Raw genomic sequence first — 465213 nt, 5'->3', positions numbered from 1 at the left:
CTGTTTGTTTTCTTAACTTTCAATGAAATATGTGTTGAGGAATTTTAAATATTCGAGTTTTGTATTCCGGTTTCAAATATATATATATATATATATATATATATATATATATATATATATATATATATATGTGTGTGTGTGTGTGTGTGTGTGTATTTCATCTCGGTCCTGTAACCGAGTGGACCTAGATTCGACATTCGAACTCTCATCCGGATCATTTTTTTTTTAAGTAAGCCAAGCATTTGATCTTTAGAGTAGAATGAAGGAGACAAATAGACTTGTCAATATCCGTCATAATTTTATGTTTTCTTCCCCACTGTCAGGACTTCGTGAAATTACTTTCAGCGAATTTTAGATATTCAAGTTTATCACAATTTGGGTGGGATGTGGGTTTGGATAAGAATCAAGATCTGAGATCCGGATTTCGGATCCAGATCCGAATTTCGCACCCAGATCCGAGATCCGGATCCAGATCCGAAATCCGGATCCGGCCATCCCTGCTGTATACCACATATGTTTGATGGATTAATGCCAGGCTAGGCGAGGGGGTGCAGGCCAGTAAAACCGTCATTACTTGAAGAATGCTTGTTGTATACTTCAGGATACCATGTTCGGAGTTGTGAGAAGAGAATGACATTGGCCACTCTCTGATATCTAGCGTTATTGTGGGACTTAATACATAGCAGCCGAAATCACGAACTGTACCCAATGGAGCCCTATTCGGCCGCTATGATGCTTGACATTACACGTTGGCAGATTGAGCTCAGAATGATAACGTTTTACATGTATGTACACTCATGTCCAAAATGATTGTCGCATATATATATATATATATATATATATATATATATATATATATATATATATATATATAACTGTCTTCTTGTAGGAATATAAATTGATGATGATTTTGCAGGATACTTTTAATACTGGTAGCCTACTATGTGTATAATCGGGAAATGTATATTTGTGGTAAACTTCATAGGAAAAGAATTATAAATACGAAAATTAGAATGAGTAAAACAAAATGTTGCTAAATGAACACGAAAGATTTATTTTCGTTTTATTTTTCTTATTTACTGCTCTTTTGTCATGAAATTTCCCGCATACATGTATTTCCCGATTGTACACATACTAACATTATAAGAAATACCGGGCGAATTCGTTATCAAATTATATTCCTACAACATATTTATAGACATGCGACAATAATTTTGGACGTGAGTGTACATGTCATCACTGTAGAACAGGTTAAAACGGGACTTGTCCGAAAACGTGACCCACTAACATTTAGCACGCCAGTGTAGACTGAGTTGGTACAGTCGCTCACATTAATATTCGGTTTTGATTAGGAGTTGCCAAAAACAAATTAGATTTGGATAATAAACGGTCAAGTAAACATAATTTGTAAGGTAAAATATACGTGCATACATATTGAACGCTGACCCCCCCCCCAAAAAAAAAACACCTGCTAATCAATGCTTGGTAACAAGATGTGAAACAAATAATGGACCAAAAATACCTCCCGTTAATATTTGGTTTCGGTAATACGAATAGTGTTTACTCATTTCTGTACTGCGTAGAGGGCGTGGCATGGTGACAAGACATGTACTGTAGAGGGCAGCAAAAGAGGGGTTATGGCAGATGTGCATAAGCAGCACTGAACGTTGTGAATCAAACAGGTTACATGGACTGTGAGGTGAATATGGGTAAAGAAGGTAAAAATACAAGTTTCGAGCAGTGGCAATTGGTGATCTATCATCATGCAAAAGGGCGTAAATACACTGAAATATTACGCATTCCCAAGAATACTGTTGGAGACATTGTCAGGAGGTATAAAAATGAAGATAGAATAGAATCCATACCACAAATTGGAAAACCCAGGACTTTATCAAATGGTGACGAACGTGTTATTCTTCGCAAACTTAAGAGCAACCCCAGGCTAAGTGCAGTAAATATTGCGGCATCCCTAAACTGAGAGTTAGGGAAGAACGTTATAGCGCAGAAACAGTCCACACAGTGTTGAGAAATTCCGGATTTCATGATAGAGTACCAAGAAAGAAATCGTATGTAAGTAAAGCCTATAGAAGAAAACAATTTAATTTCACACGAGAACATATGGCAAAGTCGGTAGAATGGTGGGAGAACGTCTTATTCGTGGACGAAAGTAAATTTGAGGTGTTTGGTTCAGCAGGACAGCAATATGTGTGGAGGAAGAAAAATTAACAATTAGAAAGTAGAAATCTGATGCCTACAGTGAAACACGGTGGGGGGCATGTGATGGTGTGGGAGTGTATGTCGGTCAATGGTGATGGGGAGCTTGTATTTATAGATGGTCGAATGGATCACCATGCATATTTACACTTTTTTCGCGAAAATGTGCTGAAAAGTGCAGAGCAGCTTCAGATTAAAGACACGTTTAAGTTTTACCAAGATAATGATCCGAAGCTCACGGGAGCGACAGTACATTTGTGGCTTCTGTATAACTGTCCGAAGGTACTACCAACTCCCCCTCAGTCACCGAACTTAAAAACCCAATCGAACATCTGTAGGAAATTTTGCATAAGAACGTTTGACGCACACCAATCACCTCCAAGGTAGAGTTACAACGACGACTGGCAGAAGCGTGGGGGAAACTTATTGACAAAGATACCAGGCACCTTGTGCAAAGCATGCGAAGGCGTCTGCGGGCCGTGCTCAGGCGAAAAGGACATCCTACCAAATATTAATTGAGAGAAACACTACTTCTGTCCATTGCTGCCAAACATACATCACTATCGTAACGGATTACCAATTTCACGGTACAGGAATTAGTCTACCCGTAGGTTGACCATATGTGTACAGTAGCGGTCTTGTTGAAACGCAGTCACATATTTCTTTTTCGTCCCTTGACATCGACAAAGTATAGTGATATTTCCCTACATGTTTTCTATTAGCTTGTCAACTCTCTACTAATTAAGTTGAGCCATAAAGGAGTTTCTGGTACAGCACAAACCCACTTTTCTCGGTACTACTTTGTACACTGAACCATGAGAGCTGCTCAGCCCATGCATGTACTACCCCGCTGAAATTGTAATCATTCACGCCTTATACCCTACTGTACAAATTGTGTGAGTTCGGACGCATTTTTTCTATTTCTTCTAGATGTTAAAATTTAAAACTTTCATGAATAGTAGTGCATTAACCGTCCCTATGTATCCTATTATTTATAGTTTCCATTAAATTAGTTTTCTAAGATGAAATCACAATTATAATAAAAATCCCCAAAATAGAAATGTTTTTAATAACCAGGATATGTTTAATGTGGTCATATATTCTGCTGAACATACTACCCAGACAGCACAATGCACGTACAGTATCCGTATAGTACATGTACAATTGCACGGATGCAACATGTGCATCATCTGTATAAATGCACGCCTGTACATGTGATGCACATATACATGCCAGGTTCTATTCAACATCTTCACGTGCACAGAACATGTGCAATGCACACGTACACGTCCTGCACAAGTGATTTACACCTACCGCGCAGGTGATTTACAAGTAGCACATATTCGATTTACATGTAGTTCACAGGTGATTTACATGTAGGACAGCGGTGATTTACACGTAGCACACAGGTGATTTACACGCAGTAACCAGGTGATTTACATGTAGGACAGAGATGATTTACACGTTAACACACAGGTGATTTACACGCAGTACCCAGGTGATTTACATGTAGGACAGATATGATTTATACGTAACACACAGGTGATTTACATGTAGGACAGAGGTGATTTACACGTAGCACATAGGTGATTTACACGCAGTACCCAGATGATTTACATGTAGGACAGAGATGATTTACACGTAACACACAGGTGATTTACACGCAGTACCCAGATGATTTACATGTACGATAGAGGTGATTTGAAGCAGTACCCAGATGATTTACATGTAGTGCACAGGTAATTTCCTCGTAGTACAGAGGTGATGCAACGAAAAAAGGACTTTATATATTTGGTGTCTCACGCAGTAACACCATCTATAACTGCAAAGACATCACCTTCAAAGTATATAACAAGTAACTAATAATTGTCAGTGAGAATTTAGGTTTGGAGTTTATTATTTGCAACGAGCAAAGCTTTAGGTAGTATCTTTGACATGTTTGCCAAGTAACAAATAACGCAACATATTCTGCTGTAATTGGTCACGAAAATAATTTTGTAAACCTATGAACTGCCTGACTGTAGTTACATCAGTACAATGCTGCCACCTGTTTATCTTGTATCCTAGCTCAGTGGACGTTATGGAGTTTTTACAATCATTCAACTGTTATTCGTCGAAAAGTCTCTATAACACCACCTGGAGGAAAAACGACACCTACTAAAAATGGAGGTTACTTTCTGTTGATGAGAACGAGAGTAAAAGAATGAAAGTAAAAGTATACACTTATACGGTATTATGGACGTCTCATACACACGTGCAGTAGCCGTGCAAATACCCATGAGCACACAACGGTTTAAGCACCGGTAATTTAAATGTGCTTCATCCACGCAAATGCACATGTGCACATGCACGGCTCACGCATGGGTTATGTACATGCGCTGCATCCACGCAAAAGCACATGTATACATAACGGCTACAGCACGGGTTATATAAATGTGTGCTTCATCCATGCAAATGCACATGTGCACATAACGGCTTAAGCACGGGTTACGTACGTGCGCTGCATCCATGCAAATGCACATGCGTATATAACGGCTTAAGCACGGGTTATATAAATGTGTGTTTCATCTATGCAAATGCACATGTGCACATAACGGATTAAGCACGGGTTACGTACGTGCGATGCATCCATGCAAATGCACATGCGTATATAACGGCTTAAGCACGGGTTATATAAATATGTGCTTCATCCATGCAAATGCATATGTGCACATAACGGCTTAAGCACGTGTTACGTACGTGCGCTGTATCCATGCAAATGCACATGTGTACATAACGGCTACAGCACGGGTTATATAAATGTGTGCTTCATCCATGCAAATGCACATGTGCACATAACGGCTTAAGTACGGGTTCTGTACGTGCGCTGCATCCACGCAAATGCACATGTGTACATAACGGCTTAAGCACGGGTTCTGTACGTGCGCTGCATCCACACAAATGCACATGTGTATATAACGGCTACAGCACGGGTTATATAAATGTGTACTTCATCCATGCAAATGCACATGTGCACATAGCGGCTTTAAGCACGGGTTCTGTACTTGTGCTTCATCCAGGCAAATGCACGTGTGCACATACACGGGTTATGTATGTGTGCTTCATCCACGCAAATTCACGTGTACGGCTTATGCACGGGTTATGTATGTGTTCATCATCCACACAAATGCACATGTGCAAATGTACGGCTTATGCATGGATAGTGCACATGTGTCGTACACGTACGTGTTGTCTGGGTATATACATTCCACCTCAAACATTTTCGAAAATTTATTCGAGTAAAAGGTTCAGTTGACTACGTTATTGGATGATTGAGAACACTAACATGGTGACTTCCTCTTGATCTAGGAACTTGGGGGAAAGGATTATGGAATAAATGCAAGTGAAATGGTCCGTAACTTTTCCATAACTATTTTTAATTTTTTTCTTTTGAATTTTCGCGTATAACGCACGCAAGTTTTGACAAAAACGTGAACAATTATCAAGGCGTCATTTTCGGACAGCGAGAAATTGCCACCTGAGATTGACGAGTTAAATATTTTATTCAAAAATATTTTAATATGCTAAGAGAAAAAAGTGAAACTCATATCATGCACTATCTTCATAGAGATAGTTTAGTAATCATAGACAGAATGCAACTGAAATAGAGCTGTTATACTATTATTCAGTAATGCCCATCTTTCATCTCTATGTCAGAATATATTGAAAATCTGCAATGTAAACTTTTACGTGGTTGGCCGGATGATGTAGACGATCGTTCTTTTGATTTGCATCTTAAACTGTATGTACTACACAATAGTGACATGCACTTAGTTGTAATTTAATTTGTCTTATCTCTGGAGAGTGACAATTACCAAACACTGGGAGAAAGTCACCCCAAATATATGACTAGATGAAGCACTAGTCTCATCTTGATAAGTGTACCTGTTTCTATTGGAAAACACTGTGACTAGTCTTGCCTCGTCGGGGGCTCTGAGCACCCCTATAATGTTTTATTCTCATCGGCGCTTATACCGGTACATGTAAATGTGCAAACAGTATCACTGATTGAATCCCCTTCCTACTTACAGTACAACCAAGAAATCACCACCGATAATTGTTAAGGTTAGTTTAAAGGGACAAGTTACGCCGATAGATGCCACTACAGTCTTCGTATCTCCCTATTGTATTTTTTTATCTTTCACGATAGTTCACGATTTCTCTTACAAGTTTCAACCTACAGACTTCAACCGCCTTATGCAGAGTCGTTTCGACGTATGATTAACGTCATACTAAAACACTGACTACTGCAGGAGACTTATGTTAGTCGAACTCTTTAGTATGGCACTAATTGCACTTCAAAACGATTCTGCATAAGGACCCAAATTTTTAGAGAAGGAACTTCATAACATATCGAAGGCAGCAATCCGTGCCGATTTTTTTTTTATTTAGAATTTTCTTCATTGTTGAAATGGCTTGGTTGTTGGAATGAATATTCAAACCTTTAACAATAGAACTATTTCAACAATGAAAAAAATTCTAAATAATAAAAAAAAAAAGCGGCACGGGTTGTTACCTTCGGTAGGTTATGAAGTGTCTTCTCTAAAAATTTGAAGTCTGTAGGCTGAAATTTGTAAGAGAAATTGTAAATTTTCGTGAAAGGTAAAAAATACATTGTGGAAATACCATAGGCGGTGCCAGGATTTTAGTAATGTGGGTGCAGGCTAGGATGGAACAACACACCCTAAAATTGTTGCCAGAACGCTCTGCATTATTGAGCCTTAAGATCTCAGCTAGAAAAACATGGCTATAATAGCAAATAGCCTAATTTAACTTATGAGAGACTTAAGAAGTTACTCAAATATATCAAAACATAGGAAACAAGAAATATACAAAATAGAATGTGGGTGCAGATGCACCCACTGCACACACTGTGGCGCCACCTATGGGAGATACGAAGACTGTAGTGACATCTATCGCCAAATCTTGTCCCTTTAAATCACCCTCAAATGTCGAATTAAGAGTTTAGTATTCCTTGTACGTTAACCAAAGGGTGTTCAAAACCCATGCTCACTGGACCTCACCCTCACGAAGTGAGCTTAATATTGAGTGAACGCGAGTTCTAAATCATGACGTGACCATGAAATCGAATGAGCGTGACTTCTTAACAATGATGTGAGTGAGATTAAGTGAGGTGCAGTAGCGTCATTTCAGATTTGGCTTGGGGGGGGGGCAAGACCCCTAGACATAAGTAAAATTTCGTGTTTTTCACTGACTTACTACTATTCTATTGATAAAATCTATATAAATCTCAAACTCAGGGGTGGGTGGGGCAAATGCCCCTTCCTGCCCCCTAAATGACGCCCCTGGCGAGGTGATGTCGAAATGATGTTGCGAGCGGGAAGTCGAGTGAGGCTGTTGTCAAAATGATGTTGCGAGTGTAAGATTAAGTGAGCGTGATGTTGAAAGAATATTGTGAGTGTGAGTTGTTCGAGTGAGCGTTTAGAAAGGGTGTTGTGAAAGTGAAGTTGAGTGAGTTTAGTCCAAAGTGGGGACCTTTGATGCTAACCATACAATCACGAGTTACCTCGCTGCTGATAGTAACTTTTCATGGGTAATACGCAGCAGTGACGACGCCAACTTCAATTTATGCAAGGGGATAGGCTGAGGAACAGAGAAAATTATTTGGGAGTGCAGCTATTTTTTGTAGCCTATATCGAAGAAAAAGGATAATGTTTATAGTACTTAACCTAGATTACAAAGCGGTCCCGGGTTCGATAACCGGTGGCGACACACTGTCGAAAAAGTGTGAAACCTTCTTACGCCAGCCAGCCATCCTGAGTGAGGTTTCCCTCATTCACACCAGGCAAATGCCGGAATGGTAACAAGCATATTGGTCTCAGGTCGTTTCCTTCCTTCCCTTTCCTCGATAGTGTGATCGTCGAGGGACGTCATCCCTCATACGTGACTGGTTAACATGGCCATAGATACCGAAAGTACAGAAATCTAATTCCTAATCCTAATCCTATATTATAATACCGGTACAACATATCTTGGGGTTCGGGAGTCGACCCAGCCATTACTGGCGCGTCCGCCCTGGTCCGCTCTGGCGTTGTCACTGGTACATGGTAAAGAGTTAGTTTACACTATCCTTATTTTCGGTAGGCCTCTTTTGGTTGCGCACATTATAGTAACTACCGTTGTATGAAAAAAACAGACGCCATCTTTACTCCGAATACGATACGTAACATTTTCCTCCTGTAGTTCTGTAACATCAAGTACTGCGTACTTGTGAAACGCAATACGCAATTCAGTTGTTTTGAAGGTTACTTTTACATTTCTCCGCGTGAGTGCGCTATAGTACATGTGTTGCAAACTCCAGATCTTTACATAATGGCTACTAGCTTGTTGCGAGTAGGAAGTAGTTTGAAATTGTTGAGCGCAAGAGATATAAGTGATAGTGTTTGTGGTTTTGTTTGTGACTAGTGTTCAATGCAGTGCACTCCGTGTATGTACCGTCAGGTGTCATTTATGACACAGGGCACCATGGCCACAATCATGCCGAAAAAGTCTGGAAAGGAAACTATACATTCGGGTCATTTTATGGTATCTCATGTTGATAAAGATGATCAGGACGAAGAGGATCTTCTTGGAGTGCCTCTACCCGATGAGGATAGAGCAAACTCCGTGACAAGTGATTTAATGATCTCGCAACCATCTGTCAGAGATGGAAGAATTGAGAGAAAAATTCAGCAACTGACAATTGACTCCTCACTGACAAAATTGTTTCAGTGTATGTCTTTAGCGTACAGGTGAGATTTTTCTTTCTTTATTTACTTATTAATTTGTTATTGTTTGTTTTCAGTTATTCTAAGAATTACTCTGATTTCTAAGAAGTTTCCTTTACTAAATGAAATCACAATATGGTAAAAGAAATAATTACTAATAAGGGATTAATTCGAGAAAGCGCTTGCTTGCGTTTATAGTGCAGAGATGCACAAACCCAGCACTGCGTTGTTATTTTTTTTTTCCACTTAGTAGGAAAACAGCAAGAAATCCTGTAAAAGCTCAGTTTAAGAATACCCCCACGTAAAAAATGAAAAATTTACTGGTAAACTTTAGTACTGTGTAAAGAAGAAATACTAACTAAGAAACTAATTTCTACAAGCGTCAAGTTGTAACTTTCATTTTTAGAGTTTGAGAATAATATCAGATAAAAATGGACATCAACACTAGTACATTTGTCTAGCGACTCCGAATAGCACATGCCTCAACCCTATTCGCGTCCTTTCGCATCGATTTTTTAGATCTACAAGTCCCTGTGGGTTACGAATCAGAACTTTTCTGACAAACTTACGTAGTAAAACGGTTTGTTCATAGATTAAGTCAAATTAAGGCTTAAGTTTAGAGGTACCCCTCCAATTTCAAACCTACAAAAAGGCAGCAAACACATTAAAAATTTTTAAGTTAGTTTAGGCTATCCGCTAAGACTTTAGACTAGAACAGTGACTGACTGGAATTGGTTCTCATAGAATTTTAAATTACGGTAGCACTTTAATTCAGTAATCCATGGTTCTAATAAAAATTTAATACCTTCTCTTAATTATTCTTATATAATACTGCAGAACTCAGTGCGGAAATATCACGACGCACCGATTCGCCATCTATACGACTACCATGCTACTGAATCATCGAAACCTTCCACGTCTTGCAAATAGTGCCCAGTTCTACATATCTTTCCTCGTATTAAACATAACTTTACGGGCATACTTACACACCTACACATCACATAAGAATTCCAACTCATCGTTTCTTACATCACTTCTATAAATTTTCCTAATTTTTATAAAAAACGGAAAGGCAGCTCTAAACTTATCCCCAAATTAAAATGCATCGAAATATTAGTTCGGTACAAATGTATTTGTTTGAACAAAAATGTTATGGTTATACCTAGCCTAGAATACTGAACTACTTTCAGTCAGTATTGTATGCACATCAGCAAGCAAACTACTAACAATGTTTGGAAGTAGTAGGCAATAGTTAGAACCCAAGATATTACCAATTGTGTTGTCAGTCACTTGGGTCTCATTGAGATGTCTATGAGGAAAGCGCCTGCAAGAAGTCGAAATGACATGTAAAAATACGGTAATTCGCGGTAAACATTTGTTTTCATTTTATCTCTGCTGATATTGTGAGGTAAGATGTTCTTTGTAACTAACTCAACTCAGTATACTCAGGTAAAGTAGAAAATAACAGCTAATCGCTGCATGCTTATTTTAAACTCTCCGACCCTTTAAGAGAAACAATTCTAGTGTAATATTTTCCATAAGTAGAAGCTTTGCTTTGTATATACTTATACACAAACAAACTATTTGCTGAGCAAAACAATATATTCACATAAAAAACTACATATGTGGTACAGTTTCGCCAACTGACACTTTGGCTTCATCAGACACTAACTAGTGGTTTCTTTGTGGCAGCTTCGCTAGTGGCTGTTTCGTGGATGTAGGGTAGCTGACACTAGAATCAGTGGAATCTTAGATCTCCATATCATGAGTTTTGATTTACATCACCTCGCAATTGGAGGTTGCGCTAGGATAGAATGAAAGTAGTACGCCTTAAATTTGATAAGATTAGTGTGCTTCATGGTCACTTCAGTCCGTTACTACAATTAAATAAATTCTATAGAATAAAATAAAGTAGCGTCCTCGTGAAAATGAAAAAAAAAAGTCACGCCCATATTATAATTAGAGAAATATAGCCTGCGATATTTTACATAAGAACGACTCCTAATACTACAATAATTCTTATTGAGTGTACGTGTTTCCCTTCTGTTAGATATAATTCCACAGAGGTTTGTTTAGTGACTGCGAGATTTAAGAGTCTAAGGGAACAAAGGCAGGTAGTAAGCACAGTGTTAGGGCATTTGAGGAAAATATTGTTTGAAGTCATTGTGGCTTACTGTTTTTCTCTAAGGTGATCGGAACATGTAATTCTGACTTAAATGATACTAGTTTTTGCTTGTTTCCGTGTGCTTGATAATATAAATTATAGGCATTGTTTATTTTTTCCCCCAAATCACCTGGTAATGACTCTGGCTCACTTGGTAGTTATTATTATTATTATTATTTTTTTATTTTTTTTTTTTTTATTGTATGTAACTGTGATGTAGTCATGAGTATAAATACAGTGTGGACGTATGGCATAAAATCTACAGTACACAGAATACGAACCAACTCTACTAGATGATCACTAAAAGGCACGAATGTTCTCTAACCGAGTCAGAGCAGGAGCGCAACAATGGATCCGAGCGGTAGCGAAAGGGTGCATCCACAAGGAACAGGCGCGTCATTAACGGTGGGTATTCACATAAACGAGGTCATTTACAGCGCCCCACTGTAGGTGACAGTACCGGCTTCGGAGTCGTCGATGGATTTGATGGAATTGAGAAAGATACTAAATTGTTCCCAATGTGGAGGTGTAAAGTAGTAAGGGCATGGATACGGACATTTGCATTCAGTTTCCTGCTGCAGTCTGAAGGATTGTAGCAGTATTATATGACCTATAAATTGGTGAACCCGTGCAGTTTTGTTGACAGTTAAGTGGATGATTAAGTAATTTCGTCGCTTCTGGTGACAACGAAAGTGGAGGGTTATAAATCCCACAGCTTCGGTTCCGTACAGTATAGCTGTTAGCATGGACGTCTGCAGAGCTTTTCACAGGTGGGGCAAAGTTGTAATCCTTTAAATGTGAACTATATGCCGCCCTATGCTTTCTGTACTTAATAGTCATGAAGGTGCGCAATCGGATCAGGAGGAGGAGACGTGGCCTTTCCCTAGAATTCATGTGAATAAATAATTTGGATAGTGTTTTCGAGACCGACTAATATTTTCTAAATTTAATTCTCCTTTTTTTTTTCCGTCTGCCCAAGGGTAGGTCGTGCAAATAATTCCCACTCCCACCGGGGAATCACGTGTGAGCTACAGGAAACGTCCTTTGAGAGCAAGAACAGTTCTAAAACATTGACAACATTAGTGAGTAGAAAATTACGCAGAAGAGATATCTTTTCATTTCTGTATATATATATATATATATATATATAAACTAAAAGTCTGATGACTGCGCCTGTAAGACACAACTTCGTAAGATTGTGAATATTTTTCCGTAAAGTTGTTAGGTAGTTTATCTGTATGCTTGTTCTTACGAAGGTAGTGCGTTACATTTACGGTGATGGAGTAAATTAGAAACAAGTAAAGTAAGGAGGGAAGATAGTCCTCCCTGAAGGCTGTTCTGGGCCTTTAGTATTACTAAGAAGTGACTCTTCAAAATTCGATGTCAAAATAAAAAATATCCGTTTGCTCTTATTCACGCAAAATTGTGACACCATGTTTCTGACGTTTAAAATCCAGGTTCTTAAGTTCTGGATATTTGAACATTATATGAGTATTAAAATCTACAACCTCACCTTAACTTGCCGATAATTTTGTCAGTTCCTTCCGCAAAAATTGAGCATTGTTCTGCCAAGGTTAAGTATAATATTGGGTGACGATAGGGGATTTAAAAGAGTTGTTGATACTAAAAGTAGTACTTCTTGACAGGAGAGAAAGATTGTTTTAAATTTAAAAAATGATCTTAATGAGACAAGCCTCATTATACAAATAAATAGCAAAGCTTTCGGCAGCTAGAATAATCTTATAGTTTAAAGATAAATAAATAAATAAAAAAGAGTTCAGTACTGCGGAAAAAAAAAAACTGAAATTATAATTTTACGTCCTTCGTTTGTTCTCTAGAGGCTAAAGGAGACGAATTATGAATGAAAGTAGAAGCTAATGAAACAATTGGTGGAATGTTGTTGTGAGAGAAAACAACCCTAAGGAGACCCTCAGACACGATGTTGTCCACCACAAACTTACGCGACCGGGGATCGAACCAGAGGACCGTTCTACCACTGAACCACCGTGTCCTCAGTGCTGTCAACAGTTGGAAAGGAAATTTAAAACTTCAGATTCAGAATTTCTCATCATCGTTGTATATTACATGGAACGAAATTTTGGAAGTTCTATAGTCTGCAGTCGTATACAATACACCAAAATATTACAATTAACAGTAATAATGCTTCTTCCATATTTGTTAAATCTTATTTCAAAGCTTTAGAACAAAATAATTGCTAACGATGTTGTTAATAGTATACGATACTTCTTGGCATTCTATAATGTACTTTCATTTATCTAAATAAATGAAATACTGCAGGAAATAAAGGATCGTATCAAAATTTATAGCATAACACTTTTTTATTAATTTGTAACTAGAATTTGTAAAAATTGTTCGTCAGCGGGAGGGTGCTTCTTTGGAACTACAAATTTTTAAAGCTTGTTTTCGGGTAGCTGGGGACTTCACCCGCAGGCCCCGGTTTTGCTCAGCCCGCATTTCGCACTTTTCATAGCTCTAATGTCAAGTGGTTTCCGGAACCCCACTCCTTTTTTCTTGCCTTTTCATGGACACTTCGGAAAATACTGAAATCCATCTTTAATTATCATGTCTATACTCTTAATGAAGCTTGCGGGAGCGCGGTGGCTCAGTGGAAGAGCGTTCACCTCCGGTGCTTGGAGTCCCTGGTTCGATCCCAGCTCGCGCCGTGTGGACTTTGTGTTGGACAAACACCATGCTCGTTGGTTTTCTCGGGGTTCTCCCTTTTCCTCCCACTTTCTTCATTCCACCATTTCACTCATCTCTCATCATCACCGTCTCCTTTAGCCTAACCGGCATAACCGTGGGACGTAAAACTTAAAGATTTCATTTCATTTCTTGTTGAAGTTTGAGGTATGGCATCTTATTTTAAGAGTTATAACTTTTTTCTTCCTTTCTAAGGAAACATCTAAAAAACGCTGAAGCACGTCTTTAGGTATTTTAAATGGAAAATCTAGATAGAAAGTTTCATATCTGTAACCTTAACTAGTTTCGAGATATGACCATCTAATTATAACCCCACCCTTTTTTCGTATTGTTTTTTTCCCTTCTGTTCTAGGGCGAATATCAGAAAAGTGTAAAACACAAGTGTAATTATTTTAAATGAGAAATCTAAATACCGCATTTCATGTTCTTAACCTTAAGAGATTCCTAAATATGGACATCTTACAATAATTGTAATTTCCATCCCTTTTTCCTTCTTAACTCTTTTTTTTTCTTTTTCTTTCTTTTGCCTTCTAGATGAAATACAAAAAAAAAAAAAAAAAAAAAAAAGCTGAAACATGCCTAATTATTTTTAAAAAGTTCATACACCAAATTCCGTGTCCCTGCTTTGAGAGATTTCGAAATATGAGCATTAATTGTAATCCTTTTGTCCCTGCTTCCTCATCAAATTTCCGAACACCCTTCTTCCTTAGTGGGACCTTGTCACAAATCCTATGCCCTATCCAAATTTCAAGTTTCTAGCTTAAGTGGTTTGTGCTCGGCGTTGATGAATTGGTCAGTGTCTCAGGACGTCTTTTATATAGAGAAGTTGTAGCATTTTGTAATAAAAAGGATGCAATGTATTTGTTTTTACCAAGCTTTATTACTATTTTTTTCAGTCTTCAGAAACGTGTAAACAATTTTCTAGCATTCAACTGACGTCCTAAATATACATATTGCTTTACAACAAAAGCATGTTCCCATTTCACTACTGCTAATTGCTTTATTATTATTATGTTCCCGCGTAGTGTTATCGCTAATGTTCTAGGCGGGTTCGATTCCTATTGGGGACACTTTCTCTTTTACATGACTTAGCCAGATGGGATTACTAAGGCAGTTGGTTCCAATTTATCTGGAACAAGGAAGAATTGCCACAAGAGTGGAATCAATCAATCATTGTTCCAATTCACAAGAAAGGCGACAAAACTGACTGTAATAATTATCGAGGCATTTCTCTTTTGTCAACATCCTATAAGATCCTTTCAAATATTCTATTAGCAAGATTGATCCCTTACGCAGATGAAATTATTGGAGATTATCAGTGCGGATTTAAACGAAATCGATCAACTATCGACCAAATATTTACCATTCGCCAAATACTCGAAAAAAGTTTGAATACAATACCCCGGTACATCAACTATTTATTGATATTAGAAAGGCGTACGACTCGGTTAGGAGAGAAACATTATACATCGTTCTTACAGAACTTGGAATACCGAGAAAGCTAATTAGATTAATTAAGATGTGTCTAAATGAATCCCAAAGTAAAGTCCGGGTAGGAAAATTTTTGTCCACGAGCTTTCACGTCGAAAATGGCCTAAAACAAGGAGATGCGTTGTCGCAATTATTATTTAACTTTGTGCTGGAATACATTATAAGGAAAATCAAAGATAGCAACCAGGGCCTAGAGTAGGACGGTATTCACCAGGTTATGGCATATGCTGATGATGTAAATTTAATAGGGGATGATAGGAGAACAATAAAAAGAAATGCAGAGATCTTATCAAACGCTTGCAGGGACATGGGTTTAGAAGTAAATGCAGAGAAAACTAAATACATGGAAGTGCGTCGAGACCGTAATACGGCAAATTATGGATGCGTTAAAATATTAAATAATACTTTTGATAAAGTAGATACTTTCAAATACCTAGGATCAATATTAACAGACGAAAATCATATTCACGAAGAAGTTAAATGCCGACTAAAAGCAGCGAATTCGTGTTACTACTCGGTTCAAAATCTCTTGTCGTCGCGAATTCTGTCGAGAAATTTGAAGCTTAAAATGTACAAAACGATAATCATGCCTGTTGTTCTGTATGGCTGCGAAACATGGTCGCTTACTCTGAGGAAAGAACACAGACTAAAGATATACCACATTGATTTGCTCCTAGTCTTCCGTTGCAAGCGCTGCTATCGGCTAACTGAATTCCACTCGCTTTCTTTCGCTTAGCAACAGCTGAACACTTATTGGCTCAGCGCGTGGGTGTGTGAGCTGTAGTTCGCATTTTTGCCACGGTTCAAGACATTTTGGCAGCACAATAAAAGTATTCGAGAACAAGATCCTTAGAGGAATATTCGGACCCAAGAGGAACGGGAATTGGGGATGGCGGAAACTTCATAACGAGGAACTACATAATTTATACGGTTTACCCAACATTGTTAGGGTCGTCAAGTCTAGGTGGCTTAGATGGGCAGGTCATGTAGCTAGAATGAAAGAAAGTAGAAACGCTTTCAGTCTTGACTGGAAGACCAATCGGAAAACGACCATTAGGAAGACCTAGGCGCAGATGGGAGGACAATATTAAGATGGATCTTGCAGAGATAGGAATACAGAGTAGAAACTGAAACCAATTGGCTAAGGATAGAAGTCAGTGGAGAGCTTTTGTGAACGCGGCATTGAACCGCCGGGTTCCATAGGCCATAGAGTTTTTGTTTGTTTGTTTGTTTAGTTAGTTGGTTTACCAAAATTCCTTTATATGTGTAGCTTGTGGAACTGTGTATTTATCCAGCAGGCAGAAATTTCGAAAACTCCGTTGATTTTAGTCATATTGTAGTGGGTCAAAAATTAAAAACTAGGTTGGTGGGAGTGATATTCAAACCGGAAGGGATAGAAGTTAATTTCCTGTGTTAACGATTATCACAGCAGAACAAAAGCTAATAGATAACCAGAAGCAGTTTCCTAATTGATTAAGCGTCGCAAGAATACATTTAATCTCTATCCTTATCTCTAATACCGAAGATGACAGGAATCCAGTATAACTTCGGGTTTCAATATTGATCTACATAGAGAAGCGGCTTTTTGGAATCTATTAAGCCTTCTAAGAGCAGATACCATATTCTCTCTCAACCCTCTTCGAGCCTGAAGTGGGAGACATCAACCATTAACTGTTGTTCAAGTTGATAGCCATCGAGTAAAACTGTAATTGATGGTCATTTAGGGTTTTTCTCCGTTGCTGTCAATTAATTAAGCATACTAGTAATATATTCAATCTCCAGTCTAGTTTCTGTACTAAACCAGAAGTGGTTTCAATATTAATTGAGAAAATATAACTTCTTACAAAGTAAACTTCTAGACGTGATGTACTGTTGACACTTGTTATTTTCTCTGTTTGTTAATATAAAAGGTGAATTAGAGGGCTTATCTGGCGAGAGAGATTCAGAATTACACATATACGTGGTTGCACACATTAAAGTAATATTCCTCCGACTGCAACTTCTTAAAATTCAGTCCGTGACAAACGTTGAAAATTATACAATGTACTGAATAAAGGAACGAGGAAATGATATATCTACGCAAAACTAATTGGAAGACGATAACTGAATGATGATAACATTGTACATTGCTTGACAAAAGAATAGATAAGTATGAGAGGAGTACAAGAAGATTGAGTGGTAAAGTGGAGAATCCAATGTGCTTCTAGAAATGCCATGTAGTCCTTCGTCATCATAAGATTTTCACATTGGTTTTATCACCTGCCAGATTCTCGTTTAATGGCATCCAGTGCGTCCTGCTCATTTTCTGGTAGAACTTCACTAGGTGTATAAAGCACTCAGTAAATTTTGCAAAGGTTTTTACATACATATACTGTCGCTGTTAATATAAAATCTAAGCGCCTCGTGGTAACTTGACAATCTTTGGGACTAGACGGGCCGGCTCGTAAGTCAAAAGGCTATCTTACAGTTTCCTCACAGACGCTTGAGGTTCAAAGTGCAAAGGCCGAGTTTGAATAATTAGTTTGATCATCCATATCTTGGGACTATAGAATAGTAGCTGTAGCTTCGTCTCTTAATTGAGAAATCCTTCAGTGCATTTTCAGATGTTTCCAGGATCTTTTAATGAGGATGCGTTTAAAATAAACGTACTAGGTTTTTCATAGGATTTGAGGAGACTTCCATGGATTGACTCCCTCCCATTTTCTACAATTATCTTCTAATTACTTTACTTCGCAACATATAGGTAAACGAGTTCATTTGTAGCTCTTGAGAACAGTTTCATCGGTAGACATTTCAATGGTATTGCTACAAACTAAAAGAAAGCTATATACAGCTTCACAAAGCTATAGGCCTGTGGCTGTAAGATTTAAATTTTTACCGATGTGGCTTCCCAAAAGTTGCGCCAGTGAACAAGTTAAATTCAATAGTATATGCATAATCCATTATGATCGTGCCCAGAGAAAAAAAAAAGTCAAGGAGGTTTATCTAAGAGTAAGAGAATAAACTTATTAAAGAAACTTAAATTACAAGCCTTATTAAAGAGACTTGAATTGCTTAAAATATCGCTTTTGTAGCATAATGAAAAATTTCTAGAGATTGACCCGTATGTTCCTTGGTATGGATTTGCTATAAATCTCCCAAGCTTCTCGGTGAGTAAAAAACATTTTTTTTTTAAATGTACTGAAATATTAATCTATTTCCATTACGTTTCAAATCACTCTCTCATCCACAGCCTTTAGCTTCTGTATATGGGAAGTATCTGACACTTGGAAAAGAAGAAATTTGCATCTTTAAAAATAATAACAATAATGGTTATTTTTGTGTGTATTTGTTTATAGGATAAAATGATTTAAAAAGAACCTCGGAAGTATTAGTATGCGCAGCTGTGCTAATCAATTCATCTGCTGTTAGGAGCAAGAGTTTCGATTGCTACTTTTATCTGCAAGTTTTGATCACCTCATAGCGACGACCTTGCTTAGTATTCTTAAGATGAAGATAAGTGCCAAATGGTGACTAGCGAGAAAAACGTGACTTTCCACGTGACTACGTTTTTCTTCATGCAGACTTTTTTATTTTTTATTTTTTTTTTGTTTCGTTTAATAAAGCAGTGGTGTAGGCAGGGTTAGAAAAGTAAAGGATTGTTTGCTTTGAGTGTCACAGTTTAATATGGTATTCAAAGGACTGCTTGTTATTTGCAGAACTGTGTGAGAGCTATCCGTGTAGTGTTTCATAGTGATTATATTTCAAGTATTCGAAAATGATCATTCATTCATCGTGGATAGTTCTAATATCTTTTATGAAGACTACTCTTAGGACAGAAGTTCAAAATCTTAATTAATTGCATTTTATGTCCTAAGAAATTAAGGTTGTGTTTATGGATGGGAATTTATAGTTGGTTGCTAGCGTATCAGCCAGGGTTAAAATTTTTCCTAGGCCCCCTCTCAGAAAAGCCTCAGAAGATATATTTCAAAACTGTCATTTAGTTGAGTTGATTTTGAGTTAACCGTCACTTTCATCAGCGAGGCTATATGAGACGGAACCTACAGATTAACGTGAAATCCGAACCACATTAGCTCCCGACGGTAATCGAACCCGTGTCTCTCACGCCAAAGTCTCGTACACTAACCGTTTAACCACGAAGGAGCTCGAAAATACTTATTGAAGTGATAACCTTAATGTGGTCATAATTAATTGCCACAATCGTCTTTCTCAGTATAGGCGTAATTTCGGAATTTGCTTTATATAAGTATTTATTAAAGGAGATGTCCAAAACAGAATTCCATTTAAAAATAGTTTTGCGAATCATGCGTAACGAATTTAGTTTACGCTCGATCAAATTCACTGTAACGGTGTTCAACTGCAATCTGGAACAAAAAGCCGTGCGATTACGTTCCCTTTGTTTTTGTAGTACATATTCGCGTCTTACAAGGAGACTTACGGAAATGTCACTCACCGATTTCAATGAAACTTTGTATACTTGTAAATCGACTTTGTATTACTCGAAAAATAATAGACACGTATATATATATATATATATATATATATATATATATATATATATATATATATATATTATTTCGGCAATGGTGCGGGTTTAAGGGTAGAAACCACCCTTTAAACTGTAGGAGTGGTCTCCAAGCATAGGCAGAAAACAGTCGTTTAATGTAGAATAAAACATACTGCCAGGGGGGGGGGGGGTAGAACAACTGATGTAGAATCTGACATCAAAATTCAAAATGGCGGATCCACTATGGTGATTACAATTAGAAAAAGTCTTCTGGTTTGAAATGCTCTGTAATTAGGCAAGAACAATCATAGTTGGCAGGGATTACTGCGAGAAGGTTGCTGACCAATTTGAAACCTCTTTCTGTATGTATTTTAATGGGATGCTTGATTAAAGTGCGTCTCTACATCTCTCACTATTAAGGGTGCTCATTTAAAGTGAGTCCTCTCGCCTCTCACTATCGGGGTGCTTATTGAAACTGAGTCCCCTCGCCTCCCTCTATAGTCCAAAACAACCTCTTTAAATATGAAATTGTCCTTGTGAAAGCATCAGATTAGCGAAAATTAACAAGTCTTGTGAGATCATGGTTTCAAGAGGTTTTTCTCCCAGCCTCTAACGCAAAGTCCATTTTGTTATTTGATTCGTGAAGTGAACATAATTCATCAACTTTTGAACCTATTTTAAGTACAAAAGAGTACCTCAAATTAGGAACCCTGGAACGACTGGTAGAATTCAGCCTCTTGATTGGTTCTTTTTTAGGCCGTGGATAAACTTCTTGATATATTTTTCTGACATTGTCCTTCTCTACAACTGTAACATAAATTTACATCTCATAATAATATAATAAAGATTCAATCACTGATTCATAATCAGTTTCTTCCCCCAGATTTGCAAATCTTATTAGGTATGCGTGGTACTAAGGCGGTTATTTGGAAGAAAACCCACCTGCGTTTGAAAATCTCGTAAGATTTTCTTTCATAGATTCTGTAGCATTTTGCGATTTGTGCAAAGTTATTTCCGTAATAAGTGTGCGTGGTGTAAACGATATTTATACATCAAACACTTTTTTTTTTTTTTTTTTTTTTTTTTTTTTTTTGCGGAATGTCATTCCTGTAAAACGTTTTCTCGATAAATTCATAATTATAAAAATTGATGTTATATGAAATTATGACATAGTAAGAGGCGAGGGGACTCACTTTAAATAAACATACCGACTAGTGAGAGGCGAAAGGATTCACTCTCAATAAGCACCCCGAAAAGTGGGAGACGAGGGGCTCACTGTAAATAAGCACCCCTAGTAGTAAGAGGTGCAGAGACGCACTTTAATCAAGGATCCCGTTAAAGTACATGCAGAAAGTGGTTTCAAATCGGTCAGCAACCTTCTCGCAGTAACTCCTATCTACTATGATTGTTCTTACCTAATTACAGAGCATTTCAAACCAGAAGACATTTTGTAATTGTAATCACCATATTGGATCCGCCATTTTGAAATTTTGACGTCAGTTTCTGCACCAGCTGTGGTAACCCCCCCCTGGCAGTATGTTTTCTTCTACATTAAATGGTTGTTTTCTGGTTATGATTGGAGGCCACCTCTACAGTTCAAAGGGCGGTTTCTACCCTTAAACCCTCACCATTGCCGAAATAATAATAATAATAATAATAATAATAATAATAATAATAATACATGTCTATTATTTTTCGATGTTCTACAAGCATGCAAAGTTTCATTCAAATCGGTGAGTGACACTTCCGTAAGCCTCCTTGTTAGTGCAAAAAATAATAAAAGTGCCGTAAGTGCCTTTCCCCATGTGTCAGTAAATTGAAAATGCTTCACTTAAAAAGAAGGATTTCTCAACACTACGGTTAGATAATTACACACACACAAACGAAAAAGAGATGAATTAAAAAGGTAACAAAATCTTCTCTTATGGTAATTACGAATGCACGAATCAGTTGTTCGTTTTTTCTAATACGATAATTTGAATCACACTACAAACACTTCACTTGGAAATTGCTGAAGATCTACCTGTTTTCTCAATACTACTACAAAATAATTACACACAAAAACAAACAAACAAACAAGAAAAAAAAGGATTAAAAATAGAATCGGTGAACTCCCCAATTCCTCTTGCGTATCTGGTGGAATATGTGACGTATAGTAGATCGCATATTATGCAGTTTCTCTAATCGTAAAATATATTATAAAAAAAGCAAATTGGCAGCTGAAAATGAGATTTAGAGAAAGATAGCCATTTTTTTAAAAAAAATCAATTAATCCATTTAGATTTTTTAAAGAAAGGAAACTGTTTCCTTTTAATTAAGTAGTTACTGCTTCAGTACTGTTTATCCGAATATCGTGGTTGATACATTTTTTCGCTTCAGAATAAAACAAGCTTTGAAATGATATTATGCAGATTATGTACGAGAGAAGGGAAATTTGGGTTAAAGTAGCGAAATGCTTCTCCAAAAATATCCCTTTTTTGAAATATGGCGCCGCTTTGGAGCGGATTCGACTACAGGTACACTAACGTAATCTCCATTGAAAAGTACTGCTATCTACTTAACGCGTGTACCATGTTCCATTGCTATATCTAGAATAGTTACAAAGAAAAATATATTTGTTAGTCCGATGTACAAAAATTACTAAGATCCGATTTTGCCTAATAAAACCCACTAGACTGTTTTCCTTTAATAATAATAATAATAATAATAATAATAATAATAATAATAATAATAATAATAATAAAACCTGAGCTTTTCGTAACCCTAGTTTCACACCCATACTATATGAGACGTGGACCTACAGTTTAAGGTAGCATATGAACTACAGTAATGTGTTAAAATTTTAATGCTGTCCACCGGGAACACACCCGGGACCTCGTGCACCGAAGTCGCTCGTGCCAGCCACAAAACCAGCGAAGATGGCTTTGTAAAACTCTCTCTACTATAAATATAATATACTTTGCGCATACAAGGTTCTATCGCCGTATATCACTCATTCATACATTATAGTGTAGTATTCAGTGCTAGAATAGACACCTCATCCCTTTTATTATTATTATTACTTTAAACTTAAGTTCTTAAGTTCTTATTATTAAGATCTTAACATATTGACGTGTGGAAGTGCTCTCAATTCGAGGTAGTCGGATCTCCTGGGAAACTCCCTCCATAAATGAAATTTTTCCTTCATATATACTGATATTTCTTGTCCCATCAGAGTGATATTTTCATCAATAGGTAGTATTCAGTTTACAAGATACGAGCCGTTCATCCCACAACCTCTTATGCTAGGAGACAGAATATGACTCGGAAGCCGTTAGACCCCGTGTTCCAGAGACGACGAAACATTATCATACACATGGAGACTATGTGAGACAGCTAGTATAATACTATTGTAACAAACAGTCTTCCTCTTTCTCTCTCCCCACTACATCTATAATTCTCTTGTTGCGTCGATCAAAGCATTGTACTGAAATATAACTAAAAGGTCCATCAGTATAAACGCGTGAGAATGAGAAAAGAAAGGCTACATGTTTTTCTTATGAGATCGTCAGATTGTATTGAGTGAACCTGTATAGCTTGTGTAGAATATGAGAGATACCACTGAGTGCAACAATTCTACAGTTGTGCTGTAGAGCTGATGTTTTGGCTCGTCAAGTGTGTTTGGCTCTAAGAAGTAAGCCCCAAACCCGGGTGACCTCTTCCATCATTGCTAGGGGAATGAGACTTCCTTGATTGTGTAATACTCGAAACACCCTCCACGTTAACAAGTGGGGTGGATTTCTCAAGACATGGTCTTTACAACTTTTTTTTTTTTTTTTTTTAAATCTTGGGTAGAGAAAGTCCTCCGTTCAACTTTTATCATCTGTTGCACCGTAATGGGAATACCGTGAAGCAACAATAAATGCCAGTAGGAAGTCCTAGAAACTTTGTCAACCTCAGTTTTGGGTTGACAAAGTCTTGTACTATTCGGGATGACAAGGGCTGTTTTCTAATCAAAGGGGAAGAAGTAGAAGGGAAGTAAAGTCTAGTCATTTTTCTTTATATCTTTCGATAACTCATAGGCGCATTAAGGTGAGATTCTGATCATTGCGTAGTACTTAAAGTACACATATCTTTGTGAGAATAGATGTTCCAGGTCTCTACTGTCTCGTTTTACCCGAACTTAAAAAAATCGAGTTTCTGTAGAGTTGAGATAATGTTCAGATGATAGGGTTCAGGGTGCTCGTTCTGTTGTCCATTGAATGTTAAGTGACTTCGAAACTTCTGCCTCATTCATTACATAAGGGTGTCATATGAGGTAGAAAACCGGTGTTATAATTTTCCCCCCTCTCCAACATCCCTCGAATGCTTTGTCGTATCGAAATGGAACTTCTACGGTGTTACTCAGTGGTACTCCAAGCATCTTAAGTTCGATAATGGAAACGGGTGCGTCAGACAGTTGTATGCCCCGTTTTGTCATGCATCAAATACTTTCATTTTTGAACTTACGTAGTATCTCTCGGAATCTAGAAACTCTACATTTTGATCTTCTCATCATATAGTGACTTCACACTATAATTACTTTCAGTTGGATGTAACCCTATTACCCTAGAGGGCTTCTGCTACCCCAAAATACATTTTTACTCTTGCCCTCGTGTGTCCCCAATCGTATAACCCAGGGATGCAAATAAGCAACAAAATGTACTCACCCAAGAAAAAAGCTACTAGAACATCCCACAATAGAAATCATTTACTTACCTTCGGTATGATATTAAATACTCGCCCGTACCGAGGAACCACTCGCCCCGGGAGAGTGGTTATTTGCATCCCTGGTATAATCTGTTGTTGTTTGACTTTTCATCAATGCCTAGTACTCGGATTCTCAATGGTGTACTCAAAATTAGGGCATGTTTGTTTTGCCACATTAAAAGAGGACTAATATGGTGTATCGACTAGGGTATTTGATTTTCAGTTTTCCCAGATTTTTTCGTGGACCTCCAGGCCTATCTAAATGGGATTGCTATATACATATAATGGTGTTCTGAGAACCACTTTATTGTTATTACACATCCACGATCTTTTTCTTTCTTTTTTTTTTTTCATTTTTGTATTTCCTTCATTCGAAAACTTCTGTCTTCGTCATGGAACACTGAAATATCAGTACTTTTAAATTGAAGTTGTTGAGTATCCCAGATGGCGTCTCCCGAAATATTAAGTTTTTTAGTTTTTCCTTCTCTTCTTCCGAACTGCTTCATTATTGGTCAGTACTTAGTGTTCAGTCCATTATCACTTTTAACTTGCGCGATCCGCATTTTAAAATTTCTGCGTTATTTCGTTAGTTGTGGCCAGAGAGAGAAATTTCCTTATCTTTCGAACTGTTGAGCCAAGCGAGTTGGGAACAGTTAGTAACTGATGTTCCACAAGATTCGTTTCATCAACGTTAATAAAAAGGAAATTTAAATTTTAAACGATTATTTTCTGCAGTTCCAAAAAGTAGATAGACTTTTTTTTTTTTTTTTTTTTTTTAAGTTCTTCAAATGTATGTACTTCGACTATACGAATTATCTGTGTAAAGTTGTATAGTTCAAAGTTCGTTCTCTTATATATCTGGTAACTTACAACAACATAGCTTATTTCGAATAAGGGATCTAATTGGCTAATATATATCAAAATTGTATTTATATGTTGTTACAGCTTGTCTCCAAGATAACTAAACATGTCTCCGTCTTCTAAGCGAGATTTCACTAGTTACAATTTCAGCAAGTGCAGTTTCGTAAACGCAAAATCTTTGTTGCGAATGTGTACAGTACTCCGAAACACATTGAGCTTTTATCTGGAGATCCTTGGCCTGTGATAATTGAGACAGCGCGTTATCTTCCTTTTTCAATAGAAGAGCAAGGACTTTCATCGAGAGAGATCACTTTAAGATTATTGAATTTGGTGGAGAGTTCGCGGAAGTACATAACTGCGTCTTCACTAGAGAATGGAAACATTTTATGTGTGTGTTTCGTTACATTAAGTAGTAGAACCGTTAGGGGCGTACGAAATACGAACTAGCATCCAGTGTATCCAGCGTAAGCGTATGCCGATAAATAAAGGCTCATCGGAAAGACGAAAAGGGGTTATTTAATGAAGTTGTGCAGCCGAAGTGAGCGGACAAGGAAACGACAGCAAAGATAAATTGTTCATTAGTGGGCAATCACTATTGGGTGCTTCGTATATGATTCTTTGAATCTTTTCGACTCTTTTTCTGTTTGATTCTGTTTGGGTTTACTTAGACTTCTCGCTTTGGTACATGTTGAATTTTTCATTAATAGTTGGTGTTCACATGTACTTACTTAGTTGTATTATGTCTAACTTAGTAACTACTTCATACTGGCTTGCGTTATTTTCACATACTTATTTGTAGAATTCTTATCTTTCTTTTGAGTCATAACTTTCTAATAGGGCTACAATTGCGTAATATTTTGAGTGACCCTTTGTAGTCAGGCTGCTAATGCCTGTTCTTTCTGATCACGTGGCCCCTTTTCAATCCCTGTGCGGTGCTTTCCTTTGATATAAATTCGAGTAGTGTTTCAAATCACTGTGGAAGCAGCAGGTCCTATTCCATATTAGACATGGTCTGATCAGTTAAACAGTCAACGAATCATTTTGAGTAGAAATGAAACCGAGAAATTTTAGAAATTGTAGTGTGTTTGGTTTGGTGTTAACGTCCCTTTAACCCTTTGACTACCTTTTTTTTTTTTTAATGTGAACATTCTTTATACTCCTTTAATGTGGGATATTCCTGACATCTGTATACAGTTTTGGAAACTAAACACAGTCTCCTGGTCACATCTGACCCGATGGGAAAACAAGGTGCATTTTTTTTTTTTTTTTTTTTTTTTTAGAATTTTCTAAAAACAAATTCCCAACGATATTTGAATTATTTGCATGGGACACATGTATCCCGTTGGTAGTCAAAGGGCTAAGCACCACAGTTATGTGAGACGTAGACCTACTCACCTGGCGTGGATACGATTCATTCATGTATTCACCGGCTATTCAACGTGAGTTTTTCGCGCCACGAGTTGAGTTTGCTACACGAGGGACTTTTAATTTGTTCGATATACCACTATTACTAGGGATAGGATTTTTAGGTGCACACTTTTTTTTTTATTTATTTTAGAGCAAAAGTGAGTTGTATCAAATGTTGCTTCCAGTTAGGAATAAAAGTAATTTTCCAGCGTCTTCTTTCCACCTTTCGCCCATTATCTCTTTTTAGGCTTCCAAATTATGCTATGCATAAGTATCAGAAGTCTTATAAAACGCCTGTCTCCGTCTGTGGACAGGCACGTATCAGGGCAAGAACTCTTAAGAGATATCGAAATGAAGTTTCATGCAATGGATTCAACATCCCAAGAATAATTCTCTCTCTTTCGTTAACCCCTATTCATACAGAAAATGGTTCAGTTTCAACATTTATCACCATAGAACAGAAGTGGTAATATTTAGCGGCAAACTGCTTTCTACATTCGATTCAGCATCTTCCAAGATAACATATCACAATTCGCAATACTCGACCGAAACCGGAAGTGGTTCCTATTTAGTAGAACTTTCGGTTTCAGCAGTGATTTGCGTAGAGCAAAAGCGGTAGGAAGTATAGAGAAGTGGTTTTATGATACCAATTCACCTTTCAAGAATAGTTCCTACATTAACCCTCTATTCAAACCTTAAGTGGTAGAAATCAACCGTTTCCGGTTTCAGTATTTATTGCCATGGGACAAAAACAGTAAGGAATAGAGATCAATGGCTTTTTAATATGGGTCTGACATCCAAGAAATAAGTTTTATCTTTGCTCTTATTACTCTATTCCAGCCAGTAACTACATATATGTTACTTCAAGTTTGAGTAGTTAGGAAGTCTACCGTAGTTGCATTGCTCCATATCCAAACGTGATCTAAGGAGAGTTCAAATGATACACAAACGGTGAAATGATAATTTTAAAAATGGTGAAGTCAGATAACATGGGTTCCTTATTAATGTTCAACTCTGAATATTTTAGTTCTGCTTAAGTATTGACCGGTTTGGTTGAGATAACCGTGGCGATTGCAACACCATCAGAAGTGAGTTTTAAAACCACTGTTATCGCCACCACGTAAACAGGCAACCTGTTTTTAATACTATGTATCTACTAGAAGTTTAAGGTTGGTGCAACTCTGTAAAAGCATTAAAAAAAAAAAAGACATTGCCGTCAGTAATGTATCAAGCGAAGTATCTTATTTTATTTATTTATTTATATGTTAATGGACACATATCAACTATTCTACCTCCAATGCCACACAGTTTTGCGTCTCACTTCCGCTTTGTAATATTGACAAAACCACGTCTAATTTTTAAGCAGTAGTTCAATAGGTACCGTAATGTTTGCGTAAGAAATCAAGTTTACGTTAAAACAGTGGATACTTTTATAAATTATTCACAGCAATCGTTGTCTAACTCTGAATGCATCTTTAAGAAAGGCGTGATGGGTTTAAAGGAAACGTGTTACGTGACACTGCACGTCGTTGACCGCCCACCAAGCTCTGTAGTGGCAGTGATAATGGTGCATTGAAGGAGGTGGAGACAAATTTAAGAGAGATTTGAATATGTACTATTCTAATAACAGTCACACTGATGTGGTGTCGCTACCTGCGCTATTGGGTGTTAAATTGTGCAGACAAATTGCTAAAATTATTGTGGCGATTTAATGAACTTAGAGACTTCATAATTTCAATTTATTCATTTCAAAATAGGACAAGGACCGTGCCATATTTAGATTTGAGCAGTAATATGTGTATCAGCATGTTTAGACACCTACAGGTCCGTATCCAGGGGCGTCCAGGGGGACCGCCCCCCCTAAATTTTCGCTGTCCCCCCTAAAATTTTCATGGTAGGCTTGCAAATGAACTATAATATAGTTAAATCGACCCCCCTAACTTCGGCCGCCCCCCCTACATTTTTGGGCTGGCTGCCGGCCTGGACACCTAATTATTGTAGGGAGCTGGCTTTAATGCGAGGCTAAGGAATTCAGAGTTGATTGACAGGTGCCCCACCCCGTCACCAAGAAACGGTCATTCGACGGTCGTGGACAGGGTTGCCAGCGCGTTGTCCAAAAATTCAGCTAATACTCACTTAATTCAAAGAGTTTACGCAATTATGCAATCCCTATCGAAGATCCCTGTATACGTGGACACATGCAAATTATGCTGTAATAACAAATGCTTCAGTTTTTTTCTCCCTCGCTTCTTCATCGCACTGCACTATGGCCTTCCTTATTACTTCTCTAGCTTCGCTGTGTACAGTTTGCCCTCTCTTACACTGTGAAGCCATTGTCAAATGAATAATAAGCAACAAAACCACAACCAGCACAGCACACAACAAATAACCAACTCACACTAAATATTCAGAATGACATTCATGTGGAGCTCCTCCGTGGCTAAGCGGTTAGCGTACGCGCCTTTGGCGTGGGAGACCCGGGTTCGATTTCCGGCGGGAGCTCATGTGGTTCGGATTCCACGTTAATCAGTAGGTCCACGTCTCATATAGCCTCGCTGCTGAAAGGGACGCTAAACTAAAATCAACTCAACTCAACGACATTCATGTGACAATTTTTTAACACTGGCAACGCTGACATATAGAGGAGGGTAAGGGAGTATTGCAAGAGTCAGGCAAAAAAATTGTTGAATTTTTTTCCCCTTTACCTCAGCCCCCGCTGGTAAACAAGCTAGCTCCCTATAATACATATATTTCGTTTAGTTAGTATAACCACTTTAATTTTGTTCATGGATGCAAGACAATAACTGTGTGGAATCGCACCTATTTTTATATAGCAGTCTGATATGGAGCGTGGGGATAGCTCGGGCGGAACAACTAGATAGTACAAAGTAATTATGATAAATTCTATGAATATGTATCGTACATGAAAGGGAAAGAGTATGGGATTTTACGTATGTAAAAGGTGTAAGTTGCTTAATGTTTTTATTCATTGTTTTGAAAAGAGGACTCTGGAAGCTAATGTTCATAATGAATTAAGTATAATTTAAAAAGATTGAACTGTTGCCTTTCGTGTAATTTTATTCTGTTTTTCTACTTTGTTATTATTGGGTGATCCGAAAGCCCCTTTTCGATTTCAGAACAGTGTTGAAATTGAGAGGAAACGCATGTTCTTGATCTTCTGTGGCCTTGGGTGTATTAGAAGATTGTATCTAATAATGTTAGCTAATTATTTCCACGTGATGTCTTAGAAACTAACTCTTTATGGCTTACTTAACTAATCCATTGCCAACGTTAATGGTTTCGCTTATAACTCAATAAGGATAATTATTAATGGGTTGCAAGACCGAGCAGTATTTATTGTGTTTCGCAAACAATTGCTCTGGTTGAATTATAATAGCTAATTGATGCAATGATTTCGGTTCTACGGTATAACCCACATAGTTTACATCGAAAAGCAAAGTACTAAAATACCTTAAAGTAGAAGTAATTCATATTACTTTTACGTAGGAGGAAGATAGCTCACAATACCTTCATGCCTCAGATTACAATAACAGCGAGTCTTCATTAACAGCCGTGTAATTATAAAAACACACATGTGACATCTGTTTCGTTCAAGCGGGCGTTCCCATGTACTAGTAGTTACTAAACTTCTTTGTTATTAATGTGAAAATTGTCTAGACAAATACTTGGTGTTATCCATACTGATAATTCTTTTTGTCATACAGGATATAACCAAGGCGGTGGACTTATGTGCGGTTTAACTACCTTTATATCAGAAAAACTGACCAATGTATACAAGTAACTATCGTATGGAATCATTACGTAGTTTCCATATTCATCGTTTCATAAATATGAATGGGGGCTGACACAGTGGTTACGGAATATATGCTGTCCGTTGCTTTTAGTGTTAACGCTCTCAAACCTTGATTGCGTAGACTTGCAATAAAGTTTCGCTAAGACAACAATACAATAGACAATGAAATGATGTTTAATGACGCACGATGATGCACTTTAGATGAAAGAGGATGGGTGACACGTGGATAGTGATGGAAAATGTAATGAGGTAATGTGAGGAAACAAAAATATCTTGAGACGTGGTGCATTTAACTTTTCTGTTCAGAAGTTCACACTGTTCTACTTCTTGAATTGGCTACCTGGATGTTAGCCCATTTTCAGCACTGAAAGTATCAAACATGGACCTACAATTTAAAGTGAACAAAGGCTCTCCACCGAAAAGCAAATTAGGGAATCCTTAGTAGCGAGTGGGAAGAGCTTTGAACTGCTGTCACTTTTCAAAGCAATAGAGCGTACAGAACCATAGTAAACAGCCATGACATTGTATGTCAGTTCTCTTCTCTGCAAAATCGGGATCTGGCAGTTTTTGATATCCCACCTAGAGATGGGCACTAGTCGAGCTAAAACTCGATTCGACTCGAATTCGAGTCGAGTTCCGAGCCGAATCATTGTTTTTGAGGTCGGGTTTCGAGTCGAGTCGAGTTTGATAAATGGCTCGTTTTAACTCGTTTTGAAATAATGGCCCGATTAGACTTAGAAGCAAGAGCCATGAGAAATGTTAGCAGCAGTGTGAAATACTTTTAGTGTTGCTCATAAGAGAGCAGACTGCACGCATCTCATCTCGATAACGAGATGACGGTAGATTTTTTTAACGACAGTCTCAAATGTCGTGAGTACTATTATAAGTATATACTGTAGTTCTTACCATCAAGGCTGAGGACTGCACGGTCGAATTTTTAAGCCCAAGTAGAAGCCCAACTCGGGTAGTGATGTTAACCGCCTCGGTTCGGTTCAACTGAGCGAATAGTTCGAGTGATCTGGCTCAATTGGGGTGCGCCATCGGCTGGAGCCGGCTCGGTTGGGATGAGCCATCGGCTTTCGGCTCACTTAGGGCGACCAGTTTTGAACATGTTCGGCCGGCGCCCTATAACTTTTAATTTTTGACTCGAACCCGAATATTTGCTCCTCCGGAAATGAAACTCAGAACCTCTTGAACATGGCCTTGCCTCATAGACTTCACGACTACCGACATTGGCAGTCAATTAGTTTTTAGTGTTCAGATACAAACCGCCTATCTTTCATGTTTATACATGGTATTGTTATAATAATAATTGGTTGTAGTAGTAGTATCATTGATAATAGTTATATTGTCTCAGTACATAAAACTGCATATTTGAAGAGAGTACATAAAACTGCACACAGGGTTTGACTCGACTCGACTTGAATTCGAGTCGAGTTGAAGGAAATGTTTCGAGCCGGGTTCTCGAGTCGAGCTCAAAGATATCTGTTTCGAGTCGAGTCTCAAAGAAAACTCGCTCGAACACGCACATGCTCATCTCTAATCCCACCATTTCGCTTAGTATCACTCATTGTAATCATTTAGTGTTGCATTTAAATTTCCGATTTATCATACTGCTCTGTTTATCTTGTAGGAACAGTATTCACTTCAGACATTTAAATTTATCGGGAAATTTGTGGTTCTACCATTTGAGAAAACTAATCTTTATTTATCTAAGGTAACTTTGTCCATGTGGCTTACTTTCCTAGCGCCCTTCTAAATCAAGTTTACTGTCATCCACATTTCAATACCAACTTTTTTTCTTAGTTCCTTTAAACAGATAGTTAAGCAATAATGTTTCGGTGTAGTAAAGCAAAAATAATCTCGAAACGTAAATTATTCTTGAATCAAAGCCTAGGCTACAGATTTCTGTGTATTTAATGCAAATGGAAATTTTTCTATCGTGTAAATATGGAAATACAGTTTTTTCATAATAATGGTAAGTCATCAGAAATTAGAGCGATGAGTCCGTTATTTTATAATTGTGATTACCGGTACTCTTAGGATGTGTGGTAGGAAAATATCCTGAAATTGATGGATGAAAAAGTGGGAGAACCACCGTTTTTGGTGGAAAAATTGATGAAATGAAAACTATTATAACTAATAATTATACTACATCGCAAACAGCATTTTGTACGTCTAACTAAGAGAGGTTAGGGAACTTTCTCCCTCTCATATCTTCCTGAGCTTGCGTTTCGACATCTTGTCTACTATGTCTTGGCATTTAAAACAAAATTAGGTGCATTGTCATAGATAATGTAAGAACACAATCAGCGAATCAACGTTAATACTGGCGGGGAACGAAAAATAACTAGACATTCATCGATATCGTATGTACGGGTAATGAGTCAAAGCAAAATTAGTTGGTAACTACTTGATTGGATGGAGACGGTTCGTTTTGGTGAACTTTGATGGATACAAATTTCGAATTTGGGACCCCAGAAGTCATGTGTTAACTTGTGAACTATTTCAGCATCTCCCGCCAAATTATATGATTTGGTGCAGGAGCAAAAATTTGAACCTTAATAATAATTATTATACTGTTACTACTATTATTGATATCAGTTTTGTGGTCATGGTGGTGAAATCGTCAGAAGTCGTCCATAGACACACAAGTAAATGGAAGTTATATGGACACTGACAGAGCATCCATTTTAGGGGTACCTGGAAATTGTTTCAGATAGCTTGATTGGCTGATCGTCTGTTTCGGTGTTTTTAATTGGCCATTTCATTTTGGATTGGAGAATAGATTGACATTACTTGTACAAATTCTGTGTACTCTACATGGGTATTACTCAGGTGTGCCAATCATGGGAAAGCGTCGCACACCATTGATTAATAGATCTATAACTTACTCCTATATCCATTAAGGGAGTACTCGAATCACGAATTTTCCTTCTACTGCTTAATTCGTCTCCACTAAATTGAGTGTGAAGAAATAGAAAATAAAACTCATCTTTTAAAGATATTAGAAACACGTGTGTGATACATGTAAAACTGTTGCTTTTAGTATCTGAAAATTTACATACTATTGTTCATCTTTCCTTAGAGTGCGTATTAGGAAATTTCTGGAAAAGGAACGTAGTGTGTGTGGGGAAACCAGACCGCCATATTGATATCATTCAATAAGAAACATATAAAAGGAAGTTTTTTGTGCGGAGAGGAGCAGGATATCATTGAAAATGAACATAAGAATAGCCACTACGATGTTGGAAAATTAAAATTCTTAATAGGTAATTAGGGTGACCAGATTCTTACAAGCAAAAAGTAGTACACAAATATATGATAGTTGACTGCGTCGGCGATACGTATGTTCTTATGTCATTTAACGTTAACCTTAAGTTATTTTTTTCCTTTTTGTTAAGAAGAAAAGTACTGAACAAAAGGATTGAAGGTATTGAAGGTTGAACAAAATATTCAGCACAACTCCAAATGCTTTGATGAATGACAAAGTGGTTTATTTTTATGAACGTACAGTGAAACTTATGTAGGGCTGTAATTGATTTTCTGAGCGGGGGATTATTTTAAGGAATGCGGGAAAATTTAGACCGGCACGAGGGAACTTCTTCTTAAACTTGGTAAGCATCACTGTCGTAAGTTGAAAAATAAACCTTTCCTATCTTACCGATATCTCAACAAGCTCTTCTCAGTAAAAACAATGTATTGCAGAACAATGGTTTGTTGATTGTTCTCTTTGAGGAGTGTTAAAAAAAAAAAAAAAAAAAAAAAAAAAAAAAAGCGGTTCATCGTTCAGGAAAAGAGTGCCTGTGATTCAAAATGTGAATAAAGAATGAAACATTAAAATATTTCAAATAAGTTAACTCAGGACATTTAAAAAAAGGACATTTCTCGATTTTCTAAGCGTCTTCGCAACAGGACAACTCTGAAAAACAGTGCTGTACTGCGAAAATCAGGACGTATGCTCACTCTATATGTAATCCAATGTGTATGAAAACTAGACCTGCAACATATGAGATTATCTTAATTGGAAAGAATTTTCTTCACGGTCCACCGCGTGGATTCATCAGTGCCTAGTAGGGAAACTTGTGGAAGAATGCGAGATCAGCTTAAAATTACGTTTTTACGCTATGTAGGGTAAAAGACAGAATGATAAATATAGTTAAATGTTTGTATAGTAATTATAATGTTCTTTTGAAATAATGTGGGAGCAAGTGGCGAAATTTAGGAATAACTTTGCTGACGGTATTTGTCACTTGTTGATTATCAGTTTCACCCAGCATGGAGTTGAACTTACAACCCTAAGAACGAGAAATATAACCAAGGTTGGCTAGTTTACATCATGGTTAACACCCCCCCCAAAAAAAAAAAAAAAAAAAAAAACAAGAACGAAAAATGCAATTAATCGTGTGAACTTCATACTGACGTTTCCACATATCAAACCATCTACATTAGTTTTATCTACTTTTCACCTTTTAATCAAGGCGTCCCGTGTTCAATTCTCTATCGAACCACAATCCTTCTTTCAAGTGTAAACCAATTGCGGTTCGGATGGCCCTTTAAGCAAAAGTCTTCCCCTTGATAACCTTGGTATTTCATAAGGATGTTAAGCCTAAGCATAAACATACGAAACGAAACCAAATTATACATATATTTTTGCTTGCTTGAATGCCTTTGTTTTATAAAGAAGCCAAGGTTGCTTAAATATATTGATAGAAAATGGCAGAATTGATCAACTGCCTACGTAGCTTCCAACATTAGCTTGGATTGGACTTTGTTTTAATTTTATTGAATGATATCTACATACTAAATTTGTAATTTAATACCTCAGTTTGAGACGGTATGCAGTGATATGCCATACCGCCTCTGGTTTTTCTGTGATGAACGCCTCTGGTTTTTTAGTTGTCAAGACTATCGTCACGGAAGATTAGATGTTAAATACTTTTAATAAATCCATTTTATACACAGTAATTGACGAATAGCTTTGCACGTAAAAATATTTTATTTCTTATGTAGAAATAATTTCTAAGTTGACAACACTAAAATTATTGTTATCTTTTTCCTACCTTTTGTATTTAAAGTGAGGTGTCTTCGAAGAAGTTAATCTAGTTTATATTTTGATGTGCCATATTGAATTGTTTCTTTCATATGTACGTGTGTGTATTTTCTTGTCTTAATTCATATACTGTAAATGTCGTGCTTTGAGCATGAGCGGATTTAGGGATTGTCTGGTGTGGAGACGATTCTTCCGGGGTTTGGAATACCCCTTAGTCGAGTGGGGGTCCGGAAGCTTTCTCGTAGGAAATTGTTAATATAAAACCTCGTTTTTTGATCATTTATTTATTTATTTATTTATTTAATATACAACACAACAGGCTTAATACCCAATTACAGTGTTGTGTACCAAATTTCACAGAAGTAAATCCCCACGCTGAGCGGGTTTGCATATCCAGGCTCCTAACTATGAAAATATTTACGATCACTCCAACCCCAATCATTTCACAGATTCAACCTGTTGTATAAAAGTTATTAGGACATAAAATTGAATGTAATTTATACGAAAAACCCTTTTATGCATTGCAAGATCTGTAACGTCCAAATATTCACCACAAACTTATAGTTGTATCGACATAAACAAAACAAAAAAGTGTGGAGCAGGAAACCACTTTACAACACAAAAGTCAAAAGAGGTCACTGAAGACATACGAACTGGTCGAGCGGTTTGGGTGACTAGTCTGTCAATCAGAAGTTTATGTGTTCAAACCCTGTAGAAAATATTCGTTTTGTTTTTTTCTTAAAAGTGTGTTCCTATTTTCATCAGAGGACTGAGAACATTTCTTTGAATAAATCTTTGGAAATTACTTTTCTCTCAAATTCGATTAGAAGCGAACATTATATGAATTGCTAATCTAAAATCCACAGCTGAGAACAAAATATTAAGTATGTTCAATATGTCATTATTATCATTTGATTTGTAATTAAAAAGTAATTATAAGCATTGACGATTTCAGAAGATTCTCCCCCGGTAATGGTCAAGATATGAATGAGAAAAAACTGATAAAACATTATTAGTCTACTTTGAGCATGATCGAAAATAACTTATGGCCACGAAGGGGAAATTTATGTCGACAGGGTCTCAAATTCTCCGACGGGTCAGGACCTGAAATTATCATTGTTTGAAAGGTTTCCTTAACAAATAGAATATTATATTTATTTCTCCTTCTACGTTTTGAAATGGAAAAATCATAATTTTAAATAGAATTATAATACGATAAGCATAAAGATTTATACAACTAATGAAGTAAATATCCTTGTGTAAGTTATCGATTTCTATTCGGATTAAAACTCGAATATTCGTTTGCATCACACTTTAAAGTAAATCCTCTCTCTATATAGTTCCTACTGGAAAGCATGTTTAACTCCAATTACTTAATCAATATTTTTAATAATATATTTTTATTGTAATACTCTTACTATTCAATGTTGTATGCACTTAATTTCCCAAAGCAAAACCTCACAAATGTATAATTGACTAGTAAATATTATCAAAAAAATTATCATTTAGTTTACGTAAACATTGCATCGCCTGATTTGGAACTTCGTATTTTAAATAATAATAATAATAATAATAATAATAATAATAATAATAATAATAATAATAGTAGTAGTAGTAGTAGTAGTAGTAGTAGTAGTAGTAGTAGTAGTAGTAATAAAATCATAGCCATATCTTTATCAGAATTTCAGGCTTAGTCAATAAATGAATTCAACATAGTCTCTATTCGAAGCTCTATTTAATCGAATCAGATAGAAATACGAAGAGGAACTTCGAGAACAGATAAAAGAAAAATGTTACTTTGGTGGGTTTGGATGTAACTTTTAAGAGTTAGTTTTTTTTTTTTTTTTTTTTTTTTGCAAATTACAGACAAATGCCTTGGACACTTTTTTCTTTTCTTTAAGTTAACTGATTCACCGAACGTATCTGACATATGAGTAACTTGTCTCTATATTCTACTCGGTTATACACGTTTTACAATCTTTTCCATTAACCTTGAACGACAAGAACACGAACACAAAAACATCCACATAGGTATGACAGTTAAAATTCCTATCCTCCCCCACGGGGAATCGAACCCGGGACCACATACACCTGAGGCACACGTGCTAGCCACTAGACCAGCGGGAAGAGCAAATAAAATGTATTTTGTAGTGTCTGAAGTTTATAGCTATTTCACCCTGTTGTAGTATGTTTATTGATTTTTTAATGTTTACCGTATTCGTTACTTTGAGGAATGATATATATTATTGATATAGGTTTTATTACATATTCGGCCATAAATATTATATAAATTATCAGAATTATTCATGATCTTCCATGGAAATTCACTGGTGCATGCGCAGTAGACAGACAGACAGTGTAATTGGAAGATGAGTTCAACAGAGATTATAGGGCTATATTCCGCCGATTATATTTTATTTAATAACTATTTAGAAGAGATAACGAAAACGAGTCTACATAATGAAGATGGAATTTCCGTAGAAGATAGAATGGTGAGGTGTATACGGTTTGGGGTTGATATGGTTGTTGTTGTAGAATCTAAAAAGAAAATTAATAAGATGTAGAAAACTTGAGAAAGGCTTGTGAAGAATATGGGATGAAAATAAATGTTAGAAAGACAAAATCCATGGTGATTGAAACGAAGCGATCGGTGTGAAATATAGAAGTAGGAGCGGGAAAAAACAACAAGTGATTAGTTTTCGATATCTGAGTACTATTACTAGTGATGATTTGACATGCGAACGTGAAATAAAAGCAAGGATAGAAATGGCGAAAAGAGCCTTTAGGATGGAGGAAATAGTATTTTGAGGGGTATGGTGGCAGGGAAGAGAGGGAGAGGACGAATTAGACTATATAGAAACAGAATTAGGCTATTGGCGATATCAAAACAGAAAAATCGTATGTGAAGATGGAGAGGTTAACAGAAGATCGTGGAGCATGGCAGCTTCTCAGCTGCGGTAAGTGACCCGCTGGTAATGGCGGAATACTTCTGATATAATGATACTGATGATGCACAGTAGGAACAGAAATATCCACTTTACTGTCATTGCTAATACGAATCACAATGCAAATTTCTACAGGTTGTCAAAATACCTCGCTCTAAAAGCTGTAGAAAACTATCTGTTACTATGCGAGGGAAAATCATAGGTCGAGCAACAATTAGACAAATTGCCATTCAGATAGCTAGGGGTATGAGCTGTGACGAGAAAACAGTGAAGAAATTGATTTAGCGGTATGAAGAAGGTAGTGAATATTTCACATCTTGGCCAAGAAGTAGGAGAGCAACAACAACAATAATAATAATAATAATAATAATAATAATAATAATAATAATAATAATAATAATAATAATAATAATAATAATAATAATAATCATCCCAGGAATTTATATTTATTTCCAGCAAAACTTTTGCATACCCTCCTAGTGCAATATGATGTTTTTGTAAAACGGCAATTATAAAATTGTCAAGCTGAATTTGAAAGTCATAATAAGTAGTGCTTTATTTACTTATTGCACAATTCTTTTATGCCAGTAGCTTTCGCCACCTTACTCGCTCTTCATGCTTACTCAGGAGGAAGCTGCAGGTCCCTAGGTTGGGAACTACTGCTTTCCACCAAGGAATTCAGACAGCCTGTTAGAAATTTGCGTTCTGACCAACATCAGAAAATTGTGTTCTTCTGTTTCTACTGCGCATGCACCAGTGAATTTCCATGGAAGATCATGAATAATTCTGATAATTTATATAATATTTATGGCCGAATATGTAATAAAACCTATGTCAATAATATATATCATTCCTCAAAGTAACGAATACGGTAAACATTAAAAAATCAATAGACATACTACAACAGGGTGAAATAGCTATAAACTTCAGACACTACAAAATACATTTTATTTGTTCTTCCCGCTGGTCTAGTGGCTAGCACGTGTGCCTCAGGTGTATGTGGTTCCGGGTTCGATTCCCCGTGGGGGAAGTTAGGAATTTTAACTGTCATACCTACGTGGATGTTTTTGTGTTCGTGTTCTTGTCGTTCAAGGTTAATGGAAAAGATTGTAAAACGTGTATAACCGAGTAGAAAATAGAGACAAGTTACTCATATGTCAGATACGTTCGGTGAATCAGTTAACTTAAAGAAAAGAAAATAGTGTCCAAGGCATTTGTCTGTAATTTGCAAAAAAAAAAAAAAAAAAAAAAAGTTACTTTCAAACCCACCAAAGTAACATTTTTCTTTTACCTGTTCTCGAAGTTCCTCTTCGTATTTCTATCTGATTCGATTAAATAGAGCTTCGAATAGAGACTATGTTGAATTCATTTATTGACTAAGCCTGAAATTCTGATAAAGATATGGCTATGATTTTACTACTACTATTATTATTATTATTATTATTATTATTATTATTATTATTATTATTATTATTATTATTATTTAAAATACGAAGTTTCAAATCAGGCGATGCAATGTTTACGTAAACTAAATGATAATTTTTTTGATAATATTTACTAGTCAATTATACATTTGTGAGGTTTTGCTTTGGGAAATTAAGTGCATACAACATTGAATAGTAAGAGTATTACAATAAAAATATATTATTAAAAATATTGATTAAGTAATTGGAGTTAAACATGCTTTCCAGTAGGAACTATATATAGAGAGGATTTACTTTAAAATGTGATGCAAACGAATATTCGAGTTTTAATCCGAATAGAAATCGATAACTTACACAAGGATATTTACTTCATTAGTTGTATAAATCTTTATGCTTATCGTATTATAATTCTATTTAAAATTATGATTTTTCCATTTCAAAACGTAGAAGGAGAAATAAATATAATATTCTATTTGTTAAGGATACCTTTCAAACAGTGAAGATTTCAGGGCATGACCTGTCGGAGAATTTGAGATCCTGTCGACATAAATTTCCCCTTCGTGGCCATAAGTTATCTTCGATCATGCTCAAATGGACTAATAATGTTTTATCAGTTTTTTCTCATTCATATCTTGACCATTACCGGGGGAGAATCTTCTGAAATTGTCAATGCTTATAATTAGTTTTTCACTACAAATCAAAGGATAATAATGACATATTGAACATACTTAATATTTTGTTCTCAGCTGTGGATGTTAGATTTGCAATTCATATAATGTTCGCTTCTAATCGAATTTGAGAGAAAAGTAGTTTCCAAAGATTTATTCAAAGAAATGTTCTCAGTCCTCTGATGAAAATAGGAACACACTTTTAAGAAAAAAAAAAAAACAAAACGAATATTTTCTACAGGGTTTGAACACGTAAACTTCTGATTGACAGACTAGTCACCCAAACCGCTCGACCAGTTCGTATGTCTTCAATAACCTCTTTTGACTTTTGTGTAAAGTGGTTTCCTGCTCCACACTTTTTTTATTTTGTTTGTTTGTTTATGTCGATACAACTATAAGTTTGTGGTGAATATTTGGACGTTACAGGTCTTGCAATGCATAAAAGGGTTTTTCGTATAAATTACATTCAATTTTATGTCCTAATAACTTATATACAACAGGTTGAATCTGTGAAATGATTGGGGTTGGAGTGATCGTAAATATTTTCATAGTTAGGAGCCTGGATATGCAAACCCGCTTAGCGTGGGGATTTACTTATGTGAAATTTGGTACATACAGCAAACGTTACATATATAAATTTCTTAACTATTACTACAGAAAATTTCTTGTTTCACATATGATCTGAACCTGTTTTGTGAAAGACTAAATACATCCACTAAATTTTCGTGTATAATTCTCTATAACACAACATAAGGGAATATTTTCCACAAAGTTGTTGGTAAGGGATCAAAGTCTCTCCATGCTCCCACCCCCACGTAATTAAAGATAAACTCTCCCACGGTTTTGTAGAATTGCAATCTTTCAAGCAACATACCCTCACTGTATTTCAACATTTAGGTAGCTGGTATGTGGAGTGAAAATTGTAATAAAACATACCGGCTGTGCTTTTTTTTTTTCCACTTCGAACACTGCTGATTATGATACGTTGATTTTAAAATTTTACATACAAGTACATTGAAAGTAATAACGGGATTTTCCCAATGGCTAAGGCGAGAGTTTCCCAATTTATATATAATTCTGTATAATGTTTTTACTTTTGTAACTGTTTATCTTTTTGTCCTTCTGAAATGACTCTTGACAATTATATTAACAAGTAGGCCTATGTAAAGATGAGTACAACGTATTTTTATCAGGAGTCATTCATGAGTGAGTCAGCAGACCCATCACATTTGTGACCAATCAGTCCCGGTTTCGTGTCCAAATGGGCAATTTCTCTTGGATGTAAGCCGAGAAGAGGTTTGGATTCCGCTTTAAGCTTATGTGACCTCCTTCCAGCATAACCTTGTTGTTGCATAGTAACACCAAGGCGAAACAAACGTATTTCTGTCCATATGTAATATAAATACATAGAGCAAATTATTTAAACAAAAAACTTTTAAAAAAATAACCATGGTTTTTGCCAACCCTGTGTATAACAGAACTTCAGTGCCCCTAAAACAAATGAGCGGCTGGCATAGAGAGAGAGAGAGGTAGAGTATTAAAACTAGTGTGTATCATAACCGTCATCTTCATACTCCTAATTATGTAAGTGGATTATGTAATAGGATATTATGTATATTATCGAGATAAGCATAGTGGAAGTAAGTTTTCACAGTTGATATGGGACAGTTACTTAGTAAGTGCGCATTTAATTTCATTTAAATGAATATACAACGATAAATACATTGACGAATATTAAATTGAATGCATTCAGCGTCATTCGCCATCGTTGTAGGCGTGGTAAACATCTGAGAGCTTCCTGGCGAATGTTTGTGCTAACATAGAGACACCTATCATGACTTAGGAACAACATGCAAACAAGAGTTCGCATAAACGGAACCGGTTTCGTTCCTTGGCCTTGATAGCTAGTGCATTTGTCAGGGTCATTACGTTTATTTTCTTTGCCCCTGTTTTTCGAAAGTAGGTTAGACTCATTGTTATAAAAGCGTTGATATGGAAGAATTGATATAATTCTCTTCGCATCGTTGAATGTAATGCTAGGGTATACGAATGATTTCCGCATAATTTCGACACTCTTGCTGTATATTACGAGGGTGCGCTGAATAGTTTTATGTTAATTAATAACTCGTGTTATAATGAACATAATTTAATGAAATAAAAGAAAACGATGTACAAATAGTAACACTGGCGTAGAGTTGTACTAAGAATTCCCTTCTAGAAGTCTTATGTGATTGTTTTTATTGGTAACATCGTGTTGAATATCAAAAATAGAGCCAGACCTCGGCATCTTCAGTTTGGATTCAACCTTGGAAACGGCAAGAAGTCTGCCAATGCTAGGTCGGGATAATAAAGGGGAAGCGTCTATCAGCAGGTTGGGTCAGTAAAAGTTCTCCGCAGCCGAACAAAACGCATATTCAGAAGTCACACACATGTAGGCGAAGTTGGTGGTGTTCTTGAACTGGAGAGGTGTGATTCTCAAAGAATTTATTCCCGACGGTCAGGATCGCAGCTGTTTACGAAGATATTATGGAACGTTTGTTGAAGAGACTGACGTGCGAAGCCGGGAGTTCTTGATTCTCACGAGTGGCTCCTCCATGACAACACGCCTTGTTACAAGACAATTTTTGTTGTGCAGTTTTTGGCCAAGAATCAAGTTACTTGTCAGCTACCCATTTATTTTACCGACCTAGCACTAGCAGACTTCTTTTAGTTCCCCAAGGTTAAACCCAAACTGAACGGGCAAAGGTTTGACTCCATTTCTGATATCCAGCATGCTGTTACCAGTGAACTGAACAGAGTTACACAACAGGACTTCCAGCATGGTGTCTTAACCCTTTGGGAATCCTATGGTACAATTTGTACCATACGCGTTTTTCATGGTACATTGCGTTATTTCTCTTCTATTTGAGCTTTTTCGTCCGGTTTTTTTTTCCAAGTCCAGAGGCCTTGTAGAAGACATTACGTATGGTTTCAGACCGTCCTGCGTCCAGACATAGGAGGTGATGACGTCATAAGTCAAAAATTTATTCTCATTTTCTAAGCCTATGTTCAATATTTTTTGGCGGGCTTATTTTTCTACGTAGAAGATTGAAATTTTGCACAAACATTCAGTCCACCGAGTAGTATTTACCAGATTTTTTATTCCGATGTCAGTGCTAAAACAGGGGGGAACCAGAGGGGCAAAGGGGTAAAAAAAAGGGATTTTTTTACCCCCAAAATCCCGTTTTTCATAATTTTCCCGCCTTACATACATGATAGGACCACGTGAGTCATACCGCCTGAAAGGCAGTTTCATTCTGAAGAGAACGACGGTCGAATTATTATCCTAGGGTAATTAGGGATGTCTCAGGGAATTTTAAAAAAATATACTTCTATATAGGGAAAAATGGGGCATTGTCGGTATATATATTTTTTTGGCGGGCTTATTTTTGAACGTAGAAGATTGAAATTTTGCACAAACATTCAGTCTACCGAGTAGTATTTACCAGATTTTTTGTTCCGATGTCAGTGTTAAAACAGGGGGCAAAAGGTTAAAAAAAGGAATTTTTTTACCCCAAAAATCCCGTTTGTCGTCATTTTCCCGCCTCATATACATGATAGGACCACGTGAGTCATACCGTCTGAAAGGCAGTTCCATTCTGAAGAGAACGACGGTCGAATTATTATTCTATGGTAATTAGGGCCGTCTCAGTGATTTTTTATCCAAATATACTTCTGTATAGGGTAAAAGTGGGTCATGGTAAAGAAATTTTTTCTGGCGGGCCTATTTTTTCACGTAGAAGATTGAAATTTTGCACAAACATTCAGTCTACCGAGTAGTAATTACCAGAAGTTTTTTTCCAATTTCTGCGTAAAAACAGGGGGGGAGGGTCCAGAGGGGCAAAAATTGAAAAAAGGGAAATTTTGTCCCAAAAAATCCCTCTTTTCAGGAATTTCCCGCCTTAGATACTTGATGGAGACATGTGAATGGTACCGCCTGAAAGACAGTTCTATTCTGAAGAGAATGATTGGCGAATTATAGTCCTAGGGTAATTAGGGATGTCTCAGGAATTTTTTCCCCTGAGATCATAGTGTTTTAAGGTAATTTGGGGCATTGTGGGAATTTTTGGTACAAATTCTCTCGCCCTTACTATTCAAGATAGAAACTTGAAATTTGGCACACACATTCAGTATACCAAGTAGAAAATACTATTTATCAGATTTTTTTTAGATGGCTACGATCACACAGGGGGGTCCAGGGGGGGCCAAAGTTTGAGAAAAAAAATTTCCCTCCGAAATTTTTACTTTGACATTTTTCCCCGCTTCTGGTATATGGTATGAGCATGCAAGTGGTACCATTTGAAAGCCAGCTCTATTCTGAAGAGAATGAGGTATGAACCATGATCCTAGGATAAATAGTGACGATACAGTAGTTGCTTGAATGAAAGTCTAAAAAATAGGCCAAAAAGCCAGGATCACTAACGGGTTAAACGTCTCTACGCCCGTGCCACCATTTGGATCGAAAGAGGAGGGATATAGTGAAATAGGCTATTCTTTCAGGCCTGTTTCTTTTTTATGCTCGAAATTTAGTACACGGACTATATATATAACAATACTGGTATACCAGTATATAACTGATTAGACTACTTTTAATGGTAGATCGTTCAGCTAATTGGTGACTTTATTATAAATGTTACTTGTAAAGGTCTATAGCTAGAGTAGCACTCAATAAGACAATTGTTTATGTTGACTAACAAGTAACTTTATACTTTAATGGTCCCCGGACTCCTTGGTAATGAGGATCGCATTTTGGCGAGTTGCCGTGTTCCTCTGTTATGAAAAGTATGTTCAAACCGGATACCAAAAGGCGAATGTGAATGAGTAGTAAGGGAGCAGGATGAAATCGGTAAATAAAAAGTAGGAAGAAGCGACAATATCCTCGAAAGAAAGAAAGAAAAAAAGAGAGAAAATCTCACTACTAATCTCACATGGAGTGATTTGATTTTACAGTCGCAAAATTGTGCTCTACTACTGAACTGTCTTTACTCACTCCTGAATCAGGCTTCCATATTATTGGAAGTCTAGTGTTTAGCGCGATTCCTTTCCTATGTGAGACTAGGCAAACGAAATCCTAGTCTTTCGAAATAGAGAATTTATGTGTTGATCAATCGTTTATAATACAGCAAATGCAGAATGTTCATAATGAAATATGAAAAATAAATAAACAAAAATTGAACGTCAACACATTATTCTAAATTTCAAATTTTTCAAATGCAATATTTATTGCAATAATGGTTAGTTATCCACTTCGTTATTATCGTTTGCCTCACTAGATGTACACTTCTTATAACCTGTCCTAACTTCACATACTGTCAAAATCAGTTAGCGTACTGTAAATAATAGCAGTAATAGTACAAATGTGATGCGCTGCTAATAATTTCCATGTTCTGAAATAAAACTTACGATTTGCTTTCAGTATGTGAAAATCCGTCCCGTGTAGAAAAACTGGACTATATCGTTGTGGGGTCTCATCGTTCTATATTCTGTAATATTTTAAACGGCCAATTTCATTCTGCACTTAGCACGAGTGGCATTAAACTATCCAAATGTAAACATAAAATGAAATTTTAGTATAATGTCCCACGATTATGCCCTTTGAAACAGATGATTAATAAAAGCAAATGATTGTGAAATTTAATTTTTGTGCTCTGGGCGGAAATCGAACCCAATACCGTGTGCATTGATTGCAGATGTTACATAGGCCCTAAATATCAATAATTTATTATATCTATACAGTAAACTTTCGATTACCCGTACTCCTGCCTGTGCTTATTTGTAGGATAATTGGGTTAATAATAAAGGTAAGTCAAATCTGAAACTCCTAATTTTTCGTATATAATATCATTCAGACCTGTTATGGAGAGGATTTGTATATTTTTCTCAGAGATATCAGGTACCTGTGAAGTACGCACGTTTTTTACTTTTCTGAATTTTTAATAATTTCCATAAAAAGGATTCCGCTCGCTCCAGCTAATTCTCTCTACTCTTCTCCACATCCGCATTTTGGAAGGTTCCGGTCGTTTTTAACCACTTTTGTGTAATGTAAATGTTTCTGCGCCATACAGTACAATACTCCACATGAAGCATTTTGAGTCTTTTTCTCAATTCGTATTCGTCCTTAAGATTTCTTTCGCCAATTCCTGTCTTTGCTTTTGTTTTACGTTTGCATTTCATATCGTCACTAATAATACTACCCAGGTATCGAAAATAAGTCTTTTGTTCTATTTTCTGCCCTCCTACTTCTATATTTGACACCGATCCCTTCGTTCCAGTCACGATGGCTTTTGACTTTCTAACATTTATTTTTCATCTCAAATTCTTCAGAACCTTTCCTCAAGTTTTTAACATTTTATTTATTTCCTCTTCTGATTCTGCGTCAAGCACCATATCTGCAAATCGTATACATCTAATCATTCTACCTCCTACCGAAATGCTGTCTTCATTATGTAGGTTCTTCTTCACTATCTCTTCTAGATAAATATTAAATAGTGTTGGCAAGAGAGAGCATCCCTGTCGCACTTCCTTTCCAATTGTATTCTCCTCTGACATTTCCTCCCCTATTCTAACACTTAGTTGATGGTTCATATGTAAGTTTCATATGAGTCTCCGAATTTTTCCATTCCAACCCAACCTTCTTTATAATTTCCAACATTCCCAATTCACGCGGTCGAAAGTTTTTTTTTTTTTTTTTTAGATCAATAAGTACAACATACAGCTCTTTCCCCTTTTCCATAACTTGATCTGTTCCTTTTCTCAACTTTCTTTCATTTGTTCTTTCATATAACATTCTGTTCAGAATTCAAAGCAAAATTTCTACTGTATGCAATTTGAGACTAATAATTCTATAATCCTCGATTTCTTAACATCGGTATCATGATTGTCTTCAGGAAATATTTTGGCCACTCTCCTGTTTCATACATTCCATTGCAGAGTCGGAACAATTCTTTCTTGCCTTTGCCTCCTATATTCTTAGAATAGAGAAATATAGGAAGCGTGCTTCAAAGTTATGTTTACTTGAAAGAGTTTAGTGGTCACCGTTTGAGAAAGTAAACAGTAGACAAAATCTGTTAGTTAAAATGTAATTTACTACATGTATAGTACTTAAATTAACAATTTCGTTCAGTAAAATAAAAACTGTCAGTCAGGTACGTATTAGTAGCATCGTTCTCCAAAACTGTGCAAGAGAAATAATGTACAAGCCTGTTATATTCTCCAGTTCGATTCATCTGTCAACTGTATTATCGTCATTTTAATGTCATATAATGGAAGGGTATTTATATATCAGTTTCGCCTCAGTAAGTAAATGGTTCTCCTACAGTATGAACTGAACTGAACTGAACTGAACTGAACTAAAAATAAATTCTCCTCCCAAGACGAGGGAAAGGACGTCTAGCCGAAATTATAGGCTACTTTGCCCAGAGTGATTTTAGTAGTTCTGGTGGAGAAATGTAAGAGAAGGCGGAACTGAGAATTTACTTTTAGAACATATTCTTAGGGGGCACGGTGGTTCAGTTGGTAGAGCGCTTAGCTCTGGTGCATGGATTCCTGGTTCGATCGTGGACAACATCATGTCCATGGGTTTTCTTGGGGTACTCTCCTGTCCTCCCGCTTTCTCATTTCACCAGTTCTTACATCATCATTCACTTGCTGGGGCCGCGGTGGCTCAGTGGTAGAGTGTTCACCTCTGAAGCTAGGGGTCCCGGGTTCGATCCCAGCCCCCGCCAAGTGAACTTTGTGGTGGACATACACCGTGTGCGTGGGTTTTCTCGGGCTTCTCCCGTTTCATACCACTTTCTTCATTCCACCATTTCATTCATTACTCATCATCACCGTCTCCTTTAGCCTAACCGGCATAACCGTAGGACGTAAAACTCAAAGATTTCATTTCATTTTTTCATTCACTTGCTTTAATCATCGTCTCCCTTAGCCTTAAGAGCATAAACGTGGGACGTTAAACTGAAAGATTTCGCTTTATTTTAGAATATACTCCTCAATTTTAGGTTAACAAACATTTGTTTCCCTTCATTTTCTCAGAAACAACGCATGAGCTTTTACATTCACGTATATCATTTTGTCCAGCTTAGGATGTCCTATCGATTAGTATTATGTGCTTCATTGGATTTTTTCGTTAAACGGTACTTGATTATACGTGAGACATTGGTTTCATGTATAATATATGTATACGGTATGATTATACATTGGTTTCGTACTTGATTGATCGGTTTTGGGTCTATATTTTAAAAATGTATAAGACACAATAACGAATGATACATAAACATATACAGAAAATGTCAGGTACACTGTTACAGATGTTCGATATGGCTTTCTTTCATCTCACGATACAAATCTATGCGGTAGTTTAGTTCGCCCCCATACTCACTGTAGCATATCCGTACTAATGGACATAAATATAGTTGTAGTGAGATCCTCGAGCTCAACCAAGTTCGTGGTAGTGGAGGTACATAGAGTGTCTTTAAAATCCACCTAAAGCAAAAAATCATAATGTTTTATTCGGGAGATCAAAGAGGCCTTAGGAAAAGCGTTTAGTCATCTTCAGCATATCTCCGAATCAAATGGTGTAAGAGTTCTTCGTTGAGGTGGCGACAGTCTTCAGTGTGCCAATGTGGTGGTCCCCATCAAAATGAAATCTTTAAGTTTTACGTCCCACGGTTATGCCGGTTAGGCTAAAGGAGACGGTGATGATGAGTGATGAATGAAATGGTGGAATGAAGAAAGTGGGAGGTAACGGGAAAACCTCGAGAAAACCCACGCACACGGTGTTTGTCCACCACAAAGTTCACTTGGCGGGGGCTGGGATCGAACCCGGGACCCCAAGCACCAGAGGTGAACGCTCTACCACTGAGCCACCGCGGCCCCATTGGTGGTCCCCATCAAGTCGGAGTATGAAGTTATTAGAATCCTTCTTCACTCTTTAGAACAACTATAACTGTAGCATATCGAGGAATAATTGCCACTCACAGTGTCCTCAGCGAAGGAAAATGGACCGTACACGTTTGATTTAGACACTATACCAAACACATTCACTTTGGGGAAACTTGTTCATATTACAGTAACGTGTAGTTGTTCAGTACCCCAGATACGAACGTTATGGCAATAATCCTGACTGCTGAAGTGAAGTGTTGCCTCGTCACTAAACAGTGGACGATCAAGAAAACAATTATCCTCCATAGCATTCTGCACACAGCTTAAAAATCATATTCCACAAGGTAGGGTTTTAAGTCATAAAGGAATTCGCAAAATCATCCGACGATTGGTTGCGGAATGAATATCAAGTTCAAAATGGATGCGCTATGTTAACTACGTACGAAACTCTTCCTAACTCGTTCCACTGTTTCATCAGAAACGTTTGGACGTACTGTACCTTTACACAGACACCCAGTGCTATTGATTCACAGAATACTTTGGTGACGTGGTGGTGCTGTTGCAAACCGTACGGAATTCATGGTGTATAATAATAATAATAATAATAATAATAATAATAATAATAATAATCCAAAACAGAATGCTTTCTACTGCATAAACGCAATTTTGCAAGCAAGGCTTATGCTGCTATCTGTCGCCACGAGCTAATATTATGAATATGAGAAATTAAACTTCCAAATGTGTTCTTTTGTTTCATCTCAATATATTGTATTAATAGTTTTCGACACATTTCACTTCAAAAACCCGATGAATCATATATAATCAGGCCTTATTGTAAAATATTTGTTTGCTACATAGTAGGCTTACAATTACAGTACAAATAAAAAGAATAAGTACGGAAAGCGCGATTTCGTGTTTCTTTGATTTTTGACAGCTAGTAGCTTTCGTTTGCTCAAGACCTGTATGTCTGGAAAACATATATATATTGATAATTATTAGCAGTATATAAATAGCATATATGTCTTTGGATTAGATTCAGTGTAATATATATAATATTGATTACCTATTGATCCTAAGGAAAAGAAAAAAAAAAGAACTCTTACAATATGGGATTGTAAACATATTAACCTTGAAACAATACAAGAAGAGGAAACTACTGCGAATATTGTTTCGATGAAAGCCCATAGTCAGCCATATAATTGAAATTGATAAATGAGCAATACCTAGATAAAAATTTTACTGAATCAGAGTTGTGTACATTTATTGGAATATAAATTAGGGTTTTTCTTGTATTCTTTATTGTTTGTGAACGCTTGAATTTGCGAACTGTTTTAAGCAATTTTTTCGAAACTTCAACAGCAGAACTTTTATATCGGTAAACAATTCCTTATATATTAATGATCATATTGATAGTTTCTGCTCTTGGTAACGCTTTAGTTACGCATGGTAAACTTATTGAAAGCAGGAGTAAATAGCTGATTATGTATGTAGCTTGTAATAAAAGGATCCTGAATTAGGTGTTTTATATTGTTAAGAACAAATTGGAATCCAGTTTGGAGTCCCTTCCCCTTGACGCTCAGGCTTACACTGGATAAAATGGGCTTCAATCCTGCTTTACATTGGATAAAACGGCAAACTATGGTTTAGCCCCTCCCTTGATCATATTCATGTTTCTCATGTTTCACGTTCGTAACTTAATTTCTATCCTAGTTCTGTTCTTGAGAGGTTCGTCAATCTTTCCCAACATCCACCACCCGTGGAACGCTGCATGTGCATAGTAGTATGTATTTCAGCGTGTGGTTAATTCCTGCATTTTAAGCGGTTATCAGTTAAAAATATATTTTTGTACAACAATAACATAAGCTAATTTTTTTGATCTGTGGTGATATTTTGGATATAAATATCTTTGGGCCTATGTATATGTATTTAATTTAAGAGATTAAAAAATACCACACAATAGAAATTTGTCACACATTTTTATCTGTATTGCACTTGTTTAATTAAGTGGGATTTTCCAACAATTTTAATGTTATAAAATATTTACACGTGAAGATAAGCACTTCTATAAACGTTATCAATTATTAAGAAAAGAAGGTATTATTATTGATGATGTCAACGTAGGGTTATCCATCAAGAAAACGCAGGTCATCTTAGCCTTATCTAGAGAGCAAAGTTGAAGAAGGAATTTCCGTTATTTACTTTGGTATTGAACTATAAGGAACTAAACGGCGTGACAAACATCTTGGCATTTGAAGGCGGCGCTCCAAGTTCCCTTTAAATGCTGCTAGCAAATGAGAGGCCAGCAGTATTGTCACATTTATTTTGTACACATCCACGTCTATTCCCTCTCACCTGGTCGCGCTTTATTTTGTCTGCTTAGCCATAATTTACACCCCTTTACCACTTGGCAACATTGCATCAGAGCTTGCGTTTTATTCGTTTAGCTGAAATGCCAAGATGTTTGTCACAGGCTTTATTTCACTTTGTACTTTCGTACGAGGCACGTTCAGAAAATAAGTGTATTAGATTTTTGTAGGTTTAAAAAAATGCTTGAAACTTTTACATGGTTACATCAGTACATACGTGAACTATTTTCCCACGTAATCGCCATCCCTCTCGACTACCGCCACCTCTTTTGCCCAATTCTTCATTTCCACCTTCATTTCCTCGTCAGTAGAAATTTTTTTTCACATCCATGTGCATTTTCAGGGAGGTGAACAGACGATAATCTGAAGGCGTCAGGTCAGGGGTGGTTCAAAACGTCCCATCCGAATGACTCCAAAAGTTGCTTTGTTGCATTGGCCGTATTCGGTCTGGCATTGTCGTGCAGAAAGCAGACTCCCTTCGTCAGCAATCCCCTCTTCTTGTTCTGAATAGCCCTTCTCAAATTATTTTGATCTCGTTAAAAACAAGATTTTCCATTAACAAAGAGACAACAGATAATGCTGCGAATCTTGCACTTGTCAGCAGATTTTATCGACATCTTTCACGGTAGACGTTATTGTGGCCACATTTTTGGTTGTACTGACAAATGATTGGGCTCGCTGGAAAGGGTAGGAACTAAGATACACGGCAGTGTGACCAACATATCAATAACAAATTCCCTCTGCCCACGCGGGTCCTAGTACGCTTATTTTGTGCACTTGCCTCGTATTTAAACAAAGTATAAAACAGCTCTCTCAAGTTAGAGAAAAGTTTTAAAATTTCCAATTTGCCCACCAACCTATGGTTGAGGTGAACAAGAAGAAATTGTACTGAATGGATACACAGACAAGTAAATAGACACATTTATTTATCAGCTGTTCCCACTTCATATAGAAACCATTGGCGACCAAAGGATATAAATTGACATTTGTTGATCGATTGAAGCAGTCTTAACCTGTTGGGCATGAAATCAATAAGTTCCGTGATTTTGACCTGGAGGATTTCCACCCATTCTTTACGCAAACATTGGAAATTTTTTCCACGGGAAATGAGTTTTACGGACACCGAATAACCCAGACATGTGTAGTTGAGTTCATATCCGGAGACTGATTGACCCATGATTATTTTTAAGTGGTTTTGGCGTGGCAAGGGGCGTCATCTTCCATAAACGTATTATTGTTTCTTAAAGCAACACAGTGGAAAGTATCGTTAGCACACTCTTCTGCAGAATGTCACTATATCCAGCACTGTAGAGCATGCCAACACATTCCAGCAACTCGGTACAGCCCAGAGCTCCAAATAGTTTCCCCATACCATCAGTGAAAACCCTCTATGTTTGAATGCTGGTTGTAAGCGACCCAAGTACATGTGCATCCGCTAGGTGAAACTTGAGAAAATATGGATTCATCAGAGAAAAGTACCTGATGCCAAAAGTTAATATACTGCTACACTGTGTCTGTTGCCCACATTTTCTGCTCTCAGCAATATTGGCTGTGGTAAGCAAGGTTTTATATCTTATGATACTTTACGTCTCACATGATAGTTTAGGTGATGCAGCAGATATCTGACAGCTGTAGTCTGGTTCACTTTCAGTGTTTGCCACGTCTGAACTGCAACCTTCATGTGGGATTTTGTCCTACTGACCTTTTCGTTAAGCCTGAGCTGACGGTGCGTTGGGCCTTGTCGTCTAGAACGTGTACTCACACTTTCCTGTTGGTATCTGTTGAGCTGGCTAATAACTCGATTTAAGGTAGCCAATGGAATCAAAAGGTTTCGGGAAATCTGTCTTTGGCTTGTTCTGAGATCGTATTGTTGCACTATCCGACCACGTTCGAAATCATTCAAGTCTTTGGTTGCGGCATCATTGTTTCTTTTCTGAAATTTCCACTATCCACATCTAGAATACCAAACAAATTAGACCATTAATGACCTTGAAATCATTGCATTTCATTATATTGCAAGATGTCGATTTACTTATGGGTATGTACTGTATCTACTAGTTTCAGGAGAGAATCATAGAACGGTGAACATTTGTTAAAATTTGTTTGGACCATGAAATAAAATATTAGTACTTAATACAGAATAAAATATAAACTTCAGCGTGTCTTGAAAATAAGTGCATAGTATTCTCCGTCTGCATGGATGCAGTGTTCGAGACCGTGAGGTAATCATCATATCCCCTGAAATCACACGTATTTCACGACTGTTATGCCAACGGTGGGCGGAGAATTTCTCCTTAAAAAATCTCCAAGGAAAAGAGCTCGGTAACCAAGTCAATCAAAAAAAGCAAATCAGGTGATAGGAAAACAATTCTCGAAGTAAAGTCAAATTTTATATATTCCGTGTCGCTATTCTGTTTATAATTTGTTGAGAGCCAAGTGATGTTCACCAGTTTCGTGCCGGGCATGAAGAAATTGCGTACTTATGGAATAGTTGAAAAGTTTTTGTTCTTCGTTTACATATAATTGAGGAGTTGAGGACATCAATTCTTCGTGAAATGGGCACAATTCGACGGACATGATTCTACGCTCTATGGATGTCTTCCTTGACCGTTTGGAGACCGCTTGCCCCAGCCTATTTCACGTCTCTATATATACACATTCCCAATTGACCTCAAGAAACTTAAATTAATTTTCATTATAGTCCCTAGGACTGCCGATATTAGAGCATTTGGAGGGAGCGAAGAATGAGTAATGACACATCTCTTGCAGGGTACAATAATTAAAACGGCCTGGACCTATATGCATATGCTACACTACAAACCATAAAATGCATTTTTCCCCTCTTTCACCTCTCTACATATTTAATTCGCTTTCTTCGTCTTCTCTTCTCGTCTTTGGCGCTCGCTGCCACATTTGTCCGGCGAGGGTTCGTGCCCCCAACGCGTACTGTCTTTGGATGCAATTTCGTTATATTCCTGCATGTACTTTACGTACTCCCGAAATACCTTCATTTTCAGGTTTGATATGTCCTGGTCATAAATTTGGAGGGCCTCTGCTCCACCAACTGCTTTATCAAGAAAAATACTATACACATATTTCCCTTTTTATGTCCATTATATCTGTGCGCAATTTCATTTGCTTCTGTCTATTTCTTCCTGCGCTCTTAGCGTTAACTTTCAATTTCTTGGGCGGGGTTTTTGTCCGTCAAGAATAGTTTTCCTGCAGAAAATGAAAAACACATATTCGCTTATTGTATGTATACTATCACTGTACGTAGTTTCGTTACAATTCTGCGTGTACTTGACGTACTTCTGAATTAGCTTCATAACCAATTTCGTGATCCTCTGCCCTACCCAACTATTTTGTCAAGGAAAATACGAAACACGTATTCTCTTATTTTATCTATCGTATCTGTTGCAATTTCATTCGCTTCTTTGTACTTCTTGCGCTTTTGGCGTCGACTTTCAGATCAAGAACGGTTTATTATTATTATTATTATTATTATTATTATTATTATTATTATTATTACTATTATTATTATTATTATTACTATTATTATTATTATTATTATTATTATTATTATTATTTATAAAGAATAACGTTCGTGAGAACGCGAGGACGGACTCGGTTTATTCTGTCGCCGATCTCAATTAGAGATTAAGCAAATCATGATTTTTGCTCCTGCTGAAACTGCGCAGAAAAATGCACAAAACCCGAACGCAGTTGCGTAGGGTGGGAACACTGATTGTCCTCGACAACGCTCGCTCGCACACCGCTAATGCTGTACGTCAAAAGCTACGCAAATAGGGTTAGGAAATGTTACCTCTTGCATCCTACAGTCCGGACTGATCCCACCAGACTGCGAACTGTTCCCAAAGTTGAAACAATTTTGTGTGGACGATCGTTTTCATGTGTGCAAGAGCTTTCTGCAGCCGTTACCGAACCATGCAACAGCTCCAGAAAGCTGACATCCTTGATGGAATACAGAAGCTACCTGGACGTTGGGATTCCGTCATTGGCATGCAGGGAGATTATATTGAAGGCCTGTAAAGAGATCCTCTCCAAACAAACAAACAAACAAACAAACAAAAAGTCACAAAAAATTACTGTGCATTATTTATGAAATGACCAAACTTACTTCCAAACACTTCATAATATTCGTTATTTCTGTAAATGCCAGAATATAACTAAAACACTAAAGGTTTAGGATTCAATAAAACTGGAGGAACGTTGTAACGGAACTCATATTGTTTTCTTTATGTATCTGTTTGTAGAACTCATGGAAATTTGTAGGAAAGAGGAGCACACGTTGTAACGTCTACTTCGAGTTAAAACTGGAGGAACGTTGTAACGGAATTCATATTTTCTTTATGTATCTGTTTGTAGAACTCATGGAAATTTGTAGGAAAGAGGAGCACACGTTGTAACGTCTACTTCGAGTACCGTAGAGATAATATTAATAGTGATCATAAATTAATAAACAAGTTATTCATCGGTTAAGTTTCTCTTCTATTTATTTATTTAGTTATTTAGTAGTTAGTACTTGTATCAGAACGATTATTGTAAACCAGTAAAAAAAAAAAAAAAAAAGAAAAAAAGAAAAAAGTTCACGCGATAAATAATAATCCTGTTTCGTGTAATATTGTGTAATTGTTTGCGATAATTGGTGCATGCTCAAGAAAATTCTGCGTAATGCCCAAGATCTGATATGGACCTATATATTGAATAGAAGTTGGTCAACGCGTTCCTGATAAAGAGGCCAATGCAAGGACAACAAGCAGACCGTTAAACAGCTGTGACGTATTATTGAAATACAGGTTCTCAAGACATAATGACAAGTTGTGGCTCTTGTACGTTAGAATACACAGAAATTTTGTTTTGATTTATTATTATTATTATTATTATTATTATTATTATTATTATTATTATTATTATTATTATTATTATTATTATTATTATGTACTACCGTGTAGTAGTTGAATAGGTAGTACTCAAAACTTGGATGCGTGAAAACTCACGTCTTTGCTTTTTGCTAGAAACAAAAACGTGTTACTGTTGACTCAGTACAGTGGCATACGGTGAAATTTTATTCGGGAGGTGTTTGAGAAAAGTTAGGCAGTACTATTCAGGCAGTTTGTGGTTAATAATATATTTTAGGTTGGGTACTACCGTGACTGTAAATTTTCAGTAAAATATACACTCCTACTTCCAACTTTCCTAAATAATGTATTTCCCGATATGTACAGGATGTGACATAACACTAAATAACATATATAATAAATTAAATATTTTCTAGATTCTTACGTTCTGCTAGCTTTTGACGCATAACTTATTCTTAATTACAAAATGTTAACATTTAATTCATACTAGAAATAATTCTTTTTTATTTAAGGGAAACACCCCAGTCATGGACACTATTAATGGCTGCCATGTGCATAATTCTGGTGCACAAATAGTGGGGTGCAAAATACCCCCAAAATATGGCTTGGCGGCTAACGTATTAAGAGCACTTTTGACAAAATATGTTGTAGATGGAAGAGAATTGTAGTAATCTTGTTTCGTAGTGGTAGGCATAGTTTACACTTATGTATATTAAATCGTAGTCGTTACTTCTATAGAAAACTAATAGAATATACTATTTGAGTTATTCTTGTAACCTTATTTTTGTAACCAGTGATGAACATTAAAAAAAAAAAGTGGATGCCCCATCTATGGAGACCCAGTGATCGGCAGATTTTGAGGTGTAATTTAATACGTAACCAGTATTTGTGCGTAGAATTTTTATTTATTTCGCACTTGAAAACGTTAAGCAAAACCAGTACTTGTGTGAAAACGAAATGAAAAGAACTCAATAAGAAATTGCATGTGATTGGGAACAATTGGTGAAAATAAATATAATTTATGATTGAAAAAAAATAAGCAATAAAGGAAAAGGCTATTCTGAGAAGTATCGGTACCATTTTTGAATACAAACGCAAAAAATAAATTCTTTAAGGATTGTTTCTTTTTTCTGTCTCTGTTTGGAGTTCTGTTTTTTTACGTTCCATTTTTATGTTCTGCGCATCGCTTTTCTTCTCTTCAACTCCATTACATGTTTTGTCTTACCACTTCTGCTAAATTCTGACTTTACTTTAAGGTTTGATTTACTACAGGAATCAGTTCCTTTTTTCTTTTGACAACGCCAGTTTGTCCTCGGGCCAAAAGAGAGTGCTTTTGAAAAGAGCTGGAACATCAGGATCACACTATACTGAATTGGGGGATGTAGCTGATGAGGGAACAAATGCTCTTGATTCTGAATTGTTGGATGTAGATGAGGAAGCAACTGCTGTTGGTTCTGAATTTTTGGCTTCTGTGGTTTCAGAAGAGGTGTCCCCTGTGTAAAATTCCATCATCAAGGAAGCTGCCGTACAGACGTCTGGATTTCTGGTTGTTTCTGGAAATGCAGAAGAATGTTGAGCAGGCAAGGGCATTGTCTCAGAGAATAGAAACAAACTATTCGACGCGTCGTCTGCAGCGGGATTTACGATCTGACTAGGGCCCAACTCTTTGGAAAATTTATCCAAATCTGCTTGTGTTGGATTTGACAAAATATTGTGGGTAGGTGCAGGAATTTCTTGGAGAAGTTGAGCAACATCGTTCATATGAGATACATCTTCGGTTTTCACTGACTCGTTGTAGCTTTGTGACTTCAATTTCTTTCAAAGATAAAAGAGAGATGTATCCTCGTTGGGTCCATTCCATGGTTGCAAGTTGCAATTCCTCCAAACAACGTTTAAATAGTGATAGTTTTTCTCGTAAAATTTTTGACTCAATAACTGTTACAGCTGTTCTAAAGTTTCTCGTTGAAATACCATTTATTCGACATGAAACAAACATTTATTTGACATGAGTTTCTTTGGGGCCTCGTGCCGTTGGTAGAGCTCCTTCATGTGTTCACATTTTAATTGTATTTTCGGCTTTTCTGCAACTGTGGCTAAACATGAGGAACGAAAATTGTATGGGATATTGGCAAGAAGTTGTATAGGACCTATTTGTAAAATGATATCCCGGCATTTGTCCGTTGGAACTCAGACATGGAAACACATGGCTTAATTCGAAACTGTAGTATCTAATCGGTCCATTTGTTTCTCTGTCTGTTTCTCAGTTTCAGCGGTCAAATGCCGGGGTGTTATCATACGAATAGATCCTATATAACTTCTTGCCAATATTTCACATCCTTTCATTACCTTATGTTCAGCCAAAGTTGCCGAAAAACGGAACATATTTATATTTGGACTCTTTAAGGGGCCCTACCAACGGAACGAGGCCACATAAGAAACAACGCCACATACGTTTTTGTCCTCTTTTGACCTCTAGAATCACTTCCAAGAGTTATACAGGTAGTAGTTATTTTGAATCACCCCGTATATATGAACTGAAATATGTGGAAAGTGTCCATAATTGGACCAAAGTTGCTGAGCTACACCAGTAATACACACCCACTGTCCATTACTGGTAAACGTCACAATCTGTCAGTTTCTTTGAGCCGTTTTGTTCATATAGCTTTCACGGTATTTTTGCAGTGGACATTTGTGTTACTGAGACATTTTCCAATTCCTCCAGTAATGGAAGGAGGTTGTCCAACATTGGCAAATAGCGCCTCCTACCATTCATGAACACCCCCAATATTGACGGTTTAAGCTTATTAATATACATTTTTGCCACACATGCCTTTTCTATACCAATAGTAGTGCGTAGAAAAACACACGCGTTTCAATTTATTCATACCTCTACTATAGCAGAGTTGCCAAGTGATTTCTTACCTTATTCAACTTCTTAACACAACGTGAAAACAAGTGCGTGCAATCGGCACCACAACTGCAGCGTCCGTAGATCTTGCAGATGATAGCCGAACGATCTTGAGTAGAACCAGTACATCCCATAGATAATTTCCAACACAATGTAAACTTCCGTGCGTTAGTGAATGTCTTATTTTTCACACATTTCCGCCGAAGTGTCCATTACTGGTGGCAAATTTATCTGTGTCCATGACTGGAGTATTACCTTAATTCATGCTAGAAGAAATTCTTATTTATTTACAGTTTTCAAACAAAACTTTTACAAAAGTTATATGATTTGTGCAGTATTGCCCTTGCCTTAATGCAGAAACGAAAGTCACGCCATGTACGAGGGGTATACTGAAAGTCGTGAGCAATGTTTTTCCACAACTTTAATCTTTATTTGTAAGTGAAACCAAATATATCATCTCAATCGACATATCTTTCTTTCACTTCTTCACATAGGTTTTTTTTTTTTTTTTTACACTGACGTACTGCTTGCCAAATAGCCTCTAGTGTCTCGTAGCGATGGCCTCACATCTGTTCCTTCAAAAAATCGAAATTATGGTAGTCGAAGGGTGCCATGTCGGGGTTGTAGGGAGGATGTGGAAATGCTTCCCATCCAAATCTAATCTGCTCCATAGTGGCACGTGCAGTATGCGAACGCACTTTATCCTGTTGAAGGATGATCTTTCCAGGACGTTTATCACGCAAGGCACGACGGAACTTTAGAAGTGTCTGGATGTAGCGGACAGAATTCATGGTTTGTCCAGGCTCACGAAAGCCAACCAGAATGCAACCGTGTGTATTCCAGAAGACGCTCTCCATAACTTTCCCTACTGATTGTACTGTCTTTACATTCTTCTTCGGTGGCGAACCCAAGTGGTGCCATTCCATACTCTGCCGTTTGTTTCAGGTTCATAATGATGGAACCAGCTTTCATCTCCAGTTACAGTACTCGTAAAAAAGTCATCACCTTCATGTCGAAATCTCTGAAAAAGGGTTTGGGCAATGGTTATTCTCTGACGTTTGTGGTCCTCGGTTAATAAACGTGGGACCCAACGGGCACAAACCTTCCGATAACCTAAGCTGTGAATCATTTCTTCCACCGCACTATGCCCAACACCAAGTTTTGCAGCGATTTCATTCACAGTGATACGCCTATCTCCCCTAGTCAGCTCATCAACCTTTACCTTGTTGCGTTCCGTGGAGGCAGCTCGAGAGCGCCCGCTGCGAGGCTCATCTTTGATACTCGTGTTTCCATCCTTAAAATGTTTCACCCACCTCCCAATACTTCTGGCACCCATGCACACATCTCCATAGGCACGCTGCAGTCTGCGGTGAATTTCAGAAGCAGATGGGTCCTCTTTAACAAGGAGTTCAATCACAGCACTCTGTCGAAACGAAACATCGCTGCCCGCCATTTTGGAAATCCTGTCTGTTGTCAAGTGCTAGCAACAAACAGCGTCAACGTCTGGAAAGAAAGAATGAAAGAAAGGTCTGTAGATTGATATGATATGCTTGGTTTCACTTACAGCTAAAGATTACGCTTGTGAAAACATGTTGCTCACGATTTTCAGTGTGCTTCTCGTATTTTCGCAGACTCTGAAACAAATTCTTCAGAATTTACAGAAATTTATCGATGAAAAGTCGGAACACCTAGGTCATTTGATAATTGACTGTTACGGAAAAAGTTTCTTTAATTTAAGTGAACTAACTTTTCTTAAAGTAACAACCGTTCCGTAATTTTAATCAGAAGATATGTAGTCATAAGATTATATATATATATATATATATATATATATATATATATATATATATATATATATATATATATATATATATCAGAAGATAAGTATTTCTATTAAGCAGAATCTTATGTAATAATATAATAAATCGGAAGGGATTATTTGATGTATTAAAAAAAATCAATTTTCCAGGATTGGAAACGAGGAAGTACTATATAACTGTGTTAGATTAAAAAAAATGTTCGTAATAATTATTTAATTTATTGAATTTATAATTAAAAAAAAAAAACTACTATAGCCAGTGTTTTATCAAGTCCCTTTACAAATTTCTGAAGGTACAGCTGTAGCATATAGGTGAGAAATATGGTCACCCCTCCTAAAGCTTTAGATTCTCTCTGAAATCGAGGAGAGTGGATAAAGACATATGACCATCGATGAGGTACATACCTCTTTACAAAATAACTGAGAACATGGACGATGCTCTTTTATATGTTCTTCCTGCTGTTCACGGTCTAACTGATTGTAATACCACAAGTAAAGTTTGGACAAAACTTACGGCACTTAAAACAGCAATGACATTAGAAACACTGTTGGGCAATTTTGGGGTTGCTCCCTTGGATGAAGGATGATACAAAATGTCGAGCTTTTTGTATCGCAAAAGTACTTGGCTCATCAAAAACAAACTGTGATATGGTACGATTTCAACAACACCACAAAGCTAAAGCTACCCTGTATCGACTTTTCTCAACTGTGTTCACCATCATCAATGATAGTCTTTCATATACAGTTTGCATATCTTCATTGCTACATATGGATGGCTGTGCTGGATGAAACCCAACCACTGAAACTATTAGAGTATGGTTACACAGAAGAAATATGGTATTTTAAGCCTATAATAACGACTGAATATGTGAGACCTCCTGACTTTGTCTCCCCTGTGAAACAAATACCATGTTGTCCATTCTCTAAATGTAAAGTGAAGAATATGTGTGTAAACGTGAGATGAAAGTTTCAGTTTTCCAGACATTTATGCACTGTTATGTAAGGAGAATAACAAATTGTTGTTTGAGAATATCACTTGATATAAAATTTGGAACACATTTTTTAGTTATAAAATACGAAATGTTAAGGATTTGTTATTTATGTCTTCACTTGTGAATTAAATATTGGGTATTAATGTTTAGTGAATTTCTAAGATCAAATTGGCATGTAGTTCCACTTCTATCTTTTAGTGTTTCTACATCATTAAAGGAAAATATTCAGGAAATATTTAGTGTAAATTTTATATTTATTTCTCTTATATTACCTTGTCATAAGTTATAATGACACATATGTTACATTAGTTCCCACTATATATTACATCTAATCAGTGATCAAAGTGGGAAAAAAAGCAGAGGCGGTATGTTTTATTACGATTTTGACTCGACATACCATCTATATAAATGTTGAAATACAGTGAGGGTATGTTACCTAAAAGTTTACATTTCTCTTCACATAATGACTGAAAACCAGTAGAGAGCTTGCCTTTAGTTACAGGGAAGGGCATGGAGAGACTTTGATCCCTCTATATCCCCTAAGTTATATTAGAGAATTATACACGAAAATGCTCAAAAAAGAGATTTATATTAACAATTTCCTGCGGGAAAGAACCTGGACCTTCCCACTCGAATGAGGGTATTCCAAACCCCTGGAAGAATCGCCCCTCACATCAGGAAACCCTTAAATCCGCTCATGCTCAAAACACGGCATTTATATGAAATAAGACAATAAGATACACACACATACGAAACAAATAATTCAATATGGCACATCAAAATATAAACTAGATGAACTTCTTTGAAGACACCTCATTTTAAAAGCAAAAGGTGGGAAAAAAATAACAAAAATGTTGGTGTTGTCAACTTAAAAATTATTTCTACATAAGAAATAAAATGTTTTTTACGTGCAAAGCTATTCGTCAATTACTGTGTATAAAATGGATTTATTAAAGGTATTTAGCATCTACTCTCCCGTGACGGTGTCTTGGTCACTGAAAAATCAGAGGGGGTATGCCTTCATCACTGAAAAAAAAAAGGAAGTATGGCATATCACCGCATACAGCCTCACTTCGACCACTGCATCTAATCAAACAAATCATAAAACGAGATATTATTTATCCTCTGAGGCAGTTGCAGTTTGAGCTGGAGGTCTTTCTATGTGACAAAAGTACTTCCATGAAATCAAAAATTGGTAGAGCGACCAAAATCGTATCGGTAAAAGGGAAAGTTTTGAAGGAAATTTCCAAAACTTCTCTCATTTACTTTCCTCTTGTGTATACTACTGACAAGTGAATAACGTCAGCTAAAAGCCTGTACTATTGCAAATCGAGCAAGGTATAATTGATAACTGTGACACAGCCTGAGCTAGATACGTGTATTTAAAACGATCACAGAAAAAAATTAGGGAATACGAAAGGACTGTTCAAAATGGCAGCCATTGTGCAATAATGACAATGATTCAGAACATGTGACTTTATTATTATTATTATTATTATTATTATTATTATTATTATTATTATTATTATTATTATTTATTATTACACTGAAGATAGTAGAACTTGATGAAACAAACCCTTCCTTCTGGCTCTCAAACTTCCAACGGGACTCTCCTAGCTGCTAGACTAAATTGCTACTGTTTTCGCGACCTTGAAATGACATTGCAAACTACGCGCAAAGTACCATAGATGGCCATTTTTCATTGGGCTCGCTCGCGCTCGCGCTCACTTCTCTCAACTGAGCTCGCACTCACTCGCGCTCGCGCTCACCCGTCTCAGCTGGGCTCGCGCTCACTCGCGCTCGCGCTCACTTCTCCTAACTGGGCTCGCACTCACTCGGGCTCGCGCTCATCTCTCTGGACTGGGCTCGCGCTCACTCGCGCTCGCGCTCACTTCTCCTAACTGGACTCGCACTCACTCGGGCTCGCGCTCATCTCTCTGGACTGGGCTCGCGCTCACTTGCGCTCGCGATCACTTCTCCCAACTGGGCTCGCGCTCATTCGCACTCGCGCTCATTTCTCTTAATTAGGCTCGCGCTCACTCGCGCTCGCGATCACTTCCCTCAACTGGGCTCGCACTTACTTCTCTCGATTGGGTTCGCGCTCACTGGGGCTCGCGCTCACTAATCTCAAGTGGGCTCGCGCTCAATTATTGAGCCCGAGCCCGGTTGAGCGTGAGTGCCGAGCTCACGAGCGTCGGGCTCGCGAGTTTGGACACCTATGATACAGACACGGACAATGACACGGAGAACCAGTCGTATTAACAAATGCTGAAACAAATCTTCAATTATGCGCTTATTCACCTAAAAATCACCTTCACTAACATGCCTGCTCACTAGGAGCGAATCCCCAGCGTGTACGTTAACATATACTTACGAGAGAATACCTATAACGACGAATGATGTACTCAGATTTTGAGTACAGTTTCAAAAGTTCATTTCCGTAAGCTGTAAAGGCAGTAATTGCTATGCTATCACAAATTGCTATCACAAATTAATTGCAACTTTTGAGTTGCATACACACAAACTACTAGGGAATGAAGAGCATGTACTAACAAAGAATACACTGGAAAATGAAATAACATGTTATAACAAAAATTAAAATAAGATGATAATCGATACAAATGTAGAGGATGAATATGGCATGTCCGAACTTCGCCAAGTATGGTGGAAGAAGCTATTTGTTTACTTCTTCTTGACCAACCGCTAAGAACATTTATAAATCCATATGTGGCTTTGTTATACGCAATTAGTACATTCAAATTCACCAACGATGACGAACTGAAGGGTACGAAGGTACAGTTGCAAGTAACAACCATAGTCATAATAATATAGTTCAACTAAACAACGTTGAAAATAGTGGACAATCAGGTTTAAGTAGAAATGACCAAAACTGAATAGTTTTGCATCGATCATTCCGAAGAAATTTGGAGTTATACTGAGCATAGTTAGGGGGAGAAGCGAGCATCCCCGGTGGATATACTTCAGCTGACTTCTTTGGGGGGGAAGAAAATGTGATTGAGGGGGAAATTCCCCTCATCTCTCCCGGTAATTTGCACCCTACATACATATATATATATATATATATATATATATATATATATAGATAGATAGATAGATAGATAGATAGATAGATAGATAGATAGATAATTGGCTTGGGGCAATATAGTGCTAAGCCGCATTTGTAAAAACAAATTCTACCCGTTGCTGTTGACAAATTTGCAAAAATTGAGATTAGATGGCAGTAAATATCGTAAATGGTGTTCTTGCCTTCATTAATTTGTATTGTAGTGCAGCGATAAATTTCGTTGCACAATACGTATAAATGTGGCTTAAAGTTATATTACTCCAAGCCCTTCATATATATATATATATATATATATATATATATGCAAGTTAGTTGGAAACCTGGGGCCCGTAAAATAGTGTTTCTAATCGAGTCCCACGTCTTGTAATTCCATTAGGTTATCTTTTCTCTCTCACTTGAAGAAAGAAAACTAATTTTTTAACGGTGACTTCCCTCCGGAGCAGCCTCTACTTTTAATTATGTGTTTGCTGTTTGAAGGCATATTGTCCTGTTACAATACAGTAAATATGAACATTTCTTAATTTAAGTCAAATTTAAGAGTATTAAAACTGAATTTTTGAAATTGTGCGTTGATTATAGCCTGTAATTTGTTAAAACAAAACACCTATCAAAGAAAATTACAAGTTAATGAAAGGTCAAGCAAGATATTTGTGAATATGAAACTTACATCATAATATCACTTTGAGTCAAGAAGTTATATATGATAAGCATAATGATAATGATAATGATAAGCATAATGTGGTTCTAGTTTTCGATTCATCTTTACATTTCTTTAAGTATATAAATGCCAGTTTTTAAATCGCATAACATAACGGAAAAAATAGTAGCTACATTATATAAAATGAGGTAATTTTACGAACTGCGTTAAAACAGGAAATACAATTATGTTAAAATATTGAGGTAGTTTGGAATCTCTTGCCTGTCAGATGTCAATTAACAGATTAATAATTTCCTTCTATAACAAGCAAGACTTTATTTTACATGAATTAAAGACCAAAATATAAATTCAGATTACGCTCTTTCGCAGGAGACCAATTCGACAAGCTTGGAGCCTTATATAAATGACAGCGTTTTGGTACTAATGAAAAATACAACTTACGGTATAAATGTTAATTTTCGACCCATGTTGTGTAGATGCTGGTCGATAACTCGACGAGATGCTGGTTGGTTGCTCAGATGATCCTTGGTCCTCTCCCTTACCTTTTTATATTGTATAAATTTCCTCAGTCAGACCCTGAGGTTCTCCATAACAGCCTTGTTTGTTCACTTAATTACTTTTTACGCTACGTGACTGCCGGAGAACCTCATTAGTCCACGATAAGTGTGACTGTTTATCCAAAATTCTTTTGTAACCTAATTTAAGTACACATACAATTTTTACATATAATTACTAGAAAACAGTGCTAGTTATTTCACTAAACTTTTTTGATATATTCCTTTTTGCAATATGTTGAGCTAACTTTTTTTTTCTCAACTCATGTCATAGTTCCATTACAGTCCCCCACTGATGAGGAACTGTTCCTGAACATCACCGTAGTGTGTGTCACTCCTTTTTTTCCTCAACTCATGTCATAGTTTCATTACACAACTGTGAGTTGAAAAAAAAAAAAAAAAAAAAACAGGAGTGACACACACTACGGTGATGTTCAGGAACAGTTCCTCATCAGTGGGGGACTGTATTGAAACTATGACATGAGTTGAAAAAAAAAAGTTAGCTCAACATATTGCAAAAAGGAATATATCAAAAAAGTTTAGTGAAATAACTAGCATTGTTTTCTAGTAATTATATGTAAAAAATGTATGTGTACTTAAATTAGGTTACAAAAGAATTTTGGATAAACAGTCACACTTATCGTGGACTAATGAGGTTCTCCGGCAGTCACGTAGCGTAAAAAGTAATTAAGTGAACAAACAAGGCTGTTATGGAGAACCTCAGGGTCTGACTGAGGAAATTTATACAATATAAAAAGGTAAGGGAGAGGACCAAGGATCATCTGAGCAACCAACCAGCATCTCGTCGAGTAATCGACCAGCATCTACACAACATGGGTCGAAAATTAACATTTATACCGTAAGTTGTATTTTTCATTAGTACCAAAACGCTGTCATTTATATAAGGCTCCAAGCTTGTCGAATTGGTCTCCTGCGAAAGAGCATAAATTGAATTTGTATTTGGTCTTTAATTCATGTAAAATAAAGTCTTGCTTGTTGTAGAAAAAAATTATTAACCTGTTAATTGACATCTGACAGGCAAGAGATCCCTAACTACCTTACTATTTAAACAATTATGTCAATTGACGAAGCTATCGTAAAATTTAAAATGTTTTGCGTTTTTTTTTTTTTTTTTTTTTTTTTTTTAGCAATTAGTATATGATACCTCATTTGTCCGGAAGACGAGAATACATACCACTTAATCACATTAAATCAATATGAATATAAATGCCTGGTAACCCTTAGCTGTTTCGTTAGGTATGTGCTAAACTTCACTGTAATATGATCTGATAAATCCGTATGAAAATATTGTGACAAACAACACCAAAATCGAGTAGTGGCAAACTGAATGCTATCGTTTCAGAGTAGATTTCGAAAAAAAAAATAAATAAATAAATAAAAAATAAAATAAAAAGACTTTAAAGGAAGGAAGTGTGTATGTATGTATGTATGTATGTATGTATATACAGGGTATCCAATATACAATGCAACGCGGAGTTTGGGATAGTAGAACTTTTGAACCTGAAGTGATACACGAATAATGGTTATACCAAAATGAAGCCTTGTTCATGTATATACTTTTAAACTAGGAAGCATAGATTGAAGTACACTAGGAACCACACAGTGTTGCTACATGTAACCGAAGGTGTAAATCAATTTTTTTGCAAAATATGTTAATTGAATCATAACTTATACGTATGGATGTTCTGTCATTAATTTTCAGTTTGTTTAGTTGGAGTAGCTTGGAAAGTATGGAGCAGAAAAAAGAATTTTCCATTTCCACCGATAACTAATCGGATGAGGCCCCTGTAAGGGGTTACTAGGGAAATCGTATTTTTCATAAATTAACACACTGAATTGGCAACTGCTGATGTTTCAATGCATCAAAAGGTGTGTTAAGGATCTGTCTACGTTATTCAATTCCTGAAAACAATGAAAAACAAACTTTGAAATTATCATGATAAAACGTTTACTTACATGCACCCGGTAACACTGCTACTATCAGAAATGAGTTACCAGCTCTACAGCGGATGCTGGGAGTGTCCTCTGTTTTGATTCAAACACTGGTTCACACGTTTCACCAGGTTGGCAACAACTTTACGAAGATTAGAAGTGTTAATGTTCTCAATGGCACCGCGAATGTTCGTTTCCAGGTCTTGAATAGTTCGAGATTTGTTCTTGTATGCCTCTTGCTTTAAATAGCCCCATAGAAATGAATAGCAGTGTTGCCGGATGCATATAAGTAAAAACAAATTTCATTATAATTTCAAAGTTTGTTTTTCATTGTTTTCAGGAATTGCATAATGTAATTAGATCCTTAACACACCTTTTGATGCACTGAAACATCAGTAAAGTTGCCAATTCAGAGTGTTAATTTATGAAAACTACGATTTCCCTAGTTACCCCTTACAGAGGCCTCATCCGATTAGTTATCGGTGGAAATGAAAAATTCTTTTTTCTGCTCCATACTTTCCAAGCTACTCCAACTAAACAAACTGAAAATTAACGAAGAACATCCAAACATATGAGTTATGTGTCAATTTACATGTTTTGCAAAAAAAAAAAAAAAAAAAAAAAAAAAAACTTTTGGTTACATCTGGCAACACTGTGTGGTTTCTAGTGTACTTCAATCGTTGCTTCCTAGTTTAAAAATATATGCATGAACAAAGCTTCATTTTGGTATAACCATTATTCGTGTATTACTTCAGGTTCAAAAGTTCTATCCCAAACTCCGGGTTGCATTGTATATTGGACACCCTGTATATTTCTCCTTCTGGTCTATTTAAGTGTCCCTTGTTTTCAAATTTTCTAAAATATAAATATAATATTGCTTCAGTTTTTTAAAAAATAAATATTAAAATTACATAGTGCAGTAATTAAATTTCGCGTAAAATACATTTAAAGATCTCAAGAAGAATTCAGTAAAATTAACTTGCTAAAACTGTCGTTTTTTTTTTGTTTTTTTTTTAAAGAATAAATAAAATGTTTGGTAATATAAATTAATAAGCTAAGAAAAAATGATGTTACATGTATTTAACACTATTAAGAGCTACTCTTGTTTGTTGAGATTTAAAGAACCTACAATTAAAATAATACATATTTCGCTCGACTTTTCTATGAACGTAAGCTTCACATTAGTTGCTATATATAAATTTCTTACCTTGTAGGGTCAAGAAGTTTCCTTACTCTATGATCTATTAGAAAAAGAAAATGGCCATGGAATTTGCAAAACAAAAACAAATGCCAGCCTCAAACACCATTGATAATAAGTATGAAAAAATGGGATTTCCATTCCCAAAGATGTTTCGACAATGAGATCACAGGTCAGATGTCAAACATTCGTCGAGTGGATAAATATAATACACTTCAGATAGTACAGAATGCACTTTTCCTTCATTTTCGTTTGCATAGCTGTTAAAATCTTGCAGGTCGTTATAATCTGGACTTGGAATACATTTCTTATATTTTATTCCTGAAGCAAACACCTGTTTAATGTCGGTCTGCAACATAAGCTCAGCTATACACTACCGTATGTTTACGCGCGTAAACTAACGATGTGAGTTTATGCGCGTCATGCAGTTCATGCATTGTGCATGAATTTACGCATATAAGCTGAGGAAAGCAGTTGCAGAATGGATCGATCGAAAGCAAAGTTTTAAGGGTGGGTACTACCAATGTTATATTGTTGAGAAAAAGAATAAAGAAAAGACGCTAAAGAAATAGGTATGTTTGGACAAGGAATAGGATTTTAATATTAGACAAGGAAGGATAATCCAACTTTCACAGATTATATCCAATTTTTATTTAGATTGTGATGGCTCAGTAGTAGAAGGTTCATCTCTGGTGCGTGAGGTATCTGGTTCGATCGCAGCTCGTATCAAATGGGCAGGGGTGTAGCCAGCAGGTTTGTGTAGGGGGGTCCGTCGTTTTTGAGGGGGGGGCAGCTACAATGTACAAAGCCAAAAAAATGTGTTGCTGCTAGTGTTTTTGAGGCCTGAAAGAAAGGAAAATTTTGGTTTCCTTCTGGAAAACTAAAAACACTATTTTAGCTTCTTCTTCTTCTTCTTCTTCTTCTTCTTCTTCTTCTTCTTATTATTATTATTATTATTATTATTATTATTATTATTATTATTATTATTATTATTATTATTATTATCCATAAATTATATTCAAGATAGTTTTTATTATGCTTAATCAAGAACTACTGTCCGGGACCAAACGCTATACTTTTGTGCATAACTATAAAGGTAACCAAGAAAGTTCTGTCCCTTTTCGTGGATGTCTGTGTTCAATTGGACCTCACACCGTGTGTTGAATGCGAGTGGAGATAAGGCGAAGGTCAATTGTTGGTGTGTATATCCAACCATACTACCTGGTTGTGGCAATTCAAATACACCGTAAAGACAGAGGGAACGGCTTGGGTACAAAACCTCGCGGCCAGAACCTCGCGGCCCAAAACCTCGCGGGCCAAAACCCCGCCTGGACAAAACCTCGCCGCCCAAAACCTCGCCTGGCCAAAACCTCGCCACTCAAAACCTCGCGGGCCAAAATCTCGCCGGGCCAAAACCTCGCCTTGCCATAACCTCGCGTCCCAAAATATCGCCATACCCAAAATCTCGCCTAACCAAAACCTGGTTGTAATGATCGCGCGACACAGAATCTCGCCTGGTCTAAATTAAGCGAGACGTAGTGTCGCCTGGGAAGAAATGTTGTCAGGATAAAACCTCTTCACGACGATTTCTTCAATGTAGAATGTTCTATCGCCAGATTTACAAAACTTATTAAGTTTTGAAACTTGACATTTTGTATAAATCTTCTTGCTCCACAAGGGCACTAGCTCCGGATAAGACAATATTTTGCGAAATGCATGCCCTGAGGAGGAATGGAATGGAATGCCTTGAATGAATTTTGCCGTTCTCCAGATCTAAAAAAACTACTAAGCATAGAACCTTTACGTTTTGATACAAATCTTCTCCTTGTACCATAAGAAGGTATGTTGCAAAATGCTCCTCGTAAGGGAGTGTTGAAGTTTGGATAATTCTTGAACGTTGGCTTGATCTCAGGACCCACGAGGTTTTGGCGGCGAGGTTTTGTCCACGCGATGTTTTGGGTGGCCCCGTGTCATTTTCCTGTTTCACTTTTTATTATGTTTATTTATCTCCAACCGTTTTCTGTTGGACTTCGCTTATCAAAATATTTCTAAAACTGGTTTACTGGTCCCAAAATCTAAAATTCAGAGTGGGGGTGGGGCGACTGCCCTCCTGCCCCACTGGCACCTCTGTCTAGCGGCTGCAATATGAAGCTATTCCACGCCCTTTCATATGGTTTTAGTTACATTTACTTCGGACTCTTGACTGCGAAGACATTAGGTTTTTAAATAAAATTAATTTGCTGAGCAAAATTGAACTTTATTGAAAATGAACTTGGATTCATTGTCCTCTGAACGTCCTAAATATTACTTTACTTCAATAAATTATTGACTTAAAAAACAACCAATTACATAGGCTTGCAGAAAATATTCTAAAGCTAGCACAACATGAAGTGTCCTTCAAACATTACTTTTGAAGCAATGGTTTTAAATGCAGGTACTATCAATGTTGTGTTGTTGAGAAAAAGAATAAAGAAATAGACATATTTGGACAAAGAAGTGGCTAATATTTAACAAGGCAAGAAAGAATAATCCATCTCTCACTGATTATATCAAAACTTTATTTAGATCGCGGTGAGTCAGTAGTAGAGGGATCATCTCTTGCGAGTGGAGTCTCTGGTTCGATCCCAGCTTGTGCAAAATGGGTTTTGTGGTTGACAAACACCGCGTGCGTGAGTTTTCTCGGATTGTCCCGTTTCCTCCTATTATTTTTACATTCCTCCTCTTTAGTGATGAGCGCAAGAGTCTTTGTCTTGCAGTTTTTACAAGAGTCTTCACCAAGACCAAAACCAGGAATCCCGATGCAAGACCAAGACCAAGACCAAGATCAAGTGTGCCAGTGCAAGACCAAGACCAAGACTCGGTGTGCAAGACCAAGACCACCTGGGTCTTGGTCTTAGTCTTGAATTTGCTCATCACTACACCTCTTCGTTCATGTCATCGTCGCCCTCTTCTGTACCCTACACAGTAGCCTATAAGCGTGGAACGTAAAATTCGAAGATTTAATTTTCTTTTATTTAGAACATACAATGTAACAAGACTAATTAACATATGTAATTTTTATACTTGCAAAAGTCTTCTATTCTGTACTTTCCTCCTGGAGATGTATTTTGGCGAATAATCTTCGCAAGAAATACTCAAAGTTTACATAGAAAAAATAAAACTGGGAGTAGGCGGCTTCAGCCTTGAATCAGGGGTTACTTTCCACCGGTCCAAAATATAGCTTAGAGAGGAAATTATTACTACTGGCACCTCCTACTTTCTAATTTTAGGTAAATATCCTATAAAGGTAGATGCTGGAATTAATTTCTTGTCGGAAAATAAATTGCGAACAATGGCGGATCCGCTTCATTCGCTTCACTCAGTAAGGCTTAGCTTTTTCTTTTTCTTTTCTTTTTTTCTTTCTTTTTTTTCTTTTTTTTAATCTTTGGACGTTTTGGGGGGCTTGAAGCTTACACACATAGGACTTACTAACATTATTTTTTTAAAAAAAGAAATCCTGAAATTTGCTAGGCTTCAGCCTGAAATCCCCAAACCCCGTAAACCTTCCAATGATTACAGTTGGATGATATTCTTGGGCACAAAGAGCTACCAAGGGAAATCAGTTCACGAGGATTTTTTTTTTTTTTCGTTCCTGAGTTGACATTTTTGTTGGATATATGCTAAAAAATCAGAATGTGGTTCCTGTGCCGGTCCAGAAAATACACAATTTTCTTTACAAATATCGATAAATCATACTAAGTACTGATACCAGTACCATGATTCTAATATCAATATTTGTAGATTTCATACAGTTTTGTGTAGGAAGTGAAATGTATAAATACTGAAGGGAAAACATTGCACAGAAACATTATGTTCCTATGTTCAACATATTTTTTGTATGTGGTGCAAAGTATCCTGACCTATGATGTTACTTTGCACCAAAGTTTATATTATAGTAATCACGGTCATCGTGAATGTTTACAAATGCACTTGCACGAATGTTTTCCTTATATATCTAGCTATTATATGTTTAAAATATAATGTTCTAAATCATTACGTTTATAAGTTACATGCGATTTTCTTTAAAATTCATTACATCTGCTGCAAAGTAACCCCGTCTTACAGTACTGGATGATCTTTGTCTTAAACAATATCACCTACTCACGAAGCTGTATACATTTCTTGGAAAAGCAATCAGAACGAACATAATGTTTCTGTGCATTCACTTTACGGTACCCAAAGAAAACCTTTTATCTGCAGCTATAACGCCTACAGGTAATCTATTATTGAAATCTAGGCTCTGATCTAGGACGGGCTCCTGGGAGGGAGGGGCAGTGAAAGATTTCTGCGATGGTCTGCCAGTGGGGAGCGGCGAATGACCCTTCGTCCCGTGCTGCAGAGATTTCTTTGAATTTAGTGCAGGTGTCTTCTGTGGTGCGTATTGTATTCAAATTTTAAAAAGTGGATCAAAGAATTTTCCACATAAGAAATATATACCATATAGGCCTATTACAAAGAGTATTATTGCTGGAATTTTAAACGAAATTTACTAAACTAATTTCGTGCAAATTACTAACTCAATCCTTTATATAAATTTTATATCTCTCTTTATTGTTAATAATTATAAGAAACAATATGTTGAAAGTTACTGTTGAAAATAACACTTTTTGAACCTCGTCACCGTTATCACTCTTACAATTTTCTCTACGAGACGAGAATTTTTTCGAGTCTGGTGAGCAACACTAGTTCATCCAAGTCTTAGATTTCAAACATCATTTCAGTGCTAAATGATCCGTATATAAAACCTATAAATTATAAAAGTAATTATACGATCACAATGAATAGCATATAGGAACGCCTAAGATATTCAAATCATTACACAATATACTCCAATAAGAAATATGGTTTAAATATTGTTAAATTACATCCTTCTTAGACTTCTCTCCTGAAGCAGAAGGATTCTGAGAACTATTAGATAAGGGAATACATTTTGTACTTAAATTTACAAAATGAGACGAGAAGTGAATCCTCGAGAATCCAGACAAGAAAGAAGTTTTCGAGAATTTATACAAGACGAGACAAGACTTAGGGTTCAGGAGAAGTGGTGTAATCACCAGTGAGAACTGGCAAGTCATCTAATTTAGATTCCAAATTAATATAGAGGTTTCCCTTTCATAAACCTCGTTAAACTTAATCAGTCAACTAAGCTTTATTAAGCTGAACGAATGTAACTTATGCGTCCACATGTAAACGTTTATTTACAGATATTTCTCTCGAAGATGGTTTGAATTATGTTGTCCAAATTTAGCGCTATCATAATGATCGTGTATCTGGTTTCAAAATTAACTAGATAAAAGGCCCATGTCAACTTGACATCGAACAACCTGCACCAAATTTACTTAAAGCTGGCCATTTTTCACTTCCATTCTTGGCAATTTGCCGAACAGGTAATTTTGTCACCGAAAATTTTGTCACAGTAATTTCGTCAGTGGTAATTTTTTCACCAAAATATTAGCATATAGGTAATTTCGTCACCGGAAAATTTTACACAGTAATTTTGTCATCGGTAAATTTATCACCACAGCATTAGCATATAGGAAACTTTGTCACGAAATTTTTTCCCCTTTGTTGAACTAGGTATAAACAAAGTAAACGACCAAAACAGCTTATTTATCTTAATCAAACTTGGAAAATAATTTAGTTGGTGTTATATTGTCATTTTGAATTTATTCCTACATGCATATTAATATATGTATCTGTATACGAAAAACAACGTATCAGTCTCGGTCTTGTTTCGATCAATATTTGCAGCTCCTTCCTGACAAAGCGGTTAGCGTACGTACCTTTGGCGTGGTAGACCCGGGTTCGTTTCCTTGCAGGTTATGTGCTTCGGATCCCACGTTAAGCTATAGTTCGCATCTGATGTGGCCCCGCTGATATAGTCGCAAGAGCCTGAGCAACAGGAAATTTGTTTGAGATATCCTCGGTACCGAAAACCAACATTAAACCCCAATAAATAAAGTCCAACACTTTGCATTACATTATACTTGAATAGCCAGAGCACATGTCTTTGAAGCATGGGGTTCCAGGTTTGAATCTTGGTGGGAGACCATTAAAAAGTTTCAACTCATAACGGTAGCTTACATTCCATCTTAAACCGTAGGTCGACATCTCGTACAGCTTTGATGTTGAAAGGGACGCTAGATTCCAAGCCAACCAACTATGCAATTAAAATACTCTGGTTTAATCTGATAGTTTTCCTTTTCCCATGATCTTGCCTTATACTGAAATTCTAATCTCTACCAATCGCTGCTCTGTTGAGTGAGCTGTCGGCTCGACTCGATAGTGAATGAGCTGTAAGCCGACCCGCTCGAGCCGTTCAGAACCCTAAACCCGAGCCGAGCAGTTTTGAACTTGTTTGGCCGGCGCTCTCTAACTTGTAACGATTTTTGGTTCGAGCCCAAATACTTGCTCCTCCAGAAATCAGACCCAGAACCACGTGAATAATGCCTTCCCTCCTAGACTTCACGACTACCGAAGTCAACAGTCAACTCGCTTTTAGTATTTAGATACAAATCGCCTATCTTTCATGTATATACACGGTGTTGTAATAATAATAATAATAATAATAATTTGTAGTAGCAGTAAGTATCATTAATAATAATTATATTGTCAATGTAGGATATCTGAAGAAAGTGTTTGAAACTACACACAACATTGGGCTCGATTTGGCTCGACTCGACTCAAATTCGAGTCGAGTTTAGAGCCGAGTTGGAGGAAATTTTTCGATCCGAGTTTTCGAGTCGAGCTCAAATATGTCTGTTTCGAGCCGAGTTGAGTTTCAATGAAAACTCGCTCGAACTCGCTCGTGCCCATTCTTAACTGTCTCTCGTTCACGGTTTTGTTTAGGACTCTCAAGTAAGGCTGGATCGGTATGTTGTATCTCGGTCTAGTTTCGATTTACTAAAGTCTGTCTCGTCTCGAAATTTAAAGAGGAGAAACATGATACTTAGAGTAATCTCGGTCTCGGCATCACCATTAGAATATGTTACGTATGTTCAAGTTTAATTCTAGAACGCTTGGAGCAATTTCAACGAAGTTTGATACACATATGACATACAATCACAATAATATTGTAGGGCAAGATATCTCCGGTCTCCCTAGCGGTGGATAGAAGGGTGACGTATAAATAATCGAGAACGACCTACATTCATGTCGAATACACATTTTTAAAGAGTCGCTATACTTTGTTGAGAGTCCAGATGACATTTAAGCTCAAGTTTAGTCTAATAGAACAATAGATCTCCGTAGAACCTTATGCTAACTGTTAGAAATGAATAGAACTATTGAACCTACTAGAAATTTTGAAAACAAATAAATTGCACGTCAAATATACATTTCAAATATTTTGAATAAACTTTTATTCTTCCGTGTATACAGTTCAAAGACTAAACCATATTAGATTACCGATTAAAGAAAGAAAAAAAAAACGAAAAAAAATCATAATTTAACGTCAAACCATTAAGGTCTTTCGGCTGAAGGAGGTGAATGATTAATGAAAGTGAATGATGATGAAAAATTAAACTTTGTGCTCTCCTACTCTGAATCAAACCTGGAACCACGTACAACAAAGGAAATACGCGCTAGTCACTACACTAGCAGAGAAAATTGCTTATTGCACTCTTTCGAGTACAAAGGCTATATGACACGGTGACCTTCAATTTAAGGTAGAACCATAAGCACCGCAATACGATCAAATTTCAAGGCTCTCCTCATCAGGACTCCAACCCAGGACACGGTGTAAGGAAGGCGCAAGTGCATGATTGTAAATATCTTGCCGTAATTTAAATGTGTTATACGAAGTATTCATATAGTTTTTGGCCAAGAAGAAGAAAAGAAAAGTTGTAAGCTGTTGTAGTTTTATTCATTGCTTATAGCATTGTTTCAAATTCTTTAGAAATAAATAAATAATAATAAAAATAAAAAACTTCCACTGAAATCTAGTTTCATACTATCCTTCGATATGGACAACAAACCCATGTGCAAAAATCCTGCTGCTCTGTAACAATAGATAGCAATTTCCAAGAATTGCCTCACTTCCCTCTATGCTCTGTACCTTCAACCATAAAATACAAGCATCATATGATCTCTGCATCTTTCGGAATGATGGGAGAATTTTGAAAACGCTACGTCTCATTCAGAGCTTACGAAGCAGAGATGGGTATTTTTGCAACTCTCACTCACACTCACCTACCAAAATCTTCCTTTTCAATGCTGCACATGGAATGCGTTTCTTATGTTCTTGTCTCTGAAGCAAATGAGTCCACGTAAGCGCGAAGCGAGTGCGGGCTCGCGATCACACTCACTTCTCTCAACTGTGATCGCGCTCACTTCGGCTCGCGATCACACTCACTTCTCTCAACTCTGATCGCGCTCACTTGGGCTCGCGATCACACTCACTTCTCTCAACTGTGATCGCGCTCACTTGGGCTCGCGCTCAGTAATCTTAACTGCACTCGCGCTCGGTCGCACTCGCGCTCACTAATCGTAACTGGGCTCGCGCTCACTCGCGCTCGCGCTCAGTTTTCCCAACAGAGCTCGCGCTCACTTGGGCTCGCGCTCACTTTTTTTAACTGGGCTCGCGCTCACTAATCTCAAGTGGGCTCGCGCTCACTCGGGCTCGCGCTCACTTCTTTCAACTGGGCTCGCGCTCACTTGGGCTTGCGCTCACTTTTTTCAACTGGGCTCGCGCTCACTCGGGCTCACGCTCACTAATCTCAAGTGGGCTCGCGCTCACTCGGGCTCGCACTCACTTTTTTCAACTGGGCTCGCGCTCGCTTGGGCTCGCGCTCAATTATTGAGCGCGAGCCCGGTTGAGTGCGAGTGCCGGGCTCGCGAGTTTGGACACCTATGCAAAGTACTCGATCCGGTAATTGACTGTGAAGCTAAAGGTTTTGTCATGTTGCTGTTGTATCTTTTGCAATATGTAATTACTACTCGGTCATCAGAAGTGACCAAATATACGGAAATAATAAGAATATTATTAAACTTAAATCATAGCCCTAAATCTTTTGCTAACTGGAGTTGAAAAAAAAAAAAACTGCAGTGTCTGAAAAAAGTGTTGGTCGAAGAAGAGGCATGACACACAAGTAAAAATAGCAGAACAACATGTTACGTGTAATCGTAAAACCTATGAGAGAAATTTAAGAAATTTATGCACCCAAAGACATGACGGACATGTACGCGGCCAGACAACCGGAATATGTTTTTTTTCTTTCTTTTCTTTTTCTTAACAGAACAGTAACATTAAAGATCCTGCGGTATTTAACGCTAAATAAATACGAGGATTTCACTCTCGGAGCTCAGTGTGTCAATGTGCATAAGGTACTCTATGGAGAAGTAGGCAGCAGCGAAGTCGTGTCCGTCGTGAAGCTGCAATTGGAAGGAAAGTGAAGGAAACAACGAAGAATGAAGGATTCTGCTACGACTTTTTCGGGGCGGAAAATCGTTCGTAGAAATAAGGGAAACTATTGGAAGACCTGGAACAAATATGTGGAATGTAGTTTACCAGTACAAAACAACACCAACAATAAAAAATGCACTTGGAAGCGGTTGCTCCACAGTTTTCAACAACGTAAACCGAAGCAATGTGCATAAACTGGCCAGAAATCCGAAATTAAGTAGGCTGAAGTTAGAAACCGAAGTTGAGTGTGATGTGGGAGGGAACTAGAGATGCAAAAAAGCCGGCTTTTTTGAATCGATGGTTTTTTTCACATAAAAAGCCGGCTTTTTTGGAAAAACACCGAGAATTTTGGAAATTTTGGCTTTTTTCATTTTCATGATTTTTCTATCCAAATAGCTTTCTTATAGTATATTCTATAGTTAGATAAGATTTCCACGACCTGAATGCCATATTTAGCTCTGTAATTCACCATCAAGATGGATGGAGCACATATTTTACGAATTAAAGCTAACATGAAGAATGTAGTATTTGAGGGCAATTTTACAGGTTATTTAACTTTATTTTAACTTTTGAGTTATCGACATTTTTTTCCTTCTCTAGCTCATTTTAGTTTGTCATCCGTGTTTCATTTCTAAGAGCTTAGTACTCCAGCTTCTAGCACGAAAGTTAAACTTACGTTTTTCTATATATCCGTCAAAGCATACGTTTTTCAATATGTCCGTCAAACCGTATTTGCACATTTCTGTTATACTGTAGTTGTGCAATGATTTAGCAATAATTTTCCAGATACAACCTTGAATACCAATTTATACAAATAATCAATAGCGGATTTAGAAAAGTACTTTGGGAGGGGTTTCTCTGATTGTTTCATTTTCTAAAAAGTCCTAATTTTATTTGGGAGGTGCTTAAAGTTTATGAGTACAGGCATAACTAATATTTCGTTTCGTTTATATGTTTAGCAATAATCTTCCGGATACAACCTTGAAGATCATTTTATACTGAGAATCAGTGGCGAATTTAAAAAAGTGTTTTGGGAGGGGTTTTCTTACTACTAATGTTTAGTTTTTCTAAACATTCGTAATTTTTATTTGACGGGAGCTTAAAGTTTATGAGTAAAGACATAACTAATAGATATTTCGTTCGTTTTAGACATTCCACAACTTTGGAGAACAGGCTTCAGTCCGAAAGACCGATCCTCTAACCTTTGCAAAACCGTTCACTGCTGGTAATTAGTAATAATAACGATTTAAAAACAATAAGAAAGGAAGTCGGCCAACTCCTACACTCCTAGTCGGCCAGTACACGCACTATTTCTACATTCTCAGATGGAATGAAGGAAGGCTTTGTCAGAATGGTCGAATGCTGGGTTGAATCCCGGACTTCCCGATAGAAGCGCAAAAGCCAACCACTCAGTCACGTTTGTTGTGCAGTTGTATTTAGCTTAACTTAAATATATTCCGTAGTCTTTTTTTTTTTTTTTTGTTCCGTAATATGTTGAATCCCTCTTGTTAAAAATTCAGAAAACTTGAGGACTGGGTAAACCGTGATGGTGGTCAAGGGCGCCCATGTTGTGGTTTCCAAGGAGGGGAAGTATAAGCGACGTTTCAAAAATAGTTTCAAATTTTGCTGTAACTAATGTAAAAATCCTATTGGATTTTCAATATTCTGAAGTACATTTTCCTCTAGGGGGGCAAGCGCCCCCCTTAACCCCCCTGATGGGCGCCCTTGATGGTGGTTATAAAAAACTTGACTGTAGAATTTCAAGAATATACAGAACCATGTGCAGCCCTTAATTGTATCATACAAATCTAAGTATTTCTCTTATGTTTTATTTTAATTTTATTTTGTTTCAAAAAGAGGGTATGGAATATTTTGAAGTAAAAATACTACATACAATTTTGCTAGTTATTTGCGTATTTTTTGAAAGAAGTTTTTATTCTTAGGGTTGGCTCGTTTACACCAGCTGTTTTTTTTTTTAAATAATTGGTTTAACCCTTTCCGGATCCTGGCTTTTTGGGCCATTTTTTAGACTTTCAGTCAAGCAGCTACTGTATCATCACTATTTATCCTAGGATCATGGTTCATACCTCATTCTCTTCAGAATAGAGATGGCTTTCAAATGGTACAACTTGCGTGCTCATACCATATACCAGAAGCGGGAAAAAAATGTCAAAGTGAAAATTTCGGAGGGAAAATTTTTTTTCTCGAACTTTGGCCCCCCCTGCACCCCCCCTATGTGATAGTAGCCATCTAAAAAAAATCTGATAAATAGCACATAGTATACTGAATGCGTGTGCCAGATTTCAAGTTTCTATCTTGAATAGTAAGGGCGGGAGAATTTTTATCAAAAATTCCCATAAAACACTATGATCTCAGGCAAAAAAATTCCTGAGACATCCCTAATTACCCTAGGGTCATGTTTCGCCCATCATTCTCTTCAGAATAGAACTGCCTTTCAGGCGGTACCATTCATATGTCTCCATCGTGTATCTAAGGCGGGAAATTCCTGAAAAAAGGGATTTTTTGGGGCAAAATTTCCCGTTTTTCAACTTTTGCCCCTCTGGACCCCCCCTGTTTTTACGCAGAAATCGGAAAAAAACTTCTGGTAAATACTACTCGGTGGACTGAATGTTTGTGCAAAATTTCAATCTTCTACGTGAAAAAATAGGCCCGCCAGAAAAAATTTCCCTACCATGCCCCACTTTTACCCTATACAGAAGTATATTTGGATAAAAATTCACTGAGACGGCCCTAATTACCCTAGAATAATAATTCGACCGTCGTTCTTTTCAGAATGGAACGGCCTTTCAGACGGTATGACTCGCGTGGTCCTATCATGTTTTTTTGGCGGGAAAATTAGGAAATACGGGATTTTTGGAGTAAAAAATCCCTATTTTTACCCTTTTGCCCCTCTGGTTCCCCCCTGTTTTAGCACTGACATCGGAACAAAAAATCTGGTAAATAGTACTCAGTGGACTGAATGTTTGTGCAAAATTTCAATCTTCTACGTTCAAAAATAAGCCCGCCAAAAAATATATATACCGACAATGCCCCATATTTCCCTATATAGAAGTATATTTTTCAAAAAATCCCTGAGACGTCCCTAATTACCCTAGAATAATAATTCGACCGTCATTCTCTTTACAATGGAACGGCCTTTCAGACGGTATGACTCACGTGATCCTATCATGTATGTGAGACGGGAAAATGACGAGAAACGGGATTTTGGGGGTAAAAAAATCCCTGTTTTTACCCCTTTTCCCCTCTATTTCCCCCCCTGTTTTAGCACTAACATCGGAACAAAAAATCTGGTAAATACTACTCGGTGGACTGAATGTTTGTGCAAAATTTCAATCTTCTACGTAGAAAAATAAGCCCGCCAAAAAATATTGAACATAGGCTTAAAAAATGAGAAGAGAAATTTTTGACTTATGACGTCATCACCACCTATGTCTGGACGCAGGACGGTCTGAAACCATATGTAATGTCTTCTACAAGGACTCTAGACTTGAAAAAAAAAAAACCCGGACGAAAAAGCTCAAATAGAAGAGAAATAACGCAATGTACCATGAAAAGTGCATATGGTACAAATTGTACCATAGGATCCCGAAAGGGTTAAACTAAAAAAATTAAAAGAACAAAAATGCGAATCGTGTGAACTTCATAGTGACGTTTCACATGTCAAACCATCTGTATTAGTCTTATTTCCTTTTTCACCTTTTAACCAAGGTGTCCCATGTTCAATTGTCGGTCGAACCACAACCCTTCTTTCATGTGTAAACCAAGTACTCTTTCGGATGTCACTTTAAGCGAAAGTCTTCTCCTTGATAACCTCGGTATTACGTAAGGATGTTAAACCTAAACATACAAAACGAAACCAAATTATATATTTCTGCATGCCTGTTTTATAAAGAAGCGAAGGTTGCTTAAATATATTGATTAAAATTGGTAAAATTTATCGATTGCCTACTTAGCTTCCAACATTAGCTTGGATTGGACTTTCAATGATACCTACATACTAAATTTGTAATTTAATACCTCAGTTTTAGAAAAATAAACACTGCTGAACAAGACTGCACTTATTTAATATAAAAACACATTTACACGTGACGTTTCGATCTTCTATCCAAGATCCTCATCAGACGTACACTCACGTCTGATGAGGATCTTGGATAGAAGATCGAAACGTCACGTGTAAATGTGTTTTTATATTAAATAAGTGCAGTCTTGTTCAGCAGTGTTTATTTTTCTAAAACTGAGGTATTAAATAAGTGCAGTCTTGTTCAGCAGTGTGTTTATTTTTCTGATTTTATTCGCAAGACGTTGACTATGATTGTGTGTCACTCAGTTTTAGCGTACTGATTATAATACGTTGACCTTTAAATTTTACATGCAAATTAAATTTTACAGGATTTTCCCGTTATTGTTTTACATTTAAAAGAATGACGGGATTTTCCCGATGGCTAGGGCGGGAGTTTCTCAATTTAAGAAATTTACTGACCGGACTTCTTTAAGCTTATGGGACCTCTTCCAGCATAACCCCGTTGTTGAATAATAACACCAAGGCGAAACAAACTTATTTCTGTGAATATGTAATACAAATACATAAAGCAAAATATCTAAATCAAAAAAACCTGGTTTAAACCCCAAAAAAGCCTAGTTTAAACTGCCCCCCCAAAACGGGTTTTTGGCATTTTCAGAAACAACGATGGTTATTGCCAACTCTGCTTACTTTTGTATATAGGAGGTTAAAATGTGTTTATTATATACATTGATTAATCCTTTGGAATTCATAATGTAAAAATGTTGAAGTAAAATTGTTTAAAATATCTTTTCGAAATTCATGGTTTACTTTCGAGGTTTTATATTCTTATCGGCATCAACCACTAATTAAATGACTTTCTGTGTTATAGAGAAGCGAAACAAAGTCTGCTTTATCGATTTAAAGCAGAATTTTGAAAAAAGCCCAAAATTTCCCAAGCAAAAAAGCAAAGCAGAAAAAACCGAGTTTTTTTTTTCAAAAAAGCCGGTTTTTTTCCGAGCCCTTGCATCTCTAGAGGGAACACAGCCCGTTGGAAACCGTGCATAAGCATAGCGAACAAGAAGAGAATGGCGTAAGCGAAAGAGCACAAAAATAACAGGTATAAGTTTTGGAAGAAAGTCATTTTTACTTATGCAATGAAAGTAGTACCTTCAAAACAAATGGACGGGTAATAAGGTGCAGGTGCAGGAAGAAAAATTCAGAACGGCAGAATAATCTAACAGCCACCTAGAAACATAACACCAGTAGTGTAGGTAATCTATACCTTGTTGAACATACAATATACCACAATGTGTACAACTCCTAAAAAACATCTTCCACCAAGTGTGGAAAAGATTTAGTTCCTGCCACATTACGTCTTCACACAGGATAACAACCCCAAGCGCACAGGCCTAAATACTCGTCTCTGTTTGTTACACAACACACTTCGTTGGATGGAAACATCACTATTCGAGAACTCATTCGAGAATTTATAACACTGATTGGAACATAACATTTTCCAACAAAAATGACCTGAAAAGGGCATTACAAGCAAAATGGGGTAAAATCTCTCAGGAGACCACTGACAGCTTCGTTTGTTCGGTGGCAAGCAAGTTGTGTGCAAGTATAAAAAGGAAAGGAAGACGAACTAAGTACTAAGGATGGCGACAATGTGCAGAAACTTGTAACTCTTTGTGGCTGCCCAATACTTTTTTTTTTTTTTTTTTTTGTGACAACTGTGACAAGTATGTATTTCATTTATCGGTTTCGTTCTCTTTACATAGACACTGCTTTGTTTCATCCATCTTATATTTTAATACATAAACTAAAATACAGCGCTTTTTCGTTTATTATTGCCATTCCTTTTCATTTTACACCCTAACATATCACACATCTTGATAGACAATTACTTTTTTGGGTCACTGTATGCATTGGAACTTAGACATAGAGGGCCTTATACAGAGTCGTTCTGGCGCGTGATTAGAGTCATACTAAAGAGTTCGACTAACATATGTTTCCTGCAGTAGTCAGGCCTTTAGTATGACGCTAATCATACTTCAAAATGACTGAATAATGTCCTGTGAGTTCACATAGTTTTGCATCCATTAAATTACTTGAAATGAAAGACACCGCTAACATATTTTTTAGAAGATGATGCGTAGTAGAGACATATGTGAAATACATGTTAATTATAAACGAATTACTGTAATTAATGTGCAGATTTCTGATATAGCTTTATACATTCCCAAGTAACCAGGGCTGTAGTCGAGGGTACACAGCGGTACACGCCGTATACCCTCTGCGTAATCTTAGTCATTGGAGTATACCTTCTGCTTCAAAGCGTATAGTACAGTAAAACTTGCGTTCAACGGACCCTTTATTAAACGGAAATATTTCACGGTCCCATGAATTTTGGAGTGCAAAACGTGTAAAAGCCCCCTCATGAAGCGGAAAATGTGTTACACGGATAACGGAAAGCAAAATAAACCTTTAACAGAAAATTCTGAGTTCCGGACTACAGCGTTTAGAAAATGTTTAGACATTCTGTAAGAGGACATCGTTGGCATCTTGATACATTACACACTGTCTGCGAAAACGTCTTCGTTCTTTTATTATTTTTTTCTGGACAGTGTTGACCTTCCTCAGCCACTATTGATTTTCACCCCCACAATTGTCCTTAATCCCCCTACCTTGACCAAGAATCATACGGAAAGTCGGAAAGGAGAAGACGAGGTGGAAGGAGAAGAGGGACGTATCAAGATCCTCTCAGAAGTTTGAAGGAACTGCAACAATTTGCCTTACGGAAAAATGACTCTTGATTTACTTAGTGTAATTTCTCAGGCTAAAGGGTGTGCGGAAAATCGAGCAACCAAGCAGCAATGTATACAGAAAACCATGCTTGACTACTGGAAAAAATAAAGAAAACGTATGCAAAGCATATTTTGTATTCATTTTACATTTTTTTTAGTGTGTGTGTGTATTAACTGGTAGAAGAGAGAAGTACTGTAATTGAACAAGATACGTACACCAATATGTTTTCTCAGTATGTCCGTTATAAACATGTGTTTTTTAAAGGCAAGGTCTACCTCCATTAAGCGGAAACCTGACTTTAACGGAAATTATTGCAAGTCCCCCTCGATTCCGGTAAAGACAGGTTTCACTGTACTTCCTACTTTTGTTTTGTTTATATTTATTTAATCAGAGCCATGATTCCAATGATAGAGTTACTATATCACCAGACCAAACCAAAATTGTTAGTTTTACGATGAGAGTGGTGAAAGTGATCGATGCAAAGTGACGTATTTTTGTCCTGTGAGGATACCGTAGCGGGTTTGAAGATCGATGGTTGTGATATTTCAATTGCTTAAAACCTTGTTCTCTGCTGAAGAGAACCAAACGTGTTCGATATTTTAAAACTAAAGTATGAATACTTTCAATGGCATGCTAATGTTAATACGTAACTGAGCAATACAGAAACTGTTAATTGAAGAAAGAAAAAAAAAACATGTCTTAATGATTTTATAGAGTTAAATTTGATTTTTTTTTTTTTTTTTGATAGATCGGCCGAGATTTTCTCTGTTCCTTCTCGGAGTAAGTTAGCTCATTCTCCACACCTACACCCATTTATGTTAATAATGGAGTGATTTAAGTAAGGAATGTCAAGAAAATAGCATGAAATGCTTTTAGACTGTAAAACAGTAATACATTCTTCATATTTTATTTCAGTTAATTAATACATGTACAATGAACAATGCTTTGTACAATCCGCGGCAAAAAACCTGCAACATGAGGATGTAAGTTTATTGTGAAACTACGCCTAACAGCCTCCTCCTGTGCACACTTATTTTGGAGCAAGAGATTTCGTCATTTCACAATAAACTTATATGCTCATGTTGCAGGTTTTTTTGCCGCGGATTGTACATTGTTCATTAAAATGCCTTATATATCTTTTATGACAATCATGGATGATCACAGAACAGCGTGTACCCTCTGAAAATTTTAGAACTACAGCACTGCAAGTAACTGATTAGCGGAGCTTTTATTTAGCAAGTAAGTGAGGGAAATTATCCTTCATACTGCCGTGATTTCGCATCCTGGCTTGAATAGCTACTGCACTTTTCAAATCACGTTACCATAATGTTCCCTTTGAGTTACTCTCTCTTAGGATAGTTAATTTTTGTCAAAAAACATTTTAAATGCTTTTTGATATTTTAAATGCTTTTTGAATCATTTGCGAGAAATTAAATAATGTTTATTTTTGGAAATCCTTGTCGCCTTGATTCATTTAAATGAAGTTTGTGAGCTACACAATAGTTCAGTATTCGACGCAGGTCGTAATCAAAGTTCCGCATGCGTGCCTAAATTCTGTGCAGCTTTGTTCTATTTTAAATTAGCAACGAGTAAATGGAACAAAATAAGAGCTTCATCTAATGATTCCAGAAATAAACATTTCTTTTTTATATATTGCTTATCTCTTGTCCACGTAAATTTTAACGTTCTATGGACGTGTTAGTGTTCAATTAAAATAACTATGTGACTTTACATCCCAGAAATGAACTCAGGTAATCAGTTATTTATTAAGCCAGTTATTTATTTTGGAAAGTATTGAAAAGTAGTTTCCAATAAATACATTGATATTTATACTATGATAACGGTAAGTGGGCGATTGCGTTGGCGTAACTAGGATCATTTTATTGGGGGATGGAGGATGGCATTTTACTTCTGAGAATTGACAGAACCAATCCTGTGGTCTAACGGTATTCTAGGGGGAGGCTTGCCCTCTCTAATTACGCCTATGGGTAAGTGTATTCTGTCCAATAAAGGGGTGTAAATATTGTGTCATACAGAATACGATAGATCCAGTAGTTTTCGTAGCGTTGGGCTGTTTGTAAGCCGGAAACTTTCTTTTGATTTTTTATTTGCTCGAATTCTATTTTACTATTTTAAGATGTAAACAGAATAGCCCATCAATTCATGCTTGTTTATAATTGCCTTTATTCGATATGGGTGATATTTCGTATGAATATTAAAAAAAAAAAAGTATAACTCCGTCTCTTTATTTCAGTATCCACATGTATTGAATGCATTCCAGTAAATGTCAGTTACTTTGTAGTCTAATAAATCGAGTGACTTCTGTCAGCTCATTTATATAACAAGTGATATGTTGTAAGAAAGACATTATACTTTCCAAGTCCTCAAGTTAGTTGCATCCAAACCATTTTTACATTGTGTTCACAGCTGTGTGGTTCTTACGCACCTGGGCGCTAAGCCAAGAGTTACTGAAAGAATCTAGTCAAGGTTGCAGAAACAAGTAACTATGATGTACGAGATTTGTAGATGGCTACTGTACTTGTACAGCTTCCTCACCACGTGTAGAGAACACATGTATACAGTAATTACAGTGGGGACTCTTTCCCCTTTTTTATGTAGGAGAAAAATATTGCTACTTGGACCAAAATTTGGAGACACGAGAACTTGATCGTTTAATCAGATAAATTAAAATGCTCAGTCTGCATCAGTCGTGTTTCATTCGTTTCTGCATTATCATCATCTCCTTAATATGAACTGATGTAATGTGTTGCTGTATGATTATACACAAGGTCTAACTAAAAATATGTGAACTGGTAGCACTGACAATTTATTTCTATTCCATACTACAGACTACATAGTACTTCAAAGTAATCCCCTCACTCAAACACACTTCTCTGCTTGTACCCGGGTTCGATTCCCGGCGGGAGCTCATGTGGTTCGGATTCCACGTTAATCAGTAGGTCCACGTCTCATATAGCCTCGCTGCTGAACGGGACGTTAAACTCAAAATCAACTTAACTTCTCTGCTTGTGTGTGTCGAGCCCCTATCCACTGTTAAAGGATTCTGCTGGAATGTTCAGAAGCTCCGTCGTTACGACTTTCTTAATTGTCCTACACGCCTTCAAAATGGGTTCCCTTTAATTTCCGAACGAAACAGATCAAAAGGGGCACTATCTGTTTTTATAAGGAGATTGGTCCAGGACGACAATGTTCTCCGCCAGGAGCTGCTGAATGCTGAGAGCGCTGTGACTTGGTGCGTTATAGTGATGGAGTAGCCATAATTTGTAGTGCTCTAACTCTCGTCTCTTATCGTTCAAACGTCACAGGATCCCTTTGTAGAAGTCCTGATGCTCGTCTGGCCATATACAGGGTGTCTATCGGTCACGAAAGAGTCACGAAATCAGAAAATGCTTATGAGTCACGAAATTTATCTTTTGGGTCAGGATTTTTTTAACTGTTCAAATGTAAGTACAGATTGGAAAATTTTGTTCTATAAAACGTCAAAGTTCACCATCAAAAATGTCTATGGTCGGCTTTAGACGCTACCAAATCGCAAGCAAAGTATGTTTCTATCGCATGGATGAAAATTCGGCCTAATTCGCACTCAAATTCTCAATGATCTTGAAAATAATAGGAAATTTTATGATTTGGTAAAGAAAAGGTCACGAAAAAGTCACGAAATTTCATTTCGGAATTCTAGTAGACACCCTGATTTGGCAAGAACTCACTATGAACAATGCCTCTCATCGATGAACGTGATCAAAGTGACTTTATTTATACTTAGATTGCCTGGCTTTCTTCGGCGTCGGAGACGAGACTTCAACATACAGCTCTGGAACTTGGATTCTGGATCATACTCAGCTGCTCATGTCTTACGGCGAAGCAAGTCTATTTCCGTTGGAGACGCGCAATAATGTCCTCACACATTTGCATGTAGCACTTCTGATCTTCATTCAGCATTGGTGGCACCATTTTTCCGCTGAGTTTTCGCATGTCCGTATCTTCGTTGATGATCTCCCAAACACTCCTTTTCCATTCCCAGCTGACTTCCAATGATGCGATCATTCGAATAGTCAGCCGATGACCACAACACAACCCTTAAAAGTCCGTTTGCGCACGATACCGGTAATGCTGGGAATGACCTCGGTTTTAGTGTAATCAAATCTTAGCTTACACACTACTGTCATTGCCGGCTGTATTGTCAGCGTTACTGCCAGTAGCGGCTTTGTCTGGGGCGATGTTTTCTTTTGGGGGGATGCACACGGCCGGCCACCGAACACGTTTCTGCACTTTAGCTAAAGTGAACGAGTGACAAATTTAGTGTATTCTTGTATCGTTTCTAGTGTTTGGAGTTTTGTTGTTACCATTTTTTTTGTTGTTATTGCAATTCTTTTTGATTATTATTATTGTCGTGTCCGACAAACAGTTTCAAGGTGCGGGCGATCCCGGGTTTGATTCCCGGTGGGGCCACTCGGTCGAAGAAATGTAAAAAGCTTTTTCAGGACAGCCATCCTGAATGAGGTTTTCCTGGATTTCCCTCATTCATACCAGGCAAATGCCAGGGTGGTACCTCACTTATAGATCCCAGACCGTTTCCTTCCTTCCCTTTCCCCGGATAGTGTGCTCGCCGAGGGACGTCATTCCTCATACCTGGCGGGCTAAATGGTCGTAGGTGCCGAAAGCCCAGAAATCTACTAAATCCTAAATCCCTAAACAATTTCAAACAGTTTTTTTTTTTTTTTTTTTTTTTTACAGCCCCTGTTTTGGAGTAGCTAATCCCCGTTATTAAATAAAATATAACACGTGAGATATTTGGAGAGGACCGATTCTCTTTAAAGAATTTTCGTCAAATAAAATGTAGAAAATCTGAAGTGTACCAATTTCCCTCTAGATAGCTATCATCAAGTACTATATAGGAAATTTTGATATCAAATTTCCGTTTGGTATTTTCCTTTTTATTTATTTTTTTTTTTTTTTGTTGTTCTCTCTCTCTCTCTCTGCAATGTACTAATGCATTTAAATTCTTTATAGCATAGTGTATTTCCACAGTTCGTTAAATTAATGTTATTGAAATTGAAAGTTTAGTGTGTTAATATAGGTCGGTGTATGGTTTTCTTTCTTTAATAGTTTTTTTTAAAAGAAAAAGCTTACACAGAATATACTGTTTTATTAATAATTTTAAACTATTAACCCTGGATTACAAAGCCTTTGTAAATTTTACGACACATCATTAGCAAAAACGGTAGAACTTGAAAAACTACGTTCCGAGCGCTGCCATTTTCCCAGTACTTTCTTATTATAAGCGATAGATGTTATTACTAGTTAGGCAGCCGCGTAGATCGGATGTGTGTATCTCATTTAAGCAGTGGGCCATAAAATTTACGAAGGCTTTATGATTACGTTACATTTTTATTTTACGTTAGAATTTTATTCGAGAAGTTGTTCTTCTAATTTTAGTGATTCTTGAGTTTTTTTTTATATAGTGGTGTCTGTTTGTATATTGCCAACGTAATGGCTGATGCAGAAGAAGAGCGGGAAATCAACCGCATAAGACAGTTGTTGAATGAAGAATTTTCAGAATATAATGACAACGAACATGAAGAGCGACATCGTACATTATTTAATGAAATGATGAAGGGGAGGAAGATGAAGTAGAGCAAAATTAAATAGATGATGATGAACTGCATAGAACTGACAACTCCACACATGCAAACTCGCTTGCAAACACCCTCACTAGGGAAATTTACGATTCTCCGAGAATCTGAGAATATCTGTAAATGGCAGTGGTCGCTGCTCCGTAGATGCAAGGAAAATTTGTTCCTTTTGCCCTTATGGCAAAATAAGAATGACCACCAATTTACTGTAATCACTCTCACAATACAATATGTGGGGAACAGAGCAATGTGCTGTGAAAAACTGAGATGCAAACTGAATATATGTAAATGCCAATGGTCGCTATCCCGCAGGTGCATGGAAATCTGTTCTTTTGTTCTTCTGGCAAAAGGATTGGGCCCAATTACTGCAACCATTGTCACAGTGCAGTATGTGGGGAACATAGAACAGTGTGATGTGAACAATGTGATCTGTGATGCAAACCGAAGAAAAAACTTTTTTAACTTTTACAGTCAAATATTTACAATTTTCTATTTTTCAGTATTACAATTTTACAATATTTACGATTCCACCTAAACATGATTTCTTGCTCCATACTAAAGTGTAACAATTTTTTTATTTTAAATTACATATTCCAGTTTACAAAATATAGTTACATAGTAAAAGATAGTTCATATTCAATTTTTCTTCCCCGTTCCCAAGCATCATATATATATATAATAATATTTATTTTTCAATTACACGTGATGCGAAAATATTTTTGTTTTTAAATTTTCCTCGCATTGGACTGCTTACGTTGCTACTGTGTTCATTTTCGTTTTTTTTTTTTTTTTAATGCAAGAATGTAGAGCCGGTGCAAGCGGTCCCGAAATCGATTATCGGTAGGAACATTCGGTCGTAAAGGTGTACAACTTTTTTTTTTTTCCGGACAGTCATCCTGAGTGAAGCTTTTCCTGTGTTTTCCTCATTTACACCAGGTAAACGCTGGGATGCTAACGTACAAGTCCAGGTCTGCTTCCTTCCTTCCTTCAATCGTTTCTTCCTTTCCTCTTTCCCGAATAGTGTACTCGCGAAGGGACGCCATCGCATATGCATGATGGGCTTAAGGGTATAAATGCCAATAATGTCCAGAAATGTGTATAAATAAATAAATAAAAGAACTGAAACTAAAATCGAGCTGTCTATGGGAATTCTGTGAAATGCAGAGCCAATATCTGCAAATTGTTATCCAAGCTTTCTTTTGCAACAAAAAAGGAATCGTCATGAACTATGAACACCAGAGACTGCTGATGAGCAAAACAAACAACCAACGGCAATGAACCAACCTTGAGGTTGAATCTTTTAGTTTGTTAAATCTTTACCTTGTGAGGACGAGAGAAAAAGCATCATGATTATGACGGAACGTAGCCAACAAACACCTTTCTCTCAGCTGTGCATGCACAGGTTGATTGCCACTGGCGATCACATGGAACTGCTACGTCATAAGTGACGTCGTCGGGCGCAAAGCCATTCAATACAGGAGCTCCGTAATGATGCAGTTCAATGCATCTGCTCACCAGACCATCACGTAGGATTTCCGCTCTCTCTGTTAACAAAATGCATTAAATGAAACTAGATAGCAGTCACCAGTCTTCAGGGTTCCTTATCTTCACTGGCCCTGGCTCCTCTTTTAAAGTATTGGCAAAAAAATAAATACAATTTTTCTATATGTACAAAAGTACTAAGGTCGATGTTCTCGTCACTACAAAAGTTTTTCTTTTCTTTTTTTATGTGTGTATAAGTCCGTGATGTAATAGATTTGAAGATTTATTGCGTGTCAGTAGGATATATCCTCATAACACTGTTTTATGTTTTGTCTTAGCACTGTCTAACTTAAATGCGTATTAACTGTAATATAATCCCTTTAATTTTATGAAGTGTCTTGGAAAAAGGAATAGGGAGTAAAAAAAGAGTACAAAGTATTGTTAATTGAATTAGCGGTCTCAATTCTATTTGAAATCATATATAGCGGCACATATGGTTACTAAAGTATTTAATGGAAACACCTGATGAAAATACATAGAACTTATATTCAGCATACAGCGTGGGATCACCGTTAGTCTGTAAAACAGCTGTAATGGATGCATTTTTCAGAAGAATATTGTACTATTCTTTATGCAGTACAGTGCATACACACTTTATTCACAGTTTATCTAGAAGAATTAAAAATAAAGTGTGGAAATCTAGTGCAAACAACATTACTGCCATAAGATGTCCTGTGAATTTAAACCGAATTCTTTTTTCGAACATTCTCCTGAATTGCCATTTGTTTGTTTTGTCTAAGCCTTAATTGCACATTTTTCCTCAGTTGAAAGCTGGGCAAATTATTATTATTATTATTATTATTATTATTATTATTATTATTATTATTATTATTATTATTATTATTATTATTATTATTATTATTTTAATTTTTGAGTTATTTACAGAAGTCATGGTCTAGAATTCATTCAGACTTGTAGGCTATTTACAGAATTAGAGCACACACAATACAATTAAATCTAATAATTAAAAACCAAAACAGCTGATTAAAGAAAGAACAGCTGATACAAAAGAGGTACCGGTATATGAATTGCGAATGTCACATACACATACTCAACACTCACACACACGTACGTAAAAGAAAAATTACATTTTAAATCATCCGTGTTGGTTGTTAAACAATGTACGATGAACACAATATGCTTCCACATGAGGTGAAACATCACTTATAAATGGCATACGTTCAAAACATACGCATTGCCAGTTTTACACCCAGAAATGTTTGCTTTGAGGGGGTCCAAGAAGTCAGTGTAATATCGAACCTGTCTTATTCTGCACTCGAAAAAACGATAAGTAAGTAATTCTTAATTAGTGTCACCTATATTTTAAAAAAAAGATAGAACGATTGTTTTTATAAGAAAAGAAAGAGTAGATAAGACGTAAAATAAAATATTTAGCCTTCATCAATAATTTATCTGTTAAACAAGTATAGTTCGTTAGGAAAGTCTACAAATGTTAGGCGAATTTCGAAATTTTGGGGAGGTCCGGACGCTGTGGACCCCTTCGTGGCTGCGACCGTGAGCATTACTAACTAGTGCCAAATTCCATGTGGCGTTTCCCATGTAACAGTTTTATATGGAAAGTTATCAAGAATATAAAATACACTTATTTTATATATAAAAAAATAAGTATATACTAAAATATTATACACAGAGAGAGAGGATTCTATATATTGACTTAATAATATTTGTATCACAAATTACTGTACAAGAAGCCTTTATTATCTATATAAGTTAAGAATTAACTTGTAAATGCGTATTTACTTTGATTTGTTTTCTGCTCTGTTACATATTTTCATTCTTATTTTGTAGTTCTGCAATCACTTTTTTAAAGTATTCGTTATATTTGTTTCCTTCAGTATAGTACCGTAATTTAAAAATATGAGTGCATAAAAGCAAATTCCATTTGTTAATTTGTAGTGAAATAAAATTCAGAAATCTTACTTAGCGCAAAAACCTTCTCGTTCAGTGGAAACCGTGTTGCGTTGCAGAAGCACTGCAACGACCAGTCCCTTTAACTTCTGAGATAGGGGAAAGGAGACAACATTCGCTCCAATTCCCGCGCTGAAGGAATCCGATCGTTGTATGCTCGCTGCAACGCAATATAAATTAGATACTCTGTGACGGATTGTTTTACGCTTTTTAAAATAGATTAACGGAACGGACAGTTGCAGAAGTAAAAAGTATGTTATTTAAAGTATATATGGGAATATTAGAAAATATTTTTCTCTGTTCTTTTTTACTACTACTTATATATATTTTTTTCTTGAAATACTTTGGTCGTTACGCAACGCTGCAACATTAACATTAGCCGCCACTGGTGGATGGTATATCTGCTTCAGATTCTGAGTTCCAGAACTGACGACGGGTGTTCAATTATTCAGGTCTGGGGAATGGGTGAACCAAGGGAGAAGATGTGATTCATTCCCATGTTCCACAGCTTAATAGCTCTATCAGTTAAAATTGGCACATTGTCATCTTGGAAAAATGCGTCGTTGTTGGAAACATCTGGAACATAAGAGGCACAGGGTTACCTATGTCCGCATAATCACTGGCAGCCAGATTCTGTGAGTGTAACGACAGAACAAAGGAAATAAAACAAATCTACGGCCCACAGTTACAGAGCCGCCGCCATTCGGAGCTATGTAGGGGCACGCCACACAGACACAGCCTGTTGCATATTGGAAGTACAGTAGAACAACTCTCGTCCGCCGTCGGCTGGTCCGCCACTCCGGTTGATCCGACCGTACTCGAGCCGAACTTGTCCCGACTCGTCGGTGACTCACGAGGACCATTGTCGTTTACTTTCTGTTACCGCTTGTCTGCTTTAGTGCCCCGTCATCTCTTGTATCATTTCTTTCGTTGTGCGTGTTTTCTGTACTGTACTGTGCAGTTTTTAGTGCTTACTGTTCGTTTGTTTTTACTGTAGAGAGCAATACAGTCATTTTTGAGTTCGGAGACTGTTTATTTTACTGTAAATCCGTATTTTTCTATATTTTCTGATAATCCAACCGTTTTTGCGTTCCGACCATACCCGCTGTCCCATATGTGACGGATTAGAGGAGTTCTGTAATGTAAAAGAAAACTCACCGGGCCATACATATTAGCGTAAAAGCGAACTTCTTTCTTAGTTTTCATAACTTGTTGTGTGGCAAATGATCTGTTCAGTATTCTCAACATAGTTTTCTTCTTATGTGATAGTAAATTAATTGCTCTAGATTTTTCACATCTTTGTGCATGCTGTCTTTCCGTGTGAAAGTGTGACCACCCGCAGAAAAAGAAAATCCTTTTGACCATTCTCTCGTTTGAGATAGATTTCATAATTTGTACGAAACAGTTCTTTCTAAATTTTTCCTCAAACTTCTAATTGACTCAGTAAATATATTCGTCAGTTTCTTTCCTATTAAATGTGTCTAATTTATAACGTGTTTCATTTGCATATACTTCCCATCGATACATAATCTTCCAATAAATATACTTTTCATTGTAAGTAATCGAGTCATACACACGAATGGGTATATGTCACTTTTCGTATTATATCGTCACAATTTACGAAGGAACGTTCACTATAGTGATCTTAAATAAACATAAGATGACCTTGTCGTAAAGCTATAAAAAGTAATATAGCAACTAGCAACAGATCATTTATAATCTTATCATTTACGAAGCGAAATGCATTATCCTACAGTCACGTTTAAAAATATTATCTGTTACTATTATTATCGCTTAACTTTTCATTGTTCTGTGGTTATATCATTGAAAAAAAAATCGTAATTCAATTGAGTTACTACTTCAGTTCTCTTCCTCTCGAAAACCACATTATAAGTTTTCAAATGAAATTTATTCGATCTACACATGATACGTTTCTTGTATAATAATGAAATCACTATGTGCATCCAGTTCGATAAATAAGAGCAACGAAATTAGTATCAGTGGCGTAGACAGCGAGCTGATTCGGCTCTCGTCCTTCCCCTCCTTTAGTACAGTAATACCGAAATGCATATTACTTACATTTAGTATATTCCATTTGTGATATCTGATGTTACAATTTATATATAAAATTTATCACGAGAACTTATTTGCCATAAGCTCTATCTTTAACCATACATAGATTTCAGCAGATAAGTTGTATAATATACTCTTCACCTTTTTTCAGCTGTTTCTCGTTACCGTATGAATCAAATTCTACCATCTGCGTGCGCGAATAGAAAGCATTAGAAAAAGAAAATGAATGTTCATATATTGTGATTATTATTATTATTATTATTTAGCTCCTATTTAGCCGAATTATTAGCATGCACGATTTTGAGCTAAGTGGTGCATGGTTTGGTTCTCGGTGGAAACACTTTTTTTTTTTTTTTGTATTAATCCAGCATCATGAGGCGATTAAATAGGTAGCCTTCTGAATTAAGAGGTATCGAACTACGATCCAGAATGCCAAAAGTAATGGCTCTTGGGAATCTATGCACTGGCCACATATTACAAAGTTGAAAGTGAGCCATCCTGCTCTCCATAGCCTTTCATGGGCTGTAGCGCAAGAATTTGAATGTAGTACTAGTTAGCAAATTTCATCACTATTTCAATACTGTGTAACTAAAGGAAACTGAAGAGAATGTAACTTCTTTCTCATCTGTCTCTCTTGCAATTCGCTCAGCTCTAAAAACTGAAAGAAAATACTAAACTTCGTGTCGCAAGAACTCATGAAATACTCTGATCGACCATATGGCCCTTATTTCTGCAGGTACTTCACATAATGCTCGGTGTTGTGTATGTGCATGTGCAATCGCGCTTCTGCGTTATGGAGATTATTGGCACCTTACATACTGCATATCTGACTATCCACTGATTAGTATTACACACTAGTTATTGCATTTAGAAAATTCGAAATTATTATAGTGTGACGTTTATATTTTTCCTTTCATATCTATAGGCCTACTATTATATAAAACAGAGACCTGATTTTGAATACATTCTTTTCTCTCTCTATATAGGCACGGATCCAAGAGATAGCCTATAAGGGCTATAGCCCCCCTTGATTCTCAGGTATACACTATAAAATGGGCTTCAATCCTGCTTTACACGGGATAAAGCGCCAAACTATGGTCTAGCCCCTCCCTTCATCGTATCCTGGATCCGCCACTATATATATATTAACCATTTTCTGAGCTCCAAACTATATTCTGTTTAAGTATGAAAAAAACTTAGACAGCTATGTTCGTCTGTCTGCCTGTGGACATGGAGTAGATAGCGAGAAACCTTTTTTCTTAAATCAGTGTAGCTCCCCAATATTCTCTGTTCAAACTAGAAGTGATAGGAACCAACTTTTTCGGGTTTCAAAGGCGATCACCAAGCAATATCGGCAATAGATAGGGATAAACTTTTTTTAAAAAATCAATTATACGTCTCAACAATACATCCCATCTCCCACCCTTATCTTCCTACTAAGACCGAAGTGACAAATTTACATTATTTACGGTTTCAGTATTGATCTTCATAGAGCAAAAACAGCAGCAGAGAGCAAGAAAGGACTTTTTGATATGGATTCAACGTTTGAAAAATAAGTTTCATCTTCACCCTTATCCCTCTATTTTAATTCTGAACTGGTAATATATATATATATATATATATATATATATATATATATATATATATATATATATATATATATATATATATATATATATATATATATATATAAATGGACATAGCGAACATGATTTTTGTCTTTATTTCGTGTATGTAGATTCAATAGCACAAGTACAGGATCCATCTCTAATCTTATTGCGGCCGGAAGTTATACACCTAATACTTCAGTTCGCATATTCAGAAGGTTACCACAGTTTTATAATGTGAAATGAAACTAACTTTTTCAATAGTAGTAATGAAGCTGTTAAGACAAGCACGTATGCTATTAGAAACGTTCCATTTATTCATTTCATGAAAGTTGAAGAAGACAAACTTCATGCATCTTCCATTAAATGGTAGCCAAACGAAACAAAAAATGGAATAAATCTTAGTAATAGTGTCCAGTCTTATTCCAATTCGTACTTCAAATTTGACGATCTTGTAATGTGATATTTGGCCGACATTTGCCATTTAGGTTAACGTGTAAAAGACGATTGAATTCGATGAAAGGACGAATTTTCGTTAGCTTCATCTAGTAAGAAATGTGCTGCTAACTTGGAAAAAAAAAAAAATCTTACCAACGTTTAGCATGACGTCAGTGTTGCGTAATTGCTGCTCTGTGTAAACATCTATTGGAGTCTTCGGGCAGAAGCTTACTTTTGGTAAACATTGAGCGAATTTCATACCATTGTAAGTTTCGTTTGTCTTCTGCAAATATAGATTTTTAAAAATGGATTACTCTCTTTCTTTTTTATCTTGTAATCTATAATAATAATGTGTTTTGCGTAATATAATTGAATCAGTATTAGAAAACATTCTTAAACTAAAATTGTTTCGAAATTTGGTTAAGCACAGTGTTATGTTGCATTAATACAATGTATTAAATAGTCAGGTTTGATGAACGATTTATGACTAAAATTAAAGGACATACATTTTACACTAAGATGTAAGCGTTAACTTGAAGAATGCCACTCAGTAACCAAATGGCTGATCCATTTGCTTTTTGTGGATGTGAATCCTTGTTCTCGGTGGGCATCTGTCTCTGATACAAGCCTAAACGAGGGTTCGGATCTCACTTTGAGCAAAAATTCACATCTTATAAAATGCCCATCTCGTAAATTACTACCCTACAAGAACATAATGAGACACTCCAAATCCCATAGATGTTTAGTTGGATTTAAATCAAGTAACTTAGCAGCCTCGAAGCATTCCTGAATGTTTCTGAAACCATATACAAACAGTTTGACCAATATGAGCATAACATTCGATATCTTGGAAAATGGGAGTGTTAACTGTATAATGATCATATGTAAGTGTTGGAGAAATAGCTATACTTGGTCACTCCTGCATTGAAATTGAGTTTTCTGTGCATTCGGGGCCTTGTGTTATTGGAGTACAGACAAAAACGCGACTTGTCGAACCATATTTCCACTCCAGTCCGCTAAGTCCAATGTCATTGTTTCTGAACCATTGAATACATGCAGTTTTATGCAAGGTAGTGAATAGTAGTCTCCCCTTGTGGCACTCGTCTCTAAATATCCATCGGATGAAGTTTTCTTTGCATTGTCACTTTCTAAATTTGATTGTGATGGACCTGCATTCCCGGACTGGGGCAATTCGTACCGGGTTTGAAAAATGTTTTCCTCCATCAGGCGGGGAAGTTGTTGGCGCTCTCTTTAGGTTAAGATTTATTACGACTAAAGATTTATTACAAATATTATATATTAAAATATTCGCTTTCGTTGAAGAGTTATCGTGCAGAATAAAGGATGGACGTACGGACGGCATAGCCAATTCTCAAAGCTGAGTACTGAAATTATTGTATTTGCGTGAAATTTACCCACACTAAGCGTCACTTTCTCCTGTTAATAATATACAGTATTAGCTGAACGTATCCGTTTCATTGTGTCATAGTCGCGCCTTCCCATGCTGATAGGGACTAAACTTGAATAAATTCGGGAGTCACTATCCACCTGAGCGACCCCGAAAACTGGATTCGAGATTAATTTCGGTCAATTTGAATATTTTACTTTTCACCTCCGTACTTTCCCCTTCCATGACGATTGGGGCTAAACTTGAACGGCTTCAAAATTGTCATTGTTCATCTCAGCGACTCCAAAAGCTATGAATTCGACATTAATGTCGGTCTATTTGGACATTAAATTTTTCTTCCCCCTTCCCCTCATGGTGATGGGGATTCAACCTGCACTTGAACTACTTCGGGCATGTTACTATGCATCTCAGCGAACCCTAAAACTATGGGCTTGACACATATATCGATCGTATTTATTTTTACATATCAGCCTACTACCAGTGTCCTATATTTAGAAAGTGCCTTCCCCCATAAAAAAGAATTTAAAAAAATGCTACGACATGTTCTGTTTATTTTAACTAAAGATTTAATATACTGAATTTCAGATTCTTAAGTTGAACGGCTCGTAAGATTGAGTAATTTTTCGCAAAAATTCAGAGCCCCACTCCCCTTCGGATATACGTATATTATAATGAAAGCAGTATAATAACAATCCACTTGGGATTGGGATCGGGATCTAACTATATATCAAGTCATTTCATTTAGCTTTGCCATTTGACTGTGATGATCACGCATACATAACCACATTCAATTTTTTAAAAATAATTCATACTCAAAAATATTTTTCCCAGTAGTCAGCTTCTCTAAAAGCGCAAAGGTTGTCTCAAAATCCAAGTAGTACGTCCTACTGCTATTATTACAATTGCAAATATCAATATCCGAAAGTGCCTGAAGTTCTTTTTTCACTTGGGTATACTCATCTCAGGTAATTAAATAGAAACAAATGAAAAAGGAATGGAAATGGAAGCCTTAAAAGTAAAACGTAGACAAATTCACCAGTGTTCAGAAGATGCTGTCTACAATGCACTGAGCAGAGTGTGTCGGTGGAACAGAGTGGGTCACGGTGGGTGGGTCACGGTCGCAGTGAGTCAAATCTTGTTGACCCATAACCCCTGACTTACAAGTCTTGACCTACAACTCACTGACTCATTCCATCTCTGGCCATGACTCCCCTCTGGAACAAAATATCCTAATTTGACCAATAGCGCAGACCCGTACAACGCATTTCGAACTGGAGTGCGCAAAGATCTGGCATCTCTATTCATGGTCATGACATGACTAACACGTTACGAGTTGTTATAACTAACTCACTTTATGGCCTATACAACCCGGAGTTTCAATGCCCCGTTCATAAAAACTCTCCACTGACTTCTAATCTTAGCCAATTGGATCTAGTTTCTACTTCGTATTCCTATTTCTGCTAGATCCATCTTAATATTGTCCTCCCATCTGCGCCTAAGTGTACCTAGTGGTCGTTTTCCGATTGAACTTCCAGTGAAACCTTTAAAAAAGTTTTTTCTTCCATTGTGGCTACATTATCTGTCCACCTGAGCCTCCTAGATTTGATGATCCGTTACGAGTTGTTAAGTAGTACCTGTCCAATTAAAATTACCCTGACATCTACAAAATACTTCGGACAGCAGAACAATGATTTAAAATTTGGATGGTGTTTGACTTGCTAAAAGCATGTGCTTATTTATAATGTAGCAATTACGATTTTATTTTAATCATCTATGTTCTGCTGGCATACATTTCAAAAATATGTTCTGTCTGCAATGAACTATTTTAATAAATCAGAGGGAACTTTCAATGTGTATTTTGTGATTATGAAAAAATTGGAATTAAGAGCTGTTGGAGATATTAATATTAATTGAGGTTATTGAACCTTTGTTTGTATAAGCAGGCACAAACCACTAATATTGTGATGAACAAAAATAAAAAGTAATAAATTAACCCTACTGCATTTGGTTGAGCTGTCAAGATAACAGATTTAGGAGTGAGCCGTTGTGGAATAATACATAAATTGCTTAGAAATGATCTAAGTTCAATGTAGTTCATATTGTGTACATTTATCGCTAAACTTTATTAAATAAAAAAGAAAAATGACCAGTATCATTATTGCATTAAGAGAAGCTAACGTATTATTTTTAAGACTCTTCTAATTCTATTCCACTTCCCAATAGTAAATCAGGATTTTGAAGGGGTTTATTGGAATTAACAGTTGGTTATTAATACTTAAGTATATTTTTTATATGCAAAATAATTTTTTACAAAAATCAAGATTTACAATGTGCTTTTGTAGTGCTTATGAAAAAACATGTAACATATTTTACTACTTTACTATTTTATAATTATATAAAGCCTAGTTGTAACAATACATATCAACAGAGCAAAATTATAGCCGCATATTTGCACCTTTCGAAAATCGCAAAATATGGTTTTAACGTTACAGAAGTCGTCCAGAATCATCTCATGGAATTATGTGTACATTCCTCTATATCATAGAGTAGGTCTAGTGTTTACAAAGCACAGTGATACTTGCTACGTTCCCTGCTAAGATGTCTTGTTTAAAGAAACTGTTACCAGCGTCATATACGTTCAGATGTTGAAAGAAGTGGTTATTCCAGAACTTGAAATCATCCTTCGTTTTGGCCACATCCAGTTTATATGGCAAAAGAAGCAGCACTTTTGTCTTTTTCACTTTGGTGTATAGGTAAGAAACTTCCTGGACCATCACTTTCTTCATGATCATTATCCATCATGTATTGTACAGTCAGCGACTTTAGAAAATGGAGGTTGGATACATAAGAAATGATAGCTTTTTCCAGTAGCAGAATAGTTTCACTGTATGTCTGATAGTTGGACAACCAACATGACAGCAAATACATGCCCGAAAACATAACATGCCAGGATATTCCTCCATTTGGAGGAAAAAGTATTACTATCTGAGAGCATCACTTAGAGAAACAACCACGAGATAAATCTACAGAAATTCCATTTACTTTAAGATCAAAGAGATAGGAATTAATGCAAAGGAAACGAAAACAATAATACGCATCATGCAGAGACCGAAAAAGTATGGAAAGCTAAACAAAATGAGAAAAGAAGGAAAGAGGGAAAGGAAAGAGCAAAAGACATGGGAATAAATTAAATTTTAACACTTAAGGATAAACAGTGTCCGTCTTTCCCCCTGACCCCATCGTGGGTTTTCTCCCTTCATAGGATAAATCTCTTTCAGTATCAAACGCGAACATCATTTATAGTGTTGAAAAAAAATAACTCAGTCTAGGCCGAGACTCGAACCCCACACCCTTAGAATGACAGTCTTACGCGGTATCTACTTACCTACACAGGCTCTTTCCATAAACCATTACCCGCGCTGATATCAAACCTGTTAAATCAGCCATTGTCGGTGAGCCACCCCAGTTTCATTTGAAGTTTAAATTTTATTTACCTCACTTAGCCATCTATGGGTAGCAGTCCCCTTGCTTTCATAAAAAACATTTGTTCTGTAGATTAAAATCAAGAATGAATTAATCTGTACTCTTGGGTGCTCACTGGTGCACCAACATATCTATCTATCTATCTATCTATCTATCTATCTATCTATATATATATATATATATATATATATATATATATATATATATATATATATATGGCTAATTCCATTTGTGACTTACACGACAACAGACACCAGCCGGCAGTAAATATTATGTATTAGAAGAGTTATAAAATATTTCCATGGGCAAGTTTTAAACTATAAGTAAGGTGCAACAAGTCATCCATTGATTTTTATTCGCAGCATTTAAATATGTAAACAAAGTGGCTGAAACAAGTCTCTAAACATATTCGTGACTTACACGACAGTAGGTGACAACGTGTTTTGAATAACGGTTAACTATATGAAAATTCTGTTCTTCTGCTGCTACAAGAAAGCTAAAACTTTTTACATATGTTAAGTAGATACCAAGCTACAAGACCAAAAGAAAGTTATTATGATTTCTATGTTTCTTTTAAAATATATGCCACAAATATAATGTGACGTACACGACATAAAATTGTGACTTACACGACAAGTCTAACATCATGTCTTCGTTTAATTACACTTTCAAAATCTGTTGGAGGTTAGAGTAGCACTAATGATTTAAAGATATAAAAGGAAGTTGAGAGGCAAAACAGGAAGGTAACAATTCTTTCATTCGAGCAAAATTTGTTAGATTCTAATTTGTGTCTGTGATCGATACTTAGTTTACTTAATTTCTGTTGCGGCCAATAAAATTCTTTACTTTGATGGTAATGGCGAAGAAATGTTACATACAGTTCTTCTGATTCTTTCCTCCACATCCAACAACATATTTAATAGTTCTCTTTCCGGCGAAGGGTAGTAGATGCCCAGTAGAGTAGTATAGTCTACCCAGTAGAGTAGACCCAGTCTCCAGTAGAGTATTTTCATTCACTTCGTCGCAGCGTTTATTCCCTTCACATGTGCCAATGAACTGTCCAGGAATTAAATCAAACTTCCTTCGTGGTGAAGAAGTGTCTTAGAAGAGGGAACATTCAATCGTATACGCTGAAACACAATGAAAGTAGTGTTACTTTCGTGTTTCTGGAATATTACATATTTCTTTCTTATAGGGTTTCCATTGGCGCATCAGTTCAAAAATTGTTGAAATAATATTCTTCACTACAGTATATTATATTAATGTTCGGACATAGCTTGCGTGCGCTCTAAGTAAATTCTGCAGCGGATTGATCAATTTGTCTGACTCGCGTTACCATCAATAGGGCCCTTGCCACAGACCGTAGCCGAAAAATGCCAAGACTTTTCAACTTTCTGCAATGTTATTGAACAAAGTGAGGAATGTAGTGCACCATGATCCGACTGATAATGCACATTGTTGATCGGAAACCCTGGATGACGCCCTTCAAAATCTTCCATAAGTGTAGAATTGAAACAAGCAACTGCAAACACATCTTGAAGCATACAATCAGGTATAATTACGTATGAATCACGTTCTATAGTTTCATTTTCTCCAGGAAAATATATTAGTGCAGTTTGCATAGTAAAACTGTGTGATATCCAGTGAGTGGTTTGTATCTCGTCTTAGTACATGAAACAGTAATTTTCACTAAAATGCATTTGACGTAATATCATTCTTTTCAACTTCTCTATCTATTTCCGCTTCCATTCAGCAGCTACATATCTGAAAATGCAATAGAAAAGACAAGTGTTATGTATCTGACGTTTCCTAATTTCTCTATATTTCATAACAACCTTAAAGTAAACTTTGTTGTGACTTACATATTTTCGTTTGAATAAGCATGTTTCTTACCAACGAAGCGTGACAGAGTAGTAGCGTGCTAGCTTTTGGCTCAGAAGGCTGCGAGTTTAAAATCTATAGCTTGCAATCCTGACTGAAGTTTTCCTCATTCACACCAGGCAAATGCCGAGAGGATACCCTTTCAATAGCTCTGAACGAATCCTTTCCCACATGGCCACCTCCGTCCTATACCGGCCTGAGCCTTAGATGCCTAAAGGCAATAAATACCAATTTTCAAGCATGTTTCCTAAACAACGAAAGAGTACGAGAAAACCAATAATAGTATTAAGAGTAGCTGAAGCTAGAAACTTCGGAACCACATATGTCGGCATTGCTCCAAAGACAGTAAATACTTTCTGTCACGCTTTTTTAAAACTCCTTTCTAGATCACATTAATTTATATTGTTTAACTCTTCATTCATTTGCTGCATTTTTATTACAGTCAAGTACGCTTTACACCTGTACTTCTTAATATTGCTTTTATCCTCCTTATCTTTCATTCTCTTACAGTAAACATGGCGCCTAATACATTAATTGAGTTATCAACCCTTTTTCTATTTGTTTTACTGCAGTTAGCTACTATTGGCAATGCGGCAACATTGCAACAAAATGTGACTTACACGACACCTATAATGTGAATTACACGACAGGGAAAGAAACGTGACTTACACGACATAATATATTTTGTATTTAAAAGAGTTATACATATTATTTCGGGACTTTCTGCACGGCCTTTGATTACCTTCCGTTCAAATGAAGAAAATGTAGAATTACAGCTTTTTTGTTTAATTATGTATATAGATACATAAACTTGTTTATGTTTTCTTGTGACTTACACGACAGCCTACTTGAATAAATCAATTATTATAATGTTCCTGCTATTATTAAATTATGTGCAAAACAATAGCACTGATGTAAACCCAAACATTATCTTAATAAATACCATACGTAATCTTCACTTACCTACATGAATTAGCAGGGGAAAAAATGTGTTAAATTCCCACTGTAGGTACGATCTTCTGCGGCATGAAAGTGGCCATATTGTAACTCCTGCAGAGCCATCTACAGGGCAACGTTGGTATAATCTTGTCCATGTATGAAAAATTCGGAATTCTTAAAAATGAATTTTAATAATTATTTGAGCCAAGCTGAAACTTCAAATTTTCCCTTGGTAGGGTCATTTACCGCGGAATTGACCATATATATATATATATATATATATATATATATATATAATATATATATATATGTGTGTGTGTGTGTGTATGTGTGTGTGTGTCGAATTGATTTTGGATTAAAAGAGCGACTTCGTAAATTTACGGAACGCGTGTTAACACGACAGTAAGGACATCTCGTAACGTTGTTAGGTAACACACGCAGTGTAAATAAAGTTTCAAAACCAGAAATCGGAAGATATGCCGTGGGTAAGTCGGTAAGACGTCTGCTTGCTGAGTGCAGAAATTCGGGTTCAAATCTTGGCAGTTACTTTTTTTTTTTTTTTTGTTCCGTTGAAAATACATTTTTATATTTTTGCGTTTGAAATTGCTTTCTTTCATTTTTTGTAGATTATCTTAAATTAGTGAAGGCCAAGTAAGGTCAGATTACATATATGTCTGCTTTATCTGTGTGTACAGTCCAGAGATGGAGTGAGTCAATTGGGTCAAGATTTGTGAGTAGGTCAGTGGATTGTGGGTCAACAGGACGTGACTCACTGTGACACACCACCCCCCGTGACCTCTCTGACTCACACTGACCCTACGTTTTATATTTTAAGGTCTCCCTCTTTATTCGGCCTCCCCCCTTATTATTAAATTCAATGTATAGATAATTATTGAGTTGAGTTGATTTTGAGTTTAGCGCCCTTTTCAGCAGCGAGGCTATATGAGACGGGACCTACTGATTAACATAGAAACCGAAAAACGTGAGCTCCCGTTGGGAATCAAACCAGGGTCTTCCACGCCACAGGTATATAATAGTGTCTTATATAGCAGTTAATATTCTTGCTATAAAGTATCAAATAACTAAACATTTGATGTAAATAAATGAGAAACCTAAAATATTGCAGATTACTGCAATTGCGATTTAATTCAATTTAAGCATTATACATCCATATGATTGTTAAAGTTGCTTTATAAAGATGCAGATTATGAATTATAGTAATTTTTTCAATGAAATGAAATTAAATTAAGTTTGACGTCCCATGCTTATGTCGGCTAGGTAAAGGAGACGGTGATGATAAGTGAACGAAAATTGTGGAACGATGTAGGTAGGAGGAAACAGGAGAATCCTGAAGAAACGAACGCACACGGTGTTTCTTCACCACAAATCTGACTTTGTGCAAGCTGGGATCGAACCAAGGACCCCATGCACCAGAGGTGAACGCTCTACCACTAAGTCACTTTGGCCCTATGAAAAATACAACCATATTTATTCTCTCTCTCTCCCTGTCCATTTTTATATAGTTATCAGAAGCATGAATAATTTTCATTTTGGGGGTGCGGTGGCTTAGTGGTAGAGCGTTCACCTCCGGTGCTTCGGGTCCCTAATTCGATCCCAGCTCGCGCCGTTTGGACTTTGTGGTGGACAAACGCCGTGCTGGTGGGTTTTCTCGGGGTTCTCCCGTTTCCTCCCACTTTCTTCATTCCACCATTTCACTCCTTTCTCATTATCACCGTCTCCTTTAGCCTAACCGGCATAACCATGGGACGTTAAACATAAAGATTTCATTTTATTTCAATTTTTGCTTTGAACGTATGGTTTCAAGTTGGTATTAAACTCAGAACTCTGATCTTAATGAGTTGAGTTGATTTGGAGTTTAACGTCTCTTTCAACAGCAAGACCATATATGATGTGGACATATTGATTAACGTAAAACCCGAACCATGTAAACTCCCGCCGTGTGGTGGTGATTGTGATTTTGAGTTTAACTGCCCGGTCAGCAGCGTGGCTGTAGGAGACGTGGACCTACTGATTAACATGGAATACGAAACACATGAGCTCCCACCGGGAATCGAACCCGGGTCTCCCAGGATAAAGTCGTGCGTACGCTAACTCCCACCGGGAATTGAAATCTGTTCTCATTGTAAGAATGTTAACGTTCCTTATTTTACCGGTTTTTGTATAACTTCATGCACCAAATTTCACAGAAGTAAATCCCCACGGTAAGCAGGTTTGCATATCCAGACTCCTAAGTATGAAAACATTTACGCTCACTTCAACCTCAAACAATTCATGAATTGAAGAATAAAGGATAGTATTCCCGATAAAGTATATGGTTTGAAAAATACCATATAGGAGAGGGACATATCAGTCCTTTCTGCTCATGGAGTTATTAAAACAGGATCATCGGGCAGTGGTCTTTACCATTGAAAGATATTGCTTCTAAAATATTTCCAAGTAACTTCCAATTGTCTTGTTCTTGTTGTGGGGCTCAATGGTAAACCGCTTACGCTGGTGCGTGTGGTCTTTATTGTTTCGATCCCCGGGCAAGTAAGTTTGCGTTGGACAAGATCGTATCCGTAGGTTTTCTCAGGGTACTCCCGCTTTTTGCCACTTTTCATTCAACCAATTCTTCTATCATCATTGACTTGCTTTAAACATTGGAGAGGTCTTGGTCCCTTGAGCATTGCGGTGATGTAAGAAATCAGATTCGATCCCAAGCATTTGGGTTGTGATGTAAACCTTTGCTGTGGTTCAGTCTCAGTATTTTATTACGCGAGGTAAAACCATCCATACAGCTATAAATGTTGTTTTATCTTACGCAACCAGGTATTGATATTGAGCCAATGCGGAACCACATTTTTGGCGCTTTGAGGCCAGGAACTGACTTCGGACATTACGCTGTTTTCAAACGACTAGGATCTTTCCAATGTTACCATCCGCGTCCAACAACCCCATGTTTAAAAGGGGAATAGAAAGAGCCCGTGTCTAAAACTTCCGGACCGAGTTTCTTGACGTTCAAGTTTAGGGATCGACTTCTGACATCACAATTGTGCTCAACGGATCAAAACCTTTTAAATGCCGCCAACGCCGTCCAACAACTTCATCTTTAATAGGTGAATAGAAGGGACCCGAATCCATAACGTCAGGACCCCATTCCTTGAGTTGCGTGGCCTGGGCCAGACTTCTGACATTACTACTGCACTCAGGGGACCCGGGCCTTTCCAACGCTACCACTCGCGTCCAGCAACTCCATGTCTAAGATGGTCGTCCTGACGTAGGAGAATCGACTCCATGCTTTTTTCATAATTATTCTCCAAATGGATTTGTATACAAGGTAGTTTGGCAAGTTTAGCAGCAGGTCTAAAATAAGCCTCTTGAGAGTGGCTCTTATTTGTTAAAGAATACATAACGATCGCTTTTGGCTGTTGCAATGGTCTGTCTAAGCGGCTTGATAAAAAAGAAAAAACAGCGTAGCATAACAACAAAAAGGTGTTTCTCTTATATGTTAAAAATAAAAGCACAGAAAGAAAAAGTCAAAGTTTGGTAAGGTGAGTGTCGGGGGACGCCGAATTCTACTTCGCCCCGGGCAACGAAATTCCTAGCTACGGCTCTGAACTCCAACACTTATCGGTCATTCAGAGTCTCATCCCTTACCTACAACAGCGTAGTTTGATTAACCTGTTATACCAAAACGTTTGGAAAGAACCTTTGAGTGTGACTTATTGACAGCTATGCAATATGTTGACAGAGTGCTAGTCTTCAGTTTAGCAACGAAGGTGCCCTTAGGCGAAATTTCACGTTGCTCTCTACTTTTGTCTGTGCCTTGTAAACCGTAACATTATGTTTAAAGGCAAGCAGAAACAACGTCAGTTGTTTAGTACTTCTTTGCAGAGCCACTGATAAGGCGTTTGTGTCTTTTACACAAATAAATTTTGCCTGATTGCTGTTTGAAGCCTTTTTGTATTATACACTATAAAACAACATATCCAGATTCAGAGAAATACACAGAAAGTTTAAAGAAGGGGGGTTAAAAATATCGTTATTATTCAGATGCTTTATTATTATTATTATTATTATTATTATTATTATTATTATTATTATTATTATTATTATTATTATTATTATTATTATTATTATTATTTTCTTGAGTACAGAGATACAAAGAACAAGAACTCCGTCACCATTAACATGGAAGCGAAAATGACTTCGAATTGGAAATAATAGATCAATGCATTTAATTTCGAGGAGAGGCTATAGGGCAGACACGGATCCAGGGAGCGATCGGGGCAATCGCCCCCCTCCCACGGAAGAGGAAGCTTTCTTATTTTATATATAAATAATACCCATCCCAAAATTTGGAGCTCTTAAAACTAGCTAAGTAGCAGTATTACAATCGACGCCCCCCCCCAGAAGTCCGTTCTGGATCCGCCCCTGCTACAGGGGTACTTTAGAGTTCACTGCTTTTCCTTGCAATCCACGCTCATTGCTGGATAAGTATTATATTTTATTATATTATTTGTCAAATTGAGCGAAATAGTTTTACCACAGCGGCAAATTCAACAATTAGGTTTAGGAAAAACAACTCATTGGTTCAAGCACACACAGAAAGAGAGAGTCCATTTGTTCGGGATGTTTTTTGAGGTTCGCGGCGTCTCCCAAGAAGAAATCTTGCTAAAACATATGTTGTTTTTAACAAGGAACGTAAATGGGTATCAGGTATATCAGTACTTCAAATGGAAAGCAAAAAGAAAAGAGAGATAAAGATGAGTAATTTCCTATACTGTATTTTTGGCATTGAAGAATACCGTTACTGTTTTATTGATCTACTGTACGCACTTCTGCGTTTTACTAACCAACCCACAATCATGCTATATATACCATATATCGGCTAGGTCCAATCTGCTGCCAATGCGCCTTTTCTTCAAGGAACATTTTTTTATTATTACACGCTCAGAAACAAGGATAATCACCCGAAACCTGAGAAGATCTGGAGAATGACCCAGTAACAATAAACTGACAAAGGGAAGGAAATACAAAAGTGGAAAACTATTGTAATTTAAAGTCGAGGCATTTTTTCTTGCAATAAAAGACCCTTCAAGTCGGGGGAAGTTTCTTGAAATAATAGTAATATATTTTTAACTTGCTCCTTATTTTAGCTTATGTAGTAATTTAAGACACAAAGATGTATCGCAATTTGCAATACATTTTTCAATTTTCAGTGCAAACATGTAAATGCAATGTTGCATTTCCATGTTTGCGCTGCATTGCATTCCCATTTGCACTGCAAACTGCGATGCGATACTCCATTTAAAAAATGCAAGGAGATTCCTGACCAGTTGTTCTTTCAGAAAAAATGTTCAGGGTGAGGGGAGCACTGCTGGTACTATTCTATTTATTATTGTATTATAGACGTAATATTTTGGTCTCCTCCGGGGGGCACTCTCAGAGCTCCGGGAGGGGGGCAGTGCCCCAAAAACATATCTGGAAGAAATACTGTTCCTGACACCAAGATAAGACAAAAGGTAATAACAAACCTGGTCGCACAAATGCTTAATTTCGGAGTTATAGGCTGCCAAAAACATGAAGAAATGAACTTTAAAGGTCCATAGCTCCAAAACTAGGCGACCTACCGTAGTACGGTCAAGACCTTATTTAGGAACTAGTACGTGCGCTGTCCAAATATCCATATTTTAGAATTCTAACATACTTCTGCAACAATTTTTATACAGGTATTTGGTGAGTACTTCAAATTATATGCACATAGCCAAAGTTCCTCTCTAAAAATTGTCGCATGTGTACTCTAGATTCTGAAACATTGTATTTTTGGATAGCGCACATATTAGTTTCTAAGTGAAGTCTTAACCCGACTACGATAGGTAGGGATGCGCACGAGACAAGATTTGAGGCTTTCTCGTCTCGAAAATGTGCTGTAAAAGTGATGTCTCGACTCGAAAAATGTATTCTTTTTTATTGCAAGAGCTGTGTCTCGACTCGAAATTTGTCAGGAAAATTCTGTCTCGACTCGTCTCGTGCACATCCCTAACGATAGGTCCCATAGTTTTACAGCTATGAACCCTTAAAGCCCCGGATCCAGGATATGATCAAGGGAGCGACTAAATCACTGTTTGCCGCTTTATCCAGTGTAAAGCAGGATTGAAGCCTATTTTATCCAGTGTATACCTGAGTGTCAAGAGGGCTGTAGCTCCCCTTGGATCCGCACCTGTATAATATATATACATACATATATATATATATATATATATATATATATATATATATATATATATATATATATATATATATATATATATAACTGTTTCTGAGTGATTAGTTTCTTCAAAACTATTGTTAAAAATATGTGAAGAGTTTTGAGACATTCGAGTCGAATCAAGATTTTTACGAGCAGTCTCGATTCGACTCGAATTTTACAAATTGTGTCTCGACTCGTGCACATCCGGTTCGGTTCTCGGTTCGGTTCGATATTGAATAAGCTGTGAGCCAAGCCGCACAAGTCGTTGACAACCGTAGACCCAGGCAGAACAGTTTTAAACATGTTTTCCTGGCACGCTATAACTTTTAACAAATTTTGGCCCAAGCACGAATACTTGATCCTCCGGAACTCAAACCCAGAACCTCGTGAACGATGTCCTTGTGTCCTAGATTTCACGACTACCGAAATCGGCAGTTAACTAGTTTTTAGTATTCAGATGGAAACCGCCTATCTTTCAAGCTTAATTACAGAATTTAATAATAATAATAATAATAATAATAATAATAATAATAATAATAATAATAATAATAATAATAATCTGTAGTGGAAGTAGCAACATTGATAATAATTATATTGTTTATGCAGAATAAGTGAAAAAGGAACTTGAAACTACACACAAGATTTGGCTCGATTTGGCTCGACTCGACTCGAAACTCGATCCAAATTCGAGTCCAGTTTCGAGTGGAGTCAGAAGAAATTTTTCGAGTCGAGTTCCCGAGTCGAGCTAAAAGATGTCTGTTTCGAGTCGAATCAAGTTTAAAAATAAAAAACACTCGAACTCGCTCGTGCCCATCCCTAACCACTGCTCCTGAGTGCAGTAGTAATGTCAGAAATCAGGCTCAGACCACGAAGCTCAAGGAATGGGGTCCTGACGTTATAGGCTCAGGTCCCTTCTATTCACCTGTTAAAGATGAAGTTATTGGACGGCGTTGGCGACATTTCAAAGGTTTTGATCCGTTGAGCACAATGGTGATATCAGAAATCGATCCCTACTCTTGAACCTCAAGAAACTGGGTCCGGAAGTTTTAGACACGAGTCCTTTCTATTTCCCTTTTAAACATGGGGTTGTTGGACGCGGATGGTAACATTGAAAAGATCCTAGTAGTTTGAGGAGAGCGTAATGTCCGAAATCGGTTTCTGGCCTCAAAGCGCCAAAAATGTGGTTCCGAATTGGCTCAAAATCAATACCTGCTTGCACAAGATAGAACAACATTTATAGCTGTATGGATGGCTTTATCTCGCGTAATAAAATACTGAGACTGAACCACAGCAAAGGTTTACATCACAACCCAAATGCTTGGGATCGAATCTGATTTCTTACATCACCGCAATGCTCAAGGGACCAAGGCATCTCCAATGATTAAAGCAAGTCAATGATGATAGAAGAATTGGTTGAATGAAATGTGGGAGGAAGCGAGAGTACCTGGGAAGACCCACGAATACGACCTTGTCCACCACTAACTTACTAGGCCGGGAATCGAAACAATAAGGACCCCATGCACCAGAGATAGAGCTCTACCACTGCGCTATCGCGCCCAACGATTAAAGCGTCAATGCTAATAGAGAAGTTGGTGGAATGGAAAGTGTGAAGAAGCGGGAGTACCCTGAGAAAAACCACGAAGACGATCTTGTCAACAACAAACTTACTTGACTGGAGATCGAAACAATAAGGACCCCACGCACCAGAGGAAGCGCTCTACCACTGAGCCACCGCTCCCAATGATTAAAACAAGTTAATGATAATACAGGAATTTGTGGAATGAAAAGTGGGAAGAAGTGTGAGTACCCTGAGAAAAACCACGGGTATGATATTGTCCACTACAAATTTCCTTGGGTGGTGATCGTAACAATAAGGACCCCACGCAAAAGAGGAAGCGCTCTACCACTGGGCTGCCGTGCCGAATGATTAAAGCAAGTCAATGATAATAGAAGAATTGATGGAGTGAAAAGTGGCAAGAAGCGGGAGTACCCTGAGAGAAGCTACGGATACGATCTTGTCCACCGCAAACTTATTTGGCTGGGGATCGAAACAATAAGGACCCCACGCGCCAAAGTAAGCGGTCTACCATTAGCCACCGCACTCAACAAGAACAAGAAAATTGGAAGTTACTAGGAAACATTTTAAGAAGCAATATCTTTCAATGGTAAAGACCACTGCCCGATGATCGTCTTTTAATAACTCCATGAGGAGAAAGCATTGATAAGTCTCTCTCCTATATTGTCTTTTTCAAACCACATACTTTATCCGGATACTATCCTTTATTCGTCATCCGGATGTAATCAGTTATCCGAATGTTCTATTATCCAGATATTATCCGTTATCTTAATTTTATAAATTATCCGGATAAATCCATTATCCGGATATTATCCGACATCCGGATAACATCCGTTATCCGGATCTTATCCGTCATCCGTTATCCATCATGCGGATAGTATCCGTTACCTCTATATTATCCGTCATTCGCTATCCGGATATTATCAGTCATCCATTATCCTGATATTATCCGTTATCCGTCATCCGTTTTGTTGTCCGTCAACCGGATATTGCAAATTCGGATAAGTTTCTATCCGATATCAGTATAAAAATTAACCAGATGTTACAATCCTTAATCACCATCGCAGGAGCTAAATATCTTCAAAGTCTGCTACACAAGAGCGGGGGCGGATCCAGTGGGCGATCATGGCGATAGCCTCCCAGAAAGGGAATATTTGTGTTTTTATATAGAAATAAAACCCATTCCAGAGTTTGGAGCTCTTAAAAGTAGCTCTAAATAGGAGTATTACCAACCACCGAGCCCCAGAAGTCCATCGTAGATCCACCTCTGGACAAGAGAATGGGAAACACTTATTATTCACATTCAGTTTGCGCATCTCAACAAATAAACAATATTTTCTTTCACTTCTGCATTCTACTACTGCATTCTAGTGAACTGTAATGCCTTTTATGTTTAAAAATAATTATTCATTTTCCAATAATTGTCAATGTTTATAAGTTCAGTAATTCACCATGAATAGAGTCAACTAGAAGTGTTTTTGTAACGAAGAAATAACAACATGAACTGTGAAATATCTTCTTACAAACTGTCGAGAGTTGAGAGTCGACAAACTTTGCTCTTTCGTTTACCGATTACCTCGAAACCGCGGTAGCCAGAATTAGCCCAGGATAGGGGACTTATATTAAGAAAATGAAAATCTTAGGAAAATGCAGAAGTCTTTTAGTCTGAGAGAAAAAAGGAATGAAATCTTTAATTTCTAGTTCTGTTAGTCTTGTAGCTCTTAGTCCGTACCAAAGTACTGATAGAAATATGGCCAATGAATTATGACTATTTTGTAGAATATTCCACTTTAATATTACAGGAAATTCATCTTCCGGCTTGCTTGGTTGTGAAAAGTTATAGAGTGTATTGGTATTGGTATACTATGTAAAGTATGTGTACTGTCGCTGATTTGTGATAACAATCAGAAACAGAAGTAAAAGGTAAATTGCAGTAATAGTTTTCTGTTAATTTTTATATTCAAGGGGAGACGGAAAACCTACTTTTATCTTAACATTTGTTTTTCTTAAAATTTCTATTCGGGTTCACACTCTTCCCCCTCAACATTGAATAGGGAAATGGAGAACTTATTTAGAATTTGATTGTTGATTCCAGTATATTTCAAGCATCACTTCTCGGACCTGGGCCTGTGATATGTCGATAAATCGCTATCGTCGATATATATATATATATATATATATATATATATATATATATATATATATATATATATATATATCAACATTCGATATCGCGAATATATGGACATGAATATATCATTCGAAATTTTCGATATCGATATTCGGGGGGCGGCGAGGTATAAGGGGCCCCTAAGACTGGCGATGGATGAAGAAATTAAACTTACTTATTACAATATTGTTTTCTAATCATAATATCTTTATTACCACAAATTGCAATGTAAATACATCCACTTGCAAATTTGCAATATTATATGGTATAATTTCTTAGGCGCCAGAACTTTTCTGTTCCCTGAAAAAAGAAACAAAAAATCACGTGCAAAAGCAAGTGCTTCGAACTTTGAACTAGAATTTACCAAAAAAAACTTTTTTTATTTCTCTCTCTTGGAGATTGATTGATTGATTTTGAGTTTTACGTCCCGTTCAGCAGCGAGGCTATATGAGACGTGGACCTACTGATTAAGGTGGAATCCGAACCACATGAACTCCCTCCGGGAATCGAACCCGGGTCTCGTTACAAATCGGAGGATAATAATGGGAAAACATACTTTATATTTTGTTTTCAGCTATGGATTTTAGATTTGCAATTGATATATTGTTCCGTCTTAGCCGAATTTGAAACAAAAGAAGTTTCCAATGAGTTATTCAAAGAAATGTTTTCCGCCTCCAAATGAAAATAGGAAGACACTTAGAGAAACTTATTATCGGGTTTTAAAACACAAACATATGATTGATAGAGTATCGACCTAAACCACTCGACCATTTTGCATGCTTTTGCAGGCTTTCTTTTAACCTTTGTGAAAGCAGTTTACTGTTCCATACTCGCTTTTGTTTATTGCGATACGACTATGAGTTCTCAGTGAATATTTAGACGTCACAGCTCTTACAATGTATAAAAGTGTTTGTAGAATAAATCACATTCAATTTTACGTCCTAATAACATATGTAAATCAGGTTGAATTCATGAAATGATTGAGGTTGGAGTGAACGTAAATGTTTTCACACTTACAAGGAAGGGTCACGCAGTGGCTCCGCTGAGATCGGAACGAGACCATTGTGTTTGCATTTTATATGTTATAATTAGATGGATCCCAAAGTTATACGTGCCACCGGGCGGAATATCGTGAGTTACAACATATTTTGTAATGTAAGAACTACAAAAAAATACCATGCAGAATAGTTTGAACCGTCATTTGTTCGGAAATGGTTGAGTAAGTGAAAAACTCTGCCAACACTTATCCCACCATTTTCAACGAGAAACTTTTTGTGGTAAGAAAAAAATGCCCCAGGGTCCCCCGCGGGGTCCCAGATGGGGTCCAACTCAAAATTTTCAAATGGCAAGGGGGGTTAAGTGGCATATCATTTGAAATCTGTTGTAAAATGAAAGAAAATGCAGCAAGTCTCGACTCTCTACAACAACCGTGTGCAAAAGGGCGACGGGTCAAAGTGTAAACAAAATCTTAATTGGAAAGCCCATGACTACCCCTATAAATCGGAAACGGTAAAACAAATGTGGAAACAGGAAAGAAAGCGTGGCATTATTTTCAAAGCACAACGTGAAAATGTCTTGTTCCAGGGTCCCCACATGGTCCCAGGTGGAGTCCAACTAAAAAGTTTCAAATGGCAAGAGAGGTAGGACATCGTTTGAAAGCTCTTGTTAAGTGAAAGAAGATGGAGCACGTCTCGACTTTCTCCGACAATCCTGTCCAAAATTGCGGCGGGTAAAAATATAAGCAAAAGCTTAATTGAAAATCTATGGCCACCTTGAATCCAAGAGACAGCTTAAAACCTATATCGAAAGGATAGGCATACCAAACTGCTGAAGCTAGGAAAACCAAATTTGGCATGAATGTTGATCAGTGGATGACGAAAAGATGCGAAATGTTCAAAAAACGAAACGTCTTGAGTTCAAAATGCCATAGTATGTATCGAACGCATGTCCAGCTCAAACCACTGGTGTTGGAGGTAATCCAATATGGCTGCCAGCGTGAAAAATGAGTTTGTATATAAATATGTTATTTCTTGGAATACCGTAATTAAACCAACAAAGTTTGGCGCAACTCGAAATACTGAAATGACTTACACATGGTTTGGTACTACTCGCCAATCTTGCAAATGATTTTTTTTTTTTTTTTTTTGTATATTTGGTATTGCTTGGAGTATTGTGATCAAACCAACGAATGACATACAAATGTAACCGCCACGAATGCGCAGTTACGAATTACAATAGAGCCACCCACCTACTGGTGCAGCAAGTCCTTTATGCATGAACTACGTATGACAAAATTAGAGGAAGTCAGAGTTGTGTGTTCATCGCATATTCGTTATATTAAAGTAAATGATGGCGAGGGAACCAAACAAAACATATATGTGTTGTTACCGAATGAAATTATAGTTGAGGTGAATCGAAATTAAATTGTTCTTTAATCTTCCTATTGTTTCTAAATATATAATAGAGAAAAATAGAGATTTAAATTTGTACTGTTATGAACGACATAAGTTTTAACTGGCCATCTTGGATTCGAGGTGGCCATAGTTTATCAAATAAGCTTTTGATTACTTTTTGACCCGCCGCAATTTTGGACAGAGTTGTCGTAGAGAGTAGAGACTTGCTTCATCTACTTTCATTTAAGAAGATCTTGCAAACGATGAGCTACTTAACCCCTCTTGCCATTTGAAACTTTTTAGTTGGACCCCACCTGGGACCATGTGGGGACCCTGGGACAAGACTTTTACCTTAAATTGTTGTACTTTGAAAATAATGCCACACTTCCTTTCCTATTTTCACATTTTTCACCGTTTCCGATTTATAGGGGTGACCATTGACTTTTCAATTAAGTTTCTGTTTACATTTTGACCCTCCGCCATTTTGCACAGGGTTGTCGTAGAGAGTCGAGACTTGCTGCATCTTCTTTCATTTTGCAACAGCTTTCAAACGATGTGCTACTTAATCCCTCTTGTCATTTGAAAATTTTGAGTTGGACCCCATGTGGGACCCTGCGAGGATCCTGGGCAAACTTTTTTATCCGAAAAAGTGTGTTCTTGAAAATGACGGGATACATATTATCCGAGTTTTCCATTTACCCAACCGTTTCCGAACAAATGATTCGGTCAAAATATTCTGCCAGCTTTGTAGTTCTTACATTACAAAATATATTGTAACTCACGATATTCCGCTCGGTGGTACGTATAACTTTGGGATCTATCTAGTTATAATATATCAAATGAAAACACATTTGTCTCGTTCGGATCTCAGCGGAACCACTGCGTGACCCTTCCTTGTTAGGAGTCTGGATATGTAAACCCGCTTAACGTAGAGATTTATTTCTGTGAAATTTGGGACATGGCGAATAAATACGAGTGAGCTTGGAAATGTGAAAGTTCATCTGAATTTGTTTTACAATCACTTCAAAATACAACTTTATATATACTTTTAAAAAGCCATCCCTATTTTGAAAAAAAAAATTACTGTACTTAGGCTCGAACCGCCGCCCTCCGGTTCTAGAACTTTAACAGTGCTATTAAGCACGCTTGACCACAGAGGCAACTCACGAAAATGCGTTGTGATATAGCTAATAGAATCGCTCCAAGCGCAGGTTTACACTTGGAATTTTAAATAGCCAGTTTCTGTCTTTTTCAGTAATTCCAACTGAAGATATTGACTGATTTCCCATATTGGAACTTTGCGTGAAGTGTGAATTGTATGCTCATTTCAAAAATGCACTATTTTCTGTTCTTTCAATTTTACGTATTTGCGAGTGTTCCTAAGACCTGTTGTGTGCAGCGATTTTCACACAGTTAAGCGTTTTACTAACCCCCGGAGGCATAATATGTTAAACGTAGGCAGCATTCTGTTGTTATCATAGTAGTCACTTGTAAAGGCACACCTAGTATTAGTTTTTCATTTTTGTTCTTGTGTTGACCTTGAAGGACCAACAAATGCCTTTCGTGAAGCTACAAGTTTTCTTTAACTTTATACTTTATAGCAAGAATATTAACTGCTATATAAAACACAATTATATACTGTGGCGTGGGAGACCCTGGTTTGATTCCAACGGGAGCTCATGTGTTTCGGATTACATATTAATCAGTAGGTCCCGTCTCATATAGCCTCGCTGCTGAAAAGGGCGCTAAACTCAAAATCAACTCAACTTAATAATTATCTATACATTGAATTTATTAATAAGGAGGGAGGCCGAATAAAGAGGGAGACCTTAAAATATAAAACGTAGGGTCAGTGTGAGTCAGAGAGGTCACGGGGGGTGGTGTGTCACAGTGAGTCACGTCCTGTTGACCCACGATCCACTGACCTACTCACAAATCTTGACCCAATTGACTCACTCCATCTCTGGACTGTACACACAGATAAAGCAGACATATATGTAATCTGACCTTACTTGGCCTTCACTAATTTAAGATAATCTACAAAAAATGAAAGAAAGCAATTTCAAACGCAAAAATGTAAAAATGTATTTTCAACGGAACAAAAAAAAAAGTAACTGCCAAGATTTGAACCCGAATTTCTGCACTCAGCAAGCAGACGTCTTACCGACTTACCCACGGCATATCTTCCGATTTCTGGTTTTGAAACTTTATTTACACTGCGTGTGTTACCTAACAACGTTACGAGATGTCCTTACTGTCGTGTTAACACGCGTTCCGTAAATTTACGAAGTCGCTCTTTTAATCCAAAATCAATTCGACACACACACACATACACACACACACACACACACATATATATATATATATATATATATATATAGATAGATAGATAGATAGATAGATAGATAGATAGATAGATAGATAGACATATAGATATAGATAGATAGATAGATATGTTGGTGCACCAGTGAGCACCCAAGAGTACAGATTAATTCATTCTTGATTTTAATCTACAGAACAAATGTTTTTTTATGAAAGCAAGGGGACTGCTACCCATAGATGGAAAATTGGAAGTTACTTGGAAATATTTTAGAAGCAATATCTTTCAATGGTAAAGACCACTGCCCGATGATCCTGTTTTAATAACTCCATGAGCAGAAAGGACTGGTATGTCCCTCTCCTATATGGTATTTTTCAAACCATATACTTTATCTGGAATACTATCCTTTATTCTTCAATTCATGAATTGTTTGAGGTTGAAGTGAGCGTAAATGTTTTCATACTTAGGAGTCTGGATATGCAAACCTGCTTACCGTGGGGATTTACTTCTGTGAAATTTGGTCCATGAAGTTATACAAAAACCGGTAAAATAAGGAACGTTAACATTCTTACAATGAGAACAGATTTCAATTCCCGGTGGGAGTTAGCGTACGCACGACTTTATCGTGGGAGACCCGGGTTCGATTCCTGGTGGGAGCTCATGTGTTTCGTATTCCATGTTAATCAGTAGGTCCACGTCTCCTATAGCCACGCTGCTGACCGGGCAGTTAAACTCAAAATCACAATCACCACCACACGGCGGGAGTTTACAAGGTTCGGGTTTTTCGTTAATCAATATGTCCACGTCATATATGGTCTTGCTGTTGAAAGAGACGTTAAACTCCAAATCAACTCAACTCATTAAGATAAGAGTTCTGAGTTTAATACCAACTTGAAACCATACGTTCAAAACAAAAATTGAAATAAAATGAAATCTTTATGTTTAACGTCCCATGGTTATGCCGGTTAGGCTAAAGGAGACGGTGATAATGAGAAAGGAGTGAAATGGTGGAATGAAGAAAGTGGGAGGAAACGGGAGAACCCCGAGAAAACCCACCAGCACGGCGTTTGTCCACCACAAAGTCCAAACGGCGCGAGCTGGGATCGAATTAGGGACCCGAAGCACCGGAAGTGAACGCTCTACCACTGAGCCACCGCACCCCCCAAAATAAAAATTATTCATGCTTCTGATACCTATATAAAAATGGAGAGGGAGAGAGAGAGAATAAATATGGTTGTATTTTTCATAGGGCCAAAGTGGCTTAGTGGTAGAGCGTTCACCTCTGGTGCATGGGGTCCTTGGTTCGATCCCAGCTTGCACAAAGTCAGATTTGTGGTGAAGAAACACCGTGTGCGTTCGTTTCTTCAGGATTCTCCTGTTTCCTCCTACCTACATCGTTCCACAATTTTCGTTCACTTATCATCATCACCGTCTCCTTTACCTAGCCGACATAAGCATGGGACGTCAAACTTAATTTAACTTCATTTCATTGAAAAAATTACTATAATTCATAATCTGCATCTTTATAAAGCAACTTTAACAATCATATGGATGTATAATGCTTAAATTGAATTAAATCGCAATTGCAGTAATCTGCAATATTTTAGGTTTCTCATTTATTTACATCAAATGTTTAGTTATTTGATACTTTATAGCAAGAATATTAACTGCTATATAAGACACTATTATATACCTGTGGCGTGGAAGACCCTGGTTTGATTCCCAACGGGAGCTCACGTTTTTCGGTTTCTATGTTAATCAGTAGGTCCCGTCTCATATAGCCTCGCTGCTGAAAAGGGCGCTAAACTCAAAATCAACTCAACTTAATAATTATCTATACATTGAATTTAATAATAAGGGGGGAGGCCGAATAAAGAGGGAGACCTTAAAATATAAAACGTAGGGTCAGTGTGAGTCAGAGAGGTCACGGGGGGTGGTGTGTCACAGTGAGTCACGTCCTGTTGACCCACAATCCACTGACCTACTCACAAATCTTGACCCAATTGACTCACTCCATCTCTGGACTGTACACACAGATAAAGCAGACATATATGTAATCTGACCTTACTTGGCCTTCACTAATTTAAGATAATCTACAAAAAATGAAAGAAAGCAATTTCAAACGCAAAAATATAAAAATGTATTTTCAACGGAACAAAAAAAAAAAAAAAAAAAAGTAACTGCCAAGATTTGAACCCGAATTTCTGCACTCAGCAAGCAAACGTCTTACCGACTTACCCACGGCATATCTTTCGACTTCTGGTTTTGAAACTTTATTTACACTGCGTGTGTTACCTAACAACGTTACGAGATGTCCTTACTGTCGTGTTAACACGCGTTCCGTAAATTTACGAAGTCGCTCTTTTAATCCAAAATCAATTCGACACATACACACACACACACACACACACATATATATATATATATATAGATAGATAGATAGATAGATAGATAGATAGATAGTAATCTGCAAGTGGTCTAGTTGCGGAAATTTGTCAGCAAAAAGACCACTTTCCATTATCTACTTTTATGAAAGTGGCCTATTTGCTGATTGAGGTGGTCTATTGGCGGAATCTTGGTGGTCTATTTGCTGACTTGTGAAATTTGTGGTCTAAATGCGTAATAAGGCTTGCCAACCTCTGCATTTTCTACAATATAACTATCCTCAGTAGATAGCCTCATTGCTTGGCAATCATGCGATTTAAGGTTTACCGCTAGTCGGCAATACTTGTTTAGGTTTATCTGGGTAAATCCCATTTCAGGGGTAGACGTAATATATCATTTCCATCAGAATATATACTTCTTCACTAAAAATTTCCACCTTACTACTTCATCTCATTTTATTTCTCACGCTAGTGACTACGCCTTCTTCCACTCATTTGACATAGTTCTTATCAGCTTAAGCCGCTAGGCGGTAAGAGTTAAATTCTTTTCAGGGATACACATTTTATAAATGAAACCAAAAAAGTTATATCGCTTTTTCACCCACCACCTTCTAACATCAATATGTCACCTAAGACGTACCTCGAAGATCAAAAATGACCCCCCAAAACATCGACGAGCTTGCCAACGTTTCGGATGACCATGGATTCCTTTGCGGTGGGCCGAGAAGCAAAGAAGGTATCAAGTGCATTTTGCACCTCTACTAGGAATTTGAACTGGCGTCCTCTAAGGTGATTGTCCAAGGAATGTAACAGATAATAATCTGAGGTGCAATGTCCGGGGAGTGTGGCGGATGCAATAGGGTTTCCAATCCAAGGCGTAGAATGGTGTCCCGGATCATCCTAGCCGCGTGGGGTTGAGCGTTGTCCTCTGGTTCTTTTGCGATTCAGAAGTGCTGGCTCCAGAGTTTTTAGTTTTTCTTGAACACGATTCAACTGCTTGTAACAGATCTCGATGCATGATGCCGCGAGCAGTCCATCAAACACACAGGAGGACGTTCTTCGATCCAGTGCTGGTTTCGGCTGTTTTGGAACCGGTTCATGGGATGCTAACCAATGATGAAGGTACCGTGGAGCATCGTACAGGACCCTCTTCTCATTACATGTCAACACCCTGTCCAGAAATGGCTCCTTCCTCAGACGCGAAAACAAACAAACACATGTGTCTGCTCGAGTTGCCATCTTTCCCGGAGTCAATTCATGTGGAACGCATCTCCCCAACTCGTAGTGCTTCCCAAGTTGATGGAGATGCTGCCGAATGGTTTATCCACTTAGGGCCTACACTGAATTGTAGTTCCAGTACCTCGTATGTCTGGAAACCATTCGCCTGAATTGTTGGCTGACGATCTTCATTTTGTACATGTTTTCTGGCACGTGGCGCGTCCTTGAGTGTTTCGTCACCGTCCTTAAACTTGTTAAACCATCGTTGCACTGTCCGCGTAGTCACGACAATCTCACCAAAGGCCTGGTATATCTTCCGCTCCTCTGCAGCGGCGTTTGACTCGAGTTTGAACTCGTACACCATACACGCACTTATGACGTTCTGTGGAGGTCCCATGTTCACTCTGTCCTTAAGCAAGTTCATGGTGTAAGTGAACTGCCACAACCAGGTAGTATGTTGGATATACCCACAACAACAACTGACCTTGGCATTATCTCCATCCGCTTTCAACTCACGGTGTGGGAGCCAATTGAACACAGATCTCCACAAAAAGCGATAGAATTTTCTTGGTTACCTTTATAATGTTGTCGTGGAAGCCCGTCAATACAGTTTTGTTAATATAGTCATCTTTTAATACTCGCAAAGTTATAAAACTGATATTCTTGAATTAGAATTTCTAAATGACGACAGTTGATGTTTGTGAAACTTGTTTGCTTATTAATAATATGAATTAAAGATGCACTGATTTTTTTTTAATTGAGATAAGAAATTAACAGTGATGCTCATATAATTAGAAAATTCAAGTGCATTGCAACGTGCTACAATCACTCTAAAAAAAAAAATGCATAATTCGCAAATTTTTGTGGCGAACTGGGATATCATTGGAATCCCCTGAAAAAAAAATACATTGTGTTTTCTCAAAATCGAATAATTATTAACAATATTAATATAATATATATGCAATTATTAATATATATACATTTATAACTAATGTAATGTACTGAACAAAAAGGAGAATGTCATAAAATAAGCTACTAAATGTTTTATAAAATTAAGTGCGTTACATTGTGTTTTTGCAGGGAAGAATTTGCTATTAATATTATTCCTAACATGAATATTTTGTTCTATGAACTAGCTTTCGTTCCTGTATACACTGAAACTGATGGAAGGATGTAACTACAGGAAATTTTACAGTAATTTATTCATGTAATAATCTACTTCTACACTTAAGGTTTATAAGATGTTCGTATTAATATACTTCTAAAACAACTACGTATATTATCTCTTTAAATTCTACAATAGATTATTGTACAATAATTGTCCAAAGATGAGATATGCATATCAATCGATAAAGCTAGTTGAACCTAAGAAACTGACATGCGGGAGGATAAAACCTTATATGTACTTTTCGACAAACTCTGCAAAAATAAATATTTATGGTGCTAAAAAAATGTTATTAGTGACCAAAAATAGCATACGCTGTAACATTACATCTATTAAAGCGAAATTCATATAAAATAACTTCATAAATCATTTTATTATGACACCAGCAAGAAGTCAGTACACTCTTTGGTTAAAAATACAATAACTTAAAATTATCATTAACTTTAATTTTAATAGAATATATCAGAAATCCAGAATTGTAATTGTAATAATTTATCCCATTTAACTAGATTATTTTAAAGAAGTCATTTTCTCGCACCCTCACCCCAAGGGGTGAGGATGAAGTTGAACATATTGAAAACTGATACCATTAAACTCAGAGACCTCGATAACTATGAATTCAACACTAATATTTGTCGCTTTATATTACCTTTAAAATCTCGCTCCCTCCCTGGGGAGTGAAGTAAGACCTTAAAGTTGAATTGGACTAAAACTGTCACTATTCATCTCATTGATCTCAAAAACTATGAATCAACTCTAATAGCTTTTTCGATTATTTTTAAAATGCTCCATGTTATTCTTATGGGTACTTTGCACCCCCATATCTCAGCTCAAGTGTGACCTAAGAACCTGGAACAGTTTGGATCATTTTTAAATTTAGATCATTTCTCTTAGAGCTTTAAAACATGTTAAAATTTCATTTTTCTATCTATTATGGTTCTCGAGTTGAAAAGCGCTACAGACAGACAGGCAGACAAACAGCTTATTGTATCATTAATATGGATGCTATTAAACCATTACTGATGGTGAATAATACAAACAGTTATTTTTCTTATAAGTTATCACCAATAATTATTGGTGTCTCAGTGATGGATGTCAGCCAATCCCAGCTTTGAAATCACGCCCCCATTAGATCCCTAGTAGGCTACTCTCTCTCTCTCTCTAGAAATTAATAAAATGTATTTTCTCCGGACAGTAAATTAAAACATAAATGAATAAATTACATGCCAGTATTGAGAGAATGTGTCCCCAATGAATGAGCGGTTAAGCTCATTGCCTTGTAATCAAAGGGTTCTGGGTTAGATTCCCGGTGAGGACACAAGAAGTTCGGATCCCAAGTTAAGCTGTAGGTCTCGTCCTTGATACGTCATCATGTCATGGAAGGCAATGGCACTATCCATGGGTTCAGCTTGCCCAGGAACCTCCGGGTCAAACACCTACCTTTGGACAGAATACCATATCGTAGTCTTCATTGAGAGGATTAGGCTATTTAAAATTACGTAGTAACGTTTGTAACTTGTAATACCTAAACTACTACTTAACAAGAGCTGATATGTTTGCAAAATCAAAGCTTGTTTCCTTGTTTGAGACATAAGTTTGTTTGGAGCTCCTTCGTGGCTAAGCGGTTAGCGTACGCGCCTATGGCGTGGGACACCCGGGTTTGTTTCCCGGCGGGAGCTCGTGTGGTTCGGATTTCACGTTACTCAGTAGGTCCACGTCTCATATAGCCTCGCTGCTGAACGGGACTCAATTTCATAATCATCAATCATAAGGTTGTGTGGGAGGGGGCGGCAAATTATGTAGAACACAGGGGTGCACAATTAATAGATACGGGGCTGCAAACCTTTGCTTTTCGTTTGTTACTGATTATTTTGAATAATAAATCGTTTGTTTCGAAAACATAGAGATATTAAGTTAGTGTGAGCAGTGTGAAGTGGCCTTCTATCAAATTTCGATTCAAAACCAAAATCAATAGCATGTTTTTTGTTGGTTATCGATTCTTTTGAAGACAAATATTTTGTTTCAAAACCGTTCAAGAGATGTTTATAAAATAAAGTTGGAGCAACTTCACACTGTCCCCCACTTTCAAATTTTCTTTTAAAACCGATCTGAATCGTTTGTTTCTCGTTTGTTATTGATTGTTTTGAAGAAAAAATCGTTTGTTTCGATAAACGTACTGAGATATTTACAAACTAGACTGTAGTTAACTTTCGGATTGGGGTGTAGCTAACTTTACTTTCGATTTTCACATTTCAATTTTGATTCAAAATCCAAGCCAATCGCTTGTGTTTTCGTTTGTTATTGATTCTTTTGAAGAAAAAATAGTTACCTTCAAAAATTATGAAGATATATTTATTCTTTCACTGTAATTCCCCTACTTTTAAATTTTGATCCAAACCCAGAGCCAATCGTTTGTATTTGATTGTTTAGAAGAAAAAATATTTATTTCGAAAATCATAAAGATATATTTACAAAACAAATTTTGAATATGGACAGATTTGCCCTGGTCCCTCTAGTTACAAATTTCGATTGAAAACTAAAATCAGTCGTTTGATATGGGTTTGTTGTTGATTATTTTGAAGAAAGGTAGTTTGTTTCGTTAAACATAAGAATATATTTACGATGTGGTTTGGATGAAAGTAGTTTGTTTCTCGATCGTTGTTGATTGTTTTGAAGAAAAAAATCAAAAAACAACTAGAGATATTTACAGAATACATTTGATGTGCCACTTCACACCACTTATTCTACTTTTAAATTTCGATTCAAAGCTGAAGTCAAGTTTGTTTTTCGTTTCTTATTGATTAGTTTAAGAGAAAATAGTTTGTTTCGAAAAACATTAAGAGCCATTTACGAAATAAAGTTGGGTGGGTCAACTTCATACTAGTTTAAATTTCAAATTTCAGTTTAAAAAAACTCAATCATTTTTTTTTTTTTTTGCGTGTTATTGTTTTGAAGAAAAATCAAAAAGCATTAAAATATTTTGATAATAAAGTTGGTGGTCATCTTCACGGTTGCCCTGCACTTCCAAATTGCATTCAAAGCAGAAAGTAGTAAAAAATGTGAAGAGGAACACAATCAGTACCGTACGCAGAAATTCATCAAGGGGAGTCCAGACTTCGAAGTTCATATAATTTCAAGTGTTTATATATGACAGAATAATTAATATCAATTGAAAGTAGAACATATTTTATGATAAACTTTAAAAAGGAAAAGGCCAAATAATAATACCCGATACGATACAGATTCCATAAGAAACCAGTACGATATTTCATTACTTTCTTTTATACTTTGATAGTAAGAAGTGAAATACAACGAATACAGATTACATAATAACGCTTTAAAATTGCTTTATTTATTACAAATTGAAAAGAAAGTAATACTATTTGATGGAACAAAGGCTGAATAAAAATAGTGCTTCATTCTCCCTTTATACATTAAACAAGTGTCACATATACACCACGTGATGGTGTTTAGTTTTAATGGAATGCTATTTTTTCAATTATTATTGAAATCATAAGTGGTAATAATTTATATCACTTCTAGTAGTAGTAGAGATATTAGAGTGGAGACAAATATATTCTCGGTATACTTAATTGATTACAGATGACCGCGTCTTACTATATAATACCGTTTTCACTTTATGACGATCAACGTTGGAAGCGGACTCATGTTGTTTTTGTTATATGTAGAGCAATACTTAATAATTTTCGAAGGAAACTATTTATTTCAATAGAATCAGTAACAACTGAAAAACAAACGATTGACTTCGGTTTCGAATCAAAATTTGAAAGTGGAGTGAGTGTGAAGTTAGTCCCAGCTTTATTTTTAAATATCTCCTAAAGTTTTTCGAAATAAATTATTTTTTCTTTATTCAAAACAATCAATAAAAAATGAAAAGAAAACGATTGATTTTGGTTTCGAGTCGGGTTTTGAAACTGAAGGAAATGTAAAGAAGCCCCAAACTTTATTTTGCAAATATCTCCTGAAGTTTTTCGAAACAAACTATTTTTTTCTTCAAAACAATCAAAAACAAAAGATTGATTTTGGTTCTGAATCGAAATTTGAAAGTGATGGAGTTAGTGTGAATTTGCCCCAACTTTGTTTTGTATATATCTCTCAATGTTTATCGAAACAAACGATTGTTTCTTCCAAAGAGTCAACATCACACAAAAAACTAACGGTTGATTTTAGTTTCAAGTCGAAATTTGAAAGTCCAAGGGGAGGAGGGGGCAAGGCAACTTTATAGATGTATGTGAAAGTAGTCTCACAAATATCAAGTATGACTAACTTATTAGATAAGAAAACTCTGTCTCTGTCTGTGTAATTTTCTGCATCTCCTCCCTAATGTTCGTAAATAATTTTTGCTTTTTTGACAATATAATTGTATTTTTCCATATTTAAACGATTGAAATCTAGTTTTAATTTCGTGAACAAAACATTGTATGGCAAGTAAAATTCATTTTCGACATCAGAAAATTTTATCTATTGTGTATCGTTATATTGTAGTTTATCTACTGTGCAAGGTTGGCAGCCTTACTTCGCATTTAGACCACAAAAACACAATGTTGCAAACTAAGTAGCACGTAATAAAACATTAATTGGGCAAGAAAATTAATCATGTGACGAATGAAAGAAACCGCATGGTGCATTTTCTAATGTCAATTAGGAATTCATGTTCATAAATTGAATGTCACCATTAACTTACACTCGGTTTTATGTATTTGATTTAAAACACCGGTCAAATGACATTGAAGTTTTCAGATTGGAGATGGTGACACTGAATTCTGCAAATAGACCACAAGCAGCTTTAATTCTTGTATGTGCATTATTAAGCATTTTAATGAAAATATTGAAGTAAAAATTGTCATGTACAATCTCATTCTAAAGGGAATTATGTTTCAAACCTTATTTTCCTTAAAAGTTTACAGAAAATTAGATTATTCCAGTTTTTGGCGAAATCTGGTCCTTTTTTCCGCAAATAGACCACTTTTTTCGGTTTATAATAAATATTTGCATATTAAATGCTCAATCAAGATGGAAAACCTATTTTAATGGCTAATAATACTACATTAAACAATTACAGATACTCACAATAGTTAATATCAGAAATTTTAAAAAGTCATTTTTTTTCACTTTTCTCTCTGATGACCGAACATCATTCTTGACTAACACATTGACTTTTTTGTCACAAAAATGCAAACTTTTTTATTTGAAGGTTGATAATACAGTTGATAAAGATTAAATTGTTCCTTTCAGCTCTCTAATGCCTATCAAACATAAATATTCTAAAAATAAAACACTTTTCTTTGTGATTTTCATAGTCGGCAAATAGACCACTTTGGGACATGTTTTTCTCAGTTGATAGCACAATTTTGCAATGAAACACTAGTCGGCTTTTACATTTTTAGTTAATTCTACGCAATTCACTGCACCTACTATAATTTATTATGCCGTCGTACTATTTTTAGACCTATAAATTACGAGTCCGCAAATAAGCCACTTTCAAGCAGCTATAGATAGATAGATAGATAGATAGATAGATAGATATGTTGGTGCACCAGTAAGCTCCCAAGAGTACAGATTAATTCATTCTTGATTTTAATCTACAGAACAAATGTTTTTTATGAAAGCAAGGGGACTGCTACCCATAGATGGCTAAGTGAGGTAAATAAAATTTAAACTTCAAATGGATCTGGGGTGATTCACCGACAATGGCTGATTTAACACGTTTGATAACAGCGCGGGTAATAGATATAGCCTGTTTTATAGATAGAGCCTGTGTAGGTAAGTGGATACCGCGTGAGACTGTCATTCTAAGGGTGTGGGGTTCGAGTCTCGGCCTAGACTGAGTTAATTTTTTTTCAACACTATAAATGATGTTCGCGTTTGATACTGAAAGAGATTTATCCTATGAAGGGAGAAAACCCACGATGGGGTCAGGGGGAAAGACGGACACTGTTTATCCTTAAGTGTTAAAATTTAATTTATTCCCATGTCTTTTGCTCTTTCCTTTCCTTCTTTTCTCATTTTGTTAACTTTCCATACTTTTTCGGTCTCTGCATGATGCGTATTATTGTTTTCGTTTCCTTTGCATTAATTCCTATCTCTTTGATCTTAAAGTGAATGGATTTTCTGCAGATTTATCTCGTGGTTGTTTCTCTAAGTGATGCTCTCAGATAGTAATACTTTTTCCTCCAAATGGAGGAATATCCTGGCATGTTATGTTTTCGGGCACGTATTTGCTGTCATGTTGGTTGTCCAACTATCAGACATCGAGTGAAACTATTCTCCTACTGGAAAAAGCTATCATTTCTTATGTATCCAACCTCCAGTTTCTACTGTCGCTGACTGTACAACACTACCAGTGTCCTTGGATGGTTGTTTCAACTACGGGTATTTACTTAAACGTTTGCAATCTTCTCCATACTTAACACATTGTGATTTTCGCTTTGGATTATCGTGAAAGATGAGGTTTTTGTCCTTGATCTGAATTGCGTATAAAAGCTAAGAAACTGTCGTTTCCAATTTTTAGGGAACATGTATTTTATTTTGTCATAGGAGAGGGACAGAGAGATGTCTCAAAGGTTCAGCAGGAATTTGAACACCTGTGTGAAGGTATATTACAACGAAATCAAGTTTGTTACACACAGAAAAAAAATGCTCATACTGCAAAGTAAGAGATCTTGGTTTGATCTTGTGATGTCATTAATTCAAGAGAAACCATAGTGCATGTTACGGGTTTTCGAGTTAAAAACCTTGTGTTTTTGGTGCAGAGAAGGTTCCAAACAACGTTTAAAAACTCCCTTCAACGAAAACAACTATCCAGGGATGGTACGACAGGTTCAAAGCAACGGGGACTATAGCAGTTTTGCAGTGTTGAATTCAGGCATGTTCAAGGGGGGGGGGGGGCTCAGTCCCCCCTAGAATACTGTATGCATGCATTGAAATAGTTGCTTTTTTCTGTTTAATTTTGACGGAGATAAAAGTCTTAAAAGCAAAGATATTTTTAAAAAAAATAAAATAAAATTAGTTTCTTCTTTTGCCCACCCTAAATTGTGCTAATTAACAAATGCCAAGTCGAAGTTAAATAAAAACTTGGAAATTAGATACAGATGTGCAAACAAACGCTTTACAACGTTATTTAGGGAAAAACGGCAATATGCTGATTACTGCAACCGACCAGACAATATCAAGTCGCGAGTTTTGTTGCGACAGATTCGTACTGCTCTATTGCAATCTGGAACAGAGCTGCCCTTAAATTTTTATTGCACCTCCTTGTACAAAAGTCGCAATTCAACACTGCAGCTTTGGAATAGTGTGAGACCCGGAACACTAGACGAGGTGTTAAATGCAACCCAGGAGAAAAGGAATTCGAGGGGCGAAGTACATATTGCAGTGTGTCATACACAGAAAAATAAAAGCCAAGCACTGCAGTTTGAGAGTTGTATACAATTTGAAATAATAATAAAAAAAAAAAACTGCAATATCAGGTAGAACAATCGTGAATTAATGCGTATCACATTAAATTGTAATAACATGCTTATATATCATCATTATTTCCCCTGACGGAACCATGTTCTGTATCGAAAAATTGAATTAGTATAGACTGACTGAGGAGTTCCACGGGGTTGACAACCTCCACAGGTTCGAGATCCACGATCAGAATAGTCCCAAGATCAACGTGTGATTTAGTTTTCGATAGACTCCACCATTGAAAGCAGAGCATTCTTCGCGGAGGACACCATGAATGGTGCCACCTACCTTTTCATGCTGCCAACAGTCTTTTTTCCAAGAATTTCATAGGTTAATAATGCCCCATTTAACAAATATGATGTCCCTCTCGATTTTCGCTTCAAGGTAGACAATTCCTTAGTAACCATTATGGGAAAGGATGGATTGGCCGCAGACGTCCACATCCAGTTTCACAAGTCCCTAAACCTGACGCCGTATGGTTGGTTGATTGGAGTTTAGTACTCCTTTCCAGTACCGATGCTATGTAAGATGTGGACCTACAGTTAACGCTGAAATTCGAAACACCGCAGTGTGTTCAAATCTCAAGACTTCTAATCTTGAATCGAACCTGAAACCCTGTGCATCAAAGATGAGACCCTTACGCCATTATTTATTATTTTGGCATGTCCTGCATAGAAAGCAACAGATCTGGACAGTGTCAAGCGCAAGAGAAGTAATGTATTCCGAATGAGAAAATCAGAACATAATTCTCGGATTGAGACAAAAATTGAATGGTACCAGGCTCTAGGTCTGGTGGTGAGCCCAGTCAACGAAATGTAAAATTTTTAATTTACTCTTTGTAATAGTATATAATTAAGTCAGTAACAATGAGACAAATACTGAAAGTGTCATCCGTAGTCTATTTTATTTAAGCGTTTATTTTGCCATTTGCATGATGGAATTGGGGGAGGGATGGCTTAAAAAATAAAAGACCGATCACGAGGCTTGAACTCGAAAACTCGTGATGGTAAAGCAAGATTGCTAATCATTAGTATAGATCTACGCAGTCAATTTAAATATCTACTAAGAAAATTCGAATTTTTGAGTGTTCACAACTCTTTTGATGGTTTGTAAACTTGTAATATTTTCCCATGAAACCAGCCCGTTCGAGTGAATAAACGCACATAGAAATGTACGAAGAAACTCCTCAATGTGCACTCCTCCATTGTTATAACCTTGACCTGCTTATATCCTATTGAAGATTACGCATGTGTTTCGATTTGTGGTCCAATCAGAGATATGTAAGATCATACGATTTAATATATTCGGCATACATAAAGTGAAACAGATCTATTTCTGTTATTAAACACATGTTCTTCAATATGAGCCATATGGCGAGTAGTGTTCAGAAGATCCTCTATATTAAATACTCTGATATTGGAATAGCGTGAAATACTTTGCACAGCATATCATCTATATACTTCATGTTCATTACATATTTGAATTTTGTAGTGGTAATTCCCCGTGGGATTGTTTCTGAATTTTTGTGTTAGGGATTTATAAAATCAATCCTATGTGCAGAAGGATTTTCTTGCACGCAACGGCGAAAAATGAAAGAGTACAGTGATAAATTTCTAGTACGAGTTAAACAAAGATAATTATATTAAGTTGCATACAGTAATAATTGCAGAAAGTTATTTAGAAAAGAAAGATTATGATGTTCCAATAAGGATTATGATGGAATAACAGGAAGTTAGAATACAAGACATATTGAAAAGAAATGTTAATGTTCACAGTGAATTTGGTAATTTATTAGGATATTTCATTATACTGTATTAATAAATTATTCGGGCATTTTCTCGTACTTGTGATATTCTGTTCTGTAAAGACTTAATGTTGTTCAGTCTGGTGCAAGCGTCCCTAGTTCGATCCTTGGCGACCTAACTAATGGACAGCATCGTATCCACGGGTATTCTCAAGGATCTCACATTTCCTCCCACATTTTGATTCCACCAGTACTTTCATAATTAGTCACTTCATTAATCATCCGCTCCTTATCCTACAGTGCATAATTGTGGGGCGTAAACCACACATTTAATTTTTTAAATTTTCTTCAAATATTCGAAAAATGTATTTCTGTCATATAAAGAGCTATTATATTTAACAGCTCTGTCTAATATAATGTAGAATAAACTCATTAACATTTCCTACAGTTGTTTTCCGGGATAGCTATTTGCGTTGTGGATTTGTTCAGTACTTCATAGTGTTCTGAAAACTTAAGTATGGAACTGAAATATAATCCATATTTGTATTTAAGTGAGAGTCCCGGGTTCGATTCCCGATAAGGACATTCGGTTGAAAAGATGTTAACAGCTTTTTCAAGCCAGCCACCCTGAGTGAGGTTTTTCGTGGGTTTTTGTCATTTCTACAAGGCAGAAGGCGGGATGATACTTAACCCTTTTAAATTTTTTGGCCTGTATACAGGCCATGGCGTCGACCTTCGGAATTTGCTTTATAAATTTCTAGTAAAGCTTTTCACACCGGATTTTTTGGATTTATTCAAGTATGGAAGTATCAAAGAACATGTTTTATGGACATTTTGCAGTCACGTGTGCGATGCCTGGGGGCAGTGACGTCACAAACAATGAAGACTGCTTTTAAAAAAGGGTAAATTTTAGAGCTTTATTCGTGACGCATCCCTATTAATCTTAGAAACATAGTTTGTACCTCGTTGGTTTCGTTATAAAGCAGAGTTTCCAAATGTAGCACTCAAATTTCCTGAAGTGGATTGGATAGAAGTTGACTGAAAATGTATTATCGAGGGAAAATTGGTAAATCGGCTATAGCGTCAAGACTATTTCCCCCCTACATTCTTCGTTCCTCATTATTTTCACAATGAAGCAAAGTTTTTTTGGTACCATTTGCATGTGCGTGTCGTATACCTGGACGGAGATATTCGCGATAAAAGAGGATTTTTGAAGCCCTTTTTCCCACTTTGAGCGGGAATTTCTCGCATTTGGTACATAATAGGGAAATTTGACTGATGCAGTTGAAAACTGCTTCATTACAAAAAAAAAAAAAAAAAAAAAAAAGATACGAACCATGATCCTAGCGTCAATAGTGTTGGTACTGTAGCTGCTTGACTGAAAACCTAAAAGTTACCTAAAAAGAATTAAAAGGGTTAACACAGATCCGAGGCCGCTTCCTCCCATTCTCCTTTCCCCAGATAGAGACGTCATCCCTCACAGGTAACGGGCTTAACACCATAGAAGCCGGTAATGCACAGAAATATGTATAAATAAATAAATAAACAAATAAATATTTCCCTGTAAAATGAATCACCTGTAATTCAGCTGATTTCAGAATTTATTTTTTAGTATGATTTTTGTACTTAATTGTATTTTTGAGTGTTTGAGATATATGCCGATCTTCTCTTTAAAATGATGATTGAAAAAGATCGAGTTAGTTGACATCAAGTATCTCTACTTTTAAAGTTGTTCGTTTTAGAAGAAACAACTGAAAATTAAATGTTATAAAAAGGGAAGTAGGCCCTACGTGCTTGTTTAGTTTTTCACGCATTCGGGTTACAGTGTCATAATGTAGATCTGAAAACTTAAGTTTCGGTTGCTTCTGTCACTAGTGCTAGTTGCAAAATTATTTGAAAAGAACTCGATGTAGAAAAAAATCGTTGTCAAGCATTCAGTTGAAATAGCTCCAGTACACGAGCTATATATATGTAATGTAATATTTGAATTTCTACGTGATGGGCGTGCCTCCTACGTTTGTTGTTGTTTCAAGGTAAAACGAGCCCTCCCTGTTGGTTTAATGACTAGCGCGTGCGCCTTTCGTGCACGGTACTGCGTTCGATTCCAAGTGGGAGTACCATAAAATTGAATGCACTACTTTGGTTTGGATTCCACATTAAACTGTACGGCCACGTCCCATATAAGTCCTCGGTACTTACAAAGCATGCTAAACTCCTACCGACCTACCAATCGTGGCAAAGCAAACAAATGAGTGTCGTTTCACACTGTGAAACAACAATAGACTCCTGTAACTATAGGGATCCAATATTGTAACAGGGAGTGAAAAAAATCTATCACTACGAGTTTCAAGATAAGAATCAGAACTGAGGTGGAACCTATCAGAAACATTTCTCATTATTCCTTACAGTTTTTTCTTTATCAAAATCGAAGATATCTACTATTTGGAGTTTCAGTGTGGAAAGGTATGGGAAGATGAATCTATTCGTTGAATTCTGAATCCATATCATAAAACAATTTCTCGTTCTTAACGTTTTTGCCCTATATTAAAACCGGAAATGGTAGAGGATGATGATGGAGTTTATTTTTAAAACTTTGAGTCTGCGTTAAGAAGCAATTTGTTGCTCTCTTACTGTTTTTTGCTCTGTGGAGATCCAGAGGTTGCTAAATTTACCTTTTCTGGTTTCGATAAAGTCGGAGATGGATTCTACTTTTGGAGCGTTTAATCCACTTCAAAAGAAATTTGTCGCTATCTCTTTTCTTGCTTTATGGCAACCCAATATTGAAATTGAAAGTTGTAAACTTTAACTACTATCTGTTACAATAGAGGGATAAGAGAGTGGCTTATTCGTTGGCCTATTTGCTTAAAATATCGTATTTGTGGAAAATGTTTACATTGATAGAAACTATTGTTTTCCTTCGCTTTTATGACACTACATTAATAGCTTTCGGTGGCTGTAATTACAAGTTCTCGCAATTTTGTAATTTGAGCAGTGTTGCAAATTTCACCAACGTTTATCATATCCCCCGGAACGCTTTGAGATATCAAATTGCTGTAATCGCCAAAATGGTTTGTTCATCTTTTGGAAACCATATAAATATTAAGATATGATACTTATTTTAAGCTCTTTTTTTTTCTTTTAATAAAGCCTTCGAAACAGTCACATTTTGAACCTCTTGTAAATTTCTTCTCCTTTATTAGAAAGATGACATATGATAATCATGATATCCATCACTAAAATACTTCGGATATAAATTGATCTGGCCAACTGTTAGTGTGGTAGAGGCTTTTAAAATTTGAATGATTGTAATACTGTAGCGTCGTTAGCCCCAACCGTGAATATAAATGTGGTATTCTGAGTTTTCATGTAATGTGTAGATTTTAAGTATGTAATAGTCTGATGTGGTGCTGTTTGAAAAAAACTACAACTTTTGTTGAGTTGGGAATACTGTTTGTCATTGCTGGCATTGCAGTGTCAAACGATTTCCCCTTTCTGATATGTGGTTTATACAAAAAATTATTATTATTATTATTATTATTATTATTATTATTATTATTATTATTATTATTATTATTTTGCCTAATACAGATGGTGATCAGAAAAATGGAAACACCTGAACGAAATTGCAACTTACCAGATTAATATGGTGTCGGGCCACCTTTCGCCTTCAGAACAGCCTTGATGCGACGTGGGATGGAGACATAGAGGTCGTGAATGGTAGCAAGTGGAATTTTACACCATTCCTCGTGTAGGGCATCGGCCAGTTCTGTGAGAGAAGATGGAGGTGGAAATCATCGCCGGAGTCGTGTTTCCAAGACGGACCACAGGTGTTCAATTATGTTGAGATCTGGGGATTGGGCGGGCCATGGGAGGTGTTGAACTTCATCCCCATGTTCCTCAAATCACGCTTCAACAACGCCAGCTGTGTGAATGGGTGCATTATCATCCTAGAAGATGGCGTCATTATCCGGGAACAACATCCGGACCATAGGATGCAAGTGGTCTCCTAACATTGCGACACAATCGTTGGCAGTGATTCGTCCGCTAAGTGTGACCACAGAACCCAATGAAAACCATGATATGGCGGCCCACAGCATCACCGAGCTGCCGCCATGTTTCACAGTTGGGCGGAGACACTGCAGATCATAAGCTTCTTTGGGCGTTCTCCACACATAAACACGGCCCGTGATTGGGAATGAGTGAAGAATGACTCATCCGACCATATCACACGTTTCCAGTCCTCAACGGTCCAAGTTGCATGGTCGCGGCACCATTTGCGGCGTGCGAAAGCGTTATGGTCCCTGATGAGCGGTTTGGCCCGTGCAATACGACCCCGTAAGTTCATGTCATGTAATTCGCGGCGGACTGTGATTATCGAAACAGGGTGGGGGAGATGCTGATTGAGTTCCTCCGTCACTTGCTCCGCAGTGGTACGACGGTTCTGCGTGACAATGCGCTTTAATACCCGGCGTGACCTGTCACTCATGATTCTCTTCCGCCCACTGTTCCGCTTCCCCGATGTGGTTTTCCCGTGGGTTGTGTAGTAGTGATGAGCGCAAGAGTCTTGGTCTTGCAGTTTTTGCAAGAGTCTTGCATGCAAGACCAAGACCAAGACCAAGACCAAGACCAGGAATCCCGATGCAAGACCAAGACCAAGACCAAGGGGTGCAAGACCAAGACCAAGACCAAGACCATACCTGCAAGACCAAGACCAAGACCAAGACCAAGACTCTTGCGCAAGAGTCTTGCACAAGTACGGTACTACTTGATTTTTTATAGAATGTAAAAAGGAAGGGGAAAATCATTACATCTTTCACGTGAACTTCTTGGCTCCAGTAAAAATACCGCCGGAGTAAATGTGTTCCCAGTAGTTTATGCAATTCATGTGAATCGATCTGCTCCTGTAACATATAGCTACAGTATGTCGTTTTTTGAATCGGTTGTCCACGAGACGACCGAGAGCATAATTCTATGGATTGTTACAAGTTATAATAACTTCAGTGTCTGATTGACTTTGGTCATCATTTGATCATTCATGACGGCTCATGATTGGATTTTGGGAAACCATACGAAGAATAGTTGTGTCCATAAGAAGTGGATAAGCAAAAATAAACTAGAGCATGTTATGGACACGGTAGCTCAGTGGCAGAGCGATCACCTCTGGTACATGGGGCCCTGGTTCGATCGCAGCTTGCGGTATGTGAGCTTCTTTGGTGAACAAACACCCTGTGCGTGGGTTTTCCCGTTTCCTCGTACTTTCTTCATTCCACCATTTCTCATCATCACTGTTTTCCTTAGCCTCAGTGTAATAATCGTTGGACGTTAAAGAGGATATTTCATTTCATTTCAAAACATATTAGTGGTTTTCTTCTTCCAAAACTAAAGAAACGTAGTATTGAACATCGGCAATTCCGTACACCATAGGTGCCGACTACATGGGTATGGCCTTGGCTCTGACGTTCAAGCATTATTAATATTGAAATAACATTTTCATGACATTGACAAAAACTTAGCGCATGTGACCGCAAGTTTGATTTCATAGGTGGATGCTTATACGTTGAATAATTGTTTATCAATATAACTTATAGCTCCCTTAGGTATACGGCATATCTAGGATTCAACGATATAACATTATACAACAATAAATAATCTATATTCACTACTGAGAGTGATTTCGTACTTATTTCAAATAACTTGAAATTTGATGCCGTTATTATGTATTTCAAATGTAGGTCAAAAGAATTTATATAAATTGAGTTTACACAAAAGACATAGACAGTTGAGTCCTTTTCAGTTTTCACTCAAATTATTCTAAAATATTGGGGCCGCGGTGGCTCAGTGGTAGAGCGTTCAGCTCTGGTGTTTGGGGTCCCGCGTTCGATCCCAGCCTCCGCCAAGTGAACTTTGTGCTGGACAAACACCGTGTGCGTGGGTTTCCTCGGGGTTCTCCCGTTTCCTCCCACTTTCTTCAATCCACCATTTTATTCATTTTTCATCATCACCGTCTCCTTTAGCCTAGCCGGCATAAGCGTGGGACGTAAAACTCACAAATTTAATTTAATTTCATATTCTAAAATATTAAGAGGTTTAATTATTATTATTTTAATTTTTTCTCTCTTTTTGGTCAATATTGCAAAACATATCATCCCTCTAGTACATCCCTCATAATACAGTTCCTCCTCAGCCAATGTCCTCCTCTTAATTACATCTAAAATTCTTCTTTTCTCCCTTACTGCTACTATTTCTAAAACCTTCGCATTCGTTTTCCGTTTAACCCAGCTGATTCTCTCCGTTTTTCTCCATGCCCACATTTCGAAAGTCTAATTGTTTCATCGTTTTTGCGTAATGTCCTTGTTTCTGCCCCATACAGTACATATTAGAATCAGTAAAACAAAATTTCAATATTTAATTGGGAGTTTGTTTAATACAAAGATGAGCTAATCGTGGTTGGAAAGAAAAAAAATCTGACGCCTTTAGAGTGTAAAAATAATTTTGCAATTTATGGTATTTCAGTAATCTGATGCGTCTCACTGTCAGGGGTAGCCTCCCCAGTTTGGGAACCAGTGGAGTATTGGATCTGTTAAAACATATAAAAATATTACGAAATGTTGTGATTTATCTTATAAGTAGTGAAGCGTGATCACCCATTGAAAAAAAAAAAAAAATAAGTAAAGGTAATCGCCTATGTTGTACAGTATCATCACACTTACACGAAGGTAAAATATATTACATTTAGAAACATACATTGTATTTCCCTCACTATTGACGCAATGTAGGATTTATTATCCCTTATATCCAGAGTAAAATTTACTTATGAAAATCATAGATTTCTTAAAAGCAAAACTTGCAAGACTCTTGCAAGCAAGACCAAGACTGGGTGTGCAAGACCAAGACCAAGACCAAGACTAAGTGTGCAAGACCAAGACCAAGACCAAGACCGAGGGTTCCAGTGCAAGACCAAGACCAAGACCGCATGTGCAAGACCAAGACCAAGACCAAGACCACCCGGGTCTTGGTCTTGGTCTTGCATTTGCTCATCACTATTGTGTAGGCCGTCATCACCTTCGGCACTGTCCCACGCGACACACCTAACACAGTAGCCACTGCCGTCACACTCACTCCACATAACCGCGCACCAACAATTTGCCCTCTTTGAAAATGAGAGGTCTCCCATTTTACACTACCTCCATCTGCTGCAGCCACTGGACACTGCTGTTCCACTGCGCCTGACGTAGTATGGAGACCGACCTAACACACCACCACCAGCGGTCAGGCGCTGCGGGCGCCACGACACCACTGCCAACCCATACATCTGACGTGTTGCCAACTACAGGTGTTTCCATTTTTCTGATCACCATCTGTAGAAGTTACACGGTTCTCAGAAGAAAAAAGTATTCGTAAGTTAGTAATCGTTTTGTAGGTATTACATATGGAATAGGTCATTTTTATTTGAATCAAGTAGATGTCCGGCTGGAATCATGGACTAGTAATTGTATTAACTGTTTTCCCAGTGTTCTGATTATTCGAGAATTGTGTTCTATGTAAGAAAAAAAAAATGTTGCAAGTGTGAAAGGATCATAAAAGATACGAGAATAATGAAGTTGGACATTTTCAGGCCTAAAATTCTGAAATTAGGGAAGTGTCTATTAGGTTGAGAGAAATTATATAATGAAATAATAATATGGCATAATGAAATATGGTTTTATAACGTACTCAACGAAACAACGTATTTGTGACCATCTTAGAAGAAACGGAAATACTGCTAGTGCAGTTGCAGTTATATTGTATTTCTCTACCATAGTGTTTACATGGGACTTCGGGGATCCAAACTCAAAATCTGCGATCCAGCGTTGAGGAAAGTGGGTGCCCTTCCTAAGAGTTGTTGATTGATGTTTGAGTTTAACGTCCCGTTCAGCAGCGAGGCTATGTGAGACGTGGATCTACTGATTAACGTGGAATCCGAACCACATGAGCTCCCGCCGGGAATCGAACCCGTGTCTTCCACGCCAAAGGAGCGTCCGCTAGAGTTGTTGATACGTATGTACCAATGTTAACGTATAGGACTAACAAAGAGTGGCTAGAACTGATGTACTTTTAAAATAATTTCGTAAGTCTCGATATATGTGTAAAGTAATGAAAGCAAGTTAGAAGTATACTTGAAAAAAATTACGTAATCGAAATGATTCTATATTACGTAGAGGAACTATCATAATACTCGTAAATAAGCAAATACCGCCTTGTTGACGTAGAACCAGGCTTTCTATCCCATTTCATGCTCGGTATCAGTTCCTCCTCATTTGTCATCTGGCCGTATTGACATTTGGTTGGTGTTTATCTTGGGCCGGAGAGATCCAGTTGGTCGGAGGCTAGTGTGTCACATAATTACAACGACAATCAATAACATTCGATTAAAGGTCGAATTCTGTGAGTGTGTCGTGTTATCTGTCACGGCGGATAGATGGAAAGCCTCAACGAAGAACAAAGATATTCTCTTCATTCAACTAAAAGATACTGCTTTATGCAAAAGCATAAATTCATCGTTCACTCTTAATTGATTTAAAAACTTTATATTAATTAAAAAAAAAAAACTAACTCGAAATATATATCCCAGAACTGCAATATGAAGTTTAAAACTTCGTAGGTCGCATGTTCGGAAGTTGGATTTCCCAGTAAAAATATCAACTTAAATTTATTCAATGACTTGATTGGCCACCTCTCTAACTTGACCAACTGTTTAGTTTGGTCCACATCTGTCGATCGTTTGCTGGTATTGTAGGTTAGCCATTTAAGTTGGCCAGCCTCAGACAGATGAAATTGTTTATTTATGAATAAAGTGTTTACAATAAAATAAAATAAACACTGTGAATTAGGCATTTAAGAAAAGCATAAATATTAATTTTAACATTAACTGTCAGAACACAAGAAAAATCATTACATTGGCTAAACACTCTGATCGTGATCTATTGTGTATGTATATAAATGTGGATACATTTATTTTAATATTTTTTGTTCTTGGCTTTTAAAAAAATGTAAAAATATTCCTAGTCTACATACAAGCACATTTTAGTTGTTACGTAGTTTAAAATTTAAAAAAAAAAATCAGTTCCGCGCTGGACAAATGGTTTAGACTACTTACTTAAAGTGTAGTTTAGTTTGTTTTCTAAATGTTAATTCTGCCATGTGAACTTTGTCCAGTATTATACAAATAACGTGTTTTCGAATATTTTCGCTTCCTGAACTTTATTTCAATTATTATTATTATTATTATTATTATTATTATTATTATTATTATTATTATTATTATTATTATTATTATTTGTAAAGAAAAATAATAATGAAATACTGATATTGCACTTTACTTCGTATCTCAGATTTCCCGTCGAACTCTCCCCCCCGGAATAAAAAGATTTAATGTTATAGCTTTAAATGAATATATATCGGCTCCTGGGGATTCGCCATCAGAACCTCGCATTTGCCGGCATATGGCGTCGTACTTCCCATAACCGTAATGTATCTCTAATTTTAAGGAATCCCGAGATATGGCTTGCAAACCCCACTCTTTTTAACGGAAACATAACAATATTGAAACACATTTTTAAATTAGCATGTCTCTACTCTTAGTCTCCGGCTATTTGTAGCGTTTGCAAAGCCTTTTTATTGCTCATGCGTACGCTTGGAATACATTGACCATGTATTTAAATGTGGATGGCTAATCACAAACGCGAAAGCAATAAAAACGCGGAGAAAACGTCAACTTGAGCGTATTTGGTGCGTTTCGGAACAGTAGATCGCCTGCTGTTTAAAAGATGTCAAAAGGAAGGGAATAAAAGGAAAGATGTGTTGCCAATCAAGGGGATTTTAGCAAGAAACAGCTGCTTTGAAAATACTTTGTGCAGAGTACTGGAACTCTGCTATTATAGAGTGTGGAAGGATTTCAGAACGATAGAATGTGTATTTATACAAATTACTTGTAAGAACTAAGCTAGAATCTGGTTCTGCAATATGAAACAGTATATCTAAAACTTTGACTAACAGATTGAAAGTATTCTTGGCACGGACGCGATGGTAGCACCACAAGAAATTTTTAGGTCCAGTGCTGTTTAGGACTTGTGCCATTTAGGACGTGCTGCGAAATGATTTTTAGATCTTGTGTCGTTTAGCCGTTTAGGACTTGTGCCGTGAAATGATTTTTAGGACTAGTGCCGTGTCTCCCAACAAAGGAAGGGCTAAACTATAGTTTACAGCTTTTTCCAGTGTAAAGAAAGTAGGATTGAAGTCCATTTTATCCATTGTATACGTGAGCGTCAAGAGAGGCAATAACACCTATAGTCTTCCCCTTGGATCCGCAAGATTATATAAATTGAGTATTCAATCGAGTCCTCTTTTGTTTTGGTCATTCCTTGCTACAGAATTGTATGTCTGCTGCGGAATAGCTATATACCCTACCACTGGGAAGTAGAATCCTGAGGCTCTCAACTATTTACGAGATATTTTAACCCCAAGGATGCATTACAGTTATTTGAATAAAATAGAGTTTGCACTGGAAATGTCTTTTAAAAAACATTGAATACATAGCGATACGCAAAATTTTTATGAATGTGACAAACTCTGCTCTGTGTGGTTGTCCTATTTTACATTATGCAGTTAGGCACTTTCTTTGATTGGTGAATTTACACAATCAGTTAAGCACATAGGCGTCTCTGGCGGGGGGGGGGGACGAGGGGGTCGCGTCCCCCCAATATTTTGAAGTACAAAATATTCAATATTTCATTCTAATTTAATTTATTTACTAACGACAGAATAACAAATAAATAATAATAATAATAATAATAATAATAATAATATTTATTTGAAATATATTATTCAGGCTGTGGAACGATTATAGAAATATCAGAGTTCTTGATATACCTTAGGGGATCCGTGAAGGTAAGCAGAAAGGTAACAAATGGAATCGAAGATAATAAATAGGTTGGGCTAGGTAGCACCATTTTAATCACTTTCTTCGATGTCCCCCCCCCCCCCAAATTTTACATGCCAGAGACTCCAGTGGTTAAGCATATTTTCGCGATCCCGGCCAGAGCTCATGTGGTTAGGATTCCACGTTAAGCTGTAGATCCACGTCTCATATTGCCTCCCTGCTAAAAGGGTTGCTAAACTAAAAATCAAATAAGAAACAGCATATTTTTGTCTTTTTCTGGATTTTATACAAATCATCAAGTCACTGAAATTCTTTTCGTGCACAGCAAAGTGTATCAAATATGGCGTACTCGTGCGTCAGATCTTCGATGCATTTTTCTGTGTGAGGTAGATGACTGAAGTAAAACGAAATTTACACTGCTTGGATACATGATAATATTTAGTAACAGTGATTCATGTATTTTGATGTCAAACTAATTTTAATTTCTATTTGGAGGATGAATAAGATGTCTGGGAGAATGACCAGTGATCAGAGGTTGTTCGTCACTTTTGTCACGATGAATCTTCACTTGTCGATTTCACCACGAGTATTAAATATATTTGTTATGGTAAATTTCAAGTTGTCGATATGTTTGCATGGGCGTCGTTCAACTCTGTAATAAAACAAAGTAATTCCAGGTGTAGGTTGTTACTAAAACTAGGATTTTTGGTTAAAAAAAAATGGTGGATGGAAAAATTAAAAAAAAAAAAATGTTATGGTGGAAACTTGGTGGAATGTAAACTACCTTAATTAATAATTATACTACATCGCAAAGATTATTATTTTTATACCAAGTTCTATACATGTAGATATTTGGTATAAATAATGAAAAATATGTGTAATTGAACGTCAAAAAATGTAAATTGATATCACAATTTGACGTCCCAGAATTGTTCCGTTTAGGCTAAATTAGAGAATAATAAATGAGTGATCATGAAATGAACGGTGAAAGAACAGTTCATTACATGCTTTCGTTCAGTGAGATTTGAACCCACGACAGACAGATTTTATGATCACCAAACTAATGCGTTGGATCTCTTGACAAGGGGAGCCTGTTAGTGGATGAATAGGACTAAGAGAAGCAATTGAAAATTAGTTACTTATTGCGATGGAAATCGGTTACCTGAATATTGAAGAGACAAGAGAAGTTTTAAATATAGCATGACGTCCACTCAGCAATATTAGTATTTTGTCAGCTTGTTGAGTGCTATTGCGGAATATCTAAAATGAAAGTAGAATTAGTTTTTCTTACCCAGTGTTTTTTTCCTTTCTTTTAAATTTATATATTTGTGAACTGGTTTCATCACACTCAGTCTTTACATGTATTCGTAACCTACATTTACACGTGTTAACAGTTCGTGAAGAAAGAGAAAACACAGGAAGAATCGATATGTATCTTCAAATGGCGTTCGTTTGACGATTTGTATTGTAAGGGTTGCTGTTGGAACGTTGAAAGGAATTATCAGCAGCTGCTTCTTTGTTTGAACATCAGTTTTATATGAGAGCTTTTCTATGTCTGTTTAAAGTAAAATAATTAACTGAACCATGTGAGTTCGATAAAAAAAAGAATATACAGTCAATATTGGCTCTGGCAACTTTTAACCGCTTCAGAAAATTTACCTCGGCTTAATATAAGCTTGAAATGATTCAAGAAATTGGGAATTTTAGACATTTTTTTTTTTTTGGATTTTTTTCGACAGTGTAGGGGTTCAAAGTTTACAACTAATTGGTGAAATGTTAAATTAGAACAAAATTTAATGTACTCCGGAAAAAGTCATTCAAACGATGTTCGAACATTAAAAAGATCAAATGTTCTGGATTCGAATTTGCGATTTTGCTCATTTCCTTTCAGAGCTTCATTGTAACTAGATACGTAACTTTTTGGTGTATAATTTAATTTCGATCCTATGTTAAACTATACGATACTTCTAGATCTTGATCTTGTAAGCCTTAAAACCTAACCAATCTATCAATGACCGTGCCCTTATTTTCCATAACTTAGCAACCCATCGTACCAATTTTAGTTATCTTCAATCAGCATTATTTTAATTATAAAACATTAATTTTCCTAAGAGACACCGTTTTCTTCTTTTCCTTTTTTTAGTTAGACATACACTAGTTATCTGTTAAATGATCTTGAGTTTCAGAATTTACAATTTAAGCTGTGATTCAGAATAATTCTCAGGAACGTCATAATTTCTTGCAAATGATTTGCATGATCATTATCGTTCTCATAAAACAGTCTTGAAATCTGTTTGCATTGATCTACTTCGGTAATTCCAGTGTTTTTTTTTTCATTGAAGTCTGAACATTGTGTGATTTAGAGCAATGCAAATAAAATTTCCATTCAATGGTATGTAAGTTATATACTTCGATTTGCAAAAGTTTCGAAAAATCTTTATTGCTATGCAATGAAACGCTGTAAAGTGTCCTGCAGAGTCTGCTTTTAGCCAAAAGAATTACGGAAACCTAATGGAGTACCCCAGCATTATTATTTTCCTTATCCGAATAATAGCAGAGAAGAAAACACACTTAAATGAATGTATCTGTAGATTGGCCGGTTTTTTTTTTTTTTTTTTTAATAGTGTTCAAAATATTGGAAAAGCAAAGGACGTTTATCGTCATGCAATTTGACCAGCTGTCAGTTCTTACGTAGTAAAATGGATAGTCAAATTATGCATTAATGAGAAATACTTGATAAGCATTGATGCTGACCATTTTGTTTCATAGCAATTTTAAAGTGCTAGACCATTGGAAACCCAGACTTCTAATGCCAGTTGTATTCTTTCCGATGTTTTGAAAATTTTAAAGAAATAAATCTGCGAATTCGTATATACGAGGGTGGGCTGATAAGTTCTCAACCCGACCCAGAAGGAATTGAGCTGCAGGCATGAAAGTGTGAGGCTATTCACCATAGTCCCCTCGAAGGTCAACATACTTGGCACTTCGATGCTGCAACTTCTCCAACCCCTTAAAAAAAAAAAAAAACCTCAAGGTCTGCAAGAAACTGTTCCGCAGTTGTTATCACCCCTTCATCAGTGAAATTTCTGTCCTTTCAGTGCTGTTTTGAGTTTTGGAAACAGATAATAATCAGGAGGGCAAGATCTGGCGAGTAAGGTGGGTGGTCAATGCACTGAAACCCTAGGTCCCTCAGAAAATCCATTGTTCTGCCAGTCTTGTGGACGGGAGCATTGTCCTGCAAGAACAAGACACCTCGTGTCAATTATCCCCGGCGCTTTTCTTCTAATAGCGTCCTTTACCTTAGCCAGCAGACTGCAGTAATACTCTGCAGTTATGATTTGGCCCTTTGGAAGGTAGTCTGAGAGCAAAACACCATCCTTATCCCAGAATATTGAGGCAAGCACCTTCCCTGCGGACTTTTGTGCTTTGAATTTTTTGGCCCTTGGAGATCCTGAGTGGCGCCACTCGCATGAATGCTGTTTGGTTTCCAAATCAAAGTAATGCAACCACGTTTCATCCTGAGTAAAAAGCCGATTCAAAAAATCGTCCTTGGAGTTCGCAAAATGCCGTAAAATCACCTGCGATGATCTCACGTTGGCGTTTCTGATCCGCGTTCAAACATTTCGGAATCCATTTCGCAGAAAGCATGTACATGTCCAACTGATCATGGATTATTGACCCAACACGTTCTTTGGAAGTACACTTTGTCAGCTATCTCCTGAAGCGAAATCCGTCTGTTGCTCAAAATCAGGTCATGGATGTGGTCCACTTTTTCCGGAGTTGACACTGACACTGGCCTGCAACACCTGTCACCATCTTCTGTTGAAAATTCACCACGCTTAAAATTCGCATTTCTTCACAGTGGAGTATGAAGGGCACTGTCCACCCAATGTGTCTAGCATGCAACCATGGATTTCCTTGAGCGACTTCTGTTGCACCTCGCAACTCCTCTTTGGTGAATTTGACATCTGGCTCCGCCATGGTTCATTCAATTACTTGTAAAATAAAAACCGTTTATGGTAAAATCGTGAAATTTGATACTTAAACATATAAAAGATAAACATTTCACATGATATCAATTACATCAGGGTAGTGCATTCGGAAGGGGGTCGGGCTGAGAGCTTATCAGCCGACCCTCGTACTTGTAAGAAACATATTGACTAGGGGAGGACAGTGGCTCAGTGGTAGAGCACTCACCTCAGGTGTTAGGAAACTTGGTTTGATCCCAGTCCGTGAGAGTTTGTGATGAGGAACATGTCTGTTTTTTTGTGTGTGTTTTTTCCCGTTTCCTTCCACATTCTGATTCCTAGATTCTTTCGTAATCATTCAGTTTGATTAATCATCCGTTCTCTTAACCATTCCGTTCTCTTGAACGTAAAATTAGAAATTCAGTTTTATTGTTATTGTTAGGATAGAATAGATACAGCGTTTTGCCCTGCTTCGCCCTTGGTTTTCTCACAGTTTCAGGATAAACAAAGATTCGCCCTATGTGTCTTAATGTACTTGCAAGACTTTCAGCTTCATTTCCCAACACTCCGATTTCAGAATTCATCCTTTCTTCTCCGAGGTCCTGAATTGTTTTCTTGAGTTTTAGTATATATATATATAATATTCATCCATAGTCATACATGAAGCTCGAAGGAAGACGAGCGTATGAATCGGACACGTCAATAGATAGATACACTAAATAGACAAAATTACAATATACAATCTACAAGCTGCATTTAAGCAGGCAGGAATTCCTCTACGGAATAAAAACAATTTTCCAATAGATACTTCTTTGTAACTGATTTAAATACATCCATTGACTCTATCTTACGAATATCTTTAGGGAGGTTATTATATAATATTGGACCTAAGTATATGGAACCGTTTTGAAACAGTGATGTATGGTGATTTTGAATGTGGAGATTTTCCCTATATCTAATATTATGACAGTGAAAGTTTCCTTTGTTGGCAAAGAATGTATTAAGATTCAGGCGGGTGAAAATTAATAACTGTAACACATAAAGGCATGGCTTGGTAATATTTGTAGTCTTATAAAAAAGTTTTTTACATGGTTCGTTTACTCTCGCATTTTCTAATACTCTAACAACTTTTTTTTGAATACGGAAAATTAATTTACTTCTTGAATCATTTCCCCAGAAGATAATGCCGTACATTAACAAAGATTGAAAAATACCAAAATAAATGCTTCTACAGCTATTTATATCCAAAATAGTTTTAATAACTTTCAACTCATAGAAAACCTTAAGTTTTTTGTGCTAACGACATCATGTGGGTATCCCAAGTAAGAGTATTACTTATATGAAAACCTAAGAAATTTGTTGAAGCTACATCAGCGTTTCTCTGGGTCGCGGGTCGTATTTTCGGTGGGTCGCTTGAAGTTTTTCCTTCTAATTATAGAAATTTTATTTTAATGTTGTGAAATACTATTCAGAAAATGAAAATTGGAAGCGTTTGTTAATGACGTGAACAATACAGTAAGTGGTTACTTCCTTAAAGACATAGAAAAATGTAAGCAACAACGATGGCGGGGATCAAGACTAAATACAGAAATCGACTGAAGTGTCCAGTTCCTTGCACCTGATAGTAGCCTAATTCGTCAGCGTGGATATCAATACAGTTATTAATAAATATCGCAAACAATACATGCATCGCATGCGACTCATTATGAATAGTTGTACAGAAATTTTGCTTTCCAATTATTTTTTGTATATCATGTGATTTTTTTTTTTTTTAAGTCTAGGAAATAAATTAGAGACATGATTTACAAAATTTAATTAGTTTGAAATACACCCCCATTACGTAGAATGTCCATGTGTATTTGAACAAAAGTAGGTGGGCCACAAAATACTTTTTTATTATTTAATGTGGGAACCACTGAGTTACATACTTTAAGTGAGAATTCATGATTTATACATTTATGTTGTATGTTTGTTTCGTAAATGGTGAAAGTTCAAGGCCACCAATTTTTCTGTATTTACTTTTAAACCGTGTAAAGTAAACCATTGTTGTAATTGATTGATTGTTTTTTTTTTTTATTTCCTGTTGTAGTGTGTCGTAATTTTCACCTGTAATGAGAATACTTGTATCATCTGCATATAAGGTTGACGCCACTGAGTGAATGTAGTTAGGAAGATCATTAACGTATAGCAGAAAAAGGACAGGTCCCAAAACCGAGCCCTGTGGAACACCGCTTAAAACTGGGTTGGAATGCGACAAGAAATTAGTACGGGATGACGTTTCTTTATCCGTGTGTATATATATAATATCACTATTTTACATCGGCGTAAAATCTCGTCCCAGCCCTTCAAGCAAAACTTGAAATAACATTTTTATAATTTCACCTACTACTAAAAGGGGTTACTAACTACCTCTCGGGTTTGTATCCAAGGAAAGTACCCCCCCCCCCTCACCGTTCATTAAACGAAGAACCACGGGAGTTCGCCATTTGTCCAATAAGAGTGAGAATATCATGTGAATTCCTTAACAAAGAAAATCAAGGATCTTTAGAGTACAATATCATTTTCTTTTATATCTCGATATCGTTAAACAATTGTCTATTGAACCTTTTCCCCTTGATCGTGTTATAGAGTACACAAATTCCTTGAAAAAAGCAGGTTATTTGTTGTTCGTATTCGCGTGTAAGTGTTAAGTAGATTTGATGAATAGAGCCAAAGACACGACATTTTATTGACAGAAAAAAAATAATTGTTTTGCGTGAATAGAGAAAACAAATTATTTATGTTATCCGACGTTAAGAAAACGTTGTCAGTACAGTGTTTATAGACTTAATACAATATAGCGGTACAAAAAGCGAATGTAATTGATTCTGAAGTTTGACAGTCGCCTTATATCACCAAACCAAGTAACGACAGCTGAGAGAATAGTTTAAGTTTTATACCGTAGCTTGTTATTCTTATTGACAGCTTTATTCAGAGCAACCAGGGTGCTTCTAAATACTGTAAATTAAAAGATCAAAATGACGGAATAAATTAAAAGATCGAAATGACGGAATAAATTAAAAGATCGAAATGACGGAATAAACTTTTAGAAAACAGAAAATCGTATTTTGTAGTTACTATTCATGCAAGTTTCTTGAAGTATTGTATTGTAAAGGAAGAAGCAAATGTATTACGAAGAATGCAGTACATTGTAATAACAAGGCGAGATAGTGTCTGTGGAACATTATTACAGTATTATTAATAATAAGTTGTTTTATTTCCCACCATTATGCCTTGTAGGATAAAAGACGAATGATTAGTAGAAGTGAGTGATTATAAAAGAATTGATCGAAGTCAGAATATGGGAGCATACGGGAGAAATCTGAGAGAACCTACGTACGTGTTGTTGTCCACGACAAACCTTCATGCCGGGGATCGAAAAGGGACTCCTATCACCAGAGATAAGCATCTTATCACTGAACCACAGTGCCCTGAACAACAACAACAGTAATAATAATAATAATAATAATAATAATAATAAAATGTAGTCAGTTTGAATACTCAAATGTAGTACTAAGAAATACAGGTAAAAAACTTATGAAAGTAATGTTGTAAAACCGCGGGTGCTCAGTGGTAGAGAATTCACCTCCGGTGCTTGGGGTCCCTGGTTCGATCCCAGCTTGCGCCGTATGGACTTTGTGGTGGACAAACACCGTGCTCGTGGGTTTTCTCGGGGTTCTCCCGTTTCCTCTCACTTTCTTCATTCCACCGTTTAACTCATCTCGCATCATCACTGTCTCCTTTAGTCTAACCAGCATAACCGTGAGATGTAAAACTTAAAAGATTTCATTTCATTTGTAAACCCGCTTGGGAATGTATGTTACTACTCCCGTCAAGAAACTTTGTATCTTCTCGAATAATGTTGAAGGAATAAAAAAAAAAAAAAAAAAAAAATGAAAGTTTAATTCTGCTTGTCAATTGTATAAATGTGAATGTTGATCGTTGGTAGTAGGGTTACTTGCAAGACAACATAAGACATCACTTTCATTATATCATTTCAAGACGTGACAGCCTCAGCTATTGAGTCAGAAAGAATGTCTGTAACTATTCACAAAACTATGTTTTACGTTATCATATTTTGTGTAATAGTTACGGAGATTGTCTCTCGAGAAATTATATTGCCTTCTTTCGTTTTTACTCTCAGCCCTTTTCCATTTATATCTCTAGGTTTGTGTTATGTATAAATAAATAAATAAATAAATAACTGCTACTGTTTCTAACATCATTGTTTATGGTTTCTTTGAGTTAGGAAGCATGCATGGACAAATAAGTTGCAACATATCCCATGACTCGCATTTAAGTAAATTTAAAAAAAAAAAAAAAATACCCATTGTGAACTACTTCATAAGAAACGACTTACACCATATTGTAGGGTTATTAATAAAACATTTATTTATGAAATGTGAACAAAATCGCATGAGTTCTTCTTAAAAAATTGGCCAAAAGACAACTCACCCCAGGAGTGTACTACCCCTTGTGTATTTTTAAGGTCAAATGAGTTATGCGATATTCTCAGGCTGGTAACAAAACATTTATTTATATGAACAAAATCGAATGGCTCATGTTTTAAGAAAATCATTCAGAAAGAATTGACTCCTGTAAGTAAACTACCCCTTGTGCATCTTTCCAAGAGAAACTACTTAGGGTTGTCAATGAAATGTTGAAAATTGTATGTATGAAATCGTTAGCCTTTTTTGGTTTAAAAAAACGCATTTTTTAAATGTTCACTATTCAATAAATTGATCTTATTTTTGGAGATAATAAGAAAATTCGAAAATCTCCCGGTGGGAAATTTTATAAAAACCTTTAAAATTTTTATAATTTATCGTTGCTTGAAAATAAAAGAAAATGACCCGATGTTAAGTTTGCTCTTACTACCCGAAACGCCTCATACACAGCGTCGTAACTTAGAACTTTTCGTAAGGGCCGGGACAGGCATTAATATTTGGGCACCTGGAGAATAAAATGAATTAGCCTTCAAAAAAAAAAAAAAAAAAAAAAAAAAAAAAAAAAAAAAAAGCAATTTGAGTCCCGTAGAATTTGAAACCTTCATGAGTAATATTTTTCCCTTGTAGGAGCCCCAGTTAGTGGGCCAAGATTACATTTATGCGTTATCTTAGAAAATTTATTGTGTTAAGGTAATAGGGCAGTAGCAGTACCATGTATTATTTTCAGTTCTTTTGGAAATGGTGTGATGGGCCTATTCCATACGTTACAAATTAAATTGAAAGTGAAATGAAATCTTTCAGTTTAATATCCCACAATTATGCCCTTTAGGATAAGGGAGACGATAATTAAGGCAAGTAAATAATGATCGAAGAATAGCTGAAATGAGAATATGAAAGAAAACGGGAATACCCAGAGAAAACCCACGGGCACAGTGTTGTCCACCTCAAACTTTACTTGGTTGGGGATCGAACCAGGAACCCCACGCACCGGAGGTAAGCGCTGTATCACTGAGATTCCACTTAACCATTTTCGATTAATTAAAAAAAGTATTTTGTTCCTTACAATGGTAGAAAAAATTTATGCATTGCTAAAATTCCACATAAGCACCACGACTAGCCACCAGTTTTCGTAGACGATTGAGGATGTGTGTGACAGACTTTTAAAGATACTCCACAGTACATTTGCAAGAACTTGTCGAATTCGCTCCTCAAGTCATCAAATTCTTGGTTTTGTGCGAATAAACTTCCTCTTTCGCCAGCCCCTAGAGGACGAAGTCACAAGGCGTTAGCTCAGTACTCCTGGATGGTCATTCAAGTGCTCCACGACGCCCCAACCAGCGTCCTGGATGAATGTGCGAAATAAGGCGGGGCTCTATCGTGCATAAAGATTTGGTCGTTAATTGTTCCACTTGGGTACAATACCGTAATCATAATCTCCGAAGATAACAAGATACCGTTCTGCATTCATTGTGTTTCGAATGACGTATGTACCCACAACTTTCGTGGATGTCATGCCACACTACACCAGACCTTCGGGTGATGTTTGCTTTTTTCAACACCACCCTTAGATCCTCCGTCCTATGAACGGAGGACGTTTTATTTCCTATGAACCTTCATATTTCTTAAGGTCCTTGGAGATCTGCCCTTGTCCTCTCACATTGAACTTTAGTTTAAAAAAAAAGTCAAGTGAATTGCGTATCTCACATTATAGTTGAGAATCTCAAAGTACTAATAACAAATTATGCAATTTAATAAGGTTAAGATTACGTAAATTGTATTAGATTATATATATTATACAATATTCGTGATACCCTTCAATAAAAAAATACATATTGATAAAAATTAGCATATTAGTATATGCTGAATGTATTCCTACTAGAAGAAAAAGTTTGAGAAACGCTGCAGTAAGACGTTGAGTAATTACTAAATTAGATAGGAAGGGTTAAAGACACTTATTTGAACACTGAGAAAAATTGCCATATTAGAAATGTGAAAGAAGGTACGATAGAAAGAGAACGAATTCTATAGACTACAATGGGTGTATTTAGCCAAATAAGTAGCACATAAAGTGGTTATAGTGCATGGAGTCTTGTAATTTGCAGCAAGTAATGTGTGTATGATAATATTTTATGAACAGAGTAATGATGATTAGAAATTAGATAGGCATATGTTTCGCCATACATATCTATGCATTATACTAAAGTGTTAGTAAATTCATCACATATTCAGTATTTTGGTTCAGAGTTTAAAAATATATTATACGTATGTTTAGTGTCTAATGTAAACCATATAGAAACTTCGGTTAGGATCAAACTCTGTTAAACTTGTTTCCGAACAGATAATAGAAAAGGAAGGGGGGGGGGCTCCCAAGAATCCCATAACTGTCGCTATCGTGACTGTAATTACGGGATCCAATGTTAAGGTTAGAGACTCGAAATTTGGTATTTAGACTTTACGTTTGAAATAATTAAACACATATTTCTGAGTTTGATTATTATTATTATTATTATTATTATTATTATTATTATTATTATTTTAGTATTTGACCTAGAATGGAAGAAAAATTGTTGTTGTTCAGTAGATGACCATACGGGTGTTCGGATTTCGTACAGGACTTCGAGTTCAGACGAGTTGAAGGAAGAACGCAAAATATTGTCCACAATAACACATGGGGGTATTTGCTAGTATAATCATGTAACACTAGAATCATGAGTGTGCTGATTAATTGCAGTTGGAAAGTACTAAGTAATACACTCTTCAGTAGCGTACACAGGGGGGGGGGGAGATGTTCGAGGTTTAACCCTGTCGTTGAACAAGATACAGTGGAAAAATAAACATTCCCTACAATAAGATATAATGGGCCTTGTGTAGAGTCGTTCTGAAGAGTGATTAGTACCGTACTAAAGAGTTCGACTAACATATGTTTCCTGTAGTAGTCAGGTCTTTAGTATGACGCAAATCATACGTCAAAACGACTCTGAATAAGGCGGAATGTGTTCAAAAATCACATTTGCCGTAAAAGGATATCTTTGAAATTCTGCGTATACAACTGATGTAATATCATGCCGACCGTAAACTGTTAAGATCTGGTGATTCCTTCGTAGCCGCGCTAATTATTCGATGAATATTTTATTTTGGTTTTATTTGTAAATTTAGAAAGGATCTTTCGATGCGTAGAACAAGAAGAAAGGGTCAAGGTTGTAACACAGATAAGCACAAACAAATATGTACCTTGACAATGTACTAAACAGCGATGGCCCATTCAGAACTGCAAAAGTTTGAAAGTACTTGTCTATATATACCATCAAATATTAAAAATAGTAATACCAAAACAGTAAAAAAGTAGTTAACAAAAGGGTTGAAGCAAAACAAATTATTTTTTGTTTTGCATCTCATATGTGCTGTTATTTAAAGGAAACGAATGGTTCAAGAGGAACTTGTTGAAAGAAAAAAGGGGAAAGATAACGAAAGAACTCCGAGAGAAACAACGAACATAATACAGTCAATCACAAATTTACATTGCGGTGAAACTAACCAGGGTCCTCGTGCACCAAATGAAAGCGCTGTAGCGTTGAACCACCGAGCACCTAATGTTCTTTAGTGTGATTTGTGCTGTATACTTGTAATTTTAGCAAAGTTTATAATAACCATAAAAGATTCGTGTTTGTTAGTAAGCAGGCGACAGGTTTGACGTTTTTTATACGATGGTCCAAAAGTAGATTTTAACCAAGGCTGTTTATATATATATATATAGCTATTAATATGTTGATCGCTAATCGTAAAATACTTAGCTCTGTTCTTCGCAACCAGTGTCACAATGGTAATTGTACTGTGTTTATTAACGTGTCGTGGCTACATGATAACCTTGAGATTGATTTGGTATAAGCAAGTTATCGTCTGAGATAGGTAATGAGTGCGTTACATCAGATAAGAGTATGAAATATGAAATTTGTTTTATTGTATTGTGTGGAATATAAGTAAAGTTTCTTGGTTCAGACATTATTTTCTACAGATTAAATCCATTTATTTAAATGACTGAAAATTAGCGTCTTTGGTTCTAGAAATAATATACTTAATGTTAGTCGTAAGTATCGATTTTCGAGGAGTGGCAGTGTTACCTATTAAGATTTTTGTGTGTTAATAAGTAATATACATTGAAATACCGGTATAGATTTCTTACGACGCTAATGGCCGTTATCTCCTAGGTGTTTTAACATTGTTTCTAGGTTATGAGTTTATACGGATGAAAGAAATTTTACTTGAAAATGAAACTGTTTCGTATTGAAATATACTTTAAAACAAATCTTCAAGTAAAACGAAATATTTGAATTTATTATTGTAGATTTTTACATTGTTTTAAAAAGGCTCCTTTTCTGATTGTGTGTTAGTGAAATCTTCAGCAAACTGTCGCACTAACTAGAGCTCTGAAATTGTTTGCAGATACGTAGACCCGATCACAATACAATATTCTCACACAATTTTCGCTTTAGTGTATTTATTCTTTTATTGTAAAATTAATTATTAAAAGTAAAGTATTCATCCCCTAATGTTTATGCAACCAAATCGTACGAAAGTGTGTTGGTTGCAGACGACTGGGCATTCGATCGACTTCGTATCGACAAGTTTTGAGCATTTTTTTTTTTTTTTTTTAAAGATCAAAAGACCCAATATATTTCAATCAAATATTTTCTTGTTGGTCGTATATCTGGAGAACTACATATAGTGTAGCCGAACCCATACTATCAGTTAACTCAGTATGGTGTGCTTATTCCGTTGAAAATACAAAACCTCGATATAGGAGCCGTTCAAAAATGTTATGGCTTCTGATCCAATTGGCCCAACAGATCCAATATATTTCAATCAAAAAATTTTCTTGTAGGTCGTATATCTGGAGAACTACATATATTGTAGCCAAACCCATACTATCAGTTAACTCAGTATGATGTGCTTATTCCGTAGAAAATACGAAAACTCAATTTAGGGGCCGTTCAAAAATTTTGGGGCACTTGATCCAAAAACTAATTGTTGGACACGATCGCAATCTTTTGATTCATTTTTTTTTCTAAAATTCTTGTATATTCTTTTGCAGAAATGTTGAATGAGCCGTTGTAAGGCATGTTGAATATCCTTAGAAAGTAAAAGCAGCTCACAAATTAAAATCATGTAATATTTTCAAGTTGAGCGCTATTCTTATGATTGAAGACTTACGCCCACTGCTTTTAGCTTGTTTCTTCATTTTACCTTACTGAAAAATATTTTCACCTTTCATTGCATTTTTAGTATTTTTTCCTTTTTAATACATTTTATAAAAGCATTTTTTTTTAAATACTGTTATTTGTAAAATATTTTTTTTTTAAGATTCTGGTTTTATTATTAACAGGAGATACTAGTAAGTTCTAATATCTTTTCTCAAAATACCCGAAGAGCAGTGTGATTAATGTGCATCTTCTGAAACAGTTTGAATTGGCTGACTGGGTTATTAAGGCAAGAACTTCCTCCTTAGTCGTTCGTCTGTTACCACTCGAAAGGTAAAGAGGCTTTGATATTTTGTCGAAATGTTACAGAGAGAGTGATAATGTATTTGCGATATCAAGAGCTTCAGCTAGAGAAATTATCATGAAGTAAACTGATCACTGTTAGTGGTAAATTCGTGTTGAGCAAATCTATCCATCTTAGAGGTATTAAACAAACTATAAATTTCCTCCACTAAGGGCTATATCCGACAAAATCGCGCACGTTCGATTGACTGATGTACGGTGAGTGCATCAGCTTCTAATATCATTATATCTAGCTTGGTAAATCTCTTGATTCAAGTAATTCGTCGATTGCCTCTTGACGCTGGTAAACCCCAAAAATTCTATGCTTCCACGTACAATGGTGGACATTTCATGGTGTGCGAGAGTTGGCCCTCAAGTAGGGTGCATGAGTTCGTATTCGCAGAGCTACAATGAGCAGATAAAAGTACAGTATAGAGAAAAATACTGAAAAGATTTTAGATACTTGTCATAGGAAAGAATGAAACAGAACGAGTCTCATAGAATTAAATGAAATTATCCCTTACAAGAAATAGTGCAAATGAAAGAAGTTAAAGTTGCTTCCGTACATAAAAAAATACATTTATTATATATTTATTTATCGACTTGTCTTAAAAGTTTTATTGCAGAAATGTTATAGATGCTTGTAGTCAGTGCAAAAGTTATTATTCTTTATTATATTACAATCTTTCTCATATTTATGCCATGACAAGGACGTATTTATGAAATACACCTCTGTTGATTATAATAAAAGTTTATTTAATCGTTTAGAAATTTCCTTAAATTTCGATTTTAAATAGTTTCGAAACTCGCCCAGTTTTACTTTATCTGTGTATTTTACTGCCTATAATATAAAGTGGTAGTCCTAACTGGTCAACCCTCAGTCCAAACTGTTAAAGCTAGAAACTTGGAATTTGGGCAATATATAGGATTTGTGACGTAGGATACCACACAAGAAGGACTTTCGAAAAGGAAGGGGGGAAATAGAGGTTGCAATAATTATAATAAGATGTCCATATTTCGAAATTCCTTGCTTAAGACATGAAATTTGTCATCTTTTATTTAAAGTAATTAAACATGTATTCAGCGATTTTTGAATATTTGATCTAGAATGAAGAAAAATATATGGGGATGGTTCACTAAGATGCCTATACAATGCGTTCCAATTTCTTGCAAGGTTTCGAGTTCAAATGAATTCTACAGAAAGGTACAGAAGGAAGGAAGAACGTAAAATATTGCCCGCAATAAGACGTGGGGACATTTGTTACTTAAGTAATAAATGCATGAAAACGATCTGAGAAAATACAACGTAGTAATTAATTTATCATCCTACGTAAAAGTAAAATAATTATGATTCTCTCTCTGATTTCCTCAAAGGGCTTTTCTCGTTAGAAATGCAAACGAATGATTGATAACGAAATAATTAGTGGAAATAAATGAAATCTTTGTTTTACGTCCCACGATTATGTCGGCTAGGCTAAAGGAGACGGTGATCATGACAAATGAATGAAATGGTGGAATGAAGAAAGTGTGAGGAAACAGGAAAACCCCGAGAAAACCCATGCACATGGTGTTTGCCCATGACAAAATTCACTTGGCGCGAGCTGGGATCGAACCAGGGACTTCAAGCACCAGAAATATTTAGTGCAATGTTGAAGTTGAAAGAAACTATATAATCTCAGTAAGGCCCACGTATATTGATGGTGCAACATTCGTCTATTACAACCCAGATTTGCGATCAACTTTAAGATTAGAATTAGTTAATGAGGGCAGCTAATTATATATGAATAAGAAATAATTGCGAAGATTTTACCGGTTTACTATGTGCACATGATGTACATTTTTGCACAAGTCGAATTAGCCACGTAGTATAACGCTTCCTTCTTTCTTCTATTAATGTTAAATCCACTTCCTAGTTCTCTGATGGGCTGCCTCAACAACATTTGTCGTCGCAGCTACTATGTGTATACGCGTGCGGAAGAATTCGATTAGTACCGTTGCCAGCGATCCTAGAGGTTATCCACACCCGAAGATTCTATTAATAACAGTCGAAAGTCAACAGTGGGCATTGGGCAAAAGCATCTTGTAAACCGGAAACTATACGGTTCACATCAGGGTGCCAACAATATGGGAACTGTAAAACCTTCAGAAGGAAGCCAAGAAGAAGAAACCCATTAGTAACAAAATTAGTTGGATTTATGCATGTGTGGTTTGTAGATAAGATTGCTTTGTTCTCCATTTCTACCTCTTCTCATGCCTATTAAATGAGGAAAGGGCAGAGAGGAGAGAGGTTGAATCTTCTGATAAGAGATCGTTCTATGTGGATAAAGGTCAAGGAATAGGTTGTGAACTGTACTGCTCGTTTTATCTACCAGCAGCGTCTTAACGAGCAAACATGTTTCTTCTACACAATTAAAATGTTTTCCCTTGTGTTCCATGTAGTCATACTATAGGTATAAACAGTCTGAAATATATTTGGGAATAGTAAGTATATGCATTTTCGAAAATAATACAGTTCATCGGTTTACGTATTCGAACACAAATGAAAAAGAATAATCTCAGATACGTCTTTGAGAATTATATATAATTTCGTGAACTGTAACTAAAAGATTGCATCAGTTTGGTTTCAATTTCGTTCCTCGGTATGATTTTATGCGCTGAAAAAAAAAAAAAAGAGCCCATTGATAGTAACGTTATTATGCACTGTTTTTCATATGTGTAATTTTGTTATATATAATTTTATTGTAGGCCTATATTGAAATTAGTGCATGTTAATTTGTCAAGACATGATGTTACTGTCAATTGCTCGTAGAGTTAAAAAAGAAAAATATTACAACCAATCCTGAAGCGAAAGGATACAGTCATTTTATCACAGTTCATAAGGTTTCAGTTTACAAAGAGTATATATAAAAGTGAAACTATTTGATATATTTTACAAGGAGTGAAGAATTAATTATACGCCGTCGTAGCTTTCAAAAAATACAGAAAATTACAGAATAATACAGAACTGATAATAAGTTAAATACCTAAATGTAGAAACAGTAGATCGGGACCTTAAGAATACTTCAACATTTCCTTGTCACGTCTGCTTATCTGCTTCAAGAAAAACAGTTCCAAATATTAAAACCCAAAAATCATTTATATACATAAAAAGAAATAGCTTTCTCGCTGACTTTTTTCGTAGCTATATGCATTTATTTCATGATAAACAAAACTTTACTGAAAGAAAGAATAAAAATGGAAATTCAGGAGGGCTGTAGGTGCTATGTCCCTTGGTTAAGCAAATTCCCATACGATTGTATGGATTTTCTTTACATTATATTCTACTGTGATCTTTTCTTAATTTAATCTTGCCAATTTTTTCTTATTAATATATTTTTCTTAATATATTATAATTTTATCAGTTCTTGGTCTTTACATCATTCCTCCTGTTCTTTGTTATATATATATAAGGAAGTATATGCATTTCAAATCGATTTTGTTTCTTGTTCACTCATAATTTCTGCTCGATAAATAAAATGACGGGACAAATATCATATTGCGGTTTCTTGGAGGCTTACAACCTGTAGTACCCTGGAGTTGACATACTTTCATGTACCACTCAAAAGCTAAGGTAAATTAAGCTGACATTTTATGCCACTTTTGTGCAGGATATCTCCTTTAGCAAATAATATGCTAGGGCAGTTCCCTCACTTGGCTTTAAATTGCCCCTGAAATTTAAAAAAAAAAAAAAAAAAAAAAAAAGCAGGGAGTATTTTAGCTACGTGTTCTTGCTGAATTAGGAGAGGCGCCAGAAATTTTGAAAGGAGCTAACTGGAGAAAACTGCGTGTTTTTTTTTTTTTTTTCATATACTGTATTACAGATTTCGTTCTACGTGTTTAAAACCTTTGTATAATTCAGTTTGAAGTAGTTGGCTTGTAACTTTTAAACCAGTATGGAAAAGATATATTCTTTTTGTGCCAAAATGGCAGAATGAATTATCACAAAAGCCGTTTCGAATAATTCTTGTATGTATTTTCTGAAAAGTTAAAACTTCAAAGGATTTCTCTCTCTCTTCATCCTTGCACAGAAGGTATGGTAGGTTCGGGAGGGGAGTCAAAATATTACCTGCTGTAACACTTGGGGATGTTAGCCAGTTTGTACTAACAATAAACTGAGAGCAGACTATGATCTGTTTTATTGACAGAGTAAAGTACTTTTGTCGTCTCGTCTCATAGCTAGTGTGGTGGGCTAAAGTGAACGTGTTGGGCATAGCCAGGTTTCAAAATTAAAATACTTAAATATTCGCACCACAAAGGTGGAGTGCCCTGAATGGACAGTCCCAAGAAGTATTTAAGTTAAGTAATTAACAGAAGTTATGTAAATGAATTATATGAATTACTTGTGATTAGTTAAAATATTAAAGATATAAAAGAAATAGTCGGTAGAGCTTTTTTTTAAAAAAAAAACATTAAGTGATTTGAAATATACAAAATACTCTTTAACTCAGGTAATCAGTGGCTTTACTTCAACTCAGATGCTTCATTGAAATGGTCAGATTACAACCATACACCCTTCTCTGTACATGTTCTTGCCATGCTGTAAAAGAAAAACATATGCGAAATTATGCACATACCTTAATTGATGTCTGGAATCCGAACAAGAAAGACTTCCGTGTTATTATGTTGAAATTTTAATGGTGATAAAGTAAACACTCCACTCCTCCACAGAAATCATACAGATTTTAAACACTGATATTCACACACACATATAAAAAAAATATTTTATATTCACACGCATATTAAATCGAAGTGACCGGTCGATAAAAAAAAATATTTTTTTATGAAAATTTTGGCCATTATATATTTCTGTTCATAGTTCGTGCACGTATTGTTTTGACGCGTTCTTCATTGTCTTCTTCCTTCAGTCCTTTCTCTTCTCACTGAAGTTCGCTCGGCATCCTGGAACCTCCTAGAAGGTATAAATTGCTGCTACTGGGCGCTGCTCTGGTTGTTTCTCTGCTACACTGGTGTCTCTCTCTTAGTATCTCTGGATCCATTTGAAGACATCTGGTTTATGCAGTGTTACTGGATAATTATAATCTGAATTGCCTCAAAAGTCTGGAAATGTACTTATTCTACGGTCCAGTTTCAAAGTTCTCACTACACTGGCCACATATGACGCACTTTAAATTTTATCTTTCGAATTTTATATATATATCACACGGCAAACTACATACGAGAGTTATACGCTAGTAGTCATTGTCCTAGCTGCAGATTCAAAACTCAGTCTCTGCATCTATATAAAAAAAATATTCTAACTCTCCTTTTTTAAAACATCTCGTCTCGCAACATGTGTTTCCCGTAAAGCACAGTTAAGTTCTGAGATGACGTAAAGTTCTGAGAAAGACTTACTAGAGTTGATATTTCAGATCGAGACGAAAGAAAGAAAAAAAAAAACTCAATCTCGAGTAACGTCGCAATTCAGCTATTTAAAATGTGCCTATCTCACAAAACAGACCATTGTCACGATGAGTCTTGCACTAACTGTCCCAGAGGATGACCTCTGTATATCGCGTCCTAACACCAACTAACTTGCTCCTTCCCTGTCAAACAGTTTTCTTTCAGAGGAAACAACACGATTTTCAAAGGCTCGCTCCTGACCTACCCAAAATTCAATGTATAGACCCTTTTCGCGGACCCTAATGGTTTTGTCGCCAAAATGTCTGGGTAGTACACTTTCATGTAATCTTTCATTTATTCTTAGATTATTATTGCTTGTCATCTGTATTGAGTTTGACCACTGGATAGAGGAAATACTAAGCTTTAAAACGGTGTATCATACACTTTGTTACTCAAATGTTAAATACTTGTTTTCGTATTGTTTTCCCCGGCGTCACTATCCATTTTCTTTGTAAACAACATTCCTTGCCGAACCAGTCCATGTGCTTTTGTTTACCTCGCCAGAGTACTCTAGCGGTGATCTCTCGCAACCTCCACATACACATTTGTTCTTGGTTTTTCACTTTTTTTTTACAATAATTATCATGAATCAACAATATATTGTATATTACATTGTACCTAATATTCCTCTGATTATATTTACATAGGATTCCAGCAGTGACATTCAATTTAGAATTAATAATCAATAAATATACACATATCGACTGCTATGACATTTACGGTACTGCGTATCGCTGTCGTCTCAATTACAGCAATGTCAACACCAAGCACAGTAAAGTAATAAGCTTTTGTTTTAAAGTTGAGGTAACAACGAAAAATCTTTTCTGACCAAAATTACATCTTATCTTACATTTCTACAATTCTAAATATGTAATAATGCTAAGATATGACTGCATTCATAATTTTCAATGGGGGGAAAGCCCACTCGCAGGAAGAGCAGAAGCTCTTCCTTGTCGAAACCGCGCTTTGAAGAAAAAAAAAATATAGGCAAGTTTTCTGGCGGGATCCAACCCAAGCTATCGAAGTTTCTAGTGTGAAAAATGGTCACTTGAAGAAAATCTAACGCCTTATTGTTCCCAAGAATTCTAACCCACTTGCTAAAATATCTGAGCAGAAATATACAAAGGTAGTGGGATAGGATCTATGTCGCCAGGCCACTATCTGCAGCAACGTTAGCAACTCTGCTCACTTCTACCTAACTAAGTTAGAAGTATGATTTAAATATATGACCTAGATAAAATTTCTCTCATATCACAATTATTCTTTAACTTTAGATAGCAATCCTGGGTGCACGTACACAGCTTTTAACTGCTACGGAACATTTCTTTCTTTCTTTTTTTTTTTACTTTTTTTTTACTCAGTGGAGCTTTTCCAAGTTAAGTTTTCTTTCCTACATATATTTTATATTCCAAATAAAAATGTTTAATTCACCAATTTTATATACTAATTAACCTAACATTACATATATATATATTCTTAATTAACCTATAGATATGTAAATTATTCTAATATTATGCAAAAATTTCGGGTGAAATTAACATAAAAATTTTAAATAGAAAATAGCTATATGTGTGCCTCTTATAACATCCCCCTTTGAAATTTTTAATGTATTCCTAAGTACATTTAAAATTTCAACACCTCTACATATTAAATAACCTGATATATCTACATACATATACAAGTAATTATTGCTACAAACAAATCTAACCTCTAAATAGTAAAATGTATACTAACAGAGCTATCTGAGTCTGAACGTGAATACATTTTTCTTCTTTTGTTTTCTTTTCTTTTTCTCGAGAGTACCTCAAGTTCGTATTGTTAACCGCACTACCTGTCTCAGACTTCCTGCGGTGTCCTTGCCTTGTATCGTTTGATCAGGTAGGCGTTTCTCCTACATTTCTCTTCTTTTGTCACAGGATCACCCAAAACATAAACATTGTGTTCTGTCTTCTTCAGGATAGAAAATGGCCCTGAATATAAGAGCAACATTTTTTTTGTAATTCCTGAAAATGCATCAGATTTTGGGAATACCCTAGTTAAAACAAGTTCTCCTACCTCGTATTGCACTGTTGCATGCCGTTTATTAAATTCCCTCTTTCTCTTTTCTGCACTTTTCTTTAGATTTCGGGATGCTATCTCCACATAATACTCTATGTCCTTTCTATCTTCTATCTCTGGAATTTCAAATAATCGTGCGATGTCTTTTGACATTGTTTGTCCAAAATGTACCTCATATGGACTAAGGTTTGTTGACAAGTGTTTGGCCGAATTCAAACACTTCTCCACCTTCGTTAAAAATTTTGGCCATTGAGTCTGTCTGTCGTGACAGTACTTTCTCAGCATTCGCACTGTGGATTTGACACTCACTTCTGCCATATTTCCCTGGGGATAATAAGGCGTACTAGTAATGTGTTTTAGCCCTAATTCTCTCATCTCGTTTTTCCATCTCTGAGATTTAAATTGAGTCCCATTATCAGTTAACACATAATCCACATTTGGACATAGTTTTAGAAACTCTCTAAGCTTTCTAATGGCCGAACATGACGTAGCTGTCTTGCATGCATATAGGCCGATCAATTTCGAAAAAGCATCCATGCAGACTAATACATATTTTACATTACCAACCCCTCTTGGAAGTGGCCCTAACCAATCTAAACATATCAATTGATTTGGTCTGTCTACTAGCACTGGATTCAGTGGTCCAGGTTGGTAACACTGAGGCGGTGATGCCTTTTGACATATGTCACATGATGTTGTATATTTTCTGATGATGTTCCTCATCTTAGGCCAAACGAAATATTCAGAAAGAAGCGGAAAAAGCTTGCTTGCAGATAAGTGACCTCTCTCGTCATGGTAGTACTGCAGCAAAGGTTCTACCAGCACTTCGGGAATACAAATGCGCAGACCGTTACAATCGCGTTTACACAATCTTCCGTTACTTATTTCGTAAGGGTGCTTATCACTTCTTATCTTCTTAGTAACGTCTCCGCTCTCTATACACTTCTTTATCTGTCCACAGAATGCATCAGATGATTGCATTTCAGGAAGGATTGTGATCAACTTGCGCAATTCCCCGGGAATCCCTGTCAAAATTGTCATCAATGACTCTTTTATCTCTAGTTTTCTATTAACGTCGAACTCTTTTCCTGTGTTAGGGGGGTATCTCGAAAAATGATCACTTAAATTCTGTTTTGAAGGCACATACTCGAATTCGAAGTCTAGCATGCTTAATGCTAACACGAACCTTGCTATTCGTTGATTAGTTATTCTACACAACAAAATAAATTTTATCGATAAGTGGTCAGATCTAATCTTGAACCTGTTCCCTATCAAATAGTGCTTGAATTTGTTTACACCATCTATTATCGCAAGAAATTCCTTCTCCGTTATCACATAGTTGCGTTGAGCAGCGTTAAAAATTCGCGATGTCATTTCGATAATTCTAATGTTGCCATCATCATCTATTTGATATAAGTGCGCAGAACAGCTGACGTCTGAAGCATCGCATTCAAGAATAAATTGTTTGTCCGGAAGGGGCTTCTTTAACACCACATCTTCCTGAAAGATTTCCCTTATTTTTCGAAATGCCTCCTCATGAATTTCAGTCCATTGAAATTTTGCTCCTTTTTTCAAAAGTTGAAATAAAGGAAAAAGGACTTCTGCATACTTTGTACTAAATATGCGATAAAACTGACAATACCCAATGAAACTACGCAATTCTTTCACATTTCTGGGCCTCCTAAATGTCATTATCTTCTCAAGTTTCTCTGGGCACTTTCCTATCCCATCTGGGGACAAGTTATATCCCAAGACGCTAATTTCTCGTCTCGCAAATTCACATTTCTTCAGACGTAAAGTCATGCCTGCTGCTTTAATTTTGCCTAACGCAATGTCTATATGACGTATATGTTCGTCAAAAGACGAACTTCCAAGGATGACGTCATCAACATAATTACCGCAAAACTCTCTGCACTCTGAGAGGATTGAATCAATCGCTCTCACACATGATGAAAGAGATTGCTTTGTGCCGAAAGGTAACTTTTGGAATACGTAAGAAATTCCATTATGTAAAAATCCTAAGTATTTTTGTCAGATTTTACTCGGATTTGCAGAAATGACTCTACACAGTCAATTGAAGTTTTCCAACGTTTATCACATAGGTCTCTAAGTGTACTAAGTGCTGGGACTGGCTGATCCCTTTGACTAACAGTGACCTCTGCCAAACGTCTCGCATCCAAACAAATACGAACAGTTCCGTCCTTTTTTGGAACTACAACAAGCGGGCTGGTGTAGCAAGTCTCAGATTTTCTAACTATTTTCCATGCTTCCCACCGATTAATGATGTTGGTCACCTGATTCCTAAACTTCAATGCATATGGATACATTTTAGCTTTGAATTTCCCTTCTTCACGCAATTCTATACTGTGTTCATATCCCTTTATACACCCTGGTTTTAAATCGAACACTTCTCTATGCTTCATTAACACTTCTTTTAATTTTTTCTTTTCGACCACACTGAGGTCAGTGTACCCTTCTACAAGGCTAGAAATCTCAGCTGGTGTGACTTTAGTTTGTACTTTATTCCATTCATTCGGGCTGTACACTACATTGGCAAGTTCAGTAGCTGTCGGATATTTTCCATCATCCAGATGGGTTCTGAGAGAAGTCATCTCCTTACTATGCCCTTCTCTATTTCTTACATCTTCCATCTGAAACGCATAGATGGATTCTATACCCGTTTCGCCCATTTCGCCTATTTCGCCCATTTCGCCTATTTCGTCTATGGGAAAAGAATATAAAAATCTCTCTTCATCTTCAAACTCTAAAGTCAAACTCCTGACCACTAACTCACTTTCTTCGATTTCTACATCTCGAAAACTAACCTGAACCTCAGTTGGTGAATTTAGTCTCAAAACTCCCACATTATAATCTAATACAGCCTTGCTCTCAGCAAAGAACTGCGACCCAATAATCAAGGGACGATTTAATCCTTGTACTATTAATCCCACAGTATAGAATTCTTGATTACTAAATGTCATTACTAGCATCACTTGTCCAAGGATTTTGGCTATAGATTTTCCAAAAGCCGAACTAACCTTTATATTGTTTGCTTTTAGGAATGCAGGGGGTGGAGTGGTATTCTTTACCTGTGCCCATAGATCACTACTAATTGCACTAATAGATGATCCGCTGTCAAGAAGACCACATACTTTTTTACCAAATAAACAAGTTTCTACTTCTGGTAACGTTATAACATTGTTGGTAGGTACATCCTCCCTTTCATCTGTTTCCAATAAATCTCGAAAAATGGCATTTGATTCATCAAAAAGACCTTTATTTAATTTAATCTCTTTTCCACTTCTCAAAAGCAAGCATAATTCTTTATCTTTACCTTTGGCACTTTTATCATCCGAAAAATAGTGTTTATTAATAATTTTGTCACATTGTATGCAATCTCGGCTATTATTTTCTAATCCCATGATTTCTAACTGTTTGACAAGAGTTTCGCATTCTCCCTTATTATGTTCAGCATGATATGAACTATCCTCATTACGCACACTACTAGGTAAAAATTTAGCACTATCAGATAGAGAACAGTCATCTGTAGCTCCTAGACAGCGTGCGTACGTTTCTCACTGTCTAGAAACTGTTTGTCTCATATTCCGGGGGCTCTGTGACCTAGATCTTTGGTTTTCACTTTCATTAGAAGAACCGTTACCCCTACTGAATTCCAGATTATTAACCTGCTCTTCACCAGAGTATGATCTCCTCCGACCTCTGGGATTATTCCTGCCCCTGAAGGAACCTCGGTTGTTTGAACGACCCTGAGACCTTTCATTGTTATTATTCTCACCATTTCTATCCCTTGGTGGCCATGTCGTTCCATGGTTGCCAAATTGCCTACTCGTGTTCCCTCTACCTCTCTGTGTATTTCCACCACGATTCTGATTATTGCGATTCTTTCGTGGGGAATATGGGCGATGTCTATACGATGTACCGCTAGACCTTTCATTATTGCTTTCTTCTATTGACATCATATTAATCCCCCTTCTAATGTTATTATTTCCGCTATTATTTTGATACGTCACTTGCAATTCTGCCACCAGACCAACCAATTCTTCAATTGTTTTTGGTTTGGATGATATCAGAGACCTGTAAATCCAAGATGGCAGTTGTCTTGGCAGAATCTTTAAAAGTACTTGCGGTTCTAATGGCGGCGATAAAATACTATTCTTATGCAGCAAGTCTAAAAGGTACTCCGTGGGAAGCCTATTTGAGCGGCTATCAAACCGAGCCGTTAGAATGGTCGCACGTAAGTTCGCCAACTTCTCTTCGCTCAGATAGGTCCGTTTGAAATGCATGATAAAATCGTGATACGTCTTGCACTTAATTAAGGTTACTTGAGCCCATTGCAGTGATGTATTTCTAAAGCATTTCGAGACAAACTGTAGCTTTCGATCTTCCGGTACTCCCGTGAGATCAAAATAATTATCGAGCTCGACAAGAAAATTATGAGACTGCAGTTCACTTTCTAAACCAGAGAATATAGGAAGAGACAGATCACGATGCATCAGTCCCACAGCTGATGCTAGCTGGCACGTAGAGACAGGCGGCTGAGCGTTTGACGAGACGCGGGATTCTGTCTCGTCTCGAAAGACAAAACAAGGAGCGTCTCGAGAGGTACCGGGTTGGTTATTGTTTATTCTTTCACCTCTGTCATCAATTTCTCGAACCGATTTCTTTAAAGAAGCAAGTTCTTTCTCTAATTTGTTGCAAACAGAAGTAATATTCTGTTGTATCTCTTGCATACCATCCCGATATTCGCTCCGGACTTCTTCAAGCTGGTTTTCGTGACCAATTTCTTCGCGTAATCGACCCATTTCTTCTCTCCACTGTATTTCTACACGCTGCATATTATTCTCCGCTTGAGCAATTGAACCCTCAACGCTTTCCAACCTACTTGTCACCTGTTCTACACAAGTCCTGACGCTTTCTACCTGGTTGTCTACTCTCACAATGTCTTGTCCTAAAGTTAATTGTATCTCATCTAATTTTCTATTGTTACTCGCCTCGAGCTGCTGTACCCTCTCATCGTTCGCTCTTATTGAACCTCGTAACTCGTTGCATGCTCCAGCTAATCGCTCATTGAACGATTCTGCTGTTCCATCCAGCCGAGTACTCAGTTCAGCTATACTGTTCATTAATCTACTGCTATTTACTTCCTGTCTTTTCACTAATTCTTGTACTGACTTTTCCTGCTGTTGTGCGATTTTTTCCTGCTTATCAACTAATTCCTTTACTGACCTTTCCTGTTTGTCAACGAGTTCTTTCACAGTGCTCTTTACCAGCTGTTGTAACATTACAAACAGTGGATTCATAGATGGATCCATTGTCTCCATGTTCACAACACTGGATGGTCCAGGGATCGATTCCTTTTCGTTTTCCTGACTTCCCTGGTTTCCGTTTCCGTTACTAACTTCTCCCTGACTTTCTATATTCGCCATTCTCTCTTCTAACTCTAACTCGCCGAGCTGATTCTGCGGAAAGTTAACCAGGTCTTCGTCCATTTTCTTTCTCTGTAGTCTAGTGACCACCATCAACTTAATAGAAATACTCTAACTTTCTAAGATATGCTAATTTCTGTATCTTATAAAAATAACACGCAAAATAAATCTTATCCCCCTCTTAAATTTTCCGACAGGCACACATGGAAAAACTCTAATCAAAATAACTCTAAATTCTTACAAATAAAACATGTAATTTTGGCTGTTTTTTTTTTCGAAATAAACAAGAAAACAAAGAAACAAAATTCGTAAATAAAATGTTGCCGGACACAAAACTTATTACTTCATTGTTGGTGTATGGCCCTGAACATTTCATTGACAGCATCCACTTTTTTTTTTTTTTTTTTTTTTTTTATAAATATTACAACCCGTGACACTGAAGTGATCTCGCCTTACGCTGGGTAAGCCAGATTTTGTGGTGGGCTAAAGTGAACGTGTTGGGCATAGCCAGGTTTCAAAATTAAAATACTTAAATATTCGCACCACAAAGGTGGAGTGCCCTGAATGGACAGTCCCAAGAAGTATTTAAGTTAAGTAATTAACAGAAGTTATGTAAATGAATTATATGAATTACTTGTGATTAGTTAAAATATTAAAGATATAAAAGAAATAGTCGGTAGAGCTTTTTTTTAAAAAAAAAAAACATTAAGTGATTTGAAATATACAAAATACTCTTTAACTCAGGTAATCAGTGGCTTTACTTCAACTCAGATGCTTCATTGAAATGGTCAGATTACAACCATACACCCTTCTCTGTACATGTTCTTGCCATGCTGTAAAAGAAAAACATATGCGAAATTATGCACATACCTTAATTGATGTCTGGAATCCGAACAAGAAAGACTTCCGTGTTATTATGTTGAAATTTTAATGGTGATAAAGTAAACACTCCACTCCTCCACAGAAATCATACAGATTTTAAACACTGATATTCACACACACATATAAAAAAAAATATTTTATATTCACACGCATATTAAATCGAAGTGACCGGTCGATAAAAAAAAATATTTTTTTATGAAAATTTTGGCCATTATATATTTCTGTTCATAGTTCGTGCACGTATTGTTTTGACGCGTTCTTCATTGTCTTCTTCCTTCAGTCCTTTCTCTTCTCACTGAAGTTCGCTCGGCATCCTGGAACCTCCTAGAAGGTATAAATTGCTGCTACTGGGCGCTGCTCTGGTTGTTTCTCTGCTACACTGGTGTCTCTCTCTTAGTATCTCTGGATCCATTTGAAGACATCTGGTTTATGCAGTGTTACTGGATAATTATAATCTGAATTGCCTCAAAAGTCTGGAAATGTACTTATTCTACGGTCCAGTTTCAAAGTTCTCACTACACTGGCCACATATGACGCACTTTAAATTTTATCTTTCGAATTTTATATATATATCACACGGCAAACTACATACGAGAGTTATACGCTAGTAGTCATTGTCCTAGCTGCAGATTCAAAACTCAGTCTCTGCATCTATATAAAAAAAAATATTCTAACTCTCCTTTTTTAAAACATCTCGTCTCGCAACATGTGTTTCCCGTAAAGCACAGTTAAGTTCTGAGATGACGTAAAGTTCTGAGAAAGACTTACTAGAGTTGATATTTCAGATCGAGACGAAAGAAAGAAAAAAAAAAAAACTCAATCTCGAGTAACGTCGCAATTCAGCTATTTAAAATGTGCCTATCTCACAAAACAGACCATTGTCACGATGAGTCTTGCACTAACTGTCCCAGAGGATGACCTCTGTATATCGCGTCCTAACACCAACTAACTTGCTCCTTCCCTGTCAAACAGTTTTCTTTCAGAGGAAACAACACGATTTTCAAAGGCTCGCTCCTGACCTACCCAAAATTCAATGTATAGACCCTTTTCGCGGACCCTAATGGTTTTGTCGCCAAAATGTCTGGGTAGTACACTTTCATGTAATCTTTCATTTATTCTTAGATTATTATTGCTTGTCATCTGTATTGAGTTTGACCACTGGATAGAGGAAATACTAAGCTTTAAAACGGTGTATCATACACTTTGTTACTCAAATGTTAAATACTTGTTTTCGTATTGTTTTCCCCGGCGTCACTATCCATTTTCTTTGTAAACAACATTCCTTGCCGAACCAGTCCATGTGCTTTTGTTTACCTCGCCAGAGTACTCTAGCGGTGATCTCTCGCAACCTCCACATACACATTTGTTCTTGGTTTTTCACTTTTTTTTTACAATAATTATCATGAATCAACAATATATTGTATATTACATTGTACCTAATATTCCTCTGATTATATTTACATAGGATTCCAGCAGTGACATTCAATTTAGAATTAATAATCAATAAATATACACATATCGACTGCTATGACATTCACGGTACTGCGTATCGCTGTCGTCTCAATTACAGCAATGTCAACACCAAGCACAGTAAAGTAATAAGCTTTTGTTTTAAAGTTGAGGTAACAACGAAAAATCTTTTCTGACCAAAATTACATCTTATCTTACATTTCTACAATTCTAAATATGTAATAATGCTAAGATATGACTGCATTCATAATTTTCAATGGGGGGAAAGCCCACTCGCAGGAAGAGCAGAAGCTCTTCCTTGTCGAAACCGCGCTTTGAAGAAAAAAAAAATATAGGCAAGTTTTCTGGCGGGATCCAACCCAAGCTATCGAAGTTTCTAGTGTGAAAAATGGTCACTTGAAGAAAATCTAACGCCTTATTGTTCCCAAGAATTCTAACCCACTTGCTAAAATATCTGAGCAGAAATATACAAAGGTAGTGGGATAGGATCTATGTCGCCAGGCCACTATCTGCAGCAACGTTAGCAACTCTGCTCACTTCTACCTAACTAAGTTAGAAGTATGATTTAAATATATGACCTAGATAAAATTTCTCTCATATCACAATTATTCTTTAACTTTAGATAGCAATCCTGGGTGCACGTACACAGCTTTTAACTGCTACGGAACATTTCTTTCTTTCTTTTTTTTTTTTTACTTTTTTTTTACTCAGTGGAGCTTTTCCAAGTTAAGTTTTCTTTCCTACATATATTTTATATTCCAAATAAAAATGTTTAATTCACCAATTTTATATACTAATTAACCTAACATTACATATATATATATTCTTAATTAACCTATAGATATGTAAATTATTCTAATATTATGCAAAAATTTCGGGTGAAATTAACATAAAAATTTTAAATAGAAAATAGCTATATGTGTGCCTCTTATACTAGTTAGTAGTAACAGTAGATTGACAACAGATTATTGGTCTAATATATTGGGAGAAAAAAAATCTGTTTTTAGTCTTTTCTCTTGAAATAAAAGAGAGCTATTTTTACCTTGAGGAGGGGACCCGCGACCCCTTTTGAATCCGCCACTAGTATCGGAAGAAAAAAAGAAACAGAGAAATTGGATCCGTGTCATTTTCTCGAAGGAGAAATCTACAGCCCAATACTTTTCAGGAACTCTGAGCTAGAGAAGATTACGTGCTGTCCAGTTTTGTCATTATTCATGAAGTGGTTATTACCGGCTATTACAGTAGGACTGTTTTCCTTTCTTTCTTTCATTCTTCCTCACAGTCTCGTGACCGAAAGACGTCATGAAAAAACATGTGCAGACTGCTAAAACTGAGAGACACGTGAGGCCACGGACAAGGTTTTCTTATATCATTTTCAATGATACATCTGATTAAAATAGTATTTTTCTAGTACGACATATTAAGAAGAAAAATGCGCATCACTTCAAAAGAGCTGCATTGTTTTAGGAAAACATTAAAAAAAGATTAATATTTGACGTGGATTACTTCATATTTAAATTAAGTGAAACTTCGTAAAAATAAAAATAAATAAATACATAAAATAAAATGTGGAAGTCTGTTCCTTTTTTCTTTCACTGTTTCAAAGCTTTCAATCCGATGATATTATTTATCAGTATAATATTGGTCGTAAATGAACTTTTATCTAATCGGCTGATCTAATGAGTCGGGTTTTATGTTTATAAAGTTCAAATCGTGACAAATTCGATTAAAATTGCACACAGCCTGTTTTACCTAAATGAAAACATCCGCACTTTATTAATGTTTTGTTCAAAGGGAGATTGATTAGGGATTAGAGTACGTATAGGTACAAGAGATAGAAACATCTGTCTCAAAAGAGGGATGGAATTTAGATTGGTATGTTGCATACGGACCAAAAGATTAAGGAGAGTTAAAAAAAAAAAAAACAGATCTCTCTGTCTCTCCCTTTTTTAAATTTACATTGTTTCTGTGATTGAATGAGCAAGCATTTTCACCTTTTTGGTGAGACTTACAAGTTTTGTTTTGGTTGGAGTACAGTCTGGTCCTAAAATACCTGACCATCTGATTCCCTTAAAAATTTTATTCTCATAATCTTATGTAGGACAATTTAGTGCTTTATCTTGGAACATCTTAAATACAGAAAAAAAGATGCACGCTTCTTTGATTCGCTACTGCTTGTGGATATGAAAATACGGCGTAATGTTAGAGGTGCGTAAGGATGACCTTTGGAACAAGATTGTACATGTGGTTTGGTCTTAGCATATACATAGTTCTACATTTCATGTAGCTACAATACTGAAGAAGGATGTAGAATACAGAAACAAGTAACTCTAATTTACTTTTTGCCAATCGTCGAGGTATTCATCTAAAATATTGTAGTGTAAAGAATTACTCCTATTGGACAACTCTCATGTTAGTGATTTGTGGTTACCAAATAACTATCAGTTCAATACTTATTAGAAGGTATATTTGTTCAATGGTTTTTCAAACAAATATACCCAGTCAGCAAGTAAAATTCAAGATTGCGACTTTGGTTATGGATTTGTATTTAGTTGAAACCAAGCAATCCATAGGTCTATATTGGACATTTTTTAACTGGCATGTGACGTTATTAAAGTCCAGCTCTATTCATTGTTTTGTTTATAGTGTATGATTGAATATACACTGATGAAAACGCATTTAAGATTACCCTATAGGTATAATAAGCTTCGAACGTAACTCCCAGCATAGGGTATGTCTGTAGAAGCCACTTTTATTTTCAAGATCTCAGTACGAGGTCACCGCAGAGGGCGCTCTGATCATAGTTCGAAGGTCATCAGACAGCACGACGGTTGTAGTCATCATCATCATAAGTATTCTGCCCTTATTGGCAGGTCATTGGTAGGCCGCAGCTGAGAAGCTTCCATGCACCACTGTCTTCTATAGTTATATGTTCGAATTCCTTATATATGAATCTACAATGCCAGAACGACGCCAGCAAAAACTTATAGTGCAATTATGTGACTTCGAGTGTGGCTATATACTAGTGAGACTACGAGGGGCAGAATTGTCATTCCTTAAATTGCGGCTGGAGTAGGCCGTGACATGACGTTGGTCGCCAGGCAGTGTATTCCTATAGCAAATCTACCCCTGGTACGAGGCATTGCCTGGATAGAAGCTCCATTTGGGCAGCTGTAACTGATAAAACGAGGCTCATAATTGCAGTAAGAGCTGCTTGGCCTCCATGTGAAAATTAAAGATTCTTGTTTTACTGTGAATTCCCGCATTCACTTGTACGCTTACCGTTTGCCTGGACACCTTATTTCCCTCGAGATATTTCCACGTGCTATGAAGGTGATTTCTGCATGTTTTTGAACACCCTGTTTAAAATACTCGGGAGGTCCTATTGACTCAAGACTTGCTACCATTTATTACTTTTTTGTGTACCGACTTCAGGTCAAGTTCGTGAATTTCTAGTGGTGGTCTTAAATGTGTTTCCACCAGTATATTTACATTATGTTCATAATATATTTACATTTTAAGTTACATTAATATTTTTTAAATCTATTTACAGACAAAAGCTCACATCGCCAAAATGGAATCGATTCAAAGGAATTCGACTGAAAATGAAGGACAAAATTCGGCTAAACAACGTCATTTGGCGTTGTTGGCATATGCAATGTAAGTAGCATTTTTATGTATGACCCAATATTACTAACTAAAATTATATTAACCTGAAATAATGCTTTTTAATATAAAGTTTTGGGACCAGTAATGAGCGATTTACTATTTTTCCATCATTATAAATTGCAATTACTGCTAATGTGTTTTTCAGAGAAATCATTAAACACAATTTGAAGGTTGTTCACTCGCGTTTTCAACCTATGTTACTTTGTTACTTGACACATTACTTACAACTTTAAGATTAATTCTCTTTGAGATATAAAGCCAGTAGTTTTCCGCATTGTGGCGCTTATTATCGTTACAGAATTGTCAGATAACATGAAATAAAAATTAGCATAGCGCAGAGAATTACGAAAATAGCGAAATTTTCCAAGAAATGTGACGTGTTAATCACTGCATTAATATAACCAGTTTATATATATATATATATATATATATATATATATATATATATATATATATATATATATATATATATAATATATGATGTATGGCGTAGGTTGTTATTTGCGTAAGAAATAGTGTTGAGTGGTGTCCCCCGTTTTGTAATGTAGTCAACTATAAATCTTATGTTCTTTTCAAAATGAGAGATTTCTTTGAATTAACGTATCTAGATGATACCACACTCCAAACTTTTTCGGCACAAAGCCACCAACTTTTTCCCCCATGGCAGGTATAGATAGTGCAGTCTAGCTATGCAAAGCGCATGGCATATTTTAAGAAGTGCTAAATCCCAATCGCACGATTTAAACTGGCAAAGTTGAATTGATGTTACATTTGTTTCCGTTTCTAAGGAGCAAGAAAGAATAAATACGTTGTTTGACAGAAATTCATGACACTGACACATAACACGGAATTTTTATTAAACTGACATTTTCATACAAGTTTTTCTCAAGAATACTTCTAAATTTGAATTACATGAAAGAAGGACGCTCTCCTCTCTGGTGCAAGTGATTCCAGGCCACGTGATTTTTGGTGACACAATATTCGTGGGGTTTTCCCTTATATACTTGTGCCACCAATTTTTCCATAGTCATTTAATCGCACCAATCATCTCTCTAGCCTAAAAGTCGCTTGGGGTAAACTAAAAGATGTAATTTTTAACTTCAGATTTCGCGAGCTTAAAGTACAAAATAAAACTAAATAGGATTGAATGATGTTTCAATTATTAGTGTTTTTAAATTGACTGAAACAAAAAGGTAATTTATGGGTGACCAGAAGAGGTTCATGACGCAAAATGCTAGTTGAAATTTAGGAATAATAATAATAATAATAATATAAAATAGGTAGCAACTAATTTGTGTGTGGAAAGTATGATTTGTAAGTGAGAACGTTCTAAGCAAAACCTTACTTGGTTGGAGGCATTGAAAATAAGATATTACTTTTGGGAGTATGTCAGTAGAATTTTAGGAGATGCGTTATGAAACATGAAGAATGAATAGCCCTTATTAGACCTGGGTTGTTTCTGGAGTAATCTAGAGAAGGATTTAGGCTTGCTCAAAACATTCCAATCCTGCATAACAGTAGTTCTAACATAGCACAAAAGGCGACCAGAGGAAGGCATGGAATGAAGAAGTGTTGTGTTCTAAAAGCTAGAGAAGATGTGAATTATTCAATCAATCCCCATCCGAAAATAAACATGGTATCAGACACACGTTCAGATCAAAGAGGATGACAGGAAGTTTACGGCAGGAAGCGCTGGGGGAGAAAGGAAGAGATTCTGTACTCGTATAAATACCGTATATTTCTTAATTAAAGACATACCTATATTTAACAAAGGATTATATATATATATATATATATATATATATATATATATATATATATATATATATATGAAGGGTGCAGGGGAAAAACCAACTGAGTCAAAAAAATCAAAAAATGAGGTTATGTTGGCAACAGGTAGTGCATAGCTTATATTTTAACATGCCGAAACATGCAGGCAAACAGACAACTCTGTCAAGAGATATAGCAGTCGAAAGGAATGTCATACAGGGGAAGAAACAACTGCGTCAGGATGGTACACGCTAAGAAACAACTCAGTCAGCTAAATGCAGACGACTAACGCATGCGCAAACATCTGAGGTCTCCCATTTTGAGGTTATGTTCTGCACTGTGCTGTGTTGTGAGCTTACTGTGTGTTTCGTTACTTGTGATTTAAATGCGTACAGTGTGTCAAAATGATTGATAATGAATTTCAAAGTGATGTTAGTGATTGTGAACATTTAACTCCACTGAGTGAATGTAAATCTACAAAGAAACGTAGGAAGACTGGTAGAATAACTGATGTCATGAAGAAGTTAAGAGCATCATCTTATGAAACTGGAATTGACTGCCGTTGTAAAAGGTACGAGTGCTTTAAAAATGTCAGTATTGAGGAAAGAGAATCTTTGATAAAACAATTCAACGAAATAGGAGCTCAAGTAGGAGCTGATGATCAAAGTAGCTACCTTGCTGGTCTGATTTCAGTACTGCCTGTTGCTCAAAGGAGGCCTAGGAAGTGTGAAGATGAAGCTGGGCAAAATGGTAGTTCTTTTGCCTACAAAGTTAGGGTCGTACGGGAAGGTTCCGCTGTCGAAGTCCCAGTTTGTTTCAAGGGATTTCAATCCATTTTTGGAGTCAAACCTTTTAAGTTGCACACTATAAAAGGTCTTTAATGCTAACAGGCCAGGCCCCTACAGACCATAGAGGGAAACACGCAAACAGACCACATAAAATTTCCCAGGACACACGTAAATTGGCAATTGATATTTTAGGATCATTGAAAGGTCGCCAGGCTCACTACAGTTTAAATGACACCAAGAAAGTATATTTGTCTGAAGATTTAAATGTTAAGGTCTTACTAGGAATGTTTTTGAATAAATATCCGGATCTTGAGATGTCTTATGAAAGTTTTCGTCAGATATTTGTTTCTGAATTTAATATTTTATTCGGGTATCCTCGCACTGATACCTGTTCTTGGTGTGATGAGCAAAAAGCCAAATTAACTGAAATTGATAGGAAAATAACAGCCAGTGGAAATAATGATGAAAAACTAGCACTACTAAAAAACAGGGAAAAACTGTTAACGGAGAAAGCTCTTCACTTGAAACAAACCGAATGGTTTTACAAGCTAAAAAATAAAGCTAAGCAAGAATCTAGAAAATCTAATGAAGTGGAAGCTATATGTATTGATATTGGAAGAAACCTTCCAACCCCAAACATATCAACTGGTGAAGTGTACTTCAGACGCCAACTCACATTTTACATTTTTAACGTGCACAGAATGATGTTTCTGTGATGTACACATATGACGAAACTACTGCGAAAAAAGGTGCGGATGATGTTGCGTCGATGCTTAGCCACTTCTTTGACTTTTATTTAAGCAAATCTGTCAAGACACTATACATATTTGCAGACTCATGTGGTGGACAGAATAAAAACCACACCATTATTAAGTTCTTGCACTACGTTACTGTTATGCAAAATAAGTTTGACACTGTTGTTGTAACACTTCCTGTTCGAGGCCACTCATACATGGAGACTGACAAAAGTATTGGTCTTATACCAAAAACTGCAAGAGCCGAAACACCAAATGGATGGAGGACAGTTCTTGAGGGATTACGAATGAAGCCAAGCCCTTTTGAAGTCATAAAATGTGAGCAAACCTTATTCAAGGATTGAGGCAACTTTTTGTCTTCTAAATTCTACAAAAAGAAATTTTGTTTTCCTGTCAAACCTGTGAAGCAACTGCGATTTACTAAGTCAAAGTCTCTATCAGTTGAGCATAGAAACGCCTACAACGGAGCATTTTACACGTCTAACGTAAAACAAAACCAATGTTGAAATAGAAAAAGAGAAGAAGAGAAAAAGAAAAAAATGTACTCCCCGTCGAAGTTTTGACTGTATCAGTCCCAAAGTACGTAGCTCCAATAGCCTTGACAAAAGAGAAGTGCAATGATCTTAAAGTGCTAATGAAATTCTGTGAGAAGGAAGGTTCAAAGGAATTTTATGAGAGTCTCCTTGCTGCCAATGAAACTGCATGCTACAAACAAGGCGCTAATTTCAAGAATTTTTCTAAATTCAAGAATTTTAGTAACTATGGGATCAGTTTTATTTTTAGTTTTATCAAGTAGAAACTTTTACGTGTAATGCTGTATCTTATTCGTTTTTGTATGTTCAATACTTAAAAAGGCTTTAAAAACATAATCTCATTTACAATTTATAAATATACAGGGGAAAAAACAACTCAGTCCCTGTTCACTAATATAAAAGCCATCATAATTATGTTGTTAATATATTTTACGCAGTAATTATTTAAAAACATAATAACAATGAACCAACATGCAAAAATGAACCGTAACCATTTTCGTAAAAATTCTGTGTTTTATGTGAAAACGTTTTAAACTTTGTTTTTGCTCTCCTGTAAAATTTCAGTTTTGTGACTCAGTTGGTTTTTCCCCTGTGCCCTTCATATATATATATATATATATATATATATATATATATATATATATATATATATATATATATAATATAAAAAACTACAGCACATACTGGGTATATATTTTCAGGATTTATTATATATGGGTATATTTATTATAAAACTACAGGGAAACTTAAATCAGATGCAGACCTCTCTTAATCTTCTTCACTGGAAGGATCGACTGAATCTGCGAAATGTTGGGGACTAAAACGATTGGCAGGGATAAGGGCAAAGTTAGAGCTTAATGGGAGCTCGTGATTGTTCAGTAATGAAAAACTCGACATCATATTCGCGAAAGCAGGACGACCCATATTTTTTAGTACGAAGTTGTGACAAAAACCTCGTCTTAAACACAGAAAAATACGATATACGCCTTGAAGATATGTAACTTGTTATATAGTACTCTTCGTTGGGTTGCATAAGATATAGGAGTGGATGCTTAAAGTTTTTTCCCACTTTTTTCCCCTTAAGCCTATTGATGGCGGGCCAGTACAGACAGCATCTGCTTTTGGAGATTTCGAACATTCAAAGCACATCAGCAAATGCAGTTACGTCACATTATTGAGTTACATTAGGACTAGCGAATAACTACTGAAAATATGTCAACAATAAGCCAGTTATGCAGTATCAAAGGTCATTATCTGTTTCCGGCGTGCATATAAGCTTCAGGATTTTTAACACTAATAGCTTGTTCTGTAAGTTAGAGACAATAGATCAATTTCCCTAATTCCACACTGTAAAATATATTTCTTCCATGGCTCTAGCGAAATACTATATTGTGATGCATATTAAGTGTAGGGATATATTTCCTGTTCGACTCGATCATATCTCCTTGTTCTTATCAAAATTGATTTAGAACCTCGACCTTAGTCCTCAGAGATCTAGATAAAGTTCCACGAATTTGTACTGTGACGTCACATCAAAGTTATCTCGTTAAGAAGCAAAGAGTTGATACCGGAATTATATGAGTGGTGATTGTGGATATATGTAAATACGAATGTGATTTTCTTTGATAAAGGGGGCATATAACCAGAGTATAACTAAACCAAATAACGGTTGAAATAATAATGAATATGAACCTTTAATAACTTACTGAAATGCACAATGTATGCTTCCTCTTAATTCCGTCTTGGTCAAGTATACCGGGTGACTGGTAATTCTACAACTAACTTGGAACAAATTTATCCTTAAGAACCGGGGATCGGAAATCAGTAGTTTCAAAGTAGTTTGCTGTTTTTAGTTATGTCGGCAAATCTAAAATCATAAACCTGCAAATTCTGAACAAAAGTAACTGCTACACTTTGACCACTAAATTTATATGTTTCCAACAGCTGACGAAATAAGTACTACTGTGGAAAAAAAAAAAAAAATAGACATGAATCGATCGTAAATCCTAAACCATGAAACTACTTTATATCAAAACGAGTAACTCAAAGGGGTATAAATTGCTAAAATGACTAGCACGTTTCATAAGCTTTCCACAAACTTACAAATGTTGTCAAGTTTCGTAAGAGACAGAAAAACAGCACACAACGCGCTGTAGCATGAATTTAAATTTAATCCGTAAATTCACTTGAATGTGAGAAAGTTGTCAGTAATTAGAAAGAAATCGGGGAGTACAGAGTATTCAAGTTTAATGAAACAAATAAAAAATAAAATTACAAATCTGGGTCGAATTGCCCCGTTGGTTGCGTGTGCAAGCACGCAGCTTACGACGTACTTCAGCCAGTGTTAACTTGCGATGTGAACTTGTCTTTGTGCTGGGCAGCTGCCAAGATTCTCTCTTCTACAGATGCTACCAGTGTATATTACCAGGTCCTTCATATAATCACAGATGTAGAAGTTACGTGGCGTTAAATCTAGATTTTGCTCCGGTTATTGTTTCGGGCCACCTCCACCATCGTTCGAATCCATGAAACCGGTTCGCGCGAAACATTGTAGTTTTTATAGTAATACTTCATTTATGACCTATTAGAAGAATGTCACAGCCCATAAGAACTAGTGTTGCCACGAGACGAGACGAGACGAGACTTCAGGCTGTCTCGTCTCGTCTCGTGCAAAGCATGTCCCGTCTCGTCTCGTGCAAAGCATGTCCCGTCTCGTCTCGTGCAAAGCATGTCCCGTCTCGTGTCTCGTCTCGAAAAAATGTGCTCGTCCCGTCTCGTGTCTCGTCTCGAGAGGTTCCATCTCGTCTCGTCTCGTTTGTCTCGTAAAAAATATAGCAGCATACCATGGGAACGAAAGTAAAATCTAGCAGGCTGCACCATGCTAATCAAGATACAACTAAGTTATTACCCTGAACACACAAGAACAGAGATGGAGTGGGTCAGCGGGTCGGTGGGTCATTGGGTCAAGTGGGTCGAGTTTTCTGAGTGGATCAGTGGGCGTGGGTCAACAGAATGTGACCCACTACAACCCCCCACCCACCGTGACCCACTGCGACCCACCGCCTCAGTATAATCTACCGACCCACTCTGCTCACTGCATTGTAGACAGAATATTCTGAAGAATGTAAATGTTTCTTCGTTTTACTTTCAAGACCTTCATTTCCCTTCCTTTTCCATTTATTTCTGTCTACTTAACTGAGATGTGTAAATCTAACCAAGTGAAAAAAGAACTTCAAGCACTTTTGGATATTGATATTTTTAATTGTAATAATAGCAATAGGGCTTATACTGCTACTTGGCTTTCGAGACCTGTGGTTTTTAGAGGAGCTAACTACTGGAAAAAATACATTTTTGAATCACTGTAATATATAAATTATTACATGAAAAAATGAATTTAACTGTGTGTGCCTGATCATCACGCTCAAATTGCAAAGTCAAATGAAATTCCTTTTGGTGTATAGTTAGGCCTTAATCCAAACTGGGATGTTATATTGTTTTCATTATAATGCATAATATCCTAAGGAGGTAGTGAGGATCCGAATTTTTGCGAAACAAAATGAGTATTTCGCAAGCCGTTAAACGTACGGAGCAGAAATTCAGTGTATTAACTGTTTATTGAAAATAAACATCCTAGCAGTTTTTAAAATTCTCCTTTATGGGGGAGGGGGGCACATTCTATATAGGGAAAATTGGTAGTGAGTTGGTTTGTAAAAATGATCGAAAACGATCGATGTTATTTAAGAAAAAAAAATCAGAAACAAAAAATACAGTGTTTGGCTTCATATATCCATTGCTTTCTACTACAATAATTGCTGAAGCTTATGTTTATTATATGGAGCGCTTACAGCACAGGACAATCAACCCATAAAGTTGTGACTAAAATAGGCATAAAATTTGTACTGTAAGATTAATTACACGGAAATTTTAAGTTTGGATTGTACACATAATTATATGGAAAATTTTACAGTATTTTTCCCTTTACGTTCGTATACTTACATTAATTTGGAAGTTTCAAATTTCATCCTTTGAACCACTCAAAAGTATCGATGATAATTTAATTGAAATTCATCGTAATTTGGCACAGGGCAAACAGTAATGTGGTAATTGAACAGGAAGAAGGAGGGAAATTCCTATTCACCTATGAACACTTTCCAGGAATCTCGTTCCCTTTCGCTTTCTAGAGGGAACTTGGGAATGCCATCAAACCTTCATGTGTAATTACAAAAATTAAATTTATAAACAAATAAGAAATCATCAATTTATCAGGCTTTAATTGATAATTTATTCACAAGATTCCCAATCGAAGGCGTGAAGTTTCTGTTCTCCATGAGTCGAAATTGCCAACTAACATGGTCGATATGGAAAAGATGTTGCATGGTGATAGAGAGATGATACTTCTTGCTGAGTATTTCAAAACTGACCAAGAAATATCGTTATCAGACTTAAGTCTAACAAGCAGATTGTCGATGGCTCAGTGGTAAAGCGTTCACCTCTGGTGCTTGAGGTCTCGGGTTCGATCCCAGCCCCCGCCAAGTGAACTTTGTGGTGGACAAACACTGTGTGCGTTGGTTTTCTCGGGGCTCTCCCGTTTCCTTCCACTTTCTTCATTCCACCATTTCATTCATTACTCATCATCACCGTCTCCTTTAGCCTAACCGGTATAATCGTGGGACGTAAAATTCAAAGATTTCATTTCATTTCATTTTTCGAATGTGTGTGTTTTCTAGAAGTTGTCTAATATCCTACCACTTTCTTCATTCCACTAATTTTCCCATCATCATCTATTCGGAGTGGGCCAAAGTTGCCTAAAGGTCTTAAAAATAAAATCAAATAAGCTCACAAGGCAAGGACAAATAGTTTACAAGATAATATATCTCTGCTGTTAGTTGTCTGAGGCTTCTCGACCCGGTTTTTTTTTTCATTCTGAAACATTGAAATTTGTTTCACCAGTTTCAATATACGAATATACAGTAAATTGCTCATAGGTACATCGAAGATGAAGACACTAATGTCAAATAATGTTTACACGACAAGCAAAGTTCGATCTAAAGGTGTCACCATCCCCGACACTATCGTATACTATCAGCCCACTTGCTTTATAGTGTCTGTATATATATATATATATATATATATATATATATATATATATATATATATATATATATATTCTATATATATAAAAGAGAACGTACAAATCCTTTGTCCGCTCATCACGCTAATACGGCTGAACCAATTTCTTTTATTTTTGGGGGGTTATTAGGATTTGGACCCTAGATGGTTTTTATCATATCACTTTAATTTTCAATTACCAGTGTCTTGAGATAATTGACCATTCAGGTGTCCATTACGTACAAATCCTTTGTTAGTTCATCATAGGTATAAAAATAAACGTATTTATATGCAACCCGCATGACCGTGTCACTCGGCGGGTTAACATAAATGACAGGCGTTATAATGGTTTTTATCATATCACTTGAAAGCGAAAAAGTAAAAATTATCTAAGTAACAAAGTTTATTGCGTTCGGGGGTGACCGCAGCGAAGCGGGGCGGGTTAACATAAATGACAGGCGATATAATGTTAACATTTACTGCAATCTTCTATGGTTTTTATCATATCACTTGAAAGCGAAAAAGTAAAAATTATCTAAGTAACAAAGTTTATTGCGTTCCGGGGTGACCGCAGCGAAGCGGGGTGAACGCTGCTAGTATATATATATGTAGAGAGAGAGAGAGAGAGAGAGAGATGGAAAGATATATAGATAAATAGAGAGATAGATATGTATGTACACTTTGATTTCATATATTCCAGCCTTTAGGTTTCACAGTATTAACCACACCAATCCAAAAACTACCTTTCATTTTAGCATGTTTAGATTTGTTGTAATTATTTTTTTTAAAGGCTCGGAACCAAATAATTTTATTGAGTAATGGAAATTATTTGATTGAAACTTTATGTTACTGCACAGTAAGCTCTACTTAAAGTGCCATAGTAATGGGAGCTGAACGACACATCGGACCAAAGAATGCTTGGGGCCAGTCTTTACCTCCATGGTACAAATCTGTTCCCATAACAGCGGGGTTGTGTGCCACTATATGGTGGTTGCCCCGTTTGTGTAACAAACTCATGACAGTACACCCAGATTAGCTAGTGGTCTAAAAAAAGTTGATTTTTGGGTGGCCATTTTGGATTAAAGTTTCTTATATTGTCGTGATCTATTCGCAATCATACAACGTACATCTTCATACCAAGCCGAGCGGTCTGCGGCGATAGACCATCGGCTTGAAGGACCCGGGTTGAGTCCCGGAAGGGTCATGTGTATGGATTTTAACAGCATTTGTTTTTTCGTATTATGTCAGGGGGCGAAATCGTACGGGATAAAAGGATTTCAGTCTGAAAAAATTGGAGAGAATATCCTCCCCAGGATACTTTCATGGGAGTAAGGAATTAGTAAAAATATAGGATATACTTTTTATGGTAAGTTTAAAAATATGGTTTGGGTATCCTATTTCTTTTCTGTTAATTATGTTCTTCAATGTTCGAATTTTGATCATTCTCATGATATTTTCTGCTTTCAACGGAGTTCCATGAATATTATACCAAATGTTCTTTACACTCTGTAAGAAACCATTTCTCAAGATAATCCAGGTCCTTATGAATATTATTCACTAGGAAAGGGAAGTATTCCCCTCTTCACAACATGGAAGCAGAGGGCAATTTCGCACTCTGGTCAGATCAAATATTTCCGCGACAAAACGAAGGTCCCCCTGTAAAACCTCTTCACTTCCAGTATTATTGTTAGTATCATAAATTTTGCTGAAAGCAAACCATTTGAAGGGTTCGTCAATAATATCTTTGCTTTCTTTGTCCTTCGCCCGCCTTCCAAACGAAGAGGTGAATTTAACAACATGACTGCTGTATAATAAACGAGCGATTGGTAAAATGGTAAAAGTGTTTTTTATGTGTGTGTGTGTGTGTGATAGAGAGAGAGAGAGAGAGAAGACAAAATTTTAGTTGCAAGATGACGTACTTCAATTGCCGTTTTCACTTCATTTCGGTTCATATAGCAAAAAGAATACCGCCACCAGACAATAAAGACAAGTGTTGTCTGTTCTGTTCTCTTCCGCCATCTCAGCCAGAACTTTCAACTACAACCTGTAATGAGTATAGACCTTACCCAGTTTTCAAATTGAATAGATGGTGGTGGTAGTTCGGTTTCTTGACCTTGTAAAAAATCTTCCCTGTCTGATTTTGTTTGTCATCATTCCAGCCAGAAATGAAAAAAATGAGAATTCCTCAGTTTACAGCAAGGGGAATTGGGGACAAGACATTAAGGATGATATTCCTGGAAGCTCATGTATCATGATTGTTTCATTCAATAGACAGGACACTTTTCTATGAAGGCTTTTCAACATGTTTTCTCACAAAGGGGATTTTCCTTTTGCAATCTATATGACCACTGGCAATTTCAATTTTGGCCATTCCCGCCAGCATTTTTATTTTCGAGAAACGAGACGAGACGAGACATTTCACGAGACGTCTCGTCTCGTGTCTCGTCTCGTTTTCGAGACGGGATAAGCAGTCTGTCTCGTCTCGTGTCTCGTCTAAAAGGGTTCTGTCCCGTCTCGTGGCAACACTAATAAGAGCATAGAAGACATGCATTTCAAAACCTACATTGCATCATGCATGGCATGTTTTTAAGCGAAAATGACGCTGCTGCTGTAGAATTTGACACCACAAGAAGAAGCATGGTTTACCAGCATGATGACTGCTTCCTGGCTTCTACATTGGGGGTCATATGAAAGATGTTGCGTACCATACATCGGCAGTATCCGGAGAAGAGTTGAGAGAAGAAATCTTAGCAACTACTCAGCACGTAAAAGACACACTTTAAATGCGAGTGACAGTGACTAAAATGCATCGTAGATTACATGTTTGAATACCCATCCACGAGAGGCAATTCGAACAAGTTATGTAATTTGTAAACTTACTTTCGATTTGTTTCATTATACTTCATAACTTCGCAACTTTTTCCCATTTGTTTCCCTACATTAACAGCTTTCTCACGCTCAAGTGAATTTACGAACAAGTTCAAATTAGAGCTACAGTGCGTTGAGTATTGTTTCCTGGTCTAACCATATAGAAACTATTCAACAACTTTTGTAGAAAGCTTATAAAATGAGGTAGTCATTTTAGCAATTTGTACGCCAAGCAAGGGCGCCCATCAGAGGAGGCAAGGTGGGGCGCTCGCTCCCCCCTTTAGAGGAAATTGTGCTTCGGAAGATCGAAAACCCAATAGGTATTTTAGAATAGTTACCGCAAAATTTGAGACAACATTTGAAATGTCGCTTATACTGCCCCCCCTTGGAAACCAGAATATGGGCGCCCTTGACGCCAAGTGACTTAATATTTCTTCTAAGTTATTCGTTTTGATATAAAGGTTTTTTTTTAAATAACAGCGATTTGCGATTTATGACCCATTAATGTCTTGTAATGCGTCAAGCGATCGAGCGGTTCGAGAGATCGCGGATTTTGGCAATTTTTGAGGCTTTCCTCAACTCCGATTGTTAATAGTTGTGACGGTTTTTGTTTTTAAATGAAAAATAGCTATTTTCGTAGAAATAGATAAATACAAGTTTATTGGTTAAATTGAAAACAAATATAAGGCCACTTTTGTTTTTAGTTTAAGAAGGCTGAATGACTTAATTGTATAAGTAATAATTTTCACGAGACAATACAGTTTTATTTAAAGTGTTATAGTGAAAAGTTTGGTATCCGGTCAGTGGTAGAGCGTTCACCTCCGGTGCTTGGAGTCCCCGATTCGATCTCACCTCACGCCGTGTGGACTTTGTGGTGGACAGATATCGTGCTCGTGGGTTTTCTCGGGGTTTCCCGTTTGCTCCTACTTTCAAAGCAGAGCCTTTGAAGAAAGAACATACTACAGTTGGATTTTCAGTAATTAATTACATAGGAATATACTTTTCATGGAAATATCCATGTTGTCTCATTAAGTTATTTGATATGTTTTATATTAAATCTAACTCAAAATAAGATAAGTTTTAGTTGCACTCACAGTAGAGAGAAAATATATTGACGACCAGTATCACTGGCACGTACGTTTTTCATAGCAAGGTTGTTTGGACGCTAGTAACGCCAGAGGCAAACATATTTTACGAGAGGGAATCATATCATCTTCCATCATCTCAATGTAAATGAATCGGTCGCTCATAGGACTGATAACAGTTTTTGTTGCTAATAGGACTGTTGCTTCTAGGACTAATTCGTTTTGAATATTGTAGTCCATAGCAACATGGTTTTACTGAACAGGGGAGCCACTGGAGACAGTCGTTCTTTCAGAAAAAATGTTCCGGGGAGCGCGCACAGTATTCCGAGGGGGCACTGCTGGTATACTCTATTTATTATATTATAGACGTATTATTTTGGGACACTCAAAGCTCTGGGGGGACAGCGATCCCCCCAAAAAAACATCTATGGAAGAAACACTAACTGGAGAAGCCATGTTTTTTTCAACTTTTTCTCATGTCTTTCGACAATAGCAGATTGACTCTCCTGATTTTAGGCTGCTCCTTTTCTCTTTACTTACCACGAAAAAGAACGGATATTCTAGACGCAAAACAGCACTAATAGTAAAGAGATTACACAACCTCATCATTTTTACTTGTAGTTGCACTATTCTCTACTGGTTTCGTTTAGTTTATGATTGTTATGGTTTGAAAGCTATAATTCATGCAAGATCTACTAAAACCGATCCCAGGACCACACGAATCAAAGGCGGGCTTGTTAACCACATACCTGCTGTGGATTCTGTGTCTGCTGCTTTTGTAAAAGGCTGCATCGCTTTTCTCCGCTGCTCTTCGGCATGCAAGACCATCTGACGACCTTGACGATAAACTACTCACGTGACTTCTTTTTAAACTTCATATTAATTCAAGGTCAAAATAGTTTCTGCAGAGCACAACACGCAGTAGAAATACATTTTTTTCTCGTCACGAGTCAACTGTCGTCTGCATGCATCAGTTCGTCTCCTGTACATGATGGAACAAATCACTTTTCAACACCAATTAAATGCATGCGGTTCAAATACCTTTTGAACATTTTTTTTAAAAAATCTTTCTTTCAAATGCAATTTTCTCTCTGCTTTAAAAGGTAAATGACCATATAACAATACACGTCGCTTTAGTAGTGGCGGAGGATAGTATAACCTTGGAGAAGTAAACTATCTTATTCCACAATTACATTCACACAAGCAGAGTGAACTCTGCAAATGAGCCATTAAGTATCAATGAGATATGAAAACTAATGGGAAAGGGAAATGTTTGAAAGTGGAGGGCCAGTATGTTGTCCCCGTTGGTAAACCTCTTTATGGTTTACGAAACAAACGTTTTTTTCTTCAAAACAATCAATAGCAAACGAAAAAGAAACGATAAATTTTGGTTTCGAGTAGAATTTTAAAAGTGTAAGTGGGGGGTGGGGGGTGGCAACTTCACACGTGTGATTTATTAAAATAAAAATAACGTGGTCAAGATCATGAAATAACACTGCCTAATCAAGATATGTCTAACATTAAAAATTAATTCCTTTCCATAAAAGCTCCTTGAAGATAATTGTGGCAGATGTGCCTTAAAAATAATGTCAGGAGTTTACATTAGTAGTGATCCGTATTATAAGATACAATGCAGTGACATGTTGAGCTGTGTTTTTGTGATATATAATATACTGTAAAACCTGTTAACTTGGCCACCTGCTCATCTTGGCCTAGTTCGTCTTGAACTTGCAGATTAAATACTCAATACAATTTAAAAATTAATTCGAGTCATAACAATGTTCAAAGAATATAAAAGTATACTTGTTTGTTCATGTAGAAAAACGAAGCTTGAAATGTATTTCATGTATATTTGGTAAATACATTCTATACAGCACTTTATCACTGCACGTAACAGTCCAAATTTTATATACTTTATCAGTACACATAGCAGTCAAAAGTTTTACGCCATCTTATTAGTATTACAAACAACACTTTTTTCTCCGAAGAGGCAGAATCCTTTATTGAAATACTAAATTACATATTGTTCCCAATAAAGTCTTATTTTGAAGAAAATGCATAGAATAGACAACATTAGGCACTAAAGCAATTATTTAGGCAGGAACGGGAGAAATAGGCAAAATAAAATTGGCTTAAATTGAAACTATAACCCCCATATAAACTTTAAAACTTTATTTTTGATCATATCTTTAAATAATAGGCATTTTGCCTAACATCCAGTCTCTATTAATAACTGATTCGCTAATTTTCGAAAGGTATCTACAGAAAATATTTGTTACTGTTTAATCAGTTCAATTTAAAAGTAGCTGTCATGCCATTGCTTATAAAAATTTTACAATCAAGTAATACTAGAAATCCTATTCTAAAAATAAACTAGTTATACTTATTTTCTGTAAGTTGTCTACCTGTCTAAGTTGGCCACTTTTCGATGGAGCCGACGGTGGCCAACATAGACAGGTTTCACTATATATATATATATATATATATATATATATATATATATAATATTCAACGAACTTAAAAAGTTGGGTACTAAATTCTCTCTGTCTGTGTGTGTGTGAGACTGTTATTTGCGATTTTTTTTTCAATTTTGAGCCCTCCATTTGATAGAGCATCAAAAACTATCTAAAAGAAGTGATGGAATTTTTCACGTCACTCTTACCGTTCCCTAGATATTGGTCAAAATTGTTCCGAATTCGGGAGATCTAAGGAGCAATATCTCGGGAACCGTAAGTCATAGAGAGATGATATTAGTGTTGATCAATATCTAAGAGAATGGTGAACATTTTGGTACCAAATAGTAACCGATGGCCAATGGCCAACTTGCCACTGTTCTCCAGATATAGGCCCAAAAAGTTCGAATTTCGGAAGATTTAGGGAGCTATATCTCGGGAACTTGTCATAGAGATATGATATTTTCCGAATTTTTCAATTTTGAGCTCGCCATTTTGAGAATGTGTCTTCGTAAAACAACATATCGTAGAACTTTTAAAGAGAACTCTTAAACAATACATGTGGGTAAAAAAAAAAGTAGTACTCAAAATAATTATAAATGGATAGATATATTACAAGAATTGTTTAATGAGTATAATAATAAAGTACATAAAAGAATTTGTATAAAGCCTCTAGAAGTTAATAAAAAAATTAATTAAATTTTGTTTAAATTTCAATTGTCGCACTGACAGAAAAGGAAATAATACAGAAATTGCATTCCAATACGAGAGTTCTGGTTCTGTTCATTCCAATTTTAAAGTACCTTCTTCGTGGCTAAGCGGTTAGCGTACGCGACTTTGGCGTGGGAAGCCCGAGTTCGATTCCCAGCTGGAGCTCATGTGGTTCGGGTTCCACAGTAATCTCAAATGGTTTTCTTTGAAGTTTTCTGAGTGTTGTTGTGATTGTTGGAAAACTTTAGCAGAGGTAAGACCTTAAGTGTTGAGACATGCACTAGAGTCATTACGCTTCACATTAAACGATTTTAACAAACAGGAAGGAACGCGGACACAAATTAAACTTGGAGGCCTCATATTACATCACGTGCGGAAGATCGTACTATTGTAGTGTAGAAGGTTAGTGCACCGGAACTCTAATCGGGATTTAATCGTGGCCATCATACAAAAGTTTCAGTTGGTACTGTGGTCGATTGAAAGTAGCTGGACTCTGGGGAAGAGCTACTGTGCGGAAACCATTGTTGTGACGTGCAAATAAAAAAGGTTTGAATGGTTCAATGGGTTTTGAAGCACAAAAACAGGGCAGTTAAGCAGTAGAAACGTGTTTTATGGACGGATGAGTCAAAATTCAACTTTGTGGTCAACGACGTCGAGTTTATATTAGATTTATTACAAAGAAGGTGCATTCTGAGTGTGTAATCCCAACTATTAAATATGAATGAGGTTCTGTGATCGTTTGGAGATGTTTCGCAATTTATGGAGTTAATTCATTTCATAGGACACATCTGGACGAAATGGTTATTATCCCATTTGAAGCAGGTATGCTATTCCTTCAGAATTGAGATGATTAGTCGCGGATTCACTCGTCAGCTGGATAATGATCCGAAGTGCAAGTCCAAATTTGTTCTAACTCCCTTCAGAAGAAACGAACCGAAAGATATATTTGTATCATAGGATGACCTTCCCAGTCTCCAGATCTCAACCCATCGAATTTGTCTGGGAAGAGCTGGAGAAAAATATAGAAAAGACTATCCAACATCTGCTAATAATATGTTTGACATTCTGCAGATCACCTGGAATATATTTAAGATGGAATCTACAAAAACTTGTAAACCGCATTCCCCGCGGTGATAGCGGTGAAGAGCAATTTTTTCCAGGAAAAGAACGGATACAGTTTGACAATTTCTCTTGTTGTGACGTCAGTATGTTATTCTGTTGTCAAAGCTATCATTACATTTTTAAACTACTATGTATTCTGTTTAACATTGGATTTTATTACAAGCCTAACTCAATATTTTATTGTTTTCTTTATCTGTCCGGAAGTTGTCAAAACAACAGTACACCTGACACCAAGATAAGACGGAAAGTATAGACCAATCTGGGTGTAGAAATGCTTCCTTTCGGCGCTATGACCAGCCAAAAATTGTCGGAAAAATTGACAAACAGCCATAACTCGAGAACAAAATGTCGGATCGAAGTCGAGTAAAAGGAATTGTTTATTACTTCTAATCGTAAATTCCATTAATGCACAATTGACCGTCTTGCATGCAGGGGTGAGGCAAAAGTGACCTAAAAATGAACTGGAGAATTTCTAGCTTTTTAAATTCAAAATTTGAATAAATAGAACAGCATTCAAGTTCAATATTTCAATATACAAAAATTATAATACATCGTGCAAATTAGAAGAACACTGTTAGAAATCGAAAGAAGCAGAGATGCTCATGTTTCATTCATGCACAAGGGGTGGATAGAAGGTAATAACATTGTTATAATTCATACCTGGCGTTATGCACAGAACACCTGTTAACATTCCTTCAGTGTAATCACTTCCTATCTGTATCACTTTCTGTCCGGATTCAAATGCACGTGTGGAAGGCGTGATACATCGTCAGCAGGTCAGTGTTTGTCGATGTTGTGCAGGGACCACCATATCGCACCGATAGTGGCCGTAGTGTTAGACGTTCACTCACATGTTGTAGTGCCGTAGTGTTTGGCGGAAACGTCGCCACGGAATCCCAGAAAACATTGTTGTGCACTGCACCCACGTAACACATCAATCTTGATCTACGAACGTTGTTCGTATTTCCGAACCATGTTACAGCTCTTCCACGTTCTTATTCTACTTTATGGCAGTGCTGCTTTCGAATAAATAACACACAGTCGTTACTATTAGCCGCACTTTATCCTCTCATGAGCTCCATCCTGGCTAAGCGATTAGCGTACGCGTCTTTGACATGGGAAACCTGGGCTCGATTCCCAGCAGGACCTCGTGGTTCAGATCTCATGTTAAGCTGTAGGTCTATGTCTCATACAGCCTCGCTGCTAAAAGGGACTCTAAACTGAAATCATAATCGCACACAATCCATTCCCTCATATTCCCTTATCAGCTACGGAACTCTTGCAGTGCTGAGACACAGTGCTCTGACGTTAGAGCAGTGTTGCCACTACTATTTATCCAACCTGTGTACAAGTCGGGTGAATGCGGAGGCCAGAGCCTTCGAGAGATGATACGGTCACCGAAGATGTCCTGTAAAAAGCGCATCGCCTTGTAGGCGGTATGTGCAGTCGCCCCATCATGTTGGAACCAGGCATTATCAATTTCGACCTCATTCAGTTCACCTAGGAACGGCTCCAGAATGCAGGTGCAGTACCGTTCTGCATTTATAGTGCCCTGAAAGAAGATGGGCTCAATGATGTGTTTACGAATCACGGCGCACCACACACCAACCTTTTGATCATGCATTGGGGACTCATGAAATTCATGCTGATTCTCCGTACTCCACACACGACTATTATGGCTATTCAAGTAACCGGAGAGGCGAAACCATCCCTCATCGGTGAGAAACATTTTGTCAAGAATCCCCTCACCATTGTCCTCCAGGAACGACAGAAACCAGTTGCAAAAATTCACACGCGCCGGGCGATCGGTGTTTCTCAGTTCATGAACGACCGAAATTTTGTACGTATACATGGACAGTTACTTCCGGAGAATCTTGTTCGTGGAACCCACGGAGACATGGGCCTGCTGAGCTAGTCGTCTAACCGATTTCTTTGGACTGTGCAGCATCACGTCTTGCACCTCCGCCACCTTCTCTACGGATGTGGCTGTGGATGGCCTACCTGATTTTGGAGCATTATGAACGCTTCCGGTCTTTCGAAACTTGGTGATGAGGCTCCGTACAGCACTGCGGTTAGGCATCTTCACTCCTGGGAACTTTGCTCTAGGTAAACTTGTCTCCATTGCGGAACATATGCTCCACAAGAAACACTCTTTGTTCAATCGTCAGCATGATGACCTGAATCACAATGATGTCACACAAGACGTTGATCTTCAATCAAACCGGACCTGTGAACAAATATAAATACCCGGTCAAATATGGTTCAAATATTTTAAACAATGGGAAATGTTGTATTACTAATTGACAATCATATCAGTCACCACTTAGCACACCACAACATGGCACTGCATAGTTACTTTCTGAACACCCGGTATTATGATGTAGGTTAAGTAATATAAAACTGAAGAAAATTTGCTGCTCCCAAACATTTTTCTGACTGTCCGCTTGGCCCCTTTAATAAATTAAAGGGGGCAAGCCACATTGTCACTGTTACTGTCATTTGCACTGGCATCGTCACTGAATCCTTCAGAGAGTTCATGTATCATTTTTTGTTTCTTCAGAATTTGAAATAATTTTCATTGAATTGTTACAGGTTAAAGAAATAGATATTGTAATTCAATGAAGTAGTCTATACAAGTTAGTTCGCTATTGTTGACTACGTAGATCTTGTAAAATGATCTTAAAATGCCTGCCAAATACTGTATATTGTATTGTAAAATACGCTGATACGAAAGACAGCCAGTAAATATTCTCTCATAGACTAGACCATATCGATATGAATTGAAGTTTCTTGTACAACTTCTCGACACAATCCATAGTTTTTGCCATTTGGATATGAAATTCTTTATCTCGACATCGTGCAGTCCTATTTCCCCATCCCTTTACTATTAGAAAACTACCTGAATGACTTCGTCATCCATGATATCACTAATAATGCTTAAGACTCGTAATTCGAATCTAGTTCATATTCTGTTTCTTGCAATTAACCTAGAATAGTAGTTCTTAATCATTTGAACATTAAGACACCCTTTTTGTTAGCCCCCTAGACTCTTAGTTCCTTACAAACAATAAAAATAATAAACTGAATTAAAAACCGCTTTAACGGCAACCCAACAACAATCTGTCCGCGACATCTGGAGGGACGCAGCCCATCAGTTGAAAATAAATGATCTAAAAATGTACTTACCATTACCGGACGGAGAAAACCCTATGAATTTCACACTTTGAGCATCAAAACTTTCTTGTACACTGATTTATCACATATAGTAGTTACTTGACCGACACACCTATCAGAATCATAGTTCTTCCTGCAAAGTGTAAGCATGATGGCTCAATGATAAAGCACTCATATCTGGTGAGAGTATCCCTCGTTCGGTCTCAAACCATGATAATTTGTGATGGACAACATCATGTCCGTGAATTTTCTGAGGGCTTTCTCTTTTTCTCGTACACTCTGATTCCCTGAATTATTTCGCAATAATTCTTCTCGTTAATCATTCGTCTCCATTAGCTTAAAATGACAATCGTGGGATGTTGAAGACTTCGCTCCATTTCATTTCCTTCTCCGAGAGTTTATTCTGTATTGATACAAAATAGAGCCGTCAAGTATATGTATCTCTGCTTCTTCCAAATGTCAATATTGTTCTTCTGACTTGAACGAAGTAGTATAATTTTTGTTCGTTGAAATATTGTACTTGATTGTTGTTTATTTTTTCATTCAAATTTTGATATAATACCCAGGAATTCACCAATTTTGGGGGTTCAACTTTGTGACACCCTCTACATCAGTTGTGCATTAATGGAATCTACGATTAGAAGTAATGGACATTCCCTTTTACTCGACTTCGTACAGACATCATGTTCTCGGACGTGTTTTTACATATAATATATGTTTGTGTCTTGGTTTCAAGTTGTTTTTCACTATTGTGTTAAACACGAATGGCCTCCTCAAGATTTTAGTGCCTCACCCCCCCCCCCCCCTTAAAAGTAATCCTAGCTACACTACTGAAATAGAATAACATGAACTTGGCGATTGAAGCTGAATTATACCCTTCATCTTCAACGAATGTCGCCCTCCTTGATATGCGCAGTCATCGTGATCGTCCCTCGTTCTGTTGGAGAGCTGCTACTTAAAACAGACTAGATTTCACATTGCTCTTGTCGATTGTTTCGTCTTGACTCAATTTCCAGTCTCCTGTGGATTTCAGCGAGGTCACACACCACCTTCATGAGAAACTTTTGGATGTTATGTATGTTTCACATCAATTTAAAGCTTCTTTTACACAATGTAGAAGTATGTTGTGAATACTAAGCATTGTAATAATAGCACATGATTATATTTATTGTTAAGCCTATATTCTTTTCCTTTTAGTTGAAATAATGTTCGCAATAATAACCATCATTATCCGTACATTTAAATAAAACAGCAATGTACTTGGTATAATAATAATAATAATAATAATAATAATAATAATAATAATAATAATAATAATAATAATAATAATAATAAAAGATCTTATATAGAAAATTAACTTTTTGACTTCCTAAGTATCTGTTTCTGTTTATTTATTCATTTATGTATTTAATATTTTTTTAACGAAATATCATAGAATAAGCAATTTTATATTTAAATACGGAAAATATTATTTATTGCAGTTATTATGAAAAGGAGGGCATTGGTGTGTCAGTTTGCCTCGCCGTTGGATGTCGATACGCACAACAAACCAGAGGTAAGATGTAATTCATCTTGTGCAGAATATAGTTAGTTTTATTTATTTTTAAGTATATACTAGAGAAGTTTATATGAACATAGTTTCTAATGTGAATAATGGTAATCAATTTTACTTGTATGGTATTTAGATCAACTACACTACATATAATACTTCGAAGAGAGAACTATTCAGTCTTGACTGATTTAGTGAAAAATAGTACCGGTAATTATTTTCTTTTTCTTTCCTTGTTCTGGCACAAGATTCGATTGATTTGTTGCCAGCGTTAAAGCTGATCCTGGACGAAACTAAGTCCCCTTTGTTTAGGTGTACCAATAGATGACGTAAGACTGTTATATAATTAGGCAAAAGAAATGTCTTTATGTGGATTATTTTCTACCGTAGCTGTATACTTAAACTAAATGCTTCAAAGAATATCCTCATCTCCAACAGTCTAAATGTATAAGTACGTTCTGATAACCAGTCTTTCTAGGATCGGAGAATTTGATTCAGATGGGATCTAGGATCTAGCTGTCGCTTAATCATATTTTGTATGTATTTCATTGCCATACAGCTAAGGAAATAGAACCCATTTTTAATTTTATAATTTAATGGAGTATTTCTGAATTCCGGGTCATCATTGCTCTTCTGGACGACTCCTTTAGACAGGAATATTACGATTTTTCATTGAATAGACAAATTTGTAGTCTGTCAAAATAAATAAATAAATAAAGTAAAATAAAATAAATAGCGAATTTAATACATAAGTGCTTATAAAACATACTACTGCACAAATCTGTTCATTTTTTTCTTTTTCTTTTTTGAAGAGAATTCCCTCTTCCTTTAATAACTTCCATTTCATGTTTATATCCAATAGTCTTTTTTTTCTGAAAATTACAACACAAAGAAAGACGTCTGATTGGGACTATACAGAAATGATCACGATTTCAGAACTGCTTGATACGTCAGCATAGTGTTAAACTGCAAATCCTATGTTTTGCATTCAGAGCCTTTTACTTCGTGGCATTGAATCAAATAGACGGTGAGGAGCTCCTGAAGAATCATCTGACACGTTGTGTGTACTGTAGCGCTAATAAGACTACCCATATAAAAACATAATTTTCGGCTGTTAAAGTGACATTTATTGTTTTATTGAAAAATAATTATACATTTTGAAAGAGCAAGTCATTTTACATAAGGAAACTGTTTTGAATTGGTATTGGTGGTTTCCCGAACTTTAGGCAGGATTTTTTTATTCTTAGATAATTTGCTGTAAATATACAAACTCTTGCCTTCTTAGATGTAAACACACGTTTATTTGAGACAAAAATATACGATATACAGAAATATGTATTTAAAAGGTATGATGATGATAAAACTCAGCTTGGTGTCAATGAAAATTTTCTTATGTTTAAGTAATGTCGTGGAAACAGGGACGTTATACCTCTGCAAAATCTGTAAAAATACACTTCCCACATTTTTCTTGTTTATATATATATAAATTTTTGTTTACATACCTTATTAATATTTTGTTGACTCACCTTTTGCGTTGTGTGTACACAGAACCAATCTTCCTTTTCGCTAATTCTCGGTTCATCAAATTCCCATGATCCGGTCCCTCTTCAATTCGCTTTATGTTTGGCGATCGTGCTGGTCACTCCAGCAGAGTAATTTTCATCTCGTTGGACCACTTCTTAGTGTTTCTGAAGATATGGCAAAATACATTATCTTGTTGGAACACCCAAATATTCCTTCTTCCCAACAATTTCCGCTTTGACGGAATCATGTACTCCTCCATCAAATTTAAATATCTAGCCATATACCGTATAAATAAACATTATTGTTCAGATATTTCATCGAACAATTTGGAAGTTGGACGTTTCTCGTTTTATTTTCTTACGTTAATTCTGTTCTTTCTTCCACTTTTCTTTCTCTCTCTCTCTTTTTTAATACCAAAGTACAATTACGTTCCTTGGTACTTTTTTTTAGATTCACAAGTCTCAGTATAAATCATTTTAACACTAGCATGCATTTGCAAGTAACAAAATTAAACAATTAGCATTAATTTCAAGTTTATTGAAGGCTCCTTTGTCTTCTACTTGTTCATAGATAATTTTGTTGGCGTCAATGGAATAGATATATGAAGAATCCCATAAATCCTGTCAGTTTTTACAAAAAATACTTTTATCCCTATTCGACAAATCATTGTCAAAAAATCCCACAATAGGGGATTTTTCCCACGGATTGGCATCACTTCTGTAATTTGAAAGCCATCTTGCCTATTGTTTCTGATCGCGTCACGGGGAACGGTTAGCAGTTCGAAATGAATTTACGAACATAGAGTAGTTAGTACCTATCTTTAGCTGGAGTTTTATCATATATTTTTAGTGGTATCCCATGTGCAATTTAATGGTAGAGTATTGTGGATGGTATTTTGTTCCTTATAAGGTAGGGAATGAGAAAAATTATGGTGGACATGTAAGACCCGCGACTTGGACAGGGTGGGAGAAATGAGTCATCGTTCGCTTAACCCCTTATAACTTCGCTCCTAATCATTCGATATATTTTTTTTTTAAAAAAAAGGTCTAAGTATGTTCTACACATTATGTTAGTAGCGTCTTTTACGTAAATGTAGCCGTTTTGATAAAAATTAAAAAGAAAGATTTTTCCTAAGAAAAAATATTTCATTTGACAAAATAATCATTTTTGTGTTATTTACTTATGCCAAATAACTAAAATTTATAAAAAGAGCCTGAAATACGAATAAATTTTTACTTTCAAAATCGTTGTTATATAAAACGTAAGGAAAAGAACAGTATACAAAATTAATATTTCACTCAAGAGAAGCAATTAATATATTTTAATCATCATTACACCTATTCCTACAATTTACTATATTATGTGATCTATATTAATATTGATTCTGTAGATGCTCAGAAGTATTTTAGAAATATGTTTTAATTATCATGGAATAAGTACTCCAGTCATGTTTTTTTAATTATATTCATTCATTGAAAAATAAAGGATACTCTTCTTCTGGTGTGAATCCACACGTTAGTCATCGAGACACTTCCAGAATCCGAAGTTGTACTTCAATCTTCATAACATTAATTATTCTTAATAGTTTAATATACACTATACCACACTATGACACCACATTCAGACAGGGTTGAAAAAAACACATTTAAAAAAACAAAAAGAACGTTTTTTATGTTTAAAACATGTTGTTTTGTTTAAAACTTTTTTAACGTTTAAAACAAAGTACTTTGTTTAAAACAATAATCTAAATAGGCATATATATTCCATTTTTACACGCTCACAGGTATTGCTTACCATCTATATTCAACCGTTAGATCAAATTTCTGGAACTTCCCTAATCTCGATCCGTCCAAATGTTCAATTCCGGAGAAAGAAATCGGGATTTTCCCAATTTCTGTTCACTGAATATGTAGTTTCTTTGTGTTACGTTCTACTGGTCGTCTGCATTCTTAATCTTTAAACGCCCATTGACGTAACTGCTGTATCAGGGCTTTAAACCTCAATAGCTCAGTCCCTAATTAAGGTTGGAAGATGGTTTTGGAACCAATTTATTCCTGAAGGATGCAGCTTTCCGCTGGTGTGCATCTTACCTATGTGGGGGTACCATGTGGCGGTGGGAGGAGGGTAAATATCGTGTTTTTTTTGTTTCTTTTTAAACGGTTTTTTGGGAGTCATTTCCCCTCTTGGGGGATAGATTCATAAAAATTGGCACATGAAGCAATGAAGTAGGCCACTACATAGTAATATCATGTATTTGTAGTTCTTGCTTATATGGGGAAGCAGGGAGGGGGCAAAGTTAGACAATTTTTGGAGTTTCAGTTTTTGACGTAAATTACATTTATTTTTACAACAAACATCAATAGCTCAGCCCCTAATTAAGCTAGAAAGATGATTTGGTACCAAAGTATTCCTGAGGAATGAAGCCTTCCGCTAGTATGCATTTTATTAGGGATGGGCAAGCTCGACTCGACTCGAAACTCGAAGCAAATTCGAGTCGAGTTTCTAGTCGAGTCAAAGGTAATTTTCTCGAGTCGAGTTTCGAGCCAAGTCACTGTTTCGAGGTCGAGTTTCGAGTCGAGTCGAGTTTGATAAACGGCTCGCTCGTTTTAACTCGTTTTGAAATCATGGCCTGATTAAACTGGAAAGCGAGTCATAAGAAATGTAAGCAGTAATATGAAACATTTTTAGTGTTGCTCAGAAGATGGGATACTGCTCGCGGCTCGTCTCGATTAACAGGACGTCTATGGATTTTTATAGAGACAGCCTCAAATGTGAGCACCAATGTAAACACCGGTATATACTGTAGTCCTTACCACCAAGGCTGACACCTGCACGATCTAACTTTTAAGCAGAAGCCCAACCCCGGTAGTGATGTTAACTGGCTCAGTTCGGTTCAACTGAGGAGCAGCTCGAGCCGGCTCGTTTGAGATGAGGCACCGACTCGGCTCAGGTGAGCCATCGGCTCGAGCTGGCTCGGTTGGGTGAGCTGTTGGCTCGGTTCGATAGTGAATGAGCTGAGCCGTTGAGAACCCGAGCTGAGCAGGTTTGAATATGTTTGGCCGATGCAGTCTAACTTTTAACGATTTTTGGTTCGAGCCTGGATACTTGCTACTCCGGAACTGAAACCCAGAATCTCGTGAACAATGTCCTTGCCTCCTTGACTTCACCTTTTCCGAGGTCAGCTGTTAACTAGTTTTTAGTACTCAGATACAAACCGCCAATCATCCATGTTTATACACGCTGGTGTTGTTATAATAATAATAATAATAATAATAATAATAAGTTGTAGTAATAGGAAGTATCATTGATGATAATTATATTGTCTATGTAGAATACTTGAAGAAAGTACTTGAAACTACACACAGCATTTGGCTCGATTTGGCTCGACTCGACTCGAAACTCGAGTCGAGTTGGAGGAAATTTTTCGATCTGAGTTCTCGAGTCGACCTCAGTGATGTCGGTTTCGAGTCGAGTCGAGTTTCAATGAAAACTCACCCGTACACATCCCTACATTTTATGTATGTAGTGGGTATTTATGTACGGCCGAGAGAGGGAAGATGAAGTTCGTTTTTAAATTATTCATCAATTTTTCATGAGATTTTGGAGGCCATTCCTCCCCCTTTGTGGTACATCCACAAAAATTAGTATGTGAAACAATGAAGTAGTCCCCTACATGATAGTAACCTGTATATGTACTTCTGTTTATAGAGGAAGAGGGGGTCAAATTTGACTAATTTACATTTAGTTTCAGAACGGTTCCATATAAGGCAAGATATATTTTACTGAAGTGGTCTAGAAGTATAATTTTTGTTTGTACACATGATGTGTGCAGCAAAAATGATTTGCATATGAACGTGGTACTGTCGTGGGGGAGGGGAGAGAATGTCTAATTCAATGAATGTTTTTCTGCGCATTTTTTAAATACTTCCTACATAAAACGAATTCGTTTCGCAATGGCAGCACTGGCTACCATTTCTTATATTTTTGTCAAGTATGTGGGTCTACACATTAGCATCATTTTGTCAGCGAAAAGCAAACATTTTGCACATTTTTAGCAGCATTTTGTCACAGCATTTTGCAGTGACTGCAAGAGTTGCCAGGACCCCGCAAAGTCAATATTTTCATATTATTTAATGATTTTTGTGTCTGTTCGTTTCTACAAATACGGCGGGAATTTCACGAATGTTACCTCGTTGGAATCTGTGGTCTATAAGCTTTCCAATTGTGTATAAATCATAACTCTGTGATAATTAGGAGGGTCACCAGAGCCTTGAACATGAGAGTCTTTAAAAAAAAAAAAAATCCTGGCGGGCGTCTAAAGGTTAATTGTGTTGTTATGCCGTAGACACTAATCATTGTTAGCTATCCATGTTGCAGATAGAGATGTATCTTGAAAACTGTTTAGTTAAAAGATGTCATTTGCTCCTTGTAGGCTAGTCACTGCTCTTTTCTATGAGTTGTATTGTATTTGTCAGAATATTTCTTCTAGCTTATGATGTGAGAACTGTTCGTTATTATGGAAATGATAGTGACCAAAAAATACTCTTTTGAATTTGTGAATTTGGATCTTAGAATAATGTATAGTGTGTTTAACCTCAATTATTCTTGGAAATTAAGAAATATTCAAATACTTCACTTTAATTTCTGTTGGTTTAGTTATACGCACATTGATGTACAGAATTTCATTCATTAATTGCTGTTATAATAAGAATATAACTTTGCTTGTAATTTACTTCATGCACAAATCCTGCGGAGGATGGGTTGTTTGTTAGAAAATTAAATTAGTTTCTTCAATTTGATATTTTAGTTGTGTTAAACATGTCCAACCTCCATCGAAGAAAAAAAAAAAACTCGTCTAAAACAGTTTGTTTAAAACGTTTAAAACAAACTGAATAAAACAACAGCCCTCGTTTAAAACATGTTTCAAACACGTGTTTTAAACATTTTGTTTTAAACATATCAACCCTGCATTCAGAACGCACTAAGAAAAAAACAGAAATGTTAAAAGGGGGACAAAGGAAGCACACAAACACTTCCTGATTTCTGTACCTTCCCGTCACAACCGATCGGCAGCAGGTCAAAGGACGAAAGGAGTGGTTCATGAAAGAATATAATAAGAAGTCACATAACAAACGGATTCGAGTTGTGACAGTGCTCAGTTCCTTCATGTTTCATGAGAGATTATTTCCTTCGCATTATCCTAGTAACAGATTCCCTATCTGCGTAGTCCGCTTCGAGGTACCCATCTCATAACCATGTTATGATATTTTAGCAAAAGTAAAAGTGCATATATGACTGTACTGTAAATTTTCATTTAGTGTCCCGGATTTTAGGATAAATTTTCATAGTGTTTTCCGATGTTTAGTCTGAAGTATGGGAGATCTAATAATTGTGCAAATTTTTACATTTCTAGAACATCTCCATCGTGACGAGGGTCAGTGTTGTAATGTTAGAATTTTTAGTAAATATACACTCGTCCATTTTTTTTAAAAAAAAAAAGCATATACCCGTTCGTTCTTTCATAAATATAAGGTGAGCATGCGCTGGACTATATAAGTATTAGGAGGGTATACCCCTTTTACTCCCGAATTACGCTCCATCACATCCCTAGTGAAGGTAGGAACTTCCTGGTCTCTCCTCGTAAATCATCGTATGCAAATGGCTAACTAAAATTGATATTTTATGCAACATTTATGTTGCAGAATTTTTATCATATAACTCTCAAGCTAATACATCGAAAATAATTAGTTACTGCATTAGGAAATCGTATCTTACAATTTAAAACAGTCTTTGCTTCAAATTAAACTTACTGGGTCTCATGCAGAGTCGTTCTGATGCGTGATTAGAGCCATACTAAAGAGTTAGACTAACATACCTATGTTTTCTGCAGTAGTCAGGCCTTTAGTATAACGCTAATCATGCGTCAAAACGACTCTGCATAAGGCAAACTGTGTCTATAAGGTGCTAACTTTTCAATGGAACCGATGTGGCCAAGCTAGAGAGGTTTCACTGTATTTGTGAAACAACATAATTATTTCCTGTTTCTGGAGATACTGTTGTTTTACATTATCTTTTAGAATTCTAAAAGAACATTGGGGGGAAGGGGATGCATCGTTCAATTTCTAAACGAGAAAAACAACTGATTGCTGAAGCCAGTCATTTGATACCGTCGAAATTAATTGTGCAGATGTATGGCTGCCTCGATAGCCACTATTCTCCCACTTCTGTCCTTTCGGTTACGAAGATCAGATGAAAGTGCTTGGATACAGTCTTTGAGGTTTATTGGGAAAGATCTCCGTCTCATATGTGTGAATTGTTCGTAACTCTGAAATGAGCTGTTTAGCTAGAAGGAAGAAATTTCGGGTAAGATGTGATTATTTACACTGTCAACGTGAGATTGGTTATTCCAGCTGCAAGTCTATTTCTGTTATACAAGTGCTGGGACGAAGGTACGAGAAATATTAAAGGTGACCTTTGGTACCTTGAAACTTTTTTTTTTTTTTTTTTAAACATATAGTAGCAAAACGTGATGCAGTTGTTCAAAACAGTAAGAAAACTACAATCAGCACCTTTTAAAACTAAAATTTTAAATATTTGTTCTCTTTAATTATCGTTGTTTGATTTAACTATCGTTTCACATAGGCCTAGTTCGTAATGTGGAAGACGATTGTAAGAATATAGCATAGTAAATAGGCTGTAATTAAGGGCGAGGTTATTTGAAATGCTTCTATATCAAGAATAAATACACAGTTTATTCGTAAAATTTCGAGTGGCGATAGGTTCTCATTTCACAATCGAGAGGTCCTAAGTTGTATACGTCAGTCGGATGTCGTGGTTGAGAATTCCTTCTAACATCTAATAGTTGATATTTCCAACATGAAAAGCCTTGATCTTCCTTAAGATTGAACTTACACCCAAAATCAGTTATTGACGCAAGGGACACGAGACATTTGCGGTCAGCGATGATTTCAGATTTTTCCCGGGAGACTTTCAATATACAGAGAATGAAAAGTACAGGTAGTATTGCGAATTGGTTATTCATCCTAGGTGAGGCTTTTGTAGCACTCCGCGGAAATTTAGCCCCCAAAACCATGAGTGTTTGCGGCCCCTCCCTGTGCACATACAAATTTCACCCACTCATCAATTTCAACTCCAGTGGAAGACTTGCTAAGATGTACTGTTGATGTGTATAATTTTGTGTTCAATAACTTGAACAACGAAGAGTTTACCCAAATTCTGAATAAGTAATAATAAACCACTTCCTTATTTTCTAAACTTCTTATAATACCGTGTAGCTCTATATTATTTGATTTTTAATATGTACTGGGAATAAGTTTTAGCCGTAAATGAAGCAGAGCTGTAGTATTCAAATTGTGATTTTTGTCTCTGCCATGTTTACAGGCGGTTGTACTTGAAGGAAAGTACTGGAAGAGAAAATTGGCCACAGTCACTGCAGAGTACAAAAAATGGCGGATGTTCTACAAAAATAAGATAATGGGATGGACGGCAAAGGATTTTCAGGATGGGGTAAGTTAATTTATATTGTTACTTACGTACGTCGTATTATGGATATAATTATAATACAATGTACTGGAAGATAAATTCAGTGTAAACATAGTTCGTAGTTGTAGCTCTGATTTACCCAGGAAAACATGGTTTATTTTTTTAAAAACTTTATCCTTTAGTTGATTAAAACAAAAGCAAACTGATATATGTTATTAATATTCAACGCTAAAATAAAATATGTTAACAAAGCTGACAATAGAAGTGATAGCAAGAAATAAAAAGCAAAATATCTTATCAAGCAACGTTTCTCAGACAATTTTCAAATGAAGATTACTTTAATAGTCAGAATATTTTAGGACTACCATAATCTGGTCTCCTGTGCTCCATGCTGGGCAATGCACGTGTGCAGACGCCTCTCCCAATTGCTGTGAGCATTATAGCTAGGAAAATTTGCGCACAGGCAGTCATGATACGTTGCTCAAGATGACAAAGATCACGAATTTTCACACCATACACCATAGCCTTAATGTGTCCCCAAAGGTAGAAGTTCATTGGAATGAGATCTGGTGATCGGGCAGGCCATTCAACTGGCCCACCACGACCAGTCCATGCCCCAGGAAATTGTTTATCCTGGTACTGACACACCTGGATGCCAAAGTGGGGAGGCGCACTATCTTGTTGAGTAAAACTGGGAAATGTACAACCTTCCAACAGCAGACCTGGCAGTATCTAATCCTCCAACATCTCCAGGTAATTCGTGTTCCTCGTATACCCACCCACACCATAACCTTCTTTGCACCAGTCATTTTGGAGGGATTTGTCCATGCGGGATTCTCAGGCGACTAATATCGCATGTTCTGCCTATTCACTTCCCCATTTACGAAGAAGTAGTCTTCATCGGAATGGAGTATCTCCATCGAGAAGTTTGGATTTAGCTGTAATTGTTCGATTGCCCACTCGAAAACCTGCACGGGGCGATCTGGATCGTCCTCGGATAGGTGTTGCTGCATTTGCATCTTATACGGACGCCACTTGTGCCTCTGTAGCACTCTGTGCACTGAACTGGGACTCACATCACACTGCATGAAAAGATGACATGTGCTCCTCTGTGGTGACATCGAGAAGGAGGCCAGTACTACCGTAACTGTTGCGTCGTCCGTTGTTGTCTGCGGTCGTCCTCTACGTAGTCTGTCTGCAGCCGTGCCTGTCTCCTGAAATTTGGTTAATAACTGCCACTGCAACACGTGACAGAGGGTGACATTGTAGATGACACTGATTGAAATTGGCTGCAACTGCACGGGTACTTCTCCCACCCCACAGTTTAATGATCTGGGTGCGTTTTTCAGTTGTTAACAGCATGATTTACCACCAACTGCAAAAAGAGGAATAGTCACATTGGGTTCTCTATAACTTCTCACCAAATAAAGTTACATGAGATCTGATTTCAGATTTGACATCCTGAGCAAATTTTAGCCTAAGGCCATGTATCACATGACCCACCTATCGTTGGAAATAAAATAAACTGAAATTCAAGATGGCAGTCGAACGTGAACCATCATCCAAAAGGTTTGCCCCTAGCCCTATTGTATATTCTACATCAAGTTCAATATAAATACATCCAAACGGATTTTAAAAGGGATGGTAAAGGACTTTTGAAACACCATATATATATACGGTATATATATATATATATATATATATACGGTATATATATATATATATATATATATATATATATATATATATATATATATCAAAAATTGAAGACTAGGAGGAAAATTTAAAAAAAAAAAAAAGATCTTTGCACATATAGAATTTTCAGACTTTGAGATTCTTAGCTGCAGTGTGTGTCTGTGTGCAGTCTAAGAGGATTTGAGGACAACTTGTGGTTCGCGGACAACAGTTTGAGAAATGTGGATCTAAAGTGTTGACAGGAAAAATGGTCCAAAATCTATACCAAAATCGAAGTAATACTGTGGTGTTGTGGTTTAACGCATGTATCAGTTTCAAAATATTAACATCTCCAAGAAAAAAAAATCCTGTTAACAAAATATATACTTTTCCAGTACAAAACTTAGTAAATGTCTTTGGTCTTCGTTTTCACAAAATGGAGATGAACTGATTAATAATATTCTGGCTCTGAGTACTTCATTTGTTCTGTGCAACAATTTTTATTTATGCCTTCTTGTTTAATGCATTGAGTCAGAAACTTAAAAAAAAAAAAAAAAAAAAAATGAAGGTTAAAGTGCATTCACCAAATCTTGATCAAGTTTTATTTATTTTTAATAGCGTGCTCGCGCTCCTCGTGTTTCAGGCTAAGTGGTTATCGGATGAAGTTTGATTATTACAAAAGAATTAATTCTCAATATACTACAGTGATAACTGTGGAACCAAAAAATGTTTTAACGTGTTGTTATTATAATAGTTTCTAATAATATTGTTAATCGTAATCACTGTATACAAAACTGATATGATTTTTGTGTGTGTGGATTAGTTTAACTGTGTTCACTACAGCGAAATTAAACTACCGCTAATTTTAAAGTTTTTCTGTAATATCTTCAAAACAAATAACAATATTCGAAAAGCAGAAACATAGTGAAGTAGACAATACGATTTTGCATGTGATACCCTTACCACAATTCACCTATCTGCTTTTGGTGTGTCGGTGTTTACAGAACCCGCGAAAAATTCTAATCTATCGACAGTTGCAAATCGAAAGCAGATAGATTAGTTGTGATAACGGTATCACATGCAAAATATTATTGTCTAGTTCACTACGTTTTTGCTTTTCGAATATTTTTATTTGCTTTGAAGGTATTTCAGAGAAACTCTAAAATTAGCGATAGTTTAATTTCGCTGTAGTGAAGACCCTTAATATTGGTCCGAATTACATAAGCCTACACTAAGAAATAGTGAATATTAGAGAATTCGTATGTCATTCTTTTTATGTAGAATGTGGTCTTGATTAAAGCATTTAAGTAACACGAAGTGAATATTTCGTATACGGAACTAAATACTCTCATGTTTATTGATTAAATAAAGAAGTTGATTGATGTATGTAAGACCTTCATTATATTGACAATAGCAACATGTTCGATACACTTTTTGATTGATGTGAATGCGTGTATCTTATGATTGAACTGTATGTACGGTTACTGGAATATTAAACAAGGAGTCTTGTGTGTCGTATATTTTTCTTTCTTGCCTCTTACGAAATGTAAAATGATTATGAAAAGAACCCGAGTGGATGAAGTAAAGTTCGGTAAACAAAATCTTGAAATATAGTTTTCTTGTATTTAAAGCCATGCATATTATAATAATAGCCAAATTCTATATTAGCGTTTCTCTATTTTTTTTTTCCAAGTGGAGATTGTTTTTATTAGTCAGAATGTTTTCGATATTCTCTACTTGTCTCTTTTGAAAACAAATTTACCTTTCTATTAAAAACGTTTTCAGAATATACCAATATACTTACATTTTTAACACATTATTAATTCAAATTTCCTTAATTTTATATTGATATGAGAGAAAACATTTACTGTCGTCAAATAATTGAAGACTATCGAAAATTATTTTATAATACATACATCTGTATTTGATGTTAGCATTTATATAATCTTTACCTTATTAAATTGTATAATCTATTACTTACATAATATACAGTGTGTTTCAAAACAACGACGTTTGGAAGGCGATTCCTTACACCATTATAAGACGAAAAGTATAGACCAACGTGAGTGCACAAATGCTTCCTTTTGGAGTTACAGGTTGGCGAAAACATGAAAAACTGCACTTTAAAGGTCGATAGCTCCAATACTATGCGACCTACCGTAACCGGATTAAGACTTTACTTAGGAACTAGTATGTGCCCTATCCAAGTATCCAAGTGTCAGAATCATGCGGTACTTCTGCAATAATTTTTATAGAAGTAGTTGGTGAGTATTTCAAATTATATGCCAGTAGGCAAACTACCTCTATTTGTTGCGGAAGTACCGTAGGATTCTGAAACTTGCATATTTGGATAGGGTACATACTAGTTCCTAAGTGAAGTCTTGACCCGACTACGTTAGGTCTTATAGTATTGGAGCTATGGACCTTTATAGTGTCTATAACTCCGAAAGGAAACAATTGTGCACCCAGATTGATCTGTACTTTTCGTCTTACGTTGATGTCAGGAAAACCTCCCAAACGTTGTCGGTGTTGTTTTGAAACATACTGTATATGTGTTTGAGATTCTCAGCTGTAATATGAGATATGAAGTTGAGTTTAATTTAGTTTATTTACTTCTTGACAAATATTTAATCCAAGAGGACTACAAGAGATCTCAAAAACCACGTGTAGTCCGCGGACTAATTTGAGAAATGTTCTATGTCATGAAGGCTCACTAATGATAAAGTGCCTGTGATGAACAGTTGAGTACTAGAAAATAGAAAAAGCGTATAAAGCGAAAAGGAATTTAATTACTCTTAATTAATAAAATATGACCTCAAGATGAATTAATTTTCGTGAAGACTTGACATTGTTAGATTATCTGCTCTGAAACCAAGCTTGTCAAATAAACGACCTTTTCTGCTTGCTTTTAAGATTATATTGGATTTTCAGATCCATTAAAAGACAAAAAACAAAGAGAAAGTCGTGTGCAATGTCTAACGAGTGAACGGTTTCTTCATTAGCAGTTACCCCATACATTTTGTAAATGTTGACTCTGTTCCAGTAATAAGCATCATCCATCTATGAAGTTGTCAAAAGGTTAGAGAGATACATTGTGCGTCGTTGTCTTTTGAAATTGCAGTTATGGCAAGTTGAATTAGATGAGCAAGTAAAAGAAATGCGAATAATTTTACCAAAATACAGATTTTTTATTCAGTGCTATTTTAGTCATTTCCGGTTGCAGGGTGGGTTGAAAGCAGGACAAGATGCAGTAAACAGATTTTCGTTTCATTTGAATTAACGCAAGATTCCATATTCGTAGGCTTTCACAATTGAATTTAATGTATTATACTATTACATAATATGTCCTGTCCTATTATTTATTGAATAATTCAAATTAGCGCTTCTAATAAGAGATTTATGAAGTGTGAAAATGCTGAATAAGTAGCACTAGCTCTTGATGTGTGTTCAGTTTTTAAAAAAATCACTGCCGTATAGCCGCATTCGTATATTATTTAATTTAACTATACTTTAAAGTCGTAAATATTCTCGTACATTTTATTGATTGGGTGGTAGAAAATAGTCTGCTCTGAATAAAATCCAATCCCCCAATGACTCTCCAAGTCATAAATTTCTCTAAATCGCACTGTGGCGACATTGTTCCTATTCATGCACCAGTATATTAATTTATATCTATATGCCGAGCTTCAACAATACAAGACTAGTTATTCTTGTGGTGTTCTGGATTTCGTTTCTTACCACCAAACGTCTGTAATGGCTCATAACGTTGCACATTACTTTCCCATACTCGTACTCCAGCATGTATGAACCCCTTTTACACAATTTCCGGGATCCCTTTTGCAAGTTTTTGCTTGTTTCCGTAAATGTTTTTAACAGTCTCGATTATATTGAAATAATAAATAAAAGAACATGTTCCTTGTATCGTTAAAGATAGGTATCATTTATAAGGAAATGAAATCGTTAGAGTTCTACTGGTATATTGTCTCTCTCCATATATGCAGGGAGTTTCAAAACAACATCGACAACGTTTGGGGGATGATTCCTGACACCAAGATAAGACAAAAAGTTTAGACCAACCTGGATGCACAAATGCATCCTTTCGGACTTATAGGCGGCCGAAAACATTAATATATATATATATATATATATATATATATATATATATATATATATATATATTAAAGGTCCATAGCTCCAGGACTATGGGATCTACCGTAGTCGGGTCAAGACTTCACTTAGGAACTAATATGTGCACTATTCAAAAATACATGTTTCAAAATCCTAAGGTACTCACGCAATAATTTTTATGGAGGCAGTTTGGCTACGGGCATATAATGTGAAGTACTCATCAACTACCTCTATAAAAATTGTTGCGGAAGTACCACAGGATTCTGAAACTTAAATATTTGGATAGGGCACATACTAGTTCCTTAGTGAAGCCTTGACCTGACTACGGCAGATCCCATAGTTTTGGAGCTATGGGCTTCTAAATTTCATTTTTTCATGTTTTCGGCAGCCTATAACTCCAAAAGGAAGCATTTGTGCAGACAGGTTTGTCTATACTTTTTGTCTTATCTTGGTGTCATGAAACACCTCCCAAACGTTGTCGGTGTTGTTTTGAAACACCCTGTATAATATTAAAGCAGATAGGTGCAATGTGCATTAATAGAGTAATTTTCAATGAATTCGGTAGGCATGTTCAAGGATAGTTTATTCTAAGGTGGGGCAACATAGATGAGTTCACAGAATAAGCCTTCTGTATCCGCACAAGTATGGTTGGTTTATTTGTTAGACTTGTAATCGTCATTGTTCGCTACTGGTGATAATCTTCAGGTGTTTTTGTATACATAGTAGAGATCTACAGTTGTTGATTGGTTAGTCAGCTCGATGCTATTTTTGATTCTAAGCAGGAGCAGAAATGGAAAACAAAAGATCATAATCTGTTGATGAACAAGACATTGGTTATTATAGTGATTATGTTGATGGTGGTGAAGTCAAGTCTTTAATAAAGGAACTAACGTAGGCGAGAAGGCGACACTACTGCTGTATATGTAGGCGAGTTATTATTTGAGAATACTTAAATTAACATGCAAGTGCTTAGCCTGGAGATGGTGTGCTGTGATTTTATAAGATGCATTTGTAATGCCCAATAGAGAGGTAGATTATTAGGCTAGTTAATTTTAGGGTTATTGTTAATTACATGTACAGGGTGTTTAAAACTTTGCCGTGTTTTTGAAACTGTTTCTTAAAATCCTTGCATTTGAGAAAATGAACAGTAAATGTTAAAAAAAATAAATAAAAAGAATCTGTTTAACTAAAAATGAATTACAATTAAGCTTAAAATGGTTTTAAATTATTTGAAGCTAACTTCATAAGGACTTCTCCAGGTAGATGTGACCACAAGTAATGATCAGGATAGCACATGTTCCTCGGATTTTGAAAACTGCTGTAAAGAAATGAGATATTCCCTTCTGTTCATAAATTTTAGAAGCAATAAAACTACTTGTAGTATTTCTACATGTATTCCGTTATCTGTATCGAGTATTTCAAATTCGAAATTAGTGAATGTTGGGCTAGTTTAGTTCAATTCCCTCTGCCAGTTCTCCTTTCACAGTTTTCCTTTTGTTGGTCTTTCATTTCAGACGAGGATTCTTCTCTTAGCTCGTCTAAAGAAATTTCGTGTATTTCATGGAGTATAGCAGTGTAATGATCCGCAAAATGATAGAGAAATACACCCTGTCTCAAAAAGAATATACGTATTTCGAATGCATATATTTATTAAACTTATTATTAAGACATACGAATATGAAATTTTAGACACACATTTACGAACCTTTCAAGTTCAAATTACAGATGTTCAATATATCCTCCATCAGCGACACGAACAATATCACATTGATACTCAAATTCCTCCCATACTCAGGCAAGCATGTCCTGCGTCACTGATGTTATGGCAGTACGGATCCGGTTCTTCAACTCTTCCAGGTTCTGTGGGAGTGGTGGTACATAAACGTTGTCTTTAACGAAACCCCACAGGAAGAAGTCACAGGGTGCCAAATCCGGTGACCGTGGAGGCAAGCTGAGAGATGCTAAGTCGCCAGCTCCTTGACGACCAAGCCAACGGTTCGGTAGAGTTTCATTCAGATATTCACGCACTTGGCGACTCCAGTGAGGGGGTGCCCCGTCTTGTTGAAAAATGAAGTTGTCTTCGTGCAGCCTCGGAAACAACCAGTTTTGTAACATAGCGAGATACTGCTGACTGTTAACCGTGTTTCCATTAAAGAAGAATGGGCCATAAACAGATGATCGGAATGTCGCACAAAACACATTGACTTTGGGCGAATCTCGTACATCTTCAGTGACTGCATGTGGGTTCTGTAGGCCCCAAATTCGAACATTTTGTTTGTTTACCTGACCACTAACACGGAAAATCGCTTCATCACTGAACGATGCGTTGTGCAAAAGTGTTATCATTGTCAATAGCATCCAGAATCTTTTTACAAAATGCCACACGTTTGCGTTTGTCATCAGGACGCAGAGCTTGTAACAGCTGTAATTTGTACGGTTGCATAGCCAACCAACATCTCAAAACACGCCAAATTGTTGTTGTCGGCATTTGTAACTCCCGACTGGCACGACGAGTTGATTTTGAAGGACTACGTTGGAAAGAAGTTTAAATTCGTGCAACATTTTCTTCAGGAACACGAGGGCGGCCAGGACTCTTTCCTTAACTACACATCCTGTATCTACAAACTGTCGATACCATTTGCGAATGTTACACCCATTCGGAGGATCAATTTGGTACCTCAACCTGAAACGTCTTTGCACTGTAATCACGGAATTGCACTTCGCAAACTCGAGAACACAAAATGATTTCTGCTGCGGAGTAGCAGTTTTAAACATATGACGGTTACCAAGCAAAACAGGAGACAACTAACATCTAGCGGCTATTAATATAAACTAGACTATGCATTCGTTTCTCCAATAGCCGAGCCGAGGCGCAGCGATCGATAGTTTGGACAAAATAATTCTTCGTAATACGTATATTCTTTTTGAAACAGGATGTACATGATGGATCACTCCTACCATAAACCACCTTATCAGCAACAATAACCTCCCGCGGGTTTTGAAAATCATTCTGAACGACAATTACATTCCAAACACTGCCCTTGTCGTCTACAATTATCTACTAGATCCGACCTTCTATTTTCTGACAATCTAACGCAGAAAATATTTCCGATTTTCCCGTACACTGAGAACAGTACATATTCGGATGGCACACTTATGCAATGGTTTTTCATTCATCGTCCTCCATATTTAATTTTACGTAACGTCATATACCCTTCATCCATCATCACAGGTATTCTGCCATTATTGGCAGGTCACTTGCTGCAGCTGACTAGCTTTCATGCTCCAAGGTTTTCTGCTAACGTCTTCGTCTTCGCGTACGATTTTTCTGTTTTGATATCGTCCATTAATTGTAGTCTCCTTCGCCTCCCTCTTTCCCCTGCCACCATGCCCTCTAATACGTCCTTCATGATACAGTTTCTTCTTAGCCTAACCAGTTTCTCTTCCTCTTCTTAATAATATATAAAATTGTTCTTTTCTCCCCACCATTTTTAACATCCTCTCGTTCGTTTTCCGCTCGACCCAGTTAATTATCTCCATTCTTCTCCACAGCCACATTTCGAAAGCTTCTAGTCGCTTTTTAATCATTTCTGCATAATGTCCATGTTTCTGACCCATACAGTACGATACTCCAGACGAAGCATTTTATGAATCTTAAGTGTTCATTCAAGGCCCCACAAAATTTTCTTCCTCCTAAAGGCTTCTTTCGCCATTCCTATCCTTGCTTTTATTTCACCTTTACATTTCATAACATTACTAATAACACTATCCAGGTATCGAAAAGTAGTCACCTGTTCTATTTTCTCCCCTCCTACTTCTGTATTTGATATCGACCCCTTCGTTCCAATCACCATGGTTTTTGTCTTTCTAACAGATCATTACAATCTATCGAGACCTTATATATATATATATATATATATATATATATATATATATATATATATTTATTATATATTACAGTCTGCCAAGGAATTTATGCTCAACCTTGTAATGAAAAATAAAATTACAAACAAACATGGAAAACAGTACCACCTTTTATTTCGGGTAAAAAGAAAAATACCAAGCGTTAAGGTTCAAAAGAAACTAATTTATGACAATTATAACTAAAACATCACTTATACTAAGCTGTTTTGGTGTAGCTATTACAAGTGGTAACTATACTATTCAATTATATTTTCGCAAAGTCACATAGAGACTAAAGTACTTGCTACAAGTTCAATATCTGTTGACAGTAGCACCCATACTAGCAGCTACCTGTAGAGAGAGTAAAATCTGAATCGTGTAACCAAAACTGAAAATGTACGTCCTGTCTAAACTTATAATGCTTACATTTATAAGAACACGAAATCGAAGGTCAGACAAAAAGACTTAATAAAAGAAGAAGAAGAAACAATGTTTACATGTCGTGAGTCATGTAAAAGAGAGTATTTAAAATGCGTGACCTTGCTTTGTAATAAGATTTTTGTGGGAACATAAGAATGTTTTAATTTGTCTTGCAGAAAAACAAAGTAGATGGTACTGATGAGTTTGTTGTATTAAAATTGCACTCAATTATCTGAAAGCAAGATATGCGTTCTGGATAACTTGTGAAACACGAAAAATTGCAATAGACATTATGATGTTCCTGATATCGAAAAAAAAACAGGCTACATAATTTTGAAATAGTGGAATCTTAGGACAGAGATTAAATAAATGTTGCCCTCTAGTGCATCGTATATTAAGAAATTTGCCTTCTATTTGCTTTTGATGTCCATGCACATTATTATTATCATGCAAAGACGCAGTCAGTTACCATTTTTTGTGTGCAGTAGGAAGGAAAGCATAGAAAAATATTGACTTCCATAATTTGCTTAATTTATGTTATTAAGGGCCTACGCCAGTCTCCTTTTTCAGTCAGTTTATTTATATGAAGAAGATATTTTTCTCTTCGAAAGGAACAAAGATTTTAATGGTCTACTACCTGAACGTGCGCTCTCTACGCAGCGCATTATTCACATATGAGCATGAATCTTGTCATTCCTCACAGTATCGGTTCATGTCCCTTTACAGACACAAGTGAAAGACTTCTTGATAAAAATTACAAGAGATACCATAAATGGGATTTTTTTTCGATTATTTTTTCAATACCTCGTACCGTTTGACAGATAGAGCTTACTTCCAATTGGAGTTTCTATTTCATGTATGGTCAGTACTTTCTTTCTTCATGCATGCAGTATGTAATAAGCCAATGCATTACATACCTAATTAATTATAATGACAGTGATATATGGTGTTCATTGCGCAAAACACTCAACAATAAAGGTTCATCTTAAACTGGAGAAATGATTATTCTTCGTTTTTTATTATCATTTGGCCATAAAATAAACGCCTGGGAGATATACATTCCCTGTATATAACAGGGTGCTTATCAGTCACGAAAGTCATGAAAAAGCCTTAAAAACAGAAAACGGTCATGAAAGTAAAGCAAAAGTCATGAAATTTAGGTTGTGGGTCACGATTTTTTTTTAAATCTGTACAAATATAAGTATAGACCGGAAAATTTTGTTCTATAAAACGTCAAAATTCACCACCAAAGCTCACTTCTATCGCATACATGAAAATTCGGTCCAATTCGTACCTAAATTCCCTCTTCAGAATGTTCCTGAATTTTATGGTTTGGGAAAGAAAAGGTCACGTAAAAGTTACGAAATTTCGTTTTGAAATGTAAGTAGACACCCTGTACAATTATGTTGTGTTGGAATGTATAACCCCTAGGATATGACGCTTTTTAATTTTTTTTTTAAATTGCAACACTTCGAGTGAAACCCTAAAAAAGTGTAATAAAGAAATAACGACCATGTTTTTTTTTTTTTTTAATATTCAATTAGAACTGTACAATCTACACAAAATTTGGAATCCAGCAGCGAAAACGACACGTTCCTAGCGCTTGTGGTTTTTGAAATCTCATTGTCGAAAGGATTTGAGGAAAAACACATAAACCTTGCATTTTAATATATAGAACTAGCTGAACCTGCACAGCGCATCATTCGCATATGAGCATAAATCTTCTCATTCCTCACAACATATGTATATGTCCCTTTACAGACACAAGTGAAAGACGTCTTAATTTTTTTAAAAAATCGGCAAAGGGTATAATAAAGGGGAGATTTTTTTCGATATTTTCTTAATATCTCGCACCGTTTGCAAGATTTGAGTCTACTTCCGGTTGGAGTTTCTAATTCATGTATGACCAGTGTTTGCTTTCTTCTTGCATGCAGTATGTAATAAGCAAATACATTACATATACAATTAATTATATTGTCAGTTATATATGGTGTTCATTGGGCAAATCAATCAAAAAATAAAGATTTATCTTACAAAGACTCGAGAAATAATTATCCTTCCTTTTTCACTATTATTTGGCCATGGAACAAACGCCTGAGACATATACAACCCCAATATACAACATTGTGGTGTTGGAATGTATAACGCATAGGATATGATTTTTTTTTTTTAATTTCAACGTTTCCAGTTTACCCTAAAAAAATGTAATAAAGAAATAATGGCCATGTTTTTTTAATATTCAATTAGAACTGGACAATCTACGCAAAATTTCTAATCGATCAGTGAAAACGTCATCTTTCTAGAGCCTGTAGTTTCCGAGATCTCATTGTCGAAAGGATTGACCACAAACATATAAACATAGTTTAAAAGAACTCGGAAGATGGAAGCACAATTCACATGCATTGATTTTACAGAAGGATTATTAAAATACAAAGGCTTTGAACAATAATTTTATATCATAAACTTTATGAAAAAGATATAGTTAACTAATTTATACTATTTAAAGTACAAATACTCAAAATGTTTGTCTCTGTTAAACGTGAAGTCACACATAACCGTAAATGAAAGATTTGAAAGCCAAAGTTATAGGTTGGAGCTCAGGCGCTTTTAATTGCTATTGTAGCATTTTAATAGATAGATATTGTTTTCTTCGTCAGGTCCTTTTCAGGTAAACTTTACTTTCTAAACATGAATTTGGATACAGACGGTTGCAAAATACCGTTTACAATGCTTGAGGGGTGAATCTATGCATGAAAACAAGCAGTGGCGTATTCTGATAAACTAAATGTATTTATCGCAGCTTATATAGGATAAAATGTTTACAATGTAATAGCATTCAGCAAAATGACCACTACTCGTAGATATTTGTGGATAACACCAACAAAACCTAACTTCTGGACACACATCGTTGTCATAACCTAAACCAGTGTGAACGCCCAAACGGATTCAAAATACAACCCTGTACGCGCCTTTGGCGTGAGAGACCCGGATTCGATTCCCGGTGGGAGCTTACGTGGCTCGGATTCTACGTTAATCAGTAGGTCCCGTCTCATATAGCTTCGCTGCTGAAAGGGACGTTAAACTCAAGATCGACTCGACTCAAAATACAACCCTGGCGGCAAACCATGCAGCGAAGGCTGTCTATAGAGAAATCACATGGAAACTGAACATAGGTGCGCTAAACCCATCTGTCAATGCACTATAGGGCGCACACTGTACTTCTTGGAGAAGACGTAGGCCCAGTTGGTGCCAAGGTTAATTCCTGGTCGACCAATACTATGCTTCACCTGGATCAGAGAATATCAAAATTGAACAGTGGGCCCACGGGTGTTTTCTGATATGACAAGTCAGATTATTATTATTTTTATTATTATTATTATTATTATTATTATTATTATTATTATTATTATTATTATTATTATTATTATTATTATCCGGGTTTGCGGTGTAACGACGACCTAATGAAACCATGGATCCAGTGGTGTAACTAAAGGTTTGGGGGCCACCCCGCAGATAGTGTGGCCCCTTCTCTACGTCCCACTTCACGAGTTGGAAGCCTCCTGATAGCTTGGGCCTCCCTGCAATGCGAGGTCTGCGGGGCCCTTATTTACGCCCCTGCATGGATCCAAAGTCTCTGTAATTGTAATAGGGTGTGTGCAGGGACCCTTATTGAATGTACAGTAGCGATTAACAAGTGTGACGCATATAGATCTCTTGGCGGACTTTTTGTACTCTTTACGCTCGCTGTAATCTTCGGTGATATTGGACCTTTTCACTGACTTTTTTTTTATTTATTTACGAGGATCATTCAATAAGTAAAAAGACAAAGTGTATATTTTTAACACTAATCAATTTTTTTTCAGGGGTGTTAGCTGGCAACCTTGGGATATGCTCTAATCTGCTGTTTCGTAATTTTATGTCAACATAACTTCAAAAATATCAATTCATCATGGCAAGTCCTCTAGAAGATTGCACCTTAGAAGAACAGCGCTCAGTCATTAGGTTTTTAGTCGCAGAAGGTGTAAAACCAAGTGAAATTTTTTCTCGAATGTTGAGACAGTACGGTAACAGTTGTATGAACCGTGCGAATGTGTACAAGTGGGTTGATCGGTTTAAAAGTGACCGAACAAGTGTAGGTGATGAACCCCGATGTGGACGTCAAGTGGAAGTTTCTGGTTCTTCGTTGGAATCGAGAATTGACGGACTTATTCGTGATAACAGAAGAATTACTGTTGAAATGATAGCTGAGGAAGTTCAAGTAAGTGTTGGAACTGTTCACAATGCCATTAGGAACATTTTAAAGTACAGAAAAACGTGTGCCAGATGGGTTCCCAGACAGCTTACTGACGTTCATAAAGAATCAAGGCTTTCCATTTGTCAAGCCTTAACGTAACGAAGTTTGATTGAAGGAGACGCTTTTTCTGAAAGAATAGTGACTTGCGACGAGGCCTGGAACCATCACTACGACCCTGAGACCAAAAGGAAGAGTATGGAGTGGAAACACACTAGCTCTCCAGTTCGCAAAAAATTCAAGGTTCAACCTTCCGCTGGTAAAGTGCTGCTGACCATCTTTTGGGACTCACAGGGTCCAATCTATTGCGATTTCCTTGAAGATCAGCGAACTATCAATAGCCTATACTATTCTGAGATGCTAGAACACAAAGTTAAACCAGCTATCAGGAGCAAACGCCGTGGACTCTTGTCAAAAGGAGTCATTCTTCAGCACGATAACGCCCGCCCTCATACAGCCTAGCTGACCCGAGATAAGCTTCAAGAATTGGGTTGAGAGGTCTTACCTCATCCTGCCTACAGCCCAGACCTCGACCCATCTGATTTTTACCTGTTTGGACCACTCAAAGACGCCCTACGTGGAAAAAGATTTGCTAACAATGAGGAAGTTAAGGCAGCGGTGCAAAGGTGGCTTCGGGGTAAATCGAAAGATTTCTTCGCCAAGGGAATTGGGAAGCTGCAAGAAAGTTGGGACTAATGCATAACTGTAAAGGGTGATTATATTGAAAAATAGCCTTAGTTTTGAAAGATTGAAATAAATCTTTATTGAGCTATAGCAATTTGTCTCTTTACTTATTGAATGCCCCTCGTATTTATTGCGCTATGAAACACCAGAGCTGGCTGATTACGGGAAACACTTCCTTTCGGTCATGTGCTGATTCAAACTGCTCGAAATTTGCGATTGAACTTTGATCTGTTACTCGTGCGCCTCAAACAATAACGGCTATGTTTATACGCTATCTGTTGGTTCAGGAAAAATGTCTGCATCGCTCAATAAGAAAACGACTTAGAAAAAGACACTATTTGTTGTTTTTCTACTGTGTACAACAGTGGTCGAAGTGAGACTGTATGCGGTGGTATGCCATACCGCCTCTGGTTTTACACTGATGAAGGTATACCGCCTCTAGTTTTTCAGTGATCAAGACATACCGTCACTGGAGAGTAGATGCTAAATATCTTTAATAAATCCATGCACGTACAATATTTAATTTCTTATTTAGAAATAATTTCTAAGTTGCAAACACCGACATTTTTGTTATCTTTTCCCCTACCTTTTATTTTTAAAATGAGGTATCTTCAAAGAAGTTCATTTAGTTTCTATTTTGATGTGCCATATTCATTTTTTTCTTTTTTATGTATGTGTATGTGTTTGTCTTCTTGCCTTAATGCACATAAATGTTGTGTTTTGAGCATGGCAAATTTAGGGTTGTCTGCTGTGGGGACGGATCTTCCGGGAGTTTGTAATATCCCTCAGTCGAGTAGAGAGTTTTCCCGCAGGAAATTAATATAAAAACTAGGTTTTTGAGTATTTTCATGTATAATTCTCTATAATACAACCTAAGGGGATATTTAAAGGAAAAAAATCAGAAAGTTGTTGGCAGAGAACAGTCTCCACGTGCTCCCCCCATAACTACAGAGAAGCTCTTCAATGGTTTTCACTCATTATGTAAATAGAAAGGAAATCTTTTCGGTAACATACCCACACTATTTCAATATTTAGATAGGCGGTATGTAGAGTCAAAATCGTAATGAAACATACTGCCTCTGCTTTTTTTCCGCTTCGAATACTGGTGTACGACGTTGCAAACAAAACGAAGAATATAAAGGTAATCAAACACAAGGTTCCTTTGAAAAATAAACTATTTTTCCTAATTAATTATTTGAATATAGTCGGATAGCTAAGAAAAATGTAACAGTGTAATTGCAAGATTATGGAACAAAGTATCTAACCCATATTTCTGAAGTATTATTCAGTAATAAAGTGAATGCATTAAATTTGCTCAACTACTTAAATATTTAACCCAATGGCAGAACTTTCTTTGTCTTTCTGCGATGAGCTTTTGTAAGTCAAAAGTTTTCTGCAGGAATTCTGCAAAAATTTTCTGCAGAAGAAACACTTGTGATTCTTAAAATTACGCTTTACGCGACGTAAAAAGCAGTTTTAACTATATTTATGCGAGTAGTCCGTCTATTTAAGACATCTACACATATCAGGCATGTTTTCAAATTTTTCTGTTAGCTACTTTTTTTCCTCTGGCAATTTTTCTGCACAAGCGCGGGTAACTTTCTGCGATCACATCGCAGATCGCGGCATGTTCTGCTATGGGGATATTTTACTAGTTTTTCCTTCCTTAAGAGTCTGACTTACTAAAAATAATACAAAATTTAACATTTTTCTTTGGCTTGTTTATTCATAAGTAAAAGGAAATAATAAAATACAGCTTATCACAATCATAAATGATGTTATTCTACAGGGTGTCCAATATACAATGCAACCCGGAGTTTGGGATAGTAGAACTTTTGAACCGGAAGCGGTACACAAATAATGGTTATACCAAAATGAAGCCTTGTTCATGCATATACTTTTAAACTAAGAAACAACGATTGAAATACACTAGGAACCACACAGTGTTGACAGATGTAACCGAAGGTGTAATCAATTTTTTTTTTACAAAGCAAATAAATTGACTCATCATACGTATAGATGTTCTGTCGTTAATTTTCAGTTTGTTTAGTTGGAGTAGCTTGGAAACTATGGAATGGAAAAAAGAATTTTTCATTTCCACCGATAACTAATCGGATGAGGCCTCTGTAACGGACAAGTAGAGAAATCGTAGTTTTCATAAATAACACTCTGAATTGGCAACTCTGCTGATGTTTCAGTGCATCAAAAGATGTGTTAAGGATTTGTCTACATTATGCAATTCCTGAAAACAATGAAAAAGGAACTTTGAAATTATCATGATAAATCTTTTACTTACATGCACCCGGCAATAGTGCTATTCATTGAATAAAAACGGTGGCCCTTCCGATACCTGCCGTAGAACTGACAATTCAGTTCGTGATGAATAGCAATGTTGCCGAGTGCATGTAAGTTTAATCTGCAGGAAACTGAAGAAAACTGCAGGAAACATATGTTAGTCGAACTCTTTAGTATGGCACTAATAACGCGTCAAAACTCGGCATAAGGCCTATGGTTTAAAAAAATAAAATAAAGCTTTATATAATACGATTCTTATAGCATTAAGATTAGTTAGAGCAATGGCATGGACCGAACAATTGCCTAATGCGTACAAGGAATAGTAGAAAATATAAGGATGTAGTAGGATACAATTTTTTTGAAAGGCTTTAAGAGCTTTTTGGTGTAGAAAGTGCTTATTTCTAGCCGTAATATAATAGCATGGAGATCCACGACAAATCTTCAAAATAAAGAAGAGCTGGCTGCGCCTGATTAATTTGAACTAATATAGTACTTACTCCTAACTAAAGAGTTCGACTAACATGTTTCCTGCAGTAGTCAGGCCATTAGTACGACGCTAATCATACGTCAAAACGACTGTGCATAAGGCCCCTATTGTTTTTGGTGTAATCCAATAATAAAGTTATTATTATTATTATTATTATTATTATTATTATTATTATTATTATTATTATTATTATTATTATTATTATTATTATTATTATTATTATTAAGTATTCTGCCATTTGGCAGGTCCTGGGGCTAATGAGGTTTTCTTCTTCTTAATTTTCAGTTTGGGCCTGGAAAAGTTTCTTCCATATTTTTCGATTTTCAGCTTCCACTTTTCCCCAATATTTTTCAAATCATCAATCAATTGTATTTTTCTTCCTATTCCTTGCTCCCCTTCTATCTTTTCCTTCTATAGCTGTATGAAGAAGACAGTTTTTTCGCAAGAAAAGTCCAATTCAATTGACCTTTCTAAGAAGGATGGTGGCTAGAAGCGTTCTCTTCTTCCCTGGCCGTTTTAAAACGTCTTCGTTTGATACTCTTTCTGTCCATTTTATTTTCTCCATCTTCCTCCGACACCTTATTTCGAAGCTTTCTAAATATTTCTCCACTGACTTCCGTAAGTCCAATACTCCATATAGTCGTGCTTCTGTAGCTATGGCAATTCTCGACTTGATCTCTTTGGTGCAGTACGCGTCTTTCTTCATAGTACTTCCCAGATATTTGAAATGGTCTACCTCTTATATGTATCTAAAATATTGTAATGATAGAACATTAAAAATTAATTTTAATATTTAAACTAGGAGAATATGTCTTATTAACACGTTACTTTTATATATAGTAAGTAGTTTACTTATTTTATCACTTTCCCTTTCACTATGCCACTAAATTTATGGGAGTTCGATGGTTCAGTGGTACAGTGCTTACCTCTGATGCGTGGGGTCCCTGGTTTGATCTCCGACCAAGTAAGTTTGTGGTGAACAACATCGTGTCCGTGGGTTTCCTCAGGGTACTCCCGTTTCCTCCCACTTTCTCATTCCACCAGTTCTTCCATCATCATTCACTTGTCTTAAACCTCATCGACCTTGACCTAAAGGGCATTATTGTGGGATATTAAACTGAAAGATTTAATTTCCACTAAATTTATTTGTAGTTTCCAGTAAACAACTGCTATATGAAAGGATTCCCTGAAGTTTTCAATATGGCTTAGAGGGGTACCGAGATATGACGTCACGCCAAAACACTTATTTGTGTTGCCGTGACGTAAGCAACTCATTTTTGCATTGTTTGAAGCGTTGTATCTTCGTAACTAGGAATTATTTTTCTGAGATTTTTTATGTGGTACATTGAAGACAAGTTCTGCACGATGGTGTCTTTACATTACAACTTTTGGTGAGAAAGGAAATGTCCATTGTTTCTACTAGCAAAATAACACCACTCTTTAAATCACGGATTGCACTACATTGGTTCGAGAACACTTGTCAAAATTTTAGGTATTCATTTGATCACTTCCGACGCCAGATCGAAAATCCATAGAGCGTTGTGGGACTTTATGTAGACATCACTGAATTCCATACAGAAGTATTACTGAAATGCAATCGATTTATAAGCAACAATTGAATGTGCACGGCTATAAAATATAATCACTCTTTGCCATGTCGAGTAGCCGCCCTTATTCGAGTCCAGGAAGGAGCTACACGTTACTAGACACGTACTTGTAATTTTTTGGTAATCTAGTTTCATTCCTAGTGATCTGTGATCCAACTTCAACCATATACCACTCTTAGCCATTTTCTTTCTTCTTTTAAGTAATAGGATTGAAGGTCACGGACGCTGCTATACGTATTTCTACTTGTGATTCTGCTATTAGTTAGAAAAATCAATTTCTAAGAAGCAGTTTATATAATCGCTCCAGCACAGTGTCGAACATAGATAGGAAAAGTATATGTCAGGAATAATCTTATAACAGCTGTTTAAATCTCCTCTCTTCTTTCTAATATACACATAGATGTTGCACATTTTCTTACAGTAGTTTTTCTGATCTCAGTAGTTTTGAGATTAAACTGTTTCAGTTTTAGCTAGTATTTGAATTTTTGAAGCTGTATTTTGCTTTCGTGAGAAATAACAAAATCTTTTCTCAAAAAGATAACATAGAAAAAAATAGTATTTATTAGAAGGGTTAAAAGTATTGTGTTAGAAAAATATTCAGTAGAAACGGAGTTTATTTTTGTGGTAGTAACTAATACGGGATGATTTTACAGAAACGCCCCGTTGTGCGGCAAGATTCCACGGAGAGTGAAACGGGCGTGGTGAGAGAGAAGGTAACCAAGCAAGACCCTTCAAGGTGTGTTTGTGTGACGAATCTGACCAACCACTATGTTTTTATAGCATGCTTTTGATGTGACTGTGAAGGGTTTTCCCGCACGGTTTGGAGAGATTCTATCTCATAGAACCATTCGTTTGTATACTCTTTCCCCAGTAACTTCACAGTGTTCTCCATTTTGTCAGAACTTAATCCAGCGATGATGATCCATTTACTTACAGCAAATTAATCTGAGTGATTGATGAATTAGTGTTTTAGGTGACTTACAGTAATCAAAAAATATCTAATTTTAGTTTGAATGCAATCATTGCTTGGGAAGTAATATAGCCTGCGAAAGAAATAACATTACTAAACTTCAAGAGAATGATTTATTTTACTTAGTGAGAAAAAGTACTTATTCGTGGCCAAATGGCTAACGTGCATGCTTGCTATGCTCATGATTCCTGAAGGGCGACAGTACGGCCGAATATAGGTTCACATCCCGATTTATAAGCAGTGGACTCAGTTTTATGTAACCAGAAGCTTAAAAGCCACACAAACTCCAATCGATCAGTAAAGTGAAAGAAAAAGGTTCTACCTAGGTAGATCAGTCGACAAACGCCCACTTTGAAAGTTACAGCTTGCTGAAAGTGCGAAAAAAATGGAAATGTTCTAGTTCTAAAAGATGGGATATTACTAAAGGCTTAGAAAAGCTATGAATATACTACACTGAGTGCTCACTGAATTGCGACCACCCCTTTACATAAAGCGTGGCCAGCAGCCGAGCTGATTACATGACCACTCCGACTGGTAGTATTGCACAGAAAGAACACACCCGAAGTTACATGTCTGCAGACAGCACTCTGTTATAATGGGAGGTGGACGTAATTTATCCTCATTTGAATAGGGCATGATTGTGGGTACTCGAGCAATAGGTGCGTCAATAAGCCAGACAGCAATACTTGTTGGATACGTCCGTTCCTGTGTAGTAAAGGTACACAAGGAGTGGAAAGAAATGGGGTAACGGTCTCCAAGAGCTGGGGAGGCGCACGGAAGTTCAAAACGTGGGGCGAGTGTCGCGTCGAACAGCTCGTGATAGCCAAACGAACCATCGGTGTCCGGGAATTACGTGGCCAATACAGTGGTGGATGCACAACACCCATATCACACGAAATACACGGCGTACACGCACGCATTTAGTTCCACATCACGACTCACTCCTTACGACTCGTCACCGCCGACTTCGTCGCGGTCGGGAAAGGAACACGCTAATTGGACCATGGATGATTGGAAAAGGGTGTGTTGGTCCGATAAATCACTGTTTGTGCAACTCCTCTCGAACGGACGTGTGCATGTGTGGCGCTAACAGCACGAAAATATGAATCCCCCATGCATGGTGCGTACTGTACAGGCAGGGAGGGTGGCTGTATGGTTTCGGGGAGGTGCTTCTGTTGGCATGGACTGGCACTGTTGATGTGTATGGACTACAGCGAGACATCCATTGTGTACATGCAGGTGTTAGAGAATCACATACATCCTACAATGTAACACTTCTTCTTACACGAAGACGGCATTTTCCAGGGCGACAATGCACTGTGGCACCAAGCCAGACTCTACTAGCTTGGTTTAAAAAATTCCATGGAGTTGCAGCGTATGAATTGCCCCCTAAGTCACCGAATCTTAATGCTATGGAACATTTATGAGACGTTGCAGAACGAGCTCTTCCAGGGTGTCTATTGGTCACGAAAGTCACGAAATCAGAAAACGGTCATGAAAGTCAAGAAAAAGTCACGAAATTTAACTTTTGGGTTACGATTATTTTTATCTGAGAAATATAAGTACAGACTGGAATATTTTTCCTATAAAACTTCAAAATTCGCCACCAGAAATGTCTATAATCAGCTTTAGACGCTTCCAAGTAGGAAGCAAAGCCAGCTTCTATCACATACATGAAAATTCGGCCTAATTCGCACCCAAATTTGCTCTTGAGAATGTTACGAAATTTTATGATTTGGTAAAGAAAAAGTCACAATAAAGTCACGAAATTTCATTTTGGAATTTTAGTAGACACCCTGTCTTCGCACCGTAACTCCTGCACCAACATCTGTGTGGGCTTATTGTGGGATGCCATCAGGAATATATGGTGTCATATCTCCGTGGAAACATATCAGCAACTACCAGAATCTATGCTACGCCGTGTCCAGGCCGTCCTGTGAGCAAAAGGTGGACTAACCAAGTATTAGGTAGTTGATCGCAATTCTGTGAGCACTCAATGTAGTATAGGCTCTGATTACTCGTATTTAAGATTCATAGTTCGTGCAAAGCAATAGAAAAGGTAAGGCTGAATATAGAAAGGATCTCCAGCAGATATTCTACTTATTCGTATGTTATTCGTTCTCGAACACTGTAGTGGTACTAAACATTTATATTTAGCTAGGATTTGTATTACTTTGTTTATTTAGGTATACTACACTGTTTCTTTAGTTGGTGAAACCACATCCCATAGATTCCATAGTTTCAATCTGAAAGGCTTCAAAAATGTATTTTCTGTATTTTCGGCAGCTTGTTGCACTTGAAAGAGAAGTTTATCGACCGACTAAAGTTTGTTTGAACTTCCGTTTTCTTCTGTTTGTTATAACGGGTAATATTATTTTCTGCAAAATGTAAATAAGACGGGGAAGGAAGCACGGTGGCTCGGTGATAGAGCGTTTACCTCTTTTGGTATGGGTCGGTGGGTGAGTCGATTCCAAGCCATGTGTACCTGTGGTAGACAGCATCGTGCCTGTAGGTTTTATCGGGCTTCTGCGTTTTCTCTCACTTCCTGTTCTACCATATTTTATACTCATTGACTTTCATTAATCATCTGTTCCCTTTAGCCTACAGGGGATAAACGTGTGACATTAAACATTATCCATTTGTGAGTATAAATCTCACACATATTGTACACAAAATCAGACAAAAGAGTTAACTTACTGTTAAACAGTCATGATAAGCGAATGTGAACACCCACCTCTCTTTCACACGCTTATCCGAAAACCAGATTCTAGCAAACATATTATATTCGATATGAAGACCATATATTATCTATTGCTTTGAATATTGCTTGGTAAGCATATGTTAAAACATACTACTATGTGTGTGAGATGAAAGTTCTTTATAGAGACTAAAAAATGATTATAAAGTGAAAAAGAATAATAAATCATTACGGTATTCATGTTTATTAACCTCAGCAGAGTTCTGTCAGCTTCCCTGTTATCCTAGTAGCTAGCGCGCGTGCCTTTGGTGCACGTAGTCTCGGGTCGATTCCCAGTGTGAAATCACTGAACGCACTACAAAGTTAATGTCTACTGATGTAGAAAAGAAATGAAATTAAATTTCTAGTTTAACGTTCCATGATTATGCTTTCTAGGCTAAATGGAACGAATAATTAATAAGAGTGAATAGTTGTGAAAGAATGTGGGAATGCAATCTAGAAGGTAACAGGAGAACCGCTAAAAACTCACGGACATTGTTTTATACTGCAGACTCACATACGCTGGGATCGAATCAAGGATCCTCGCACCAGAGGTGAGTGCTCTATCACTGAGCCACCGTTCCCCCCCCCCCCCCCCTATTGTGTTAGGTAAACATATGCATTTCTTCCTGTAAATGTGTGTGTTCGAAGTTCCCGTCAGAAACAACTCCGCATGTAGCGTCCTTCTTTACAGAAAAAGAAATGAAATTTCTTGTTTAATTTAATTTACAAGCCAGCCGACATTTGTAAAGTGAAAACTGCCATTATTATTATTAAAATAATAGTTGAATAATATATATAATTAAAAATTCTGTCATTTAGCTTAGAGTTGCTCATAGTATTCATAGAAAAGTCGTACGAAACGAGCTTCCTAACGATGCATTTGGTTATAGTTAATAACAGTATTATTATTAATATTGCTGTAATTTAACTTATTACTTGAAAATATTTGTTTGAATATTTTTGGATGCTAAAGTTCTATGTACCGGCATATAAAGAACGCTATACGCATTAGCTAGCAGAAGGGAAAATATTGCAGAATAAAAATTAATAGCGAGAAATTATAAATTGTAACTTACAGTTTCAGCTGATTGTGAATAATAATTTAGCATACTGCAAGTTGTTCGTTCTTCCATTAATTTACATATAATTTCTTCCTTTCTCACTTGCACTTTCCCTTCGAGAAAACAAACACAAACATCCGTTTCTCAACTGTGAAGTTAGTGACATGTTTTTTCTGGAAACATTGGAAATGTGGAAGGTTATTTGGGAACACGCTAATCAGTAGCATCAGTTTACATTAATAGTTTTTATTCTTATCTGTTTCTTATATACACACAAGCTAGTCACAACAAGGAAAATTAATGTATGTGCTGCATGCATCATATAATGTATGCATCTTAAAGCATTGAGTTGTAGGTCATATTTTTAGTTACACTAGTAAATTAAGTTCTTTGATCTGTATTCTCATTTTTCCTTCCTTAGGTTCTGAAATAGCATATAAAGATTATTTGAACAGACATTTGTTGGCTTCCGTATTTTTTGTATTATTGCTGCGGTCAAATCAAAGTGCTTTTAAACATGTCCAAATTTTTTGCTTGGGATCCTTTTATTAACGTGTATCATGCGTTACTTTGCTTTAATCTTTGATAAAATTCCACTGAATCAAAGGTCTAAACATGAATTGTTTCTTGACTGTAACATTATCTTGCCTCAGACTAGTTTTCTTCTGTCTTTTAAGAAAAGAAAGGTCAGTTTGAAGAGAATATTGCAACGATACCGAAAATAATAAAATATTCATGTTAGAAAGAAAGAAAGAAAGAAACTGTACCCATCTTAATAGATCTCCATGTTCGCTCCATTGGTTGCTCGACACACTCAAGACGGCATTGAAATCCAGTCTGTGTTGCGAAACGTTTGAGGTGTCGTGGATTCAAAGACAGCAGTACTTCTTTGCTGTAAGTCATCTAACTCTTGCATTGGTGTTCAGTGCACAACAGTCGTGGAAGTATTTCCGTAGAAAATTCAGTGTCAAGTTAGGTGACCTCCTGGAGAATTTAATAGAACCTTTCGTTTCCATCCAATTATTTTGAAAATGGTAATCCAGGAAAGATTTCTGACATTACGGGCGTAATGTGGCGAAGCTCCATCTAGTTGAAACACATACTCATATGCTAATGTACAGGGTGAAACAATGTTTCATTTTCAAGTTGCTGACCTGCGTGGGATTCGCTGAAGAATTTCCTGATCTGAATTCCCACTTTTTCCTCACTCCTTCGTTTTCTTACTCAGCATAGAACCAGCTTTCAGCAATTAGTTATGCCAACGAGCAATCTAATGATGATCTGATAGGTTTTGTTCGTGCTGTTGCGTAACTTACGTCTATAAGATTGCGAGGAACTTTCTGACGCACAGTATACAACTCCATTTGTCTTACTTGTAAACAAACGCAATGCTCATTCGTTCTAGTAAAGTTGCTATCTTTCGTCTGCTGTTGATAAAATTAAATATTTTATTTTTCAGAGTACCGAAACTAGACAATTCTTTCATTTTAATGATGTAAAAGGTTTTCTCTTTTATTATTGTATTATTGTTATAACAGTGATCAACCTAAATAGCATGTCTTCCCTTGATTTATAGGTAAACTTCACAAAAATCTGCCGCGTCACTGTTACGGAGTAATTTCGAATCACTATAATTAAAATATATGCGGAACACTATTTTTTTTTCCTTTTAAAATTCGTCACTTCTTTGCTGATATCATGGTCGTTTCCAGATACATCATTGTAAGCATGACTGCAGTGACAGTAACGGCTTATAATGCCTTCCAAAGCTGGAGTATGTGTACCAAGCTGTACTGAGAGAGAATATTAGGAACAAAAATATCTCTAAAATTTTGAACTTTATACTTCATATTTTTGCATAATTTCAGTTTCCTTGGGTATTAAGCTTATTGTGGTTATCTTTAAAGATACATCCTGAAAAGAGAAAACAAGTTACGGCCTTGACATAACCAAAGGCTTGACATAAACAATGTTATTTTAAGTATAAACATAACTTAAACAATAATGAAATCTGACGAAAGCAAATACTTGTTACTATTACGTACCTATATTCCAGTTTCGACAGTATCATTGCCTGCATCAGATACATTCTGATGTGTTAGATGAAAGCAATGACAGGAGACATAGTCAGACAGACGTGTCTATTGAATGCTGGAACTACACAGATTAGTATAACACAGATGTATAACACAGATTAGTAATAACGGTTTTCTTTGATCAGATCTTTATTTTATTCTAAACAGAAACACATCATAACATAATTGCAACAAAACTTCAGTGTTTACAAATAATCAATAGGAGACCGTAAATTGTGCTTTTGCGTTTTCTATTGTTGTTTTTATCATTTGCTTACATTCAGAAACAACTTACTACATTTGTTGTCGGAAGAGAGCTTTGACGCTGTAAATACAAAAATAAACATTCCAATAATTGTTTGAAACGTTAGTGTCAATGCAGGCAGAGAACCAATTACCGATTAATTATAAAGTACTTCTATAATTATTTAAATTTCTTCTCCGTTTGTGTTGAGCAAAATCGTCAGCAGAACTAATAATGCGCTCTCTTTTAAATTTCACCTGAGCAAAGATAAAGATAAAAACGTTGTGATACAGAGTTTCTATTACGTTACTAGTATCAATTACAGTCACAGTATGCTACTAAAAACTTAACAGTTCTAGCACTAGCATTATTTATTAGCTGTACATGGTAAGTGTAATTCAGTACGTAAATTGTAGCAATAAGAAGTAGAAGTAAAGTTGTACTATGATATAAAAAGCGGGAAAGAGGTGTATGGAGAATTTTCAGTATTTTGTACAAATCGCTGTTCTTTTTGTTTACGAAGTCTGTGTGTGTTGATATAAGTTTTCATACCCAGTTTTAACATTACACAAAGAATACAGTAGGTGATCTTTAATCTGATATTCTACTTTCGGCACATTCAGTAATCCGGCACCGATGGAGCCACTTGGATTTTTTGCAACTGGATTCGCATGTTGTGCGACTGCGGTGCCTGTGTTTTAAGTTTTCTTGGTGTTTATCGTGACTGTCAGTTTTCATTTCAGTACAGTGCTTCCTGTTTTCTGACGGGTTACATATCACGTTTGCGTAATGTTACAACTGTGTACATACAGTGTACAGTGTTATGTACTATAAACATGTTCCGGAAGCCCAGCACGAGTCCTTCAAGTACTGATATAACTAATAGGCGTAAGCTGGTGATTCTCACTATACAACAGGAACTAAACACACCTAATAGTCTCGAGAAAAGTGAAAACAGGAACTTCATAATGCGTGATTTCAGTATTGGTTCTCCGACAATTTATAATATAAAAATACTGTACGAAATACTTTATACAGTAGGATATTTACATTGCTAGCATTTTTATCTAGAGCGCTTCATCGTTGGTATTTCCGTTAAAACTATATTAAAACTATATTCGGTAATACAGCAAAATCGGTAACCCGCCAAACAGTGGTCCCGAACGTGCCGGATTAAAGAGTGCTTACTGTATTATGTTCGGCATTACAGACAACATGACGACATGTAGTAAGGGAACTCACCATTCATCTCGAATATAATACCATTCATCTCGAATATAATCTCAGAGAAGAAACATGTGAATTTGATTTTCATCGAAGAACTGAATAGTACCTTCCAAAATCTTAGCAGATCGATTCATTCCTTTTCCATTTTTTCTTTGATGTATAGCATAAAATGAACTTCATGTTCATTATTACCACTGACAGTTAGTTCGTTATAAAAAGTTTATATGCACTACTGTCCCATGCTAATGTTTTCGTTTTAATACTATTTTAATAATAATAAAATAAGAAATGCTTATTTTCTGTCATAATTTTATAAAATACGGAAGTGTCAACCCCTATTCAATATGGTTCAGAATCTATTACTGATAAATTAGCGTTTACTTACAATATCCTTTAACTTACGTATCCTTCAACATTTAAAATAACTAATAATTATACTCTTCCATTTCTTGCAGTTCGCAGAATTCGACATGTTGGATTGGGACCAACCAAAAAGCAACGAAAGTGTACATTCAGCCGACTCCATGCTTGTGGATGATGACTTCATTAGCGATACCCTGTTCTCCCTTACGTATAATCAGCCCTTTCCCAATCCTAAAGAAATGAGAGAAATAGGTGAGACACTAAATATAAATTAACAATAAGAAAGTGAGTAATGAATATTATGTAGGGATGAGTTAAACGGAAAATATTTGATTAAAATTTCCTCCTTTTTCTTTTTTATTTATTTATTTTTAAATCACAACTTTGAAATAACTAGCTATGTAGCTACACAACATTAGGACGTAAATTATATTTCACAATATAATAGAAGAAAAATCTAGACTGGCGGGGATTCAAATTGCAGCTATATATGCTTCTAGTTTTTTGTCATATTGCCTTCATCTAATTTAATGCATTTCAAAAATATAAAAATAATTATTTTAATATTTTACTAGTTTTCAGCAGGAACACTTAATATAATATTATTTTATAATTAGTAAGAAACATTCTTATAAAAATTTTCGGTATTTCCAATTCTTGATAAAAGTTCGATGAAAAAAAAAAAAAAAAAACTAAATATTTTTCATGAACTGGTGGCGTAATAAACTTCACCGTACTTTCATTGCACAATGATAATTAAAATAAATTCTGTCTTCATGTGTATAGTGTTACTCCACATAAATCTAGTGTTTTGTAACTTGTGTCGTTAGTGGGTTAATATACGTCCTTTGAAGCACGTCCAGTGACTTGATAATTCTGAGCAAGTTATATATCCTAAAGGGTATTAAATTAAATACTTTCTGACCATGAATGTTTACTTAATAAAGATATACAATGAAATTTGCCTGTATTAGTCACTCTAATTTCTATAGAAAACTGTTAAATTGACATAGTAGGTATATCGTAGTCGGAATGTCTGTCAGTTATGTTCCAGAAGTTTGCTTCTAGCTCAAAACAAATTGAATGAACATACACTAGGTACAGGTGAATATAATTAATTTATAAATAGTAATCATTAAGCTAACAAAAGGCATTATTAAGTAATTAAACAGAGAAATATACGGTAGTGCAAATGTAAAATGACGCTGATTGCTATACCTGTAAATATTTCTCTTTAACCTCCTTACTATATCACATCAATATTCAACGATAAATATATAAATATTGCAAGGTATATTCTAATACTTTAAAGGCACTTTTGCTGATTGCCACCCAGGCATGAGTTTTTAGAGAATTTCAGATATTAGTATTCTATGTTAAATATTTTAATATAAATTAAAATTTTATTGATGAAGTTTACATTAACGTACTTATTTTACTTTATTTCCAGCTAGAGGAGCAGGTTTTGCAGACTTCATTCAGCCTGGCTTAGTTCAGTTGCAACCTAATTACGATTATGATCTAATGGAGCCTCTGCAAGGTAATAAACAAAATTGCTTGTTATGGATTTTTGTTCAATAAATCATTGGTTTATATTATATTAAAGATATTTCATTATTACAATATTTTAACATTATTCAGATTAGACACACTTTTTTTTAATATGTTTCTTTATTTTTTACTATGTATAACAGTTTTGTACACAAAATTACGGAATTTTCCTTCACCTTCATACACTTTATCGTAATTAAAATTCTGAATTTGTTAATTTTAGAAAAGTTTGAATATTAAAAAGAAAGCAGTGCGTTTTATTTTCCTTATAATTGTAAATTCCAGTGAGGGAGTCCAAATACGGACAGCCATTTTGCCGAAAATCGTTAAGCCTGCGTATATGCTAGTGATTCCAGCAATTACATATACGTAGAATTTTTATTTATTTATTTATTTATTTTTTAAGCCATGCAGAATATGAAATATAACTTTTAGAATATAAAATTCCATATTATAGAAATTGTTTGTAACATATTGTATGTGTATTCTTATCTACAGGTATCTATTGTATATTGTATAATAATATATGTATATATTTTTTTTCAGCAAACTTTCTCATTTTTTTTACTAGTGTACACATATTTCTCGTTTCTCGTATATATATATACGATATTATATATAACCGATAGTGTATAGGTTTGTAACATTGTTTCTCGTAAGTTGATTTCCTCCTCTGTTCTCGGTTGTGGTACTTTAGCTCCAATGTCAGAATGTTTTACTTGTTTAATGTTACGCTTGTCTCATTTCAGAATTGTTTTCATCTAAACTTCCACCAGTGCCTGAAGAAGACGTGTTGAGACCTGTGTCAAGTAACGAAAACAACAATTTCCTGGACGAATTCTTGGGGAATTCTACGTCAACTGTACAGCAGCAACCACCGGACTCTCAGACACAGTATACTGCCAAATTGTATGTTCAGACACAACAAAACTCAGGATACAGACAGCAGCAACAGCAGTCTACAGACTTTAACAGTGTTAATCGGAACTTTCAAAACTTCCAAAACACAGCACAAGAGCCGTCACCAATGAATCAGGCTGCAATGCGAGAAAGTCAGAAATCTCGACAAGCAGCTACATCGATGTCTGTGGGACCATCTCTTGCACAACAAGCATCAACATCAAACAGTAGTACAAGATCTGCGCATCAGCAAGGGACTGTGTATGCTTCTAATCAAAACCGTTTGGTGTTTCAGGACTATTCATTGGCAACAACAATGCAGAAATCCGATGGTGAATATATTCTTCCAACAACATTACCTTCAATGTTGTCCCCTGCACCATGCACACAAACAAATAGTTCTTCAACTGTACCTGCTGCCCCTGTGACATCTCTCCAAACCAGTCAGCACCAACAGCGAGTCATAAGTAATCAATTGTCATCATCCGGAGCAGCACAGCCTCATGTTCTTAGATTAAGTAATCCTCCAACAGTACAACAAGTGCCTGTCAGTCAATCACAAATTCAGCAGCATACGCAGAGCACTGTTGCATCACAACAACAGACTGCTTCTATGCTTACGATGAAAACGAGTCGTTCTTCGTCCGTGCAAGAAGAGAAGATTTTTGCAGTACCAGAAGTAAGTTTTTTAGTGTTAGCAAACTCACCGTAGTGTAGGGCAAAAGCCAGTTACGATAACGTTTCATTATCTTCATATGTAACAAACGATGAAATGTGGTGTCATAAAAGGAACAACCAGCTGAATGAAATATGATCCTAAGTTCGATATCCAATAATTTAATTGGGAAAAGAACATTAAATACTATATATTTTTCTATAAGAATAAGAAAATAGTTCATTACAATATTCATGTCATTGAGAGCTTAGTGGAAGGAATTAAAAGTAACAAAGTTCGAAATTTTAATTTTTCTTTTAAATCATCCTAACTATATATAAAACTACATGAACTGACATAAATTAAAGGGGTATTTCCGGTTGATATGGAAAGTTGAAATTTGGTATAATTGTAACTTTCCGAGACTAACCGACAGGAAAATTGCCAAAAGTAAATATTTTTAATTTTTAGGGAGTCCAAATGGTGGATGAAGAATTTCCCCATGTTATGTAAATGAATCTTTTTTTGGACGAATAATCTCGTTTTAGGTACTTGGAATTAGGATAAAAACTTGAAATTCGGTGTGCTTGTACGTTTTCGTTAGCATTACCTAAGTAAATCAGTAATAATAAAAATTTCCAACTTTAGAATGGTTTTATGGGCAACTGAAAAATCTTTCCCATGTTATTTATATGGGACGTCTTCAACACCCCAAAATCTTTAAGCACTTCCAGCAGGATTAAAATTATGAAATTTGACATGATTGTAGCCTTCCGGGACTAACCCACAGGAAAATTGCCAAAAGGAAATATTTTTAATTTTTAAGGGGTCTAAAGAGGAATGAAAAAATTCCCATGTTATTTAAGTGGGCGCTTTTTTGGGATACAAAATCTTATCTTTTAGATAGTTGAAATAGGAAAAGAAACTTGAAATTTGGTAGAACTGTGGGGTTAAGAGATGCGAGGCCATAAGCCGTGCAAACTTGGGGGTTTGGGGGCGGAGCCCCCGCTTGCCAAAGGCTAGTCTAAAAAAGAATATCCGAGTATAAATGCTAAAGGTATAAAAGTAATAAACAGAGAGAGCGCGCACTAAATTGAAGCCTTGTTAGTTTATATCTATGATTTGTGATCTGTGGCTACGCTATTTGTCAATATTCCAACATATTTTCCGGTGATGCGTTTCAAAGATGAATTGAAAGCATTGTTGTAAAGGGTCGAGGGGAAAAAAAACGGAAAGTTGTAGTTCAAAAATAAAAGTTTTCTCTCTCTCTCTCTCTGAAGTACATGACAAAACGAAAATTTTGAAAATTTACACATTTGTAATTTTTAAACATTCTTAGCTTTCTAGAACAAATTTCCAACTTTTCTTCTAACAGGTTTATATCCTGTATTAATATATATTCATACCACATGAGCACTCATCAATACGTGTTTTCAAATATATACATATAATATTTATGTATCTGCGAAATATAATTGACTAACTGCCTGATTACTCACTTTCTTCGAAAAGCTTTCTGTCTATTAAGATTAAATTTGGCAAATTTATACCTTAACTTTTAAGTGGTCACTAAACAATGATAATGGCCAAGTCAATAGAATCAATTAGTTCCCTTCCATCATTTTATCCTGCTATCATCTCATTCTGGTAGGTGACCAAATTCATAGGATGAAAATCCGGAACATTCCTCCCTATTCTCAATATAGTTTCACATCTTCACAAAATAAATTTTAATAGATAAATATACATAAGAAAATTATAAGAATAATCAACCACTTCATATTCCAGTGCTAGAATTTCAATGTAAAGAAATTCAATATGCATAGGTACGGAAGTATAACAGGTGAGCGGTTAGGTTATAAGTAATAAGTTACTCACGTATGAAATGCCTGGTCGAACTGAGACACAGAAGAAATGCGATGTCTCGTACATCCGTTATATATATATATATATATAAATTAATGTACCCATCTAATATTTTTATAGTTCAGAGTATAATCAGTTTAAATTAGAGATGTAATGGAGAATGTAAGAGTAGGTATACGCTATTGTTCTGAAAACGGTCGAGCATATACCTATCAAAAGTTCTACGAATATATATCACTATTACAAACAAACACTAAACTAAGTAGCCAGAACAAAAAAACAATTTCGCCAAGACCAGCGAAAAATGAAACGCACGTGTCAGAATATCTTATGTAATGAAATATTTTTAATAGTACAACAAATAGTTTTAAAATATTTCATTACATAAGATAGATAAAAAACAGGGACCAGGAAGCATGCCGAAAACCTTTTCCCAGGATTCTTGAATATACAGTGAAAAACTGTGACAATCCCGAATTTCTGGGATATTCTGGGGCTTGGCTAAAAATAATGGGACTGGCAATTCTGTCAGTAATATGCGTAGAGCAGTTGGAAGCGCATGCGTGCAGATGAACCTGAAACCTTCGGGAAGAGAGTGATATACATGATTGCTGCTCTCAGTCGGGTTTAGTCTGTAAACAGCGATTGAAGAGAGAGGTGTGCAATCGTGCTGCCGGAAGAATGGCAAATATGAAGATTGAACAGCGCATTAACTTCAAATTCCTTGTATAATTAAAGTGTTTGAATGGCACAAACGCTTCAGCGAGGGGCGCGAGAACGTTGATGATGATGAAAGATCGCATCCTTCTGCCACAACATCAACAGAGGTAAATGTGGCAAAATAACAGGCATTGTCCGGAAAGATCGCAGGCTCAACATTCGAATGTTAACAGACATTGTGAGTATCTATGAGGAGTCTGTCCGTGAAGTTCTGCACGATCATAGGAACATGCGCAATGTTTGTGCTGAAATATTACAAAAAGCTGACACAGGAGCAGAAGGACTTCCGGAAGCACGTGGAACACCTGGAAGCAGAATCGGAGTTATTAACGAGAATCGTCACTGGTGACGGACGATACGTAGAGCATTCAGTATAAACCTGAAAGGAAAAGGCAATCAATCCATTGGAAAACCGCGAATGAAAAAGACACACAAGAGTAAATCGAAAGTAAAGTCATCTTATTGTGTTTTTGATATCAATGGCCTGCTTCTGATTAAATGGGTACCACCAGTTCAAACAGTGAATAAGCAGGTTTTGGTGAAGCTGCGAGAACGCGTGAGAAGGAAAAAGGCCCCTCTTGTGGAAGAACAATTAACGGATTATGCATCACGACAATGCTCCTTCGCGTATTGCCTTAACCGTTAAGCAGTTTCTGGCAGCGGAGAAGACTCCAGTGTTGGAACACCCACCTTATTTGCCGGACTTGACACCATGCGATTTATTTTATTTTATTTTATTTTATTTCCGAAAGTGAAATCTGCCCTCAAGGGAACTCATTTTCAGACTGTGGAAGAGATGAAGCAGAAAACGACAGCGATACTCAAGACGGTGATACCTGAAGATTTCCACGACTGCTTCCAACAATGGAAACTTCGTATGATAACGTGCACAGAGAGGGGTGGAAGTATGCTGAAGATGATCATCTTTAATTTGTAAGTTTCTGACAATACCGTGCTTTTTGGCATCAGTCCCGTTATTTTTTAGTCATGCCTCATATTCCAATTTCAAGCTGAAAACATTATTGTATTTTTTTAAAACAAATAAGCATTGGAAGATAGAAAAAATATGTTTGCTTGCTGGTTTGAGACTTTCGGTTCGGAAATTTTACACCCTTATTTGTAACGGCCCTGCTACTGTAATGGATTTGAAAAGGTAAAGTACAAGGTGAAAAAAGGATAACATGTTGTAATTCTTGAAAAATTTTATATATAATATGGTATTTGATGAACAAGAGTTCCAGCTTCTTATTTCAGATTTGAGAATTTCTTATGTCCAATTTTTTAATGTATTTTGATGAAAACTTTCGTTATTCGTTTATTAACTTCTCTCTTAATCAGGCCAAACCTCATAGGCGACGATCTCGGAGTGGGTCATCTTTGCAGATAGGTGGAAACCAACGACAGCAATCACCGTCCCTTGCTTCCACTGGCAGACAGGCTTCTGCTCCTTCTGTTAGTAGTAGTGCTCTACTGGCCCAACTGCTGACAAACAACAGTACGTACTTAATGTTACATTTTTATCCTGTCTTCAGAGTGTACACGAAAGTAAAATTCAATGACTGTTTTATTGTTTCAGCATGTAAGAAATGTAAGGGATGTAGTTTTTTCTTCTTTTTCTTTCTTAAATGAAAACAGTTGTTTGTATGACAATGTGTGTGTGGACCGTCTCAGAAACATCGTATTTTCCCTTAAATTGTAAAGCTCCTTGATATATAAATAATCTATTTATACAAGAATAAACAGTACGATATATACCTCGTTTCGAAGGTTTTTCATTTGGTGTGCATTGTGATATTCTGACTCCATTTTTAGAGAAATCCTGCGAAATCCCGAAGTTATGGAAACACATTCATGAACGTGTACATATATCTATATAAAACAATCCAAATTTCACATTTCTGGTCCAAATATTGCGGAAATTTTATGATGCGTTTGGTACAATTATGACTTAAACAGTAGTGAAAAATATGCGATTTAAGTGTAATATTTATTATACCCATAATGAGGAGTAGTTTTCGTACAAACTTGAACGCATTTTATGGTTATATACTGGACATATTTTGTTCAATGACGATTACGTTGACGCAGTTTGGACTTAATAAATCATATATATAACATACAATCCTCGAAAATATTGAGAAAAAATATCTGTATCACAGTAAGTCAAGCTTTTCAAAGCTTTCAGCAGTACAAGTCAGAATTAAATAATATGTAGATAAGCAACTTAAATAAGAATTGGCTTCCACTCATTGAAACCACTTCTTTAGAATTTTTGAGAATTTCCGCACATTTTATAATGTTGTTGGTTTGGTTTTGTGTATAGTTTTCTTTCGTGTGTTTTCCACATATTTCTTGCTGGAGTTTTAGTTACTTCGAATATGTCCCTTAATACTGCTGTCGAAGACAGCCTGAACAGTATCGAAAAATTTCTGCTGCTGATAAAGTCAGTGAAAATAATTTCGGGGTAAGACACCGTACTGTGCAGTGATTCAATGCGTCTGATTAGGCTTATAATGTAACATGTTCTCATATAAAGACTAAGATGATGTAAGTGTGTAATAACAAGTGTAACAGATTCTTGACGAGCAATCTCCATTCGTGCACACACACAAAGGCTTTTACAAAAATTGTAAGTCTAACCTTCATATGATGTCATACCTGTGTTTGTGCAGAGGAAGAGTATAAAGCCACAGAATATCACGCTTACATGGTTATATTAGATGATATTGCCCCTTCTTATGTAACAATGAAGAAATGGGAGCTGAATTTAGAAAAGTATCATTTAAGACGATCTTCAGTCAGGAAGACCCGTTGAAGCACTGATCCAAGGAAACATTGACAAGTTCATGAAAGTGTCATAAATGATTGTCGATTGACATCAGGCAGAGTGCTAGAAAGTAGCTTGGCAACTGCAAAGTGAGGGCAAAATTATCAACCAGCATCTGGGAATGAGGAAGTTTAGGCGAAATTGATACCCAAACTTTTAACACTTGAGCAAAAGATGAGTAGGCCAATATTTCAAAGGATATCCTGATTTCCCCGACAAATCCAGATGCCTTTCTCATTCGATTCGTAACAGTACATAAGATGTGGGTCCAGCATTACCATCCCGAGTCAAAATGGAGTTCCAAGCAGTGGAAACACTCCTCATCCAAATCTCCATAGAAGACCAAGTCATTGCATTCAGCTGGAAAGGTGATGGCTACTGTTTTTTTGGAAATTCAGAGGGGAACGGTAATATATTATAGATTAAATGATATTTTATCTTCCAAAGAGCAAACATTAATTGGGAATTATTATGTAGGCCTCCTACGAAAGCAGCGTAATAATCGTCAATGAACGTGTCGTGGGAGACTTGACAAATGACGTTGTTTTCCATCAGGACCATGGCCCCAGCCACATATTGTTTGTTGCCACGGCAGTAATTCAAGTTGCGGCTTCGAATTGGTTCCCCTTCCACTTTCTTCGGCCGATTTGACATCTGATTTTAGTTTGTTCCAGGCTTCAAAGAGAACTTCGAAGGTGTTAATGTTGACACAGATAATGACAATTTACATGCTGTAGATGACATTTTTATGTTTTACATAACAAAACTTTTTTTCAGGCATATACGCACTTGAACATTGATAGGCAAAGTACTGTGAGTTGTCAGGGGATTATGTTGACAAATAATACTACACTTGAACTCTCAACTGTATTTTTCATAGTTAGGGTTAACACTTTTACCTATATTAATGTAGAAAATTGCAGACGGTGGTTATGTAATGATAGAAGAATTTAATTAAATATTTACTTTAACGTTCCATTCGTATGCTATGTAAGCTAAAGACGACGGATGAATAATGGAGATGAATGATTGCGAAAGAATTGGTAGAATGAGGATTTGGGAGGAAACAGGAGAACTCCGAGAAAATTCACGGATACGATATTATCCACCACAGACTCAAATATCGTGGAATCTGGAATTGAAACAGATACCTTTCGTACTAGAAGTGAGCTCTCTGCATTGAGCCACCGTATCCACACACACACACACACACACACGCATGTATATATATATATATATATATACTTCTTATAGTGTGTAAAAAAATATCTCTACGTGTGTGTGTGTGTTTGACTTAACTTTCAAAATACTGAGACTATTTCAACTGAGCTTCTTCATTATCTTCATTGAAATCTCTGAATGATCGTAAGCTACGAGGCAGCACACTTAATGTTAATAGAACTAACTGTAAGCCAGAAGTGGAGCAAGTTGCCCGAAATTGTTAAGAATATCTACAGTATGCGGCAAAACAAACAGTACTGAAATTCGCGAAAAGATGGCGCGTAGGTGCAATACAGTATAAACTGTGAGAGGAAAATGTGTACTTAGTTGTGTGTGGACTAGCGTAGAATGCAGTTGGTGCGAAGATAATGTTACTCATAACAAAGAAGAAGATGTTTATTCTTGATCGCTCATTTCCTCTCATATGGTGTGGGGCAGCGTCTTACTATACAGATGAGCCCGCACGAATACTGTATCGTTCTGGAATGTTAGTTAAGTAATATGAAGATGAAGATTTCATCAGCAACATATGTCTCAGTGATGGAAGTCATTGCTGCATCAATCGACAGTTGATTATTAACCCATTCTTGCATGATTTGCATGGTTTTTTGTCGCACCAAAAATCTGTCGTTACAACAACAATGAATGCAGCAAAATTGATCTACTGCCCACACTGCAAGTGAGTCACTTGCTCTTCTGCCCATGAAAGTTTGCAGTTCGCTTGATTTCTCGTGGAATGGATTTTTATATTCTTCCCACTTTCTTGACCTCACGATTCCAGATGCCTATATATGGAATGTGCTGAAGGAAGCGATTTTCCGAATAGATAACCCCTACTACTATACCGGAGTTAAAAGAGAATGTTCGGTCATTTGTTTTGTTATTCAGCAACCCGATTTCACTAACATGTTCATTAATCTACAGGACCGATATGAAAAATGTGTACGACGTAATGTTCAGTAGTTTGAATATCGGTGCATGATGTACAGGCTCGATTCCTCTTAAATTTACAATATATATCTTGAGTAATATTTAGTTGTCATCCATTTAACTCTTTTTTTATGTTTCATTATGTTGTACAACAAATAAATAAATAAATAAATAAATGTCAGTAATGTGATTTCAGTACTGTTTGTTTTGCCGCTTACTGTAGTTTCTTTTCGTTTAATTCTTTCAAGTACCTATCGATTTATATAAAGTGGAGTGACACTACCATTTCAGATGCAAGAGAATAGTTTAAGTTATTCCAGCTTTAAAAATAAACAATAAAAAAAGAAGAACAACAAGGAGAAAGTTGAGCTCCAGTGAATTCAAACTCAAGTAAACAAATACTAACTCCGGAGCTGGATGGTTGTATATGTTTAAGTTATTTTCCTGAAATCTTTTATTATACTGGCCGAAGAACAGTCATTCCAGTTAAATTCTAAAGATACTTCTAAATTCTTGTCAAATTATCTAATAGTTATGAATTTTGTGAAAATCGGAAATTTGTATGCAGTCTAAGAAATGCTGGGAAAGTCCTGAATTTTCGAAAACTGGAATTTTATTGTTATAAATAATAATAATAATAATAATAATAATAATAATAATAATAATAATAATAATAATAATAATAATAATTATTATTATTATTATTATTATTATTATTATTATTATTATTATTATTATTATTATTATTATTATTATTATTATTATTATTATTATTATTATTATTTGCGTATTTAGAATTTCCAGTACGAGGTACATCGCTATTAATAGAATCATCATCATCATCTTTGGCCACAAACCTTGTGTTCTCTTGTCTTAAAATCACGAAATCAAAACACAAATTCTAACTAACTTTCTTAATTACAAACGCACCATGGCAACAAGTAAATACATTTTATCCTCTTCTACTAACTAAAGTACCTGGATGAAACATAGGCAATACGGTATTTGCCAACATTACCACCCCTGCAATTCTAATCCCTATCACCAAATCCTACTTACCCGTGCTAGAGCTGTCGGTTAGCCTCTTCCACAGTCAAAGTTCTTACTTTTTATTTATTTATTTATTTATTTATTTTCCATCGTTTTATTTAGATGTTTATCTGCATTCTCAATCCATCTTTTGTTTGGCCCTTATGTCTCTTGTATACAATCTTCTGTATAATATATCTATATCTATATATAATCTATATAATCTTCTATTACTTGATAGCTTCCTCCTGCCTTTTATACGTTCCTTTCTTCTTATTTATGTTTGCTTTCCACTCTATCTTCCATCTGACTTTCCTCTATAACAGGGCTATATATTCTTCGTATTGTTTTCCTCCCAAGTGTTTACCGTTGTACTTTTTTCTTTAAGGTCCTTATAGTAATAGTACAAGTAACGAGAAGCTTCAAGGATCGACTACTACGCTGCAGTTGACGTCGAATCTTGCAACTGGCGGTACAACATTGTCCCATAATGTTCCAATTCTTCCGTCGCCTACACAAATGGAGTCATCGGCCACTGCTGCTCCTACAACAGCCGTACTTCTTACGCCAGTTACCATGACAACTATGACAGGCACCGGTGAATTTCAGGCTCCTCTGTTGACTGGGAATGCAACTCAGGTAATTTTCTGATCTTTTTTATTATTATTATTATTATTATTATTATTATTATTATTATTATTATTATTATTATTATTATTATTGTGACGTTTATTATGTCCTCCTCCAGTAGAATGGTTAGTCTTTCGGAGGCGTGCTTGCGGGATCATTGAGTGGTGGGGCACATTCTTCCATTATTGGCTCATTATCGTGAGATAATAGGGAAGCTGCGTCGGTCTAGAAGGCCGAAATAATAGCGCTAGAAGTTGACATTATGTCCACTCATTACCCAGTTAAGCCATATGCCACAGATCTTAGTGAACAGTAAACGTGGAAGTTACTATTATGTGTAGATAAATGGTAAGTCAGTCAGTTTTGTGAGTAACAATAAAACTGAAGAAAACCTAGAGGAATTAAGCAATTAAACAACTATATGAACAGAAAGTTCTTTTAACAAAGCACATTTAATCAATTTGTTGATATATCATTGTTGAAGTTAAGTAGTATTGTACACCTGCCTCGATTCGTAGGTAAAGTTTGCCACTCGTTTGAGTATTGAAATAACTTATATCATTGATGGCTCTATAATTACAATTAATTTGTAAAGTTTAACACATAACTGTACCCTTACAAGATTAATGAGTAATTTTAGTTTACCAGGACATGGTTCAGGAATTTGAACTTTCTTTCTAAAATTTTCTTTCTCTAATACTTCAGTGTAAACAAAAAAAAAAGTTCCCTCTCTCTTTAACATGAAAAAATAATTGAATTATGTATTCTATAACGTCATTTAAATATTAAGATCGGAGAAAGATTGATTTTCCATAGGGGAAGAGGTTAAATTGTACATACTATGGGTTTTTGAAATCCAGAGAATGGTTTTAATTTTCGTAGTGTCTAGAATTATTCAAGGACAAAGACTAATAGTAGCAATGTTAATTGTATTGAAAGTGTAAGTCATATTTTGTTTCACATTATAATTTCAATATGAGAAAAAATGATATCTTCCGACAGTTTATTGTTTGTGGATTAGTTGATCATCAAACGATGTTTTTCAACTGCCTCAGCTCTCTTTTGAAATTATTTTATCAGTCCGTCACTTTAAATCTGATGTCAGTAATGAATGAACAATATAATATTCTAATGTGTAATATTTTACGAGAAAGACAGTTTAAGTAAAAAAAGAAAAATAAACCGTCTAGTTACGTTTTCGTTGTCTGCTTCCAGACTTTCTTTGGCACGACTATTAACAAAAGTTCGGAATCGCCGGTTGGAAATGCTGTTGTTGGCGTTGGATCTCCAGGCAGTGTGAGTGTTGCCTCCGTATCACCACCCTTGGGCTTGTCTAACACCCCTTCACCTCCAGGCATCAATCTCTCTTCTATTTCACCTCCCATCGGGATGACCACGACACCACCGAAGCCGTTCAGAGCCAAAAGTGACACAGAAAGGGTACAGTATCAGGTGTGTAGTATCTTTGGGCGTGTTTGTCTTTTTATCCATGCATAGAACCATAAATAGGTAATTTTCATTACGTGTATATTGTAGAAAAATTTGAACCTGGAATAATACGTTAAATGGGGAATAAGTTTGGTCGGCTGTTTAATCCCTGTGCGCCAATTAACTATATCGATTTCATTTCGAACACTACCCATAAATACTGTTGGTCAGCTACGACTCGCTCTGAAGAACAGGCACATAAATATAGTGCTATATAATTTTTCAAAAGTAGAGATGGTTCTTTTTATATATCTGTCAAAAGTATAGTTGTTTATGTAAGAAAATGAGAGAGCATGATATTAAATCTTTAACGTCCGTGTCTTATGCTGTGTAGACTAAAGTAGATAAATGAAAGCAAATAGTGATGAGAGAATTGGTGGAAGGAAACGGGAAGAACCCTTGTAAACTTTTGGCACACTGTGTCTTCCACAAAGAGTACAGGCCTAAAATCGAAACAATCTCTCTTCTATTTCACTCCCCATCGGCATTAGCTCTTTTCTATTTTACCCATAGGATCTTTCGCATTAGAAGGCGTTGGTGTGCCATTGTCTCACCACAGAGCCACTATCACACCAGGACTATGGTAGAAATTTTAAAGAAATCAGTGCGGTTTGTGTCCTTGAATGTGAAGTGTAATTGGTTACTGATTCTGGGTATCTGAATTTACTTTAATAATTACGAGTCATTTTTACCCTGATTTATTTGTTATTGAACCTAATATGGCTGTCGAAAGCTATATTAAAGTGCCGGAATATATTTATTACTAACAAATTAACTTTTATCCTTTACAGCATATTCTGTCACCTGTGCTACACCGCTGCGTATGTAAATGACAGAAGAATACCTAATGTTTTTATTGATGTTAATCATGTTTGCAGGCATTCTAAAGCTAAGACGTTGATCTCTCGGAACATTTCCGTTGATTTTGCGTAATGTTCTCTTCAGTTTTTACGTTAAGATCTGTCTAGATGTTCGTTGTTTCACAGTTTTTCCAAATCTTCGCTATTCCGGTGGGAGCCCATATGGCTCCAATTCCACTTTAAGCTATAGGTCTACATCTCATTAAGTCTCAGTATTGAAAAAAAAAAAAAAAAAAAAAAAAAACCGAAAATTCCAATCCAGCCAACAACTAATCAATCTTGAGTAAACAGTTATTATTATTATTATTATTATTATTATTATTATTATTATTATTATTATTATTATTATTATTATTATTATTATTATTATTACTGCTACTACTACTACTACTATTACTATTACTACTACTACTACTACTACTTCTTCTTCTTTTCTCTACTAGTTGCAAAGTTCTTAAACTTTAGCTTTAAGTGTTAGGACACATAAGAATAGTGCTGAGCTATATTTGACAGAACTATGCGAGCTATCCACTTCTGTTGATGCCACAAAGAAAATTACAGAGAAGCCAGTATAGCTATAGTTGTTGAGGCAAAGAACGCAACAACCTAAAATTCTAGAACTTTCTTGTAGTTTTAGGTGCTTTGACATAATAATATTAATTACATTCTTTTTCTTTTTTCATTTACGGAGTTAACAATTCGCTTGTTAAATAAAAGGACGTCTTAAAAGTTAGAACCAAAATAATTTTTTTTGTTATAATTTTTATAACTCATAACCAAAATGTAAAATGCAACAAAAAAGAAAAAAACACCAAATGAACTTATGTAACTGCAAGGCCATCCAAGTCCCTTCTAGCGAGCCATAACATACAATACCTAACATACAATAACATACAATGCTAAACTAAGAATACTAAAAAAGTTTATATAACTAAAAATTACTTCCGTCGATTTCGTTGTGAGTCACCTCACAACAAGTGCATAGTAAAACCTTCCTGACGAATCGTGACTCACCTCTATCTTCGAAGCGCATCGATAAAAAAAATGAGGCAAATATATGCTACGTAAAGCAAATGGAGATTCAAGCATATTACTATTACTAAAAATCTCTTCCATAAACTTTTGCGAGTCAACTCACATAAAGTCCATCACAAACCCTTTCCAATGAGACATGACTCATCTCTATCTTCGAAGCGCATCAATTCCAAAATCAGGCAATTCTGTGATACGTAAAGCAAATGGAGTGCCCAGCATATTAGTATTACTAGAAATCTCTTCGATAAATTTTGTTACGAGTCAGCTTACATAAATACCACCACGAAGCTTTTTCAATGAGACATGACTCACCTTTATCTTCGAAGCGCATCGATTCCAAAATGAGGCAATTGTGTGCTACATAAAGCAATGAAGAGTCCAAGGTATTACTATTACTAATTCTTTCAATAAATTTTGTTGTGAATCAGTTCACATAAAGACCATCAAAAACACTTTACAATGAGACATGACTGACCTCTATTTTCGAAGCGCATCGATACCAAAATGAGGCAATTATGCGCCACTTAAAGTAAATGGAGAGTCCAACATATTACTATTACTAGAAATCTTTTTTTTTTTTTTTTTCAGCTTACATAACCATCAGAAACCCTGTTCAATGAGATACGACTCATCTCTATCTTCGAAGCGCATCGATTCCAAAATGAGGCAATTATGTGATATGTAAAACAAATGGAGAGTCAAACATATCACTAAAATTAGAAATCTCTTTAATAAATGTTGTGGTGAGTCAGCTCTCATCAAGACCATCTCAAACCATTTTCAATGAGACATAACCCACATACATCTTCATACCACATCGATTCCAAAATGAGGCAATTGTGTGCAACGTAAAGCAAATGGAGAGTCCAACATATTACTATTACTAGAAACCTTTTCGATAAATTTTGTTGTGAGTTAGCTCTCATAAAGACCATCACAAATTCTTTTCAATGAGGCACGACTCATCTCTATCTTCGAAACACTTCGATTTCAAAATAAGGCAATTGTGTGCTACGTAAAACAAATGGAGAATCCAACATATTACTATTACAAGAAGTCTCTTCGATAAATTTTGTTGTGAGTCTGCTCACATATAGACCAGATCAAACCCTTTTCAATGAGACATGACTGATCTCTATATTCGAAGCGCATCGATTCCAAAATGAGGCAATTATGAGTTACGAAAAGCAAATGGAGAGTCCAACATATTACTATTAACAGAAATCTCTTCGATAAATTTTGTTGTGAGTCTGCTCACATAAAGATCATCAAGAACCCTTTTCAATGAGACATGATTGACCTCTATCTTCGAATCGCTTTGATTCCTAAAAGAGACAATTATGTGCTAAGTAAAGCAAATGGAGAACCATCAAATTTTTATTACTAGGAATCTCTTCGATAAATTTTGTTGTGAGTCAGCTCATATAAAGACCTTGACAAATCCTTTTCAATGATACATGCTTCACCTCTATTTTCGAAGCGAATTGATTCTTAAATGAGGAAAACAGGTCTACGTAAAGCAAATGGAGAGTCCAACATATTACTATTACTAGAAATCTCTTCGATAAATTTTGTAGTTAGTAAGCTCACGTAAAGAACATCTGAAACCCTTTTCAATGATACATGACTCACCTCTATCTTCGAAGCCCATCGATTCCAAAATGAGGCAATTATGTGCTACGTAAAGCAAATTCAGAGTCCAACATATTACTATTACTAGAAATCTCTTCGATAAATTTTTCTGTGAGTAGCTCACATAAATTTAATGAGACATGGCTTACCTTTATCTTCGAAGCTCATCGATTCCAAAATGAGGCAAACGTGTGCTACGTAAAGCAAATGGAGAGTGCAACATGTTGCTATTACTAGAAATCTCTTCGATAAATTTCGTTAAAAAGACATGAGTCATCTCTATTTTGGAAGCGCATCGATTCCAAAATGAAGCAATTATGTGCTACGTAAAACAAAAAGATTTTATAGTAATAGTAATAAATTGGACTCTACATTTGCTTTACTTAGCACATGTTTGCTTCATTTTGAAATCGATGCGCTTCGAGGATAGAGGTGAGTCATGTCTCATTGAAAATGTTTTGTGATGGTTTTTATGTGAGCATACTCTCAACAAAATTCATCGAAGAGATTTCAACGAGGGCGAGTCAAAAATTATCTACACTTTTGTCATAACTTTTCTTACATTGCACATTTTGTCTTCTGCCCTCGCATATTATATTGTTATACTGGGGGTGGCAATGCTGTGAAAGTGTGATCTTAATTTCTCCATTTTTCTTCCTTGTGTTGCAGATATATCATGGCTGCTCCATTAGAAGTTTGCACCAAAGAGGAACAACGAGCAGTGACCCGATTCGTCTGGTTGGAGAGTGTCAAAGGGTCAGACATTCATCGCAGACTATCATCGCAATATGGGAGAAGTGCACCATCACGTAAAACTGTGTTTTTGTGGCTCGAGAAGTTTAAAAGTGGTCGAACAAGTGTAATGGATGAAGAGGGAGCAGGACGGCCATCAGCTTCCACTACAGATGATAACATTCAGCATCCTTGAGAGATGGTTCTGGCCAATGGACGAATCACTATCCATCAATGGACGAAGGTAGCATCTGCTTTGAACATCAGTCATGGCTCTACCCACCAAATCATCCACGACGAGCTCGGTTTTCATAAACTCTGTGCACGGTTTGTACCAAGAAAGCTTACTGCAAAACATAAGCTCACTCGTGTTAGGGTCTGTCAACGCTCACTCACTCGCTTCAATAACGATGGTGATGCATTTTTAAGCAGAATAATCACCGGCGATGAAACATGGGTTCATTACTATGAGCCAGAATCAAAGCGCCAGAGTATGCAGTGGAAATACCCTGGATCTCCGACGAAGAAAAAATTCAACACTGAGCCATCCGGAGGAAAGGTCATGTTAACTGTGTTTTGGGACTCACAGGGGCTCATAATGGCAGAGGTCATGGAAAAGGGAAAGACGATCAACAGTGCGAGTTATAGTGAAACGTTGGAAAAGAACCTGAAGCCGGAAATTCGCAACAAACGCCGAGGTTTGTTGTCGAAGAAAGTTTTGTTTTGACAATGCACGGCCACACACGACTCATCACACTATTGAAACCATCAACAAGCTGAAATTTGAGTTATTCGAACACCCTCCCTACAACAGACCTAGCTCCATCTGACTTTCACTTGTTTGGGCCACTCAAGGATGCTTTGCGTGGTCGCCGATTTGCCTCAGATTTAGACGTGCAAAATGCGGTGCAAAAGTGGCTTCACGACAAACCGAACACCTTTTATCTGGAAGGAATACGTAAGATCGTTGACCGCTGATCCAAGTGCATTGATAGTTAGGAAGATTACGTAGAAAAATGATGTGCATAGTATAACCCTAGCTTCATGCAAGTGAACTGTAGAATGAAAAGTGTAGATAATTTTTTGACTTGCTCTCGTAGTAATAGTAATATGTTGGACTCTTCATTTGCTTCACGTAACACATGGTTGCCTCATTTTGGAATCGATGCTCTTCGAAGATAGAGGTGAGTCATGTCTCATTGAAAAGAGTTTGTGATGATCTTTATGTGAGCTGACTCTCAACAAAATTTATCGAAGAGATTTCTAGTAATATTTTGGACTCTCCATTTGCTTTACGTAGCACATAATTGCCTCAATATGTTATCGATGCGCTTCAAAGATAGAGGTGAGTCACGATTCACCAGAAAGGTTTTGCTGTGCACTTGTTGTGACCTGACTCAGAACAAAATCGACCGAAGTTATTTTTAGTAATATAAACTTTTTAGTATCCTTAATTTAGCATTGAGAACAGCATAATATTTAATTTCGGTATTTGTTTGCTTCGATATTGTGAGTCATGGCTCACTACAAGGGGCTTGGGATGGCCTTGCAATTACCTAAGCTCATTTGATGTTTATTTTCTTTTTTGTTGCATTTTACATTTTTAGTTATGAGTTATAAAAAGTTATAACAAAAAAAATTTAAAAAATGGTTTTGGTTCTAACTTTTAAGACGTAATAAAAAGCAATAATTGTGGTCTATGCATGAATAACTTGAACCGTGTGCGTGAGTTTTCTCGGGGTTCTCCCGTTTCCTCCCACTTTCTTCATTCCACCATTTTCATTCATTACTCATAATCACCGTCTCCTTTAGCCTAACCGGCATAACCGTGGGACGTAAAACTAAAAGATTTCATTTCGTTTTGAATAACTTGAGTGCAGTTCTCTGTAAGTTGTTAAGATCTGTATTTAATCTTTTTTGAAGTCTCAAATACTTAAACAAGCTGCATGTATGGAAAGCCAAAAGTATTTTTTATATGGTAATAAGGAGTGGTGTTCGACTCAGTATTATTAAATTAATATAGTAAAAGTTACTATATTGTTCCTTTTTCTTTTGTTCACGGTGAGGTACTTTCACCAACTCATCCTGCTTTACTCCTCGATTACGATGTACATTAAAAATCAGGCGTCAAAAATCCACAACTACTACTCCATATAAACGTACGGTAAATTGCTGTGGGCAAAGCAACGTAAATGTTTTCAACATTAGTTTTTCAGAGTGCATTTCTAGTTTGCAAACTAACGAAAACTGATCACTTACGAAATCAAAAACCGCCACAGGTATTTGTTGCACAAAGGCATTAATGTCAAAGTTCAGGACTCTGAAATGACCCTTTGCCTTTTATAATGTGATTTGATGTAATTGCACAACGTAGTTAAAGTAAAAGCAGTGTTTTGTGAATTTGTAGACGTTGATGTAAATGTTGATCTTGTTTTTCCTTTCCACTCGTTTTGTTTTTTATTAATCTTTTCTAAAATAATTCATAGTATATTGTTAAACTTGTATTGTTAATGGCATATATTAGTTTTACAATAGTTTTCTCATCTAAATGGTGGGCTGTCAGTTTTTATGACCCTGAAATGAATTAGTTACAAATGTGCTACAAAAGCACGGGATCGGGAAGTGCACTTAGATCAGGATTTAACTTTGAAATCTGAACTATTCCTGTCAGAACCCTCATGAAAACTTTAGAGAAAACATGCAATGTACAGTGCCTGTTTTCGCATGTTTTGCTCATGTGCTACAGGTGTTACGTGTAAAGTAAATGGTTTGGAACAGAAACAGGCACTTATCCGGGAAATAACACCTGTTTTTGAATGTAATAATTCTTGTCTTGACATGAAATCACATGTGTGCACTATACATTGACTGATCAGTACCTGTGCGACGCGCATGTACATGCAATGTTCAGAAGAAAATGTTGCGGGCTGCAGACATGTGCAGATCAGCGAATGTAAGTTCATGTGTAGCACGTAGTATTTAGTGAAAACGTGTCTGCGTATGTAACGGTACCAACACATACACTGTACTTTACCGATATTGGAAACATGTACATTTGCGTTCCAGGCCAGCCGGTATTTTAAATGTTGAACGAAAATTTTCTGCACATTACATATAATGTGTTCCGTTTTTTAACGTGATTTTCAGCTATGCTGAATTTCAAAAGAAATCTGCTGTGAACATGCTGTTTTTTCCCTGTATTGCCGAATGTTCATGCAGGTTCCAGAGAATTGTTCATCTAGCAGGAGTTTGTCGTTTACATGTCTGGTACATGGTATGTTTTTAATACGGAAAATAGGATTTCCAGGTGATTTGTTTTAGCAGAAAAGGGTTGTATAAACATGAACTGTACATGGTATGTAGTGACAGCACGTATTTGCAGGTTACAGAGAAACAGTACACTGTCTGAAATATAAAAGAAACATGCCCGGTAGACAGAATGTTTTAAATCCGAGAAAAGGCCATTTTAGATGGGTTTCTCATATAAAAAGGAAGCTGTTTTGTTATTAGGTGTATGTTGCTTGTATCAACATCATGTACATGCAGTGTCCAGCTACATGTTGCTTTCGATTGAATTCTTGAATTTTCAGCAAAACAGACTAATCTCGACAATATTGGAAGGCTCACTGTGTGGATAGAAATTTGCAGGTGCGAATTTATATTTTCCTGGACCAGCAGCAGATACTGGTATGTTTAGAAACACTATGTTGCTGGAAATTCAGTCTTGATTCTTATTCCTTCAGCAAAATTTTGAACTCAAGTTTCATTCAACAGTGTACACATTTTATAATTATCACAAAATGGAAAATAGCTAGTAGGTCTAAAGACCAGAGACATTAAAAAATCGAAAATTGTGCCCTATAGTGCAGATGCCCGCTAGTTTGAAATAATGGCTGCCATCTTGAAATTTTAAGTCGGATAGCTACCAAAAACTATACAGCAAATTTCGGGTGTGTCGTGTTTTTACCCTCAAAGATAAAAGACCAAAAACTGCGCCCTGTAGCGTAGATGCTTGCCATTTTGAAATAATAGCCGCCATCTTGAAATTGGGACCTGTGCATTCAGTGTTAACTTATCGAAAAATGTAGTGTTCGTATCGTCTGAACCGCCTATTTCCAGTTCCCCTTTCACTGCATGTTTGCGATCCCTGTACATTGCATGTTCAGTGCTCTGGAACAATACTAGAATAGCACTGGTCTTCTTCCTTTTACATGCAATGTTCAGCGGATGATCAACTGCTGTTGAACAGAAAACATGTTAAGATCAGTTGCAAAACATGCAGTCCACAGATGTTCCGTTCGGTTATAGGTACAAAACATGTGTTTTCCAGGTACAAACCAGGTGTTCACTTCTTCCTTGTTTACCTGTGTTTTTCCGTTTCCAGGGACTGAACACGCAATGTTTTTTAAAAACATGAGCACATGATCAGGCGTAAAACAGTGTTCCAATTTCAAGGGTTTTCCAGGCGCATGTTGTACATGCGCATGTATGGTACGTGTTTTTTTCTGCTGGGAAACCATAAAATATAGAATATATTGGAGATTTAAATCAGTAAGATTTCGCAAAAATATAGATGGTTTAATAAGCGTTGTGCTTTTTTTTCATCCAGCGTTTAAACCGTAAACTGTTATATGATTCATTATCTAAGTCGCGAACTCTAATAAAATAAAATAAGCAATTTTTCTAAAGAGTTTACTTATTAACTCAAATAAGTAACTTGATGCATGTGCAAAAATATAGACTTTTTTTAGGTGTCCTACTCTTAAGTATTGAAATGGTGACCCTACTCCTAAAAGGTCTTAACTCTTTCCTATAATAACGCGGAATTTGGAGCAGTCGCCTCAGTTACTCCACGCAAGAGACAGAGCAGCGTATGAGAATCTCGTTTCCGCAGTTAATAAAAAGCGGTTTTTCGTATAAGATTTTGAGAAAATAACAGCTTTGAATTTACTACATTAAAACACCTTTGAACCATACATGAAAGCATTTTAATGATGTAAATTTACAAGAGAAGGGAAATCACAGTCGTTAAAATTCTTCATTGTTATCAAAATTAATCAGTGTATCGTGACGGAAAAAGCAACAGATTGATTTGTAAGTCTAATTAGAATACTTTCGTATTACTAGTAATTCATTTAAGTACCCAACGATGAAATAGCACAAAAATCAGATAGATTCTGGATTGGCAAGGGCTTTAGCCCTCAGTCTTCTGCTGGTTGCTTTCTTTAACACAGCGCAATAACACTGTGAACTTTAACATTGAACAGACACTTAGTTGTATTACTATTATTATTCTATGTTTTATACTTATGAGTAAGATATAAGTAGATTGTGCACGTATAGTAACAAGAGTTCTGATTTGACATCTCTCTTTGGTAGGAAATGAGACGCAAATGCCATATCAATGCAGAGCAGAAAAGAAGATGCAACATTAAAAGTGGTTTTGATACCCTTCATTCACTTATTCCTCAGTTAAATCAGAATCCGAATGCAAAGGTAATATAGTCATTAATTTACTTTTCTAGAAAATTGTTTAGTACTTCTTAAGAATCATTCATATTAATGCAAAAGTTGCCTTGTAAATATTAGAAAAGAAGATACTGGTGTAGGCTAATACGAATTTTCAGAAAGATGCATATTAATTGACCAGGAAACAGTTTTGGTGAAAATCAGGTAAACAGGCTTTTTAACATAATTAGGCTGTGCTAAATTCAAATACTTTGTTTACTTCACTCTGAAACCTTCTAAATTACATTTAGTTTCCATATAAATTTGCAAGAAACGTGAAATCTCTGTATACATAAAATATGAATTTGACAGTCTCATTATGCTAAGCTGGCCACACCGTTTATAATGATTTTTTACACATAGCTAATCTATCTGCCATCTCAACATAACTAGTCTGATTGAAACACAGCAGGATGATTTTTCCTTGTGTAATGGTAACTTACAAACTTGATAATAATCAATAGCGCATGTAGCACTAAAACTTGGATCAGATATACTTTTCTATCCTGTATATTATGCTGCAGTTGTAACGAAACAAAGGGAAGTAGCGTGTCTATCCAAGTAGTTGGAATTCCTTTTGGGTAGTCAGTGATCATAGATAGTTCTGAAGAAATAAGCATAAATGATGAAGATTAAAACAGTGAATCAATGTATCTTACATGAAGAAAAGAAAGAAGAAAAAAAACCTTTTGTACTTTATAAAGTCGTTTGTGTTGCTCAAGATTTAACTTACAGTGTTGGTGGTCGGGAAAGTTGGGCACCTAAACATGTTCGATTTGAAAACACTTTACACCAGACTGCAAGATCCAAACAGTCAAATTATTTCGCAGAGCTGGATATATTAATAGAAGACATTCTTAAATTAGATACAGTATTAGCAGAAAGCACATTAGTTTTTTTACTCTGAAACTGGAGCGATTATGCCACCACCTAATATGGCTAAAGGAAAATTCATATATTTTACTGCTGGCAACTTCACTGGATGGAATAAACACATTTCATCCAACGCAATATGCTGTTTGACACACACACACAAAAAGTCCTCCGCCCACCACTATTCTTGGTGATGTAGTACTAAGCAAATACAACTTCGCTGTTTCGGTTGAAATATTACGTATCTTTCGTGCCAATATTACAGAACTCTCTAGCGGTCCATTCTTCAATTAAAATGTTCAAGAAGAATAGTTCATCGCAGATGAGTATTCCCGAGAAATATTAAAGACGCTGGAGCAGATAAGACCTATTTTAATAGTGAGACAAAATACATATCCAGAGATAAACTGGGCTGCCTTTAATCTTAGCCACAATACTCATGAAGTATGGCCTGCTGAGTGCTTCCCTGTTATTCATGCATCAGCCCATCACATTGATACTTTGAATACAGTTGTGAAAAGAATTAATACGTGTTGCACGATTGCGCGGAAAGAAATATATAAAATTAATTGTTAAACAAACTAAGGCTCTTTTTGCGCATCGTATGGAACTGATGTGGAAGAAGAAAGAATATAAAAATGTATTAATTCTCCGCCTAGGAGGCCTTTATATTCGTATGAACTTCCTGAAAGCAATAGAACACCATATGTCTGATTCTGGATTGTTCCAAGTGTAGGTAGAAAACAATCTCTTTAGTGAAAATAAAACTACAAATGTGCTACTGGGAAAGGAGTATGGGCTCAAAGGAGTTAGAGTTTATAAAATCATCATGCAAGTTTTGTAGCAACTCCTTCTTACGAAACTTCTTAGTTTCATCAAAGAACATGAGAATGGACTGCAGCAAGCAAATTTATTAGAGCATTCATTAAAATTATTTACTTTTTCTGTAAAATTAAATGCAAACATATTCACAAACCTTATAGTATTGTTCCATAGACCTTGAAAAAGTGGATGAATAAAGCACATTGTGGTTAATGGTAGCAGTTACAAGTAGGCTGAAATTATCTTAGTACAAACTCGGCAAAGTACAAGTGGATGACTGTATTTCGTTTAATTAAACGTTTCTCTTTTTGACATTCTTTTATAGATGAGTAAAGCAGCTATGCTTCAGAAAGGAGCGGATTATATTCGACAATTGCGTTTGGAAAGAGCACAATTGCAAGAAGAAATGGACAGTCTCAGACAACAAATCGAATGTCTAAACGCTGCCATAAGGTAGGTGTTTATAAAGGGCATAAAAATTCGTTCTACACCATGTTAAATTTAATTCCCCATTGCAGATACTTATGGTGAAAGATAATTAACGTTAATATTCTCGCCATATATTCTCAGTAATTGATAGAAGAAGATGGAATGGGAGGGAAAAATCTTTGTCTACTATAAAATTCATATAACGCGACTCGAGTTCGAACTGGCGATCTTTATACTTCAGCTTCTATCATTGCATCAACGTGAGTGCGGAAACAAACTGTATCTGTTGTTTGATCAATCTTTGAATGTTCAAAATTATTAACATAAAATTCATCTGCGTTGGGGGAAGGGGGGAAGTTTTACCATATTATTGTGTAAAGGAGAAAATAAGAGATTTTCGAAGATGCCTTGAACAATCTCTTGATAGAAATGAGTTCTATATGGCACATTTGGTGTGCAGTTAATAAAATAAATTGATTCTTCGTTTTAAAGGTATACCATATCGATTATATCGTTTCAAGAACTTGAGTCTCGGAACAAAATATTATTCGACTAAGTTTATGTGAACTTTGTTTCTGGGAACACTTCTTGTACGAGTTAAATTTCAGAATGTTTATCTTAACTGCAGTTCCCTGTACTTTTATTTATTTATTTATTTATTTATAGGAGGCTTTCTCCGTGGATTTTTGATGCAACATAGCCATAGCTATAAAAGCTAAAGGTATAAGTCAAACGCTTAGTCAAAGAAAAGTTTTGGTAGGAACTAAAAGGTTTACTTAAAAAAAAAATTAAAGAACATTATATAGTGAATACATTACGTAATAATGATTGATTACGATTAGTATTTAGGGGACATAACCTGTAAGTGTAGGAGTTCTATTTTAAGTTAGTAAAATTTAATTAGCTTCTGACTTTACTGTAACAGCTGAATCATATTTAGTGCATTTCCTTTCCGTACAAAAGTTGTTGGTATGTGAATGTGGTTATCAAAATGATGGAAACATCTGTAGTTTGCAACTCGTAAGATGTGTGAAGTAATTATACTGAGGATGCCGTTTCAGCATGTACCCGTTAGTGGTGTGTGTTGAAGCCGGCAGATGGTGGTGATCTAATTAGGAGACTCGATCTCAATTTCAGAGCGCCCAAATTGTTGTTGCGTAGTTACATGGCAGAAATGTGTCTAAAGAGACTAGTGTGTAAAGTGTGTCGCGGGGAACAGTGCTCAAGATGGTGATGGCCTTCAGAACTCACAGTATAACAGAATCAGCGAGGAGTAACAGTAAACAGAAAAGAAGAGTCAGTAACACGAATTACCGAGCATGAAGGGGATTATCATTACGGACCGCAGAGCGAATGTGAAAAAAGTCACTGCGTCACTCAAATCAACACCTTAAACAGTCTATTGTGATAATCACAGTCGGACGCAGTTGCCTAACCTGAACATCTATAGTCGGGGTGCCCTTCCAAACCGCTGATCACCACCAGCAACCCTCTAACAAGATGAAAATGACGCTGACAACATGCATAGTAGACTGCCGATAAATTTAAACGCGTAATATATATCCTGGCCATGTTTATGTGTGACGGACGCCTAAGAAAGCTCGCTCCGAGCTGTTTCTTTCCTTGCGTGAAACACAGTAGCGGCTCAGCGATGATGTGGGACACAATTTTCTGATATTCCGTTTTAGACCAGTGACGTGTTCTTCACCATGACAGCACCGCAATTCACACCGCTCAAGATACAGTACATAGTTTCTTTAACAGTGGGATGAAATACAGCACCTCCCCATAGCCCGCCTATTCCAAGATTCCCCCTTTATTGAACACGTATGATTAGTTCTAGAATTCAGAATCCGGATCAAGTATCCTTCTCCATCCTCGCTAGCGTGACTGAGCACCGCATTGTAATATTCATCTGAAAAGAAAAATTAATGACTTATTTACCTGCACTCCATGACGAATCAGGACTGTTGTACAGGCTGACATTTTCCATGTATTAATCAGGTAAATTGACTTCAAGTGTTTCCATTATTTTGATAACCATCTGTGTATATACGTGTATCGCAGTTTGGAGGAGCAGTAATATTTGCCAATATTTGGAGACTACGTATGTATTGTGTGTAATCCCTGTCATGATTTGTTTTATTATAGCAACTGCCAATCGATGCTTCCTGCAACAGGAGCCCCAGTGTCTCGCCAGAGAGCTAGCAAAATGAAAGAAATGTTCGATGAATATGTCCGAATGCGAACGCTACAAAATTGGAAATTCTGGATTGTATCCTTTCACCTGATAAAATTGTATTATTTAGTCTCTTAATAAATTGTAGTAGTCATATGTGATAAATTAGTTTGGTCCTCCCGCTTGTACGCTACTTGTCCTCGTGATTTGTATTTTCTCGCTCTGATTACAGCTCAAAAATTACTATCGTAAGTGATATGTATTCCGTTTCTTTTAAATAGGCTTACGTATACTCATTGTTACCGTATCCTACCGTCAATGCCAGGTCATTTATTGCGAATTGTAAAGTATAGAAAAATCGCCATTCTATTTATGTTCATAATATAACCGTAACTACCAATATGTAATGCGAAAATATTTTAAAACTTTTGATTTCGCTAAGGACCTTTACTACGTTCCCCACTAGTTTTTTCCTCTCTTTATCTCTTAAAATCAACTAGTTATTGCTTTCAAGAACAATATTGTGCAGAAATGTGAATGCCCACAGTGCAACTCAGTTTTGTGGCTTATAAGAAACTATCTGAAAATAATTATTAGTTTACCTAATAGCCTAATAACATTTTGTAGATTGCATATGGCTAATTTAATATTTATTTTCTTTAAATTATTCACTATAATTAAAAAAGTGGGTAGCGTATTGAGGGTCCTTACTTAATTATAATGTTTTACAATAGCTCTGAGTACTCCTTAACTAATAACTTCAGTTTAGCATTTTGATTCAACCTTTGTTGGATTCATATAATGCTTCAGTGTCCACGGCAAGCCTTGACGACCTATGTCGTACTATCCTTACATGGGTAGAACAGCACTGTTCACTAGTGGATTTGAGACCAGGTAATATATGTATCAGATTATTGTGTATGTTCGAGTACTAATTCAGTAGTAAAGTAAAGTAAGATTGTTTTCCATCTCCTTTCGGGATAGAGATCGGCATAATTGGATCATAAAGATCTTAGTGTTTTGTATGGTCCTACAAAAGAACAACAACGAATTGATCAGATTTTGTAGCCTTAGCGAAAAACCGTGAGTGAAGATCACAAAGACATGTTGAAGTGTATGGTGCTGAATGCATAGATAGCAGCAGCAGCATCGCTAGATGCGGTGTGTCCTTTGAAAAGTGCTGGTAAACTTTGATGTATCTGGTTCCACTTTACTGTAACTGTTACAACATTACATACTGTCAGAAGCATTAAAAAGGCCATTCATAATGTGTGAAATCCATCTGCAAACATTGACACAAAAGTTTATTTCGTACGGTACAGCATATGATACTGTGCTTAACAAATTGAAGTTTTGTAGAATAAGTGTCCAAAACCAGACAGATGAGCAGAAGGACCAGAGAAAGTCATCCTAGAAGCATTTCGTACTTTATGCAGACGAAGAATATGGCTTTCTAGAAGCTATAGTAACGACTGATAGGTTCTAGGTATTCGTCTAAACTCCAGTATGTCATTCCAGCAACTTACTCCTTAGATATACTGTCACCTACTATGCTCAAAATGTCCTGCTGACAAGGTTATGGAACATGCAAAGTGTTCTCTTGGCTGAGTTTTTTCCACCTGGAACTATTGTGACTACAACCGTATATGCTAAAACATTAGCACAGTTGGATCGTGCGCTTCGCCAAAAATGCTCAAACTATGCTTCAAATACCATACTGTTTCAGGACAGCACTCACCTCTATCTTTCAACCTATAATGTTATACTCTATGAGGGAAAGTGAGAAAGTAACGTTTTGGTTGATACTAGCTATAAACACTTACAGGTAGAATGAAGATACATCATCCGTCCACTATTTTTCGACGTAGACACCTTCTGTGTTGAAACACTTGTTTAAATGGAATATTCATTTGTCAAAACTGGCAGTAGAGGATCGAATCCTGACCATGAAACTATGTTTGGACCGATGCTTGACATCATCATACGATGTAAATAGTTTGCCACGCATATGTTCTTTCATTTTGGAGAAAAGACGGCAATCGGACAGGGTCGAATCCGGACTGTGGAAAGAATTTCCCAGCCCGGGCGCGCATGGTTGTGAAGCAAGTACCTAACAGTTGAGGGCTTTAGTGTTCAACAGATCATTTTAGTTTTCCGGAATGTTGCCTGATACGTTACAGCATTCACTGTGGAGCACACCATGGATATCCCTAAAGACCATTGCCATCACTTTTCCAGTGTTGGCTGATGTCTTGAATTTCTTGACTGCCCGAGATCCTGGATGCTTCCATGCCATTGATTGCGCTTTGGAATCCGGGCAATACTGGTACACCCATGTTTCGTCCCCAGTAATGATTTGGCTCAAAAACTCCTCCCCATTCTTATTAAAGCGGAGGAGGTAAGAGGAATTCACCCTACGAACTTTCTTGTGGTCATGTCAGTTGTCGCAGAACCCATGTGATGCTTACTTTTCTGTATCCTAAACGTTCGTGGACGATATCCCACATTGTGCCATGTGACAAGTTATACTGTACTTCCAATTCTGCTAGTGACACTCGGCCATTCGTCCGTAAAGCCTCTTCAGTTGCAGGGAGGAGTCCAACTGTTGTACTCGAACAACGCCCTTTGTTTATCTTGTACATTCACACGACTACCACTGAATTTCCGACACCATTCACGCACATATTTCACTTTCATCGTATTTGCGCCATATACTTGATGCAATTCCGTATAGTTGGAACTGGTTCTGACTCGGCCCACAAAAACTGAATAACAGATCGTACCTCTTCTAGTGTCCGCACAACGTAGTAGCCTTTTGTATATTCTTATTCAGAACGTATGAGATACTGAAACTAGTACGAAAGATATACATTAGGAAACTGTACTTTCTGACTTTTTTCGTACATGGAAAACCTCATTTGATCAAGTGTACTTCAATATCTGCTTTAAATAATCTTTATTTAATACGATTTTATTAGTTTACTATATAGAAGTGACTAAATTACGTTTTCTTGCCTGAGACATTAAATGGTAATAAATTACCAATTAGCAAAATGATAGTTTTTTTTTAGTATAACACATAAAATGAAGAACTCTATTTCCAATTGTAACTCAAAAGTCTTTTTCCGCTTTCAAAGTATTTTTAAGTATAAGATTTTTGCTTTAACTCAGATTCAAGTAAAATTGATAACTATTAGAAATATCTCTAACTTTTCACCAAGTTACATTCAATGCTAATGCACACTATTCATAGAGACAAGAAGGAAACTCGTATAGTAGCTAGGCTTTGTTACGCATATTTCTGTTATCTTGATGGTGCTATAGATTAAGCTGAGGATGAACTCAACAGTGTTTATTGTAATGTAAGCCTCTTGAACAGCACTCTTATTAAGAAACTGTAAATGTATTCACTTCGCTTTTATTTAAGATTATTAACGGTATTCAATTTACATATAAAAGACAAATCATTTTATTGAGCAAAAACATCTTAAAGCTAAGTTTTAAAAGTTCATTTCACTTAAAAATAATACACATGAATAAATATAGTTTTTTTTTTTTTTCCTGTACGGATCAATACACACATTTTCAACAGCGCACAGCTTCAAGAAAATTATTATGTTTATTTATCGAAGCCTGTCTTTAAGTTTTATGTTAGTACGTCAAAGAAAAAAAAAGTTTATGCATATATGTACTTATTATTCCAGCTGTGTTAAATTCTCTTCGGTACCTGAGCACTAGCACAGAAATTCTGACTGACCCAACAAAGTTACCCGAAGAGGCAACGATGGCGGTAACAAAGCGAGAAGTTCAACCAAGACATCAGCAGCATCCATCCCAGTGACAGAGTGATTCTCACCAGACTCCTAGTTGTCTGGTAAATTATAAGACACAGTCCATTACAGTGTTGGGTATTCTGGGTTCCTTCCTCACCCCGGTTGCATTAAAGGCGAGCAGTGCGCAGCAGTTGTAACCACTTGGAGGAGATTTCAAATTGGAAACAAGATCGTGCCATAGACTGTTCATTTTTGTGCAAGGTACTGGATTTTCAGGATATGGAGAAATAGATTTTACCAAAGGTTTAATAAAAATTGAGATGCGATTTTTTTTTTTTAATATTAATGGTTTCCCTTCTACAAATAAGTAAGTATTGCACGTATAAGCGAAGTGCAGTACAAACAAAAGAATGAAAAAAACTTTTAATTTGTTACTATTTGTGTGATGGATGTACTGTAAGTAACGAAGTGTTTCATATGAGAAAACATGTGAATCAGGGCCACTTTTTTTTTAAAAAAAAAGAAAACTTTTCTTCAAAAAAAAAAATGCAGTGATACAATTTCTTAATTGTATGTGTTGTATAATAATTCTCTTTCTTTTGTGGACAAAGAAAAATAATCAGGTCATGATCAGTGAAACACTAAAGCCATATGTGTTGTAATTATAGATATGTGTAATTATATTTTTGTTTGTTAATTCGTGTTTGTTTCTGTACTTTTCCTTCTTTCCCAAATTATAGTAAAAGTGTATACATTACGTTCGGAAAAATAACTATTACCATAAGGTGCAAACAGAAACTAACCGGTAAAGTCATACATTGACAGTGAAGAAAATGCATGCTTAACAATCTCCTGTAGTTCAACATGGTTACACCGGCTGTTGTGTGCTAGAAGGTAACTCTGTTGGTTGGCCTCTCGCGTTCTTGAGCTACTTAATGCAGATTAGACATCGTCAGAAACTCTCCCGTTGGCTTAAAAAATAACTAATTAAATAAATAAAAATAATAATCAGATGGTACAGTCCGCAGCAAAAAACCTGCAACATGACCAGGTAAGTTTATTGTGAAACTACGCCTAACAGCCCAGGGAATCAACATAACGTCTGAGTGGCATGAATCACGCAGGAGAAACCTCGGTGTCCTCCCCTGCACACTTATTTTGGAGAAAAAGACTTCGTCGTTTCACAATAAACTTACATGCTCATGTTGCAGGTTTTTTGCTGCGGACTGTACCAGGCTTAGGGAATACGAAATGAATGATGGGACTTCAAACTAGTTTAGCAAATAATTGTTTAATTTTCTTCCATCTCTGGTGTGAAAACTGAGGTGCGTATCTGGGATAGTTCCTCTGGCCCAGCTTCTTATGAATGACGTTACTAGTGATCCGTGGCTCATGTTAATTACTGCAGCCACCTCATCGACAATAGCACATTGATTCTTTTTACATCAGATCCTCAACGACTTGAACCGTACCAGAATTCACGAGACAGCCAAGCTAGAAAACGTCTTGAAAACACAACGCCACTTATGAATTTTCTTATCCACTTATACAGATGGTGATCAGAAAAATGGAAACACCTGCAGTTGGCAACACGTCAGATGTATGGGTTGGCAGTGGTGTCGTGGCGCCCGCAGCGCCGGATCGCTGGTGGTGGTGTGTTAGGTAGGTCTCCATACTACGTCAGGCGCAGTGGAACACCAGTGTCCAGTGGCTGCAGCAGACGGAGGTAGTGTAAAATGGGAGACCTCTCAGATTTTCAAAGAGGGCAAATTGTTGGTGCGCGGTTATGTGGAGTGAGTGTGACGGCAGTGGCTACTGTGTTAGGTGTGTCGCGTGGGACAGTGTGGAAGGTGATGGCGGCTTACACAACACACGGGAAAACCACATCAGGGAAGCGGAACAGTGGGCGGAAGAAAATCATGAGTGACAGGTCACGCCGGGTATTAAAGCGCATTGTCACGCAGAACCGTCGTGTCACTGCGGAGCAAGTGACGGAGGAACTCAATCAGCACCTCCCTCACCCTGTTTCGACAATCACAGTCCGCCGCGAATTACATGACATGAACTTACGGGGTCGTGTTGCACGGGCCAAACCGCTCATCAGGGATCATAACGCTTTCGCACGCCGCAAATGGTGCCGCGACCATGCAACTTGGACCGTTGAGGACTGGAAACGCGTGAAATGGTCGGATGAGTCATCCTTCACCCTATTCCCAACCACGGGCCGTGTTTATTTGTGGAGAACGCCCAAAGAAGCTTATGATCTGCAGTGTCTCCGCCGAACTGTGAAACATGGCGGCGGCTCGGTGATGCTGTGGGCCGCCATATCATGGTTTTCATTGGGTCCTGTGGTCACACTTAGCGGACGAATCACTGCCAACGATTATGTCGCAATTTTAGGAGACCACTTGCATCCTATGGTCCGGATGTTGTTCCCGGACAATGACGCCATCTTCCAGGATGATAATGCACTTATTCACACAGCTGGCGTTGTTGGAGCGTGGTTTGAGGAACATCGGAATGAAGTTCAACACCTCTCCTGGCCCGCCCAATCCCCAGATCTCAACATAATTGAACATCGGTGGTCCGTCTTGGAAACACGACTCCGGGGACGATTCCCACCTCCATCCTCTCTCATACAACTGGCCGATGCCCTGCACGAGGAATGGTGTAAAATTCCACTTGCTTCCATTCACGACCCCTATGCCTCCATCCCACGTCACATCAAGGCTGTTCTGAAGGCGAAAGGTGGCCCGACACCATATTAATCTGGTAAGTTGCAATTTCGTTCAGGTGTTTCCATTTTTCTTATCACCATCTGTATAAACGTACTTGGCGTAACCATAAATCAATATATCCGACGATGAATCTCAACGGATTTAAAAGTTTTATCGTGTAAAAATTGTCACGTCATACCGTGCAACATTCAATTTGACTTACCATGTTTGAATCTCAACACACAGGCTTCAGCGACGAACTCCTATCATACCAAACTACTTGCTACAATACCTACTATATGACACTACCCACTTTAAACCATATATATTAAGTTATTTTCCTCGTAGCTCTTTTTGGTTATCTTCTTGCTAAGCCTTGTTTTATACCTTAGATATCTCCCCTCGACACTTCCATTTGTGACATTTTGCTGCATCCCTTAATAATAAGTCACTTTTCAACGAATACAAGATACTCCTGAAAAGTAATGTAATTGGCACGCAAAGAATACTTTTATGTGCTTTTTTTTCCTCTCTGCTGATTTGTTTAAATTCGCCGGAAGTATATAGCATTCTCGACCGAAGAAAATATACGTGAATGTTCAAGGCTTCTGGTGAACTGAAACAAAGCACTGAGGTTAGAAAATATTCTGGCAAAGCTTGTTGCGGGATTTCAAATGATGATACATAGGAACATTTTGAGTCTAAGATGAGTGGTTTCGAAACAAAAATACTTTACTTTTGTAATGAATGCATAATATAATATTTAGTGTGGTTAACTCGTAACGTAAATGGTTTTGTAATGCCTTTTGTCTTAACGAATATCATGCTGCTTACTTGTCTGCTTGCAAGAATATAATCATCACCGATCTTTTTAAATAATGTTTCTGTATAAAATTGAGAAAAGTGTTGAAAATCTTTATAAAGCTATACATTTGTAGAACGGTTGTACAGATATTTTTTTCACGACAAATATGTTAACTCCTACTAGTATTCTACAAAGTTAGCAGCCAGTAAATGATACAAAGGAACGATCTAACAGCTTCGTCAACATTTAAAGAAAAATACGCATATAATGAAAAGAGCCATGGATAATAGTTGCTTGTGTAAAATTTGTGAAATGGCGAGTAGCAGATTTTTCTCCAAGACCAGGGCGCGAAATTTCTGGTCGAGGTCTGCACGAGCTCGGGCTATAAATCAACAGAACTTCTGGGTCTCGTGCCTCACACTTCTGACTACAATATTTTAATTATTGTATAGGTAGCAAACATCGCGATTGAAAGCTATTTTTTTAATTACTGAAATTATAGTTTACTTTGAGAATACGAAAAAGATTGAATTGAAGGTCTTGTGATTTGAAGAATTGCATAAGTCATTAAACAACTTCTTGCCAAGTGCAGGTGTTCACACTGTCGCTAAACTTATCCAACATCTCAGTGCCTTTTTCTCTCTCAAATTGAAGCAGAACGCAGACATACCGATACATGAATCATGTCGTTTGGGACTATTGCTAGAAACATTTATAAACAGGAATAAACAGAAACATTAAATCGAAAAGCAGTTTCAGTGGGACTTAAATAAGGGCAGTCTTTGTGAAATTGTTTTTGTAACGGAACAGGAAAGTAACATAGTCAGTGCCTTTCAGGCCTGTACCAGATTATACAGAACAACTTGCTCCAGAGACTCTCGGAAGTTCATTTACGTATATAGACACTCTGACAGTAGTATATGAAATGTGTTTGTTCGATTTGTAAGTGATGTATTGGAAAATAACTTTAATTAAATTTTCGGGTCGGGTTTACTTTGGACCGGGCCTTACCAATTTAAGTTCGTGCAGACCTCTAATTTCTGGTCACCATTGGCGACCAAATATTATAGTTTGGCGATATGCATTTAAATTAAGTACGTAGATCTGTAGGAGAAAAAATGGTGACTAAATACTCTAATCTTGCTACTGGATCCAAAACCTCAACTTTCCTAAACTTTCAGTTAATTTTTTAAGCATACTGTATGGAAGATAAATTTTCTGTAATCCACAAAGGTAAGTCATACTTTTAAGTTATTTTCACTGCATTATCTATTTAAAAAATAATATAAAAAAAATAAAAAAATAAAAATAAAATGCGATAAAAAGAAGGCACTTTAAATAGGATTCATGATTAATGAACAATTCCTGATCTGAGTTACTAACCAATCAGATTCCAGTATAAATTATAGACTTATGAGAATGAATGAAATACCATATTAATACGTAAGCCAATTTATTAAAATACATTTTATTTTATTGCTACAGAGAATGGACTGAAAGAGTTACTGTTGGACATTTTTTTTTCAAAGTAAAATGCTTTCATTTTTAGTTTGTTACACAAATATTAATTTCGTTATGTTTCACTAGACGATGGATGTGCATGATAATGCTATTGGGAGATCAACAAAATATGGTTCATAATAAGAACAATTCAACAGAAAGTTTTCGTCAGCCTTATTCCCTTATACAGTTTAAACCCTACTAGGAAGTACTACAAGGTACTGCGATTCCATTGGCCTTTTATGAATATTGAAAGTTTTTAATTAGCTTAAGCATAGTTAAGCTTTCATTTCTAGAAGCACTCTGAGCAGGATTCAGATTGTCTCCATACTAAAAATAGTAATCCTATTAGCATAAATTCTCTGTGATAACTTACCTCTTCTTGATAGTTGCTCGTAATAAAGTGATCTACACCTTAGTTATAGTTTATAATGGTTATTTCATAAATCACTACAAATGGTGTTAGTAGACGTTAACAGTATTTTAGTAATTTCCTAATTATTACTGATTGTCTTCATTTATAGTACCTCTAAAAAATAAATGCGTTGCATCTGAAAGAGTTTTCTTTCATTTAGATATGAATGTTGAAGGAAGCAGAGATTCATACCAGTACTACCAAAAACTGGCTAAACCACTTTAACTAAAAACTTTAACAAGTCATTCCAATCTTCAGTTGGTATGGCGGGAGTCAAATTGACCTTACGCGTTATTTCTCAATGAAGTGAAGATCAAGTGTTTCTTTTCTGTAATCTCAGAAACAAGAAGGATTGCCCTTTTTTCGTAATTTTCTATTATATTTTGCAGTTTTGGAAAAAATATTGATAAGTTACATGTAGGTTCAATTTGGTTCTCACTACTATACCAGTTAAGGGAAAATCCTAGTCGAGTTCAACTTGTTAAAAAGCACTGTTTAAAGTCTAGATAGAATATTGGGCTTGTAGAGATTGGATACATAAATTATAGTGAAAGTGGGCGAGAAAGAGAAAAATAGTCGTGGTTTAATGGTTCTAGTCATAAAATAACTTTTGTCTTCACGTGTTTTAAGCCTATTTGCTCATGTTTCAAACTGAGTACTCAATAGGTATATCAAAACGATGAAATATGACAATTACATTTAATAGTGATCATATAACTGACCATAGAATATGAAGTAGCTGCTAGGAACGTCGTGATTATGTACAGTGTATTCAACATTTTAGGCATACACCTAACTCAAAAAGGCAGTTTTCTCATAGTTGTATGTAGCAAGCAATTTAGTATATTGACCTGAGATAGGGATATTAAACAGCCAAAGATCTACATTTGTTTGATAATAGTTGTTGCGCCCAATTCCTCGGTACACTATAGGTTAAAACTGTGGTTATTTAAAAGCTCTAATTCTTGATTGTCCTAATAATAAGCAGAAAAGCACGTTCATGTTCAGTGTCATTATTATAAATTTTCAAATAAATTAAAACAATTGAAATGAAATGAAATCTTTTAAGTTTGACGTCCCATGCTTATGCCGGCTAGATTAAAGGAGACGGTGATGATGAGAAATGAATGAAATGGTGGAACGAAGAAAGTGAAAGGAAACGGGAGAACCTCTAGAAAATCCACGCACACGGGGTTTGTACACCACAAAGCTCACTTGGCGCGAGCTGGGGTCGAACCAAAGACCCCATGCACTAGAGATGAACGCTCTACCACTGAGCCAATTAAAACAATAAAGTTCAAGATACACTTAAATTGTCACAATATGTTACTCTCAAATCTAAATATGGTTTCCATTTTGAAGTAATTAAATTGACAGAATACAGTTTAAGTTGAAATGAAACCGTTACAATAGTTTTTACTACAGGCATTTATTGCCATCAGCCAGGAAGATATGGTGGCGACTCCTATTAGCTTAACTCTGTAACTCATAGGTTGACATGTTTTTGTACTATAGACATGCTACTCTTAGAAATGGATGGCCAAAATTAGAATAGGACTATACGTCTGAAGCAAAAACGAAAAATTGCGGCTGTGAGAGGAAGTATTTTATTGACCAACGATCGTAGATTCTCTTCAGCAACATATCAATAATAAAGATAAACAAGCTGAAATTCACAAGATTGAAAAAAGAGTGACCTTAGGCAATATTTGCAATATAATTCTTACGACAAGGCATAACACATTTCTCGGAATTCTTTATTTCAACAACGATTTTGAATTTGCCCTATTAAAATAGATTTCAAACTAGTTTCAACATTACCAACAATGAAAATTCAAATTAAATAAAGCATGGATAGAGAACTGAAACCGTGTCCATTCCTTACCTATTCTTTTACTGTACAGGTTTTACGAACACATTATACGGTATCAAGTGCATTAAATGTGTTTTAATGGAATATAAAGGAAACGGAAACAAAAATATGAGAGAACTGGGATGATATTTTGAAGCAAACATCAAAAAGAGACAAGTCTGCTCAACAGAAATTAAAATTATACTCAATAGGTAGATGCTGAATTTGCTGTGACGGCATTATTAATAATTGGTCCTTAATAATAATAAAAGCGTAAAATTAAGAGCACAGCTCTTGCATATATAAACCTCTTTTTGACTAGTCCTTTAGTGTTAACAAGAACAGAATATTTTATTGGATATCTTGAGTATCCTCATACTTAACGCACTTACAGCGTATTAATAATTACCAAAAAACATATATATTACTTTCTTTCTTAATTATCTATTTGCTAAACACCATTACCACTTGTATTTATAATGACCTTGCCCGCAAGGTCATAGAATTTCCTTTTTCTCGATTTTCTTCCCTTTATAACAGGATTCTGAAAATATTCTGTATATAAACTCCATTCGGTTTTAATATGACAAAAGAAGATTAATGCTGGGAAGATATCAAATTTTGTGATCACACTTGTAGATAATTGGATATTCGTCATAAAGATTCTCATATATCCCTTCACTCAAGCTTTCTTGCAGAAAATTTGGTCCAGGAGAGTTGAGATTAAGTTGTAAAGGGGCTACACTGGGACACTATTTGGTAAAGGATTTGCCCCACAGCAATGAAATATAATTGCATGTTAGCTCTCTACCTCCCGGAAGTATACCTAGAAGAAATACTGTTCACTCTAGCTCCTTAATTTTCAGTTTTTGATAAACTCGGAAACCACAAGTAAAGAGTTGCCCGTCCTACCCCTGTTCAACTCTACCAGACAAATAAGCTACAACCTGGATTTAGGTAGAGGACCATACGTAAGTTTTAGAATCCAGCTTGTGACACACCCTAAGTTAAAATTCGAAACCATATACCTAATTACCTACCCAAGTATCGCATATCAAAGGAAAGTGTGTTTACTATTCACCATAAGAGAGCTTAAAAGAAAAATATAACTTCCATTTACTCTCATTTTGCATCAATTCTGTACTAGCACAATAAAATCAACACACATTCTAAACATTCAGGATATTGAAATAGCATCTCCAGATCACGAAACTACCCGCATGATATTTGAAATAGATTGGAACAAAGTGGTCTGATTTTGTGAAAAGTACTTTTTCGTCGACCGTTTCGCATTATATTTGAAATGAGTACGGAACAGATTGATCTGGTTCTGTCAAAGATACTTTATCGTCGACAGTTTGTATGAAAAACATCGCTGCAAATTTACTGTCTCATTACTCAGACCCGCATTCTGAATAGGCAACATATATATAATAGTAGATTACTTATTTTATTATGGAAATTCCTGTAGTTCTTTGTTTTGATGCTGTGTTTCAGTTGCTCTCCGACCATGATAGAATACTTCAAAAATTAAACTGCATTATACGAAATCAAATATAGAAAAAACATTTGTATCAAAATTAATAAATTGAGTACCGGTATGTAATCTAGAGCGAATCACAAGCACTTGTCATACGATTTTCTTTTAAAAGTATTTACCTTATGGTACCATAGTCTTGCAAATACTTCCAAAGTTCGAGCCTACTCAAAATATACCTTTTCTTTTATGTTAATAGTAACATTGATATTGTTATTGCATATACTAAAATATGGAACTGGCGACAACTGCTAATTACAATATTTTTACTGAAAACAACATATAAATTCATACACCATTCACGATTTACAAAACCGAAATACAATAAAAATTGAATTAGAAATGTTAAGTATGAATATATGTCGCAATAAAAATGACACAGAACAGTTTGTTACAAAATGAGAAACTCAATTTACAGACAATCTAAAAGATTTTCCCTTTCAATTTCGCTTTGTCTTGTTCATCTTTCAACCGCTCCATCTCGTCTAAATTTTTAAGTTCTTTCGTGATAACGCCTCGCAGCGAAGGGTCAACACCTAACGCCTTGTTGAAGTCTATACGAGCTTCGTTTGGATTCCATGCTCCAACATGGGCCTTCGCTCTTCTGAACAACGCTTTCACATTATCTAGAAGAAAAATGTTAATTATAATAGCAGCAGCAGCACCATCAAACATGAAACTGAATTTGAGGAAGAGAATTCGGAAAGTTTCACATCAAAAACACATATTTTAAGTATTTCAAACTCAGCGTACTTCTTGCCAAAGAGTGTACTATTTAAGAGAGACTCGTCTCCATTAATACGATTTGTTCAAATACAATTATTATTGAAAATCCTGTAACTTCTTTATTGGTATCGGAAAATAAGTCAGTTTCATTTCACAGTGCGAAACTATGGTAGACTTCAAAAATGTGAATTCAATACTCAAACTTGAAGTAATATATTTATAATTACTTGTTCCAATAGAGAAATAAGATTCAAGATAGATTTTGGTCTCGGGACGCTGAATCCGTATCATAAAGCCATTACTTGCTATCTCTCACTGTTTTTGCTCTATGGGATTAACATTAAAACTTAAGTGGTAATTGGTTCAATCACTTCTGGTTGCAATAAAAAGTATAAAATCAGAGATAAAATATATTCTTGGTATTAAAGCTATGTAAAAAATTCGCTTGTTGCTAACTATTTCCATTAGTGTTATAATCGAATAAACGTCGATTTTCACTACTTTCGGTTTCAACAGATAGTTCAAGTAGAGGCAACATTCATTCTTGGGACGACGAGTCTGTATCGAAAACAGTTTTCTGATATCCCTTACCGTTTTTGCTCTATGGATATAAATACTGAAAAAGGAAGTACTCATAAATTTGAACTACGTCCGGTTTTGATAGAATGTTGCAGATGGTGATGGTATGTTCTCTTGAGAGTTGAATGGATTGCTGAAATCTGCTTGTCCACTGAAGTCTCTGGCGGATATATATATATTTATATATATATATATATATATATATATATATATATATATATATATATATATATATTTTTTTTTTTTTGGGGGGGGGGACATCAAAGAAAGTGATTTAAATGGTAGTACTTAGCCTAATATGTTTATTATCTTTGATTTCATTTGTTACCTTTCTGCTTACCTTCACGGATCCCCTGTGACGTATCAAGAATAATAGTTTCACAAACTGAATATTATATTCCAAATAAATATAACTATTATTATTTATGTTATTCTGTCGTTAGTAAATAAATTAAATTATAATAGAATATTGAATCTTTTGTATTTCAAAATATTGGGGGACGCGTCCCCCTACCAGAGACGCCCGTGCGCTTGTCCCTATCTATTGCCGTTTTTGTTCTATGATGATTAACATTAAAACGGAAACGCTTGATTTCTACCACTTTCGATTTGAAAATAGAGTTAACGGGAGATTTGGGTCCTATTCCTGGGATGCGAATCGATTGCGAAAAACCACTTCTCGATATATATTTCACCGTTTACTCTCTATGGAAATCGAAACCGGAAATACTAGTACATTTCAATCATTTCCGGTTTCGGTAGAGCGTTGCAGGTGGTAATGCTATGATCTGCTGAACCGATTACAAAAAAACGATCGTTGCTATATATTACCCTTTTTGTTCTATAACTATAAATATTGAAACTGGTTATGGTTGATTTCAACCACTTCCGGTTTGAATAGAAGATTAGCCTAGAATATGAAATTATTCTTAGGACGCTGAATCGATTGAAAAAAAAATCGATGTTTTACTGTTTTTGCTCTATGGAAATCAGTATTGAAACTGGAAGTAGTTGTAAATTTCAACCACTTCCAGTTTTGGCAGTGTTATGGACAGCAACGATATGTTTCCTTCAGACGCTGAATCGACTTAAAAAAAAAAAAAAAATCTTGTTGCCGCTATGTTAAAACTGGAAATGGCAAATCACAACCACTTCCGGTTTGAATAACATCTTAACGGAGCTGATGGGACATACTCTTGGGTCTCTGAATCGATTTCAAAAAAAATGTTTCTTGATATCTTTTACGATTTTTGTTCTGATACCTGTCAAATGACAAGGGGACGGACACAGTCGTTTTGTAAGATTTCCAACACTTATGCAGAACATAGTTTGGAAGTCTAAAAAGCCCACTTTTATGAACATTACAATACACAATGAGTATTAAATAAGACGTGAGCAGCTATAACTTTGAATAATGTAATATTAGCGCTACTAGATATGATTGCACATTTTAACAGTACAACTATATATAACAGAAATGGAACTGAAAGAGTGAGATATTTCAGTCATCTTCAACAACCGACACCCGAACCAGTCCCAGCTCACTGAATCCTTTCATGTGGCCTTCCTGGCCCGTTATCGAAAATGTATTTCTTACGCAATATCTTAAATAGAATTGAATATTTTTCCTTGATAACTGATGTCCGCCTTGATAATATCTTCCGCGTTTTAACATTCAATGTACCACGAACATTGCGAGACTTAACCAGAACATGAATGACTAAGTTGCCCACAAATATAGTGCATAAATAGATTTTCTGTTTTTCTTTAGTAAGCAAATATCTGGTTACTGTTGTAACAGTTTTTGTGTTCCTGTGACGTTGGTGTAAGATGAACGTGTTTCTGCACTGAGTATTGCTATTAAATTCTTGTAAAAATGTTATACATTATTTCGTACGGCCCTCGACTCCAATAAGTCCTCTGCGATTGGCCCACCCACTTTTCAACGTGCACCTGCCTGAGACATATCGTCGCTGCGCCTCGAAGAACCGCTATGCGACATTTTTGTCGAAACTGAATTATGCCGTGCAAGTAAACCTGAAAGCTGTCAGGCAGCGTCCCTTATAATGTGATAAGTGAATATTCAATTGTTTCGCCACAACAATAAAAAAATAACAGATTTTTTATTTCTAATAATTTCACTTTGTCTGGCAGTGTAAACCATTGGATGATGTTTGCTGCCAAATGCTTGATGATGTTTTATTTTTAAAAAATCGTTTGTATTTCAAAAAATCAAGGCTAACTAAATTTATTAAAAATAAAATATTCTTTTCATGGTAAAACAATTACAAACCTGAAATCATCAAGAGTGTGATTATTCCTAAAGAACTTTTAAGAAATGATTGTATTAGGTACTGAAATTTTCCTGATAGTTACACTGAATATACTGGAATTTTGAAAATGAAAGTCAGTAGACACCCTGTATGAGAACTTGGAACATTTTTTAATCTCTTACCTGGATCACTATTGAGAACAGATGTACAATGTTCAATGACCTGATAATAGTCCTTTTCTATAAGTTTGCACTGAGCATAATTCAAAAGCAGAGGAATTTTCATCTTTTCCAGTGTGTTCCATTCTTCATCGCCCGGTCTCTCTCTACAATACAAAGTAAGAAACACCCATGAAATATTTAAGAAAATATATCTAGAATTAGTAATATAATTTTCACTTATACATTGACACAAATAACTGATACATTGTAAAATATTGCACAAAATACTCCGCCAGCAAATAAATAGTAAATAAATGAACGTTACTAAATATTTACTATTGTGAAATACACAATATTAATATAGTAATTTGGTTCAGGATTTTCATGCAAATGTATATTTGAAATGGTGTCTCAAATTCCGTGAAGAATGTTTCTTCTATGTTTAATAACAAGATAAACCAATATGGAAGGTATGAAGGCTCTTAATACTATATTTACTATTATTTTAATTTGTATTATGCATAGCATATCCATATGTGTTATTTAATTGGTCTATTTCAACATAATAAGCACTTCGTAAAGCTTCTTTTTCGACACCTTTACAATTAATAAACGAGATGCTGATGACCATTCATTTCTCCCTGAATGACGTTAGCTACTTGAAATTGTTCAACTTTATTTCTGTCAAAACATTTTGAGATGCTAAATTTTGTTTGACAATTTAAGGCAGTAATTTTCAAACAGTCTGCCGGCAGAAAGGACACTGAAACTAATTAAAGTCGGTTTAAAGGGACAAGTTTTGACGATAAATGTCACTTCAGTTTTCGTATCTCTCTCATGTATTTTTTACCTTTCACGAAAATTCACGATTTCTCTTACAAATTTCAACCTAGAGACTTCAAATTTTTAGAGAAGGAAATTCATAACCTATCGAAGGTAACAATCCGTGCCGATTTTTTATTTAGAATTTCCTTCATTGTTGAAATGGTTTGACTTTTGAAATAGACATCCAAATCTTTAACAATATAACTTTCAACAATGAAGAAAATTCTAAATAAAAAATCGGCACGGATTGTTGTCTTTGACAGGTTATGGAGTTTCTTTTCTAAAAAATTTGAAGGCTCTAGGCTGAAATTTTTAAGAAAAATCGTGAATTTTCGTGAAAGGTAAAAATACATAAGCGAGATACGAAGACTGTAGTGACATCTACCGGCAAAGCTTGTTCCTTACACCAACCTTAATGATATTGCATAATTTTTCATTTTCTTAAATAATAAACTATTTATTACATCACCTGTGATGATTTTCTGTTAGTAAATTGTATTACTTTTGTACACTTCAATATTTCTTTATGATCGAAACTGCAAAGTAACTTCGCATTGCCTCTGAATGAAAAAAAAGGGGGGAGTGTGCCGTAGAATGTTAAAAAACACAGTTAGTGTAATAAAAACTGAAAAAGGTTTTTAAAAGCTTATTTAAAGTAATGCATTTAGTTGCATACGACGCACTCAAGGGTGAGTTCGAAAAATTCTGCATAACACTCTCTTAAAATGACAACTGACACTTGCACCACTCATTAATTATGACGACTACAATACATATTAAATACTAATGGTGGTGTTTTTATGTGTTTCTTCTTTCTATTTTATGAACAAATTTCTCGACAAGATAAAAAGATCTATAGTCATCAAAGTTTAACGTACAATAACCTTTTAATCGTGCATTTATGATTTTAACAGTATCTTTAAAAGTGCGTTAGAAGTAGGCAAGATTTCTATAAACTAGCTCAAAATTCTCTCTTCATTTTCACTCTTTGAAGAATTTTAACTGTATTCGTACCTATAGAAAAAAAAGGACCAGAGGAAATCCGTTGTATTCTCCATTATCATGGAATATCAAAATGTTACTCTATTTACCACAGAATAAAAATTATTGTTCACCACTTGACTTACTTTAACATTAACTGTTCCAATAAACCCAGAGCTTCTGCATATTTGGTAGCGGCCTGTGTGTAGTCATTTTCCTTATATAACTGATTGCCCTCTTCACGTAGCTTTGGTACGGTATTTAGTTTTTCGTTTTCATCCATCTGCCACGATTCCTTCTTGTATTCATTCGCTCCCTCTACCTTTAGCAGTTCTATGACAAAATTAAAAATAGAAAATGAATAACAAATCAATTATGGATATAAAGGGTGTTAATGAACTATACCGACAAACTGTAAGAGGTGATTCCTTACATCAAAAGAAGAGAAAAATTCATATGGACCTGTGGGGAAAAGTGCATAGTTTCAGAGCTAAGGCTGTCCAAAATCGTGAAAAAGACAAATTTCAACAGACCATATTTCGAATTCCAGAAACTGGATGGTGGTCCTTATCAGCGTAAAGGAAGTCACACATACGTAATTCAAAAATGCATATTTCATTAATGTTCAATTGATATACAAAGTATTCCATACAGGGTAGAATTTCAAGACAAGCCATCAACCGAATTTTGAGATATGCTCTGATTTTATGATTGGTCCAAAGTAGGCAAATGATAAGCCTTATTAGCAGTGAACACAGAATCCTTTGGCGCGATGCCAGAAGTGTTAAGGATCGTCAGCAGCACGGTTTCACGTACTCGGGAAAACACATACTGCAATGTTTTCTTTCACGCTCATAAGTGAAGAAAACGTGAAATATACCGTGACGAAATACATCGCATCACACATTATTTCGAACACAAAAATACATGAAGCTGCTGCTTCCTAACACTTTCGACTTCCCTCCGAAGCATTGAATGTCCATTCTTGTCAAGGTTTACCTTCTGCCTACTTTGGATTTGGATTAAACTTGAAATCAGAGTATATCTGAAAACTCTATTGAGAGCACATCTGAGAATTACACCTGTAGGAATACCTTGTATACCTATTGAAAATTGACGAAATATACACTTTTGGATTATGTATGCTTGGCTTCCTTTACACTGATAAGGACGACCATCCACAGTTTCTGGAATTCGAATTAAAACCTTTTGAAATTTGGCTTTTTCGCGATTTCGCACAGCCCTAGCTCTGAAACTATGCACTTTTCGCCATAGGTGCATATGAACTTTTTCTCTTATTTTGATGTGAGGAATCACCTCTTACAGTTTGTCGGTATAGTTCATTAACACCCTGTATAATATTATAATAATTACCGAAGTCTACACGAAGTTTTACTTTCTTTTCGTACATCAACAGTCAAAATTGTATGTTTAAACTTAATTTAAATAACTCCCACTTGATAACTCGAAAATGTGCATTCTAGAAAATATTCACACAATGTATTACGTGTAATGGGCAGAGTCAAAAGTATATAGGAAAATCCTACCATCTATAGTAGAAGAAATAATAATGAACTTCTTCGAAGTCGTTGCAACACGAACATGGTAAGGAGAATGAAAAAAATTCGATGTATACATATATGTAAGCTATAACTGCTATTTATTTTCTATTCAATATGTGTATATCTTTGTAGATCATGAATCAACTCCTAAGGATTATTATCAACTGAAAGATATTTTTCTTGATGCTAAAGAAAATAAGATAAATATACAGCAAATCACCATGAATATACTTATTCAAATATTTATATGGATTTATACTGCCCTAAGTTAACATTGAAATTGTTCTTTTCTTTCTTTCTGTCTTTTTCTTTTCTTTTTTCTTTCAAAATCGTCTACGAAAACAAACAACAATAATACAAATGTTCCTTTATAGAGAGGGTATTCATAAGTTATTATTTATTATCCAGAATCTTCGAGAACTGTTTTTCATTTATCTAATTTACACTGGAGGCGATTATGGATTCTATATGAAGACTACAAACTTGAATATCACAAGAAATGCTTTCTTCGATACTGCTAATAACATTATCAATCACAGGGCTCCTAGTGGTCTGGTCTCTTCTAAATAACTGAAAAGTGACCAAAAGGACATGAAAAAGTGACAAAAATCTCATCAAAAATAACTTTAAACCTCGATGCCAAACTTGGACATAAACTGAACATTTTTTTTTTTCACCAACCAAAATAGAGCAGTGGCTGGATCATAGCTGAAATACGTAATGTTTTAACATGTAAATAAAACAAATAGGATTACTTGTGTTTAGAGGTTCATTATTAATTACATACTTTGCACGCATTTGTATTTCAACTTTGATCTGGATGGAGTAAGGCCAAATTTCTATATTTTCATTATGTGCAATAATACAAAATTAAAGTAATGTAATTAATACATAGCATCTAGATTACCATTAACTGTTAATAAAATTTTGTCTTGTACAATTGGTTTGTTACAAATTTTGTCTTGCTACCATATGATTGGTAAACATAGGTATGGCTTTTACCAACATTTCGCATACAATGAAAAGTAAACTGTAAACAGCTATTATATGTCATTGTTCTTTAACACAATAAGATCAAAGCAAATAATGTGGATTATGTTTATACCCTTATTGTGAACTCTTAAAAATAAATAACAAATGCAGTTGCATACAAAATAAAATAAAATGCAGTAAAAAGAATGTATGCTAACAGATTTTCACATAAACTTAGTCTATGTGAAATGGAAAAAGGCATGTTTATGTGAAATGGAAAAAGGCTTCTACCTTTTTCTATTTTTCCTTTGAAAACTGCCAATGCAAAACATAAATCACACGAAAAAATTACTTTAGCCCCCCCAAAAAACTTTCAGTGACAAACTTGAAAAAAGGTAACTTTTAGTTTTAAAAAAAAAAAGTGATTCGCTATGAGCCCTGCAATCAACTAACTTTTTATATGCCCTGGGAATCTTAATCGAATGATTATTTTCATAGTATGATTTCGACAATCAATGCTGACGCCATGGTTGCCGAAACCATACCACGAAAATAATCAAGGGTTCCTAATACCAACTCTATTGCCTATGGGATTCGAAGTTCCAACCATATTCACAAAAGCTCTTCGCTGACTTCTGATTAGCCAACTGGATCCAGCTTCTCCTTTTTATTTCTACCTTTGCGGAACCCATCTTAATATTGTACTTCCCTCTGCGCCTAGGTCTTCCTAATGGTCTTATTCCGATTGTTCCCAGTTAAAATTTTAAATTCCTACTTTTTTTTTCCATTCTGGCTCTACGACCTCTACCTGAGTCTTCCAGAATTAATAAGCCCAACAATGTTAGGTAAATGGTATAAATTATGCATTTAATCGTTACGAAGTTTCTGCTATTCACCGTTCTCGTCACTTTTGGGTACGGATATTTGCCTCAGGACTTTATTTTCAAATGCTTTCATTCCGCATTCTTCCCTCAAAATAGGCGACCATACAGAATGACAGGCATAGTTATCATTCTATATTTTTAAGCTTGAAATTCTTCGACAAAATTCTCAAAGACAAAAGTGTTTGAACTGAATAACAACAGGAATTCCCTGCTTTCCATCGATATTTAATTTCTTCGTGAACATTTTGTGCTGTTAATGTTGATCCCAGCTACATGAAACTGTCCACTTTGTGGAAAGTATTACTTGACATTTTAACATATTACGGTCACGACGAATTTCCATGTATTTAGTTTCTTCTGCATTTACTTCTAAACCCATGTCCTTGCAGGCGTTTTTCGACTTTTTTGGTTTTCTTTCTCCAGAGATCATCTCTTATCAGACTGACACCTCAGTATAAGCCATAACCTGGTGAGTGGCATTCAGCTTTAGGCCATGGTTGCTGTTTTCCTTATAGTGTATTCCAGAACAAAACAATAATAATGAAGACAACACATCTTTTTGTTTCAGGCCATTTACGACGCAAAACTTTGTGAACAAGTATTTCTCTACTCGGACTTTATTTTAGGTTACATTTAAATACATCTTAATCAATCTAGCAAGAGTTTTTGATATACCAAATTCAGTAAGAATACTGTACAATGTTTTCTAACCGGATCATAGGCCTTTCTGAAATCAATAAATAATTGATGCATCGGAGTGTTGTGTTTCCATTTCTCACGAATGGTAAATATCTGGTTGATAGTCGATTTATTTTGCCTAAATCTGCATTTATGTTTGAGAGGATTTTATAGGATGTTGACAAAAGAGAGAGAACTTGATAACTCAGTTTTGTCGCCTTTCTTGTGAACTAGAAAAAGTAACTGAATTTCTCTATTCTTGCGGCAATCCCTCCTTGTTCCAAATGAAGGAAATGAGTTTGTGTATGTCGTTCCACTATTTTCTCCTCCAGCAAAAATAAACTTAGCGCGAATTTCACCTACACTCGAAAATTTGTGTTTCTTTAATTTCTCTATATAACAATTTCTATTTCAAGCTATGGATTGAATGGTTCTGTTGTATTCATTTCAGTTTCTCTGCGAACGTTATTTTTTGGATGTGTGTTTATAAAATTGTCAAAATGTCTTTTCGCCTATTCAAAGTACTATTGTATCCGTGAGAATTCTTAAATTCGTTTATACGTTTACTACATGACCGGAATATTTTTGTTTTTACTGTTATCTATAAGCTCAATAATTTTATCTTTCAAAAAGTCAGATTTCTTTGTTCTAAAAGTTTTAAAAAATTTTCGCCTGCTATTAATGAAATTTTGTGCAGTTCTATCATTCCGGACTTTGTAGCTAAAGCACTTTTGCCTGCTTTTTCTTCTCTGCTAGTTTAGTGCATTCTTGATCGAACCACGGTTTGTTCCTAGTATTCCGCATGCCTCAGTATTTCCTTTGAGGATTTCTAGGGCATACAAAGTTTAGTGATTGTTACTTAACAAAAATGTGCCAGACTGTATCTGTGTTAAAGTACTGATAACATTGTCTGATAATTACTTCGACAACGACAACATACGACCAGCAATAATGACTTATATTTGATCATGACACTATCTAATACTCATGACCAGGGTTGCCATACTATGAAATGCCAGAATGCTGAGATTTTCACTTCGCTAATTTTGATTTTTAAGGGGGCAGACTACTAAATACTTTTCAAAAGCTAACAATTTTTCTTTTGCCCTTTTTCGTAAGTAGAAAGAGATAATAAAATGTAACTTAGCACAATAAGAGATAATGTTATTGTACACCCGAAAATACGAATCGGATGAATAAGCAGGGTTGCCATCCATAGAGATTACAGTGTGGCTAAAATATGAATTACTCAAAAATCTAGGTTAAGGCAGCGACTAAGAAAACGAACTCAACGGTAATTGATGACTTATCATGCTGTCTATGTTCCTTGTTAACTATTTTTTAATTAATATTTGTATTTATTTTGTAATAACTTACATAAATTATTACAAAATGAATAAGTATACTATTTGCATTTGCTTTGTGTGTTTATCTGTGTGTATGCATATGTATGTTTACCAGTATCTTGTTTCGCGAACAGATTTCAAAGAATGCGGCTGATCTGTTTTTGACATTCATTCTGTATACTCACGGGAATTGATTTTGGCTGATGATCTCGTTGCTTTATTATGTTTGTGAAATCGATCTACGCAGTCAAGAGTATTGTTCTACGACATTTCATATTAGTGTATTTTATTAAAACTAAGATTATTCTTAATTGTGAACAACTGAGTAAATGTATTAAGTATAAAATTAACTAGTAATCATACAGTCGTATTACCACCACATGTTTAGCGCCTTAAACACTCCTTTGTTAACCCTCCATCGGACGCATAATCTGTGAGATGAACGAACATTTTTATCTGCCAAAGCTTTTTATTTTTCCACCATCTATACGATAACCCCATTGCTGTTCCTCGCAGTTCAATATAGTCTGCAGTAATGAGCTTCTAATCTGTGAGGTTATTTGAGCCCGGTCGTGTAATTTTTCAGTATTGTTCGAAATGAAACCTTTCAGTTTAACGTCCCCAGTTATGCTCTTTAGACTAAGGGAAGAGGTATTATTTTTCAAAACTGAATTTTCTTTCCACGAATATGCCATAGTCCTTGAGCGACAGAACTTGCTAACAGTATCTTTTGTGTGAAATAATCCGAGAAATCAGTTGCATATAATCAAGTTATAAACATTTTATTTAATATGACTCCTGAGTAACAAATTTCTGATACCATCAAGCTCAAAGATGTGTGAGATTAAAAATTTAGTTTCAGATTTTTTGTTTAAAGTACAGTTTTATTGTTTTAATGGAAGTTTTATTCTTTGATTTTAGTTCCTGATGTGTAATTTAAATAAACTGAATTGTTTTAGTACTCTTTCAGTCCACTACAGCAAAATTAGCAAATATTAATGTTATTGACCCGACAGATTAGCTGTGCCTGACGGTGTTACAACTAGTGTTGTAAAATTTCCGGAAATTTTGAACCTGTTGGTAAAATACCGTTTTTTTTTTCGGAAAATTTGGGAAAATAATAAAAATCTTTGTTATAGGTTAATTGTACTAGTAACAGAGTCGTTTTAATTTCGAACACGTAAAAAATGTAAGTTGAGAAATTTCCATATCGCGAATATTTAAAAAAGAAGCATTCGAAAATAAAATTGTTGTAATTATTCTTGAAAGTTAATAATCTGCACTCATTTCCTTTATGTGCTTTTTAGTCGTTTATTCATGGTTGTGCATTAATTACAGAACTTTTACAGTTGCATGCACATCTACTACCATGAAGCGTTTCTGTTGCAATAAATAGGGGCTCTTGAATGAAACTGAGTTCTTATGTGCTCTTTGATCTGCTGAAATTTTGTTAATTTTAACCAAATTACTTCTTCAAAGAGAGAGCAGTCGGCAAATTGCACTAATACTCATGCACTAAGACATATAATTACTATGATTTAATATTCTAATATAGACAGATATTTTTTAATACACTTTATGTACAAAATTTTATACATAAACAACAACTTGTTTTCTAGTGCCACAAATTATCTGTAAGGTGAAAGTGACTATATTTGTAACTTAACAACTCTTGAACCACCAAACCGACCTCGATAAAATTTTCAACATAAATGATGTTCCGGCCTGCGACGCTTTTATCATGTCACTTTGAAGGTGCCACTTGGAGGAAGGAAGGGGAGTATATATTGAAAATGACCGATATTAATGTTGAATCCATAGTTTTTGGGGACGCTGAGATGAACAGTGACACTTCCGATGCCGTTTAAATAAAAATTAAGGCCCGCAACTTGAGGGGAGGGGGGAGAAGAGGAGATATAAAACAATTATTGAAAATAGCCGATATTAGTATCAAATATGCTTGTCGGGGTCGCTGAGGTGAACAGTGACACTTTTGATGCCGTTTAAATCCAAATTCATCCCCGCAACTTGAAGGCGTGGAGATATATATATAAAAATGATCGAAAATGACCGATATTAGTATCGAATCCATTGATTTTGAAGTCGCTGAGATGAACAGTAACACTTACGATGCTGTTTAAATCCAAATTCAATGCCGTAACTTGGGGTATGGAGAAGGGGTAGATATATAGGGGAAGGCGTTGTATCTGTGAACACTTTTAGTCTTCGAAATTTTGGTGCTAATATTCAGCACTTTTTCCCCAATTTTTGTCGTACATTTGAAGTGCCATCTCTTTGCTATCAGATAGGATGATTTTTAAACGTGTTACATAATTACAATAGCTTTTATAAGATAAAATAAGAACAAATCCGTTTTGTTCACAGGTACATTATGGTCGTGTACCATTGAACAGACTCTCTTGTACCTTTGAACAGTGATAATTACAATGTTTCTGCGGCAATAATATAAAAAGAAGCCACAAATATTAACAGTTATAAATTGTAATAAAAGGTTTAGCTATAAAAAGCTCCCCAGAATTAAAATTTTATTAATTAAATTAAAAATTGAAGAGAAGTTCTAACAAAAACTTGTGAACGATAAAGTTGAGCATATACAATTCTTAACATTATGTTATATAATAAGCGAATATATAGAAACTACTTAAAATTACAATTAATAACTTTATATCCTAACCTAACCTATATAAAATATATCAATTGTTTTAACTAACTTTACTTACATTGTGTAGCTTTAAACAGTATTATTTATCGTTCAAACGTACACGATGCATTAATGTTCATAGGTACAGGAGGGTCACCATTACGAAAAAAAATTTTCCACTAGCTTAAATATTGAACAGAAGTTAAAACTAAAACTATTACTGTATTCACTAATGATTCTACCCCAAGTTTGGACAAATAAATATCACAAGTTGCGAAAACTGAAAAGCACAAAACTCAAAAGGTAATTACAAAAAATCTTCGTTTTGGTGGTGAAAAAATTAAAAGGAACATTACTCGACATAACACTCAGTAAACAACAGCCAAACGCGTTTGTAGTGCTTTTTTTCATTTAATTTTTCAAATGAATTTTAATCACTGCACCTAGATAGCTCTGAATTCGAGAAAAGCACAGGTGTTCAAAGGTACAACGCCTTCCCCTAAAAACGATCAAAATGGCGGATACTAGTGTCGTATCTATAGTTTTCGAGGTCGCTGAGATGAACAGTGACACTTGCGGTGCCGTTTAAATCCAAATTCAGGTTCTATTAATACTCCTAAAGGGAGAGGGTGACGTAAAAGTAATTGAAAATGACCGATGCTAGTTTGAATTCATAGTTTTTGGGGTTCATAAGTTCATTGGTGACAATTTTGGTGCCCTTTATGTCCAAAATGAAACATTCTTCCCGTGCAAAGAAGGATATTCTGCTAGTCTCTAATAATAACGAACGCAAATTTCACATGTTAAATTCTTTAATATATTTCTTGCCGCTCAAATTTACGCACTTGTACAGTATGTGTAAATAACATCATCTCTCTTTTTAAATTGTTCCAAAAATATACAAACAATAAAGAGGGATTTTTACCAAAAATCAAGAAACTATAAAGTAAAATTAAAGCCTGTTGCTTTAACTATTTTTCCTGCTAGCGAAATACATTATATATATGCTGCAGACACATTACGGCAAATAAGATTAACATCAGGAGAAGAAATAGTTTTTAAATTATAATTTCCCATTTTTGCCAATCCGATTTTTGCCAATATTTCCGAACAAAAGATATTTTCTAATGGGTTCAAAGTTTCCGGAAATTTTACACAGCACAAGGAAGATACTACCTACATAGGATATATATATTTGATTTTAACATACTGGTATTAACTACAAAGGGTGTTCAAAAAGTTTTGCACAGTGGTCTTTTTTTTCTTTCTTTCTTTCAAGAGGAGAATGAAATTTTTTGTGAACATACTTGGAACATTTAGCTATACACTGAGTCTACTCAATGTAGCCTCCATCATCTGTGACGCATCTGGTCCAACGTTCTTTCCATGATGTAAATGCACTTTGGTAAAATTCTGGGGATTGACTTTTACACCATCGCTTGACACAGGAAATAAGATCTTTCTCACTATCAAATGTTTTACCGCGCAGGTGGGCCTTCAGACGTGTTTTGCTATCAGATTCGGACAAAAACAACCATGTTTCATCCTGGGTAATGATGCCGTCAAAACACTGTTTTCAGTAAAAGTCGTCATGAGACCTTCGCACACACCCTTCCTCATCTTTTTGATTTCTCTTGTCAATAATCTAAGCACCCAACGTGCACAGATTTTTCTGTACCCTAGTGACTGTACCACTGATACCACACTAACCAATGACAAACCAGTCATTTCAGCAAGCTGTCGTGTCGTCAAACATCTGTCATTTTGTATGATTTGATTAATGGTCTCCTTATTCACATCACTCACTACCGTCGATGGTCTACCGCATCGTGGATTGGCCAGTAGAGAGAAATCACCTTTAAACCTCTGCAATCATCGCTGGATACTGCTGCGATCCAATGTGTCCTCCCCATAAGCAAGGAGCAACTTTCTGTGAATCGATGTGGCAGAGTCATCGCCGGTCTTGAAGAGGAACTCCATCACCGACCGTTGTCGCAACATGACATCTACTTCACGGTCCATTATGGCTCACCTGTAAATAAAAGAAAATACTTTTATATACCAATTTATAGCTAAATGTTCCAAGTATGTTCACAAAAAATTTCATTCTTCTTCTGCAACAAACAAAAAAAATTAGAGACCACTGTGCAAAACTTCTTGAACACCCTTTTTAAACTGATTTTGGCCCCGTTATTTAACAAGTCCCTTTCATAAGATTGCTTAAGATAATTTAAATGTGTCTATATTAATTAATCTAACTAATACTATCTTTTGTGGGCATAACTATTTTCTATCAAGGTGCTAACTTTAAAGGAGTTGTGGACATATATTTGTTGCTACAAATTTTCCCTACTCTAATAGAAGAAACGTAATAGTTTTCATTTTTAAACCGTAGTAAAATATTCCACAATTTCAGTTTTTCCCAAATTTTCCGGTTTTTTCCAAGCTCGGGAAAAAAACGATAAAAAACTTTTTTTAGCCAAAATTTCCGTTTTTTTTTTTTTTTTTCAAGCCTTTACAACACTACATTGCGGCCGACAGAGGATTAATACTACAGTTATATTAGTTAAACCAACATTACCTTATTATGCGGAAATCTCTTCCAACGAAAATAAATAATGGCACCGTCACATTTTGCTCAAGGTTTTACTGTATTATGAACTCCCCTTAACGCCGGCACGTGTAACAGTAAATTACATGTTTATAAAATTTTATGATCATTAAAGAAGTATGTCTGATATTAGATACATCTTTAAATCTGAAACAAGTCTGAGCAGACTGATTTAAAGGCTGTCGAAAATTACGTTATGATATAAAACTGCAGAAAAGGTGATCCACTGGTGGTACATGTGGCCACAAACGTGAAAGTTGCAGCCACTAACCGATGGATCACAAAGCTGCTGGAAGAAAACTGGTTATCCACCGGTGGGTCATGCAGCAGTTAGGGTGTTAACATAAGGCACATACCTATTGTAAATTCCAAATCGCAGGGAGTTTTGATGAGTTCATCCAAAATGGCATACCCGAGCCCTTCATTTTGCAGAGAAACTCCACAGCAATGATGCCTGCGCTCTTCCTTTGGTTTATCTGCTTCTCGCAGCGTACGAGATACGAAGGGGTAAGAACCCACAAGCTGAAACAATTAAATCGAATATAGTGACAATCCATCGATAACTGTTAGTAATTCATAAATCTTTTCATACTTCATTTTAGATTCAATGCAAATCGAAATGATCAGCCCAGTTATGGCAGAATTATCAAAATATTTGACTACTATTAGAAATAATTCTTCCTTCAAGAGGCCAGCTAATATGATCAAAATATGATGTGAACTTTTATACGCAATCTACATGTATGCACGCTTTGCACATAGAAATTTGTCGTTGATTCAGGATGGGAGTGTGAACTTTTACAAGTCCAGTCTTCTTCTAGATAGAGTATGCAAATTGAATAATTTGCAGTACAAACAACGTAGGAAAGCTGTGTACAAGGATGTATAGGAAAGCTTTTTTTTTTTTTGTTTTGTTTTGTTTTGTTTTGTTTTTAGCAATGATGTAAGATAGCAAAACAACGGAGAAATACAGATATGAGCGAACAATTCCGCTCATACAGATATGTGCGCTATTTTAATACTTGGTTTACACACTCCGACTCAAGGCCATGAAGTTTAGCTATTCTTCAGTGTATTTTTGATCATATGTATCATGGGAATACATTTAATGTTAATTTCATACGCCCATGCTAGGATTCCTTTGTTCTAAACATACAACCTGGGGGACAAAAGGTGGCAGTTGACCCCACTTCTTTGAGTTGAGTTGTTTTTGAGTTTAGCGTCCCGTTCAGCAGCAAGGCTATATGAGATGTGGACATACTGATTAATGTGGAATACGAACCACATGAGCTCCCGCCAGGAATCCCCCGGGTTTTCCCATGCCAAAGGCGCGTACGCTAACCGCTTAGTCACGAAGGAGATCCCCACTTTTTTGAAGTGACCCCTTAATATATATACAATTTCATTTGGAAATGTAAAGTTTTTGTATGTATTACTGGTTCATAGAAAAAATGGTGCCATATATTCGCCGTTCCTTGAGCACATATTGGTTATTTGTCTTTCCGTGCAGTTAAGGAAGCTACAGGAACTGCGTTTTAATTGCAATTGCGCATTTCTTTAAATGTCGTAGCATATGCTTGTAGTATTTATTGTCTTTCATTCTCTAAAACTAATAACATTCATATAATGGCATGTGTGGAATTAAAAATATAAGTCGTTCATTAATCCCCAGTTTCAATGTAACTTTTGCAAAACAAACCTCATTATTCATTACTATTATTAATATTATCTCATAATTAATAATAATAAAATTTAACAATAGTGCTCAAAAATCTTACGTGAAAGTTTCCAAAAATTTAAATTTGAAAGTGATAATAAAAAAATTTTCAAGAACTTTTACTTCAGTGTAAGAATTTTTGAACTAATGATTGCAAAATTCTTAAACCTGAAAAAACAAGATGTTCAAAAAAAAAATAAGAACACTGGTCTACATCAATTTTGCTGACTGGAGGCTATCAGCTGTTCTTTAATAATTCGAGTGTGCTAAATCCAAAAATAAAATCCGTTTTTCTCTATCACGTCAGGTATTTTCACAAAATGAAATTTTATCTAATATTTCATGTATGCTTTAGAACCATTAATCGTAACGTAGTTTTACAAGATGTCACAAGATGGCAGCACATTCACTGTTACCTTTAATTTTATTTTTACGAGTTAATATCACGTTGAATTAAAATTGAAGAGGATGTAACGTATGTAAAGGGTTGAAATAAAAGAGTACTTGCAGGGTGCTGCTGAATTTTTATGCAGGGTGACGAATTACGCGGCACTCTTTGCTTATGGAAAACATGGCGAGTTAATAGATTGCGAAAGATGTGCTAGAATTTTGTAGAAATTTTGCAAACATTTACTGATCTGGTTATTTCTAGTATTGGTGCGCTGTATTGGTGTAGTGATATCCACAGGATTACAGCTATTGTAGTGTAGACTACACACATTCTGATCAAGTTGGCAGCTGTACCGAGTTTAAATAACATTACATCTATTCGTAGAAAGTGTAAGAACGATCCGGATATATGTTGCTATATTTGTGATTCTTTCACAACCCCCAAACAACGAACAAATATTTCGGAATTTATACGAAAAGTGTATCATGCATATTTCGGAATTCAATTGGGCGACCAAGATAAACCATGGGCACCACATAAAGTATGCAGGACTTGTGTAGAAAATCTCAGACAATGGAGCAAGGGTCGAAGAACAAGCCTTAGTTTTGGAATCCCAATGGTGCGGCGAGAGCAGCAAAATCATGTAAATGACTGCTATTTCTGTATAGTAAATGTATCTGGTATGAGCAGGAAATCTAAACATACTATTCAGTATCCTGATCTTTACTCTGCTAGAAGACCTGTTCCTCACAGTAATGAAATTCCCATCCCTACATGCAGCACACGTTTGCAAGTTCCAGTGATGATGACGATTGCCCTGTCAACACAATACAGAACGTAGTGACGAGGATTTTGTGGTGTCTGATGAATGCAATTCATGCAAACCCTTCACTCAATCAGAATTAAATGGTTTAATTCGCAACCTTGCTCTACCAAAAGCATCAGCAAAATTGCTGTGTTCAAGACTGAAAGAAAGGAATATGTTGCACCAGGAAAACTAGCGTATATCGGGACAAAGAGAAGCATCTATTACAATATTTTCAAAAGTATGAAGAACTTGTGTATTGTTCAGATATAAAAAGGCTAATTGAAGCTATGGAATGTGATTATGATGCGAATGAATGGAGGCTCTTTATTAACTCTTCGAAGAGGAGTTTAAAGTGTGTATTGCTGCATAATAGCAATAAGTTGGCATCCATTCCTGTTGGTCATCTTTACTTTATTTGTTTATGAGACAGCCGTGCAAGGAATGAACACTGGGTACGAAGATTGTGGCTTGCCAGAGTAGATTTTGAAATGGGAGTGAAAATCATCCAGAATGAACCGCTTGTTGACCCTAAGGAAGTGTTACTCCCTCCACTACACATAAAGCTGGGATTAATAAAACAGTATGTAAAATCTTCGAATCAGGATGGTGCTTGCTTCAAATACATTTGCTCGAAATTTCCTGCATTGACACAGGAGAAAATGAAAGCTGGTAATTTTGACGGCTCCCAGATAAGATTGCTAATGAAAGATAAAGAGTTCTTGCAAACCATGAACCCCACAGAAAGAGATGCATGGAATGCTTTTTGTGCCGTTGTTACAAACTTTCTTGGAAATTTTAAAGCGGACGACTACGAGGAACTTGTTGACAATTTGTTGGACACATTTCAGAAGTTAGGAGTACATATGAGTATCAAGCTTCACTTCCTACACAGCCATCTAGACTATTTTCCATCCAATCTTGGTGCCCTTAGTGAAGAACAGGGTGAAGCTATCAAAACCACCAGGATATCAAAACCATGAAGAACCGGTACAAGGGAAGCTGGAACGAAAACATGATGGCGGACTATCGCTGGTGCTTGCAGCGTGACGTTCCGGACGCCACTTACCCCAGAAAATCAAAGAAACGAAGATTTTTACCTAAATAGGTAAGCACGCTGTGTTATTTGGTTGTGTGCATTTATCAGCTTGAGGTCGTAAATGAAATTAAAAAATGTATTGGATTTGCTTAACTTTCTATCAAGTCTAAATTCATTATGACAAATAGGTTCGTAAAACTACTCCACATGTAATATTGTGGAACCATAAACATCAAATCGTATGATATGTGTAGGTGGGTATCAGTAACTTTATCGTAACTTGTTCCGTATTTATATTTAATATTAAAGCAATAGTACAATATTTAATGTAAGTTTCTTACTAAGATATATGGAACAAATAAGAAATTCTGTCAGTGTAAGTATGATCAGATTGTGTAAAATTGTGACGTGATAGGCAAAAACTAACTACACCATTGGAATCAGCGACCTCGATTTTTAAAGAAACAAGTCAAATACCTCAGTCAGCAGAAAAAAAGTTTTCATATGTAGACCAATGTAATAAATAAAAGAAAAGAAAATAAAATAAAAAATAAAATAGTGACCAAAAAATTTTAAAACAGAATTTCAGAAACTTTTGAAAATGATGAGCCAATTAAATTGTACCAAAAGCTTTTTACTAATGGCCTCACACTATGACTTGTGAATAAAGTTCAAAGATACTATTCCTATGAAAAACATGCATTTTCTTTTGTGATAGATAATACATACCCTAGGCCTATGCTACCATACCAAATTTTTAGTTTTGTCGATTTCCAAAATTTAAGAATATGCGCACCCCTCTCAAAATTTGAAGGGGTAGGCCAACGTATCCAATGTCAAAAATTAGAGGAAGTGGTTCTATGTACCCCTGAACCCAGTGGCACAAAAGTTTGATCATGACCTCTATACTATTTACATCCGAAAAGCAACTTTCTTTATTACACAAAGAGATAAAAATTAACAACTTTACAATATAATGTGTAACAAACAAAAAACAAAACTAGGATGTTTTGCTTACAGGTTTATGCAATTCCTGAATATCACTTGATTTCCATTTTTTGATTGCTTCCGAGCTTTCGCATCTACCCTGGAGTCTTGGTCATGGAGAAGGAAAAATAAAAACTTCAGAAAAATTAAAGCAGCAGACTTACCAGGATAGAGAAGTGCTGTATACACTTTGTCAGAACCTAAAATCACGTGTCAAATGATGATTTTGCTACGTACTACACTAATAAATTCTGCTTCGTACTACACGAAAGAAGCATAATTTTTATATATTTCTTACACTTTTATCCACCGTAAACTGTGCAACTTCGTTCAATCCCATTGTTTGAATAACGGCTTCCCATACTTCTAGCTTGAACTTCTTTCCTAGAACTAATTCCATGGGCTTCCCCATCTGCCGACTATCATCGATCAAAGTGCGATCTTCATTACATTTTCTCGTTTGGAAATGAAAATACACCTACAAATAAACAAGAAATTATAATCTTACTTTAATGTATACAAACTATCAGAAAACAGTGAAAATAATATTACGCAAAAAAAACACCATGATCAGCCCTTCGCAAAACGCTTCATTAGGCATGGAGAAAAAGGGGCAGGAACAAGAAAAAAAAAATACTGAGCAAAGGGGTAGCTGTAAACTGTCTAGGTAAGCCCATATTGGAATGCATTCACTAGATACTGTTGTTAGGCTGAAAGCAGAGTTTAGTGGACAAAGATATAAACAGTGATGAAAATTTTCCGATTCATAAAAACATACTCCGTTTATTCATATATCGTTGTTTAGCCGTGATGTGAGGTGGAAAATTTTCTTCTATATTTTTCCGGAAAATTTTCCGTTCTTAACAAATATATCAGTGATCAAGTAACAACTCCTCACTATTCATAAAATTGACTGAAATCATGTATAGAAATGTTAAAAAGTGAAAGATCGTTTAAAGAATCTCAAAATTTTCATGCCTGAGACAATTTTCAGTACTATGTAGGAACAAGTGAAATAATTTTTCATGAGTCGAAATATTTTGTGTCTTGTATGGAAAAATTGAAGAACTTTTTATGAGTCGGAAAATTTTCATCATTTTGAAGCAAAAAGTAAAACAACTTTTTGTGAATCGGAAAGTTTTATTGCTCTGTAGAAACAAATGAAAGGAATTTTCATGAATCGGAAAATTCCCATCACGATGTAGAAACAAGTGAAAACACTTTTCATAATCCGGACAATTTTGGATATTATTTATAGTGATGGTTTTTGGAGAATTTTCCACTATATTTAACAGCACATTCAGCTATAAAATTCAATTCTTGTAGAGGAAAGTTAGACAGCTACAAATTATCATTTTCCAATTAGCTTTCGGAAACCAGAAAATTTTCTAATATTTCAAGTTGGGAAGTAAAAATATACAGTGTTTCTCTCTCTCTCTCTCTCTCTCTCTCTGTGTGTGTGTGTGTGTGTGTAAGTAAAAAGTGCAGGGAACATACATCGAGTTCGTAGAGAACAAATATCCCATTCCAATATTTAAAATGTAACAAGAAATTGAAAAGAAACCTTTGTGAATTTATCAATTTCAGAAACAGAAAATTCCACTACATTTTCACATGTAGGCCTGCCTATGTAATGAAATAACTATATAAAAGTTCCTTATGAAGATAATTTTTGTAACAGAAAATAATCTTCATAATCTTCAAAAAATGATTTTATTGTGTTTAACACTCGTAAGTCATAATTTCAGTATTGGAATTTTGTATAATCAACATCTTAGAGCAGATATTTGTAATGTAAAACTACCATTCTAATGTAGAAAAATGTATTCGAAATAATGACGATTTGATAGAACAAGTACATATATATATATATATATATATATATATATATATATATATATATATATATATATAAGAAATATGTTTTTTATTTTGTAAATTAAAATGAGATTACTTGCTTTTAGAACGCAGCGCTAATAGTGCTGCTTTTTATGTTTCTTTTATTATTTTATTGGAAGAACAACTACACAAATCAGCTTCCTTATTAGTTACATTTCACTTTCTCTTCTGAATGAATATATGAATAAATAAATGTTTATTTCCAGAAAATGGTCAGTATTTGCTTTCATGAGTTACTTAACTTGAATTTTGGCTAGTCAAAAATTTACAGTAGGCACTTTATATGATATCTACTTATTTATAAATGTTGCAGTATGTAAATCTATAAAAGTAGTAAAGCTATGGGAAAACCGTTTTATGCGTATTAAACTGACGATATCTAATATTGTAAGATCAAAGGTGGATCTGAGGGAAGAACGCATTGAAGTTTTTGAAACATTCTTGAAATGAAGAATCGTTAGATTTTCACTTCATGAAAATTTTTAAGACAATATTTATTACCAATAAATTTTAAGGCTAAACAACGATGTAGGAATAAGTGGAGTATGTTTTTATGAATCGGAATATATTCATGACTTTTAATAAATTGAAATTTTAAATAATAGAATGGGATATTTGTACTCTACGAACTCAATCCATGTTCTCTGCACTTTGCATACACACACATACACACACAAAGAGAGAGAGAGAGAAAGAGAGGAGTTGAATTGAGTTGATTTTGAGTTTACCGTCCCTTTCAGCAGTGAGACTATATAAGACGGAACCAACTGATTAACGTGAAATCCGAATTACATGAGCTCCCGCTGGGAATCGAAGCCAGGCCTTCCATGCCATAGGCGAGTATGCTAACCGCTTAGCAAGGAAGGAGCTCGCAGATGAAGAGAGACAGAGAAACACTGTGTAAAATTTTACTTCCCAACTTGAAATATTAGAAAATTTTCCGGTTCCCGAAAGCTAATTGGAAAATTATAATTTCTTGCTGACTAACTTTCCTCTACAGAAATTCAATTTTGTAGCTGAATGTGCAGTTAAATATAGTGGAAAATTTTTCCACCTAACATCACTATACATAATATCCAAAATTGTCCGGCTTATGAAAAGTTTTTTCTACTTGTTTCTACATCGTGATGAAAATTTTCCGATCTATGAAAATTCCTTTCACTTGTTTCACTTTACAGAGCAATAAAACTTTCCGATTCATAAAAAGTTGTTTCACCTTTTGCTTTAAAATGATGAAAATTTTCCGACTTATAAAAAGTGCTTCAATTTTTCCATATAAGACAGAAAATATTTCGATTCATAAAAAATTGTTTAACTTGTTCCTACATAGTACTGAAAATTGTTTGAGCCATGAAAATTTTCAGATCTTTTAAACGATCTTTCACTTTTTAACATTTCTGTACATGAATTGAACCAATTTTATGATTGTTGAGGGATGGTTACTTGATTACTGATTTTTTTTAGAACGGAAAATTTTCCGGAAAAATATAGCGGAAAATGTTCCATCTCACATCACTAGATATAAATAACAGAATATGTTGATGAGTAAAAGGACTGGACAGAGAAAGGACAATACACAGAGACAGAAATTTATATATACAAAACAATACAAAGAAAATAAAAAATTCAAAGTTCATGACAAAAAATAAAAATAATTCTATATGAGGATGACAAAAATATGATCTGTACATTTTCGCAGAAGAGCAAAATTACAATCTTTTGAATTAAATTCAAAACACTTTTAGAGTCGTCATGAAAACGGGAATTTTTAATTTAGTTATTATGAACTTTTTTTTTTCTCAGCAGATTGATCTTAATTTGGCGAAGCACCTGGAGCGAAATGTTTCAGAATGACAAAGATTCATGATAGAGGAATGTCCACCTTGTGTAGCGCTATGACTGCGACGCGATTCTCATACTCGCTTCATTCCATCGTTATACGTTCTTACCGGTACGTGAAATCAAGAGTTCAGGAACCTACTTCGTCCAAAACACCAAGATGGCAGCACTCTCTCATAGCCAGCATGGTGAAATGCCGGCCAAAATCTTTGACAATACTTGTGAAATATTTATGTGAATGAGCACAGCCAATTTTACCACTTGCACCAGCCTTCATCATTTCATCAACAATTTTAGTTTGAACCTGAAAAACAGGACAAGTTATTAACTTGTTCATGAATGTCTTCGACAAAAACATTACTAATGATCCCCTTTCTTGAGAACCTTTTAGTACATTTATCTGCTGGTTTGGTCTCCGAGATTTAATGGGGACCACCTTTACCTTAAGTTGGAATAAACTTACACTACATTTACACGGTAGCAGGCTGGGTTAAGTTAGCAGGTTAGTTCGCCTTCGATCAGCATACGTGGAAGGAAGAAAGGAATAAGAACTATATCCCAGCGTTTTGTAGGGAAACAGCATGCTGAAATTACAATAGTTAAATCATAGAGTGAAAATAGCAAGCTCTTGATATTTATCACATGTTTTTTACATGGTATGTCACTCGGTTGGATGGTTTACGATTCCTTTTAGCACCATGGTTATATGAGACATGGACCTATAGTAAAACATGGAATCCGAACTACACGAGCTCCTGCCGGGAATCGAACCCAGATTCCCCGCGCCATAGATGCGTACGTTAGCCATTAAGCCACAAGAGAGCGCTACTGTAGATGATCGTAGAACAGGGTGAAGTTGCGTAGCGTATAGAAAAAAATGGACTAAACGGCGTGGCAAACATCTTGACATTTGAAGGCAGCGCTCCAAGCTCCCTTTAAATGCTTCTAGCAAATGAGAGACTGCGGTATTGCCACATTTATTTTGTACACATTCACTTCAGTCTATCCCCTGCCACATGATCGCGCTGTAGTTCGCCTTCTTAGTAAAGCCACAGCCCACACCCCTTTACCATTTGGCAACGTCGCGTCATAGCTTGCGTTTTTTTCGTTTAGCTAAAATGCCAAGATGTTTTATCGATTAAGCTAGATCCTTGTAATGACCAAAGCTCTTCAGATGATCATTAATATTACCAGTAAGTTTCTCGAGTGGTTTTAAATGCAACTAGCTGTCAGTACGGTAACAAACTATTACGTTCCTTATGTTATACGTTTGTTTTACATTAGTGGTCTGCAGGAAGGTTCTAGAACGCAGGTCGCCTATACCTGTTAGTAGCCAGGTTGGTAACTTTCTGTACCACAGCTCAATACTTAATTCACACACTATTGACAAGCGAGCGATAGCGAGTGAAGGCAGGTCAGAAGCCCCGCAGCGCACATTGTTTTCTGTCTTCATCAACTCAACGGAGAGGGGGACAAGTGTTCTAGAACCCTGTCGTAGTATGATGTAAGTTAAATCGTAATCATAAATAATTTGTTAGATATTCCCTTATTTTCTTTGTGAAACAATACATTTCACTCTAAAATTCGCTGAAATTCTTTACCACCGCAGAATGTTCCAGTACCTGAAACGAGTTTATGGCGACCATCGGTTCAACCCACACTAGGAAGCCAATAGAAACCAATGTTACGTTTGCGGGCCGTAGGAAACAGGCGTGTTAATGACGGTTGGTATGTGCCTAAACGAAGATTTATTGTGACGTAATTGTCACAATTTCTGCATACATGGGTATTCAATTTCATTGTGCAATGAGTATCTCTGGTTCCCTGTTATAATCTAGTTGAGGGTAAAATAACATGTTTTGTTACCGACATTTCATGTTACCACTGTTAAATAATAAGGAGGTGCCGACAATACATTCAGCACAAATATATGGGAGATCTACACATACCAAAACATCCGAACCTGCGTTGTAAAATATTAAGTACTCAAACTTCAATTAGGTATAGTCTTTTTGTTAAAAAAAAAAAAAAAAAAAAAAATCGACCTTACCTGTAATTTTTTTCGGGTTAAGTTCCAAAGCTGGACGTGCATTTCCAGCAAAATTAGGAATGTTATATACAGTGGCGTATTTACGATTTTCTTTCGGGGGGGGGGGGGCTTTGCTAACTTTCGGGGAGGGCTTTGCCTGAAAATGTGAAAATTCTGCAAGATATTTCATATACTTTACTATAGTAAGTAAGATTTCGGGGGGGGCTTAAGCCCGGAAGCCCCCCCCAAATACGCCACTTCCACATTTTCTGCAATTTGTTATTAGGTTCATTAATACGTGCTCTTTACAAACTTTTAAAAGATTTTGCTCGTTATCAACGCATTGCTTCACAAATGTTAAAACTGTTACTTCATTGTCCCTGTACATTCGCCATGTTGATAACATAAATGCTCGTTACCTTTCCACAATGCAACTGCTCGGTTACCTTGCGCCAAGTAGTTCCCTTCGCTCGCCGTATAGTCCCATTTTATAACCGCTTATTTATAACAAACAAACAGATTTTTCGAGACCCTTATATACTATCAAGCTCACAAACGATTAAATTATCCATATCTTTTTTGTAAATTTTAAAAAGTTTCATGGAAACGGACGCCGAACTTTGGAACTTAACCCAAAATCTCCCCCAATCTTGCAAATATAAGGTCTCCAGTTTTACTTACTTTACAAAATATAGCTGAGCGACCGACAGGATATAAGCCCCGTAGGGCTCGTTTTCTAGCTTTATCTTAAATTAGACTAAAACAAAGTACTCTCAAGGTGCAAGAAACTATGAAACGAGTTGCGGGAGATTCTAAATGCCATTCAAAAATACTTATCTAACTCACCTTTGCTCCAGGTTCGAACTTCAATTTGACATTTTTCCCTGAATGTAATATTTTCTTTTTTATTAAAGCATTATCTTCTGCAATTAATGCCATTTTTTGAGAATGTGCCAAATAATGTATGTTCTTCAAAAGTTCAAAGTAATTCGTAAGTCTACATCTTAATTAGATTATTTTAGCTACAAATACTACGCAACAGTTCCTTTACGATTACATATTTGTTAAATGGTACACAAATCAACTACATCAGCTGATGCTTGTTGACTTTATGCATTCGCTTTACGCATGTCTTTTATTACACAATGTTGCCAATAAAATAGCTAGTAAAACCTTGTCAAATATAAGAAGATACAGAACAACACAGGTGGCTCCATTCCGAAACAGTTTACGATAATATATTGCAAACCCTTCGTTCTAATTTCCGACGGTAAGTAGAGTAGCGGTTATAATTAATATTTGCAAGCTTTGCTCTGCGTTATACTGTTTGTAGACGATCCAAGAAAGCTTGAACAAGACTCTTGTTCAAGACCATTCAATAGTATTCAATGAAAAAGACGTCAACGCTGACGTCATTTTTGTCTTGAATTCAAGAGATTTCGTTTCGGCCCTGTTCTATGTGGACGGTGGAGAGTAGACAATTCAAGAGCATTCAATAGCCAATCAGCGCCCGAGTTGATTGCAGGAAAATACAAAACAACTATGATGGTGTCGTCAGACAGAGCAGCAGTTGTTCAATAAATATCTTTTTATTACTCTTTTCCACAATTACCTGATATTGAAATTATGCATTATAATAATTAAAAAAAAGCCGAAGCGCGTCGCTTCTAGTCTCAACAAGGATTTTTTGTTAATTCTTATATTGCATCCAAAATGTTGATTACAAAGCTAAAATATGTTTGACATGCAATCTTGATACTATGTTAAACTAATAGATCCAAAATTTTACTCCTTTCCTCTTTTCTTTCCATTCCTTTCACAACTCCTTTGGTGCAAATCTTTGAATTTCCTTTTACTACAACAAAAATCCATCGAGAGCATGATTACCAGGGTAGACGCAATCGAAATTAATTTTATTTTTTGCTTATATTTTAATTATGTTTCAATATTTTTAGAACATTTTCATACAAAGAATTTTTTTTACCATGTCCACTTACTAATCGCTCACTTTTACACATACATAGAAGGAAAAATGTAATAAATGTAAGACATCTTGTACTATAGTATACGTACAAGATTTAATGTGTATGGGTGTAGGTTTTCGATATAAATATCCATTAGGTGTAAGCAACATATTAAGACAAAGGCTAATAAAAATAAAATGTCTCGGAGACAACCTTTAAATCTCTCGTGGGCTCTTGGAGGTCCGCGGACCACAAATTTTGAAACATTCTCCTAAATCTGTAGCTCTGGTCTGTTCTTGCTTTCTTGCCCCGGCTCGTAACCTTTTGGACACTTCAGTTGTACACAGGTATGGTGGTATAGATGAAGTTCATGCAATCCTCTGGGAGAAAAGAAAAATAATTGAACATTTTCTCTGAGCTGCTGTGGAAATTATAGTTGGAGCGAATTTTTGTTCAATATTATATATTGGAGAAAGTTATAAACTACTCTGCGTATATTGTTCGCTAGTAGAAAAAAAAAAACAGTGTGGGCAGGTATGATTTAAATGATGTATCACTGTAAGAAGATTTGGGCGTTAAGTTGGAGTTACCTTACACTGGAAAATGAGATAATCATCCTTCTTCTTTACCACAGTAGAACAGAGGTGTGTTACGATAACCTTGCTGATATAATCGATACAGCGTTTGAGCTATACAATGAACCACATAAGACACTCTTGGTGTTTGGGTCGCCTGCAATGATACACAGCGCCCTGTACTTAGTGATGTAGTGCCATAAATTCTTCGGAATCACTTCATCAGGAGAATAAACATTTATGAGGACTAGCTGTTTATATCTGAAACCTTGTACTTGAAGTTTGGGTTGCAACAGAGAATGTTGAATAGTCACTTGTTGCGTATCCGAAATTGTCGTCTGTGTGTGGAATCCGACTGCCACTCTTCCATAGCCATCGGTTCTATGCTGAGTATACAACCTACAGTCCGGAAGCCTTAGCGGATATTCTGCAGTGCTCCAGGTTTCTTGTAATAGTATAATGTGGGAGCGAAGATGCGACAGAGGCGCTATAAAATGGTTCTTTTTCTCATAGTTGTCTACAGTTCCATTGGAGAATATTGAGTGCTGATCTAGTGGCCATCTGTAGTGTTTAAAAATATGCGTGGAGAAGTTGATAAATTGGTGAGTCGTCTGTGGCTTGCGAAGATGGTTGGAAACCATAGTTAATAGCAGCATTTTTTAATACTATGTAATAAGTTAATTAGAAAGCTTTGTAATAATTCTTCGAGATAGTCTGTGGCGTTGGATGGGCGCGATTGGTGCGAAGTCCTGCGGTGATGTGTGGGTGTTGAGTTCCAAGATTGTTCAACTTTACCTGCCCGTGCTCTGTGCTGTTTGCTGGTGGAGAATTCTGATACTCGGAGGTATAAAATTAGCTGAAGTCAATTTCCTTTCCGGACATTGAGAATCTGTGCCCATATGTTCGCTTCCACAATTGATGCATATAGGATCTTGTTTACAGAAATTAGCATCATGAGGTGCTCCACATTGGTAGCAAAATTTTTGTTTCAAGTGACACGCCCTCTGAAGGTGACCCGGTCGGTAACATCCCTCTCTGCATTGTTTAACAGCGGATACATATGTACGTATGGAATGTCCTGAATGGTAAAGCAAGCAGAAGTCAGGGAGATGATATTTGGCGAAGGTTTTTACCACAGAGTGAATAGGGCGAATTTCCGAATTGACCCGTTTTTTAATGCGTCGGACGTATAGCAATTTTCTAGTATTTCTTCCTCAGTGAAATCAGGATATACACCATGAATGATTCCCACTGATTGAGATGTGTAATATGGCCCGAAAGTTTACCAACCGTGAGTTGTAAGCACTCCATGATGAAGGAACTCATTTGCCTGTTGACCTGTATGAAATTCGATTTTAATTAAATTCTTGCCAGTGAGGTGAAACCATTTCACACCAGCCACTTTAGATTGAAAAAGAAATTTTCCGCGTACTTGAGTGCGTTTACGCACTGTTGTTACGTTATTATCAGTAGTAGAGACCGGTACCACGTGTACACCATACGGAGGAGCATGATGAGGCAGATATAGATTAGGAGCCGGTGTAGAATTTACAGTGATTTCCTTGGTTACCGGAATTGTGTCTTCAATATGCACTACATTATCAGTGTTTGTAAGAGGCACTGTTACTATAAAAGATGGTGGAAAAGTACCTCCTGATACCGCCGCCATAAGGTGGGGTAAATGATCACCACCCACACAAGAGTAATTTATATGAAAATGCACTTCACTAGGAAATCACACTGGAAACTGTGCTAGTGTAAAACCAACGAAAATTAACTGTCATGTATAAACTGTAGATTCGAAGCGGCCCTATACGCGATGTTGTGACTTCCGAATAAGCGAGAGAATCAACATAAATCCAGTAGTACTAGTCAGCCGGTTCGCACCGGTTCGCTAGAACCGGTTGTTAAAATATTTCGAGTTCGCAGAACTGTTTGTCCTACCCAGACATAAACTCCACATGTATATAACGCATGGCCCAACCAAGAGTGGAGGAAAGAGGTCAAATAAAGGTCATCTCTACCCAATGCATTGCTGACTCCCTACTTTCTTGACCGGTGAGTACCAGGGTCGATATGGGTATGTAGAGAACCGGTAGGCTCCGTAGGTTACGATCACGTTGGTTTCAATGTCGCAAAATGAGGTGTGTTCGGGCAGGAGACGAAAAACCGATCGACGGTCCAAACAGTGTAGTAGTCACTTCTCGGGTCACTATGCGCCACTGGAGAAGCTTCCGGTCGAGATCTTTGGGTCTATCTTTATCTCCTGACTGCTGCGTAATTCTGTGCCGTACACTACCTATGAAACCACTGAGAGGCAACAGGATCCTCACAAGAATTGACGAGAAATGAACCAGAAGCACCGATTGTTTACTTGTGAGGCGCGTATCACTGATGACCGACGAGCCCCTCGGGCAATGTAGGTATAGGGAGAACGAACATACATGCTTGTTTCCGAATATAGAAATCCTGATGTCGCATTTGAATTTTCTCCAGTGCGAGAGCTCAAAACGGCCAGACATTGCTGATCGCTCTCGGCTATTTCGAGGCACGTGTCAGCTGAGCTTGGTTTGGTTTCAGTGGACTTGGGTTGCCTGATACCAAGCAGGTCCGTAGCTAGAAGTGTGTTATGGGGGAGGCACAGTTCAATTTCTTCCCTGACACACACCAACACACACATATATATACACCAAACCAAGCTCACCTAACGCATGGGTAATAGCTGCGAGCGATCAGCAGTGTGTGGATGTTTTGGGCCGTGGCATAGGAACAACTAAAAATGCGATATCAGGGTTGGTTTGCATATTCGGAAACTAGCGTGTCTGCACGTTCTCTCATACCCATATTGCCCAAAGTTAGTGATGAGCAAATGCAAGACCAAGACCAAGACCCGGGTGGTCTTGGTCTTGGTCTTGGCCTTGCACTGGAACCCTTGGTCTTGGTCTTGGTCTTGCTGCAAGAGTCTTGCAAGTCTTGCTTTTAACAAAATCTTATGCTTTTCTTAGGTAAATTTTACTCTGGATAAATTCTACAATACTCAAATAGTAACGGAAATGCAATGTATGTTTCTAAATGTAGTATACAGTGTTCGAAGTAAAAAAAAAAAAGAAAAAAAGCAGAGGCAGTATACATACCGGCTATTTAAATATGGTCTTGATCACTGAAAAACCAGAGACGGTATGTCTTCATTACTGAAAAACCGGAGGTGGTATGGCATACCACTGCATACCTTCTCACTTCGACCACTGATAGTTTACCTTCGTTTAAGTATGATGATAGTGTACAACATAGGCGATAATCTTTTTCAATGGGTGCCCGCGCTGCACCAATAAGATAAATTACAACGTTTCGAAATATATTTTTATATTTTTTAACAGATCCATTACTCCCCTGGTTCCCAAACATTGGGGAGGCTACCCCTGAGACGCATGAAAGAAAATCAAGACGGTACAGATTACTGAAATATCATGAATTGCTAAATTATTTTTACACACTAAAGGCGTCGGTTATTTTTTATTTCCAACCAAAATTAGTTAATCTTTATATTGAACGAACTTCCATTTTATAATAATATTGAGATTTTATTTTACTGATTGCAGTAAGCACTCTATGGAACAGAAACATTGACATTACGCAAAAGCAATGAAAAAATATATTGGAGGCTTTCGAAAAAAGGAGAGAATTAGCTGTGTTGAACGGAAAACGAATGTGAAGGTGTTAGTAGCAGTAGGGGAAAAAGAAGAATTTTAGATGTAATTAAGAGGAGGAAAAGAAACTGGTTGGGACATTGGCTGAGAAGGAACTTAATTATGTGGGACGTCCTATAGGGTATGGTGGAAGGAAAGAGAGGAAGGGGCAAAGGAGATTGTAGTTGAAGGAAAGTATTAAAACAGAAAATTGCTACTACCGCGAGGACCACCGTATATCGAAGCTTCTGAGTTGCAACAAGTCACCTGCCAATAATGACAGATCAGCTATGATGATGATGATATGTTAGCAATATTGGCCAAAAAAAGAGAGAGAGAAATCAAAATAATAACGATTATAATCAAACCTCTTAATATTTTGGAATAATATGAGTGAAAATTGAAAACGACTCAACTGTCCATTCCTTTTGTGTAAACTCAATTTATACAAATACTTTTTACCTATATTAGAAATACAAAAACACAGTATCAAACTCGAAGTTATTTTAAATATCGGTACAAAATCACTTTCAATTGTGAGTATGGATTATTTATTGTTGTATAATGTTATATCGCCCAATCCTCGGGTGCCATATACCTGAGAAGGCTAAAAGTTATATTGGTACACAATTATTCAACATACAAGCACCCGCCCATGAAATCAAACTTGCGGTCACATACACTAAGTTTTTGTCAATATCATGAAATTGTTATTTCGATATTAATTTCTTGAGCTCACATTAAAAATTTCTAACGAATACTGGAAGGCAAAGGAGCCAAGGCCATATTCATGTAGCCGACACCTAATGTGTACGAAATTACCGATGTTCCATACTTCATTTCTCTTTAGTTTTGTGAGAAGGAAACCACTAATATGTTTTGAAATGATGTAATATCTAGTTTTACATGCCACAATTATACGTCGAGGCTAAGGGAGATGGTGATGGATGAGAAACGAATGAAATGGTGAAATCAAGAAAGTAGGAGGAAACGTGGAAATCCCGAGAAAACTTACGCACACGGTATCTATCCACCAAAAAAGCTCAAATAGAGCAAACTGGGATAGAACCAGGGACCCCAGCACCAGGGGTGAACGCTCTACCACTGACCGGTACTTGTGCAAGACTCTTGCGCAAGAGTCTTGGTGTTGGTCTTGGTCTTGCAGGTATGGTCTTGGTCTTGGTCTTGCATCGGGATTCGTGGTCTTGGTCTTGGTCTTGCAAGCAAGACTCTTGCAAAAACTGCAAGATCAAGACTTGCGCTCATCACTACCCAAAGTGCCCGTTGGTCACCGGAAGTACGCGCACCTACGTGTAAACAATTCGTGCTTTTGGACCGGTTCTCGCCACTTCTTATGAGGATCCAGCTGAATCTCTGCAGTTCCATGGCTAATGTGTTGCATAGAATTACGCAGCAGAGTCAGGAGATGAGGATAGACCCATATATTTCCACCGGAAGTCTCTAAGTGACTACAACACTGTCGGGACCGCCGATTGGTTTTTCGAGTCCTGTTCGAACACACCTCACTTTGCGACATCGAGACCAACGCATTTGTTACCTACAGAACCTACAGGTTCTCTACATACCCATGTTGACCCTGGTACTAACCTGTCAAGAAAATAGGGAGCTACTGGAGACCCTTTGTGAAAACACCTGTTTTTTTTTTCGAACGCTTGCATTGTTGTGAAAACAACCAACTTTGAATTATTTCAATTCACTGGGCAGACAGAAATTTGAATGTTCGGGAGCCAAGATATTTATCTTAAGCTACTGATAAAGAATTTTTCAGCCACGTCAATAAAAGGTTTCCAGGCCTTAATTGTTAATTCCTTTGAGTGCTCCATATTTGTATTGGTGAGAATAAACGTTTGAAATTTTTAGGTAGCAAAAGATTGTTTTTGGTAAAACTTTGACTACATCTCACTAACAAAAATACACTATTGTAAATTCCGTTATGTGTCTTCTAAAGTTTATTTTGCTTCAACCTGGCGCTAGAAAATACAATACAAACAGTTCTTAGTTCGAACGTAAGAACTCTTGTATATACCTTGCATGTTTTGTTTCCTAACAGAATTATATCTATCTATCTACCTATCCATCTATCTCTCCCAGATTATATATACACAGGGTGTTCTTTCATTATGTAGCCAAAATCCACTGGTGAAATCCTCAAACCTAAATAATAAAAAAGTTAATATGAACATAGGGCGAAGAGCGCGTTGTTTGAAAGTTACGAGATGCCGAAATCGAGAAAATTGTAATTTTGAGGCTGCCTAGGTCGAAAACTTTGAGATATCAAAAGCAGTTTAAGAAATATTTGAAGAACTAATACACTGTCTATCTAAATAACCATGTTCCAGAGTTGGGACGTATCGGCGCAAAGGATTTTATAGAAGGAGCTGCGGTATAGGTCTTGCTCTTCCACCTCTCTCTAAAATCATGTGCGCCGGTATAATCCAGCTCTGAATCATACGTACTTGCATAGGGAGTGTACTAGAGAAAGTGTTTAGGTGTGAGGATTTCACCAGTGGATTTTGGCTACAAATTAATTAATACCATGTATATCAGATGTTCTTAAAATGGCGCCCACGAACAACAGAGCGCTATTCTTGAGGTCAAAATAAAGCCTAAACGCCATATAATGGCATACCCTCCACGGCCTCCTTCATCCGCTATAGGAAATCAAAATTTCACTATGTGACAACGTCGCAGATTAACTTGGAACCATTAGCATTTTCTACGAATCCATCAAGCAGTTACATCGATTGTTATGCTAGTAAGTGGTGCCACTGTCAACTTTAACTTCCATGTGGAAAGAATCGATTGGTAGATCTTCTCTGTCTCCAAACGAGGACCCGAAAGATATACAGTTATATATATATTTTGCTTTCTTTCGACTTGTAAAATAGTGCCCTGAAGCCCATGGGTGCCATTTTAGAACACCCGATGTATCTCGGGTGTCGTAAAAATGGCGCTCACGGACCATAAAGCACTATTCTACAAGTCAAAATAAACCAAATATATACATATTTGTATTCTTTTGGTGTCCTCGTCTGGAGACGCGAATTGCACTATATGGCAACGTCGTAGATAAAGAACCATGGATTAGATCTACCAATTCATCAAATAATTACGCGTCGATTCTTGCTAGATGACAGTTAAAATCAATAGACGCTGACATTAGCACTATTTATTATCTTAACAATCGATGTAACTGTTTGATGGATTTGTAGAGCAATGCTAATAGTTCCAAGTTATTATGCGATGTTGCTACATAGTGAAATTTGATTCCCAATAGCGGCTGAAGGAATCCTGCCTAGGATGGCATTCCATCATATAGCCTAACATTGTTGCTTTATTTTCACCTGTAGAATAGTGCTCGGTGGTCCATGGGCGCCATTTTTAGAACACCCTATATATTGTCAACCCTCCTCTTAGTGCCTTTTATAGCAATAGCGTAGTTCTGGAAGTAGGAAGATTGTCTTCTGAACATTCTCTAAAATGTCCAGGAAATATTTAGTAAACTTGTCTGAAGGAAACAAACACAATGCCAAATTTCATTATTAAAAATCTGTATTTTCATTAAATTGATTGTCATTGATGTGTAATTGTATGGTGTGTACGGGATAGGCAAAACATTACCAGATCACAACTCACAAAGCCTGATTATTTCCTCTATTTGATAACGATGATCAGATAGCAAACACATACCTCTTAAGTTGAAGATGTTGGTCGTCTTCCTGAATAAAGGTGTAGCTTAGTAAACTCCAACGACTTGGACCGTTGCAGCTACTAGGAGTTAGAACTTTAAACGAATGTAAAACTTGATGACTGATAATAGTCCACCATGACTCGTAAACTACTCGCTGTCTAGTCCTCTGTCTGCCTGCTCACTTTCTCTGATTCTGCTCTGCTCTCCTCTGATCTGATCTGATCTCATCTGCTCCCAATTCCATTCTTGGTAGTGTATTTATTTGAACAATGTTGATTTCTAAACTGCTACCTCGATTCACGTCACTTCACGTGTTTGCTTATCCCATTGCCGAAATTCATATTTCTGCAATGATCATTAAATAGACAAAATCTCCAGACGTCTATCTCCGTAATCTGACAGTTTTGTTATATCCCAAAATTGTGTTGATGTTAACAAACAAATCTTAGAACAAATCTTACAATAACTCTTACACTGCAACTTGTTTGTTTGTTGTCCTTTGTCATCATAACATTACAAATCCACATGTCCACATGTCTGTGTTTACTAACTTACATAAAACAAAAACAATGACTTTGACAACATTACGATCTCATCACTATCTTGAAATAACTTATTAATGTCTTTCTTTACCTAATTTTAATTTTGTAATTTCTTGTCTTTATTCTGTAACATCTTGTCTTTATTTTTTAATCAATTTTCATAAATTTTGAATTATAATTTTATTTTAACCTAACTCCTCATCAATATATATATATATATATAGATAGATACAGGGTGGTAGGTAACTCCACCGACAAACTTTGGGAGGTGATTCCTTATATGAAATGAAAGAAAAAAGTTCTAATACACATCGGACGAAAAACGTCTCCTTTCAGAGTTATGAACCGCCGCAAATTCGAAAATTCACGTTTCGCAACTCTCTGCCTTACAAACTGCAGGACCGACCTGAAGAGGTTTAAGGAATTACAAAGGAACTAGTATGCGCTCTATCTAAATATCTATGTTCTACCGTGGTCCGTTATCGGCGAAACGAACTGTAAAAAGGAAGTTGAGGTATAGGGATACTCCTTTAAGTACTAATGGTGCGTTCATTTCGCCGATAACGGAGGATGGTAAAACATGCATATTTAGATAGATCGCATAATAGTTCTTGTGTAATTACTTAAACCGCTTGGGATAGGTCCAGGGACGTAGTGTTCATTAAGGTTATAAGGCTTAGCCTATCAATTTATTTATACATCAGCCTCAAATGTTGCTTTTGGATATTGATACAATTAATTTTATTAAAATGGATTTATTTTATAATACGCTGTTTAAACATCAAGCGAGTTGAAGCGAAGTTTCTGCAATAACGCATTGAAGGCTATTGGCGGCTAGCCTTCCGCTTCTCTCGTTGGATTAGGAGAATGGGGCGGTGACAATCACTTTCCCGCCACCCTCAACAGACGAAAACTTCTTGAGCTATACACAAATTCAATATGATGCAACGAAAGTGGACAAATGCTGACGAAAGGCTAGCCTTTCGGGTGTTTGGCGAAACAAAAGCGACAGGATGCGGTCTTGGAAGAAAGTATAGAACAGAGACTATGAAAAATTTAGAAGTTCACATTCAGTAACGAGTTTTGACCAAATAAAAAATAGAGAGACAGAGAGAATAAAAATGTTATGTTATTATGAATAGTATTAATTCATCAGGGACCTTATTGCGTACTGGTTTGCGTTATCACAGCGTAAAATTTACATTTTAGTTTTCGATAATTGACATAGCAGTTATGTTGTATTTTTTGCGTTGCGTTGCTATCCGCAAGGTTTTCGAAGATCGAAACTGAAGAAGACTTCAGATGATTTATAGTTTATTTTTTATTCATACTTTCAATCTAAAAATAGCTTTCTCTGTAAAAAATCATCAATTGACTGTGAGCTACTGCTCCACTGTTTTCCATTAGTATGCTGATAAATGTTGTTGTGGGTTAAATGCTTAAGTTTGTCTATGATTTGAGGAAGTTACACTTAAGATCGACCAATAGCTATCCGTTTTTACTTGTTTCTTTGAAACAGTTATACAGTGTATGTGTGATATACGCGTATTGCATATGTAAGGAAACCGTATGTGTAAGGGAAATATGAAGCAGGACTACTCTTATACTTTTTCTTGCATTGAATGAAAAATATATTGCATGAATTAGAATTTTTCTATCAAGTAATCAGAACACTAACACGTGATCGTTTAAATAAGGGCGGGACAATTTTGTTGGGGGATAACTTAAATTCACTTTACACTCATATATACATACAACAAAATTTGCAAGTTTCAGGGGATTGGGCCCCTCCTAGCCACCCTCTAGCTACGAATCTAATTTCAGCCTACCCATTTCAAAACTTCACGCTACGTTACTGGATAGTTCCTATAGTTTCTCAGGCAGGGCGTTTCGAAACATGATTTTTCGAATTTTCGGCGGTACACAACTCTGAAAGGAGACGTTTTTCGACCTATGTTTATCAGAACTTTTTTCTTTCATTTTATATAAGGAATCACCTCCCAAAGTTTGTCGGTGGAGTTACCTACCACCATATATATATATAAACTGGATGATTCAATAAGAACGTACCAGACCTATATCGCACAGCTAATAGCGCACGTAGAGCATTCAAACAAAAGTTGCATTACCAAATCGTATGTGTAGAATGCAATATAAATAGTAGCGACACAAGTGGGGTATAGTGAATATCTCCAACGGGGGTCATCTGCAAAATTTGACATGGAAAGAGGGGTTGCTTGTGCCTCTATTGAAACAAGCGCACAATGGGAGAAACGTCGAGAGGAAACACGTTGGCATATTTCTTTCTCGTTGGCAGCAACACTGACGCATTACTAGGTGAAAGTCAGATGGTGCGAGGGTGTTTCCTCTCGACGTTTCTCCCATTGTGCTTTTGTTTCAATGGAGGCACAACCAACCCCTGTCTCCATGTCAAATTTTGCAGATGACCCCCGTTGGAGATATTCACGATACGCCACTGGTGTCGCTACTATTTTTATTGCATTCAACGCATACGATTTGGTAGTTCAGTCGTTTGTTTGACGGCTCTATGTACAGTATTAGCTGAGATAAAGGCCTGCTACGGGTATTCAGTCTGCAACAACGGATCTAGCGGCTAAATGGCAAAGGATATGACAAAGTTTGCCCTATAAAAGTTGCATGACATTTAATGTCCTTTCGAACGATTCCAACAGTTATACCACTTTCCATTGCAAATTTGAAGTTGCCCCCCGTTGGAGGTATTCCCGAGAAGCCACTGGTCTCGCTACTATTTTATTGCGTTCTACACATGCGATTTGGCTATGCAATTTTTGTTTGAATGCTCTACGTGCAGTATTAGCTGCGATATAGGCCTGGTACGTTCTTATTTAATCACCCGATATATATATATATATATATATATATATAGGTGTCTGTTTGTTTTCAAGGTGAATGTTTTCAATTTTGTTGTTCATGATTTACTCTTTTACAATGAAAATGTAAGAATTTACTCCCTCAAACAAGTAGGATACATTGATACAATGATTTCTAATATAAGTAGTTATTTAATCACTGCGTTTAAAATATGTGTGGCTAGTTGATTTAAGTGAAGCAGAGAAATACACTTTTACTGGTAAAGAAAATAACTTATAGGTTCATGCCTCTACTTAAAGGAGGATATTTCTGTTCTTGTGGGCAGCAGCAAACTTATCAACAACTTTTTCAAGATCTAACGATTTAGCAATTTTCTTCAATATAAAGTAATCCTAAATTTTTCATCCTATCATTAGTCATTGAATTTCGTCTTTAATCTTTTCAAACATGACAATGGCGAATGGCCTTTCACATGTAGCACTAGAAACTGATATAGTCAAAGAGATTATATCTAGCTTGTAGGTTTCTAGGAATGCTTTTCTGTAGACACAAAAAAGATCAATGAAATTCATCAAGAAATTAACTTAGGTTTTCTCTCGGTTCATACAACTTAATTGTGTTTGGGAGGATTTTGAGTTTACATTTGAATATTTCCAGATCATTTCCATAATTCTGGGCTATAGACTCCACAATGTTATAATTTACACAGTTTTCACTTTTTGGATGTAGAGTGGTGATTGCTATAATAATTTTGTTACATGATCCAAAGCATTTTTCCGGCGCAGTGATTGCCTTATCAATAATTGGCAGAAAATGTCTCTTAGTATATTATCTTTAGAAAATTCGTTTTCTGCCTATAATGAAGGAAGAGATTCATCCAAAATGGATTTGTGCTAATTCGATAGCAAATGTTTAGTTCCTTTCTACGAGGAACCCCCATAGTCTATCTATTTCCGGTTCTGGAATTTCAAGACCATTTTCTCTGAATATCTCCAAACATTCTTGATAAATTTGTTCGAATGTTGTCCGTTGAGAGTCATATTCTCCAGACCTCATCTTCGACAGCGTTTGAGTTAGTAAAACTACAAGAATCAAACTTTCCGAACTCTCTGCATCTATTTGACATGAGACGAAGGTCAAAATTATAGTATACAGCAGTCATTTCAAATTTTAGCAGCACGAAAACATTTCTTCTCTTACAGATCACATTAATTTGCCGGGTGGAATGATGGAAGTAAATAAATATCACAAGTTTCAGATTTCGTTTAATACCGCATAATAATATAAATAGTTGTTTATAATAAGTTAATATAGTGTAAATATATATAGTTAATATAATAGTGTAAATAAATTATATCTAATAATAATAATAATAATAATAATAATAATAATAATAATAATAATAATAATAATAATAATAATAATAATAATAATAATAATAAAGTAGAGGACAAGGACAAATGTTCTTAAGACACAAACGTTTCACAGAAACAGAAACTGAACTCTAACAATATACTAATTTGCCGCCCCAACCCAATCTAAATTTTAAACCTTGCTTTTGAACCTTAAGTTTCACTTTAAAGTAAATTGCCAATAATTACTATGCATTCTTAATATTTCAGAAAAATGTCCCGATTTCACTTTCTAAAAATATGGGAGCCTAATCAGTCACGAAACTAGACATTTGGCGCCCGTGGCAAATTTTGCGATTAGCACCCCTTCATCTATATCTACACCAATAAACACACAGATTAGTTTGTTGGCACCCGGGGCAACTGCCCGGTGGTAGCATCTTCTTTTGATCTGGCTGTAGTTCAATTATTTTTGGCCACTTTTACCATTGAGCTCTAAAACTGAGTAATGAATTTGCCTTTACTTCATTAAAATTGTAATGCAACTGAAATAGTATTTTGTGAAGCACTTGGCAATATTCTGTTTTGCGTTGTCTTCTCTTATTATTTATAAATGTACTAGCCAAGACGTAAAACATATTTTTAGCATTTAACTTCTTACCAAGAACTTAAAGGAAAAACTTACCAAGGAACTAATTTTCCTTCACGTATTCAGGTTCGTTGGTTCAAGACATGTGCTACTATAATTTTGTTGCCACATGACACCTTATATTAAATCTGAATTATAGTCATTGTAAAAAGAAAATACTATAGCGGTCATTCCTGAAGGACAATAAAATATTCAATTTATTTAACACTTACTGTACAGGTAATACTATATGCCGAAAATTTTACCGTAGTAACCAATACACGTAATACTTTGCAGCTGTGCTGTAATACTAAAAAATGCAGTTAAGTCTGTTTAGTATATTTCGATTTTTTTTAACAATACTATTACTTATAAGTGCAAACACCACATTCTAGCACTATAATTATATCAATATCCGTCTACTTTCAAAGTAGAACCATGATGTTTTTACTATTGTTTCAATTTTGCATTTTCACTTAGTTTTCGTTCATAACTTTGAAGAATAAAATACACAAAGAAATGTTGTAGCGTAAATATTCAATTTCTTTAAAAGATATACTTATCCTGCTCATCAATTTGTTAAATTTTACAATTATTGTGAAATAAGTAACATCCTCCAATCTTCTCTACATTTTCTTGCCGCGCAATTCTGGACGTTGAACAGTTCAACTTGCTCTCTTTCTTTACGGAAATTCTTTTTAAAAGCACAGCATACAAATTATAAAGACTAATTTTGACAATTGTAGAGACACTAGTTAAACAATTTCAAAAACACACCAAACCAAAAGAGTGAACCATAATCAAATTACATAAACAAATGAAAACAGACAAAAACATTATAAACAGAATATTCAAAATATTGTAGGGGAAAAACTGAACACTAACTCCTCCCCAGCCACACGAAAAATAATATGAGTAAAAAATATTAACAGTTCTCAAATTGTTCCTTTTTTGCTTATATTATTTAGCATCACTTAAATATTTAACTAAAATTACTTAGTCTTCAATATATAAAAGTTCATGTTCAAGAATGATGTAAAATTAACTCACTACTTCAGTGTCCAGTAGATACACAAATGTTGTCAAAGCATGTCTATACAAGGAAAACGAAAACAACCCATAAATTTACTAAATATTGATATATATAATAAATGCACAAAACAAACTAACTTCATGTAAGTACAACATAGTCCTTTAACAGTTCTCCTCGTTTCTCTCGGGAACAATCAAATACTTTTAAATTTGAAAAATTCTGAATGCCAGCAGCACTTCCTTTAAGATCCTGCAACATAGCACTACTCTTCATAATTTTAGTAACTACATACGGTCCTGTGAAAGTACTCATGTATTTGTGTATTCTCTTCTTACAGGATGAGGAAAGCGCATGTGTTCCCACCAAAACCAATTCCTTTTCTTTGATTATCACTTCCTTTCCTGATGACTTCACCGTGTTTTTGTCCTTTTTAGAATTTATTTCTGAAACAACTTCTACGAAACGATCCTTGATATCCACATTCTCCATTTCCTTAGGCCAGGGATAGTTAGATTTAAAACGTTCTGAAGCTGAACATGAAAGAAATAGTTCAGATGGAGTATACCTCGTGCTGCTACAAAATGAATTTTTTATTAGATCCTGTGCTCTTTTCAATACTTTACTCCAGTGTGTGATTCTCATGGATAGTATTTGACACTGATAGTATTTAAGTCTCTATGTTTCCTTTCCACTAAAGCTTTACACATTGGATTATAAAAGGATGTCATGATATGCCGCATTTTATATTTTGTGCAAAATTCTTTTCACACTTTCGAATTGAACTGAGCTCCTTGATCAGTAATACAACATGCTGGAATAGGATAATGATGGAAATATCTCTTTTCTAATATAGCGACAATTTTTTTCGTCTTCGCTAATTTTAGTGGGTAAAAGCAAATGAACCTTGAAAAAAAATGGAATGTATAAAATAGTATCTGGAACTGCCTGGAAGTTTACCAACAATATCAACACAAATTTTCTCGTGTGCTTTCTCAGCAGTAATGTGATTCTCTAGGTATGTGATGTGTTTCTCTAGGTATTTTTTCTATTAGTGAACTTAGACGTAGCACAATCAAGGCAGTCCTTTATGCATTTTGCGAAGGTAGACCTCATACCTTTACAATAAAACACTGATTTAGCGAAAGCTAGGCATTTTCTTAATTCCAAATGTCCGTTAACATATATCTTTTGGGCCAAATCCGAATTCATCTTACTGGGGATCACTAACAACCAATTCTGAGTTTTCGGATTTCTTTTATAAATTATACCATCCAAAATTTTAACTTTATCCTGGAACTGTAAATCTGCTGCCAGAGATCTTCGATTTACACAATAATCATCTGATGCTTGACCTTCTTTTATTTCATCAAAACTTACAAGTTAGTCATCCTCCTGAGACATGAAGTTTACTCGGTATATTTGAGGTTCCTTTTCTTTGTCATCAGGTGGATACCTGCTCAAAATGTCCGCAAATCTGTTTTCTACTCCTGGAAAATATACAAACTCCAAGTCAAACCTCTGCAGTTTTTGAATCATGCGGGCCGTGCGCGGACCCAAGTTTATTATGGGCAGTGGCATCAGTATAGATATGGAATGTTAGATTAAAATCTGGCTGAGATAAAGCAGGAGGTGAACTCAATATGACTCTCAATTTGTCGAAAGATTCTAAAGCTCCAGGTGTCCATTCAAATTTATCCACTTTCTTTAATAGCTCGTACAAAGGTTTTGTTAACTCTGAAAAATTACTGACGAAACGTCTTCTCCATCCAACAAGCACTAAAAATGCCTTCAAGTGCTTCTTGTTTTTGGAATTGGAAAATTTCGAATTGCTTCGTTATGTTTAGGATTCACCTTATGGAATTTCCTCTTATTACATGAACTAAGAACAAAATTTTGGATTTCAAAAATTGATATTTCCTAAAGTTCAACGGAAAGTTTACTCTTCGAAAAATTTCTAATACTCTTTCCAAGTGAGAAAAATGATCCTCGTACGAAGGTGAGGAGCACATCACATCATCTAAATAACATATGACAAAGTCCTTAATACTAATATCAAAATAATGATTCATAACACTTTGAAAAACTGATCCTGAAGACTTTAGTCCCATTGGCATTCGTAAAAAGATGAACTGTCTTTCTCAATAAAGGAAACTAGTACAAAGAGATGAATCTGGATGAAGAACAATACCATAGTATGGATCCGTAGAATCCAATGAAGAAAAAACAGTAGACCCTGACATACGATTTAAAATGCCTACTATTGGTTTCACTTGTAACCTTAGTGCTATGACTTTGGTATTCAATTGTCTCAAATCTAATACAAGCCTCACGCTTCCTGATGACTTGCAAACGCAATGTATTGGATTTTTATAAGGACTAACACATTCTTTCACTACACCAATTCGTATCCATTTACTCAAGGTTTTTTCGAGTTCACCCTGTATATGTTGAGGAACTGGGTAAGATTTACCTACTCCTGGCTCATTATCCTTTAACTGAATTTTATACGGCTGTCTTAATTTTTCTCGGATACTCACAAAACAACGTACGATATTTAAGCAACAATGATAATAATTTTGACTTCGTCTCGTTATCCAAGTCATTTCTTTCACGAACGTAATTCTCGATTTCTTCTTGGGATATTACACCCTTTTCTTCTTCTTGGATCGGATCATACACTTCTAACTTTGCCAAAAGGATATTATATTCATCTAAGTTTACAGTAACTTGTTTCATTAGAATCCTCGAAGGACAGGATTTTGTTTTTCCAATCTATCACAGCATTATATCTTTTAATGAATGGAACACCTAGTATCATATCAGCCTTCAGGTTTTTCACCACATACACAGGTGTCTCGAATATCTTACCCTGGATTTCTAGATTCAAAAGTTGATAACCTTTCACTAAGTATTTCTCATTTCCAGCGAAACCACACAGAACAATATTAGGATCTGGGCGTAATTTTGGCGGAAGGATATTTATTCTTTATTTTATTCCAAACAGATAGATTCAGTAAATTTAATTCTGAGCCACAATCGATTGTGCTCTTTATAGGAAGTCCAGCTACTTCGCAATCCACAGTAGGAGGATGACACTTCGTAATTTATATCCTATAATAACTAACTCACTCTCTTCATCGATAACAAAACGTATTTGCAATGGCACGTTTCGACTTCGTGCTACAAGTGGATAATTATCCTGCCACGGTTTGAAAACTAATTCTGAGGACGATTCTAAAATTTTACTTGACGCACAACCGCTATCCTCTGAAATCTTGTTAACTCGAACTTCTTCTTCACCCTCTTCTTGGATATTGTTAACACTAAAATTAGATTTATCACCATGCAAATTGCTCGTTAAATTGAAACATCTGTTACCAGAAGTATTTTCGAAATTTCAGTACTGCAGGGGACTCAAATTGCAGTCGAAATTTCCCCCTTCTAATGTCGACTGCACGGGAAGTTATCCTCGCGCGAGGGATGAACAACAGCATCTGTCATTACGGTATTTCTGTTAGGATTTCTCTTAGTGGAATCAATTCCCATCCGATAATTTACATTCCTTTCGCCTTCGTCATTCTCTGATGAATATTGTACTTTGGCGACTCATTAGGATACGAATTTAACTTGGGGTCGTCACGTCTCCAATTTGAGTTATAATCCCTATTAATATCATTATTATACATCCTTTTCCTACCACGACCATTTCTTCTAAACTTATTATTCCGTTGGTAACGGTAGGGCTTGTAAGAATACTGATAATCTTCAACATCAGAAGTTTCACGGTTTGTATTACCAAAAAACTGCCGTTTGCACCGAAGAATTAATTTTCGTCTTTTTACTCTCTAACATTAACATTTCTAACAAAAGCTATTTTTGTTTGCTTTACACTAGAGGATTGACACTGCAACATCCATCTGTGCTTCTAATTCCATCAAATGAGCAATTAGAGATTCCGTATCCTGGCAACCTACTAGTCTTAACAATTTTGACTCCCCTTCTGGTAAACACTCGAGTATTAGATCTACTAGCTCTGTTTCATTTACCGTATCGCAAATACTGTAATACTGATTTACAATGTACCATACAAAATCTACCATTCGCGGGAACTTCACCTTATAGTAACGAAGAGCTTGCAACTGTCTTTTCTGTGCACGTTCCAGGCGCGCTGAGAAATACTGCTTTCTACACTGATAGACAAAATCATTGAATGAATTTATTTCTCCTGAAACTGATTTTAGCCACGCTGACGCTAAATGTATCTACAGTCTCCTAATTACTAGCAATTTCTCCCTTTCTGACATATTATACAATTCCATGCACTGAACTAATTCTCTTAAAAAGTTTCCTGCTGCACCTTGCGTAGGATTACCATCATGTTTGGTAACGCGCTTAAATCTCTTAAGGAAAAGCTTGTATTGTTACCATTTTCTCGCTTAGTATTCTTGAGTTGAATATGGGAACATACTTCCGTTTCGACTGAAACCAGTATCGCTTTGATTCATTGGTCGAAAGTAGAAAGGATTGTTAACACGATTAGCACTAAAAGTATTTGTATTTGGTTGAAAAGACCTTAAACCAGACCATGCAACAGCAGTTGAACAAGCTAACTGGCTGTTAGTAGTGTTAAAAGGATAAAAACTATTAGCATTACTATAAACGTTAGTCGCTTCAGTACCATATACTGTATTTGCTCTTAAGTGGTTCAAGAGGCAAACTAAAAGGCGATGTAACATTAATTCGTTCATTGCACGGAGTAGTACTAGCTATTGTACTAACAATACTTGTAGTAGTACCATCCCTGTAACTACTTGCGATTGGAATTTCTCGCACCTCAACTTCAAAATTTCTAGAATTTACAGTATATTGGCGTGGTTTTCGAATATCAATGCAATTACTTTCTGATGTAGCTTTATTTTCACCGAAACTAAAGATTTCCACCTTCTTTTCTAATTCGTTCAAACATTTGTCTATATGTTAATTTCTTTGGCTACACAAATGGATATTTCTTTCAATGCTTTGCTCTATTTCGTTATTTTTAACCCTATTTCCTTCTTGCAATGAATTTCCACGTTCATTTAACTGACAAATACTAGATTCATGTCTCTTCGTATCATTTTCTAAAATCACTAAACGGTTATTCAGTTCTTCTACTTGTGAATCTACTTCTTCACACTTGTTCTTCAAGGTTTCAACATCGTCCTATACAAGTTCTAAGTCCCTACGAATTTCAAGGCAAGTCTCTACCGAAAAGCCTTTAATTCACCCTGTAACTCAATTATATTTCTATCAAAACTATCACTTATTGCTTTAACCTGGTTTTCTAACCTTTCACTAAATCCCCTTGCCTGACAGTCTAATCTTTCAGTTAACACTTTTGACTGATTATCCTGTTTTATCGACATTTCGTTTAATTTTTCTAATAGCATTATAGACTTGGCATTTGAATTGGTTTGATTACTGGCATTAACGAGATCTTCCGTTCCATTTACTAAGTCACTGCTTACTTTTCGTACGGTAACTTGAATTTCCTCCACACTGTTCCCTACAACGTCATCATTATCTGTGATTTCGGCATTACGGCGATCTAAATTCTCTTCTCTATCGGTACCGCTTTTTAAATTACACTCTGAGCAGCTCCATTTTACACTTTTCATTTTCAGTATTTCATATTCCGTATTTGGTATCCCCTGACACCTTAAATGACACCAGTGTTTACAGGTACTGCAAGCTACACTATACCTATATTTTCGATTACAACAACTATGTCCAACACTTTCGTCCTAAGAATTTTCTCCACTACTGCTATCGCTCGTCATCTTGATATTTACTATTAAATTTCCTTCAGAAGCTCACTTAAAAGTTCAGTAAACACAAATTGTTCATAACAGTACTATTAAAATACTTTCTATCTGGGCTTGTTTGCAACAAAACCTAGCAATCAATGTCTAAAAACAAATATCTTACGGCTGGGTCGCAATTTATTATGTAATGCAACGGAAATAGTATTTTGTGAAACACATGGCAATATTCTGTTTTGCGTTGTCTTCTCTTATTATTTATAAATATACTAGCCAAGACGTAAAACATATTTTTAGCATGGGTCGCCACTTCTTATAAAAGAAAAACTTACCAAGAAACTAATTTTCCTTCACGTATTCAGGTTCGTTGGTTCAAGACTTGTGCTACTATAATTTTGTTGCCACATGACACTTTATATTAAATCTGAATTATAGTCGTTGTAAAAAGAAAATACTATAGCGGTCATTCCTGAAGGGCAATAAAATATTCAATTTATTTAACACTTACTGTACAGGTAATACTATATGCTGAAAATTTTACCGTAGTAACCAATACATGTAATACTTTGCAGCTGTGCTGTAATACTAAAAAATGCAGTTATGTCTGTTTAGTATTTTTCGATTTTTTTGAACAATACTATTACTTATAAGTGCAAACACCACATTCTAGCACTATAATTATATCAATATCCGTCTACTTTCAAAGTAGAACCATGATGTTTTTCAGTGGCGGATGGTACTATGTGTTGCATGGTTGTGCAACCGGATATTTCTTTAATACTAAAGATATTTTTAAGTATTAAAGTAGTGTATCAGTAAAAAATAAACCTTTGCTCTTGAGCGCAAAACAGTATTGATGCATGTCTAAAAAAAATTAATTTAAAAAAACTGAAAGAAAGAGAGTGATATACAAATCCAGTGGCAGCAAGCGTTGCCACTGGAAGCAGTAACATTGAGCATATGGCAGCGAGCTCCTATCTCTTAACATGAGGAAGTGGATTTATTCTTGCATCGCTGCTATCCTCCCGTATCACACGTTTCCAGTTGCTATTTCATTGCAACTGGTAGGCTATATAGTCAGCTTCTGTAGTAGTTACGAATTCCTCCGTTTGGCAGCGCTTGACTCAATTGATAGGTTGAGTGAGATATAGACGCTTGGAAGAAAGACGTTAGTCACCAAACAGAAACTCGCAAAGAGCAAATACGCGTCTGGTGGTAGCACGGGCGGATCCAAGCTGAATATTTGGGGGAGGGCAGTCGTTCGAAGTCAATAGATTTTATTTTACATTTATAATACAAAGTTAAAAATTTTGGGGATAGATTTTATTTTTAAAATAAAAAATATCCTATTCTGGGGGGGAGAGGGGGCGATCGAGACTCGAAGAAGAGAATGTCTTACCACTGGTCTGATTCCTAGTTGTGTGTCGCTCGTGCACATGATCCCGTGTTCAATTTCCGGCGGAGAGCATAAAAAGATAATCTCAAATCATTCACTTTCAATACTCATCTGTCTTCTTTAGCCTAAATTGCTGGAATGTTAAACTATTATTATTTTTTTTTCATTTTTGAAGGAAAAAATCTTATATTTCATGCTTCTTTATAATAGAACAGCAGACAAAAATACGTAGTTACTGAAAATGAACTCTTTGTTCCTTATATTCATACAAAGAAATGCTAACAAAATGCATATTGTCGGAGGAGAGAGGTGTTTCCGTACCTTAAAGAAAATAAAGCGGAAAATATTTTCAGTAGTGATGCTTTCTATTCAGAAAAACTTGGCGAGCAACATTTCAGATTTTAATGAAGTCATAGAAGAATTTGAAGCTCGAAAAGAACGAAGAAAGACCTTTCATTCTAAAATAATACATAGTTTACTTAATTAAATAATTTTGTTTAACTGTGTGCATGAATATATGCAATTTTCTTGCTTTTTTCTTCTTTCTGGGTTAACGATATCATTCATGGCTTACAGCACATGCTATATATTCGATTTATCTCTTGTTCAATAACATGAACGTAGAAGTTTTTGTATATAAATAGTGTATAAACGTACATTGATAGTGGTTGTTTGAAAAAAAAACTTATATATTAAATTAGTATTAGAGAATACACTTTAATCAATAAATATACAAATGGAGCTTATAAGGACTTTCCTCTTCATATTTCCTGAATATTTTTTGGATAAGACTCAAGAATGCTGCGGGGAGGGGAACACTTGTGCGTAACTACATACCTTTGATATTGCAACATTGCAACCGGTACTTCTACAGACTACGAACCGCTACTGATGTTTTTATTATTGTTTCAATTTTGCATTTTCACTTAGTTTTCGTTCATAACTTTGAAGAATAAAATACACAAAGAAATGTTGTAGCGTAAATATTCAACTTCTTTAAAAGATATACTTATCCTGCTCATCAATTTGTTAATTTTTACAATTATTGTGAAATAAGTAACATTCTCCAATCTTCTCTACATTTTCTTGCCGCGCAATTCCGGACGATGAACAGTTCAACTTTCTTCCTTTACGGAAATCCTTTTCAAAAGCACAGCATACAAATTATAAAGACTAACTTTGTCAATTGTAGAGACACTAGTTAAACAATTTCAAAAACACACCAAACCAAAAGAGTAAACCATAATCAAATTACATAAACAAATGAAAACAGACAAAAATATTATAAACAGAATATTCAAAATATTGTAGGGGAAAAACTGGACGCTACAAAATTATGAAGTGAACACTCTTTGAAGCAACAACAGGAGACGTGTTTTTCTTTCCTTAATATCAAACAGTGTTAAAAAAAACATTTCAATAGGGACTCCTTACAGCAAAAGAAGTTTACGTTGCCTTTTTCTTTCTTTCGTTTGTTTACCTTCACTAGTTTTTAGAATTTGACATGAATTCAGATACACAAACACTTCACACTCACACCAAATGGCCAAAGCTCAACGTAGAACATCCAATTTAGATTCGGGAGATGGTGTGGTCTATCTCTTGGGTAAATGTTTCGACTGAGGAGTTTACCAAGATTTTTCCTCGGTGTCACTAGGGAAATTTTTATGGCCCTATTGACTCATTTCCCACATTTCTATCCTCTGACTCTCGGATGTTTCAAAGCCTTAAAATAAATTCAAACGTAGTTGAAATAACTTAACGTTACTATCCTGTAGTCGATGCTAAATTAATATTGTTAGTTTTGACATTAGATTTGAAGGATGGGCATTAATTAGGATATCCTGTTGAAAAATCATGTCACCACTGATTTAAATATTCTGCATAATTCCTACAATGTAATCTCCTCAGAAATGCTTAGTGGTTAATTTTCTCAGAGATGCATATTTTGACGAAGAACAAATTTAAATGTATATGATAAAAATGGGTATTCACTGACTGAACTTACTGAATGGAAGATCTGTGGACCAGTCCCACAAACTCCTGATATATCTGTGATTACTAAACATCAGATAACGTGATGATACAACCTGGTCATGGGAGCAACTACCACTTTTACACAAAAAAGCATTACTGCCGCGACCAAGTTGTATCATCTCGGTTTCTTAACTGATGGATAGTAATCAGGACATTGTAGCACTGGCTCTGTATTAAACTTCGGAATTTCTCTAGTATTAGCAGTTTTGGGATTAAGTTACAGTTAAAATCGTTTAAAAGCAAATACTTCTGAGCGATTTATTTATAAAGGATCATTGAATTTTGTTATTCTTATTTCCCCAGGCTTTAGTTAGTAGTATAGGTCCACGAAGCTCTGACTTCGTTTTCCTTGCATATCGCTAGTACCGCTTGTTAACATCGCAGCAGATTTCTACATAGTAGCCAAGGAAGCAAGACGTACTAAAGGCAAGACTAGAAGGTAGTCGAGATGGAGAACCAGTATCAGTAGCAAATAGTAGGTGTTGGAAGTATTTAGTATCAGGGGTGTCATTTAGGGGGGCAGGAGGGGGCAATTATGCCCCCAAGATTTTGAGGAATACATTATACTTTAATCGATTGTCTACTAATATACTAGTACAAAAGTTGGAAGTCATGTGTCGGTGGTGCTCTTTCCCCCTCAAGCGATGTTTGAAATGACGCCTCTGTTTACTATCTTAATTTTCTCGAACGATTGGGATACAAACAACAGAGAGAATGACAGAAATAATAAAAATTTTCTGCTCTCTTCTTTTACTGTATATTAAATAAGACGGCTTGATATTATTTGATAATAATAATAATACCAAATTATTTAATGGATGCTATGCATTTGTTATATGTCGCCATAATCAATGGAAATGAATTACTTAGTGTATGGAGACTTCTTTCGCCCAACACAAGTGTAATTTTTTACTGCAGTGTCTGCTATTTATAAATAAGCATCTCATATTGTATAGTCTAGAAGGTATAACATCGTTGGCTTCCCGCTCTTGGACCTGCACGTCACTCTGGGTGTGATAAAGGGATAGCCAATCACCACCCTTCAGATTTGCCTAACTTACTCATCGCAAGGTCACTCAACCTCAACCATCTACTGCGCTCAGCGAGCTACGAGTAACCAAGCTGGCAACTCTGCATGAACGTCATTACACCTTTTCACGGGAAGCTAACAACGTTATACCTTCCGTACTATAGTATGACTTTCAACATCGAAGCGAATGAGAATGCCGACTGATTTTGGTCTTTTTTCTAGTTCTTTGTCGAAAACAAAGAAGGTAACCAGAAAAGAGATAGAGGTTAAAAGGGACGTTCAGATTGAGGTCAGTGCATGCACCTTACAGATTTCGATGAATTAGATCTTGCTGTACTACAAACCAAAAACGAGCCTGGAGCTTTTACTCGGAACGCAGACTATTGCAACATACGGTAATGTTCAGTTGGTAACTGTTGTCGAGAGATGTTTCGGAAGTAGTTTCACTTGTGGCTACTATCAACTTACCGTTTGTCGACCTATAGCAGTATCACTCTATGTGGGGAGGGGGGTGTAAGAATTTGAGCAAGAGTGCCTAGCCCCCAGGCCTTCCCTTGGCTCCGCCACTGTGTGGGTAGACTCATTTTAGGTAATAAATATTAACTGTGCAACATTTTTTAAAATTTTATTTTATTTATTTATTTGTTATTAGACGACATTTAGATCTTCACAGCAAACAAGATTTACAAAATTTGTAAATTACAACGACAAGGAGTGTAATGGGAGGAATGTAATTGGAAAGTGAACTATCTTCGCATTATGCGCAGTAGCATCAATATAAAGTTATAATTTGATTTGTATTACAATTAATTAAACATGTTATTATTGCACGGAGTAGTACTAGCTATTGTAGTAACAATACTTGTAGTAGTACCATCCCTGTAACTACTTGCGATTGGAATTTCTCGCACCTCAACTTCAGAATTTCTAGAACATACAGTATATTGGCGTGGTTTTCGATTATCAATGCAATTACTTTCTGAAGTAGCTTTATTTTCACCGAAACTAAAGATTTCCACCTTCTGTTCTAATTCGTTCAAAATTAGGAAAATTTCGGAAAATGAGAAATGTTTATGAAATGAAGGAAAATTATAGACTTGTAAGAGGGAAGTTCTACTCAAATCGGTTGGCACCTGTTGGTGGTGGAACGCGCTTAGGGCTGTCAACCGTATCATAATTATGGTACACATACCATAATTTCAAGTCCTGTACAATATACCATAGCACAGTGGAACTTGTCTATGTTGGCCACCATCCGTTCCATCGAAAAGGGGCTAACTTAGACAGGTGGCCAACTTACAGAAAATAAGTGTGATTTGCGTATTTTTAGAATAGGATTTCTAGTATTACTTGATTGTAAAATTTTAATAAGCATTGGCACGACAGCTATTTATAAATAATGTATATAGAGTAATCATAAAAATATACAGTACTAGAAAATATTACTATAGTATGCAAGAGCGCCGATTTCTCTGTAAATTTTGGGGGTCCCATTCAGATGCAGAAGGTATATATATGAAGATTTTAAGACAAATTGCACTCAAATTATACCAAATATTTTATACTCATAAATAAAATGGGGGCCCAGGCCCCCTCGGTCCCCCAGGATCGGCGCTCTTGATAGTATGTTTAATATATATGCATACCTTTCTCTTCCTGAAACTAGTCTGGTACATTGGATTATTCGGATTGAAAACACAATAACACAAACAACCATGAAATAGAAGTGTATATACGCAGTTTATTGAAATTGATGTTATAGCACACTGAGTTATTAAGATTGAAAAGAAGAAAAGCTAAGTTATAAATTGAGAAATTCATATGCAATTTATATGACTTCTTTTCAGTTGTTACTGAATGGTAGTTCATTCTAGACATATTTGCTTTATTCTTTTTGGCAGATATCCACATTCTAATATTGTAGTTAACTACCTCTTGTTAATGAGCTAGAAGTGTTTCCCTTGGAGCGAAAGATGTTTTGAGAAAATCTTGAGGGAATTCATATCTCAAAAACTTCGCTATCTTTGACAAGCCGACAAATGCCAATAAATGACAATTGAGCATTTTCCGGAATTACTAAAGCTTCCCACTGATGAAAGAGCCGATACAGCTGATGGTCTTACCAAAACAGACAAGGTAAACAAATACGTACAACCATTTCCTGAATTCCTGTACGTGCTTTTCTTATTCACATCTTCCTTCACCACCCTTTTATGAGGGTAGTGTTCTGGCCATTGACCTCCAAGAACAAATCGTGCGAATCTATGCTTCTTTGTGTCCAGTCACAAATACAGAACATTTGCCTCTCATATGGGAATTCGAAAGAGTTAAGAAAAATAACAAAACTGTATTTTCCGTGGCCAAGATACGCATTTAAATTTATCATTATCATCATAGGGTTAACATTGCTTCAGTGTGGCCAACTTCCAAGATAGACAGGTGGCCAACTTATAGAGTAGTAAGTAACGAATGTCTTATGGGAAAATGCAGATTTAAGACGCACTAGGCCAAGATAAGCAGGTGGCCAACTTAGAAAGGTGGCCAAGTTGACAGGTTTCACTGTACTTTCATTATGGTACGCAAAAGCACCATAATCCAGGAGATGCGACTATCTTTGCTTCACTTAAATATTGGAAAATCGGACGAATATGGAATTTTTGTATTTTTTATCCACATAGAATATAAAGTTGTAAATATGACACTGGTTTCACTTCCTTTGTATTCTCTGTCTCCACCGTCTGAAGTACGGTACCATAAACATATACTATCCCTTAATGGTTTTATTGCCCTGTTTACCAAAAGGACAACTTTGTTGCACTTTAGAACGAAGTGACTGTTTTTTTTTTCGGAAAACAGTTTTTGCCAGATGAAGATTCTGTCTGTTCTTTAATACTTGCATCTGCGCTGCATCAGAAACTGAGAAGGGAAGAAAAATCCAATTGCAAGGGGACCACTGTATTGTATTGTATTAAAAAAAAAGAAAACAACTTTTCTAATGTATTACATATAAACCTCAATAGTGATACGGAGGAGTTTCTAGGAAACTTCTTTAGATTGTAATTTTTGTAGTGCAGATTTATCGATGTAAGATTTATTTATACATACGAGTTCTGAGCATTACTGGCATCTAAGGCCTTAACCCCATCGTGTATTAGAGATAACGAATCTCGGCGATCACATTATTCGAGTATGGGGAAGGAAGGAAGTGATCTGAGACATATATATTAGGTGCCATCCCGTCATTCGTGAGTTTGAATTAGGAGAAACCAGGAAAAGCCTCACTCAGGACAATTGTTACGCATCTTTTCGACCGAGTGTCCCAACCAGAAATCGAACGCGGACTGCTCGCACCAAAAGAAAAGACTTTAGCAATTACGATATACGGGGCCACGTAGTGCATAGAGCCATTTCATTTTGTGCGTGTTAATGTTACTCAATCTTTTCTTTTTTTTTAAGTATAGCGTGCTTGTTTCATTGAAATTTCATTCCTTACAGCACAGAGAGATGTAATGTTAAATCTGAGCAGGGTTCGGAGCTATCCTGTCTCTAAAAGTTGTAGTGAAAGAGCTGTCTCGTCTAGAAAAAAAAAAAAGGATGCTGTGTTTACTGGAAGAGTTTTGTTCATCTCGTAAATCATCACGAAAATTATATCTTCCCTTGTCTCGTGGGCAATCCCATCGGAAATCAGACCGAGGTTTCAAGCATCTAAGGTAGTAACAGAGATCCTCGACATATTTATCACCGAGCAAGCGTAGGTAAGTGATAAGCGTGGGCTTGGCAATTGGGAGGTCCTGGGTTCAAATTTCGAGGCCGAACATTCTGACTGAGGTTTCCCACGGTTTTCTCACTCTCACCATGTGAATGCTGGAATGGTACCTTTAAATAGAGCTATATGGGCCCGGGCTGACTTGCTTCCAAATTTTCCTTCCCTAGTTATTGATAGTATTTGACTGTAAAATATCCCTTCAGTTGTGCCTATGAAATCTTGGTTATAAATAAATATTAAATGGAAGAGAAATCCTAAATGAGAGAGATTAATTTCCCCAAAATTACTATGTTATTCTGTGCATGAAGAAAGAATTTGACGTGCTGAAATGCATTACAAATAAAGTTGTACAACTTTTAAATTTTATGAGAAGTAAACGTTTTTGTGAAGCCGCAAAAATTCTGTGTGCATTTTAGCGTTTTCCTTTTAGGTTTCTCATGATGTAGCATGATAAAACTGACAATCTTGTATGTAATGATTCTAGTGCTGCTTCCATACAAGACAGTGTAACACTATATATGAAACATTAGCTACTAATTTTCTTCCTTGCATTTGAACCTTGAATAAAGTGATTTAAACTATATCTCGAGCTCCGTCAGTTAGTACCGTATTTTATTTATTCTAATTTTACTGCACAATGTAGTCTAGTGCTTCATAAGATTTAAACAATTTATTTTGTTCAGATTTCATTGTACGAATACGTAAGACAAACGACGTTGATGATATTGTCACATAATAATAATAATAAAGCTCGAAATAAGTAGCTTTCCAATTGACAAATAAACAAATGGGGGGCGCAATAATAATTACTGTATATCACGCTTGATTTTTGGACCGTACCATAATACCCTAGAAAATACCATAATTTTGACCATCATGCACAATAATTAGCATCTACTTAGTTGGCAGCCCTGAATGAGCTTATCTTTTGGCTTGATTTCCCGCCAGAATGTTATTGCAGAAATTAAATGGAGATGTTTTTACAATGTGACAAGATAAGATTTCTCTTTAATTTTCCATTAACTTTTGTCGAAACTTCTGAAATATATTCTGTATATTATTATTGTGGAAAATAGGACATTTATAACATTAGTTACACATTTATTTTGATTATCTGTACATTTGTAGTGTGTATGAAGTTCACGAACTATCAGGTTCAGGTACTGTGGAGTTTCATATGTTCCGAAGGAAGCTGGAGAAGGTTCATGCGTGAAGATATATAAACATACCTAACCTGTGTTCATCTGTGAAAACGAAGAATTTTATGTAGATTAGTGTCAGAAATGAGTCAGTTACCACAAACCCAAGAACTTGAAAGTCAGAATTACCTACCGTCTCAAAATGGAAATGAAGAAAATGAAGCTGCTTGGGGAATTCTCTTCCCCATGCTAGATACATTAAAACGAATTGGTAACGTATGTTACTTGTTTCAAAATAATACATAGTTTCTTGTGATTACAGACTAGTTGGGCAAGGTTCTAGATTACTGGTCCCCCTTCCCATTGAGCAGTAATAAAGACAGAAAACAACGTGCCCTGCGGGGCTCTAACCCGCCTTCACTCGCTAACGCTTGCTCGGCAATACTGTGTAAATTAAATCCATAAACTTCATTACCGAAAGAAACCAACCCTGCTGCTAACCTACATGGGGGACCAGTAATCTAGAACCTTCCCGACTATTTCTCATATTTAATGGTAATTTATGGCATATATTCCTAAGTTGGGCGTCCGCTTTTGCCACCTTTTTTCACTGTTATCTCCTTTCCACACTTTCTGCAATTTGTTATTAGGTTCATTAATCCGTGCTCTTCACAAACTTTTAAAAGATTTTGCTCGTTATCAACGTATTGCTTCACAAATGTTAAAACTGTTAGTTAATTCCCCTTGTACATTCGCCATGTTGATAACATAAATGCTCGTTTCTTTCCCACAATGCAACTGTTCGGTTACCTTGCGCCAAGTAGTTCCCTCCGCTCACCGTATAGTCCCATGTTTATAACCTCTTATATATAAGAAATAAACAGATTTTTCGAGACTCTTATATATTATCAAGCACACAAATGATCAAAGTATCCATATCTTTCCTGTAAATTTCAAAAATTTTGCTGGAAACGGACGCCCAATTTTGGAATTTAACCCAAGTCTGAAAACCGGACATTAATTTATTTTTAAGATGTACTTCAGCGGATTTCATGTCCGGTTTTCAGACTTTACACATGTGTACTCCAATATTCATTTGCACTCATTTTAACCGTAAAATTACGATGATTCGGACCATAGGTTGTAGAAATTACAAGAAGTTTTATATTTCAGTCGAGATCTACTTTCGACATAGCTAATTCTTAAATTCGTATACGTAATGGTCGAGGTTGATGAGCCATCAGTACGAATTTGGTAGCTTTGCGGTTCAAATTTCGAAGCAATTATAGGTGACGGTGTATATATTTCGATTCACTACTCCGCTTACAGATGATTTTAGGGTAATAGTATACGTGAGAATCCCCTGATCTGCGTTTCTTCTGTGTTCTATTACCACTCCTACATGACATACCATAAATTTTCTTCGTAGTGCAATAGTAAGAAGTATCCATGTGCACAAGACATGCGATATGCGTTAACACCCCCCCCCCCACACACACAGTCATAGATAAAGTACAAGGGCACTGCACATGCAGATATAAAGTACAGGTACGTTCTTTTTTATTTTCGTATCAGTCGACTAGCAGCGTTCACCCCGCTTCGCTGCAGTCACCCCGGAACGCAATAAACTTTGTTACTTAGATAATTTTTACTTTTTCGCTTTCAAGTGATATGATAAAAACCATAGAAGATTGCAGTAAATGTTAACATTATATCGCCTGTCATTTATGTTAACCCGCCCCGCTTCGCTGCGGTCACCCCGGAACGCAATAAACTTTGTTACTTAGATAATTTTTACTTTTTCGCTTTCAAGTGATATGATAAAAACCATAGTAGATTGCAGTAAATGTTAACATTATATCGCCTGTCATTTATGTTAACCCGCCGAGTGACACGGTCATGCGGGTTGCATATAAATACGTTTATTTTTACCTATGATGAACTAACAAAGGATTTGTACGTTATGGACACTTGAATGGTCAATTATCTCAAGACACTGGTAATTAAAAATTAAAGTGATATGATAAAAACCATCTAGGGTCCAAATCCTAATAACCCCCCAAAAATGAAAGAAATTGGTTCAGCCGTATTAGCGTGATGAGGGAACAAAGGATTTGTGCGTTCTCTTTTATATATAAGATAAGTAAATAAAAGTCGCTTTGTTACCCCCTTTGTAAGTTCGTACATACTGAATGAATAATCCCTAAAAGTATGAGCATCCTGCTCCTTCGGAAACTGATGCAGCTTCATGTAAACAAATCATAGTGAGCAAAGCAATGAATCGGAACCTTATTCAGTAGATGATCAACTGCTAACCAATAAATGTGCAAAATATACATTATAATGTAGATTAATTTTTGGAATATTGTACAAAGATAAGTGGACCAACAAAAAACTATACATAATATGGAAAGCTATTGTTTCAAAAATCTTTCTAGTACCCGTAGGTTAAGCCTATATTGCAATCAACCCAGTTACATATTACGGTAAACGTAATGATATCGGTACTTACGCCGGGTTCACTCGAGCAGTGCATGCTGTGCTAGAAGAAACCGGAAAATGCAATAGATGTGTGAAAATTTGGTAGAGCCGTCTCCCTTGCGCCAATAGGAAGAAAGCTATATAGTCATTTTTTTCAATGAAGAATAAGAAAGAATATTTCCTAAGTAATATTGCGTGTTATTTAGTTTCTCCAGGGCTTGTTTAGATGAAGGGGACAGAAGTACGTAAAAAAAAAAAAAAAACGATGATTTACAGGAGAAATGAGTTGAAGTAAAAGAAACGTAATTGATTCGGGCTGTATTGATGCTGTATCGCCGGACCAATTTGAAAATTGAAAAAATGGACCAAAATATACTGCATTCAGTTATATTTGGTTGGATTACATTAAGTTACAGTAGATATGTTATTAGGATCGCAGTTTTACTATACGGATCCATAGTATGAGTAGGAGTAGATTAGCAGTAGTAGTAGGAGTAGGGGGTAAGTCTTTACTTTGACTCCAACTGTGACTTTAATCGGTTCTTATAGGTTCAGTTACTTCCTGGAACTGTTTGTGCGTGAGTCACTTGTTAGAACTGTTCGTGCGTTTGGTGTGACGTCTTAGTTCATATTTTTCCCACTAGGTGTCTGTGTAGTCATATGGTAGTTGGTTAGTATGATGTCACATGTTATGTGTGCATGTATGTGTGTGCTGCTGTTTGTGGCATGCGGGAAGCGCGTAATTGAATTGGTTGAATTGAGTTAGAGAAAACCTATCATAGTTGTGGTCTAAACTGAAGATATTTTCGATGTATTGTAAAAGTGGACGTTTATTGGTTTCTTGTTTGTAATAATAGCAAGTGTGCTCGGTTTAATAAAACGACGTGTGTGCGGAAAGGAATACTTTTCAGTAATGTTGAGTATTGTGCATGTGTTCTTGGTATCTTATTTTTTCGTGTGTGGAATCAGCAGTTATGAGTTCATTATTCATGAGTGTTCTCCTATGGCGAAATGGTAAGTGTTTTCTTTTTTTAATTCATATTATTTTTATTCTTGATTTGCTTTGCATTTGAGTATTAGGCAAAGTATTTTGTTTGCTGCTGCTTGTCCTATTGTCTTGTTGAGATGTAATTTTTTTTTTCTTTGTCATGCACTGATTTATGATTAGAGACGAGTGTTTTTTTTTTTTAATTTTTCCCTTCTTATCTTAGCTTTATAGTAGTGGTGTGATTATTTATTATTATTTTGGATGTTTTTATGGTACTTGAGCGGGGGATTTAGATCTGAAAATTCATAGTCACCGCTTCACCTGAATTGATGTTTAGTAACATTGTGGCCCTTGTACTTATAGTATAATTCTTAACATCGTATAGTAACATTGTGGCCCTTGTACTTATAGTATAATTCTTAACATCGTACATTACTTTCACTGTGTTAGTAATTGTAATCGGATCACATGAATCGGTTGAAGTCACTGTTTGGCTCAAAGTAAAAATTTGCCAGTAGGGGTAATAGTAATAGTAGTAGGAACGGGTCAGAAGCCCCGCAGGGATTGGTTGGGTTCTGTTCACGACATGAAATGGGCAAATGAGACTTGCCCAAATTTTTCTGTACATTTTACAATTTATGGATCCGTATATTAAAACAAGTGTACCTCTCCGCGAAATAGTCCATCCGCCTCCACTCTTTTATTCACTCTTCCTCATAAACTTAAATAAATACTCCAGTTCACCCGGTAAATTTCCTAAAATTGGTCCGGCGATACAGCAGTTAACCTTTGATTTGTGTCTCATTTAAGAATGGAATAGAAGTACATGTAGAATTGAAGAAATGAGAAATATGTATACCGGAAGCGCAGATAATGGAATATCAGTACAGTGATGCAAGTAGTTACCCTTAACACAACCTAACTCAAACTACAATACTCGCTCCAGCTGGTATACTCACTCAAATAAGAGAAATAACCAGGGTTTGAAAAAACCCGGGTTTTTCTGAAAAAGCCCAACCCACCTGGGCCCATATGGGTTTTTTCGGGTATTTTCGGGTTTTATTGGGTTTTTTCGGGTTTAATTGGGTTTTATCAAAATATTTCAATGTCTTTGGGGTAAAAGTGTTAAAATATGATTTATATTTCAAGATTATCATTGTCACAACTTGCAAGAATTTTCTAATCACTGCTGTTTTGAAAAAATTGCCGCCATTTTGAAATTTTACGTTGGATATTTGCCAAAATATATACAGCTAATTTAGAGTATCTCGTGCTTCTACTCTAAAAATTTCGACTTAGAAGACCGAAAATTGTGCTTTGTAGCGTGCATACGCGCTATTTTGAAAAAAAAAAAAAAAAAAAAAAAGTCACCATGTTGAAATTTTACTTTGGTATGCCGTCAAAATCTATACAGGAAATTTAGTATGTCTCGTGCTTGTACTCTGAAACTTTACACTTAAAAGACCGGAAGTGATTCCCTGTAGTATGTGTGGTACAAGCAGACGAACGAACAAATGCAGATTGAATCGTCCCAGAAGCCTCAGTGACGTTTGCCAAATATGAACACCAAATATATTAATTTAACAGCGTAAAATAAATGGTTTTTATTGTTGAAGTTAACTTTCGATACCTTGTGCGTTCAGTTCGGGAATTTCCCGAGCACTTGTTGCAAGAGGGATCTTTCCAGAAAATTAATTTAAGACCACTAAGAAAGATATAATTCATATTTTATAAAATAAACTAGCTTTTGGCTAGCTGGGGGCTCTGCCCCCAGGTCCCCCAGTCTGCTTGGCCTACGGCCTCACATTTCTTATCTATTGCCCTTTGCATCAACAGTGAATTTCGTGAACTTGCTCTTCATATTTCCTGAATCTGCCCACCCAAGGGCATCGCCCCCCATACAATGTCTTCACTCGGCCTACGGCCTCGCATCTCTTGAACCCACAATTCTATTATTTCTTTTCCTATTTCAACTATTTAAAAGATAAGTTTTTGAGTCCCAAGAAAACGCCCATTTAAACAACAAGGGAATTTCTTCATCACCCTTTAAACCCCTAAAAATATTTAAAATATTCACTTTTGGCTATTTTCCTGTCGGTTAGTCCTGGAATGCTATAATCATGCCAAATTTCATCATTCTAATCATGCTGGAAGGGCCTAAACATTTTGGGGTGTAAAAGACGTCCCATATAAATAACATGGGAAGGATTTTTCAGTTTCCCATAAAACCACTCTACGGTTGGGATTTTTTATTTCTGATGTTTCAGTTAGGTAACGCTTACGAAAACATACAAGCATACCGAATTTCAAGATTTTATTCCAATTCTAAGTACCTAAAACATGAGATTATAAGTTTAAAAAAAGGTCCATTTAAATAACATGGGGAAATTCTTCATCCAATGTTTAGACCCCCTCAAAATTAAAAATATTCACTTTTGGCAATTTTTCTGTCGGTTAGTCGTGGAAGACTACAGTCATGCCAAAATTTCATCTTTCTAATCCTACCGGAAGTGCCTAAGCATTTTGGAGTGTAAAGACGACTCATATAAATAACATGGGAAAGTTTTTTCATTTCCCCATAAAACTACTCTACGGTCAGAAATTTTTATTTCTGATGATTTACTTCGTAACGCTAACGAAAACATACAACCATACCGATTTTCAAGTTTTTATTCCAATTCTAAGTACCTAAAACATGAGATTATGTCCAAAAAAGGTCCATTTAAATAACAGAGGGAAATTCTTCATCCAATCTTTAGACCCCCTCAAAATTAAAAATATTAACTTTTGGCAATTTTCCTGTGGGTTTGTCCCGAAAAGCTACAATGATGTCAAATTTAACCATTGTAGCCCTACAGGAAGTGCTCAATAATTTGGGGGTGTAAAAGGTGTTCCACATAAATAACATGGGAAAAATTTTTCAGTTCCCTATAAAACCATTGTAAAGTTGGATTTTTAAATTTTTACTGATTTACTTAGGTACTGCTAAGAAAACGTACAAGCATACCGAATTTCAAGTTTTTATTCCAATTCTACGTACCTAAAACATGAGATTATAGGTCCAAAAAAGGTCCATTTAAATAACATGGGGAAATTTTTCATCCCCTCTTTAGACCCCCTAAAAATTAAGAATATTCACTTTTGGCAATTTTTCTGTCGGTTAGTACCGGAAAGCTACCATCATGCCAAATTTAATCATTGTAGCCCTGCAGGAAGTGCTCAATAATTTGTCAGCTCATGTAGTTTTATATATAGTTAGGATGTTTCAGAATCTTAAATGAAATTAAATATTTTCCAGCATAAAATAAATAGTTTTATTGTTGAAGTATTCAGTTCCTATGCTTTGTGCGTTCAATTGGGGGAATTTCCCGAGAACTTCTTTCGGGACGTGTTTTCTTTCCCTCCTCCCTCGAAAATACAGCTCCCTTTACTGTACATCGAAACTTTCACTAGTACGAAAGTTCGAATTCAGTACTTGAAATAGTAAGCTGTACGTAGTTCGGAACTCTGAGCATCGAGTTTTTTAAATTTGACGAATTTTTACGCTTTTGTTGGCGCTGATTCTACAGAATGCTTATTTGAAGAGTACCTACAAATAACTGCACTAGACTGTTGTTGGAAAACTAAATTTTACTGAAGAATACTTGCGTTACCATCAAAGGTAAGAAATAATACTAATAGTTTTACTAATGCACTACATGTTTACTGGTAATACTGGCGTCTATGGCTTTAAACGCATTAAACGCATGAGGGACAGCATCCCTCGGCGTCGCCGAGTTGGCGAGCACACTATTCACGGAAAGTATTTTCTAAAGTATAAAATTGCATTTTTTTCCCTTCAAATAGGCTATAAGCATAATCCATACATTAATTTGTTACTTAATTATCTCAAGCTAAGGTAAGGTTTTTTTTTTATTCATTCAGTGCATTCAGAACTTTATAAAGGTCTTTTGTTGAATGTTGTTGCATACTTTAACGTGAAAGCATTCAATTCGCCCAAGGAAAGTCCAAAATCTGATAAAAATAACTTTCAATATGATCACCTTAGTTGTATCAATAATATATTAACAAAAAGCTCAAAAACCCAGGTGGGTTTTTTCAGGTGGGTCCAACCCGAAAAAACCCGGTGGGTTTTTTCGGGCTGGGCCCACTTGGGCAAACCCTGGAAATAACACACTATTCGTTCTATGAAAATAGATCAAAAATCTTCCTTAACCCTAAGCTATCCCGTTCTTACCCCTACCCTACTCTACTATTCCCTTTTAAAGCGGCCCAACTTATTTATGCGCAGCTGGAGCGTGTATTCTAAAATTCACCCATTAGCAAGATTGTAACAATTTATCGAAAAAAAAAAAGACTAATGGCCACCAGGGTTGGCTGTTTTAAACCAAAGTGGTTTAAACCAGCTGGTTTTTTTTAAAAAAAAAAATCGTATGAACTTCATGGTGACGTTTCCACATATCAAACCATACGCATTGGTTTTATCTCCTTTTCACCTTTTAATCGAGGCGTCCCATGTTCAATTCTCGATCGAACCACAACCCTTCTTTCAATTGTAAACCAAGTAGCGGTTCGGATGTCAGTTTAAGTGAAAATCTTACCTCGATATTACATAAGAATATTAAGCCTAAACATACCAAACGAAACCAAATTGTATCGCTAAATACCTGTTGTTTTATGAAGAAGCCAAGGTTGCTTAAATATATTGATAGAAATTGGCAAAATTTGTCGACTTCCTATGTAGCTTCCAACTTTAGTTGTGATTGGAATTTTAATTTAATTGAATGATATCTGCATACTAAATTTGTATTTAATACCTCAGTTTTAGCGTACTGATTACGATACATTGACCATAAAATTTTACATGCTAAGCAATAAAGGAATTTTTCGTTATTGGTTTGTATTTAAAGCAATAACAGGATTTTCCTAATAGATAAGGCGGGAGTTTCCCGATTTGTATATAATTTTGTGTAATGGTTTCATTTGTGCAATTGTCTATCTTTTTGTGCTGAAATTACTCTTGACAATCATATTAACAAGTATGTAAAGATCTGTACAAAGTATATTTATCAGAAGTCCTTTGTGAGTGAGTCGGCAGACTCATCGCATTTGTGGCAGGGTTGGACCCACCTAAAAAACCCACTTTAAAACCCACCTGGGTTCTTGACCTATTTGTTAATATATATTGGTACAACTAAGGTGTTCACATTGTAAGTGATTTTTATCAGACTTTCCTTGGGCGAATTAGAGGCTTTTACGTTAAGGTATACAACAACATTCAACATAAGACCTTTATACAGTTCTGAATGCACTAAATGAATTTAAAAAAAAAAGCTTGAGATAGTTATAGAACAAATTAATGTATGGATTATGCTTATAGCCTATTTGAAGTAAAATAAGCAATTTTGTACTTTAGAAAATATTTTCCGTGAATATTTTGCCCGTCGACTTGGCGACACCGAGGAACATTATCACTCATACGTTTGACGGGTTTAAGGTCATAGGTGCCGGTACTAATAGTACATATGTAAATACATTAGTAAAAGTATTATTTCTTACCTTTGATGTAAAACATAAGTTTCTTCAACTAAAATTTGGTTTTTCAACAATAACTGTTTAGTTCAGTCATTTGTTGCTACTCTTCAAATGAGCATTCTGTAGAATCAACACCAGCAATAGCGTAAAAATTCTTGTCAAATTTAAGAAGCTTGATGCACGGGGTTCCGAGGACTATGTAACGTTTACTATTTCAAGTGCTGAGTTCAAATTTGCATACTAATGGAAGTTTTGGTGTACACACCGTTAAACGCGGAAGGATCGGAAATGAATACTTCAACAATAAAACTATTTTACGCTTAAGCCTGCCATACGTCCCGTAAAAAACGGGACAGTCCCGTTTATGAGCCCGAGTGTCCCGCGTCCCCGTAAATTTAGTCGGGACAGGGAAATGTCCCGTATTTTAACTCTGTTCCATTTCCGCTATCAATATCACCTTATTCGAAAAGTGAAGAACAAAAAACTCTGACATTGGCTGGGAATCCTGTAATTAGTGAATGAAAAGTACGCTGTTGCATGTAACAGTTTCGAGGAAGTTATTACACCATCCTGTTCGACTTGATAACGAGCGAAATTTGCAATACTACTTTTGAAATTTGCACTTGATGGAAACTCGGATACTCTCCGGAACATATATATAAAAATGGCTTTGAGTGTTTATACATTTACAAATACAGGGAAGATGACTGACCATTTCTCCAGCAACACATTAGATAAGTTAACAATAATTAAATCTTTTTCAAAGGCTAGGGGTCCAGATCTTAGAAAAATGTTAATCTGGTCCTGACAGTTACACACGACACAGGAAGAAAAATCAGCTTTTCATCAGATTAAACTGAGGAACTTAATTTTGGCAAATACAGCCATGTAAATAAATATTGCTAAACGCGCGAAGAATATTGAAGGTAGATTGTACTACTGATTTAAATAATTTGCATATTGTTTTCCTGTAAAGCATTTTTTAACACATCTTAAATTTTTAGACATCTTCAGTCGGTACAATTAATTGCAGGGTACGAACAGAGAAAAGCAGCTGCTGCTTAGTGAATTTTCGCCTATTATATTCTTGAAAAAAAAAAATAAATAAATAAATAAAAGGAAATATTTTAGTTTTAGTCTCACGGTTATGCCTGCTATACTCAAGGTGACGGTGACGATGAGAAATGAATGAAATGACGGAATGAAGAAAGTGGAAGGAAACGTGAGAATCCCGAGAAAGCCCACGCACAAGGTGTTTGTCCACCACAAAGCTCATTTGGCGCGAGCTGGGATCGAACTAGGAACCCCATGCACTAGAGGTGAACGCTCTACCACTGAGCCACTGCGGCCTATTATACTTTTGTTCATAATGAGACTAGTTCATTGCATTGTGTTGGAAAGTTGAGGGGGGGGGGGGCGGTAGATCTGAGGTGTCCCGTATTCTTATGGAGAAAATATGGCAGGTTTATTTATGTTGTTAATTTCATATAAGGCATTTTAAAACATTTATTTATATCATACAACATGAATTGTATCTTTGTTTTAACTTAATAGACCCCTTTTGGTATTCATATTTGGCGAACGTCAGTCGGGCTTCTGGATGACTTGATCTACATTTGTTCGTTTTTTGCCGAACTCCTTCATGGCTATGCGGTTAGTGTACGCGTCTTCGGCGTGGGACCCGGGTTTGCTTCCTGGAGGGAGCTCATGTGGTTCTGATTCCACGTTAATCAGTAGGTCCCGCCTCATATAGCCTCGCTGCTGAAAGGGACGTTAAACACAAAATCAACTCAACTCGTTTGTCTGCCTCTGTTACACACACTACAGGGTGCAACTATCGGTCTTTTAAGTTAAAATTTTCAGAGTACAAGCACGAGACACTCTAAATTTCCTGTATTGATTTTGGAGGCATACCAACGTAAAATATCGAAATGGCGGCTATTTCCTTCAAAACAGCGAGTATCCACGCTACGAAGCGCAATTTTCAGTCTTTTAAGTTGAAATTTTGACGGTCGAAGCACGAGATATTCTAAATTTGCTGTATAGATTTTCTCGACGATCGAATGTAAAATTTAAAAATGGCGGCCATTTTTTTTCAAAACAGCAGTGACTAGAAAATTGTTGGAAGTTGTGACACTGACACATCTTGAAATATAAATCACATTGTAATACTTTTACCCCAAAGACATTGAACTAGTTCGAAAAAAAAAAACGATTAAACCCAATTAAACCCGAAAAACCCATATGGGCCCAGGTGGGTTGGGCTTTTTCAAAAAAGCCCGGGTTTTTTCAAACCCTGATTTGTGGCCAATTAGTCGCGGTTTCGAGTCCAAATGGAGGACAATTTTTCTCGTATGTAAATCGAGATGCGGTTTGGATTCCGCTTTAAGCCTATATTGACCCCTTCCAGCATAACCTCCTTGTTGCATAATAACGCCAAGGCGAAAAAAAAAGCATTTCTGTTCATATGTAATATATATACATAGAGCAAATTACTTAAACCAAAAAAACGTTTTTTTTTTTTCAATAAAAACCATGGTTTTTGCCAACCCTGTTGGCCACTTTCAACCAAACATAGGCCGTTTCTTCCCCAAATCACTTGATTGTGACTCGGGCTCACTTGGTAGTGATCACGGTTCGTTATTTGTAACTGGGATGTGGTCATTGATAATTTGTTAATATTAGGTTTAAGAGTCGTCGTTGGATTTCCGGGAGATACTAAATGCAGTCCGTTAAAATTCTCATTCATTTGTCATATTTAATTATTATTATTATTTTTTAAAATACCAACATGGAAGCAGAAACCCAACCGCTATCTATTCATTCTATACTATCCAACGTTACAAAACTCCGTAATTTGGTTCTCCTATTTCACAAAAAAGCTATTCCTATTCATCGATTAATTATCCATCATGGAATATATCACATAAAGCCGATGGCAGAACTTTCTTTATGTTTTTGCGATGAGCGTTCGTAAGTCAAAAGTTTTCTGCAGAAGAAACACTTGTGATTCTTAAACATACGCTTTACACGATGTAAAAAAACAGTTCAAATTATACTTATGCGAGTCGTCCGTGCACTTAAGACATCTACACGTAGCAGGTATGTTTTTACACTTTTCTGTTCGCTGTCTATCTATCTATCTATCTATATATATATATTCCTCTGGCAGTTTTCTGCAGAGTTGCGGCAAATTTTCTACGATCACATCGCAGATCGCGTCATGTTCTGCTATGGGGCACATAAATAATCCCTCTTCTTTAACATTAAGGGCATAAGTGTGGAACGTTAAACTAAAAATAAATTGTAACATCCCAGTTGGATGTTCCAATCTGGATTATACATGGAGCATTTGGAATACTTCGCAAGAAAATCCAAATGCTGAAAAAAAAGTGAAAGTAATGTCAAGCATGGCGCATGAGAATATGCCCATTCAATATTGGTTACGCAGTTAATTTTGTTTCTTCATATTAGCATTTTTTTTTTTAATTATTATTTGTCATTTCAATATTTTGTATATAGAGGAAAGGTAGTGTAGGATTTGTTGTAATAGTTTATTATTTCATACAGTTCGTAGTAAGGAAATTCGTTTCAAGGATGGTACTTTTATTATTATTATTTTATTTGCTTAGGATTTTCGAAATTACTAAGATGGAAGTAGGAATTGGATTGAACTAGGTAATAACCGAATTTATTTTTATCTTCAAAATTTCTTGTTCGGCCATATTTAACATTTTACGTTTTTCGAAAACATATTTCTTTTCTAATCCAGGTATCCAATAATCAGTTAGATTCTAGAGGGATAAAAGAAAATGTGTTTAGATTTAATTGGTTTTCGGTTACGTCATCATGAAAACAGTTCTATGATTCGCTTTTAATTACCCATGGTTCTGTTGTAAGTTGTATGGCGGGCTGCTGTATCATAGGAGGGACCCGTATTGAATGGTTCATGGGAAACTTTCAAGAAAATGATGAAATCAGTGATTTATCCCTCAAGATAACTAAAATTATGCTTTTAAGATGTTAGGGAAATGTCTATATTTGAACGTAAACTGATTTTTTTGGGAGGGTTGTATAAACAGTTCTGTCATCTGTTTGAACGTGGTGTTCGAGGTTCACGGCTTAGCGGATCCATGTTAATGGACAGTGGGAACAATCGCTATTGTTCATGATAACCTTGGAGTTTCTTTTGGAGAGGCAAAGAGTGGCAGACTACATCCAGATAAAACATGGCTTTGGGACAGTTCAGTTGGACTTATTTACCTTAAAGCAACGAAGTAACCAGGAGGCTGGATTACTATTTTCTTGGAGTGATAAGGTGTCGGTATCCTAGTTATTCCAACTAGGAGAGCAAGTAAGTCTCATTTAGATTAATGCGTGTCTCGTGAACTACGAAACCTTTCGTCAGTGGAATCTGCAAAAATTAGTTTTTTTTTTTTTACGGAATCTTCAAAAGTGATAACCTTAACTAACTCTTTGGCTAAAGTTTCGTATGTGCAAGGATCATAATGGCAATGATGGTGTAGTAAGCTAAAGTTCCCTCGGATACCTTCGATAATATACTCCACATGTAGTTCGAAAGTATACTTTTTGGGGTAAGGGGGAATTTGTATCATAACTTCAAAGATCATAGTTTGGCTACATTGATATAGATAGTCTTGATTCAGAAATAACAACCTTTCAAATTAATATCCTAACAAATAATTGGCTCTTAAAATAACCATTGACATTATTTTGTGGTATGATGTTTCGATATTTCAATATAAAGTAAAGAAAGAAATCAAAATCTTGTACAACAATGCAGTTGGGTACTAGAAATTAACGAGGTTCGATCGTCATTTGTCTGCTTCCGTCTTTAGTATAAGCTTTCGCTATATAGTATTCATTTGTTTATGATGACATTTTCCTGAATTAAAAGGAAACAGTTTCCTTACACTGATGGATTATTCGGAATGTTGATCAAAGAGCTCGTCGAAGGAATTCAATACTTTATATTAGTTCTATTGAAAGAAGGCTAAGTAAATTATTAAGTAGTAGTAGTTGCAGGTGTGTGTCTTAAAGGTACGAAACCCCTTCTCCGAAATCCCTACGTTTAAGTAAGTTTTGCCAAAGAAAATTGAGTCTTGCCAAGTTTTTAGGGAAACTTGAAAATTTTTATTACCTATTATTATTATTATTATTATTATTATTATTATTATTATTATTATTATTATTATTATTACTACTGAAGTGTTGTTAATTTAATGGTTCACCCTGTGCTACCCAGCTACCGCCTAGTGAGCATTGTGCAGAACAAACACCGTGTGTCTAGGTTTTCTCCGGGTTCCGCTTCCTCCACTTTTTTTATTTCAATATTTCTTTCATTCTCATCATCGACGTCTTCTGTAGCTTAGCCGGCATAACTATTACTTAAAAACAAATTTTCTTATGGCTCTTGTGAGTTCAGTATCCCTACTTTCTACATGAAATTTGCTGGGAAACTTTCCGTTTAACACTTAGCTAGTTGTAGGAACGTATGCAGAGGGTATGTCCTGATGGTCTTGACACTTCTTTCCAATCCCGACTTTTTTGTAACTTTTGCCTAACGCTAGGGGCGATTTTACAGATCTTAATACAATCTGTCCTCATACGGAATTTGTCTTCTATTATATTATTATTATTATTATTATTATTATTATTATTATTATTATTATTATTATTATTATTATTATTATTACTACTGAATGTTTAGGACCTCAATATTACGTTCTATTCCAATGCAAATAAAATACTGAAGTTAAGAAAAATGAAAAGAAATTTTTTGCACCCTCTATAAGGATGAATTGCCTTATGGGAGATACTTTGGAAGGAAACGAGGAAAAAAGGTGTCAATTACTGGACAATATGAAAATCGAACCTTCGGATGCCTTAACAGAAACTAAGTAGGATTTGTCTTCATCACGATACATAGTATCGCCCTTTCTTTGGGAAAAAGAAATTGAACTATGTTTGCTTATACTGATATTTTAACAAAATACACATACAAATTTAAAAAAGAATAGTTCCTATTTACCAATTTCGGTTGAACGAGTATATGGAACGTATTGAAAATAGCGAAAGAAAATACTATTATTATTTTTAGTAAGAGTGGAAGAATTTAGAAACAATTCCACAATGACGTTTCAGACAAATTTATGACTTATACTAGGCCTTAAGGATGGCCGTTTTATATTCATGAATTGTTTGCGAAACGCAAAATTTTCACACAGTAGGAATAGAGATTGTAGACTGTGACGTCATGTTGTTAGTTTTTCCCCTGTGAAGGAAGTCGTTTCAACTCTAACTTGTAAGAACTAGAGAAATTGACTATTTTTCATGTTGTTACACATCAGAAATATCAACATTTTAAATTATAATTTTTTTCTGAATGTCCTCGTAGGGACTCGAACCGTGGACCCCTCACTCACGAAACGAATGTTCAAGCCACTGCTCTAGGACTGCTCTTTTCTGTAAGGGTAAAGAAGCGCTTGTGTATGTAACGAATTGCAAACGTTTACGATTCCAATATTTTATTATTAACGTTAAAACACTGATTTCAGTCATGATGAAATACTATAGTCCAGAGAATTCAAGTTTAATTTTTTTTTAAAAAAAGACCGAAAGTATCTCCGTAACTTATCTCTGTTATATTCGGTTATTCTCGTTGTACAGTTATTTCCAGTAATCTTGAACGACATTATTGATTCTAAAGTCATGATATGTACCTCGTTTTCTTTGGCATGAACCAGTCTTTCAAACGGAACCACTCGCATGTCTCTAGCATGTAGCATAGTGGAGAAGATTCGCAAAAAGGGATTTTTTTTCAAAAAATCCCTTTTCCCCGATTTTGGGTTATCTGGCCGGCCACTGTGTCAACCCACAGAACCCCAAAAAATCTCAAACATACTATATACTATGTGTAATAACTGTACGAACTTTCAATGTTATATCTTGAAAAATAAGAGAGGGGAAAATATTGCCCCATGTGTGAACAGTACCAGCTTTCCCCTATGTGAGCAATGGATAACCCATTTTGGACGTGGGGCAATATTTTTTCCTCTCTTATTTTTCAAGATATAACATTGAAACTTCGTAGTTATTACACATAGTATGTAGTATGTTTGAGATTTTTTAGGACTCTGTGGGTTGAAACAGGGGCCTAAAATCGGGGAAGAAGGGATTTTTGACAAAAATTTCCCTTTTTCGCGAATTTTGTTCACTATGGTACACGCTAGAGACATGCGAGTGGTACCGTTTGAAAGACTGGTTCATGGCAAAGAAAACGAGGTACAATTCATGTTCCCACAATGAACAGTCTTGATGATAATGATGATAGTATAGAAATTCACTAAAAGGTATTATCAAGGGAATATACGTAAATCGGCTGTAGCATCAAAACTATTCATCCCAGGTCCACTCTTTGTATCTCATCCTCTTCACCATAAAGCAGTTTTTTTTAGTAGCATCCCCATGATCGTATCTTATACCAAAGGGGATATATTCGCGATAAAAAAGGGATTTTTTAAAAAGAAAATCCCTTTTTGCACTTTGAGCGGAAATTTTGCGCATTTGGTACACTTTAGGGAAATTTCACTTTTGAATGGAATTACGATTCCCCATGTTTTTTTCTACATATTATTTGTGAAAACACGTTAATGAGTAGTAGAAGATACAACTGTTTTTCGATTCGGATTGGTTTGAGTTAACAGCTTGAAAATGAAATCTTTACGCTCAATTTCCCACGACTATGCCTGTTAGGTTGAGGAAGACTGATTAAAGCAAGTGAATTATAATGGACGAACTGGTGGAATGAGGAAGTGGGAGTGTCCCGTGAAGACCCACGAGCACGATGTTGTCCGTCTCGAGCTTACTTGATTTGGGAACGAACCAGGCACCCAACCCATCAGATAGTTCAGTAGGCGGGGTCTCAGTTTCGATTCCTGGTGGGAGAGCCTTTGAAATATTAAATATCCTCGATGTTTGTGTTCGTTTTCCTGTCGTTCAAGGTTACTGGAAATAACTGTACAACGAGAATAACCGAATATAATAGAGATAAGTTACGGATATACTTTCGGTCTTTTTTTTTTTTTAATTTAAACTTGAATTCTCTGAACTATAGTATTTCATCATGACTGAAATCAGTGTTTTAACGTTAATAATAAAATATTGGAATCGTAAACGTTTGCAATTTGTTACATACACAAGCGTTTCTTCACCCTTACAGAAAAGAGCAGTCCTAGAGCAGTGGCTTGAACATTCGAGTGAGGGGTCCGCGGTTCGAGCCCCTACGAGGACATTCAGAAAAAAAATATAATTTAGAATGTTGATATTTCTGATGTATAACAACATGAAAAATAGTCAATTTCTCTAGTTCTTACAAGTTAGAGTTGAAACGACTTCCTTCACAGGGGAAAAACTAACAACATGACGTCACAGTCTACAATCTCTATTCCTACTGTCTGAAAATTTTGCGTGTTTCGCAAACAATTCATGAATATAAAACGGTCATCCTTAAGGCCTAGTATGAGTCATAAATTTGTCTGAAACGTCATTGTGGAATTGTTTCTAAATTCTTCCACTCTTACTAAAAATAATAATAGTATTTTCTTTCACTATTTTCAATACGTTCCATATACTCGTTCAACCGAAATTGGTAAATAGGAACTATTCTTTTTTAAATTTGTATGTGTATTTTGTTAAAATATCAGTATAAGCAAACATAGTTCAATTTCTTTTTCCCAAAGGGCGATACTATGTATCGTGATGAAGACAAATCCTACTTAGTTTCTGTTAAGGCATCCGAAGGTTCGATTTTCATATTGTCCAGTAATTGACACCTTTTTTCCTCGTTTCCTTCCAAAGTATCTCCCATAAGGCAATTCATCCTTATAGAGGGTGCAAAAAAATTTCTTTTCATTTTTCTTAACTTCAGTATTTTATTTGCATTGGAATAGAACGTAATATTGAGGTCCTAAAGATTCAGTAATAATAATAATAATAATAATAATATAATAGAAGACAAATTCCGTATGAGGACAGATTGTATTAAGATCTGTAAAATCGCCCCTAGCGTTAGGCAAAAGTTACAAAAAAGTCGGGATTGGAAAGAAGTGTCAAGACCATCAGGACATACCCTCTGCATACGTTCCTACAACTAGCTAAGTGTTAAACGGAAAGTTCCCCAGCAAATTTCATGTAGAAATTAGGGATACTGAACTCACAAGAGCCATAAGAAAATTTGTTTTTAAGTAATAGTTATGCCGGCTAAGCTACAGAAGACGTCGATGATGAAAATGAAAGAAATATTGAAATAAAAAAAGTGGAGGAAGCGGAACCCGGAGAAAACCTAGACACACGGTGTTTGTTCTGCACAATGCCCACTAGGCGGTAGCTGGGATGGAACAGGGTGAACCATTACATTAACAACACTTCAGTAATAATAATAATAATAATAATAATAAAAATTTTCAAGTTTCCCTAAAAACTTGGCAAGACTCAATTTTCTTTGGCAAAACTTACTTAAACGTAGGGATTTCGGAGAAGGGATTCCGTACCTTCAAGACACACACCTGCAACTACCCACATTTTAAACGAAAGCTTTCCACTAAAGTTTAATGTAGAAAGTATTCTACTGTATGTTTTAAGTTAAATAACTGTAATAAAAATAACTGAATACCACTCAACAGCAAGGCATATAATAAACTAATTTTTAGGATATGCAGAGGTAATTATAAAAGCTTTGCTACAAAAATACCTACACAGACAATAATTTAATGAGCTCTGAAATACAAAGTAACAAAAAGCATATAAGATTCAGTCTACAGAGCAATTGTTACTTAAACAATGGACATAACACTATTTCGAGAATCGAGACAAGACGAGAAATGTTTACGATACTTTTCGTCTCGTCTCGATTCTTATCTGGAAAACGAGACGATAATTTGAGTTGGCCTCGTCCCGTCTCGAATGTAAAATGTCAATTGTCATGTTATTTTGTTTGTTTTAGAAACGAGATGAGAAGTTCCTCTTCTCATGGGTTCCAGTTCCCTTGGCAACATTAAACAAAACCGAAATATTTTTGCCAAATGTCACCTTTCTGCTTCTAATGGTATGACCTGAGCGATAATTAGCTCCTAGCTTTTAACCTTCTACGAGATAATAATAATTATTATTACTATTATTATTCCTGAAGATTTGATAGTTCAAGTATGTAAACATTCGAGTGTCAAATATCTGAATATAATAAAACGTGTGTCATCGTTGATCAATCGCCATTAAAAATCCTAAATAAAAAAAAATGCCCGACGTGGACTCGAACCACGAATCTCCAGATTACTGGTCGAGCGCCTTGACCACTGAACCAGGATCACTACGCTGTAAATGATTCGTCTTTAGTCTTGTTACATTAGGTTTCTTTGCCTCCGCTTGCAAAGCTGTATGTTATTTTCGTTTCAGAATGCCTTTCGTATTTGTTCTTAAGCCTTCGGTTCACAAGCTTGTTTCTTCACATGAAACTGCAGATATGACAGATTTACTTCTCATGCTCTGCATTTGTTTCAAAGCAGTCGCCATTACTTGATTACTGATTTATGTCCGCCACGATACATACCATAACAAGAATTATAGTTGTATTAGTCTCCACATTTGATTAGTGAGGCTCCGAAGTTGACAATTTTCCATGTTGGCTTCAGTTCATAAATTATGCTTGTCGTCTTTGATAACCAGTTATTTGGCGGATTTTTTTTTTTTTTTCATAAAAAAAAAGTTCCCTTAAAAACACTTAATATGTTCCATTTCAAAAGTTCGAACAATATCGGAGGTGGTGATGGTACATGCCCTGTGTAAATTGAAATGGACTCCTCCGTTAAGTTGAAGTAACATTTTCTTTTGATAGTGAGTAGCAGTTATTTAATTACATGTACATAGCTTAAAAACCTATCATAGATGAGAGAAATAAGTACAAATAACAGACACTGGCACTTAAAAATAGGCGTAAAACCATCAAGCGTTGAGAGAGCATCTGCCGCAGGCTCCTCACGGGAACGTGACAATCCTCCAGCTACCTGTCAGGCCCTGAAAGAGTAACTCGTACCACTGTCGCTGCATTTCTGTTACTGCAAACTGAATCGGCTGCTTCGTAATTTGTCCGTTTCCGATATCCATTAAAAGGAGGACCATAAGATCGAGAGATGAATGTACTCTGGCTTTGTGTAGTTAAGTTTCAGCTGATTAAATCATACATTCTTGTAATCTAGTGTTCTTTATTTACAGAATTGGAAAAGTGCGAGTATAGCATTGGACGTGCTGCTACGTGCGACGTAACGATTACAGAAAATGAAATCAAGAAAATTCAATATATCAGTACAAATCATTTTAAGATATATAGAAATGTGAATGAAGGTTTAAATTACCTAGAAGATTTAAGCCTTAATGGAACATTCGTTAACAGCGATAAAGTAGGAAAAAACAAAAAAGTAGTTCTTCAAAATAATGATCAGATTTCTTTGGCATTCCCATCTCTTAAAGGTAAGTATATATATATATATATATATATATATATATATATATATATATCCTTATTAATTTAGTGACAGACTTTCTATATACAAATGTGGAGTTTAAATGAAATAATGTATGGTGTTTCAGTAGTTACCACTTATGAATAGTTCGCTAGATGGAAGAAAACAAATGGTATAGACTCCACATTATTAGTTTCGTAAGTAGAATATCGTATCAATGGAACTTCTCTTGTTCATATTTAATAAATAGATCCTGTAAATTGGTAATGACATATGTAGTATGTAGGTATTGTGTTAGTAGAACCGTTTTGTGTTCATGTTGCCCGTAAACCTTTTTTCTGTCTGGATCTTTGTGTATATACATGTTTCTATGAGTAATCTTGTATTATACATTTGATATTTGTTCAGACGACAAAACTGCACCCATTTCGTTATTTACAACTGACGTCAAATGGTAGTGTTGTCAGAGATAATAATTTTTCGTGAATTTTTTTTGCATGTTCTCTAGTTTTTGAAGAAAATAAAGAGGATAAGTTGAATCTATGTGAGAGCAGTCATATATAGTACATACTTTTTTTTCGGTCAATATTTAAAACTTTATCTCGGCATCAAATATTAAACCAGCTGATGGTTATAACTTAATTGGCCTATATGAAGAAATAGCTTTAAAGAATATTTAAATAGAGAATTAACATTAATACTTTTGCAATCTGGGTTCTTCTTCCCTACAGAGTATGAGCGTTTTCTTCTTCTTTAAGTGTCAAACCGAATTACTTAGCGTGGCAATTTTCCTGGCGTCCTTTTCATGTTATAACAGTCACTTCAGTTATATGCAATAACAAAAAATTAAATAAAACGAAATTGGATTACGCGTACCGATGTTATACAATATGGTAAAATAGAGGAAATAACCGCTTTTATGCAACAGCAATGCTCTTCAGGTGTAAATAATGATATTAAAAATTTAAAAAAAAAAAAAAAAAAAAAATGCACAGGTGGATGGAAATTCGAATCCGGCTCTCCTGCTTACCGTGCCGATGTTCAGCGTTACATTTTATGGTAACGATTAATGCATTGTCATGGTAAGCCGGAGACCCGGCTTCGAATCCCTGTTCAGTTGTGCATTTTTTGCACTCTGCATAGTATATGTATATTTTTACTGCTCATATATTCTGACAGCACTGTAAAATAATGAAGAAAATCATGTCTTCTCTTCCAACACCCCTTCAATCAACACCACATAATCAGAACTGACTCCACAAAAGAAGTAAATTAGCTCATGAAACTCGTTGTAAGATGTCTGTATCGATGAATATTGAAAAGGAAAAAAAAAAAATGAAAAGTACTGAGAAAAAACTTGTAATCGTATGCAGTGTTATGTTAAGCGTTGCAACTCCAGTAAGAAATTTTTGCTGCTACAACGGATTATGTAATAGAAATGGTTGACTCTTTCCTGATTATAACTACCTCTATGAATTAAACACAAGTCCAATAGTCACCACAAGCACATTCAGTCATTTTAAACTTAGCAATACCTTAAACTCTCCTAGCTCATCGTGTCAAAATCATAAACTGGAATTGCACTGTTGAATACAATTAGGCTATGTATTCTCACTATAAGTGTTAGGTCCTGTCATCAGTCCGTCACATTGAATATCCGAAATCACAAACAATAGAAATGAACGTTAAAGTCATTAGGAATGAAAGAAAAAAGATAAAAGTTGTCTCTGTAAATCTCATAGCTATTATACAGAGCGTTCAAAAAGTCTCTATACACCTGAATCGTGTGCAAGCATGTTTGGAGGCTCATGGGGGACATTTCCAACATTTGCTGTGAAAATGTGTGTTAAAATGTGTATGTATATGCTACGCCCTGTATATAGTGCTTTTATGTCATAAAATATAATACATTTTGAGTAAAATAATTTTCTCGTTGCTTTGAATATGTGACAATTCAGCTGTATAGAGACTTTTTGAACGCTCTGTAGTATTCGCGCAGTCGTGAAGCTTGACCTAGATCTATCTATTTCACCACCCAATAGAACGTGAGGGTGTGTTTCGGTCGTCATCCCCTACCCATCAAATTTTGTCTGTGTCGTCTCTCGCGCTACACCGAAGACATCTCCAGAGAGTACAGTGTTGTTGGATTGGCACCAAGGTCCGTTTTGTTAATTGCTTTTTTGTTGCGTTATATTTTCGTTGTTACTATTCGTGTTATTGTTACCGTTTTAGAATAATTGTTACAGTGGTTATTGTTGTGCAGTGTTATTATTGGTAATTTTTAAATGCTAAAAAAAAAAAAAAAAAGAAAGTCCGGCAATATTATTGGTGAATTTCAAGCTGTTTGTCGTTCCCGCAAGTATGCGCTCGGGAAGCGGTTCCACGAATTGAACCGAAGTTTTCTTGATGTATCGGAGCTCAAGCAAAATATTTGTATGATTGGTTTAGAGCCCAACTTCACGACTCGGCGCGGGTACTGTAGAATAGGTATATTTGTTGATATACAGAAAAAAAAATCACGATTGGACTGGAAATCAAATCTGGATCTCCAGCTAGCTTGCCATGCCAAGTTGTTAGTCTACCCACTTGTGAAGCACGATGGAGTTGTACAAACATGACAGGTTGTGGTACGGAGTCCGTGTGATTTGAGTGACTGAGCACCGAGAAGAACGATAGAGTGATAGAATCTTCAAAGAACGGACTGGGTAGCGTAGTGGTTAACGCGTTGAGGCAGTAAACCGGAGATCCAGGTTTGACTCCCGATCCGATCGTACATTTTCACTCTTTATCATTGAAGTAGATAAATTAAAGTAAATCAGTTATTTTCTCCATTTATCAAGCTGTGTGCTTTAACCGAGTAAGCTCAGTTAGAAATTTTAAACAGATGTTTTCCTTAGAAATTAATGTCATTTTCCCTTTACTTTACATTATATTTGCTATTTTTTTTTTTTTTTTTTTAAGTATACATAAAATGTGTCAATAAATTTGGCAAACAGGCAAATTTGTTTTCTGTTTTTATCATTAAAACGGTTGTGGTAGACTAATGTTTTATCCGTTACTCCTTTTTTTTTAGTGTTTGTATTTATGGATTTGCATAATCCTGATACTTGTGTATACCCAGATGAAATCACAGAAAAATACACAGTTTCCAGATTGCTAGGAACAGGAGCGTGTGGAGAGGTTCGATTGGTTTTCACGAAGGTATGTAGACATTATATATATATATATATAAAATATTCTTTTGAACCTGTCACTTCATAGGAGTAAAAGTCTGAACGGATCTGGATGGCATTTGGAATTCGATGGATTTAGAGCCTGATGTATCTGTTTGTGGTAGCAAAGGGAGGAGGTCTCCCGAAATCTCCGTTAGACTTACAAGCGCAATGTTGAATAAAAATATGATTTTATGTATTGCTCGTGAGCAGCAAAGTAATCACGAAACCAGATGATATAATAGAGGTATGAAATAACATTTGAAAAATAGCTCAATAGAGATCCCACAGAACGAAACGACAAATATCTGCTTAAGCAACTACAGATATTTGTTTGAGAGAAGTAGAGAAAGCTCTAAAAAGTATGAAAACTGGCAAAAATTCCATACTAATTAATGTAGCGGTAATGTCAGATTCAATGGATATACAGTAGCTCTATATGTTAAATGTGTATGGAGAGAGGAGAATACTACTGAAATATTGAAGAAGAAAAGAAATTGAGCCAGTTTTTTTAAAAAAAGGATACACGAGAAATAAAACAGCTACCTTGGAATAAAATTAAAGAAAAAGATATTCAGTTACGTATTACTATGGAATTACATTAGCGAGCCAGTATACCAAAGCTTTTAAGAGAATTTTACAGAAGCAAATGCAACATTAAATCAAACGTAACATGATAGAAGATAGATATTGACCTAGGAAAGAAAATCAGCAGTAATCTCATTCGCACTGAAACTGCTGATTGAATAGAACTCGGAGCATGGTAAACAGCCATAACATAGGAATGGGAGTCATAGTATTCATAGGTCTGTAGCAGCAGTTTCTAGCCTGGAGTGCGTGTACTAGCTGGACTATTCTAGGATACGAGAAAATAATGAGTAATACTAGAAAAGAAATTACTCTCTTCTTTTTACAGGGTAAACAATACATCATTAGAATTATGCTTAATTTTTAGTGGTAAATGAATTGGACACAGCCAGGGTAATAACACACGACTAGCATTAACTCCAATCTCACGACAAATCACCATACATATTCCCATAGTATGTTCCAACAAAATGCATGTTGATTTCTAATTTTACAAGCATATATTAACATTTTAATTTAGGGGGGAGGGGGAGAGGAAAGATTAAATTTGAAGGTAATTGCTTACTTCATTTGGAGTTACATGTCTGAATGTCGTCACAAAGGCCATCACCAGGTGTATGCTACTCCTGTCAACCACTTGGAACGGTGTATCAATAACGTCTGTGCAACTGTTCGCATTGACCCAGGTATCTGTGAATGGGTGCGCCAATCTATGGTCCGGCATTGTCATGCATGCGTTGCTGTCCATGGCAGGCACTTTGAACATCTCCCGTGATGTTTTGTACGAACGTTCGTTTGTGTATCTCTGCACGTCGATATGTACCGCTACGAAATTAATGCTCCCACGCTTTCGGCCCTCGCTAACTCTGCCTGCCAATAGGTCCAATATGCCATATGTTCATAGAACCTATATTTGCTTATCTCGGTGGCAGGGATCACTTCCCATTTGATTAGCATGTCATTTCAGGCTTCTGAGGAAATAATTTATGGATTTTTGAATACTTCTCGATACAAAACCAAAATTGTAACAATTCGAAGACATGGGCTGTAACAGGGAACAATCAGAGGGACTTAACTGCTGTAACACTTTGGTGCGGAAAGCATCGGGAAACGGACACACTGTTTTCCTTAGTTTGTCGCAAATTGAAAGAATATTTTAAAACATTACCACATGTCAAAACATTGTTAAAAAATCAAATTATTATTAATAATGGGGTGTGGCAAAAGCTCTGTCGCCGTCCTAGCGTGTTGCTGTCAAGATGAAAGTGTAGTGCTAGTTTCAGAGCGTGTAGAAATAAATTGATGAGTACAAGAGGTAGGAGGCACTGAATATGTAACAGATTCAGAACTTTGTTTCGAGAGTACCTGCAACGATAAAAGGAAAAAAGTAGTAAACACGACAAAAAATAATTTACAATAGATTGTTGAATGCCATGCACCGCTGGAAGAGTTGAAGCTGTCTGAAAAGAAGAAATGCTTACCATCAGTGTAAAGTGGAGGAGACAAAAAAAAAAAAAAAAAAAAAAAAAAAAAGGTAGTCATTATGTTAAACATCAGAAAAGACTTCGTTTTGGAAGTCAACCGTAACGACATAACACGAAAGCATTACATGCTCATTTTGTAAAAGGAACTAGCAATTGTGCATTTCTCTTTGAAAGATACTTGTCATTTTTACATTTTATGAAGAGATTTATAATATTGTACCTGACATCATCTTACACCAGAAGTGTAGGCACCAAAAGTATTCATCTACCTAATTCATAACAGAGTGTTTTCATTATACACGTCTCGGTAAAAATATGTATGAAAAAAGAAAACAGAAGAACTGTGTCATGAGAATTAACAGATTTCTGAGAAGTTCAACAGTAGGGAAGGAGGAAGATGAGTTAATGGAAATTTCTTGTTATAGAATTTGTGAGGAGAGTCAGCTTTTTTCTTTTCTTTATTAAAAAAAAAGCCGGAAGAAAAACTATACAATTGAACTACTTAATGTTACAAAATATAACTAAACTATAAATAGACCCGCAGTCCTAAATCGTGAGCAATACGTAGCCCTTAATTGCTAGAGCAGATTTATTCATGATAGGTAGTACAACTATGAATAGCGAAGAGTTATCAGTCATCGTTCAATATTCAGTATTTTTATGGACACGTTGTACTATAGGAAACACATCGAGAAGCTTACTTACTTTTACTGTTTGGAGCTTATACAATAACAAATTTACAGGCAAAATGCACCTCAGGTGGATGCAGCGATCTAAATTATTATTTTTATTGTATAAATCTCTCAGGTTTGTCGATAGTACGTATCATTTATAGAAATTCGTGTTTTAACATATATTTGGTTAAATTTACGTAGCCAGCAATATCAAAACCTTTACATTCTGATATTTAAGGTTAGAAAACGCTTAAGAATGTAAGGAAATAATATCCATTTAGTTTATATGGTTAAAACAGTAAATGGACAAATGTAGGATATTTTTGATCTGTTGACTACCAGGGCAAGTCGTATCAAGTCAAGACTACCGTTGACTTGACTTAATTGTGATTTCTTTTTCGAATTATTTTTCTGTTTTTACTCTAGAGAAGTTAAAATCGTCGAAAGTGCAAGCAAAGGCTATTTTGTTTCATGTGTTCAGTGTATTTTCGTGCAAATTTTTGTAAATACCTTAATTATATATATAGTATATACGTGTTTTATTTACAGGGAAGTTGCCAGCGATATGCCATGAAAATAGTAGAAAAGAAAATCCTTAGTAATGGAGTAAAGCATCCACTGAATGACCCAAAGAAGATAGAGACAGAAATAAAAATTCTACAGCGAATGAATCATGTAAGTACCAAGCAACACTAGCCTTTATGCTAAGGTTAATTTCAAAGCTGAAATCTTCTTCTATTTTGCTAAGAAAATATAATATATTCGAAGCAAAATTTAGAAGCTCCTTTTTTCCCCCCCTCTTCGTTCGTATAGTTTGAATGGGGAAAAGGAATAATTTACAGTTGTTGTTGTTCAAACACAAACTTCTAGTGTTCTACCCAAAGCCAGGTTTTAGCTTATTGATGATGTTAAAGTCATAGCCACTAGTGAAGGGTTGGGCTGTTTTCAGAAGGGTGGAAAATACAGCCGAAGGGAAGATATGAAAGGTGATCAGAAAGTAAGGTTTCAAACTTTGCAGTGAAACGTGTATATATTATTTAATACAACCAATAGCCAACAGATAGTACATGCATTAGGTTATTTTTCGATATCGTCCTCATATCGGTTGAGGCACTTGTTGCATCGTGGGATAAGTTTGAAGATTCCCTCATGGTAAAAATTCTGTCCTTGCGTGTTCAGCCACGTTGTCACAAAGCTTTTCACTCCTCGTTTGAAGTGAAGCAACGACCTCGTAGGTGCTACTTCAAGTAAGTCGCTTGGAGCTAGGTCCGGGCGGTAGAGAGGGTGGATAATGTCCCAGCGAAACTTCTTCATCGTGGTTGTCTTGTAAGCTGTATGTGGACGCGCGTTGTCGTGAAGGAACATGACTCCCTCGGTGAGAAATCCTCACTGTTTCCTCCTGATTGCTCCGCAGTCTCTTCATTAACCTCTACCAGCTGCCGATGAGTTTCAGGCGCGGTTACATGTTTCGCCCACAGAAATCGACATGTTTCGAAGTCTCGCGGACTTCTTCGCGAGACCAATTTTCCAAACGAGTCGCCATTTGTGTTTACCTTCAACTAGCGCTGTAGTTGGTGGGTGTCTAAAACTGCATAGTTGCCAACCCCATGTAGTAAAATTACCGCACACTTCTCATTCTTCCATAACAGACGAAAATCCAGAAATATCGGCCTTGTAACCTTAGTTTTTGATCCTTTCTCGTATAATTTGAAAATTAGATTTACGATATGACTTGTTCCACTACCCAGCCTAATGTCGGAGAAGCGCTAAAAGCGTAGAAAGGCAATTACTAGACTCGAAATTTTCACAGCTTCCAAAACCTGAATGCAACTAAACAAGAACGAGATTTTTTGAAAGAAGAAGAAAAAAGTTAAAAGAACTTGGATTTAATTAAGGAGGTAAATATGTCGCGACGATTGCGATAAGTTGATTCCAATTGACTTTTTGATTCCAAGTGCTATAAAGGTGCAATCTGTGGCAGGCCTGGCTTGTCAGGGTGGACCAGTGGTTCCCAACGTTTCTGACTGATGACACATTGACACTTGACAATGTGGATAGGTACTGTCTCGGGGGACATGATTCCTGCCACTGAGACGAAATTTCCCTTGAACTTTCGGCAATCGGACATAGTTTCGGACCTACAAGGTGCCGAAAGCGTGGAAAAGTGACTTTCGGATGCCGAATGCGGAAACTATCCAACGCACAGGACGGGTAAAAAATGATCATAAGACGTCATATCTGCTCTATTGAAATATGCATGTGGTAGAACTCTACAATGCACGTGCAATGGATTCTTCAAGGGACCGTAGGGATCCCCGGATAATCTGCCAGCGAAAGCCTGGTTGAAATGACTATGAATGGATAGGGTTCCCACCTGGTAACAATAATTCGTGTATATTAAATCGATATCTGAAACAAACACAAAATGGCGGACACTTGTATGCCTGCTGTGTGTGGTTGTATAATCGCCAGATACGGATGATGGCCATTAAGTGTACTACATTTGTAGCCGAATGGTCTAGGAAGACATCTGTGGTGTCTGTAGAGCACAATATATGAAACAGGGTGATGCACAAATGTGGAAACACGGAATTAAAACTACCCAGAAATGTACTCTAGTAAGATAGAGGAATAAAATTGTTAAGAGGCCCGCTAGTGACCAAAACTGGGAGGAAGATTTCGGTCTCCCACATACTAGGCGTATCTGACATTCACTTCGTTAGCCTGCTAATGGGTAGCGATTGGGTCAAAAGTTTAGGTACTCACCGAGACCAATTCCTGGGGAGGTAATAACCTCAAAAGAGAAATAATGCGCCTTTCATCGTTTTAAACTGTTTGGTCGTATGAAATGTCACTCAGAACTGGATGCAGGTAATGAGAAATTCAGGCAGTACCTCCTCCAATCTATGTTGACAATCAGTCTGTCCCGAGTTACATGACAAGGACATGTGAGGTCGGGTGTTGCATTTGCGAAACTGCTGATAAGCCATAATACTTTACCACGACGTCAATGATGCCGCGTGTAACATGGACCGTTGATGACTGGAAAGTGTGATTCGGTCGGATGAGTCATCCTTATTCAAACCATGGGCCTTTTTGAGTTTAAATTCCTATAATTATGCCCCAAGGTTAATGAAGGCCGTGGTGATGAGATGAATGATGGTAATGGTAGAATGCATGTGGGAGGAAACTGCAGAATCCCGAGTGAACCCACACACACCGTGTTTGTTCATCACAAAGTACACTTGCCGCGGGCTGCGATCAAACCAAAGACCCCACGTGCCAGAAGCTGAGCGCTCTACCACTAAGCCACCTCGGCCTTAAACCACCCTCCATGTTTGTGTGTGGCGAATGCCCGAAGAAGAGTATGATCCACACTGTCTCCATGTGAACACACAATGCTGTGGCCTGCAAATTCTTGTTTTCATTGGGTCCTGTGCTGACGCGTACCAATCGAGTTCTGCCTGTGATTATGTCACCATTTTAAGAGGACATGTGCATCCTGTGGTCCAGATGTTGCCGAGCAATGACGCCATATTCAGGAGGATAATGCGCTCTTTCACATAACTGGAGATGTTGGAGAGTGGTTTGAGGAGTATCAGGATAGTTGAACATTTCCAATAGCCTGCCCAATCCACCTGAACATAATTTAATATCATTGTTTCCTTTTAGGGACACGAAACCGGCGGATATTTCTGCCTCCATCCTCTCGCACGGAACTGAGTGATCCGCTGTAAATGGAATGGTGTAATATTCCACATGCTACTATTCACAACTTCAGTCATTCCATTCCACGTAGCAGCAGAATTATTTTAGAAGCTAAACGTTGACCAACACCGTAATTTATCTGATAAGTTGCATGTTTTTAAAGTGTTTCCATTATTCTGAACCATCACTGTATGTACCGTATATATACGTATGGATTCAAGGTCCTCAAAATTAACTCGTTAAAGGCTTCATGTAAAAATATGTTGGTTGATATGATGATTGATTGCTATAAGTTTAATATTGGTACTTCTTTTTAGCATTAATATCTTATGAAATGGAATTTCCTGCTTATAATTGGGATCCTTATTACTACTCGGGTTTCTCTTCTAAACTTAGTTCCTCAATTAGATTTCGAAGCAGGACTCGCTTATAGAATGACTTGCGTTAATTACTTTATGATGAATGAGTACACACTATAGGTAGAGTGGGATATTTCATTGGATTCTGCTATTGGGTTGCTTATGGAGCTACATCTGACAACAGTGTATCTGGTTGTTTATGTGGCCACGAGACTTCGTTCTAGTATATATAATACTGACAACATGTTCTTGAGTGTCAAATATGTGAAAATTTTCGGATGCTGGTTTGCACCGTTGGTATTTTAGTTGTATTCATGTAGCATGTCCGCAATAATATGCAGTCACCATCTAGAATTTCACATTGATCTAGAATATTCATTAAATTATTTTATAATAATTGTGATGTAGGCATAGGGAATTGTTTTGCATTCCTTGAATAATAATTAGTGAAATAATCTCATTTCAGCCTTGTATAATCCATATAGAAGGCGCATACGAAACCAGTGATAAAGTGTACATAATCTTGGAATTTATGGAAGGAGGAGAGCTTTTTGATTACATCAAATCACGACAGCGTCTCAGTGAAAAAGAAGCAAAGCCTCTTTTTTACCAAATGGTGTGTGCTGTTAAATATCTGCATGCTCAGGGAATCACTCATCGAGATCTCAAGGTAATTAGTATATTTCTATTGTGCTCATTATTAAGCCTTAAGGCAAATCAAGTTTCTGTATCAAGGTATCTAAGTGTTGAACCTTTGGAAATCAAAATTGAGATTATATTATCCCATCACTGTAGAACTTCAGTGATTTCTGATCAAAAAATTGTGATACATGTTTTTCCTCTTTTGAAACTAACTTAACGCCATTTATAAAATTTTGCAGAGATGATAGTCTGACTGTGCCAGGTCGAGGCTATGCGGTAAATTCATTAAAACCTCCCAGCAAAATTATCTCAATTTCTGACGAGTCATTATAAATGTATCCAGTTTGGCGTTGTCAGCGTGGTATACAACATTCTTTGTATTGACCAGTTCCAGCCGTTTCTTTTGAATTGCTAGTGCACTGGTGCTAGTTGTCGACAGTACCGGTCCGAGTCTACCGTTGTGCCCGGCGGCAGCATCCCGTGATGCACGATACCTACCGAACACATAGCATAACCTTGCCTTCTCATTGTACCTTGTTGTTGTAGCTTATCCACATCTCGTCATCGTGATCAGCCGCTTCAGAAGTGGCTCAAGTTCGTTACGTCTCAGTAGAGATTTGTGGATAGAAATTCGAACGAGTAATGATTTTGAGTCAGATCAGGTGGCACCAAGAAGTCGAGTTTTTTGTAGCCAGGTCTCCAAATAATTTTAACACCATTTGGTAATGGATGTTGTCTTTGGCGATGTAATGATTGTTTAACGTGCCGGTCTAGCTCGACTTTTATCAGAATATCATCCACTTTCGCTGTGATTTGTCGCCCATTGTAAGGTACATCTTGCATATCGGAATTTCTGAAACGAAAGCAACTGAACCATATTTTTGCTTTTGCTTTTGATAACGTATCTTGTCCATAAGCAGGATAAATGTGTCCACAAGTGTGCGCAGCATTGTGCCTTTATCAAAATAATAATGAAGAATGTAGTGCAGTTTTGCGGAAAGCTCACATATCGCCACAGCATATAGTTCCTTACGCCTGATTATGACAATTCCAACACGTGTAGCACATTTACTAGCTTTGTCAGCTGTCGATTGACGTTAGGTTTGACTTGCTGTTACTCATATACGCTGCGATTTGGGACATTTACACCATGTCGTGCACAAAAGACTCACTAGTTTCGAGACTACCTGATATTTTCATATCATGTGGAACCCACTTATATCGTTCTATTATGTGTTCATTTCATCATTTACTTTATTTTCTGAGTTTTCGCTATTTGGTACATAAATTATTCTGCCTTAACATTAGTGATTCCTTAACCTATTACGTATTGTATTCACTTTTAGTACTGCTCTTCGGTGTAACGGATTTGTAATTTCCAAAAATTCTGCTGATAAAGTTCTCGAAATCAAAATTGTGAAGTTTTGTAACTTTATGTATGGTTCAGATAGATATTCTTCTTCAGATCATGATTCTGTCCCTTTTACTAGAACCTATGCTTTACTCTAGCTGGAAAATTTACTGTTCCATTCACAACAAATTTTGTCACTACACATGCTTTTATAATATTGTTTACTTTCTCAGAAACTAGAACGGGCGTGTCTTTGCCCTTTACTATTTCTTAGGTGGTCTCCCAAATATACGCAAAATCATAGTTTTATTCCCATAATCTAGTCTCATTTCATGAAGCTGCAAGAAATCATTATCAAGTAACAAATTGTGAGGAAAATTTTCTAAAACATGAAAACTACGATGGAAATTTTTTCCCACCAATAGAAAAACGAACTATCGCTATCTTATTTACAGAAATAGAATTCTGAGTTATCCCCTTTATTCACTTCTTCAAAATCTCATTTTAACTAGGATCATTATAAAGGCGAAGCCTATCACCTCTTTCATCATCCATGAAATCTTGTTTGGAGATGCTTTCTGAGAGGTTTTAATAACCAAAACATAACCAGATTCTCTACTATACCCTGATAGTAAAGCTTTTAGAACATGGTTTAAAGAACGATAATTCTAGACATGAATGAAAAAGGTGCAACCTTCAATTTGTGATTGATTTCATAATTTTAATTATCTGTTGTGTTTGCCGTCTGTAATATGTTGGTATAGTGTGTTTGTGTTTTGTGACATGCATGGTATTTGGCAGCTTTTAATTAAGCACATGCTTGATGATTTCCAATTATGTGAATGCCCTGTAAGCTGGTCACTTAAAGCACAATCTCAGCACAAGTCTCTCTAGATAATAACTTAGTCGGCTGCTTGCTGACATAAGTTTATACTCTTTCGAACCTCATGAGATGTTTACGGATTAAATCAAATCATTGACGGTGATGTTTGGGTTTTTAAGTCAAAAGATAAATTCCAGCCCCAGAGTGACACAGATACAACTATGATATAAAATGCAGTTACACACACTGCTATCCCCGAAATGTCATAAGGTTTTATACTATTACTTTTGCTGAGGTTGTTACCTGAAGTGCCTGTTGTTCTGACATAGAGCCACTCACTCAAAAGCCAGACCTAGAAATGCGGGTTCGTGTGCAAATCGGAATTCGATCAAAGGATGGAAATTGTCAATTCAAGCTTTACATAATAAGGAAGCTCCTTGTATAAGTTAAGCTGTCTTTAGCACATTCACAGACGAGATTATATAATAATTCTTAACATTCTACAATGAATTTTTTAACATGAAATTTTGTGTAATAATTTTTGTTTGTTTGTTCACTTTCTTCGTGACAAACAATATTAAATTTGAAAAGTAAAGTATAATATGAATAAAGATTTTAGAATAAATTTCCAACAGTAAAGGCATAGAGATAAGAATGACATTTCACTACTATATGACAGAGCATTTTCATAATCATTAAGGTTCGAAATAAGTATTAAGATTACATCTTGATACATACCCTTTCCGTCTTGACATTTCCCTAACATCATCGTAGTCTGACAATTTCCGTAGATAAAAACGAATTATTTTCATCTTAGAACATAATATAAATCATATATTGTTCGTTAATATTATGAACAAAATGCTAATAATAGAAGAATTATTATGTATGATAAATTCAGGAATAACCGGTTTTATATTACACCCATTCTTCTATTGATGCAAATTCCTTGTTCCATTATGTTTCTGCTCTTTGTTTATATGTATATATCAAGTTCAGAAGTAATATATATATATATATATATAGGGTGTTTCAAAACAACACCGACAACGTTTGGGAGGTGATTCCTGACACTAAAATAAGACAAAAAGTATAGACCAACTTGGGTGCACAAATGCTTTCTTTCGGAGTTATAGGCTGCCGAAAACATGAAAAAATGAACTTTAAAGGTCCATAGCTCTAAAACTGAGACCTACCGTAGTCGGATCAAGACTTCACTTAGGAACTTAATAGATACCCTACCCAAAAATAAATGTTTCAGAATCCTAAGGTACTCACACAACAATTTTTATACAGGAAGTTTGGCTACGGGCATTTAATTAGAAGTACTCACCAACTACCTCTATAAAAACTGTTGCGGAAGTATAGCAGGATTCTGAAACTTGGATATTAGGATAGGGCACATACTAGTTCATAAGTGAAGTCTTGACCCAACTGCGGTAGCTCCGATAGTTTCGGAATTATGGGCTTTTAAAGTTTTTAATGTTTTCGGCAGCCTGTAACTCCGAAAGGAAGCATTTGTGCACCCAAGTTGGTCTATACTTTTTGTCTTATTTTGGTGTCAGGAATCACCTCCCAAACGTTGTCGGTGTTGTTTTGAAACACCTGTGTATATATAATAGTTTTAAATTCGTACGTAATACTATATATTTTCTATATCTATTTTTCTTCTATAACGCATTAGATCCCTTTGGAGATGTTTCGTATATGAAGCTAAAATTATGATTTAAAGGAAAAAAGGGCTTTTGAAATCAAGTTAAAAATTCACACATCTTCTACGTACATTCACTACACAATGTTACATCCCTATAAATATGTACCTTACTGTACCTCGTATGGTAACAAGATAGTACGTATAAGGACAGCTTCCCAGATGTTTTAAATCCCAGGATTTGTTGCTAATAGTAGTGCTATCTTCTGAGGAATGGTGGAAGTGATTAAAATAAAAGAAGGAATGCTTATTATGCCTTGAATCCGAAACATGTATATATACATTTGGGGTATCCCTAATTATCTTTGTGAGTTCAGTCGTGGCTATATGATTATTATACGTGCTTCCGGCGCATTAAACCTAAGTTCCATTCCTTGGTGGTTGTTCATATAGTTTGGATGTCACGTTAAGCTGTAATTTCAGATCTCATATAGTTTTGGTGCTGAAAGAGATGTTAAACTCTCAAGCAATTAGCCAACGAATTATCTGTATCATTATAATGGACATGAGTAACGTAACTTCGACGATCATTTATAATTTCGTGCATAAAATTGACGTGTAAAGCTTCAGACATTTGTATCAGTACATTTGTGTAATAAGTTTATGCATAATAACAGAAATTACAAGAATTTGCCAAATAAAGTGAAATTTATGGACTGCCAGATTTGAATAACTTTTAGTTGTTTTTCGAGAACTTGTGTTGAAGAAGTGAAATTGAGGAAGAACTTGAGGCTTGAAGAACACATGGTTTTTATGCAAAAGATACCTGTGTTACAGGGGCAGATGCCTGTATAAGCAATTATAAAAACTACAAAGGATATATTTCTTCGGATTGACATAATTTATTTTTACCTTAACTCACAAAAAATTACTTGTCTTTCCATATCCCCCGAAGAAGACAAACAGGATGCTGGCTGTCGAAATTATTAGCATAAAATGTTGGAATTATAACATTTTGTATGTTATCTTTATACAGTAATAATTTGCCCATTGCGTAGTGTAATAAAATAGGACGGACTAGTACATGAAAGGCAAGTATCCTCTAAATTATGGAAGCTTTTCAGTAAATTCTTAAATTTATTCCGAAATTTGGATAAAACAATATGCATCAGTGAGTTAATTTTAACATTATGAGTTAGACGTGTTACGTATATATTTGGTCTAGGAATTAATTCGTGCGGGTGGACAAGAGATGGCGCAACGAACGGAGCGTCCCACAGTTCCGTGTATCCACACATGTGTTGCAAACCCCTGTCATCGCGTATCGTTCGTAGTATAGGGCAGTGGATTAAAGCGTCAACAACACCAGTTTGTAGTTAAGTGAACATGGCGCAATTTGTGCCTGATAAAGTGTTTTTGCGGGGTGTCGTGCTGCATTACTTTAACATGCAGAAAAGTGCGACTGAAAGTCATCGTATTTTGGTGGAAGTGTATGGTGACCATGCTCTAGCTGAGCGAACGTGTCAGAAGTGGTTTGCACGGTTTAGAAGTGGTGATTTCGGCTTGGCAGACCAAGAGCGAGCTGGACAGCCAAAAAAATTTCAAGACGAAGAATTGACAGCATTGCTCGAGCAGGATTCGTGTCAAACGCAGGAACAACTTGCAGCAGCATTAGGCGTTGATCAAACAACAGTCTCCAAACGCTTGAAAGCCATGGGAATGATTCAAAAGATGTCACATTGGGTTTCACATGAATTGAAAGACAGAGACGTTGAAAGACGAAAAACCATTTGCGAATTGCTGCTTCAACGACAGAGCAGAAAGGGGTTTCTGCATCGAATTATTACGGGTGATGAGAAGTGGATCCATTACGAGAACCCTAAACGAAAAAAGGCCTGGGTGAAACCAGGTGAACCAGGTCCATCACAACCAAAACGAGATATTCACTGTGCAAAGATTATGCTGTGCATATAGTGGGATATGAAAGGTGTGGTGTACTATGAGCTGCTGCAACCGGGTGAAACTATGAATGGAGAACGTTATCGACGACAATTAATGCGTTTGAAGCAAGCTTTGGCCAGAACACGACCAGAATGGGAGAACAGACATGATAAACTTATTGTTCAACATGATAACGCTCGCCCACATGTCGCAAAACCGGTCAAAACCTATTTAGAAAATGTCGGATGGGAAGTTTTACCCCACCTGCCGTATTCACCAGACGTTGCTCCTTCGGACTACTACTTGTTCGATTGCATGAACAACGATTTGATTGGACAGCGGTTTACTTCTTCAGAAGATATCGAAACATGGGTCTCTGACTGGATCGCTTCCAAGGATGAGGACTTCTTTCGCCACGGAATCCGTACATTGCCTGACAGATGGGCGAAAGTGGTGGCTAGCGATGGACAATATTTTTCTTAAGGTATTTATGTATTTTGTGTTTGTACTACAGCTTCAATGTGTGCGTACCAACCGCACGAATTAATTCCTAGACCAAATATATATATGCAGAGATTGTGTGATTTTTATCGTACCGATTTTGAAGGGTACTCATCTTACGAGAGACCTCGCTACTACCACTGATGATCTGTTGGACTTCCAGCACTGTGGAGTTTCGCCTAGTATCATAGTTTCCATTGGAGCAAACTGATAAAACCGCACAAGAGAATTTGATCCCACTTCACCCTGCAAGCTTTCCAAAGACAAGAGAATGATATGCCTTTTCAGCAGGTCAAAGCCGCAGAAGTCGATTGGTCTGGCAAGAGAGCTGTTCACAAGAATGTCTTGGAATTTGGATAATACGAATTCCTAATTCCCGTTCCATTTCGTGGGAAAATCGCAGGAAATATGACTTTAAAGCCTTGTCCACATGGATGCCCACCTGGCTGGCGTCCTCACCATTCAATTATCGGATATCTATCCGAAAGGTAGATATTATAATGGACTCGAAGTATCTTGCATTCACTTTACACATCAGTTTTGCGTACCATCAACTTTCCTGCAAAATTTAATTCCATATCAACCACAAACCCACACAGGAAACTTTTCCGACACTGGCGAACAAAGTTGCAGAGATCCTTGGGATCGCGGTCACGGTATGTCAATAAGAGCAGCGTAGTGAATTTCATGCTTCATCCGTTGTGACAACTGTTTGCCTATTGGATTCCGGCGCGCGCTTTTCATACAGTTTCCTGTAGTTCGTTATTCGTTCTGCACTGTGATTCTTGAACAGATGATGTAAGCAAATCTTACGGACACATCTCAGCCAAGGCTTTTAGAATGATTGTATTCACTGTTTAACCTCAAATTGAATCGCTTGCCCATCTTGCTGTGAATCAGTGGAGTTGCCTGCACACCAGGCGATGGATCCTTTGAATCACTACGAGTGTCACTTTCTTTAGACGTATCTTTGTTGTGCATTTTGTGGGCGACTGTTTCGTCGCGGACTTCTAGTTTCTGTAGCGGACCACTATAGCTTTTTTAAAGTAGTTATCCCGAATGATCCCCTTCTGACACTGTATCACTGTGCCTATGGAGGAAAAACTAGGATCGAAAAGGTTCATCCTCTCCAGTTTTAATTTGAACGCTATTTTACGTCAATTATCCACCTCTAACTTCAGACTCACTTCTGCTCATAAAAAGCAGACATGTCATTTCCCAAATAGCACTGGAGTTGTTAATTCGGTCGGATACAGACCGGACAAACTTAGTTCTACATATAGGGGGTACGGTGGCTCAGTGGTAGAGCGTTCACCTCTGGTGCTTGGGGTCCCGGGTTCAATCCCAGCCCCCGCCAAGTGAACTTTGTGGTGGACAAACACCGTGCTCGTGGGTTTTCTCGGGGTACTCCCGTTTCCTCCCACTTTCTTCATTTCACCATTTCACTCATCTCTCATTATCACCGTCTCCTTTAGCCTAACCGGCATAACCGTGGGACGTAAAACGTACAGATTTCATTTCATTTTTTAGTTCTACATAGTCACAAATTCAGTCGTAAATACAAGGTAATCTATCATAAACAATATATGCTGTACTATCAAATATACTGAGCTATAAGTAATCTTTGACATCTACATTAGAAATTTTTTTTTTTTCAGCCAGAGAACGTGCTCTTAACCAAAGACACACCTCCATTGGTAAAAGTAACAGATTTTGGCCTCTCAAAGATCGTAGATGAGAGCATAATGAAGACATTTTGTGGTACCCCAACGTACATTGCACCTGAAATCCTACGAAATTCAGGATGCTACACTGCAAAAGTTGACATTTGGAGTATGGGCGTTATTTTGTTCGTGAGGTTTGTATTTTTGAAAATTTAATTAATTTTTATTAGAAGACTTGAAGGTAATAGAACAGGTTACACGATTTAAGGGTCAGTACAGATTGGTTGTCTTACAGGTAAGTAATCCACATCTTATTTCATATCTTAGTAGGGAGTAACAGAAGATGTCTTAAGTCAGGAACGTTAAAAGTGTAAAAAGAAAGAACCAGTAGAATTTGGTTACAATGTGATACGAAATGTACATTATGTGAAATGAAGTTACTGTGATATTCAGTATAAAAATCAAGGTTTACTTCTTGGACTGCCTAAATTGAATCTTTTTCCTTGGCGGCATAATCAATGCAACAGCTAGGTTGTGATTGTGTAGTCTAACTAAAGAGCACCGACTTAAAGAGTGAGAGAGTGTATGGCTGTTCTGGGAAGCGGGTAGTGGTTAACGCATCGGTACGGTGCGCTGAAGATCCCAGGTTCGAGTCCCAGTTCAGTCATCCAGTTTTTCACTTTGTGTATCATTGAATTCACACCTACAGAGGATTTGGTGTTAAAAATCCTCTTTCATTAATATATAATTTTCTTTTATGAGTTTAGTATACTAACTTTCTTGTTTGCCGTTGAAAGTGCTATGCAAAACTTAGAAATTGTTGTACTAATTCGCGTTGGTGTTGCAGTTTGCTACGCAAAAAGCAAAATAAAAGAAAAATACTATATGTTGAAAGAAGAATGAAAGATTATTTTTTTCTGGAAAATAGTCAAAACGTAATATTACATACACTAAAAAGGATTATTATTGTGATTCTTACTCCATAGGATGATAATCCAAGTAGAGCAAACATTACATTAGATAGTCATTAATTGAATTTTTCACCCGAGCGTTAACGACGAAACAAGTTATCACAAAGCAATAGCTTCCTTCAACGCTAACCACACATAGGCGAAAATTCAAATAACAACCTTAAACTTACGAATAGAACCAAATCTCAGCATCATTTAATCTGAAAATCAACTGACCACAATAATTTGCTAACATTGATATATATTTTGTACCATGCACAACCAATTGGCAAAACACGAGGCAAGAATGTCTGGTCAGAATAAAGTCAATGATAACGCATAAGTAAAGCTTATATTTGATATTAACTATGATACTTACATATATTTACAAATGATAAGTAATATTTTGACTACAAATAATTTGGATGTTTACTATTTAAGAAAATATAAGTAGATATTCATGATTGTACATTTTTATATGCACTTTTGTCGCAGCGAGTATGAAAAGTCTCCTAACTCCGAAAATGTTCTGGCGCCCAATGATGGCTACGTCACACAGTTTTCTCCTTGTTCTCGCCGTTCACGTGAGTCCCGCCTACCAAAGTGACGTAAGCACAGGTAGGACTGATTGGCTGCCGTTGGTTGCCAAGGCCTCTGGCTGCCTCGTCTGCTCGTTGTTGCTATTCCGTGCGAGAATGCACAACGCTTAGATACACTGTTTGTTTACAGGTAGCAGCCTTTTAAAATAAAAAGGAATTAAATTGTCTAAGCTGGGTAAACCAAAAGTAATGCACAAATAAAAGTTCTTTCGCTAAAGTATTTCGTGGGATAGGGAAGGCAGAAAGTAGGAGGAAAGATAACAAAAATTAAAGAATAGGGGAAAGCTGTGAAGCGTCTTAGTGTGCGTCGTGTTGGAATGTAGGTTCACGTGATGACATATTAATCAGGCTGAAAGCAGGTGGAGTTAATGGTGGAAGAGAAAACGTTTCGGAACGAGTAGATCGGCATGTAGGAATCGGAAGAAATCATAAATGAAGCGTCATCCGTCCGGAAAATAATAACCCGCTTTATGATTAAGGAAACAGATAATAATTTTGAGAAAATAATATTTTACAGCATACCTTACACTACTTTTGTATATAGTAAACATATAAATCAACACATTGCATAATGAGTTTTTGTATCCCTGTTTCATATTCCTTTGCAGCCGGTTCCTTGAGAAAAGAAGGAACCTCTTTCAAAACTTCATTGTAAGTACTCATTAATCAGCCATACTCATTAATTTTGCGTTAATCTTGTTTTTAGTTATAGTCAAATAGTTTTAATTCAAAAGAAAAAAAGTGCAGTTTTCCTTTTTTTATTCGAAAGTTTTGGACATATTTTATGTAGATATAGGAACGTATGATGCTTGTTTGCAGAAAATTGGTGGGTCTTTAAGAAAAAAAAAGAAAGAAGGAAAATAGTGACAGTTTATATGAAAACAAAAGCAAAGTTATTATATAAAAAAAGCAAAAGAAAAGTGGTTAAATTGGTGAGAAAAAGTCTATGTTGGGGAGAGGAAGGTTAAGTTCACAAGATTTTTATATGATCATCGAAAGTTTCTCTCTCTCTCTCTCTCTCTCTCTCTCTCTCTCTCTCTCTCTCTCTCTCTCTCTCTCCTCTAATCCAGAACCTGTAGGATTCCCAAAAATGCTAATTCTATTTTATTTGAATTATGGAGAGGTAGTAGTTAATAATAAATTGTGAATTTCCTGACATTAAATGTGTATATTTTATCATTAGTCTAGGTGGATATTTCCCATTTTCAAGCGACTATAAAGAGATGCCATTAGAACAGCAAATTCTACGAGGCCGTTATTCATTCCCAGATAAATATTGGAAAGGAGTATCCGAAGAGGTTAAGGATCTTATAACGAAAATGTTAGTGGTGCAACCAGACAGAAGAATAAATATAGATGAAATACTTACACATCCGTGGCTTCAGGTGGGTTAGATGAATTTTAAGTGTGTGTCATTCACACAGTTGACTTTGTAGTACATAATATTTTGTGCTTTTTCTAAGAGTTCTCATTTTCTTAACCGTGATTAAAAAATGTTCCACCGTGCCGGTCTACTTGTGGACTTAAACTTCTAATTGAAGGTAGGCCTCTTGTATCTGTGCATACTTGTTCTAACGGTCCTTCCATTGTATGTAATAGGTTTGGAAGGTTTCACCTGGTATTGCTTAAGAAGTTCCTCGTCCTATTAACCATTATCGTGTCTGAAAATCGATAACATTAATTCGCAGCTTTAGTTTGGCCAAAAGTTACAATTCGTGAGATTATTCCCGTGAGTATGGATTCAGAACCTGTGGTATTTTGCATTTGACCAAAACTGAGATGGACGTCAACATGATTGTGGTGAATCTACCAGGACCTTAACTTCTACACATCCTGTCTCTCGTGACGAATTGCGTCGCGAAGGCGACGAAGGATGTGTAGTAATGTTGAGTGATGGTTGCCCTTTTTAGTCATGAGATTTTAACTGCAAGGACAGTTTTGTTTCTCAGATCATAGTCGTATACACACATCTTGTTACCAGTAATAATCGATTTCATTAAATCAAAAGTAGAATTTTAATATTGTATTAGACTTCTGGCAACCTTGAGGCGCAGTTGTTCCTGTTTCTGTGAATAATAGTAATATGCGACAATAAAAATAAAAATGTGCTTGCATTTATACTTCTCTGATGAGCAAAAAAAGAATCTGATTTTCATAAATCGATTATATGGATCTTACAATAAAAATCGAGCAGGAAAGTTTTTTTTTTTTTTTTTAAATCAAGGTTTTATCAGTCGTTTAATTATTTGATCATCGTGGGTAGATATGGATTTATTTCCTTTTTAAATTGACTGGTTGCATAAAGTAAGAACATTAAGAAACAGACTCTTGAAGATGAAATGATACGCGTACAGTTTTTATTTTTATTTTCACTTCTACTACGCGATTGTTGTATGAGTTGCTTTTCTTGTCTGCAAAATAATTGGTATTTAACTTTTCTTTTACTTATTAGGATGAAGAGATGAAGCGAGAATCGCACAGAGTGATGGGTTTAAACGAGGATGTAACTATGAAAAGTGTGACTCAATCTGTGACTGAAAAAATGTGTGAACCTCCACGAAAGAGACCTAGACTGGGCAGAAATGCTAAAATGGGTCCCCAAGAATGAAATCTATATAGAGGGTTGATCTTGTGTGAATGTGTGGATATGTTTGCGTCGTTTTAATAAAGCGACTTGATTACTTGAAAAATTATGGAAATTCAAAATGTGTAATGTTTCATTGAGACTTCCGTCTGAATGAACTATCATTAAGACAATATACTTTTATGTACATAATATTTATATATTTTTGTAATAAAACTGCAGTCTGTGCAAGTTCGAGTGCTTCCGTGAAGCGTAGTGCTGCATAATGAACCACCTGAGTATTCTAAATGTTATATATGCTAAATTGATACCTGTTCGTTATTTAGGGTGAATAAGTGTAATTATCTATCCTGCTTATGAATGAATGCATTATAAACATTGTTGTTAAGCTTTGAAAAAATTTATGAAATGAGAAGACGCTGTGAACATATTTTTTTACCGTTTTGTGACGTTTGTTGTTGCAATAGGATACATATATATAATGAATTTCGGCGAAAAGATAATCACAATTTTCGACTCGGAACTAACAGTTCAGAGAACATAAAGCGAACATACGCGTTTCATCGTATTACAATCCACGAATCAATCTCCAAATCTGTTAGTTGGAATTTAGGTTGTATAGTTTTTAATTTGAAATAGACCCTATTTACTTAAAGATGCTATAGCATATAGATTGAATAAATGAAAAGAATTGTTTACTGTGGTATCCAGTTGAAAGGTGAGATTTTTTAAAAAAGATTTTTTGTTGTGAAACTTTATTCTATAGTAAGCTTTTCTATTGTGAATATGAAAGAGTATCTGTATCATATTACTCTGTAATTGTTGAAGTTTAGATCTATATTTACTGAGGGCAAGATAATTGTAGTGGTACGTTTCGTAGTATTATGAAAGTGTTTTTGCAGGCTGTCATTTGTTTAACATCATTTGATATAGGATTTTTTGCGTGCTGTTTGTCAGTGCCATGTTTCGCATTCAAGGATTATTTTTTGATGAGTCAGTACCTACGATTATGTTCATAAACGTGTTACTATAATTGTTTTATTTTTATATCCGCGACGAAAAATATATACTGTCATATGTATTTAGCATAGAATTTTGGAGAATCTTAAATAATGTTAATATATCGTATTTCAGCTTATTATTGGATGAAGTGTCTAAAATGTGCTTCTTCGGTTCTGTACATAGTTTTTGATATTAGCATCTAGACTTGAGTTACAAAGGAAGTTCTGCTACTTTTGGTACTTAACAGTGATTTAATGGAAGGTTCATTAAGTTTGCATTTAACTGGAAAATAGAGATTTAGTTTGTACAGGAATATATTAACTTGAATATTCATTCATTGAATCAGTTTTCCTCTGTATCATTATTACTTGAAATAAGTACTTTATGGCCGAATAAAAATGTTACCTTTGTATCCGTTTAAAATCGAAAATACGTTGAATTATTTCGACACTCTTTGATATCTTCATCAGTTACACACCGCCTAATTACTTCATACTCTTGTAAACTATCTTCCTAGTGTAAGGTAACCTCTAAAGGAGATATAGGGACGTGAATCATTGGAAAACAATCATAGTTCAAATGTACACTCATGTTCAAAATTACTGTCGCATGTCTATAAATATGTTGTTGTAGGAATATAATTTGATAACGATTTCGTCCGGTATTTCTTATAATGTTAGTATGTGTATAATAGGCAAAGACATATGTGGCAAATTTCATGTCAAAATAGCAGTAAATAAGAACAATAAAACGACAATAAAACTTTCTTGTCCATTTATCAACATTTTGTTTTACTCATTCTAATTTTCGTATTTGTAATTCTTTTCCTATGAAATTTACCACAAATATACATTTCCCGATTATACACATAGTAACAGTATTAAAACTAACCTGCAAAATTACCAAATTACATTTCAACAACAAGACAGTTATAGATATGCGACAATCATTTTGGACGTGAGTGTACAAACAGTTCCGGTAACTTAATGATTCTTTTTCATACTTACACATTTTCTTTGACTTTTCATGTTCCTTCAGCAATTTTGCCGTTAGGGTTACGCATTTTGTTTCTCTTCAGAATCAGTTTGAAATTCCTATATTTCGTTCGCTGAAACTACTGCGAATTTGTCGCCAAATACAGTTTCAAACAGCAGGCGAATTTAAGAGCCAGCCTTATTAAAAATAATACAAATTTTACCATTTTTCTTTTGTTTGTTTATTCATAAGTGAAAGGAGATAACAAAATGCAACTTACCACAATCATAGATAATGCTATTCTACAACAGAAAATATGAACCTGAAGAATGTTCAGTGTTGCCATCCCTAGAAATTACAGTATTGCCAGAATAACAATTCCCCTAAAATCTAAGTTAAGGCAGCGACTATAAGAACGAACTCAACTGCATTTGATTACGCATCATGTTGTTTTGGTTTGCTGGGAACTACTTTTTAAATAACATTATTATTTAATTTTAATAACTGTATGTTAAAACTATTTTGTTTATTACAAACCAAATACAACTATTATTTAAAAAGTAGTTCACAGCGAACCAAAACAACATGATACGTAATCAAATGCAGTTGAATTCGTTCTTATAGTCGCTGCCTTAACTTAGATTTTAGGGGAATTGTTATTCTGGCAATACTGTAATTTCTAGGGATGGCAACACTGAACATTCTTCAGGTTCATATTTTCTGTTGTAGAATAGCATTATCTATGATTGTGGTAAGTTGCATTTTGTTATCTCCTTTCACTTATGAATAAACAAACAAAAGAAAAATGGTAAAATTTGTATTATTTTTATTAAGGCAGGCTCTTAAAATTTTCTGCTTTTTATTTTAGTAGTAACAAAGCAGGCTAGACCAAGTACCAGTTTTTACGAAGTTGAAATTACTATTAATGGTGTGAATTTTTATTGGACCAAATAAAAACCGGCTAATCGTGTTACCTTAATTCATTTTCCATTTTATTATTTTCGAGTACTTCATTTCCACAACGAAACTGATAAAGCACTGAAATTACTTGTTCAACTGCAATACTAAAATATGCGTGTCGTTTAACGTCTGGTGTAATTTCGTTGTTGTTAGATATAATTTTCTTGCTAATGTTGAGAATTCTTGCCACAAATCATCTACTTACCGTAATTATACACACTGATGTCGGTTGTAGATGATTAGCTCACATTGTACGCAATACTGTTAATGTAGCGTTCCTTAATTCCCATATTCCAATTATTCTATAAAAATTAATCTTAAAATAATCATTAAAAGGAGGAAATTTGATGTTAGACATCATCCGAAATTTAAGGAAACTCCGATGCACTCTTATTTATAAATGTATAACATAAATCTTATTCTTTATCAAGACTGTCCTTCCCCAAATTTAAGTTAGGCTTTTTAGTTCTTATGAAAAATGATTTATAGACGAGTCTTTCAATATATGACGACGTCGTTTGGATAATATTTACTTACTTAATAGTATGTTTGAAAACTTGTAAATGCTTTAGCTACCTACTGGATAAACCGGAAACTGTTGTATCCTCTTGTTTTATATTCCTTATATGACTATCAGTGTTCCTTTTCGTCATACTTTCTTTGTCCGAAGGTGTTCAAATGGCGCTTCGTAAATTACTGAATGCATTGACCTACTAGCAAAATAACTATTAAAATATGTGAATTACTTTTGTTAGGGCCTAGATTTAAAAGCTACTTTGAGACCGATATTTTGTGCCATCTTCTGTAGATAGTGAAGGTCAAAATCGGAAGGAAACCCATCATTTAGATTGGATCTATTTGATTTGTTGAAAAATTTAAAGCCTTTTTTGTAATTCCACTCATGAAATGGTTATTTCGCGTAAATTGTATACCATTCGTTTATATTTTCCTGCTTGAATATTAATTTTTAAAATTCAAAGAAATAATTTGGTCCAGACGTATAATGATGTGGATTTGAAAAATAGAAAGTAAGATGATGGATTAAATAGAATGTAGCAAATCGTCTGCGCTCCCGCTATTTGAAATGGTATTTGCTCAGTAGTAGTTCACAGTAGTTTCAGTGAACAAAACACAGGAAGTACAAACTGGATTCCAAAGAGAAATAAAACACCCAACCTCGCGGTAAAATAATTTAGTTTTAAATGAATGCATGTTGCAGAAAATTAAATATGAAATCTTTAACATGTAACAGTTGTTTTACTTTATTTATTTTTTGTTTCATTCAGTTATAGAAATATTAGATTTCATCCTGTCTTATTTTATTTCCTGTTGTTGTGAGATTTTCGGCAAAGATGTGTGGCCGAATTGTATAATTATTTTGCTTTTCACCTGAAGTACAATTGTATAAAGAAATTTTGTATAAAATGTTTTGTCAGGAAGAGAGCGTAGTTGTATAAAGTGACTATTAAATTTAAGTGTTATACAAATATTAAAAGAATGAAAAAAATACCGAATAAAAGAACATACATAATTAGTAAATCATCTTTGCTTTTTACTGTTTCTGTAAAACTTTGAAATAATACTCATACTTTTAGAAGACGGTTTTTCTTTATTTTTTAAAAAATAATGTAGGTTTCACTCAACCATATCATCTATAATGTCCATACAGCCACGATGAAAAATTTTCCGTGTGTGTATAATTTAGTTATTAAACGGAGCCTGTTGATTATACCCTGGCCGGCGAACGATGATTTCTGACAGCTCAGCTCGCGAGGACGACTGAGGAGTGCGGTGTTGCCATGTGCTTCTCGCGCAAGAGAAGAATCGTCTGCTTCCTCGTTGAGGGTGAGAGGGGGTGAGTGAAAGTTTGGCAATGTGCTGTGGTTACCATGGAGACGCGACAGGTTCTGAGCCTTAGGTTGGTTGACCTGCTGTCTTCTGCTCGCTCGCCGTGGCCTTGTGCAAAGCTGTCAGAAATCATCGTTCACCGGCCAGGGTATAGCAGGCTAGACTCTCATTTCGAGTCCTGTTGGAGAGAGAATTTTCAGTGCTGAGTCAGAATGGCAATTGGAGAGCTGTTTGAATTAAGAGGTTAATGAACTCCATAGAAAACCACAACTACGGTTCCTGTTTGATATCAGACTATAGTACGCGGCAAGTGATCTGGCGTATGCCCTTTTGAGCTGCTCTCACGTTGGCCTAACCGGTGGCAGCAATATTGCCAGCGCAATGAACTGGAAGACCGCTTCGGCCGAAACTAATGTATAAACTTTAAGCTTCTGTTGTAAAGGGTGTTTTTTCTAGAGGCGGAGAAATTTATGTTGCAATAAAACTTTTTTTTATTTTCTGTGGTATTAATGTTGGAATATGATTTAAGGCATTTTGCTACCTCGGCTGGCACGTACCACTATGAGCAAAATATATGACGCGTCTTTTCATTTTTAAGTTTTTTGAAACTCCAAATATATATGAATCTATGCTAAGTATTAATGTATAGATAGAGCAAATAGTGGAAATTACCTATGGAAAAGGACGAATTGGTAGCACAATCGTAATTAAAAATAGTCTTTGCCGTAGAACAGGCTCACTTCACGTAAAAAAACAAATAGCTTAATTAGTTAAAGCAACGAGTCTGTATGCTGAAGGTAGTGGGTTCGAACCTCATAGAAGTGCCAGTGCCATTGTCATTTTTATTCTTATGGTAATTTTATTTACTTTTTTCTTGTGGGGAAAGATTCAAATTGTAACATATGTGTAAAACTCATGACGATACCAAAAAAAGAAAAAATGTTGTCGCACTTGTATTAGTGTTCCTAATTTTGTTCGCAAACGGTTTCGTAATTATTTCCCCTGTGCTCACTGCTCACAATATGCTCGCTGGTGCATAACGAATGTTTTCCAGTAAATGTTAATTCTAATTTGGAAGATTTCATAAAGTTTCACCATGTTTATCACTAGATAGTCTTCTAATCTACTTATTTGGATATTTTGATAACAGTTGTCCCTATTAAATGTTTAATTTTCCCTAGATATTTAATTACGGAAAAGTTTTACAATGTATTTGTCTTAAATTGACATTGTTTTGAATTTACCACATGAGGTAAGTAGCCCGAAGGAGAAGAACTGAAGTAGCTGATATTCTACATAAAAGCAACCTATTGTAGAATGATGATGCTTCTTACCTTCAGCACATAATCTTTAGGTTAGAGTGTCAGACAGAGAAAAATCCTGGTTTTTCCTCCCCTATGACCACCCATCTTAAACCTCTACATACCATGGTTCGTCTCACAAAATTTCGGTGCTCCAAAGACATTCATATTTAATAATAATAATAATATTCCTGAATATGCCATCCTTACATAATGTAATAACCTTAGATATCTTAGTTTAAAATGCTTTCTTAATAATTGAGCAATCATGTAGGAGAGGGCACGACGTTTTACTTTGCCCCCCCCCTCATTTCAGCACCCTTCCAACAGAAAGTAATTTCTGATAAGCAGTGCAGACAAAATGGATAAGCAATACACCGGTATTTACAGCATCCTCTCCCCCTTCAGAATTGGAATATCACGTATCATTTTTTATTCTACCGAAGATGGCCGTGTGCGGTTAGGGGTAGGTAACTAAAGAAATACCTAATATATAGCGCCCCTTGATTGTAATATTACCACTTCTTTATTTGTACGAGGGAGCCCCTACACAATCAAGGGTGACAAAAAGAATAGGACAAGTGTCTATTGATTCCAGTGGTAGATCCAGCACGAACTCCTGAGGGGGAAGTGAAGGATTGTTTTGATGATGTCATACACCCTTCTCTTCCTCACGCAGATGAAGGCCGAAGGGAGTAACTAATTGAATTGTTCTGTCCTGATCTACTGTTTGAACAACAATCTGTCTTTAAATTTAGAACTTTATCCAGATTGCAAGTTGGGAAACACGACGGTGTGGCCCTCGGAAGAAGGTGAATATAATCGGATATAGTCGATGAATCGGCTGTATACTGTATAATTAGAAGTAGTATTCATAAAACCAGTTTGGGGCCACTTCCTCAAACCAGGCTTTTTTATATATGAAATCCCCCAGCATAGAATCTAATTGTACACATCGAAAATTACATCTTCCCCACATTGACCCCATACAGGATATATCTTCAATCTACTTTTATGATATATAACCATAAAAGAATTTTAACCTAAACTTACATCTAAAACTTATAACTTATAGCACTGTTTTTGATTGAAAAAATAGTTTTTGTTTGATCGAAATCGGTTCACAGATAGCTGAATGATGATAAGTTAAAGTTAAGTATGTTGATTCGCTGGCTACACCAGACGCGCATACATATATTCTGCTTACAAACCAGTTTCAGTTCAGAGAAGCAAAGAGCATGCACCCTCTCCTTCCTCTCCTCACATCAACATACATATATACACATTAGCCTCCTCACGCCAACAGAACTTCTAGTTGCAGTAGATACTAGATGGCGCTGTTATGACGTAATCCCACCGCATGGGACTACGCAATAACTATGACATAATCCCACGAGATGGGACTACGCAATAACTATGACATAATCCCACGGGATGGGACTACGTAATAACTATGATGTTAGTTGATACACGTCATTATATCCTTCCACCTTCAACAAGAAAGAGAGAGAATGATTTACATATAGCTCAACATGATTTCCTCAAATAAAAGAAATTCACAACTCACAAATTGTACATGCTGTTCTCACTAGATCTTTTTACCATGCAGTGTCTCCAACTCAATATATTTTTTCGGAACGTTCCAGGATTTTAATTTTTCAAGATATCGCTTTAAAACATATAGGGATGAATTCACCCCATTACTAATAAATATGATAATTGTTAAAAATGAGTTGGCAACACTGATAGTTTTACCCCCAAATAACGTTATTATTTAATATCTCGGTCCCTAATTAACCGATTTCAAAAATTCAAACGGTAAATGAATACTAATAACAACCATTTTTTAAAATGCATAAATAGTTGCATAACCCACAGGATGTTTCCCTTTTTCAATATCTACAAAATTTCATCAAATCGAAAAATAAAAAATACTACCATAATCACAATAAAATTCTAAGATTTTTTTAAAGAATAACATTTTCCCGAAAACTCAAAAATAAACCCGTAAAAAATTCCCGAAATTTTGAATTGGCTATAACATCGTCAAATATTAACCGATTTTCAAAATTCAAACGTCAATCAATAGACAAATAAATTTCCTATCTATCGAATGTCTTAAGGTCTTAGTTTTTTATAGTCTGATACTATAAAAACACTTATACACTTAAAACATACTTAAAATTACAAGTTCGGATATTGATAATGGAATCTTCTGCTAACCTCGTTCTCTATAGGAAACAATGACTTCTTAAACTCTGTCCACTGATCGTAATTCAAGCTGAATAGACAACCGTTAATATCAAAAACTACTTGAACTTCGGTTTGCACATTTTTCACAAATACATTAAAATTGTTAGTAAGTATAAACTTCTTTTGGGGATCCATTTCTAACCACTCCATTTTTTACTTCTGATGACATATTTTTGTTCATTTTTGTTCATTTTTTTGGATTTACATACAGAACTCAACAGTTGGATAGTTATCTTTTAGACCAGTGTATTTGATTTTTATTCCATCTTTAACGATCTCATCAATCATTTTATCTGTTAAGTGTTTTGTAAATCTAGGTGGAAGAAATATCTTAAACTCTTCACATTCAACTAAAATGCTCTTCCCAAACTTAGTTTTAATCTTCTCCATTTTCACAATCTTATATTCCGTATTTAATTCTAATTCTCTTAATCCAATAACCTGTTTTTGTTCAAGACTTCCAAGCTTGTTTAAAAAATCAACGTGTTTTGCCATCGTGTTTATTATATAGAAAATCAATGAACACACTTCAATTTTTATCAATTTCGTTTTATGGGAAAACTTCCATAAAACAATCGTTAATGAAAACAGTTTGAGGATGCAAGGGTATCTTTTCGATACCCTTTAAAGTCGAATACTGTTTCTGATATTTTTCTTTTACATGGTCGCCTATGGCTAACTGATAAAGGGCCAGCGCTGGTGGCCCTTAGATTCTTGACCGTAAGGGTGAGCAAAACGCTCACCTTTAAAATCTCTATATGTCCGTTGATATTTTGTTAACTATCTAAAACTCTTCTACTACTTTCTCATTCTTAGGATCATATGTAAAGTTCTTTCGTCCAATTAAAATCGCATAGCATATAGTATCAGCAGCCACAGCTTCTGCAAAGTCTACAACAATCTTTATGTTTGTTCTCATTTACCGATACATTCTTCCTCTTACTACAATTAATCACATACATTGGTCTGTTATCTATAAACTCTTTAGGGTCATAGTACATTTCGGTGTTACCACATGTTATTCTCTTAAATGCAGTATCTTCGTACATCTTAAAATAATCCTTGTTAGGAATATCTAAGTTTCTTGATTCTTTTGGAAATACCTCATTCCTTCCATTCTTAAGATAGATATTCTTTACCTTACAATGATCAAACTTACTTGCATCTGCTGTTTGTTTGCCACTTCTATCAGTTTGAAACATTACAACTACGAAATCAGGCATATCAAATTGTCTAGAATTAAATTGAGTAGTAACATCAAACTCCAAGAACCTACAACAGTCTTCTGAACACATTGATAAGTATGGAATGAAAACATGATTTTAGGCTCTTTAAGAATATTCAACTTTAACTTGTTTGCATAATTAGATTCGTATTCAACAATAGGCATTCTTATCTCCATACTTTTTATTGTTATTTTTCCATCATGAGGAGCTGCTCCTGATCCAGTCCATTTGTACAAGGCATCGTTATTGTTAGCTTTTGTAAATGTTATTCTCAATCCACCTTTCCACATAACCTCTTTATAATCACTTAAGAAGCCTGGAATTAATCTTAATGGGTACAAAACACTAAAGTCCTTTCTTAGACCAAGTTTATCATCCGTTTCAAATCCTGCTTGTTTTAAATATTCAACTTCTGGTTTGGAAATCTTTAATGTTCCAATAGCTGTAGATGTTATTCCTGGTAGTTCAATCTTATCTATAACAACTCCATGCTTTCTAACCTCAATTTGAGAAAAGAAGAATGGGAAGAAGTTATCTACAAGTTTTATAGTATCATTTGCACCAAATGTTCCTCCAACTGATGCACCAACAACTTCAAAAGTCATATGACAATCTGCTTTGTGTGGGTGTATAAAGCCATCCCCCACATCGAAATCAAACTCAATATCTTTGTTAGCTTCATTCAAATTATTAAATGTTCTTGTGTTAGCTTTAAAGCTTTGTAACTCGTAACTCTCAACACTATCCATTTATTATAAAGAAAATCTTGAAACAACGCTTTTATGGGATATGCCCATAAAAGAATCATTGGTCCTTCACATGTGAAGGGCATATTAACAATCAAAAACTTATAATCCCCATCCCAACTTAACCTTAGCATTCATAGCAGTACCAACCCCAAAAGCAGCTAATCGTTCACCAATTGATGCGTCACTACTAAATGCTCTTTTCCATGCTTTAGTTTCTAGTTCCTTATCTGCAATATGTCTCGACTCTGTATCTTTATTGTCTCTGTAGTATATATCGTGTTCTTTACAAGCCTCATCTAATGGGTTAATACCTTCATCACCTCTTTCTAATCTTTCGTGTAGCTTAGTTCCCGGGCCACAGTATGAAAATCCTGGAATATGTAATTCAAATGGGAGTTTATTAATCAAATCATTTACTAATCCTTTCCCAAGCTTCTCATCATTCCAGAATCGTGGTGGTAATGTATTTAAGATCTTAATCAAATACCCTATACCTTTTGGATCACTAGGAATAAATTGTGAAAGCTTATTATTAATCATACTCACTATATCTACTTTCTCATTGTAAAAGTTATGATTACCAGCCTTTTCTTCTCCATCTATAACTATTAACCGATCAATTAACTTTCTCACATCATCCACCCATATATATTCTTTAGGTATCTCTGTATATTGTTTAATTCCTTCACCAGTCCTTTTAGGTGTTGTGTTCTTTTTAGGAGTTGGGGGTAAAGTTGGTTTAATATAATTATCCCAAATAGGCTTGATAATATTAATGTACTTAGAACCTCTACTAGATGCTACTTTTTATCTCGATTATATTTTTGGAAGGCAGCATCTGAGTCTATTATTATTTCCTTGTACTGTTCAAAATCATCATCATCATAATCTTCAATGGTTTTACTAGTATTCGTCGTTAACAATTCCCATAGACCTTCTGTTCCTTTATAAGTTTTACCATTAATTATCAAATCATCACCATTCACTTTAACTTCCAAATTTCCTATCTTGTTTATTATTTTTCCATCTTCTTCTACAGTTCTTATTCCAAACACAGTATCATTTCTTTTACTATAATATTTCGTTGCAATCTTACCAAATGACTGTGCTGTTGTTAAAGGTTCTACTCCTTCCACTTTGTCTTTAATTTGTTTCCTCATTTGTTTTATTTCTCCCGTTATAGGCGTATCACTACTACTTGGAGAACTATCATAAGTTATCTTTTTAGGTGTTTCTAATAGACTAGGATCTATTGAAGCCGTCTTATGTGCAACTGGAACAAGTTCAGTTATTAGATTTTTATTTCGTTCTGCTACTTCTTTGATCTCAATTCCCAAGTTTTGAATAGCATCAATTACAGGCTGTTCTTGTGTTTTAAATTTATCGTATATACCTGCCCTTTCTTTCTTCCAAGATTTGAAGCCCTTTATCAAGAACTCCTTCAACTTAATATTCTTATCAATTTCTTTCTCATCCATTTATTGTATAGCAAACGAACAAACGTCAATAAACGTCAATAAACGTGAAAAAACGTCAAACGTTAAAACGTAAAACGTGAAAAAACATCAAACGTTTATAAAGTGTTTTATCTTGTTCCTATACATACCATTGTTTACCTTCCTTGTCATATCAATTACTATAAAACCATAATCTTCTTGCCAACATTTTGAACATATCTCTTTAAATTTATCATAAGACATATCTCCTCCAACAAACTCATTATATACATGTTTAAGATTAGTATCATCTTGTCTGAATATACATAGGAAGTTAACGTTATCTCTTATAAGCTGTTTAGGTACTTTTGAATATGTTTGTGCAAGATAGAAACAGTCTAAATGTCTATACCTACCTCTTGTAAAGTAATTTCTAACAGTATCTTGATTCTCTAAAATGTAATCGTCAAACACAACAACAGAGTATTCTTCACATTCATCAATATGTACAATAGAATCATTACCGCTTAAGAACGTTGCTATTTGCTTCTTAAACTTTAGTTCTGCCTTTTCAAATCGATCTTTTAACTGCTCATACTTTGGCTGATTCATGCTTTTAGAATATATGTAGAAGTAATTATTGTTTAACCAACCTGGCTGTAATAAGAAGTTAAATAGCAAAAAAGTTTTACCACACGCCGACGGACCCACGATAAGGCATCGAACATCATCAGGTATAAGTTCTCCATTTCTTTTCTTAGCTGTTGTTTCTTTTATCATCTCTTTTACATCCCAATTAATAGTTTTCTTACTCATTTATTATAGAGAAAATCAGGGGGTGAGCGTTTTGCTCACCTTTAAAAATCCGATGATTAATTTTCTGCTCATAGTACTAGTACAGACCCGGTTCGTTGATGAAAGTTGTGTGAGGTTGTTCATTTGGAAGGGTGTCCGTAATGCGGACGCCATTTGTAGTCTCCAAGTCTTCAAATTTACTCTGAAACTTTGGTCTTACGCTGTCTTTAAGGACTTGTATTTACATAGCCTATCTTATATCTTTAAGTTGTTCTCTAATCTTAAGCAACGTATCTTTTATATATTCGCTATCCATTTCACCATTTAATGTTATTATCATCTCTAACTGTTCTTTAAATGAGTTAATACTAGTGACAATGGTTTTATATTCGTCTTTTCTTTTGCTTATGTTTAACTTAGAAGACAAACCTGTTATTATAGCACTTCCAGTTGCAAGAGACGTTGTTAATATCGAGTAAATTGTTACAGGTATAAAAATATTAATAAACCCAGTTGTTGCAGAAAGTATAACCGACAACGTGATCAAAGTGTAGTATGCATATTTAACAATTTGTAGTTTTCTCTTTTTCTTCTTTAAACTGTATTCTAACTTTTGAATGACATCTTCTATTAACTTGATTACTTTCTCTCTTGGAATATCTCTAGGTAAATCAAACTCATTCATTTATTATATAATAAATGGCTAAGGTATTTAAGCTAACGAGTGATACTTCTGCTTTAAAGAAGAAACTCCATTACGAATTAGACAACAGCAGCAACTATTTAAGTATAGGACTAGTTGGGTTTTACAGTACATATCTGACACCAAACATATCAACAGAAAAAAACAGTTTCTCATATGGTGATAGACAAGTTTTTATACCAGAAGGACAATACAGCTTAAACAGTCTTAATGAGTATTTAAAATCTCAATCCATCAACATAACATTATCAGAAGATCATTTAAGAAATAGTTAAAATTGAAACTGATAGTAATGATGTTACAATTGGGAGTATAGGCACTGCCCTCGGGTTTAATGTTTTTGAAGTTTTAGAAAAGAACAAAACACATTGGAAGTAAGTTGCCAAAGTTTCATCCGTTTGATACTATAAATGTTCACTGTAATATTGCAGATGGTATGTTTGTTAAAGATACAGAATACACACATAGAGAAACAGGAATCATAGCATCATTTAAAACAGATGCTGAGTTCAAACATAGTATTATTTACGAGCCTACTTATCCATTATTTTTCCCTATATCCAAAGACAAGGTTGACAACTTTGAGATAAGGATAACAGATGAGAATGATTCCTTAATTGATTTTGGTGGAGCAACAACAACTGTACTTTTACAAACCAAGATTTTCTCTTAAATAAATAGGAAGATGTGTTCTATTAAAGGTTGTATGTTTAGCGTTCCTTATAACGAACTAAAGGATTTAAATATTGATCATGTATTAACAAAGAAACAACTTAACGATAAAGCCAAGAAAATTAAAGAGGGTAAAGGAATGGATTTAACTTTAACTACTGCACAAATGAAAAAGATTAAGAAAGAGCATATGGGCGGTTTTATCTTTACAATTCCAGCCATTTTAGCAGCTTTAGGAGCAGTTGGCTCATTAGCAGGTGGTGCAGCAGCGATTACTAAAACTGTACTGGATGCTAAGAAGAATAAACAAGAACTTGAAGAACAAAAGAGACACAATATGGCTATGGAAGAAAAGCAGGGAGCAGGTAAACCAAAGAAGTCAAAAAACTAAAACCATTGACCAACTTCGATATAGAGAGGTTGGCTAAAGAACTAAAGATAAAACGATTTAGAGGTGTATTTATGAGTGATGAACTTCCACAAAAACCCTATGTACTCCCATGCGCAAAAAATATTGCGCGTATACTGTAACTCACGATTTTTCGCATTTATTCCATTTTCCTTACGTTTATGGGTAAAATTCAGTTATTAATATGTGGAGATAATAGAAAGCAATCCATCTAAGGAGATATTTCCAAAAAATATAATAAAATAATAAAAATATAAGCAAAAAACAAAATTATGCTCGGTTTTGTGTATACTGGCAACGATGATTTCTAGGGATTTTTCAGTAGCAAAGCACGATTGCGGAGGGAAATTGACAATAGGCAGTGAACAAGCTGGCGTAAGAAACTGGAAAGTGGACTAAAATATTGAATTTATTGGTTTAAACCTAGTGCCTAAAGGGTTTGCCAAATATAAATTAGCTTCTGTAACCAAGATGTCGTACGAAAATATAGAAACAAAGAGGAAATCTCCTGTCTTGAGGTTGGAAGTGACATACGCTTTGGATATTAGCATTTATTTGTTAAGAAAAAGAGAGGAAACAAGAAGTAGTTTCCATGGTTAGGTGGGTAGCGTGGTGGATTAGTAATTCTTACACTATTTTGACACAAGATCGAATCCCATCCCGTCCCATCCCATCTTTTTTTTATACAAAACATTATAATTTTCATGTTAATAAGAACCGAAGCAAATAATAAGGACATAACTTATTGATATTTTGCTGTAATGAAGTATTTATCCAGGATTAGAGTACTATTGGTAATATATATTGTTTTCAGTTCATGCTGTTGTATAGCTTCTCTCATCCTGTTTTCTTGGGAAAAGAACAATTTTGTCTCCAACAAAGTGTGAAGGATATATACGGACAGAAAAAGATATCTTAGTACCAAACGTGATTTATCGTGATGAAATGGACTAGTTTGCCATTATTTAAAAAAAAAAAAACTAAAGTAAATTATTAAAGTTTGCTTCTCTTTAGCTTTTAGCTAAAAAATATTTTTTTCTTTATAAGACTATACTTTATAAGGCAAGGTGTGTGATCATACCCACAAATTTAGCTAGGGAGTGAAAGATAGTTGTTTATGCAAACATTTTACAAGTTTAGGTGCGTAAAACACCAATACGCCATGGTCTCGCTTATCCGACCTTCCTTTGTTCCACATACCGTATGATCCGACATATCATTGCAGATAAGCACCAATCGGCAAGAAGAACTACAAGTTGTGGTCTTAATCTATTTTTCATGCTCTGGAGTTTATCTCCTAGCGCGCCCGTCTACACCTTGACTAGTATGTCTATCATTCAGTGTAGACACGTATCCATGTTTTCTATTCGGAGGGGGCCCAACATGAATCCTCGTAAGCACATAATTTGAATGTTTTAAAAACATCAATAATAATAATAATAATAATAATAATAATAATAATAATAATAATGCATCAATTTTGTATTTCTCTTAAACTTTTCCTACTTTTCATTTATAAACCGGTTTACTTTAGAAACTGCATTATAGCACAAACAAAACGAAACATATTTTCGAGAGAAATGTAACTAAAGAAAACTGTCTGCTACGTATATCACATAACAAAAATAGCAAGAAGACATTGAGTGTATCGTTCTAATATATTAAAATTAAAACCAGAACGGAAACGAAATGTTAATTCTATTTAAAACTGTTCTTTAATTCCACTTGATATAATTGCATTATGGTATGTTCTTAGAATTATAACAAGAAAACTGCACATTGCCCAAAGTTTGGAGACTGACTCCAAGTAAACTGATATAAAAGAACCTCAAAAGGGTAAAAGCAAGTTTATTAAAAAGTCGGAAGGGGACAGCCCACAGGCCCTCATGCTGAATACGTTCCTGATTCAGTGCAATGCATTTATTTGTTATAAAACATGATTATTAAATGTGTAATATGTAAAATTATACCATAAGTTTTACTTTTAATAGGTCTTTTCTTAACACATCCATATTATCCGACGTTCTGCCTGCCTGTTTATGTCGGATAAGCGAAACTCTACTGTATTTCCAAAGTTAGGATATACATGAACTAGAATTGTATCGTCCTAGAAGAGACAATAGTGTGAAATGCTTATATTAAAAGGCTGAAATAAAACAAGCATAAGTACTGTTTTGGTAGCGTGAGAACAAATTAAAAACAATTCAATATATTTCCTAGGTATCAGATTATCATCTTATTGTGTCGATTTCTACCGTATTCGTTTTTAAACATAGTTTTAAAAGTCATACCATTCGCAATATTCCTAAGGAAATCGAAAGAAAAACTCCTATGTGCCTCTTGTGGCAATGCGACTTAAGTTCATGGTCCGAAACCGATTCCCACGTTAAGGTATAGATAGAGTTCCCGTATTTCAAAGCTGCAAATCCGGGACGCTACTAAATTAAGAGAATCTTTGAAATGCTTAAAATTGAAAGAAGTATTGAATACTAATTTACTTTTCTCCATTAGATAGAGTTGTTCAAGTATTACGTTATCACATTTTTATTCATTTCACTAGACCCTCTTCCAAGGGCACCGATTTCTTTGTAAATTTGGGGGGGGGGCATTCAAAAGTAGAATATATATATATCTGAGGATTTTAAGACAAATTGCACTCAAATTATGCAAATATTGTATATTCATAAATACAAAGGTGGCCCACACGAGCTTTGGGGGGCCTGGCCAGCCGCCTCCTCAGGATCGGCGCCCTTGCCTTCTTCCTAGTTAAGCAAACGTAAGCAGATGACTTACTCCCTTCCCCTGGTAAGCAATTTTTTTTGTTTTGTTTTGTTTCCTCAAGATCTGTTGTGTTTCGTGAAATAACGACAGGAATTTCCTGATTGGTTAACCATCTAAATGAATGTTTTCACTTACAGCCATCCCGTCGATTCGCGTTGCCTAGGACTATAATAATAAGGGTCAATAATGAAGATGTGACTTCCATATCAAACATGAAGAGACATGTGGATCGGAGATCTTTCTTTGTTCGAACTTTGATTTTTTTCAAATCCATAATGGGAAATTGTATTATGAGTACAATTTTCGAAATTAATAGTATACAATCGTAAAAAATATCTTACAAAACGATGGTTTATTGCAAAATACTTTGACTTAAAGAATAAATTACAAGTAATAAACTTGTTACTTTTCCTGAAGAGTCTAAGTCTTGAATGAGACGGAGGCTCTCGAGTGTAGTGCTTGGAACGATTGCCTCACTTGTTCTACCTTCCCGTGGCGCAGCCTTGATTCGACTTGATCCTAAACGGATTACGCAGAAGTCGAAGTCGGAAGATGTTTCCCATTGTTCCAAAACACTCTTGGTCGATTACAATCTGCCTCACTTGTAAGGGGACAACCCCATGCCGTAAACGTCGGTGGACTACCGATAGGCAACTAGCAACATGTCCCCAAAAATTGGCAGTCCCGCAGCGATGATCGTCGGTGGTCCCACTTCCGTTTAGAAAATTATACCACCAGTGGAAGAGAAGCTACGGATAGCCAACGAACCACATAATTATTCCCCTAAAATACGTTAAATCGCCTATATGCGTAATTTGTTTGCATTAAGGTGAGTCTAAAAACATTTTTAAAAATGTAAAAAAAAAGTGCCCTGAGCTAGGCGTGAACCACCAACCTTAGGGTTACTAGTTGCGTGTTCTTCCGAATTCGCCACGGAGGCTATTATGAAGACATAGCTTGTAGAGTGATAAATCGTTGAAGTCTTTTTAATATTTCTAATCAGAGTGCTCCTTTAACCGTGTATATTTGACGATAACTGTTTGGAATCAGATCAAATGCACTCGCCATGTAATTTTATAGCAAAATGGCAAGCGTCTATTTACTTTTTTCACAGTTCTCCCATATTCACTTGCTAGTGATCGGCGAAAGCTGCCATGTAAATTCATACAATTATACGCACCCATCTCAAGATTTTTCACGTCATGATGTAAAAGCAGGAGTTACTCTTGACCCCTGGAGCTCAAGTATTGTCCTTATAGTAACAATTCGTCAGGGAAAAATAATATAAAATAATAACTGCATGCACATGACTGGCGATAGTTCATGTTGGTCCCTTTGCGATTCCCCGTGACAAACCAAAGGAGCGCGTATCAAAATGAAGCCCTCGCTGTTACGCGTTGGTAAGTAACTTCAATACCCCCGATTCTAGATATCAGCTTCGACTCGACGAATCCCTGCCACTAGGGGCACACTAGCGGCAATCCTTCGACGCGTCGCTATATCGACGATCGCCATTTACAGGCAAGTGGGTCACTAGGTGTTGGCGACGTGCACGGCATGGGGAAGCTAATAAACAAACAAACCAATAAATAAATAAATCTAAAGCCTTATAAAAAAGTTTTCCCAAAATTTACATCTAGCAAAATCATTTGTTGGTATTCCAGAACTGTAAATTCACCTTTATTCATAATTTACTTCTATCGTAGTTTTGATATGAGAATGATATGTCTGAAATAGTAACACAGGTCATTAATACTTTTTTTCTTTAGTCAGATTTAGCAGTTTTACTTAACAGTCAGTCAATTTCGATCTGTGATTTCAGAGCTTTAGAGATTTCCTTAAATTTTTCACTTCTACAACAGTTTGCAACTAACACCATTAACGTATCTCTTTCGATATTTCCAAAGGTAATCGCTTGGTCACTCCCAGTATATTTCAAACAATAAACTAATTACGGTGTCTTACTCCATTAATCCGAGCTACATTTTAATATCCAACAACTCTGTGCATTTTCCCTTAAATCTGCAAATTTTCTACTAGGTTAAAACTGAGCATTTTCTATTTTCTTCCTTTCTTACTAAAACAAAAGTGTTCTTTAGACAACCTAGAAATGATGAGTCTATACTACATTATATTGTATAGGGCATTTTATGTAGCATATATTTGACAGTTGGACACTTTCTTCGTATATTGAAAGCAACAGGGATTAAGTCCTTGGAGAAGTAAACAAATTATTTTTAATTCGTGGAATTGTGCCAATGCACTAGGTCCAGAGAGTTTTTAATTTATGATGATGATGATGATGATTATTATTATTATTATTATTATTATTATTATTTTATTGACTTAGGTTTTCCTGAATATTAAGCAATATTTCACAAAAAGCTGGTATTTTTTAACAAATGTGTTCGATATCAAGTTTTCATAACGTAGTCACTCTCTCCTATAAATAATTTCAGAGGAGCCGCGGTGGCTCACTAATAAAGCGTTCACCTTTGGTGCATGGAATCCTTGGTTCGACCCCAGCTCGCACCAAGGGAATTTTGTGGTGAACAAACACCATTTGCATTAGTTTTCTCGGAGTTCTCCCGTTTTCTCCCACTTTCTTTATTTCACCATTTCATTCATTTCTCATCATCGCCGTCTCCTTTAGCCTAGCCGGTATAACCGTGGGTCGTAAAACTTAAAGATTTGATTTCAAATAATTCCAACCAAACAGTTGCAGGAAGTACGTCATTTCGAATAAAACAAACTACTCTATAAAATGCTGGGTATTATTGTGTTTTATATATAATTCTAGCGGACCTTATTTCTAAGTCGAGCGGTAAGAAGACTAAATTCACTCTCTTCTATTAGCCTATTATTATTATTATTATTATTATTATTATTATTATTATTATTATTATTATTATTATTATTATTATTATTATTATTATTATTATAGTAATAAATTTCTTAGGAAGTGGACTGCCATATGTATGCATATGGCGTAGAAGTCAAAATTTAATGTCCATGCTACGTATATGCAAAACCATAGATAAAGAAATTTATGAACAAAGACATTTATGGCGCTAAAACAAAGGGCAAAAATAAAGAATTACTGGAGGATTGTTGCCCGTAGTACACAGGTGATAACGGTTAACAGTGTTAAATTTAAACAAATAGAGTTTTAATTAAGCAGGAATTTAACTTATAGTGTAAAGTGAGGAAGGCTCAGAAGTTCGCTAGAATCGTTACAATATCGAACCCCGTGAAATGCACTGCAAACCTGTCCGCAAGTCCCCCGTAATGTTCAATAGATATTGTGTATTAATGCTCATTTCAGTGCAAACCTATATAGGCCTACGCACTTCAATACTCAACGAAGGTGCAGACTATTCATGAGTTGCAGTCTTAAATTCTCTCACCCACTGTATTCTCCTAACCTGTCTCCCAGCGATTACACCATTTTTTGGTATCTCAATCACTTCCTAGTAGGATAGCTTTACCTAGAGACCACTGATTAACCTGGTATTGGATGTTTCACTTTCTTACTTATGGAGTTGATAGTCATCGGATGGACATTCACACGCAAATATCTAATATTAACAACGTTTCTTCTATAATTTCGTAGTATTGTATTATTCATTAGCTTGGTTAGACTTGTTTAAACACTTTTCTCTTTGCACCTACTTATTACCTATACCTTAGCGTTGGATAAAAATGCACTAGCTCTCACCGGGAATCAAATCCAGAACCAATGCACTTGAACTATTTGGCCACAACAAGGCACATTTAAAAAGAAGTTTCGATTTTGTTAGGAAATTTGTGATTAGGTATAACATTTAAACACGCGTGTCAAGTTAGACCAACCATCAACACCAAAACGACCGGAACATATCTCAGAATTATGGGCTGTTTATGGGCTAATTAGTTGCTCTAATCTCAATTTTTGGGCTCCTTTTGTTTAGCGGGAAATCAGATGCAAAATGGGCGAGTCTAGCTTGAAATCAAACTAGAACCTCCCATACGGTTACAGTGGTCCGATCAGAAAAAATCAAACGCCAGAACTATGGGTTATTTATGGGCTAATTAGTTGCTCTAATCCTAATTTTTGGGCTCCTACTGTTTAGCGGGAAATCGGATTCAAAATGGGCTAGTCTAGCTTGATATCAAGCTAGAACCCCCATACGGTTACGGTTAGAATGGTTCGATTGGAAAATTTGAAACGCCAGAATTATGGGCTTTTATGGGTTAATTAGTTGCTGTTATTCTATTTTTTGGCTCCTAATGTTTAGCGGGAAATCGGAAACAAAACGGGCGAGTCTAGCTTGAAATGAAGCTAGCACCCCCAATGCGGTAACAATGCTTCGATCAAAAAAAAAAAAAAAAAAATCAAACGCCGGAATTATGGGCTATTTTTGGGTTAATTGCTGCTCTAATTCCGAGTTTGGGGCTGCTACCATTTAGGAGGAGTTCTTCATCAAATTGTGGGATTCGGCTTAACTTCTAGCTATAAACCTAGTGCTATAATACTCCGATCAAATAATTAAAATGCCGGAATTATGGGTTATTTGTGTGCTAATTAGTCACTCTAATGTCGATTTTGGTTCTTCTATCGTTCGCAAGAAATCTCATGCAAGATTTGTATTGATTTCTAGATAACGTGGGATTATAATTTCAAAGTTGCAGTGAGAAAACGTCGATGTCTATTAACTGAAAATTGATTTATTTGCATTCTCCGCGAATGCAAATATATATCTCTACTAGTAAATCCATGAATTGTCTTTTCACGTTTATATGTTCAGTATGTTTGGAAGTAAGTAGTATATATATATAGAATTTATATAGTGAAATATACTTTTTTTTTTTAATATTTTTTTGTTTATAGGAAATGCCTCTTCGCCGTTGGTGGGGGCCGCAGTGGCACAGCGATAGAATGTTTATCTCTTGCGCGTGTGATCCCTAGTTCGATCCCAGATTGTTTCAAGTGGTCTTTGTGGTTGACAAACACCGTGTGCTTGGGTTTTATCGAGATTCTCCCTTTTCCTCACACTTTATTCATTCCACCATTTCATTCATTTCTTATTATCACCGTCTCCCTTAGCTTCGGTTAATAGGGGTCGTTAAACTAGATATTTCATTTCCTCCCCATACCTCCATTTTTTTTACATTTGTGGAGGCTTTACTTTTCCAAGAAATATACAGGTAATCTCGCCTATGATAAAGACATTGCGTAAACCGTAACTCTATTGGTAGTAGTTCTCGAAGAGTAGGGTAAAGATTGTGATCGACAAGCATGTTGAAAATCTTTTTATTAAACTAATTAAAAGTGGAAAAGTAAAGCCAGAAATGCCTTTTTCTGTAGCCATGGTACAGAAAAAACACAAGACCATTTGAAAGATATTATTTCTGATGATTATTTTTCCATTCTTATGCAAAGTTTAAGTTATATTACGAGGCTCATTCCGAATGTAATGCCTCCTTTTTGTGTGTGTATATGTTGAGTGATCTATAATCTAAGGCAGACGGTGATAATATCAAATGAATGAAATGGTTGAATGAATAAAGTGGGAGGAAATGGGATAACTCCGATAAAACCCAAGCACATGGTGTTTGTCAACCACAAAGACCAATTGGCGCGATCTGGGATCGAACCAGGAATCACATGCACAAGATTTAAACGCTCTATCACTGTGCCACTGCGGCCCCAGCAACGGCGAAGAGGCATTTCCTTTGCACAAAAAATTTATTTAAAAAATAATGATATTTCACTATATAAATTCTCTATATACACTACTTCCAAACATAATGAACATAAACACGTGAAAAAAGAATTCACGGATTTACTAGTAGAGATATAGATTTACATTTGCGGAGAGTTCAAATAAATCAATTTTCAATCAATAAACATCGATGTTTTCTCACTGCAACTTTGAAAGTATCATCCCAACTTATCTAAAAATCAATACCAATTTTGCATGAGATTTCTTACTAACGATAGAAGAGAAAGCTCGACATTAGTGCAACAATTTAGCAATACAAATAATCCACAATTCCGACGTTTTAATTCTTTTGATCGGAGTATTATAGCCCTAGGTTTATAGCTAGAAGTTAAGTCATATCTCACAATTTGATAAAGAATTCCTGCTAAAATGTAGCGCCCCACACTCGGAATTACAGCATCAATTAGCCCATAAATAGCCCATATTTTTGACGTTTGATTTTCTTCGATTCGAGATGTTTAACCTTAAGGAGAGTTTTTACTTTATGTCAAGCTAGACTCGCAGATTTTGATTCCGATTTCCCGCTAAAAGATAGGAGCCCAAAAATCAGGATTAGAGTAATAATTAGCCCATAAATAGCTCATAATTCTAGCGTTTGAATTTTAAGGGTGGACCATTGTAACCGTATGTTTTTTTACCTTGATGACAAGCTAGATTCGCCCATTTTGAATCCGATTTCCCGCTAAACAGAAGGAGCTAAAAAATTGGGATTAAAGCATCTAATTAGCCCATAAATAGCCCATAATTCTAGCGTTTGAATTTTTTCGATCGGACCATTGTAACCATATGGGGGTTCTAGCTTGATATCAACCTAGACTCGCCCATTTTGAATCCGATTTCCCGCTAAACAGTAGGAGCCCAAAAATGGGGATTAGAGCAACTAATTAGCCCATAAACAGCCCATAATTCTGAGATATGTTCCGGTCGTTTTGGTGTTGGTTGTTGGTCTAACTTGACACGCGTCATTTAAGCATATATTTAAGAATGGGTACGGATGTAACGCACTGAATTTTCTCGCTCGAATTTCTTAAAGTGACTCGTGTTAGGCTGCAGCTATTACTGAAACATTTATTTGGGAAATGCGAATAAAATAATGTGTTTTGGAAAACTTTGTTCGAAACAACTTACGTCCAAAAGTAAAGTACCCATTAGTCATATATCTGTTAGAAATAACTTATGCCATATATCAGAATTATTAAGGAAATAATTATATGTGAAATATGAGCAAAAGCGTCTGAGTACTTTCTGAGAAAATCGTCAAAAAAGTTTTCCCCAAGAATGAAATATCCCTTGTATATCATTTCAGGACAAACGAGTTATGCTATTTATGAAATACGAACAAAATTTCCTGAGTCGTTCTCGACAAAATCGTAAGGTAAAACTTGCTCCGAAGAGTAATATACCATTTCTAGCATTTTAGGACGATGGAATTATATCGTATCGTTAGGTTATTTATGTAACATTTATTTATGAAATATGAACAAAATTGCGTCAGACGTTAATCATCGGAGAAGAGTAAACTTAGAGAAAACTACCCCTTCTGAATGTTTAGAGGACGAACGAGTTGTGTCATATTTTTAGGTTATTAATCATACATTTATTTATGAAATGTGATTGAGTAAATTGTTCGAAAAAACGCATCCCATACAGTAAATTACACCTTATGTATTTTTTAGAGCAATGATTCATACTACGGTGAAAGGTTATTAATAAAATATATATTTGTAAAAAATAAGCAAAATCTTTACAGCTGTTTTTGAGACAATTTAATTATTTTAAATTTTCATCCTTAAGTAAACTACCCTCATTTTTAGGTGTCGGAGGATATAGAATTCGAAACGATAAAGTGTTATAAAATCTTCATGTCTAGAATTCGGTGCAGATGCGTCGAACAGTATGGCCCCTATTTGAATGCATGTAAAAGCGTGACGAACCGGCAGACGAACAGATGGACAGACATCAAAAACACTTTTTCGATATGTGGGGTTGTTGAATCCATTGAAATCTCGAGTTCGATTTTTATCACTATCACTACAATTTCTTCTTTCGTCGCTCGAACGTGAAAACGAATATAAATACGACGACACGTAAGGTGATAATTTGTAATCCCCAAAATTTAATGAGTTACGTTTAATGTGTTGCCGTGCTAGAAAAAAAAGCTTATGCCTGTTTGTTATATCGTTTTAATATCAGTTTTTCACGCTACTATATAATGTAGAAATATGGTATGATTATCGTTCATATTCCTGCTATCTTTTGGAAATATTCGTGTTCCGCATACATAGATCTGTATAATTTAGTTTCGCTCAACTGAAGCATAGACTGATGATTGCATTTCTTGCACTTGTGGATATGAGGAAAAAGAGGAAAAAAGTCAATACTCTAAAAAAAAACACACAAGCACCCACACATACACACACAAAAGATAATTTGACATCAGCTGTTTCCTTTCTTCCTTTTTTTTCATGAAGACAAGCTATTCTAACATTCGATGTAACGTCATGTCGATGTAACAAGGGTAAGTCTGAAAAGACTCTCAAGGTCGCGTATGTTATTTTTCCAGTTCCTGACACAAATCCGAAGTGAGTTGTCTGCTGTTCAAGAACGGGCAGGGAAAATGTAACATACAAGACCATAAACTGAAAACAACCACTGTCTCCAATATTACACGTATTCTAATACTGAATAAATACGTCGATTAAAGGATACTATCAATAAGTTATTTCCTTATTATATTGTTTCGGTTCTTATTAACATCAAAATTATACACTTCCTATAATGTTTTGTAAGAAAAAATATATATGGAATGGGATGAGATTCGATCTCGTGTCAAAATAATAAAAGAACTACTAGTCTGCGACTCTATCCACCTAACCACGGAGGCTACGTTTTGTTTGCTTTCTTTTCCTTAACAAGTAATGCTCATAACCATCGTGCGTATCGCTTCGAACCTTAAGATAAGAGATTTTCTGTTAAATTCTATATTTTCGTACGACAACTTAGTTACAGGAGCTAATTTATATTTTGCAAACCATCTAGATACTAGGTTTAAACCAATAAATTCAATATTTTAGTCCAGTTTCCAGTTCCTTCCGCCAGCTAGTTCACTGCCTATGTCAATTTCCCTTCGCAATTGTGCTATGCTACTGAAAAATCCCTCGAAAGCATGATTGCTAGTATACACAAAACAGCGTAATTTTGTTTTTTGCTTATATTTTTATTATTTTATTATATTTTTTGGAAATATCTCCTTAGATGGATAGCTTTCTATTATCTCCACATACTAATAACTGAATTTTACTCATAAACGTGAGGAAAATGGAATAAATTCGAACAATCGTGAGTTACAGTATACGCGCAATATTTTTTGCGCATGGGAGTACATGAGTGTGGTATAGTTAACCTTGATAAATCAGAAAACATTGGTACTCATTGGATATGCTATTGGAAAGATAACAACATAAAGTACGTGTTCGATTCTTATGGTGGTGTTCCTCCTAAACAACTAGTACAATATCCTGGTACCGAAAACTTACTTTACAATGACGAACGAATACAAGACTTTAACTCAGTTGTATGTGGTCATCTTTGTGTTAAGGTTTTAAATCTTCTAAATCAAGGGTATCCTTTTAGTGACGTTATGTATATGATTAAAAATGATTAAGCGCTTTTATGGTTTGTATCCATAAAAGTTTTATCCATCTCTTAAACTCTTTGGCTTTGGGCTTCTTTGATGATAGCACTAAGGAATACAGACCAGACTCGTTGATGAAGATTGTATGAGGATGTACACTTGACAATGTCCTAGAAAACGGGATCTTGATTTGTTTGTATGTTCTGGATGTGTTTTTGGTAAGGGCGGTAAATTGCCGCACTTAACTCTTGAAATTTTTTTTCTTATCTTCTTCGTCTACATGATCTTGAATAGCATCTCTTGGTCGGGAATACTCTAAAATTGTGGCGACGTCTTTACGAGATAAGGATATCCATAAAAGTTTTGCTTTAAGATAAATATGGAAGCTATACACAATAGATTTTTAGATTATTTTGAGAAGCATGAGGATGAACTAGATGCACTAGATAGATATAATTTTTATCAGTATTTTCAGGATGTTAGCGAGATAGACTTAAAAGATAAAAACAACGTATATAATGTTATTGATTTATGGAAAATGCTAATACCAAAATTTTTGTACACGGAAGAAGAGTTGGAAAAGTTATGTCCAATAATTACCTTAAAGGACTTGTTGACAAATTATAGTTCTAGACCATTACAATGCAGTTATTGTGGTAGTAAGTCATTAACAAAAGGTATAAGTAGATACATTTGTGACGATTGTTCTGTAGAGAGTGGTTGGGTTTACAGTACTTGTGAAGAAACGAAAGCTGCTTGCGTAAGAAAACCATGGTATGATACTATAAAAAGATTTAAGTTACAGCTATTTCGTTTGCAAGGTTTACAGGATAGAATTATTCCCGAAGAGGTGCTCAAGGTGTTAAATGATAAACTTAGAGATATACCAAGAGATTTAATATCAACAAAAGATGTTCTAGAAGTACTAAAGAAAAACAAATACACAAAATATTATGATGATGTCTATTTAATACACTATCACCTTACCGATCAAAAACCATTAAAATTACAACATATGGAGGAAACACTTATAAATGAGTTCGAAAACTTACACGAGGTCTTTAGGGAGCTATATCCGGAAAGAGCATTGTTTATTAACCTAAAATGTGTATTGTACTATCTGTTGAAAAAGCATGATGTTCATGTTGATATTGATTTTAAACGCTCACCTAGACAAATGAAGATGTTAAAGAAATGTTTTGAAAATTAGGATGGGCATTTTCTGTATAATAAATGAGTATGGATATATTTGGTAATGTTGTAGATAGAAAAGGTGATGTTGATATTAGTGAAGAAAAATTAAAATTGTTGGAGAATTTAAATGATGTTGTTAGCGTAAGTCAGCTTAGATCGATAGAAGCCCAATTAGAGAACGATAGAAAACGATTTGAAGATGCATTAGAAACGTTACAAGACACATACATCAAGAAAGATTTTCAAAAGGTTAGGATGGATACTACTAAATTGGTTATGCAGAAAGAAACCATGCCTCTACTATATCGATTAAGAGCTAAAAACGTTAAGGAGCCAATCTTTAGAATATTTAATCTCTCAAATGGTTACAAATTTCTCTATAATGGGAAAATAATGCACATGGAATTAAGTTTGGATAAATACTTTCTAGATATATATTTGGGTGATACTTTGATTAAAGAGATACCTTTTGACTTTAAGAAGAACGATATAATTACGATTAAACCAAATAAAAATTCTGCTATGGAAGAGGGACAATTATTGTTTGTTGTAATGTACATAGAAAGAGAGCTTTCCTAAAGACGTTTGCTATATAATAAATATGGATATCTTTGGTAATGTTAAAATGACATCAGAGTTAGATAATACAGTTGTGAGAAAAGATATTGCTATGTTGAAAGAAGAGCTTAACTTCATCAAACGGAGTTATGTTATAGAGCTTCATAGTCGATTGATATCAGAAAATGTTGAAACTCCGTTCTTTTTAATACATAATCTATCTATCGCATACAAATTTCTTTATAAAGGTAGGATAATGCATATAGAGTCATCTTACAATACGTATTATATAGATATATATTTAAATGATTCTCTAGTTGAAACTTTTCCATTGCACTTTAATACAAATGATAAATTGACAGTTAGGCCATCTAAAGATTCTGATCTGAAACATGGTAAATTATTATTGCTTAATATGCATGTAGAAAGAGAAGACGAAGATAGTGATGATGATGGTGAGAATGTTGATAGCATAATATTAAACAGCGGTAGTTATTGATTTTCTATGTAATAAACAGGATGTATTGTGTTAAGTGTAAGAAATTGACAGATACGAAGAAAGATACCATTAGAATTGAACAAACAAAGAATGGAAGATATCTAAAGAAAGGTATTTGTTCTGTATGTGGTATTACTAAAACTCAATTCATTAAAAAGCCTGATTGACTAGAAGAAGGTAAAGGTGTTAGAGAAGAAATTATAGAAGAAATTCACAAACCATCTAGAAAAAACTTTGACAGATTAAGTGTATTTATAAAAGGTATCGATGATCTTTGGCAGGCTGATCTTGTAGAAATGGATAGTGGAGTATTAAAAGGCGTTTCCAAAATCAATAAAGGTTATAAGTTTTTGCTAACGATTATAGATGTGTTCTCGAAATATGCGTTTGCTGTTCCTGTTAAAGATAAGAGTGGTAAGAATGTTACAGAAGCATTCGAATCCATATTAAGAACGAGAAAACCTAGCAACTTACAAACAGATCAAGGTAAAGAGTTTTACAATAAAGAGTTTAAGAAGTTGATGGATAAAAATAAGATTAATCACTACTCAACCTATAGTGGTAAGAAAGCTTCTGTTGTTGAGTGATTTAATCGAACGCTTAAACAGAACATGTGGAAAAGATTCACAACACAAGGGAATTATAAATGGATAGAGATATTACCAACACTAGTTAAAGAGTATAATCATCAAATTCATAGAACAATTGGTTTAAAACCTATAGAAGTTAACAAGAAGAATGAGCGAACAATATTGGAGAAAGTGTATCAAAAAGAATATAAGCGTGTTAAGCCCAAATACAAGTTAGGTGATCATGTTCGTATAAGTAAGTCGAAAGGGTTATTTGAGAAAGGATATACACCTAATTGGTCAACAGAAGTATTTGTTATTAGTGAAGTTATTCCATCTAATCCGCCTACATATAAAATTAAAGATTTAGAAGAAGAGGATGTGCAAGGTAGATTTTACGAACCAGAACTATTAAAGACGAGGCATAAAGATGAATACTTGGTAGAAAAGGTGTTGAGAAAGAAAGGTGACAAAGTATATGTTAAATGGCTAGGGTTTGATGATTCACATAATAGTTGGATAGATAAGAGTAATGTTGTAGTGTAAATATAAATGTTTGTCTTTTATGGTTATTATGCCATAAAAGGTTGGTTTAAATGAGATAAGGGGGTAACGAAACGATACCCCCATAACATATATTTCCAGCGCTCGTATTTATTCGAGCTGTGAAAATTATCAAAAAATAAGCGACTCCTAGAATTCTAGGGGTCGCTCCAAAACAAAGTTACATACAAACAAATCAAGGTCTCGGAAACGGGGAACCGCGTTAATCCACAACCACCTCCTTTTATTGTTTTGGTAATTTCATTTCCTATAATTATAGGAGATGAGATAAAACTTGCAGGTAGTTACAGGATACTTCAATGCTACTAAGCTGTGTCAGAGTGGTGGTAAGAGGTTTGACAACTGGCTGAAAAATAAAGATTCTAAAGAATTATTGGAATACTACAATGAAAAATTAGCTTCCTATAATTGTAGGAGGCTAAATTTAACGTATTATATAGAACCAAAAGGTACAAACAGCGATCAAAGATTTACAATAACAAACTAAGTGGACCGAATTCGGGCTAGTTTGAAAATTCATCTTACACAGTAATGAAACATTACTCTCATAACATATATTTCCAGCGCTAGATAGGGGTAACGAAGCGTTACTCTCATAACATATGATTAAGAGGTCTGATGGATTTGTACCTTTAGATGCGAGAAAATACTTAACAGATAGGGAGCTCCGATCGGTGCTACCAAAAATAGCTGTGTGGGATTTTGCACATGGGGAAATCTTATTAAACATAGTCAGAAGATCTTTTGAATTTTCAAGACGGTTCCAATCTCTTAACTCCTTACCATCAATAGGCGACCATGTAAGAAAAAAATTTCAGAAGTGCGGCAATTTACCGCCCTTACCAAAAACATCCAGATACAATCTTCATCAATGAGTCTGGGCTACTACAACAAAATTCGAAGTTCCTAGGATTCTGGGAACTTCAGATACTCATCTTAGACAAGGTTAGATAAATCAAAAGATCTCCTGCGATATTATAACAAGAAATTAGTGGGCCAGATCTGCACCACCAAAACCCAATTTACATAGTTGAGTCAAAAGGAACAAATAAACAAGATCTGCTGGTAACGAAAATGAAGTTAAAAATAAAGATTTTCTATATAATAAATATGGGCACTATGGATAGTTCTCATAGTTTAAACGATATTTGCTACGAACAGATTAAAGACAACTATTGACACGGCGTCTTTGGCGACTTCAAGCTGATTATAGATAAGAACACTGGGTACTTGAATGCAACCAAGTTGTGTCAAGATGGAGGTAAAAGGTTCGATCACTGGTTACAAAATAAACAATCAAAAGATCTAATGAGGTATTATGATGAAAAATTCAACTCCCGGCTTCCTGGGAGTTGCTTTTCCACATATCTAGTAAAAGGAGGTGACAGAGAATCGACCTCAGTTATCTCAGGAACATATGTACATAAGAAAATATTTCTCGCTATTGCCATTTGGATATCACAAGACTTCTATGACAAGTGCTATGATATCATCGAAGACTATTTCGTTTCTAGTTTTAGACAGATTCAAGAAGATCAAGAAGAATTGCAATCAAGAATAGAAGAGACAGAACAAGTAATGGAAAGATTAAAAATTCAAAACGAAGAACAAGCACAAGAAATATCAAAACTCAAATCAATAGCCGCAGAACACACAGAAGACCCAAGTAAGGTACACAAGTTAATCATCGTTAAAAAGAACCTCACGGCTGGTCAGCTTCAAGACATAGTAGACAAGTACGACACAGACAAACATGATCAGGTTCGGCGTTACGAGTCATACAAATATTGGGTTGGAAGGGTTCAACAGCGCAACATCAAAGCAAGACTTCAGTGTCTCAAAGAAAAGTACCCAAGCATGTCAGTGGTATCAGAAACCAAAGATCCAAACTCGGTCAACCTCCTAAACAAAGTAAAAGAAAAATACAGCTGTGTTGTTTCGTATGGTTGTCATGTGGATATTGAAGACGACGACGAGTTTGTTGTTGATTTGTTTTTGAGTATAAGAGATAATTAACAATAAGTTGTGTGTTTAGATATTTGTAAAGGTTTTCTATATAACAAATATGGAAGCACATTTTGATTTATTACATGATAGACTTGAACTAATTCATCATGATCTTAAACTCTTAGCAACACTACTAGAAAAGCAAATACTGTTAAAGGAAAACGAATTATTAATAATGCAACAAAAAACATCTGATTTGAGTAGTGATGATGAATATAAACATGGTAGTGATGATTATGATTATGATGATGATGATGATGAGTAAGTTTACAAAAATGATTTAATTTTAATATGTGTATATGTGACTTTGATGGGTTAATCCCATAAAAGCCGTGTTCTAATACAACGCGTAATATGTAGACAATGGCAGGGGTGTACAATGTTAAGCGTTGTACTAGGACAAATGAAAATGAACTGAAATAATCCTGTGAAGATAAAAATTGAAGAGTAATAAAGATTTTCTATATAATAAATAGGATGAATAATTATAGTAAATTTACCGTAGTAGAGTTAAGGCGACAATGTAAAGAGAAGGGAATCAGAAGGTATTTCCGATTAAGAAAAGCAGAACTGATAGACCTTCTTAAACAACATGACGATGAACAAAGCAGAAAACAAATTAGAAATATATTCCCATTTAAAGAAGAAGTATTTGAAAGACCAAAACCGAAAAGACCTAAGCTAAAAGTTGAATTGAAAGAAACATCATTGAAATATAGATTACAGACATTTAGAATAGAAAACATTGATGGATATAAAGATCCTTTTGAAATTCTTAAATGCAAGTAGTAGGATTGTTAAAAATAAAATCAAGGACAGTTTTAAACTTTTCAATGCGCTTAAAGTTAATATGTCATTTATTTGTAAATTTAAAAAAGAAAATACGATACAAGAACATAATTTTAAAACTTCAAATGAAATAATACTCGAATTTACAGATTTAGATGACTTTTGTAAAAAAGCTTCATACAAACTCATAAGAGAAATGGAAGAGTTTCAAAGTAAAGGATCTGGATGAATGTTACATTCTATAGACTTTTTAGAATTAAGAATTAATAAGTATGTATCAATGAGAGGTTCCTCTTACATAGAACTTCCATACATGATTAAGAAGAGAAGAGCATGTGTTAATATAAAGAATAATGATCAAAAGTGTTTCCTATACTCAGTCATATCTGCATTATATCCAGTTAAACATGGGCAGCATGGAGACAGGGTCTCTACATATAAAAAACATGAAGATAAGTTTAAAGATGTTTTTAAAGATATCCCACTAAAGATGGTCATAAAAGATTCCTATGTGAAAGATGTTTAGCTAAGCATTTTAAATCAGAAGAGTTATTAAAAGAGCATGAAAAATACTGTGGATTATATTCAGCTGCAAAAATCGTTTTACCAAAAGAATGGAATAAGGTACTTGAATTTATTAATTATAAACGATCTTTGAGAATTCCATTTACAATTATTGCTGACTTTGAATCACTATTAAAGGAAATTATTACATGCCAACCTGATCCAGAAAGATCTTATTCAAACGCATATCAAGAACATAAACCAAATAGTTTTACATACTATGTCAAAAGCACTTTAGATTCTTATAAAAGCAAACCAGTAGAATATATAGGAGATAATGAATCAGATGTATTTGTAGAAAAATTAAAAGAAGAAGCTATTAAAATTGCAAAGATTTATGATACTTATAAATCTATGAATCGCCTTACAGAAGAAGAAAGAAATATATTTGAATCATCTGAAAAATGTCATATTTGTGAAAGAACTTTTAAAGAACTTCTACGCTTATTAGAAAAGAAAATAGAGAGGTTAAATATTTTAACTAGTTATTTAAAAAAGAAAATCGAAGAAGGTTATAAACATCTAGAAGAGGAATTGTATATGAAAAAAGATGATGATGATATTGATGATATAGATGACATATTAATGGATATAAAAGAGCAAAAGGAGGATATAGAAGTTATACTTGATGAATGTACTAAAGAATTGAAAAAGACTATAAACAATATAAAATCATGTATAACCAAAGTTGCTGATCATGATCATTTAACTGGAAAATTTAGAGGAGCTGCTCATTCTTATTGTAACAAAATATACAAACCCAAGATTTATTCCTGTGTTCATTCATAACTTATCTGGATACGATACACATCTATTTATAAAAAGTTTAGGAGGCGGAGAATTAGAAGAAAAGATAACTATAATACCTAACACAGAAGAAAAGTATATTACATTCTCAAAAACGATAAAATACAAGAATAAAGAAAATAAAGAACGATCAATCCAATTAAGATTTGTAGATTCGTTTAGATTTTTATCAAGAAATCTAGCTGAATTAGCAAAAAATTTAAAACCAGAACAATTTAGAGAAACATTAAAATTCCTTCCTAAAAATGTAATTGATTTAGTAAAAAGAAAAGGTATCTATCCATATGATTATGCTGATTCACCTGAAAAACTAGATGAACCTGTTCCACTATCTAGAGACAAGTTTAAGAATAGATTAACAGGAGAAGATATAAGTGACGAGGATTATAACCATCATCTTTTAATCTGTAAGATATTCAATTTAAAAACCTTAAGAGAATATACTCAATTCTACAACAAAACAGATGTACTTCAATTAACAGACATTATTGAAAACTTCAGAGATACAGCTCTTAATACTTATAAATTAGATCCTGCATGGTATTTCACAAGTCCAGGCTTCTTCTGGGATGCAATGTTAAAGATGACACAACAAAAATTAGAATTGTTAACTGATTATGATAAACTGCTCTTTATAGAAAAAGGTATAAGAGGTGGAATTTCCCAATGTTCAAATAGATATGCAGTAGCTAATAATAAGTATCTAGAAAATTATAATCCTAAAGAGAAAAGTTCTTACATAATGTACATGGATGCAAATAACGAATATGGATGGGCTATGAATCATCATATGCCTTATGGAGAATTCGAATGGAAAAAGGTTATTAATGGTGTAAATGATAAATACTGGATAAATAAAATATTAGAGACAGACGATGAGTCTAATACTGGATATATACTAGAAGTCGATTTAGAGTATCCAAAAGAACTTCATAATAAACATTCAGATTTGCCATTAGCTCCTGAAAATTATATAAACAACAAAATTATTAACAACACTTTACGATAAAGAAAACTATATATTGCATTATCAAAATTTAAAATTCTATGTGTCACAAGGTTCCAAAATTAAAAAGATACATAAAATATTAGAATTTAAACAATCAGGCTGGTTAAAGAAATATATAGAATTAAATACAGAACTTAGATCGCATGCAAGGAATGATTTTGAAAAAGACTTCTATAAACTAGCGAATAATGCAGTATTTGGAAAGACTATGGAAAACATAAGAAAGAGAGTAGATATAAGACTAGCACATAATGTAGAATTAGCAGAGAAACTAATAGCTAAACCTACTTTTAAAGATAGAACTATATTTTCCGAAGATCTAGCTGCTATTCATATGTATAAGACAAAAATTACTTTTAACAAGCCTATCTATGTTGGGATGTCTGTTCTGGATATATCTAAAATTTGTCTATATGATTTCTATTACAATGTGTTGAAGAATAAATATGGAGATAAAGTCAAACTATTAATGAGTGACACAGACTCAGTTATAGCACATATAGAAACAGAAGATGTATGTGAGGATATGAAAGCTATGTATGAGCATCTAGATACATCTGATTACAAAGATAATAACAAATATGGGACAAAACAAGTTAACAAGAAAGTGTTAGGAAAATTCAAAGATGAACTGAAAGGTGAAATCATAGGAAAAGTCGTAGGTCTCAAATCAAAGATGTATTCAATACAAGCAGCTCAAATAGACCTCGAAGATAAAGACTTTAAAAGTAAATTTGATAAAGACAAATGTTGTGAAAAGGCAAAAGGAATAAAATCGAATATTGTTAAATCAGAAATAACTTTCAAAGATTACGAAGATTGTGTCTTAAAAGATTATGAATTATATAAAATGCAAAATACTATTAGGAGTAAAAGACATAATGTATATTCAGTAGAAGAAAACAAGCTAGCATTAAGCTCTTACGATGATAAAAGATACATATTAGAAGATGGGATACATACTCTAGCTTGGGGTCATTATTCGATAGATTTAAGGAAAGAAGATTCACTAACAAAGCTAAAAGAACTAATGGATAGCTATATCAAAGGGAGACAAGAAAAAGAAAAGCGAAGAATAGAAAGTTTAAGAAATGTTTAGATATAAGTTTTAGATGTAAGTGTAGGTGTAAAATTCTTTTATGGTTATATATCATAAAAGTAGATTGAAGATGTATCCTGTATGGGGTCAATGTGGGGAAGATGTAATTTTCGATGTGTATAATTACATTCTATGCTGGAGGATTTCATATATAAAAAAGCCTGGTTTGAGGAAGTGGCCCCAAACTGGTTTTATGAATACTACTATTAGATAAGTTGTAATAAATACAAATAAAAGAACAACTTAAATCTCCAGATGTAAATAGTAGCTTCATCGCCCATTTATCTCAAGTAAGTTGTAGATACATAGCACCCTTAAAATATTCAACGAGACCTGGCAATTAATGCAATTAATAATGAGTTACAAATACATTTCTTATTTCGAGTTGCAAACCATATTATCTCAGCTCTGCAATTATTGACAGTTACTTGCTCATTGGACATTTGACAACACTTCAAAATGCACGATGAAATAACGTCTTCCATTATTTGTCGCAGTAGTAACTCAATATAATATTATTAAAAACATTTATAATAAATATCAAAGAATATACTCATGTACCTATGTTTGTAGTAGTCAAATTCCAGTTTCATTTTACTAAACAAAATTGCAGGTTAGGTGTTGTACTATGATCAATAAACTGAATATCAATTAATTGTGATTATTACTTTTGCTCAAACTCAATGTTAAAGAACGTAAGATGATCATGGTATCTTAAGGACTCGTTTTGTGCAATAAATATTATAACTTACTTGGTTTAATGACATGAAAAGAAAAATACATCCGATCTGTTTTGTACAGCTAATGTCAAGTTTAGGATTCCGAGATAAATATATTTTACAGATTAATCATTTTCATGAAAATTCTTAAGCCAAATATTAAACAAGATTAGTTTCAGAATAATTTGTCGCTATCTTTTCTTTTACGACGACTACAGAATGTATCAAGGTATATTTTGTATCATTCTTGGTTACAAAACTTTCAAAGGTAATTTATATCTGTAGAAAGTCCATTGTGCAGTATCCTAGGTGCAGATAAAGAATATCATTTCCTATTACCAGAGACATTAATAAAAATGGAATATGAATTTCACTGCACATAAGTTAATTAACAAATAATAAACGAAAATAAACAAGTACAGATTGACATAATGTCGGCAAATAACAAACAATAAAATAAACTTAAATCAGTTGACAGTTGAAAGTTGTAATAAAACTGATCATTAAGAATTCATGAAATATTACTCTGTAAACGGATCGGGAGAGACGGTCCGTTACAATGTGAAGCTGTCACAAATTACCATTTAAATAAACATAGTAGTGGGGTGAACCGGAACCCAGTTAGTTCAAAATGATGTAAAAGTGTGATTTTTGGCTTCATATTAGAGTTTTTTCCAAATGACAATTTCCGTCCGTGTGGACAATGATCAAATCTCGGATGGCTCTTCGGTGTAGGGGTTTCGGCTTCTTTATGGGACAAGATTCACGTAGTTCATATTGCAAAATTGTGTTGTATATATGAGTGGAAACTTGCACAATTTGGTTAATTTTCTCTCTCATATTTTGGAGATTGAAATTCCAAGCAATAGTTACTTCGCAAAGCTAAAAGAAGGCACTTACTAGTTTCATTAAAATGAAATGTCTTTTATCAAAAGTTGTCATGCAGCAGACGAACGAACAGGGACCCAAATGTTGGATGAGTCGGACGGTTGAAGCTCGTTAAGCTCGCTTCAATTTTTATTATAAGATTATTATTATTATTATTATTATTATTATTATTATTATTATTATTATTATTATTATTATTATTATTATTATTATTATTACTAATAACAATAATATAAAATTCAATGCAAACTCCAAATATATGAATCTATGCTAAGTATTAACGTATAGATAGAGCAAATAGTAGAAATTACCTATGGAAAAGGAATTGGTAGCACAATCGTAATGAAAAATCATCTTTGCCGTAGAACAGGCTCACTTCACGTAAGAAAACAAATAGCTCAATTAGTTAAAGCAACGAGTCTGTATGCTGAAGGTAGTGGGTTCGAACCTCATAGAAGTGCCAGTGCCATTGTCATTTTTATTACTATGATTATTTTATTTATTTTTTCTTGTGGGAAAGAACCAAATTGTAACATGTGTAAAACTCATGACGATACCAGTCCCTTAGCAGCAGCAGTAATAATAATAATAGAGCATTCACCTTTGGTGCATGGGGCCCGTGGCTCGATTCCACTTCGCGCCAAGTGAAATTTGAGGTGGACAAATACCGTGTGCATGGGTTTTCTTGGGATTTTCCTTCCACTCTTCATTTCTCCATTTCATTCATCATCATTCTCCCGTAGCGTAGATGAATAATCGTGCAACGTTAAACTAGATATTCCATTTGATTTTAATTTCAATAATAATAATAAACAATTAATTCAAGTGTAAGGACTAATTTATGTTGACGGCAATTACCATAAATATGCAACCATTATAAAAACATTGCTTTGAGTAGAAAGATAATCCTGTCCCAAGAATTAACAAATGCGCACGAGATGAGACATGTCTCAAGAAAGAGACGAGACGCGCTTTGTGACATCCAAGATAAGACTAGACAAATGTTTTGGACACGAGATAGCTTGTAAAATGTCTCGTCTTGTCTGGAATGACTCGAAAACAAAAGTCAAGTTTTAAATTATTTTTCAAGATCTATTCTCTCAGAAGTAGTTCCCTGCCTTAAAATTAATAACAGCATTTGGCATTTATTATTTAAAAAATATAAACAATGCCTAAAGTTAACTTTTCGGAAAGAAGCTTCATTAAGGGTGAACCTTAAAGATGTCAACAAACTTCGGGAGGTGATTGGAGGTGATAAATTCAACTCCAAGAATAAACTACTACTCATATATTTTTCAGGTCAATTGAAATACCATGTTGCAAGGTTAAATATTTATTTATGAAGTGAGTACAAAATTTGCCAGTGTCTTTTCTGAGAAAATCGTCGAAAGTCACTTCCAAGAATAAACTACCCGTCGTAAATTTTTCTAAGAGAAATATCTGATACCGCAATATAGGGTTGTTAATTAAATATTGATTAATGAAAAATAAACAGAATTGTTAAAACCATTTTTGGGAAAACAGCTTTTTTTCGATTTTCGGCTGTTAGTAAACCACACTTATTTTAGGCGGTAGGAAAAAAATTGGAAAATCTCCTGTAGGAATACTGTAAACCCTAAGTTTAAAATTTGGTGTAGATACGTTGAACAGTATGGCCTCTAGGCGAGTGCACAAAAAAGTGTACCAAACGGACGGACCGGAAGGACGGGTATCGAAAAGTCACATTTTCGGCATGTAGATGCCATGAAACATGTAAGTTCGTTGAAATCTGAATTTGGTATATTATTTTCACAATCACTATATTTTTTTCTCTCTTTTGTCGCTCGAAAAAGAAAAGCCTGAGTTTACCACAAAAAGCTAGGGAGTTTATCAAAAAAATATTCAATTACATGGCCACCGCACTAAACTTTTTCAATTCAATTTCTTAACTGTGTTAGGCCGCAGTTGTTACAGAAGTGTGTATTTGGACAATACGAATAAAATTATCGTATTATGCCAATACATCGAATATCAGATTATCGAAAAAAAAAACTTCGATTGAAGAAAATCCACACTACAAAACTAACACTTTGAGCACATTTTCATTAGACATATAATAGAGCAATTAATGCAATAATTGTTTATGAAATATGAAAAAATCAAATGAGTCATTTTTGAGAAAGTCGTTCAAAAGGAACACGTCAGGAGTAACCTACCTCTTGTGAATTGATTCGAAAAATGAGTTAAGATATACTTTTGGTTATTAATGAAATATTTATTTGCGAAATTTGAACAAAATAGCCTGTCGTTCGAGAAAATTGTCGGGAAAAACCTTGACCCCCCAAAATAAACTATCCGTCGTAATTGTTTCCATAGAAATGGCTTATACTAAAATATAGGGTTATTAATGAAATACTTATGAATTATCAATAAAATTGCCCGGGTAATTTTTGAGAAAATCGTGAGGGAGAAATAACTCCCCGAATAAACTATCTCTTGAGGATTCTTTCAGGATAAGCGAGTTATTCCACATTATTAGGTTTTTAATGAAATATTTATTTCTGAGTATGAACAAAATTGCTTGACTCATTTTTGAAAAAACCGTGGAGGAAAAACACCCTCAACAGTAAACTACCCCTCGCATATTTTTTTCAGGACAAACGAGTTTTGCCATATTGTTCGGTTATTAACGAAATAATTATTTTTGAAATATGAATAAACTCTTTTGAGTCGTTTTTGAGAAAATCACCCAGACAACACACACCACCAAGAACAAACTACCTCTCGCATTTTTTTAAGGACAAACGAGTTATGCCATATTGTTAAGTCATCAATGAAATATTTATTTATGAAATATGAATGAAAACACTTGAGTCCATTTTGAGAAAATCACTGAGAAAAAACACCTTTAAGTATAAACTACTCCTGGTAGATTTTTCTAAGATAAATGCCTTATACCACAAAATAGGGTTGCTAATTAAATATTGATTTATAAAAAAAGAAAGAAAACAAGATCGTTAGAGCCAGTTATGAGAAAATATCTTTTTTCTATCTTCATTGCACAGGAAACTACCCTTGTTTTGAGAGTAGGAGGGAAATAAAAAACTATAGGAAATACTATGAAAATCTTAAACTAAAATTTGGTGCAGATAAATTGAACGGTGTGGCCTCTAGGCGAGTGCACTGAAAAGTGTAGCAAACGGACGTACGAACAAATGGACATATATCGAAAAATAACTTTTCGGTATTAGAGGCCATAATACGTGTAAATTCGTTGAAATCTCAAATTTGATTTTTTTTCGATCACCATACTTCCTACTCTCATTTGTCGCTTCAAAGTGAAAGGAACTCAGAACTACATATAAGAGACACCTACTTTTACACATAGACATTTATTGATTTAAAACTGTTTTAGTTTGGGTAAAAAGTCATTTCACTTCCAATGGTTTTACCATGACTAACGGCATACCAATGAAAAGACGGAAGTTTTCAGAAAGTGAATGCATTCATTAGTCTAGACTACATTACGTCTATCAGCTTGTTTTTACTTCTGCAATTGTTGACAGCCGTAATTTCGTCCAAACGCTACATGAAATAACTCTTGGTTGACGTCATTGTGTTACATGTTACTATTTTAGTATTGTTCTTTTCAGCCTTGATTGAAATTTTGTCTTAACGGTTATACATTTTTCTTTCTTATTTCATCGTTATACAAGAATAAAATGTGGTGAGTGGATAGATTCGAACCTACCAACATTGAGTTTTCATTCTTCCAACACTTTACCAATGGACCAAGCACGCACAGTTATAGGGTTTATTACGATTTAAACAAAATGGCTGGCTGCTAGAGTTTCCTGCTCACATATTTCGAAGAAAAATTCTCGTTGCTTCGTAGATACGTAGAGCAATGTTTAGATACACATTTAAGGAGAGTGCGTTTTGGTGTTAATTTCATGCCATGGATAAAGGCTTGATAAGTTTTGATAAAATGTTTGATACATAGTTCTCAATAATAGGCTTTCTGTTCGTGGTGAAGTTCCAAGGTTCAGCATTGACTAGGAGTTTTTGCTATAAATTTCCCTTCTAACAATATTGGCAGTGGACAAAAGTTAGCCCGTGTTGAAGCTTTTTGCTCCTAATTTAGTTCTTTTACTTTATTATTTAACGAAAATATTGAAAATATATTTGTCAGCAGGCACGTATGTAGTAATTTATTTCGGGAGCGGTCCAAAGCTATTTGGGGTGTTCGACTTCAATATTAGGATAAATTATAATAATTTTTTTAAATAATCCCTAAAATTAGGCTAAATTTACAGAAAATTTGGGATTTCAGAGGGGGTCCGGACCCCCTGGACTCACCCCTAAATGCATCCTTGTTTGTTAGTAACGTTTCCTCATTTTGAAACCCTCAAAAACTTCGGATACATAAAGGAAAACGAGTTGTTGTCGATAAAATATTTCACTTCAAGTAGACGCGATATTTTTATTGCACATGGTGGTACCCCACGTTAACAAGGGCAGAAAATCCTTCCCTTTGGTCCTCTGCCATTGCGCTCTATCGAAAGATTAGGTTTGTAAAATATTACTCCTAAGAACAAACGTGATTTGCAGATCTGAACAGAACTCCACAGAAATGCATGCTGAACTTACGTTTATAGCTACCCGTTTGTGATAACAGACTTCTTTCGCATTAAGAAATCGAAACTCAGTTGGTCAGAGCAACTAGTCTGTACGAATTAGGTTGTTAGTTCGATCCCAGTACGAGTAAGGGTTTTTATTACTATTGTTTTTCTCTTTTTCATGTGAGGAAAAATCAAATTGTGACATCGCGAAATCAAATGTATTTGGTTAGGTAACTTTGCCTTAGCTAAACTTTAAATATCAGTAACCGTCGAAATTATTTCACTAACCGATCAGTCACTGAACATTTCAAACACGTCAAACCAGTGGCATAACATGAAGGTTAATCTCTCCTTCGCAGCCCTTAGTTATGCGTTCGTACTTTCAATTGCCGGGCGACTGCCCGGAGCGCCAAAGAAAGAGGGGCGCCAAAACGAGCCTCAAAGTAAATTTTATAATGCGTTTTCTACTGACTTTTCTGGTTTATATTGTAAAGTAGCGGCAATTACATAATCTTTTTCCATTTCACCATGGAAGAAGAGTTTCATAGTACTAAGGGGGCTGTATCGACAAATACAGAGATAGCATGTAGAATAAAGAGTGGAGAGGGAGTAAGTATTGTTTGTTTGTTTGCTTGAGTTTAGCGTTCCACGGTTATGCCTTAATGGCCAAAGATGTGGGTACTAATTATAGTGGAAACCGAACCACTTTTATCGTTCAACAGTAATCCACCGGGAATTGGACCCGGGACCACACAAGGCAGGTGTGCTAGCCACTAGACCAAGCGGGGTGGGGAGTTCGTATTGTTTATAGCAGGCCATATTCTTTGTAACGTTTTCCTAGGTAATGAATGTCTTTTTTGAAAAATGGGTTTAAAATATTAAAAACACTATGATAAAATGTAAAATATAGGCTAGTACTAGAGGGGAGGCGCCAAAATGTCACTTTGCCCGGGTGGACATTTGGCCTGGTCCGCCCCTGCGTACTTTCTATATATTTTTTGGCCTTGCAGCTTGAGCGGCCCCGCGCCTCAGGTTGCGGGGCGCTATTTACGCCTATGCTTCGAACGTAATTCAATAAGTTTTTAAGAAATTCTACCATCAGCGTGGAAACGGGAATATATATTTTTCTAATAGTCCCATAGAACTTTCATCCAGAACGACAGATGCAATTTTTCAGAACGGGCTCTGGCTAAGTATAAGGAGAATCTAATGTTTCCTAAGTAAGTTCCTTTCAGAAAGTTTGCTATTTCTTTAACGGTGATGTAAATAAACATACTCATAGGTATTAGCCCGATACCAAACCATCCTGAGCACATCCCTCTAAAACAACGATCGGCAAAAGTTTATTCTGCCTAATTTTATAAGCGACTCAAGGATGAAATACTTGTTAACGAAACCACTGCCGTGTATACACTGCCTTGCTTCTGACAAAATATAAAGTGCTTTGTAATCTTTAGACATTTTTCCTATTCTTTTTGTCATCCTTGGTTGTGTATGGAGCCTACGAACAAATAAAGAAGAGGTAATATTGCAGTCAAGGGGCGCTATAAATATATTAGGTATTTCTTTTGTTACCTAACCATAACGTTCTAGGGTCATCTTCGGTAGAATAAAAACAATTCTACGTGATATTCCATTTCCGAAGGAGGAAAGGATACTCTAAATATATTCCTTATTCATTTTGTCTGTCCTGGTTGTCAGAAATTATATACTTTCTGTTGGGAGGGTACTTTAAAGAGAGGGGCAAAATAATACGTCGTGCCCCTCCTACATTTTAAATTTTGTTACGTGGTTGCTCAAATTATTATTAAAGAAAGCACTTTAAACTAAGATGTCTAAGGTTACTACATTATGTAAGGGTGTCATATTCAGGAATATTATTATTATTATTATTATTATTATTATTATTATTATTATTATTATTATTATTATTATTATTAAATATGAATGTCTTTGGAAAGCCGAAATTATGTGACGCCAATCATTACATGTAGAGACCCAAGATGAGTGGTCATAGGAGAGGAAAAAACAGGATTTTTCTGTCTGACTCTCTAACGTAAAGAGTATGTGCTGAAGGTAAGAAACATAATCATTCTACAATTGGTTGCTTTTACGTAGAATATCAGTTACTTGAGTTCTCTTCCTTCGGGCTACTTACCTCATGTGGTAAATTCAAAACAATGTCAATTTAAGACAAATACAATGTCAATTTAAAACTTTTCCGTAATTAAATATATATAGGGAAAATTAAACATTTAATAGAGAAATCTGTTATCAAAATATCCAAAAAAGTAGATAGAAGACTATCTAGTGATAAATATCGTGAAACTTTATAAAATTCTCCAAATTAGAATTATCATTTACTGGAAAACATTCGTTATGCACCAGCGAGCATATTGTGAGCAGTGAGCACAGGGGAAATAATTGCGAAACTGTTTGCAAACAAAATTAGGGACACTAATGCAAGTGCGACAACGACATTTTTGTCTCTTTTTGGTATCGTCATGAATTTTACACATATGTTACAGTTCGATTCTTTCACACATAAAAAGTAAATAAAATAACCATAGTAATAAAAATGACAATAGTACTTCTCTGGGGTTCGAATCAACTACCTTCTACATACAGACTCGTTGCTTTAACTATTTGAGCTATTTGTTTTCTTTGTGAACTGAGACGGTTCTAAGGTAAAGACGATTTTTAAATACGATTGTGCTACCAATTCGTCCATTCCCATAGGTAATTTCCACCATTTGCTCTATCTATACGTTAATACTTAGCATAGATTCATATATTTGGAGTTTGCAGATAATACACGTAATAAGATATTTGAAATATTTTGTTAAAATTTTCGTTTGAAGATTTGATCCACATTTCTCTCAATGACACAGATATCGCTGCTTCGTGTCGAACTGCAGAATTCAATCGCGTTCTTGAAAATTTCCCACTTTAACAGGGTTGGTAATTTTTGTAGTTTCGTCGATTTAAGTTTTTTTTGCTTCTAATTTATTTAGTTTAAGCTAATATCTAACACAAATATTAAAAACGGGTTCGTTATTAACCTGCCCAGCTGGGGAAACCTTCCGAAACTTCGAACATATAAAGAAAACGGAGATATTTTCAAAAAAAAAAAAAAAACTTCAGAATAAAGAGACGCGTCATTTATTTTGCTTACAGTTGTACATGACGTAATCTGGAGGTCCAATTTTCACATACATTTCGCAGTAAATCAGGCTGTATTTCGGAAAATACTCAGCAAATATTGGCTTCCAATTGTTTCTTGTTTCTCGGCGCAGACATGCGACTTTACATATTCCCAGAGAAAATAATCTAATGGCGTCAAATCGCACGAACGAGGTGGCCAGTTAACAGATCCATTATGACCACCGTAAGAGGCACGTAATGCCCGATAAGTTTGTCGAATTAAACCATGGTTTTCAAAATCAATTTGTAAACGTTGCTCCTGCGTGAGTCTATAACCACCACCAGGTTATAGAAGTACTTTTTTGTGGACGATCTGTATATTTCGTAAAGGCAGTGATTATTTTTTCGATTCTGCGTCGCAAATAAGTTCTGTCTTCGGTGGGAATTGCTTCTTTCCCACGCAACTGGACAAAGAAGTCTTTCATTGTTTTTTCATATATATATTTAAAACATTGCTTTGTGGTGAGAACATTTCAGTAACAGACGAAGCTTCTCAGCGTTTCTTCCTGACTTATTAATATGCACAGTATATATCCTACAGTTATTTGGAACTGAATTAAATGCTTTCTTTAATCGTTTATGAAAATATTGCAGTTTATGAAAATTAGAGCAGATCAGAGTAGACCAGGTACAGAAGCGTCTGATCGTCGCCAGCCACATCTCTTTAGCAGTCCGTTATCTGTACGTTCACACGTTCGAGTTATCACAATGTCTCGTGCGTCGTGGCCAGTGGAATAAAATTATGTTCTATTTGCATATATTCAATATGTGTGCTTTTAAGAATGAACTGCCAACATTGACTAATGCAACAATGCTGTTCATATCTCGAACTTCTTGGTTCGGGGAGTATTACTCCAGCAACCACGTACGTCGCGTCAAGCATCAAGAAGAATATTGTGTTAAGGGTCATAAGCTATTAGCCGGTGAAGGACGTTTTCTTACGGCTAGCCCCAATTAGGGGTGTTCGATAAGGCTGAGGACCTATCGAACTTCGGGACTGAAAATTTATCGAATTGGCACCGGTTACTCGAAACCTTTCGAGTATTTGAAATTATCGAAGTTTCAGGTATTATCGAAATTTCGAGTATTATCGAAGTTCCGAGTATTATCGAAATTTCGAGTATTATCGAAGTTTCGGGTATTATCGAAATTTCGAGTATTATCGAAGTTTCGGGTATTATCGAAATTTCAAGTATTATCGAAGTTTCGGGAATTATCGAAATTTCGAGTATTATCGAAGTTTCGGGTATTATCGGAATTTCGAGTATTATCGAAGTTTCGGGTATTATCGACATTTCGAGTATTATCGAAGTTTCGGGTATTATCGAAATTTCGAGTATTATCGAAGTTTCGGGTATTATCGAAATTTCAAGTATTATCGAAGTTTCGGGAATTATCGAAATTTCGAGTATTATCGAAGTTTCGGGTATTATCGGAATTTTGAGTGTTATCGAAGTTTCGGGTATTATCAAAAGTAGTGATGGACAGTTCGGCTCCTTCACCTCTCCAATGATTCCTTCTTGCAGCCAAACTAGTCAAACAACTTTTTTTATCTGATAAGTTATTGCAAAGGAAAGCGAGTAGAAAGGAAAGCGTGCACAAAGGGATTGCTTTTTCGTCCCCTCCCCCCCCCACAGAAAGCGTTCATTTTTCCCTGAATTTTATCTCTTGTTTGTTATTTGCTAACAGCTAGTGTATTAGTGTTGCCAGAGATACGGTCTTAAACGTACAAATATGGTAATTTGCTCTTCATACGATATAGTATACGCCCAACACCTCGACCATATTAATCACGCACGGTGTTGCTAAAATGTTATAGCAAAATTTTATTTTTAAGCCAAATGTATTATCTTCTGTCGTATTTGCTTTCTCTTAATGGCCACTAGTTCACACATTGCCGCAATCAGATATGATGATGCTTTGGGCGCAAACTCCCCCTTTAGCCTTTCAGTAAAATAAATCAGTCAAATCAGTGGTGATTTCAGGGGTTGTTTAGGAGGAATATTTCCCCACAAACATATCTCTGATCATGTTCACCGTGGTTTACCAGTATTTTTGCTACTTTCACCCTCCATGTATTCAAAATATCCCGGGATAGGATTACCATAATTTCTGGATATTTTTAAGAATGGTGTGTCTGTTTATTGAGAAGTTAAGAAAAGTCTAATCTTAACTTCCTAAAATGCTTAAGCTCATTTTCTATACTTAAAATATATTTTTTATATTATTGTCTTAATTATTTTCCTGAGTAAAGTATTCTTGCGAAGAACACCTTATCGTTATTGATTTTTTCATAAATATCAGCACAAGACAGAATTGCAAGCCAAGCACTTGACCAAACGCAGCGAAATTTCCCGGTCTTCCATTTTCCCTAAAATTTCGGGCATTAGTTAATCCCAGACAATTTTCCGGATCGGGCTTGAATCTAGGACGTATGATAAGACTACGCGGGGGAAACCTTGAAATCATCACTAAGTTTAATGAAGGTGAAAAACGAAAATAAATCTATTTCCTCGACAGTGAATATACAGTGTACCATATGTTCTATACAGTTGATTTGTACATTATGATGAATCCACACACTAGCGGATCCAGAAGCGTCGTTTGGCGTCGATAGATTGCTTCCTGGACGAATAATGTAGGTTTTAAAAACGTAAGAGTTTTGCATCAATTTAGAATAACGTGGTGCATTATTTTATATAGAGTGTTTCAAAACAACACCGCCAACGTTTGGGTTGCCGCATTACCTAATTTTAGCGGATACCACCAGATTTTCAGGTCTTATATTCGTCCCCCGCTTAATCATCTCTTAATCATGAAAAACCACCCGCTTTTTCGGATTGGAGAAAAATCTAAGACGACTTTGTTGATAAAGTGTTGTTATATTCAACTTAAACCGCTACATTTCTGTGTCAATCTCAATGGCGAGTGGACAGATGACAGAAACAAGATGAACGCAAAAACTGTCAAATTATTACTACTGGTTTTGTACAATATAAAAGACGTATCATGCGTATTTTATGATAAGATTTTATGCCATCGAGATTTTTTAAAGGAAGTTAAAGGGAATGAAAAATGTAAAAAATTTGTCATAATCATACACATTTTGGTTCAACCCATGAATACTAATGTATGATCTCATGGGTGCGTATTTCTTTGATAACATTCTGTCCAGTTCAACTGAACACATCTATGTTGTTACGTAATCTATATGTTCAACTAGTCTTTATATATTCAGAAATGATTGCAAATTGAACCTACGGATCCTTAGCATATTGTTTAGATTAGATTCATTATTAGTATTTTTCCTTTTAAAATGTTTATACTGTATTTCATATATTGTGAAATGTGGTATTTTCGTATGTTAGTATGATTTCAAGTAGAAATCTTCGAAAATGATCAGAAATTTTATAAGAGATGGACCAAGACTCCTAAATATGTTTTAGCTTTCTTACGATAAAAGTTTAGAAATTATTTTGTATTTTTGTATTCCTTAGAGAGAAAACCGTATGAACAACATCTGCCATATATCGCTTTTTTTTTTTTTTTTTTTTGAAAACTTGTCTTAGAGAAATCCTTATTAGAGATATTTTACTGTAATACTTATTTAATACTTACTTTACAATTCGAGACTCACATTTGTTGAACTTAAGAAAACATTAAAGGCAAAAACTAAATTTTCTTTACTTTAGTTTTGTTAGAAAAGTACATTGGAAGTGTCACTTAACAAAGAAATCACTAAAAAAAATGTTCAGAAGGATCGTCAGTATTTCTAATACACAAATTCACATCAGTACTTACGGTTTAGAATCCCCCGCTTTTCTAATTTCAAAATATGGAAACCCTATCCTGAGACCAAGATAAAACAAAAAGTATAGACCAACCTGGGTGCACAAATGCTTCCTTTTGGAGTTATAGGATGCCGAAAACATGAATAAATGAACTTTATAGGTCCATAGCTCCAATACTATAGGATATACCGTAGTACGGTGTATGGTCAAGATTTTATTTAGGAACTAGTATGTGCCCTATTCAAATATCCAAGTTTCAGAATGATCCAAATATCCCATATGATCTTTTCGCTGACATTTTCACTTCAGTAACTTGAACACACTTTCCAGTACTGTTTCAGCTTGAATTAGCAGTATAACCTCGTTTCCCATAGAAAAATCTGATTACAACCGAAGTCCAATGTAATCGTAATCGGTTTTAAAGACATTGGCTTCTTGTTTCTTAAAAGAAAGAAACAACTGATAAGTAGTCTATTGTATGCAGGACACAACAGGAGAGATAGGGTCTAATATTTCTTTCAACAACTGCAAAGCAAGTAACTGCACGACCATCTTTCTTTGAAAGGCTGTTTGCAACAATATACGAAGCAGCTAAAAGAACTCTTGAGGAAATAATGTTTTCTATTTTTCCTTAAGAAGTGATCGGAAGTTATTTTAATTTGATTTGGAAATTGAATCAGAGCCATTGAAATGTAAGTTAGAGGATGTGTGTTTTTCTCCTTTCCCCTTCATCCCTTTTGTCCCTCCCTGGTTCGATCCCCGACCAAGTAAGTTTGTGGTGGACAACATCGTGTCCGTGGGTTTTCTCGGCGTACTCCCGTTTCCTTCCACATTCCCATTCCACCAATTATTCCATCATCATTCACTTGCCTTAATCATAATTCTCCCTTAGCCTAACAGACATAATAGTAGGTCATTAAACTGGAAGATTTCACTTCATTTCATTTTCCTTTAGTCTTCGTTCTGTCATATGCAAAGTTCTCCCTTGTGCATAGCATCATGCCATGAGGGCATGTAGGGAGTGTGTCCTCAGTCGTAGATGAATGTGGTGTTTGTAACGAGTCGCCTTGAGGACACCCCCCGGCTCGCTACTCAATGGACTCGTCCCAAGATGATGACGACTAACGAGAAGCAAGGGAGAGTAAAAAGAAAGAAAAAAAAAGGAAATATAATTACTATATGTTATAGTCTTGTTTAAATCAAGCTAAATTTAACTATTTTATATATATTTATTTCCTTGTATCTTTGTCTGTTAGTTTTAAAGAGAAAAGAGAAAGAAGGAAAGAGTAGAAGTGCGCGAAAACTAGAGTCAATATGGAAATCATTCAAATTTGCTAGCGCGTCACGTGAGGGTTCGTAGTTTCGTGGTATGTGGTTGCCTTCAGCCCGCATACTCTTTCGTGATTCACCAACCGAGACGGATCGTAAATTCGTAGTTTCTTCGGACAGGATGGAACGTGGTTTCGTAGCTGTAGTTTGTCAGCCAGCATGGATTATTAATTCACGAGTGCATGAGTGGTGACGGTTGTGGAACGAAACGTGTACAAGTCTTTGTATGGTGTCGTTGTTTGTGTCAGAGTTTAGCTGTGAAGTTAGACTGGGCCAATGAATGTATTGGGCATTACGGCAAAAGAGTGAAAAGTGTGAAAAAAAGTGCTTAGTGATAAGAGTATAATCACAGTTTCTCAGAAGCTAGTATTTCTGTTATTTTTCTTTCTTGTTTTAAACCGAAAGATAATAGAAGTATTGGAGCCGAGGCAGGAATTGAACGGGGGACCAAAAGGAGGTCAACTTGTGCCCGTTTAGGCTTATATGTCACGAGTTTGTTCAAATAGCCAGTGTAATCTTTTGATTACTATAACTTTAGTTGTCTGGTTATTTGTGGAGCATTTTTGCCCAAAGGACGAACTCTACACATTTTTGTGGGACGTTAATTTGTGAAAAGAAAGGAAAAGAACTGAGAAACTATAGTTACTTGCTCTGATGATATTTTTTAATGCAGGAAGCTTTAACCTTGTTAAGCTCTACTGTTTTTGCAAGTAACTGTTTGCACGCTGAAACTAAGTTTAGTTTGAATTTGGCGAGAGATTTTGAAAAAGAGTATTTGTCATAGTGCCGTTTGACCAATATATTTATTCGCTTCGAGTTACATCTCAGTCAGACAACGAAGCCAATCCCGTTACCGTGACACCACAAGACAAGGTAATAAGAAGAAAGAAAATTTGGGTGAGTGAATTTTTGTTCTCAGTAGTATATGGGGCACTTTGTGAACAATTGCAGATTGGTTGTGGTTATGGTCGTTTCCGCTTTGGTTAGGACGCTATTATCATTTGTATTAAATCGCCACTGTAGGGATCTGTTTCTTAACCTAGTTAAATCCTCCCCAGATTGTAATTTAGAAATTAGTGGAATGATAATCCGGGAGTATAGATCCGAATAATTACGAAGAATATTAAGAGAACCAAGATTATTTCCTTGTGGATATGTTTATAACCTTACAGCCTAATTTGAATCGTTATTACGTTCATATTGCATTCATTCTTGTTGAATGATTTCCATTAAGATTCTATATCGAGCCATTAAGAGTAAATAATTGGGTTTTTGATAAGAATTAAATACTGAAGGTTCATTGTGCGATATTTTGTGCATATTTAAGGTTAGAAATTGTGGAATTAACATACATTACGTTATTATTGAAAGTATTTTTGTATCGGTACAGTCACAGTTAATAAAATAGGACTAGGTACAACTTTAGTAAAGAGTATTGTAAATCGAATAGGTAGTTTATTCTAAAGAATTATGAAAGAATAATTGAGATATTACTTTCTTAACCGAATTGATTGAAGAATCATAGAATTATTGAGTTGGATTCTCAATTCTGTACAGTCGGTGACAAAAGTTTATGAAACGAATATTTGCTAGTAAACATTGAAATTTGCTTACAACATTGAAAGTTGATTATCGAGACTAATTAACTTCAGATTTATTATTATTAAATATTTTGTTAATATTTGACAAATCACTTTCAGACTTTATTTTATATTCAAGCGAATTTGGATTAGAAATTAGAATATTGAGATTGTTGTTAGGTATTACGATTACATTAACAGTTATTATATTTGAATTAAATTATTATAAATTTTGAATTGGATTTCTTACATATTGCTACGCGAAATATTAATATCTATTTACATTTATTTTATTTTTTTATTATTATTATTGTTGTCATTGCTGATTTGTGCATTTATATTAATCTAACGTATTAGTATATATGCACAACCAACGCTTTGAAATAAATATTGTTATTGAAAAATTGAAATCTGGTTGTTCAATTATTTATGTTTATTTGCATATCCTATTTATTTGTATTTGTCATTAGCATATTCACAAGGAACGTCAATCCGTCTAGTCTGATAAAGCTACTTTGGGTTTATGTGTCTGTTCGGTCAAGACTCTTCTTTCAGGTTTGCTACTCGAGTTTAAATCGATTGTTGAATTTTTTTTTCCTAGTAAAGACTCTCGATTTGGATTCGTGTGGCGTGACTAGAGGGAAAGGGTCGTTACATGTTGTCGGCACCACGCTTCGGCCGCATCCCTCCCTCCCAGGTACGCATTGAATCTGAGGTTGGTAATACCCAGAGCCGCACGGCATCTTATGCACAAAATCAAATATCGTAAAGTAACCAAGAGCAACAGATACCTGACACATGCATTTAGACCAATCCTCTTTAAAATCGGATAATTTATTCGAAAGTTATCGTAGCTTTCACACGCCTACGCCCAAAGTAAGAACAAATACTTCAATTCGGGAAAAATCCCCTTGTGGTATGGCAACCAAAACAATAGGTGTCTGGTGAAAGCAAAAGAGAGCATTTTAAAATGAGTTCCATCAAAATCGGACAATCCGTTCGAAAGTTATCGTCGGATGCCACATGCAAACAGACAGACAGGACGGCTTGTAATAGGGAGAGCTTCACACCCAAAATTCTCAAGGTTTGTTTCACGAGAATCTCAAATACTCGAAGGCATTCGAGCGCCGGAGAGTAAATTTTCGAAACGGAAGTTTGATAAGTCTTCAGCCTTATTGACTTTCCTTACCTCTACCTATATCAGTACCTATCTCTATACAGAACTTTAAACTAAACCCTCGAAATCATATTAAAATTATTTTTCTGCCTGCCCCGTTATTGGCGGAATCGGCAAAGTGACTATTAGTAGACTAATGGTGTCTTGGATTCCAATTCCATTCAGGTGATGCATGTTTTCTCTTTCTCTCTTCTGACAGACTGCTTAAACCTTGTACAGATCTGTGGGGAAAAAACTTTTCCTTCACTTCATTGCTAAGGAGAGAAGTTTTAAAATAAATACTCTGCATATATGTAATACATATTATATACAACTATGATAGCCTCGAATTCATTGTTTCTTCCGAACACTCCGATAATCCCGAACTTTTCAAAATATTCAAGCGACTCGACAAATGCGATCATATTGATATATTTCTGTATTCGCTGCTTTCAAACAACTCGAGACTCTCGAAGAGTTCGAGTGTCTCGAAGTTGTCTAATGTTTCTTACATTTCGAGTGCCTCGAACACTTCGAGAGTCTCGAACATTTTGGGAGTCCCGAACATTTCAGGAGTCTCGAACATGTCGAGAGTCTCGAACATGTCGAGAGTCTCGAACATGTCGAGAGTCTCGAACATTTCGGGAGTCTCGAAAATTCGATAAAATTAAAATTCTTTATCGATGAAACGGTTTTGAAATTTTATCGAATTGTTATCGATTACTCGATTATCGGAACAGCTCTAGCCCCAATCAATAAGTCCCAGGTCCATATACCTAGTGTTGTAAAAAAACGGTTTTTTTTTCTGTGAAGTTTTTTTTTCAATAAAAAATATCGTTCTTTTTCATGTTTTTTTTCAAATGTCTGTTTTTTTTCTGGCAACTATTATTTATTGATTTACGTTGCAGATTATTGAAATAATCACCAGAATTTGAGTCGAAGCCCTCGTAACTTACAAATCTTTTGTTTCTTTGTACCTATATACTAGCAAAATTGTGTGATTATTCCTTTCGGCCCCAGGTCATTTTTGACGTTTTCCTAGATTTCCAGTTAGTGACTCATTGCTCAAAAACCATTCATTCGATTGGTATGTTTAAGGCCTTGTGTTTTAGAAAATGGATGTGACTATTTTTTGGTGTAAGTTTCATTGCAGTGTTGCCAATGGGTGGGAAATTATTGAGGGAAATGTAGGGGTGAAAATTTACAAAAAATTCCCTAACCGAATTTCAAAATTTTTTGTATCTAGTACCACTCCTGCTATATGGGTTTAAATCACCTAAAAGAATCTTTGGTGTGTTGACAAGGTACAATGAAATCCTGAAGTAGCTTGCTTCCATCCAAAGAGGGAAAGAAAAAATTCTGTCATACACATGAAATTTTAACACTTTTTACGCCTCACAAGCAAAAATCAAATATGCCGGGATTACAACTTCCCTAATTATCCTATTGAAACTTTTTATGGTGCGTTCTGTAGGCCAAAGAGGAAGCTTTCAGGTAGTTGTACGTTTGTTTCAATGTACACAGTAAGAGGGTAATAATAGAGGGGAAAAGGGATTTTTCCGAATTTTTCACGTAAAAGCGGGAATTAATTGTTTTGGCTGGAAACACTGCCATCAGACAGACGAAAACTATCTGAAAATAAACCTTAGTACTCCAAGAATATATCCTACAAGTATCATGGCGATATATAACAAAGTAAGCATGAAATTAAAACAAAAATCTCATTCTACCTCAGAAATTCACCATTATCTTACCATTTACAGAACATGGTTTATTATAAACCTAAACTGTACTTTCCCTAATTATTCTAGTGAAACTTTTTATGGTACGCTGTGTAGGCTAAGGATGAGGCTGTTAGACACGGTTACGTTTGTTCGAATGTAGCCAACAAGAAGGAAATAATAGAAATAAAAAAGGGAATTTTTTTTCAGAATTTGCTCCTAAAATCTGGAATTAAAATTTTCTGTAGCTGGCAGTACTACTATCAGACACACAAACTATCTTAAAATAAGCTTTGGTATCCCTCTAATATATACTACAAGTATTGTGATGATATCTAATAAAGTAAGCATGTCAATAAAAAAATATCTCATTCTACCTTTAAAAAAATCACAGTTATATTCCCAATTACAGAACAAGGTCTACTGTAAACCTCAACTGTACTTCCCCTAATTATACTATTGAAACTTTCTATAGTGCGTTGTGTAGAGCAAAGACGAGACTTCCAGATACTGGCACGTTTGATCCGATATAGCCAACAAGAAGGAAATAATAGAGACAAAACAGACATTTTTTCCAAAATTTCCCCCTAACATCAGGAATTAAAATTTTCTGTAGCTGGTAACACTGCTACCAGACAGACGTAAACTATCTTAAATTAAATATTAATACACCAATAATATATCCTACAAGTATTATGACGATATTTAAGGAACAAAACATCTAGTTACCAAAAATATATTACGGTAAACAGAAAAGTAGGGGAAAACTAGAAAATCAAGGGTTAGAATCTAAATACGAATTTTTCGTGCGTTCCCTAATTACCCCATTGTAACGATCTGCACTTGCGTTTGTTAAGTAAGGACAAATGTTCGATTGGCGTAAGTTGACTTGCACTCGGACGTATAGGTATGGATTTATAAACAAAATTTTCTAATTTTTTGCCCAAATTTTAGGAAAATTTAACTTCCCTAATTGGCATCACTGCGCGAAGGCCCGTCCAATTGATGTCAACAGTTAGGTATCCATCCGAGGTATCTACCTAGCAAGTCTTAAGGAGGTCTTTCTACTACGAAGGAAGCTACAGGGAAAAAAGAAGTAAAGGAAATTCGAAATCAGAAAATTCTCGAATTTTTGACTGGGGTGAAATTTGAGAAGAAAATTCGACACCAGAAGAAAAAAATTAATATGATAAACTATAGTCCAACCATATTTTGCAAGAATAATATACCGATATCTTAATTAGTGTCCACACAGGAGTGGATTAAATAAATGACAGACCCGTGTGTGCCACTTTAGCCACCTGGGCCATCGAGTATACATTTGATTACATTTTTTGACTACTAACTCGTGTTGTTGTTGTAGTTATAGTCTCGACTAATAATAATATCGTTGCTGTAAACAATAACTTTATAAGGAAAATTTTCTCCCCTTTTTACATCTTAGTTCCAACACTGTTGGTGAAAAATGCAGGGTGTTTCAAAATGAATTTTGGGATTTTAAGTCTTCGTAGTACAGTACTTATTACATTTTACGTACAATTATATGCAATGCATCAAGTAAAAGAGCACCTCAAACAGTCCTTGCTACAAGTGTTCAATGTGAGATTCATTTGTCACACGGCACACATCTAGTCGATAGGCGAGGAAGGCCCATAAAACTTTCCGCCATATGGCACAAAACACATTCAATTTAGGGGAGTCTCGTTTCAAGTGTACCATCTCCCGAGGATTTGCTCACGGCCAGATACAAACATTATGAGTGTCCACATTAGCTCTTAGGTGAAATGTCGATTTATCACTGAAGACGACATGATCCAGAAAATCTTCATTGTTATGCAGCAATATTTCGCTTGCGAAATTGGCATGTAAACCGTAGTCTGTAGGCTTTAGACCTGTAGCAATTGCAAACGATAAGGACGTAGTTGCAAGCGTCTCCTTAATATTCTTCACACAGACTGTTGCACTGTACAGATTCAGTCTTTATTAAAACACAAAAAAAACTTTCTGCTCTCTAGTCTCCATCTTTGCTGCTTGCTCTTTCTAACGGCAGACAGAAGAAACAATGCATGTACATGCGTGCGTACAAAACTGTTCGAGTTGCTCTTTCATTTGATATAATATTTATAATTGTAAGTTAATTTTAATAGATACTACAAAGTTTCAAAACCCTAATATTAATTTTGAAACACCCTGCATTACTTCAAATTGAGTCATCGTATATTCATGTCTTTTATATACATATCATCAGGGCCGGTCCTAGTCAATTTGTCGCCCCATGCAATGGCATAATTTGCCGCCTCCCCCTTTCTCCAGAAAGAACAAATCTTAAAGTATGCTACTCCAGCATGAAGAACAAAGATGAGGGTAAGTGCAGTTGCACTCAGAAAGGCTTAAATACTTACTCTAAAAATGCAATCCCGTTGTGTCTGTTTTTTTTTTATTTAATATTAATCTATTACGTTAGTGAAAGATAAAGCAAACACACATGCAGAGGAAAGATGGTAATCCTTTTTATAGAATTCACTATCGAGCTTCAATCTCAAAGTATCAGTTTGCAATTCCAGTGCAACTAGCTCTTTTTTATCTTTATTTCTTGATTTCTCTTTTATATCTGTTAACATTTTTTAAAGAACTTGTTTCTATCTTCAATGTTAAGGAACTTGTTTCTGACAAAAACAAGACTAGTTGTCATATGAAAACTGTGATGACTTACTAAATGGAATAGATATTCACTACTATTCGAGAATTGAATTCTTGCATTTGGCAACAATCAAGCAATTTGCGCTCGGATTTATTCGACCATTTGCTTTAGCATTGTCCATGTGACCTTAAACTAATGCAACCTGAACATAATTTATGAATGTAGTATTCAAATAGAAGGTCAGCTTAGTAAATGTAACTACCATCATCATGAAGTCTGTTTCCAACAAGAAATATTGAATTTAAATAATATACTTATGACAGATTTTGTCGGACCATCCAAACTTGCCGCTCCACGCAAATGCACGTGTTGCATATATGGTAGAGCCGGCTCTCCATATCATATATATCTTGTCGACAAATTATTTATATATGACATTTAGAAAAATACTATTAGGCAAATTAGTATTAGTTTTTACCTTTAGACAAGTTATTTGAATTTTATACTGTTCATGACATTATTTTCGTACTTATTAAAGGCCTGCTTTCACGAAAAAACAAAATTTCATTCTATTTTTATTTCTTAGTTGATATTGATGAAAACTGCTGAAACCCGAATTGTTAATAGGTATGGTATTCATGTAAATTGTAAAATATTTGTAGCGCACCAGTATCTAGCATTTAATTTATGTCGCATTTTACGGTGATTATACCTACATAAAAATATTTAATACTTAAATAGACGTAAGATGCATTACAAATGACTATTTGAAAAAAAAAACGAAATTTAGAAAAAAACGAGAGGCAATGTTTTTTTTCTAAAAAAACGTACATTTCTGAAAAAATACGAACTTTTTTTTCTATTTACAACACTACATATACCTAGTGCGTAAAGTTATAAACGCGCCCTCCAACATTAGCATTCCACTTTGGAGACTATCTACTTTTGCTGAAGACTCGTGTTGACTCTCCAGGACTGTTTGGAGCAGCAACTAGATTACTACAAGGGATTATCCCGGCGATACTTTCCTCAGTGCTAATCCTCCAAGTGCGTCAATGGTGTGAGAAAAGCATTTATAGTGAAATTTCAATTATAATCTACCGTGTATATATATATCAAAGTGATAAAGGGCTACAGTATAGTGAAAAAGTAAAGTGTGATTTTAATAATTGAAACAATTATATATATTCAGTGTTAAGTGTTGTGATCGTTTCTCTTAGTTATTTTTCTCTTTAATAGTATTCTAATAAATAAGTATAGTGTCATTTAACCCAATGTGTTTTCGTTGTGTGTAAGTGATGTTTTTGTGCGTTATGGTCTTAATGACCGTCTGATCGTCCGTGAGGTTCTCGAGACGAGACATCCGAACCTCTCGGCGCCTAATGCTCATCTCATCATTGACACCGACGAGTAATTTGGGAACAATTTTGTAATCCCTTCTTGGAGAGGTCCTTCAACGTCCTACCCACGTAAATCCAGGTCTCAGGGGAATACACATTGGCAGGACCACGGAGGCAGGACCACGACCAGGCGTTTACAAATAAATGGTACCCGAACAGCAATCCGATACCTTGGCGATTACAAGCCTATTTGTGACGAACTGCCAAACCAAACTAACCTCAAAACAACCGGGAACTGTAATGTCAGCTGTCACAGAAATCAGCGTTGTCAGTGAAAAGTTCTCCGCCTCTTTTTTCTTTCTTTCTTTTTAACTTTAAAACACATTTTTGTTAGAATATTGGTGAAGCAACCATGGATCTAAATTCATTTGTTCGAATTTGTTTTATTTTCTGATTTCTTATTCTGGTTATTCCTTCATCATAAAAGTTTATTTTACCAATCGGAATTAGTATAAATAGGTATATTATATAAATCACTTTTAAGTTTGCATTATATACGGCATTATATTAAGCATAAGATCAGTTCTAAATTGGGGTAATAAAGTACCTAATTTAGAATTGTATAGTGTATAATAATCAGAACTGATCAGAGACACTAACCACGGATTTCATTGATGTGCTTAAATATGTGATGAGATTAATACATTTCAGTTACATCGTAATTTGAAATAGTATTTCAATTGTTTATTTCATAAACATTTCTTTGAGGCTCATCAAACACAAATGGTCACTTCGATATCAATAGTAATTGGGATAATTAATATTAAATAATGGCGACGTCCGAACCACACTGGACGCTTTTCGTGAGAACAGCGAAGTGAAACAGTGCCAGATCAGGTCACAGGAAGTATTGGTGATAGTTCGTCCTCACAAAGCGGATTTTGGTGGGTTACATGCGTAGGATCGACACTGCGTACGATCGAAACTAAAACCGGCGTAGAATCGAAAACAGATAAGGTCATATGATCGAACAATAAAAAAACAATTATTTTATAATCACAGAATATTAAGTAATAGATTTTTTTTAAGTTATATAGGGAAAAACCGGAGTAGGATCAAAACTGTATACGACCGAAACTGCGTAGCGTCGAAACTGCGTAGGATCGAAACTGCGTAGCGTCGAAACTGCGTACGATCGAAACTGCATAGAAACGAAACTGACATATAAAATAGTGACAAATATAATTAAATAATCATGCAGGGGTGTACGCAGGAAGTTTTTCTTGGGGGACTATGACTTATTCAGGAGGACCAAAAAAGCTAAGTCTTGTCTCAGCAGGGAGAAAGGAGAAGCCTCCCCCCAAAAGCCACTACTTCTGATCAAGTTGGCAAATTCCTTGTTCAGAAGATTGCCGTTAAGTTCAATTGACTTAGCTTAACATTTTCTTAGTTACCTAATTGCTGTGAATTGTCACTTTTATAGACTTTCCAGGTGGCACAATCGAAGGTTCATGTAATTAGTTCAAGTTTTTGCTAGTTTGGGCTTCGTCCCAAGTTTACTAACTTCCAGGGTTGTTTTGTTTAAAACAAATGATTAAAACTTTTTTTAATTGTATGTTAATTGTAATTGTTTGTGAAAAATTTGGGAAATTTATCCTTTCCCCCCTATTATTTCAGTGTCCTTGGCTACATAGGCGCCGACTTTGGGGGGGGCAGGGCACTTTTGGCCCCCAATATTTCAAGGTGGGGTCCGCGCCCCCCAATATAATCCAGTTGAGGAAGAATTACCAAAGAGGAGCAAGAATTTCTGTCGTAAATTACGTTGTACCTTTAATTCAATATTAGAAACAGCCTTCTTATTCGATAAAAAGCACCGTTTTCAAATCGGCGTTTAACCCTTTTAGGATTTCCACTTTTTGAGGTAAATTTTAGACTTTCAAACAGCTACTGCTTTCTTACTATTTATCGTACGATCGTGGTTCATACATCGTTTTTCTCAGGATAGATCATACTTTCCAACGGTACCACTCACTTGTCCGTATTATACACCAGAAATAAGAAAATTGATAAAAAACAAGATTTTTTGAAAAAAAATTCGAAATTTTTGTGCCCCTCTCGCTCAGGCCTGGGTTCACGTAGGGATCTGAATCTTTAAAAAATCTTATTATATACATAATAAATGCGCAAAATTTCGTTCTAGTATCTTGAAAACTGAGATCGGGAGAAATTTTTGAAAGTCTGAAGGTGACCCATCTTTTCATATATGTATAAAAATAGAGAAAGTTCGGGTATTATGGAATAGTCGGATAATATGGAATACCTCATAAGGACGCCTGTGATGTGTTGCTTCCAAGCGGAGAAGAAAGAAACTACTACCTCACGTCCCCATGATGCTCTACAGTCAGTCTCCATGTGATTGTGACATTCGTTGTGTTGGTAGACGTGAAAATCTGATTTCTTATTCAGGAATACTTTTACAAGTAAGTGGTTTACAACCTACATTTTCCTATTGAAATGTAATAGAACAACAATTCTTTATTTACTATGACGTTGGACATACAGAGTGATAGTTTGATAAGCGCCATTATCCTATACGCCTTCGAATGCGTTTAACAGCTCTTTCGTTTCCAAGGTGGCGTGGAGGGCAATATGGGATATCCGCAAGAAAAGCATGGTATTCCGTATTGTATTCCGATTGCAAAAATATCTATCGGTGTTGGGCAATTAAACACACATTTATGATGACAACAATGCTAAGTGTATTTTTTATTACAGCAAATTTTCTGATGATACAAGGGGTGAGTTTGGGTCCAGCGTTCATCATGTTTAATGTGAGCACACAATGAGTGTGCCAATCCTGAAGCAGAGTATTATATTTATGACTTTTGCAAGTAATCACAATCAGTTATAGCTTGGCATTCAGAATTCTCATATATTGTCACTGTATTCATTGTATGTTCAACAAAAAACTCATTTTTTCTATATAGCATTTGTATTCCATATTACACGACTATTTCATATTACCCTCCAAAGTGGTTTCTTTACAAATTATAAATTTTACCCAACCCTGTAACGAAACTTCTTTATCAAGATATACATAAATAAAGCCAAATATGTAAGGCGTATACTTGTTTTCCTTTTTGTTTCAATGTGCAATTATTATCAGGTTGTAAAGAAAGTTATTGCGGTCTTTGTTACTTCTATTTTCAATTATTTATTTTCAACTCAATTGTCGTTATAATATTGTGATATATGTATAAGTTTAAAGCGCGTTTATTGCTCTATCTATTCATTATATTGGTTTTGTTTTAAAATACTTTTTTCCACATTTTTCTGGGCTTCAAAGATAGCATGGACAAGAGGTAAATTCGCACGATTTCCTTGTTCCAGTTCAACCTAGGCCGAAAAGCTGCCCAGACAGCTCGTGATATCAACGATGCGTTTGGCCCAGGAACCACTAACGAACGTACGCACAATTGTGGTTCAAGAAATTCCGCAGCGGTGACGAGAGCCTGGAAGATGACGAGCGCAATGGTCGGCCATAAGCTGTTGACAACGACCAACTGAGAGCCTTAGTCGAAGCCAATCCACACACAACTGCTCGAGAGCTTGCTAAAGACTTGGGTGTAACACCTATGACAATTTCCAACCACCTGCAAGAGATTACACGATAAATTGATGCCACACGAATTGGCCGAAAATCATCGAAATCATCGTTTTGAGGTGTCATCTTTTTTCCTGCGTAACAAGAACGACCCGTTTCTCGACAGGATTGTTACGTATGATGAGAAGTGGATCCTTTACGACAATCGGCGACGTTCGGCGTAGTGGTTGGACGTCGGCGAAGCTCCTCATCAGTTTCCGAAGCCGAAATTTCACCCACAAAGATCATGGTGACTGTTTGGTGGTCTGCAGCAGGTTTCATCCATCCATATTCATATTCATATTCATATTCATATTCATATTCATATTTATTTGCCTGTTCATAGCTTACAAATGAGGACAATCCTCAATTAAGCATTACAGTTGACAGATATGATTTACATTCTCTATATATTATCAGTAAGATAAGTTTCCACAGAGTAATAGCTTTTTTCTAACAATAATTCTAACAGAGTATTTCTGAATATTCGTTTTTCGTTAATGTCCTTATACTTTGTTGGTAATTTGTTATATAATTTTATACAATTCATATACACAGTTTTGCTAAAATTTGCATAATTCTGTTGGATAATATACATATTACAATTCTGCCTAGTATTGTATGAATGAATCGTATTAGCTAAAGTAAATAAATCCTTGTGCTCGATTACATACTTCATCACAGCTTCCTGAATCCGGCCGAAACGACTACGGCGGAGAAGTACTGAAAACAAATCGACGAAATGCACCAGAAGCTTCGACATATGTGCCGGCATTAGTCAACAGAAAGGAACCAATCATGCTCCACTACAACGCTGGTCCGCATGTTGCACAACAGACGCTGCAAAAGTTGAACGCATTTTGCTACGAAAGTCTGCCTCATCCACCACACTCGCCGGACCTCTCTTCACCGACTACCACGTTTTCAAGCATCTCGACACCTTCCTTCGCGCGAAATGCTTCAAAAGCCGAAACGATGCCGAAGCGGACTTCATCGACTTCGTCGCGTTCAGAACTCCAGAATTCTATGCTACCTGCATTAACACACTTTTTTCTCGTTGGCAGTTCCTTGTGATGGTTTTTATTTCGATTAATAAACGTTTGTTTGAGCTGAGATACGCTCTTTTGAAGTTGAAGGTTGAAAACTGCAAGAACTTTCTTTACAACCTGATAACTGAGTTACAAGCGAAACAAAAATGGTATTCCATAATACCCAAACTTCCTCTATATATACCTAGATATAAAATATTTTAAAAGCTGTACCGCGTCATTCCTATTTAGCCTAGAGTCATGGTTCAAACGCCATTATCTTCAGTATAATAAGCCCTTACCAACGGTTCACTCACATGTCCGCATCATACACCCAAACCAGATAATTAGGAAAAAACTCGGAAGTATTTTTGCAAATGCAACCAAAAGACCTCTGGCCTAGGCCTGGGTTGACGTAGGGATCTTAATTTTTTCTAAAAATACAGTTATGTACATAATATGTGTGCAAAATTTCAATCTTGTATCTTAAAAACAAAGGGCAGAAAAGTTGTTGAAAGTCTGAATTTAGGCTCTCTCTTTATACACACACATACGTATATACTTATAAAAATTTACTGCGTCATTACTATTTAGCCTAGAGTCATGACTTAAACGTTATTTTCTTTAGTATAACAAGCCCTTTACAACCGTGCCACACGATGTACGTATCGTATTCTTGAACCGGAAAAATCGGGAAAACTGAATTTTTTTCTGAAAAAATCAGCCCCTCGGAACATTTGCGGCCCTCGTGCCCGGACTCGGCTTCACGTAGAGATCTCAGAAAAATTTGAGAAATATCGTAAGGTACATACAATTCCAAACTGATATCGTGAAAACTACAGGCGTGAAAAAGTTTAGAAATTTGTCTTAAAAAAAGTAAAAGGTCACGCCCTTCCGCCCCCACTTGGCTCAGCCAAGTTGACCATCCGGTTCCAAAACGCATCTGGGGTGTAGGTCCTTGACTTGACTAATAGAAACGACTTAAGAACCTGTTATAGAACCTAAATAAGAGGTCAAAGACCATAGTACGCAATGGTAACAAAAGTTACCAAAAATCCCTAAAAGGGTTAATAGAGCACTGAAGCTTTAACCAACACTATGGTAACACTGATATGAGAAGTGAAGATCAATGTGGTGCAGGAAGTTCCCAGAATTTGAACTTGAATTTGTTTTAATGCGTTTACACAAATTTTACTTAGATCATGAATTTATCAGCGGAGCGGATGCAGCGGACCGAGATCTGGAGGGAAGGGGACCTTTATCCAGCAGTTGATAGAAAACGGCTGAATATGATTATATATTTATTCATTGTTTTGGCCCCCCCTATATTTTCTTCAAGTCGGCGCCTATTCTTGGCTATATTCAAACCAACGTACAACTGTCTGGAATCATTCTTGGCCTACAAAACGCACCATAGAGGAGCACGATTGGATAATTAGGGAAGCCGGTGAACCACCATGTATGCTGATTTTTGCTTCTGACGCGTAAGAAGTGCCAAAATTTCATGTGTATTATGAGAGTTTTTTTCTTTCTCTCTTTGTATGGCAGCCAGCAACTTTAGGTTTTTACTGTACCTTGTCAACATACCAGAAAATTCTTTTTAGGTGACTTGAACCCATGTGGCTTCGGTGTTGCCAGCTAGAAAAAATCATGAAATTCGGCTAGGGAATTTTTTAAAAAAAATTTCACTCCTACATTTTTTCAATAATCCCTTCCGTTAGCAACACTGCAATCTAACTTACACCAAAAAATAGCCATGTCCCTCTTCTCAAATACAAGACGTAAACGATATCAATGGGGCTAACAGTGTTTGGGCAATAAATCATTAACTGAAAGTCTACGAAAACCCCAAAATCGATTTTGTCTCGAAAGGGTTAATGAGATATGCGCGCCAAAGATTTCGGGCTCTAATTTAACGTGAGCCCCCCTCCCCTTCAAGTTTCTGGGCTGGTCCATAGAATGAATGGCCTACATAGTACTGTCTACGGGCTGGATGGGCTACCAAATTTCAGCTTTCGTTCTCCCATAGTTAATGTGATATAGGCGCCGAAAATTTGGGGGCTAACTTCACCAGAGCCTCCCAACTTTCTGTGCAAGATGAGATAAAGATCGACGGGCTAACAAATTTCATCTTTTGGGCCAATATAGTTAATAAGGTGTGAAAACCAAAGTTTTGGGGCGTTAACTTAACGTGAGCCCTTAACTTTTTGGGCAAGTTGAGATAATGGGTGTACCAGGTACTAAACTTCATGGGCCTTCCAACCAGTGACGACGCCAGCTTTAAGTTCTTAGGGGGGCAAAGGAGGGGCAGATATATTTTCGGGGGGGCGACTATTTGCCATACCAAAAATTACATTTATTACGTTTGACTTATTTTACATTACATTGTGTAATTTTGTAAGCTGCTGAAATGTCGTAGCTCAATCCAGAAGGAGCGTAGGTACTAGGTAGAAAAATGAAACCATAATCTAGAAAAACATCTCTGTATGTACACATACAAATTTTCATATTAATAATGAAATGCTTATTGTTTCTCAGGCCTCTGAAGTGATTATATGTGCCCAAACACATAATTTCACGAACATTCAGATCCTAACTGTTGTAACATTTTTGTTCCACCAAGGAAAGTCACCGAAGTAAATTAATTAGGAAATCAGTGAAACATCACGGGACTCTCCTCCGTTATATATAGTGGTGAAGAAGTAAGTGGCTTAGTATAAACGTAGCAATTTCTCAACAAATTATGCTTTACATCCAGGATGATTAAAAGCAATGACTCTTCCCGAAATCATGGATGCAATTTGTGACATTATTCTTGAAAATTGCAACATTTCAGCCAGTGGTGGTTATAGCCCGGGGCCGGAGGTGGTGGATATAGCCCAGTTTTTGAGTGACAAAAATAATTTAAGCTATTATTTATATAGTTTTTAAAGTGTATAGTAAACTCACGATATATTTATTATAGTCTGAGGTCTGGCTGCACCCCGCTTTCTGAGTTTTTACCTTCTTAGCAAAACTTGTGTCAGAAATTGTGGGCATTTCTCTGGAACTCGTCTGTAGCATAATTCAGAATGGCTTGGGTATGCGAAAGTTCTCGGCATAATGGGTTCCCAAAAAATCTGTCAGGAGAATAAAAGAGTGACAGCATTAAGAGTAGTCTTCTTCCAATTTGACCGTAATGCTGATCAATTTCGCTCACGAATAGATGAAATATGAGTGTACCACTATGATCCTGAAACGAAACAACAGTCAATGGAGTAGTAACACTCATTTCTCCCTTGCCCCAAGAAGTTCAAGACACAGAAGTAGGTTGAGAAACTGTTTGCAACATTTTTCTGGGATAAGTATGGAGTCGTACTCTTAGACTACCTCCGCAACAGTCAGATATTTAATCCAGAATCCCTACATTACTTACAAAACTGAAAGAAAAATTCGAAGTTCAACGCCGCGGAAAATGAAAAGAAAGGAGTTCTGTTTCTTCAGGAGAATACACCTGTCCATCAAGCCCCTGCGAACACAACTGACATTGCATAATCTAGGATTTCAATATCTAGATCATCATTCTAATTCCGCATATTTAGCTCCGTCTAACTATTAGGTGTACTTATTTCCCCAACTTAAATAACACTTGAAAGGACACCATTTTAGATCTGATAGGGGTAGTGCTACAAACAGTGGTGCGAGGAAATCTTCAGATTTTTTAACTTTTCTGCAAAAACTGGAGCATTGCACAAGGTAGTATATTGACTCTCGGGGGAAGTGTAGAAGAAGTAAAACTTCACCATTCCACGTGCACTCCTTCTGGGTTGGGCTACGAATTTTTTAGCAGTTCCTAGTCAATATGGTAGGCGTCACGTCAGTACTTTGAAACAAAATAAGTAAGGAAGCACTAGCATAAACCAATTACTAACTAAAGATCATCACTCTGACAATACGTTTTATTGGGAATCAATTTAATTCCATAAATTTATTATTATCATTTGCAGGAAGGGAAAACACAACTCTTTTTATCCCCTTCAAAAAATTAAGCCCTGGTAGTTGCAAACTAAGCTGTTATAAGCACATCCTCTGAATATTGAAAGTCGAGAATAATGTTTCAGAAAAAAGAAGTATAGAACTTTTAAATAAAACAAAATATGAAACTGAAAACTCCAAACCTGGATAAATACAAACAAGTTACGAAACTGTTTTTACCTTTCTTTTGTTCCTTTCGACGTTGATCCAATGAGAAGAAAACAAATCGACCAAATCTACTATTGTTCGCTAGGCACAATAATTAAAAATCATAAGAAAGAAGTATAACTAAAATTTACCTCAAAAGGCGCTAAATTAGAAAACAGAAATATGCGTGCATACCTAGACCCTCAAAGAAGAAAGCTTGAGGACTAATCTACCACATAGTAAATGCATGGAAAGTAAACTACAATTTGACAATGAGATTGGTTATGATACTGATATAAAATACTACATGTAGAATGTTTAAAGATTGTAGGAGTTTGGGGGGGCAGTCTAGGTGGCAGTCAGGGGGGCAGAAGTAGCTAGTAGGGGGGCGCTCGCCCCCCTTGCCCCCCCTCTGGCGTCGTCACTGCTTCCAACCCATTATTATTTAGCATTTGGGGCACTCAAGGAATACAGATACAGGGTCTCCAAATGTGAAAATGAAAATGCAATCTTTAAGTTTTATGTCCGACTGTCATCCTGGGTAGACTAAAGGAGACGCAGATGATGAGAATAAATGGAATGGTGAAATGAATTTATTTGGGAGGGAAGCAAAGTATAATACATTTCAGTCATTACACATGCAAATAGATGTTTTATGGTAATTGTTTTTTTTTTGCTGAAATATAACTTCGGTATCTTTTATACGTCTTTAGGAGCTGAGATTATTATCTAATAATTATAAGGAAAATACAAGTTAAAAAAAAAAAGATACAAGTTTTTTCACCTTCGTACAACAATTCATGTTTAATAGGCGTATAGAAGGGGCTCATGCCCAAAACATTGGGACTCCATTTCTGGGACCCCATGGTGGGGACCCGGTTCCTGACCACCACTGTGCTGAGGGGAATCGGATCTTTCCAACGTCACCATCTGTATGCAACAACTCCATGCTTAAACGAGAAATAAGAATGGACTCGAGCCCAACATTTCGGAACCACATTTTCTGGAGCTTCGAGGCCAGGGCCCAATTTCTGACATTACCGCTTTCGTTAATCGACCCCGACCTTTCAAACGCTAACACTATAGTACAACACCATGTTAAATAGGCAAACAAAAGAGACCTGAACCCAAACTTTTGGGATCTCATTTCTGGAGTCTCAGGTCCCGGAGCTTTCCAACACCACAATATGTATCCAATAACTCCATGCTTAAAAGAAAAATATAATGAAGCCAAGCTCAAAATTTCCGGACACCATTTTTGGACCTTTGAGACAAGGGCCCAATTTCTGACGTTAACACTGTGCTCAGACGACCCGAACATTTCCAACTTCACCACCCACATACAATTCCATGTTTAATAGGCGTATAGAAAGAACCCGCGCCCAAAACTTCGGGACCCCATTTTTCTGGAGCCTCATGGCTGGGGCCCGGTTTCTGATATCACCACTGTGCTCGGGAGACCCGGACTTTTCCAATGCCACCATCTGCATCCACTAACTCCATGTCTAACACGGCTTCCCCATTGTAGGAGGATTTTGATGAATTTTCTCCAGGTTCTTTACAACTATTTACAACGTTTCAAACTATTGATAAGAAATGAAATTTCAATACATTAGAAACTATGTTCTTTTAAAATGTTCAAAATGGATGACAGCATTGATTTCCAGTAATAATTGTAAACTTTCGTAATTTTATTCTCTATTTGAATAGTAGTTTAATTCCGAATCTTTTACGGTTAAAAATATTTTTGTGAAATGTAACGGAATACATTGAAATGCTCCTACTCCCACGGGTACGTGTTCCAATTATAAATCGATTTGAGGTTCAGTGTACAAATGAGAAACTCCCAAAGCGAAGTACAATATTATAACGTTGTTGACATACATATGAATAACTGGTGATTAGGTCGTTAAGCTGTACATAAAATCATATAAATTTTCATTCATATTACGCAGACAAGTACACACAGAACAGCATATGAATCTTTATCTGACTTTTGCTTCTCTAACTTTCTGACAGCCTTTACGAAATAATAGAGATGCAAGGGCTCGGAAAAAACCCGCTTTTTTTGGAAAAAACTCGGTTTTTACTGCTTCGCTATTTTGCTTGGGAAATTTTGGGCTTTTTTGAAAATTCTGCTTTAAATTGATAAACCAGATTTTGTTTCGCTTCTCTACAACACAAAAAGTCATTTAATTAGTGGTTGATGCCGATAATAATATAAAACCTCGAAAATAAACCATGAATTTCGAAAAGATATTTCAAACAGTTTTACTTCTCAACATATTTCCAACTTCTCAACATTATGAATTCCAAAGGATTAACCAATGTATATAATAAGATTTTTTTAACCTCCTACATACAAAAGTAAGCAGGGTTGGCAAGAGCCATGGTTGTTTTTGAAAATGCCAAAAATCCGCTTTTGGGGGGAGTTTAAACTAGGCTTTTTTGGCTTAAACCAGGTTTTTTTGGGTTTAGATATTTTGCTTTATGTATTTATATTACATATTGACAGAAATAAGTTTGTTTCGCCTTGGTGTTATTATGCAACAACGGGGTTATGCTGGAAGAGGTCACATAAGCTTAAAGAAGTCCGGTCAGTAAATTTCTTAAATTGAGAAACTCCCGCCCTAGCCATCGGGAAAATCCCGTCATTACTCTAAATGTAAAACAATAACGAAAAAAATCCTGTTATTGCTTTGCATGTAAAATTTAAAGGTCAACGTATCATAATCAGTACGCTAAAACTGAGGTATTAAATTACAAATTTAGTGCGTACATATCATTGAAAGTACAATCCAAGCTAATGTTGGAAGCTACGTAGGCAATCGATAAATTTTGTCAATTTATATCAGTATATTTAAGCAACCTTGGCTTCTTTATAAAACAACAGACATTCAGGCATGCAGAAATATACAATTTAGTTTCGTTTCGTATGTTCAGGCTTAACATCCTTACGTAATACCGAGGTTATCAAGGAGAAGACTTTCGCTTGAAGTGACATCCGAACCGCTACTTTGTTTACGCATGAAAGAAGGGTTGTGGTTCGACCGAGAATTGAACATGGGACACCTTGATTAAAAGGTGAAAAGGAAATAAAACTAATGCAGATGGTTTAATGTATGGAAACGTCATCATGAAGTTCACACGATTCGCATTTTTCGTACCTTTTATTTTTTTTCCGGTTTAAACCAGTTATTTATTTAAAAAAAGAAGAAAAACAGCTGGTGTAAACCAGCCAACCCTAAAAGTAAATACTTCTTTTAAAAAATACTCAAATAAGTAGCAAAATTCTATGTAGTATTTTTACTTCAAAATATTCCATACCCTCTTTTTGGAACAAAATAAAATTAAAATAAAACATAAGAAAAATACTTAGATTTATATGATACACTTAAAGGCTGCACACCTAGAGCTTTTGGTTTTGTATATTCTTGAAATTCTACAGTTTTATATAAGCACCATCACGGTTTATTCAGTCCTCAAGTTTTCTGTATTTTTAACAAGAGGGATTCAACATATGAAGGGTGTGATGTAAGAACATGGTAACCTATAATTTTACTATTTTAAGAAATTAGAAATTTTCTGCTGCACAATCCATTTTGAAAGTCGGAAAGCTGATTTTTCACATAAGTCTATACATGAGGGATTAAACGAAGCAGTATGCGTTCCTGCCTATCTGATGCTGCGTAACTCAACAATTGAAAATTTGTTAGTTACCATGTTCTTGGCTCACACCCTTCCTATCATTATGGAACTCTCCCCACCCCACCAACACACACAAAAAAAGACTACGGAATATATTTAAGTTAAGATAAATACAACTACACAACAAACATGACTGACTGGAGCTTTTGCGCTTCTATCGAGAAGTCCGGAATTCAACTCAGAATTCGACCATTCTGACAAAACTTTTCTTCATTCCATCTATGAAGTAGAAATATTGTTTTTAAATCGTTATTAATATATTGCTGACCCTCTGTGTTTCCTCATAAATATGTCGTTTTCAAGTGGAGAATTCCCTAGTATACTAAAAATTGCAAAAGTAAAACCAATATATAAAAAGGCGACAAATCAGCGCTTGAAAATTATAGGCCTATTTCGCTTCTCTCAATTTTCTCAAAAATCTTAAAAACCACAATGAGTGTCCGGCTAGTATCCTTTTTACTTAAACATGATCTAATAACACACGAGCAACATGGCTTCCTACAAGGGAAATCAACGGAAACCGCAATATATAACTTCGTGGAAAGTGTACATAAAAGTTTAGATAGTAAGGAGAAATGTATAGGCTTTTTTCTGGATCTTTCGAAAGCATTTGGCTTAGTGTCACATAGAAATCTTCTCTCAAAGCTACAAGATTACGGAATAAGAGGCATTGCATCCAAATGGTTTCAATCGTATCTGAAAAATCGGCAGCAAGTAGTGGAAATTACATACAATAACAGGGATACAAACCAAGCTACAAACTACATATCAGAAAAACAAGAAATAACATGTGGAGTGCCACAAGGATCCGTATTAGGGCCGCTATTATTTTTGATATATATTAACGACCTACCAAGTAATATTGCTCCAGCAGATGCATTCCTTTATGCAGATGACGCTAATATTATAGTAAAAGGTAAAACAAATGAGGTTGTTGAAGGTAGTGCAAACGAAATCCTTTGTAAAATCTCTCACTGGGTTAAAGAAAATAAGCTTAAATTAAATATTGAAAAGACACAAGCAATCAATTTTCATCACACGCGCAACAAACATGCACAGCCTAGGAACATTGTAATTCAAAATAATGAAATAGAATATGTAAACTCAACTAAGTTCTTAGGAATTTGGATAGATAAAAATCTTTCATGGGATGTGCAAATAACTAAGCTTAGTAAAAAATTAAACCAAATATATTTCGCAATTAAAGTTCTTAAAAATGTTTTAAGAGAGTCTACTTTAAAAACAATTTACTTTGGATTATTCCAATCGAATTTAACATATGGTATTATATTTTGGGGAAATACACACAAGGCCAAAGTAATCTTTACGATACAGAAACGAATAATAAAAATGATGACAACTGCTAAACCAAAAGATCATTGCAAACCAATATTTAAAAAACTTGGTATACTTCCAGTACCCTGTTTGTATATTTTAAATCTATTGATATTTGTAAAGAAACACCTACAAGGCATCCTTACGCGAGTAGAACAGCAACATGATCATGATACAAGAAACAAAGAAAACTTTTCTATTGTAGAACACAGAACAGTATTATATGAAAAAGGATGGAAATACGCGGGTATCATGCTTTACAATAAACTTCCGAAAGAAATAAAAACTCAGGACTCTGTTGCTAAATTTAAAAAAGAACTCCAGAAATATTTATTACATCATTGCTTTTACTCGGTAGAGGAATACATGAACTGCTAAATAAATAGAAACGTTACAAGATGTACAGTAAATCAATGCCATTACTTGCTTTTAACATTACATATTTGTTGGAGGGTTTCTAAATACACTGCAAGTAATAATTGCTAAGCTTATTTTTAACAATGATGTCATGTAAAATGTATAGTGTAATAAGATGTAAGAAGTAAGGCTTAATTACTAACCTAGTGTATGTAATTTTCACTATTATTGTTTCTTTACTTTTGTATTCATATATAAATGACGTGTCCGCTTCATATGCATTGTATTACAGTGCTAAAAGTATGAAAAAAGGGCGAAATAAATACAATACAATACAATATTATTACTAATTACCAGCAGTGACGGTTTTGCGAGGGTTAGGGGAGGCGGTCTTTCGGACTGAAGCCTGTTCCCCAAAATTACGGAATGTCTAAAACAAACGAAATATCTATTAGTAATGCCTTTACTCATAAACTTTAAGCTGCCGTCAAATAAAAATTACGAATGTTTAGAAAAACTAAACATTAGTAAGAAATAAACCCTCCCAAAATACTTTTCTAAATCCGCCACTGATTCTCAGTATAAAATGATCTTCAAGGTTGTATCCGGAAGATTATCGCTAAATATATAAACGAAACGAAATACAGTATTAGTTATGCCTGTACTCATAAACTTCAAGCTCCTCCCAAATAAAAGTAGGAGATTTTAGAAAATAAAACAGAGAAACCCCTCCCAAAGTACTTTCTAAATCCGCTACCGATTATTTGTATAAATTAGTATTCAAGGTTGTATCCGGAAAATTATTGCTAGATCGTTGCACAGCTACAGTATAACAGAAATGTGGAAGTACGGTTAGACGGATGTATTGAAAAACGTACGCTTTGACGGATATATAGAAAAACGTAAGTTTAACTTCTGCGTTAGAAGCTAGAGTACTAAGCTCTTAGAAATGAAACAGACGACAAACTGAAATGATATCGAGAAGAAAAAAATATCGATAACTCAAAAGTTAAAATAAAGTTAAATAGCCTCTAAAATTGCCCTCAAATACTACATTCTTCATGTTAGCTTTAATTCGTAAAACATGTGCTCCATCCATCTTGGTGAATTTTAGAGCGAAATATGGCATTTAGGTCATGGAATTCTTATCTAAGTATAGAATATACTATAAGAAAGCTATTTAGATAGAAAAATCATGAAAATGAAAAAAGCCAAAATTTCCAAAATTCTCGTTTTTTTTTCAAAAAAGCCGGCTTTTTATGTAAAAAAAACATTGATTCAAAAAAGCCGGCTTTTTTGCATCTCTACGAAATAATATCTTTACAATCGAAATATTCGTTAAACATTATTATTATTCTTATCCTTCAATATTCATCATACATCATATTCTTCATTACTTTAAATTCTTCATATTACATAACTATTTTACATTATATTCCGTCGAAGCTGTTTCAAAGTTAGTATTACACTTCTGACATAGTCATCATTACAAATCATAATTGATTCTCAATCCATACGCCTGTAACTTGTCCATCCTACCTGCAGTGTGGATCTTACGCAGTTTGGATTCTACGCAGTTTCAATCCTATGCAGTTTCGACGCTACGCAGTTTCGACCGTACGCAGTTTCGATCCTACGCAGTTTCGACGCTACGCAGTTTCGACCGTACGCAGTTTAGGTCGTGTGGAGTCCATGAATATAACCCTAATTTATAGCTGCACAGGTTAAACAAATTAAAGAGAGAGAGAGAAAAAAAATATTTTTTGAGCGCATCATTAAAACTTAAATTATTTCAGGGCAACTGCGTAGTACCAAAACTGCATAGGATCGAAACTGCGTAGAATCAACACTGCGTACGATCGAAACAGGTTTTGAGCTGAATTTTTCGATCGTACGCAGTGTCGATCCTACGCCGCATTCCCGATTTGGGTTGCCGCGTCCATCCAGCGTTGTGAGGATAGTTGAGAAGCTAATTGAAAGAAAGAAGTAGCGAACTCCGGACAGAAATATAGCACTAACGGCAAAGGGAGCCAATGTGCCTAACTGACATCACCCCGAAGGCATGAGTGCCACAGGGAGGCTGTAGACCTTGGCCTCTTATAGCTATTGGGACAGGACTTTAGTTTTTAACTTTAAAAAAGTTATATTCCATGCAGAAAAAGAGAAAATCCATTTCTGCCAACCAACTAAGTGATGTAAAGAAACTAAAGATAAATCTGATTTGAAAACTGATTTTTCGATTCTGTGGTCTTGGCTATTGCTTGTCCAAGCCTATTGACAAATTTTGGTAACATTCCGTTCCAAGTATGTGAATGATCAACTTCATAGACAAAGTTCTTGGAAAAAATATGCATGTAAGATTTAATAAGTACTTGATGATACTATATATAACAAAACATCCTCCACCCATGCAGTGCCATTCGTTCGCTTCTATATTTGTCGCTTGCCAGTGTTGTCACAAATTGATACGTTATAATGTTTTGAAATTCAGAATATATATTGTAAAAGTATCCCATATAGATATAGGTAGAGTGTTAATAAAAAGTGTGTCCGGAATCGACTCCGACTATCGGTTTTTTATTATATTATAAAAGTTTTCACTATAAAAGTATTTTTACAAAATACTGTACAAATAATTTCTCTAGTATACAAGGTTAGTTATAGGTAGTCTTTGACCGTAAGGTCGCAGACAAGATCTCTACAGAGCCCCGTAGCAGGATAAGCAGAGGGGAGATAGGGATCGAATGCCCCGTAGCAAGCAGAGGAGGGTTAAGTGGCCAACAGAGCCCCGTAGCAGGCTAAGCGGCTGTGGTTAGGATTTCCAGACAGAGCCCCGTTAACAGGCTAAGCCAGGAGATAGGATAGGCGTAGTCCCGTAGCAGACTAGAGGCCTGGGGTTAGGTTACTCCTAATGTTCCGTGGCAAACAGTACGAGGGTCACCAGAAAACTGGTACAGAATTGCCATCGTCCATCCAATTTATAGGGTTCTTTGGGTGGCGGTGGCGCTGCTGCTTCGTTCTCTTCTGCTCCGTGGGAGGGGCAGAAGCCATCGTCTGCAGGTGACTGTAGATCCATCTGGTGTGGAATCCTCTTGCCAAACCACGTTTTTAGTGTGTAGAATTGTTTATTCACAACATCACGTGGGACATTACAATATTAAAGTATAAAGTATTTATTGTGAGAAGAACGAGTTGGTGCGTTATAGTGTTTTGTAAATTGAAATTGTAACAAAAAAAATCACAGAACAAACGTAGCACAAGCGGTATGGAAGGTCGAAATTTAAGGAGACAAACTCAGGAAATAATTCAGATGTGCACTTTTTTAATGTGCATTGGTGAAATCTGAAAGTGAGGACGATCGACTTGATGCTCTGGTCGAAACGAAGAAATACAGTACTACCATACAATATGTATATGTAGTTTTCTTTATGTTTTACGGAATTAAATTATATTCTTGATTTGGCTGCGATGGGTCGTGGTAGAGCGCTTACCTTATGTATGGGGTTTCTGCTTCAATCCTCAAGTAGGCTTTTTAGTTGACAAACGTGGCGTGCTTGGGTTTTCTGAAAAATCTCCCGTTTTCTCCCACTTCTTTTCATTCCACCAAGTTGTTCGGTAACAATATTATCGTCTTACTTAGCCTCTGTGAATAAACCTGAAACGTTAAAGTAAAAAAAAAAAAAAAACTTTATAGCGCATAGGCTAAAGCAGATAGAAAATAAGGCTAATTAATGAGGATTGAAAATTAGTGTTAAGATAATGGAAGGAAATGAGAAAACTCCTACAAGATCTATAAATATCTTTTCACCACAAACTTGTGAATGACTGAATCGATACTTACATACACATGAGTGTTCCGTCACGACCCGCTCGGGAGAGTAATACTCCCGGAAGTTCGTTTTTCCGCGCGCTACTCTCGACAGCTGTTTTACGCGCTATCCTAGCCAGTTGTTTTAAGTTGGTCACAAAATTTATATCATGAAGTACAAGGGGAACAAAACGACCCTATATCATGGAGTACAAGGGCATAAGTACTACAACTACTTATCTGCATAAAAATAAATAAATCACTTTTTTAAGTATTTTCATATTATTTTAATTTAATAAGTGTTATAAAAATGTAAAAAAATCTTTCCTCCGGCGGGGTTTGAACTCGCGCCAAAAGAGGATTATATTACTAGCATATAGCGCTAGCCCACTCGGCCTCTGAGGCCGACAACAACAAGCGTTTGTTGTCTGCTATTTATATGCAACGTGGCAAGAAGTGGATAACGCCAACCAATCAGAACCGTGTTTCTCGTTTCTACTTCCGGGAGCATTACTCTCCCGAGCTAGTCCTGTTCCGTCACTGGGTTTTCGTGTACGTCGTATTCATATTTCATTAATTGGTGCAAACCTTGTAATTGTTTCCGTGAACGAGATTGTCTCGGGATTTTAAAGAAATAGGACATTTACCTTGGGTTCGATGGATGCTAAGTTTGATCCCAGCATAGATCTTAATGTTATCAGAGATATATCTACACCAACTAATCTCAAACATATTAACATTCATTTGTTTATCTCGTGAATATCCGAACCAAACAAAATTCTTGTTCATACCACATTCGTAACAGAAAATTGTAATATTATATTATGAGTTACAACGATATTATGATGTTACCAGTGATTTATCTACGCCCCCCAGCACCCCCCTAAAATTTTCGGAACTAGGGTGGTGCAATATAAAAAAGATTCATTCTCGCTCTGCCTAAAGCCTTCCAGGACTCTGTAGAAAATGTTTTAAATGATCTTACCTGTAGGCAGAGCGAGAATTCCCGTTCTGTCTAATCTTTGGAGACAGGGAATTGTATGTGAGGAAAAAATTTTTAGAGAAATGCAGCACCGAAAAGCTTGACTCCTAGCGTCTTTGTATGCAGATCGGAACTCATGTACAAAATGGCTGCAGTAACGAGCGTGGGAACCAAATTCAAGCGGTCAAAATGCAAGGAAAATTCTGTCAGGCAAAATCCAAAGGACAAAATCACAGGAATATATATTGGATGTATCAATGTACACCCTATATGATTATTTTTCCCTTCCATTGTCATGTATTCTAAAATTTTATCTGTATTTTTTCAACTGAAATAACTTTTTCTTTCTTTTAAAATACTGAAAACTCGTAAAATGCGTAAAAATGTTAAATAAAATGGTAGACTAGATTTAATTACTTTCACACATACCCATATCAAAAGTTCTGGATATTCCTAATTATTATACCTTTAATATATTTGAAATACGTTTAGCATATTACAGTAAGACCATTCGTTTTAATTATGAAAAGTAACTGTGATGATACTTGATTTTTAAAAAGTCGTTCTTGTGTGGTAGCATATAGCAGTCTTTTATTTTGAGTAATGTATACATATTTATTTTATTCTGAAATACTGATCGATTTTTTTAGTAAAGATCAAAATGTGAAATATTTACTTACTTCAACAATCTTACGTCTTTTATTGGGTTTTCAGCATTAAAAAAATGTTATTTCCGTAAAGTGAAGAATTTCATATAACATTAGTTGAAGAAAAAAATAACGATTATTTTATTAATCTGCGCCTATGATTCTGTCGCTTGAATTTAGTCCGTTTTGTCTGATTTTCCTTTGGGTTTGTCGTCTTGAATTTTGTCCTGCATTCGTAGTAATCACTTTGGTAATTCTAACAGAGGCTGTAAGTAGAATAACTGTTTTTTTTTTTTTTAAGTTTCATCATAAATTTTAGATGTTATTATTGTTGTTCTCGGAAAAATGACGAGGATACAGTTCTTTATCAACAATATTATTCACATCTACTTTGGTAAAGATGAATGTAATTTTTCAAAAATACCTGCGGGAAAATGGAAAATTGATTGACTCAGTTGCAAGAAAGCCGTTTGACATTGTAACTGAAACAAACGTAAAATAAACTTAATTCAGTATAATATCAAATTATTTCACATCAAGATTTTATTGACTTTTCCAGTAGTTCATCTCTAACATGCTAAGAGTCGTAGTACGTAAAAGGTGCCAAAGTTCACATCCTCAAGACATGTTTGGCCATATATTAAGCAATGTAAGAGGATGCATAAGGCGACTCTTAAGAAAGAATGTTAATGTTGTACATCACAACTCTTTTTTCGGTATCATCTTATCAGCTGATTTGTCTTATATACATAATTCTATACTATATGCAATAGTATCATATATACTTCTATTTTCATATTTATATTGTCAATGTAAATAGCAACAATACAAAATATCAATATCAATATCGAAATCCTTGTATTTTTTTGTAGCTTCAATCAAATCAAAAGGTCAGATAATCGGGGATAAGAGCCGTCTTACGCATCCTTTTCCATTGTTTGCTTAATTATGGCCAAACATGTCTTGAGGATATGAACTGTGGCACCTTTCACGTACTGCGAGCAGTGGCGGTTTTAGCGAGTAAGCCGGGTAGGCACGGGCCTACCCAAAAAATTGAAAAATATTTAAACACTAAAAGATACAATAAAGAGTAAATATATTTTCCACTTTTTATATTAATGGTAAATAATTATTTAATAAACAGTATCAACCACTACTGTAAAAGTAATTTCCTATTGTCATTAATCAATCAAATGTGCATATGTATCCATACGCGAGGGAGCGGGCTTACCTAAAATTAAAATCCTAAAGCCGCCCCCTGACTGCGAGCCTTAGCATGTTGGAGGTGAACTACTGGAAAACTGAATAAAATTTTGTTGTGAAATAACTTGATATTAGACCGAAGTTAAGTTTGTTTTATCTTTGTTTCAGCTACAATGTCAAACGGCTTTCTTGCAACCGAGTCAATCAATTTTCCATTTCTATGCAGGTAACATTTTCTTTAAAATCACATTCATTTTTACTGAAATAGATGTGAATAACACTAATAACAGAACTGTATTTAGTCATTTTAACGAGAAGAACAAGTAGAATAACATGTAAAATTCGTGATAAAACTTTAAGAAATGGTTATTCTTCTTACAAGATCTGTTACAATTACTAAAGAAAAGTTTTCTTGAAGAAATCCCTCCCTGGACAGAATTCCTCGTCTCGAAAGATTAGGCAGAACGGGAATTCCCGTTCTGTCTAAAAATACTTAGTAAAATAATTTAAAATATTTTCTACAAAGTGCTGGAGGGCCTTCAGGCAGAACGGGAAGACCTATTAAAAATCTTGTTTTTTTTGGAGAATTTGAATTCTTGTTTAAGTGCCAATAGAATAAAACAACTCACTTTCGACAAGATAAATTTTCAAGCAAAGCACGCAACGCAAGATTGAATGAAAATCAACCTTTACACTGCTGTGATCGTCACAACAACGTTTGATAAATGGATTGCCAACGATTTAATCTCGACGTCACACCAAACATGAGAAAGTCGACGCTAATTGTCTCTGGTTGAGGAAGGAAATCGAATGCAATCGTTCGTTGCACCAACGAATTTTAAAATTTGCAACAAACAAATAAAATAAAATAAAATAAAAATAAAAAAGTAAAATAAAAAATAAATAAAAACTTGATGCAAGATTGCACCCCCCAGATTTTTTGAACACTCCCATAAATTCAAAATTCTGGATAAACCACTGGATGTTACAACGATATTATGTATTTACGTTGTTTATTTTATTTAATATTTAAGGCAAAAATGCTTTAATATATGCAGTAGCTATACATTAGGAGAAGAAAATTATATAATTAATGTCACGAGTAATGTTGATTTGGTAATGTTTTTATGTTTCTGTCTTTAGATACAAATGTTTGTTTACTCGTCTTTAGGACAATAATCCAGTTACTAAGGTAACAGTTCCGTTGCCAGAATACCTGTTTGTCTATAATTATCAAGATATAATTCAAGAAGATGCCATGTAATATAGAAGTGTATTGAATTACTATGAAGCAATTAATAATTATTTTGAAGTATCATTTAAGTGATCGACAATAGTGTGTAATCATTGAATGCTTATCGTAGTAAGTAGCAACCATATTTTATAGGAGTTATACTACGATATTTGAAGTAAATCGAACTGAGGTGTGTTTTTATAATGTAATTAGTGTCCTATGTTTTGGTATTATTTTAACATATTGGTTGATGTTAGTGGGACGAGTATCTTTGCTACATGTACCATTCAGCTGGCTTTCTCACCGGAGGCTTGGCTACAGCGCGCTGCGGACTCATTGGTTGACAGCACTTGCCAGTTTGGCAGACACTAGGACTATAATTTCGTGATGAGCAACATCGTATCTGTAGTCAGGCTCTTTCGTTTTCTCCTATATTCTCATTCCACCAACTATTTCATTATCATTCACTTTCATTTCATTTCAAAATAGCTGCGGTGAAAGCTTAATATCCTGACGACAAATAACTTTACCAAAAGCCTGTCATAACCTTTCGGTGGATAATGCGCCGAATTAAATTTTATTACAGCATTTTCACATTCTGGAAATCCATTTTGATTTTCTTGTATGTTTGTCCTCTCTTTTACCATATAATTCCCCCAGCAACTTACAATAGATTTGGTTCAATTTTAATGTGTGATATGTAAGTGTGTGATATTTTGATATTTGTTTAATTAATTACTTTTATGTTGGTTGAATCGTACTCACCCATATTATTAATCTGAAAACGAAAAATAAAAGTAAACTAATGAACTGAAAATTATGTTTGCAAAAAGGTCGTAATGACGGGCAAAACATATACAGTATATAGGCCTATACATAGTCACTATTTTGCAGAAAGGGGATAACTGACAAATTATAAATTTCTCAAAAGAAGGCAAAATGGGTTGACTTCTGTATACCACAGTCTACGTTTTTGTCAGTTATACCTAGTCATCTCTGGATTGGTTGGGTTGTAGTTATAACCGTTTCGCATAATGATGGGGTCTTTTATTTCAAGTTCAAAAATGCTGTTACCTCAATTTCACCAAAAATGTCAGTTACTCCCTTTTTGCAAAATACCGACGATATATTTATATGAATAAATAGACAGAGGAAGACGACCGTTACCACGTAAGTGCAAGGTTTTTGAAATATTTTTTTCACTTTTCAAGTAGTTTCGTTCGAGTTCGTTTTTGGAGCAGATATGAAATAGTGGAAGAATTAGAAATGGTCATTTCCAGTTTTAACATTGATCGTTATAGACCAAAAACTAACAGATAAAGAGAACTAGTTTTCTCCAATTGATGAAGCGTTCTAAGAATGTATTAAGTCTACATTTTTAACTCTATACTAAAACAAGACATCTACTACAATTTTGAGTTTTAATATTTCTCAATACTGATATTATAGAGAAAAACTGATATGAAATAACGAGAAGCTCTGCTTTTGAGAATAGGTATTACCTTCTCTCTTAACTCTCTATTCAAACTGGAAATGGCAGAAACTAACCATTTCCGAATTTAACCTTCGTTATAGAGTAATAACTATAATATATAGCGAGAAGCAGATTTCTTTTACTATGAATTAGCCCCCTAAGAATATATTCCATTCCCATTGTAATATTTCTATTAAAATCAGAATTGACAGAAATTAACTACTTACAGTTTTGACGTGATCGCTGGTAAAATTGGTAATAGATAGAAACGATTTGCCGGAATCAATCATCTGAAGAATGTATTCCGTCTCCACACTAATCTCTCTCTACTAAAACCGAAAGTGGTAGAAATCTACTACCACTTTCAGTTTCAATAATAACTGAAAAATTATTACGCCATACAAACCAGTTCTTCACATGGTGTACACTAACATGGCTACTTCCCATATTTTAAAACAATTTGTATTTTAGACAATTTATGTATTGATATGCTATAACTGATTTTATTTCGGTCCATTTCTATCCATTTGGAGTTCCATACTTCTTAGAATTTTGTCTGCTCAAACGGCAGCCCAATTATGGAAGCAAATTCTGTCCGATGTGGTCATCATTCGTCACCCACACATCAGATGAACGCATCACCTTCCTGTGACGTGACGTGTGGTGTAATTTCCATATTATGGCAAAAAATAATCTTTCTAGAGAAACACAACATTCTCATAAGATATATTTGAGGTATTAATATAAATAGTTATTTTGTTTTTGTGTGTAAAGTGAAATACTATTAATATGTCTGGTAACTGTATTCCAATGGGATTATTTTCAGTTTTGTTATTGTATTATTCCGCCACCCTCAGTTACTTTACCTGTGTATTTACAGTGAAGTTTTACCATCCGGTCATGACGTAATATTACGTGGTAATTAGTCCACTTTGCTTCTCTACTATTAATAAATTCCTGATACAAGATATAAATATTTTGAAAACAAAGTGTTTTGACTTTTACATAGAATATGACACCATCAGGCAAGTTCTTTAAAGGTTTAATTTTAAAGATAATATAATGAAAGATGGTGAAATATTAGGTCCCACGAATAATGTAGCCATTTAATTCTATTCCTCTCGTAACAGCATTTCCAAATATTATAGTAACATCTGACCAATTTCAACAGATTGACACTGAATGGCAGTTGCTGCGAAAGTGTAATATACCACTCAATAATAACACAGTATACTTTTGGATTAGT

At 35.9% G+C, this 465213-nt stretch overlaps 3 protein-coding genes across 5 annotated transcripts; 2 read left to right on the top strand and 1 right to left on the bottom strand.

Moving 5' to 3' along the window:
* The first annotated feature begins 8487 nt into the window (after positions 1–8487).
* On the top strand, positions 8488–271368 carry Mondo (MLX interacting protein mondo). 3 transcript variants are annotated; one of them, XM_081771102.1, is made up of 15 exons: positions 8489–9005; positions 179783–179889; positions 201748–201821; positions 210741–210866; positions 239104–239263; positions 240462–240551; positions 241312–242141; positions 246042–246198; positions 251099–251349; positions 252556–252780; positions 262467–262583; positions 264616–264743; positions 266871–266994; positions 267663–267792; positions 270603–271368. In XM_081771102.1, exons 1-15 carry the CDS (start codon positions 8686–8688, stop codon positions 270737–270739), a joined length of 2976 nt encoding a protein of 991 aa, XP_081627228.1. In that variant the 5' UTR covers positions 8489–8685; the 3' UTR covers positions 270740–271368. The 3 variants fall into 3 exon arrangements, with proteins under 3 accessions (XP_081627229.1, XP_081627228.1, XP_081627227.1); XM_081771101.1 differs by having other exon boundaries at positions 8520–9005; positions 252556–252792; XM_081771103.1 differs by lacking the exon at positions 252556–252780 and having other exon boundaries at positions 8488–9005.
* Positions 271369–275805: 4437 nt separating this feature from the next.
* Positions 275806–307593, bottom strand: LOC145694657 (AH receptor-interacting protein). The gene is made up of 6 exons (XM_081771100.1): positions 307310–307593; positions 300995–301174; positions 296114–296279; positions 285189–285375; positions 283258–283400; positions 275806–280123 (listed from the first exon to the last, which is right to left on the bottom strand). Exons 1-6 carry the CDS (start codon positions 307400–307402, stop codon positions 279921–279923), a joined length of 972 nt encoding a protein of 323 aa, XP_081627226.1. The 5' UTR covers positions 307403–307593; the 3' UTR covers positions 275806–279920.
* A 30170-nt stretch (positions 307594–337763) lies between these two features.
* Positions 337764–385728, top strand: LOC145694656 (serine/threonine-protein kinase Chk2-like). Its single transcript, XM_081771099.1, has 8 exons — positions 337764–338248; positions 358271–358525; positions 361592–361719; positions 365026–365151; positions 369010–369213; positions 377111–377310; positions 379849–380050; positions 381118–385728. Exons 1-8 carry the CDS (start codon positions 338122–338124, stop codon positions 381271–381273), a joined length of 1398 nt encoding a protein of 465 aa, XP_081627225.1. The 5' UTR covers positions 337764–338121; the 3' UTR covers positions 381274–385728.
* Positions 385729–465213: the final 79485 nt, after the last annotated feature.

Source organism: Thermobia domestica, chromosome 9 (assembly GCF_964235325.1).
Source record: "Thermobia domestica chromosome 9, izTheDome1.hap1.1, whole genome shotgun sequence".
NCBI classification, from domain to species: Eukaryota; Metazoa; Arthropoda; class Insecta; order Zygentoma; family Lepismatidae; genus Thermobia; species Thermobia domestica.
This window is presented reverse-complemented; position numbering and strand designations above follow the sequence as displayed.

Coding starts and splice junctions, on each gene's coding strand:
- Mondo (XM_081771101.1), top strand. CDS start 8,686: ATGCAGTGCACTCCGTGTATGTACCGTCAGGTGTCATTTATGACACAG. Junction 251,350..252,555: donor TGACTGGGAATGCAACTCAG/GTAATTTTCTGA, acceptor GTCTGCTTCCAG/ACTTTCTTTGGCACGACTAT. Junction 262,584..264,615: donor ATCAGAATCCGAATGCAAAG/GTAATATAGTCA, acceptor ATTCTTTTATAG/ATGAGTAAAGCAGCTATGCT.
- LOC145694657 (XM_081771100.1), bottom strand. CDS start 307,402: ATGGCATTAATTGCAGAAGATAATGCTTTAATAAAAAAGAAAATATTA. Junction 301,175..307,309: donor AGTTCGAACCTGGAGCAAAG/GTGAGTTAGATA, acceptor GTTTATTTGTAG/GTGTATTTTCATTTCCAAAC. Junction 280,124..283,257: donor TGTTCTCAATAGTGATCCAG/GTAAGAGATTAA, acceptor TTTTTCTTCTAG/ATAATGTGAAAGCGTTGTTC.
- LOC145694656 (XM_081771099.1), top strand. CDS start 338,122: ATGAGTCAGTTACCACAAACCCAAGAACTTGAAAGTCAGAATTACCTA. Junction 369,214..377,110: donor TCACTCATCGAGATCTCAAG/GTAATTAGTATA, acceptor TTTTTTTTTCAG/CCAGAGAACGTGCTCTTAAC. Junction 380,051..381,117: donor TTACACATCCGTGGCTTCAG/GTGGGTTAGATG, acceptor TTTACTTATTAG/GATGAAGAGATGAAGCGAGA.